Source organism: Engystomops pustulosus, chromosome 1 (genome assembly GCF_040894005.1).
Source record: "Engystomops pustulosus chromosome 1, aEngPut4.maternal, whole genome shotgun sequence".
Classification (NCBI taxonomy): Eukaryota; Metazoa; Chordata; class Amphibia; order Anura; family Leptodactylidae; genus Engystomops; species Engystomops pustulosus.
This window is the reverse complement of record NC_092411.1, coordinates 192303804-192858154: the sequence shown is the minus strand read 5'-3', so window position 1 is coordinate 192858154 and position 554351 is coordinate 192303804. Positions and strand designations below refer to the sequence as shown.

Here is a 554351-nt window from a genome sequence, read left to right as displayed (position 1 = left end):
TTAAAACATGCATGAGATCCTTAAACCTATTTAAATGAGCCAGGTTTACTGCTAGCACCCTCAGGAACTGAATGAAAAGTCCTTTGTAGAATTACCTCTTTTATAATATATATATCACAAAATCTGGCAAATATGACTCTTCTCAAATAATTTTCAGATGAGAGGAGTCAAAGTTCGTGGTTTCCCGATAGTGACCCTTATATAGTACCTAGAAATATGCTTTTTGTGTCATATTAAAGATACAGATCTCATCTTTCAGATCCCATCAGGCTTATGGCTTTGAAAGTTATAGAACCTAAGGTACAGATGACTAAAGACATAGCTGGAAATGCAATCTGCAGATCCAGTTCTGCTTGTAGGTCCATTAATGTAGCCCACAGAAGCATAAGCCTGATGGATTGATCTGAAAGATAAGTCTTGTCTCTTGTTTTTTTTTAATCCTTTTTATTATGCAAAGTATATACGGTACAAAAATTATCATAAAAACCATTACAGCCTGGGTTAGAACATATAATACCTAAAAGCACCCCTACCACCCACCCACAATACCCAATACAACGTAGTTAAGACAAGTAATAACTTTAAATCCATTACCACCCACCCCCATCAAATCATCACATAATTCCAGTTAATAATGAATCGAGAACCCTTCCCAAACAACACAAACAAAACAAAACCGAAAAGAGAAAAAAAAAAGGGGGGGGGCTCTCTCTCTCCCCATACCCATGTCTCACTTACACTAATTCAACTGGGTACCCCAACACCCTCTTCTCCCCTGTTGAAAGAAAAGAGTCCAGCCATAACTTGAAAAGGGTAACTTTAGATATTAAACCCCTTCCATAACCCTCAGCCAAAATTGTCTTATTGGTTATGCGCTTCCAATGAGCGGTTGAGGGCGGGTCTGCTGAGGACCATTTTTTTATGATACAAAATCTAGCAAGAAACAGCAACTTTTTTGCTATGGACTTCCCCCTATCAGGTCCTTCAACTCCTTGCCAGATGCCCAACACACAAACAAAAGTTTAGAAGTATTTGAGTGTCACAACACCACTCGGTAACCCTAATAACTTCTTTCCAGTAACTTTCAATAAACGGGCAGAACCAGAGGGTATGCACATCATCAGCTTTTTCTTTGCCACATCTTTTACAACAAACCATTTCTCCAGAAAATTTTTAAATTTTTTTTGCTGTATAGTATGTTCTTTGGAGAATGGACAATTGGGCCAGTCGATGTGAAGGGATTTTAAGTATTTTACAGGTGTCTCTACTTGTTTTTAACCACGCCTGGTCCTCCAGAATCCCCACTTCCTCCACCCATTTTTCCGCCACTCTATTAGAGTACCTGTTATGTCTTTGTAATATCAACATGTTATAAAGTTTTTTGTTGTTCATTTTTTTATTGATTGAGGCCCAAATTATATTTATCACGGGGGGCAAGCTATCCCAGTCCATCACTGCCTTATTAGAAGCGGACCACCAGTGAGCCAATTGTAAATAGGCGAAATAACAGTCCTGGGGGATCCCAAATTCTTCTTGAATTGCAGAAAAGGGCTTCATCCTACCACTCCTAATTATTTGGTGGAAATATATGACCCCTTTTGCGATTCAAGGTGAGGCCAGAACCCTGGGAATCCCCAGGTTCAGGTTCCTCCATATAGGGGTAAATGGGAGTAAATCCACCAATGTCCATAGGGATTTTATCTCTCTCCACTATTGAGACATAAGGGAAAGGGTTGGAAGGGATTTCTTTCTATTTTGCCCGTCCCATATGCCAGTCTCCAATATTTCTAGTATATTCAACTTCTTTATGCCCCCATCAGTCCGTAATAACCTGGAATGTGAATCTGCCAAAGGCAAAGAGTCCCATGTCAGAACAGTTTTTAGTTGTGCAATTAAAAAATAAATTTTCATATCTGGCAGTCCATTACCTCCCTTTTCTATTGGGAGCATCAGGACCTCCAGCTTAATACGCGGTTGTCTTCCCCTCCATACCAACTCCCTAAAACAGTGATGGCCAACCTATGACACGCGTGTCAGTGCTGACACGCATAGCCATTTTCAGTGACACGCGGCCGCCGGAGAGTTAAGTTTCATCCTCGGCTCCTACACAGCCAGGTGCAGTAGCCGGGAGGCTGAGAGATTGTCCAGCACATTGTAATAAATAGATGATATACCCATGCACTGTAGTATGGCAGTACATGGTAGGATCAATCACACAACGTAGGATTAAAGTACCCTAGAAGTTAAATAATTATACATATTTGTTATTTAAACAATAAATATCACAAAATTATGTTTTTTTGGTCAAGGCGACACCACCTGAGTTATGCTCGGTTTTTTAGCGAATTTTGACACACCAAGCTCAAAAGGTTGTCCATCACTGCCCTAAAAAGACTTTCAATTATCTTAAAAGTCCTCTGAGGGATCCAGATAGGGGATGCAGAAAGTATATACAGAATTTTTGGAAGTAGCTGTATTTTAATCAAAGCAATTCTACCCAGCAAATTAAAAGGTAGTTTTTTCCAGATTTTAATTTTCTTTCTGATGTGTCCTAATAACAGTGTGATATTATCCACTGAGATTTTTATCCCCAGGTAGTCTATAGAGCCGTCCGGTGCCAAAATTTCTATATCCCTAGGCATGAAACTACCTAATGGGTCTACTGGGAGACAGGCAGATTTCCCAAACTCGGAAAAGACTGTAAAGACTCTTGAGATGGTTTCATGGGAACCGCAAAAAAGCAGGATGGCGTCTGCGTATAATGATATTTTTTCATGAGTCTTACCATACCTAAAACCCAGAATATCTCGTGACTGACGAATCCTACAAGCCAGTGGCTCTAAGGCAATAGCAAACAATAGAGGCGATAATGGACAGTCCTGTCTAGAACCTCTGCTCAATTTCAACTCCCTTGAGATCTCCCCATTAACTAGAATCCTTGCTGAGGCATCATTATATAATAATTTTACTAATGCTATAAATCTGTCGCCAAAACCCATGGCTTCCAGGGTTAACCATATGTAGTCCCATTCTAGTGTGTCAAAAGCTTTTGATGCATCTAGCATTAAGATAGTACGTTCCCCCGGGTTAGATGGTACCAACTGAAGATTCAAAAACAGCTTCCTGAGATTGTCCATTGTGGCGCAACCAGGCATAAATCCCCTTCGATCCACATGGACCACACTCCTAATACATTTTTTAAGTCGCTCAGGCAAAATTTTGGCGAGAAGCTTGTTATCAGTATTAATCAGAGAAATCGGGCGATAGGATTCAAGTTTGGTACTGTCCTTCCCAGCTTTAGGTATCAAGGTTATTAAGGCTTCCCTCATAGAGGGAGGGAGGGACCCCTTATCCAGAGAGTGATACCATACCTCTAAGAGGTGATTAATAAGTACATCCTTATAAACAACATATAATTCATAACTCTGCCTCTATCTTGGATAATTTATCTTCAACATCCGAGATGCGGTCTTCCGCTGTATCAAGGCGCTGTCCCAAGCTGGACATATTGGCTCAGAGGAGGGACAGTACCTCCTTCACATGTGTGATTTCCACTGATAGAACTTTAATATCACCCCTGCATTGCAAAACCACCTCCAGAATTTGACTAAGGGTGGGAGGGGATGGATACTCCTTCCCATGAATTCTTCCTTGGGTAATGCTAACATTGCCATCCTCGTTTTTATCGAGTCCCGAGATCTCTATCATGCTAGAAGCAGAGATGTTATCTAGGGAAATATTAGGGGAAATATCCCCAGTCAGTGCCTCATTAGCCTTCTCAGAGCCATCCATCGGGAGACCGCCCATCGAGAGCCTGTGGGGGTCGTCTGTTTTTGGGGAAAGAGCATATTTGTTTAATTTAGATTTAGCATTGTCTCTAACTTTTTCCACTCTTCTCTGATCTTTTGGGGTTGGAGTAGTCGCACCCATCCTCCCTTTTGCCAGTCTTTTATTATTTGGCATCTTGTTTCCCCCCTTATCTTGTCTCCTCTAAGTTACCAAATATAATATCCCAAATTGGAGCAGGGAGTAAAAGAAGAAAAAAAAAGACAATACAATATCAACACAGAGAGATAACGGATTGGTTTTGCAAAATGTCTCCAGATGGGCTAAATTATAAATTTCGCAAAAACCAAGCATAAATTTCTTAGAATCAAGTTGACCATATCCACCAAAACAGGAAGAGAGCTAAGACATAGCACAGTAGAGTCTTTAGACCTAGGAAGAGGGTATAAATGTTAATCATACGTTCAACCCTATATTAAATGTTAGTTCAATATCGAAATAGAGTCCAGACAGTACGATCCAAGATAGTATCGTGGGTTAGAGATTCACTCCAGATGAATAGTTAGTACAGCAGTAACAGTCATTAGTCATGCAAAAGCAGACACAAAAAATTTAGACCCTTTTCCGTAATATAGCGGAGGAAATTATGCGCATATAATAATATCTTAGTTTTTTTTGCACATTTCAAGCTGTGATGTTAATTAGAAATCAAAACAAGCTCAATCACACCAGTTAATACAGCAAAAATAGTCCTTAGTCATGCAAAAGCAGGTACTAAAACTTTTTAGTATCGTAGTTAGAGATTCACTCCAAATTTATAGTTAGTACAACAATGACAGTCATTAGTCATGTAAAAGCAGACACAAAGATTGAAACCCTTTTCCGTAGTATAGCAGAAGAGGTTATGCGCATATGGTAGTATCTTCGTTTTTTTTGCACATTTCAGGCTGTGTTGTTAATTAGAGATCGAAGCAAGCTCAGTCAATGCAAACCAAGTTAGTATCTTAAATTAGAGCTTCCATCCAGATATATGGTTATCCAGAATATCCTCCTTTGAAGTGCGCCTCTTTTGAGGCGCTGAGCAGTCTGGAGAAAAAGGAGATTCTTATGATCTGTATACACGCAGACCAGGTGGTAAGCTCCCTCCAGAAGATAACGCCATTCTTCCAGAGCAAGTTTAATGGCATGTAGTTCTCTATCTCCTATGGAGTAATTTTTGGAGGAGAAAGTCTTAGAGAAAAACCCGCAAGTAAGGGTTCGGCCTTTGTGTCATTTCTGGATGAGCACTGCCCAAACTCCTACTGAGGAGGCATCTACTTCCAGGTGGAACTGCCTCTCTACATCAGACCATGTGAGAACTGGGGCTGAGGCAAAGGCAGACTTCAATTTACAGAAGGCATCTTCAGCCGCCGGAGGTCAGAGACGGGGATTGGCACCCTTCTTGGTGAGTGCTACAATAGGAGACACAAGAGAAGAGAAATGCGGGATAAACTGCCGGTAATAGTTTGCAAAGCCCAGGAACCTCTGCAAGTAGTGCTATTGGGCGTGGCCATTGAAGAACCACAGACAACTTGGCGGTTTCCATCTGTAGACCCCTATCAGAGATGATGTAGCCAAGGAAGGGAAAACTCTTCTGATGGAACTGGCAATTTTCAAGTTTGGTGTAGAGGCGATTGGCTCATAGAAGACTGAGGACTTAACGTACGCGGGACCGACGGGATTGAAGGTCCGCAGAGAACACCAGTATATCGTCAAGATAAACTACGACACAGGTATATAGCACATCCTTGAAGATGTCGTTGAGGAACTCCTGAAAGGAGGCTTGTGCATTACAAAGTCCGAATGGCATAACCAAGTACTCAGAGTGCCCATCGGGAGTGTTCAAAGTGGTCGCAATTCCGCAAGGGTGACGCGTGGAGGAAAGTCCCTTTTTAAAGGTTGCAATCACGCTTCGTTCCAGGCTAGCCCCGAGGCCAGTGTACGGAACTGAACCACATAGACACCAACAGATGAGTCTCCCTGGCGCAGGTTCAGTAGTGCAGTCTCAGCTGAAGACGTCTGTGCAGGTTCCTCGAAGATGGACCAGAACTCAGAGAAGAAAGAGGTGATGTCCGTTGTAACCGGGTCTTTTCGGTCCCAAAGGGGAGTAGCCCATAAATGCCACCTTAGACTGTTCCGTGATGAACTGTTTAGGCATAAGCTCTATGTGCAGGGACCACTGGGCTGATAAAGCCCCTGCATAATTTGGGGTCCCCATCATACTTTGAGGGCATGGAAAGTCTCAAACTGGGTTCCATGGCAGGCAGGCCAACCCAACTAGTGGAGGAAGTCGCACGAACCTGGAGCTGATGCTGAGTAGCCATCATCTGCTGTAGCATGGCGGTTACTTGACCTAGCTGTTGACCATGTTTGGCAATCTGCTTGGATTTTTGGACCACAATGGTCACCAGAGCCCGACGCAAAGCAGGTTGGACTTGCTTCGGCGTGGTACCACCAGGTACAGAATCGTCAAACAAACTCGTGGTTGGGGACAGGCAGGAGGTGAAGACACGCAGAAAAGGTTCAGGGTCAAAGGCAGAGCAGAAAGTCAGGGCTGGTAGTGTAAGAGCGTAAACGGGAACAGTTCCAGGGTCACAACAGGAATTTACACTAATCGCAGAGGTCCTGGGAATAAGCTTTTTCTAATCTGTAAGGCACAAAGATACGGAAGGGAGAACAGGAAGGGACTGAGAATTTATTCGAATTGGCAGCCGGCCAGCGCCAATTATCGGCACGCTGGCCCTTTAAAACTCTGGAGGCCTTTCGGAGCCAGTGCTGGAGAGTTGAGAGCCATGACTGGGTTTGGGTGCGCCTGTGACCCGAGTCGTGGGTCGGGGGAGCACCTTTGACAGTGCTGCCTGGAGCTGAAGACGTCTTGTGCTCAATTCTGTAGCAATAAGTCCCAGCCAGAGAAGTTATCAAAATTGTGTAACTGATGGCGAAGAACCAGTTATGCAGAAAACAAACCCTCAAACTGTTCTGTACATTGAAAAATAAAAAAGTTATAGATTTTTGGATTTATGGGGTACATACATATAATGCATACTCACGTACACATACATAGTACAACTAGCCTTACATACTGTATACATGTATAATTACAAATACACACATATTTTACACATAATTACTCACACATGCAGTACATACACCCATCACACAAACATGATTTATATCTACGTATGTAAATAGCGTACATGACTAAACATACATACTGTACATACATTGTTGAATATAAACACTGTACATATTGCACATTTTCACACATTTGTACAAATCACATATGCTGTACTACAGATACATGACACACACACTCACAAACAAATACAGTTACTCACCTCTAGATTACAATAGTCTGGTGCTGGATTTCCTACAGTGCTTCTTCGACCTCATTACACATTACACAGCAGGGAGTCGGGAGACAGGAACCCTTTCTCCGTTAGGCCTCCATTGCTGCTGAAAACAGCATGGACTGACAAGCCCCCAGCAGGCAGCTCCAAAGACCAAAGGGCAGGATCTATTTGTTGTGCAGGGGAAGAACAATTTTGGGCAATGTGGCCCACGGCTATCACATCTCATCTGCATCTGCACTTTCTTCTTGCCGCCTTTCTCCACTAGCAGGCCTGGACGTATTCGCAGAGGGTGCCTGCAGAGAGAACCACATACACCTCTGCATGTGACACTCTCAGAACAGGGCTAAATTTGTCACATAGATTTATGTCTTTTTATGACTCTTAAGGAACGTGCTCCTCAGACATAATAGGGTCATTACTGCCATGGACCAGATCTCAATCAAGAGACACTAAAACCATCTCACTCCCCAAGTGCTACAAAATTTACTGCTAATAGTGTTTACACTTCTCTTTTTACATTGGGTATTCTGTTTCTTATAACTTGTCTCATCAACCATAGTATTACTGTGTCCATTTATGTATACATTTGTGTTCTATTCAGATGTTGTTTTATACCATGATGAAGAGACCAAGTAGTGTAGATTTGTACCATGGAGAACAGAAGAAGTCTGAAGAAATCAAGCAATACCTTTTTGAGGCTAACTGAGTATATTTGATGGTGAACTTTAGGTGAGAATACTTGTTCTCTTTGTCAAACATGTTATGTTATGTTAGTCATTAAACAGAAAATGCACAGAATTTTATACACACTAGGCAATGCTCATAGTGATCATCAAAGGATATAAAAAAAAAACTTTAACACAACAGATTGATATATACAGGGACATCTTATTTACAACAGGATGGCAAGAAAAATACTAAAAACCTGTGAGGTGTGACAAGGGAGCCCTGGCTCTTATCTGCTAGTGGCCTCCAAGTCAGAGATAGGGGGTCATGAAGCTGTCATGAATGTAAAGACCACTTTGTAAGGTGTTGAAACATTCATTTATACTACCATTCTTTCCTTTCCCTCTGTGTCTTAAAATTCCCCATTAAAATAGTAATTCACTAAGCTTTCATAGTGTGTTCCTCTATGGATAAATGTGCAGCTACTGGGAGATCTTTTATGTCATTTTATACGCTGAAGGAGTCTCTGACATGTTTCCCCAACATAAAGGCCTGTGGTTGGATACTGTTCACACATAAGGTATACAACACTGGAAGACCTGCAATAAAATGTCCCCTTGATCTTATGTACCTACTGTGATTGTGGTACATGTACATGGTAACCCATGTGGATGTGCCGACATGTTTTACACCTGTTTTGCACGAAGTGTGAGGTACCATTTTCTGAAGTCCAAAAACGTGGTGTCAAAAAAGAAAAACTGTCCGCTCACCCAATCATGCTTCTCCTCATTGCAGTAGCCTTCCCGCATGGGGGGTGCATGCTTCCCAGATCCTCAGACTCCCGATCCAAAATAGGAACAAAATACGGTACAGTAGCACTCAGGATTCCTCCACACTGATAATTCTGTTAAAAACCTTCTTTATTGCATCATGGATAAAACATGGATGGATACAGAAAGGACCTACGCGTTTCAACTAGAGATGAGCGAACATACTCGTCCGAGCTTGATGCTCGTTCGAGCATTAGCGTACTCGAAACTGCTCGTTGCTCGGACGAATGCTTCGCCCGCTCGAGAAAATGGCAGCTCCCGCCGTTTTGCTTTTTGGCGGCCAGAAACAGAGCCAATCACAAGCCAGGAGACTCTGCACTCCACCCAGCATGAAGTGGTACCCTTACACGTCGATAGCAGTGGTTGGCTGGCCAGATCAGGTGACCCTGGAATAGACTAGCCCCTGCCTGCGCTGCTCGGATCATTCTGTGTCTGGATGCCGCTAGGGAGAGAGCTGCTGCTGGTCAGGGAAAGCGTTAGGCTGTTCAATTAGAATAGTGTTAGGCAGGAGTGATTCTACAAGAACCCAACAGCCCTTCTTAGGGCTACAATAACGTTATACTTTTTTTTTATTTGCAGCTAGTACCATATTGTGAGGAATTTGCAGGGGGACTTGCGACCGTTGTGTTTAGCTCTTAGTGACAAACATATCCACCTCAAACACCAAAGTGGGAAAATTTATTAGGGGTTTGATTTCAATTAGGCACAGTCTGCCATTTACTTTTTATTTTACGTTTATTTTTTCATAACTCAGCGTCATCTCATCTGGCATAGCAGTGTGCTTTCATACTTGGCTAGAAAATAGCCATAGGAGAATCCAAACGGCTTACTTAGGCCTACAATAGCGTTATATATATTTTATTTCTGGTTGATCTGCTGGTGGCTGTCCTTGCTGCAGTGCATCTACTACCATATTGTGAGGAATTTGTAGTGAGACTTGCGACCGTTGTGTTTATCGCTTAGTGACGCACATATCCATCGCAAAGACCGGAGTGGGAAAATTTATTAGGGGTTTGATTTCAATTAGGCACAGTCTGCCATTTACTTTTTATTTTACGTTTATTTTTTCATAACTCAGCGTCATCTCATCTGGCATAGCAGTGTGCTTTCATACTTGGCTAGAAAATAGCCATAGGAGAATCCAAACGGCTTACTTAGGCCTACAATAGCGTTATATATATTTTATTTCTGGTTGATCTGCTGGTGGCTGTCCTTGCTGTAGTGCATCTACTACCATATTGTGAGGAATTTGTAGTGAGACTTGCGACCGTTGTGTTTAGCGCTTAGTGACGCACATATCCATCGCAAAGACCGAAGTGGGAAAATTTATTAGGGGTTTGATTTCAATTAGGCACAGTCTGCCAGTTTCTTTTTATTTTACGTTTATTTTTTTAATAACTCAGCGTCATCTCATCTGGCATAGCAGTGTGCTTTCATACTTGGCTAGAAAATAGCCATAGGAGAATCCAAACGGCTTACTTAGGCCTACAATAGCGTTATATATATTTTATTTCTGGTTGATCTGCTGGTGGCTGTCCTTGCTGCAGTGCATCTGCAACACCCTCGCCGATGCAATGGCGAGGGAGGGTTTGCGAATACGTCCCACATGCATGTAATCACATTACACTTCATGGTCCTGATAGGACATAGGGGTATTGCAGTGGTGAATCCTGCCTTGCAGGGCAGGAGTTAAGTATTTTGTATGATGCAAGATGCTATTTTCCAATGATCTGTGTTACATCCTGTCCTTTGTAAGCTGAGATGTGATTGGAGGAGCAGCCACCACCTGACCAAAGGAAGGTAATAAAACCCCTGGCCAGGAATGTTCTAGAGTTCTTTCAGAGAGGACTCAGAGAGAAGTCTCTCCCAGAAGAGGAGAAGATCTTGTAGACTTAGAGATCAGTGAGTGAGTGAGCAATCTCTGTCTAGCCCATACCAGATAAGAGCAGGAAGAGCCTAGCCCCTGCCTCTGAAGAGTGGAGTCTAAGACTAGAGTTAGTGTAGTGAAGAAAAGGGGTATCATCTTACCTTTAAAGGTGATACCTGAAGCCCTACAGGACAAGCTGAAGCTTCCTACCAGGACACAGCTGCCTCCCAGCCTGCCCTCTACATCCAGGCTGGTGAACTATCTCCTGAGGCTCCCTCCAACTCACATCTCAGCACTCCATCTACCTGTTAAAGGCACGTTGCTGCGGTTCCTGCCGGTTCAAATAAAGAACTGTAAGTTGTTTTCTTCAACTTCTGTCTCCGTCTGGTCCCTGCTAATACGGCTGCCTTCATCACCGGCACCCTGTCTATCACCCAGAGACTCACACTCGGGACATTAAGGGGTTGCCCCAGGGAGATCCGCTATAGCCGCCTCTCCCTCATCATTTCTTGCCAACACCACCCTGCTGGAGACCTGCCAGGCTGTAGGACAGCCCTCCGGTTCCCCCGTACCAAGTACCGTGACCATAGCGTGCTTAGGCCGCAACCGCCAGCCACTCCGGTACCGCGGGCCCCGGCTGTCTCCAGGCCTCACCTCAAGGGCTAGGCCCCAGTGGGGGGTGTTGCAAGTGGCGTCACGAACAGGATTGATACTTCTGTGCCTTATTACGGCATTAAAGACTTTCCTTTATTAAAAAAGACTGTGCTGCCTAACCCTGCTGCCATCCGGGTATAGGCCCAAGTAATTGTGTGTTACTGGATTGAACTGTGTTATACTGCTGCCACGTGCTGTCGAGCACCGCTCCAGCACTCAAGAGGTTAATCCCTGCAAGAACTGGACCAGCTCTGCTACATCCGGCGCTGCTGCGCCTGAAGATTTTTTACCTCAGAAACTGTGGCGCAGCAAATAATTCAAGCCCGCCAAAACCCTCACTGGCGGGAAACCCAGATGACTCACAAAACTCCGCCCACGCGCGAATGGCGCGAACCCCGCCTCCTGTGGCGCAGGAAAAATTAGAGCCCGCTACAGCTCTTGGCGGGAAGGACTTGGACTCCTCCCACTGGCTCGCGGCGGACTTCCTGCCCCGCCTCAGAGAAGAGGCAGATCTCGTGCTGATCTTGGAGAGCGAGGTCAGCACCATGTGGGGTCCTCCGCCATTTCCCCCTGTGGAGCAGCCGGAGTTCTACGAAATAATGGAGACTATGGTCGTGGTCTCTGCCCAGCCGGTCCGGAGACCCTCCGCTGGATATCGGCTGCACCGAGGATTGACCCGGGCCTTCGTCACCAGGACGTGTTTTCAAACGGTGACGCAGCACCAGGTACCACCCGGGCGGTTCCTCGTGCCTCTCCCGGCTACCATGCTGGTACCGCGGACCCACGTGGAGGCGCCACGTGGGGAGGCCCCGACTCCTGCCGAGCCAACGCCTGGGCCTAGTGCTGCCGCTCCACCTGCTCCGAGGCCTACCATTCCCGCTGTGCGGCCTGCCAGTCCCGCTGTGATGGTTCCTGATCCTCCGGCACCTACCTGTCGTCCAAGGAGATCCGAGCCTGCACCGGAGCCACGAGCCCCAGCACCGGCACCTCCACAGCCTCAAGGCCGAGGTGAGACCGCCCGCCGGCGACTCCGAGACGCTGTCTCGGAACAGCGACGCCGAGAGAAGGAAGCCCAACGGTATATGGCCGGCTGGTCTACAGCTGGAGCTTGGGTGGAAAAGAACCGCACCACCGGCATGGTCCGGTTCTTCGATAAGCAGCGTGGCTATGGCTTCGCCACCCAGGACTACACCGGACGGGAGGTATTTATTCCCCGCCGGTCTGTCAAGAGGCCTGACTTGCCGGAGAGACTGCACAATCTGAAGCCAGGAGAGTGCATCGAGTTCTCCATGCAGGAAGGACCTCGAGGACCATGGGCGGCTGGCGCATCCGGATCCCCGACTCCGATGAGGACCGCTACCTACCGTATGACGACTGGTATGAGGACGACGAGTGGCCGGAATCCCCGAACACCTCTTCTTCCTCGGCTGCGAGTCCCCGGGCGGTGACCCACGTGAATGCCCCATCCACGGTAATCGTGAGTACGGGTCCCATTGCCATCCATGGGCCGGGCATGATTCAGGGCGCCACCCCCACTGTCTCCCCTGCCGGGAGCATTGCCAGGTCCCGCGGCTCTTCTGTGGGAGAAGATATCCCGGCCTGCGAGCCTTGTCCGGAGGTTCCGTCTAGGCCTACATCTCCCCTTGCCGGTTGCCAGTGGGTATCACCTTTAAAGGTAGCTTGTCCTGTAGGGCTTCAGGTATCACCTTTAAAGGTAAGATGATACCCCTTTTCCTCACTATACTAACTCTAGTCCTCTTGCTCCACTCTTCAGAGGCAGGGGCTAGGCTCTTCCTGCTCTGGTATGGGCTAGACAGAGATTGCTCACTCACTCACTGATCTCTAAGTCCTCTCTGAAAGAACTCTAGAACATTCTTGGCCAGGGGTTTTATTACCTTCCTTTGGTCAGGTGGTGGCTGCTCCTCCAATCACATCTCAGCTTACAAAGGACAGGATGTAACACAGATCATTGGACAATAGCATCTTGCATCATACAAAATACTTAACTCCTGCCCTGCCAGGCAGGATTCACCACTGCAATACCCCTATGTCCTATCAGGACCATGAAGTGTAATGTGATTACATGCATGTGGGACGTATTCGCAAACCCTCCCTCGCCATTGCATCGGCGAGGGTGTTGCATACCCCGGGGGCAATTGAAAGAGCCGCCCTCGGCTCAACTACAGATGGTTTGAGGGGGCAGAGGTGGATAAGGGCACTTCTGGGAAGTGCAGGCTATGTGAGGTGTAGGGACAAACCGCCCATGGTCCTGGAGACAGGCACCTGGGTTGGTGTCGGACTAAGACAAAAATATGTAGCTGTATGACAGTTGGTCGCTGACGCCATTAAACCGAACTGTACAGTAGGAAAGGTGTGGTGTCATGTCCTGTAATCCACTCCTTGCACCAAGGCCTGTATATTTGTTATATCAACGCTTCTTCCCTGGCGGCAATTATATAGTGTGTATATCTGCATTGCGTTAGCATATGCGACACGAGTACCTCCTGACTGGCATCCTTACCCATGTATGGGTGGCATCCAGGTGCTAACTCTGTAACACCCCCGGTCCCCTAAAGAGGAAGAACCGGAGCTGGAAGGAGCTGCGGCGCTGCCGCAGGTCCCTGTTTATTTCTTCCTGGACCCCTCTGTGGTCCCTGGCTCAGTTGAGCCCCCGGCTGGAACAGCCGACACCCCGGGCGACAGCGCTCCTCCCCCTGAAGGTCCGGAGGATGTTGCTGCACCTGCAGTACCCGCTACTGCCACCGGGTGTCCCCAGCCGGCACCTACTCCAGCTGAGGATGCACAGGATTCCCTGCTGACTTTGGATCCTGTCTCTGCTGAACCCAGCGAAGGTGCATCTGACTAATCCCTGAAGGGCTGTAGCCCTCTCCAGGTACTATGTCCATTGTACATATTGTATATTTCTGTCCTTTCCCTAAAGAGCCAGAAACTGTCCTGAGACTCTTACCCTTATTTATCTCAGTCAAGAGACATACCTTGAACTGATTATTGTCATGTGCTATGATAGCACCCTTCCTCTGCCACAGCAGAGATTTCCTACCCAAAGGACTCTGTCCCTCTACACAAAGAGGAGACCCTTTGTTTCTCAGTGCACTTTTCCCCACCTCAAGGGCTGTACCCAGAAGATGGACTTTGTCATTAAAGACCTTCTGTGAGACTTTTGGCCAATTCCAAGGAAAAGTTGTTATTGCTATTGACTAGTATATTGCACTTAATGCCTTCCTTTTAGGTACGGACATTATGCTTGCACTCTTTATGCCTTTTCTTTGCAGGAAAAGAGACATTTACTATCGTGCTACCCTGAGTAGCCTATCTACCTCTGTAACGTTTGTAACGTTTAAGATGTGTACCCATTGGGCTCCTAAGCCAATGTGAATTTACCACCTGTTTGCACACTGTCATATATGCCAGTAGTCTGCATTAACCCTTTCATAGGCTTTTCAGGTTGTAGTGTGGCTGTGTCGGACCGTCTTTTTTTGTAAAACACTGACCGCTACCTGATCCCTCAAACTGAGGTTTGCACATGGGGGTAGTCCGTAAACTGCAGGTCTTTAGGGGACCGGGGGTGTTACAGAGTTAGCACCTGGATGCCACCCATACATGGGTAAGGATACCAGTCAGGAGGTACTCGTGTCGCATATGCTAACGCAATGCAGATATACACACTATATAATTGCCGCCAGGGAAGAAGCGTTGATATAACAAATATACAGTCCTTGGTGCAAGGAGTGGATTACAGGAAATGACACCACACCTTTCCTACTGTACAGTTCAGTTTAATGGCGTCAGCGACCAACTGTCATACAGCTACATATTTTTGTCTTAGTCCGACACCAACCCAGGTGCCTGTCTCCAGGACCATGGGCGGTTTGTCCCTACACCTCACATAGCCTGCACTTCCCAGAAGTGCCCTTATCCACCTCTGCCCCCTCAAACCATCTGTAGTTGAGCCGAGGGCGGCTCTTTCAATTGCCCCCGGGGTATGCAACACCCTCGCCGATGCAATGGCGAGGGAGGGTTTGCGAATACGTCCCACATGCATGTAATCACATTACACTTCATGGTCCTGAAGGACATAGGGGTATTGCAGTGGTGAATCCTACCTGGCAGGGCAGGAGTTAAGTATTTTGTATGATGCAAGATGCTATTGTCCAATGATCTGTGTTACATCCTGTCCTTTGTAAGCCACCATCTGACCAAAGGAAGGTAATAAAACCCCTGGCCAGGAATGTTCTAGAGTTCTTTCAGAGAGGACTCAGAGAGAAGTCTCTCCCAGAAGAGGAGAAGATCTTGTAGACTTAGAGATCAGTGAGTGAGTGAGCAATCTCTGTCTAGCCCATGCCAGAGCAGGAAGAGCCTAGCCCCTGCCTCTGAAGAGTGGAGCAAGAGGACTAGAGTTAGTATAGTGAGGAAAAGGGTATCATCTTACCTTTAAAGGTGATACCTGAAGCCCTACAGGACAAGCTGAAGCTTCCTACCAGGACATAGCTGCCTCCCAGCCTGCCCTCTACATCCAGGCTGGTGAACTATCTCCTGAGGCTCCCTCCAACTCACATCTCAGCACTCCATCTACCTGTTAAAGGCACGTTGCTGCGGTTCCTGCCGGTTCAAATAAAGAACTGTAAGTTGTTTTCTTCAACTTCTGTCTCCGTCTGGTCCCTGCTAATACGGCTGCCTTCATCACCGGCACCCTGTCTATCACCCAGAGACTCACACTCGGGACATTAAGGGGTTGCCCCAGGGAGATCCGCTATAGCCGCCTCTCCCTCATCATTTCTTGCCAACACCACCCTGCTGGAGACCTGCCAGGCTGTAGGACAGCCCTCCGGTTCCCCCGTACCAAGCACCGTGACCATAGCGTGCTTAGGCCGCAACCGCCAGCCACTCCGGTACCGCGGGCCCTGGCTGTCTCCAGGCCTCACCTCAAGGGCTAGGCCCCGGTGGGGGGTGTTGCACATCTACTACCATATTGTGAGGAATTTGTAGTGAGACTTGCGACCGTTGTGTTTAGCGCTTAGTGACGCACATATCCATCGCAAAGACCGAAGTGGGAAAATTTATTAGGGGTTTGATTTCAATTAGGCACAGTCTGCCAGTTTCTTTTTATTTTACGTTTATTTTTTTAATAACTCAGCGTCATCTCATCTGGCATAGCAGTGTGCTTTCATACTTGGCTAGAAAATAGCCATAGGAGAATCCAAACGGCTTACTTAGGTCTACAATAGCGTTATATATATTTTATTTCTGGTTGATCTGCTCTTGGCTGTCCTTGCTGTAGTGCATCTACTACCATATTGTGAGGAATTTGTAGTGAGACTTGCGACCGTTGTGTTTAGCACTTAGTGACGCACATATCCATCGCAAAGACCGAAGTGGGAAAATTTATTAGGGGTTTGATTTCAATTAGGCACAGTCTGCCATTTACTTTTTATTTTACGTTTATTTTTTCGTAACTCAGCGTCATCTCATCTGGCATAGCAGTGTGCTTTCATACTTGGCTAGAAAATAGCCATAGCAATAGGATAGCATCGTTTGGTTTTAAAAACTAAAAAACACAAAAAAACACAAAAAAAAGTTTAAAAAAAATTAAAGTTATAACTTTCATTTTCAAAATGTTTAACCCGAGGGCTAGGGGTAGAGGACGAGGGCGGGGACGTGGGCGTCCAACTACTGCAGGGGTCAGAGGCCGTGGTCCTGGGCGGGGTGAGACACCAGCTGCTGATGAGGGAGCAGGGGAACGCCGCAGAGCTACACTCCCTAGGTTCATGTCTGAAGTTACTGGGACTCGTGGTAGAGCACTGTTGAGGCCAGAACAGTGCGAACAGGTGATGTCGTGGATTGCCGACAATGCTTCGAGCAATTTGTCCACCAGTCAGTCTTCCACGCAGTCCACCCATGTCACCGAAATCGGCACTCCTCCAGCTCCTGCACCTCAGCCTCCTCCCCCCCAGTCTGCCCCCTCCCAGGAAAATTTGGCATTTGAACCGGCATACTCTGAGGAACTGTTTTCTGGACCCTTCCCACAGTCACAAACCATTTGTCCGGTTGCTGCTGAGCAATTTTCCGATGCCCAGGTTTTCCACCAGTCGCAGTCTGTGGGTGATGATGACCTTCTTGACGTAGTGGAAGAAGTGTGTAAAGAGGTGTCCGACGATGAGGAGACACGGTTGTCAGACAGTGGTGAAGTTGTTGTCAGGGCAGGAAGTCCGGGGGGGGAGCAGACTGAGGGATCGGAGGATGATGAGGTGACAGACCCAAGCTGGGTTGAGAGGCCGGGTGAACACAGTGCTTCTTAGACGGAGGAGAGTCCTCGACCAGAACAGGTTGGAAGAGGCAGTGGTGGGGCCAGACGGAGAGGCAGGGCCAGAGCAGGTGCATCAGCGCCAAATGTGTCACGTAGTGAAGCTCCCGTGGCGAGGGCTCCCGCGGCGAGGGCTAGATTTTCAGAAGTCTGGAGGTTCTTTAAGGAAACACCGGATGACCGACGGACTGTGGTGTGCAACCTTTGCCAAACCAGGATCAGCAGGGGTTCCACCACTACTAGCTTAACTACCACCAGTATGCGCAGGCATATGAATGCTAAACACCCCACTCAGTGGCACCAAGCCCGTTCACCTCCGGCCGTGCACACCACTGCTCCTTCCCCTGTGTCAGCTGATAGTCAGCCCCCTGCCCAGGACCCTGGCACAAAAACCCCATCGTCGCCTCCACGATCCTCCACAGGATCCACCAGCGTTCAGCTCTCCATACCCCAGACGCTGGAGCGGAAACGCAAATATAGTGCAACCCACCCGCACGCCCAAGCCCTTAATGTCCACATCTCCAGATTGCTCAGCCTGGAGATGCTGCCCTATAGGCTAGTAGAGACCGAGGCCTTTCGCAACCTCATGGCAGCGGCCGCCCCTCGGTATTCGGTCCCCAGCCGCCACTACTTTTCCCGATGTGCCGTCCCAGCCCTGCACCAGCACGTGTCAGACTACATCATCCGTGCCCTGACCAACGCCGTTTCTGACAAGGTCCACCTGACCACGGACACGTGGACGAGTGCTGCCGGGCAGGGCCACTATATATCGCTGACGGCACATTGGGTTAACTTGGTGGAGGCTGGGACCGAGGCTGGGACCGAGTCTGACCGAGGATTGCGGGGCCTACCTCGGTCCAGGTCTTTCAGGCCTACTATGCCTCCTCCTCCTCCCACCCCTCCTCCACCTCCTCCTCCGAACTACCATCCGTGGGCATGGCGCCATCAGCCGCTAGCTCTAGGCACAGCAGCAGTGCCTAGCAAACTGCTGAGCCTAGGCGATAAAAGGCACACCGCCCAAGAACTATTACAGGGCATCACGGCGCAGACTGATCTGTGGCTGGCACCGCTGAACCTGAAGCCAGGCATGGTTGTGTGTGACAACGGCCGTAACCTGGTGGCGGCTCTGCAACTCGGCAGACTGACACATGTGCCATGCCTGGCCCATGTGTTAAATCTGATAGTTCAGCGTTTCCTCAAGACATACCCCAATCTGTCTGATTTGCTCACGAAGGTGCGCCGCATCTGTGCGCATTTCAGGAAGTCCAGCACAGATGCTGCCACTCTCAGGGCAGCGCAGCGCCGCCTCCAACTGCCCGCTCACCGACTGTTGTGCGACGTGCCCACGAGGTGGAATTCAACATTAACCATGTTATCCAGAGTTTACCAGCAGTGCAGAGCGATTGTAGACTGCCAGATGTCAACTTCCACCAGAACTGGTAGTCAGGTCAGTCAGCTTCCTCAAGACTACAATGAGGAGTGGACGTGGATGTCTGATATCTGTCAGGTGCTGAGTAACTTTGAGGAGTCAACACAGATGGTCAGTGGCGATGCCGCCATCATCAGCCTCACCATCCCGCTGCTTGACCTGTTGAAAAAGTCTCTGATCAGCATGAAGTCGGAAGCTTTGCGCTCGTCACAAGAGACGGGGGAAGAAGATTCCCTTGTTGATAGCCAAAGCACCCTCAGGTCTGTTTCTCAGCGCATATCGGAGGAGGTGGAGGAGGATGAGGAGGAAGAGGAGGAGAATGTTGGCGAGACACAAGAGGGGAGCATTGCTCAGACCTTCACTGTTCAGGGTGTATGGGCAGAAGAAGAGGAGTTGGAGGAGGAGGAGATGGATAGTCAGGCCAGTGAGGGGAGTGAATTCTTGAGAGTTGGGACTCTGGCGCATATGGCAGATTTCATGCTAGGCAGCCTATCCCGTGACCCTCGCGTTCAAAGAATTTATTCCAGCACCGATTACTGGGTATTCACTCTCCTGGACCCACGGTACAAGCAAAATCTTTCCACTCTCATCCCTGGAGAGGAAAGGAGTGTGAGAATGCATGAATACCAGCAGGCCCTGGTGCACAAGCTGAAACAGCATTTCCCTTCTGACAGCGCTAGCGGCAGAGTGCGTAGTTCTGCGGGACAAGTAGCGAGGGAGAGTAGGCGAGCTGGCAGCTTGTCCAGCACTGGCAAGGGTACGCTTTACAAGGCTTTTGCCAGCTTTATGTCACCCCAGCAAGACACTGTCACCTGTCCCCAGTCTCGGCAGAGTAGGGCTGATCTTTACAGAAAGATGGTGAGGGAGTACGTAGCTGACGTCCTAAATGATCACACAGCTCCCTACAACTACTGGGTTTCAAAGCTGGACATGTGGCACGAACTGGCGCTGTACCCCTTGGAGGTTCTTGCCTGCCCTGCCGCTAGCGTGTTGTCCGAGCGGGTTTTCAGTGCAGCTGGTGGCATCATCACCGATAAGCGTACACGCCTGTCGACTGACAGCGCTGACAGGCTGACGCTTATTAAGATGAATAAAGCCTGGATTTCTCATAATTTCCAATCTCCACCAGGTGAAGGAAGCTCAACCTGAATAATTTATGCACTCCTCCTCCTCATTTTCCTCCTTCTCCTCCTCTTTGTACACTAAAGCAGAGGAAACTGGCTATTTTTTGACAGGGCCCACTGGCTCTAGCTGTAGTACTTTATGCATTTAATTTTTCTGGAGGGCCACCTACCCGGTCCTCTGTTTTAAACAATTTTTGGGACTGCCACATACAGGCACTCAATCTATTCAATTTTTCTGGAGGGCCACCTACCTGCTCCTCTGGTTTGAAAACTTTTTTGGACTGCCACATACAGGCACTCAATCTATTTCATTTTTCTGGAGGGCCACCTACCTGCTCCTCTGGTTTGAAAATTTTTTTCGACTGCCACATACAGGCACTCAATCTATTTCATTTTTCTGGAGGGCCACCTACCTGCTCCTCTGGTTTGAAAACTTTTTTGGACTGCCACATACAGGCACTCAATCTATTTCATTTTTCTGGAGGGCCACCAACCTGCTCCTCTGGTTTGAAAACTTTTTTGGACTGCCACATACAGGCACTATCCAAATTAAATTGTCTCCATAGCAGCCTCCACACGTTGTCTCCATTGCTACCTCCAAAAGTCGTCCATATAGCTGCCTCCATACATCGTCCCCTTATCAAACGAGGTGTGTCAGGCAGAAATTTGGGTTGTTTTCATGGATTCCACATCAAAATTGTTAACTTTGTCGCCACCCTGCTGTGTTATCCACAAAATATACTGGAAAACTTTTATCATTTACCGATATTATTTCAGCGCTTCTTGCGCATCTGTTGATTACACTTCTGTGTAATCCACAAAATATACTGCCAAACTTTTACCATTTACGGATATTATTTCAGCGCTTCTTGCACATCTGTTTACATTCCCCTCACCCGCCATATCCCAAACTTATAAGAACGCTACTACACTTAACTTGGTGGAGGCTGGGACCGAGTCTGACCCTGGGGCTGGTCATATACTGCCGACGCCGAGGATTGCGGGGCCTACCTCGGTCCAGGTCTCAAAGGCCTACTATACCTCCTCCTCCTCCTCCCACCCCTCCTCCACCTCCTCCTCCTCCGAATTACCATCCGTGGGCATGGCGCCATCAGTCGGTAGCTCTAGGCACAGCAGCAGTGCCGTCGCTAAGCGACAGCAGGCGGTGCTTAAACTGCTGAGCCTAGGCGATAAAAGGCACACCGCCCAAGAGTTATTACAGGGCATTCCACATCAAACTTGTTAACTTTGTCGCCACCCTGCTGTGTAATCCACAAAATATACTGGCAAACTTTTATCATTTACCAATATTATTTCAGCGCTTCTTGCGCATCTGTTTACATTCCCCTCACCCGCCATATCCTAAACTTATAAGAACGCTACTACACTTGATCTTATACAAAAGGTTCTTAGAAGTGCTGTTTGGGGAGTAGCCTAGAGACAGGGGCTTGGATCGGCGAAAGCTCGCCTGGCAGCGGAGCGCCAGCTCCATCTCAAGATCCAACTAACATAGTTTTAACTGCAGCACCTTTAATCTACTACTAGTTCACTGCCTCCATACATCGTCCCTTTATCAAACGAGCTGTGTCAGGCAGAATTTTCAGGTGTTTCACCAGATACATAGTGGAACGCGGCCCATCTGTCGCCGCCATGCTGGAGACCTGAAGTTGCAATCATAGCAGCGCAATATGGATGCCCCATACTGTCGCTCTTAATCATGGAACCATTTCCGTAAAAACAATTAAAAATAGAACCACTATGCTATTCCATTATTCCTAGGTGAAATATTCAAACGACCCGGCCTGCTTTGAAAATTATAATTTTTTCAAAGTAAACGCTTCTGGCCCCCAGGCCCATTTTGGGTGGGGAGGAGCCGAGAGACAGGGGCTTGGACAGGCGAAAGCTCGTCTGGCGGTGGACCGCCAGCTCCATCCCAAGATTAGGCAGCCTCAGAGGCATCCATGCATGCTGCCCCTGCTGTTTCCTGTCCATTTTGCCTCCACGATCCTCCACAGCGTCCACCAATGTCTCATTTCAACTCTCTATACCCCAGACACTGGAGCACGAGAGCATATGCAGCACATCATCCCCTTATCAAACGAGCTGTGTCAGGCAGAATTTTCAGGTGTTTCACCAGATACATAGTGGAACTCGGCCCATCTGTCGCCGCCATGCTGGAGACCTGAAGTTGCAATCATAGCAGCGCAATATGAATGCCCCATACTGTCGCTCTTAATCATGGAAGTTGTCTCCATGGCTGCCTCCACATGTTGTCCCCTTATCAAAAGAGCTGTGTCAGGCTCATTTTTAGGGTGTTTCACCAGATACGTTATGGAACTTGGTCACTATGTCGCCACCATGCTGTGTTATCGACTAAATATACCTTCAACCTTTTGTTCACATAGGAAATCATTTCACCTCCTTTGGTGAAACCTGAGTCCATTTAGGGTATGTCGCCATGAGACTCTCTAGCCTGCCACTGCTGCCGCTGCCTCTGCATGCCGTCCCCTATAGTGTCAGGGTCAATTATTGGATGTTTTAGATGCTATCTAGCCTCATTCGGTCACTCTGTCATGGCCATGCTGTTGCCCATAATTTTGGCATAATGGTGCGATTAAGCAGCCTCAGAGGCATCCATGCATGCTGCCCCTGCTGTTTCCTGTCCATTTCCGTGGTGTTTCCATCCTTTTCTGAGGTTCCCAGGTGTTTGGCCAAGCTTCCCTGTGCAGAGCCTTGGTCCCCTTGAAAAATGCTCGAGTCTCCCATTGACTTCAATGGGGCTCGTTATTCGAGACGAGCACTCGAGCATCGGGAAAAGCTCGTCTCGGATAACGAGTACCCGAGCATTTTAGTGCTCGCTCATCTCTAGTTTCAACGCTATTGCGTCTTAGTCATGATCCTAATTATGTCAACATATACACACATATATATACACCAACTTACCCAATCAGTGGAATTACCGCCTTGAGGGAGAAGGTGGAGTCTACCGGGGACGCCGTAACTGCCCGTGAATGCATCGTGGACCAGAAGCCGGAAGTAACTCCCTTCTGGGTGTCCCTACTGCAAGGAGGAGAAGCGTGATTGGGTGAGTGGACAGTTTTTCTTTTTTGATACCACGTTTTTGGACATTACTCATCTGTTGTCTGTTTTCGCTCCACGTGACAGCCCTCCGGCCTATTACATATTGATATACGCATTATCACTGGATGGATAATCCGGTTCCACTGGGCAACATGGAAAACACACCGGGTGTTGACTTCAACTGGGATAGGAGAAACCTGGCTAAAAAGATTGTCAATATTGAGCCCTCGGAATTGAATCCTGGAACCGGGAGTTTTATTCAATGGAACCAGCTACACAAGTTGATGGAGAAGGAAGCGCGCATTTGGTGAGACGTGGAGACCCTGGATTCCTATCTGGAGAAAAAGATGATACCCATGGGTCTCAGGCTATGAAAAATTCCCACCACGATATATTCAGCAGCTTTCATGGACAATTGGAATGCAATACTAAGTGAATGCTCACTAAAATTGATGGATTTGATTGTATCAGAGGAAAGGCAGGCACTGGAGGAAACCAGAGCTAACATAACAACAATCAAGGAAGAACTACAGACTTTAGTACCAGAAACAGTATATAACAGTATTCTTTATTGCATCACGGATAAAACATGGATGGATACAGGAAGGACCTACGCTTTTCAACGCTATTGCGTCTTAGTCATGATCCTAATTATGTCAACATATACACACATATATATACACCAACTTACCCAATCAGTGGAATTACCGCCTTGAGGGAGGAGGTGGAGTCTACCGGGGACGCCGCAACTGCCCGTGAATGCATCATGGACCGGAAGCCGGAAGTAACTCCCTTCTGGGTGTCCCTACGCGTCATGTGACCAGTCACATGACCCGCCATGTGATCGGAGAAGCTCCGCCACAAGACAGAAACTAACTCTATGTACATGGGTTAACTCGATATTAGGTAAAAATAACGCACTATAATATTAAAAACTAGCATAATTGCTACATGTTGCACAAACCCCAAACTCAAGGGACCAAACATGCAAGAAATACAAAAACAAGTTAATTATGCATAAGTTATAATAGGTTAGTTACCAAAGGCTAGTCAAATGCAATCCTGATAAAGATTTTACAATAGTGAAAAACGCAATTACTGTTATGACTGGCAAGTGAGTAGCAGTAGGATTTAAAAGACACTTTTATTTATCGAAACCAGGGGAAGAGGTATGAAGGTGAGCAAGTCTTATCATCTTTACATGGGTTAGTATGTTGTTATTAAGTCCAGCCTTTTATTCAGACCCTCTGGATGTCGACTGTTAAGTGCGTACATCCAGAAGGTTTCCCTGTTATAAAGCTGTCGCTTAATGTCACCTCCTCTCTTTTATGAAAAGACTTTTTCAATGCCGCACCAAAAAAATCCTTTTGTTTGTTTGTTGTGTTTATCACGAAAATGTCTAGAGAGTGTGGAAATATTAATATTGTCACTATCAACATCTGACAGGTGTCTGCGTATTCTTACTTTTAAAACATTTTACGTGTGTCTGACATATTGTAAACGACACTCAGTACAATCCGCCAGATATATTACGTTTTCTGATGTCATAGGTTTTACCCTTGGAAAATGACTGAAAGCTATTTTGAACTTTCATATATGTGCATTTTTTTTAAATGCGGTGGTTTTTCTGAATCCGTCGGGTTTTCGTTCGGCCACGCCCCCCGATTTCCGTCACGTGCATGCCGGCGCCGATGCACCAAAATCCGATTGCGTGCGCCAAAAACCCGGGGCAATACAGGGAAAATCGGCGCAAATCGCAAATATTCAGGTAACACGTTGGGAAACCGCGAATCGGGCCCTTAGTAAATGACCCCCACTGTGACCACAACGGAAACAACCTGGGAACCGCAACCAGCTTGGAGTTGTAGGGCTTCCCCGGGTGCTGTCAAACAGGCCAGGAGATAGTACTGAACCCACTGTTCTGGCCCTCTTAGCTACACATTTAATACCTGATGCCACAATGGGCACCATTGTGTCATCCTGTAACAGAATTGGAAGATATTTATTTATGACCTGTTTGATTTTATTAAATTGTCTGCTGTAACTAGTTGAGAAGACTATTGGATGTAGGTCCTGTTTGCGATTCTGCTTATTACCGCGGTTGTACAATAAGAGGTCCTGTTGTTTAATTTTGCTTATCTTATTATTGGCAATTCTTAGGTCCTTGGGATTATATTTCCTCTGTGTTAATCTTCCTATTGGAGTGTCCTTTTCTTTATTAAAAGTATCATCTTCGGTACAGTTTCTATGGAGTCTTACCATCTCTCCATATGGGATGTTTTTTACTACATGTGTCGGATGGCATGAGGACGCCAACAAAATGGAGTTGCCCGCCGTATTCTTTCTGTAGGGGGTGGTTATAATTTTGCCATCTTTCCCTTCTAAGCATATATCAAGAAAACTAATACAGGAACCACCGAAACAGTAGGTGAACCTGAGATTCATGTCATTTCTATTAAGGTAAGAAGAAACAAACTCTTTGAACTGGTTCCTGCCCCATCTCCAGATCCATACCAAGTCATCAATATAGCGGCCAAGCCAGACTATTAACTCTTGGAACGGGTTACTGGGAGAGAACAGGAATGCATCTTCCCATTGGGACATGTAAATGTTGGCAAGGTAGGGGGAGATCTTCGCCCCCATCAGGGCCCCCTCCACTTGCAAATAAAAACGATTATCAAATAGAAAGAAATTGTGTTTTAATAGGAATTCCACCACAATTACGATGTACTCAATGAGGTTAACACTGTAGGTGCTATACTTTTCCAAATGTCGTCGCAGGCAATGGAGGCCCCTCGCATGGGGGATGGACGAGTAAAGCGCCGTGACATCACAGGTAGCCCACTCGTATCCATCCTTCCACGTTAATGTGTCCACTATCCTTTGTACATGTTTAGTGTCCTGTAAATATGTGGGGGTGACCTTAGTGAGTGGCTGTAGGTAGTGGTCCACCCACTCCCCCAATCGTGAGAATGCCCCTGTATAGCCCTTCCTCCAAAACCTTTAACAATTTTTTTTGGAATAGAGCTGTTTATTTTGTAGGGGTCTATAGGTGGTGGTGTCATTGAGTACACTTTCATTCATACTTTTGTACAGTAAGGAATTGAGTAAAACAACGTTACCCCTTATCTGATGACCTGATAATCAGGTCTGAATTATTTCTCAATTCATCCATGGCCCTTCTTTCCCCTGGTGTGAGGTTATGGTTTTTGTATTTAGACACACACCTACTTCCATGTTCACTATCATTTTTAAGCTTTACCAAGTCCCATTCTACAAGTTCCTGAAATCTATCTATAACCGCGGGGTGAGACCCCACCGGGTCGAAGTCAGGATTACTTGTTCAAAAAGGCATATTGACCGTTGATTGTCGTTATCCTCCACCACACTACATAGTAATGAGTGGTAACATAGCATACTACTTTGTTCCTGAAAACCAATATTCTTCACCTCTAGGGAGTTTAGTTCATTCACATATTCATTAAACACTGCTGGTTCTTCTATATCTGTAGTATGGGCCTCAGAGAAGTGTTTGCATTCTGTAATGTTCCTTGCAAAACGGTTGACATCCAGTATGGTTCTGTACAAATTGAAGTCACAGCTAGGGGAAAAGTTCAAACCTTTTTCTAATACACTGATCTGGTCATTACTAATGATGTAGCTAGACAGATTTATCACTACATTGTTCATTTGTTCTTCTCCTTCTGAAGATGTTGTCTGGTTTTGATACCTATACTTGCGGTGCCTCCTTCCGGCGCGCCTGCCCCATTTTTTGGAGGGCCATGTGACTTCTTGGTTTTCGGTGTGTTGTCAGAGGAAGTAGGAGCCATGTCATTTAAGGATTGAGATGATGATGATCGACCGTTCAGTGATTCCTCAGTGTCTGAAAAACTTACTTTCCTATTGTGTTTCTTATACTTCCTATATTTCTTTCCCGACCCATTATTTTTTAGGATCGGTTTGGTAGTATCATCTCCTTCTGAATAGTCTCCTTTGGGACCCCCATGCCTAAACTTCCTCCACGTATAAACCTCATTCTCTTTATAGTCCATGGCATCACATTGGAACTTTTTCTTTTTAATTTCCATGATGCTCTCCTCCATTTTTTTCACTCTTTGTTGGTGTGAGGAAAGTTTCTCCTTATATACTGTTTCTGGTACTAAAGTCTGTAGTTCTTCCTTGATTGTTGTTATGTTAGCTCTGGTTTCCTCCAGTGCCTGCCTTTCCTCTGATACAATCAAATCCATCAATTTTAGTGAGCATTCACTTAGTATTGCATTCCAATTGTCCATGAAAGCTGCTGAATATATCGTGGTGGGAATTTTTCATAGCCTGAGACCCATGGGTATCATCTTTTTCTCCAGATAGGAATCCAGGGTCTCCACGTCCCACCAAATGCGCGCTTCCTTCTCCATCAACTTGTGTAGCTGGTTCCATTGAATAAAACTCCCGGTTCCAGGATTCAATTCCGAGGGCTCAATATTGACAATCTTTTTAGCCAGGTTTCTCCTATCCCAGTTGAAGTCAACACCCGGTGTGTTTTCCATGTTGCCCAGTGGAACCGGATTATCCATCCAGTGATAATGCGTATATCAATATGTAATAGGTCGGAGGGCTGTCACGCGGAGCGAAAACAGACAACAGATGAGTAATGTCCAAAAACGTGGTATCAAAAAAGAAAAACTGTCCACTCACCCAATCACGCTTCTCCTCCTTGCAGTAGGGACACCCAGAAGGGAGTTACTTCCGGCTTCTGGTCCACGATGCATTCACGGGCAGTTACGGCGTCCCCGGTAGACTCCACCTTCTCCCTCAAGGCGGTAATTCCACTGATTGGGTAAGTTGGTGTATATATATGTGTGTATATGTTGACATAATTAGGATCATGACTAAGACGCAATAGCGTTGAAACGCGTAGGTCCTTTCTGTATCCATCCATGTTTTATACATTATGCAATAAAGAAGGTTTTTAACAGAATTATCTGTGTGGAAGAATCCTGAGTGCTGCTGTACCTAATTTTTTGTTCCTATTTTCTGAAGTCTGAATATATAGGGTTGTAGCATGTAGCCTGACTGTAAATTCTGGATTGTCTTGTGTGTTTGGGGTGGAAGCTGTCATTTCTCTGGTGGGCCGTTCTGCCTGTTGGTTTGTGGTATATTGTTGTGGTTAAGCAACTGTCTTTTATTTGTACTGTGGTATCCAGAAAGATTATTTATTTATCTGAATAGCTTAATTTAAGATTGATGGTGGGGTAAAAGTTGTTTTAACCCTCATGGAATTGAAGCATGGTAGCCAGAACTGTACCATTAGGAAGTGGGTCTTGAGTTTATTTAAGAGGTCAGTAGTGTTCTGTATGTATGTAAAACCAGGGGTTTTAGGAGATTTTCCACCCAACCTGAGATACATTCCATCAAGGTGCCACTGCCAGAAATAATAGGCCTTCCTGGATCTTTGTGGATCTTAGGGAGCTTGGCTTGGGATTCTTTGGGATGAGAAGGTTGACCTTGTGCTGGATATCAATTGATTCTTGTAGGCCTCTGTGGGGTCAAATTCAAGGTTACGATATTGGATGGGTTTGGGCAGCTGTTTGTTTTCTTCCTTGATATAGTCACAAGTATTAATTTGGACTATTGCACCCCCTTTTTCAGCAGGTCTTATGATGATATCTGGGTTGCTTTCAATGATATAATAGCCCTTTGTTCCTGCAGAGACCTAAGTATTCTTGAAAGTTTGCAATTGTCATCATCTTTTTAGTTATCAAAAACTTGAGGACTGCCAGCTTTGATCATATTTTCAAGAATTCCCTTGTATCGTCAGGAATATCTGGCTGATGAGGTAAAAGACAGAAAGCTTCACTTTACATATCAAGAAAGCAGTGAAATACTTTTATTAGATGTAAATTGGTAATTCACCTAATATCCTGAGCCGGAGTCGCTCAGGGTCTCATCCGACAAGCCTTCGGAGGAGCTCGTTTGACAAGACCCTGAGCGCCTCAGTCTCTTTTGAATAGATCTAAAAGTTTATTTTCTCCATACCACGGGGACCCTGAGGAAGCGCAAAGAGGCTCCATCGGGAGCATAAGGTAACAAGAGTGGTGGTAGATGTCCTCTAACCCCTTGATGCTCACCCTACATAAATTAACATTGTACAGTGCTGGCAGTGCAGCGTCAGTTTGTGTCTGTCACACACTGCTAGTGATAAAAAACTGCGATGAGCCCCCACACCATAACTGATTTAATGAGCCATTCACAGTTTCACCGTAAAGAAAAGTCAGTACTTAGACATGCATGGCTTAATCTTTAAAACAAGCATATACTACTGTCAGGATCAACCAGGTAGCCGGCTCTGAGGTTGGGGATTGACTCCTAGTCAGGCTCTGTGAGCTAATGGAACGCTCGTTGCTGCTTTGCTTAAAAACTTAAAACTCAGCTGCACTTCCCAGAGCCTGGAGAGTTCCAGTTCCCAGAGTTCCTCCAAGGTATAAGTAAAAAGAAATTGCAAAATGGCAGCACTCTGAGGTTGAAGGTGAAACAAACGTACACATTTATTTCAACACATGTTGGAATAAATTTGTACGTTTGTTTCACGTTCAACCTCGTAGTGCTGGCATTTTCTTTTTACACACACACATATATATATATATATATATATATATTATATATATATATAGATAGTGATCTTTTGATCATTTGTTCAAGTCTAAGGTTGAAATTAAAGTAAAAAATACATTAAATAAACATTTTTATAACGATAAATAAAGAAATAAATAAAAAGTATCTACAACAAAAAGTATACAAAACAAGCCCCACATATTTGGTATCACTGTGTCCATAACCATTTGTACAATAAATCTGCAGCATTATATGATACATTATGATAAAACTTTATTGATCTCCTGGGGGGGAAGTTATTTTGGACATAGTGTTCCTGTGACAGTTAGAGACAGTTTTAACGAAAGAAATACATAGCTACCCTCTGGACCACCACGGGAGATAGTGGTACTAGCCGAAAATCGGCACCGGAGTCTAAATGACACCTGGTCTCAGAGCACACCGCAAATGGTCTTGCTGCAGCGAGGTGACACCAGTTCGTTCCACGGGTGCAACTAGGCCCACGGTGGCAGCCAAGGTAATACGAAGATGCAGGACACAGTCCGAGACTAGGACGACAGCAGGAGAACAGCTTAGGAGGATGAGTTGGAACTCATGGCAGGAACACAGGAGCTGGCACACGGGCAGACAGGAACAATGACAGGAACACGGAGAAACACTGGAAACACAGGAACACGGAGTAACACTGGAAACACAGGAACACTGGAGGGCTTTCACTTAGGAGGAAATGATGCTGAAGATCCGTCGTGGCAGGAATGTAGGTGCCAGATTATAAGGCCGAGCCGGATTAGCCAGCGCCAATCAGGAAGATGCTGGCCCTTTAAATATAGAAGAGCCGGCGTGCGCGAACTAGGAGCCGGCACACGTGCGGCCTAGTAGGACGGGAAGCAGGCTTGTGGAAAGGTAAGTCATGACGCAATTCTCCATCATGTTCTGTGAATCGCACATCTATTCGGGTGGCCAGGGTGATGAGACCACTGAGAGTAGCCGGCAGATCACAGGCAGCCAGTGTGTCATTCACCTGGGGAGACAGTCCTTGCTTGAAGGTAACTGACAAGGCCGCATCATTCCAGCAAAGCTCGGAGGCTAGAGTGCGGAACCTGACAGCATACGCACCCACAGAAGAATCTCCTGGGCGCAGGTTAAGCAGGGCCGTTTCAGCTGAGGAGACACGAGCAGGTTCTTCAAATACAGAGCAAAATTCAGACAGAAAGGTGGTATGGGAAGCCTTCACCGCGTTGTTTCTGTCCCACAGAAACATTTGATAGTTTGGAAAATTGAAGGAAGCAATAAGTAAATATGAGCTGGATAAGTTTACCTGGGACTGTAATGACTATCATTGTTAAAAAGCCTATAGATAGACACATTAAGGAAGTTAAAGGAAGTTTACCAAATAGACTGTTACACAAACAATGGGCAATAAAACGTCATTAAATGATTTTTTATCATCGGACGTGAGCAATCCAAAAATAGATCTGGAAGGCATAGGGGGAAACAGACCCAACATACGCAAAAAGGGTGGTCACCAAACTACAAGAGAGGACGACAGAAGTACAAGAAGAACAATTAAAAAATTAGGGTAAGCGCGATTTGCAAATGATTAATTTGTCGGTTTATACTTTGTCTGATGTAGAAAATTTAAATTTGGTGAAAGATATTTATCTTTATTGCAGACAATTATCATTTAAACTTTTATACCATTATCCATCCCTCATAGACAATGGGGGTCATTTACTAAGGGCCCGAATCGCTGTGCTTCGTCGGGTTTCCTGAAAATTACCGATTTGTGCCGAATTGCCCCGGGTTTGTCGCGCACGCGATCGAATTGTGGCGCATCGGCGTCGGCATGCAGGCAGCGGAAATGGGGGGCGTGGCCCTCGGAAAACCCGAAAACTGCGAAACCGGGAAAACCGCGGAATTTTTTTAAATAATGTTGCTTGACACGAGCTTACCTGCACCCAAGATAGGACGGTGAACTCCAGCGAACTCTGACGGACTTCAGCGCAGCAGCGACACCTGGTGGACATCGGGCGCCCTACCTTAGTGAATCGCCGGAAGACCCAAATCCTCGACCGAGAACGCGCCGCTGGATCGCGAATGGACCGTGTAACTTAATCTGTCCCAATATGTCTGATGTTGACTAACGGACCTTTTCTGATCTACTTGATCTCCTGAGGAAAAACTGAAGCAAGAGTATAGCAGGTAGGCTCAATTTAACATTGCATGAACCGTCATAGTCTACTCCTAATTTACTTGTAGGTAGACAGCACTATGTACTTCACGATGCTCAGGGTTCAGTCATGTTCTTCATCAGCGTGTTTTTATTTTGTAATCTCAAATCACAGCATAGCATTGTTGACAATAAGGCACGTTTTGGCTCGTTGGCAAGCCTTTCTCAACTACAACATACATATTCAAACAGACATTGTTAAATATAGAGTAACAGAATAGACCCTTCCCACTAACATCACATCCTACAGGAATGTTGCCTCTTGTGGTTGTCACAGTCTATGGAAATAGTCCCTTGGGACTAAAGTCTGTGGACTCCCTGGACCACCACGGGGGATAAAGATGCTAGTCGCAACCCAGGAAGGACAGCTGTCAGGACCTCAGAAGGATGGCTGGCAGGACCTCGGAAGGATGGCTAGCAGGACCTCGGAAGGACGACTGGCAGGACCTCGGAAGGACGGCTGGCAGGACCTCGGAAGAACGGCTGGCAGTCCCTCGGAAGGACGGCTGGGAGGACCTCGGAAGACCACAGGATAACCGGACCGCCACAGGATTACAGGACTGCCACAGGATAACTGGACTGCCACAGAATAACAGAACCGCCACAGGATTACGGTACCGCCACAGGATTACGGGACCGCCACAGGATTACGGGAACACCACAGGAACAGGGGACCGCCACAGGATTACGGGACCGCCACAGGATTACGGGACCGCCACAGGATTACGGGACCGCCACAGGATTACGGGAACACCACAGGATTACGGGAACACCACAGGAACACGGGAACACCACAGGAACACGGGAACACCACAGGAACATGGGAACACCACAGGAACAAGGAAACACGGAGGCGTCTGGAAACGCTCAGGAAACTCGGAGGCGTCTGGAAATGCTCAGGGAGGCTTTCTCTTCAGTAGAATGACCTGAAGATCCGGCAGGGAATGCTGGGAGTCGTGGGGCTATAAAGGAACTTGGAAATGCCAGCGCCAATGAGGAAGCTGGCCCTTTAAATTCCTGGAGAGTTGGGCGTGCGACCTCTAGCAGCGGAAGCCCATAGCCTGGAAAGAAGGAGGCGCGCAGACTACACGCCAGGACTCACGCGGAGCCAGGAGCCTGGAGAGGTGAGTACAGGCGAGGGGAGTGGGGCAGCACATACCACGGAGCACAGGTGCACCCGCGATCCGTGACATGGATCACAGGGACACCCTTGACAAAGGACTGGACCGGGGGCTGTGCAGGAATGCTGGAGCAGCGCTGGGAAGCTGGAGAGGCTGGAGCGACTCTCAGGGAGCCGCTGGCGGCTCTTGGCACTCCTGAGCGGCCTCAGGGGAGGCCGGTGGAGACTCTGGAGCGGCCTCAGGGGAGGCCGGAGCAGCTGTGGGAAGCTGCAGAGTCACCGGAGCATCTGTGGGAAGCTGCAGAGTCTCCAGAGCAGCTGTGGGAAACTGCAGAGTCACCGGAGCAGCCGTGGGAAGCTGCAGAGTCACCAGAGCAGCCGTGGGAAGCTGCGGAGTCACCGTAGCGGCTTCTGGAGCTGCTCTGGCAAGCTGGGGAGGCTGGGGCGACAGCTGGAGCCCACTGGAGCAGCATTGGCAGGCTCCGGAGGCTGGGGCGCCACTGGAGCAGCACTGGCAGGCTGCGGAGGCTGGGGCACCACTTGAGCAGCACTGGCATGCTGCGGAGGCTGGGGCGCCACTGGAGCAGCACTGGCAGGCTGTGGAGGCTTGGGCGCCACTGGAGCAGCACTGGCAAGCTGCGGAGGCTGGGGCACCACAGGAGCAGCACTGGCAAGCTGCGGAGCCACTGGAGCAGCTCTGGGAAGCTACAGAGCCATGGGAGCAGCTCTGGGAATCTGCAGAGCTATAGAAGCAGCTGCAGAAAACTGCGGAGTCACTGGAGCGGCTGCAGGATGCAGCAGAGACACTGGAGTGGCTTGTGGAGAAGCCAGAGCAACTCTGGGAAGCTGCGGAGTCACTGGAGCAGCTCTGGGAAGCTGCAGAGTCACTGGAGCAGCTCTGGGGAGCTGCAGAGTCACTGGAGCAGCTCTGGGAAGCTGCGGAGTCACTGAATCAGCTCTGGGAAGCTGCGGAGTCACTGGAGCAGCTCTGAGTAGCTGTGGAGTCACTGGAGCATCTCTGGGAAGCAGCGGAGTCACTGGAGTAGCTCTGGGAAGCTGCAGGGGATGAAGCGCCACTGGAACAGCTCTGGAAAGCTGCGGATGCTGAGTCGCTGCTGGAGCAGCTCTGGGAAGCTGCGGAAACACTGGGGACACCGGGACCAAGCAGGACAGACGAGGTACCCGAACTTGAGATGGTTCAAACCTGGACTGGATTTTTGCCAGGAACTTGGTATGGGTAGCCATGTCTGGGTCACCACTATCCTATAGAGGAGTAGCCCAGTCCAGCGCCTCTCCAGAGGGCAAAGAAAAAATTAACCCTGGGGTGGACTTCACCAGAGCCCGCCGCAAAGCGGGATGGTCTTGCTGCGGCAGGGAGCCACCAGGTCGCTCCACGGGTGCGACTAGGCCCGCGGTGGCAGCCAAGTTAGGGACACAGTGCAGGCAGGACCACGGGAAGGCAGGGCCTTGGAAGGACTGCTGGCAGGACCTCGGAAGGACGGCTGGCAGGACCTCGGAAGACCACAGGATAACCGGACCGCCACAGGATTACAGGACTGCCACAGGATAACAGGACCACCACAGGATAACAGGACTGCCACAGGATTACAGGACCGCCACAGGATTACAAGACCGCCACAGGATTACAGGACCGCCACAGGATTACAGGACAGCCACAGGATTACAGGACCGCCACAGGATTACAGGACTGCCACAGAATTACGGGAACACCACAGGATTACGGGAACACCACAGGAACACGGAAACACCACAGGAACATGGGAACACCACAAGAACAAGGAAACACGGAGGTGTCTGGAAATGCTCAGGATACTCGGAGGCATCTGGAAATGCTCAGGGAGGCTTTCTCTTCAGTAGAATGACCTGAAGATCCGGCAGGGGATGCTGGGAGTCGCCGGGCTATATAGGAACCTGGAAATGCCAGCACCAATAAGGAGGACGCTGGCCCTTTTAATTCCCGGAGAGTCGGGCGCACACGCCCTAGCAGCGGGAGCGCGCAGCCTGGAAGGAAGGAGGCGCGCGGGCTACACGCCGGGACCCGAGAGTTGAGTACAGGCGAGGGGAGCGGGGCAGCACATACCACAGAGCACGGGTGCACCCGCGATCCATGACATGAATTGGGGGGAAACCCGTGACAAAGGACTGGACCGGAGGCTGTGCAGCACAGCAGGACATGGGTGCCCATGTCTCGGATCGCGGGGTCACCCATGACAGTGGTGTGACATAGTGTTCTCAGGTATTTTCTTCATTTTGATTTCTTTTCCAAGGAAAAGCATAAAACAAAAATTTCCTTCAATATAACACAGTAATGTGAACAACAATGTGACCATAGTAAAGAGAAAAGATACTTTATGAAATGCTAGTGAGATCGTAATTTTGCTTTAAGGCCCTCGGTTCTAGTGTACATAGGGTATGAATCATAAGCTTCCTGGCACGGAGAAGGGTTTTAATATTACTTCATCTCCTCGATTTTTCAATTTGCTCGATTACTTGGAACTTCAAACTAACGATTTTTCCCAAACAGGAGTAAGTATCTTGGATTTACAAATATCTATTCACCAAAGTGTATTAAGACCACTTTGTATGGGAAGGAGACGGCAATTGATAGTTTGCTACACTACTCTAGTTTCCAACCACATCATCTGAAAGATGGGATCACAACTGGCCAATTCTTTTAGTCATTTCCAGAGCTTTTATGCAAGCAATTCAAACTATATACAACTATTGGTCTTTTCTTTGTTCCTTCTTCTAAATTCGGGTATAGGATGTGTGGCTTACATAGTCATCCCAAGTGTTAGAAATAGTTGCAGTGTGGATCTCTGGATTTATCTAATGGGATCCTTTTTCTAGAAACAGTTACTTGTATTTGCAATATTACTGATTGCGTAATACATTAGCAATACAGTGGTGACTCATAATGGTTGGTCATATGTCATCATGGCTTTAGATGTGAATGCCAGAGAACTTTTATGGAATAGCCAAATTTCATCTACTTTTTCATGTGCTGTAGACAGTAGTCCAGGTCATGAGTTTAAACAGGTAATAGACAAACTCACAGATTTGAAAAAATTACAAGTATGCATTTGGTGGAATATAAAAATTCTTGAAGAGTATGTGAAACAAGGCATTATGCCAAGAGGATTATGCGTACAGATCACGATCAAGATCACAGGGACGCGCGCACACGGATCGAGGCTGGGACTTGGGAGCGGGGACAGGTGAGAGGTGCTGGTGCTGCGCCTGCGGGGAGCGGATGGCTTGTGTGAGCCCGTGATATGGGTTGCGGGACCACCTGTGACAAGGTAAAAGAAGATAAAAATTATGGAATCCAAGCTATCACAATTCCTTACACAAAATCAAGGTATCCCCTTCCAAAATAAACTTAAAGACATCATAGAAAAATTGGAAAGAGATTTAAAGAAGGAAAAATAAATAAATTTAACAGAGACAGAGAAGTTTATTTATTAAAGAAAGAATACAAATGGACACAATGGGGCTCATTTAAAAAATTTTTACTTTACTAATATTTACTTATTCAGTTAATAAACAATTACCTCACATCAACAAACAAAATGTCACAGTAGCACCTTCAGAACCAGCATCAAGTGATTTTTTAGCCACGGATGCCAGCAATGTGGATATAGGCCCAGACAGAATAAATATTCACAAGGGAGGCCCTGAACACATGGAATATATATCACCAGGACTCAAACAAGTAAAACATTACTACCGACAATAGAGGAACAAGTAAGTCCTAAAAAGGACAAAGGAAGTTAACAAATCATTAACCTATGATTAACAGAGATCGAAAAATCGGTATTAAAGAGGGGTTTAACCCCTTACCGACATGTGATGTTATACTATGTCACATGCTGGGTGCGGGTGCATGGAGAGGGCTCACGGGCACATTTCATATAGCACGTAAGTTTTCATCCTTTTTCTGGATCACTAGATTTTTAGGCCCAGATATTATCCATCTCATTGCCCCTTCCTAGAACAATTTTTTCATATAGTTCCACTACCATCAGTATATTTATTCTATTTTCCCACTCTTCCACCGTGGGGGGCAGTGCTGCCTTCCAAACACACATAATAATTTTACGGGCTATCATTAGTACTTTCATGGCAAATAACACATCCATGTGGCTCCCAATTATCCCCACTCTTATGCTTAGAATACATGTGTCACGGGTCACACAGACAACAGAACTAAAAGTCTCTATGGGAACAGTCCGGAGGTCTGTGGACCAGTGGACCCTCTGGAACACCGCAGGAGATGGTATGAGGCCTGCGGTGGCAGCCAAGGTACAGGATATGCAGGAAACAATCCGAGTCTGGGATGACAGCAGCAACACAAAGGAACACTGGTAACGCTGACACGGACTGAAGACACCATTGGACTGGAACCCTGAAGACATGACACAGGATGGCAGGAGCACACAAAGGTACCCTGGTAACACTGGAGACAGGAACATGGAGGAACACTGGTAACGCTGAAAGACAGGACACACCAGGAGCGTAAGGGAACGCTGGAGACACACATGTGAGAATATATTCAGACAACGTTATCACAGTGGCCTATCTACGACACCAAAGGGGCACCAAGAACATCGACCTTCTTCTCTTATCGGAGAAAAATCTTCAGTTGGGCAGAGGACAACTTACTATCTCTATCTGCAGTCCACCTGAAGGGAGAAGAAAATACAATAGCGGACTACCTCAGCAGAAAACCTACCAACCAGAACGAATGGTGCCTAAACAACGAGGTCTTCGAACATCTAACCCAAAATGGGGAGTCCCGGAAATAGACCTATTTGCAACCCGCACAAATTCAAAAACAAAATCTTTCTTCTCGCTAGACAGTTCAACGCCTATGAACCAACTAGATGCCTTCAGACATCCTTGGAGTGCAGCATTAATGTATGCCTTTCCACCAATTTCGGTAATTCCAAAAGTGGTACAGGCTATCTCTGGAAGAACAGATTCACCTTCCTCCTCGTACATATCTACTATTCCAAGGACCAGTACTTGCCAGGATCAGGGGATACTCTGGACCACCACGGGAGATGGAACTAGCCGACACCTGGGACCAGAGTCTAAGTGGCACCTGGTTTTCACCAGAGCCCGCCACAAAGCGGGTTGGACTTGCTGCGGCAGGATACCACCAGGTCGTTCCACAGGTGCGACTAGCCCGCGGTGGCAGCCGAGGTCCAGGTACCTTAGCAGAAGACAGTCTCGGGGTCAAGTCCAGGGTCAGGGCAGGCAGCAGAGATGCAAGGTCAAGTCCTAATCCGGGGTCAGCAACGGGAGGTCCAAGCAGGTGGGAACGGAACACAGGCACACGGACACAGCAACACGGAGGAACTTGGTTAACACACAAGTTAATATGCTTCAGCACCTCAAATGGACCCAGATAGCGAGAGCCAAGCTTGTAGCTGGGAATCTTCAGCCGGACATATTTTGAAGACAGCCACACTTTATCCCCTGGAGAGAAGATTGGAGGAGACCTGCGTTTTTTATTGGTCTGAGTCTTGGTGCGGGCAGATGTCAGAAGCAGGGACTGACGAGTCTGTTCCCAAATAACTTTAAGGTCTGCTACCAACTCTTCCACAGCAGGAACATCAGCAGACATGGAGAGAGGTAGGGGTGGACGTGGATGCTTTCCATATAGAACAAAGAAAGGTGAGGCACCAGCAGACTCCGAATCCAGGGAATTATATGAGAACTCTGCCCAAGGTAGCAAAGTGGACCAGTTGTCCTGATGGGCAGAGACAAAGTGACGCAGGTAACAGCCCAAAATCTGGTTAACTATTTCAACCTGTCCATTAGACAGTCCAGGAGAGAAGTCCAGTTTATCTGCAGTTGATTACACAGGGATCGCCAGAAGCGGGAGACAAACTGGACTCCTCAGTCCGAGACGATGTGCAACGGAAGTCCATGTAGGCGAAAGATGTGGGTGAAGAACTAGCTGGCAAGGTGTGGAGCAGACGGCAGACCTGGCAGAGGAACAAAATGAGACATTTTCCAAAAAACGGTCGGTTACCACCCAGATAACGGTATTGCCAGATGATGGTGGCAGATCTGTAATAAAGTCCATAGCCATGTGAGACCACGGCCATGTAGGCACGGGTAACGGCAACAGAAGACCAGCTGTTTTTTTTTGTGAGGGCTTATTACGAGCACAAGAGGTACAGGACTGCACTAAATCCCGAACGTCCTTGACCAAATCAGGCCACCAATAGAATCGGGAAATTAGGGCCACAGAGCGCTGCACCCCAGGGTACCCAGCCACACGAGAAGAATGTCCCCAGGTCAGGATCCTCTTTCGAAGTCCAGGTCGCACATAAGTCTTGCCGGGAGGTAATTTCCGGAGGTCCACCGGCGCTGCCAGCACAAGTCTCTCTGGAGGAACAATCTGTCTCGGAGCATAGTCCTCCCCCATAACATCCGAAGCAAGGGACAAGGCGTAAGCCTTGATGTTTTTCTCGGCAGGATGAAAATGGATTTGGAAGTCAAAACGGGAAAAGAGAGACCACCGGGCTTGACGTGGGTTCAACCGCTGAGCCGACTGTAGGTACTGTAGGTTCTTGTGGTCTGTGTATATGCTGACTGGAACAGATGACGCCATTCCTCCAAGGCAAGCTTGATGGCCAGAAGCTCACGATCTCCAATAGAATAATTCCTCTCTGCGGAGGAGAAAGTTTTGGAGAAGAAGCCGCAGTATAGAGTTCGGCCCCTAGGCCCTTTCTGAGTAAGGACCGCTCCAGCTCCTACGGAGGAGGTATCAACCTCCACAAAAAATGGCTTCTCGGTATCAGGTCTGGTAAGGACAGATGCAGAAGAAAAAGCAGTCTTTAGTCTCGTGAAGGCCTCCTCAGCCGCTGGGGACCAGACACGAGAAATTAACACCTTTCTTCGTTAGCGCCACCATAGGAGCAACCAGAGTCGAGAAGTGAGGAATGTATTGTCTATAAATAATAAAATAATAATTTGCAAAGCCCAGGAATCTTTGAATAGCCCGCAGTCCCACTGGGCGTGGCCACTGAAGAACCGCAGATAACTTGTCAGGATCCATCTGCAAGCCTTTATCGGAAATAATGTAGCTGAGGAATGGAAGGCTTTTCTGATGAAACTTCTCCAATTTGGCGTAGAGATGGTTAGCCATTACATGGGAATGGTGGGACTCGAGGTCAGCAGAATACACGAGGATGTCATCCAGGTAAACCACAACACAGGTGTACAATGAGTCCCTGAAGATATTGTTGACAAACTCCTGGAAAACGGCTGGCGCCCAAAAGGCTGGAGTCCAAAAGGCATAACTAAATATTCAAAATGCCCATCACGGGTGTTAAAGGCAGTCTTTCACTCGTCGCCCTTCCTGATGCGGATAAGATTGTAGGCCCCACAAAGATCCAATTTGGTAAAGACTCTTGCACCCCGTAGACAATCAAACAGCTCCGTGATCAGCGGCGGAGGATAACGATTCTTAACAGTGACTTTGTTAAGACCGCGATAGTCAATACAGGGGCGGAGAGAGCCATCTTTCTTGGTGACAAAAAAGAAGCCTGCGCCTGCCGGAGAGGAGGATTTGCGAATGAAGCCTCTTTGCAGATTCTCCTTGACATACTCTGACATGGCCGCTGTTTCAGGTACCGAGAGCGGGTACACCCGACCCCAAGGAGGAGAAGATCCAGGCAGCAGGTAGATAGGGCAATTGTAGGGACGATCTGGAGGAAGGGTCTCAGCCTGTTTCTTGGAAAACACATTTGCGAAGTCCTGGTATGGAGCGGGAAGCCCCTCCAGAGGCTTAAGAGACAAGGTAGAAGTCCTGACAGGGAGCGGATGTAAAACCTTCATGCAGTGTGAGGAACAATCCGGACCCCAATGGAGAATCTCCCCAGAAGACCAGTCCAGCAAACAGGCATGATGTTGCAACCAGGGGAGACCCAAAAGGAAAGTTTCTCTCTATGTAATGCACCTCCTTGCAGGAGCAGGGGTTCCGTGCGAAACCGGATGGGCACGGAGAGAATCTGGGCACTGACGGAGGCAATGGACAATGGCTTCTCGAGACGGACCACGGGAAGTGATGCTGGGAGACCAGGGCAGCATCCACAAAGGTCGCTGTAGAGCCTGAATCCAGGAAAGCGGAAACTTGGATCTGGGTACCAGTGTCAATGCTGAGGAGCATGGGGAGAATCAGGCGTGGAGAAGCTTTATTCACACCTAGGGACACTTCTCCTGAGAAGCCTAGGTGGTGGCGTTTCCCGGACTTTGGGGACGGACAGGACAAGTCCCGACGAAGTGCTCTGGGCTGGCACAATACATGCACAGGTTCTCCTGAAGTCGCCTGGAACGCTTTTGTAGAGAAAGCTGGATTCCGTCAACCCGCATAGGTTCCTCAGCAGAAGATTCAGTCGGGGGATTGAGCGGCTTTTAGAAGAGAGGTGCCAGGCAAGGAAGACGTCTAACACGGCTTGGGGGTACTCGGAGCGTAGTTCCTCAGCGATCTCCTTAAACCGCACGTCAATTCGAGTGTCCAGGGTAATAAGACCACTCAGAGTTGACGGCAAGTCCCATTAGGAATAAATTTGTTTCATTCTGTGGACCTAAGGTTCCTAACCAGAGCTCTCCTAATATCTCCCAGGTATTGGATTTCCTCTAGGCAGGTTTCGACAAAGGCCTAAAAGCCAGCTCCCTGAAGGTCCAGATATCCACATTAAGTGCCTTTTTTGATAGTCCTCTGGCAGATCATAAATGGGTAAGGAGGTTTATAAAAGCTACTTCCAGACTTAAACCTACCATAAAAATACCTGTCCCAAGTTGGGACTTATTTATTGTCTTGAATGATCTAACCGGTCCTCCGTTTGAGCCCTTAGATTTGAAAAATATTAGAGAATTAACATTAAAGTTAACTTTTCTTATTGCCATAACATCGGCTAGACGTTTGGGGGCGATACAGGCATTATCCATCAAAGAACCATACCTAAAATTATCTGAAGACAGAGTAACATTAGCGCTTGACAACTATTTTATCCCAAAGGTCTCCTCAAGCTTCCATCTAAGCCAGGAAATTATTCTACCTACATTCTGTCGGAATCCGAAATCAACAAAAGAAGAAGAATGGCACTCTGTAGATGTCAGGAGAATTCTTCTCTTTTACCTGGAAGCAACAAAACAATGGCGGAAATATCCTTCAGTTCAGCGGAAAAAATAAATGGATTAAAGCTTCAAAATCTCTGGCAAGATGGATCAAGACTGTTATTAAAGATGCTTATGTAGCTCAAAAAAATGTCAATACCCGAGACAATTAGAGCACATTCTACACGGGCCATGGCCACCTCATGGGCTGAAAAAACGGGGGCCTCCATAAATGAAATTTGTAGGGCAGCAACATGGTCTAGCCAGGTAATATTTGTAAAGCACTATAGGTTGGACCTACAGAACATGAATGAGTTAGCATTCGGTAGAAAAGTATTACAAGCTGTTGTCCATCCCTGAAATATAATTTGTTATGTCTCCAAGTGGGGCCGTCATGGGGGACGCAATGGAAAATGGGAATTATTCTCACCGTTAATTCGGTTTCCATTAGTCCACCATGATGGCCCATATATATTCCCACCCATGTATACTATTACTGTACTTTACTGGTTAATTGTGTGTGATTTAACATGCAATAAATGAGTTGCATCCGCTGCCAGTGTAGTTATTTGGTAGTCACTGGAGTGTAGATGCAGGGGGTGGGTATTTAACTTCTCTGCTTCCTGTCCCTACAGAGGTGAAGGGGGGCCGTCATGGTGGACTAATGGAAACCAAATTAAAGGAGAGAATAATTCCCATTTTCCTCCACCTTTTCGAGTTTTCTAGGTGTCCAGCTGACCATTCTCACTTTCCCCATATTGGTGCATACTTACATCCCCCCACAATCACTAATTCTTTCTTAACCGTATCCCAAGTCCACAGCATTAGTGCCAAGGTTGGGCAATCCATCCCCAGTGACATTTTTTTCAATTATCCGTGCTTCCAATAATCCCCATACATTGTAATTTATTACATATTAATGTTCACCCTCCATCATATAGTGAATAAAACTTAAAGTGTAACAGTCATTTCAAAAAACTTTGGATTTCCTGGTCGTCCTCAGGCAGCACTGAATGGGTTAAGTCTATGTTCTCCTATTGGACAGAAGTTAACAATTAATTAGCAATAGTGATTGGCAGGCTGACTCCCTATAAGAAAGCCCCAAGGCAATGAGCACACATGTTTTTTTCTTCTGTGGACAGAAGTAACTCCAAAAGACATGTTGGTTGAGCTTGGCTCCCTGTCCCACGGCCTGGGTGTCCTTACCTTTGGGACTGCTACTATTAAGTAGCTTGTTGCAAACCCGCGTGTGTTACAGGGTCCCTGCATGACACAGGACGCCATCTTTGTGATACATTTAACTATGTTATTCTATGCAAATGTGTCCGGAGGGGGGAGGGAGTGGGGTCAGTGTGTCTGGAAGGGGGGCGGAGAGAGCGGGGGCAGTGTGTCTGGAGGGGGCTGGAGGGAGGGTGGTCAGTGTGTCCGGAGGGGGGAGGGGGGTCAGTGTGTCCAAAGGGGGGAGAGAGGGGGGCCAGTGTGCCCGGAGGGGGAGGGAGGGGGACCAGTGTACCCGCAGGGGGGTGGGAGGGGGGTTAGTGTGTCCGGAGGGGGGAGGGAGGGGGGTCAGTGTGTCCGCAGGGAAGGTCAGTGTGTCTGCAGGGGGGAGGGGCGGGGGACAGTGTGGCCATTGGAGGGCGGCGCACGAAGGGGCCCACTAAGGCTCTGCCGCCCAGGGGCCCACTAAAATCTGGAGCCGGACCTGCAGACACAGGTGTAACATGTCAGCCCCTGCCAGATGATAGTGAGACTGAGTTTTTGTGAGGGGTGTTCCCCACTGCTGGAGGAGTCATCCTTACTGACTGATTCCAGAGTAGACTGATCAGGGCAGTTATAGAGACTGCAGAATCTGATAAGGACACTGAGTTTCTCTACTCTTCATGATTTAAAAACCTGACAAAAAGTCAAACCCTGGTTTCAGATTTAAAACGGTTTATTAGATCCTCAAGTGTTTGCTAAATGGAGTCGGTTCCCAAGGTGACCTGTCTAGCTAAACTAGCCATGAATTCTGTGTGACACATATAATGATGCAGTTATACAGCTTCAGCTAATCTAGGTCCTCATGGATTAAGCTTTCGCTGGGTGATGCTAAATCTGATTTTTGCAATTTACCTTTTAAGCCTTTCAACTGAAAGAAATTCTCAAAGGGCTTAATGACAATAAATCATAATTTTTTCCTAGGTCCAAAAGGAGATCTAATTTTAGGTTCTCGTATCCTAAAGAACCAAAATTGCCTCAATTCAAGAGGAATTTCAGGTTTGACAGGATGAATAACAGAGGGTGTTGCTGTCAGTCAATGAAACCTCAGCCTGAATCTTCTAATAGGAATGATTCCTGGCGCTGGGCCTGTACAGGTTGGAGTGAGATTGTCCCTCTTTGCCCACTTCTGGGTCCAGACTTCATCAGACACCTGGGTCTTTTCTCTAATCGATAGAGGTTATGCAATAGAACTGAAGAGTTTTCCTCCAGACAGGTTTTGCCTCAAACTTGCCTCCTCTCAGGTTGTTCCGGATCTCATCCAGAAATGGTCTCCAAAGGGGCCTTAGAACCAGTTTCTTTCCATCAGCTAGGTTCAAGCATTTATTCCAGGGTCTTTCCAGTACCAAAGGCCGGCGGTTCTAGGCTTGTGATAGACCTCATCTATCTCAACCAATATTTGTTGAAGAAGAGACAGCTGTCGATTCGGACAGCTGTCGTCATAATTGTTTAATGTAATGGGAACAATAAATCTGAAGGATCCATAGCTTCATGTTCCAATTCTTCTGAGCCATAGGAGATTCCTGTCAGTTCAAATGCCTCCCATTCTGCCTCAGTTCTATGCCCAGAGTCATCACAAAGGTGGCAGTTGTACTTTCAGCCTTCCTTACAATTCAGGGATTTCATGTGGTACCATACTTGAACGACTGGCTCATGAGCTCCCAGACAGAGGACTTGATGAAACAAAACCTAACTGTAGTCCTGAAATCCCATGGGTTTCTAATAATACCCTGTTTCCCCTAAAATAGGACATCCCCCTAAAATAAGACCTAGTACAATTTTGTACTAAATATAAGACCTCCCCTGAAAATAAGACCTAGTGGCAGACATTGCTATCTACTCTCATGTCGTACCTTAGTATTAGTATATCTTTTAGATGCTGCAAGAGGTTGTGACATAGGTGAAGAATTGCGGAATAAAATCACTGACTGTTGCAGGACAAATACCCTACAAGCAGCTACCTGGACATGAAGTGGTCATTTAAGGAAAGTGCTATTGCTAAACATGAGAGATTTGAACCAAATATTCCAATAATTCAAAGTTTGGAGAGTTATAAGGATTCCCCTGAAAATAAGACCTAGCGCCTCTTTAGGAGTAAAAATTAATATAAGACACTGCCTTATTTTGGGGGAAACAGGATACTAATAATAATAATGGTTCTTTATTTGTATGATGCACATGGATTGCGCATCGCTGTATGGAGCTTGCCGGATCGATCCCTGTCCCCAATGGGGCTCACAGTCTGGTCAACCTGACAGTGTGTTTTGCAGTGTGGGAGGAAAGTGGGGGACCTGGACTAAACCCACACGAGCACTGGGGGAGCGTGCAGGTTCTTTGCGGATGTTGACTTGGATGCGACTTGGACTGGGTCCCCAGTGCTGTGGGGCTGTGGTGCTTGCCACTGAGCCACTGTGCTGCTCTACATTAACAGGAAGATCCTGTCCACTAGCCAGAAGTTCATTATCAACTCTGCAATGATATCCTCTCTTTATCATCTACCAGAGCCATCAGTCCAAAAAGAAAAAACAGTTCTCTATCCTTGGAATGTATCTAGCTGATCTCATGGTCGCAAAATGGTCCAGTGGTCCAGAAAATTGGGGGTTACCCCAGATGGATCTGATGGTAACAAGCAACATCTCCCAACTTCCAATATTACGCTCCCTAAACAAACAGGAGAATCTATGGCTGTGGATTCCCTCTCATTCAGCTGAGAAAACTGGTTCCAGTTTCTACCCTACCAGCTCATTCCGAGGTTCCTCAAAAGATCGAGAACGCTTGTGCTGGCCATAATACCCTATTGGCCAAGAAGGTCATGGTTCTCTCTGCTCCTAGCCAGGTCAGAGGGAAAATTCTGGAAATTGCCCCTCTGCAAGGTTCTGTTACACTAGAACGGTCTCCTTCATCTCAACTTGGACCATCTTCACTTTACGGCTTGAAAGCTGAAAGGGGGCAACTGAGAAAATCAGGATTTTCAGAGGAAATTATGAATACATTATCTACTTCTAGAAAACCAAAAACTCTGAAAGTTTATCAGTGTATTTGGAAGATCTGCAGACAAATGGTGCTCCACGAATAAACCTCTACTACTGCAGTTCCGTCTCTGTTACAATTCTTTCCAGATAGCCTGAAAAAAGGATTGAAATTCAGTACATTGAAGGTTCATTTTACGGCCATAAATTCCACCATGGGAGGTGAGTTTTCTGTGAACATGCTTATCAAATGATTTTTCAGAGGTCTTCAAAGAATCAAACCCCTGGTTTATTCTCCACTTTCATCATGGGACCTGTCGGTTATCCAGAAACACTTAGCTTAGAAGCCTTTTGAGCCAATCCAGGATATAGCTTTCTTATCTTCTGTCGAATAGGAGAACATAGACTTAACCCATTAAGTGCTGCCTTCGGAGAAAAGAAAACAAAAATTTCGGTGTGCAAATTTTCATAATGTTTTAGGGCAGGTAATTTTAAGCCCTTTTGCAATTGGATTAGTTACTCAAATCTTGCTTCTTCCTCTTGTATTCTGCAGCCTTCCCCCTGTTGTTAGTGACTCCTCATATGGCTGTTGCTAGGCATATTCTGTCTTCACTGAGGAGCTGAGTACAGAGGTAGAGACACACCCTTTAATCTCTCCTCTCACTGCAATCAGCTGTTTACCTTACAACTCAGTGCTCCAGCCCTCAGTCATGTGCTGACCGGAACACTAACTAATGTAGTGACCAAACACCTACACTATTATCTCTCCTTCAGCTTTCCCTACACTTGTATATAAACAAATAATCCACACAGACACAAGATGAAGAAGATCACAACCCCCTCCCCCATCACCTCACACTCCACAGCAGGAAATGGCAGGATAGAATCTCCATGTCTTCAAGCTGTCCCTTCATGTGCTGTGCTGAAGGTATAGATAGATTGGTAGATAAATAGATAGATAGATAGAATATAGATAGATAGGAAATATATAGATATAGATAGATAGGAAATAGATAGATAGGAAATACATATATATAGGAAATACATAGATAGATCGATAGGTAAATAGACAATACATAGATAGGTAGATAGATAGGATATAGATAGATAGGAGATAGATAGATAGGAAATAGATAGATAGATAGTGTATAGAATCTATCTATCTATCTATCTATCTTTCCAAGAACAGGCAGCACTCCAAAATAGTGTCCAAAAACAGGATGTCTTTATTTCATGTGCGATGTTTCAGCTCACGGAGAGCAAACATATATAGGCCAACAATACATCTCATTGTTCCACAATGAGTAATTACATTGCTCAAATTGTATATATGATATCCGTGTAAGTGAATTAGTGACATAACAATCTTAAAAAGATGGGAATATAATGAGAATACATTGTACATCGTGAAAGAAATACATGTGACAGTGCATATAAATAAACAAATACCTGCCCATCAGCATACGCACCGCCCCTGGCCTCGGCTCTTCATTCATAATTATGCCAAGTGGCGCCAAACCCTCTCTGATCATGCCGGAACTTAGCTGTGTTCAACAGCCTAGTTCCGTGTTGTCCGGAAGTCCCATGTGTCGTGATAACACGCGACGTGTGTGTTCTGTTAGCGCATGAGCACTCAGATCCAGAGTGCCGGCGGCCATCTTAAGTGTGGGCAAACCTCACACAGGATCGATCCGGGAGCCCATGGTGTGACGAGGACAGTGTCGGTGACCAACGTAGGATAACCGGAGTGAATCTCTACAGGTACCAGGTGCGTATTCATGCCCCCTAGTAGTGAAACACCACCAGTGTCACCCAGTGCGGATCGATGCGATGTGTCGCGGCCTCATCCAAAAGGATGGTCGCGAGCTTGTCACTTTGTCCTCCCCGGTCCAGCGGAGAAATGGTCACAAGGGAGGTAAAAAACCTCTTTATGTCCCCCTCCAGGGTTCCCGTTGGAGGTTCTGTGTAAAAAAGGTATCAGATGGTTTATACCGCAAAATAAAAAAATTTACCAAATTACTATACAGGACAAATAGGCAAATGAGAGGCATCAATTTCAAAAATAGGGCTTTTTATAGAGCTCGAGACTTTTCAGGGAAAAATGATCCAGCCGATGGGGGTCAATGGTTCAATTTCAATCTATAAGAGAAAAAAAAGAGTAGACATTAATACAAAAGTGTGCTTTTTTGGCAAAAATGCCGTATCGATAGCTTGCTAGTGGAGACATATCTCCAAACTATACAATATCTATACATGGAGGTACAAGAGGGCTATACAAGTGACTGCAGAGTAGTTATTCCTAGAGTCACAACCTTAAAAATATCAACATATCTAGATAACACTGTTATCTGTGTAAAGTTCCTAATGTCTGTATTCAACGTAATTCTTGTCTCCTGAGGATAGCTTCCCTGTTCCCACCCCTCCTGAGTGTAGGGATGTGGTGGTCAATGATCCTGAATTTGAGGTCACTCTCTTTTGTGTCCAGCCTCAGTAAAGTGTCTACTAACCGGTAGATCCTTCTTTCTTTTTCATATGGTATACCAGTGCTATGTAAACCGTGTTTTAAAATCTAATGTCGTTTCACCAACATATTTCAGGTCACAAGGGCAACTTTTTTTTTTTTTTACTTTCCATTTTTTTTTTTAATAGATTTTTATTGAACATTTCAACAATACAAAACAATCCATAAAATATAGTCTCGTGCAGTACAGCATTATTTTACACCTCTGTGTTGCCACAATTATAACATACAGAATAAATCGCTCCCATATACTGCACAGGTCAAAATGCTTATTTTTTCCCCTTTCTCCCCATTTCCCACCCCCCTCCCTTAATCAGACAAATTTATTAAACATTTCCGTTTCCACCATGGTAATCAAACTTTGAGGATACGCTCCCGTACAAGACAGCGTTATTTTATTTTGTATCTCTATGTTGCTACACATATACACGGATTTAATATGCCCACAATCCCTGAACCCCCCCCCCCTCCCCCACCCAAACCTCCCCTAGAGAAGAGCCGGAGAAAGGGAAAAAAAAAAAAAAAGAAGCAAGGAAAACGGACACTTAACTCCACCTTTCCCATCTTCTGATCCACCTCTTATGGCTGCCTACCTCTAAGGATCGGATTTTTTCATATTGCTTAATTCTAAGGGTCAAATTATGCCAGTATTCCATTGTTGGGACTTCTTTACCTCCCCACTTCCTTACTATGCACACGCAGGCTATGTGCATCACTCTCCTGACTATATCTCTATCCCTCTGTTCCATATCTAATTCATCGGTGAGCCCCAGGATAGATACGGATAATGTTGGTTCCAGTCGCACTCGAAGGACTCTCTCTACTTTCCTATGTACTGCTTCCCAAAATTGGCTAACCTTAGGACAATTCCATAATACGTGCACAAAATCAGCGTTCAATTGCTGGCATTTTCCACAACATGCATCCCCCCTATATTTCATTTTGACTAAATCCTTCGGTGCAAAATATAACCTATGTACTATATTGTGTTGTATTATCTTGTGATTCCAATTAAAGGAACATGTTGCTATGTGCTTTACAACTTGTACCCACCTTCCCTCTACTATTGGTCCTAGACTAACTTCCCATTTAGTCCTAGAGCTGTGTATCATATTTCTAGTGAAACTCTTAATAATAAACCTATAAATCTTCGTGATCAACTTATTTGTACTAGATGCTGTGTGCAAATAATCAATACAATCGTAACTCTCAATATTCATATTCCTCTGCTCGTTCGCTCGAGCTAAAGCATATGCTACCTGAAAAAATTTTAAGAAATCCCCTTTGCCTAAGTGAAACAAGTTCTGCATTTCATAAAATGTCTTCATCTTACCTTCTACCCAGATCTGTGAGACATGACGGACTCCCCGTCCTATCCAGAAGGAGGGATCCGGCAGGCCCCAAAGACTGGGCAGATTCCAGTTAAACCATAGTGGTGTATCCATCATCACACCCCTAATTTTCAATAATTGTTTTAAGGCCTCCCATGATCTGTGTGCCAAGTTACAGATTACCAGCCCCTTGAACCGAGGCTGTGAAAAATAGCCACTTTCCAGTGTCTCAAAAATTGTGGTCATTCTACCTTCAGTAAGTTTCACCATACACTCATATAACCTATTCTTTTCCCACCCTATTAACCTACTAATCTGTGCTGAAATAAAATAACCAAAAATAAAAGGTAACCCAAACCCCCCCTCTCCCATCGGTTTATATAGATGGATTAGTTTCATTCTCACTTTCTTACGCCCCCAGACCAAATCATTTATTATGGAATTGATTAACCTAAAAAAAGAGTCTGGTATCCACATAGGGCTAGCCGTCAGAACAAATAATAATCTAGGGAGCAAAATCATCTTTACCAGACTAATTCTATCCGCCCTCGATAGGGGGAGTCTACACCAAACGAACACATTCTCTCTTATAGCTTTTATCAGAGGTGACAAGTTCATCTGAACAAATTCATCCAACTGCGCCGAGATTCTGATCTCACAGATCTTAAATCTATTCGGGTCAATATACCTAATGACATTCTTATCCAGGGGGAGAATCTGAGTCTTTCCCCAGTTGATTTGTAAACCTGACCATTCACCATATTCCTCAATAACCTCCATCACCTTTGGAATGGAACTGGGGGATTCTCTAAGATACAATATAATGTCGTCTGCATATAGACACACTTTATCGTCTACCCCCCCACATCCTCCTCCGACTATCCCCCTATCCTCTCTTATTCGAATGGCTAGTGGCTCTATAAACAGGGCAAACAGCAGGGGTGACAGCGGGCACCCCTGCCTAGTACCCCTAGTTAACTCAAAGCCCCTAGATTCCTTGCCATTCAGAATAATTTTTGCCCTAGGGGCTTCATACAGGCACCGGACCCACCGAATAAACCCTGGGCCAAACCCAAATTGTTCCAATACTTTCCAGAGAAACCTCCACTCCACCCTGTCTAACGCTTTAACTGCATCCAATGCCAGGATGGAGCGGAGGTCCCCCTTCCCCAGTTCAATGGCGGCATAAAGTCTCTGCAGGCAGTCTCTTACTTTCCTCCCTGGTATGAAGCCATTCTGATCCTCATGAATAAGGGTAGTTATTACTTTCCCTAATCTGATGGCCATAGTTTTCACTAATATTTTAAAGTCAGTATTGAGCAAGGATATGGGCCTATAAGACCCCATGTCCAATTTATCTTTCCCTTTCTTAAGGATCAGAACCATATTGGCTTCAGACATACTATTAGAGACTTTCCCTTGCTTAAAAATTTCCTCATACAGTTCTAATAATCCTGATAAACTAATCTCGGGGTTCCTCCTGTAAAAACTGAATGGGAGGCCATCTGACCCCGGGGCTGTATCCCGGCTACAATTTTGAACTATCTCTTTCAACTCTTCTAACGGGATGGGGGTATCCAAAAATTCCTTCTGGGCGTCTGTCAGTTTGGGGAAACAGATTCCTTTTAAATAACTATCCATTCCCTCCTCTGTGCTGGAGTCAGATAATTTATATATCTCTGAGTAAAATTTAGCAAACTGTTGTACTATCTGCTCCGTATCCCTTCTGATTACCCCATCTATCCCCTTCACTGCACTCAGAAGTTATTCTTCTTGGGGTCCTGGATCTTATTTACTAAGAAGCCACCGGGTTTTCCCCCTTCCACAAACCCTTTGTGGCCTCTAAAAAAGGATTTATGCTGGGCCTTATTGTTCAGGAAGGCTTGATAATCCTGTCGTGCTCGTAACGTTCTCTTTCTATTCTCCTCTGCCTCTACCAGTTCCTTCTCCGATTCGACAAGTTTCTGTTTATGTAGCTCTTCCTGCCTATGAAACTGTTGCCGCGCTAGCCATATCGCTTTTCCGTTGATTGTGACCACTATTGGTGAGTGGTCTGAGAGTATAATGGGCTCATAAACAACCTTATGGACCAGTTGAATACATAGCTGATTTACTAAACATAAATCAATTCTAGATAATGAGCCATATGATTTGCTCATACAGGAGTACACCCTCCTCTGACCACACTTATTCCTCCATACATCCATCCACCCTAATTCTGCACAGAAGGTTGCTAGCCTGGATCCCTGGGTCTGGCTCAGTGTTTCCTGCTTGTGCCCACTTAATCTATCCAGCTTGGGGTCCAATATCGCATTGAAGTCCCCTATGACCAAAACTGGAGACTCCTCTCTATCCGAGATAAACTTTACCAAGTCACCCAGAATGGTTACAGAGAAAAGGGGGGGGGGAGAATGTAGACAAAAGCCAAAATAACTCTGCGTCCCTTTAAAACTACATACAGAAATACATATTGGCCCTGTGGGTCAATCAGCTTCCCCAACAAAGAAAAATTAATCTTTTGATGGAATAATACTGTCACCCCTCTAGAATAGTTGTTCCCAAATGAATGAAACTCTAAACCCGCCCATCTCTTCTTAACTCTATTAACTGTTTCTTTAGTAAGATTCTAAAGGCATATCACTGCAGGAAGGTGTTTCTGTATTAAATCAAATATTGAGCACCTTTTAATTTGGTCGCTCAATCCACGGATATTCCATGACATGATTCTTACCGCCATTTAATTAGATCAAGAAGGGAATAGGAAGACAAAAAAAAAAAAGAAATTTTTACAAAGAAGACACATAAGATGACAATTTCCTCCGGCTCTCCTCTCCTCCCCCATCCCCCCATCCCCCCCGGCTCCCATCCCTCCCTTCCTCCCTCCCCTATCCCACCCCCTCCCTCTCCCCCGTAGCCTACCCTTAATTTATACGTAGACCTCTTAAACTCCTTGCACCATCCTCCCCCAACCCCGCCCCCCCCAAAGGCACAGGTTATCTTCCGCACAAATTTAGCCCTTGGGCTCTCATCATGCTCATGTGGTTTCCACCCCCTGGGCCTCTAACCAGTCCGACACCTCTTCCGGACTCTCAAAAAACCAAGTTCTCTCCTTAAAGATAATTCTCATCTTGGCTGGGTATAAGACTCCCTTATAGCTGGCTCTTATCCTCTGAGTTTCTTTTGCGTAATCTGGGTATATGGATACCCGTGCCCCATTTACCATCAATGGTGACTTCTCCCGAGCCTTGCGAATAATTGCATCCCTGTCCTGGGAGTTAAAGAGTTTGGCTAGGATAGCTCTCGGGGGACCCCCTTGTATACCTTTCTTAAAGGGGACTCTGTGCGCCCTCTCTAACCCAAAAAAGGAAGAAAAGTTTTCTTGTCCAAACAACCATTCAGTCACCTCCTGTACCATATCTGTCCCCTTTTCCCCCTCCGGGTATCCCACTATCCTGATGTTACTCCTCCTTGAACGATTCTCCAAATCGGTAACCTTGTCTTTTAGGGATCTATTATCTTTTTTAAGGTCTTCTAACGATGCCTTTACACCTTTTACTTCTTGTTCTAGTAATTTCAATCCCTTTTCTGTGTTCTTAAACTGACCCCTCAGCTTATTCACCTCATCTTTTACCACGGATATCTCCGCCAGGGCCCCTCCCATCTGTTCATTCAGGGAGTCCACTGTATTTTTTAGTTCTTTTACTGTGGAGAGTATCTCAGTCAGGATACCACTGCTGTCTTGGGATGTCTCAGCATCCTGTAAAGCCGAGTACCTTGAACCCGAGACACCTGGGTTATCCTCTACCACTTTCCCTTCGCCCTTCTCCTTCCCATTAACCGAGGTTTTCACAGGTGATGCCTTCCACATTTTTTCCAACCCCGTGGATTTACGGGCATTACCTTTAGGCGGCATCTCTCTTTCCCTTTTCCTCCTATGCGCCCTAGTCTGACTTCTGGTGTACAGTGTTGGTTCTCGTAAACTCTAACTGTTATACCCCTGCTTGCTCTGTAACAAATGAAGTGGTCCCTAGACAGTGTCGGTATTAGTACAAACTCTTGCAATTTCCTCAGTTCCGGCTGAGCCAAGGAAGGTACTTAAACCTCAATAAAAATAGATATCCCCGTATTCCCTGTTACAGTAAAAATTAAACCTCGAGTTGGGGGTCTGTCAGCTGGGCCCAACCTATACAGATGTCAAACTTTACCCTCAATCCCCTTATATGAGCAGAGGGGAGTTTAATCAATATAATAGGGGAAAAGGACAGGTGGAATTTGCTCAGCACTGCAGAACAGTGAGGTTTTAAACTTCCGCTCGGAGTCCTGCCCACCAGTATTTACTACTCTAGAGATACCAACATCAAATCTCATTATAATCAAAAATAACGGTCAGCATAGAAACAGGCAAGGGGTAATATCAGGTATTAGCTCAGGCAATGCTCACAAAAAGAGAATTTATCAATATGGTAGAGCAGCAAGCAGCGACAATCCAATACACATTTCTCTTTCCCTTTTTCCTCTTGTACCCTCTGGTCTGGCTTCTAGTATACAGTGTTTATTCTCGTATACTCTTATACCCCTGCTTAATCTGTAACAAATGAAATAATCCCTAAACAATATTGGTGTTGGTACACACTTTTACAATTTCCTCAGTTCCATCTCCTTCAGAGAGATTACTTAAACCTCGATGCAGATAGATATCCCTGTAATACCTGTTACAGTAAAAAACTTGACCCTCCAATTGGGGGTCCATCAGCTAGGCCTAGCCGATACCGATGTCCAATTTTATCCTCACTCCCCTAAAATGAGAGGGAGTCAATCAATATAACAGGGCAAGAAAACAGATACAGTTTGCTCTATCCTGCGGAAAGGTAAAGTTTTCCCCTTCCGTTCAGAGTCCTGTCTACCGGTATTAACTACTTTAGAGATACAGACATCAAATCTTATTATTGTCACAGATAACCATCAGAACAAAAACAGGCAAGGGGTAATATTCGGTATATTCGGCATTAGCTCAAGCCGTGCACACACAAAAAGAAGAGAAAAAAAAAAAAAAAGTTTTATCACTACGGTGAAACAGCAGAAAGCGACAGTCCAGTACGCTTCACCCCAACAGGGTAGTTTTTTACATTTTAACTCAAAACCCTTTCTGCCGATGTTAACCAGGTCAGCAATCCAGATTTCAGGTCTAGTTGCTATGAGGTATGACAGTCAACAAGAGGATAGACAAGGGTAGATGTTAATTGTTAGTTCAGACGACACATAAGGAACCAATGGGCCGAAGGATTTCCTATACTTGGCCAATGTCACTTTTAAGTCATTTCTCCAGGAGCACTAGTACCGCACACCTGCCATTAGGTCATGCCTTCCGAGGGGTTAGTGAAAAAATAAAGACGCTGTAACATAAGGCTGGGTTGCAAAGCATGCGAAAAGCATCAGTTAGTTGAAGCTAGGGCAAAAGCAGGGGAGCAGCAAACAATCAAACGATCTCACCAGTCTTCCTCACAACATCCCTGCAGGTTTTCCACGTGGAGAAATATTCCGGAAACCGTAACTTATCCGGCTCCCAACTCCCGTAGCGGTGTCAAGCAGGTTCTGCGCATATAGCCGAGGTTCTTCTCCTACTCCCATGCAGCTCACAGCTTGCTCTCCTACCCCTCTTGGCTTCCTGCCCGGCTGCAGTGCCTTGGTGCCGGGGGATTCCGTTAGCCCATACAGGCGGCTGCCCTCACCTCTCACAACAGGCGAGACGCAGCCCCCCCCATGCCAGTGTACCTGGAAAAATCAGTGGAGCAGTATGGCTATCGGAGTGTCGCGACATACAAAACCACGCGGCTGGCAGTGCGGTGCAGTTGGGGCTAGGTCCAAGGAAGCTCCGATGTCGGTGCTTGGTGGTCTCGGGTGCCGGAGACAGCCTCGCTGCGACTAGTTGCGAGACCGCCGAGTCTCCATCAGGTTGCGGGCGGGAGCGCTTGGCTGAGGGAGGAGCGTCGCGGCGTGCTTCCTCACATCGCGGCGTCCGTGCCCCCACTCACCAAGGGCAACTTAATAGATAAATAAAAAACTCACTGTTGCAGTTGAGGTAATGGCGAATTTTATACTCTTTTCCATTGTAGGTGAAGCTGTCACCTTTAATCACATGTGAACAATTTATACAAGCGCGGCAGGGGAAGCACCCTTTGCACAGGGGGCCACAGATGCCCCTTTGTGTCATTATTTTAAGGGGACCTACATCAGTCTTAACTACACGGTCCTTGATGTTTTGTGCTCTTCTGTACGATAAAATGGGGGGGGGGGGGTGTTACGAAATTCAGGTACACAGGGTCGCTTAACAAGATTTTCCAATGCTTTTTTACTATGGACGCTACTTTATTGCTGGTGTCACAATAAGTGGAGATAAAGGGGATGCAGTCTTTTTTCTTATGCCGATGTTTCGATGTCAATAATTCCTCTCTGTTTTTTGTGTCTAGTATCTCCTTATTTTTTAAGAGAACCCGCCTTGGGTAGCCCCTCTGTGTAAATTTAGATAGCATCTAGGTAATATTTTTTTGTAATTTCTCCTCATCACTCGCTATGCATTTAACTCTATAGAGTTGGCTGAGAGGGAAGGAGTTAACCATAGGACGTGGATGGTTACTGTCGAATCGTAAGATAGTGTTCCTATCCGTTGCTTTAATGTATACATCAGTAGCAATTCTGTGTGTTGTATTCTCTACTAGTACATCTAAAAATTGTAAGCTCTGTTTCGATTGGACCATAGTAAATTTGATGTCACTGTGTTTAGGTATTCATAAAAGTCTGTCAATTGTTCCAGGTCCCCTGTCCACAGGAGGAAGACATCGTCTATGTATCTCCACCACCGCAGAACTTCTTGGAAGTTGTGGGACACATAGACGAAGTCCTCCTCCAGTGTGGTCATGACAATATTGGCGTATGTGGGGGCCATGTTGGCCCCCATCGCTACGCCTATGAGCTGTACAAAAAGTCACTGCCAAAAAGAAAGTAGTTATTGTATAGAACCAGTGTCAACAACTCTAAAATCAGTTAAATCTCAGGTGCACTTAAACTGGATTGCTGTAATTGTCGAATGAGACCAACGTTACTCTTGAGGTGTCAATGGGGTGTATTTGTCACAATTTGCACAGAAAGTCTGTTGTGTCACTGATGTATGATTTGAGGTGTCAATGGGGTGTATTTGTCACAATTTGCACAGAAAGTCTGTTGTGTCACTGATGTATGATTGCCCCCTCAGTGCTTGATCAAGGAAAATCGCTATATTAGATGTTAAAGAACCTCTGCCCGAGACAATGGGTCTTCCCGGGGGGTGTTCCAAATCTTTGTGTATCTTCGGGAGTGTATATAGGATGGGGGTGCAGTGATTTGTGACCATGAGAAATTTGTGCATATTTTCACTGATAGTCCCCATGTTAACCGCTGTCTCTAAAATGTGTGAGATGCGGTGTCCCAATTCAAATTTGGGGTCAGTGTTGACATGTCTGTAAACAGAGCAGTCTTCAAGTTGACGTCTAATCTGGCTGGCTTGATGGTAATATTGCCATCATGGGCAAGTCGGCAAAGTGCAGAGATTTCCTCAGAGTGGAGATTAGCACGTGACAGCGTGTTCCCTCTTTCCTGATGTAGTACCTATACATCTTTTTTAACCGCATTCATAAATGCTGAGATTGCTGGAACCTATACATTGGGACAGAAATTGCTTTTATTAGATAAATTGGAACGTTTTGGATCAAGGTTATTATATACTTTAGGTATACCAGGGTTATTATGGAACCAATATTTTAGACTGATATTCCTGTATAACCTGCACAAGTCAACATCAAGTGTAAACCAATCGGTATCTGAGCATGGACAATAAGACAGGCCTTTCTGTAATACATATATTTCAGATAACTGTTTTGATGATATATTTACCACCACGAGTTCTACTTCTTCTTGCTGTTGTTCACCGATCTTAGGGGCAAAGTCCTGTTTTTCAGAGTTTTGTTTTTTTCTCCACCGGTACTGACGCCGACCGCCCCTCCGGGTCTGTACTGACCCCTAAAAAAGAGTCCTGTGATGGATCCGTAGTAGATGTTTGGTTCATGTCATCTTATAGATTGAAATTGAACCATTGACCCCCATCGGCTGGATCATTTTTCCCCGAAAAGTCTTGAGCTCTATACAAAGCCCTCTTTTTGAAATTGATGCCTCTCGTATGCCAATTTGTCCTGCAAGTAATTTGGTAAATTTTTTAATTTTACAGTATAAACCATCTGTTACCTTTTTTACACAGAACCTCCGACGGGAACCCTGGTGGTGGACAGAAAGAGGTTTTTTGCCTCCCTTGTGACCATTTCTCTGCTGGACCGGGGAGGACGAATTGACAAGCTTGTGACCATCCTTTTGGATGAGGCCGCAACACATCGCATCGATCCGTACTGGGTGACACTAGTGGTGTTTCACTACTAGGGGTCATGAATACGCACCTGGTACCTGTAGAGATCCACTCCGGTGATCCCACCTTGGTCACCGACACTGTCCTCGTCACACCATGGGCTCCCGGATCGATCGTGTGAGGTTTGCCCACATTTAAGATGGCTGCCGGGACACTGGATCAGAGTGTGCATGTGCTAACAGAACACACGTCGCATGTTACCACGACACATGGAACTTCTGGACAATGCGGAACTAGTTCCAGCATGATCAGAGAGGGTTTAGCCGAGACCAGGGGCGGTCCGTATGCTGATGGGCGGGTATTTGTTTATTTATATGCACTGTCACATGTATTTCTTTCACGATGTACAATGTATTCTCATTATATTCCCATCTTTTTAAGATTGTTATGTCACTAATTCACTTACACGGATATCATATATACAATTTGAGCAATGTAATTACAGTTTTACAAGGTCCAAGTGTGTACCAATGAGATGTATTGTTGGCCTATATATCTTTGTTTGCTGGCCAGATTCACTATGCTTGAGAAAGGCTCCCCGTGAGATGAAACGTCGCACATGGAATGAAGACACCCCGTTTTTGTACACTATTTTGGAGTGCTGCCTGTTCTTGGAAATATACATTGAAGCTCTCCAGCCAAAGGGCATATGGACTTTGCACCCACCATGACAACTGTGCTGCTCTGAACTTTCTACTTTTTATCTATCTATATCTATCTATCTATCTACATAAAGATAATCTAAGCAGTTTGAGGAAGGCTAACACTTTGGGGCACATTTACTTACCCGGTCCAGTCGCAATCTCACAGCATGTTGTCCAACGCTGATTCGGGTCTGCCGGGATTCACTAAGGTCCGTGCGGAGTTCACCTTCTTCTTCCCGGTGCATGTAAGTGCTGATCTTGCAACACAAATTCTTTTTTAAATTCCGCGGTTTTTCCAAATCCGTCGGGTTGTCTGACGGCCACTCCCCCGATTTCTGGCGCATGAAAGCCGGCGCCGATGCAACACAATCCGATCGCGTGCGCCAAAATCCCGGGGCAATTCGGCGCAAATATTCAGGAAACCCGACGAAAGTGCAGCGTTCGTGCCCTTAGTAAATGAGCCCTTTGAGCCGAAACGTGGCTTTGAATATGGAATAAATACACTAACAGTGTCATATACATTCGGCCGGCACTGTCAATAAGCCCGGAACAGCTCAACATCGCGGAGAGCTGACAGCGATTACGCAATACATGCTGCCGGCTTCTCCTATAGGTCCTAGGTGACAGGGAGCGTGCTGGGGGAGTGTCGGCCAGCCCCCTTATGAATAACGCCGACTGCAGCCCACCAGATATGAGGATCCGACCTCTTATTTTGTAAGAGGTTGTATCTGCTGGGGAGAAAGGGGCTAGGGAAATGTTTATGGGGGGCCCATTTGGTGGGGGGCTATTTTGGGGTGACAGGTCCTCTTTAAGTCATAATCCATATTATTTTGTAGCTGACTTGCCAAGAAGTATCTTCTGAAGTCGGGTAGTACAAAACCCCCTTCATTTAAAGCTGGATACAGTATACAATTACCTGCGGTACTATTACCATTTTCACTTTCATCCTTTTCCAAATATCGATTTTTTTCCCCTAATTTTCTGTAGTAATGGCTTATCATTTAATTTTACATAATCCTTAACAAATTTACTTATTACCACTTCCAGGTATTTAAACCTTTCAGCTAATGGAAGTTGAGTTAAGGCCAGCACCATTGATGTGTCATGGGTGTTCCCGCGTGCCCCTTGCTGCCCGCAGGTGCACCGCCACTCACCTGTCCCCACTCTCGAGTCCCGGCCTCACCACGTGTGTGCACGTCCCTGTGTCGTAGGGTGCGCCTGCACCGGCTTCAGGAAATTTAAAGGAGGCTATTTAAACCTGCCTCTCATCACACCCTGCCGGATCTTTGTGCCTCACAGCCTTAGAAAAAGCTCCCCAGTGATATTCCTGCGTTCTCCTGTCTCCTGTGTTCCTGTGTCTCCTGCGTTGTTCCTGCGTGTTCCTGTGTATACTATGTTCCTGTGTCTCCTGCATGCCTCAGTGTTTCTGTGTATCTTGTGTTCCTGCTCCCGTGTGTTCCTGCTCCTGAGTTCCCGTGTCCTGTGTTCGTGTGTGCCGGTGTTCTCGTTCCCATCTGCTTGGACCTCCCGTTGCTGGCCCCGGATTGGACTTGTTGTTGCCTCTCTGCTGCCTGCCCTGACCCTGTGCCTGGACCTGACCCTGAGACTGTCTTCTGCTAAGGTACCTCGACCTCAGCTGCCACCGCGGGCTAGTCGCACCTGTGGCACGACCTGGTGGTACCCTGCCGCAGCAAGTCCATCCCACTTTGGGCTGGGCTGTAGTGAAGACCAGGTGCCACTTAGACTCTGGTCCCAGGTGTCGGCTAATACCACCTCCCATGGTGGTCCAGTGGATCTATGCATCCTGAATCATGAAATGATGATTCCGATTCCAGGTTCAAGCATGCCGATTCTCCCCAATTAATTTGAATCCCTGATATTTGGCCATTGGATTCTATTAGTACAGCCAAGAGAAGTACCTTCTCCTCATGACTACTCTGGATAAATCCTCCCAGATGCCTATTCATTCCAAGTCTGCAGGCTAATGGCTCCAATGCCACGGCAAAGAGCAGGGGCGGTAAGAGGCAATCTTGCCTCGTTTCCCTATGAAACTCAGATGCCGCGTTGGCCTTCCCTTTCACTCCCACTCTTGCCGTAGCGCCGCTATATAATAACTTCACCTAGCTTATATACACCTGGCCAAACCCCATCCGCTCCAGGGCCAGCCAAATATAGTCCCATTCAACGTTGTGAAACTCCTTGACCACGTCGAGTGTGACCACAAGCCTATCCCCCAGTGCCTCCACAGGAGTCTGGATATTTCACCACATTCGCCCCAAATTTACCTGACCGACCTCCCCGGCATAAACCCCAACTGATCGTCATGCACCACTGAGTGAACAAATTCACTCAGGTGTGTTGCCAATACTTTATCCAGTAACTTATAGTAGGAGTTTGGCAGGGAGATCGGCTGGTAAGAATCCATCTTCAGGGGATCCTCCAGTATACGACTATAATGGCTTCCCTCATTGGGGCTGATAAATGCCCTTTCTTAAGCGAATAGTTGTCGGCCTTCAAGAGTTCTGGCACTAGCAGTCTCGAAAAGGAGGAGATAAATTCCGGGGGTACTACATCCGTGCCAGTTGCCTTACCTTTTGGTAGCCTACTTAAGGCATTGAACAGCTCTCTCCTCCATTGGGCCATCCAACCATGCTCCCTCAGCAGAGGACAGCATGGGAGTCTCAATCAAAGCAAGAGCTTCCTTCATATTCTGTTTATTGGCAACCTGTTCAGAGCTATATATCTTCTCAAAATAAAGCATCAATTCTTGCCTAATTCCTCCTGAGACATTAGCATGTTCCCCTTACTATACCTAATTGTTAATATAGCTTATTTCGCCTGGCATGTTTTTAACATCCTCGCTACATTACTTATTGACCCAGCATTTCTTTCTGGCGCCCCAGTTGTGCCTCTACCTCAGCTCTTTCTATATGTAAGTTAGCCAGGCTGTTTTGCACCTCACATAATAGCTGTTTATTCACTTGGATTTTCTACAAAACTAGCTTCATACTTGATAACTCTTTTCTGCAACGCTCTGTTTTCAGCTCTGTTTTTTTTTGCCTTAAACAGAATGACTTGCTGAAATATCAGTCCCCTTACATACACTTTCAGTCCATCCCAAACAAATCTAATGTCTTCATATGAGTTATTGTCAGACATATTGTCAGAAATAGCCGCATGTCCTTCTCCCAGTCTCGTTCCTGTCTGATCAAGTTAAAACAAAATGGCTTGATTTTATAGAATACCAGGCAAGTATTCTCTTTCCCATGGATAAGACTCAAAGGTGAGTGGTCTGATAACCCACTTGCCCCAATAGCTATTTTTTCCGCCAATAATAAGACCCGTTTATTTGCCAGTATCATGTCAATCCTGGAAAAAGAATCATGCGACTTGGAGTAACGGGTGTACTGTTTTTTATTAGGGATTCTCATCCTCCAAGTGTCCTTCCATCCCAACATGCTTATCACCTCCGCAAACTAGGATGGTGAGCCTGCCCCCACTCCAGCCCTAACATTAATAACACGGTCAAGTTTACCCCTGGGACTGGGGAGGGGCAGAGAGGCAGAGATAGAGAGAAAAGAGAAAAATACGGATCCTGGCACCCTCACAATAAAAACAAACACATGTCATATTACTTAAAAATAAAACAATCCTGTTATGTCTCTAAAAAATGGAACCATTTATAATCTTGATACACATAATTGTATCTATAAATAATGAATATATATCCCACAGTTTTTTCATTAGAATTCACACACAGGAGCCACAAGTATTCCAGTCTGGAGCTTGACACTCCACTTAAAGCAACCATTCACATATTCTCAATAGTGACAATTAAGTCATGTAAAACCGAGACAGGGACAATAGGAGATGACATCTGGTCTCGTCCCGTCTCTTCCATTATGTTTTTTGGTTACACCTGAGGTCAGATGATCGAGGGTGTTTCACGGAAATGGTACTTATTCCTGCACTTTCAACATGGAGGCTACCCATGACTAAGGGTGCATAGTGCACCAGAAACGCGTAGTCTTTCTTTCCTCATTTATATGTTTTTGGAAAATTGCATTTATTATTGGACTGAAATTGAAATAAAGCTCTACGGAGTAAGAAAAATGTTTTAATCAACACTGATGCGGATATTCTTTCTTTTCCTATAACTCTCAGCTAGACAGCTAGGAATAAAATTTTGTTAATTGAATAATCATGCACGCTAACGGTTATTCAAACAAGACGTAAATAGACAGTGGTATAGGTTAATTCTACCACTGTACATTAGTGGATTTGCACAAAGCATTAATTTAGCAGGGCAATGAACAGCTCAGTTCACTGAGACAAAAACACATTTGGTGCCACCCTGCCACAATAATTTTTGGCTCATGAAATCCATTCTCGAGGAAGCACAAGATTTCTCTCCTTGCAACGCGACGTCGGCCACATGCAGCGTGCCCCATGCTCCTCCAAGCTACTTAATCTTTGAAACATATGTGCAATCATTTTGTTTGTAAGTTTATTCAATATCACTATGTGTATATACTCAGTATATTTTTTAGATCTATCATTACCCTGTGTCAGGCACGGGAGTGTGGGAGAGTCTCTTGGGTCAAAAGTCAGTGGAATCCCTGGACCACTGCGGAGTATGATGGTACTAGCCGCAACTTGGAGCGGATTCTAAGTGGACCCCTGAAAATGCAATCAAAGCGCAACGTGTGAACGCGCCTTCAGGATTATGGGATTGGAGAAAGTCCAATCTAACATTCGTGGCAGGGATGTCACACCAGCGCTGTTATGTCTTGAGGCCAAGTTGATGGTTCATTTAACTTTTCAGACTCGACAGGGAATAAATGAAGATATTTTGTTCTCAGGTTTCTTCAAGAATTAAGGTATTACATAATTTTTCACTCATATTCACTTTATCACTTCTTTTTTTTCATATTTATTCTTCTTTGGTCACCTGGATTTGTGTTTTAGCGGGCCCCTATTCACAGTTATATTGCTGTCAGATTTTATTTTTTACACTTTTTTTTCAGTGGTTTCACTTACACCCACTCATAATTTATATATATAGAGCACTATATAAAGGTCCTTTTTTCCTGTCTGTTTGGTCTATGTTGGCCCCGCTAGCATAGACACCTTTGTGCTTATTATGGAGTAGGGGTAGGCTGATAGTGGGACTCCTACTACATCCGGGCTTTGGTCCTGGGTTTCTGTATAGCCCACAGGTGCGGGTCACAGACCTTGTTAGAGCTGTGATGTGTGTGTATACATGGGCCTATGTGTTTGACTGGTTTGTTCTTAAGTTGAATTTGTATGTAATTCGGAACTGTATACTTTAAATGTATACTTTAAAAATGTTGGGTTGTCATAAGAGCCAGGATACACAATAAATAGGCGGGTGTTCTTAAATAGGGGACCTCCTATTTGTATGTATGTACATATCAATCTAAAATTTCTTATACTTAAGTTTGATATAAATTATTTATGATATGTATAGATATTTTATTTATTAAATTAGTGAGTTTGGTATTTTGCACATTTTTTGTTATATATATATATATATTTCACAGAAGTATGTTTTAGAACACGTATATCGATCATACATGTATAGTCCACTGCTAGTTGTGGCCCATTTGAGTATACATTATTTTTAGTTTAGCAGTAGAGATGGGCGAATTTTTCAAAAATCCGATTCTCAGAATTTTCCAACAAAATTTGATTTGACCCAAATCGAATCATGGTGAATCACGTTAAAAAAACGCCTGTAGGGTGTTGTAGGATTTGAGCATGCTCAAATATGCATAGGCAGCGTGGTTTGGTCTTCAAACAATGCTGTGTTTCAGTATGACACGCACATGACAGCCGCCGCTCTTAGAATCGCTTCACTCTTCAATTCCATGGGCACTTACAGGGGCCAACTTGACCAAATAAGTGAAGTGGGAATGCAGCCTGACAAGGTAACGTCTGTGCCAGTTTGAAAGGACTGGGCTGAGGGCCAAGATCCCACTATAACATCAAAGAGTGCACTCTTTTTACACTGACCTCAGATGATTCCATATATTACGACAGAACCTGTTCTGTTAAACGCTGATAAGTGTAGAAACCCCCCAAAAGAGTGGAGAGGGTGTCAGCTGTAATTTTGCATTGACGTCACTGATCATTTTGCCCTTCCTTTCATCTATCAGTGTCCGCTTTCAATAATCCATCAGTATTGCTAAAGCCAAATACAAACAGGAGTTGATCCAAAACAGAGATGACCAGTAAATGGGATATTTGCATGTCCTCTGTGTTCTGTATCCACTCCTGCTTTTGGCTATCAATCCTGAAGCTTTTCATTCCTTCTGACAGATGAAATGAAGGGGAAAACTAAACATGGTGGCAACGTCATAGAGTGGTGGTGGGTGAAAACAGCATTATGGAAATCACAGGGTGTTCCAGGGAGACAGTGGTCAGTTGGCAGCAGCATGAGTAGGCCACAGAGTGGCAAAATGACAAATTATGGAGGTGGCAGCAAAATGGTAGGTCATAGTGTGGCACAATGACAGAGTGTGGAGGTGGGTGACAATTCCTGTCCCTGATAAAGATGGTGGGAGGCAAATGGAGCAACTGGCTGAAGATATGTGGCAGCATCAGAATAGTGGTTGAGGCAGGTAGTTAGAATCCAGACCCAATTCTCAACGTTTGGGGGAGGTAAATGGATGATCTAATCTGATGCATTAGGCATTGATGTGTTTAAATCCAGGCCCCTCCACGCCCGATTCATCTTGACAAAGGTCAGTCTCTCCACATTACGGATAACGGGTAACGATGGCCCCCGCCACATTGAACACCCGCTCTGATGCTACACTACTGGCCGGGCAGGACAGCTTCTCTACTGCAAACTCTGCAAGTTGCAGCCATGCATCAAGTTTGGCTGCCCAGTAGTCTAGGGGATCCTCTACCTGGGGTGGTAATGTCCTGTCCAAGTAGGCCACAATCTGCTGGTGCAGGGTCTGCTCCATGTCCTGCTGGTGGTGACTAACCTCCTCACTAGGAGGGTGAAGGAAACTGCTCATTAAGGACTCCAGACTTAAGCTGCTGTGGATGGAGCTGGAATGGCATGTATTCCACCAGGTTCTGCTGCTGTTTCTGCAGCAGCAGGATGGACCACCATATCTGAGATATGTTTCTCCCAGGCCATTGGATGGTGACGCTGCATGTGTTGATGCAGGGCCGTGGTGCCAATGTTAGCTCCCTGGCCACGCTTCACTTTGTGCCCGCAGATTCTACATATACATACGTTCATGTACATACTACAGGTGCTGGAGTTTGTCCTCCTCCACAACTTGTTTGTGTTTGGAGGTTCCTTCCTTCTGCAGCTCCGGGGCACGGCTATGGGGACGGCTTGTGCCCCCTCATATGCCAATTTGTTCCTGGGACTGTGGAAGAGGGACCTCCTTACAGGTGATCATCTGGAGGGGGGCAGCTCAGCAGTCCGGGTCATTCGTCCAGAAAATTAATCAGAACGATCTAAACATCAAATTGACATATCACGTTCTAAAATGACATCAATAAAATCCACCTTACTTTTAGCACATTTATAACTATGGATATCTCCAATCGGATGTATTTAGGAAGGAGACATGCCCTACATCGGTGAATGCCCTACTACACGCATCGTCTTCTTACCCCCCCCCCCCCAAAACTATCAATGCAGTACCAACGGGACAATATCTATGGATGAAGAGAATCTGTTCTACGAAAGAAAGCTTTGAAAATCGAGCACGGGAACTGAGACAAAGATTTCGAGGTTGTGGGTACAGTCAAAGATCACTGAGAAAAGCTTATAATAGAGCCAAGTCCACTCCAAGGATTGAATTACTTTATCCAGAACAAAAGAAACAGGAGAGTCAAAAGGTGAGATTCATTACAGAATTCCATTGTCACTGGCTAGAGATGAAACAAATCCTAGATCGGTACAGGCCCATTTTAGAATCAGACACGTTCATACAAAAATATATTCCACCACATCCAGGGATAGCAGCCCGCAGAACTAGAAATTTAAATGATATATTGGTGAAGGCCATCACACAACGAAGAAAGGTCAGACTTTTCTGGATAATAAAGGGCCGAAATGGGGCTGTAAGCCTTGTGGCCGTTGTGTATGTCCCAACATCATTCGTACAGAAACATTCACCGATTCGAAAGGCGAACAGATGTACAAAATCACACACACCATAAGTTGTAATACAAAGGCAGTGGTATATCATGCCACCTGCCCATGTGGCATGATCTATGTAGGGTTAACCACAAGGGAACTTAAGACTAGGGTGCTTGAACATGTTCGCGATATATAGGCAGCAAGTGACCCAGAATTTAGTATGGATGGTCTTCTGGTGGCTAGGCATTTCAAGGATTTCCAAGAATGCAACCCCAAACACTTATGCGTGTGCAGTATTGATCATATCATCAGTGATATTAGGGGAGGACCAGTGACACAGAAATTGGCACAATGTGAGACTAAATGGATATGGACCTTACAGACATTTGTCACGGGTGCTCCCGCAAACCCTGTCTCGGATCGCGGGTGCACCCGTGCCTCTCCTGGGACCGGTGGCCGGCTTCTCTCACCTTCCCCAGCTCCAGCGGCGTCCTCCGCAGCTTCTGCGGCTTGCTAAGATTTAAAGGGCCAGCGCGCCGTTAATTGGCGCTGGCCATTTCACTAATTCTACATAAGCCTGCCTCTTCCTGCAAGCCCTTGCTGGATCTTTGTGCCTCACAGCCTGAGAGAAAGCTATTCTGTGATTTGCCTGCGATTCCTGTGTCTCCTGCGTTTCTGTTTTTCCTGCGTACCTGAGTCCCTCCGTGTTCCAGTGTTACCTGAGCTCCTCCATGTTCCCGTGTACCAGTGTTCCTCCATGTTGCTGTCCTGTGTGCTGTGTTCCCGTACCCTTCTGCTTGGACCTCCTGTTGCTGACCCTGGACCGAACTCTGACGTTGCATCTTTGCCGTCTGCCCTGACCTTGTGCCTGGACTTCGACCACGAGTTTGTCTGCCGTCTCTGTACTTCGACCTTGGCCGCCACTGCAGACAAGTCACACCTGAGGAACGACCTGGTGGTACCACGCCGCAGCTTGTCTAACCCGCCTTGCGGTGGGCTCTGGTGAAAACCGGGTACCACTTAGACTCCGGTCCCAGGTAGTGGCTTGTGTCATCGTCTGCAGTGGTCCAGAGGATCCACACCTGCTAGCCTGACAGTAAGATACGGCCATGGATCCCGCGGAGGTTCCGTCTTCCAGCAAGCCAGACCTCGCTACCATTGTGATTCACCAGTCCCGGCAGATTGCTGCACAGCATGATCAGCTGGAGCAAGTCACCCCCATGCTGCAACAACTGTTAGCTAACCAGCAACAGGCTCCTGAGGCTGCTCAAGCGACTCCTACTGCTCTGACTAGTCTGCCTGACATTGAACCTAGAATGCGGTTGTCCATGCCCAGCAAGTACAATGACGATCCCAAGATGTGCAGGAGTTTTATCACTCAGTGCTCCCTGCACATAGAACTTATGCCGACCCAATTTATCTCGGAGCGGTCTAAGGTGGCATTTATAATCAGCCTTCTCTCCGGGAAAGCTCTGGCTTGGGCTACTCCACTGTGGGGCAGAAGCCACCCAGCTACGGCTTCTCTCGCTGCCTTTTTGTCCGAATTCCGGTCTGTGTTTGAGGAACCAGCTCGGGCCTCCTCCTCCTCTGCCTTATTGAACCTGCATCAGGGAAATTCCTCCGTGGGAGAGCATGTGGTCCAGTTATGTACTTTGGCGTCAGAACTTTCATGACGTTTTCCATTCGCCTAGCTCCAGCTTTCCAAAGACCATTCCAGCCTTCAGTTGTACCACCTGCAGAGGAGCCCATGGAGGTGGATAGAGTTAAACTGTCATCCCAGGAGCGTAACCGAAGATGCCAGGAAAATCTCTGTCTCTATTGCGGCAGTCCTGACCATGGATCCTTGGATCTTGTGCTGTCCGACCCCAACGTCCGGGAAATGCCAGCACCTAGGGTTCTTGGGAGATGCGTCCATAGGTGTAAGCAGTGCTTCTCCACGCCTCTTGATTCTGGTGCTTCTCAGCGTTGGTACAACCAACCAGATCCAAGTCTCTGCCTTCCTAGACTCCGGTTCTGCGGGGAATTTCATGGACTCTGCACTGGTTACCCGGTATCACATTCCAGTAGTCCTTCTTTACAAGCCACTGGTGATTTCCTCGGTCAGCGGACAAGTTCTCTCTGATCCGGTACAATACCGCACTGGGCCGATAACTATGCAAGTCGGTGCTCTACACAAGGAGAATCTGTCCTTCCTGGTTCTGCCACACTCTACTTCGTCCCTCCTGCTGGGTCTTCCATGGTTGCAGTGTCACGCACCCGTCCTTAATTGGAAGACGGGAGAAGTTCTCCGTTGGAGCCCGGACTGTCAGTCTCGTTGCCTAGAAGTTCCTCACCCAGGATCTGTCTTGCCAACTACCCGGGTTGACAAGCCTCTGAAGAATCTTCCAGAGTGCTACCAAGACTATGCCGATGTTTTTTCTGAAAAACAAGCGGAGGTCCTGCCTTCACATCGCCCCTATGACTGTCCCATTGACCTGCTGCCAGATATGTCTCCACCACGAGGACGAGTATACCCGCTGTCGGTGCCTGAGACCGAGGATATGTCTGCCTACATTAAGGAGAAAGCAAAAGGGTTTCATCCGGAAGTCTTCTTCTCCCGCTGGTGCTGGCTTCTTCTTTGTATCCAAGAAGGATGGTTCCCTTCATCCGTGCATAGATTACCGCGGTCTCAATAAAGTCACGGTAAAAAAACGCTACCCGTTACCTCTCATCATGACCGACTACGGGGTGCCAAGGTTTTCACCAAGCTGGATCTGTGAGAGGTATACAACCTCATCCGTATTCGGGAAGGCGATGAGTGGAAGACAGCATTCAATACCCATGATGGACATTTTGGTGTTTTCCCCAGACCTACAGTCTCACCAGATCCATATCCGACAGGTCCTCAGGCGCTTAAGATCCAACCGTTTATATGCCAAACTCAAGAAATGCTTATTTCTCTTCCGTTTCTGGGATATGTCATTTCTGATAAAGGCCTTCAAATGAATCCCTCCAAGTTGGAAGCTGTACTTCAATGGCCTCGCCCAGTGGGGTTACGTGCCATACAGAGATTTTTGGGCTTTGCCAACTATTATCGACAATTTATTCCCCACTTCTCCTCCCTTTTGGCTCCTATTGTGGCATTGACTAAGAAGAATGCTAATCTGAGACAATGGCCTCCGGCTGCTGAAGATGCCTTCACTAGGTTGAAGTCTGCTTTTGCCTCTGCGCCTGTACTCACAAGGCCTGACATGGAAAAGCCTTTCCAGTTAGAGGTTGACGCTTCATCCGTTGGTGCTGGGGCCATCCTTACCCAGAAGGGGCCCAAAGGTCGTACCTTCACCCGCGGTTTCTTCTCAAAGACGTTCACACCTGCCGAAAGGAATTATTCCATTGGAGATCGGGAACTCTTGGCCATAAAGCTAGCTTTGGAGGAATGGCACTATCTTCTGGATGGAGCTCGTCATCCGGTCCATATTTTTACCGACCACAAGAATCTCGTGTATCTCCAGACTGCTCAGCGTCTTAATCCTCGTCAGTCTCGTTGTTCTCTTTTCTTCTCCCGATTTGATTTTCCCATACATTTCCGCCCTGCGGAGAAGAACATTAAAGCCGATGCTCTTTCTCGTGCTTCGGATGTGGTTGGAGAAGATCAGGCAGCTTCCACCAAACAAGATGTATGTTCGACCTGCCCTACGTAGGAGAATTCTGACTTGGGGACATTGTTCTCATGTGGCTGGACACCCTGGGGTACAGCGTACTATAACCCTCATTTCTCGTTACTATTGGTGGCCAGACCTGGCCAAAGATGTGCAGGATTTCGTTGGTTCTTGCATTTCCTGTGCTCGTAACAAGCCATCACGCCTCAAACCTGCTGGTCTCCTGATGCCGTTGCCGATACCCAGACGCCCGTGGACTCATGTGGCCATGGACTTTATTACAGACCTTCCACTGTCCTCCGGGAATACTGTCATTTGGGTGGTAACAGACCGGTTCTCAAAAATGTCCCATTTAGTTCCATTGCTCCGCACTTTGCCAGCCTATTCGTCATCCACATCTTTCGGCTGCATGGACTTCCGTTACACAATGTTTCGGATCGAGTGGTCCAATTTGTCTCTCGCTTCTGGCGATCTCTCTGTAATCAGCTACAGGCGAGATTGGACTTCTCTTCTGCGTACCATCCGCGGTCTAATGGACAGGTAGAGAGAGTCATCCAAACTCTGGGCTGCTACCTTCGCCATTTTGTCTCGGCTCGCCAAGACGACTGGTCCGCTTTATTGCCATGGGCAGAGTTCTCATACAATTCCTGAACTCTGAAACTTCTGGTGCTTCTCCCTTCTTCATTGTTATGGACAATATCCACGTCCTCCTCTTCCTCTGCCTGTGCCCACGGATGTTCCTGCTGTTGATGAGTTAATACGCGATCTGAAGACCATCTGGGAGCAGATTCGCCTTTCATTGCAGCAGGCTTCCACCCGTACCAAGCTCTAGGCTGCCAAGAGACGCAGGCATCCTCCCATCTTCTCTCCAGGGGATAAAGTGTGGCTGTCTTCAAAATATGTTCGGTTGAAGATTCCCAGCTACAAGCTTGGGCCTCGCTATCTGTGTCCATTTGAGGTGCTGAAGCGTATCAACCCCGTGGCCTACAAGCCCCGCCTTCCTCCATCTATGCGCATCCCAAACTCCTTCCATGTTTCCCTCCTGAAGCCAGTCATCTTGAACCGCTTCTCCCACCAATCCCCTCCTCCTGCTCCTGAAGCAGTTTCCCCAGATGTCTAAGAAGTTAAGGAGGTTCTAGACATGAAGATCACGAGGGGTAAGAGGTTCTTTCTTGTAGACTGGAAGGGGTTCGGGCCTGAGGAGAGATCTTGGGAGCCCGAAGAGAACATTTTGGATCGGACTCTCCTCCAGAGATTTCTTGGGACCAAGAAGAAGAGGGGGAGGCCGAAGGGGGGAGTACTATCATGTGTGTTCCCGCGATCCCTGTCTCGGATCGCGGGTGCACCCATGCCTCTCCTGGGACCGGTGGCCGGCTTCTCTCACCTTCCCCGGCTCCAGTGGTGTCCTCCGCAGCTTCCACGGCTCGGCGCACGCGTCCCCGCCTCCTAGGGCTCGTCTCGCTAAGATTTAAAGGGCCAGTGCGCCGTTAATTGCCGCTGGCCATTTCACTAATTCTATATAAGCCTGCCTCTTCCTGCAAGCCCTTGCTGGATCTTTGTGCCTCACAGCCTGAGAGAAAGCTATTCTGCGATTTGCCTGCGATTCCTGTGTCTCCTGCATTCCTGTGTCTCCTGCGTACCTGAGTCCCTCCGTGTTCCAGTGTTACCAGAGCTCCTCCGTGTTCCCGTGTACCAGTGTTCCTCCGTGTTGCTGTCCTGTGTGCTGTGTTCCCTTACTCTTCTGCTTGGACCTCCTGTTGCTGACCCTGGACCGAACTCTGACATTGCATCTCTGCCGCCTGCCCTGACCTTGTGCCTGGACTTCGACCACGAGTTGTCTGTCGTCTCTGTACTTCGACCTTGGCCGCCACTGCAGACAAGTCATACCTGAGGAACGACCTGGTGGTACCACGCCGCAGCTTGTCTAACCCGCCTTGCGGCGGGCTCTGGTGAAAATCGGATGCCACTAAGACTCCGGTTCCAGGTAGTGGCTTGTGTCATCATCTGCAGTGGTCCAGAGGATCCACACCCGCTAGCCTGACAACATTGAGTTCATTGGGACTTAATGAGACTCTGAGCTCCGCATCATTCCTCTGATTTTTGACCTGGGCAAGACTGGGTTTTTAACCTATTTTAATATAATTATATAAGCTCCTTTAATTTTTAAATTTCTGAATTATTATGTTAACAGGTATTTGTGTCTTCTAGATCCTTTTTACTGATTCCTGTATCAGGTGTAAGGGATTAGCTCCGGGGATCGTCGTCTCCTAAGCAGACGACCAGCACACACAGGGAATTCACACAATGTGAGTAAGGTTAAAACTGGCCTCAGCCAGCTTTATTTGGCAGTACACAAACTCAAAACATAAAAATAATACCTAAGCCTCTCCGGCACTAACTAAACATCGAGGTTCCCTACCTCACCAGGTGCTGGCCTACTGCCAACCACCCCAAAAACACAGTAACAGTTCACTGCCACCGCTCCACAGGCATTTGCCGTAGCCTGTCTCTTCCCCAGGGTGGAGCCCAGTGTGAAGTCTGTCCCATGTATTAGTGCAGCCCCTCCAGCTGAAAACTAATCAACTTAATTAGACAGATCCAACTTTTCCAGGTCTGTCTTCTACTCAGCTTTTCATAAGGCAAAATGCACATTTTATGCCCAAAAGCTTCTCTAGTGGCAGCCACCCTGCCACATATCCTCCCCCTGTGATCAAGGCCGTAGGCCTGATCAATAAGCTTAATTCTCCTTCCGGGGTCAAAGCTCCTATATTGGGGTCTAATCCCTACGGTTCCTAGAAGCACTGTAGAGACCCTACTATCCACTACATCTTCTATACCTGGAAAATGACAGCTTTTTTTCTTAACTGCAGGAGACACAGACAGCTCAAAATTAGTCCCAGCATCTCTTCCTTCACACAACTGATCATCTTCAATCATGTCTCTATTAACAATGATAGATTTTCTTCTCCTCTTTCTCTTGCATTTTACTGGAGACTCCACATACCCCTCAGGGCTTGGCATGGTTAGGCCCCATCTCTTCATCACCTTGTGGATGCCGTCACACCGGTTACCATCCACTGAGGCATATGCACTGCGCCTCTTCCCCTTAGCATTGCACACGACACGCACGGGTTTGCCCGTTTTCCAGTCTTCAGCTTCGGCACCTTCTTTGTCATTGAAGGGGGCATTACCGTTCAGAACCAGGGCACGATTCACATTGGTGAGCTTCTGGTCACATGTCTGCAAAGCTGTGCGCTTGCTACCTCTGAGGTCACAACCTCCGCTCTCGGTGTAGGCGAAACTCATCTCAACATCAGCATCATCCTCATCACCTCCAGCTAACACTTCGGACTTCGGACCCAAGTCCTGGCATGGACTTTCCACAATGGCAGCCTTAAGCTCTTCATGGCTTGCACTAGGTTCCTGGCTGACCTCTTCCTCGGTCAGTCCGTCATACGCCTTGCTGGCCAACACCTCAGTCTTCACCGAGTCTTTCCTGTGTAGGAATTTTGAGGGCTCTGTTCACATTATATCAGACACCGTCTCCTCACATCCACTGCAGTCATCACCCGGAATATCTTCAAGGCACTTCTCACCATCCAGACCATCTTCACTTTCGCTCTTCAGATGATCAGGCAGATCTACCGTTGGGTGCAGCTGTGCTGGAGTCTCTGTAGGGCCCATCTGGGTATTCCTCCACTTGCCCTGAGAATGCTGGCATGCACTATGACAGAGACGAGACGACAGAGCTTCCACACGTACACAGCAACTCGGCTGGTCCCTTTGTTGTAGACTTGGCGCCACTGCAACCTTCTCCACAGGTTCAGCAGGCTGAGACAGCTCTTCACCTGTCTTCTGGGGGTAACCATTAACCCATTCTTCGGATTTTCCCAAGACTGTATTCAGACTACTGGTTATAAGCGATCCCACTTGGGTGGCCATCACGGTTGAGACTACAGACTTAGTCACACCCACACCGCCTTGTACTGCACCAGCTTCCCAGCCCAATATATCGGACGTCGCACCTGTAACAGTGTCTCGGGCACCAGTCACTGTATTTGTCTTCAATACGGCTTTTCCAGTTGGCTGCTGAAGAAAAGCCAGGTTGGACTCCTGTTTCCCCAAACCTTTGCGAGCAAAGTCATTACTTGTGGCAACCGGTGGCTCCAGAATGCCTATGAGAGGCCTTGATCCAGTCACTGTAACGTCAGTCAAGGGCTTCTCCTCCTTCTCAGGAACATCACGATCACTGCGGATGCATGGGCGACCTTCCCTCACAGAGTTGTAGACTGCACTCACCACACTGCAGGCAGAACTACCAAAGGGCTGGTGCATCACATCTGGGGTCCCCTCATCCGTAGGTGTATGATTAAGAGTGGCGCTTCCACCCTGTTCACACACAATTTCAGTCAGCACGCCATCATGCGTGTTCTGCAGTTCATCAGCAGGTGTACAGGGGTCTGGTTTACGCCTGGTCTCCTTCCTAGGACACTTCTGGTGCCACATCACGACAGAACACACCTGGAGGTCGGCATCACCATTTTGGCACTTTCTTTTGTTCCCCGAACACGTACACATGTGAACCTCCCATTCACTTTTCTTTGCAAACACTGTATCACAGAAAGGACAGTACGAGATGTCAATCTTCAACTCATGTTTCTGTAATATATGTCTCTTTAGGTCATCTTTTCTTCTATAAGACACGTGACAATTGTAGCATTTATACCAGTTATTCCGCAAACCAGTATTCACATGACGCTTCAGTTTATTGATGCTTCTTCTGGCCTTGTTCACACACGAACTCAGTACATCAATCTCCTCAGAAGCCTCAGGTGTATCAGATGTCTGGTTTCCCCCTGACATTTCCTGAACACTGATGTGAGACTCCTCCACAGGTGACTGACACAGGCTATCCCCACCTCCTGCAGGTTCTGAGCGAGTAGCTGCTTCTCTAGGGCTCTGTTCACACTCACTGTTTGTGTAACTCTGGGCTGAAGGGAAACCACTAACAATCAGGATCTCATTATCTTCACCTGCCCTTGCTATGGCGGTATCCCTATCTGAACTGCCATTAGCTACATTACACATCTCAGGCTCGCTACCTGTGTCATTACAACTCACAACCTCTAGGGGCACCTCTGAGCTAACTCTCTCAGTATCTAGGGCTGCACCTAGTTCACACTCTGCATAATTCTGAACAGACATTGTAACGCTATCAGATGTTATCGGCATTGCAGAATTGTCACATGTTACAGGTAGTGTCATATAACACTATAATCACAGGTTAGAGGCAGATTATGCACAACATTACACTTTTCTGGTTTAACTTCAGAAATTAAGGCATCACAAATATTATCATCATCACATAGTCCATCAGACTTTATCAGTCTCAGTGGCAGAGTCTCCTTCTGTGGGATCAAGACCCCTTGGTCACAGTTCAGACTGCAACCTGTTGAGACTCCACCCACCATCACCTCAGGTCGCTGAGACTTCTCCAGATCGTCCTTTGGGGAGATTGGGACTGTACCCGATGTCAGAGGGGTCTCCCAGGAAAAGCAGCTATTCCACTACTTGGAATACTTTCCCACAAGTCCCAGAAAAAAGGGAGGTTTTTCCCCAGGATGAACTCCACCTCCAGATCTGCACAAATCTCCAGCTTATGTGTCACAATCGCAATATCAATTTCAAAGTCAATCCAGACAGTCTTACCCTTCCCTGGCTGGTACTTCAGGAACAATAAGATGTCCGGTTTAACTCTGGAGACATCCTGAGAACAGTCCAGTTCCACCATCAGCGGGATTCCACCCACTATCATCTCACAGGTCTTGACTGGCAACTTCTCTGGTCTCCTGACCAGAGGACAATGAGGTGCACTGACCTCACATGGCACAGCCGCATGCTGTCGCCGTTGGTTGCCCATAGCAACCACATCTTTGCGCTGCTGCATACACGCTGCAACACGTGGCCACTTGGCCGCAGGACATTCCGCCACACACCGGTTCATCCGTAGACATCTGCAAAGCTGCTCCCGTCGGTTGCCCCCGGCAACGGCACATAGCAACCTCTCCTCAGGAACTGCAGACCGATCACAGACATCTTGAACCATCGGCTGGGATCCGCTCGCCTTGGCAGTTGGGGTCTCCATAACCCGAATGGCTTCTGGCATTCCAAGGTCCTCCCACATCATCTGCCGCCAGCGTCTCTGGAACTCATCCATCGGACCCATGGTGATTACTCCCACAGCAAACAAGCAGTCTCTGTATATCTCTCACACCAAGACAAATCTTCCCGTGACCACAGCGACTCCAGCAGCAGGAACAACAGTCTCTCACATGAGGGTTACTGGCCCTTTAAATCTCGCTGTGTGTGCTGATTTCCATGACACAGCATACCGCCACCATATGTATGGGATTAGCTCCGGGGATCGTCGTCTCCTAAGCAGACGACCAGCACTGGCCTCAGCCAGCTTTATTTGGCAGTACACAAACTCAAAACATAAAAATAATACCTAAGCCTCTCCGGCACTAACTAAACATCGAGGTTCCCTACCTCACCAGGTGCTGGCCTACTGCCAGCCACCCCAAAAACACATAAACAGTTCACTGCCACCGCTCCACAGGCCTTTGCCGTAGCCTGTCTCTTCCCCAGGGTGGAGCCCAGTATGAAGTCTGTCCCATGTATTAGTGCAGCCCCTCCAGCTGAAAACTAATCAACTTAATTAGACAGACCCAACTTTTCCAGGTCTGTCTTCTACTCAGCTTTTCATAAGGCAAAATGCACATTTTAGGCCCAAAAGCTTCTCTAGTGGCAGCCACCCTGCCACACGGGCTTTGATGAGTTTTGGAAGATTAATGATGCGTCATTTGGTATAGATTAGAGATGAGCGAGCACTAAAATGCTCGGGTACTCATTATTCGAGACGAACTTTTCCCGATGCTCGAGTGCTCGTCTCGAATAACGAGCCCCATTGAAGTCAATGGGAGACTCGAGCATTTTTCAAGGGGACCAAGGCTCTGCACAGGGAAGCTTGGCCAAACACCTGGGAACCTCAGAAAAGGATGGAAACACCACGGAAATGGACAGGAAACAGCAGGGGCAGCATGCATGGATGCCTCTGAGGCTGCTTAATCGCACCATTATGCCAAAATTATGGGCAACAGCATGGCCATGACAGAGTGACCGAATGAGGCTAGATAGCATCTAAAACATGCAATAATTGACCCTGACACTATAGGGGGCGGCATGCAGAGGCAGCTGCAGCAGTGGCAGGCTAGAGAGTCTCGGGCGGCATACCCTAAATGGACTCAGGTTTCACCAAAGGAGGTGAAATGATTTCCAATGTGAACAAATGGTTGACGGTATATTTAGTCGATAACACAGCATGGTGGCGACATAGTGACCAAGTTCCATCACGTATCTGGTGAAACACCCTAAAAATGAGCCTGACACAGCTCTTTTGATAAGGGGACAACATGTGGAGGCAGCCATGGAGACGACTTCCATGATTAAGAGCGACAGTATGGGGCATTCATATTGCGCTGCTATGATTGCAACTTCAGGTCTCCAGCATGGCGGCGACAGATGGGCCGAGTTCCACTATGTATCTGGTGAAACACCTGAAAATTCTGCCTGACACAGCTCGTTTGATAAGGGGATGATGTGCTGCATATCCTTTCGTGCTCCAGCGTCTGGGGTATAGAGAGTTGAAATGAGACATTGGTGGACGCTGTGGAGGATCGTGGAGGCAAAATGGACAGGAAACAGCAGGGGCAGCATGCATGGATGCCTCTGAGGCTGCCTAATCTTGGGATGGAGCTGGCGGTCCACTGCCAGGCGAGATTTCGCCTGTCCAAGCCCCTGTCTCTCGGCTCCTCCCCACCCAAAATGGGCCTGGGGGCCAGAAGCGTTTACTTTGAAAAAATTATAATTTTCAAAGCAGGCCGGGCCGTTTGAATATTTCACCTAGGAATAATGGAATAGCATAGTGGTTCTATTTTTAATTGTTTTTACGGAAATGGTTCCATGATTAAGAGCGACAGTATGGGGCATCCATATTGCGCTGCTATGATTGCAACTTCAGGTCTCCAGCATGGCGGCGACAGATGGGCCGCGTTTCACTATGTATCTGGTGAAACACCTGAAAATTCTGCCTGACACAGCTCGTTTGATAAGGGGACGATGTATGGAGGCAGTGAACTAGTAGTAGATTAAAGGTGCTGCAGTTAAAACTATGTTAGTCGGATCTTGAGATGGAACTGGCGCTCCGCAGCCAGGCGAGCTTTCGCCAATCCAAGCCCCTGTCTCTAGGCTACTCCCCAAACAGCACTTCTAAGAAACTTTTGTATAAGATCAAGTGTAGTAGCGTTCTTATAAGTTTAGGATATGGCGGGTGAGGGGAATGTAAACAGATGCGCAAGAAGCGCTGAAATAATATTGGTAAATGATAAATGTTTGCCAGTATATTTTGTGGATGACACAGCAGGGTGGCGACAAAGTTAAAAAGTTTGATGTGGAATCCATGAAAACAACCCAAAATTCTGCCTGACACAGTTCGTTTGATAAGGAGACCATGTATGGAGGCAGCTATATGGACGACTTTTGGAGGCAGCTATGGCGATGACGTGTGGAGGTAGCAATGGAGACAACGTGTGGAGCCAGCTAAAAAAGACGACATGTGGAGGCTGCTATGGAGACAATTTAATTTGGATAGTGCCTGTATGTGGCAGTCCAAAAAAGTTTTCAAACCAAAGGAGCAGGTAGGTGGTCCTCCAGAAAAATTTAATAAATTAAGTGCCTGTATGTGGCAGTCACAAAAAGTTTTCAAACCAGAGGAGCAGGTAGGTGGTCCTCCAGAAAAATTAAATACATAGAGTACTATAGCTAGAGCCAGTTGGCCCTGGCAAAAAATAGCCAGTTTCCTATGCTTTAGTGTACAAAGAGGAGGAGAAGGAGGACAATGAGGAGGAGGAGTGCATACATTATTCAGGTTGAGCTTCTTTCACCTGTTGGAGAATGAAAATCCGGAGAAATCCAGGCTTTATTCATCTTGATAAGCGTCAGCCTGTCAGCGCTGTCAGTCGACAGGCGTGTACGCTTATCGGTGATGATGCCACCAGCTGCACTGAAAACCCGCTCGGACAACACGCTAGCGGCAGGGCAGGCAAGAACCTCCAAGGCGTACAGCGCCAGTTCGTGCCACATGTCCAGCTTTGAAACCCAGTAGTTGTAGGGAGCTGTGTGATCATTAAGGACGATGGTATGGTCAGCTACGTACTCCCTCACCATCTTTCTGTAAAGATCAGCCCTACTCTGCCGAGACTGGGGACAGGTGACAGTTAGAGATGAGCGAACATACTCGTTAACCCAATGTGCCGTCAGCGACATATAGTGGCCCTGCCCGGCAGCACTCGTCCACATGTCCGTGGTCAGGTGGACCTTGTCAGAAACGGCGTTGGTCAGGGCACAGATGATGTTCTCTGACACGTGCTTGTGCAGGGCTGGGACGGCACATCGGGAAAAGTAGTGGCGGCTGGGGACCGAATACCGAGGGGCGGCCGCCGCCATGAGGTTTCGAAAGGCCTCGGTCTCTACCAGCCTATAGGGCAGCATCTCCAGGCTAAGCAACTTGGAGATGTGGACGTTGAGGGCTTGGGCGTGTGGGTGGGTTGCGCTATACTTCCTTTTGCGCTCCAGCATCTGGGGTATGGAGAGCTGAACGCTGGTGGATGCTGTGGAGGATCGTGGAGGCGAAGATGGGGTTTTCGCACAGGAGGTGTTTGGGCTGTGGTCCTGGGCAGGGGCCTGACACAGAGGGGAAGGAGCAGTGGTGTGCCCGGCCGGAGGTGAACGGGCTTGGTGCCATTGAGTGGGGTGTTTAGCATTCATATGCCTGCGCATACTGGTGGTAGTTAAGCTAGTAGTGGTGGAACCCCTGCTGATCCTGGTTTGGCAAAGGTTGCACACCACAGTCCGTCGGTCATCCGGTGTTTCTTTAAAGAACCTCCAGACTTCTGAAAATCTAGCCCTCGCCACGGGAGCTTGACTACGGGCAACATTTGGCGTTGATGCACCAGCTTTGGCCCTGCCTCTCCGTCTGGCCCCACCACTGCCTCTTCCAACCTGTTCTGCTATAGGACTCGCCTCCGTCTCAGAAGCACTGTGTTCACCCAGCCTATCAACCCAGCTTGGGTCTGTCACCTCATCATCCTCCGATCCCTCAGTCTGCTCCCCCCTCGGACTTCCTGCCCTGACAACAACTTCCCCACTGTCTGACAACCGTGTCTCCTCATCGTCCGACACCTCTTTACACACTTCTTCCACTACGTCAATAATGTCATCATCACCCACAGACTGCGACTGGTGGAAAACCTGGGCATCGGAATATTGCTCAGCAGCAACCGGACAAGTGGTTTGTGACTGTGGGAAGGGTCCATAAAACAGTTCCTCAGAGTATGCCGTTTCAAATGCCAAATTTTGCTGGGAGGGGGCAGACTGGGGGGAAGGAGGCTGAGGTGGAGGAGCCGGAGGAGTGCTGATTTCGGTGACATGGGTGGACTGCGTGGAAGACTGACTGGTGGACAAATGGCTAGAAGCATTGTCCGCAATCCACGACATCACCTCTTCGCACTGTTCTGGCCTCAACAGTGCTCTACCACGAGTCCCAGTAACTTGAGACATGATGAACCTAGGGAGTGTAGCTCTGCGGCGTTCCCCTGCTCCCTCATCAGCAGGTGGTGTCTCACCCCGCCCAGGACCACGGCCTCTGACCCCTGCAGTAGTTGGACGCCCACGTCCACGCCCTCGTCCTCTACCCCTAGCCCTCGGGTTAAACATTTTCCAAATTAAAGTGTAAACTTTTAATTTTTTTTTTTTTTGTGTTTATTTTTTTTTTTATTTTTTTTTTAACAAAACGATGCTATTCTATTGCTATGGCTAGTTTCTAACCTACACTGACAGCACACAACTGGATTTTGTGCTTTGCAAGATGAGTTTGAGCTATAAAATGAAATAAAGGTAAAAAAAAAAATAAATCAGCAGACTCTGCCTAATTCTAATCAAACCCCTAATAAATTGTCCCACTTCGGTGTTTGAGGTGGTGTCACTAAGAGCTAAACACAACGGTCGCAGGTCTCCCAGCAAATTCCTCACAATATGGTACTAGCTGCACTACTAATGCCAGCAAGCCAAGCCACAAGCAAACCAAATAAAGGAAAATATAACGCTATTGTAGGCCTAAGTAAGCCGTTGGGGTTCTCCTATGGCTATTTTGTAGCCGCCACTGAAAGCACACTGCTTTGCAAGATGAGTTTGAGCTATAAAATGAAATAAAGGTAAAAAAAAAAAAATAAATCAGCAGACTCTGCCTAATCTAATCAAACCCCTAATAAATTGTCCCACTTTGGTGTTTGAGGTGGATATGTGTGTCATTAAGAGCTAAACACAACGGTAGCAGGTCCCCCTGCAAATTCCTCACAATATGGTACTAGCTGCACTACTAGTGCCAGCAAGCCCAGCCACAAGCAAATAAAAAAAAAAATGTATAACGTTATTGTAGCCCTAAGAAGGGCTGTTGGGTTCTTGTAGAATCACTCCTGCCTAACACTATTCTAATAGAACACCCTAACGCTTTCCCTGACCAGCAGCAGCTCTCTCCCTAGCGGCATCCAGACAGAGAATGATCCGAGCAGCGCGGGCAGGGGCTAGTCTATCCCAGGGTCACCTGATCTGGCCAGCCAACCACTGCTATCGATGTATAAGGGTACCACGTCATGCTGGGTGGAGTGCAGAGTCTCCTGGCTTGTGATTGGCTCTGTTTCTGGCCGGCAAAAAGCAAAACGGCGGGAGATGCCATTTTCTCGAGCGGGCGAAGTATTCGTCCGAGCAACGAGCAGTTTCGAGTACGCTAATGCTCGAACGAGCATCAAGCTCGGACGAGTATGTTCGCTCATCTCTAGTATAGATACATCTTTTGGACAGCACATCCCGAAGAGAATGTTGAAATTTTTAGTACAATGACATAGGAATTTTTCTTTTATCACAAAGTGGACATAAAGGAATAGGACTGTATGGATCACTATGCCAAGTCACAGCATCATCCGTGTCAATGATATTTACTATACTTAATATTTTGTATGGGTATATATCACACAAAGGAGGGAAAAGAAAATAACAGGGTTTTTAATAAAATCTTGTTTGAAATAGCCCGTTATGGACTAATATCTGAACCAGCAGTTTTTCAGTTATGGATCAATGACTGCACCAGCACTTTTTCGCACTATAAGTAGGTAATACTAAGGATGATTAATATTTATATCCATTGAGCTGGGACCGGTTAGCCGTCCTTATAATTAATGTATTTACACACAATAAGCATTTGGTCGAGATGTATTGAGTAATTATACACTTTATAAGCACATGGCACTTTTTGTTGTGATACTTGTAGTCCACAGTTGCACTTTCAAGCACACTACACTTTATCATATATGAATTCACCTTCACACGTTTCAACCCTAAATGTAACATATACACTAATAGGGACAGTGATATATTTTCTTTTGTTCTTAATAGGAATCCTAACTGATAAGATTAAAAGTAATGGGAATAGTAGTTACTGTAGTTTATGACAATCACTTTAGGTTTTGGGAATATGCAAATAGACAGGATAGCATCGTTTAGTATTAGAAATGTCCTAGTTTTGTTATTGATGGGATTGCACAAAGTATTATGATGACTGTGTGTTAATGTAGTTTGGGATTTTTAATGTCTTTTTATTACTCCTAGGAGTAATGGAAGTCTAATACAGTGGATCATCAATTCTGTTATATTGCAAATTTAGGTGTTACCTCGAAAGTGTTCTACACCGAGCTTAGACTCCATTAACTCTATAGAGCCAAGTCAAGAGAAATATATGACTTTGGTTGGATTTTAGATTGGTTTGTCCCTTCCAATTTTGTTTTAGACGCCACAATAAAAGTTATGTTTTATCCTATATATCTGTTTTTGCTCAGTGAATAATTGTTTAAAATTCTAAAACGGCATTTGACATCGATTTATTCTGTGACACGAATGTCTTTTTATTAGTCGGACTTATGGTACACAATCTGCACTATATTGTAATTATCTAATGACACCCAATTCTGTATAACTGTGTCAGCAGTATGTTCGCTATGTGTATGTATCCGTCCAGTATTGTCTTTACCAAGGCACAATCATCATATTCACAATTTTCATGTTTGTTTTTTGTTTTCTATATTTGACATTAGTAGACAAATTGACATGGCACCTTGAGAATCTGTACATATTCCCCGCTTATATAGTGGCAAATGTATGCAAGACGCTCAACTTGTCAGTGAGGTATCCTTTGGGTGTGCGCACGCGCGTGGTGGGATGCGCCTGCCTCCTGCCCGACAGCTCGTCCCAGCTCACTGCCCCGGAGTGATGTATGCCTCATGTGACGGGTCATGTGAGCTGGGACGGGCCTCAGGCAGGGAGCGGTGCTCTTCCATGCACCGTGCGCCCGATACTTCCGTTTGGATCACATTTAGATACAACAGGTGAACAGGTGAGCGTCTGTGGAGTTCATTGGCTACATGTTGCATATAAGCTCGATCTTGTCGGTTACTCACACATTCCCCCAGACGAAGGCTAGCGCTGAAACGCGCGTTGGGGAATTCCTCAGTCCGTGGCACATTTGATTTGTATAAGATACCAGGGGTAAGTAATGCATTCTCTTGAACTGTGATTGAATTGGACCTAATTGTGGTGACATATGTCCAATTGTTTTGGTATGCATTAGCACTTTTGTTTATAGGTTGTGGCAATAATCAGATTATTATTTGCACTGGCACTTTAAGATTTATAATGAATGGGTTACATGTTATACCTAAAATCATGTGCAATATCTAATGTACTTAAATGCACTTTGCCGCTTATTGACACATAATGCCTTTGAATTTTATAACTCCTATATCCCTGGCCCCTCTATAATGTTCCCACGGATGATATAATATGATCTGATATTGGGAAATACAGATCCCCAAAACGACACACTGGACTTTGAGCAAAAATCACTCCATCAGCTACTGAGTACAAGCAGCTTGACGCTAGAGACACCACATGCAGTGTGAAATGATGGGATTGCAAAAAGGCTGTGACATCACACAAGCCTGCCAGTCGGTGATTGACTTACATGTCTGCACATGTGATCGAGGGTGTTCCTTACTTCTTCCCAGAGTTCTCTGCCCCATGTAACACGTTATATTTTGTTTATAGTTACGGAACGGCACATGAACAGAGTATCTGACCATTGACACAGAAAGTACTTCATACAAATGTGCAATGTGGTGGTTATCGTGATGAATACTGCCAATGTCAACTTGTGGCATGGCTGCAATTTAACCTCATTAGAGCCTCTAAGTTATTTATACTTAGGCGTGATGTACACCGGTTACTCCTGAAGAAGCCACAAGTTATGCGCGGAGCATTCATAGCCTATTTCCCTCCACTGTCTTTGTCATATGGTAATTTAATATGACAGGTATGCATATGCTAGTATTATGTTTGCATTTGATCTGGTTATCGTTTTAGTAGCTCATGGTGGCTACGGTATTTGTGCAGAGACATGTGACCTATTTATATGTGCAATGGATAACTCTTTTCGGGCCTACTGTCTGCATATATTTTGATTGTCTCATGCACATTTAAAATTTCATCTTATTAGCAGATCCATGAAGTGACTATTTTTTAACTAGGGTCTTGATACTTTGGGTCTTCTTTTTCACATTTTGTATAGATATGTGATGACAGTGGTTGGGTTAGGGTTGTATAGGTGGACTGTTTGTGGGCCTAATCAGATGTATAAGTCCTCCTTTTGTTTATTTTTGGGGGGTATAATTTGCCTTTTCCTATTTTTAACTGTTTTTAACCTGTCTGTCTAGTTTATATATAATTAATTGTTTATAATTAATTGTTTAAATGAATAAAGATTTTTTGATATGATTTTTTTGCTACATGACATATTTATTTGTGTATTTTCCATGATTTCAGCCCAGCATCATTATACCAGTATATTGCTGCACTTTGCTGAACGGAATCGACAGCAGAGATCTTGCCCCCTCACCCTGACTGCTGCAACAATGGCACAACGACCATGTCTATGCTGATCTGACCTGTCAGTCTATACGGATTGACTGGTCGGATCAATCTAAGAGGTGACAAGATGTTAAGTCATATGACACCAGGATGTGATTAGCTTGCAGCCTGTTTAATGTTAAACTCAGCACAATATATGAGTGATAATTTGTCCGCCAACATCAGGTCACAGGCTGCAGAGACTGAAGAAAATGACCCAGCTTAGTGGGACATGTGATGTCAGTATGTTTTACATGCAATGCAGATTCTGTAATAAGAAAAGCACCAAGAGAAAAAGACACAGAAAAAAATAAGATAAGTATCTTTTTATTTTTTGGACATTGGCTCCTATTGGGCAGAAACTGTGACTGCTGATTACTGGGGCAAGCACTTTGACTAGTGGCTACTAGGGGAAAGCAGTGTGTCTATTAGCTACTGTGGAAAACAAAGAGACTACTTTCGGCAAAGCAAAGTAACTAATGGCTACGGATCAAGCACTTTGTCTGCTATCTACTTGGAAAAACACAGTGACCATTGCCTACTGAGGGAAAGGCACTGTGACTAGGGTAAGGAATTGTAACTACTAAGGCAGAAAATATGACTGTAGGCTATAATATTCTGGACCCTCAGAGCATTAGACATTTAATCTATCACCTAAGCTCTGAAAATTAATCACTAAGATAAAAAAATAACTGAGGTGAAAATATTAAGCAAATTGGTAAGAAGGTAAACATTTTAAACTAAAACTTCACATTTAAACCTGTATACTGTTTCCTTCATTGACATGTCAAGATAACAGGAAACTAAGAAACTATTTATTGTAGGACTGCTCCCTGTACAGGGACCATGAACCCTGGGCCCTCAGATTAAAAGCCTGATACTGTACCAACTGTATCTGGAAAAACTGAGGTATCTGGTAATTTAACTGAGTTAAATTATGGAGCAAACTAGTCCTCAGAGTCTATTAATGGCATAATAAAAAGTTCTTGATTTCATAAACACTTTGGAGTATTACTGTTGGAATTGTTAGAGATCTTCATGTAAATGAACCGAATGACAAGAGATGGGCGAATCAATTCGAATGAAGTAGTATTCGATACAAATTTCACGGAAAATTTGATTCGTTATGAATCGGAAGTGTACGCTGATTCGTGGGAACAAAGCGAACTCTGGGAAGGAAAAAGGAACACCCTCGATGACATGTGCAGACCTCTAAGCCAATCAGGCACCGGCCCTATGTGATGTCACAGCCCTATAAAAACTGTCAGGCATTTGCAATCTCAGCATTTCACACTGCATGTGCCATCTGTAGCGTCCAGATGCTTCTACTGTAAAGTACTGTAGTGATCCCAGGGTGTGCATTTATGGGGATCTGTATACCCCAAATAGCAGTTCTTTTTTTGTTACTGAAGCCACTAGGAATAAATCTGTGTAACCCCTTACCAACATGTGATGTAATACCACGTCACATGTTGGGTGCGGGTGCATGGAGAGGGCTTACGGGCTGAGCCCTCTCCATAGTCGGTAAGTCTTTGCTGCAATATGCAGCAAAGGCTTACTGGTAGCACCCGCAATCGTTCGTGGGTGTTTACCCGGCGAAGCTGCCGGCGGCTTTAAAAAGATGCTGGCGCATGGGCACCGCCATCTTACCGCGGATCGTTGCTCCCCGTGACATCGGGGAGCGGCGATCCTTTGCCATGATAGCCTCGGGTCTTCCCTTTTATAACAGCTTTGTGTTATCCCTTTCATTACAATGAGGAGGAAAATCCCCATATACTGCCATACAGTAGTATGGCAGTTAGGGTAGGATCGATCAGTTAGGGAGTCTGAAAAATAGGGAAAATGACAATATAAAAAAACATAAAAATTCAAATCACCCCCCTTTCCCTAGAACTGATTTAAATATAAACAAAATGTAAAAATCATTAACACATTAGGTATCCCATTAAATGTTTAACCCCATAACGGAAAATGGCACTTTTTTGCCATTAAAAAAAAATAAATTCTATAAAAAGTGATCAAAAGGTTGTAAAAGTCATCAAAAGTTGCAATAAACAACACCTCCCATAGCTCTGTATACCATAAGTATAAAATAGTAATTAACGCCAGAAGATGGCAAAATGCAAAAACAATTTTGTATGGAAGGTTTTAATTTTTGTAAAAGTATGAAAACATAAAATTAGATATGTCATTTGGGGCATACAGTGAAATCCGTAAAATCCAAACCCACAAGAATACTGCACAAATGCCTTTTTTTTCACCAATTTCACTGCATTTGGAATTTTTTTCCCCGCTTCCCAGTGCACGGCATGGAATATCAGATACCCCCATTTTGAAGTGTAATTTGTTCCACAGAAAATAAGCCACAACATAGCTCTGTACATGGAAAAATAAAAAAGTTATAGATTTTTGAAGGTGGGGAGTGAATAATGAAAGGGCAAAAACGAAACATTGGCGGAAAGGGGTTAATATCCACACCGCTGTTGTAGTGATTTCTGCCCCTCTCCCAGGGTGTTTCCAATACCCTCTCCCAGGTTATTTCCAATACTTTTGTGTTGCTAAAGTTGAGAGCAAGAAATACGTGTCGCATCCACATAGTTGATCGCAGCAGGGGAACTCTGTGAGGCCAGAACTGCCATTGTCATCTAGCAGCAGTGTGTTGATCAAGAACCCAAAGGTTGTTGATTGGGAGGCTAGGTCACCCAATTCCTAAAATATAACATTTGACAACCCCAGCCAAGTGTCTCTGGGTTCATCAGATACAACAATTAGTTGGCATGGCCCCGGAGAAGGTCAGCAGCTTTCACCTGTCCTCAACCAGCCGCTCGCCTGTTATTTTCCCTCAGCCAGAGAGCTCCTAAGTGGTCTGGGGTCAGCGTCACTATACAGCGAGGATGAACTCTTTCAGGACAGTCAGCAGCTGTTTGGCAGTGAAGAGGTGGGGCAGACATCCGCTGCTTCGTTAGTATTAACTCAGTGCAGAGTGTTGGCAGTAAAATAATCACCTCGGTGGTATGGCATTTTTTTTATTAAGAAACCAGAGGAGCCGAGCATGTGTATATGTTGAATATATGGGCAGAAAGTGAAGCGTGGCCAGGGAGCTAACTTTGGCACCCTGGCCCTGCGTCAACTTGCAGGGCCACCATCCAATGGACTGGGAGAAACATGGAACAGATGTGGAGGTTGATCTTGCCGCCATAGCAATAGCACCTAGTTGCACACATGCCATTGCAGCCAGTCAAGGCTCCAGCCTAAGGGAGCTGTTTGTCTTTGACATCATCTGCCGATCCAGATGCTCCTGCTCCTTGCTACTCATGGTGCCAGCAGTCTTTGAAAGAGGCGATTACAACAAGACAACTGTATGCGTCCAGCGATCCTAAGGTGCAGAAGCTGACTGTGCTCTTGTCCAAGTTGTTTGTACTGCAGTCCCTCCCTTTCCAAGTCATAGACTCTGCACCCTTCAGAGAACTTATGGCTTGTGCTGAACCCAGGTGGAGAGTTCTAAGCCACAATTTTTTTTCCAAAAAGGCAGTGTCAGCCCTTCACAGAAGGTTGACCAGTCCTTGAGCTCATCAGTTTCTTCCAAGGTGCGCGGCAGCGCAGGCGTGTGGAGCTGTAACTACAGTCAGGGCCAGTACATGTACTTTACAGCCCACTAGGCGAATGTGCTTCCTGCCCAGCCACACCAACAACTCCCACAAGAGATGGCGCTTTCTCCTCCACGTTGTCAAGGTGTCACAGAGTTTTACACCTGGTTTGCTTGGGCGAATAATTTCACATGGGGAGGAACTCCTTTGCGTCATGCAAGAAGAAATCAATGTGTGGCTTTCTCCGTGACAACTGAAAATCGGAACCATGGTGAAAGACAATGGGAGGAACGCAGTTTCCACGCTGCAATGAGGATGAATGGCCCATGCACCACATGTGTTCTATATGATTGTCAACAGGTTCTTGAAGTCTTCCACCCATCTGCAAGACATTCTAACAATGGCCAGGAAACTGTTTGCACTTCAGCCATTCTTCCAAAGCCAAGCACACCCTCCTCGAGTTGCAGCGGCAGAACGGCCTCCCCCAACAGCCTCCATATGTTACACGGCCTGTATGAACAGAGAAAAGCCATAAATGATTTTTTGATGATGCAAGTGGAACGGAGTACTGTGTAACTTTGATGTCAGCCACTGGCAGCTCATGTGTGACACCTGCCATTTGCTCAAGCCCTTTGAAGAGGCCATGTTATTTGTCAGTCGCCAGATTTACGGGATGAATAAAGGTCATTCTACTCCTTTATGTCCTGGAACAGATGCTGCAAAATCTGTCTGGTCAGGGACTGGAGAAATGGTGACTGAATCTCATGGCCACATGAGTCCAGTGGGGGCTGAACTTGAGAAGGAGGAGGACATTGGAGCACAAGCAGAGTCTGGTGAAATCAGTGGTTTTTATAATCCGGGGACAGAAGAGGAGGAGCATCCGGAGGAAGTAGAAGACAAGGCAGATGACCCAGAAGCACCGTGGCAGTATACATTGGAGATGGAGGCCGGGAGTCCCTCAGAGTCACTTGCGCAGATTGCCCGCAGTATTCTGCTTTTCCTAACTAGTGACAGCCGAATAGCCAACATCCGGCATAGGGATGACTTTTTGCTCTCCGACCTCTTGGACCCTCGCCACCGGTTAAAAGTGGGTGACTTTTTTCCAGCTGGCGAGAGGGAGGAACAACTGGCATACTATAGAGAAATACTGAAAAGATAGTTGGCCACTGCCTTTGTGCGCTATTGTCCATCCTCTGTTAGGTCTGACCGAGGGATTCCTGGCAGTGATCGCTCATGTACTACTGCCACGGCTGCTGTGGGGTAATGTCGGGGAGGAGGGGGTAGGAGCAGTAGCAGCTCCATCAGCAGCTGCTTAAGTCTGGAGTCCTTAATGACCAAATCCCTTCACCCACCTAGTGAGGAGTTTAGCCACCAGCAGCAGCAGGACATGGGGCGGACCCTGCACCAGCAAGTGGTGGCCTACTTGGACAGCACATTACCACCCCAGGTAGAGGATCCCTTGGACTACTGGGCAACCAAACTTGATGTGTGGCCGCAACTTGCAGAGTTTTCAGTAGAGAAGCTGTCCTGCCCGGCCAGTAGTGTGGCATCAGAGCTGGTGTTCAGTGCGGTGGGGGCCATCGTCATTTCAAGGAGAACCGGCTTATCCACCCATAATGTGGAGAGACTGACCTTTTGTAAAGATAAATCAGGCTTGGATTGGCCCGGATTTCATCTCACCAATGCCTTATGCATCAGAATAGATCAACCATAATGCCACACCCCAAATGTTGAGAAATGAGTCTGGATTCTAACTACCTTCCTCGGCCACTATTCTGATGCTGACAGCCAGTTGCTCCATCTGCCCCATCTTTACCAGGGACAGGAATTGTCCGCCACCTCCACACTGTATCATTGTGCTACTCTGTGGGCTCCTGATGCTGATGCTACTGACGCCAACTCCACACTGTACCATTGTGCCTCTCTGTGGCTTACCAGGTTGCCAACTGACCACTGTCTCATTGCAACAACCTGTGATTTCCCCGCTGAGGAAGCCCGCTTGACGGGCGATACACGTGGGGCACATGTGATCTCTCGGCTCCTCCAGCCCTGCACCTCTCCTTTTTTTGTGATCTTTATTTCTATTCAGCACTTTATATTTACATTATTGTCCTTTACCATTATCATTTGTTGTTATACTATATATGTATTCTATATTGGGGCTGGACTCTGGGGGATCTTTGTTCTGTTTTCCCTAGCCATGGGACTTTTAACAGTTTTTAATCTCTATGTTTGACATTTAATAAATAAATTTCATATTTGCCCTATAACATCTGTCTTTCTATTTGTTCAAATTTGATTTACTGTTTCAGATGTTGTTATTACAATTTTGTGACCCATTTTTTGCAAGTTTACGACCCTGTGATTTCCATAATGAGGTCTTCAACCTCCACCGCTCTATGACGTTGCCACTCTGTTTAGTTTTCCCCTTCATTTCATCTGTCAGAAGGAATGAAAAGCTTCAGGATTGATAGCCAAAAGCAGGAGTAGATTGAGAACACAGAGGACATGTAAATATCCCATTTACTCGTCATCTCTGTTTTGGATCCAATCCTGTTTTGTTTTTGGCTTTAGCAATGCTGATGATGGATTATTGTCCAATTTGAAAGCGGACACTGACGGATGAAATGAAGGGCAAAATGATCAGTGATGAAAATGCTGAAATATTGCCGACACCCTCAACACTCTTTCGGTGGGTTTCTACATGTATTTAACAGAACAGGTTCTGCAATAATCTATGGAATCATTAGATGACAGTAAAAAGAGTGAACTCTTAGATGTTATAGGGCCTTGGCCCTCAGCTCAGTCCTTTCCAGCTGGCACAGACGTTACCTTGAAGGCTGAGTTCCCGCTTTGCTTTCTTTGCCAAGTTGGCCCCTGTAAGTGTCCATGGAATTGAACAGAGAAGTGATTCAAAGAGCGGCGGCTGTCATGTGCGTGTCATACCGAAACACAGCATTGTTTGAAGAACAAACAATGCTCCCTATGCATATTAAGCATGGCACAACGTTCTACAACACCCTACAGGCTCTAAGCAGCCAGGAAATACCTGTTTTTTTTAACATGATTCATGAATCAGGTCGAACCTATTTTCAACAAATTCGCCCATCTCTACTAATGACTCAGTCATGAAATATATGCTTAACCTCCTCACTGTAATGTATGGCTTGAAAGAAGCATCAAAGATATAAATGTATCTATTCTTAGTGAGTTTGCAATTTCCCTAGATCTTTAAGATGCAGTAGCCAAACTTTTCAAAGGACATAAATGGAATTTTATGGCATCTAGGTAGATATTTGAAACTATAATGTCATACTTAAACCTGTCTATTGCTTCCTTTATTGACATTTCAAGTTAAGAGGAAACTAAGAAAATGTTTCTTGAAAAGGGACTGTTGCCTGAACAGGGTCTTGAACCCTGGACCCTCAGATTAAAAGTCTGATACTCTACCAACTGAGCTATCCAGGCTCGAAGAGAGGCTCTGTTTCCTCTCTCTTTTTACTGTGAGCTGGTGTAATGGATCCTAACGTAATAATTGTCTCTTTCAATGTCGGAGATCTACGTACTCCTGACAAGCGACAGCTGCTACAGAGGGACCGGTGGAGACTGAGAGCGCAGGTGGTCTTCCTTCAGAAGACGCACTTCTGCAAAGACAGGATTCAGAGGGTCTCCTCCCGCCGCTTCCCATATTGCTACCATGGATGTTCAGAGGATTCGCTCTCCAAAGGTGTGAGTATACTGATTGCACAAAACACCCCTTGGGTCTTTATGGACTCTATGGTTGACATGGAGGGCAGATATGTATTTGTCAAGTGAACCCTGCACACTCAGACTGTCACACTTGCATATCTCTATCTACCCAACGTAGGACAGCCCGCTGCGCTTGCAAAATTTCTGCAGGAACTAAATTCCTTCGGGGATCCTAGTTCTTGGTGGAAATTTAAATCTTGTTATGTTTCAAATGGTACTACGCACCTGTCACGAGCCCAGAGGCGTCGAGTTAAGGACCTGTTCCTAGATGACCAGTTAGTGGATGGATGGAGATCTCTATATCTGAGTTCAAGTGATTTTATGTACTTCTCCGTTACCCATGACATGTTCTCCAGGATTGATTATTTTTTCATAGATCATTTCCACCTGGACAGAGTGATGGAGGCAGATATTCATGTGTCACCCCTATCTGACCACTCGCCTATCTCCATTACCCTTGTCACGGGTAATCCCACGACCCACATCACAGGTCGCGGGCTCACCCGTGCCCCCCTGCCCCCACCAGCGCGCCGCCAGCGCATCTCACCTGTCCTGGCTCGCTCCCCTCCGCTGTGCGCGTGCGACCCTGACTGCTAGGGCGCGCGCGCGGCACCTTCTCCAAATTTAAAGGGCCAGCGCGCCATTAATTGGCGCTGGCCATATTGCCCAATTCTTCATAAGCCTGCCTCTTCCTGTAACCCTTGCCGGATCTTTGTGCCTCATAGCCTAAGAGAAAGCTTCCAAGCAATTATTCCTGCGTTCCTGTGTATTCCTGCGTTCCTGTGTATTCCTGCGTTCCTGTGTATTCCTGTGTGTTCCCGCTCCTGAGTCCTGTGTTACCTGAGTTCCCCCATGTTGCTGTGTTCCGTGTGCCTGTGTTCCCGCTCCCACCTGCCTGGACCTCCCGTTGCTGACCTTGGACTTGGACTAGACGTTGCATCTCTGCCGCCTGCCCTGACCCTGTGCCTGGACCTGACTACGAGACTGTCATCCGCTAAGGTACCTCGACCTTGGCTGCCACCGCGGGCTGGTCGCACCTGTGGAACGACCTGGTGGTATCCAACCCGCTTTGCGGCGGGCTCTGGTGAAAACCAGGTCCCGCTTGGGCTCCGGTCCCAGGTGTCGGCTAGTACCATCTCCCGCGGTGGTCCAGAGGATCCACTGATCCTGACAGTAAGATCCGGCCATGGATCCCGCCGAGGTTCCGCCTTCCACTCAGCCAGACCTCGCTACCATAGTGATCCACCATTCCCGGCAGATTGCTGCACAACGGAATCAACTAGAGCAAGTCACCACCATGATGCAGCAGCTGCTAGCCACCCAGCATCAGCAACAGTCTCCTGAGGTGGCCGCTGCGACTCCTGCTACCCCGGCTTATCTTCCTGCTGCTGAACCCAGGCTATGTCTCTCTTTGCCCGGCAAGTATGATGGGGATCCCAAGATGTGCAGGGGCTTCATCACCCAGTGCTCCCTGCACATAGAACTTATGCCGTTGCAATTTTCCACAGAGCGGTCCAAGGTGGCATTTGTCCTCAGCCTCCTTTCCGGGAAGGCCCTGGCCTGGGCTACTCCTCTTTGGGACAGGGATGACCCGGTTGTCGCTACCCTCTCGGAATTTCTGGCAGAGTTCCGGTCAGTCTTCGAGGAACCGGCACAAGCTTCCTCTGCGGAGTCTGCATTATTGAACCTGCGCCAGGGCAACTCATCTGTGGGAGAGTACGCAGTTCAGTTCCGCACCCTGTCTTCCAAACTTGCCTGGAACGATGCAGCCCTCATTGCTACCTTCAAGAAATGACTCTCTGCGCAGGTCAAGGACGCGCTGGCATCACGGGACCTACCGTCAACTCTGAGTGGTCTTATCACCCTGGCCACTCGAATTGATGTGCGGTTTAAGGAGCGCGCTGAGGAACTATGCTCCGAGTACCCCCAAGGCCGTGTTAGACGTCTTCCTCGCCTGGCACCTGTATTCCAAAAGCCGCTTCAGCCCCCGGCTGAATCTTCTGCTTATGAACCTATGCAGGTGGACCGAGTCCGGCTTTCTCTACAAGAGCGTTCCAGGTGACGTCAGGAGAACCTGTGCATGTATTGTGCCAGCCCAGGGCACTTCGTCGGGGCTTGTCCTGTCCACCCCCAATGTCCGGGAAACGTCAGCACCTAGGCTTCTCGGGAGAAGCGTCCCTAGGTGTGAATAAAGCTTCTCCATGCTTGACTCTTCCCGTACTCCTCAGCGTTGGCACTGGCACCCAGATCCAAGTTTCCGCCTTCCTGGATTCGGGCTCTACAGCAAACTTTGTGGATGCTGCCCTGATCTCCCAGCATCACTTCCCGGTGGTTCGTCCCAAGAAGCCATTGTCCATTGCCTCGGTCAGGGCCCAGATTCTCTCCGTGCCCATCCGGTTTCGCACGGAACCCCTGCTCCTGCAAGTCGGAGCATTACATAGAGAAAGACTGTCCATTTTTGTGCTGCCCCAGTGCACTTCCACTCTCCTGCTGGGCCTCCCCTGGTTGCAACATCATGCCCCTGTTCTGGACTGGTCTTCTGGGGAGATTCTCCGCTGGGGACCGGATTGTTCCTCACACTGTATGAAGGTTCTACATCCGCTCCCTGTCGGGACTTCTACCTTGTCTCCTAAGCCTTTGGGGGGGGCTTCCCGCTCCGTACCAGGACTTCGCAGATGTGTTCTCCAAGAAACAAGCTGAGACCCTTCCTCCACATCGTCCCTACGATTGCCCCATCGACCTGCTGCCTGGATCTTCTCCTCCTCGGGTTGGGTGTACCCGCTCTCGGTACCTGAAACAGCCGCCATGTCTGAGTATGTCCAGGAGAATCTGCAAAGAGGCTTCATTCGCAAATCCACCTCTCCGGCATGTGCAGGCTTCTTTTTTGTCACCAAGAAAGATGGCTCTCTCCGCCCCTGTATTGACTATCGCGCTCTAAACAAAGTCACCGTTAAGAATCGCTATCCTCTGCCGCTGATCACGCAGCTGTTTGATCGTCTACGGGTGCGAGAGTCTTTACCAAGCTGGATCTTCGTGGGGCCTACAATCTTATCCGCATCAGGAGGGGCGACGAGCGGAAGACCGCCTTTAACACCCGTGATGGGCATTTTGAATATTTAGTTATGCCTTTCGGGCTCTGTAATGTGCCAGCCATTTGTCAAGAGTTTGTCAACGATATCTTCAGGGACTTATTGTACCGCTGTGTTGTGGTTTACCTGGATGACATCCTTGTGTATTCTGCTGACCTCGAGTCCCACCATTCCCATGTACGGCAAGTGCTCAGCCGCCTCAGGGCCAACCATCTCTACGCCAAACTGGAGAAGTGCCTGTTTCATCAAAAAAGCCTTCCATTCCTCAGCTACATTATTTCCGATAAAGGCTTGCAGATGGATCCTGACAAGTTATCTGCGGTTCTTCAGTGGCCACGCCCAGTGGAACTGCGGGCTATTCAAAGATTCCTGGGCTTCGCAAATTATTATAGACAATTCATTCCTCACTTCTCGACTCTGGTAGCTCCTATGGTTGCGCTAACGAAGAAAGGTGTCAATTCTCATGCCTGGCCCCCAGCGGCTGACGAGGCCTTCATGAGACTAAAGTCTGCTTTTTCTTCTGCATCTGTCCTTACGAGACCAAATACCGAGAAGCCATTTTTTGTGGAGGTTGATGCCTCCTCCGTAGGAGCTGGAGCGGTCCTTACTCAGAAGGGGCCTAGGGGCCGAACTCTATCCTGCGGCTTCTTCTCCAAAACTTTCTCCCTCGCAGAGAGGAATTATTCTATTGGAGATCGTGAGCTTCTGGCCATCAAGCTTGCCTTGGAGGAGTGGCGTCATCTGTTGGAGAGAGACAGATTTCCAGTCAGCATCTACACTGACCACAAGAACCTACAGTACCTACAGTCGGCTCAGCGGTTGAACCAGCGTCAAGCCCGGTGGTCTCTCTTCCCATTTTGACTTCCAAATCTATTTTCGTCCTGCCGAGAAAAACATCAAGGCTGACGCCTTGTCCCGTGCTTCGGATATTATGGGGGAGGACTATGCCCCGAGACACATCGTTCCTCCTGAGAGGCTTGTGCTGGCAGCGCCGGTGGACCTCCAGCAATTACCCCTTGGCAAGACTTATGTGCGACCTGGACTTCGAAAGAGGATCCTGACCTGGGGACATTCTTCTCGTGTGGCTGGGCACCCTGGGGTGCAACGCTCTGTGGCCCTAATTTCCCGATTCTATTGGTGGCCTGATTTAGTCAAGGACGTTCGGGATTTTGTGCGGTCCTGTACCTCTTGTGCTCGTAATAAGCCCTCACGACAAAAACCAGCTGGTCTTCTGTTGCCGTTACCAGTGCCTACCTGCCCGTGGTCTCACGTGGCTATGGACTTTATTACAGATCTGCCACCATCATCTGGCAATACCGTTATCTGGGTGGTAACCGACCGTTTTTCCAAAATGTCTCATTTTGTTCCTCTGCCAGGCCTGCCGTCTGCTCCACACCTTGCCAACCAGTTCTTCACCCACATCTTTCGCCTACATGGACTTCCGTTGCACATCATCTCGGACCGAGGGGTCCAGTTTGTCTCCCGCTTCTGGCGAGCCCTGTGTAATCAACTGCAGATAAAACTGGACTTCTCTTCTGCGTACCATCCTCAGTTTAATGGACAGGTTGAAAGAGTTAACCAGACTTTGGGCTGTTACCTGCGTCACTTTGTCTCTGCCCGTCAGGACAACTGGTCCACTTTGCTGCCTTGGGCAGAGTTCTCATATAACTCCCTGGATTCAGAGTCTGCTGGTGCATCACCCTTCTTTGTTCTATATGGAATACATCCACGTCCACCCCTACCTCTCTCCGTGTCTGCTGATGTTCCTGCTTTGGAAGAGTTGGTAACAGACCTTAAAGCTATTTGGGAACAGACTCGTCAGTCCCTGCTTTGGGCGTCTGCGCTCACCAAGACTCAGGCCGATAAAAAACGCAGGTCTCCTCCCGTCTTCTCTCCAGGGGATAAAGTGTGGCTGTCTTCAAAATATGTCCGGGTGAAGATTCCCAGCTACAAGCTTGGCCCTCGCTATCTGGGTCCATTTGAGGTGCTGAAGCGTATTAACCCTGTGGCCTATAAGCTGCGCCTTCCTCCCACCATGCACATTCCCGAACTCCTTTCATGTCTCCCTGCTCAAGCCTGTCATCTTGAATCGCTTCTCCCAGCAAGATCCTCCTCCTACTCCAGTGGCGGACTCTACCAACACCTATGAGGTAAAAGAGATCTTGGACATGAAGACGGTGAGGGGGAAGCAGTTCTTCGTGGTAGACTGGAGGGGGTTTGGGCCTGAAGAAAGCTCGTGGGAGCCAGAAGACAACATATCATAATCTTCTGCAGAGGTTCCTCCAGCCTAGGAGGAGGGGGGGTACTGTCACGAATGGTCCCGCGACCCAAATCGCGGGTCGCGGGCTTACCCGTGCCGCCCTGCCCCCGCCAGCGCGCCACCAGCGCATCTCACCTGTCCCGGCTCCTGGCTCGCTCCACTCCGCTGTGCGCGCGCGTCCCCGACTGCTAGGGCGCGTGCGGAACCTTCTCCAAATTTAAAGGGCCAGCACACCATTAATTGGCGCTGGCCATATTGGCCAATTCTTCATAAGCCTGCCTCTTCCAGTAACCCTTGCCGGATCTTTGTGCCTCATATCCTAAGAGAAAGCTTCCAAGCGATTATTCCTGCGTTCCTGTGTATTCCTGCGTTCCTGTGTATTCCTGCATTCCTGTGTTCCTGCTCCCACCTGCCTGGACCTCCCGTTGCTGACCTTGGACTTGGACTAGACGTTGCATCTCTGCCGCCTGCCATGACCATGTGCCTGTACCTGACTACGAGACTGTCATCCGCTAATGTACCTCGACCTCGGCTGCCACCGCGGGCTGGTCGCACCTGTCCAACCCGCTTTGCGGCGGGCTCTGGTGAAAACCAGGTGCCGCTTGTGCTCCGGTCCCAGGTGTCGTCTAGTTCCATTTCCCGCGGTGGTCCAGAGGATCCACTGATCCTGACAACCCTGAGTCTATCTCCCCCTTCCCCCTCAATGGGGAGATGGATTCTTAACCACTCCCTCTTGCAGAAACCCTGACACATCCAGGAGGTGGTAAGGGAACTTAATCATTACTTTGCTACAAATCCCAATGCTGTCACTTGCCCTCTGACCTGCTTTGAGGTGCATAAATTCCACATCAGAGATGTCTTCATGTACATGGGTAATAGGTTGAAGCAGAAAAGGTACACACAGGCCACTGCCCTCCTGTCCCAGACTAGGGAATAGGAGGACCACCATAAAGAGATACAGACCCCCCCCCAGGGACCTGCTTATCTATCTAGGGAGCAACTCCATAGCCTTTACCTGGTGAAGGCACAAGAATCTCTGGCTAAATGCATAGGGTTTTCTATGAAAGTGGCAACAAGCTGGCTAAAGTTCTGGCCAACGCCCTCAGAGCCCATAGAGCAGATAATTACATCCCACACCTGACTGGCACAGGGGGTTCTAAACTAATTTCTCCAGCAGTCATAGCTAAATCCTTAAAATATTTTTTCACATCCCTATATCAGCTACAACCTCCTCAGACCCCCATATGAGATGGATATTCAGACTTACCTAGCCACAGCGATCCTACCTTTTCTTATTGTCTGAGGATAAAGAGGCATTGGAGACTCTGATAACCACAGAGGGAAGTCCCCAGGCCCTGACGGGTTCATGGTCCACTATTAAAAGAAGTTTACCAAACATCTGACGCGTCCCTTAATTGATGCATTTAACGCGCTATCCTCTAGGTATAACATCCCCCCCAGACACACTTAGGGCACATATAGTGGTGATATCAAAAGAGGGGAAGGACCCAGCCTCATGTGCAGGCTACAGGCCGATATCTTTGCTCAATGTGGACCTTAAATTGTTGTCAAAAATTTTAGATAACTGCTTAGCCCCGCTGTTGCCGAGGTTGGTCCATCTTGATCAAACAAGGTTCGTGCCTTCACGGGTAGCCAGGGACGGCACCACAAAGGCATTAAATATGATCCAATTTATTAAGACATCGGCATGTAAAATTAAGAGAAAGCTAAGAAACTATTTTTGTCAAACCTGTCTGCTGCTTCCTTTATTGACATGTCAATTTTAGAGGAAACTAAGAAACTGTTTCTTGTGAAATGAATGTCGCTTGAACATGGACTTGAACCCTGGACCCTCAGATTAAAAGTCTGATGCTCTACCGACTGAGCCATCCAGGCTCTAAAAATGCAGTCACTGAGATAGAAAAAAAAAGCTGAGGTTAAATGAAGGAGAATATAAGGTCGTCATAGTCTATTAATGGCAAAATGAAAAGTTCTTGATTTCATAAATACTTTGGAGTATTACTGTTGAAGTTGTTAGAGACCTTCATGTAAATGGACATAATCACTCAATCAAGAAATATATGCTAAACTTCCACACTGTAAATATGGTTTTAAAGAAACATCAAAGATATAAATGTATCTATTCTCAGTGAGTTTACAATGTCTCTAGATCTTTAACATACCGTAGCCAAACTTTCCAAAGGACGTAAATGTAATTTGATGAAATCGAGGTACATATTTGAAAGTATAATGTCATACTTAAAGCTGTCTACTGCTTTCTATATTGACATGTCAATTTAAGAGGAAACTAAGAAACTGTTTCTTGTAAAAAAACAGCTTTTTGAACAGCGATTTGAACCCTGGAGCCTAAGATTAAAAATCTAATTCTCTACCGACTGAGCTACCCAGGCTCTGAAAAAGCTCTCACTGAGATAGAAAGAAATACTGTGGTTAAATTAAGGAAAATATAAGGTCCTCATAGTCCATTAACGGCAAAATGAAAAGTTCTTGATTTCATAAATACTTTGGAGTATTACTGTTGAAGATGTTAGAGGTCTTCATGCAAATGGACATAATCACTCAATCAAGAAATATATGCTAAACTTCTACACTGTAAATATGGTTTTAAAGAAACATCAAAGATATAAATGTATCTATTCTCAGTGAGTTTACAATGTCCCTAGATCTTTAACATACAGTAGCCAAAGTTTCCAAAGGACGTAAATGGAATTTGATGGCATCTAGGTACATATTTGAAAGTATAATGTCATACTTAAAGCTGTCTACTGCTTCCTTTATTGACATGTCAATTTAAGAGGAAACTAAGAAACTGTTTCTTGTAAAAGGACTGCCGCCTGAACAGGGACTTGAACCCTGGACCCTCAGATTAAAAGTCTGATGCTCTACCGACTGGACTATCCAGGCTCTGAAAAAGTTCTCATTGAGATAGAAAAAAATACTGAGGTTAAATGAAGGAGAATATAAGGTCCTCATAGTCCATTAACGGCAAAATGAAAAGTTCTTGATTTCATAAATACTTTGGAGTATTACTGTTGACGTTGTTAGAGATCTTCATGCAAATAGACATAATCACTCAATCAAGAAATATATGCTAAACTTCCACACTGTAAATATGGTTTTAAAGAAACATCAAAGATATAAATGTATCTATTCTCAGTGAGTTTACATTGTCCCTAGATCTTTAACATACAGTAGCCAAACTTTCCAAAGGACGTAAATGGAATTTGATGGCATCAAGGTACATATTTGAAAGTATAATGTCATACTTAAAGCTGTCTACTGCTTCCTTTATTGACATGTCAATTTAAGAGGAAACTAAGAAACTGTTTCTTGTAAAAGGACTGCCGCCTGAACAGGGACTTGAACCCTGGACCCTCAGATTAAAAGTCTGATGCTCTACCGACTGAGCTATCCAGGCTCTGAAAAAGCTCTCACTGAGATAGAAAAAAATACTGAGGTTAAATGAAGGAGAATATAAGGTCCTCATAGTCCATTAACGGCAAAATGAAAAGTTCTTGATTTCATAAATACTTTGGAGTATTACTGTTGAAGTTGTTAGAGATCTTCATGCAAATGGACATAATCACTCAATCAAGAAATATATGCTAAACTTCCACACTGTAAATATGGTTTTAAAGAAACATCAAAGATATAAATGTATCTATTCTCAGTGAGTTTACAATGTCTCTAGATCTTTAACATACAGTAGCCAAACTTTCCAAAGGACGTAAATGGAATTTGATGGCATCAAGGTACATATTTGAAAGTATAATGTCATACGTAAAGCTGTCTACTGCTTCCTTTATTGACATGTCAATTTAAGAGGAAACTAAGAAACTGTTTCTTGTAAAAGGACTGCCGCCTGAACAGGGACTTGAACCCTGGACCCTCAGATTAAAAGTCTGATGCTCTACCGACAGAGATATCCAGGCTCTGAAAAAGCTCTCACTGAGTTAGAAAAAAATACTGAGGTTAAATGAAGGAGCATATAAGGTCCTCATAGTCCATTAATGGCAAAATGAAAAGTTCCTGATTTCATAAATACTTTGGAGTATTACTATTAAAGTTGTTAGAGATCTTCATGTAAATGGACATAATCACTCAATCAAGAAATATATGCTAAACTTCCACACTGTAAATATGGTTTTAAAGAAACATCAAATATATAAATGTATCTATTCTCAGTGAGTTTGCAATGTCCCTAGATCTTTAACATAAAGTAGCCAAACTTTCTAAAGGACGTAAATGTAATTTGATGAAATCGAGGTACATATTTGAAAGTATAATGTCATACTTAAAGCTGTCTACTGCTTTCTATATTGACATGTCAATTTAAGAGGAAACTAAGAAACTGTTTCTTGTAAAAAGACAGCTTTTTGAACAGCGATTTGAACCCTGGACCCTCAGATTAAAAGTCTGATGCTCTACCAACTGAGCTTTCCAGGCTCTTAAAAAACTCTCTCTGAGATAGAAAAAAATACTGAGGTTAAATGAAGGAGAATATAAGGTCCTCATTGTCCATTAATGGCAAAATGAAAAGTTCTTGATTTCATAAATACTTTGGAGTATTACTGTTGAACTTGTTAGAGATCTTCATGCAAATGGACATACTCACTCAATCAAGAAATATATGCTAAACTTCCACACTGTAAATATGGTTTTAAAGAAACATCAAATATATAAATGTATCTATTCTCAGTGAGTTTACAATGTCTCTAGATCTTTAACATACAGTAGCCAAACTTTCCAAAGGACGTAAATGGAATTTGATGGCATCAAGGTACATATTTGAAAGTATAATGTCATACTTAAAGCTGTCTACTGCTTCCTTTATTGACATGTCAATTTAAGAGGAAACTAAGAAACTGTTTCTTGTAAAAGGACTGCTGCCTGAACAGGGACTTGAACCCTGGACCCTCAGATTAAAAGTCTGATGCTTTACCGACTGAGCTATCCAGGCTCTGAAAAAGCTCTCTCTGAGATAGAAAAAAATACTGAGGTTAAATGAAGGAGAATATAAGGTCCTCATAGTCCATTAACGGCAAAATGAAAAGTTCTTGATTTCATAAATACTTTGGAGTATTACTGTTGGAGTTGTTAGAGATCTTCATGCAAATGGACATAATCACTCAATCAAGAAATATATGCTAAACTTCCACACTGTAAATATGGTTTTAAAGAAACATCAAAGATATAAATGTATCTATTCTCAGTGAGTTTACAATGTCCCTAGATCTTTAACATACAGTAGCCAAACTTTCCAAAGGACGTAAATGGAATTTGATGGCATCAAGGTACATATTTGAAAGTATAATGTCATACTTAAAGCTGTCTACTGCTTCCTTTATTGACATGTCAATTTAAGAGGAAACTAAGAAACTGTTTCTTGTAAAAAGACTGCCGCCTGAACAGGGACTTGAAACCTGGACCCTCAGATTAAAAGTCTGATGCTCTACCGACTGAGCTATCCAGGCTCTGAAAAAGCTCTCACTGAGATAGAAAAAAATACTGAGGTTAAATGAAGGAGAATATAAGGTCCTCATAGTCCATTAACGGCAAAATGAAAAGTTCTTGATTTCATAAATACTTTGGAGTATTACTGTTGACGTTGTTAGAGATCTTCATGCAAATAGACATAATCACTCAATCAAGAAATATATGCTAAACTTCCACACTGTAAATATGGTTTTAAAGAAACATCAAAGATATAAATGTATCTATTCTCAGTGAGTTTACAATGTCTCTAGATTTTTAACATACAGTAGCCAAACTTTCCAAAGGACGTAAATAGAATTTGATGGCATCAAGGTACATATTTGAAAGTATAATGTCATACTTAAAGCTGTCTACTGCTTCCTTTATTGACATGTCAATTTAAGAGGAAACTAAGAAACTGTTTGTTGTAAAAGGACTGCCGCCTGAACAGGGTCATGAACCCTGGACCCTCAGATTAAAAGTCTGATGCTCTACCGACTGAGCTATCCAGGCTCTAAAAAAGCTCTTACTGAGATAGAAAAAAATACTGAGGTTAAATGAAGGAGAATATAAGGTCCTCATAGTCCATTAACGGCAAAATGAAAAGTTCTTGATTTCATAAATACTTTGGAGTATTACTGTTGAAGTTGTTAGAGATCTTCATGCAAATGGACATAATCACTCAATCAAGAAATATATGCTAAACTTCCACACTGTAAATATGGTTTTAAAGAAACATCAAAGATATAAATGTATGTATTCTCCGTGAGTTTACAATGTCCCTAGATCTTTAACATACAGTAGCCAAACTTTCCAAAGGACGTAAATGGAATTTGATGGCATCAAGGTACATATTTGAAAGTATAATGTCATACTTAAAGCTGTCTACTGCTTCCTTTATTGACATGTCAATTTAAGAGGAAACTAAGAAACTGTTTGTTGTAAAAGGACTGCTGTCTTAACAGGGACTTGAACCCTGGACCCTCAGATTAAAAGTCTGATGCTCTACCGACTGAGCTATCCAGGCTCTGAAAAAGCTCTCACTGAGATAGAAAAAAATACTGAGGTTAAATGAAGGAGAATATAAGGTCCTCATAGTCCATTAACGGCAAAATGAAAAGTTCTTGATTTCATAAATACTTTGGAGTATTACTGTTGAAGTTGTTAGAGATCTTCATGCAAATGGACATAATCACTCAATCAAGAAATATATGCTAAACTTCCACACTGTAAATATGGTTTTAAAGAAACATTAAAGATATAAATGTATCTATTCTCAGTGAGTTTACAATGTCCCTAGATCTTTAACATACAGTAGCCAAACTTTCCAAAGGACGTAAATGGAATTTGATGGCATCAAGGTACATATTTGAAAGTATAATGTCATACTTAAAGCTGTCTACTGCTTCCTTTATTGACATGTCAATTTAAGAGGAAACTAAGAAACTGTTTCTGGTAAAAGGACTGCCGCCTGAACAGGGACTTGAACCCTCAGATTAAAAGTCTGATGCTCCACGGACTGAGCTATCCTGGCTCTGAAAAAGCTCTCACTGAGATAAAAAAAAATACTGAGGTTAAATGAAGGAGAATATAAGGTCCTCATAGTCCATTAACGGCAAAATGAAAAGTTCTTGATTTCATAAATACTTTGGAGTATTACTGTTGAAGTTGTTAGAGATCTTCATGCAAATGGACATAATCACTCAATCAAGAAATATATGCTAAACTTCCACACTGTAAATATGGTTTTAAAGAAACATCAAAGATATAAATGTATCTATTCTCAGTGAGTTTACAATGTCCCTAGATCTTTAACATACAGTAGCCAAACTTTCCAAAGGACGTAAATGGAATTTGATGGCATCAAGGTAAATATTTGAAAGTATAATGTCATACTTAAAGCTGTCTACTGCTTCCTTTATTGACATGTCAATTTAAGAGGAAACTAAGAAACTGTTTCTTGTAAAAAGACTGCTGCCTGAACAGGGACTTGAACCCTGGACCCTCAGATTAAAAGTCTGATGCTCTACCGACTGAGCTATCCAGGCTCTGAAAAAGCGCTCACTGAGATAGAAAAAAATACTGAGGTTAAATGAAGGAAAATATAAGGTCCTCATAGTCCATTAACGGCAAAATGAAAAGTTCTTGATTTCATAAATACTTTGGAGTATTACTGTTGAAGTTGTTAGAGATCTTCATGCAAATGGACATAATCACTCAATCAAGAAATATATGCTAAACTTCCACACTGTAAATATGGTTTTAAAGAAACATCAAAGATATAAATGTATCTATTCTCAGTGAGTTTACAATGTCCCTAGATCTTTAACATACAGTAGCCAAACTTTCCAAAGGACGTAAATGGAATTTGATGGCATCAAGGTACATATTTGAAAGTATAATGTCATACTTAAAGCTGTCTACAGCTTCCTTTATTGACATGTCAATTTAAGAGGAAACTAAGAAACTGTTTCTTGTAAAAGGACTGCTGCCTGAACAGGGACTTGAACCCTGGACCCTCAGATTAAAAGTCTGATGCTCTACCGACTGAGCTATCCAGGCTCTGAAAAAGCTCTCACTGAGATAGAAAAAAATACTGAGGTTAAATGAAGGAAACTATAAGGTCCTCATAGTCCATTAACGGCAAAATGAAAAGTTCTTGATTTCATAAATACTTTGGAGTATTACTGTTGGAGTTGTTACAGATCTTCATGCAAATGGACATAATCACTCAATCAAGAAATATATGCTAAACTTCCACACTGTAAATATGGTTTTAAAGAAACATCAAAGATATAAATGTATCTATTCTCAGTGAGTTTACAATGTCCCTAGATCTTTAACATACAGTAGCCAAACTTTCCAAAGGACGTAAATGGAATTTGATGGCATCAAGGTACATATTTGAAAGTATAATGTCATACTTAAAGCTGTCTACTGCTTCCTTTATTGACATGTCAATTTAAGAGGAAACTAAGAAACTGTTTCTTGTAAAAGGACTGCCGCCTGAACAGGGACTTGAACCCTCAGATTAAAAGTCTGATGCTCCACCGACTGAGCTATCCAGGCTCTGAAAAAGCTCTCACTGAGATAAAAAAAAATACTGAGGTTAAATGAAGGAGAATATAAGGTCCTCATAGTCCATTAACGGCAAAATGAAAAGTTCTTGATTTCATAAATACTTTGGAGTATTACTGTTGAAGTTGTTAGAGATCTTCATGCAAATGGACATAATCACTCAATCAAGAAATATATGCTAAACTTCCACACTGTAAATATGGTTTTAAAGAAACATCAAAGATATAAATGTATCTATTCTCAGTGAGTTTACAATGTCCCCAGATCTTTAACATACAGTAGCCAAACTTTCCAAAGGACGTAAATGGAATTTGATGGCATCAAGGTACATATTTGAAAGTATAATGTCATACTTAAAGCTGTCTACAGTTTCCTTTATTGACATGTCAATTTAAGAGGAAACTAAGAAACTGTTTCTTGTAAAAGGACTGCTGCCTGAACAGGGACTTGAACCCTGGACCCCCAGATTAAAAGTCTGATGCTCTACCGACTGAGCTATCCAGGCTCTGAAAAAGCTCTCACTGAGATAGAAAAAAATACTGAGGTTAAATGAAGGAGAATATAAGGTCCTCATAGTCCATTAACGGCAAAATGAAAAGTTCTTGATTTCATAAATACTTTGGAGTATTACTGTTGGAGTTGTTAGAGATATTCATGCAAATGGACATAATCACTCAATCAAGAAATATATGCTAAACTTCCACACTGTAAATATGGTTTTAAAGAAACATCAAAGATATAAATGTATCTATTCTCAGTGAGTTTACAATGTCACTAGATCTTTAACATACAGTAGCCAAACTTTCCAAAGGACGTAAATGGAATTTGATGGCATCAAGGTACATATTTGAAAGTATAATGTCATACTTAAAGCTGTCTACTGCTTCCTTTATTGACATGTCAATTTAAGAGGAAACTAAGAAACTGTTTCTTGTAAAAGGACTGCTGCCTGAACAGGGACTTGAACCCTGGACCCTCAGATTAAAAGTCTGATGCTCTACCGACTGAGCTATCCAGGCTCTGAAAAAGCTCTCACTGAGATAGAAAAAAATACTGAGGTTAAATGAAGGAGAATATAAGGTCCTCATAGTCCATTAACGGCAAAATGAAAAGTTCTTGATTTCATAAATACTTTGGAGTATTACTGTTGAAGTTGTTAGAGATCTTCATGCAAATGGACATAATCACTCAATCAAGAAATATATGCTAAACTTCCACACCGTAAATATAGTTTTAAAGAAACATCAAAGATATAAATGTATCTATTCTCAGTGAGTTTACAATGTCCCTAGATCTTTAACATACAGTAGCCAAACTTTCCAAATGACGTAAATATATTTTGATGGCATCAAGGTACATATTTGAAAGTATAATGTCATACTTAAAGCTGTCTACTGCTTCCTTTATTGACATGTCAATTTAAGAGGAAACTAAGAAACTGTTTCTTGTAAAAGGACTGCCGCCTGAACAGGGACTTGAACCCTCAGATTAAAAGTCTGATGCTCTACCGGCTGAGCTATCCAGGCTCTGAAACAGCTCTCACTGAGATAGAAAAAAATACTGAGGTTAAATGAAGGAGAATATAAGGTCCTCATAGTCCATTAATGGCAAAATGAAAAGTTCTTGATTTCATAAATACTTTGGAGTATTACTGTTGAAGTTGTTAGAGATCTTCATGCAAATAGACATAATCACTCAATCAAGAAATATATGCTAAACTTCCACACTGTAAATATGGTTTTAAAGAAACATCAAAGATATAAATGTATCTATTCTCAGTGAGTTTACATTGTCCCTAGATCTTTAACATACAGTAGCCAAACTTTCCAAAGGACGTAAATGGAATTTGATGGCATCAAGGTACATATTTGAAAGTATAATGTCATACTTAAAGCTGTCTACTGCTTCCTTTATTGACATGTCAATTTAAGAGGAAACTAAGAAACTGTTTCTTGTAAAAGGACTGCCGCCTGAACAGGGACTTGAACCCTGGACCCTCAGATTAAAAGTCTGATGCTCTAACGACTGAGCTATCCAGGCTCTGTAAAAGCTCTCACTGAGATAGAAAAAAATACTGAGGTTAAATGAAGGAGAATATAAGGTCCTCATAGTCCATTAACGGCAAAATGAAAAGTTCTTGATTTCATAAATACTTTGGAGTATTACTGTTGGAGTTGTTAGAGATCTTCATGCAAATGGACATAATCACTCAATCAAGAAATATATGCTAAACTTCCACACTGTAAATATGGTTTTAAAGAAACATCAAAGATATAAATGTATCTATTATCAGTGAGTTTACAATGTCCCTAGATCTTTAACATACAGTAGCCAAACTTTCCAAAGGACGTAAATGGAATTTGATGGCATAAAGGTACATATTTGAAAGTATAATGTCATACTTAAAGCTGTCTACGGCTTCCTTTATTGACATGTCAATTTAAGAGGAAACTAAGAAACTGTTTCTTGTAAAAGGACTGCTGCCTGAACAGGGACTTGAACCCTGGACCCTCAGATTAAAAGTCTGATGCTCTACCGACTGAGCTATCCAGGCTCTGAAATAACTCTCACTGAGATAGAAAAAAATACTGAGGTTAAATGAAGGAGAATATAAGGTCCTCATAATCCATTAACGGCAAAATGAAAAGTTCTTGATTTCATAAATACTTTGGAGTATTACTGTTGAAGTTGTTGGAGATCTTCATGCAAATGGACATAATCACTCAATCAAGAAATATATGCTAAACTTCCACACTGTAAATATGGTTTTAAAGAAACATCATAGATATAAATGTATCTATTCTCAGTGAGTTTACAATGTTCCTAGATCTTTAACATACAGTAGCCAAACTTTCCAAAGGACGTAAATAGAATTTGATGGCATCAAGGTACATATTTGAAAGTATAATGTCATACTTAAAGCTGTCTACTGCTTCCTTTATTAACATGTCAATTTAAGAGGAAACTAAGAAACTGTTTCTTGTAAAAGGTCTGCTGCCTGAACAGGGACTTGAACCCTGGACCCTCAGATTAAAAGTCTGATGCTCTACCGACTGTGCTATCCAGGCTCTGAAAAAGCTCTCACTGAGATAGAAAAAAATACTGAGGTTAAATGAAGGAGAACATAAGGTCCTCATAGTCCATTAACGTGAAAAGTTCTTGATTTCATAAATACTTTGGAGTATTACTGTTGAAGTTGTTAGAGATCTTCATGCAAATGGACATAATCACTCAATCAAGAAATATATGCTAAACTTCCACACTGTAAATATGGTTTTAAAGAAACATCAAAGATATAAATGTATCTATTCTCAGTGAGTTTACAATGTCCCTAGATCTTTAACATACAGTAGCCAAACTTTCCAAAGGACGTAAATAGAATTTGATGGCATCAAGGTACATATTTAAAAGTATAATGTCATACTTAAAGCTGTCTACTGCTTCCTTTATTTACATGTCAATTTAAGAGGAAACTAAGAAACTGTTTGTTGTAAAAGAACTGCCGCCTAAACAGGGACTTGAACCCTGGACCCTCAGATTAAAAGTCTGATGCTCTACCGACTGAGCTATCCAGGCTCTGAAAAAGCTCTCACTGAGATAGAAAAAAATACTGAGGTTAAATGAAGGAGAATATAAGGTCCTCATAGTCCATTAACGGCAAAATGAAAAGTTCTTGATTTCATAAATACTTTGGAGTATTACTGTTGAAGTTGTTAGAGATCTTCATGCAAATGGACATAATCACTCAATCAAGAAATATATGCTAAACTTCCACACTGTAAATATGGTTTTAAAGAAACATCAAAGATATAAATGTATCTATTCTCAGTGAGTTTACAATGTCCCTAGATCTTTAAAATACAGTAGCCAAACTTTCCAAAGGACGTAAATGGAATTTGATGGCATAAAGGTACATATTTGAAAGTATAATGTCATACTTAAAGCTGTCTACGGCTTCCTTTATTGACATGTCAATTTAAGAGGAAACTAAGAAACTGTTTCTTGTAAAAGGACTGCTGCCTGAACAGGGACTTGAACCCTGGACCCTCAGATTAAAAGTCTGATGCTCTACCGACTGAGCTATCCAGGCTCTGAAATAACTCTCACTGAGATAGAAAAAAATACTGAGGTTAAATGAAGGAGAATATAAGGTCCTCATAATCCATTAACGGCAAAATGAAAAGTTCTTGATTTCATAAATACTTTGGAGTATTACTGTTGAAGTTGTTGGAGATCTTCATGCAAATGGACATAATCACTCAATCAAGAAATATATGCTAAACTTCCACACTGTAAATATGGTTTTAAAGAAACATCATAGATATAAATGTATCTATTCTCAGTGAGTTTACAATGTTCCTAGATCTTTAACATACAGTAGCCAAACTTTCCAAAGGACGTAAATAGAATTTGATGGCATCAAGGTACATATTTGAAAGTATAATGTCATACTTAAAGCTGTCTACTGCTTCCTTTATTAACATGTCAATTTAAGAGGAAACTAAGAAACTGTTTCTTGTAAAAGGTCTGCTGCCTGAACAGGGACTTGAACCCTGGACCCTCAGATTAAAAGTCTGATGCTCTACCGACTGTGCTATCCAGGCTCTGAAAAAGCTCTCACTGAGATAGAAAAAAATACTGAGGTTAAATGAAGGAGAACATAAGGTCCTCATAGTCCATTAACGTGAAAAGTTCTTGATTTCATAAATACTTTGGAGTATTACTGTTGAAGTTGTTAGAGATCTTCATGCAAATGGACATAATCACTCAATCAAGAAATATATGCTAAACTTCCACACTGTAAATATGGTTTTAAAGAAACATCAAAGATATAAATGTATCTATTCTCAGTGAGTTTACAATGTCCCTAGATCTTTAACATACAGTAGCCAAACTTTCCAAAGGACGTAAATAGAATTTGATGGCATCAAGGTACATATTTAAAAGTATAATGTCATACTTAAAGCTGTCTACTGCTTCCTTTATTTACATGTCAATTTAAGAGGAAACTAAGAAACTGTTTGTTGTAAAAGAACTGCCGCCTAAACAGGGACTTGAACCCTGGACCCTCAGATTAAAAGTCTGATGCTCTACCGACTGAGCTATCCAGGCTCTGAAAAAGCTCTCACTGAGATAGAAAAAAATACTGAGGTTAAATGAAGGAGAATATAAGGTCCTCATAGTCCATTAACGGCAAAATGAAAAGTTCTTGATTTCATAAATACTTTGGAGTATTACTGTTGAAGTTGTTAGAGATCTTCATGCAAATGGACATAATCACTCAATCAAGAAATATATGCTAAACTTCCACACTGTAAATATGGTTTTAAAGAAACATCAAAGATATAAATGTATCTATTCTCAGTGAGTTTACAATGTCCCTAGATCTTTAAAATACAGTAGCCAAACTTTCCAAAGGACGTAAATAGAATTTGATGGCATCAAGGTACATATTTGAAAATATAATGTCATACTTAAAGCTGTCTACTGCTTCCTTTATTAACATGTCAATTTAAGAGGAAACTAAGAAACTTTTTCTTGTAAAAGGACTGCCGCCTGAACAGGGACATGAACCCTGGACCCTCAGATTAAAAGTCTGATGCTCTACCGACTGAGCTATCCAGGCTCTGAAAAAGCTCTCACTGAGATAGAAAAAAATACTGAGGTTAAATGAAGGAGAATATAAGGTCCTCATAGTCCATTAACGGCAAAATGAAAAGTTCTTGATTTCATAAATACTTTGGAGTATTACTGTTGAAGTTGTTAGAGATCTTCATGCAAAAGGACATAATCACTCAATCAAGAAATATATGCTAAACTTCCACACTGTAAATATGGTTTTAAAGAAACATCAAAGATATAAATGTATCTATTCTCAGTGAGTTTACAATGTCCCTAGATCTTTAACATACAGTAGCCAAACTTTCCAAAGGACGTAAATAGAATTTGATGGCATCAAGGTACATATTTGAAAGTATAATGTCATACTTAAAGCTGTCTACTGCTTCCTTTATTGACATGTCAATTTAAGAGGAAACTAAGAAAATGTTTCTTGTAAAAGGACTGCTGCCTGAACAGGGACTTGAACCCTGGATCCTCAGATTAAAAGTCTGATGCTCTACCGACTGAGCTATCCAGGCTCTGAAAAAGCTCTCACTGAGATAGAAAAAAATACTGAGGTTAAATGAAGGAGAATATAAGGTCCTCATAGTCCATTAACGGCAAAATGAAAAGTTCTTGATTTCATAAATACTTTGGAGTATTACTGTTGAAGTTGTTAGAGATCTTCATGCAAATGGACATAATCACTCAATCAAGAAATATATGCTAAACTTCCACACTGTAAATATGGTTTTAAAGAAACATCAAAGATATAAATGTATCTATTCTCAGTGAGTTTACAATGTCCCTAGATCTTTAACATACAGTAGCCAAACTTTCCAAAGGACGTAAATAGAATTTGATGGCATCAAGGTACATATTTGAAAGTATAATGTCATACTTAAAGCTGTCTACTGCTTCCTTTATTGACATGTCAATTTAAGAGGAAACTAAGAAACTGTTTCTTGTAAAAGGACTGCCGCCTGAACAGGGACTTGAACCCTGGACCCTCAGATTAAAAGTCTGATGCTCTACCGACTGAGCTATCCAGGCTCTGAAAAAGCTCTCACTGAGATAGAAAAAAATACTGAGGTTAAATGAAGGAGAATATAAGGTCCTCATAGTCCATTAACGGCAAAATGAAAAGTTCTTGATTTCATAAATACTTTGGATTATTACTGTTGAAGATGTTAGAGATCTTCATGCAAATGGACATAATCACTCAATCAAGAAATATATGCTAAACTTCCACACTGTAAATATGGTTTTAAAGAAACATCAAAGATATAAATGTATCTATTCTCAGTGAGTTTACAATGTCCCTAGATCTTTAACATACAGTAGCCAAACTTTCCAAAGGACGTAAATAGAATTTGATGGCATCAAGGTACATATTTGAAAGTATAATGTCATACTTAAAGCTGTCTACTGCTTCCTTTATTGACATGTCAATTTAAGAGGAAACTAAGAAACTGTTTCTTGTAAAAGGACTGCCGCCTGAACAGGGACTTGAACCCTGGACCCTCAGATTAAAAGTCTGATGCTCTACCGACTGAGCTATCCAGGCTCTGAAAAAGCTCTCACTGAGATAGAAAAAAATACTGAGGTTAAATGAAGGAGAATATAAGGTCCTCATAGTCCATTAACGGCAAAATGAAAAGTTCTTGATTTCATAAATACTTTGGAGTATTACTGTTGAAGTTGTTAGAGATCTTCATGCAAATGGACATAATCACTCAATCAAGAAATATATGCTAAACTTCCACACTGTAAATATAGTTTTAAAGAAACATCAAAGATATAAATGTATCTATTCTCAGTGAGTTTACAATGTCCCTAGATCTTTAACATACAGTAGCCAAACTTTCCAAAGGACGTAAATGGAATTTGATGGCATCAAGGTACATATTTGAAAGTATAATGTCATACTTAAAGCTGTCTACTGCTTCCTTTATTGATTGACATGTCAATTTAAGAGGAAACTAAGAAACTGTTTCTTGTAAAAGGACTGCCGCCTGAACAGGGACTTGAACCCTCAGATTAAAAGTCTGATGCTCTACCAACTGAGCTATCCAGGCTCTGAAAAGGCTCTCACTGAGATACATAAAAATACTGAGGTTAAATGAAGGAGAATATAAGGTCCTCATAGTCCATTAACGGCAAAATGAAAAGTTCTTGATTTCATAAATACTTTGGAGTATTACTGTTGGAGTTGTTAGAGATCTTCATGCAAATGGACATAATCACTCAATCAAGAAATATATGCTAAACTTCCACACTGTAAATATGGTTTTAAAGAAACATCAAAGATATAAATGTATCTATTCTCAGTGAGTTTACAATGTCCCTAGATCTTTAACATACAGTAGCCAAACTTTCCAAAGGACGTAAATGGAATTTGATGGCATCAAGGTACATATTTGAAAGCAAATGTCATACTTAAAGCTGTCTACTGCTTCCTTTATTGACATGTCAATTTAAGAGGAAACTAAGAAACTGTTTCTTGTAAAAGGACTGCCGCCTGAACAGGGACTTGAACCCTGGACCCTCAGATTAAAAGTCTGATGCTCTACCGACTGGACTATCCAGGCTCTGAAAAAGTTCTCATTGAGATAGAAAAAAATACTGAGGTTAAATGAAGGAGAATATAAGGTCCTCATAGTCCATTAACGGCAAAATGAAAAGTTCTTGATTTCATAAATACTTTGGAGTATTACTGTTGACGTTGTTAGAGATCTTCATGCAAATAGACATAATCACTCAATCAAGAAATATATGCTAAACTTCCACACTGTAAATATGGTTTTAAAGAAACATCAAAGATATAAATGTATCTATTCTCAGTGAGTTTACATTGTCCCTAGATCTTTAACATACAGTAGCCAAACTTTCCAAAGGACGTAAATAGAATTTGATGGCATCAAGGTACATATTTGAAAGTATAATGTCATACTTAAAGCTGTCTACTGCTTCCTTTATTGACATGTCAATTTAAGAGGAAACTAAGAAACTGTTTCTTGTAAAAGGACTGCCGCCTGAACAGGGACTTGAACCCTGGACCCTCAGATTAAAAGTCTGATGCTCTAACGACTGAGCTATCCAGGCTCCGTAAAAGCTCTCACTGAGATAGAAAAAAATACTGAGGTTAAATGAAGGAGAATATAAGGTCCTCATAGTCCATTAACGGCAAAATGAAAAGTTCTTGATTTCATAAATACTTTGGAGTATTACTGTTGGAGTTGTTAGAGATCTTCATGCAAATGGACATAATCACTCAATCAAGAAATATATGCTAAACTTCCACACTGTAAATATGGTTTTAAAGAAACATCAAAGATATAAATGTATCTATTCTCAGTGAGTTTACAATGTCCCTAGATCTTTAACATACAGTAGCCAAACTTTCCAAAGGACGTAAATGGAATTTGATGGCATAAAGGTACATATTTGAAAGTATAATGTCATACTTAAAGCTGTCTACGGCTTCCTTTATTGACATGTCAATTTAAGAGGAAACTAAGAAACTGTTTCTTGTAAAAGGACTGCCGCCTGAACAGGGACTTGAACCCTGGACCCTCAGATTAAAAGTCTGATGCTCTACCGACTGAGCTATCCAGGCTCTGAAAAAACTCTCACTGAGATAGAAAAAAATACTGAGGTTAAATGAAGGAGAATATAAGGTCCTCATAATCCATTAACGGCAAAATGAAAAGTTCTTGATTTCATAAATACTTTGGAGTATTACTGTTGAAGTTGTTGGAGATCTTCATGCAAATGGACATAATCACTCAATCAAGAAATATATGCTAAACTTCCACACTGTAAATATGGTTTTAAAGAAACATCATAGATATAAATGTATCTATTCTCAGTGAGTTTACAATGTTCCTAGATCTTTAACATACAGTAGCCAAACTTTCCAAAGGACGTAAATAGAATTTGATGGCATCAAGGTACATATTTGAAAGTATAATGTCATACTTAAAGCTGTCTACTGCTTCCTTTATTAACATGTCAATTTAAGAGGAAACTAAGAAACTGTTTCTTGTAAAAGGTCTGCTGCCTGAACAGGGACTTGAACCCTGGACCCTCAGATTAAAAGTCTGATGCTCTACCGACTGTGCTATCCAGGCTCTGAAAAAGCTCTCACTGAGATAGAAAAAAATACTGAGGTTAAATGAAGGAGAATATAAGGTCCTCATAGTCCATTAACGTGAAAAGTTCTTGATTTCATAAATACTTTGGAGTATTACTGTTGAAGTTGTTAGAGATCTTCATGCAAATGGACATAATCACTCAATCAAGAAATATATGCTAAACTTCCACACTGTAAATATGGTTTTAAAGAAACATCAAAGATATAAATGTATCTATTCTCAGTGAGTTTACAATGTCCCTAGATCTTTAACATACAGTAGCCAAACTTTCCAAAGGACGTAAATAGAATTTGATGGCATCAAGGTACATATTTAAAAGTATAATGTCATACTTAAAGCTGTCTACTGCTTCCTTTATTTACATGTCAATTTAAGAGGAAACTAAGAAACTGTTTCTTGTAAAAGGACTGCCGCCTAAACAGGGACTTGAACCCTGGACCCTCAGATTAAAAGTCTGATGCTCTACCGACTGAGCTATCCAGGCTCTGAAAAAGCTCTCACTGAGATAGAAAAAAATACTGAGGTTAAATGAAGGAGAATATAAGGTCCTCATAGTCCATTAACGGCAAAATGAAAAGTTCTTGATTTCATAAATACTTTGGAGTATTACTGTTGAAGTTGTTAGAGATCTTCATGCAAATGGACATAATCACTCAATCAAGAAATATATGCTAAACTTCCACACTGTAAATATGGTTTTAAAGAAACATCAAAGATATAAATGTATCTATTCTCAGTGAGTTTACAATGTCCCTAGATCTTTAACATACAGTAGCCAAACTTTCCAAAGGACGTAAATAGAATTTGATGGCATCAAGGTACATATTTGAAAATATAATGTCATACTTAAAGCTGTCTACTGCTTCCTTTATTAACATGTCAATTTAAGAGGAAACTAAGAAACTTTTTCTTGTAAAAGGACTGCCGCCTGAACAGGGACATGAACCCTGGACCCTCAGATTAAAAGTCTGATGCTCTACCGACTGAGCTATCCAGGCTCTGAAAAAGCTCTCACTGAGATAGAAAAAAATACTGAGGTTAAATGAAGGAGAATATAAGGTCCTCATAGTCCATTAACGGCAAAATGAAAAGTTCTTGATTTCATAAATACTTTGGATTATTACTGTTGAAGATGTTAGAGATCTTCATGCAAATGGACATAATCACTCAATCAAGAAATATATGCTAAACTTCCACACTGTAAATATGGTTTTAAAGAAACATCAAAGATATAAATGTATCTATTCTCAGTGAGTTTACAATGTCCCTAGATCTTTAACATACAGTAGCCAAACTTTCCAAAGGACGTAAATAGAATTTGATGGCATCAAGGTACATATTTGAAAGTATAATGTCATACTTAAAGCTGTCTACTGCTTCCTTTATTGACATGTCAATTTAAGAGGAAACTAAGAAACTGTTTCTTGTAAAAGGACTGCCGCCTGAACAGGGACTTGAACCCTGGACCCTCAGATTAAAAGTCTGATGCTCTAACGACTGAGCTATCCAGGCTCCGTAAAAGCTCTCACTGAGATAGAAAAAAATACTGAGGTTAAATGAAGGAGAATATAAGGTCCTCATAGTCCATTAACGGCAAAATGAAAAGTTCTTGATTTCATAAATACTTTGGAGTATTACTGTTGGAGTTGTTAGAGATCTTCATGCAAATGGACATAATCACTCAATCAAGAAATATATGCTAAACTTCCACACTGTAAATATGGTTTTAAAGAAACATCAAAGATATAAATGTATCTATTCTCAGTGAGTTTACAATGTCCCTAGATCTTTAACATACAGTAGCCAAACTTTCCAAAGGACGTAAATAGAATTTGATGGCATCAAGGTACATATTTAAAAGTATAATGTCATACTTAAAGCTGTCTACTGCTTCCTTTATTTACATGTCAATTTAAGAGGAAACTAAGAAACTGTTTCTTGTAAAAGGACTGCCGCCTAAACAGGGACTTGAACCCTGGACCCTCAGATTAAAAGTCTGATGCTCTACCGACTGAGCTATCCAGGCTCTGAAAACGCTCTCACTGAGATAGAAAAAAATACTGAGGTTAAATGAAGGAGAATATAAGGTCCTCATAGTCCATTAACGGCAAAATGAAAAGTTCTTGATTTCATAAATACTTTGGAGTATTACTGTTGAAGTTGTTAGAGATCTTCATGCAAATGGACATAATCACTCAATCAAGAAATATATGCTAAACTTCCACACTGTAAATATGGTTTTAAAGAAACATCAAAGATATAAATGTATCTATTCTCAGTGAGTTTACAATGTCCCTAGATCTTTAACATACAGTAGCCAAACTTTCCAAAGGACGTAAATAGAATTTGATGGCATCAAGGTACATATTTGAAAATATAATGTCATACTTAAAGCTGTCTACTGCTTCCTTTATTAACATGTCAATTTAAGAGGAAACTAAGAAACTTTTTCTTGTAAAAGGACTGCCGCCTGAACAGGGACATGAACCCTGGACCCTCAGATTAAAAGTCTGATGCTCTACCGACTGAGCTATCCAGGCTCTGAAAAAGCTCTCACTGAGATAGAAAAAAATACTGAGGTTAAATGAAGGAGAATATAAGGTCCTCATAGTCCATTAACGGCAAAATGAAAAGTTCTTGATTTCATAAATACTTTGGATTATTACTGTTGAAGATGTTAGAGATCTTCATGCAAATGGACATAATCACTCAATCAAGAAATATATGCTAAACTTCCACACTGTAAATATGGTTTTAAAGAAACATCAAAGATATAAATGTATCTATTCTCAGTGAGTTTACAATGTCCCTAGATCTTTAACATACAGTAGCCAAACTTTCCAAAGGACGTAAATAGAATTTGATGGCATCAAGGTACATATTTGAAAGTATAATGTCATACTTAAAGCTGTCTACTGCTTCCTTTATTGACATGTCAATTTAAGAGGAAACTAAGAAACTGTTTCTTGTAAAAGGACTGCCGCCTTAACAGGGACTTGAACCCTGGACCCTCAGATTAAAAGTCTGATGCTCTACCGACTGAGCTATCCAGGCTCTGAAAAAGCTCTCACTGAGATAGAAAAAAATACTGAGGTTAAATGAAGGAGAATATAAGGTCCTCATAGTCCATTAACGGCAAAATGAAAAGTTCTTGATTTCATAAATACTTTGGAGTATTACTGTTGAAGTTGTTAGAGATCTTCATGCAAATGGACATAATCACTCAATCAAGAAATATATGCTAAACTTCCACACTGTAAATATAGTTTTAAAGAAACATCAAAGATATAAATGTATCTATTCTCAGTGAGTTTACAATGTCCCTAGATCTTTAACATACAGTAGCCAAACTTTCCAAAGGACGTAAATGGAATTTGATGGCATCAAGGTACATATTTGAAAGTATAATGTCATACTTAAAGCTGTCTACTGCTTCCTTTATTGACATGTCAATTTAAGAGGAAACTAAGAAACTGTTTCTTGTAAAAGGACTGCCGCCTGAACAGGGACTTGAACCCTCAGATTAAAAGTCTGATGCTCTACCGACTGAGCTATCCAGGCTCTGAAAAAGCTCTCACTGAGATACATAAAAATACTGAGGTTAAATGAAGGAGAATATAAGGTCCTCATAGTCCATTAACGGCAAAATGAAAAGTTCTTGATTTCATAAATACTTTGGAGTATTACTGTTGGAGTTGTTAGAGATCTTCATGCAAATGGACATAATCACTCAATCAAGAAATATATGCTAAACTTCCACACTGTAAATATGGTTTTAAAGAAACATCAAAGATATAAATGTATCTATTCTCAGTGAGTTTACAATGTCCCTAGATCTTTAACATACAGTAGCCAAACTTTCCAAAGGACGTAAATGGAATTTGATGGCATCAAGGTACATATTTGAAAGTATAATGTCATACTTAAAGCTGTCTACTGCTTCCTTTATTGACATGTCAATTTAAGAGGAAACTAAGAAACTGTTTCTTGTAAAAGGACTGCCGCCTGAACAGGGACTTGAACCCTGGACCCTCAGATTAAAAGTCTGATGCTCTACCGACTGGACTATCCAGGCTCTGAAAAAGTTCTCATTGAGATAGAAAAAAATACTGAGGTTAAATGAAGGAGAATATAAGGTCCTCATAGTCCATTAACGGCAAAATGAAAAGTTCTTGATTTCATAAATACTTTGGAGTATTACTGTTGACGTTGTTAGAGATCTTCATGCAAATAGACATAATCACTCAATCAAGATATATATGCTAAACTTCCACACTGTAAATATGGTTTTAAAGAAACATCAAAGATATAAATGTATCTATTCTCAGTGAGTTTACATTGTCCCTAGATCTTTAACATACAGTAGCCAAACTTTCCAAAGGACGTAAATGGAATTTGATGGCATCAAGGTACATATTTGAAAGTATAATGTCATACTTAAAGCTGTCTACTGCTTCCTTTATTGACATGTCAATTTAAGAGGAAACTAAGAAACTGTTTCTTGTAAAAGGACTGCCGCCTGAACAGGGACTTGAACCCTGGACCCTTAGATTAAAAGTCTGATGCTCTACCGACTGAGCTATCCAGGCTCTGAAAAAACTCTCACTGAGATAGAAAAAAATACTGAGGTTAAATGAAGGAGAATATAAGGTCCTCATAATCCATTAACGGCAAAATGAAAAGTTCTTGATTTCATAAATACTTTGGAGTATTACTGTTGAAGTTGTTAGAGATCTTCATGCAAATGGACATAATCACTCAATCAAGAAATATATGCTAAACTTCCACACTGTAAATATGGTTTTAAAGAAACATCAAAGATATAAATGTATCTATTCTCAGTGAGTTTACAATGTCCCTAGATCTTTAACATACAGTAGCCAAACTTTCCAAAGGACGTAAATAGAATTTGATGGCATCAAGGTACATATTTGAAAATATAATGTCATACTTAAAGCTGTCTACTGCTTCCTTTATTAACATGTCAATTTAAGAGGAAACTAAGAAACTTTTTCTTGTAAAAGGACTGCTGCCTGAACAGGGACATGAACCCTGGACCCTCAGATTAAAAGTCTGATGCTCTACCGACTGAGCTATCCAGGCTCTGAAAAAGCTCTCACTGAGATAAAAAAAAATACTGAGGTTAAATGAAGGAGAATATAAGGTCCTCATAGTCCATTAACAGCAAAATGAAAAGTTCTTGATTTCATAAATACTTTGGAGTATTACTTTTGAAGTTGTTAGAGATCTTCATGCAAATGGACATAATCACTCAATCAAGAAATATATGCTAAACTTCCACACTGTAAATATGGTTTTAAAGAAACATCAAAGATATAAATGTATCTATTCTCAATGAGTTTACAATGTCCCTAGATCTTTAACATACAGTAGCCAAACTTTCCAAAGGACGTAAATAGAATTTGATGGCATCAAGTTACATATTTGAAAGTATAATGTCATACTTAAAGCTGTCTACTGCTTCCTTTATTGACATGTCAATTTAAGAGGAAACTAAGAAACTGTTTCTTGTAAAAGGACTGCTGCCTGAACAGGGACTTGAACCCTGGACCCTCAGATTAAAAGTCTGATGCTCTACCGACTGAGCTATCCAGGCTCTGAAAAAGCTGTCACTGAGATAGAAAAAAATACTGAGGTTAAATGAAGGAGAATATAAGGTCCTCATAGTCCATTAACGGCAAAATGAAAAGTTCTTGATTTCATAAATACTTTGGAGTATTACTTTTGAAGTTGTTAGAGATCTTCATGCAAATGGACATAATCACTCAATCAAGAAATATATGCTAAACTTCCACACTGTAAATATGGTTTTAAAGAAACATCAAAGATATAAATGTATCTATTCTCAGTGAGTTTACAATGTCCCTAGATCTTTAACATACAGTAGCCAAACTTTCCAAAGGACGTAAATAGAATTTGATGGCATCAAGGTACATATTTGAAAGTATAATGTCATACTTAAAGCTGTCTACTGCTTCCTTTATTGACATGTCAATTAAAGAGGAAACTAAGAAACTGTTTCTTGTAAAAGGACTGCCGCCTGAACAGGGACTTGAACCCTGAACCCTCAGATTAAAAGTCTGATGCTCTACCGACTGAGCTATCCAGGCTCTGAAACAGCTCTCACTGAGATAGAAAAAAATACTGAGGTTAAATGAAGGAGAATATAAGGTCCTCATAGTCCATTAACGGCAAAATGAAAAGTTCTTGATTTCATAAATACTTTGAAGTATTACTGTTGAAGTTGTTAGAGATCTTCATGCAAATGGACATAATCACTCAATCAAGAAATATATGTTAAACTTCCACACTGTAAATATAGTTTTAAAGAAACATCAAAGATATAAATGTATCTATTCTCAGTGAGTTTACAATGTCCCTAGATCTTTAACATACAGCAGCCAAACTTTCCAAAGGACTTAAATGGAATTTGATGGCATCAAGGTACATATTTGAAAGTATAATGTCATACTTAAAGCTGTCTACTGCTTCCTTTATTAACATGTCAATTTAAGAGGAAACTAAGAAACTGTTTCTTGTAAAAGGACTGCCGCCTGAACAGGGACTTGAACCCTGGACCCTCAGATTAAAAGTCTGATGCTCTACCGACTGAGCTATCCAGGCTCTGGAAAAGCTCTCACTGAGATAAAAAAAATACTGAGGATAAATGAAGGAGAATATAAGGTCCTCATAGTCCACTAACGGCAAAATGAAAAGTTCTTGATTTCATAAATACTTTGGAGTATTACTGTTGAAGTTGTTAGAGATCTTCATGCAAATGGACATAATCACTCAATCAAGAAATATATGCTAAACTTCCACACTGTAAATATAGTTTTAAAGAAACATCAAAGATATAAATGTATCTATTCTCAGTGAGTTTACAATGTCCCTAGATCTTTAACATACAGTAGCCAAACTTTCCAAAGGACGTAAATGGAATTTGATGGCATCAAGGTACATATTTGAAAGTATAATGTCATACTTAAAGCTGTCTACTGCTTCCTTTATTGACATGTCAATTTAAGAGGAAACTAAGAAACTGTTTCTTGTAAAAGGACTGCCGCCTGAACAGGGACTTGAACCCTCAGATTAAAAGTCTGATGCTCTACCGACTGAGCTATCCAGGCTCTGAAACAGCTCTCACTGAGATTGAAAAAAATACTGAGGTTAAATGAAGGAGAATATAAGGTCCTCATAGTCCATTAACGGCAAAATGAAAAGTTCTTGATTTCATAAATACTTTGAAGTATTACTGTTGAAGTTGTTAGAGATCTTCATGCAAATGGACATAATCACTCAATCAAGAAATATATGCTAAACTTCCACACTGTAAATATGGTTTTAAAGAAACATCAAAGATATAAATGTATCTATTCTCAGTGAGTTTACAATGTCCCTAGATCTTTAACATACAGTAGACAAACTTTCCAAAGGACTTAAATGGAATTTGATGGCATCAAGGTACATATTTGAAAGTATAATGTCATACTTAAAGCTGTCTACTGCTTCCTTTATTGACATGTCAATTTAAGAGGAAACTAAGAAACTGTTTCTTGTAAAAGGACTGCCGCCTGAACAGGGACTTGAACCCTGGACCCTCAGATTAAAAGTCTGATGCTCTGCCGACTGAGCTATCCAGGCTCTGAAAAAGCTCTCACTGAGATAGAAAAAAATACTGAGGTTAAATGAAGGAGAATATAAGGTCCTCATAGTCCATTAACGGCAAAATGAAAAGTTCTTGATTTCATAAATACTTTGGAGTATTACTGTTGGAGTTGTTAGAGATCTTCATGCAAATGTACATAATCACTCAATCAAGAAATATATGCTAAACTTCCACACTGTAAATATGGTTTTAAAGAAACATCAAAGATATAAATGTATCTATTCTCAGTGAGTTTACAATGTCCCTAGATCTTTAACATACAGTAGCCAAACTTTCCAAAGGACGTAAATGGAATTTGATGGCATCAAGGTACATATTTGAAAGTATAATGTCATACTTAAAGCTGTCTACTGCTTCCTTTATTGACATGTCAATTTAAGAGGAAACTAAGAAACTGTTTGTTGTAAAAGGACTGCTGTCTTAACAGGGACTTGAACCCTGGACCCTCAGATTAAAAGTCTGATGCTCTACCGACTGAGCTATCCAGGCTCTGAAAAAGCTCTCACTGAGATAGAAAAAAATACTGAGGTTAAATGAAGGAGAATATAAGGTCCTCATAGTCCATTAACGGCAAAATGAAAAGTTCTTGATTTCATAAATACTTTGGAGTATTACTTTTGAAGTTGTTAGAGATCTTCATGCAAATGGACATAATCACTCAATCAAGAAATATATGCTAAACTTCCACACTGTAAATATGGTTTTAAAGAAACATCAAAGATATAAATGTATCTATTCTCAGTGAGTTTACAATGTCCCTAGATCTTTAACATACAGTAGCCAAACTTTCCAAAGGACGTAAATAGAATTTGATGGCATCAAGGTACATATTTGAAAGTATAATGTCATACTTAAAGCTGTCTACTGCTTCCTTTATTGACATGTCAATTAAAGAGGAAACTAAGAAACTGTTTCTTGTAAAAGGACTGCCGCCTGAACAGGGACTTGAACCCTGAACCCTCAGATTAAAAGTCTGATGCTCTACCGACTGAGCTATCCAGGCTCTGAAACAGCTCTCACTGAGATAGAAAAAAATACTGAGGTTAAATGAAGGAGAATATAAGGTCCTCATAGTCCATTAACGGCAAAATGAAAAGTTCTTGATTTCATAAATACTTTGAAGTATTACTGTTGAAGTTGTTAGAGATCTTCATGCAAATGGACATAATCACTCAATCAAGAAATATATGTTAAACTTCCACACTGTAAATATAGTTTTAAAGAAACATCAAAGATATAAATGTATCTATTCTCAGTGAGTTTACAATGTCCCTAGATCTTTAACATACAGCAGCCAAACTTTCCAAAGGACTTAAATGGAATTTGATGGCATCAAGGTACATATTTGAAAGTATAATGTCATACTTAAAGCTGTCTACTGCTTCCTTTATTAACATGTCAATTTAAGAGGAAACTAAGAAACTGTTTCTTGTAAAAGGACTGCCGCCTGAACAGGGACTTGAACCCTGGACCCTCAGATTAAAAGTCTGATGCTCTACCGACTGAGCTATCCAGGCTCTGGAAAAGCTCTCACTGAGATAAAAAAAATACTGAGGATAAATGAAAGAGAATATAAGGTCCTCATAGTCCACTAACGGCAAAATGAAAAGTTCTTGATTTCATAAATACTTTGGAGTATTACTGTTGAAGTTGTTAGAGATCTTCATGCAAATGGACATAATCACTCAATCAAGAAATATATGCTAAACTTCCACACTGTAAATATAGTTTTAAAGAAACATCAAAGATATAAATGTATCTATTCTCAGTGAGTTTACAATGTCCCTAGATCTTTAACATACAGTAGCCAAACTTTCCAAAGGACGTAAATGGAATTTGATGGCATCAAGGTACATATTTGAAAGTATAATGTCATACTTAAAGCTGTCTACTGCTTCCTTTATTGACATGTCAATTTAAGAGGAAACTAAGAAACTGTTTCTTGTAAAAGGACTGCCGCCTGAACAGGGACTTGAACCCTCAGATTAAAAGTCTGATGCTCTACCGACTGAGCTATCCAGGCTCTGAAACAGCTCTCACTGAGATTGAAAAAAATACTGAGGTTAAATGAAGGAGAATATAAGGTCCTCATAGTCCATTAACGGCAAAATGAAAAGTTCTTGATTTCATAAATACTTTGAAGTATTACTGTTGAAGTTGTTAGAGATCTTCATGCAAATGGACATAATCACTCAATCAAGAAATATATGCTAAACTTCCACACTGTAAATATGGTTTTAAAGAAACATCAAAGATATAAATGTATCTATTCTCAGTGAGTTTACAATGTCCCTAGATCTTTAACATACAGTAGACAAACTTTCCAAAGGACTTAAATGGAATTTGATGGCATCAAGGTACATATTTGAAAGTATAATGTCATACTTAAAGCTGTCTACTGCTTCCTTTATTGACATGTCAATTTAAGAGGAAACTAAGAAACTGTTTCTTGTAAAAGGACTGCCGCCTGAACAGGGACTTGAACCCTGGACCCTCAGATTAAAAGTCTGATGCTCTGCCGACTGAGCTATCCAGGCTCTGAAAAAGCTCTCACTGAGATAGAAAAAAATACTGAGGTTAAATGAAGGAGAATATAAGGTCCTCATAGTCCATTAACGGCAAAATGAAAAGTTCTTGATTTCATAAATACTTTGGAGTATTACTGTTGGAGTTGTTAGAGATCTTCATGCAAATGTACATAATCACTCAATCAAGAAATATATGCTAAACTTCCACACTGTAAATATGGTTTTAAAGAAACATCAAAGATATAAATGTATCTATTCTCAGTGAGTTTACAATGTCCCTAGATCTTTAACATACAGTAGCCAAACTTTCCAAAGGACGTAAATGGAATTTGATGGCATCAAGGTACATATTTGAAAGTATAATGTCATACTTAAAGCTGTCTACTGCTTCCTTTATTGACATGTCAATTTAAGAGGAAACTAAGAAACTGTTTGTTGTAAAAGGACTGCTGTCTTAACAGGGACTTGAACCCTGGACCCTCAGATTAAAAGTCTGATGCTCTACCGACTGAGCTATCCAGGCTCTGAAAAAGCTCTCACTGAGATAGAAAAAAATACTGAGGTTAAATGAAGGAGAATATAATGTCCTCATAGTCCATTAACGGCAAAATGAAAAGTTCTTGATTTCATAAATACTTTGGAGTATTACTGTTGAAGTTGTTAGAGATCTTCATGCAAATGGACATAATCACTTAATCAAGAAATATATGCTAAACTTCCACACTGTAAATATGGTTTTAAAGAAACATCAAAGATATAAATGTATCTATTCTCAGTGAGTTTACAATGTCCCTAGATCTTTAACATACAGTAGCCAAACTTTCCAAAGGACGTAAATGGAATTTGATGGCATCAAGGTACATATTTGAAAGTATAATGTCATACTCAAAGCTGTCTACTGCTTCCTTTATTGACATGTCAATTTAAGAGGAAACTAAGAAACTGTTTCTTGTAAAAAGACTGCTGCCTGAACAGGGACTTGAACCCTGGACCCTCAGATTAAAAGTCTGATGGTCTACCGACTGAGCTATCCAGGCTCTGAAAAAGCTCTCACTGAGATAGAAAAAAATACTGAGGTTATATGAAGGAGAATATAAGGTCCTCATAGTCCATTAACGGCAAAATGAAAAGTTCTTGATTTCATAAATACTTTGGAGTATTACTGTTGACGTTGTTAGAGATCTTCATGCAAATAGACATAATCACTCAATCAAGAAATATATGCTAAACTTCCACACTGTAAATATGGTTTTAAAGAAACATCAAAGATATAAATGTGTCTATTCTCAGTGAGTTTACAATGTCCCTAGATCTTTAACATACAGTAGCCAAACTTTCCAAAGGACGTAAATGGAATTTGATGGCATCAAGGTACATATTTGAAAGTATAATGTCATACTTAAAGCTGTCTACGGCTTCCTTTATTGACATGTCAATTTAAGAGGAAACTAAGAAACTGTTTCTTGTAAAAGGACTGCTGCCTGAACAGGGACTTGAACCCTCAGATTAAAAGTCAGATGCTCTACCGACTGAGCTATCAGGGCTCTGAAAAATATCTCACTGAGATAGAAAAAAATACTGAGGTTAAATGAAGGAGAATATAAGGTCCTCATAGTCCATTAACGGCAAAATGAAAAGTTCTTGATTTCATAAATACTTTGGAGTATTACTGTTGAAGTTGTTAGAGATCTTCATGCAAATAGACATAATCACTCAATCAAGAAATATATGCTAAACTTCCACACTGTAAATATGGTTTTAAAGAAACATCAAAGATATAAATGTATCTATTCTCAGTGAGTTTACAATGTCCCTAGATCTTTAACATACAGTAGCCAAACTTTCCAAAGGACTTAATGGAATTTGATGGCATCAAGGTACATATTTGAAAGTATAATGTCATACTTAAAGCTGTCTACTGCTTCCTTTATTGACTTGTCAATTTAAGAGGAAACTAAGAAACTGTTTCTTGTAAAAGGACTGCCGCCTGAACAGGGACTTGAACCCTCAGATTAAAAGTCTGATGCTCTACCGACTGAGCTATCCAGGCTCTGAAACAGCTCTCACTGAGATAGAAAAAAATACTGAGGTTAAATGAAGGAGAATATAAGGTCCTCATAGTCCATTAATGGCAAAATGAAAAGTTCTTGATTTCATAAATACTTTGGAGTATTACTGTTGGAGTTGTTAGAGATCTTCATGCAAATGGACATAATCACTCAATCAAGAAATATATGCTAAACTTCCACACTGTAAATATGGTTTTAAAGAAACATCAAAGATATAAATGTATCTATTCTCAGTGAGTTTACAATGTCCCTAGATCTTTAACATACAGTAGCCAAACTTTCCAAAGGACTTAATGGAATTTGATGGCATCAAGGTACATATTTGAAAGTATAATGTCATACTTAAAGCTGTCTACTGCTTCCTTTATTGACATGTCAATTTAAGAGGAAACTAAGAAACTGTTTCTTGTAAAAGGACTGCCGCCTGAACAGGGACTTGAACCCTCAGATTAAAAGTCTGATGCTCTACCGACTGAGCTATCCAGGCTCTGAAACAGCTCTCACTGAGATAGAAAAAAATACTGAGGTTAAATGAAGGAGAATATAAGGTCCTCATAGTCCATTAATGGCAAAATGAAAAGTTCTTGATTTCATAAATACTTTGGAGTATTACTGTTGGAGTTGTTAGAGATCTTCATGCAAATGGACATAATCACTCAATCAAGAAATATATGCTAAACTTCCACACTGTAAATATGGTTTTAAAGAAACATCAAAGATATAAATGTATCTATTCTCAGTGAGTTTACAATGTCCCTAGATCTTTAACATACAGTAGCCAAACTTTCCAAAGGACGTAAATGGAATTTGATGGCATCAAGGTACATATTTGAAAGTATAATGTCATACTTAAAGCTGTCTACTGCTTCCTTTATTGACATGTCAATTTAAGAGGAAACTAAGAAACTGTTTCTTGTAAAAGGACTGCCGCCTGAACAGGGACTTGAACCCTGGACCCTCAGATTAAAAGTCTGATGCTCTACCGACTGGGCTATCCAGGCTCTGAAAAAGTTCTCATTGAGATAGAAAAAAATACTGAGGTTAAATGAAGGAGAATATAAGGTCCTCATAGTCCATTAACGGCAAAATGAAAAGTTCTTGATTTCATAAATACTTTGGAGTATTACTGTTGACGTTGTTAGAGATCTTCATGCAAATAGACATAATCACTCAATCAAGAAATATATGCTAAACTTCCACACTGTAAATATGGTTTTAAAGAAACATCAAAGATATAAATGTATCTATTCTCAGTGAGTTTACATTGTCCCTAGATCTTTAACATACAGTAGCCAAACTTTCCAAAGGACGTAAATGGAATTTGATGGCATCAAGGTACATATTTGAAAGTATAATGTCATACTTAAAGCTGTCTACTGCTTCCTTTATTGACATGTCAATTTAAGAGGAAACTAAGAAACTGTTTCTTGTAAAAGGACTGCCGCCTGAACAGGGACTTGAACCCTGGACCCTCAGATTAAAAGTCTGATGCTCTAACGACTGAGCTATCCAGGCTCTGTAAAAGCTCTCACTGAGATAGAAAAAAATACTGAGGTTAAATGAAGGAGAATATAAGGTCCTCATAGTCCATTAACGGCAAAATGAAAAGTTCTTGATTTCATAAATACTTTGGAGTATTACTGTTGGAGTTGTTAGAGATCTTCATGCAAATGGACATAATCACTCAATCAAGAAATATATGCTAAACTTCCACACTGTAAATATGGTTTTAAAGAAACATCAAAGATATAAATGTATCTATTCTCAGTGAGTTTACAATGTCCCTAGATCTTTAACATACAGTAGCCAAACTTTCCAAAGGACGTAAATGGAATTTGATGGCATAAAGGTACATATTTGAAAGTATAATGTCATACTTAAAGCTGTCTACGGCTTCCTTTATTGACATGTCAATTTAAGAGGAAACTAAGAAACTGTTTCTTGTAAAAGGACTGCCGCCTGAACAGGGACTTGAACCCTGGACCCTCAGATTAAAAGTCTGATGCTCTACCGACTGAGCTATCCAGGCTCTGAAATAACTCTCACTGAGATAGAAAAAAATACTGAGGTTAAATGAAGGAGAATATAAGGTCCTCATAATCCATTAACGGCAAAATGAAAAGTTCTTGATTTCATAAATACTTTGGAGTATTACTGTTGAAGTTGTTGGAGATCTTCATGCAAATGGACATAATCACTCAATCAAGAAATATATGCTAAACTTCCACACTGTAAATATGGTTTTAAAGAAACATCATAGATATAAATGTATCTATTCTCAGTAAGTTTACAATGTTCCTAGATCTTTAACATACAGTAGCCAAACTTTCCAAAGGACGTAAATAGAATTTGATGGCATCAAGGTACATATTTGAAAGTATAATGTCATACTTAAAGCTGTCTACTGCTTCCTTTATTAACATGTCAATTTAAGAGGAAACTAAGAAACTGTTTCTTGTAAAAGGTCTGCTGCCTGAACAGGGACTTGAACCCTGGACCCTCAGATTAAAAGTCTGATGCTCTACCGACTGTGCTATCCAGGCTCTGAAAAAGCTCTCACTGAGATAGAAAAAAATACTGAGGTTAAATGAAGGAGAATATAAGGTCCTCATAGTCCATTAACGTGAAAAGTTCTTGATTTCATAAATACTTTGGAGTATTACTGTTGAAGTTGTTAGAGATCTTCATGCAAATGGACATAATCACTCAATCAAGAAATATATGCTAAACTTCCACACTGTAAATATGGTTTTAAAGAAACATCAAAGATATAAATGTATCTATTCTCAGTGAGTTTACAATGTCCCTAGATCTTTAACATACAGTAGCCAAACTTTCCAAAGGACGTAAATAGAATTTGATGGCATCAAGGTACATATTTAAAAGTATAATGTCATACTTAAAGCTGTCTACTGCTTCCTTTATTTACATGTCAATTTAAGAGGAAACTAAGAAACTGTTTCTTGTAAAAGGACTGGCGCCTAAACAGGGACTTGAACCCTGGACCCTCAGATTAAAAGTCTGATGCTCTACCGACTGAGCTATCCAGGCTCTGAAAAAGCTCTCACTGAGATAGAAAAAAATACTGAGGTTAAATGAAGGAGAATATAAGGTCCTCATAGTCCATTAACGGCAAAATGAAAAGTTCTTGATTTCATAAATACTTTGGAGTATTACTGTTGAAGTTGTTAGAGATCTTCATGCAAATGGACATAATCACTCAATCAAGAAATATATGCTAAACTTCCACACTGTAAATATGGTTTTAAAGAAACATCAAAGATATAAATGTATCTATTCTCAGTGAGTTTACAATGTCCCTAGATCTTTAACATACAGTAGCCAAACTTTCCAAAGGACGTAAATAGAATTTGATGGCATCAAGGTACATATTTGAAAATATAATGTCATACTTAAAGCTGTCTACTGCTTCCTTTATTAACATGTCAATTTAAGAGGAAACTAAGAAACTTTTTCTTGTAAAAGGACTGCCGCCTGAACAGGGACATGAACCCTGGACCCTCAGATTAAAAGTCTGATGCTCTACCGACTGAGCTATCCAGGCTCTGAAAAAGCTCTCACTGAGATAGAAAAAAATACTGAGGTTAAATGAAGGAGAATATAAGGTCCTCATAGTCCATTAACGGCAAAATGAAAAGTTCTTGATTTCATAAATACTTTGGATTATTACTGTTGAAGATGTTAGAGATCTTCATGCAAATGGACATAATCACTCAATCAAGAAATATATGCTAAACTTCCACACTGTAAATATGGTTTTAAAGAAACATCAAAGATATAAATGTATCTATTCTCAGTGAGTTTACAATGTCCCTAGATCTTTAACATACAGTAGCCAAACTTTCCAAAGGACGTAAATAGAATTTGATGGCATCAAGGTACATATTTGAAAGTATAATGTCATACTTAAAGCTGTCTACTGCTTCCTTTATTGACATGTCAATTTAAGAGGAAACTAAGAAACTGTTTCTTGTAAAAGGACTGCCGCCTGAACAGGGACTTGAACCCTGGACCCTCAGATTAAAAGTCTGATGCTCTACCGACTGAGCTATCCAGGCTCTGAAAAAGCTCTCACTGAGATAGAAAAAAATACTGAGGTTAACCCCTAGGCGCACCAGGACGTTATAGTACGTCCCGGTGGCTAGATACTTAGCGCACCAGGACGCACTATAACGTCCTGCTTCTGGCACCGGCTCACGAACGGAGCCGGTACCAGAAGCAGCGGCTGTCAGCTGTCTAGTACAGCTGACAGCCTGCGCTAACACCCGCGATCGGAGCCGGCTCCGATCGCGGGTGTTAACCCCTTACACGCCACGGTCAAGCATGACCGCGGCGTGTAAGGGTCTTCCCCCTATGGATCGGATCCCCCGTGCCGCTTACCGGGGGATCCGATCCTCTCCTGGGCAGCTCCGAGGACTGGCATGTGCCCCGGAGCTGCCCGGTTTCCATGGCAGCCAGAACCCTTCCGGGTCTGACTGCAAACTGTCTGAGCATGCGCAAGCATGCTTAGACAGTTTACACTGCTCTACAATAAAATAGTATTGTAGAGCAGTGTATTGAACTTAAACCAGTGATCAGAGTATCACTGGTTTAAGTTCAAGTATGTAGAAGTAAAATTATGCAAAAACACTTAACACTACACATTATAATAAATAAAAAATAAATACATAAAAATATAAGCCCCTAAAATGTCACTTTCCCATAAAAACACTTAATAAAGTATAAAAAACATAAAAACACAAAAAACCCCCGCATGTTTGGTATTGCCACGTCCGTAACAATCTGCATAATAAAACAGAATCATTACTGGACCCGCACGGTAAACGCCGGAGGAAAAAAACGCAAAAAACGTTCCGAAAAAAAGATAATTTTTAATTAATACCCTATAAAAAATGCTCTAAAAAGTGATTTAAAAAATTTTATGCACTCTAAAATAAGCCCACTAAAAAGAACAACTGTTCTCGCAAAAAATAAGCCCCTAACCAGATTTGTCAGCCAAAAAATAAAAAAGTTATGCATATGAATAGATGGTGATACTAAAATGAATAAGATTTTCTCCAAATTAGTTTTTATTCAGTACAATTGAATAAAATACACAAAACCCCCACATATTTGGTATCCCTGCGTCCGTAACAATCTGCATAATAAAACAGAATCGTTATTAGATCCGCAAAGTGAACCCCGTAAAAAACAACCTCAAAAAACTCTCTCTGAAAAAAAGATGATTTTTTATTAATGCCCTTTAAAAATGCTCTAAAAAGTGATTTAAAAAAGTTACGCAATCTAAAATAAGACCACTAAAAAGAACAATCCTTCTCGCAAAAAATAAGCCCTTAAACAGATTTGTGAGGTGAAAAATAAAAAAGTTATGCATATGAAAGACGGTGATGCTAAAATTAACAACAATTTTGCCAAATTACTTTTTATTCAGTAAAAATGGGAAAAAATAAAAAATATATATAAATGAAGTATTTTTGTAATCGTGGCGACCCATAGAATAAAAATAATATACTATTTTTATGGTATGGTTAACGGCCAAAAAAAAAACACATAAAAATGTTCCTAAAAATTGACGATTTTCATTTCCTCCACCAACAAAGCTTTAATTAAATCTCACCAATTAGCTATAGATGCCCCAAAATTATGTACCAGAAAAGTGCATCTCATGTGGCAAAAGAAATAAGCCCCTATAGGTCCTCAATAAAAAAAGAAAAAAATTATAGCCTGTACAATGTGACATAGCAAATCGGATCTGGATGGCGCCTCCTTCCCTTCTATGCCCGGCCGTGCGCCCATACAGCAGGTTACCACCACATATAGGGTATCGGTGTACTCGGGAGAAATTGGGTATCAAACTTTGTGGAGCCTTTTTTAATTTAATCCATTGTAAATGTTTAATTTTCCACCCAAAATGAGTGTATTGTGAAAAAATATTACAATTTTCAGACTGCACCTCCGTTTTGTTTTAACCCCTATAAAACACCTAAAGGGTTAACAAACTTCTTAAAAGTGGTTTTTCATACGTTGAGGGGTGTAGTTTCCACAATGGGGTAATTTATGAGTCTAGCTATTATTTAGGCCTCTCAGTGTCAATTAGAAGTTGAGCAGGTCCATCTAAATACAGGTTTTGGTGATTTTACAAAAAATGTGAAAAATGATACCTAAATTCTGAGCCTCAGAACATTCTAGTAAAATATGTGGAATCTTAAAAAACCATGCCAACATAAAGCAGACATTTGGGAAATGTAAGTTATGAATTTATTTGGGTGCTATGACTATCTGCATCAAAAGTAGAGAATTTAGAACGTTGAAAATATAGAATTTTTCCAATTTTTTGCCAAATTTTGTTTTTTTTCATAACTAAACGCAAAAGACTTCATCCAAATTTTTAAACTAATTTGAAGTACAATGTGTCACGAGAAAACAATCTCAAAATCCCCTGGATTTCTCATAGCGTTCCCACGCTATAACCACTTATAGTGACACAGGGCAGATTTGAAAAATGGGTCCGCGTCCTTTAGGCCAAAAGATGCTGTGTCCCGTAGGGGTTAAATGAAGGAGAATATAAGGTCCTTATAGTCCATTAACGGCAAAATGAAAAGTTCTTGATTTCATAAATACTTTGGAGTATTACTGTTAAAGTTGTTAGAGATCTTCATGCAAATGGACATAATCACTCAATCAAGAAATATATGCTAAACTTCCACACTGTAAATATAGTTTTAAAGAAACATCAAAGATATAAATGTATCTATTCTCAGTGAGTTTACAATGTCCCTAGATCTTTAACATACAGTAGCCAAACTTTCCAAAGGACGTAAATGGAATTTGATGGCATCAAGGTACATATTTGAAAGTATAATGTCATACTTAAAGCTGTCTACTGCTTCCTTTATTGACATGTCAATTTAAGAGGAAACTAAGAAACTGTTTCTTGTAAAAGGACTGCCGCCTGAACAGGGACTTGAACCCTCAGATTAAAAGTCTGATGCTCTACCGACTGAGCTATCCAGGCTCTGAAAAAGCTCTCACTGAGATACATAAAAATACTGAGGTTAAATGAAGGAGAATATAAGGTCCTCATAGTCCATTAACGGCAAAATGAAAAGTTCTTGATTTCATAAATACTTTGGAGTATTACTGTTGGAGTTGTTAGAGATCTTCATGCAAATGGACATAATCACTCAATCAAGAAATATATGCTAAACTTCCACACTGTAAATATGGTTTTAAAGAAACATCAAAGATATAAATGTATCTATTCTCAGTGAGTTTACAATGTCCCTAGATCTTTAACATACAGTAGCCAAACTTTCCAAAGGACGTAAATGGAATTTGATGGCATCAAGGTACATATTTGAAAGTATAATGTCATACTTAAAGCTGTCTACTGCTTCCTTTATTGACATGTCAATTTAAGAGGAAACTAAGAAACTGTTTCTTGTAAAAGGACTGCCGCCTGAACAGGGACTTGAACCCTGGACCCTCAGATTAAAAGTCTGATGCTCTACCGACTGGACTATCCAGGCTCTGAAAAAGTTCTCATTGAGATAGAAAAAAATACTGAGGTTAAATGAAGGAGAATATAAGGTCCTCATAGTCCATTAACGGCAAAATGAAAAGTTCTTGATTTCATAAATACTTTGGAGTATTACTGTTGACGTTGTTAGAGATCTTCATGCAAATAGACATAATCACTCAATCAAGAAATATATGCTAAACTTCCACACTGTAAATATGGTTTTAAAGAAACATCAAAGATATAAATGTATCTATTCTCAGTGAGTTTACATTGTCCCTAGATCTTTAACATACAGTAGCCAAACTTTCCAAAGGACGTAAATGGAATTTGATGGCATCAAGGTACATATTTGAAAGTATAATGTCATACTTAAAGCTGTCTACTGCTTCCTTTATTGACATGTCAATTTAAGAGGAAACTAAGAAACTGTTTCTTGTAAAAGGACTGCCGCCTGAACAGGGACTTGAACCCTGGACCCTCAGATTAAAAGTCTGATGCTCTACCGACTGAGCTATCCAGGCTCTGAAAAAACTCTCACTGAGATAGAAAAAAATACTGAGGTTAAATGAAGGAGAATATAAGGTCCTCATAATCCATTAACGGCAAAATGAAAAGTTCTTGATTTCATAAATACTTTGGAGTATTACTGTTGAAGTTGTTGGAGATCTTCATGCAAATGGACATAATCACTCAATCAAGAAATATATGCTAAACTTCCACACTGTAAATATGGTTTTAAAGAAACATCATAGATATAAATGTATCTATTCTCAGTGAGTTTACAATGTTCCTAGATCTTTAACATACAGTAGCCAAACTTTCCAAAGGACGTAAATAGAATTTGATGGCATCAAGGTACATATTTGAAAGTATAATGTCATACTTAAAGCTGTCTACTGCTTCCTTTATTAACATGTCAATTTAAGAGGAAACTAAGAAACTGTTTCTTGTAAAAGGTCTGCTGCCTGAACAGGGACTTGAACCCTGGACCCTCAGATTAAAAGTCTGATGCTCTACCGACTGTGCTATCCAGGCTCTGAAAAAGCTCTCACTGAGATAGAAAAAAATACTGAGGTTAAATGAAGGAGAATATAAGGTCCTCATAGTCCATTAACGTGAAAAGTTCTTGATTTCATAAATACTTTGGAGTATTACTGTTGAAGTTGTTAGAGATCTTCATGCAAATGGACATAATCACTCAATCAAGAAATATATGCTAAACTTCCACACTGTAAATATGGTTTTAAAGAAACATCAAAGATATAAATGTATCTATTCTCAGTGAGTTTACAATGTCCCTAGATCTTTAACATACAGTAGCCAAACTTTCCAAAGGACGTAAATAGAATTTGATGGCATCAAGGTACATATTTAAAAGTATAATGTCATACTTAAAGCTGTCTACTGCTTCCTTTATTTACATGTCAATTTAAGAGGAAACTAAGAAACTGTTTCTTGTAAAAGGACTGCCGCCTAAACAGGGACTTGAACCCTGGACCCTCAGATTAAAAGTCTGATGCTCTACCGACTGAGCTATCCAGGCTCTGAAAAAGCTCTCACTGAGATACATAAAAATACTGAGGTTAAATGAAGGAGAATATAAGGTCCTCATAGTCCATTAACGGCAAAATGAAAAGTTCTTGATTTCATAAATACTTTGGAGTATTACTGTTGGAGTTGTTAGAGATCTTCATGCAAATGGACATAATCACTCAATCAAGAAATATATGCTAAACTTCCACACTGTAAATATGGTTTTAAAGAAACATCAAAGATATAAATGTATCTATTCTCAGTGAGTTTACAATGTCCCTAGATCTTTAACATACAGTAGCCAAACTTTCCAAAGGACGTAAATGGAATTTGATGGCATCAAGGTACATATTTGAAAGTATAATGTCATACTTAAAGCTGTCTACTGCTTCCTTTATTGACATGTCAATTTAAGAGGAAACTAAGAAACTGTTTCTTGTAAAAGGACTGCCGCCTGAACAGGGACTTGAACCCTGGACCCTCAGATTAAAAGTCTGATGCTCTACCGACTGGACTATCCAGGCTCTGAAAAAGTTCTCATTGAGATAGAAAAAAATACTGAGGTTAAATGAAGGAGAATATAAGGTCCTCATAGTCCATTAACGGCAAAATGAAAAGTTCTTGATTTCATAAATACTTTGGAGTATTACTGTTGACGTTGTTAGAGATCTTCATGCAAATAGACATAATCACTCAATCAAGAAATATATGCTAAACTTCCACACTGTAAATATGGTTTTAAAGAAACATCAAAGATATAAATGTATCTATTCTCAGTGAGTTTACATTGTCCCTAGATCTTTAACATACAGTAGCCAAACTTTCCAAAGGACGTAAATGGAATTTGATGGCATCAAGGTACATATTTGAAAGTATAATGTCATACTTAAAGCTGTCTACTGCTTCCTTTATTGACATGTCAATTTAAGAGGAAACTAAGAAACTGTTTCTTGTAAAAGGACTGCCGCCTGAACAGGGACTTGAACCCTGGACCCTCAGATTAAAAGTCTGATGCTCTACCGACTGAGCTATCCAGGCTCTGAAAAAACTCTCACTGAGATAGAAAAAAATACTGAGGTTAAATGAAGGAGAATATAAGGTCCTCATAATCCATTAACGGCAAAATGAAAAGTTCTTGATTTCATAAATACTTTGGAGTATTACTGTTGAAGTTGTTGGAGATCTTCATGCAAATGGACATAATCACTCAATCAAGAAATATATGCTAAACTTCCACACTGTAAATATGGTTTTAAAGAAACATCATAGATATAAATGTATCTATTCTCAGTGAGTTTACAATGTTCCTAGATCTTTAACATACAGTAGCCAAACTTTCCAAAGGACGTAAATAGAATTTGATGGCATCAAGGTACATATTTGAAAGTATAATGTCATACTTAAAGCTGTCTACTGCTTCCTTTATTAACATGTCAATTTAAGAGGAAACTAAGAAACTGTTTCTTGTAAAAGGTCTGCTGCCTGAACAGGGATTTGAACCCTGGACCCTCAGATTAAAAGTCTGATGCTCTACCGACTGTGCTATCCAGGCTCTGAAAAAGCTCTCACTGAGATAGAAAAAAATACTGAGGTTAAATGAAGGAGAATATAAGGTCCTCATAGTCCATTAACGTGAAAAGTTCTTGATTTCATAAATACTTTGGAGTATTACTGTTGAAGTTGTTAGAGATCTTCATGCAAATGGACATAATCACTCAATCAAGAAATATATGCTAAACTTCCACACTGTAAATATGGTTTTAAAGAAACATCAAAGATATAAATGTATCTATTCTCAGTGAGTTTACAATGTCCCTAGATCTTTAACATACAGTAGCCAAACTTTCCAAAGGACGTAAATAGAATTTGATGGCATCAAGGTACATATTTAAAAGTATAATGTCATACTTAAAGCTGTCTACTGCTTCCTTTATTTACATGTCAATTTAAGAGGAAACTAAGAAACTGTTTCTTGTAAAAGGACTGCCGCCTAAACAGGGACTTGAACCCTGGACCCTCAGATTAAAAGTCTGATGCTCTACCGACTGAGCTATCCAGGCTCTGAAAAAGCTCTCACTGAGATAGAAAAAAATACTGAGGTTAAATGAAGGAGAATATAAGGTCCTCATAGTCCATTAACGGCAAAATGAAAAGTTCTTGATTTCATAAATACTTTGGAGTATTACTGTTGAAGTTGTTAGAGATCTTCATGCAAATGGACATAATCACTCAATCAAGAAATATATGCTAAACTTCCACACTGTAAATATGGTTTTAAAGAAACATCAAAGATATAAATGTATCTATTCTCAGTGAGTTTACAATGTCCCTAGATCTTTAACATACAGTAGCCAAACTTTCCAAAGGACGTAAATAGAATTTGATGGCATCAAGGTACATATTTGAAAATATAATGTCATACTTAAAGCTGTCTACTGCTTCCTTTATTAACATGTCAATTTAAGAGGAAACTAAGAAACTTTTTCTTGTAAAAGGACTGCTGCCTGAACAGGGACATGAACCCTGGACCCTCAGATTAAAAGTCTGATGCTCTACCGACTGAGCTATCCAGGCTCTGAAAAAGCTCTCACTGAGATAGAAAAAAATACTGAGGTTAAATGAAGGAGAATATAAGGTCCTCATAGTCCATTAACGGCAAAATGAAAAGTTCTTGATTTCATAAATACTTTGGAGTATTACTGTTGAAGTTGTTAGAGATCTTCATGCAAATGGACATAATCACTCAATCAAGAAATATATGCTAAACTTCCACACTGTAAATATGGTTTTAAAGAAACATCAAAGATATAAATGTATCTATTCTCAGTGAGTTTACAATGTCCCTAGATCTTTAACATACAGTAGCCAAACTTTCCAAAGGACGTAAATAGAATTTGATGGCATCAAGGTACATATTTGAAAATATAATGTCATACTTAAAGCTGTCTACTGCTTCCTTTATTAACATAACAATTTAAGAGGAAACTAAGAAACTTTTTCTTGTAAAAGGACTGCTGCCTGAACAGGGACATGAACCCTGGACCCTCAGATTAAAAGTCTGATGCTCTACCGACTGAGCTATCCAGGCTCTAAAAAAGCTCTCACTGAGATAGAAAAAAATACTGAGGTTAAATGAAGGAGAATATAAGGTCCTCATAGTCCATTAACGGCAAAATGAAAAGTTCTTGATTTCATAAATACTTTGGAGTATTACTGTTGAAGTTGTTAGAGATCTTCATGCAAAAGGACATAATCACTCAATCAAGAAATATATGCTAAACTTCCACACTGTAAATATGGTTTTAAAGTAACATCAAAGATATAAATGTATCTATTCTCAGTGAGTTTACAATGTCCCTAGATCTTTAACATACAGTAGCCAAACTTTCCAAAGGACGTAAATAGAATTTGATGGCATCAAGGTACATATTTGAAAGTATAATATCATACTTAAAGCTGTCTACTGCTTCCTTTATTGACATGTCAATTTAAGAGGAAACTAAGAAAATGTTTCTTGTAAAAGGACTGCCGCCTGAACAGGGACTTGAACCCTGGACCCTCAGATTAAAAGTCTGATGCTCTACCGACTGAGCTATCCAGGCTCTGAAAAAGCTCTCACTGAGATAGAAAAAAATACTGAGGTTAAATGAAGGAGAATATAAGGTCCTCATAGTCCATTAACGGCAAAATGAAAAGTTCTTGATTTCATAAATACTTTGGAGTATTACTGTGGAAGTTGTTAGAGATCTTCATGCAAATGGACATAATCACTCAATCAAGAAATATATGCTAAACTTCCACACTGTAAATATGGTTTTAAAGAAACATCAAAGATATAAATGTATCTATTCTCAGTGAGTTTACAATGTCCCTAGATCTTTAACATACAGTAGCCAAACTTTCCAAAGGACGTAAATAGAATTTGATGGCATCAAGGTACATATTTGAAAGTATAATGTCATACTTAAAGCTGTCTACTGCTTCCTTTATTGACATGTCAATTTAAGAGGAAACTAAGAAAATGTTTCTTGTAAAAGGACTGCCGCCTGAACAGGGACTTGAACCCTGGACCCTCAGATTAAAAGTCTGATGCTCTACCGACCGAGCTATCCAGGCTCTGAAAAAGCTCTCACTGAGATAAAAAAAAATACTGAGGTTAAATGAAGGAGAATATAAGGTCCTCATAGTCCATTAACAGCAAAATGAAAAGTTCTTGATTTCATAAATACTTTGGAGTATTACTGTTGAAGTTGTTAGAGATCTTCATGCAAATGGACATAATCACTCAATCAAGAAATATATGCTAAACTTCCACACTGTAAATATGGTTTTAAAGAAACATCAAAGATATAAATGTATCTATTCTCAATGAGTTTACAATGTCCCTAGATCTTTAACATACAGTAGCCAAACTTTCCAAAGGACGTAAATAGAATTTGATGGCATCAAGGTACATATTTGAAAGTATAATGTCATACTTAAAGCTGTCTACTGCTTCCTTTATTGACATGTCAATTTAAGAGGAAACTAAGAAACTGTTTCTTGTAAAAGGACTGCTGCCTGAACAGGGACTTAAACCCTGGACCCTCAGATTAAAAGTCTGATGCTCTACCGACTGAGCTATCCAGGCTCTGAAAAAGCTGTCACTGAGATAGAAAAAAATACTGAGGTTAAATGAAGGAGAATATAAGGTCCTCATAGTCCATTAACGGCAAAATGAAAAGTTCTTGATTTCATAAATACTTTGGAGTATTACTTTTGAAGTTGTTAGAGATCTTCATGCAAATGGACATAATCACTCAATCAAGAAATATATGCTAAACTTCCACACTGTAAATATGGTTTTAAAGAAACATCAAAGATATAAATGTATCTATTCTCAATGAGTTTACAATGTCCCTAGATCTTTAACATACAGTAGCCAAACTTTCCAAAGGACGTAAATAGAATTTGATGGCATCAAGTTACATATTTGAAAGTATAATGTCATACTTAAAGCTGTCTACTGCTTCCTTTATTGACATGTCAATTTAAGAGGAAACTAAGAAACTGTTTCTTGTAAAAGGACTGCTGCCTGAACAGGGACTTGAACCCTGGACCCTCAGATTAAAAGTCTGATGCTCTACCGACTGAGCTATCCAGGCTCTGAAAAAGCTGTCACTGAGATAGAAAAAAATACTGAGGTTAAATGAAGGAGAATATAAGGTCCTCATAGTCCATTAACGGCAAAATGAAAAGTTCTTGATTTCATAAATACTTTGGAGTATTACTTTTGAAGTTGTTAGAGATCTTCATGCAAATGGACATAATCACTCAATCAAGAAATATATGCTAAACTTCCACACTGTAAATATGGTTTTAAAGAAACATCAAAGATATAAATGTATCTATTCTCAGTGAGTTTACAATGTCCCTAGATCTTTAACATACAGTAGCCAAACTTTCCAAAGGACGTAAATAGAATTTGATGGCATCAAGGTACATATTTGAAAGTATAATGTCATACTTAAAGCTGTCTACTGCTTCCTTTATTGACATGTCAATTAAAGAGGAAACTAAGAAACTGTTTCTTGTAAAAGGACTGCCGCCTGAACAGGGACTTGAACCCTGGACCCTCAGATTAAAAGTCTGATGCTCTACCGACTGAGCTATCCAGGCTCTGAAAAAGCTCTCACTGAGATAGAAAAAAATACTGATGTTAAATAAAGGAGAATATAAGGTCCTCATAGTCCATTAACGGCAAAATGAAAAGTTCTTGATTTCATAAATACTTTGGATTATTACTGTTGAAGATGTTAGAGATCTTCATGCAAATGGACATAATCACTCAATCAAGAAATATATGCTAAACTTCCACACTGTAAATATGGTTTTAAAGAAACATCAAAGATATAAATGTATCTATTTTCAATGAGTTTACAATGTCCCTAGATCTTTAACATACAGTAGCCAAACTTTCCAAAGGACGTAAATAGAATTTGATGGCATCAAGGTACATATTTGAAAGTATAATGTCATACTTAAAGCTGTCTACTGCTTCCTTTATTGACATGTCAATTTAAGAGGAAACTAAGAAACTGTTTCTTGTAAAAGGACTGCCGCCTGAACAGGGACTTGAACCCTGGACCCTCAGATTAAAAGTCTGATGCTCTACCGACTGAGCTATCCAGGCTCTGAAAAATCTCTCACTGAGATAGAAAAAAATACTGAGGTTAAATGAAGGAGAATATAAGGTCCTCATAGTCCATTAACGGCAAAATGAAAAGTTCTTGATTTCATAAATACTTTGGAGTATTACTGTTGAAGTTGTTAGAGATCTTCATGCAAATGGACATAATCACTCAATCAAGAAATATATGCTAAACTTCCACACTGTAAATATGGTTTTAAAGAAACATCAAAGATATAAATGTATCTATTCTCAGTGAGTTTACAATGTCCCTAGATCTTTAACATACAGTAGCCAAACTTTCCAAAGGACGTAAATAGAATTTGATGGCATCAAGGTACATATTTAAAAGTATAATGTCATTCTTAAAGCTGTCTACTGCTTCCTTTATTGACATGTCAATTTAAGAGGAAACTAAGAAACTGTTTCTTGTAAAAGGACTGCCGCCTGAACAGGGACTTGAACCCTGGACCCTCAGATTAAAAGTCTGATGCTCTACCGACTGAGCTATCCAGGCTCTGAAAAAGCTCTCACTGAGATAGAAAAAAATACTGAGGTTAAATGAAGGAGAATATAAGGTCCTCATAGTCCATTAACGGCAAAATGAAAAGTTCTTGATTTCATAAATACTTTGGAGTATTACTTTTGAAGTTGTTAGAGATCTTCATGCAAATGGACATAATCACTCAATCAAGAAATATATGCTAAACTTCCACACTGTAAATATGGTTTTAAAGAAACATCAAAGATATAAATGTATCTATTCTCAGTGAGTTTACAATGTCCCTAGATCTTTAACATACAGTAGCCAAACTTTCCAAAGGACGTAAATAGAATTTGATGGCATCAAGGTACATATTTGAAAGTATAATGTCATACTTAAAGCTGTCTACTGCTTCCTTTATTGACATGTCAATTTAAGAGGAAACTAAGAAACTGTTTCTTGTAAAAGGACTGCCGCCTGAACAGGGACTTGAACCCTGGACCCTCAGATTAAAAGTCTGATGCTCTACCGACTAAGCTATCCAGGCTCTGAAAAAGCTCTCACTGAGATAGAAAAAAATACTGAGGTTAAATGAAGGAGAATATAAGGTCCTCATAGTCCATTAACGGCAAAATGAAAAGTTCTTGATTTCATAAATACTTTGGATTATTACTGTTGAAGATGTTAGAGATCTTCATGCAAATGGACATAATCACTCAATCAAGAAATATATGCTAAACTTCCACACTGTAAATATGGTTTTAAAGAAACATCAAAGATATAAATGTATCTATTCTCAGTGAGTTTACAATGTCCCTAGATCTTTAACATACAGTAGCCAAACTTTCCAAAGGACGTAAATAGAATTTGATGGCATCAAGGTACATATTTGAAAGTATAATGTCATACTTAAAGCTGTCTACTGCTTCCTTTATTGACATGTCAATTTAAGAGGAAACTAAGAAACTGTTTCTTGTAAAAGGACTGCCGCCTGAACAGGGACTTGAACCCTGGAACCTCAGATTAAAAGTCTGATGCTCTACCGACTGAGCTATCCAGGCTCTGAAAAAGCTCTCACTGAGATAGAAAAAAATACTGAGGTTAAATGAAGGAGAATATAAGGTCCTCATAGTCCATTAACGGCAAAATGAAAAGTTCTTGATTTCATAAATACTTTGGAGTATTACTGTTGAAGTTGTTAGAGATCTTCATGCAAATGGACATAATCACTCAATCAAGAAATATATGCTAAACTTCCACACTGTAAATATAGTTTTAAAGAAACATCAAAGATATAAATGTATCTATTCTCAGTGAGTTTACAATGTCCCTAGATCTTTAACATACAGTAGCCAAACTTTCCAAAGGACGTAAATGGAATTTGATGGCATCAAGGTACATATTTGAAAGTATAATGTCATACTTAAAGCTGTCTACTGCTTCCTTTATTGACATGTCAATTTAAGAGGAAACTAAGAAACTGTTTCTTGTAAAAGGACTGCCACCTGAACAGGGACTTGAATCCTCAGATTAAAAGTCTGATGCTCTACCGACTGAGCTATCCAGGCTCTGAAAAAGCTCTCACTGAGATACATAAAAATACTGAGGTTAAATAAAGGAGAATATAAGGTCCTCATAGTCCATTAACGGCAAAATGAAAAGTTCTTGATTTCATAAATACTTTGGAGTATTACTGTTGGAGTTGTTAGAGATCTTCATGCAAATGGACATAATCACTCAATCAAGAAATATATGCTAAACTTCCACACTGTAAATATGGTTTTAAAGAAACATCAAAGATATAAATGTATCTATTCTCAGTGAGTTTACAATGTCCCTAGATCTTTAACATACAGTAGCCAAACTTTCCAAAGGACGTAAATAGAATTTGATGGCATCAAGGTACATATTTGAAAGTATAATGTCATACTTAAAGCTGTCTACTGCTTCCTTTATTGACATGTCAATTTAAGAGGAAACTAAGAAACTGTTTCTTGTAAAAGGACTGCTGCCTGAACAGGGACTTGAACCCTGGACCCTCAGATTAAAAGTCTGATACTCTACCGACTGAGCTATCCAGGCTCTGAAAAAGCTGTCACTGAGATAGAAAAAAATACTGAGGTTAAATGAAGGAGAATATAAGGTCCTCATAGTCCATTAACGGCAAAATGAAAAGTTCTTGATTTCATAAATACTTTGGAGTATTACTTTTGAAGTTGTTAGAGATCTTCATGCAAATGGACATAATCACTCAATCAAGAAATATATGCTAAACTTCCACACTGTAAATATGGTTTTAAAGAAACATCAAAGATATAAATGTATCTATTCTCAGTGAGTTTACAATGTCCCTAGATCTTTAACATACAGTAGCCAAACTTTCCAAAGGACGTAAATAGAATTTGATGGCATCAAGGTACATATTTGAAAGTATAATGTCATACTTAAAGCTGTCTACTGCTTCCTTTATTGACATGTCAATTAAAGAGGAAACTAAGAAACTGTTTCTTGTAAAAGGACTGCCGCCTGAACAGGGACTTGAACCCTGGACCCTCAGATTAAAAGTCTGATGCTCTACCGACTGAGCTATCCAGGCTCTGAAAAAGCTCTCACTGAGATAGAAAAAAATACTGATGTTAAATAAAGGAGAATATAAGGTCCTCATAGTCCATTAACGGCAAAATGAAAAGTTCTTGATTTCATAAATACTTTGGATTATTACTGTTGAAGATGTTAGAGATCTTCATGCAAATGGACATAATCACTCAATCAAGAAATATATGCTAAACTTCCACACTGTAAATATGGTTTTAAAGAAACATCAAAGATATAAATGTATCTATTTTCAATGAGTTTACAATGTCCCTAGATCTTTAACATACAGTAGCCAAACTTTCCAAAGGACGTAAATAGAATTTGATGGCATCAAGGTACATATTTGAAAGTATAATGTCATACTTAAAGCTGTCTACTGCTTCCTTTATTGACATGTCAATTTAAGAGGAAACTAAGAAACTGTTTCTTGTAAAAGGACTGCCGCCTGAACAGGGACTCGAACCCTGGACCCTCAGATTAAAAGTCTGATGCTCTACCGACTGAGCTATCCAGGCTCTGAAAAATCTCTCACTGAGATAGAAAAAAATACTGAGGTTAAATGAAGGAGAATATAAGGTCCTCATAGTCCATTAACGGCAAAATGAAAAGTTCTTGATTTCATAAATACTTTGGAGTATTACTGTTGAAGTTGTTAGAGATCTTCATGCAAATGGACATAATCACTCAATCAAGAAATATATGCTAAACTTCCACACTGTAAATATGGTTTTAAAGAAACATCAAAGATATAAACGTATCTATTCTCAGTGAGTTTACAATGTCCCTAGATCTTTAACATACAGTAGCCAAACTTTCCAAAGGACGTAAATAGAATTTGATGGCATCAAGGTACATATTTGAAAGTATAATGTCATACTTAAAGCTGTCTACTGCTTCCTTTATTGACATGTCAATTTAAGAGGAAACTAAGAAACTGTTTCTTGTAAAAGGACTGCCGCCTGAACAGGGACTTGAACCCTGGACCCTCAGATTAAAAGTCTGATGCTCTACCGACTGAGCTATCCAGGCTCTGAAAAAGCTCTCACTGAGATAGAAAAAAATACTGAGGTTAAATGAAGGAGAATATAAGGTCCTCATAGTCCATTAACGGCAAAATGAAAAGTTCTTGATTTCATAAATACTTTGGAGTATTACTTTTGAAGTTGTTAGAGATCTTCATGCAAATGGACATAATCACTCAATCAAGAAATATATGCTAAACTTCCACACTGTAAATATGGTTTTAAAGAAACATCAAAGATATAAATGTATCTATTCTCAGTGAGTTTACAATGTCCCTAGATCTTTAACATACAGTAGCCAAACTTTCCAAAGGACGTAAATAGAATTTGATGGCATCAAGGTACATATTTGAAAGTATAATGTCATACTTAAAGCTGTCTACTGCTTCCTTTATTGACATGTCAATTTAAGAGGAAACTAAGAAACTGTTTCTTGTAAAAGGACTGCCGCCTGAACAGGGACTTGAACCCTGGACCCTCAGATTAAAAGTCTGATGCTCTACCGACTGAGCTATCCAGGCTCTGAAAAAGCTCTCACTGAGATAGAAAAAAATACTGAGGTTAAATGAAGGAGAATATAAGGTCCTCATAGTCCATTAACGGCAAAATGAAAAGTTCTTGATTTCATAAATACTTTGGAGTATTACTTTTGAAGTTGTTAGAGATCTTCATGCAAATGGACATAATCACTCAATCAAGAAATATATGCTAAACTTCCACACTGTAAATATGGTTTTAAAGAAACATCAAAGATATAAATGTATCTATTCTCAGTGAGTTTACATTGTCCCTAGATCTTTAACATACAGTAGCCAAACTTTCCAAAGGACGTAAATGGAATTTGATGGCATCAAGGTACATATTTGAAAGTATAATGTCATACTTAAAGCTGTCTACTGCTTCCTTTATTGACATGTCAATTTAAGAGGAAATTAAGAAACTGTTTCTTGTAAAAGGACTGCCGCCTGAACAGGGACTTGAACCCTGGACCCTCAGATTAAAAGTCTGATGCTCTACCGACTGAGCTATCCATGCTCTGTAAAAGCTCTCACTGAGATAGAAAAAAATACTGAGGTTAAATGAAGGAGAATATAAGGTCCTCATAGTCCATTAACGGCAAAATGAAAAGTTCTTGATTTCATAAATACTTTGGAGTATTACTGTTGGAGTTGTTAGAGATCTTCATGCAAATGGACATAATCACTCAATCAAGAAATATATGCTAAACTTCCACACTGTAAATATGGTTTTAAAGAAACATCAAAGATATAAATGTATCTATTCTCAGTGAGTTTACAATGTCCCTAGATCTTTAACATACAGTAGCCAAACTTTCCAAAGGACGTAAATAGAATTTGCTGGCATCAAGGTACATATTTGAAAGTATAATGTCATACTTAACCCCTTAAGGACGCAGCCATTTTGCAGGTTAAGGCTCAGCCCGATTTTTTGGATTCTGACCTGCGTCGCTTTATATGGTTCTAACTTTTGAACACTGTTACTTATCAAAACGATTCTGAGATTGTTTTTTCCCCACATGTTGTACTTCATTTTAGTGGTAAATTTTGGCTGATAAGTTTTGCGTTTATTTACAAAAAAAAAGAAAATATGATAAATTTTTTGAAAAATTTGCCATTTTCGAAATTCAAAATCATTGCGTTTCCAGGCAGATAGATTTACCACCTAAATAAGTTGCTGAATAACATTTCCCATTTGTCTACTTTACATTTTCATAATTTTTGATATGTCTGGATAATTTATTTTGATGTCACGCGGCTTACAAAAAGAATATCGCTTTTCCGGATTTTCAGAATTGACTATTTTGGGGATAAATACAGTTTGGAATGAAATTTTACATATTTAGCATCAAAACCCCCTATATAACCAACCCATTTTCAAATCTGCACCCCTCAAGCTATCAGAAACCGCTTTTACGAAGATTGTTTACCCCTTGAGATCTTCATAGTAATTGAATCAAAATGGAGGAGAAATTTAGAATGGTCAAATTGTTCCCTTATACGTTCATTTAGCACTAAAATTACACATTTCCAAAATATAAAAAGAGAAAACCCACCATACAATTTGTTCTGCAATTTCTCCTGAGTACAAAGACCCCCCACATGTGGCCGTTACTTGTTTTATGGGCGCACAGCGAGACGCAGAAGGGAAGGAGCGCCCTGCAGCTGCCAGGATTTTAGTTTCCTCATTGGCCCCTTTTGAAGGCTATAAAATTTTCGCTTTTGCGTTATTGGGGCCATGTGATGCCATTTTTTTTGCGGGATGAGATGCTTTTTCCATTGTTACCATTTTGGGGTTGGTATCACCTATTGTTGAAAATTTAGGAACTTTTTTTGAGGGCAGGAGTAGAAAAGCATCAATTCTGTACTGGATTTTTTACTCTTTTTTTTTTGGTGTTCACCGTATAGACTAATAATCATGTTATCTTTATTCTATGGGTTGATACGATTACGGGGATACCAGACTTGAATATATTTTCTTACGTTTTACTAAATTTGTCAAACAAAACCCTAATGTGGGGAAAAATCTATCATTTATGTATTGCCGTCTTCCAAGTGGCATAACATTGTTACTTTTTTGGCTACGGAGCTGGTTGATGGCTTGTTTTTTGCGGGACATGTTGTACTTTGCACCAGTATCATGTCGGAGTACACATGGTTTTTTGATCGCATTTTATAGCATTTTTTGTGGGATTGAATAGCTAAAAATCATAATTTTTGGAAGGTTTATAGCAGTTTTTTTTTACGGCGTTTATCGTGGGGGTTCAATAATGATTTACTTTTATTCTACGGGTTGTTACGGACGCGGTGATACTATATATGTGGGGTTTGTGTTATGATTTAGACTTTTTTTTGAGTTATATGTCTCTTTATATGTTTTGGGGGTTTTGGGCATTTTTAGTGATTTATTACTTTATTTTTTTATTGAATAACATTTTTTTTTTTACTTTTTCACTTTTATACCATGGGACATGAAGAAGCAATCTTCTGATTGCTTCTTCATGATAATATTCTGCAATACTCATGTATTGCAGAGTATTATCAGTGTCAGCCTATACACTTGCATAGGCTGGCACTGTGCCAGTAAGATGACGTCACAGACGCCATCTTACTGGCAATTCTTGCAGGTAACTCTGGGGTCCAGATCGGACCCCAGAGTTACTATAGCAACGATCGGCGCACCCCGAAAACGGTTCGGGGGGGGCGATCGTGGGGGAAAGACCCCCTAGATACATGTTAGATGCCGCGGTCGCGCTGACCGCGGCATTTAACGGGTTAAGCACCCGCGATCGGAGTCAACTCCGATCGCGGGTGTTACACTGGGGTGCCGGCTATCAGTCACAGCCGGCACCCCGTCTATCCCTATGCCGGTTCGGCTCAGATCTTGAGCTGAACCGGCATCAGCTCAGCGTCCGATATATCGGACGCTGAGCGCTAAGTCACTGCGCTCAGCGTCCGATATATCGGACGCTGAGCGTTAAGAGGTTAAAGCTGTCTACTGCTTCCTTTATTTACATGTCAATTTAAGAGGAAACTAAGAAACTGTTTCTTGTAAAAGGACTGCCGCCTGCACAGGGACTTGAACCCTGGACCCTCAGATTAAAAGTCTGATGCTCTACCGACTGAGCTATCCAGGCTCTGAAAAAGCTCTCACTGAGATAGAAAAAAATACTGAGGTTAAATGAAGGAGAATATAAGGTCCTCATAGTCCATTAACGGCAAAATGAAAAGTTCTTGATTTCATAAATACTTTGGAGTATTACTGTTGAAGTTGTTAGAGATCTTCATGCAAAAGGACATAATCACTCAATCAAGAAATATATGCTAAACTTCCACACTGTAAATATGGTTTTAAAGAAACATCAAAGATATAAATGTATCTATTCTCAGTGAGTTTACAATGTCCCTAGATCTTTAACATACAGTAGCCAAACTTTCCAAAGGACGTAAATAGAATTTGATGGCATCAAGGTACATATTTGAAAGTATAATGTCATACTTAAAGCTGTCTACTGCTTCCTTTATTGACATGTCAATTTAAGAGGAAACTAAGAAAATGTTTCTTGTAAAAGGACTGCCGCCTGAACAAGGACTTGAACCCTGGACCCTCAGATTAAAAGTCTGATGCTCTACCGACTGAGCTATCCAGGCTTTGAAAAAGCTCTCACTGAGATAGAAAAAAATACTGAGGTTAAATGAAGGAGAATATAAGGTCCTCATAGTCCATTAACGGCAAAATGAAAAGTTCTTGATTTCATAAATACTTTGGAGTATTACTGTTGAAGTTGTTAGAGATCTTCATGCAAATGGACATAATCACTCAATCAAGAAATATATGCTAAACTTCCACACTGTAAATATGGTTTTAAAAAAACATCAAAGATATAAATGTATCTATTCTCAGTGAGTTTACAATGTCCCTAGATCTTTAACATACAGTAGCCAAACTTTCCAAAGGACGTAAATAGAATTTGATGGCATCAAGGTACATATTTGAAAGTATAATGTCATACTTAAAGCTGTCTACTGCTTCCTTTATTGACATGTCAATTTAAGAGGAAACTAAGAAAATGTTTCTTGTAAAAGGACTGCCGCCTGTACAGGGACTTGAACCTGGACCCTCAGATTAAAAGTCTGATGCTCTACCGACTGAGCTATCCAGGCTCTGAAAAAGCTCTCACTGAGATAGAAAAAATACTGAGGTTAAATGAAGGAGAATATAAGGTCCTCATAGTCCATTAACGGCAAAATGAAAAGTTCTTGATTTCATAAATACTTTGGAGTATTACTGTTGAAGTTGTTAGAGATCTTCATGCAAATGGACATAATCACTCAATCAAGAAATATATGCTAAACTTCCACACTGTAAATATGGTTTTAAAGAAACATCAAAGATATAAATGTATCTATTCTCAGTGAGTTTACAATGTCCCTAGATCTTTAACATACAGTAGCCAAACTTTCCAAAGGACGTAAATAGAATTCGATGGCATCAAGGTACATATTTGAAAGTATAATGTCATACTTAAAGCTGTCTACTGCTTCCTTTATTTACATGTCAATTTAAGAGGAAACTAAGAAACTGTTTCTTGTAAATGGACTGCCGCCTGAACAGGGACTTGAACCCTGGACCCTCAGATTAAAAGTCTGATGCTCTACCGACTGAGCTATCCAGGCTCTGAAAAAGCTCTCACTGAGATAGAAAAAAATACTGAGGTTAAATGAAGGAGAATATAAGGTCCTCATAGTCCATTAACGGCAAAATGAAAAGTTCTTGATTTCATAAATACTTTGGAGTATTACTGTTGAAGTTGTTAGAGATCTTCATGCAAATGGACATAATCATTTAATTAAGAAATATATGCTAAACTTCCACACTGTAAATATGGTTTTAAAGAAACATCAAAGATATAAATGTATCTATTCTCAGTGAGTTTACAATGTCCCTAGATCTTTAACATACAGTAGCCAAACTTTCCAAAGGACGTAAATAGAATTTGATGGCATCAAGGTACATATTTGAAAGTATAATGTCATTCTTAAAGCTGTCTACTGCTTCCTTTATTTACATGTCAATTTAAGAGGAAACTAAGAAACTGTTTCTTGTAAAAGGACTGCTGCTTGAACAGGGACTTGAACCCTGGACCCTCAGATTAAAAGTCTGATGCTCTACTGACTGAGCTATCCAGGCTCTAAAAAAGCTCTCACTGAGATAGAAAAAAATACTGAGGTTAAATGAAGGAGAATATAAGGTCCTCATAGTCCATTAACGGCAAAATGAAAAGTTCTTGATTTCATAAATACTTTGGAGTATTACTGTTGAAGTTGTTAGAGATCTTCATGCAAATGGACATAATCACTCAATCAAGAAATATATGCTAAACTTCCACACTGTAAATATGGTTTTAAAGAAACATCAAAGATATAAATGTATCTATTCTCAGTGAGTTTACAATGTCCCTAGATCTTTAACATACAGTAGCCAAACTTTCCAAAGGACGTAAATAGAATTTGATGGCATCAAGGTACATATTTGAAAGTATAATGTCATACTTAAAGCTGTCTATTGCTTCCTTTATTGACATGTCAATTTAAGAGGAAACTAAGAAAATGTTTCTTGTAAAAGGACTGCCGCCTGAACAGGGACTTGAACCCTGGACCCTCAGATTAAAAGTCTGATGCTCTACCGACTGAGCTATCCAGGCTCTGAAAAAGCTCTCACTGAGATAAAAAAAAATACTGAGGTTAAATGAAGGAGAATATAAGGTCCTCATAGTCCATTAACAGCAAAATGAAAAGTTCTTGATTTCATAAATACTTTGGAGTATTACTGTTGAAGTTGTTAGAGATCTTCATGCAAATGGACATAATCACTCAATCAAGAAATATATGCTAAATAGAGATGAGCGAACATGCTCGTCCGAGCTTGATGCTCGTTCGAGCATTAAGGTACTCGAGACGGCTCGTTGCTCGGACGAGTATTTCCCCTGCTCGAGATCGAGCATTTAATTAAAAAAACACAGTGAAGAACAATGAAGAATAGAATAAAAACAGTGACCACAGTGAACACAGGATCATTTAAGTGAAAAACACAGTAAAGAACACAGTGAAGAATAGATTACAGATGTTCGGCACATCTGCTTACTTGTCGGAAGATACGCGCGGAACCGTGCGAACAAAATAGTATGTGAAGAACAATATATATGTGTGAAGAACACATTGCACAACAGCACAGAGACACCGGGGAGCAGCACAGAGACACCGGGGAGCAGCACGAAGACATGGGGCAGCGGCAGCACGGAGACATCAGGCAGCGGCACGGAGCAGCACGGAGACATCGGGGCACGGAGACATCGGGGCACGGAGACAGCGGGGCACAGAGACAGCGGGGCACAGAGACAGCGGGGCACGGAGACAGCGGGGCACAGAGACAGCGGGGCACGGAGACATCGGGGCACGGAGACAGCGGGGCACGGAGAGAGCGGGGCACGGAGAGAGCGGGGCACGGAGACAGCTGGGCACGGAGAGAGCGGGGCACGGAGAGAGCGGGGCACGGAGAGAGCGGGGCACGGAGAGAGCGGGGCACGGAGAGAGCTGGGCACGGAAACAGCTGGGCACGGAGACAGCGGGGCACGGAGACATCAGGGCACGGAGACAGCGGGGCACGGAGAGAGCGGGGCACGGAGAGAGCGGGGCACGGAGACAGCTGGGCACGGAGAGAGCGGGGCACGGAGAGAGCGGGGCACGGAGAGAGCGGGGCACGGAGAGAGCTGGGCACGGAAACAGCTGGGCACGGAGACAGCGGGGCACGGAAACAGCTGGGCACGGAGACAGCGGGGCACAGAGACAGCGGGGCACGGAGAGAGCGGGGCACGGAGAGAGCGGGGCACGGAGAGAGCGGGGCACGGAGAGAGCTGGGCACGGAAACAGCTGGGCACGGAGACAGCGGGGCACAGAGACAGCGGGGCACGGAGAGAGTGGGGCACGGAGAGAGCGGGGCACGGAGAGAGCGGGGCACGGAGAGAGCTGGGCACGGAAACAGCTGGGCACGGAGACAGCGGGGCACGGAAACAGCTGGGCACGGAGACAGCGGGGCACAGAGACAGCGGGGCACGGAGAGAGCGGGGCATGGAGACAGCGGGGCACGGAGAGAGCGGGGCACGGAAACAGCTGGGCACGGAAACAGCTGGGCACGGAGACAGCGGGGCACAGAGACAGCGGGGCACGGAGACAGTGGGGCACGGAGACAGCGGGGCACGGAGACAGCGGGGCATGGAGACAGCGGGGCACGGAGACAGCGTATCTCCCGACAAGTAAGCAGATGTGCCGAACATCTGCAATCTATTCTTCACTGTGTTTTTCACTTAAATGATCCTGTGTTCACTGTTTTTATTCTATTCTTCACTGTTCTTCACATCTGCTAACTTGTCGGGAGATAATATACGCGCGGAACAGTGAAGAATAGATTGCAGATGTTTGCATACATCTGCTAACTTATCAGAAGACATTCTTTTTAAATTAATTAACACATTTTATTCCCGAACCATGGTCCCTTTGAAAAATGCTCGAGTCTCCCATTGACTTCAATGGGGCTCGTTACTCGAAACGAGCACTCGAACATCTGGAAATGTTCGGCTCGAGTAACGAGCACCCGAGCATTTTAGTGCTCGCTCATCTCTAATGCTAAACTTCCACACTGTAAATATGGTTTTAAAGAAACATCAAAGATATAAATGTATCTATTCTCAGTGAGTTTACAATGTCCCTAGATCTTTAACATACAGTAGCCAAACTTTCCAAAGGACGTAAATAGAATTTGATGGCATCAAGGTACATATTTGAAAGTATAATGTCATACTTAAAGCTGTCTACTGCTTCCTTTATTGACATGTCAATTTAAGAGGAAACTAAGAAACTGTTTCTAGTAAAAGGACTACCGCCTGAACAGGGACTTGAACCCTGGACCCTCAGATTAAAAGTCTGATGCTCTACCGACTGAGCTATCCAGGCTCTGAAAAAGCTCTCACTGAGATAGAAAAAAATACTGATGTTAAATAAAGGAGAATATAAGGTCCTCATAGTCCATTAACGGCAAAATGAAAAGTTCTTGATTTCATAAATACTTTGGATTATTACTGTTGAAGATGTTAGAGATCTTCATGCAAATGGACATAATCACTCAATCAAGAAATATATGCTAAACTTCCACACTGTAAATATGGTTTTAAAGAAACATCAAAGATATAAATGTATCTATTCTCAATGAGTTTACAATGTCCCTAGATCTTTAACATACAGTAGCCAAACTTTCCAAAGGACGTAAATAGAATTTGATGGCATCAAGGTACATATTTGAAAGTATAATGTCATACTTAAAGCTGTCTACTGCTTCCTTTATTGACATGTCAATTTAAGAGGAAACTAAGAAACTGTTTCTTGTAAAAGGACTGCCGCCTGAACAGGGACTTGAACCCTGGACCCTCAGATTAAAAGTCTGATGCTCTACCGACTGAGCTATCCAGGCTCTGAAAAAGCTTTCACTGAGATAGAAAAAAATACTGAGGTTAAATGAAGGAGAATATAAGGTCCTCATAGTCCATTAACGGCAAAATGAAAAGTTCTTGATTTCATAAATACTTTGGAGTATTACTGTTGAAGTTGTTAGAGATCTTCATGCAAATGGACATAATCACTCAATCAAGAAATATATGCTAAACTTCCACACTGTAAATATGGTTTTAAAGAAACATCAAAGATATAAATGTATCTATTCTCAGTGAGTTTACAATGTCCCTAGATCTTTAACATACAGTAGCCAAACTTTCCAAAGGACGTAAATAGAATTTGATGGCATCAAGGTACATATTTGAAAGTATAATGTCATACTTAAAGCTGTCTACTGCTTCCTTTATTGACATGTCAATTTAAGAGGAAACTAAGAAACTGTTTCTTGTAAAAGGACTGCCGCCTGAACAGGGACTTGAACCCTGGACCCTCAGATTAAAAGTCTGATGCTCTACCGACTGAGCTATCCAGGCTCTGAAAAAGCTCTCACTGAGATAGAAAGAAATACTGAGGTTAAATGAAGGAGAATATAAGGTCCTCATAGTCCATTAACGGCAAAATGAAAAGTTCTTGATTTCATAAATACTTTGGAGTATTACTTTTGAAGTTGTTAGAGATCTTCATGCAAATGGACATAATCACTCAATCAAGAAATATATGCTAAACTTCCACACTGTAAATATGGTTTTAAAGAAACATCAAAGATATAAATGTATCTATTCTCAGTGAGTTTACAATGTCCCTAGATCTTTAACATACAGTAGCCAAACTTTCCAAAGGACGTAAATAGAATTTGATGGCATCAAGGTACATATATGAAAGTATAATGTCATACTTAAAGCTGTCTACTGCTTCCTTTATTGACATGTCAATTTAAGAGGAAACTAAGAAACTGTTTCTTGTAAAAGGACTGCCGCCTGAACAGGGACTTGAACCCTGGACCCTCAGATTAAAAGTCTGATGCTCTACCGACTGAGCTATCCAGGCTCTGAAAAAGCTCTCACTGAGATAGAAAAAAATACTGAGGTTAAATGAAGGAGAATATAAGGTCCTCATAGTCCATTAACGGCAAAATGAAAAGTTCTTGATTTCATAAATACTTTGGAGTATTACTTTTGAAGTTGTTAGAGATCTTCATGCAAATGGACATAATCACTCAATCAAGAAATATATGCTAAACTTCCACACTGTAAATATGGTTTTAAAGAAACATCAAAGATATAAATGTATCTATTCTCAGTGAGTTTACAATGTCCCTAGATCTTTAACATACAGTAGCCAAACTTTCCAAAGGACATAAATAGAATTTGATGGCATCAAGGTACATATTTGAAAGTATAATGTCATACTTAAAGCTGTCTACTGCTTCCTTTATTGACATGTCAATTTAAGAGGAAACTAAGAAACTGTTTCTTGTAAAAGGACTGCCGCCTGAACAGGGACTTGAACCCTGGACCCTCAGATTAAAAGTCTGATGCTCTACCGACTGAGCTATCCAGGCTCTGAAAAAGCTCTCACTGAGATAGAAAAAAATACTGATGTTAAATAAAGGAGAATATAAGGTCCTCATAGTCCATTAACGGCAAAATGAAAAGTTCTTGATTTCATAAATACTTTGGATTATTACTGTTGAAGATGTTAGAGATCTTCATGCAAATGGACATAATCACTCAATCAAGAAATATATGCTAAACTTCCACACTGTAAATATGGTTTTAAAGAAACATCAAAGATATAAATGTATCTATTCTCAATGAGTTTACAATGTCCCTAGATCTTTAACATACAGTAGCCAAACTTTCCAAAGGACGTAAATAGAATTTGATGGCATCAAGGTACATATTTGAAAGTATAATGTCATACTTAAAGCTGTCTACTGCTTCCTTTATTGACATGTCAATTTAAGAGGAAACTAAGAAACTGTTTCTTGTAAAAGGACTGCCGCCTGAACAGGGACTTGAACCCTGGACCCTCAGATTAAAAGTCTGATGCTCTACCGACTGAGCTATCCAGGCTCTGAAAAAGCTCTCACTGAGATAGAAAAAAATACTGATGTTAAATAAAGGAGAATATAAGGTCCTCATAGTCCATTAACGGCAAAATGAAAAGTTCTTGATTTCATAAATACTTTGGATTATTACTGTTGAAGATGTTAGAGATCTTCATGCAAATGGACATAATCACTCAATCAAGAAATATATGCTAAACTTCCACACTGTAAATATGGTTTTAAAGAAACATCAAAGATATAAATGTATCTATTCTCAATGAGTTTACAATGTCCCTAGATCTTTAACATACAGTAGCCAAACTTTCCAAAGGACGTTAATAGAATTTGATGGCATCAAGGTACATATTTGAAAGTATAATGTCATACTTAAAGCTGTGTACTGCTTCCTTTATTGACATGTCAATTTAAGAGGAAACTAAGAAACTGTTTCTTGTAAAAGGACTGCCGCCTGAACAGGGACCTGAACCCTGGACCCTCAGATTAAAAGTCTGATGCTCTACCGACTGAGCTATCCAGGCTCTGAAAAAGCTCTCACTGAGATAGAAAAAAATACTGATGTTAAATAAAGGAGAATATAAGGTCCTCATAGTCCATTAACGGCAAAATGAAAAGTTCTTGATTTCATAAATACTTTGGATTATTACTGTTGAAGATGTTAGAGATCTTCATGCAAATGGACATAATCACTCAATCAAGAAATATATGCTAAACTTCCACACTGTAAATATGGTTTTAAAGAAAAATCAAAGATATAAATGTATCTATTCTCAATGAGTTTACAATGTCCCTAGATCTTTAACATACAGTAGCCAAACTTTCCAAAGGACGTAAATAGAATTTGATGGCATCAAGGTACATATTTGAAAGTATAATGTCATACTTAAAGCTGTCTACTGCTTCCTTTATTGACATGTCAATTTAAGAGGAAACTAAGAAACTGTTTCTTGTAAAAGGACTGCCGCCTGAACAGGGACTTGAACCCTGGACCCTCAGATTAAAAGTCTGATGCTCTACCGACTGAGCTATCCAGGCTCTGAAAAAGCTTTCACTGAGATAGAAAAAAATACTGAGGTTAAATGAAGGAGAATATAAGGTCCTCATAGTCCATTAACGGCAAAATGAAAAGTTCTTGATTTCATAAATACTTTGGAGTATTACTGTTGAAGTTGTTAGAGATCTTCATGCAAATGGACATAATCACTCAATCAAGAAATATATGCTAAACTTCCACACTGTAAATATGGTTTTAAAGAAACATCAAAGATATAAATGTATCTATTCTCAGTGAGTTTACAATGTCCCTAGATCTTTAACATACAGTAGCCAAACTTTCCAAAGGACGTAAATAGAATTTGCTGGCATCAAGGTACATATTTGAAAGTATAATGTCATACTTAAAGCTGTCTACTGCTTCCTTTATTGACATGTCAATTTAAGAGGAAACTAAGAAACTGTTTCTTGTAAAAGGACTGCCGCCTGAACAGGGACTTGAACCCTGGACCCTCAGATTAAAAGTCTGATGCTCTACCGACTGAGCTATCCAGGCTCTGAAAAAGCTCTCACTGAGATAGAAAAAAATACTGAGGTTAAATGAAGGAGAATATAAGGTCCTCATAGTCCATTAACGGCAAAATGAAAAGTTCTTGATTTCATAAATACTTTGGAGTATTACTTTTGAAGTTGTTAGAGATCTTCATGCAAATGGACATAATCACTCAATCAAGAAATATATGCTAAACTTCCACACTGTAAATATGGTTTTAAAGAAACATCAAAGATATAAATGTATCTATTCTCAGTGAGTTTACAATGTCCCTAGATCTTTAACATACAGTAGCCAAACTTTCCAAAGGACGTAAATAGAATTTGATGGCATCAAGGTACATATATGAAAGTATAATGTCATACTTAAAGCTGTCTACTGCTTCCTTTATTGACATGTCAATTTAAGAGGAAACTAAGAAACTGTTTCTTGTAAAAGGACTGCCGCCTGAACAGGGACTTGAACCCTGGACCCTCAGATTAAAAGTCTGATGCTCTACCGACTGAGCTATCCAGGCTCTGAAAAAGCTCTCACTGAGATAGAAAAAAATACTGAGGTTAAATGAAGGAGAATATAAGGTCCTCATAGTCCATTAACGGCAAAATGAAAAGTTCTTGATTTCATAAATACTTTGGAGTATTACTTTTGAAGTTGTTAGAGATCTTCATGCAAATGGACATAATCACTCAATCAAGAAATATATGCTAAACTTCCACACTGTAAATATGGTTTTAAAGAAACATCAAAGATATAAATGTATCTATTCTCAGTGAGTTTACAATGTCCCTAGATCTTTAACATACAGTAGCCAAACTTTCCAAAGGACGTAAATAGAATTTGATGGCATCAAGGTACATATTTGAAAGTATAATGTCATTCTTAAAGCTGTCTACTGCTTCCTTTATTTACATGTCAATTTAAGAGGAAACTAAGAAACTGTTTCTTGTAAAAGGACTGCTGCTTGAACAGGGACTTGAACCCTGGACCCTCAGATTAAAAGTCTGATGCTCTACTGACTGAGCTATCCAGGCTCTAAAAAAGCTCTCACTGAGATAGAAAAAAATACTGAGGTTAAATGAAGGAGAATATAAGGTCCTCATAGTCCATTAACGGCAAAATGAAAAGTTCTTGATTTCATAAATACTTTGGAGTATTACTGTTGAAGTTGTTAGAGATCTTCATGCAAATGGACATAATCACTCAATCAAGAAATATATGCTAAACTTCCACACTGTAAATATGGTTTTAAAGAAACATCAAAGATATAAATGTATCTATTCTCAGTGAGTTTACAATGTCCCTAGATCTTTACCATACAGTAGCCAAACTTTCCAAAGGACGTAAATAGAATTTGATGGCATCAAGGTACATATTTGAAAGTATAATGTCATACTTAAAGCTGTCTACTGCTTCCTTTATTGACATGTCAATTTAAGAGGAAACTAAGAAAATGTTTCTTGTAAAAGGACTGCCGCCTGAACAGGGACTTGAACCCTGGACCCTCAGATTAAAAGTCTGATGCTCTACCGACTGAGCTATCCAGGCTCTGAAAAAGCTCTCACTGAGATAAAAAAAAATACTGAGGTTAAATGAAGGAGAATATAAGGTCCTCATAGTCCATTAACAGCAAAATGAAAAGTTCTTGATTTCATAAATACTTTGGAGTATTACTGTTGAAGTTGTTAGAGATCTTCATGCAAATGGACATAATCACTCAATCAAGAAATATATGCTAAACTTCCACACTGTAAATATGGTTTTAAAGAAACATCAAAGATATAAATGTATCTATTCTCAGTGAGTTTACAATGTCCCTAGATCTTTAACATACAGTAGCCAAACTTTCCAAAGGACGTAAATAGAATTTGATGGCATCAAGGTACATATTTGAAAGTATAATGTCATACTTAAAGCTGTCTACTGCTTCCTTTATTGACATGTCAATTTAAGAGGAAACTAAGAAACTGTTTCTTGTAAAAGGACTGCCGCCTGAACAGGGACTTGAACCCTGGACCCTCAGATTAAAAGTCTGATGCTCTACCGACTGAGCTATCCAGGCTCTGAAAAAGCTCTCACTGAGATAGAAAAAAATACTGATGTTAAATAAAGGAGAATATAAGGTCCTCATAGTCCATTAACGGCAAAATGAAAAGTTCTTGATTTCATAAATACTTTGGATTATTACTGTTGAAGATGTTAGAGATCTTCATGCAAATGGACATAATCACTCAATCAAGAAATATATGCTAAACTTCCACACTGTAAATATGGTTTTAAAGAAACATCAAAGATATAAATGTATCTATTCTCAATGAGTTTACACTGTCCCTAGATCTTTAACATACAGTAGCCAAACTTTCCAAAGGACGTAAATAGAATTTGATGGCATCAAGGTACATATTTGAAAGTATAATGTCATACTTAAAGCTGTCTACTGCTTCCTTTATTGACATGTCAATTTAAGAGGAAACTAAGAAACTGTTTCTTGTAAAAGGACTGCCGCCTGAACAGGGACTTGAACCCTGGACCCTCAGATTAAAAGTCTGATGCTCTACCGACTGAGCTATCCAGGCTCTGAAAAAGCTCTCACTGAGATAGAAAAAAATACTGAGGTTAAATGAAGGAGAATATAAGGTCCTTATAGTACATTAACGGCAAAATGAAAAGTTCTTGATTTCATAAATACTTTGGAGTATTACTGTTAAAGTTGTTAGAGATCTTCATGCAAATGGACATAATCACTCAATCAAGAAATATATGCTAAACTTCCACACTGTAAATATAGTTTTAAAGAAACATCAAAGATATAAATGTATCTATTCTCAATGAGTTTACAATGTCCCTAGATCTTTAACATACAGTAGCCAAACTTTCCAAAGGACGTAAATAGAATTTGATGGCATCAAGGTACATATTTGAAAGTATAATGTCATACTTAAAGCTGTCTACTGCTTCCTTTATTGACATGTCAATTTAAGAGGAAACTAAGAAACTGTTTCTTGTAAAAGGACTGCCGCCTGAACAGGGACTTGAACCCTGGACCCTCAGATTAAAAGTCTGATGCTCTACCGACTGAGCTATCCAGGCTCTGAAAAAGCTTTCACTGAGATAGAAAAAAATACTGAGGTTAAATGAAGGAGAATATAAGGTCCTCATAGTCCATTAACGGCAAAATGAAAAGTTCTTGATTTCATAAATACTTTGGAGTATTACTGTTGAAGTTGTTAGAGATCTTCATGCAAATGGACATAATCACTCAATCAAGAAATATATGCTAAACTTCCACACTGTAAATATGGTTTTAAAGAAACATCAAAGATATAAATGTATCTATTCTCAGTGAGTTTACAATGTCCCTAGATCTTTAACATACAGTAGCCAAACTTTCCAAAGGACGTAAATAGAATTTGCTGGCATCAAGGTACATATTTGAAAGTATAATGTCATACTTAAAGCTGTCTACTGCTTCCTTTATTGACATGTCAATTTAAGAGGAAACTAAGAAACTGTTTCTTGTAAAAGGACTGCCGCCTGAACAGGGACTTGAACCCTGGACCCTCAGATTAAAAGTCTGATGCTCTACCGACTGAGCTATCCAGGCTCTGAAAAAGCTCTCACTGAGATAGAAAGAAATACTGAGGTTAAATGAAGGAGAATATAAGGTCCTCATAGTCCATTAACGGCAAAATGAAAAGTTCTTGATTTCATAAATACTTTGGAGTATTACTTTTGAAGTTGTTAGAGATCTTCATGCAAATGGACATAATCACTCAATCAAGAAATATATGCTAAACTTCCACACTGTAAATATGGTTTTAAAGAAACATCAAAGATATAAATGTATCTATTCTCAGTGAGTTTACAATGTCCCTAGATCTTTAACATACAGTAGCCAAACTTTCCAAAGGACGTAAATAGAATTTGATGGCATCAAGGTACATATATGAAAGTATAATGTCATACTTAAAGCTGTCTACTGCTTCCTTTATTGACATGTCAATTTAAGAGGAAACTAAGAAACTGTTTCTTGTAAAAGGACTGCCGCCTGAACAGGGACTTGAACCCTGGACCCTCAGATTAAAAGTCTGATGCTCTACCGACTGAGCTATCCAGGCTCTGAAAAAGCTCTCACTGAGATAGAAAAAAATACTGAGGTTAAATGAAGGAGAATATAAGGTCCTCATAGTCCATTAACGGCAAAATGAAAAGTTCTTGATTTCATAAATACTTTGGAGTATTACTTTTGAAGTTGTTAGAGATCTTCATGCAAATGGACATAATCACTCAATCAAGAAATATATGCTAAACTTCCACACTGTAAATATGGTTTTAAAGAAACATCAAAGATATAAATGTATCTATTCTCAGTGAGTTTACAATGTCCCTAGATCTTTAACATACAGTAGCCAAACTTTCCAAAGGACGTAAATAGAATTTGATGGCATCAAGGTACATATTTGAAAGTATAATGTCATACTTAAAGCTGTCTACTGCTTCCTTTATTGACATGTCAATTTAAGAGGAAACTAAGAAACTGTTTCTTGTAAAAGGACTGCCGCCTGAACAGGGACTTGAACCCTGGACCCTCAGATTAAAAGTCTGATGCTCTACCGACTGAGCTATCCAGGCTCTTAAAAAGCTCTCACTGAGATAGAAAAAAATACTGATGTTAAATAAAGGAGAATATAAGGTCCTCATAGTCCATTAACGGCAAAATGAAAAGTTCTTGATTTCATAAATACTTTGGATTATTACTGTTGAAGATGTTAGAGATCTTCATGCAAATGGACATAATCACTCAATCAAGAAATATATGCTAAACTTCCACACTGTAAATATGGTTTTAAAGAAACATCAAAGATATAAATGTATCTATTCTCAATGAGTTTACAATGTCCCTAGATCTTTAACATACAGTAGCCAAACTTTCCAAAGGACGTACATAGAATTTGATGGCATCAAGGTACATATTTGAAAGTATAATGTCATACTTAAAGCTGTCTACTGCTTCCTTTATTGACATGTCAATTTAAGAGGAAACTAAGAAACTGTTTCTTGTAAAAGGACTGCCGCCTGAACAGGGACTTGAACCCTGGACCCTCAGATTAAAAGTCTGATGCTCTACCGACTGAGCTATCCAGGCTCTGAAAAAGCTCTCACTGAGATAGAAAAAAATACTGATGTTAAATAAAGGAGAATATAAGGTCCTCATAGTCCATTAACGGCAAAATGAAAAGTTCTTGATTTCATAAATACTTTGGATTATTACTGTTGAAGATGTTAGAGATCTTCATGCAAATGGACATAATCACTCAATCAAGAAATATATGCTAAACTTCCACACTGTAAATATGGTTTTAAAGAAACATCAAAGATATAAATGTATCTATTCTCAATGAGTTTACAATGTCCCTAGATCTTTAACATACAGTAGCCAAACTTTCCAAAGGACGTAAATAGAATTTGATGGCATCAAGGTACATATTTGAAAGTATAATGTCATACTTAAAGCTGTCTACTGCTTCCTTTATTGACATGTCAATTTAAGAGGAAACTAAGAAACTGTTTCTTGTAAAAGGACTGCCACCTGAACAGGGACTTGAACCCTGGACCCTCAGATTAAAAGTTTGATGCTCTACCGACTGAGCTATCCAGGCTCTGAAAAAGCTTTCACTGAGATAGAAAAAAATACTGAGGTTAAATGAAGGAGAATATAAGGTCCTCATAGTCCATTAACGGCAAAATGAAAAGTTCTTGATTTCATAAATACTTTGGAGTATTACTGTTGAAGTTGTTAGAGATCTTCATGCAAATGGACATAATCACTCAATCAAGAAATATATGCTAAACTTCCACACTGTAAATATGGTTTTAAAGAAACATCAAAGATATAAATGTATCTATTCTCAGTGAGTTTACAATGTCCCTAGATCTTTAACATACAGTAGCCAAACTTTCCAAAGGACGTAAATAGAATTTGATGGCATCAAGGTACATATTTGAAAGTATAATGTCATACTTAAAGCTGTCTACTGCTTCCTTTATTGACATGTCAATTTAAGAGGAAACTAAGAAACTGTTTCTTGTAAAAGGACTGCCGCCTGAACAGGGACTTGAACCCTGGACCCTCAGATTAAAAGTCTGATGCTCTACCGACTGAGCTATCCAGGCTCTGAAAAAGCTCTCACTGAGATAGAAAAAAATACTGAGGTTAAATGAAGGAGAATATAAGGTCCTCATAGTCCATTAACGGCAAAATGAAAAGTTCTTGATTTCATAAATACTTTGGAGTATTACTTTTGAAGTTGTTAGAGATCTTCATGCAAATGGACATAATCACTCAATCAAGAAATATATGCTAAACTTCCACACTGTAAATATGGTTTTAAAGAAACATCAAAGATATAAATGTATCTATTCTCAGTGAGTTTACAATGTCCCTAGATCTTTAACATACAGTAGCCAAACTTTCCAAAGGACGTAAATAGAATTTGATGGCATCAAGGTACATATTTGAAAGTATAATGTCATACTTAAAGCTGTCTACTGCTTCCTTTATTGACATGTCAATTTAAGAGGAAACTAAGAAACTGTTTCTTGTAAAAGGACTGCCGCCTGAACAGGGACTTGAACCCTGGACCCTCAGATTAAAAGTCTGATGCTCTACCGACTGAGCTATCCAGGCTCTGAAAAATCTCTCACTGAGATAGAAAAAAATACTGATGTTAAATAAAGGAGAATATAAGGTCCTCATAGTCCATTAACGGCAAAATGAAAAGTTCTTGATTTCATAAATACTTTGGATTATTACTGTTGAAGATGTTAGAGATCTTCATGCAAATGGACATAATCACTCAATCAAGAAATGTATGCTAAACTTCCACACTGTAAATATGGTTTTAAAGAAACATCAAAGATATAAATGTATCTATTCTCAATGAGTTTACAATGTCCCTAAATCTTTAACATACAGTAGCCAAACTTTCCAAAGGACGTAAATAGAATTTGATGGCATCAAGGTACATATTTGAAAGTATAATGTCATACTTAAAGCTGTCTACTGCTTCCTTTTTTGACATGTCAATTTAAGAGGAAACTAAGAAACTGTTTCTTGTAAAAGGACTGCCGCCTGAACAGGGACTTGAACCCTGGACCCTCAGATTAAAAGTCTGATGCTCTACCGACTGAGCTATCCAGGCTCTGAAAAAGCTTTCACTGAGATAGAAAAAAATACTGAGGTTAAATGAAGGAGAATATAAGGTCCTCATAGTCCATTAACGGCAAAATGAAAAGTTCTTGATTTCATAAATACTTTGGAGTATTACTGTTGAAGTTGTTAGAGATCTTCATGCAAATGGACATAATCACTCAATCAAGAAATATATGCTAAACTTCCACACTGTAAATATGGTTTTAAAGAAACATCAAAGATATAAATGTATCTATTCTCAGTGAGTTCACAATGTCCCTAGATCTTTAACATACAGTAGCCAAACTTTCCAAAGGACGTAAATAGAATTTGATGGCATCAAGGTACATATTTGAAAGTATAATGTCATACTTAAAGCTGTCTACTGCTTCCTTTATTGACATGTCAATTTAAGAGGAAACTAAGAAACTGTTTCTTGTAAAAGGACTGCCGCCTGAACAGGGACTTGAACCCTGGACCCTCAGATTAAAAGTCTGATGCTCTACCGACTGAGCTATCCAGGCTCTGAAAAAGCTTTCACTGAGATAGAAAAAAATACTGAGGTTAAATGAAGGAGAATATAAGGTCCTCATAGTCCATTAACGGCAAAATGAAAAGTTCTTGATTTCATAAATACTTTGGAGTATTACTTTTGAAGTTGTTAGAGATCTTCATGCAAATGGACATAATCACTCAATCAAGAAATATATGCTAAACTTCCACACTGTAAATATGGTTTTAAAGAAACATCAAAGATATAAATGTATCTATTCTCAGTGAGTTTACAATGTCCCTAGATCTTTAACATACAGTAGCCAAACTTTCCAAAGGACGTAAATAGAATTTGATGGCATCAAGGTACATATATGAAAGTATAATGTCATACTTAAAGCTGTCTACTGCTTCCTTTATTGACATGTCAATTTAAGAGGAAACTAAGAAACTGTTTCTTGTAAAAGGACTGCCGCCTGAACAGGGACTTGAACCCTGGACCCTCAGATTTAAAGTCTGATGCTCTACCGACTGAGCTATCCAGGCTCTGAAAAAGCTCTCACTGAGATAGAAAAAAATACTGAGGTTAAATGAAGGAGAATATAAGGTCCTCATAGTCCATTAACGGCAAAATGAAAAGTTCTTGATTTCATAAATACTTTGGATTATTACTGTTGAAGATGTTAGAGATCTTCATGCAAATGGACATAATCACTCAATCAAGAAATATATGCTAAACTTCCACACTGTAAATATGGTTTTAAAGAAACATCAAAGATATAAATGTATCTATTCTCAGTGAGTTTACAATGTCCCTAGATCTTTAACATACAGTAGCCAAACTTTCCAAAGGACGTAAATAGAATTTGATGGCATCAAGGTACATATATGAAAGTATAATGTCATACTTAAAGCTGTCTACTGCTTCCTTTATTGACATGTCAATTTAAGAGGAAACTAAGAAACTGTTTCTTGTAAAAGGACTGCCGCCTGAACAGGGACTTGAACCCTGGACCCTCAGATTTAAAGTCTGATGCTCTACCGACTGAGCTATCCAGGCTCTGAAAAAGCTCTCACTGAGATAGAAAAAAATACTGAGGTTAAATGAAGGAGAATATAAGGTCCTCATAGTCCATTAACGGCAAAATGAAAAGTTCTTGATTTCATAAATACTTTGGATTATTACTGTTGAAGATGTTAGAGATCTTCATGCAAATGGACATAATCACTCAATCAAGAAATATATGCTAAACTTCCACACTGTAAATATGGTTTTAAAGAAACATCAAAGATATAAATGTATCTATTCTCAGTGAGTTTACAATGTCCCTAGATCTTTAACATACAGTAGCCAAACTTTCCAAAGGACGTAAATAGAATTTGATGGCATCAAGGTACATATTTGAAAGTATAATGTCATACTTAAAGCTGTCTACTGCTTCCTTTATTTACATGTCAATTTAGGGGAAACTAAGAAACTGTTTCTTGTAAAAGGACTGCCACCTGAACAGGGACTTGAACCCTGGACCCTCAGATTAAAAGTCTGATGCTCTACCGACTGAGCTATCCAGGCTCTGAAAAAGCTCTCACTGAGATAGAAAAAAATACTGAGGTTAAATGAAGGAGAATATAAGGTCCTCATAGTCCATTAACGGCAAAATGAAAAGTTCTTAATTTCATAAATACTTTGGAGTATTACTTTTGAAGTTGTTAGAGATCTTCATGCAAATGGACATAATCACTCAATCAAGAAATATATGCTAAACTTCCACACTGTAAATATGGTTTTAAAGAAACATCAAAGATATAAATGTATCTATTCTCAGTGAGTTTACAATGTCCCTAGATCTTTAACATACAGTAGCCAAACTTTCCAAAGGACGTAAATAGAATTTGATGGCATCAAGGTACATATTTGAAAGTATAATGTCATACTTAAAGCTGTCTACTGCTTCCTTTATTGACATGTCAATTTAAGAGGAAACTAAGAAACTGTTTCTTGTAAAAGGACTGCTGCCTGAACAGGGACTTGAACCCTGGACCCTCAGATTAATAGTGTGATGCTCTACCGACTGAGCTATCCAGGCTCTGAAAAAGCTCTCACTGAGATAGAAAAAAATACTGAGGTTAAATGAAGGAGAATATAAGGTCCTCATAGTCCATTAACGGCAAAATGAAAAGTTCTTGATTTCATAAATACTTTGGAGTATTACTGTTGAAGTTGTTAGAGATCTTCATGCAAATGGACATAATCACTCAATCAAGAAATATATGCTAAATAGAGATGAGCGAGTATACTCGTCCGAGCTTGATGCTCGTTCGAGTATTAAGGTACTCGAGACGGCTCGTTGCTCGGACGAGTATTTCCCCTGCTCGAGATCGAGCATTTAATTAAAAAAACACAGTGAAGAACAATGAAGAATAGAATAAAAACAGTGAACACAGTGAACACAGGATCATTTAAGTGAAAAACACAGTGAAGAACACAGTGAAGAATAGATTACAGATGTTCGGCACATCTGCTTACTTGTCGGAAGATACGCGCGGAACGGTGCGAACAAAATAGTATGTGAAGAACAATATATATGTGTGAAGAACACGGTGAGCAGCACAGAGACATGGGGCAGCGGCAGCACGGAGACATCGAGGGGCACGGGGAGACATCGAGGGGCACGGAGACATCGAGGGGCACGGAGACATCGAGGGGCACGGAGACATCGAGGGGCACGGAGACATCGAGGGGCACGGAGACATCGAGGGACACGGAGACATCGAGGGGCACGGAGACATCGAGGGGCACGGGGAGACATCGAGGGGCACGGAGACATCGAGGGGCACGGAGACATCGAGGGGCACGGAGACATCGAGGGGCACGGGGAGACATCGAGGGGCACGGGGAGACATCGAGGGGCACGGAGACATCGAGGGGCACGGAGACATCGAGGGGCACGGAGACATCGAGGGGCACGGAGACATCGAGGGGCACGGAGACATCGGGGAGACTTCAGTGGAAGAAGAGCAGCCGATCCCGGGACAGCGTATCTCCCGACAAGTAAGCAGATGTGCAGAACATCTGCAATCTATTCTTCACTGTGTTTTTCACTTAAATGATCCTGTGGTCACTGTTTTTATTCTATTCTTCACTGTTCTTCACATCTGTTAACTTGTCGGGAGATAATATACGCGCGGAACAGTGAAGAATAGATTGCAGATGTTTGCATACATCTGCTAACTTATCAGAAGACATTCTTTTTCAATTAATTAACACATTTTATTCCCGAACCATGGTCCCTTTGAAAAATGCTCGAGTCTCCCATTGACTTCAATGGGGCTCGTTATTCGAGACGAGCACTCGAGCATCTGGAAAAGTTCGTCTCGAATAACGAGCACTCGAGCATTTTAGTGCTCGCTCATCTCTAATGCTAAACTTCCACACTGTAAATATGGTTTTAAAGAAACATCAAAGATATAAATGTATCTATTCTCAGTGAGTTTACAATGTCCCTAGATCTTTAACATACAGTAGCCAAACTTTCCAAAGGACGTAAATAGAATTTGATGGCATCAAGGTACATATTTGAAAGTATAATGTCATACTTAAAGCTGTCTACTGCTTCCTTTATTGACATGTCAATTTAAGAGGAAACTAAGAAAATGTTTCTTGTAAAAGGACTGCCGCCTGTACAGGGACTTGAACCCTGGACCCTCAGATTAAAAGTCTGATGCTCTACCGACTGAGCTATCCAGGCTCTGAAAAAGCTCTCACTGAGATAGAAAAAAATACTGAGGTTAAATGAAGGAGAATATAAGGTCCTCATAGTCCATTAACGGCAAAATGAAAAGTTCTTGATTTCATAAATACTTTGGAGTATTACTGTTGAAGTTGTTAGAGATCTTCATGCAAATGGACATAATCACTCAATCAAGAAATATATGCTAAACTTCCACACTGTAAATATGGTTTTAAAGAAACATCAAAGATATAAATGTATCTATTCTCAGTGAGTTTACAATGTCCCTAGATCTTTAACATACAGTAGCCAAACTTTCCAAAGGACGTAAATAGAATTTGATGGCATCAAGGTACATATTTGAAAGTATAATGTCATACTTAAAGCTGTCTACTGCTTCCTTTATTGACATGTCAATTTAAGAGGAAACTAAGAAACTGTTTCTTGTAAAAGGACTGCCGCCTGAACAGGGACTTGAACCCTGGACCCTCAGATTAAAAGTCTGATGCTCTACCGACTGAGCTATCCAGGCTCTGAAAAAGCTCTCACTGAGATAGAAAAAAATACTGAGGTTAAATGAAGGAGAATATAAGGTCCTCATAGTCCATTAACGGCAAAATGAAAAGTTCTTGATTTCATAAATACTTTGGATTATTACTGTTGAAGATGTTAGAGATCTTCATGCAAATGGACATAATCACTCAATCAAGAAATATATGCTAAACTTCCACACTGTAAATATGGTTTTAAAGAAACATCAAAGATATAAATGTATCTATTCTCAGTGAGTTTACAATGTCCCTAGATCTTTAACATACAGTAGCCAAACTTTCCAAAGGACGTAAATAGAATTTGATGGCATCAAGGTACATATTTGAAAGTATAATGTCATACTTAAAGCTGTCTACTGCTTCCTTTATTGACATGTCAATTTAAGAGGAAACTAAGAAACTGTTTCTTGTAAAAGGACTGCCGCCTGAACAGGGACTTGAACCCTGGACCCTCAGATTAAAAGTCTGATGCTCTACCGACTGAGCTATCCAGGCTCTGAAAAAGCTCTCACTGAGATAGAAAAAAATACTGAGGTTAAATGAAGGAGAATATAAGGTCCTCATAGTCCATTAACGGCAAAATGAAAAGTTCTTGATTTCATAAATACTTTGGATTATTACTGTTGAAGATGTTAGAGATCTTCATGCAAATGGACATAATCACTCAATCAAGAAATATATGCTAAACTTCCACACTGTAAATATGGTTTTAAAGAAACATCAAAGATATAAATGTATCTATTCTCAGTGAGTTTACAATGTCCCTAGATCTTTAACATACAGTAGCCAAACTTTCCAAAGGACGTAAATAGAATTTGATGGCATCAAGGTACATATTTGAAAGTATAATGTCATACTTAAAGCTGTCTAAGCTTCCTTTATTGACATGTCAATTTAAGAGGAAACTAAGAAACTGTTTCTTGTAAAAGGACTGCCGCCTGAACAGGGACTTGAACCCTGGACCCTCAGATTAAAAGTCTGATGCTCTACCGACTGAGCTATCCAGGCTCTGAAAAAGCTCTCACTGAGATAGAAAAAAATACTGAGGTTAAATGAAGGAGAATATAAGGTCCTCATAGTCCATTAACGGCAAAATGAAAAGTTCTTGATTTCATAAATACTTTGGAGTATTACTGTTGAAGTTGTTAAAGATCTTCATGCAAATGGACATAATCACTCAATCAAGAAATATATGCTAAACTTCCACACTGTAAATATGGTTTTAAAGAAACATCAAAGATATAAATGTATCTATTCTCAGTGAGTTTACAATGTCCCTAGATCTTTAACATACAGTAGCCAAACTTTCCAAAGGACGTAAATAGAATTTGATGGCATCAAGGTACATATTTGAAAGTATAATGTCATACTTAAAGCTGTCTACTGCTTCCTTTATTGACATGTCAATTTAAGAGGAAACTAAGAAACTGTTTCTTGTAAAGGACTGCTGCCTGAACAGGGACTTAAACCCTGGACCCTCAGATTAAAAGTCTGATGCTCTACCGACTGAGCTATCCAGGCTCTGAAAAAGCTCTCACCGAGATAGAAAAAAATACTGAGGTTAAATGAAGGAGAATATAAGGTCCTCATAGTCCATTAACGGCAAAATGAAAAGTTCTTGATTTCATAAATACTTTGGAGTATTACTGTTGAAGTTGTTAGAGATCTTCATGCAAATGGACATAATCACTCAATCAAGAAATATATGCTAAACTTCAACACTGTAAATATGGTTTTAAAGAAACATCAAAGATATAAATGTATCTATTCTCAGTGAGTTTACAATGTCCCTAGATCTTTAACATACAGTAGCCAAACTTTCCAAAGGACGTAAATAGAATTTGATGGCATCAAGGTACATATTTGAAAGTATAATGTCATACTTAAAGCTGTCTAATGCTTCCTTTATTGACATGTCAATTTAAGAGGAAACTAAGAAACTGTTTCTTGTAAAAGGACTGATGCCTGAACAGGGACTTGAACCCTGGACCCTCAGATTAAAAGTCTGATGCTCTACCGACTGAGCTATCCAGGCTCTGAAAAAGCTCTCACTGAGATAGAAAAAAATACTGAGGTTAAATGAAGGAGAATATAAGGTCCTCATAGTCCATTAACGGCAAAATGAAAAGTTCTTGATTTCATAAATACTTTGGAGTATTACTGTTGAAGTTGTTAGAGATCTTCATGCAAATGGACATAATCACTCAATTAAGAAATATATGCTAAACTTCCACACTGTAAATATGGTTTTAAAGAAACATCAAAGATATAAATGTATCTATTCTCAGTGAGTTTACAATGTCCCTAGATCTTTAACATACAGTAGCCAAACTTTCCAAAGGACGTAAATAGAATTTGATGGCATCAAGGTACATATTTGAAAGTATAATGTCATACTTAAAGCTGTCTACTGCTTCCTTTATTGACATGTCAATTTAAGAGGAAACTAAGAAACTGTTTCTTGTAAAAGGACTGATGCCTGAACAGGGACTTGAACCCTGGACCCTCAGATTAAAAGTCTGATGCTCTACCGACTGAGCTATCCAGGCTCTGAAAAAGCTCTCACTGAGATAGAAAAAAATACTGAGGTTAAATGAAGGAGAATATAAGGTCCTCATAGTCCATTAACGGCAAAATGAAAAGTTCTTGATTTCATAAATACTTTGGAGTATTACTGTTGAAGTTGTTAGAGATCTTCATGCAAATGGACATAATCACTCAATCAAGAAATATATGCTAAACTTCCACACTGTAAATATGGTTTTAAAGAAACATCAAAGATATAAATGTATCTATTCTCAGTGAGTTTACAATGTCCCTAGATCTTTAACATACAGTAGCCAAACTTTCCAAAGGACGTAAATAGAATTTGATGGCATCAAGGTACATATTTGAAAGTATAATGTCATACTTAAAGCTGTCTACTGCTTCCTTTATTTACATGTCAATTTAAGAAGAAACTAAGAAACTGTTTCTTGTTAAAGGACTGCCGCCTGAACAGGGACTTGAACCCTGGACCCTCAGATTAAAAGTCTGATGCTCTTCCGACTGAGCTATCCAGGCTCTGAAAAAGCTTTCACTGAGATAGAAAAAAATACTGAGGTTAAATGAAGGAGAATATAAGGTCCTCATAGTCCATTAACGGCAAAATGAAAAGTTCTTGATTTCATAAATACTTTGGAGTATTACTGTTGAAGTTGTTAGAGATCTTCATGCAAATGGACATAATCACTCAATTAAGAAATATATGCTAAACTTCCACACTGTAAATATGGTTTTAAAGAAACATCAAAGATATAAATGTATCTATTCTCAGTGAGTTTACAATGTCCCTAGATCTTTAACATACAGTAGCCAAACTTTCCAAAGGACGTAAATAGAATTTGATGGCATCAAGGTACATATTTGAAAGTATAATGTCATACTTAAAGCTGTCTACTGCTTCCTTTATTAACATGTCAATTTAAGAGGAAACTAAGAAACTGTTTCTTGTAAAAAGACTGCCGCCTGAACAGGGACTTGAACCCTGGACCCTCAGATTAAAAGTCTGATGCTCTACCGACTGAGCTATCCAGGCTCTGAAAAAGCTCTCACTGAGATAGAAAAAAATACTGAGGTTAAATGAAGGAGAATATAAGGTCCTCATAGTCCATTAACGGCAAAATGAAAAGTTCTTGATTTCATAAATACTTTGGAGTATTACTGTTGAAGTTGTTAGAGATCTTCATGCAAATGGACATAATCACTCAATCAAGAAATATATGCTAAACTTCCATACTGTAAATATGGTTTTAAAGAAACATCAAAGATATAAATGTATCTATTCTCAGTGAGTTTACAATGTCCCTAGATCTTTAACATACAGTAGCCAAACTTTCCAAAGGACGTAAATAGAATTTGATGGCATCAAGGTACATATTTGAAAGTATGTCATCCTTAAAGCTGTCTACTGCTTCCTTTATTTACATGTCAATTTAAGAGGAAACTAAGAAACTGTTTCTTGTAAAAGGACTGCCGCCTGAACAGGGACTTGAACCCTGGACCCTCAGATTAAAAGTCTGATGCTCTACCGACTGAGCTATCCAGGCTCTGAAAAAGCTCTCACTGAGATAGAAAAAAATACTGAGGTTAAATGAAGGAGAATATAAGGTCCTCATAGTCCATTAACGGCAAAATGAAAAGTTCTTGATTTCATAAATACTTTGGAGTATTACTGTTGAAGTTGTTAGAGATCTTCATGCAAATGGACATAATCACTCAATCAAGAAATATATGCTAAACTTCCACACTGTAAATATGGTTTTAAAGAAACATCAAAGATATAAATGTATCTATTCTCAGTGAGTTTACAATGTCCCTAGATCTTTAACATACAGTAGCCAAACTTTCCAAAGGACGTAAATAGAATTTGATGGCATCAAGGTACATATTTGAAAGTATAATGTCATACTTAAAGCTGTCTACTGCTTCCTTTATTGACATGTCAATTTAAGAGGAAACTAAGAAACTGTTTCTTGTAAAAGGACTGATGCCTGAACAGGAACTTGAACCCTGGACCCTCAGATTAAAAGTCTGATGCTCTACCGACTGAGCTATCCAGGCTCTGAAAAAGCTCTCACTCAGATAGGAAAATATACTGAGGTTAAATGAAGGAGAATATAAGGACCTCATAGTCCATTAACGGCAAAATGAAAAGTTCTTGATTTCATAAATACTTTGGAGTATTACTGTTGAAGTTGTTAGAGATCTTCATGCAAATGGACATAATCACTCAATCAAGAAATATATGCTAAACTTCCACACTGTAAATATGGTTTTAAAGAAACATCAAAGATATAAATGTATCTATTCTCAGTGAGTTTACAATGTCCCTAGATCTTTAACATACAGTAGCCAAACTTTCCAAAGGACGTAAATAGAATTTGATGGCATCAAGGTACATATTTGAAAGTATAATGTCATACTTAAAGCTGTCTACTGCTTCCTTTATTGACATGTCAATTTAAGAGGAAACTAAGAAACTGTTTCTTGTAAAAGGACTGATGCCTGAACAGGGACTTGAACACCTGGACCCTCAGATTAAAAGTCTGATGCTCTACCGACTGAGCTATCCAGGCTCTGAAAAAGCTCTCACTGAGATAGAAAAAAATACTGAGGTTAAATGAAGGAGAATATAAGGTCCTCATAGTCCATTAACGGCAAAATGAAAAGTTCTTGATTTCATAAATACTTTGGAGTATTACTGTTGAAGTTGTTAGAGATCTTCATGCAAATGGACATAATCACTCAATCAAGAAATATATGCTAAACTTCCACACTGTAAATATGGTTTTAAAGAAACATCAAAGATATAAATGTATCTATTCTCAGTGAGTTTACAATGTCCCTAGATCTTTAACATACAGTAGCCAAACTTTCCAAGGGACGTAAATAGAATTTGATGGCATCAAGGTACATATTTGAAAGTATAATGTCATACTTAAAGCTGTCTACTGCTTCCTTTATTGACATGTCAATTTAAGAGGAAACTAAGAAACTGTTTCTTATAAAAGAACTGCCGCCTGAACAGGGACTTGAACCCTGGACCCTCAGATTAAAAGTCTGATGCTCTACCGACTGAGCTATCCAGGCTCTGAAAAAGCTTGCACTGAGATAGAAAAAAATACTGAGGTTAAATGAAGGAGAATATAAGGTCCTCATAGTCCATTAACGGCAAAATGAAAAGTTCTTGATTTCATAAATACTTTGGAGTATTACTGTTGAAGTTGTTAGAGATCTTCATGCAAATGGACATAATCACTCAATCAAGAAATATATGCTAAACTTCCACACTGTAAATATGGTTTTAAAGAAACATCAAAGATATAAATGTATCTATTCTCAGTGAGTTTACAATGTCCCTAGATCTTTAACATACAGTAGCCAAACTTTCCAAGGGACGTAAATAGAATTTGATGGCATCAAGGTACATATTTGAAAGTATGTCATACTTAAAGCTGTCTACTGCTTCCTTTATTAACATGTCAATTTAAGAGGAAACTAAGAAACTGTTTCTTGTAAAAGGACTGCCGCCTGAACAGGGACTTGAACCCTGGACCCAAAGATTAAAAGTCTGATGCTCTACCGACTGAGCTATCCAGGCTCTGAAAAAGCTCTCACTGAGATAGAAAAAAATACTGAGGTTAAATGAAGGAGAATATAAGGTCCTCATAGTCCATTAACGGCAAAATGAAAAGTTCTTGATTTCATAAATACTTTGGATTATTACTGTTGAAGATGTTAGAGATCTTCATGCAAATGGACATAATCACTCAATCAAGAAATATATGCTAAACTTCCACACTGTAAATATGGTTTTAAAGAAACATCAAAGATATAAATGTATCTATTCTCAGTGAGTTTACAATGTCCCTAGATCTTTAACATACAGTAGCCAAACTTTCCAAAGGACGTAAATAGAATTTGATGGCATCAAGGTACATATTTGAAAGTATAATGTCATACTTAAAGCTGTCTAAGCTTCCTTTATTGACATGTCAATTTAAGAGGAAACTAAGAAACTGTTTCTTGTAAAAGGACTGCCGCCTGAACAGGGACTTGAACCCTGGACCCTCAGATTAAAAGTCTGATGCTCTACCGACTGAGCTATCCAGGCTCTGAAAAAGCTCTCACTGAGATAGAAAAAAATACTGAGGTTAAATGAAGGAGAATATAAGGTCCTCATAGTCCATTAACGGCAAAATGAAAAGTTCTTGATTTCATAAATACTTTGGAGTATTACTGTTGAAGTTGTTAAAGATCTTCATGCAAATGGACATAATCACTCAATCAAGAAATATATGCTAAACTTCCACACTGTAAATATGGTTTTAAAGAAACATCAAAGATATAAATGTATCTATTCTCAGTGAGTTTACAATGTCCCTAGATCTTTAACATACAGTAGCCAAACTTTCCAAAGGACGTAAATAGAATTTGATGGCATCAAGGTACATATTTGAAAGTATAATGTCATACTTAAAGCTGTCTACTGCTTCCTTTATTGACATGTCAATTTAAGAGGAAACTAAGAAACTGTTTCTTGTAAAGGACTGCTGCCTGAACAGGGACTTAAACCCTGGACCCTCAGATTAAAAGTCTGATGCTCTACCGACTGAGCTATCCAGGCTCTGAAAAAGCTCTCACCGAGATAGAAAAAAATACTGAGGTTAAATGAAGGAGAATATAAGGTCCTCATAGTCCATTAACGGCAAAATGAAAAGTTCTTGATTTCATAAATACTTTGGAGTATTACTGTTGAAGTTGTTAGAGATCTTCAAGCAAATGGACATAATCACTCAATCAAGAAATATATGCTAAACTTCAACACTGTAAATATGGTTTTAAAGAAACATCAAAGATATAAATGTATCTATTCTCAGTGAGTTTACAATGTCCCTAGATCTTTAACATACAGTAGCCAAACTTTCCAAAGGACGTAAATAGAATTTGATGGCATCAAGGTACATATTTGAAAGTATAATGTCATACTTAAAGCTGTCTAATGCTTCCTTTATTGACATGTCAATTTAAGAGGAAACTAAGAAACTGTTTCTTGTAAAAGGACTGATGCCTGAACAGGGACTTGAACCCTGGACCCTCAGATTAAAAGTCTGATGCTCTACCGACTGAGCTATCCAGGCTCTGAAAAAGCTCTCACTGAGATAGAAAAAAATACTGAGGTTAAATGAAGGAGAATATAAGGTCCTCATAGTCCATTAACGGCAAAATGAAAAGTTCTTGATTTCATAAATACTTTGGAGTATTACTGTTGAAGTTGTTAGAGATCTTCATGCAAATGGACATAATCACTCAATTAAGAAATATATGCTAAACTTCCACACTGTAAATATGGTTTTAAAGAAACATCAAAGATATAAATGTATCTATTCTCAGTGAGTTTACAATGTCCCTAGATCTTTAACATACAGTAGCCAAACTTTCCAAAGGACGTAAATAGAATTTGATGGCATCAAGGTACATATTTGAAAGTATAATGTCATACTTAAAGCTGTCTACTGCTTCCTTTATTGACATGTCAATTTAAGAGGAAACTAAGAAACTGTTTCTTGTAAAAGGACTGATGCCTGAACAGGGACTTGAACCCTGGACCCTCAGATTAAAAGTCTGATGCTCTACTGACTGAGCTATCCAGGCTCTGAAAAAGCTCTCACTGAGATAGAAAAAAATACTGAGGTTAAATGAAGGAGAATATAAGGTCCTCATAGTCCATTAACGGCAAAATGAAAAGTTCTTGATTTCATAAATACTTTGGAGTATTACTGTTGAAGTTGTTAGAGATCTTCATGCAAATGGACATAATCACTCAATCAAGAAATATATGCTAAACTTCCACACTGTAAATATGGTTTTAAAGAAACATCAAAGATATAAATGTATCTATTCTCAGTGAGTTTACAATGTCCCTAGATCTTTAACATACAGTAGCCAAACTTTCCAAAGGACGTAAATAGAATTTGATGGCATCAAGGTACATATTTGAAAGTATAATGTCATACTTAAAGCTGTCTACTGCTTCCTTTATTTACATGTCAATTTAAGAAGAAACTAAGAAACTGTTTCTTGTTAAAGGACTGCCGCCTGAACAGGGACTTGAACCCTGGACCCTCAGATTAAAAGTCTGATGCTCTTCCGACTGAGCTATCCAGGCTCTGAAAAAGCTTTCACTGAGATAGAAAAAAATACTGAGGTTAAATGAAGGAGAATATAAGGTCCTCATAGTCCATTAACTGCAAAATGAAAAGTTCTTGATTTCATAAATACTTTGGAGTATTACTGTTGAAGTTGTTAGAGATCTTCATGCAAATGGACATAATCACTCAATTAAGAAATATATGCTAAACTTCCACACTGTAAATATGGTTTTAAAGAAACATCAAAGATATAAATGTATCTATTCTCAGTGAGTTTACAATGTCCCTAGATCTTTAACATACAGTAGCCAAACTTTCCAAAGGACGTAAATAGAATTTGATGGCATCAAGGTACATATTTGAAAGTATAATGTCATACTTAAAGCTGTCTACTGCTTCCTTTATTAACATGTCAATTTAAGAGGAAACTAAGAAACTGTTTCTTGTAAAAGGACTGCCGCCTGAACAGGGACTTGAACCCTGGACCCTCAGATTAAAAGTCTGATGCTCTACCGACTGAGCTATCCAGGCTCTGTAAAAGCTCTCACTGAGATAGAAAAAAATACTGAGGTTAAATGAAGGAGAATATAAGGTCCTCATAGTCCATTAACGGCAAAATGAAAAGTTCTTGATTTCATAAATACTTTGGAGTATTACTGTTGAAGTTGTTAGAGATCTTCATGCAAATGGACATAATCACTCAATCAAGAAATATATGCTAAACTTTCACACTGTAAATATGGTTTTAAAGAAACATCAAAGATATAAATGTATCTATTCTCAGTGAGTTTACAATGTCCCTAGATCTTTAACATACAGTAGCCAAACTTTCCAAAGGACGTAAATAGAATTTGATGGCATCAAGGTACATATTTGAAAGTATAATGTCATACTTAAAGTTGTCTACTGCTTCCTTTATTAACATGTCAATTTAAGAGGAAACTAAGAAACTGTTTCTTGTAAAAGGACTGCTGCCTGAACAGGGACTTGAACCCTGGACCCTCAGATTAAAAGTCTGATGCTCTACCGACTGAGCTATCCAGGCTCTGAAAAAGCTCTCACTGAGATAGAAAAAAATACTGAGGTTAAATGAAGGAGAATATAAGGTCCTCATAGTCCATTAACGGCAAAATGAAAAGTTCTTGATTTCATAAATACTTTGGAGTATTACTGTTGAAGTTGTTAGAGATCTTCATGCAAATGGACATAATCACTCAATCAAGAAATATATGCTAAACTTCAACACTGTAAATATGGTTTTAAAGAAACATCAAAGATATAAATGTATCTATTCTCAGTGAGTTTACAATGTCCCTAGATCTTTAACATACAGTAGCCAAACTTTCCAAAGGACGTAAATAGAATTTGATGGCATCAAGGTACATATTTGAAAGTATAATGTCATACTTAAAGCTGTCTACTGCTTCCTTTATTAACATGTCAATTTAAGAGGAAACTAAGAAACTGTTTCTTGTAAAAAGACTGCCGCCTGAACAGGGACTTGAACCCTGGACCCTCAGATTAAAAGTCTGATGCTCTACCGACTGAGCTATCCAGGCTCTGAAAAAGCTCTCACTGAGATAGAAAAAAATACTGAGGTTAAATGAAGGAGAATATAAGGTCCTCATAGTCCATTAACGGCAAAATGAAAAGTTCTTGATTTCATAAATACTTTGGAGTATTACTGTTGAAGTTGTTAGAGATCTTCATGCAAATGGACATAATCACTCAATCAAGAAATATATGCTAAACTTCCATACTGTAAATATGGTTTTAAAGAAACATCAAAGATATAAATGTATCTATTCTCAGTGAGTTTACAATGTCCCTAGATCTTTAACATACAGTAGCCAAACTTTCCAAAGGACGTAAATAGAATTTGATGGCATCAAGGTACATATTTGAAAGTATGTCATACTTAAAGCTGTCTACTGCTTCCTTTATTTACATGTCAATTTAAGAGGAAACTAAGAAACTGTTTCTTGTAAAAGGACTGCCGCCTGAACAGGGACTTGAACCCTGGACCCTCAGATTAAAAGTCTGATGCTCTACCGACTGAGCTATCCAGGCTCTGAAAAAGCTCTCACTGAGATAGAAAAAAATACTGAGGTTAAATGAAGGAGAATATAAGGTCCTCATAGTCCATTAACGGCAAAATGAAAAGTTCTTGATTTCATAAATACTTTGGAGTATTACTGTTGAAGTTGTTAGAGATCTTCATGCAAATGGACATAATCACTCAATCAAGAAATATATGCTAAACTTCCACACTGTAAATATGGTTTTAAAGAAACATCAAAGATATAAATGTATCTATTCTCAGTGAGTTTACAATGTCCCTAGATCTTTAACATACAGTAGCCAAACTTTCCAAAGGACGTAAATAGAATTTGATGGCATCAAGGTACATATTTGAAAGTATAATGTCATACTTAAAGCTGTCTACTGCTTCCTTTATTGACATGTCAATTTAAGAGGAAACTAAGAAACTGTTTCTTGTAAAAGGACTGATGCCTGAACAGGAACTTGAACCCTGGACCCTCAGATTAAAAGTCTGATGCTCTACCGACTGAGCTATCCAGGCTCTGAAAAAGCTCTCACTCAGATAGGAAAATATACTGAGGTTAAATGAAGGAGAATATAAGGACCTCATAGTCCATTAACGGCAAAATGAAAAGTTCTTGATTTCATAAATACTTTGGAGTATTACTGTTGAAGTTGTTAGAGATCTTCATGCAAATGGACATAATCACTCAATCAAGAAATATATGCTAAACTTCCACACTGTAAATATGGTTTTAAAGAAACATCAAAGATATAAATGTATCTATTCTCAGTGAGTTTACAATGTCCCTAGATCTTTAACATACAGTAGCCAAACTTTCCAAAGGACGTAAATAGAATTTGATGGCATCAAGGTACATATTTGAAAGTATAATGTCATACTTAAAGCTGTCTACTGCTTCCTTTATTGACATGTCAATTTAAGAGGAAACTAAGAAACTGTTTCTTGTAAAAGGACTGATGCCTGAACAGGGACTTGAACACCTGGACCCTCAGATTAAAAGTCTGATGCTCTACCGACTGAGCTATCCAGGCTCTGAAAAAGCTCTCACTGAGATAGAAAAAAATACTGAGGTTAAATGAAGGAGAATATAAGGTCCTCATAGTCCATTAACGGCAAAATGAAAAGTTCTTGATTTCATAAATACTTTGGAGTATTACTGTTGAAGTTGTTAGAGATCTTCATGCAAATGGACATAATCACTCAATCAAGAAATATATGCTAAACTTCCACACTGTAAATATGGTTTTAAAGAAACATCAAAGATATAAATGTATCTATTCTCAGTGAGTTTACAATGTCCCTAGATCTTTAACATACAGTAGCCAAACTTTCCAAGGGACGTAAATAGAATTTGATGGCATCAAGGTACATATTTGAAAGTATAATGTCATACTTAAAGCTGTCTACTGCTTCCTTTATTGACATGTCAATTTAAGAGGAAACTAAGAAACTGTTTCTTGTAAAAGAACTGCCGCCTGAACAGGGACTTGAACCCTGGACCCTCAGATTAAAAGTCTGATGCTCTACCGACTGAGCTATCCAGGCTCTGAAAAAGCTTGCACTGAGATAGAAAAAAATACTGAGGTTAAATGAAGGAGAATATAAGGTCCTCATAGTCCATTAACGGCAAAATGAAAAGTTCTTGATTTCATAAATACTTTGGAGTATTACTGTTGAAGTTGTTAGAGATCTTCATGCAAATGGACATAATCACTCAATCAAGAAATATATGCTAAACTTCCACACTGTAAATATGGTTTTAAAGAAACATCAAAGATATAAATGTATCTATTCTCAGTGAGTTTACAATGTCCCTAGATCTTTAACATACAGTAGCCAAACTTTCCAAGGGACGTAAATAGAATTTGATGGCATCAAGGTACATATTTGAAAGTATGTCATACTTAAAGCTGTCTACTGCTTCCTTTATTAACATGTCAATTTAAGAGGAAACTAAGAAACTGTTTCTTGTAAAAGGACTGCCGCCTGAACAGGGACTTGAACCCTGGACCCAAAGATTAAAAGTCTGATGCTCTACCGACTGAGCTATCCAGGCTCTGAAAAAGCTCTCACTGAGATAGAAAAAAATACTGAGGTTAAATGAAGGAGAATATAAGGTCCTCATAGTCCATTAACGGCAAAATGAAAAGTTCTTGATTTCATAAATACTTTGGAGTATTACTGTTGAAGTTGTTAGAGATCTTCATGCAAATGGACATAATCACTCAATCAAGAAATATATGCTAAACTTCCACACTGTAAATATGGTTTTAAAGAAACATCAAAGATATAAATGTATCTATTCTCAGTGAGTTTACAATGTGCCTAGATCTTTAACATACAGTAGCCAAACTTTCCAAAGGACGTAAATAGAATTTGATGGCATCAAGGTACATATTTGAAAGTATAATGTCATACTTAAAGCTGTCTACTGCTTCCTTTATTGACATGTCAATTTAAGAGGAAACTAAGAAACTGTTTCTTGTAAAAGGACTGATGTCTGAACAGGGACTTGAACCCTGGACCCTCAGATTAAAAGTCTGATGCTCTACCGACTGAGCTATCCAGGCTCTGAAAAAGCTCTCACTGAGATAGGAAAAAATACTGAAGTTAAATGAAGGAGAATATAAGGTCCTCATAGTCCATTAACGGCAAAATGAAAAGTTCTTGATTTCATAAATACTTTGGAGTATTACTGTTGAAGTTGTTAGAGATCTTCATGCAAATGGACATAATCACTCAATTAAGAAATATATGCTAAACTTCCACACTGTAAATATGGTTTTAAAGAAACATCAAAGATATAAATGTATCTATTCTCAGTGAGTTTACAATGTCCCTAGATCTTTAACATACAGTAGCCAACCTTTCCAAAGGACGTAAATAGAATTTGATGGCATCAAGGTACATATTTGAAAGTATAATGTCATACTTAAAGCTTTATTGACATGTCAATTTAAGAGGAAACTAAGAAACTGTTTCTTGTAAAAGGACTGATTGCTGATCAGGGACTTGAACCCTCAGATTAAAAGTCTGATGCTCTACCGACTGAGCTATCCAGGCTCTGAAAAAGCTCTCACTGAGATAGAAAAAAATACTGAGGTTAAATGAAGGAGAATATAAGGTCCTCATAGTCCATTAACGGCAAAATGAAAAGTTCTTGATTTCATAAATACTTTGGAGTATTACTGTTGAAGTTGTTAGAGATCTTCATGCAAATGGACATAATCACTCAATCAAGAAATATATGCTAAACTTCCACACTGTAAATATGGTTTTAAAGAAACATCAAAGATATAAATGTATCTATTCTCAGTGAGTTTACAATGTCCCTAGATCTTTAACATACAGTAGCCAAACTTTCCAAGGGACGTAAATAGAATTTGATGGCATCAAGGTACATATTTGAAAGTATAATGTCATACTTAAAGCTGTCTACTGCTTCCTTTATTAACATGTCAATTTAAGAGGAAACTAAGAAACTGTTTCTTGTAAAAGGACTGCCGCCTGAACAGGGACTTGAACCCTGGACCCTCAGATTAAAAGTCTGATGCTCTACCGACTGAGCTATCCAGGCTCTGAAAAAACTCTCACTGAGATAGAAAAAAATACTGAGGTTAAATGAAGGAGAATATAAGGTCCTCATAGTCCATTAACGGCAAAATGAAAAGTTCTTGATTTCATAAATACTTTGGAGTATTACTGTTGAAGTTGTTAGAGATCTTCATGCAAATGGACATAATCACTCAATCAAGAAATATATGCTAAACTTCCACACTGTAAATATGGTTTTGAAGAAACATCAAAGATATAAATGTATCTATTCTCAGTGAGTTTACAATGTCCCTAGATCTTTAACATACAGTAGCCAAACTTTCCAAAGGACGTAAATAGAATTTGATGGCATCAAGGTACATATTTGAAAGTATAATGTCATACTTAAAGCTGTCTACTGCTTCCTTTATTGACATGTCAATTTAAGAGGAAACTAAGAAACTGTTTCTTGTAAAAGGACTGCTGCTTGAACAGGGACTTGAACCCTGGACCCTCAGATTAAAAGTCTGATGCTCTACCGACTGAGCTATCCAGGCTCTAAAAAAGCTCTCACTGAGATAGAAAAAAATACTGAGGTTAAATGAAGGAGAATATAAGGTCCTCATAGTCCATTAACTGCAAAATGAAAAGTTCTTGATTTCATAAATACTTTGGAGTATTACTGTTGAAGTTGTTTGAGATCTTCATGCAAATGGACATAATCACTCAATCAAGAAATATATGCTAAACTTCCACACTGTAAATATGGTTTTAAAGAAACATCAAAGATATAAATGTATCTATTCTCAGTGAGTTTACAATGTCCCTAGATCTTTAACATACAGTAGCCAAACTTTCCAAAGGATGTAAATAGAATTTGATGGCATCAAGGTACATATTTGAAAGTATAATGTCATACTTAAAGCTGTCTACTGCTTTCTTTATTGACATGTCAATTTAAGAGGAAACTAAGAAACTGTTTCTTGTAAAAGGACTGCCGCCTGAACAGGGACTTGAACCCTGGACCCTCAGATTAAAAGTCTGATGCTCTACCGACTGAGCTATCCAGGCTCTGAAAACGCTCTCACTGAGATAGAAAAAAATACTGAGGTTAAATGAAGGAGAATATAAGGTCCTCATAGTCCATTAACGGCAAAATGAAAAGTTCTTGATTTCATAAATACTTTGGAGTATTACTGTTGAAGTTGTTAGAGATCTTCATGCAAATGGACATAATCACTCAATCAAGAAATATATGCTAAACTTCCACACTGTAAATATGGTTTTAAAGAAACATCAAAGATATAAATGTATCTATTCTCAGTGAGTTTACAATGTCCCTAGATCTTTAACATACAGTAGCCAAACTTTCCAAAGGACGTAAATAGAATTTGATGGCATCAAGGTACATATTTGAAAGTATAATGTCATACTTAAAGCTGTCTACTGCTTCCTTTATTTACATGTCAATTTAAGAGGAAACTAAGAAACTGTTTCTTGTAAAAAGACTGCCGCCTGAACAGGGACTTGAACCCTGGACCCTCAGATTAAAAGTCTGATGCTCTACCGACTGAGCTATCCAGGCTCTGTAAAAGCTCTCACTGAGATAGAAAAAAATACTGAGGTTAAATGAAGGAGAATATAAGGTCCTCATAGTCCATTAACGGCAAAATGAAAAGTTCTTGATTTCATAAATACTTTGGAGTATTACTGTTGAAGTTGTTAGAGATCTTCATGCAAATGGACATAATCACTCAATCAAGAAATATATGCTAAACTTCCACACTGTAAATATGGTTTTAAAGAAACATCAAAGATATAAATGTATCTATTCTCAGTGAGTTTACAATGTCCCTAGATCTTTAACATACAGTAGCCAAACTTTCCAAAGGACGTAAATAGAATTTGATGGCATCAAGGTACATATTTGAAAGTATAATGTCATACTTAAAGTTGTCTACTGCTTCCTTTATTAACATGTCAATTTAAGAGGAAACTAAGAAAATGTTTCTTGTAAAAGGACTGCCGCCTGAACAGGGACTTGAACCCTGGACCCTCAGATTAAAAGTCTGATGCTCTACCGACTGAGCTATCCAGGCTCTGAAAAAGCTCTCACTGAGATAGAAAAAAATACTGAGGTTAAATGAAGGAGAATATAAGGTCCTCATAGTCCATTAACGGCAAAATGAAAAGTTCTTGATTTCATAAATACTTTGGAGTATTACTGTTGAAGTTGTTAGAGATCTTCATGCAAATGGACATAATCACTCAATCAAGAAATATATGCTAAACTTCCACACTGTAAATATGGTTTTAAAGAAACATCAAAGATATAAATGTATCTATACTCAGTGAGTTTACAATGTCCCTAGATCTTTAACATACAGTAGACAAACTTTCCAAAGGACGTAAATAGAATTTGATGGCATCAAGGTACATATTTGAAAGTATAATGTCATACTTAAAGCTGTCTACTGCTTCCTTTATTAACATGTCAATTTAAGAGGAATCTAAGAAACTGTTTCTTGTAAAAAGACTGCCGCCTGAACAGGGACTTGAACCCTGGACCCTCAGATTAAAAGTCTGATGCTCTACCGACTGAGCTATCCAGGCTCTGAAAAAGTTCTCACTGAGATAGAAAAAAATACTGAGGTTAAATGAAGGAGAATATAAGGTCCTCATAGTCCATTAACGGCAAAATGAAAAGTTCTTGATTTCATAAATACTTTGGAGTATTACTGTTGAAGTTGTTAGAGATCTTCATGCAAATGGACATAATCACTCAATCAAGAAATATATGCTAAACTTCCACACTGTAAATATGGTTTTAAAGAAACATCAAAGATATAAATGTATCTATTCTCAGTGAGTTTACAATGTCCCTAGATCTTTAACATACAGTAGCCAAACTTTCCAAAGGACGTAAATAGAATTTGATGGCATCAAGGTACATATTTGAAAGTATAATGTCATACTTAAAGCTGTCTACTGCTTCCTTTATTTACATGTCAATTTAAGAAGAAACTAAGAAACTGTTTCTTGTAAAAGGACTGCCGCCTGAACAGGGACTTGAACCCTGGACCCTCAGATTAAAAGTCTGATGCTCTACCGACTGAGCTATCCAGGCTCTGAAAAAGCTTTCACTGAGATAGAAAAAAATACTGAGGTTAAATGAAGGAGAATATAAGGTCCTCATAGTCCATTAACGGCAAAATGAAAAGTTCTTGATTTCATAAATACTTTGAAGTATTACTGTTGAAGTTGTTAGAGATCTTCATGCAAATGGACATAATCACTCAATTAAGAAATATATGCTAAACTTCCACACTGTAAATATGGTTTTAAAGAAACATCAAAGATATAAATGTATCTATTCTCAGTGAGTTTACAATGTCCCTAGATCTTTAACATACAGTAGCCAAACTTTCCAAAGGACGTAAATAGAATTTGATGGCATCAAGGTACATATTTGAAAGTATAATGTCATACTTAAAGCTGTCTACTGCTTCCTTTATTGACATGTCAATTTAAGAGGAAACTAAGAAACTGTTTCTTGTAAAAGGACTGCTGCTTGAACAGGGACTTGAACCCTGGACCCTCAGATTAAAAGTCTGATGCTGTACCGACTGAGCTATCCAGGCTCTAAAAAAAGCTCTCACTGAGATAGAAAAAAATACTGAGGTTAAATGAAGGAGAATATAAGGTCCTCATAGTCCATTAACGGCAAAATGAAAAGTTCTTGATTTCATAAATACTTTGGAGTATTACTGTTGAAGTTGTTTGAGATCTTCATGCAAATGGACATAATCACTCAATCAAGAAATATATGCTAAACTTCCACACTGTGAATATGGTTTTAAAGAAACATCAAAGATATAAATGTATCTATTCTCAGTGAGTTTACAATGTCCCTAGATCTTTAACATACAGTAGCCAAACTTTCCAAAGGACGTAAATAGAATTTGATGGCATCAAGGTACATATTTGAAAGTATAATGTCATACTTAAAGCTGTCTACTGCTTCCTTTATTGACATGTCAATTTAAGAGGAAACTAAGAAACTGTTTCTTGTAAAAGGACTGCCGCCTGAACAGGGACTTGAACCCTGGACCCTCAGATTAAAAGTCTGATGCTCTACCGACTGAGCTATCCAGGCTCTGAAAAAGCTCTCACTGAGATAGAAAAAAATACTGAGGTTAAATGAAGGAGAATATAAGTTCCTCATAGTCCATTAACGGCAAAATGAAAAGTTCTTGATTTCATAAATACTTTGGAGTATTACTGTTGAAGTTGTTTGAGATCTTCATGCAAATGGACATAATCACTCAATCAAGAAATATATGCTAAACTTCCACACTGTAAATATGGTTTTAAAGAAACATCAAAGATATAAATGTATCTATTCTCAGTGAGTTTACAATGTCCCTAGATCTTTAACATACAGTAGCCAAACTTTCCAAAGGACGTAAATAGAATTTGATGGCATCAAGGTACATATTTGAAAGTATAATGTCATACTTAAAGCTGTCTACTGCTTCCTTTATTGACATGTCAATTTAAGAGGAAACTAAGAAACTGTTTCTTGTAAAAGGACTGCCGCCTGAACAGGGACTTGAACCCTGGACCCTCAGATTAAAAGTCTGATGCTCTACCGACTGAGCTATCCAGGCTCTGAAAAAGCTCTCACTGAGATAGAAAAAAATACTGAGGTTAAATGAAGGAGAATATAAGTTCCTCATAGTCCATTAACGGCAAAATGAAAAGTTCTTGATTTCATAAATACTTTGGAGTATTACTGTTGAAGTTGTTAGAGATCTTCATGCAAATGGACATAATCACTCAATCAAGAAATATATGCTAAACTTCCACACTGTAAATATGGTTTTAAAGAAACATCAAAGATATAAATGTATCTATTCTCAGTGAGTTTACAATGTCCCTAGATCTTTAACATACAGTAGCCAAACTTTCCAAAGGACGTAAATAGAATTTGATGGCATCAAGGTACATATTTGAAAGTATAATGTCATACTTAAAGCTGTCTACTGCTTCCTTTATTGACATGTCAATTTAAGAGGAAACTAAGAAACTGTTTCTTGTAAAAGGACTGCTGCCTGAACAGGGACTTGAACCCTGGACCCTCAGATTAAAAGTCTGATGCTCTACCGACTGAGCTATCCAAGCTCTGAAACAGCTCTCACTGAGATAGAAAAAAATACTGAGGTTAAATGAAGGAGAATATAAGGTCCTCATAGTCCATTAACGGCAAAATGAAAAGTTCTTGATTTCATAAATACTTTGGAGTATTACTGTTGAAGTTGTTAGAGATCTTCATGCAAATGGACATAATCACTCAATTAAGAAATATATGCTAAACTTCCACACTGTAAATATGGTTTTAAAGAAACATCAAAGATATAAATGTATCTATTCTCAGTGAGTTTACAATGTCCCTAGATCTTTAACATACAGTAGCCAAACTTTCCAAAGGACGTAAATAGAATTTGATGGCATCAAGGTACATATTTGAAAGTATAATGTCATAATTAAAGCTGTCTACTGCTTCCTTTATTGACATGTCAATTTAAGAGGAAACTAAGAAACTGTTTCTTGTAAAAGGACTGCTGCCTGAACAGGGACTTGAACCCTGGACCCTCAGATTAAAAGTCTGATGCTCTACCGACTGAGCTATCCAGGCCCTGAAAAAGCTCTCACTGAGATAGAAAAAAATACTGAGGTTAAATGAAGGAGAATATAAGGTCCTCATAGTCCATTAACGGCAAAATGAAAAGTTCTTGATTTCATAAATACTTTGGAGTATTACTGTTGAAGTTGTTAGAGATCTTCATGCAAATGGACATAATCACTCAATCAAGAAATATATGCTAAACTTCCACACTGTAAATATGGTTTTAAAGAAACATCAAAGATATAAATGTATCTATTCTCTGCGAGTTTACAATGTCCCTAGATCTTTAACATACAGTAGCCAAACTTTCCAAAGGACGTAAATAGAATTTGATGGCATCAAGGTACATATTTGAAAGTATAATGTCATACTTAAAGCTGTCTACTGCTTCCTTTATTGACATGTCAATTTAAGAGGAAACTAAGAAACTGTTTCTTGTAAAAGGACTGCCGCCTGAACAGGGACTTGAACCCTGGACCCTCAGATTAAAAGTCTGATGCTCTACCGACTGAGCTATCCAGGCTCTGAAACAGCTCGCACTGAGATAGAAAAAAATACTGAGGTTAAATGAAGGAGAATATAAGGTCCTCATAGTCCATTAACGGCAAAATGAAAAGTTCTTGATTTCATAAATACTTTGGAGTATTACTGTTGAAGTTGTTAGAGATCTTCATGCAAATGGACATAATCACTCAATCAAGAAATATATGCTAAACTTCCACACTGTAAATATGGTTTTAAAGAAACATCAAAGATATAAATGTATCTATTCTCAGTGAGTTTACAATGTCCCTAGATCTTTAACATACAGTAGCCAAACTTTCCAAAGGACGTAAATAGAATTTGATGGCATCAAGGTACATATTTGAAAGTATAATGTCATACTTAAAGCTGTCTACTGCTTCCTTTATTGACATGTCAATTTAAGAGGAAACTAAGAAACTGTTTCTTGTAAAAGGACTGCCGCCTGAACAGGGACTTGAACCCTGGACCCTCAGATTAAAAGTCTGATGCTCTACCGACCGAGCTATCCAGGCTCTGAAAAAGCTCTCACTGAGATAGAAAAAAATACTGAGGTTAAATGAAGGAGAATATAAGGTCCTCATAGTCCATTAACGGCAAAATGAAAAGTTCTTGATTTCATAAATACTTTGGAGTATTACTGTTAAAGTTGTTAGAGATCTTCATGCAAATGGACATAATCACTCAATCAAGAAATATATGCTAAACTTCCACACTGTAAATATGGTTTTAAAGAAACATCAAAGATATAAATGTATCTATTCTCAGTGAGTTTACAATGTCCCTAGATCTTTAACATACAGTAGCCAAACTTTCCAAAGGACGTAAATAGAATTTGATGGCATCAAGGTACATATTTGAAAGTATAATGTCATACTTAAAGCTGTCTACTGCTTCCTTTATTGACATGTCAATTTAAGAGGAAACTAAGAAACTGTTTCTTGTAAAAGGACTGCTGCCTGAACAGGGACTTGAACCCTGGACCCTCAGATTAAAAGTCTGATGCTCTACCGACTGAGCTATCCAAGCTCTGAAACAGCTCTCACTGAGATAGAAAAAAATACTGAGGTTAAATGAAGGAGAATATAAGGTCCTCATAGTCCATTAACGGCAAAATGAAAAGTTCTTGATTTCATAAATACTTTGGAGTATTACTGTTGAAGTTGTTAGAGATCTTCATGCAAATGGACATAATCACTCAATTAAGAAATATATGCTAAACTTCCACACTGTAAATATGGTTTTAAAGAAACATCAAAGATATAAATGTATCTATTCTCAGTGAGTTTACAATGTCCCTAGATCTTTAACATACAGTAGCCAAACTTTCCAAAGGACGTAAATAGAATTTGATGGCATCAAGGTACATATTTGAAAGTATAATGTCATAATTAAAGCTGTCTACTGCTTCCTTTATTGACATGTCAATTTAAGAGGAAACTAAGAAACTGTTTCTTGTAAAAGGACTGCTGCCTGAACAGGGACTTGAACCCTGGACCCTCAGATTAAAAGTCTGATGCTCTACCGACTGAGCTATCCAGGCTCTGAAAAAGCTCTCACTGAGATAGAAAAAAATACTGAGGTTAAATGAAGGAGAATATAAGGTCCTCATAGTCCATTAACGGCAAAATGAAAAGTTCTTGATTTCATAAATACTTTGGAGTATTACTGTTGAAGTTGTTAGAGATCTTCATGCAAATGGACATAATCACTCAATCAAGAAATATATGCTAAACTTCCACACTGTAAATATGGTTTTAAAGAAACATCAAAGATATAAATGTATCTATTCTCTGCGAGTTTACAATGTCCCTAGATCTTTAACATACAGTAGCCAAACTTTCCAAAGGACGTAAATAGAATTTGATGGCATCAAGGTACATATTTGAAAGTATAATGTCATACTTAAAGCTGTCTACTGCTTCCTTTATTGACATGTCAATTTAAGAGGAAACTAAGAAACTGTTTCTTGTAAAAGGACTGCCGCCTGAACAGGGACTTGAACCCTGGACCCTCAGATTAAAAGTCTGATGCTCTACCGACTGAGCTATCCAGGCTCTGAAACAGCTCGCACTGAGATAGAAAAAAATACTGAGGTTAAATGAAGGAGAATATAAGGTCCTCATAGTCCATTAACGGCAAAATGAAAAGTTCTTGATTTCATAAATACTTTGGAGTATTACTGTTGAAGTTGTTAGAGATCTTCATGCAAATGGACATAATCACTCAATCAAGAAATATATGCTAAACTTCCACACTGTAAATATGGTTTTAAAGAAACATCAAAGATATAAATGTATCTATTCTCAGTGAGTTTACAATGTCCCTAGATCTTTAACATACAGTAGCCAAACTTTCCAAAGGACGTAAATAGAATTTGATGGCATCAAGGTACATATTTGAAAGTATAATGTCATACTTAAAGCTGTCTACTGCTTCCTTTATTGACATGTCAATTTAAGAGGAAACTAAGAAACTGTTTCTTGTAAAAGGACTGCCGCCTGAACAGGGACTTGAACCCTGGACCCTCAGATTAAAAGTCTGATGCTCTACCGACCGAGCTATCCAGGCTCTGAAAAAGCTCTCACTGAGATAGAAAAAAATACTGAGGTTAAATGAAGGAGAATATAAGGTCCTCATAGTCCATTAACGGCAAAATGAAAAGTTCTTGATTTCATAAATACTTTGGAGTATTACTGTTAAAGTTGTTAGAGATCTTCATGCAAATGGACATAATCACTCAATCAAGAAATATATGCTAAACTTCCACACTGTAAATATGGTTTTAAAGAAACATCAAAGATATAAATGTATCTATTCTCAGTGAGTTTACAATGTCCCTAGATCTTTAACATACAGTAGCCAAACTTTCCAAAGGACGTAAATAGAATTTGATGGCATCAAGGTACATATTTGAAAGAATAATGTCATACTTAAAGCTGTCTACTGCTTCCTTTATTGACATGTCAATTTAAGAGGAAACTAAGAAACTGTTTCTTGTAAAAGGACTGCCGCCTGAACAGGGACTTGAACCCTGGACCCTCAGATTAAAAGTCTGATGCTCTACCGACTGAGCTATCCAGGCTCTGAAAAAGCTTTCACTGAGATAGAAAAAAATACTGAGGTTAAATGAAGGAGAATATAAGGTCCTCATAGTCCATTAACGGCAAAATGAAAAGTTCTTGATTTCATAAATACTTTGGAGTATTACTGTTAAAGTTGTTAGAGATCTTCATGCAAATGGACATAATCACTCAATCAAGAAATATATGCTAAACTTCCACACTGTAAATATGGTTTTAAAGAAACATCAAAGATATAAATGTATCTATTCTCAGTGAGTTTACAATGTCCCTAGATCTTTAACATACAGTAGCCAAACTTTCCAAAGGACGTAAATAGAATTTGATGGCATCAAGGTACATATTTGAAAGTATAATGTCATACTTAAAGCTGTCTACTGCTTCCTTTATTGACATGTCAATTTAAGAGGAAACTAAGAAACTGTTTCTTGTAAAAGGACTGCCGCCTGAACAGGGACTTGAACCCTGGACCCTCAGATTAAAAGTCTGATGCTCTACCGACTGAGCTATCCAGGCTCTGAAAAAGCTTTCACTGAGATAGAAAAAAATACTGAGGTTAAATGAAGGAGAATATAAGGTCCTCATAGTCCATTAACGGCAAAATGAAAAGTTCTTGATTTCATAAATACTTTGGAGTATTACTGTTGAAGTTGTTAGAGATCTTCATGCAAATGGACATAATCACTCAATCAAGAAATATATGCTAAACTTCCACACTGTAAATATGGTTTTAAAGAAACATCAAAGATATAAATGTATCTATTCTCAGTGAGTTTACAATGTCCCTAGATCTTTAACATACAGTAGCCAAACTTTCCAAAGGACGTAAATAGAATTTGATGGCATCAAGGTACATATTTGAAAGTATAATGTCATACTTAAAGCTGTCTACTGCTTCCTTTATTGACATGTCAATTTAAGAGGAAACTAAGAAACTGTTTCTTGTAAAAGGACTGCCGCCTGAACAGGGACTTGAACCCTGGACCCTCAGATTAAAAGTCTGATGCTCTACCGACTGAGCTATCCAGGCTCTGAAAAAGCTCTCACTGAGATAGAAAAAAATACTGAGGTTAAATGAAGGAGAATATAAGGTCCTCATAGTCCATTAACGGCAAAATGAAAAGTTCTTGATTTCATAAATACTTTGGAGTATTACTGTTGAAGTTGTTAGAGATCTTCATGCAAATGGACATAATCACTCAATCAAGAAATATATGCTAAACTTCCACACTGTAAATATGGTTTTAAAGAAACATCAAAGATATAAATGTATCTATTCTCAGTGAGTTTACAATGTCCCTAGATCTTTAACATACAGTAGCCAAACTTTCCAAAGGACGTAAATAGAATTTGATGGCATCAAGGTACATATTTGAAAGTATAATGTCATACTTAAAGCTGTCTACTGCTTCCTTTATTGACATGTCAATTTAAGAGGAAACTAAGAAACTGTTTCTTGTAAAAGGACTGCCGCCTGAACAGGGACTTGAACCCTGGACCCTCAGATTAAAAGTCTGATGCTCTACCGACTGAGCTGTCCAGGCTCTGAAAAAGCTCTCACTGAGATAGAAAAAAATACTGAGGTTAAATGAAGGAGAATATAAGGTCCTCATAGTCCATTAACGGCAAAATGAAAAGTTCTTGATTTCATAAATACTTTGGAGTATTACTGTTGAAGTTGTTAGAGATCTTCATGCAAATGGACATAATCACTCAATCAAGAAATATATGCTAAACTTCCACACTGTAAATATGGTTTTAAAGAAACATCAAAGATATAAATGTATCTATTCTCAGCGAGTTTACAATGTCCCTAGATCTTTAACATACAGTAGCCAAACTTTCCAAAGGACGTAAATAGAATTTGATGGCATCAAGGTACATATTTGAAAGTATAATGTCATACTTAAAGCTGTCTACTGCTTCCTTTATTGACATGTCAATTTAAGAGGAAACTAAGAAACTTTTTCTTGTAAAAGGACTGCCGCCTGAACAGGGACTTGAACCCTGGACCCTCAGATTAAAAGTCTGATGCTCTACCGACTGAGCTATCCAGGCTCTGAAAAAGCTCGCACTGAGATAGAAAAAAATACTGAGGTTAAATGAAGGAGAATATAAGGTCCTCATAGTCCATTAACGGCAAAATGAAAAGTTCTTGATTTCATAAATACTTTGGAGTATTACTGTTGAAGTTGTTAGAGATCTTCATGCAAATGGACATAATCACTCAATCAAGAAATATATGCTAAACTTCCACACTGTAAATATGGTTTTAAAGAAACATCAAAGATATAAATGTATCTATTCTCAGTGAGTTTACAATGTCCCTAGATCTTTAACATACAGTAGCCAAACTTTCCAAAGGACGTAAATAGAATTTGATGGCATCAAGGTACATATTTGAAAGTATAATGTCATACTTAAAGCTGTCTACTGCTTTCTTTATTGACATGTCAATTTAAGAGGAAACTAAGAAACTTTTTCTTGTAAAAGGACTGCCGCCTGAACAGGGACTTGAACCCTGGACCCTCAGATTAAAAGTCTGATGCTCTACCGACTGAGCTATCCAGGCTCTGAAAAAGCTCTCACTGAGATAGAAAAAAATACTGAGGTTAAATGAAGGAGAATATAAGGTCCTCATAGTCCATTAACGGCAAAATGAAAAGTTCTTGATTTCATAAATACTTTGGAGTATTACTGTTGAAGTTGTTAGAGATCTTCATGCAAATGGACATAATCACTCAATCAAGAAATATATGCTAAACTTCCACACTGTAAATATGGTTTTAAAGAAACATCAAAGATATAAATGTATCTATTCTCTGCGAGTTTACAATGTCCCTAGATCTTTAACATACAGTAGCCAAACTTTCCAAAGGACGTAAATAGAATTTGATGGCATCAAGGTACATATTTGAAAGTATAATGTCATACTTAAAGCTGTCTACTGCTTCCTTTATTGACATGTCAATTTAAGAGGAAACTAAGAAACTGTTTCTTGTAAAAGGACTGCCGCCTGAACAGGGACTTGAACCCTGGACCCTCAGATTAAAAGTCTGATGCTCTACCGACTGAGCTATCCAGGCTCTGAAACAGCTCGCACTGAGATAGAAAAAAATACTGAGGTTAAATGAAGGAGAATATAAGGTCCTCATAGTCCATTAACGGCAAAATGAAAAGTTCTTGATTTCATAAATACTTTGGAGTATTACTGTTGAAGTTGTTAGAGATCTTCATGCAAATGGACATAATCACTCAATCAAGAAATATATGCTAAACTTCCACACTGTAAATATGGTTTTAAAGAAACATCAAAGATATAAATGTATCTATTCTCAGTGAGTTTACAATGTCCCTAGATCTTTAACATACAGTAGCCAAACTTTCCAAAGGACGTAAATAGAATTTGATGGCATCAAGGTACATATTTGAAAGTATAATGTCATACTTAAAGCTGTCTACTGCTTCCTTTATTGACATGTCAATTTAAGAGGAAACTAAGAAACTGTTTCTTGTAAAAGGACTGCCGCCTGAACAGGGACTTGAACCCTGGACCCTCAGATTAAAAGTCTGATGCTCTACCGACCGAGCTATCCAGGCTCTGAAAAAGCTCTCACTGAGATAGAAAAAAATACTGAGGTTAAATGAAGGAGAATATAAGGTCCTCATAGTCCATTAACGGCAAAATGAAAAGTTCTTGATTTCATAAATACTTTGGAGTATTACTGTTAAAGTTGTTAGAGATCTTCATGCAAATGGACATAATCACTCAATCAAGAAATATATGCTAAACTTCCACACTGTAAATATGGTTTTAAAGAAACATCAAAGATATAAATGTATCTATTCTCAGTGAGTTTACAATGTCCCTAGATCTTTAACATACAGTAGCCAAACTTTCCAAAGGACGTAAATAGAATTTGATGGCATCAAGGTACATATTTGAAAGTATAATGTCATACTTAAAGCTGTCTACTGCTTCCTTTATTGACATGTCAATTTAAGAGGAAACTAAGAAACTTTTTCTTGTAAAAGGACTGCTGCCTGAACAGGGACTTGAACCCTGGACCCTCAGATTAAAAGTCTGATGCTCTACCGACTGAGCTATCCAGGCTCTGAAAAAGCTCTCACTGAGATAGAAAAAAATACTGAGGTTAAATGAAGGAGAATATAAGGTCCTCATAGTCCATTAACGGCAAAATGAAAAGTTCTTGATTTCATAAATACTTTGGAGTATTACTGTTGAAGTTGTTAGAGATCTTCATGCAAATGGACATAATCACTCAATTAAGAAATATATGCTAAACTTCCACACTGTAAATATGGTTTTAAAGAAACATCAAAGATATAAATGTATCTATTCTCAGTGAGTTTACAATGTCCCTAGATCTTTAACATACAGTAGCCAAACTTTCCAAAGGACGTAAATAGAATTTGATGGCATCAAGGTACATATTTGAAAGTATAATGTCATACTTAAAGCTGTCTACTGCTTCCTTTATTGACATGTCAATTTAAGAGGAAACTAAGAAACTGTTTCTTGTAAAAGGACTGCCGCCTGAACAGGGACTTGAACCCTGGACCCTCAGATTAAAAGTCTGATGCTCTACCGACTGAGCTATCCAGGCTCTGAAAAAGCTCTCACTGAGATAGAAAAAAATACTGAGGTTAAATGAAGGAGAATATAAGGTCCTCATAGTCCATTAACGGCAAAATGAAAAGTTCTTGATTTCATAAATACTTTGGAGTATTACTGTTGAAGTTGTTAGAGATCTTCATGCAAATGGACATAATCACTCAATCAAGAAATATATGCTAAACTTCCACACTGTAAATATGGTTTTAAAGAAACATCAAAGATATAAATGTATCTATTCTCAGCGAGTTTACAATGTCCCTAGATCTTTAACATACAGTAGCCAAACTTTCCAAAGGACGTAAATAGAATTTGATGGCATCAAGGTACATATTTGAAAGTATAATGTCATACTTAAAGCTGTCTACTGCTTCCTTTATTGACATGTCAATTTAAGAGGAAACTAAGAAACTTTTTCTTGTAAAAGGACTGCCGCCTGAACAGGGACTTGAACCCTGGACCCTCAGATTAAAAGTCTGATGCTCTACCGACTGAGCTATCCAGGCTCTGAAAAAGCTCTCACTGAGATAGAAAAAAATACTGAGGTTAAATGAAGGAGAATATAAGGTCCTCATAGTCCATTAACGGCAAAATGAAAAGTTCTTGATTTCATAAATACTTTGGAGTATTACTGTTGAAGTTGTTAGAGATCTTCATGCAAATGGACATAATCACTCAATCAAGAAATATATGCTAAACTTCCACACTGTAAATATGGTTTTAAAGAAACATCAAAGATATAAATGTATCTATTCTCAGTGAGTTTACAATGTCCCTAGATCTTTAACATACAGTAGCCAAACTTTCCAAAGGACGTAAATAGAATTTGATGGCATCAAGGTACATATTTGAAAGTATAATGTCATACTTAAAGCTGTCTACTGCTTCCTTTATTGACATGTCAATTTAAGAGGAAACTAAGAAACTGTTTCTTGTAAAAGGACTGCCGCCTGAACAGGGACTTGAACCCTGGACCCTCAGATTAAAAGTCTGATGCTCTACCGACTGAGCTATCCAGGCTCTGAAAAAGCTCTCACTGAGATAGAAAAAAATACTGAGGTTAAATGAAGGAGAATATAAGGTCCTCATAGTCCATTAACGGCAAAATGAAAAGTTCTTGATTTCATAAATACTTTGGAGTATTACTGTTGAAGTTGTTAGAGATCTTCATGCAAATGGACATAATCACTCAATGAAGAAATATATGCTAAACTTCCACACTGTAAATATGGTTTTAAAGAAACATCAAAGATATAAATGTATCTATTCTCAGCGAGTTTACAATGTCCCTAGATCTTTAACATACAGTAGCCAAACTTTCCAAAGGACGTAAATAGAATTTAATGGCATCAAGGTACATATTTGAGGGGGCGTGGCCTGATGCCGGACTGAGAAGGACGTGCGCCGCGGAGCTCCCGGGACCCGACACCCCATCTCCCTCCTAGGGCAGCCATCCCTCACTTGTGCCCGTTCCCCTCCGCCCCGGGGTGCCCCACACACCTGCCGCTGTCCTCCGGTGCCGTTTTGGAGGCGGCTGCGGACGCCGCGCCGCTCCTCCGTGCTCCCCCGCGGCCGACCACGTGACCCGCATGGCGGCCCGCTCCTAGCCGCCCGGTGCAGCGGTAAACCGATCGCCGGGGACATTTTCCTGCACCTTGCCGCCTGGACATCGCTCCCACCGCCGAGGGCACTGTGACAGCGCTCCAGCCAGCCCTTTATCCTGCTGGAGGCGCCATCCTGTGGACTCCCCTGCGCTGCCTGAGGCCTAGGCGCGCAGGGTTAACCCTGTCACTGCTGGACTGATCCAGGACCAGGTAGGGAAGTAATTCCCCTGCTGCTGCCCACCTCTGCCCTGGGGACCCCAAGCTATACAGCCCAGCACTGAGTCCTCCATATTCCCAGAGATCCCCTGTTCCTGGGTTCTGTTTTATATTAACCCTTGCAGTCCTGCTGCAATACTCCACGTGGGTTTGGACTGTATCTCTGCTAACTACTGGACGCTAGGCTTCCTGATTGTTTATCACTGGCCCCCCCCTGCCCAGACGCCATGGGTAATCGGAGGAAGACGGCTAAAATGCTCAAAGCAGCGTCCGGGGTCTCTGCACCTCCTTCGGATGATGAATCCGTCCATGGGGATCCTCCATTCCAGTCCCTGGAACCCCTGGATGCGCAGGAATGCTCCACATCACAAGCCGTTCTGGAGCAGATACAGTCAAACGCTGCCAAAAAGTTAGGGAGATTCTCCCGCACACAGCCTTGCTCTCCTCAGGGGTCCCCAAACTCCTCTCCCTCCCTCTTTGAAGGCTCCCAGAGCCCGCCACAGCTTGTAAGCTATGAAGAGGGTGCTGATCCGTCTGACGCGGCCACGGAGTTGGATCGGAAATTTGCAGAGGTGCTGGCGGCCATTAACGGATGCCAATCCAAACTGGTCACCAAGGTGGATGAGCTGCGACAGGACTTTGTTCTATTACGACATGATGTCCACAAAGCCAAAGAGCGAATCACCGAAACTGAACGCAGAATATCTGAGGTGGAGGATGTCCAGAGGCCTATGCCGACACAGATCAGAGAGCTTCAGCGCCAAATGTCTGCATCCATCGACAGAGCTGATGACCTCGAAAACCGCCTGCGACGGAACAACGTCAGAGTGGTTGGTCTCCCCGAAAAAGTGGAAGGGTCTGACCCTGTATCCTTTTTTGAAAATTGGCTCAAAAATATGCTTCCTGCAGATACCTTCTCCCCGTTCTTCACAGTGGAAAGGGCCCATCGCGTGCCATCCCGCCCTGGCCCCCCAGGGGGCAATCCGAGACCCTTCCTGGCCCGGCTGCTGCACTTTAGGGACAGGGACTCTATCCTCAGGGCTGTCCGTACCAAGGGAGAAATTCTCTATGCCAACAGCAGAGTGTCCTTCTACCCTGATTTCTCTGCATCCGTCAGGAAACAGCGAGCACAATTCACCGAGGTCCGTGCCCGTCTCCGTGACAAGGGGTATAAATACTCCATGATGTACCCTTCCAAGCTCCGAATTGTGGACGGCCAGAAGACTCGTTTCTTCACCTGCCCAACCGAAGCACTTCACTGGGCTGACGCAGCCCCTCGGGCTCCTGCTGGAAGGCCCGCACCTCCTGAGTGACTGGACTCACATATCCTTTTATCTGATGTGCTATGACAATGCTGGACTTAGTCCTGAATAGTTATCTAGGGGTCCCAAATCACTGTTACAGTTTTCTAATATTTGTTTACACATTACGTGCCTCACAAATGTACCCTGTGATTGATTTGTGTTCTCTGTTTGGTCATATCGACCAGTGCGCCACATATGGCACTTCATTCTTTCCCTATTCCCCCCCCTCCTCCTCTCCCCTCCCCCTTCCCCCTCCCCTCCCCCTTCCCCCATCCCCTATCTCCTCTTTGGTTTTCTCTAAATATGGCTGCCTAATAACCTCCTGATCATATATACATTAAGGGTTGAAGGTCCCGGGACAAATGGTGTAGGTTTGTCTTGAGTTAGGGACCACTGTTCTACTCTTTGATTGTTATTGGGTATAGGTCTACACTACTGCTGTTAGGGTGTTAGACAGGGGGTTTGTATTCTTGGGATTGTTAGTTCAGTTCTGTTATATTTGTTATGCTCACTGTTGTCTGTCTGTCTATGTCTTTGTGGTATGAAAGGATGAATGCTTGGTTGCTCACGTCTCCTTCCCCACACCCCTTTCCCTTCCGCTAAGATGTCTTCACTTAAGGTAATGAGCTGGAATGTGAGGGGACTTAATTCTAAATTCAAGAGGGCTCTGATGTTAGATGTCATTAAGCGTCAAGCCCCTCACATTGTATGTATCCAAGAGACACACCTTACGGGTCAGAAGGTCCTCTCCCTGAAGCGGGCCTGGGTGGCTAGAGGGTATCATTCCTCCTACTCTGTCTACGCTAGGGGAGTATCCATACTCATATCCAAAGCGCTTCCCATAGAGGTCATACAGGTAGCACCGGATCACTTTGGCCGTTATGTGATCGTACATTGTGCCTTGTGGGGCTTTACCTTTACTATAGCGTCTATTTATGTCCCCCCTCCCTTTGATCCAGCTGTATTGCACCTAATATCCAGTAAGCTGGCTGCTATGCCTCCCAGTCCGATACTCTGCATTGGTGACTTCAATGCAGTCCCTAATCCCTCCTTAGATCGTACAAGTGGTCTGGACACAGGCTCGGTCCGTCTGAACGAGTGGCTCACTTCTCTAGACCTCGCCGATGTTTGGCGTAGTAAACACCCTCAAGAGAGAGAATATTCATTCTATTCCTCTGTGCACAGGAGCTTCTCTCGGATTGATCTGGCCTTTGTCTCCCCTGATATGTTGCCGCACGTTGACCAGGTATCCTATTGCCCACGCAGTGCATCAGACCACTCCGCCTTGCTCATTAGTCTCCTTATAGGCCCCCCCAGCGACTCCCGCGTATGGCGCCTGCACCCGGCCTGGCTCCAATCCCCAGCGGTCCTGAGTACTGTCAGGGCTGCGCACAGCGAGTTCTGGGATGTACACTCAACCCATCCTGATCCTCTCCTAGTCTGGGACTCGTACAAGTCCTCGGTGCGGGGAGCATTCATGTCAGGTGTAGCTGGCCATAGAAAGTCTCTAAACGCGCAGGAGGAGAGGCTGACCGCTGCACTGGTAAATGCAGAAAAGGAGTATCTAGAGAAACCTACTCCGGGGAATAAAAAGACTTGGGCTCAGGCGCAGAGGAACCATCTAGCTGTAGTGAAGGAGCGCACCAGTAAGCGCCTGCTAGCCAGGGAAGCGTCCATCTTTGAATTCGGAGATAAAAATGGGAAGCTGCTTGCGTATTTATCGCGGGCTGAACGTCCTTGTGCTTCCGTTCCCTCTATCCTTAACAGTAGTGGAACCCTGATCACAGAACCCCGGGCCATAAACATGGTATTTCATGAATTCTATTCCTCTCTTTACAGCTCCAGATTGTCCGCCTCTTCCGTCGAGATTTCCAGATTCCTTGACAGTCTTCCACTTTGGAGACTCACATCGGCACAGTCATCGGAGCTTGATGCTCCGCTCTCGGCGGAGGAGGTGGAACTGGCCATCCAATCGTTGCCCCTCGGTAAGACACCTGGACTTGATGGGCTGGGAGGTGAGTGGTATAGGGATAACTGTGAGACCCTGGTCCCTCATCTACTTAGCCTGTACTCCGATGCGCTCGACAGTGGTTCCCTCCCTGACTCCATGCGAGAGGCCCTTATTGTAGTTCTTCCTAAGCCTGGCAAGGATCCCCTGCTTCCCGACTCGTACCGCCCAATTTCCCTCCTAAACTCAGATGTTAAAATCCTAGCAAAAATTCTGGCAACAAGGCTTAATAAAGTGATATTATCCTTGGTTCACCCGGACCAGACAGGCTTTATGCCTGGGAGGGGAACTGACATAAATATACAAAGACTACACCTGAATATAGCAGAGGCAGAGCGGTCTCCAGACCCTGGGTTTATCTTATCCTTAGACAATTGTAAGGCGTTTGACTCTGTGGAATGGGCATATCTGTGGACCCTTTTGCCTAGAATGGGTCTTGGCCCTCGATTTACAGCATTAGTTAAACTACTGTATAATGATCCCAAGGCTAGGGTGCGGACTAATCTTAACATCTCACCTACTCTCCCTATGGCCAGGGGCACTAGGCAGGGCTGCCCGCTATCTCCCCTCCTCTTCGCACTTGCCATTGAGCCCCTTGCTGTGGCGATCCGTCACTCTGATAGCATTAAGGGTATTACTAGAGGTCCTATCATTGAAAAGGTATCTCTCTACGCTGATGATACACTTGTATACCTTGGAGACGTGGGCCCCTCTCTGGAATCCCTTCTGTCCCTGATAGAACGCTACGGGGGGTTCTCAGGTCTCCGGGTTAACTGGGACAAATCGGTCCTTTTCCCCTTATCTGATGTAGGGGTACACTCCCTCCCCGTCCCAGTCCAGGTGGTGTCCACCTTTAAATATCTGGGAGTTCAGGTGTCACGCAGGGTCCAGGCATATACGGAGTTAAACATTACACCCTTGATAACTGCAACGGAATCACGCCTAAAAGCCTGGTCCACTCTCCCCCTGTCTTTGTACGGGCGTATTAACATATTTAAAATGATTTTTCTCCCAAAATTTCTATACCTTTTCCATGCCTGTCCTATACTCCTTCCTAAGAGTTTGTTTAAACGCTTAGACGGCATTCTCAGGTCCTTTTACTGGCAGAGTAGTGCCCCGCGGTTCAGTTTAGCGCTGCTTCAGGCTCCCAAGTCTAGGGGTGGACTGGCTGCCCCGGATCTGTATCTTTATTACCTGGCTTCCCAGCTTGTATATGCCCAGTGGTGGATAGATATAGACATGGGTAATGCAGCTACTGCACTGGCTGGTGCCCTGGTAGGTTCCTACGAGGCCCTTACAAACCTGCTGTACAGGTATAAGTCCCCATCTGATACCCCACTTCCCCTACGTACGGTAGCGGTGTGCTGGCGTAGGGCACAATCCCTGGTAGAACCGAGCAGCTCTCCCCCTCTCTCGCCTAGGACTCCATTGTGGCTCAATCCATGGCTCTCTCACTTCCTCTCCCTCCCGGGCTGGACAATGTGGGGGGCAGCGGGGGTGAAATTTGTAGGCCAGCTCTTATCCCCGGTAGCAGAGTTACTCAGCTTTAACGAGATAAGGGAGAGACATACTGTACCCAATACGGCTAGCTTCCATTACACGCAACTGCGGCACGCATTCAAAGCCCAATTCGGCTCCTTCAGCCTGACAGTGAAATTCTCCAAACTAGAGACTCTGATGAGTACCCCGGACCTCCCTAAGCCACTCACTCAGTGCTATGCTCTCCTACAAGAGCAAAAGTCCAGACCGTTTGATAGAGCCTGTGAACGCTGGAGACAGGATATCCCTGACCTGTCAGATGATGACTGGAGGGAGGTCGAACTGTCCTACTTCACATCTGTAGTGAGTGCGAGGGACTTCCTGATCCAATCTAAATTCCTCCATCGAGTATACTTCACCCCTGCTAGACTATTTCGCATGGGAGCAATGCCTAATGATCTTTGCTTTCGCTGTCAGGCTGAAGTCGGATCCTTCCTGCATTGTGTCTGGTCCTGCCCTAGGGTCCATGTCTTCTGGTCCGAAGTGCTGGAATTCCTAAATATACACTTTGATTTCCCACGCTTGATGTCTCCCTCTGTGTGTCTCCTCGGCATCATAAATGAAGTTGTCAATGGCCACTATGACAAAATTTTCTTTAGGTTTGTCTTATACTACGCCCGAAAAGTGGTGGTGATGACCTGGAAGGACCAGGAGCCCCCTCCATTAAAAAGATGGATACTACTTATTAACAGCGTCATTCCCCACTACCGGTCCCTGTATACCAACAGGAAGTGTCCCCAGAAGTTTGATCGCATCTGGTCCAGATGGTGCGCGACTCCCCATACAGCCTTATAATCACATGTGACATATACTCCTCTCCATGATGAAGGAGACTGAGCGTGCTGGTATGTGTGTGTGTGTGTGTGACTGATTGTCTATGTGTCAATAGTTGTTTGTGTTGTATCAAGATGTCTGGCTGCAGTATCCTGCTGTTATCTATTGTGTAATATCCCTCAGGTAGTTTTGTAACACAGCAAGAACCTGATTGTTACCATGGCTGTTGTATAATAATCCTGTAATGGGGGGAAGGAAATATGTGGCAGACAATCTTGTTTTCTGGTTTTGTTTATTGTAATTGTATAAAATTTCAAAAATTGCAAAAATAAATACTTTTAAAAAAAAAGGTACATATTTGAAAGTATAATGTCATGCTTAAAGCTGTCTACTGCTTCCTTTATTGACATGTCAATTTAAGAGGAAACTAAGAAACTTTTTCTTGTAAAAGGACTGCCGCCTGAACAGGGACTTGAACCCTGGACCCTCAGATTAAAAGTCTGATGCTCTACCGACTGAGCTATCCAGGCTCTGAAAAAGCTCTCACTGAGATAGAAAAAAATACTGAGGTTAAATGAAGGAGAATATAAGGTCCTCATAGTCCATTAACGGCAAAATGAAAAGTTCTTGATTTCATAAATACTTTGGAGTATTACTGTTAAAGTTGTTAGAGATCTTCATGCAAATGGACATAATCACTCAATCAAGAAATATATGCTAAACTTCCACACTGTAAATATGGTTTTAAAGAAACATCAAAGATATAAATGTATCTATTCTCAGTGAGTTTACAATGTCCCTAGATCTTTAATAGAGATGAGCGAACATGCTCGTCCGAGCTTGATGCTCGGTCGAGCATTAGGGTACTCGAAACTGCTCGTTGCTCAGACGAATACTTCGCCCGCTCGAGAAAATGGCAGCTCCCGCCGTTTTGCTTTTTGGCGGCCAGAAACAGAGCCAATCACAAGCCAGGAGACTCTGCACTCCACCCAGCATGACGTGGTACCCTTACACGTCCATAGCAGTGGTTGGCTGGCCAGATCAGGTGACCCTGGGATAGACTAGCCGCTGCCCGCGCTGCTCGGATCATTCTGTGTCTGGATGCCGCTAGGGAGAGAGCTGCTGCTGGTCAGGGAAAGCGTTAGGGTGTTCTATTAGCTTACTGTTAGGCAGGAGTGATTCTCAAAGAACCCAACAGCCCTTCTTAGGGCTACAATAACGTTCTACTTTTTTTATTTTAATTTGCATCTAGTACCATTTTGTGAGGAATTAGCAGGGGGACTTGCTACCGTTGTGTTTAGCTCTTAGTGGCACACATATCCATAGCAAAGACCGAAGTGGGAAAATTTAGTAGGGGTTGGATTTCAATTAGGCACTAACTCAGTGTCATCTCATCTGACAGTAGTGTGCTTTGATACTTGGCTAGAAAATAGCCATAGGAGAATACAAAGAGCTTACTTACGCATACAGTAGCGTTCTATATATTTGATTTCTGGTTGATCTGCTGGTGGCTGTACTTTCTGCAGTGCATGTACTAGCCAATTCTGAGCAATTTGTAGTGAGACTTGCGACCGCTGTGTTCTGCGCTTAGTGACGCACATATCCATAGCAAAGACCGAAGTGGGAAAATTTAGTAGGGGTTGGATTTCAATTAGGCACTAACTCAGTGTCATCTCATCTGACAGTAGTGTGCTTTGATACTTGGCTAGAAAATAGCCATAGGAGAATACAAAGAGCTTACTTACGCATACAGTAGCGTTCTATATATTTGATTTCTGGTTGATCTGCTGGTGGCTGTACTTTCTGCAGTGCATGTACTAGCCAATTCTGAGCAATTTGTAGTGAGACTTGCGACCGCTGTGTTCTGCGCTTAGTGACGCACATATCCATAGCAAAGACCGAAGTGGGAAAATTTAGTAGGGGTTGGATTTCAATTAGGCACTAACTCAGTGTCATCTCATCTGACAGTAGTGTGCTTTGATACTTGGCTAGAAAATAGCCATAGGAGAATACAAAGAGCTTACTTACGCATACAGTAGCGTTCTATATATTTGATTTCTGGTTGATCTGCTGGTGGCTGTACTTTCTGCAGTGCATGTACTAGCCAATTCTGAGCAATTTGTAGTGAGACTTGCGACCGCTGTGTTCTGCGCTTAGTGACGCACATATCCATAGCAAAGACCGAAGTGGGAAAATTTAGTAGGGGTTGGATTTCAATTAGGCACTAACTCAGTGTCATCTCATCTGACAGTAGTGTGCTTTGATACTTGGCTAGAAAATAGCCATAGGAGAATACAAAGAGCTTACTTACGCATACAGTAGCGTTCTATATATTTGATTTCTGGTTGATCTGCTGGTGGCTGTACTTTCTGCAGTGCATGTACTAGCCAATTCTGAGCAATTTGTAGTGAGACTTGCGACCGCTGTGTTCTGCGCTTAGTGACGCACATATCCATAGCAAAGACCGAAGTGGGAAAATTTAGTAGGGGTTGGATTTCAATTAGGCACTAACTCAGTGTCATCTCATCTGACAGTAGTGTGCTTTGATACTTGGCTAGAAAATAGCCATAGGAGAATACAAAGAGCTTACTTACGCATACAGTAGCGTTCTATATATTTGATTTCTGGTTGATCTGCTGGTGGCTGTACTTTCTGCAGTGCATGTACTAGCCAATTCTGAGCAATTTGTAGTGAGACTTGCGACCGCTGTGTTCTGCGCTTAGTGACGCACATATCCATAGCAAAGACCGAAGTGGGAAAATTTACTAGGGGTTGGATTTCAATTAGGCACTAACTCAGTGTCATCTCATCTGACAGTAGTGTGCTTTGATACTTGGCTAGAAAATAGCCATAGGAGAATACAAAGAGCTTACTTACGCATACAGTAGCGTTCTATATATTTGATTTCTGGTTGATCTGCTGGTGGCTGTACTTTCTGCAGTGCATGTACTAGCCAATTCTGAGCAATTTGTAGTGAGACTTGCGACCGCTGTGTTCTGCGCTTAGTGACGCACATATCCATAGCAAAGACCGAAGTGGGAAAATTTAGTAGGGGTTGGATTTCAATTAGGCACTAACTCTTTTTTTTTTTTTTATATAAATTGTTTATTAAACATTCAATATACATTATAAAAAAGAGAATTGTCATGAGCGCATACACAATCATGTTTCTTACAATAACTTTATACACAATCCCACTTTTGATACACATTCTTATAAACACAGCGGGGATATAAGATAAGGATTTTTATATTTTTGTCCCCACTTCCTCCCATCCCACCCCACCCTCCTGGCAGCTGGTGACCATTATCAGTTCCATACCTATAAGTATCATCGCAAGAGCGTACGTAAAACAAGTGACTATATTTTAGAGACGCTTTCGCTCTCTTTACTTGGGCCACAGCACATTATTACTCATTCGGTCTGTTAAGCCAACTATCCCTCATTCCAACTTTTTTTACACCCTTTTCATATTCTTCGTATTTTTCTGCATAGAATAGAGTGTCTAATCTTCCCTCCCAGTCTTTTACCCTGGGGGCCTCCTTATCCTTCCAGTGTCTTAGGATTATTAATCTAGCCATCAGTAGACCTTTCAAAACACTCGAAATACAGCCCGCTGTGCCTATAATACCAATTTTCGTGCCCAGAATGCAATTCTGTACACCTAGCGGAATTTCACAATTAAATACACTCTGCAGTTTGTTCACAACATTAGTCCAATACCGATGCAGCTTTGGACACCTCCACAACATATGCACGACGTCCGCGTCCAACAAGTTACATCTAGGGCACCTCTCTTCATTTTTTTTCCAAAAGTAGTTTAACCGCTTTGGTGATAGATGCACTCTATGTACAATAAAGGTCTGGGATACAATATGGGACATATTCTTGATATTCCTGCTAGTCATATACAATGAGTCCACCCACTCCTCCTCCGTCAGATCCGGTATGTCTTTCTGCCATTTTACATAGCACTCTTTTGCCGGGAGATCGGTCTCACTTTTGGTCAATAATTTGTATACTCTAGACATCAAACCCTTTCTATTCGAGGGGGTAAACATATCTCTCAAGGGATGCTCTTCTAGTAGGAAATCCCTGTTTAGCAAACAAACACTGAAGGCGCACCTAAGTTGAGTAAAAAAAAACCAGTCCCTGACTCCCAAATTAAACTCTCGTACCATATCTTCAAATGGCTTCAGGCCATCCTCATCTACTACCTGATGTACATACGAAACCCCTTTACTACACCAAAATTTCATCGAATCCAGATGCAACGGATTCCATTTCATAAATCCCCATAGTGGTGTCGCATTTAGATAACCCCTAACCCCTTTTTGATTTTTAACCCTATCCCACACCCATTGCATTAGTGCATACAACGAGTCTCCTTCCTTGAAGTCCAATTTCAGGAAAACCGCTGTCTCTAATAAACTCCATATATCAAAACTACTAAACCATCTGTATTTATTTTCCAGCGTGAATTTAGCCAGTGCCCTATCGTAATCTATAAGATTGTGCCATTGTGCAGCTATAAAGTAACAGTGAAAATTTGGCAGAGCTAATCCACCCTTATCAATTGAAGCGTGCAATTTATTCAAACTAATACGAGCATTTTTCCCATTCCACAGGAAATGTCTTAGTAGAGAGTCTAAGGTAGATAATACCCTTCTAGGGATAATCATTGGACTGTTCTGAAAAAAAAATAAGACCTGGGGCAGAATTACCATCTTAAAAATAACTACTCTTGCTGCCAATGGGAGATTCAATCTATTCCACACTGAAATTTTTTGTCTAATCCTAGAGATGAGGGGTTTTATATTAAGATCTACATAATCACCTGGCCTATTGCTGACTGTAATACCCAGGTATCGAATCTTCCCAGCCACCGGGAGAGGACCGACCGGGGGCGGGGATACCGTAGGAGAGTCCAAAAGTAAACCTGCCGACTTGCTCCAGTTTATTCTGATACCGGACAGTTGCCCGAATTGATCTATCAGGTCCACAACTACCTTTACGCCCTGCTCTGCATTATCTAAAAACAGGAGCATGTCGTCCGCATACAACTGAATTCTTCTTTCCATCTGTCCCCACACAAACCCTCTTAAGTTCCCCGCTGTTCTTATACTACATGCCAAAGGTTCTAGTATTACTGCGAATAGCAAGGGGGACAGGGGACACCCCTGCCTTGTTCCTCTATATAACTGCCAAGCAGCAGAAGCTTTACCATCAATACTAACCCTGGCCTGGGCCCCGCTATATAAAAGTTTCACCCAACTTATAAATTGTGTGCCGAACCCCATTCTATTCAGAACCGCCCATATATAGTCCCACTCAACGCGGTCAAACGCTTTCATCGCGTCCAGTGTAACCAACATGCGCGTCCCTGATGCTTCACTAGGGCATTGCATGCACCACCACATTCGCAAGATGTTATCCCTGACCGATCTCCCCGGCATGAACCCCGACTGATCCTCATGTACAACTGAGCGTATAACCGTCTGCAACCTAGTTGCGAGGGCTTTAGCTAGGATCTTATAGTCGGAGTTCAGCAGGGAGATCGGCCGGTATGCGTCCAGATCTGTGGGGCTCTTCCCTTCCTTAAGAATCAAAACTAAGATTGCCTCCCTCATTGACTGTGGTAGTTGACCCACCATCAGTGAATGGTTTAGTACCCTTAAAAAGCGAGGAAGAATGGTATCGGCATAATGCAGTATTACCTCAGGAGGTATTCCATCAGAGCCCACCGCCTTACCCCTAGGGAGATCTTTTAGGGCCTCACCCAGCTCTTCCAAACTGAGAGGACGCTCCAGGACCTCCCTCTCTTCCATTGATAATCTTGGAACCGGTACACTGGCCAGGGATTCATTTATTTCCTTTTCTCCCAAGACTAACTCGGAGGAGTACAGACCCTCAAAAAACAGCCTAAACTCCTCCCTAATTCCTTCTTGAGTTGTTACTAGCGATCCATCTCTCCCTTTAATGGCACCTAAGGTATTGCTCTTATTCTGGGTCTTCAATAATGCCGCCAATCTTTTCATTGACAGATACTCCCCCAGTATAGTTTTTTGGCCCTGTCTTCTGTGCTCCCACGCCGCTTTCTCTAGACAAAATCTACCAAGACATTCCTGTGCGTCTACCCATAATCTTTTATTCTCCTCTGTTGGATTTTGCACAAATTCATTCTCCAGATTTAAAACCTTATCTTTTACCAGTTGAATAGACTCTCGTTTCTTTTTTTTATAAAATAGAACCTGATCCCGAATCAACCCCCTCAGGTGCGCCTTCAGTGTATCCCATACCACCCTTATATCCTGCCCCTCTATATTATGATCCCACATAAATTCAATTTCTTCTTTTAAGTTTTTATGGTCTTTTATTAAATTGAACCAGAAGGGTTTGACTTTGTAAAAAGTGATGCCGGTGCTATTATACCTTTTTATTGTAAACCACACTGGAGAGTGGTCTGAAAGTCCTCTTGCCCCTATTGCTATCCCCGTCACCAAATTACTACCAGGGTCATTAGCCAGGACTAGGTCGATTTGAGAGAGGGAGCTGCATGATTTAGAGTAGCAGGTATAATCCCTCCTTGCGGGGTTCTTCTCTCTCCATACATCCCTGTATCCGAGCTCCGTAATCAGCCTCCCAAAGATGGTATTTGGCTGTTTGGCCGTTATTCCACCGTACTGTTTACTTTTAAGCCTGTCCAGGCTTGTATTCATAACCTGGTTGAAATCCCCCATCAGATAAATTGGATCCCCCTCATATATCTCAAGTTGGTTCATTATCTTTACCAATACTTCTAATGGGGCGGTGGGGGGGAGATATATCCCCACCAAAACTAAACTTGCTCCATTGAGCGAGGCATGCAGGATAATGTACCTTCCTAAAGGATCTATCCTTACCTCATGCTCTACAAAACTTATCCTCTTACTAATCATCATACTAACTCCGCGAGCATATGAAGAAAAGGCAGTATGGTAATAGTGGCTTATCCATGGTTTATATATCTGTTTACTGTTATCACCTGACAGGTGTGTTTCCTGCAGACAGATTACGTCAGGCTGGTATGAGAGACATAAATCAAATACGGCTTTCCTTTTTAGCCTGTCACCTAGACCCCGGACATTCCATGATAGCACTTTTATCATCCTTTATCTACAAATGGAATATGTAGCCTCTCTTCACCCTGCTCTTCAGTATAACCTAGGTACCAGTCACCAGCCGCCAGAAAATCCCACCCGCCCCCCACTTCCCCCCTATCCCCCCTTCCCCTTCCCCATTGCCCTGAGTATTTAAACCCTGGACTCATCCTGGAGCAATATTTTTGCTGGAGCGGATGCGGCCGCCTGAGGCCTCAGATTTTTATGACCCTCTCTACCCACTCATTTGCCTCTTTGACATCGTCAAAAAAATGGGCTTTCCCTTCAAATATTATCTTCAACTTAGCGGGATACATTAGGGAGTAAACTACCCCTTTTTCTCTCAATCTTTTTTTGAGGCCGGCATAACTGACTCTCTTCTTTTGGATTTCCTGCGGATAGTCAGGGAAGATCATAATTGGGGAATTATCATATTTCAACTGGTTCTTAGAACGTGCGGCCTTCAATATGTTATCCCTATCTCTCGGGGAGAGAAGCCTTACCAACATGTTTCTGGGGAGCGCCCCAGCCGGGCGAGCACGGGCTGGAACCCGGTGGGCACGATCCACCAGAAAGACCCCGGTGCGGACCCCCTCTGGAAAGGCGGCCATCAGCCAATCAGTAACAAATTTGGTGGCATCCTCGCCCTCTACCCCCTCAGGGAACCCAACAATCCTCAGGTTGTTTCTTCTCGACCGATTCTCCAGATCAGTCAATTTCTCCTGCATTACCAACTCTCTTTTTTCTAATTCTTTAATCCGATTTGTAATATCTGATGTTTGGTCCTCAACCTTTCCTAGTCGCTCTTCTACCTCCTTAGTTCTGCCTCTGAGATTATTAAAATCTTCCCTCAGCAGGCCGACATCATTTTTCAGACCGCCTATTTCTTTTAGCACATTGCCTACAGCAGCAATACATTGAGTTATTTGCAATGATATATCTTTTAAGGATACATTCGCCTCAGCCTCCTCATTTCCCACAGTGTTCTCCTCAGCACAAGTTTTATCCATAGAATCATCCATGGCAAGCTGCGAGGCCCCGCCCCCTTTGTGGCGCTCACCACTTGTATGACCCTTATTTTGAGGGGCACCTGGTGATTGCAAATATTTTTCCATCTTGCCATCTCTTTTTTTTCCTCCCGGGGATACTCCAGCATCTGAGAGTCTAGCTTTGGTAACGCTTTTGTTTTGCCTCTTGCTCCCCATTGTACACATCCAAGAGAACGAGTACTTTTAGTACCCCCCAGCAGGAGAACAGACCCCTATTACTCCACCTAGTAACAATATGTGGCAGCAGCAGGGTTAGTATATTCCTATTCCTCGTTCCTATCCCCTAACAGGGCACCAGTATAAACAACTGTGGAATATAGGTACAGTGCTACAATGTCAGCCTATTGGCAAGCATAGAAACAACAGCATCAATATTAATTAACAGTGTATCAAAAATGCGAACTTAGTACTAGAAGTCCAAGAAAGCAGTTACAAAATGGTACGCTACTAAATATTAGACGACAAACATAAATTACATATCAAATAAATATGCTTGATATTTAGCAGCTTTTAAGAATTCGCTGTTGAACATTGTTTGGATAACAGTACATCAGTTATACAGGCACAATGATGACTGAAAAATAAAGCAGCCGTATCAACTTAGTATAAGTAAGCAAGCCAAAGAGTTATTAGATTAGCTTATTATTTAGCAACAATACGCCACAGTCTTGGTGTTAAATAGACAATAGTGGAGAGACAATGTTAGTAGCAATGAAGCAGCAATGGATCCTTTATGTTCGATGATGTTAACGACACTGTTATGGGCTTGTTAATTAGACAGCAGAGAAGCAGCAGCAACCAAAAAAGGAGAAAAAGAAAAAAAGGAGAAAAAAAAAAAAAAAAAAAAAGACACAGTTATATTCGCTCAGTAATAGCTGGGAAATAGGACACCGGAATAGATCGTTGCGGTCTTGATGTAATCTTGATGATCAGCAAGCGAGGAGCAGTAGTGTAAAAGCGCAGTTAGGTAGCAGCAGAGCAGCAAGGGGCGGCAGCATAAGATACAGTTAGGTAGCAGCGGAGCAACAATATCGCCTTTATGTTAGATGTTAGATAACGTTAAAGTCACTGTAATAGACTTGGCATATAAGCGAAAAACAAAGGCAATAGCACACAGTCGATGTTAAATGGTCCTGGAACAGCAGTGTAGCTTTTATGTTAGTTAGCAAGGAGGCAGTGGCTTAAGTTTCAACAGATATAAAGAAATACAACTTTACCAGCTTGAAGTTCAGTAGCAGTTGGACATCTCCAGACCTCTTGCTGCACTCAAGAGACTCTCACTTTGACATCCATACCTGCAGCACATCAGCGCTCTCTATGCTCCAAAAAGGAAAGAAGACTGTGTCTTCCGCCAATCCCGACTTTGGCCCACCAGCCTCTACCGAGCCTTGCCTGTACGAGGTCCCCACACCGACACAGCACCGGGTCCCGAGACACTGACTCCTCTTCAGCCTCGGACTTCCTCCCAGCGCACCAGACAGTGCTCCTCCAGGGGCACCGAGCAGCGTACCGGCCCAGCTCACGTCCGACATTCACTTTCGCCCCTCGCTGCCGACAAGAAAAGGGGCCGCACCAGCCTCAATTGCCCGCTATCCTTAGTAAGGGAAGAGCGACCCGGCTTCAGGCTGCGGCATGTACCGCTACCTTCCTCCACATCGCGGTCTCAGTAAGAAGCCTTAGAGAGGAGAGAGCGTCCCGGCTTCAAGGCGCAGCATCCCGCCTCCAGACACGTGCAGCACGCGCTACGACATCACGCAGCGCGCTGCACGGACCATGCTCCACCCCCCAATTAGGCACTAACTCAGTGTCATCTCATCTGACAGTAGTGTGCTTTGATACTTGGCTAGAAAATAGCCATAGGAGAATACAAAGAGCTTACTTACGCATACAGTAGCGTTCTATATATTTGATTTCTGGTTGATCTGCTGGTGGCTGTACTTTCTGCAGTGCATGTACTAGCCAATTCTGAGCAATTTGTAGTGAGACTTGCGACCGCTGTGTTCTGCGCTTAGTGACGCACATATCCATAGCAAAGACCGAAGTGGGAAAATTTAGTAGGGGTTGGATTTCAATTAGGCACTAACTCAGTGTCATCTCATCTGGCATAGTAGTGTGCTTTGATACTTGGCTAGAAAATAGCCATAGCAATAGGATAGCATTGTTTGGTTTTAAAAACTCAAAAAAAAACAAAAAACACAAAAAAAAAAAAAACACACAAAAAAAAACAAAAAAAAGTAAAAAAAAAAATAAAGTTATAACTCTCATTTTAAAAATGTTTAACCCGAGGGCTAGGGGTAGAGGACGAGGGCGGGGACGTGGGCGTCCAACTACTGCAGGGGTCAGAGGCCGTGGTCCTGGGCGGGGTGAGACACCACCTGCTGATGAGGGAGCAGGGGAACGCCGCAGAGCTACACTCCCTAGGTTCATGTCTGAAGTTACTGGGACTCGTGGTAGAGCACTGTTGAGGCCAGAACAGTGCGAACAGGTGATGTCGTGGATTGCTGACAATGCTTCGAGCAATTTGTCCACCACCAGTCAGTCTTCCACGCAGTCCACCCATGTCACCGAAATCGCCACTCCTCCAGCTCCTGCACCTCAGCCTCCTCCCCCCCAGTCTGCCCCCTCCCAGGAAAATTTGGCATTTGAACCGGCATACTCTGAGGAACTGTTTTCTGGACCCTTCCCACAGTCACAAACCACTTGTCCGGTTGCTGCTGAGCAATTTTCCGATGCCCAGGTTTTCCAACAGTCACAGTCTGTGGGTGATGATGACCTTCTTGACGTAGTGGAAGTGTGTAAAGAGGTGTCCGACGATGAGGAGACACGGTTGTCAGACAGTGGGGAAGTTGTTGTCAGGGCAGGAAGTCCGAGGGGGGAGCAGACTGAGGGATCGGAGGATGATGAGGTGACAGACCCAAGCTGGGTTGAGAGGCCGGGTGAACACAGTGCTTCTGAGACGGAGGAGAGTCCTCGACCAGAACAGGTTGGAAGAGGCAGTGGTGGGGCCAGACGGAGAGGCAGGGCCAGAGCTGGTGCATCAGCGCCAAATGTGTCAACTAGTGAAGCTCCCGTGGCGAGGGCTCCTGCGGCGAGGGCTAGATCTTCAGAAGTCTGGAGGTTCTTTAAGGAAACACCGGATGACCGACGGACTGTGGTGTGCAACATTTGCCAAACCAGGCTCAGCAGGGGTTCCACCACTACTAGCTTAACTACCACCAGTATGCGCAGGCATATGAATGCTAAACACCCCACTCAGTGGCAACAAGCCCGTTCACCTCCGGCCGTGCACACCACTGCTCCTTCCCCTGTGTCAGCTGCTAGTCAGCCCCCTGCCCAGGACCCTGCCACAAAAACCCCATCGTCGCCTCCACGATCCTCCACAGCATCCACCAGCGTTCAGCTCTCCATACCCCAGACGCTGGAGCGGAAACGCAAATATAGTGCAACCCACCCGCACGCCCAAGCCCTTAATGTGCACATCTCCAGATTGCTTAGCCTGGAGATGCTGCCCTATAGGCTAGTAGAGACCGAGGCCTTTCGCAACCTCATGGCGGCGGCCGCCCCTCGGTATTCGGTCCCCAGCCGCCACTACTTTTCCCGATGTGCCGTCCCAGCCCTGCACCAGCACGTGTCAGACAACATCATCCGTGCCCTGACCAACGCCGTTTCTGACAAGGTCCACCTGACCACGGACACGTGGACGAGTGCTGCCGGGCAGGGCCACTATATATCGCTGACGGCACATTGGGTTAACTTGGTGGAGGCTGGGACCGAGCCTGACACTGGGGCTGCTCATATACTGCCGACGCCGAGGATTGCGGGGCCTACCTCGGTCCAGGTGTTTCAGGCCTACTATGCCTCCTCCTCCTCCCACCCCTCCTCCACCTCCTTCTCCGAACTACCATCCGTGGGCACGGCGCCATCAGTCGGTAGCTCTAGGCACAGCAGCAGTGCCGTCGCTAAGCGACAGCAGGCGGTGCTCAAACTGCTGAGCCTAGGCGACAAAAGGCACACCGCCCAAGAGCTATTACAGGGCATCACGGCGCAGACTGATCTGTGGCTGGCACCGCTGAACCTCAAGCCGGGAATGGTTGTGTGTGACAACGGCCGTAACCTGGTGGCGGCTCTGCAACTCGGCAGACTGACACATGTGCCATGCCTGGCCCATGTGTTAAATCTGATAGTTCAGCGTTTCCTCAAGACATACCCCAATCTGTCTGATTTGCTCACGAAGGTGCGCCGCATCTGTGCGCATTTCAGGAAGTCCAGCCCAGATGCTGCCACTCTCAGGGCAGCGCAGCGCCGCCTCCAACTGCCCGCTCACCGACTGTTGTGCGACGTGCCCACGAGGTGGAATTCAACACTGACCATGTTATCCAGAGTTTACCAGCAGCGCAGAGCGATTGTAGACTGCCAGATGTCAACTTCCACCAGAACTGGTAGTCAGGTCAGTCAGCTTCCTCAAGTCTACAATGAGGAGTGGACGTGGATGTCTGATATCTGTCAGGTGCTGAGTAACTTTGAGGAGTCAACACAGATGGTCAGTGGCGATGCCGCCATCATCAGCCTCACCATCCCGCTGCTTGGCCTGTTGAAAAACTCTCTGGTCAGCATGAAGTCGGAAGCTTTGCGCTCGTCACAAGAGACAGGGGAAGAATATTCCCTTGTTGATAGCCAAAGCACCCTCAGGTCTGTTTCTCAGCGCATATCGGAGGAGGTGGAGGTGGAGGAGGATGAGGAGGAAGAGGAGGAGAATGTTGGTGAGACACAAGAGGGGACCATTGTTGAGTCCTTTACTGTTCAGCGTGTATGGGCAGAAGAAGAGGAGTTGGAGGAGTTGGAGGAGGAGGAAATGGACAGTCAGGCCAGTGAGGGGAGTGAATTCTTACGCGTTGGTACTCTGGCGCATATGGCAGATTTCATGCTAGGCTGCCTATCCCGTGACCCTCGCGTTCAAAGAATTTATTCCAGCACCGATTACTGGGTGTTCACTCTCCTGGACCCACGGTACAAGCAAAATCTTTCCACTCTCATCCCTGCAGAGGAAAGGAGTGTGAGAATGCATGAATACCAGCAGGCCCTGGTGCACAAGCTGAAACAGTATTTCCCTTCTGACAGCGCTAGCGGCAGAGTGCGTAGTTCTGCGGGACAAGTAGCGAGGGAGAGTAGGCGAGCAGGCAGCTTGTCCAGCACTGGCAAGGGTACGCTTTACAAGGCTTTTGCCAGCTTTATGTCACCCCAGCAAGACACTGTCACCTGTCCCCAGTCTCGGCAGAGTAGGGCTGATCTTTACAGAAAGATGGTGAGGGAGTACGTAGCTGACCATACCATCGTCCTAAATGATCACACAGCTCCCTACAACTACTGGGTTTCAAAGCTGGACATGTGGCACGAACTGGCGCTGTACGCCTTGGAGGTTCTTGCCTGCCCTGCCGCTAGCGTCTTGTCCGAGCGGGTTTTCAGTGCAGCTGGTGGCATCATCACCGATAAGCGTACACGCCTGTCGACTGACAGCGCTGACAGGCTGACGCTTATTAAAATGAATAAAGGCTGGATTTCTCAGAATTTCCAATCTCCACCAGGTGAAGGAAGCTCAACCTGAATAATTGATCCACTCCTCCTCCTCCTCATTTTCCTCCTTCTCCTCCTCTTTGTACAGTAAAGCAGAGGAAAATGGCTATTTTTTGACAGGGCCCACTGGCTCTTGCTATAGTACTTCATGCATTTAATTTTTCTGGAGGGCCACCTACCCGGTCCTCTGTTTGAAACAATTTTTGTGAGTGCCACATACAGGCACTCAATCTATTCCATTTTACTGCAGGGCCACCTACCTGCTCCTCTGGTTTGAAACATTTTTGGGACTGCCACATACAGGCACTCAATCTATTCCATTTTACTGGAGGGCCACCTACCTGCTCCTCTGGTTTGAAAAATTTTTGGGACTGCCACATACAGGCACTCAATCTATTCCATTTTACTGCAGGGCCACCTACCTGCTCCTCTGGTTTGAAACATTTTTGGGACTGCCACATACAGGCACTCAATCTATTCCATTTTACTGGAGGGCCACCTACCTGCTCCTCTGGTTTGAAAAATTTTTGGGACTGCCACATACAGGCACTCAATCTATTCCATTTTACTGCAGGGCCACCTACCTGCTCCTCTGGTTTGAAACGTTTTTGGGACTGCCACATACAGGCACTCAATCTATTCCATTTTACTGCAGGGCCACCTACCTGCTCCTCTGGTTTGAAACATTTTTGGGACTGCCACATACAGGCACTCAATCTATTCCATTTTACTGCAGGGCCACCTACCTGCTCCTCTGGTTTGAAACATTTTTGGGACTGCCACATACAGGCACTCAATCTATTCCATTTTACTGGAGGGCCACCTACCTGCTCCTCTGGTTTGAAAAATTTTTGGGACTGCCACATACAGGCACTCAATCTATTCCATTTTACTGCAGGGCCACCTACCTGCTCCTCTGGTTTGAAACATTTTTGGGACTGCCACATACAGGCACTCAATCTATTCCATTTTACTGCAGGGCCACCTACCTGCTCCTCTGGTTTGAAACATTTTTGGGACTGCCACATACAGGCACTCAATCTATTCCATTTTACTGGAGGGCCACCTACCTGCTCCTCTGGTTTGAAAAATTTTTGGGACTGCCACATACAGGCACTCAATCTATTCCATTTTACTGCAGGGCCACCTACCTGCTCCTCTGGTTTGAAACGTTTTTGGGACTGCCACATACAGGCACTCAATCTATTCCATTTTACTGCAGGGCCACCTACCTGCTCCTCTGGTTTGAAACATTTTTGGGACTGCCACATACAGGCACTCAATCTATTCCATTTTACTGCAGGGCCACCTACCTGCTCCTCTGGTTTGAAACATTTTTGGGACTGCCACATACAGGCACTCAATCTATTCCATTTTACTGGAGGGCCACCTACCTGCTCCTCTGGTTTGAAAAATTTTTGGGACTGCCACATACAGGCACTCAATCTATTCCATTTTACTGCAGGGCCACCTACCTGCTCCTCTGGTTTGAAACATTTTTGGGACTGCCACATACAGGCACTCAATCTATTCCATTTTACTGGAGGGCCACCTACCTGCTCCTCTGGTTTGAAAAATGTTTGGGACTGCCACATACAGGCACTATCCAAATTAAATTGTCTCCATAGCAGCCTCCACACGTTGTCTCCATTGCTACCTCCAAAAGTCGTCCATATAGCTGCCTCCATACATCGTCCCTTTATCAAACGAGGTGTGTCAGGCAGAAATTTGGGTTGTTTTCATGGATTACACATCAAAGTTGTTAACTTTGTCGCCACCCTGCTGTGTTATCCACAAAATATACTGGCAAACTTTTACCATTTAGGGATATTATTTCAGCGCTTCTTGCGCATCTGTTTACATTCCCCTCACCCGCCATATCCTAAACTTATAAGAACGCTACTACACTTGATCTTATACAAAAGGTTCTTAGAAGTGCTGTTTGGGGAGTAGCCTAGAGACAGGGGCTTGAATTGGCGAAAGCTCGTCTGGCAGCGGAGCGCCAGCTCCATGCGCATCATGCGCTTCTTGCGCATCTGTTTACATTCCCCTCACCCGCCATATCCCAAACTTATAAGAACGCTACTACACTTAACTTGGTGCAGGCTGGGACCGAGTCTGACCCTGGGGCTGGTCATATACTGCCGACGCAGAGAATTGCGGGGCCTACCTCGGTCCAGGTCTCAAAGGCCTACTATACCTCCTTCCACCCCTCCTCCACCTCCTCCTCCTCCGAATTACCATCCGTGGGCATGGCGCCATCAGTCGGTAGCTCTAGGCACAGCAGCAGTGCCGTCGCTAAGCGACAGCAGGCGGTGCTGAAACTGCTGAGCCTAGGCGATAAAAGGCACACCGCCCAAGAGCTATTACAGGGCATTCCACATCAAAGTTGTTAACTTTGTCGCCACCCTGCTGTGTAATCCACAAAATATACTTGCAAACTTTTACCATTTAGGGATATTATTTCAGCGCTTCTTGCGCATCTGTTTACATTCCCCTCACCCGCCATATCCTAAACTTATAAGAACGCTACTACACTTGATCTTATACAAAAGGTTCTTAGAAGTGCTGTTTGGGGAGTAGCCTAGAGACAGGGGCTTGGATTGGCAAAAGCTCGCCTGGCTGCAGAGCGCCAGCTCCATCCCAAGATCCAACTAACATAGTTGCAGCACCTTTAATCTACTACTAGTTCACTGCCTCCATAATAATAATAATAATAGTCTTTATTTATATAGCGCCATCATATTCCGTAGCGCTTTACAAATCATAGGAAACAAATACAAATGTATTGTAACAGAGCACAACATTTGTATGGAACAACAGGAGTGAGGTCCCTGCTCGCCAGAGCTTACGGTTTATGAAGATGATGGGGTAACACGAGGTAAAAGAATATTTAACGGTCAAGCCATTCTTCTTAGGGAATAGAACAAAATATAATAAATGGAATTGCTGTCGCTTGAACCACTCAGCCGTCATCTTATATACCAGGTCCAGGGTGAATGGGACTGCAGAGAAGTCTGGTGCCTGTTGGTTGCTGGATAACAGATGGGAGGACGACACAGGACGGGTTAGTAGAAGAGTTAAAACTTCATGCAGTTAATGAGTGTTATAGGCTTGCCTAAAGAAATGGGTTTTAAGAGCACGTTTGAAACTTTGGAGGTTAGGTATTAGTCTGATAGTCCAGGGCAGAGCATTCCATAGAATTGGTGCAGCTCTAGAGAAGTCTTGGAGACGCGAGTGGGAGCTCCGCACTAGGGTAGAGGTTAATCTAAGATCACTGGCGGATCTAAGAGCACGGGTTGGGCGATAGACTGAGATAAGAGAGGAGAGGTAGGGGGGTGCAGCATTATACAGAGCTTTATGGATGAGGGTTATTATTATTTTAAACTGTATTCGAAAGGAGACTGGCAGCCAGTGCAGCGACTGGCATGAACTGTAAGCATACATGGTCCCCTTATCAAACGAGCTGTGTCAGGCAGAATTTTGGGTTGTTTTCATGGCTTCCATGTTAACTTTGTCGCCACCCTGCTGTGTAATCCACAAAATATACTGGCAAACTTTTATCATGTACCGATATTATTTGAGCGCTTCTTGCTCACCTCCTTTGGTTCCTCTCTGACACCCATTGGTTTGAAGCCTGAGTCCAATTAGGGTATGTCGCCATGCCACTCTCTAGCCTGCTGCCGCTGCCTCTGCCTCTGCATGCCGTCCCCTATAGTGTCAGGGTCAATTATTGGATGTTTTACATGCTATCTAGCTTCATTCTGTCACTCTGTCATGGCCATGCTGTTGCCCATAATTTCGGCATAATGGTGCGATTAAGCAGCCTCAGAGGCATCCATGCATGCTGCCCCTGCTGTTTCCTGTCCATTTCCGTGGTGTTTCCATCCTTTTCTGAGGTTCCCAGGTGTTTGGCCAAGCTTCCCTGTGCAGAGCCTTGGTCCCCTTGAAAAATGCTCGAGTCTCCCATTGACTTCAATGGGGTTCGTTATTCGAGACGAGCACTCGAGCATCGGGAAAAGTTCGTCTCGAATAACGAGTACCCGAGCATTTTAGTGTTCGCTCATCTCTAATCTTTAACATACAGTAGCCAAACTTTCCAAAGGACGTAAATAGAATTTGATGGCATCAAGGTACATATTTGAAAGTATAATGTCATACTTAAAGCTGTCTACTGCTTCCTTTATTGACATGTCAATTTAAGAGGAAACTAAGAAACTGTTTCTTGTAAAAGGACTGCCGCCTGAACAGGGACTTGAACCCTGGACCCTCAGATTAAAAGTCTGATGCTCTACCGACTGAGCTATCCAGGCTCTGAAAAAGCTCTCACTGAGATAGAAAAAAATACTGAGGTTAAATGAAGGAGAATATAAGGTCCTCATAGTCCATTAACGGCAAAATGAAAAGTTCTTGATTTCATAAATACTTTGGAGTATTACTGTTGAAGTTGTTAGAGATCTTCATGCAAATGGACATAATCACTCAATTAAGAAATATATGCTAAACTTCCACACTGTAAATATGGTTTTAAAGAAACATCAAAGATATAAATGTATCTATTCTCAGTGAGTTTACAATGTCCCTAGATCTTTAACATACAGTAGCCAAACTTTCCAAAGGACGTAAATAGAATTTGATGGCATCAAGGTACATATTTGAAAGTATAATGTCATACTTAAAGCTGTCTACTGCTTCCTTTATTGACATGTCAATTTAAGAGGAAACTAAGAAACTGTTTCTTGTAAAAGGACTGCCGCCTGAACAGGGACTTGAACCCTGGACCCTCAGATTAAAAGTCTGATGCTCTACCGACTGAGCTATCCAGGCTCTGAAAAAGCTCTCACTGAGATAGAAAAAAATACTGAGGTTAAATGAAGGAGAATATAAGGTCCTCATAGTCCATTAACGGCAAAATGAAAAGTTCTTGATTTCATAAATACTTTGGAGTATTACTGTTGAAGTTGTTAGAGATCTTCATGCAAATGGACATAATCACTCAATCAAGAAATATATGCTAAACTTCCACACTGTAAATATGGTTTTAAAGAAACATCAAAGATATAAATGTATCTATTCTCAGCGAGTTTACAATGTCCCTAGATCTTTAACATACAGTAGCCAAACTTTCCAAAGGACGTAAATAGAATTTGATGGCATCAAGGTACATATTTGAAAGTATAATGTCATACTTAAAGCTGTCTACTGCTTCCTTTATTGACATGTCAATTTAAGAGGAAACTAAGAAACTTTTTCTTGTAAAAGGACTGCCGCCTGAACAGGGACTTGAACCCTGGACCCTCAGATTAAAAGTCTGATGCTCTACCGACTGAGCTATCCAGGCTCTGAAAAAGCTCTCACTGAGATAGAAAAAAATACTGAGGTTAAATGAAGGAGAATATAAGGTCCTCATAGTCCATTAACGGCAAAATGAAAAGTTATTGATTTCATAAATACTTTGGAGTATTACTGTTGAAGTTGTTAGAGATCTTCATGCAAATGGACATAATCACTCAATTAAGAAATATATGCTAAACTTCCACACTGTAAATATGGTTTTAAAGAAACATCAAAGATATAAATGTATCTATTCTCAGTGAGTTTACAATGTCCCTAGATCTTTAACATACAGTAGCCAAACTTTCCAAAGGACGTAAATAGAATTTGATGGCATCAAGGTACATATTTGAAAGTATAATGTCATACTTAAAGCTGTCTACTGCTTCCTTTATTGACATGTCAATTTAAGAGGAAACTAAGAAACTGTTTCTTGTAAAAGGACTGCCGCCTGAACATGGACTTGAACCCTGGACCCTCAGATTAAAAGTCTGATGCGCTACCGACTGAGCTATCCAGGCTCTGAAAAAGCTCTCACTGAGATAGAAAAAAATACTGAGGTTAAATGAAGGAGAATATAAGGTCCTCATAGTCCATTAACGGCAAAATGAAAAGTTCTTGATTTCATAAATACTTTGGAGTATTACTGTTGAAGTTGTTAGAGATCTTCATGCAAATGGACATAATCACTCAATCAAGAAATATATGCTAAACTTCCACACTGTAAATATGGTTTTAAAGAAACATCAAAGATATAAATGTATCTATTCTCAGTGAGTTTACAATGTCCCTAGATCTTTAACATACAGTAGCCAAACTTTCCAAAGGACGTAAATAGAATTTGATGGCATCAAGGTACATATTTGAAAGTATAATGTCATACTTAAAGCTGTCTACTGCTTCCTTTATTGACATGTCAATTTAAGAGGAAACTAAGAAACTGTTTCTTGTAAAAGGACTGCCGCCTGAACAGCGACTTGAACCCTGGACCCTCAGATTAAAAGTCTGATGCTCTACCGACTGAGCTATCCAGGCTCTGAAAAAGCTCTCACTGAGATAGAAAAAAATACTGAGGTTAAATGAAGGAGAATATAAGGTCCTCATAGTCCATTAACGGCAAAATGAAAAGTTCTTGATTTCATAAATACTTTGGAGTATTACTGTTGAAGTTGTTAGAGATCTTCATGCAAATGGACATAATCACTCAATGAAGAAATATATGCTAAACTTCCACACCGTAAATATGGTTTTAAAGAAACATCAAAGATATAAATGTATCTATTCTCAGCGAGTTTACAATGTCCCTAGATCTTTAACATACAGTAGCCAAACTTTCCAAAGGACGTAAATAGAATTTGATGGCATCAAGGTACATATTTGAAAGTATAATGTCATACTTAAAGCTGTCTACTGCTTCCTTTATTAACATGTCAATTTAAGAGGAAACTAAGAAACTGTTTTTTTGTAAAAAGACTGCTGTCTGAACAGGGACTTGAACCCTGGACCCTCAGATTAAAAGTCTGATGCTCTACCGACTGAGCTATCCAGGCTCTAAAAAAACTCTCACTGAGACAGAAAAAAATACTGAGGTTAAATGAAGGAGAATATAAGGTCTTCAAAGTCCATTAACGGCAAAATGAAAAGTTCTTGATTTCATAAATACTTTGGAGTATTACTGTTGAAGTTGTTAGAGATCTTCATGCAAATGGACATAATCACTCAATCAAGAAATATATGCTAAACTTCCACACTGTAAATATGGTTTTAAAGAAACATCAAAGATATAAATGTATCTATTCTCAGTGAGTTTACAATGTCCCTAGATCTTTAACATACAGTAGCCAAACTTTCCAAAGGACGTAAATAGAATTTGATGGCATCAAGGTACATATTTGAAAGTATAATGTCATACTTAAAGCTGTCTACTGCTTCCTTTATTGACATGTCAATTTAAGAGGAAACTAAGAAACTGTTTCTTGTAAAAGGACTGCCGCCTGAACAGGGACTTGAACCCTGGACCCTCAGATTAAAAGTCTGATGCTCTACCGACTGAGCTATCCAGGCTCTGAAAAAGCTCTCACTGAGATAGAAAAAAATACTGAGGTTAAATGACGGAGAATATAAGGTCCTCATAGCCCATTAACGGCAAAATGAAAAGTTCTTGATTTCATAAATACTTTGGAGTATTACTGTTGAAGTTGTTAGAGATCTTCATGCAAATGGACATAATCACTCAATCAAGAAATATATGCTAAACTTCCACACTGTAAATATGGTTTTAAAGAAACATCAAAGATATAAATGTATCTATTCTCAGTGAGTTTACAATGTCCCTAGATCTTTAACATACAGTAGCCAAACTTTCCAAAGGACGTAAATAGAATTTGATGGTATCAAGGTACATATTTGAAAGTATAATGTCATACTTACAGCTGTCTTCTGCTTCCTTTATTGACATGTCAATTTAAGAGAAAACTAAGAAACTTTTTCTTGTAAAAGGACTGCCGCCTGAACAGGGACTTGAACCCTGGACCCTCAGATTAAAAGTCTGATGCTCTACCGACCGAGCTATCCAGGCTCTGAAAAAGCTCTCACTGAGATAGAAAAAAATACTGAGGTTAAATGAAGGAGAATATAAGGTCCTCATAGTCCATTAACGGCAAAATGAAAAGTTCTTGATTTCATAAATACTTTGGAGTATTACTGTTGAAGTTGTTAGAGATCTTCATGCAAATGGACATAATCACTCAATTAAGAAATATATGCTAAACTTCCACACTGTAAATATGGTTTTAAAGAAACATCAAAGATATAAATGTATCTATTCTCAGTGAGTTTACAATGTCCCTAGATCTTTAACATACAGTAGCCAAACTTTCCAAAGGACGTAAATAGAATTTGATGGCATCAAGGTACATATTTGAAAGTATAATGTCATACTTAAAGCTGTCTACTGCTTCCTTTATTGACATGTCAATTTAAGAGGAAACTAAGAAACTGTTTCTTGTAAAAGGACTGCCGCCTGAACAGGGACTTGAACCCTGGACCCTCAGATTAAAAGTCTGATGCTCTACCGACTGAGCTGTCCAGGCTCTGAAAAAGCTCTCACTGAGATAGAAAAAAATACTGAGGTTAAATGAAGGAGAATATAAGGTCCTCATAGTCCATTAACGGCAAAATGAAAAGTTCTTGATTTCATAAATACTTTGGAGTATTACTGTTGAAGTTGTTAGAGATCTTCATGCAAATGGACATAATCACTCAATTAAGAAATATATGCTAAACTTCCACACTGTAAATATGGTTTTAAAGAAACATCAAAGATATAAATGTATCTATTCTCAGTGAGTTTACAATGTCCCTAGATCTTTAACATACAGTAGCCAAACTTTCCAAAGGACGTAAATAGAATTTGATGGCATCAAGGTACATATTTGAAAGTATAATGTCATACTTAAAGCTGTCTACTGCTTCCTTTATTGACATGTCAATTTAAGAGGAAACTAAGAAACTGTTTCTTGTAAAAGGACTGCCGCCTGAACAGGGACTTGAACCCTGGACCCTCAGATTAAAAGTCTGATGCTCTACCGACTGAGCTGTCCAGGCTCTGAAAAAGCTCGCACTGAGATAGAAAAAAATACTGAGGTTAAATGAAGGAGAATATAAGGTCCTCATAGTCCATTAACGGCAAAATGAAAAGTTCTTGATTTCATAAATACTTTGGAGTATTACTGTTGAAGTTGTTAGAGATCTTCATGCAAATGGACATAATCACTCAATCAAGAAATATATGCTAAACTTCCACACTGTAAATATGGTTTTAAAGAAACATCAAAGATATAAATGTATCTATTCTCAGCGAGTTTACAATGTCCCTAGATCTTTAACATACAGTAGCCAAACTTTCCAAAGGACGTAAATAGAATTTGATGGCATCAAGGTACATATTTGAAAGTATAATGTCATACTTAAAGCTGTCTACTGCTTCCTTTATTGACATGTCAATTTAAGAGGAAACTAAGAAACTTTTTCTTGTAAAAGGACTGCCGCCTGAACAGGGACTTGAACCCTGGACCCTCAGATTAAAAGTCTGATGCTCTACCGACTGAGCTATCCAGGATCTGAAAAAGCTCTCACTGAGATAGAAAAAAATACTGAGGTTAAATGAAGGAGAATATAAGGTCCTCATAGTCCATTAACGGCAAAATGAAAAGTTCTTGATTTCATAAATACTTTGGAGTATTACTGTTGAAGTTGTTAGAGATCTTCATGCAAATGGACATAATCACTCAATCAAGAAATATATGCTAAACTTCCACACTGTAAATATGGTTTTAAAGAAACATCAAAGATATAAATGTATCTATTCTCAGTGAGTTTACAATGTCCCTAGATCTTTAACATACAGTAGCCAAACTTTCCAAAGGACGTAAATAGAATTTGATGGCATCAAGGTACATATTTGAAAGTATAATGTCATACTTAAAGCTGTCTACTGCTTCCTTTATTGACATGTCAATTTAAGAGGAAACTAAGAAACTGTTTCTTGTAAAAGGACTGCCGCCTGAACAGGGACTTGAACCCTGGACCCTCAGATTAAAAGTCTGATGCTCTACCTACTGAGCTATCCAGGCACTGAAACAGCTCTCACTGAGATAGAAAAAAATACTGAGGTTAAATGAAGGAGAATATAAGGTCCTCATAGTCCATTAACGGCAAAATGAAAAGTTCTTGATTTCATAAATACTTTGGAGTATTACTGTTGAAGTTGTTAGAGATCTTCATGCAAATGGACATAATCACTCAATCAAGAAATATATGCTAAACTTCCACACTGTAAATATGGTTTTAAAGAAACATCAAAGATATAAATGTATCTATTCTCAGCGAGTTTACAATGTCCCTAGATCTTTAACATACAGTAGCCAAACTTTCCAAAGGACGTAAATAGAATTTGATGGCATCAAGGTACATATTTGAAAGTATAATGTCATACTTAAAGCTGTCTACTGCTTCCTTTATTGACATGTCAATTTAAGAGGAAACTAAGAAACTTTTTCTTGTAAAAGGACTGCCGCCTGAACAGGGACTTGAACCCTGGACCCTCAGATTAAAAGTCTGATGCTCTACCGACTGAGCTATCCAGGCTCTGAAAAAGCTCTCACTGAGATAGAAAAAAATACTGAGGTTAAATGAAGGAGAATATAAGGTCCTCATAGTCCATTAACGGCAAAATGAAAAGTTCTTGATTTCATAAATACTTTGGAGTATTACTGTTGAAGTTGTTAGAGATCTTCATGCAAATGGACATAATCACTCAATCAAGAAATATATGCTAAACTTCCACACTGTAAATATGGTTTTAAAGAAACATCAAAGATATAAATGTATCTATTCTCAGTGAGTTTACAATGTCCCTAGATCTTTAACATACAGTAGCCAAACTTTCCAAAGGACGTAAATAGAATTTGATGGCATCAAGGTACATATTTGAAAGTATAATGTCATACTTAAAGCTGTCTACTGCTTCCTTTATTGACATGTCAATTTAAGAGGAAACTAAGAAACTGTTTCTTGTAAAAGGACTGCTGCCTGAACAGGGACTTGAACCCTGGACCCTCAGATTAAAAGTCTGATGCTCTACCGACTGAGCTATCCAGGCTCTGAAAAAGCTCTCACTGAGATAGAAAAAAATACTGAGGTTAAATGAAGGAGAATATAAGGTCCTCATAGTCCATTAACGGCAAAATGAAAAGTTCTTGATTTCATAAATACTTTGGAGTATTACTGTTGAAGTTGTTAGAGATCTTCATGCAAATGGACATAATCACTCAATTAAGAAATATATGCTAAACTTCCACACTGTAAATATGGTTTTAAAGAAACATCAAAGATATAAATGTATCTATTCTCAGTGAGTTTACAATGTCCCTAGATCTTTAACATACAGTAGCCAAACTTTCCAAAGGACGTAAATAGAATTTGATGGCATCAAGGTACATATTTGAAAGTATAATGTCATACTTAAAGCTGTCTACTGCTTCCTTTATTGACATGTCAATTTAAGAGGAAACTAAGAAACTGTTTCTTGTAAAAGGACTGCTGCCTGAACAGGGACTTGATCCCTGGACCCTCAGATTAAAAGTCTGATGCTCTACCGACTGAGCTGTCCAGGCTCTGAAAAAGCTCTCACTGAGATAGAAAAAAATACTGAGGTTAAATGAAGGAGAATATAAGGTCCTCATAGTCCATTAACGGCAAAATGAAAAGTTCTTGATTTCATAAATACTTTGGAGTATTACTGTTGAAGTTGTTAGAGATCTTCATGCAAATGGACATAATCACTCAATCAAGAAATATATGCTAAACTTCCACACTGTAAATATGGTTTTAAAGAAACATCAAAGATATAAATGTATCTATTCTCAGCGAGTTTACAATGTCCCTAGATCTTTAACATACAGTAGCCAAACTTTCCAAAGGACGTAAATAGAATTTGATGGCATTAAGGTACATATTTGAAAGTATAATGTCATACTTAAAGCTGTCTACTGCTTCCTTTATTGACATGTCAATTTAAGAGGAAACTAAGAAACTGTTTCTTGTAAAAGGACTGCCGCCTGAACAGGGACTTGAACCCTGGACCCTCAGATTAAAAGTCTGATGCTCTACCGACTGAGCTATCCAGGCACTGAAACAGCTCTCACTGAGATAGAAAAAAATACTGAGGTTAAATGAAGGAGAATATAAGGTCCTCATAGTCCATTAACGGCAAAATGAAAAGTTCTTGATTTCATAAATACTTTGGAGTATTACTGTTGAAGTTGTTAGAGATCTTCATGCAAATGGACATAATCACTCAATCAAGAAATATATGCTAAACTTCCACACTGTAAATATGGTTTTAAAGAAACATCAAAGATATAAATGTATCTATTCTCAGTGAGTTTACAATGTCCCTAGATCTTTAACATACAGTAGCCAAACTTTCCAAAGGACGTAAATAGAATTTGATGGCATCAAGGTACATATTTGAAAGTATAATGTCATACTTAAAGCTGTCTACTGCTTCCTTTATTGACATGTCAATTTAAGAGGAAACTAAGAAACTGTTTCTTGTAAAAGGACTGCCGCCTGAACAGGGACTTGAACCCTGGACCCTCAGATTAAAAGTCTGATGCTCTACCGACTGAGCTATCCAGGCTCTGAAAAAGCTCTCACTGAGATAGAAAAAAATACTGAGGTTAAATGAAGGAGAATATAAGGTCCTCATAGTCCATTAACGGCAAAATGAAAAGTTCTTGATTTCATAAATACTTTGGAGTATTACTGTTGAAGTTGTTAGAGATCTTCATGCAAATGGACATAATCACTCAATTAAGAAATATATGCTAAACTTCCACACTGTAAATATGGTTTTAAAGAAACATCAAAGATATAAATGTATCTATTCTCAGTGAGTTTACAATGTCCCTAGATCTTTAACATACAGTAGCCAAACTTTCCAAAGGACGTAAATAGAATTTGATGGCATCAAGGTACATATTTGAAAGTATAATGTCATACTTAAAGCTGTCTACTGCTTCCTTTATTGACATGTCAATTTAAGAGGAAACTAAGAAACTGTTTCTTGTAAAAGGACTGCTGCCTGAACAGGGACTTGAACCCTGGACCCTCAGATTAAAAGTCTGATGCTCTACCGACTGAGCTATCCAGGCTCTGAAAAAGCTCTCACTGAGATAGAAAAAAATACTGAGGTTAAATGAAGGAGAATATAAGGTCCTCATAGTCCATTAACGGCAAAATGAAAAGTTCTTGATTTCATAAATACTTTGGAGTATTACTGTTGAAGTTGTTAGAGATCTTCATGCAAATGGACATAATCACTCAATCAAGAAATATATGCTAAACTTCCACACTGTAAATATGGTTTTAAAGAAACATCAAAGATATAAATGTATCTATTCTCAGTGAGTTTACAATGTCCCTAGATCTTTAACATACAGTAGCCAAACTTTCCAAAGGACGTAAATAGAATTTGATGGCATCAAGGTACATATTTGAAAGTATAATGTCATACTTAAAGCTGTCTACTGCTTCCTTTATTGACATGTCAATTTAAGAGGAAACTAAGAAACTGTTTCTTGTAAAAGGACTGCCGCCTGAACAGGGACTTGAACCCTGGACCCTCAGATTAAAAGTCTGATGCTCTACCGACTGAGCCATCCAGGCACTGAAACATCTCTCACTGAGATAGAAAAAAATACTGAGGTTAAATGAAGGAGAATATAAGGTCCTCATAGTCCATTAACGGCAAAATGAAAAGTTCTTGATTTCATAAATACTTTGGAGTATTACTGTTGAAGTTGTTAGAGATCTTCATGCAAATGGACATAATCACTCAATCAAGAAATATATGCTAAACTTCCACACTGTAAATATGGTTTTAAAGAAACATCAAAGATATAAATGTATCTATTCTCAGTGAGTTTACAATGTCCCTAGATCTTTAACATACAGTAGCCAAACTTTCCAAAGGACGTAAATAGAATTTGATGGCATCAAGGTACATATTTGAAAGTATAATGTCATACTTAAAGCTGTCTACTGCTTCCTTTATTGACATGTCAATTTAAGAGGAAACTAAGAAACTGTTTCTTGTAAAAGGACTGCCGCCTGAACAGGGACTTGAACCCTGGACCCTCAGATTAAAAGTCTGATGCTCTACCGACTGAGCTATCCAGGCTCTGAAAAAGCTCTCACTGAGATAGAAAAAAATACTGAGGTTAAATGAAGGAGAATATAAGGTCCTCATAGTCCATTAACGGCAAAATGAAAAGTTCTTGATTTCATAAATACTTTGGAGTATTACTGTTGAAGTTGTTAGAGATCTTCATGCAAATGGACATAATCACTCAATTAAGAAATATATGCTAAACTTCCACACTGTAAATATGGTTTTAAAGAAACATCAAAGATATAAATGTATCTATTCTCAGTGAGTTTACAATGTCCCTAGATCTTTAACATACAGTAGCCAAACTTTCCAAAGGACGTAAATAGAATTTGATGGCATCAAGGTACATATTTGAAAGTATAATGTCATACTTAAAGCTGTCTACTGCTTCCTTTATTGACATGTCAATTTAAGAGGAAACTAAGAAACAGTTTCTTGTAAAAGGACTGCCGCCTGAACAGGGACTTGAAACCTGGACCCTCAGATTAAAAGTCTGATGCTCTACCGACTGAGCTATCCAGGCTCTGAAAAAGCTCTCACTGAGATAGAAAAAAATACTGAGGTTAAATGAAGGAGAATATAAGGTCCTCATAGTCCATTAACGGCAAAATGAAAAGTTCTTGATTTCATAAATACTTTGGAGTATTACTGTTGAAGTTGTTAGAGATCTTCATGCAAATGGACATAATCACTCAATTAAGAAATATATGCTAAACTTCCACACTGTAAATATGGTTTTAAAGAAACATCAAAGATATAAATGTATCTATTCTCAGTGAGTTTACAATGTCCCTAGATCTTTAACATACAGTAGCCAAACTTTCCAAAGGACGTAAATAGAATTTGATGGCATCAAGGTACATATTTGAAAGTATAATGTCATACTTAAAGCTGTCTACTGCTTCCTTTATTGACATGTCAATTTAAGAGGAAACTAAGAAACAGTTTCTTGTAAAAGGACTGCCGCCTGAACAGGGACTTGAACCTTGGACCCTCAGATTAAAAGTCTGATGCTCTACCGACTGAGCTTTCCAGGCTCTGAAAAAGCTCTCACTGAGATAGAAAAAAATACTGAGGTTTAATGAAGGAGAATATAAGGTCCTCATAGTCCATTAACGGCAAAATGAAAAGTTCTTGATTTCATAAATACTTTGGAGTATTACTGTTGAAGTTGTTAGAGATCTTCATGCAAATGGACATAATCACTCAATCAAGAAATATATGCTAAACTTCCACACTGTAAATATGGTTTTAAAGAAACATCAAAGATATAAATGTATCTATTCTCAGCGAGTTTACAATGTCCCTAGATCTTTAACATACAGTAGCCAAACTTTCCAAAGGACGTAAATAGAATTTGATGGCATCAAGGTACATATTTGAAAGTATAATGTCATACTTAAAGCTGTCTACTGCTTCCTTTATTGACATGTCAATTTAAGAGGAAACTAAGAAACTTTTTCTTGTAAAAGGACTGCTGCCTGAACAGGGACTTGAACCCTGGACCCTCAGATTAAAAGTCTGATGCTCTACCGACTGAGCTATCCAGGCTCTGAAAAAGCTCTCACTGAGATAGAAAAAAATACTGAGGTTAAATGAAGGAGAATATAAGGTCCTCATAGTCCATTAACGGCAAAATGAAAAGTTCTTGATTTCATAAATACTTTGGAGTATTACTGTTGAAGTTGTTAGAGATCTTCATGCAAATGGACATAATCACTCAATTAAGAAATATATGCTAAACTTCCACACTGTAAATATGGTTTTAAAGAAACATCAAAGATATAAATGTATCTATTCTCAGTGAGTTTACAATGTCCCTAGATCTTTAACATACAGTAGCCAAACTTTCCAAAGGACGTAAATAGAATTTGATGGCATCAAGGTACATATTTGAAAGTATAATGTCATACTTAAAGCTGTCTACTGCTTCCTTTATTGACATGTCAATTTAAGAGGAAACTAAGAAACTGTTTCTTGTAAAAGGACTGCTGCCTGAACAGGGACTTGAACCCTGGACCCTCAGATTAAAAGTCTGATGCTCTACCGACTGAGCTATCCAGGCTCTGAAAAAGCTCTCACTGAGATAGAAAAAAATACTGAGGTTAAATGAAGGAGAATATAAGGTCCTCATAGTCCATTAACGGCAAAATGAAAAGTTCTTGATTTCATAAATACTTTGGAGTATTACTGTTGAAGTTGTTAGAGATCTTCATGCAAATGGACATAATCACTCAATCAAGAAATATATGCTAAACTTCCACACTGTAAATATGGTTTTAAAGACACATCAAAGATATAAATGTATCTATTCTCAGTGAGTTTACAATGTCCCTAGATCTTTAACATACAGTAGCCAAACTTTCCAAAGGACGTAAATAGAATTTGATGGCATTAAGGTACATATTTGAAAGTATAATGTCATACTTAAAGCTGTCTACTGCTTCCTTTATTGACATGTCAATTTAAGAGGAAACTAAGAAACTGTTTCTTGTAAAAGGACTGCCGCCTGAACAGGGACTTGAACCCTGGACCCTCAGATTAAAAGTCTGATGCTCTACCGACTGAGCTATCCAGGCACTGAAACAGCTCTCACTGAGATAGAAAAAAATACTGAGGTTAAATGAAGGAGAATATAAGGTCCTCATAGTCCATTAACGGCAAAATGAAAAGTTCTTGATTTCATAAATACTTTGGAGTATTACTGTTGAAGTTGTTAGAGATCTTCATGCAAATGGACATAATTACTCAATCAAGAAATATATGCTAAACTTCCACACTGTAAATATGGTTTTAAAGAAACATCAAAGATATAAATGTATCTATTCTCAGTGAGTTTACAATGTCCCTAGATCTTTAACATACAGTAGCCAAACTTTCCAAAGGACGTAAATAGAATTTGATGGCATCAAGGTACATATTTGAAAGTATAATGTCATACTTAAAGCTGTCTACTGCTTCCTTTATTGACATGTCAATTTAAGAGGAAACTAAGAAACTGTTTCTTGTAAAAGGACTGCCGCCTGAACAGGGACTTGAACCCTGGACCCTCAGATTAAAAGTCTGATGCTCTACCGACTGAGCTATCCAGGCTCTGAAAAAGCTCTCACTGAGATAGAAAAAAATACTGAGGTTAAATGAAGGAGAATATAAGGTCCTCATAGTCCATTAACGGCAAAATGAAAAGTTCTTGATTTCATAAATACTTTGGAGTATTACTGTTGAAGTTGTTAGAGATCTTCATGCAAATGGACATAATCACTCAATCAAGAAATATATGCTAAACTTCCACACTGTAAATATGGTTTTAAAGAAACATCAAAGATATAAATGTATCTATTCTCAGCGAGTTTACAATGTCCCTAGATCTTTAACATACAGTAGCCAAACTTTCCAAAGGACGTAAATAGAATTTGATGGCATCAAGGTACATATTTGAAAGTATAATGTCATACTTAAAGCTGTCTACTGCTTCCTTTATTGACATGTCAATTTAAGAGGAAACTAAGAAACTTTTTCTTCTAAAAGGACTGCCGCCTGAACAGGGACTTGAACCCTGGACCCTTAGATTAAAAGTCTGATGCTCTACCGACTGAGCTATCCAGGCTCTGAAAAAGCTCTCACTGAGATAGAAAAAAATACTGAGGTTAAATGAAGGAGAATATAAGGTCCTCATAGTCCATTAACGGCAAAATGAAAAGTTCTTGATTTCATAAATACTTTGGAGTATTACTGTTGAAGTTGTTAGAGATCTTCATGCAAATGGACATAATCACTCAATCAAGAAATATATGCTAAACTTCCACACTGTAAATATGGTTTTAAAGAAACATCAAAGATATAAATGTATCTATTCTCAGTGAGTTTACAATGTCCCTAGATCTTTAACATACAGTAGCCAAACTTTCCAAAGGACGTAAATAGAATTTGATGGCATCAAGGTACATATTTGAAAGTATAATGTCATACTTAAAGCTGTCTACTGCTTCCTTTATTAACATGTCAATTTAAGAGGAAACTAAGAAACTGTTTCTTGTAAAAAGACTGCCACCTGAACAGGGACTTGAACCCTGGACCCTCAGATTTAAAGTCTGATGCTCTACCGACTGAGCTATCCAGGCTCTGAAAAAGCTCTCACTGAGACAGAAAAAAATACTGAGGTTAAATGAAGGAGAATATAAGGTCCTCATAGTCCATTAACGGCAAAATGAAAAGTTCTTGATTTCATAAATACTTTGGAGTATTACTGTTGAAGTTGTTAGAGATCTTCATGCAAATGGACATAATCACTCAATCAAGAAATATATGCTAAACTTCCACACTGTAAATATGGTTTTAAAGAAACATCAAAGATATAAATGTATCTATTCTCAGTGAGTTTACAATGTCCCTAGATCTTTAACATACAGTAGCCAAACTTTCCAAAGGACGTAAATAGAATTTGATGGCATCAAGGTACATATTTGAAAGTATAATGTCATACTTAAAGCTGTCTACTGCTTCCTTTATTGACATGTCAATTTAAGAGGAAACTAAGAAACTGTTTCTTGTAAAAGGACTGCCGCCTGAACAGGGACTTGAACCCTGGACCCTCAGATTAAAAGTCTGATGCTCTACCGACTGAGCTATCCAGGCTCTGAAAAAGCTCTCACTGAGATAGAAAAAAATACTGAGGTTAAATGAAGGAGAATATAAGGTCCTCATAGTCCATTAACGGCAAAATGAAAAGTTCTTGATTTCATAAATACTTTGGAGTATTACTGTTGAAGTTGTTAGAGATCTTCATGCAAATGGACATAATCACTCAATTAAGAAATATATGCTAAACTTCCACACTGTAAATATGGTTTTAAAGAAACATCAAAGATATAAATGTATCTATTCTCAGTGAGTTTACAATGTCCCTAGATCTTTAACATACAGTAGCCAAACTTTCCAAAGGACGTAAATAGAATTTGATGGCATCAAGGTACATATTTGAAAGTATAATGTCATACTTAAAGCTGTCTACTGCTTCCTTTATTGACATGTCAATTTAAGAGGAAACTAAGAAACTGTTTCTTGTAAAAGGACTGCTGCCTGAACAGGGACTTGAACCCTGGACCCTCAGATTAAAAGTCTGATGCTCTACCGACTGAGCTATCCAGGCTCTGAAAAAGCTCTCACTGAGATAGAAAAAAATACTGAGGTTTAATGAAGGAGAATATAAGGTCCTCATAGTCCATTAACGGCAAAATGAAAAGTTCTTGATTTCATAAATACTTTGGAGTATTACTGTTGAAGTTGTTAGAGATCTTCATGCAAATGGACATAATCACTCAATCAAGAAATATATGCTAAACTTCCACACTGTAAATATGGTTTTAAAGAAACATCAAAGATATAAATGTATCTATTCTCAGCGAGTTTACAATGTCCCTAGATCTTTAACATACAGTAGCCAAACTTTCCAAAGGACGTAAATAGAATTTGATGGCATCAAGGTACATATTTGAAAGTATAATGTCATACTTAAAGCTGTCTACTGCTTCCTTTATTGACATGTCAATTTAAGAGGAAACTAAGAAACTTTTTCTTGTAAAAGGACTGCTGCCTGAACAGGGACTTGAACCCTTGACCCTCAGATTAAAAGTCTGATGCTCTACTGACTGAGCTATCCAGGCTCTGAAAAAGCTCTCACTGAGATAGAAAAAAATACTGAGGTTAAATGAAGGAGAATATAAGGTCCTCATAGTCCATTAACGGCAAAATGAAAAGTTCTTGATTTCATAAATACTTTGGAGTATTACTGTTGAAGTTGTTAGAGATCTTCATGCAAATGGACATAATCACTCAATTAAGAAATATATGCTAAACTTCCACACTGTAAATATGGTTTTAAAGAAACATCAAAGATATAAATGTATCTATTCTCAGTGAGTTTACAATGTCCCTAGATCTTTAACATACAGTAGCCAAACTTTCCAAAGGACGTAAATAGAATTTGATGGCATCAAGGTACATATTTGAAAGTATAATGTCATACTTAAAGCTGTCTACTGCTTCCTTTATTGACATGTCAATTTAAGAGGAAACTAAGAAACTGTTTCTTGTAAATGGACTGCTGCCTGAACAGGGACTTGAACCCTGGACCCTCAGATTAAAAGTCTGATGCTCTACCGACTGAGCTGTCCAGGCTCTGAAAAAGCTTTCACTGAGATAGAAAAAAATACTGAGGTTAAATGAAGGAGAATATAAGGTCCTCATAGTCCATTAACGGCAAAATGAAAAGTTCTTGATTTCATAAATACTTTGGAGTATTACTGTTGAAGTTGTTAGAGATCTTCATGCAAATGGACATAATCACTCAATTAAGAAATATATGCTAAACTTCCACACTGTAAATATGGTTTTAAAGAAACATCAAAGATATAAATGTATCTATTCTCAGTGAGTTTACAATGTCCCTAGATCTTTAACATACAGTAGCCAAACTTTCCAAAGGACGTAAATAGAATTTGATGGCATCAAGGTACATATTTGAAAGTATAATGTCATACTTAAAGCTGTCTACTGCTTCCTTTATTGACATGTCAATTTAAGAGGAAACTAAGAAACTGTTTCTTGTAAAAGGACTGCCGCCTGAACAGGGACTTGAACCCTGGACCCTCAGATTAAAAGTCTGATGCTCTACCGACTGAGCTATCCAGGCTCTGAAAAAGCTCTCACTGAGATAGAAAAAAATACTGAGGTTAAATGAAGGAGAATATAAGGTCCTCATAGTCCATTAACGGCAAAATGAAAAGTTCTTGATTTCATAAATACTTTGGAGTATTACTGTTGAAGTTGTTAGAGATCTTCATGCAAATGGACATAATCACTCAATTAAGAAATATATGCTAAACTTCCACACTGTAAATATGGTTTTAAAGAAACATCAAAGATATAAATGTATCTATTCTCAGTGAGTTTACAATGTCCCTAGATCTTTAACATACAGTAGCCAAACTTTCCAAAGGACGTAAATAGAATTTGATGGCATCAAGGTACATATTTGAAAGTATAATGTCATACTTAAAGCTGTCTACTGCTTCCTTTATTGACATGTCAATTTAAGAGGAAACTAAGAAACTGTTTCTTGTAAATGGACTGCTGCCTGAACAGGGACTTGAACCCTGGACCCTCAGATTAAAAGTCTGATGCTCTACCGACTGAGCTGTCCAGGCTCTGAAAAAGCTTTCACTGAGATAGAAAAAAATACTGAGGTTAAATGAAGGAGAATATAAGGTCCTCATAGTCCATTAACGGCAAAATGAAAAGTTCTTGATTTCATAAATACTTTGGAGTATTACTGTTGAAGTTGTTAGAGATCTTCATGCAAATGGATATAATCACTCAATTAAGAAATATATGCTAAACTTCCACACTGTAAATATGGTTTTAAAGAAACATCAAAGATATAAATGTATCTATTCTCAGTGAGTTTACAATGTCCCTAGATCTTTAACATACAGTAGCCAAACTTTCCAAAGGACGTAAATAGAATTTGATGGCATCAAGGTACATATTTGAAAGTATAATGTCATACTTAAAGCTGTCTACTGCTTCCTTTATTGACATGTCAATTTAAGAGGAAACTAAGAAACTGTTTCTTGTAAAAGGACTGCCGCCTGAACAGGGACTTGAACCCTGGACCCTCAGATTAAAAGTCTGATGCTCTACCGACTGAGCTATCCAGGCTCTGAAAAAGCTCTCACTGAGATAGAAAAAAATACTGAGGTTAAATGAAGGAGAATATAAGGTCCTCATAGTCCATTAACGGCAAAATGAAAAGTTCTTGATTTCATAAATACTTTGGAGTATTACTGTTGAAGTTGTTAGAGATCTTCATGCAAATGGACATAATCACTCAATGAAGAAATATATGCTAAACTTCCACACCGTAAATATGGTTTTAAAGAAACATCAAAGATATAAATGTATCTATTCTCAGCGAGTTTACAATGTCCCTAGATCTTTAACATACAGTAGCCAAACTTTCCAAAGGACGTAAATAGAATTTGATGGCATCAAGGTACATATTTGAAAGTATAATGTCATACTTAAAGCTGTCTACTGCTTCCTTTATTAACATGTCAATTTAAGAGGAAACTAAGAAACTGTTTTTTTGTAAAAAGACTGCTGTCTGAACAGGGACTTGAACCCTGGACCCTCAGATTAAAAGTCTGATGCTCTACCGACTGAGCTATCCAGGCTCTAAAAAAACTCTCACTGAGACAGAAAAAAATACTGAGGTTAAATGAAGGAGAATATAAGGTCTTCAAAGTCCATTAACGGCAAAATGAAAAGTTCTTGATTTCATAAATACTTTGGAGTATTACTGTTGAAGTTGTTAGAGATCTTCATGCAAATGGACATAATCACTCAATCAAGAAATATATGCTAAACTTCCACACTGTAAATATGGTTTTAAAGAAACATCAAAGATATAAATGTATCTATTCTCAGTGAGTTTACAATGTCCCTAGATCTTTAACATACAGTAGCCAAACTTTCCAAAGGACGTAAATAGAATTTGATGGCATCAAGGTACATATTTGAAAGTATAATGTCATACTTAAAGCTGTCTACTGCTTCCTTTATTGACATGTCAATTTAAGAGGAAACTAAGAAACTGTTTCTTGTAAAAGGACTGCCGCCTGAACAGGGACTTGAACCCTGGACCCTCAGATTAAAAGTCTGATGCTCTACCGACTGAGCTATCCAGGCTCTGAAACAGCTCGCACTGAGATAGAAAAAAATACTGAGGTTAAATGAAGGAGAATATAAGGTCCTCATAGTCCATTAACGGCAAAATGAAAAGTTCTTGATTTCATAAATACTTTGGAGTATTACTGTTGAAGTTGTTAGAGATCTTCATGCAAATGGACATAATCACTCAATCAAGAAATATATGCTAAACTTCCACACTGTAAATATGGTTTTAAAGAAACATCAAAGATATAAATGTATCTATTCTCAGTGAGTTTACAATGTCCCTAGATCTTTAACATACAGTAGCCAAACTTTCCAAAGGACGTAAATAGAATTTGATGGCATCAAGGTACATATATGAAAGTATAATGTCATACTTAAAGCTGTCTACTGCTTCCTTTATTGACATGTCAATTTAAGAGGAAACTAAGAAACTGTTTCTTGTAAAAGGACTGCCGCCTGAACAGGGACTTGAACCCTGGACCCTCAGATTAAAAGTCTGATGCTCTACCGACTGAGCTATCCAGGCTCTGAAAAAGCTCTCACTGAGATAGAAAAAAATACTGAGGTTAAATGAAGGAGAATATAAGGTCCTCATAGCCCATTAACGGCAAAATGAAAAGTTCTTGATTTCATAAATACTTTGGAGTATTACTGTTGAAGTTGTTAGAGATCTTCATGCAAATGGACATAATCACTCAATCAAGAAATATATGCTAAACTTCCACACTGTAAATATGGTTTTAAAGAAACATCAAAGATATAAATGTATCTATTCTCAGTGAGTTTACAATGTCCCTAGATCTTTAACATACAGTAGCCAAACTTTCCAAAGGACGTAAATAGAATTTGATGGTATCAAGGTACATATTTGAAAGTATAATGTCATACTTACAGCTGTCTTCTGCTTCCTTTATTGACATGTCAATTTAAGAGAAAACTAAGAAACTTTTTCTTGTAAAAGGACTGCCGCCTGAACAGGGACTTGAACCCTGGACCCTCAGATTAAAAGTCTGATGCTCTACCGACCGAGCTATCCAGGCTCTGAAAAAGCTCTCACTGAGATAGAAAAAAATACTGAGGTTAAATGAAGGAGAATATAAGGTCCTCATAGTCCATTAACGGCAAAATGAAAAGTTCTTGATTTCATAAATACTTTGGAGTATTACTGTTGAAGTTGTTAGAGATCTTCATGCAAATGGACATAATCACTCAATTAAGAAATATATGCTAAACTTCCACACTGTAAATATGGTTTTAAAGAAACATCAAAGATATAAATGTATCTATTCTCAGTGAGTTTACAATGTCCCTAGATCTTTAACATACAGTAGCCAAACTTTCCAAAGGACGTAAATAGAATTTGATGGCATCAAGGTACATATTTGAAAGTATAATGTCATACTTAACCCCTTCGCGCTCCGCGGCGGATATATCCGCCACGGAGCGCAGTGACTTAGCGCTCAGTGGCGGATATATCCGCCACGGCTCCTATGCCGGCTCGGCTCTGGATCAGAGCCGAACCGGCATCGGGAAACACGGGGTGCCGGCTGTAACTAATAGCCGGCACCCCAGTGTAACACCCGCGATCGGAGTTGTCTCCGATCGCGGGTGCTTAACCCGTTAGATGCCGCGGTCAGCGCGACCGCGGCATCTAACAAGTATCTGGGGGGTCTTTCCCCCACGATCGGCCCCCCCGAACCGTTTTCGGGGGGCGCCGATCGTTGCTATAGTAACTCTGGGGTCCGATCTGGACCCCAGAGTTAATAGCAAGAATTGCCAGTAAGATGGCGTCTGTGACGTCATCTTACTGGCAAAGTGCCAGCCTATGCAAGTGCATAGGCTGACACTGATAATACTCTGCAATACATGAGTATTGCAGAATATTATCATGAAGAAGCAATCAGAAGATTGCTTCTTCATGTCCCATGGTATAAAAGTGAAAAAGTAAAAAAAAAAGTTATTCAATAAAAAAATAAAGTCATAAATCACTAAAAATGCCCCAAACCCCCAAAACATATAAAGAGACATATAACTCAAAAAAAAAGTCTAAATCATAACACAAACCCCACATATATAGTATCACCGCGTCCGTAACAACCCGTAGAATAAAAGTAAATCATTATTGAACCCCCACGATAAACGCCGTAAAAAAAAACTGTTATAAACCCTCCAAAAATTATGATTTTTACCTTTTCAATCCCACAAAAAATGATATAAAATGCGACCAAAAAACCATATGTACTCAGACCTGATACTGTTGCAAAGTACAACATGTCCCGCAAAAAACAAGCCATCAACCAGCTCCGTAGCCAAAAACGTAACAAAGTTATGCCACTTGGAAGATGGCAATACAAAAATTATAGATTTTTCCCCACATTAGGGTTTTGTTTGACAAATTTAGTAAAACGTAAGAAAATATATTCATGTCTGGTATCCCCGTAATCGTATCAACCCATAGAATAAAGATAACATGACTATTAGTCTATACGGTGAACACCAAAAAAAAAAAAGTCAAAAATCCAGTACAGAATTGATGCTTTTCTACTCCTGCCCTCAAAAAAAGTTCCTAAATTTTCAACAATAGGTGATACCAACCCCAAAATGGTAACAATGGAAAAAGCATCTCATCCCGCAAAAAAAATGCCGTCACATGGCCCCAATAACGAAAAAGCGAAAATTTTATAGCCTTCAAAAGGGGCCAATGAGGAAACTAAATTCCTGGCAGCTGCAGCGCCCTCCTTCCCTTCTGCGCCTCGCTGTGCCCCCATAAAACAAGTAACGGCCACATGTGGGGGGTCGCTGCACTCAGGAGAAATTGCAGAACAAATTGTATGGTGGGTTTTCTCTTTTTATATTTTGGAAATGTGTAAATTTTGGTGCTAAATGAACGTATAAGGGAACAATATGACCATTCTAAATTTCACCTCCATTTTGATTCAATTACTATGAAGATCTCAAGGGGTTAACAATCTTCGTAAAAGCTGTTTCTGATAGCTTGAGGGGTGCAGATTTGAAAATGGGTTGGTTATATAGGGGGTTTTGATGCTAAATATGTAAAATTTCATTCAAAACTGTATTTATCCCCAAAATAGTCAATTCTGAAAATCCGGAAAAGCGATATTCTATTTGCAAGCCGCGTGACGTCAAAATAAATTATCCAGATATTTCAGAAATTATGAAAATGTAAAGTAGACAAATGGGAAATGTTATTCAGCAACTTATTTAGCTGGTAAATCTATCTGCCTGAAAACGTGATGATTTAGAATTTCGAAAATGGCAAATTTTTCAAAAAATTCATCACATTTTCTTTTTTTTGTAAATAAACGCAAAACTTATCTGCCAAAATTTACCACTAAAATGAAGTACAACATGTGGGGAAAAAACAATCTCAGAATCGTTTTGATAAGTAACAGTGTTCAAAAGTTATAACCATATAAAGCGAAGCAAGTCAGAATCCAAAAAATCGGGCTGAGCCTTAAGCTGTAAAATGGCTGCGTCCTTAAGGGGTTAAAGCTGTCTACTGCTTCCTTTATTGACATGTCAATTTAAGAGGAAACTAAGAAACTGTTTCTTGTAAAAGGACTGCCGCCTGAACAGGGACTTGAACCCTGGACCCTCAGATTAAAAGTCTGATGCTCTACCGACTGAGCTGTCCAGGCTCTGAAAAAGCTCTCACTGAGATAGAAAAAAATACTGAGGTTAAATGAAGGAGAATATAAGGTCCTCATAGTCCATTAACGGCAAAATGAAAAGTTCTTGATTTCATAAATACTTTGGAGTATTACTGTTGAAGTTGTTAGAGATCTTCATGCAAATGGACATAATCACTCAATCAAGAAATATATGCTAAACTTCCACACTGTAAATATGGTTTTAAAGAAACATCAAAGATATAAATGTATCTATTCTCAGCGAGTTTACAATGTCCCTAGATCTTTAACATACAGTAGCCAAACTTTCCAAAGGACGTAAATAGAATTTGATGGCATCAAGGTACATATTTGAAAGTATAATGTCATACTTAAAGCTGTCTACTGCTTCCTTTATTGACATGTCAATTTAAGAGGAAACTAAGAAACTTGTTCTTGTAAAAGGACTGCCGCCTGAACAGGGACTTGAACCCTGGACCCTCAGATTAAAAGTCTGATGCTCTACCGACTGAGCTATCCAGGCTCTGAAAAAGCTCTCACTGAGATAGAAAAAAATACTGAGGTTAAATGAAGGAGAATATAAGGTCCTCATAGTCCATTAACGGCAAAATGAAAAGTTCTTGATTTCATAAATACTTTGGAGTATTACTGTTGAAGTTGTTAGAGATCTTCATGCAAATGGACATAATCACTCAATCAAGAAATATATGCTAAACTTCCACACTGTAAATATGGTTTTAAAGAAACATCAAAGATATAAATGTATCTATTCTCAGTGAGTTTACAATGTCCCTAGATCTTTAACATACAGTAGCCAAACTTTCCAAAGGACGTAAATAGAATTTGATGGCATCCAGGTACATATTTGAAAGTATAATGTCATACTTAAAGCTGTCTACTGCTTCCTTTATTGACATGTCAATTTAAGAGGAAACTAAGAAACTGTTTCTTGTAAAAGGACTGCCGCCTGAACAGGGACTTGAACCCTGGACCCTCAGATTAAAAGTCTGATGCTCTATCGACTGAGCTATCCAGGCACTGAAACAGCTCTCACTGAGATAGAAAAAAATACTGAGGTTAAATGAAGGAGAATATAAGGTCCTCATAGTCCATTAACGGCAAAATGAAAAGTTCTTGATTTCATAAATACTTTGGAGTATTACTGTTGAAGTTGTTAGAGATCTTCATGCAAATGGACATAATCACTCAATCAAGAAATATATGCTAAACTTCCACACTGTAAATATGGTTTTAAAGAAACATCAAAGATATAAATGTATCTATTCTCAGCGAGTTTACAATGTCCCTAGATCTTTAACATACAGTAGCCAAACTTTCCAAAGGACGTAAATAGAATTTGATGGCATCAAGGTACATATTTGAAAGTATAATGTCATACTTAAAGCTGTCTACTGCTTCCTTTATTGACATGTCAATTTAAGAGGAAACTAAGAAACTTTTTCTTGTAAAAGGACTGCCGCCTGAACAGGGACTTGAACCCTGGACCCTCAGATTAAAAGTCTGATGCTCTACCGACTGAGCTATCCAGGCTCTGAAAAAGCTCTCACTGAGATAGAAAAAAATACTGAGGTTAAATGAAGGAGAATATAAGGTCCTCATAGTCCATTAACGGCAAAATGAAAAGTTCTTGATTTCATAAATACTTTGGAGTATTACTGTTGAAGTTGTTAGAGATCTTCATGCAAATGGACATAATCACTCAATCAAGAAATATATGCTAAACTTCCACACTGTAAATATGGTTTTAAAGAAACATCAAAGATATAAATGTATCTATTCTCAGTGAGTTTACAATGTCCCTAGATCTTTAACATACAGTAGCCAAACTTTCCAAAGGACGTAAATAGAATTTGATGGCATCAAGGTACATATTTGAAAGTATAATGTCATACTTAAAGCTGTCTACTGCTTCCTTTATTGACATGTCAATTTAAGAGGAAACTAAGAAACTGTTTCTTGTAAAAGGACTGCCGCCTGAACAGGGACTTGAACCCTGGACCCTCAGATTAAAAGTCTGATGCTCTACCGACTGAGCTATCCAGGCACTGAAACAGCTCTCACTGAGATAGAAAAAAATACTGAGGTTAAATGAAGGAGAATATAAGGTCCTCATAGTCCATTAACGGCAAAATGAAAAGTTCTTGATTTCATAAATACTTTGGAGTATTACTGTTGAAGTTGTTAGAGATCTTCATGCAAATGGACATAATCACTCAATCAAGAAATATATGCTAAACTTCCACACTGTAAATATGGTTTTAAAGAAACATCAAAGATATAAATGTATCTATTCTCAGTGAGTTTACAATGTCCCTAGATCTTTAACATACAGTAGCCAAACTTTCCAAAGGACGTAAATAGAATTTGATGGCATCAAGGTACATATTTGAAAGTATAATGTCATACTTAAAGCTGTCTACTGCTTCCTTTATTGACATGTCAATTTAAGAGGAAACTAAGAAACTGTTTCTTGTAAAAGGACTGCTGCCTGAACAGGGACTTGAACCCTGGACCCTCAGATTAAAAGTCTGATGCTCTACCGACCGAGCTATCCAGGCTCTGAAAAAGCTCTCACTGAGATAGAAAAAAATACTGAGGTTAAATGAAGGAGAATATAAGGTCCTCATAGTCCATTAACGGCAAAATGAAAAGTTCTTGATTTCATAAATACTTTGGAGTATTACTGTTGAAGTTGTTAGAGATCTTCATGCAAATGGACATAATCACTCAATTAAGAAATATATGCTAAACTTCCACACTGTAAATATGGTTTTAAAGAAACATCAAAGATATAAATGTATCTATTCTCAGTGAGTTTACAATGTCCCTAGATCTTTAACATACAGTAGCCAAACTTTCCAAAGGACGTAAATAGAATTTGATGGCATCAAGGTACATATTTGAAAGTATAATGTCATACTTAAAGCTGTCTACTGCTTCCTTTATTGACATGTCAATTTAAGAGGAAACTAAGAAACTGTTTCTTGTAAAAGGACTGCTGCCTGAACAGGGACTTGAACCCTGGACCCTCAGATTAAAAGTCTGATGCTCTACCGACGGAGCTGTCCAGGCTCTGAAAAAGCTCTCACTGAGATAGAAAAAAATACTGAGGTTAAATGAAGGAGAATATAAGGTCCTCATAGTCCATTAACGGCAAAATGAAAAGTTCTTGATTTCATAAATACTTTGGAGTATTACTGTTGAAGTTGTTAGAGATCTTCATGCAAATGGACATAATCACTCAATCAAGAAATATATGCTAAACTTCCACACTGTAAATATGGTTTTAAAGAAACATCAAAGATATAAATGTATCTATTCTCAGCGAGTTTACAATGTCCCTAGATCTTTAACATACAGTAGCCAAACTTTCCAAAGGACGTAAATAGAATTTGATGGCATTAAGGTACATATTTGAAAGTATAATGTCATACTTAAAGCTGTCTACTGCTTCCTTTATTGACATGTCAATTTAAGAGGAAACTAAGAAACTGTTTCTTGTAAAAGGACTGCCGCCTGAACAGGGACTTGAACCCTGGACCCTCAGATTAAAAGTCTGATGCTCTACCGACTGAGCTATCCAGGCACTGAAACAGCTCTCACTGAGATAGAAAAAAATACTGAGGTTAAATGAAGGAGAATATAAGGTCCTCATAGTCCATTAACGGCAAAATGAAAAGTTCTTGATTTCATAAATACTTTGGAGTATTACTGTTGAAGTTGTTAGAGATCTTCATGCAAATGGACATAATCACTCAATCAAGAAATATATGCTAAACTTCCACACTGTAAATATGGTTTTAAAGAAACATCAAAGATATAAATGTATCTATTCTCAGTGAGTTTACAATGTCCCTAGATCTTTAACATACAGTAGCCAAACTTTCCAAAGGACGTAAATAGAATTTGATGGCATCAAGGTACATATTTGAAAGTATAATGTCATACTTAAAGCTGTCTACTGCTTCCTTTATTGACATGTCAATTTAAGAGGAAACTAAGAAACTGTTTCTTGTAAAAGGACTGCCGCCTGAACAGGGACTTGAACCCTGGACCCTCAGATTAAAAGTCTGATGCTCTACCGACTGAGCTATCCAGGCTCTGAAAAAGCTCTCACTGAGATAGAAAAAAATACTGAGGTTAAATGAAGGAGAATATAAGGTCCTCATAGTCCATTAACGGCAAAATGAAAAGTTCTTGATTTCATAAATACTTTGGAGTATTACTGTTGAAGTTGTTAGAGATCTTCATGCAAATGGACATAATCACTCAATTAAGAAATATATGCTAAACTTCCACACTGTAAATATGGTTTTAAAGAAACATCAAAGATATAAATGTATCTATTCTCAGTGAGTTTACAATGTCCCTAGATCTTTAACATACAGTAGCCAAACTTTCCAAAGGACGTAAATAGAATTTGATGGCATCAAGGTACATATTTGAAAGTATAATGTCATACTTAAAGCTGTCTACTGCTTCCTTTATTGACATGTCAATTTAAGAGGAAACTAAGAAACTGTTTCTTGTAAAAGGACTGCCGCCTGAACAGGGACTTGAACCCTGGACCCTCAGATTAAAAGTCTGATGCTCTACCGACTGAGCTATCCAGGCTCTGAAAAAGCTCTCACTGAGATAGAAAAAAATACTGAGGTTTAATGAAGGAGAATATAAGGTCCTCATAGTCCATTAACGGCAAAATGAAAAGTTCTTGATTTCATAAATACTTTGGAGTATTACTGTTGAAGTTGTTAGAGATCTTCATGCAAATGGACATAATCACTCAATCAAGAAATATATGCTAAACTTCCACACTGTAAATATGGTTTTAAAGAAACATCAAAGATATAAATGTATCTATTCTCAGCGAGTTTACAATGTCCCTAGATCTTTAACATACAGTAGCCAAACTTTCCAAAGGACGTAAATAGAATTTGATGGCATCAAGGTACATATTTGAAAGTATAATGTCATACTTAAAGCTGTCTACTGCTTCCTTTATTGACATGTCAATTTAAGAGGAAACTAAGAAACTGTTTCTTGTAAATGGACTGCTGCCTGAACAGGGACTTGAACCCTGGACCCTCAGATTAAAAGTCTGATGCTCTACCGACTGAGCTGTCCAGGCTCTGAAAAAGCTCTCACTGAGATAGAAAAAAATACTGAGGTTAAATGAAGGAGAATATAAGGTCCTCATAGTCCATTAACGGCAAAATGAAAAGTTCTTGATTTCATAAATACTTTGGAGTATTACTGTTGAAGTTGTTAGAGATCTTCATGCAAATGGACATAATCACTCAATTAAGAAATATATGCTAAACTTCCACACTGTAAATATGGTTTTAAAGAAACATCAAAGATATAAATGTATCTATTCTCAGTGAGTTTACAATGTCCCTAGATCTTTAACATACAGTAGCCAAACTTTCCAAAGGACGTAAATAGAATTTGATGGCATCAAGGTACATATTTGAAAGTATAATGTCATACTTAAAGCTGTCTACTGCTTCCTTTATTGACATGTCAATTTAAGAGGAAACTAAGAAACTGTTTCTTGTTAAAGTACTGCCGCCTGAACAGGGACTTGAACCCTGGACCCTCAGATTAAAAGTCTGATGCTCTACCGACTGAGCTATCCAGGCTCTGAAAAAGCTCTCACTGAGATAGAAAAAAATACTGAGGTTAAATGAAGGAGAATATAAGGTCCTCATAGTCCATTAACGGCAAAATGAAAAGTTCTTGATTTCATAAATACTTTGGAGTATTACTGTTGAAGTTGTTAGAGATCTTCATGCAAATGGACATAATCACTCAATCAAGAAATATATGCTAAACTTCCACACTGTAAATATGGTTTTAAAGAAACATCAAAGATATAAATGTATCTATTCTCAGTGAGTTTACAATGTCCCTAGATCTTTAACATACAGTAGCCAAACTTTCCAAAGGACGTAAATAGAATTTGATGGCATCAAGGTACATATTTGAAAGTATAATGTCATACTTAAAGCTGTCTACTGCTTCCTTTATTGACATGTCAATTTAAGAGGAAACTAAGAAACTGTTTCTTGTAAAAGGACTGCCGCCTGAACAGGGACTTGAACCCTGGACCCTCAGATTAAAAGTCTGATGCTCTACCGACTGAGCCATCCAGGCACTGAAACATCTCTCACTGAGATAGAAAAAAATACTGAGGTTAAATGAAGGAGAATATAAGGTCCTCATAGTCCATTAACGGCAAAATGAAAAGTTCTTGATTTCATAAATACTTTGGAGTATTACTGTTGAAGTTGTTAGAGATCTTCATGCAAATGGACATAATCACTCAATCAAGAAATATATGCTAAACTTCCACACTGTAAATATGGTTTTAAAGAAACATCAAAGATATAAATGTATCTATTCTCAGTGAGTTTACAATGTCCCTAGATCTTTAACATACAGTAGCCAAACTTTCCAAAGGACGTAAATAGAATTTGATGGCATCAAGGTACATATTTGAAAGTATAATGTCATACTTAAAGCTGTCTACTGCTTCCTTTATTGACATGTCAATTTAAGAGGAAACTAAGAAACTGTTTCTTGTAAAAGGACTGCCGCCTGAACAGGGACTTGAACCCTGGACCCTCAGATTAAAAGTCTGATGCTCTACCGACTGAGCTATCCAGGCTCTGAAAAAGCTCTCACTGAGATAGAAAAAAATACTGAGGTTAAATGAAGGAGAATATAAGGTCCTCATAGTCCATTAACGGCAAAATGAAAAGTTCTTGATTTCATAAATACTTTGGAGTATTACTGTTGAAGTTGTTAGAGATCTTCATGCAAATGGACATAATCACTCAATTAAGAAATATATGCTAAACTTCCACACTGTAAATATGGTTTTAAAGAAACATCAAAGATATAAATGTATCTATTCTCAGTGAGTTTACAATGTCCCTAGATCTTTAACATACAGTAGCCAAACTTTCCAAAGGACGTAAATAGAATTTGATGGCATCAAGGTACATATTTGAAAGTATAATGTCATACTTAAAGCTGTCTACTGCTTCCTTTATTGACATGTCAATTTAAGAGGAAACTAAGAAACAGTTTCTTGTAAAAGGACTGCCGCCTGAACAGGGACTTGAACCCTGGACCCTCAGATTAAAAGTCTGATGTTCTACCGACTGAGCTATCCAGGCTCTGAAAAAGCTCTCACTGAGATAGAAAAAAATACTGAGGTTAAATGAAGGAGAATATAAGGTCCTCATAGTCCATTAACGGCAAAATGAAAAGTTCTTGATTTCATAAATACTTTGGAGTATTACTGTTGAAGTTGTTAGAGATCTTCATGCAAATGGACATAATCACTCAATTAAGAAATATATGCTAAACTTCCACACTGTAAATATGGTTTTAAAGAAACATCAAAGATATAAATGTATCTATTCTCAGTGAGTTTACAATGTCCCTAGATCTTTAACATACAGTAGCCAAACTTTCCAAAGGACGTAAATAGAATTTGATGGCATCAAGGTACATATTTGAAAGTATAATGTCATACTTAAAGCTGTCTACTGCTTCCTTTATTGACATGTCAATTTAAGAGGAAACTAAGAAACAGTTTCTTGTAAAAGGACTGCCGCCTGAACAGGGACTTGAACCTTGGACCCTCAGATTAAAAGTCTGATGCTCTACCGACTGAGCTTTCCAGGCTCTGAAAAAGCTCTCACTGAGATAGAAAAAAATACTGAGGTTTAATGAAGGAGAATATAAGGTCCTCATAGTCCATTAACGGCAAAATGAAAAGTTCTTGATTTCATAAATACTTTGGAGTATTACTGTTGAAGTTGTTAGAGATCTTCATGCAAATGGACATAATCACTCAATCAAGAAATATATGCTAAACTTCCACACTGTAAATATGGTTTTAAAGAAACATCAAAGATATAAATGTATCTATTCTCAGCGAGTTTACAATGTCCCTAGATCTTTAACATACAGTAGCCAAACTTTCCAAAGGACGTAAATAGAATTTGATGGCATCAAGGTACATATTTGAAAGTATAATGTCATACTTAAAGCTGTCTACTGCTTCCTTTATTGACATGTCAATTTAAGAGGAAACTAAGAAACTTTTTCTTGTAAAAGGACTGCCGCCTGAACAGGGACTTGAACCCTGGACCCTCAGATTAAAAGTCTGATGCTCTACCGACTGAGCTATCCAGGCTCTGAAAAAGCTCTCACTGAGATAGAAAAAAATACTGAGGTTAAATGAAGGAGAATATAAGGTCCTCATAGTCCATTAACGGCAAAATGAAAAGTTCTTGATTTCATAAATACTTTGGAGTATTACTGTTGAAGTTGTTAGAGATCTTCATGCAAATGGACATAATCACTCAATTAAGAAATATATGCTAAACTTCCACACTGTAAATATGGTTTTAAAGAAACATCAAAGATATAAATGTATCTATTCTCAGTGAGTTTACAATGTCCCTAGATCTTTAACATACAGTAGCCAAACTTTCCAAAGGACGTAAATAGAATTTGATGGCATCAAGGTACATATTTGAAAGTATAATGTCATACTTAAAGCTGTCTACTGCTTCCTTTATTGACATGTCAATTTAAGAGGAAACTAAGAAACTGTTTCTTGTAAAAGGACTGCCGCCTGAACAGGGACTTGAACCCTGGACCCTCAGATTAAAAGTCTGATGCTCTACCGACTGAGCTATCCAGGCTCTGAAAAAGCTCTCACTGAGATAGAAAAAAATACTGAGGTTAAATGAAGGAGAATATAAGGTCCTCATAGTCCATTAACGGCAAAATGAAAAGTTCTTGATTTCATAAATACTTTGGAGTATTACTGTTGAAGTTGTTAGAGATCTTCATGCAAATGGACATAATCACTCAATCAAGAAATATATGCTAAACTTCCACACTGTAAATATGGTTTTAAAGAAACATCAAAGATATAAATGTATCTATTCTCAGTGAGTTTACAATGTCCCTAGATCTTTAACATACAGTAGCCAAACTTTCCAAAGGACGTAAATAGAATTTGATGGCATTAAGGTACATATTTGAAAGTATAATGTCATACTTAAAGCTGTCTACTGCTTCCTTTATTGACATGTCAATTTAAGAGGAAACTAAGAAACTGTTTCTTGTAAAAGGACTGCCGCCTGAACAGGGACTTGAACCCTGGACCCTCAGATTAAAAGTCTGATGCTCTACCGACTGAGCTATCCAGGCACTGAAACAGCTCTCACTGAGATAGAAAAAAATACTGAGGTTAAATGAAGGAGAATATAAGGTCCTCATAGTCCATTAACGGCAAAATGAAAAGTTCTTGATTTCATAAATACTTTGGAGTATTACTGTTGAAGTTGTTAGAGATCTTCATGCAAATGGACATAATTACTCAATCAAGAAATATATGCTAAACTTCCACACTGTAAATATGGTTTTAAAGAAACATCAAAGATATAAATGTATCTATTCTCAGTGAGTTTACAATGTCCCTAGATCTTTAACATACAGTAGCCAAACTTTCCAAAGGACGTAAATAGAATTTGATGGCATCAAGGTACATATTTGAAAGTATAATGTCATACTTAAAGCTGTCTACTGCTTCCTTTATTGACATGTCAATTTAAGAGGAAACTAAGAAACTGTTTCTTGTAAAAGGACTGCCGCCTGAACAGGGACTTGAACCCTGGACCCTCAGATTAAAAGTCTGATGCTCTACCGACTGAGCTATCCAGGCTCTGAAAAAGCTCTCACTGAGATAGAAAAAAATACTGAGGTTAAATGAAGGAGAATATAAGGTCCTCATAGTCCATTAACGGCAAAATGAAAAGTTCTTGATTTCATAAATACTTTGGAGTATTACTGTTGAAGTTGTTAGAGATCTTCATGCAAATGGACATAATCACTCAATCAAGAAATATATGCTAAACTTCCACACTGTAAATATGGTTTTAAAGAAACATCAAAGATATAAATGTATCTATTCTCAGCGAGTTTACAATGTCCCTAGATCTTTAACATACAGTAGCCAAACTTTCCAAAGGACGTAAATAGAATTTGATGGCATCAAGGTACATATTTGAAAGTATAATGTCATACTTAAAGCTGTCTACTGCTTCCTTTATTGACATGTCAATTTAAGAGGAAACTAAGAAACTTTTTCTTCTAAAAGGACTGCCGCCTGAACAGGGACTTGAACCCTGGACCCTCAGATTAAAAGTCTGATGCTCTACCGACTGAGCTATCCAGGCTCTGAAAAAGCTCTCACTGAGATAGAAAAAAATACTGAGGTTAAATGAAGGAGAATATAAGGTCCTCATAGTCCATTAACGGCAAAATGAAAAGTTCTTGATTTCATAAATACTTTGGAGTATTACTGTTGAAGTTGTTAGAGATCTTCATGCAAATGGACATAATCACTCAATCAAGAAATAAATGCTAAACTTCCACACTGTAAATATGGTTTTAAAGAAACATCAAAGATATAAATGTATCTATTCTCAGTGAGTTTACAATGTCCCTAGATCTTTAACATACAGTAGCCAAACTTTCCAAAGGACGTAAATAGAATTTGATGGCATCAAGGTACATATTTGAAAGTATAATGTCATACTTAAAGCTGTCTACTGCTTCCTTTATTAACATGTCAATTTAAGAGGAAACTAAGAAACTGTTTCTTGTAAAAAGACTGCCGCCTGAACAGGGACTTGAACCCTGGACCCTCAGATTTAAAGTCTGATGCTCTACCGACTGAGCTATCCAGGCTCTGAAAAAGCTCTCACTGAGACAGAAAAAAATACTGAGGTTAAATGAAGGAGAATATAAGGTCCTCATAGTCCATTAACGGCAAAATGAAAAGTTCTTGATTTCATAAATACTTTGGAGTATTACTGTTGAAGTTGTTAGAGATCTTCATGCAAATGGACATAATCACTCAATCAAGAAATATATGCTAAACTTCCACACTGTAAATATGGTTTTAAAGAAACATCAAAGATATAAATGTATCTATTCTCAGTGAGTTTACAATGTCCCTAGATCTTTAACATACAGTAGCCAAACTTTCCAAAGGACGTAAATAGAATTTGATGGCATCAAGGTACATATTTGAAAGTATAATGTCATACTTAAAGCTGTCTACTGCTTCCTTTATTGACATGTCAATTTAAGAGGAAACTAAGAAACTGTTTCTTGTAAAAGGACTGCCGTCTGAACAGGGACTTGAACCCTGGACCCTCAGATTAAAAGTCTGATGCTCTACCGACTGAGCTATCCAGGCTCTGAAAAAGCTCTCACTGAGATAGAAAAAAATACTGAGGTTAAATGAAGGAGAATATAAGGTCCTCATAGTCCATTAACGGCAAAATGAAAAGTTCTTGATTTCATAAATACTTTGGAGTATTACTGTTGAAGTTGTTAGAGATCTTCATGCAAATGGACATAATCACTCAATTAAGAAATATATGCTAAACTTCCACACTGTAAATATGGTTTTAAAGAAACATCAAAGATATAAATGTATCTATTCTCAGTGAGTTTACAATGTCCCTAGATCTTTAACATACAGTAGCCAAACTTTCCAAAGGACGTAAATAGAATTTGATGGCATCAAGGTACATATTTGAAAGTATAATGTCATACTTAAAGCTGTCTACTGCTTCCTTTATTGACATGTCAATTTAAGAGGAAACTAAGAAACTGTTTCTTGTAAAAGGACTGCTGCCTGAACAGGGACTTGAACCCTGGACCCTCAGATTAAAAGTCTGATGCTCTACCGACTGAGCTATCCAGGCTCTGAAAAAGCTCTCACTGAGATAGAAAAAAATACTGAGGTTTAATGAAGGAGAATATAAGGTCCTCATAGTCCATTAACGGCAAAATGAAAAGTTCTTGATTTCATAAATACTTTGGAGTATTACTGTTGAAGTTGTTAGAGATCTTCATGCAAATGGACATAATCACTCAATCAAGAAATATATGCTAAACTTCCACACTGTAAATATGGTTTTAAAGAAACATCAAAGATATAAATGTATCTATTCTCAGCGAGTTTACAATGTCCCTAGATCTTTAACATACAGTAGCCAAACTTTCCAAAGGACGTAAATAGAATTTGATGGCATCAAGGTACATATTTGAAAGTATAATGTCATACTTAAAGCTGTCTACTGCTTCCTTTATTGACATGTCAATTTAAGAGGAAACTAAGAAACTTTTTCTTGTAAAAGGACTGCTGCCTGAACAGGGACTTGAACCCTTGACCCTCAGATTAAAAGTCTGATGCTCTACCGACTGAGCTATCCAGGCTCTGAAAAAGCTCTCACTGAGATAGAAAAAAATACTGAGGTTAAATGAAGGAGAATATAAGGTCCTCATAGTCCATTAACGGCAAAATGAAAAGTTCTTGATTTCATAAATACTTTGGAGTATTACTGTTGAAGTTGTTAGAGATCTTCATGCAAATGGACATAATCACTCAATTAAGAAATATATGCTAAACTTCCACACTGTAAATATGGTTTTAAAGAAACATCAAAGATATAAATGTATCTATTCTCAGTGAGTTTACAATGTCCCTAGATCTTTAACATACAGTAGCCAAACTTTCCAAAGGACGTAAATAGAATTTGATGGCATCAAGGTACATATTTGAAAGTATAATGTCATACTTAAAGCTGTCTACTGCTTCCTTTATTGACATGTCAATTTAAGAGGAAACTAAGAAACTGTTTCTTGTAAATGGACTGCTGCCTGAACAGGGACTTGAACCCTGGACCCTCAGATTAAAAGTCTGATGCTCTACCGACTGAGCTGTCCAGGCTCTGAAAAAGCTTTCACTGAGATAGAAAAAAATACTGAGGTTAAATGAAGGAGAATATAAGGTCCTCATAGTCCATTAACGGCAAAATGAAAAGTTCTTGATTTCATAAATACTTTGGAGTATTACTGTTGAAGTTGTTAGAGATCTTCATGCAAATGGACATAATCACTCAATTAAGAAATATATGCTAAACTTCCACACTGTAAATATGGTTTTAAAGAAACATCAAAGATATAAATGTATCTATTCTCAGTGAGTTTACAATGTCCCTAGATCTTTAACATACAGTAGCCAAACTTTCCAAAGGACGTAAATAGAATTTGATGGCATCAAGGTACATATTTGAAAGTATAATGTCATACTTAAAGCTGTCTACTGCTTCCTTTATTGACATGTCAATTTAAGAGGAAACTAAGAAACTGTTTCTTGTAAAAGGACTGCCGCCTGAACAGGGACTTGAACCCTGGACCCTCAGATTAAAAGTCTGATGCTCTACCGACTGAGCTATCCAGGCTCTGAAAAATCTCTCACTGAGATAGAAAAAAATACTGAGGTTAAATGAAGGAGAATATAAGGTCCTCATAGTCCATTAACGGCAAAATGAAAAGTTCTTGATTTCATAAATACTTTGGAGTATTACTGTTGAAGTTGTTAGAGATCTTCATGCAAATGGACATAATCACTCAATCAAGAAATATATGCTAAACTTCCACACTGTAAATATGGTTTTAAAGAAACATCAAAGATATAAATGTATCTATTCTCAGTGAGTTTACAATGTCCCTAGATCTTTAACATACAGTAGCCAAACTTTCCAAAGGACGTAAATAGAATTTGATGGCATCAAGGTACATATTTGAAAGTATAATGTCATACTTAAAGCTGTCTACTGCTTCCTTTATTGACATGTCAATTTAAGAGGAAACTAAGAAACTGTTTCTTGTAAAAGGACTGCCGCCTGAACAGGGACTTGAACCCTGGACCCTCAGATTAAAAGTCTGATGCTCTACCGACTGAGCTATCCAGGCTCTGAAAAAGCTCTCACTGAGATAGAAAAAAATACTGAGGTTAAATGAAGGAGAATATAAGGTCCTCATAGTCCATTAACGGCAAAATGAAAAGTTCTTGATTTCATAAATACTTTGGAGTATTACTGTTGAAGTTGTTAGAGATCTTCATGCAAATGGACATAATCACTCAATTAAGAAATATATGCTAAACTTCCACACTGTAAATATGGTTTTAAAGAAACATCAAAGATATAAATGTATCTATTCTCAGTGAGTTTACAATGTCCCTAGATCTTTAACATACAGTAGCCAAACTTTCCAAAGGACGTAAATAGAATTTGATGGCATCAAGGTACATATTTGAAAGTATAATGTCATACTTAAAGCTGTCTACTGCTTCCTTTATTGACATGTCAATTTAAGAGGAAACTAAGAAACAGTTTCTTGTAAAAGGACTGCCGCCTGAACAGGGACTTGAACCCTGGACCCTCAGATTAAAAGTCTGATGCTCTACCGACTGAGCTATCCAGGCTCTGAAAAAGCTCTCACTGACATAGAAAAAAATACTGAGGTTAAATGAAGGAGAATATAAGGTCCTCATAGTCCATTAACGGCAAAATGAAAAGTTCTTGATTTCATAAATACTTTGGAGTATTACTGTTGAAGTTGTTAGAGATCTTCATGCAAATGGACATAATCACTCAATTAAGAAATATATGCTAAACTTCCACACTGTAAATATGGTTTTAAAGAAACATCAAAGATATAAATGTATCTATTCTCAGTGAGTTTACAATGTCCCTAGATCTTTAACATACAGTAGCCAAACTTTCCAAAGGACGTAAATAGAATTTGATGGCATCAAGGTACATATTTGAAAGTATAATGTCATACTTAAAGCTGTCTACTGCTTCCTTTATTGACATGTCAATTTAAGAGGAAACTAAGAAACAGTTTCTTGTAAAAGGACTGCCGCCTGAACAGGGACTTGAACCCTGGACCCTCAGATTAAAAGTCTGATGCTCTACCGACTGAGCTTTCCAGGCTCTGAAAAAGCTCTCACTGAGATAGAAAAAAATACTGAGGTTTAATGAAGGAGAATATAAGGTCCTCATAGTCCATTAACGGCAAAATGAAAAGTTCTTGATTTCATAAATACTTTGGAGTATTACTGTTGAAGTTGTTAGAGATCTTCATGCAAATGGACATAATCACTCAATCAAGAAATATATGCTAAACTTCCACACTGTAAATATGGTTTTAAAGAAACATCAAAGATATAAATGTATCTATTCTCAGCGAGTTTACAATGTCCCTAGATCTTTAACATACAGTAGCCAAACTTTCCAAAGGACGTAAATAGAATTTGATGGCATCAAGGTACATATTTGAAAGTATAATGTCATACTTAAAGCTGTCTACTGCTTCCTTTATTGACATGTCAATTTAAGAGGAAACTAAGAAACTTTTTCTTGTAAAAGGACTGCCGCCTGAACAGGGACTTGAACCCTGGACCCTCAGATTAAAAGTCTGATGCTCTACCGACTGAGCTATCCAGGCTCTGAAAAAGCTCTCACTGAGATAGAAAAAAATACTGAGGTTAAATGAAGGAGAATATAAGGTCCTCATAGTCCATTAACGGCAAAATGAAAAGTTCTTGATTTCATAAATACTTTGGAGTATTACTGTTGAAGTTGTTAGAGATCTTCATGCAAATGGACATAATCACTCAATTAAGAAATATATGCTAAACTTCCACACTGTAAATATGGTTTTAAAGAAACATCAAAGATATAAATGTATCTATTCTCAGTGAGTTTACAATGTCCCTAGATCTTTAACATACAGTAGCCAAACTTTCCAAAGGACGTAAATAGAATTTGATGGCATCAAGGTACATATTTGAAAGTATAATGTCATACTTAAAGCTGTCTACTGCTTCCTTTATTGACATGTCAATTTAAGAGGAAACTAAGAAACTGTTTCTTGTAAAAGGACTGCCGCCTGAACAGGGACTTGAACCCTGGACCCTCAGATTAAAAGTCTGATGCTCTACCGACTGAGCTATCCAGGCTCTGAAAAAGCTCTCACTGAGATAGAAAAAAATACTGAGGTTAAATGAAGGAGAATATAAGGTCCTCATAGTCCATTAACGGCAAAATGAAAAGTTCTTGATTTCATAAATACTTTGGAGTATTACTGTTGAAGTTGTTAGAGATCTTCATGCAAATGGACATAATCACTCAATCAAGAAATATATGCTAAACTTCCACACTGTAAATATGGTTTTAAAGAAACATCAAAGATATAAATGTATCTATTCTCAGTGAGTTTACAATGTCCCTAGATCTTTAACATACAGTAGCCAAACTTTCCAAAGGACGTAAATAGAATTTGATGGCATTAAGGTACATATTTGAAAGTATAATGTCATACTTAAAGCTGTCTACTGCTTCCTTTATTGACATGTCAATTTAAGAGGAAACTAAGAAACTGTTTCTTGTAAAAGGACTGCCGCCTGAACAGGGACTTGAACCCTGGACCCTCAGATTAAAAGTCTGATGCTCTACCGACTGAGCTATCCAGGCACTGAAACAGCTCTCACTGAGATAGAAAAAAATACTGAGGTTAAATGAAGGAGAATATAAGGTCCTCATAGTCCATTAACGGCAAAATGAAAAGTTCTTGATTTCATAAATACTTTGGAGTATTACTGTTGAAGTTGTTAGAGATCTTCATGCAAATGGACATAATTACTCAATCAAGAAATATATGCTAAACTTCCACACTGTAAATATGGTTTTAAAGAAACATCAAAGATATAAATGTATCTATTCTCAGTGAGTTTACAATGTCCCTAGATCTTTAACATACAGTAGCCAAACTTTCCAAAGGACGTAAATAGAATTTGATGGCATCAAGGTACATATTTGAAAGTATAATGTCATACTTAAAGCTGTCTACTGCTTCCTTTATTGACATGTCAATTTAAGAGGAAACTAAGAAACTGTTTCTTGTAAAAGGACTGCCACCTGAACAGGGACTTGAACCCTGGACCCTCAGATTAAAAGTCTGATGCTCTACCGACTGAGCTATCCAGGCTCTGAAAAAGCTCTCACTGAGATAGAAAAAAATACTGAGGTTAAATGAAGGAGAATATAAGGTCCTCATAGTCCATTAACGGCAAAATGAAAAGTTCTTGATTTCATAAATACTTTGGAGTATTACTGTTGAAGTTGTTAGAGATCTTCATGCAAATGGACATAATCACTCAATCAAGAAATATATGCTAAACTTCCACACTGTAAATATGGTTTTAAAGAAACATCAAAGATATAAATGTATCTATTCTCAGCGAGTTTACAATGTCCCTAGATCTTTAACATACAGTAGCCAAACTTTCCAAAGGACGTAAATAGAATTTGATGGCATCAAGGTACATATTTGAAAGTATAATGTCATACTTAAAGCTGTCTACTGCTTCCTTTATTGACATGTCAATTTAAGAGGAAACTAAGAAACTTTTTCTTCTAAAAGGACTGCCGCCTGAACAGGGACTTGAACCCTGGACCCTCAGATTAAAAGTCTGATGCTCTACCGACTGAGCTATCCAGGCTCTGAAAAAGCTCTCACTGAGATAGAAAAAAATACTGAGGTTAAATGAAGGAGAATATAAGGTCCTCATAGTCCATTAACGGCAAAATGAAAAGTTCTTGATTTCATAAATACTTTGGAGTATTACTGTTGAAGTTGTTAGAGATCTTCATGCAAATGGACATAATCACTCAATCAAGAAATATATGCTAAACTTCCACACTGTAAATATGGTTTTAAAGAAACATCAAAGATATAAATGTATCTATTCTCAGTGAGTTTACAATGTCCCTAGATCTTTAACATACAGTAGCCAAACTTTCCAAAGGACGTAAATAGAATTTGATGGCATTAAGGTACATATTTGAAAGTATAATGTCATACTTAAAGCTGTCTACTGCTTCCTTTATTGACATGTCAATTTAAGAGGAAACTAAGAAACTGTTTCTTGTAAAAGGACTGCCGCCTGAACAGGGACTTGAACCCTGGACCCTCAGATTAAAAGTCTGATGCTCTACCGACTGAGCTATCCAGGCACTGAAACAGCTCTCACTGAGATAGAAAAAAATACTGAGGTTAAATGAAGGAGAATATAAGGTCCTCATAGTCCATTAACGGCAAAATGAAAAGTTCTTGATTTCATAAATACTTTGGAGTATTACTGTTGAAGTTGTTAGAGATCTTCATGCAAATGGACATAATTACTCAATCAAGAAATATATGCTAAACTTCCACACTGTAAATATGGTTTTAAAGAAACATCAAAGATATAAATGTATCTATTCTCAGTGAGTTTACAATGTCCCTAGATCTTTAACATACAGTAGCCAAACTTTCCAAAGGACGTAAATAGAATTTGATGGCATCAAGGTACATATTTGAAAGTATAATGTCATACTTAAAGCTGTCTACTGCTTCCTTTATTGACATGTCAATTTAAGAGGAAACTAAGAAACTGTTTCTTGTAAAAGGACTGCCACCTGAACAGGGACTTGAACCCTGGACCCTCAGATTAAAAGTCTGATGCTCTACCGACTGAGCTATCCAGGCTCTGAAAAAGCTCTCACTGAGATAGAAAAAAATACTGAGGTTAAATGAAGGAGAATATAAGGTCCTCATAGTCCATTAACGGCAAAATGAAAAGTTCTTGATTTCATAAATACTTTGGAGTATTACTGTTGAAGTTGTTAGAGATCTTCATGCAAATGGACATAATCACTCAATCAAGAAATATATGCTAAACTTCCACACTGTAAATATGGTTTTAAAGAAACATCAAAGATATAAATGTATCTATTCTCAGCGAGTTTACAATGTCCCTAGATCTTTAACATACAGTAGCCAAACTTTCCAAAGGACGTAAATAGAATTTGATGGCATCAAGGTACATATTTGAAAGTATAATGTCATACTTAAAGCTGTCTACTGCTTCCTTTATTGACATGTCAATTTAAGAGGAAACTAAGAAACTTTTTCTTCTAAAAGGACTGCCGCCTGAACAGGGACTTGAACCCTGGACCCTCAGATTAAAAGTCTGATGCTCTACCGACTGAGCTATCCAGGCTCTGAAAAAGCTCTCACTGAGATAGAAAAAAATACTGAGGTTAAATGAAGGAGAATATAAGGTCCTCATAGTCCATTAACGGCAAAATGAAAAGTTCTTGATTTCATAAATACTTTGGAGTATTACTGTTGAAGTTGTTAGAGATCTTCATGCAAATGGACATAATCACTCAATCAAGAAATATATGCTAAACTTCCACACTGTAAATATGGTTTTAAAGAAACATCAAAGATATAAATGTATCTATTCTCAGTGAGTTTACAATGTCCCTAGATCTTTAACATACAGTAGCCAAACTTTCCAAAGGACGTAAATAGAATTTGATGGCATCAAGGTACATATTTGAAAGTATAATGTCATACTTAAAGCTGTCTACTGCTTCCTTTATTAACATGTCAATTTAAGAGGAAACTAAGAAACTGTTTCTTGTAAAAAGACTGCCGCCTGAACAGGGACTTGAACCCTGGACCCTCAGATTTAAAGTCTGATGCTCTACCGACTGAGCTATCCAGGCTCTGAAAAAGCTCTCACTGAGACAGAAAAAAATACTGAGGTTAAATGAAGGAGAATATAAAGTCCTCATAGTCCATTAACGGCAAAATGAAAAGTTCTTGATTTCATAAATACTTTGGAGTATTACTGTTGAAGTTGTTAGAGATCTTCATGCAAATGGACATAATCACTCAATTAAGAAATATATGCTAAACTTCCACACTGTAAATATGGTTTTAAAGAAACATCAAAGATATAAATGTATCTATTCTCAGTGAGTTTACAATGTCCCTAGATCTTTAACATACAGTAGCCAAACTTTCCAAAGGACGTAAATAGAATTTGATGGCATAAAGGTACATATTTGAAAGTATAATGTCATACTTAAAGCTGTCTACTGCTTCCTTTATTGACATGTCAATTTAAGAGGAAACTAAGAAACTTTTTCTTGTAAAAGGACTGCCGCCTGAACAGGGACTTGAACCCTGGACCCTCAGATTAAAAGTCTGATGCTCTACCGACTGAGCTATCCAGGCTCTGAAAAAGCTCTCACTGAGATAGAAAAAAATACTGAGGTTAAATGAAGGAGAATATAAGGTCCTCATAGTCCATTAACGGCAAAATGAAAAGTTCTTGATTTCATGAATACTTTGGAGTATTACTGTTGAAGTTGTTAGAGATCTTCATGCAAATGGACATAATCACTCAATCAAGAAATATATGCTAAACTTCCACACTGTAAATATGGTTTTAAAGAAACATCAAAGATATAAATGTATCTATTCTCGGTGAGTTTACAATGTCCCTAGATCTTTAACATACAGTAGCCAAACTTTCCAAAGGACGTAAATAGAATTTGATGGCATCAAGGTACATATTTGAAAGTATAATGTCATACTTAAAGCTGTCTACTGCTTCCTTTATTGACATGTCAATTTAAGAGGAAACTAAGAAACTGTTTCTTGTAAAAGGACTGCCGCCTGAACAGGGACTTGAACCCTGGACCCTCAGATTAAAAGTCTGATGCTCTACCGACTGAGCCATCCAGGCACTGAAACATCTCTCACTGAGATAGAAAAAAATACTGAGGTTAAATGAAGGAGAATATAAGGTCCTCATAGTCCATTAACGGCAAAATGAAAAGTTCTTGATTTCATAAATACTTTGGAGTATTACTGTTGAAGTTGTTAGAGATCTTCATGCAAATGGACATAATCACTCAATTAAGAAATATATGCTAAACTTCCACACTGTAAATATGGTTTTAAAGAAACATCAAAGATATAAATGTATCTATTCTCAGTGAGTTTACAATGTCCCTAGATCTTTAACATACAGTAGCCAAACTTTCCAAAGGACGTAAATAGAATTTGATGGCATCAAGGTACATATTTGAAAGTATAATGTCATACTTAAAGCTGTCTACTGCTTCCTTTATTGACATGTCAATTTAAGAGGAAACTAAGAAACAGTTTCTTGTAAAAGGACTGCCGCCTGTACAGGGACTTGAACCCTGGACCCTCAGATTAAAAGTCTGATGCTCTACCGACTGAGCTATCCAGGCTCTGAAAAAGCTCTCACTGAGATAGAAAAAAATACTGAGGTTAAATGAAGGAGAATATAAGGTCCTCATAGTCCATTAACGGCAAAATGAAAAGTTCTTGATTTCATAAATACTTTGGAGTATTACTGTTGAAGTTGTTAGAGATCTTCATGCAAATGGACATAATCACTCAATTAAGAAATATATGCTAAACTTCCACACTGTAAATATGGTTTTAAAGAAACATCAAAGATATAAATGTATCTATTCTCAGTGAGTTTACAATGTCCCTAGATCTTTAACATACAGTAGCCAAACTTTCCAAAGGACGTAAATAGAATTTGATGGCATCAAGGTACATATTTGAAAGTATAATGTCATACTTAAAGCTGTCTACTGCTTCCTTTATTGACATGTCAATTTAAGAGGAAACTAAGAAACAGTTTCTTGTAAAAGGACTGCCGCCTGAACAGGGACTTGAACCCTGGACCCTCAGATTAAAAGTCTGATGCTCTACCGACTGAGCTTTCCAGGCTCTGAAAAAGCTCTCACTGAGATAGAAAAAAATACTGAGGTTTAATGAAGGAGAATATAAGGTCCTCATAGTCCATTAACGGCAAAATGAAAAGTTCTTGATTTCATAAATACTTTGGAGTATTACTGTTGAAGTTGTTAGAGATCTTCATGCAAATGGACATAATCACTCAATCAAGAAATATATGCTAAACTTCCACACTGTAAATATGGTTTTAAAGAAACATCAAAGATATAAATGTATCTATTCTCAGCGAGTTTACAATGTCCCTAGATCTTTAACATACAGTAGCCAAACTTTCCAAAGGACGTAAATAGAATTTGATGGCATCAAGGTACATATTTGAAAGTATAATGTCATACTTAAAGCTGTCTACTGCTTCCTTTATTAACATGTCAATTTAAGAGGAAACTAAGAAACTTTTTCTTGTAAAAGGACTGCCGCCTGAACAGGGACTTGAACCCTGGACCCTCAGATTAAAAGTCTGATGCTCTACCGACTGAGCTATCCAGGCTCTGAAAAAGCTCTCACTGAGATAGAAAAAAATACTGAGGTTAAATGAAGGAGAATATAAGGTCCTCATAGTCCATTAACGGCAAAATGAAAAGTTCTTGATTTCATAAATACTTTGGAGTATTACTGTTGAAGTTGTTAGAGATCTTCATGCAAATGGACATAATCACTCAATTAAGAAATATATGCTAAACTTCCACACTGTAAATATGGTTTTAAAGAAACATCAAAGATATAAATGTATCTATTCTCAGTGAGTTTACAATGTCCCTAGATCTTTAACATACAGTAGCCAAACTTTCCAAAGGACGTAAATAGAATTTGATGGCATCAAGGTACATATTTGAAAGTATAATGTCATACTTAAAGCTGTCTACTGCTTCCTTTATTGACATGTCAATTTAAGAGGAAACTAAGAAACTGTTTCTTGTAAAAGGACTGCCGCCTGAACAGGGACTTGAACCCTGGACCCTCAGATTAAAAGTCTGATGCTCTACCGACTGAGCTATCCAGGCTCTGAAAAAGCTCTCACTGAGATAGAAAAAAATACTGAGGTTAAATGAAGGAGAATATAAGGTCCTCATAGTCCATTAACGGCAAAATGAAAAGTTCTTGATTTCATAAATACTTTGGAGTATTACTGTTGAAGTTGTTAGAGATCTTCATGCAAATGGACATAATCACTCAATCAAGAAATATATGCTAAACTTCCACACTGTAAATATGGTTTTAAAGAAACATCAAAGATATAAATGTATCTATTCTCAGTGAGTTTACAATGTCCCTAGATCTTTAACATACAGTAGCCAAACTTTCCAAAGGACGTAAATAGAATTTGATGGCATTAAGGTACATATTTGAAAGTATAATGTCATACTTAAAGCTGTCTACTGCTTCCTTTATTGACATGTCAATTTAAGAGGAAACTAAGAAACTGTTTCTTGTAAAAGGACTGCCGCCTGAACAGGGACTTGAACCCTGGACCCTCAGATTAAAAGTCTGATGCTCTACCGACTGAGCTATCCAGGCACTGAAACAGCTCTCACTGAGATAGAAAAAAATACTGAGGTTAAATGAAGGAGAATATAAGGTCCTCATAGTCCATTAACGGCAAAATGAAAAGTTCTTGATTTCATAAATACTTTGGAGTATTACTGTTGAAGTTGTTAGAGATCTTCATGCAAATGGACATAATTACTCAATCAAGAAATATATGCTAAACTTCCACACTGTAAATATGGTTTTAAAGAAACATCAAAGATATAAATGTATCTATTCTCAGTGAGTTTACAATGTCCCTAGATCTTTAACATACAGTAGCCAAACTTTCCAAAGGACGTAAATAGAATTTGATGGCATCAAGGTACATATTTGAAAGTATAATGTCATACTTAAAGCTGTCTACTGCTTCCTTTATTGACATGTCAATTTAAGAGGAAACTAAGAAACTGTTTCTTGTAAAAGGACTGCCACCTGAACAGGGACTTGAACCCTGGACCCTCAGATTAAAAGTCTGATGCTCTACCGACTGAGCTATCCAGGCTCTGAAAAAGCTCTCACTGAGATAGAAAAAAATACTGAGGTTAAATGAAGGAGAATATAAGGTCCTCATAGTCCATTAACGGCAAAATGAAAAGTTCTTGATTTCATAAATACTTTGGAGTATTACTGTTGAAGTTGTTAGAGATCTTCATGCAAATGGACATAATCACTCAATCAAGAAATATATGCTAAACTTCCACACTGTAAATATGGTTTTAAAGAAACATCAAAGATATAAATGTATCTATTCTCAGCGAGTTTACAATGTCCCTAGATCTTTAACATACAGTAGCCAAACTTTCCAAAGGACGTAAATAGAATTTGATGGCATCAAGGTACATATTTGAAAGTATAATGTCATACTTAAAGCTGTCTACTGCTTCCTTTATTGACATGTCAATTTAAGAGGAAACTAAGAAACTTTTTCTTCTAAAAGGACTGCCGCCTGAACAGGGACTTGAACCCTGGACCCTCAGATTAAAAGTCTGATGCTCTACCCACTGAGCTATCCAGGCTCTGAAAAAGCTCTCACTGAGATAGAAAAAAATACTGAGGTTAAATGAAGGAGAATATAAGGTCCTCATAGTCCATTAACGGCAAAATGAAAAGTTCTTGATTTCATAAATACTTTGGAGTATTACTGTTGAAGTTGTTAGAGATCTTCATGCAAATGGACATAATCACTCAATCAAGAAATATATGCTAAACTTCCACACTGTAAATATGGTTTTAAAGAAACATCAAAGATATAAATGTATCTATTCTCAGTGAGTTTACAATGTCCCTAGATCTTTAACATACAGTAGCCAAACTTTCCAAAGGACGTAAATAGAATTTGATGGCATCAAGGTACATATTTGAAAGTATAATGTCATACTTAAAGCTGTCTACTGCTTCCTTTATTAACATGTCAATTTAAGAGGAAACTAAGAAACTGTTTCTTGTAAAAAGACTGCCGCCTGAACAGGGACTTGAACCCTGGACCCTCAGATTTAAAGTCTGATGCTCTACCGACTGAGCTATCCAGGCTCTGAAAAAGCTCTCACTGAGACAGAAAAAAATACTGAGGTTAAATGAAGGAGAATATAAAGTCCTCATAGTCCATTAACGGCAAAATGAAAAGTTCTTGATTTCATAAATACTTTGGAGTATTACTGTTGAAGTTGTTAGAGATCTTCATGCAAATGGACATAATCACTCAATTAAGAAATATATGCTAAACTTCCACACTGTAAATATGGTTTTAAAGAAACATCAAAGATATAAATGTATCTATTCTCAGTGAGTTTACAATGTCCCTAGATCTTTAACATACAGTAGCCAAACTTTCCAAAGGACGTAAATAGAATTTGATGGCATTAAGGTACATATTTGAAAGTATAATGTCATACTTAAAGCTGTCTACTGCTTCCTTTATTGACATGTCAATTTAAGAGGAAACTAAGAAACTGTTTCTTGTAAAAGGACTGCCGCCTGAACAGGGACTTGAACCCTGGACCCTCAGATTAAAAGTCTGATGCTCTACCGACTGAGCTATCCAGGCACTGAAACAGCTCTCACTGAGATAGAAAAAAATACTGAGGTTAAATGAAGGAGAATATAAGGTCCTCATAGTCCATTAACGGCAAAATGAAAAGTTCTTGATTTCATAAATACTTTGGAGTATTACTGTTGAAGTTGTTAGAGATCTTCATGCAAATGGACATAATTACTCAATCAAGAAATATATGCTAAACTTCCACACTGTAAATATGGTTTTAAAGAAACATCAAAGATATAAATGTATCTATTCTCAGTGAGTTTACAATGTCCCTAGATCTTTAACATACAGTAGCCAAACTTTCCAAAGGACGTAAATAGAATTTGATGGCATCAAGGTACATATTTGAAAGTATAATGTCATACTTAAAGCTGTCTACTGCTTCCTTTATTGACATGTCAATTTAAGAGGAAACTAAGAAACTGTTTCTTGTAAAAGGACTGCCACCTGAACAGGGACTTGAACCCTGGACCCTCAGATTAAAAGTCTGATGCTCTACCGACTGAGCTATCCAGGCTCTGAAAAAGCTCTCACTGAGATAGAAAAAAATACTGAGGTTAAATGAAGGAGAATATAAGGTCCTCATAGTCCATTAACGGCAAAATGAAAAGTTCTTGATTTCATAAATACTTTGGAGTATTACTGTTGAAGTTGTTAGAGATCTTCATGCAAATGGACATAATCACTCAATCAAGAAATATATGCTAAACTTCCACACTGTAAATATGGTTTTAAAGAAACATCAAAGATATAAATGTATCTATTCTCAGCGAGTTTACAATGTCCCTAGATCTTTAACATACAGTAGCCAAACTTTCCAAAGGACGTAAATAGAATTTGATGGCATCAAGGTACATATTTGAAAGTATAATGTCATACTTAAAGCTGTCTACTGCTTCCTTTATTGACATGTCAATTTAAGAGGAAACTAAGAAACTTTTTCTTCTAAAAGGACTGCCGCCTGAACAGGGACTTGAACCCTGGACCCTCAGATTAAAAGTCTGATGCTCTACCCACTGAGCTATCCAGGCTCTGAAAAAGCTCTCACTGAGATAGAAAAAAATACTGAGGTTAAATGAAGGAGAATATAAGGTCCTCATAGTCCATTAACGGCAAAATGAAAAGTTCTTGATTTCATAAATACTTTGGAGTATTACTGTTGAAGTTGTTAGAGATCTTCATGCAAATGGACATAATCACTCAATCAAGAAATATATGCTAAACTTCCACACTGTAAATATGGTTTTAAAGAAACATCAAAGATATAAATGTATCTATTCTCAGTGAGTTTACAATGTCCCTAGATCTTTAACATACAGTAGCCAAACTTTCCAAAGGACGTAAATAGAATTTGATGGCATCAAGGTACATATTTGAAAGTATAATGTCATACTTAAAGCTGTCTACTGCTTCCTTTATTAACATGTCAATTTAAGAGGAAACTAAGAAACTGTTTCTTGTAAAAAGACTGCCGCCTGAACAGGGACTTGAACCCTGGACCCTCAGATTTAAAGTCTGATGCTCTACCGACTGAGCTATCCAGGCTCTGAAAAAGCTCTCACTGAGACAGAAAAAAATACTGAGGTTAAATGAAGGAGAATATAAAGTCCTCATAGTCCATTAACGGCAAAATGAAAAGTTCTTGATTTCATAAATACTTTGGAGTATTACTGTTGAAGTTGTTAGAGATCTTCATGCAAATGGACATAATCACTCAATTAAGAAATATATGCTAAACTTCCACACTGTAAATATGGTTTTAAAGAAACATCAAAGATATAAATGTATCTATTCTCAGTGAGTTTACAATGTCCCTAGATCTTTAACATACAGTAGCCAAACTTTCCAAAGGACGTAAATAGAATTTGATGGCATAAAGGTACATATTTGAAAGTATAATGTCATACTTAAAGCTGTCTACTGCTTCCTTTATTGACATGTCAATTTAAGAGGAAACTAAGAAACTTTTTCTTGTAAAAGGACTGCCGCCTGAACAGGGACTTGAACCCTGGACCCTCAGATTAAAAGTCTGATGCTCTACCGACTGAGCTATCCAGGCTCTGAAAAAGCTCTCACTGAGATAGAAAAAAAAACTGAGGTTAAATGAAGGAGAATATAAGGTCCTCATAGTCCATTAACGGCAAAATGAAAAGTTCTTGATTTCATGAATACTTTGGAGTATTACTGTTGAAGTTGTTAGAGATCTTCATGCAAATGGACATAATCACTCAATCAAGAAATATATGCTAAACTTCCACACTGTAAATATGGTTTTAAAGAAACATCAAAGATATAAATGTATCTATTCTCAGTGAGTTTACAATGTCCCTAGATCTTTAACATACAGTAGCCAAACTTTCCAAAGGACGTAAATAGAATTTGATGGCATCAAGGTACATATTTGAAAGTATAATGTCATACTTAAAGCTGTCTACTGCTTCCTTTATTGACATGTCAATTTAAGAGGAAACTAAGAAACTGTTTCTTGTAAAAGGACTGCCGCCTGAACAGGGACTTGAACCCTGGACCCTCAGATTAAAAGTCTGATGCTCTACCGACTGAGCTATCCAGGCTCTGAAACAGCTCTCACTGAGATAGAAAAAAATACTGAGGTTAAATGAAGGAGAATATAAGGTCCTCATAGTCCATTAACGGCAAAATGAAAAGTTCTTGATTTCATAAATACTTTGGAGTATTACTGTTGAAGTTGTTAGAGATCTTCATGCAAATGGACATAATCACTCAATCAAGAAATATATGCTAAACTTCCACACTGTAAATATGGTTTTAAAGAAACATCAAAGATATAAATGTATCTATTCTCAGTGAGTTTACAATGTCCCTAGATCTTTAACATACAGTAGCCAAACTTTCCAAAGGACGTAAATAGAATTTGATGGCATCAAGGTACATATTTGAAAGTATAATGTCATACTTAAAGCTGTCTACTGCTTCCTTTATTGACATGTCAATTTAAGAGGAAACTAAGAAACTGTTTCTTGTAAAAGGACTGCCGCCTGAACAGGGACTTGAACCCTGGACCCTCAGATTAAAAGTCTGATGTTCTACCGACTGAGCTATCCAGGCTCTGAAAACGCTCTCACTGAGATAGAAAAAAATACTGAGGTTAAATGAAGGAGAATATAAGGTCCTCATAGTCCATTAACGGCAAAATGAAAAGTTCTTGATTTCATAAATACTTTGGAGTATTACTGTTGAAGTTGTTAGAGATCTTCATGCAAATGGACATAATCACTCAATCAAGAAATACATGCTAAACTTCCACACTGTAAATATGGTTTTAAAGAAACATCAAAGATATAAATGATTATATTCTCAGTGAGTTTACAATGTCCCTAGATCTTTAACAAACAGTAGCCAAACTTTCCAAAGGACGTAAATAGAATTTGATGGCATCAAGGTACATATTTGAAAGTATAATGTCATACTTAAAGCTGTCTACTGCTTCCTTTATTAACATGTCAATTTAAGAGGAAACTAAGAAACTGTTTCTTGTAAAAAGACTGCCGCCTGAACAGGGACTTGAACCCTGGACCCTCAGATTAAAAGTCTGATGCTCTACCGACTGAGCTATCCAGGCTCTGAAAAACTGTCACTGAGATAGAAAAAAATACTGAGGTTAAATGAAGGAGAATATAAGGTCCTCATAGTCCATTAACGGCAAAATGAAAAGTTCTTGATTTCATAAATACTTTGGAGTATTACTGTTGAAGTTGTTAGAGATCGTCATGCAAATGGACATAATCACTCAATCAAGAAATATATGCTAAACTTCCACACTGTAAATATGGTTTTAAAGAAACATCAAAGATATAAATGTATCTATTCACAGTGAGTTTACAATGTCCCTAGATCTTTAACATACAGTAGCCAAACTTTCCAAAGGACGTAAATAGAATTTGATGGCATCAAGGTACATATTTGAAAGTATAATGTCATACTTAAAGCTGTCTACTGCTTCCTTTATTTACATGTCAATTTAAGAGGAAACTAAGAAACTGTTTCTTGTAAAAGGACTGCCGCCTGAACAGGGACTTGAACCCTGGACCCTCAGATTAAAAGTCTGATGCTCTACCGACTGAGCTATCCAGGCTCTGAAAAAGCTCTCACTGAGATAGAAAAAAATACTGAGGTTAAATGAAGGAGAATATAAGGTCCTCATAGTCCATTAACGGCAAAATGAAAAGTTCTTGATTTCATAAATACTTTGGAGTATTACTGTTGAAGTTGTTAGAGATCTTCATGCAAATGGACATAATCACTCAATTAAGAAATATATGCTAAACTTCCACACTGTAAATATGGTTTTAAAGAAACATCAAAGATATAAATGTATCTATTCTCAGTGAGTTTACAATGTCCCTAGATCTTTAACATACAGTAGCCAAACTTTCCAAAGGACGTAAATAGAATTTGATGGCATCAAGGTACATATTTGAAAGTATAATGTCATACTTAAAGCTGTCTACTGCTTCCTTTATTGACATGTCAATTTAAGAGGAAACTAAGAAACTGTTTCTTGTAAAAGGACTGCCGCCTGAACAGGGACTTGAACCCTGGACCCTCAGATTAAAAGTCGGATGCTCTACCGACTGAGCTATCCAGGCTCTGAAAAAGCTCTCACTGAGATAGAAAAAAATACTGAGGTTAAATGAAGGAGAATATAAGGTCCTCATAGTCCATTAACGGCAAAATGAAAAGTTCTTGATTTCATAAATACTTTGGAGTATTACTGTTGAAGTTGTTAGAGATCTTCATGCAAATGGACATAATCACTCAATTAAGAAATATATGCTAAACTTCCACACTGTAAATATGGTTTTAAAGAAACATCAAAGATATAAATGTATCTATTCTCAGTGAGTTTACAATGTCCCTAGATCTTTAACATACAGTAGCCACACTTTCCAAAGGACGTAAATAGAATTTGATGGCATCAAGGTACATATTTGAAAGTATAATGTCATACTTAAAGCTGTCTACTGCTTCCTTTATTGACATGTCAATTTAAGAGGAAACTAAGAAACTGTTTCTTGTAAAAGGACTGCCGCCTGAACAGGGACTTGAACCCTGGACCCTCAGATTAAAAGTCTGATGCTCTACCGACTGAGCTATCCAGGCTCTGAAAACGCTCTCACTAAGATAGAAAAAAATACAGAGGTTAAATGAAGGAGAATATAAGGTCCTCATAGTCCATTAACGGCAAAATGAAAAGTTCTTGATTTCATAAATACTTTGGAGTATTACTGTTGAAGTTGTTAGAGATCTTCATGCAAATGGACATAATCACTCAATCAAGAAATACATGCTAAACTTCCACACTGTAAATATGGTTTTAAAGAAACATCAAAGATATAAATGATTATATTCTCAGTGAGTTTACAATGTCCCTAGATCTTTAACAAACAGTAGCCAAACTTTCCAAAGGACGTAAATAGAATTTGATGGCATCAAGGTACATATTTGAAAGTATAATGTCATACTTAAAGCTGTCTACTGCTTCCTTTATTAACATGTCAATTTAAGAGGAAACTAAGAAACTGTTTCTTGTAAAAAGACTGCCGCCTGAACAGGGACTTGAACCCTGGACCCTCAGATTAAAAGTCTGATGCTCTACCGACTGAGCTATCCAGGCTCTGAAAAAGCTCTCACTGAGATAGAAAAAAATACTGAGGTTAAATGAAGGCGAATATAAGGTCCTCATAGTCCATTAACGGCAAAATGAAAAGTTCTTGATTTCATAAATACTTTGGAGTATTACTGTTGAAGTTGTTAGAGATCTTCATGCAAATGGACATAATCACTCAATTAAGAAATATATGCTAAACTTCCACACTGTAAATATGGTTTTAAAGAAACATCAAAGATATAAATGTATCTATTCTCAGTGAGTTTACAATGTCCCTAGATCTTTAACATACAGTAGCCAAACTTTCCAAAGGACGTAAATAGAATTTGATGGCATCAAGGTACATATTTGAAAGTATAATGTCATACTTAAAGCTGTCTACTGCTTCCTTTATTGACATGTCAATTTAAGAGGAAACTAAGAAACTGTTTCTTGTAAAAGGACTGCCGCCTGAACAGGGACTTGAACCCTGGACCCTCAGATTAAAAGTCTGATGTTCTACCGACTGAGCTATCCAGGCTCTGAAAACGCTCTCACTGAGATAGAAAAAAATACTGAGGTTAAATGAAGGAGAATATAAGGTCCTCATAGTCCATTAACGGCAAAATGAAAAGTTCTTGATTTCATAAATACTTTGGAGTATTACTGTTGAAGTTGTTAGAGATCTTCATGCAAATGGACATAATCACTCAATCAAGAAATACATGCTAAACTTCCACACTGTAAATATGGTTTTAAAGAAACATCAAAGATATAAATGATTATATTCTCAGTGAGTTTACAATGTCCCTAGATCTTTAACAAACAGTAGCCAAACTTTCCAAAGGACGTAAATAGAATTTGATGGCATCAAGGTACATATTTGAAAGTATAATGTCATACTTAAAGCTGTCTACTGCTTCCTTTATTAACATGTCAATTTAAGAGGAAACTAAGAAACTGTTTCTTGTAAAAAGACTGCCGCCTGAACAGGGACTTGAACCCTGGACCCTCAGATTAAAAGTCTGATGCTCTACCGACTGAGCTATCCAGGCTCTGAAAAACTGTCACTGAGATAGAAAAAAATACTGAGGTTAAATGAAGGAGAATATAAGGTCCTCATAGTCCATTAACGGCAAAATGAAAAGTTCTTGATTTCATAAATACTTTGGAGTATTACTGTTGAAGTTGTTAGAGATCTTCATGCAAATGGACATAATCACTCAATCAAGAAATATATGCTAAACTTCCACACTGTAAATATGGTTTTAAAAAAACATCAAAGATATAAATGTATCTATTCTCAGTGAGTTTACAATGTCCCTAGATCTTTAACATACAGTAGCCAAACTTTCCAAAGGACGTAAATAGAATTTGATGGCATCAAGGTACATATTTGAAAGTATAATGTCATACTTAAAGCTGTCTACTGCTTCCTTTATTGACATGTCAATTTAAGAGGAAACTAAGAAACTGTTTCTTGTAAAAGGACTGCCGCCTGAACAGGGACTTGAACCCTGGACCCTCAGATTAAAAGTCTGATGCTCTACCGACTGAGCTATCCAGGCTCTGAAACAGCTCTCACTGAGATAGAAAAAAATACTGAGGTTAAATGAGGGAGAATATAAGGTCCTCATAGTCCATTAACGGCAAAATGAAAAGTTCTTGATTTCATAAATACTTTGGAGTATTACTGTTGAAGTTGTTAGAGATCTTCATGCAAATGGACATAATCACTCAATCAAGAAATATATGCTAAACTTCCACACTGTAAATATGGTTTTAAAGAAACATCAAAGATATAAATGTATCTATTCTCAGTGAAATTACAATGTCCCTAGATCTTTAACATACAGTAGCCAAACTTTCCAAAGGACGTAAATAGAATTTGATGGCATCAAGGTACATATTTGAAAGTATAATGTCATACTTAAAGCTGTCTACTGCTTCCTTTATTAACATGTCAATTTAAGAGGAAACTAAGAAACTGTTTCTTGTAAAAGGACTGCCGCCTGAACAGGGACTTGAACCCTGGACCCTCAGATTAAAAGTCTGATGCTCTACCGACTGAGCTATCCAGGCTCTGAAAAAGCTCTCACTGAGATAGAAAAAAATACTGAGGTTAAATGAAGGAGAATATAAGGTCCTCATAGTCCATTAACGGCAAAATGAAAAGTTCTTGATTTCATAAATACTTTGGAGTATTACTGTTGAAGTTGTTAGAGATCTTCATGCAAATGGACATAATCACTCAATCAAGAAATATATGCTAAACTTCCACACTGTAAATATGGTTTTAAAGAAACATCAAAGATATAAATGTATCTATTCTCAGTGAGTTTACAATGTCCCTAGATCTTTAACATACAGTAGCCAAACTTTCCAAAGGACGTAAATAGAATTTGATGGCATCAAGGTACATATTTGAAAGTATAATGTCATACTTAAAGCTGTCTACTGCTTCCTTTATTAACATGTCAATTTAAGAGGAAACTAAGAAACTGTTTCTTGTAAAAGGACTGCCGCCTGAACAGGGACTTGAACCCTGGACCCTCAGATTAAAAGTCTGATGCACTACCGACTGAGCTATCCAGGCTCTGAAAAAGCTCTCACTGAGATAGAAAAAAATACTGAGGTTAAATGAAGGAGAATATAAGGTCCTCATAGTCCATTAACGGCAAAATGAAAAGTTCTTGATTTCATAAATACTTTGGAGTATTACTGTTGAAGTTGTTAGAGATCGTCATGCAAATGGACATAATCACTCAATCAAGAAATATATGCTAAACTTCCACACTGTAAATATGGTTTTAAAGAAACATCAAAGATATAAATGTATCTATTCACAGTGAGTTTACAATGTCCCTAGATCTTTAACATACAGTAGCCAAACTTTCCAAAGGACGTAAATAGAATTTGATGGCATCAAGGTACATATTTGAAAGTATAATGTCATACTTAAAGCTGTCTACTGCTTCCTTTATTTACATGTCAATTTAAGAGGAAACTAAGAAACTGTTTCTTGTAAAAGGACTGCCGCCTGAACAGGGACTTGAACCCTGGACCCTCAGATTAAAAGTCTGATGCTCTACCGACTGAGCTATTCAGGCTCTGAAAAAGCTCTCACTGAGATAGAAAAAAATACTGAGGTTAAATGAAGGAGAATATAAGGTCCTCATAGTCCATTAACGGCAAAATGAAAAGTTCTTGATTTCATAAATACTTTGGAGTATTACTGTTGAAGTTGTTAGAGATCTTCATGCAAATGGACATAATCACTCAATCAAGAAATACATGCTAAACTTCCACACTGTAAATATGGTTTTAAAGAAACATCAAAGATATAAATGATTATATTCTCAGTGAGTTTACAATGTCCCTAGATCTTTAACAAACAGTAGCCAAACTTTCCAAAGGACGTAAATAGAATTTGATGGCATCAAGGTACATATTTGAAAGTATAATGTCATACTTAAAGCTGTCTACTGCTTCCTTTATTAACATGTCTATTTAAGAGGAAACTAAGAAACTGTTTCTTGTAAAAGGACTGCCGCCTGAACAGGGACTTGAACCCTGGACCCTCAGATTAAAAGTCTGATGCTCTACCGACTGAGCTATCCAGGCTCTGAAACAGCTCTCACTGAGATAGAAAAAAATACTGAGGTTAAATGAAGGAGAATATAAGGTCCTCATAGTCCATTAACGGCAAAATGAAAAGTTCTTGATTTCATAAATACTTTGGAGTATTACTGTTGAAGTTGTTAGAGATCTTCATGCAAATGGACATAATCACTCAATCAAGAAATATATGCTAAACTTCCACACTGTAAATATGGTTTTAAAGAAACATCAAAGATATAAATGTATCTATTCTCAGTGAGTTTAAAATGTCCCTAGATCTTTAACATACAGTAGCCAAACTTTCCAAAGGACGTAAATAGAATTTGATGGCATCGAGGTACATATTTGAAAGTATAATGTCATACTTAAAGCTGTCTACTGCTTCCTTTATTAACATGTCTATTTAAGAGGAAACTAAGAAACTGTTTCTTGTAAAAGGACTGCCGCCTGAACAGGGACTTGAACCCTGGACCCTCAGATTAAAAGTCTGATGCTCTACCGACTGAGCTATCCAGGCTCTGAAACAGCTCTCACTGAGATAGAAAAAAATACTGAGGTTAAATGAAGGAGAATATAAGGTCCTCATAGTCCATTAACGGCAAAATGAAAAGTTCTTGATTTCATAAATACTTTGGAGTATTACTGTTGAAGTTGTTAGAGATCTTCATGCAAATGGACATAATCACTCAATCAAGAAATATATGCTAAACTTCCACACTGTAAATATGGTTTTAAAGAAACATCAAAGATATAAATGTATTTATTCTCAGTGAGTTTACAATGTCCCTAGATCTTTAACATACAGTAGCCAAACTTTCCAAAGGACGTAAATAGAATTTGATGGCATCAAGGTACATATTTGAAAGTATGATGTCATACTTAAAGCTGTCTACTGCTTCCTTTATTAACATGTCTATTTAAGAGGAAACTAAGAAACTGTTTCTTGTAAAAGGACTGCTGCCTGAACAGGGACTTGAACCCTGGACCCTCAGATTAAAAGTCTGATGCTCTACCGACTGAGCTATCCAGGCTCTGAAAAAGCTCTCACTGAGATAGAAAAAAATACTGAGGTTAAATGAAGGAGAATATAAGGTCCTCATAGTCCATTAACCGCAAAATGAAAAGTTCTTGATTTCATAAATACTTTGGAGTATTACTGTTGAAGTTGTTAGAGATCTTCATGCAAATGGACATAATCACTCAATCAAGAAATATATGCTAAACTTCCACACTGTAAATATGGTTTTAAAGAAACATCAAAGATATAAATGTATTTATTCTCAGTGAGTTTACAATGTCCCTAGATCTTTAACATACAGTAGCCAAACTTTCCAAAGGACGTAAATAGAATTTGATGGCATCAAGGTACATATTTGAAAGTATGATGTCATACTTAAAGCTGTCTACTGCTTCCTTTATTAACATGTCTATTTAAGAGGAAACTAAGAAACTGTTTCTTGTAAAAGGACTGCTGCCTGAACAGGGACTTGAACCCTGGACCCTCAGATTAAAAGTCTGATGCTCTACCGACTGAGCTATCCAGGCTCTGAAAAAGCTCTCACTGAGATAGAAAAAAATACTGAGGTTAAATGAAGGAGAATATAAGGTCCTCATAGTCCATTAACCGCAAAATGAAAAGTTCTTGATTTCATAAATACTTTGGAGTATTACTGTTGAATTTGTTAGAGATCTTCATGCAAATGGACATAATCACTCAATCAAGAAATATATGCTAAACTTCCACACTGTAAATATGGTTTTAAAGAAACATCAAAGATATAAATGTATCTATTCTCAGTGAGTTTACAATGTCCCTAGATCTTTAACATACAGTAGCCAAACTTTCCAAAGGACGTAAATAGAATTTGATGGCATCAAGGTACATATTTGAAAGTATAATGTCATACTTAAAGCTGTCTACTGCTTCCTGTATTGACATGTCAATTTAAGAGGAAACTAAGAAACTGTTTCTTGTAAAAGGACTGCCGCCTGAACAGGGACTTGAACCCTGGACCCTCAGATTAAAAGTCTGGTGCTCTACCGACTGAGCTATCCAGGCTCTGAAAAAGCTCTCACTGAGATAGAAAAAAATACTGAGGTTAAATGAAGGAGAATATAAGGTCCTCATAGTCCATTAACGGCAAAATGAAAAGTTCTTGATTTCATAAATACTTTGGAGTATTACTGTTGAAGTTGTTAGAGATCTTCATGCAAATGGACATAATCACTCAATCAAGAAATATATGCTAAACTTCCACACTGTAAATATGGTTTTAAAGAAACATCAAAGATATAAATGTATCTATTCTCAGTGAGTTTACAATGTCCCTAGATCTTTAACATACAGTAGCCAAACTTTCCAAAGGACGTAAATAGAATTTGATGGCATCAAGGTACATATTTGAAAGTATAATGTCATACTTAAAGCTGTCTACTGCTTCCTTTATTAACATGTCTATTTAAGAGGAAACTAAGAAACTGTTTCTTGTAAAAGGACTGCCGCCTGAACAGGGACTTGAACCCTGGACCCTCAGATTAAAAGTCTGATGCTCTACCGACTGAGCTATCCAGGCTCTGAAAAAGCTCTCACTGAGATAGAAAAAAATACTGAGGTTAAATGAAGGAGAATATAAGGTCCTCATAGTCCATTAACCGCAAAATGAAAAGTTCTTGATTTCATAAATACTTTGGAGTATTACTGTTGAAGTTGTTAGAGATCTTCATGCAAATGGACATAATCACTCAATCAAGAAATATATGCTAAACTTCCACACTGTAAATATGGTTTTAAAGAAACATCAAAGATATAAATGTATTTATTCTCAGTGAGTTTACAATGTCCCTAGATCTTTAACATACAGTAGCCAAACTTTCCAAAGGACGTAAATAGAATTTGATGGCATCAAGGTACATATTTGAAAGTATGATGTCATACTTAAAGCTGTCTACTGCTTCCTTTATTAACATGTCTATTTAAGAGGAAACTAAGAAACTGTTTCTTGTAAAAGGACTGCTGCCTGAACAGGGACTTGAACCCTGGACCCTCAGATTAAAAGTCTGATGCTCTACCGACTGAGCTATCCAGGCTCTGAAAAAGCTCTCACTGAGATAGAAAAAAATACTGAGGTTAAATGAAGGAGAATATAAGGTCCTCATAGTCCATTAACCGCAAAATGAAAAGTTCTTGATTTCATAAATACTTTGGAGTATTACTGTTGAATTTGTTAGAGATCTTCATGCAAATGGACATAATCACTCAATCAAGAAATATATGCTAAACTTCCACACTGTAAATATGGTTTTAAAGAAACATCAAAGATATAAATGTATCTATTCTCAGTGAGTTTACAATGTCCCTAGATCTTTAACATACAGTAGCCAAACTTTCCAAAGGACGTAAATAGAATTTGATGGCATCAAGGTACATATTTGAAAGTATAATGTCATACTTAAAGCTGTCTACTGCTTCCTGTATTGACATGTCAATTTAAGAGGAAACTAAGAAACTGTTTCTTGTAAAAGGACTGCCGCCTGAACAGGGACTTGAACCCTGGACCCTCAGATTAAAAGTCTGATGCTCTACCGACTGAGCTATCCAGGCTCTGAAAAAGCTCTCACTGAGATAGAAAAAAATACTGAGGTTAAATGAAGGAGAATATAAGGTCCTCATAGTCCATTAACGGCAAAATGAAAAGTTCTTGATTTCATAAATACTTTGGAGTATTACTGTTGAAGTTGTTAGAGATCTTCATGCAAATGGACATAATCACTCAATCAAGAAATATATGCTAAACTTCCACACTGTAAATATGGTTTTAAAGAAACATCAAAGATATAAATGTATCTATTCTCAGTGAGTTTACAATGTCCCTAGATCTTTAACATACAGTAGCCAAACTTTCCAAAGGACGTAAATAGAATTTGATGGCATCAAGGTACATATTTGAAAGTATAATGTCATACTTAAAGCTGTCTACTGCTTCCTTTATTAACATGTCTATTTAAGAGGAAACTAAGAAACTGTTTCTTGTAAAAGGACTGCCGCCTGAACAGGGACTTGAACCCTGGACCCTCAGATTAAAAGTCTGATGCTCTACCGACTGAGCTATCCAGGCTCTGAAACAGCTCTCACTGAGATAGAAAAAAATACTGAGGTTAAATGAAGGAGAATATAAGGTCCTCATAGTCCATTAACGGCAAAATGAAAAGTTCTTGATTTCATAAATACTTTGGAGTATTACTGTTGAAGTTGTTAGAGATCTTCATGCAAATGGACATAATCACTCAATCAAGAAATATATGCTAAACTTCCACACTGTAAATATGGTTTTAAAGAAACATCAAAGATATAAATGTATTTATTCTCAGTGAGTTTACAATGTCCCTAGATCTTTAACATACAGTAGCCAAACTTTCCAAAGGACGTAAATAGAATTTGATGGCATCAAGGTACATATTTGAAAGTATGATGTCATACTTAAAGCTGTCTACTGCTTCCTTTATTAACATGTCTATTTAAGAGGAAACTAAGAAACTGTTTCTTGTAAAAGGACTGCCGCCTGAACAGGGACTTGAACCCTGGACCCTCAGATTAAAAGTCTGATGCTCTACCGACTGAGCTATCCAGGCTCTGAAAAAGCTCTCACTGAGATAGAAAAAAATACTGAGGTTAAATGAAGGAGAATATAAGGTCCTCATAGTCCATTAACCGAAAAATGAAAAGTTCTTGATTTCATAAATACTTTGGAGTATTACTGTTGAATTTGTTAGAGATCTTCATGCAAATGGACATAATCACTCAATCAAGAAATATATGCTAAACTTCCACACTGTAAATATGGTTTTAAAGAAACATCAAAGATATAAATGTATCTATTCTCAGTGAGTTTACAATGTCCCTAGATCTTTAACATACAGTAGCCAAACTTTCCAAAGGACGTAAATAGAATTTGATGGCATCAAGGTACATATTTGAAAGTATAATGTCATACTTAAAGCTGTCTACTGCTTCCTGTATTGACATGTCAATTTAAGAGGAAACTAAGAAACTGTTTCTTGTAAAAGGACTGCCGCCTGAACAGGGACTTGAACCCTGGACCCTCAGATTAAAAGTCTGATGCTCTACCGACTGAGCTATCCAGGCTCTGAAAAAGCTCTCACTGAGATAGAAAAAAATACTGAGGTTAAATGAAGGAGAATATAAGGTCCTCATAGTCCATTAACGGCAAAATGAAAAGTTCTTGATTTCATAAATACTTTGGAGTATTACTGTTGAAGTTGTTAGAGATCTTCATGCAAATGGACATAATCACTCAATCAAGAAATATATGCTAAACTTCCACACTGTAAATATGGTTTTAAAGAAACATCAAAGATATAAATGTATCTATTCTCAGTGAGTTTACAATGTCCCTAGATCTTTAACATACAGTAGCCAAACTTTCCAAAGGACGTAAATAGAATTTGATGGCATCAAGGTACATATTTGAAAGTATAATGTCATACTTAAAGCTGTCTACTGCTTCCTTTATTGACATGTCAATTTAAGAGGAAACTAAGAAACTGTTTCTTGTAAAAGGACTGCCGCCTGAACAGGGACTTGAACCCTGGACCCTCAGATTAAAAGTCTGATGCTCTACCGACTGAGCTATCCAGGCTCTGAAAAAGCTCTCACTGAGATAGAAAAAAATACTGAGGTTAAATGAAGGAGAATATAAGGTCCTCATAGTCCATTAACGGCAAAATGAAAAGTTCTTGATTTCATAAATACTTTGGAGTATTACTGTTGAAGTTGTTAGAGATCTTCATGCAAATGGACATAATCACTCAATCAAGAAATATATGCTAAACTTCCACACTGTAAATATGGTTTTAAAGAAACATCAAAGATATAAATGTATCTATTCTCAGTGAGTTTACAATGTCCCTAGATCTTTAACATACAGTAGCCAAACTTTCCAAAGGACGTAAATAGAATTTGATGGCATCAAGGTACATATTTGAAAGTATAATGTCATACTTAAAGCTGTCTACTGCTTCCTTTATTGACATGTCAATTTAAGAGGAAACTAAGAAACTGTTTCTTGTAAAAGGACTGCCGCCTGAACAGGGACTTGAACCCTGGACCCTCAGATTAAAAGTCTGATGCTCTACCGACTGAGCTATCCAGGCTCTGAAAAAGCTCTCACTGAGATAGAAAAAAATACTGAGGTTAAATGAAGGAGAATATAAGGTCCTCATAGTCCATTAACGTGAAAAGTTCTTGATTTCATAAATACTTTGGAGTATTACTGTTGAAGTTGTTAGAGATCTTCATGCAAATGGACATAATCACTCAATCAAGAAATATATGCTAAACTTCCACACTGTAAATATGGTTTTAAAGAAACATCAAAGATATAAATGTATCTATTCTCAGTGAGTTTACAATGTCCCTAGATCTTTAACATACAGTAGCCAAACTTTCCAAAGGACGTAAATAGAATTTGATGGCATCAAGGTACATATTTAAAAGTATAATGTCATACTTAAAGCTGTCTACTGCTTCCTTTATTTACATGTCAATTTAAGAGGAAACTAAGAAACTGTTTCTTGTAAAAGGACTGCCGCCTGAACAGGGACTTGAACCCTGGACCCTCAGATTAAAAGTCTGATGCTCTACCGACTGAGCTATCCAGGCTCTGAAAAAGCTCTCACTGAGATAGAAAAAAATACTGAGGTTAAATGAAGGAGAATATAAGGTCCTTATAGTCCATTAACGGCAAAATGAAAAGTTCTTGATTTCATAAATACTTTGGAGTATTACTGTTGAAGTTGTTAGAGATCTTCATGCAAATGGACATAATCACTCAATCAAGAAATATATGCTAAACTTCCACACTGTAAATATGGTTTTAAAGAAACATCAAAGATATAAATGTATCTATTCACAGTGAGTTTACAATGTCCCTAGATCTTTAACATACAGTAGCCAAACTTTCCAAAGGACGTAAATAGAATTTGATGGCATCAAGGTACATATTTGAAAGTATAATGTCATACTTAAAGCTGTCTACTGCTTCCTTTATTTACATGTCAATTTAAGAGGAAACTAAGAAACTGTTTCTTGTAAAAGGACTGCCGCCTGAACAGGGACTTGAACCCTGGACCCTCAGATTAAAAGTCTGATGCTCTACCGACTGAGCTATCCAGGCTCTGAAAAAGCTCTCACTGAGATAGAAAAAAATACTGAGGTTAAATGAAGGAGAATATAAGGTCCTCATAGTCCATTAACGGCAAAATGAAAAGTTCTTGATTTCATAAATACTTTGGAGTATTACTGTTGTAGTTGTTAGAGATCTTCATGCAAATGGACATAATCACTCAATTAAGAAATATATGCTAAACTTCCACACTGTAAATATGGTTTTAAAGAAACATCAAAGATATAAATGTATCTATTCTCAGTGAGTTTACAATGTCCCTAGATCTTTAACATACAGTAGCCAAACTTTCCAAAGGACGTAAATAGAATTTGATGGCATCAAGGTACATATTTGAAAGTATAATGTCATACTTAAAGCTGTCTACTGCTTCCTTTATTTACATGTCAATTTAAGAGGAAACTAAGAAACTGTTTCTTGTAAAAGGACTGCTGCCTGAACAGGGACTTGAACCCTGGACCCTCAGATTAAAAGTCTGATGCTCTACCGACTGAGCTATCCAGGCTCTGAAAAAGCTCTCACTGAGATAGAAAAAAATACTGAGGTTAAATGAAGGAGAATATAAGGTCCTTATAGTCCATTAACGGCAAAATGAAAAGTTCTTGATTTCATAAATACTTTGGAGTATTACTGTTGAAGTTGTTAGAGATCTTCATGCAAATGGACATAATCACTCAATCAAGAAATATATGCTAAACTTCCACACTGTAAATATGGTTTTAAAGAAACATCAAAGATATAAATGTATCTATTCACAGTGAGTTTACAATGTCCCTAGATCTTTAACATACAGTAGCCAAACTTTCCAAAGGACGTAAATAGAATTTGATGGCATCAAGGTACATATTTGAAAGTATAATGTCATACTTAAAGCTGTCTACTGCTTCCTTTATTTACATGTCAATTTAAGAGGAAACTAAGAAACTGTTTCTTGTAAAAGGACTGCCGCCTGAACAGGGACTTGAACCCTGGACCCTCAGATTAAAAGTCTGATGCTCTACCGACTGAGCTACCCAGGCTCTGAAAAAGCTCTCACTGAGATAGAAAAAAATACTGAGGTTAAATGAAGGAGAATATAAGGTCCTCATAGTCCATTAACGGCAAAATGAAAAGTTCTTGATTTCATAAATACTTTGGAGTATTACTGTTGTAGTTGTTAGAGATCTTCATGCAAATGGACATAATCACTCAATTAAGAAATATATGCTAAACTTCCACACTGTAAATATGGTTTTAAAGAAACATCAAAGATATAAATGTATCTATTCTCAGTGAGTTTACAATGTCCCTAGATCTTTAACATACAGTAGCCAAACTTTCCAAAGGACGTAAATAGAATTTGATGGCATCAAGGTACATATTTGAAAGTATAATGTCATACTTAAAGCTGTCTACTGCTTCCTTTATTGACATGTCAATTTAAGAGGAAACTAAGAAACTGTTTCTTGTAAAAGGACTGCCGCCTGAACAGGGACTTGAACCCTGGACCCTCAGATTAAAAGTCTGATGCTCTACCGACTGAGCTATCCAGGCTCTGAAAACGCTCTCACTGAGATAGAAAAAAATACTGAGGTTAAATGAAGGAGAATATAAGGTCCTCATAGTCCATTAACGGCAAAATGAAAAGTTCTTGATTTCATAAATACTTTGGAGTATTACTGTTGAAGTTGTTAGAGATCTTCATGCAAATGGACATAATCACTCAATCAAGAAATATATGCTAAACTTCCACACTGTAAATATGGTTTTAAAGAAACATCAAAGATATAAATGATTATATTCTCAGTGAGTTTACAATGTCCCTAGATCTTTAACAAACAGTAGCCAAACTTTCCAAAGGACGTAAATAGAATTTGATGGCATCAAGGTACATATTTGAAAGTATAATGTCATACTTAAAGCTGTCTACTGCTTCCTTTATTAACATGTCAATTTAAGAGGAAACTAAGAAACTGTTTCTTGTAAAAAGACTGCCGCCTGAACAGGGACTTGAACCCTGGACCCTCAGATTAAAAGTCTGATGCTCTACCGACTGAGCTATCCAGGCTCTGAAAAAGCTCTCACTGAGATAGAAAAAAATACTGAGGTTAAATGAAGGAGAATATAAGGTCCTCATAGTCCATTAACCGAAAAATGAAAAGTTCTTGATTTCATAAATACTTTGGAGTATTACTGTTGAATTTGTTAGAGATCTTCATGCAAATGGACATAATCACTCAATTAAGAAATATATGCTAAACTTCCACACTGTAAATATGGTTTTAAAGAAACATCAAAGATATAAATGTATCTATTCTCAGTGAGTTTACAATGTCCCTAGATCTTTAACATACAGTAGCCAAACTTTCCAAAGGACGTAAATAGAATTTGATGGCATCAAGGTACATATTTGAAAGTATAATGTCATACTTAAAGCTGTCTACTGCTTCCTTTATTGACATGTCAATTTAAGAGGAAACTAAGAAACTGTTTCTTGTAAAAGGACTGCCGCCTGAACAGGGACTTGAACCCTGGACCCTCAGATTAAAAGTCTGATGCTCTACCGATGGAGCTATCCAGGCTCTGAAAACGCTCTCACTGAGATAGAAAAAAATACTGAGGTTAAATGAAGGAGAATATAAGGTCCTCATAGTCCATTAACGGCAAAATGAAAAGTTCTTGATTTCATAAATACTTTGGAGTATTACTGTTGAAGTTGTTAGAGATCTTCATGCAAATGGACATAATCACTCAATCAAGAAATACATGCTAAACTTCCACACTGTAAATATGGTTTTAAAGAAACATCAAAGATATAAATGATTATATTCTCAGTGAGTTTACAATGTCCCTAGATCTTTAACAAACAGTAGCCAAACGTTCCAAAGGACGTAAATAGAATTTGATGGCATCAAGGTACATATTTGAAAGTATAATGTCATACTTAAAGCTGTCTACTGCTTCCTTTATTAACATGTCAATTTAAGAGGAAACTAAGAAACTGTTTCTTGTAAAAAGACTGCCGCCTGAACAGGGACTTGAACCCTGGACCCTCAGATTAAAAGTCTGATGCTCTACCGACTGAGCTATCCAGGCTCTGAAAAAGCTCTCACTGAGATAGAAAAAAATACTGAGGTTAAATGAAGGAGAATATAAGGTCCTCATAGTCCATTAACCGAAAAATGAAAAGTTCTTGATTTCATAAATACTTTGGAGTATTACTGTTGAATTTGTTAGAGATCTTCATGCAAATGGACATAATCACTCAATTAAGAAATATATGCTAAACTTCCACACTGTAAATATGGTTTTAAAGAAACATCAAAGATATAAATGTATCTATTCTCAGTGAGTTTACAATGTCCCTAGATCTTTAACATACAGTAGCCAAACTTTCCAAAGGACGTAAATAGAATTTGATGGCATCAAGGTACATATTTGAAAGTATAATGTCATACTTAAAGCTGTCTACTGCTTCCTTTATTGACATGTCAATTTAAGAGGAAACTAAGAAACTGTTTCTTGTAAAAGGACTGCCGCCTGAACAGGGACTTGAACCCTGGACCCTCAGATTAAAAGTCTGATGCTCTACCGATGGAGCTATCCAGGCTCTGAAAACGCTCTCACTGAGATAGAAAAAAATACTGAGGTTAAATGAAGGAGAATATAAGGTCCTCATAGTCCATTAACGGCAAAATGAAAAGTTCTTGATTTCATAAATACTTTGGAGTATTACTGTTGAAGTTGTTAGAGATCTTCATGCAAATGGACATAATCACTCAATCAAGAAATACATGCTAAACTTCCACACTGTAAATATGGTTTTAAAGAAACATCAAAGATATAAATGATTATATTCTCAGTGAGTTTACAATGTCCCTAGATCTTTAACAAACAGTAGCCAAACGTTCCAAAGGACGTAAATAGAATTTGATGGCATCAAGGTACATATTTGAAAGTATAATGTCATACTTAAAGCTGTCTACTGCTTCCTTTATTAACATGTCAATTTAAGAGGAAACTAAGAAACTGTTTCTTGTAAAAAGACTGCCGCCTGAACAGGGACTTGAACCCTGGACCCTCAGATTAAAAGTCTGATGCTCTACCGACTGAGCTATCCAGGCTCTGAAAAAGCTCTCACTGAGATAGAAAAAAATACTGAGGTTAAATGAAGGAGAATATAAGGTCCTTATAGTCCATTAACGGCAAAATGAAAAGTTCTTGATTTCATAAATACTTTGGAGTATTACTGTTGAAGTTGTTAGAGATCTTCATGCAAATGGACATAATCACTCAATCAAGAAATATATGCTAAACTTCCACACTGTAAATATGGTTTTAAAGAAACATCAAAGATATAAATGTATCTATTCACAGTGAGTTTACAATGTCCCTAGATCTTTAACATACAGTAGCCAAACTTTCCAAAGGACGTAAATAGAATTTGATGGCATCAAGGTACATATTTGAAAGTATAATGTCATACTTAAAGCTGTCTACTGCTTCCTTTATTTACATGTCAATTTAAGAGGAAACTAAGAAACTGTTTCTTGTAAAAGGACTGCCGCCTGAACAGGGACTTGAACCCTGGACCCTCAGATTAAAAGTCTGATGCTCTACCGACTGAGCTACCCAGGCTCTGAAAAAGCTCTCACTGAGATAGAAAAAAATACTGAGGTTAAATGAAGGAGAATATAAGGTCCTCATAGTCCATTAACGGCAAAATGAAAAGTTCTTGATTTCATAAATACTTTGGAGTATTACTGTTGTAGTTGTTAGAGATCTTCATGCAAATGGACATAATCACTCAATTAAGAAATATATGCTAAACTTCCACACTGTAAATATGGTTTTAAAGAAACATCAAAGATATAAATGTATCTATTCTCAGTGAGTTTACAATGTCCCTAGATCTTTAACATACAGTAGCCAAACTTTCCAAAGGACGTAAATAGAATTTGATGGCATCAAGGTACATATTTGAAAGTATAATGTCATACTTAAAGCTGTCTACTGCTTCCTTTATTGACATGTCAATTTAAGAGGAAACTAAGAAACTGTTTCTTGTAAAAGGACTGCCGCCTGAACAGGGACTTGAACCCTGGACCCTCAGATTAAAAGTCTGATGCTCTACCGACTGAGCTATCCAGGCTCTGAAAACGCTCTCACTGAGATAGAAAAAAATACTGAGGTTAAATGAAGGAGAATATAAGGTCCTCATAGTCCATTAACGGCAAAATGAAAAGTTCTTGATTTCATAAATACTTTGGAGTATTACTGTTGAAGTTGTTAGAGATCTTCATGCAAATGGACATAATCACTCAATCAAGAAATATATGCTAAACTTCCACACTGTAAATATGGTTTTAAAGAAACATCAAAGATATAAATGATTATATTCTCAGTGAGTTTACAATGTCCCTAGATCTTTAACAAACAGTAGCCAAACTTTCCAAAGGACGTAAATAGAATTTGATGGCATCAAGGTACATATTTGAAAGTATAATGTCATACTTAAAGCTGTCTACTGCTTCCTTTATTAACATGTCAATTTAAGAGGAAACTAAGAAACTGTTTCTTGTAAAAAGACTGCCGCCTGAACAGGGACTTGAACCCTGGACCCTCAGATTAAAAGTCTGATGCTCTACCGACTGAGCTATCCAGGCTCTGAAAAAGCTCTCACTGAGATAGAAAAAAATACTGAGGTTAAATGAAGGAGAATATAAGGTCCTCATAGTCCATTAACCGAAAAATGAAAAGTTCTTGATTTCATAAATACTTTGGAGTATTACTGTTGAATTTGTTAGAGATCTTCATGCAAATGGACATAATCACTCAATTAAGAAATATATGCTAAACTTCCACACTGTAAATATGGTTTTAAAGAAACATCAAAGATATAAATGTATCTATTCTCAGTGAGTTTACAATGTCCCTAGATCTTTAACATACAGTAGCCAAACTTTCCAAAGGACGTAAATAGAATTTGATGGCATCAAGGTACATATTTGAAAGTATAATGTCATACTTAAAGCTGTCTACTGCTTCCTTTATTGACATGTCAATTTAAGAGGAAACTAAGAAACTGTTTCTTGTAAAAGGACTGCCGCCTGAACAGGGACTTGAACCCTGGACCCTCAGATTAAAAGTCTGATGCTCTACCGATGGAGCTATCCAGGCTCTGAAAACGCTCTCACTGAGATAGAAAAAAATACTGAGGTTAAATGAAGGAGAATATAAGGTCCTCATAGTCCATTAACGGCAAAATGAAAAGTTCTTGATTTCATAAATACTTTGGAGTATTACTGTTGAAGTTGTTAGAGATCTTCATGCAAATGGACATAATCACTCAATCAAGAAATACATGCTAAACTTCCACACTGTAAATATGGTTTTAAAGAAACATCAAAGATATAAATGATTATATTCTCAGTGAGTTTACAATGTCCCTAGATCTTTAACAAACAGTAGCCAAACGTTCCAAAGGACGTAAATAGAATTTGATGGCATCAAGGTACATATTTGAAAGTATAATGTCATACTTAAAGCTGTCTACTGCTTCCTTTATTAACATGTCAATTTAAGAGGAAACTAAGAAACTGTTTCTTGTAAAAAGACTGCCGCCTGAACAGGGACTTGAACCCTGGACCCTCAGATTAAAAGTCTGATGCTCTACCGACTGAGCTATCCAGGCTCTGAAAAACTGTCACTGAGACAGAAAAAAATACTGAGGTTAAATGAAGGAGAATATAAGGTCCTCATAGTCCATTAACGGCAAAATGAAAAGTTCTTGATTTCATAAATACTTTGGAGTATTACTGTTGAAGTTGTTAGAGATCTTCATGCAAATGGACATAATCACTCAATCAAGAAATATATGCTAAACTTCCACACTGTAAATATGGTTTTAAAGAAACATCAAAGATATAAATGTATCTATTCTCAGTGAGTTTACAATGTCCCTAGATCTTTAACATACAGTAGCCAAACTTTCCAAAGGACGTAAATAGAATTTGATGGCATCAAGGTACATATTTGAAAGTATAATGTCATTCTTAAAGCTGTCTACTGCTTCCTTTATTGACATGTCAATTTAAGAGGAAACTAAGAAACTGTTTCTTGTAAAAGGACTGCCGCCTGAACCGGGATTTGAACCCTGGACCCTCAGATTAAAAGTCTGATGCTCTACCGACTGAGCTATCCAGGCTCTGAAAAAGCTCTCACTGAGATAGAAAAAAATACTGAGGTTAAATGAAGGAGAATATAAGGTCCTCATAGTCCATTAACGGCAAAATGAAAAGTTCTTGATTTCATAAATACTTTGGAGTATTACTGTTGAAGTTGTTAGAGATCTTCATGCAAATGGACATAATCACTCAATCAAGAAATATATGCTAAACTTCCACACTGTAAATATGGTTTTAAAGAAACATCAAAGATATAAATGTATCTATTCTCAGTGAGTTTACAATGTCCCTAGATCTTTAACATACAGTAGCCAAACTTTCCAAAGGACGTAAATAGAATTTGATGGCATCAAGGTACATATTTGAAAGTATAATGTCATACTTAAAGCTCTCTACTGCTTCCTTTATTAACATGTCAATTTAAGAGGAAACTAAGAAACTGTTTCTTGTAAAAAGACTGCCGCCTGAACAGGGACTTGAACCCTGGACCCTCAGATTAAAAGTCTGATGCTCTACCGACTGAGCTATCCAGGCTCTGAAAAAGCTCTCACTGAGATAGAAAAAAATACTGAGGTTAAATGAATTAGAATATAAGGTCCTCATAGTCCATTAACGGCAAAATGAAAAGTTCTTGATTTCATAAATACTTTGGAGTATTACTGTTGAAGTTGTTAGAGATCTTCATGCAAATGGACATAATCACTCAATCAAGAAATATATGCTAAATAGAGATGAGCGAACATGCTCGTCCGAGCTTGATGCTCGGTCGAGCATTAGGGTACTCGAAACTGCTCGTTACTCGGACGAATACTTCGCCCGCTCGAGAAAATGGCAGCTCCCGCCGTTTTGCTTTTTGGCGGCCAGAAACAGAGCCAATCACAAGCCAGGAGACTCTGCACTCCACCCAGCATGACGTGGTACCCTTACACGTCGATAGCAGTGGTTGGCTGGCCAGATCAGGTGACCCTGGGATAGACTAGCCGCTGGCCGCGCTGCTCGGATCATTCTGTCTCTGGATGCCGCTAGGGAGAGAGCTGCTGCTGGTCAGGGAAAGCGTTAGGGTGTTCTATTAGCTTACTGTTAGGCAGGAGTGATTCTCAAAGAACCCAACAGCCCTTCTTAGGGCTACAATAACGTTCTACTTTTTTTATTTTAATTTGCATCTTTTACCATTTTGTGAGGAATTAGCAGGGGGACTTGCTACCGTTGTGTTTAGCTCTTAGTGGCACACATATCCATAGCAAAGACCGAAGTGGGAAAATTCAGTAGGGGTTGGATTTCTATTAGGCAATAACTCAGTGTCATCTCATCTGGCATAGTAGTGTGCTTCCTTTGATACTTGGCTAGAAAATAGCCATAGGAGAATACAAACAGCTTCTTGAAGCCTACAGTAGCGTTCTATATATTTGATTTCTGGTTGATCTGCTGGTGGCTGTAGTTTCTGCAGTGCATGTACTTGCCAATTCTGAGCAATTTGTAGTGAGACTTGCGACCGCTGTGTTCTGCGCTTAGTGGCGCACATATCCATAGCAAAGGCCGAAGTGGCAAAATTCAGTAGGGGTTGGATTTCTATTAGGCAATAACTCAGTGTCATCTCATCTGGCATAGTAGTGTGCTTCCTTTGATACTTGGCTAGAAAATAGCCATAGGAGAATACAAACAGCTTCTTGAAGCCTACAGTAGCGTTCTATATATTTGATTTCTGGTTGATCTGCTGGTGGCTGTAGTTTCTGCAGTGCATGTACTTGCCAATTCTGAGCAATTTGTAGTGAGACTTGCGACCGCTGTGTTCTGCGCTTAGTGGCGCACATATCCATAGCAAAGGCCGAAGTGGCAAAATTCAGTAGGTGTTGGATTTCTATTAGGCAATAACTCAGTGTCATCTCATCTGGCATAGTAGTGTGCTTCCTTTGATACTTGGCTAGAAAATAGCCATAGGAGAATACAAACAGCTTCTTGAAGCCTACAGTAGCGTTCTATATATTTGATTTCTGGTTGATCTGCTGGTGGCTGTAGTTTCTGCAGTGCATGTACTTGCCAATTCTGAGCAATTTGTAGTGAGACTTGCGACCGCTGTGTTCTGCGCTTAGTGGCGCACATATCCATAGCAAAGGCCGAAGTGGCAAAATTCAGTAGGGGTTGGATTTCTATTAGGCAATAACTCAGTGTCATCTCATCTGGCATAGTAGTGTGCTTCCTTTGATACTTGGCTAGAAAATAGCCATAGGAGAATACAAACAGCTTCTTGAAGCCTACAGTAGCGTTCTATATATTTGATTTCTGGTTGATCTGCTGGTGGCTGTAGTTTCTGCAGTGCATGTACTTGCCAATTCTGAGCAATTTGTAGTGAGACTTGCGACCGCTGTGTTCTGCGCTTAGTGGCGCACATATCCATAGCAAAGGCCGAAGTGGCAAAATTCAGTAGGGGTTGGATTTCTATTAGGCAATAACTCAGTGTCATCTCATCTGGCATAGTAGTGTGCTTCCTTTGATACTTGGCTAGAAAATAGCCATAGGAGAATACAAACAGCTTCTTGAAGCCTACAGTAGCGTTCTATATATTTGATTTCTGGTTGATCTGCTGGTGGCTGTAGTTTCTGCAGTGCATGTACTTGCCAATTCTGAGCAATTTGTAGTGAGACTTGCGACCGCTGTGTTCTGCGCTTAGTGGCGCACATATCCATAGCAAAGGCCGAAGTGGCAAAATTCAGTAGGGGTTGGATTTCTATTAGGCAATAACTCAGTGTCATCTCATCTGGCATAGTAGTGTGCTTCCTTTGATACTTGGCTAGAAAATAGCCATAGGAGAATACAAACAGCTTCTTGAAGCCTACAGTAGCGTTCTATATATTTGATTTCTGGTTGATCTGCTGGTGGCTGTAGTTTCTGCAGTGCATGTACTTGCCAATTCTGAGCAATTTGTAGTGAGACTTGCGACCGCTGTGTTCTGCGCTTAGTGGCGCACATATCCATAGCAAAGGCCGAAGTGGCAAAATTCAGTAGGGGTTGGATTTCTATTAGGCAATAACTCAGTGTCATCTCATCTGGCATAGTAGTGTGCTTCCTTTGATACTTGGCTAGAAAATAGCCATAGGAGAATACAAACAGCTTCTTGAAGCCTACAGTAGCGTTCTATATATTTGATTTCTGGTTGATCTGCTGGTGGCTGTAGTTTCTGCAGTGCATGTACTTGCCAATTCTGAGCAATTTGTAGTGAGACTTGCGACCGCTGTGTTCTGCGCTTAGTGGCGCACATATCCATAGCAAAGGCCGAAGTGGCAAAATTCAGTAGGGGTTGGATTTCTATTAGGCAATAACTCAGTGTCATCTCATCTGGCATAGTAGTGTGCTTCCTTTGATACTTGGCTAGAAAATAGCCATAGGAGAATACAAACAGCTTCTTGAAGCCTACAGTAGCGTTCTATATATTTGATTTCTGGTTGATCTGCTGGTGGCTGTAGTTTCTGCAGTGCATGTACTTGCCAATTCTGAGCAATTTGTAGTGAGACTTGCGACCGCTGTGTTCTGCGCTTAGTGGCGCACATATCCATAGCAAAGGCCGAAGTGGCAAAATTCAGTAGGGGTTGGATTTCTATTAGGCAATAACTCAGTGTCATCTCATCTGGCATAGTAGTGTGCTTCCTTTGATACTTGGCTAGAAAATAGCCATAGGAGAATACAAACAGCTTCTTGAAGCCTACAGTAGCGTTCTATATATTTGATTTCTGGTTGATCTGCTGGTGGCTGTAGTTTCTGCAGTGCATGTACTTGCCAATTCTGAGCAATTTGTAGTGAGACTTGCGACCGCTGTGTTCTGCGCTTAGTGGCGCACATATCCATAGCAAAGGCCGAAGTGGCAAAATTCAGTAGGGGTTGGATTTCTATTAGGCAATAACTCAGTGTCATCTCATCTGGCATAGTAGTGTGCTTCCTTTGATACTTGGCTAGAAAATAGCCATAGGAGAATACAAACAGCTTCTTGAAGCCTACAGTAGCGTTCTATATATTTGATTTCTGGTTGATCTGCTGGTGGCTGTAGTTTCTGCAGTGCATGTACTTGCCAATTCTGAGCAATTTGTAGTGAGACTTGCGACCGCTGTGTTCTGCGCTTAGTGGCGCACATATCCATAGCAAAGGCCGAAGTGGCAAAATTCAGTAGGGGTTGGATTTCTATTAGGCAATAACTCAGTGTCATCTCATCTGGCATAGTAGTGTGCTTCCTTTGATACTTGGCTAGAAAATAGCCATAGGAGAATACAAACAGCTTCTTGAAGCCTACAGTAGCGTTCTATATATTTGATTTCTGGTTGATCTGCTGGTGGCTGTAGTTTCTGCAGTGCATGTACTTGCCAATTCTGAGCAATTTGTAGTGAGACTTGCGACCGCTGTGTTCTGCGCTTAGTGGCGCACATATCCATAGCAAAGGCCGAAGTGGCAAAATTCAGTAGGGGTTGGATTTCTATTAGGCAATAACTCAGTGTCATCTCATCTGGCATAGTAGTGTGCTTCCTTTGATACTTGGCTAGAAAATAGCCATAGCAATAGGATAGGATTGTTTGGTTTTAAAAACTCAAAAAAAAACAAAAAACACAAAAAAAAAAAAACACACAAAAAAACACCAAAAAAAACAAAAAGAAGTAAAAAAAAAAAAAAAGTTATAACTCTCATTTTAAAAATGTTTAACCCGAGGGCTAGGGGTAGAGGACGAGGGCGGGGACGTGGGCGTCCAACTACTGCAGGGGTCAGAGGCCGTGGTCCTGGGCGGGGTGAGACACCACCTGCTGATGAGGGAGCAGGGGAACGCCGCAGAGCTACACTCCCTAGGTTCATGTCTGAAGTTACTGGGACTCGTGGTAGAGCACTGTTGAGGCCAGAACAGTGCGAACAGGTGATGTCGTGGATTGCTGACAATGCTTCGAGCAATTTGTCCACCACCAGTCAGTCTTCCACGCAGTCCACCCATGTCACCGAAATCCCCACTCCTCCAGCTCCTGCACCTCAGCCTCCTCCCCCCCAGTCTGCCCCCTCCCAGGAAAATTTGGCATTTGAACCGGCATACTCTGAGGAACTGTTTTCTGGACCCTTCCCACAGTCACAAACCACTTGTCCGGTTGCTGCTGAGCAATTTTCCGATGCCCAGGTTTTCCAACAGTCACAGTCTGTGGGTGATGATGACCTTCTTGACGTAGTGGAAGTGTGTAAAGAGGTGTCCGACGATGAGGAGACACGGTTGTCAGACAGTGGGGAAGTTGTTGTCAGGGCAGGAAGTCCGAGGGGGGAGCAGACTGAGGGATCGGAGGATGATGAGGTGACAGACCCAAGCTGGGTTGAGAGGCCGGGTGAACACAGTGCTTCTGAGACGGAGGAGAGTCCTCGACCTGAACAGGTTGGAAGAGGCAGTGGTGGGGCCAGACGGAGAGGCAGGGCCAGAGCTGGTGCATCAGCGCCACTGTCAACTAGTGAAGCTCCCGTGGTGAGGGCTCTTGCGGCGAGGGCTAGATCTTCAGAAGTGTGGAGGTTCTTTAAGGAAACACCGGATGACCGACGGACTGTGGTGTGCAACATTTGCCAAACCAGGCTCAGCAGGGGTTCCACCACTACTAGCTTAACTACCACCAGTATGCGCAGGCATATGAATGCTAAGCACCCCACTCAGTGGCAACAAGCCCGTTCACCTCCGGCCGTGCACACCACTGCTCCTTCCCCTGTGTCAGCTGCTAGTCAGCCCCCTGCCCAGGACCCTGGCACAAAAACCCCATCGTCGCCTCCACGATCCTCCACAGCATCCACCAGCGTTCAGCTCTCCATACCCCAGACGCTGGAGCGGAAACGCAAATATAGTGCAACCCACCCGCACGCCCAAGCCCTTAATGTGCACATCTCCAGATTGCTTAGCCTGGAGATGCTGCCCTATAGGCTAGTAGAGACCGAGGCCTTTCGCAACCTCATGGCGGCGGCCGCCCCTCGGTATTCGGTCCCCAGCCGCCACTACTTTTCCCGATGTGCCGTCCCAGCCCTGCACCAGCACGTGTCAGACAACATCATCCGTGCCCTGACCAACGCCGTTTCTGACAAGGTCCACCTGACCACGGACACGTGGACGAGTGCTGCCGGGCAGGGCCACTATATATCGCTGACGGCACATTGGGTTAACTTGGTGGAGGCTGGGACCGAGTCTGACCCTGGGGCTGCTCATATACTGCCGACGCCGAGGATTGCGGGGCCTACCTCGGTCCAGGTGTTTCAGGCCTACTATGCCTCCTCCTCCTCCCACCCCTCCTCCACCTCCTCCTCCGAACTACCATCCGTGGGCACGGCGCCATCAGTCGGTAGCTCTAGGCACAGCAGCAGTGCCGTCGCTAAGCGACAGCAGGCGGTGCTCAAACTGCTGAGCCTAGGCGACAAAAGGCACACCACCCAAGAGCTATTACAGGGCATCACGGCGCAGACTGATCTGTGGCTGGCACCGCTGAACCTCAAGCCGGGAATGGTTGTGTGTGACAACGGCCGTAACCTGGTGGCGGCTCTGCAACTCGGCAGACTGACACATGTGCCATGCCTGGCCCATGTGTTAAATCTGATAGTGCAGCGTTTCCTCAAGACATACCCCAATCTGTCTGATTTGCTCACGAAGGTGCGCCGCATCTGTGCGCATTTCAGGACGTCCAGCCCAGATGCTGCCACTCTCAGGGCAGCGCAGCGCCGCCTCCAACTGCCCGCTCACCGACTGTTGTGCGACGTGCCCACGAGGTGGAATTCAACACTGACCATGTTATCCAGAGTTTACCAGCAGCGCAGAGCGATTGTAGACTGCCAGATGTCAACTTCCACCAGAACTGGTAGTCAGGTCAGTCAGCTTCCTCAAGTCTACAATGAGGAGTGGACGTGGATGTCTGATATCTGTCAGGTGCTGAGTAACTTTGAGGAGTCAACACAGATGGTCAGTGGCGATGCCGCCATCATCAGCCTCACCATCCCGCTGCTTGGCCTGTTGAAAAACTCTCTGGTCAGCATGAAGTCGGAAGCTTTGCGCTCGTCACAAGAGACGGGGGAAGAATATTCCCTTGTTGATAGCCAAAGCACCCTGAGGTCTGTTTCTCAGCGCATATCGGAGGAGGTGGAGGTGGAGGAGGATGAGGAGGAAGAGGAGGAGAATGTTGGCGAGACACAAGAGGGGACCATTGTTGAGTCCTTCACTGTTCAGCGTGTATGGGCAGAAGAAGAGGAGTTGGAGGAGTTGGAGGAGGAGGAAATGGACAGTCAGGCCAGTGAGGGGAGTGAATTCTTACGCGTTGGTACTCTGGCGCATATGGCAGATTTCATGCTAGGCTGCCTATCCCGTGACCCTCGCGTTCAAAGAATTTATTCCAGCACCGATTACTGGGTGTTCACTCTCCTGGACCCACGGTACAAGCAAAATCTTCCCACTCTCATCCCTGGAGTGGAAAGGAGTGTGAGAATGCATGAATACCAGCAGGCCCTGGTGCACAAGCTGAAACAGTATTTCCCTTCTGACAGCGCTAGCGGCAGAGTGCGTAGTTCTGCGGGACAAGTAGCGAGGGAGAGTAGGCGAGCAGGCAGCTTGTCCAGCACTGGCAAGGGTACGCTTTACAAGGCTTTTGCCAGCTTTATGTCACCCCAGCAAGACACTGTCACCTGTCCCCAGTCTCGGCAGAGTAGGGCTGATCTTTACAGAAAGATGGTGAGGGAGTACGTAGCTGACCATACCATCGTCCTAAATGATCACACAGCTCCCTACAACTACTGGGTTTCAAAGCTGGACATGTGGCACGAACTGGCGCTGTACGCCTTGGAGGTTCTTGCCTGCCCTGCCGCTAGCGTCTTGTCCGAGCGGGTTTTCAGTGCAGCTGGTGGCATCATCACCGATAAGCGTACACGCCTGTCGACTGACAGCGCTGACAGGCTGACGCTTATTAAAATGAATAAAGGCTGGATTTCTCAGAATTTCCAATCTCCACCAGGTGAAGGAAGCTCAACCTGAATAATTGATCCACTCCTCCTCCTCCTCCTCATTTTCCTCCTTCTCCTCCTCTTTGTACAGTAAAGCAGAGGAAAATGGCTATTTTTTGACAGGGCCCACTGGCTCTTGCTATAGTACTTCATGCATTTAATTTTTCTGGAGGGCCACCTACCCGGTCCTCTGTTTGAAACAATTTTTGTGAGTGCCACATACAGGCACTCAATCTATTCCATTTTTCTGGAGGGCCACCTACCCGGTCCTCTGTTTTAAAAAATTTTTGGGACTGCCACATACAGGCACTCAATCTATTCCATTTTACTGGAGGGCCACCTACCTGCTCCTCTGGTTTGAAACATTTTTGGGACTGCCACATACAGGCACTCAATCTATTCCATTTTACTGCAGGGCCACCTACCTGCTCCTCTGGTTTGAACAATTTTTGGGACTGCCACATACAGGCACTCAATCTATTCCATTTTACTGGAGGGCCACCTACCTGCTCCTCTGGTTTGAAACATTTTTGGGACTGCCACATACAGGCACTCAATCTATTCCATTTTACTGCAGGGCCACCTACCTGCTCCTCTGGTTTGAACAATTTTTGGGACTGCCACATACAGGCACTCAATCTATTCCATTTTACTGCAGGGCCACCTACCTGCTCCTCTGGTTTGAACAATTTTTGGGACTGCCACATACAGGCACTCAATCTATTCCATTTTACTGGAGGGCCACCTACCTGCTCCTCTGGTTTGAAACATTTTTGGGACTGCCACATACAGGCACTCAATCTATCCCATTTTACTGGAGGGCCACCTACCTGCTCCTCTGGTTTGAAAAATGTTTGGGACTGCCACATACAGGCACTATCCAAATTAAATTGTCTCCATAGCAGCCTCCACACGTTGTCTCCATTGCTACCTCCAAAAGTCGTCCATATAGCTGCCTCCATACATCGTCCCTTTATCAAACGAGGTGTGTCAGGCAGAAATTTGGGTTGTTTTCATGGATTCCACATCAAAGTTGTTAACTTTGTCGCCACCCTGCTGTGTTATCCACAAAATATACTGGCAAACTTTTACCATTTAGGGATATTATTTCAGCGCTTCTTGCGCATCTGTTTACATTCCCCTCACCCGGCATATCCTAAACTTATAAGAACGCTACTACACTTGATCTTATACAAAAGGTTCTTAGAAGTGCTGTTTGGGGAGTAGCCTAGAGACAGGGGCTTGGATTGGCGAAAGCTCGCCTGGCAGCGGAACGCCAGCTCCATGCGCATCATGCGCTTCTTGCGCATCTGTTTACATTCCCCTCACCCGCCATATCCCAAACTTATAAGAACGCTACTACACTTAACTTGGTGCAGGCTGGGACCGAGTCTGACCCTGGGGCTGGTCATATACTGCCGACGCAGAGAATTGCGGGGCCTACCTCGGTCCAGGTCTCAAAGGCCTACTATACCTCCTCCCACCCCTCCTCCACCTCCTCCTCCTCCGAATTACCATCCGTGGGCATGGCGCCATCAGTCGGTAGCTCTAGGCACAGCAGCAGTGCCGTCGCTAAGCGACAGCAGGCGGTGCTGAAACTGCTGAGCCTAGGCGATAAAAGGCACACCGCCCAAGAGCTATTACAGGGCATTCCACATCAAAGTTGTTAACTTTGTCGCCACCCTGCTGTGTAATCCCCAAAATATACTTGCAAACTTTTACCATTTAGGGATATTATTTCAGCGCTTCTTGCGCATCTGTTTACATTCCCCTCACCCGCCATATCCTAAACTTATAAGAACGCTACTACACTTGATCTTATACAAAAGGTTCTTAGAAGTGCTGTTTGGGGAGTAGCCTATAGACAGGGGCTTGGATTGGCGAAAGCTCGCCTGGCAGCGGAGCGCCAGCTCCATGCCAAGATCCAACTAACATAGTTTTAACTGCAGCACCTTTAATCTACTACTAGTTCACTGCCTCCATACATGGTCCCCTTATCAAACGAGCTGTGTCAGGCAGAATTTTGGGTTGTTTTCATGGCTTCCATGTTAACTTTGTCGCCACCCTGCTGTGTAATCCACAAAATATACTGGCAAACTTTTATCATGTACCGATATTATTTGAGCGCTTCTTGCTCACCTCCTTTGGTTCCTCTCTGCCACCCATTGGTTTGAAGCCTGAGTCCATTTAGGGTATGTCGCCATGCCACTCTCTAGCCTGCCGCTGCTGCCGCTGCCTCTGCATGCCGTCCCCTATAGTGTCAGGGTCAATTATTGGATGTTTTAGATGCTATCTAGCTTCATTCTGTCACTCTGTCATGGCCATGCTGTTGGCCATAATTTTGGCATAATGGTGCGATTATGCAGCCTCAGAGGCATCCATGCATGCTGCCCCTGCTGTTTCCTGTCCATTTCCGTGGTGTTTCCATCCTTTTCTGAGGTTCCCAGGTGTTTGGCCAAGCTTCCCTGTGCAGAGCCTTGGTCCCCTTGAAAAATGCTCGAGTCTCCCATTGACTTCAATGGGGTTCGTTATTCGAGACGAGCACTCGAGCATCGGGAAAAGTTCGTCTCGAATAACGAGTACCCGAGCATTTTAGTGTTCGCTCATCTCTAATGCTAAACTTCCACACTGTAAATATGGTTTTAAAGAAACATCAAAGATATAAATGTATCTATTCTCAGTGAGTTTACAATGTCCCTAGATCTTTAACATACAGTAGCCAACCTTTCCAAAGGACGTAAATAGAATTTGATGGCATCAAGGTACATATTTGAAAGTATAATGTCATACTTAAAGCTGTCTACTGCTTCCTTTATTGACATGTCAATTTAAGAGGAAACTAAGAAACTGTTTCTTGTAAAAGGACTGCCGCCTGAACAGGGACTTGAACCCTGGACCCTCAGATTAAAAGTCTGATGCTCTACCGACTGAGCTATCCAATCTCTGAAACAGCTCTCACTGAGATAGAAAAAAATACTGAGGTTAAATGAAGGAGAATATAAGGTCCTCATAGTCCATTAACGGCAAAATGAAAAGTTCTTGATTTCATAAATACTTTGGAGTATTACTGTTGAAGTTGTTAGAGATCTTCATGCAAATGGACATAATCACTCAATCAAGAAATATATGCTAAACTTCCACACTGTAAATATGGTTTTAAAGAAACATCAAAGATATAAATGTATCTATTCTCAGTGAGTTTACAATGTCCCTAGATCTTTAACATACAGTAGCCAAACTTTCCAAAGGACGTAAATAGAATTTGATGGCATCAAGGTACATATTTGAAAGTATAATGTCATACTTAAAGCTGTCTACTGCTTCCTTTATTAACATGTCAATTTAAGAGGAAACTAAGAAACTGTTTCTTGTAAAAGGACTGCCGCCTGAACAGGGACTTGAACCCTGGACCCTCAGATTAAAAGTCTGATGTTCTACCGACTGAGCTATCCAGGCTCTGAAAAAGCTCTCACTGAGATAGAAAAAAATACTGAGGTTAAATGAAGGAGAATATAAGGTCCTCATAGTCCATTAACGGCAAAATGAAAAGTTCTTGATTTCATAAATACTTTGGAGTATTACTGTTGAAGTTGTTAGAGATCTTCATGCAAATGGACATAATCACTCAATCAAGAAATATATGCTAAACTTCCACACTGTAAATATGGTTTTAAAGAAACATCAAAGATATAAATGTATCTATTCTCAGTGAGTTTACAATGTCCCTAGATCTTTAACATACAGTAGCCAAACTTTCCAAAGGACGTAAATAGAATTTGATGGCATCAAGGTACATATTTGAAAGTATAATGTCATACTTAAAGCTGTCTACTGCTTCCTTTATTAACATGTCAATTTAAGAGGAAACTAAGAAACTGTTTCTTGTAAAAGGACTGCCGCCTGAACAGGGACTTGAACCCTGGACCCTCAGATTAAAAGTCTGATGCTCTACCGACTGAGCTACCCAGGCTCTGAAAAAGCTCTCACTGAGATAGAAAAAAATACTGAGGTTAAATGAAGGAGAATATAAGGTCCTCATAGTCCATTAACGGCAAAATGAAAAGTTCTTGATTTCATAAATACTTTGGAGTATTACTGTTGAAGTTGTTAGAGATCGTCATGCAAATGGACATAATCACTCAATCAAGAAATATATGCTAAACTTCCACACTGTAAATATGGTTTTAAAGAAACATCAAAGATATAAATGTATCTATTCACCGTGAGTTTACAATGTCCCTAGATCTTTAACATACAGTAGCCAAACTTTCCAAAGGACGTAAATAGAATTTGATGGCATCAAGGTACATATTTGAAAGTATAATGTCATACTTAAAGCTGTCTACTGCTTCCTTTATTGACATGTCAATTTAAGAGGAAACTAAGAAACTGTTTCTTGTAAAAGGACTGCCGCCTGAACAGGGACTTGAACCCTGGACCCTCAGATTAAAAGTCTGATGCTCTACCGACTGAGCTATCCAGGCTCTGAAAAAGCTCTCACTGAGATAGAAAAAAATACTGAGGTTAAATGAAGGAGAATATAAGGTCCTCATAGTCCATTAACGGCAAAATGAAAAGTTCTTGATTTCATAAATACTTTGGAGTATTACTGTTGAAGTTGTTAGAGATCTTCATGCAAATGGACATAATCACTCAATTAAGAAATATATGCTAAACTTCCACACTGTAAATATGGTTTTAAAGAAACATCAAAGATATAAATGTATCTATTCTCAGTGAGTTTACAATGTCCCTAGATCTTTAACATACAGTAGCCAAACTTTCCAAAGGACGTAAATAGAATTTGATGGCATCAAGGTACATATTTGAAAGTATAATGTCATACTTAAAGCTGTCTACTGCTTCCTTTATTGACATGTCAATTTAAGAGGAAACTAAGAAACTGTTTCTTGTAAAAGGACTGCTGCCTGAACAGGGACTTGAACCCTGGACCCTCAGATTAAAAGTCTGATGCTCTACCGACTGAGCTATCCCGGCTCTGAAAACGCTCTCACTGAGATAGAAAAAAATACTGAGGTTAAATGAAGGAGAATATAAGGTCCTCATAGTCCATTAACGGCAAAATGAAAAGTTCTTGATTTCATAAATACTTTGGAGTATTACTGTTGAAGTTGTTAGAGATCTTCATGCAAATGGACATAATCACTCAATCAAGAAATACATGCTAAACTTCCACACTGTAAATATGGTTTTAAAGAAACATCAAAGATATAAATGTATCTATTCTCAGTGAGTTTACAATGTCCCTAGATCTTAAACATACAGTAGCCAAACTTTCCAAAGGACGTAAATAGAATTTGATGGCATCAAGGTACATATTTGAAAGTATAATGTCATACTTAAAGCTGTCTACTGCTTCCTTTATTGACATGTCAATTTAAGAGGAAACTAAGAAACTGTTTCTTGTAAAAGGACTGCCGCCTGAACAGGGACTTGAACCCTGGACCCTCAGATTAAAAGTCTGATGCTCTACCGACTGAGCTATCCAGGCTCTGAAAACGCTCTCACTGAGATAGAAAAAAATACTGAGGTTAAATGAAGGAGAATATAAGGTCCTCATAGTCCATTAACGGCAAAATGAAAAGTTCTTGATTTCATAAATACTTTGGAGTATTACTGTTGAAGTTGTTAGAGATCTTCATGCAAATGGACATAATCACTCAATCAAGAAATACATGCTAAACTTCCACACTGTAAATATGGTTTTAAAGAAACATTAAAGATATAAATGATTATATTCTCAGTGAGTTTACAATGTCCCTAGATCTTTAACAAACAGTAGCCAAACTTTCCAAAGTACGTAAATAGAATTTGATGGCATGAAGGTACATATTTGAAAGTATAATGTCATACTTAAAGCTGTCTACTGCTTCCTTTATTAACATGTCAATTTAAGAGGAAACTAAGAAACTGTTTCTTGTAAAAAGACTGCTGCCTGAACAGGGACTTGAACCCTGGACCCTCAGATTAAAAGTCTGATGCTCTACCGACTGAGCTATCCAGGCTCTGAAAAACTCTCACTGAGACAGAATAAAATACTGAGGTTAAATGAAGGAGAATATAAGGTCCTCATAGTCCATTAACGGCAAAATGAAAAGTTCTTGATTTCATAAATACTTTGGAGTATTACTGTTGAAGTTGTTAGAGATCTTCATGCAAATGGACATAATCACTCAATCAAGAAATATATGCTAAACTTCCACACTGTAAATATGGTTTTAAAGAAACATCAAAGATATAAATGTATCTATTCTCAGTGAGTTTACAATGTCCCTAGATCTTTAACATACAGTAGCCAAACTTTCCAAAGGACGTAAATAGAATTTGATGGCATCAAGGTACATATTTGAAAGTATAATGTCATACTTAAAGCTGTCTACTGCTTCCTTTATTAACATGTCAATTTAGGAGGAAACTAAGAAACTGTTTCTTGTAAAAAGACTGCCGCCTGAACAGGGACTTGAACCCTGGACCCTCAGATTAAAAGTCCGACGCTCTACCGACTGAGCTATCCAGGCTCTGAAAAAGCTTTCACTGAGATAGAAAAAAATACTGAGGTTAAATGAAGGAGAATATAAGGTCCTCATACTCCATTAACGGCAAAATGAAAAGTTCTTGATTTCATAAATACTTTGGAGTATTACTGTTGAAGTTGTTAGAGATCTTCATGCAAATGGACATAATCACTCAATCAAGAAATATATGCTAAACTTCCACACTGTAAATATGGTTTTAAAGAAACATCAAAGATATAAATGTATCTATTCTCAGTGAGTTTACAATGTCCCTAGATCTTTAACATACAGTAGCCAACCTTTCCAAAGGACGTAAATAGAATTTGATGGCATCAAGGTACATATTTGAAAGTATAATGTCATACTTAAAGCTGTCTACTGCTTCCTTTATTGACATGTCAATTTAAGAGGAAACTAAGAAACTGTTTCTTGTAAAAGGACTGCCGCCTGAACAGGGACTTGAACCCTGGACCCTCAGATTAAAAGTCTGATGCTCTACCGACTGAGCTATCCAGGCTCTGAAACAGCTCTCACTGAGATAGAAAAAAATACTGAGGTTAAATGAAGGAGAATATAAGGTCCTCATAGTCCATTAACGGCAAAATGAAAAGTTCTTGATTTCATAAATACTTTGGAGTATTACTGTTGAAGTTGTTAGAGATCTTCATGCAAATGGACATAATCACTCAATCAAGAAATATATGCTAAACTTCCACACTGTAAATATGGTTTTAAAGAAACATCAAAGATATAAATGTATCTATTCTCAGTGAGTTTACAATGTCCCTAGATCTTTAACATACAGTAGCCAAACTTTCCAAAGGACGTAAATAGAATTTGATGGCATCAAGGTACATATTTGAAAGTATAATGTCATACTTAAAGCTGTCTACTGCTTCCTTTATTAACATGTCAATTTAAGAGGAAACTAAGAAACTGTTTCTTGTAAAAGGACTGCCGCCTGAACAGGGACTTGAACCCTGGACCCTCAGATTAAAAGTCTGATGCTCTACCGACTGAGCTATCCAGGCTCTGAAAAAGCTCTCACTGAGATAGAAAAAAATACTGAGGTTAAATGAAGGAGAATATAAGGTCCTCATAGTCCATTAACGGCAAAATGAAAAGTTCTTGATTTCATAAATACTTTGGAGTATTACTGTTGAAGTTGTTAGAGATCTTCATGCAAATGGACATAATCACTCAATCAAGAAATATATGCTAAACTTCCACACTGTAAATATGGTTTTAAAGAAACATCAAAGATATAAATGTATCTATTCTCAGTGAGTTAACAATGTCCCTAGATCTTTAACATACAGTAGCCAAACTTTCCAAAGGACGTAAATAGAATTTGATGGCATCAAGGTACATATTTGAAAGTATAATGTCATACTTAAAGCTGTCTACTGCTTCCTTTATTAACATGTCAATTTAAGAGGAAACTAAGAAACTGTTTCTTGTAAAAGGACTGCCGCCTGAACAGGGACTTGAACCCTGGACCCTCAGATTAAAAGTCTGATGCACTACCGACTGAGCTATCCAGGCTCTGAAAAAGCTCTCACTGAGATAGAAAAAAATACTGAGGTTAAATGAAGGAGAATATAAGGTCCTCATAGTCCATTAACGGCAAAATGAAAAGTTCTTGATTTCATAAATACTTTGGAGTATTACTGTTGAAGTTGTTAGAGATCGTCATGCAAATGGACATAATCACTCAATCAAGAAATATATGCTAAACTTCCACACTGTAAATATGGTTTTAAAGAAACATCAAAGATATAAATGTATCTATTCACAGTGAGTTTACAATGTCCCTAGATCTTTAACATACAGTAGCCAAACTTTCCAAAGGACGTAAATAGAATTTGATGGCATCAAGGTACATATTTGAAAGTATAATGTCATACTTAAAGCTGTCTACTGCTTCCTTTATTGACATGTCAATTTAAGAGGAAACTAAGAAACTGTTTCTTGTAAAAGGATTGCCGCCTGAACAGGGACTTGAACCCTGGACCCTCAGATTAAAAGTCTGATGCTCTACCGACTGAGCTATCCAGGCTCTGAAAAAGCTCTCACTGAGATAGAAAAAAATACTGAGGTTAAATGAAGGAGAATATAAGGTCCTCATAGTCCATTAACGGCAAAATGAAAAGTTCTTGATTTCATAAATACTTTGGAGTATTACTGTTGAAGTTGTTAGAGATCTTCATGCAAATGGACATAATCACTCAATCAAGAAATACATGCTAAACTTCCACACTGTAAATATGGTTTTAAAGAAACATCAAAGATATAAATGATTATATTCTCAGTGAGTTTACAATGTCCCTAGATCTTTAACAAACAGTAGCCAAACTTTCCAAAGGACGTAAATAGAATTTGATGGCATCAAGGTACATATTTAAAAGTATAATGTCATACTTAAAGCTGTCTACTGCTTCCTTTATTTACATGTCAATTTAAGAGGAAACTAAGAAACTGTTTCTTGTAAAAGGACTGCCGCCTGAACAGGGACTTGAACCCTGGACCCTCAGATTAAAAGTCTGATGCTCTACCGACTGAGCTATCCAGGCTCTGAAAAAGCTCTCACTGAGATAGAAAAAAATACTGAGGTTAAATGAAGGAGAATATAAGGTCCTTATAGTCCATTAACGGCAAAATGAAAAGTTCTTGATTTCATAAATACTTTGGAGTATTACTGTTGAAGTTGTTAGAGATCTTCATGCAAATGGACATAATCACTCAATCAAGAAATATATGCTAAACTTCCACACTGTAAATATGGTTTTAAAGAAACATCAAAGATATAAATGTATCTATTCACAGTGAGTTTACAATGTCCCTAGATCTTTAACATACAGTAGCCAAACTTTCCAAAGGACGTAAATAGAATTTGATGGCATCAAGGTACATATTTGAAAGTATAATGTCATACTTAAAGCTGTCTACTGCTTCCTTTATTTACATGTCAATTTAAGAGGAAACTAAGAAACTGTTTCTTGTAAAAGGACTGCCGCCTGAACAGGGACTTGAACCCTGGACCCTCAGATTAAAAGTCTGATGCTCTACCGACTGAGCTATCCAGGCTCTGAAAAAGCTCTCACTGAGATAGAAAAAAATACTGAGGTTAAATGAAGGAGAATATAAGGTCCTCATAGTCCATTAACGGCAAAATGAAAAGTTCTTGATTTCATAAATACTTTGGAGTATTACTGTTGAAGTTGTTAGAGATCTTCATGCAAATGGACATAATCACTCAATCAAGAAATATATGCTAAACTTCCAGACTGTAAATATGGTTTTAAAGAAACATCAAAGATATAAATGTATCTATTCTCAGTGAGTTTACAATGTCCCTAGATCTTTAACATACAGTAGCCAAACTTTCCAAAGGACGTAAATAGAATTTGATGGCATCAAGGTACATATTTGAAAGTATAATGTCATACTTAAAGCTGTCTACTGCTTCCTTTATTGACATGTCAATTTAAGAGGAAACTAAGAAACTGTTTCTTGTAAAAGGACTGCCGCCTGAACAGGGACTTGAACCCTGGACCCTCAGATTAAAAGTCTGATGCTCTACCGACTGAGCTATCCAGGCTCTGAAAAAGCTCTCACTGAGATAGAAAAAAATACTGAGGTTAAATGAAGGAGAATATAAGGTCCTCATAGTCCATTAACGGCAAAATGAAAAGTTCTTGATTTCATAAATACTTTGGAGTATTACTGTTGAAGTTGTTAGAGATCTTCATGCAAATGGACATAATCACTCAATTAAGAAATATATGCTAAACTTCCACACTGTAAATATGGTTTTAAAGAAACATCAAAGATATAAATGTATCTATTCTCAGTGAGTTTACAATGTCCCTAGATCTTTAACATACAGTAGCCAAACTTTCCAAAGGACGTAAATAGAATTTGATGGCATCAAGGTACATATTTGAAAGTATAATGTCATACTTAAAGCTGTCTACTGCTTCCTTTATTGACATGTCAATTTAAGAGGAAACTAAGAAACTGTTTCTTGTAAAAGGACTGCCGCCTGAACAGGGACTTGAACCCTGGACCCTCAGATTAAAAGTCTGATGCTCTACCGACTGAGCTATCCAGGCTCTGAAAACGCTCTCACTGAGATAGAAAAAAATACTGAGGTTAAATGAAGGAGAATATAAGGTCCTCATAGTCCATTAACGGCAAAATTAAAAGTTCTTGATTTCATAAATACTTTGGAGTATTACTGTTGAAGTTGTTAGAGATCTTCATGCAAATGGACATAATCACTCAATCAAGAAATACATGCTAAACTTCCACACTGTAAATATGGTTTTAAAGAAACATCAAAGATATAAATGATTATATTCTCAGTGAGTTTACAATGTCCCTAGATCTTTAACAAACAGTAGCCAAACTTTCCAAAGGATGTAAATAGAATTTGATGGCATCAAGGTACATATTTAAAAGTATAATGTCATACTTAAAGCTGTCTACTGCTTCCTTTATTTACATGTCAATTTAAGAGGAAACTAAGAAACTGTTTCTTGTAAAAGGACTGCCGCCTGAACAGGGACTTGAACCCTGGACCCTCAGATTAAAAGTCTGATGCTCTACCGACTGAGCTATCCAGGCTCTGAAAAAGCTCTCACTGAGATAGAAAAAAATACTGAGGTTAAATGAAGGAGAATATAAGGTCCTTATAGTCCATTAACGGCAAAATGAAAAGTTCTTGATTTCATAAATACTTTGGAGTATTACTGTTGAAGTTGTTAGAGATCTTCATGCAAATGGACATAATCACTCAATCAAGAAATATATGCTAAACTTCCAGACTGTAAATATGGTTTTAAAGAAACATCAAAGATATAAATGTATCTATTCACAGTGAGTTTACAATGTCCCTAGATCTTTAACATACAGTAGCCAAACTTTCCAAAGGACGTAAATAGAATTTGATGGCATCAAGGTACATATTTGAAAGTATAATGTCATACTTAAAGCTGTCTACTGCTTCCTTTATTTACATGTCAATTTAAGAGGAAACTAAGAAACTGTTTCTTGTAAAAGGACTGCCGCCTGAACAGGGACTTGAACCCTGGACCCTCAGATTAAAAGTCTGATGCTCTACCGACTGAGCTATCCAGGCTCTGAAAAAGCTCTCACTGAGATAGAAAAAAATACTGAGGTTAAATGAAGGAGAATATAAGGTCCTCATAGTCCATTAACGGCAAAATGAAAAGTTCTTGATTTCATAAATACTTTGGAGTATTACTGTTGAAGTTGTTAGAGATCTTCATGCAAATGGACATAATCACTCAATCAAGAAATATATGCTAAACTTCCAGACTGTAAATATGGTTTTAAAGAAACATCAAAGATATAAATGTATCTATTCACAGTGAGTTTACAATGTCCCTAGATCTTTAACATACAGTAGCCAAACTTTCCAAAGGACGTAAATAGAATTTGATGGCATCAAGGTACATATTTGAAAGTATAATGTCATACTTAAAGCTGTCTACTGCTTCCTTTATTTACATGTCAATTTAAGAGGAAACTAAGAAACTGTTTCTTGTAAAAGGACTGCCGCCTGAACAGGGACTTGAACCCTGGACCCTCAGATTAAAAGTCTGATGCTCTACCGACTGAGCTATCCAGGCTCTGAAAAAGCTCTCACTGAGATAGAAAAAAATACTGAGGTTAAATGAAGGAGAATATAAGGTCCTCATAGTCCATTAACGGCAAAATGAAAAGTTCTTGATTTCATAAATACTTTGGAGTATTACTGTTGAAGTTGTTAGAGATCTTCATGCAAATGGACATAATCACTCAATCAAGAAATACATGCTAAACTTCCACACTGTAAATATGGTTTTAAAGAAACATCAAAGATATAAATGATTATATTCTCAGTGAGTTTACAATGTCCCTAGATCTTTAACAAACAGTAGCCAAACTTTCCAAAGGACGTAAATAGAATTTGATGGCATCAAGGTACATATTTAAAAGTATAATGTCATACTTAAAGCTGTCTACTGCTTCCTTTATTTACATGTCAATTTAAGAGGAAACTAAGAAACTGTTTCTTGTAAAAGGACTGCCGCCTGAACAGGGACTTGAACCCTGGACCCTCAGATTAAAAGTCTGATGCTCTACCGACTGAGCTATCCAGGCTCTGAAAAAGCTCTCACTGAGATAGAAAAAAATACTGAGGTTAAATGAAGGAGAATATAAGGTCCTTATAGTCCATTAACGGCAAAATGAAAAGTTCTTGATTTCATAAATACTTTGGAGTATTACTGTTGAAGTTGTTAGAGATCTTCATGCAAATGGACATAATCACTCAATCAAGAAATATATGCTAAACTTCCACACTGTAAATATGGTTTTAAAGAAACATCAAAGATATAAATGTATCTATTCACAGTGAGTTTACAATGTCCCTAGATCTTTAACATACAGTAGCCAAACTTTCCAAAGGACGTAAATAGAATTTGATGGCATCAAGGTACATATTTGAAAGTATAATGTCATACTTAAAGCTGTCTACTGCTTCCTTTATTTACATGTCAATTTAAGAGGAAACTAAGAAACTGTTTCTTGTAAAAGGACTGCCGCCTGAACAGGGACTTGAACCCTGGACCCTCAGATTAAAAGTCTGATGCTCTACCGACTGAGCTATCCAGGCTCTGAAAAAGCTCTCACTGAGATAGAAAAAAATACTGAGGTTAAATGAAGGAGAATATAAGGTCCTCATAGTCCATTAACGGCAAAATGAAAAGTTCTTGATTTCATAAATACTTTGGAGTATTACTGTTGAAGTTGTTAGAGATCTTCATGCAAATGGACATAATCACTCAATCAAGAAATATATGCTAAACTTCCAGACTGTAAATATGGTTTTAAAGAAACATCAAAGATATAAATGTATCTATTCACAGTGAGTTTACAATGTCCCTAGATCTTTAACATACAGTAGCCAAACTTTCCAAAGGACGTAAATAGAATTTGATGGCATCAAGGTACATATTTGAAAGTATAATGTCATACTTAAAGCTGTCTACTGCTTCCTTTATTTACATGTCAATTTAAGAGGAAACTAAGAAACTGTTTCTTGTAAAAGGACTGCCGCCTGAACAGGGACTTGAACCCTGGACCCTCAGATTAAAAGTCTGATGCTCTACCGACTGAGCTATCCAGGCTCTGAAAAAGCTCTCACTGAGATAGAAAAAAATACTGAGGTTAAATGAAGGAGAATATAAGGTCCTCATAGTCCATTAACGGCAAAATGAAAAGTTCTTGATTTCATAAATACTTTGGAGTATTACTGTTGAAGTTGTTAGAGATCTTCATGCAAATGGACATAATCACTCAATCAAGAAATACATGCTAAACTTCCACACTGTAAATATGGTTTTAAAGAAACATCAAAGATATAAATGATTATATTCTCAGTGAGTTTACAATGTCCCTAGATCTTTAACAAACAGTAGCCAAACTTTCCAAAGGACGTAAATAGAATTTGATGGCATCAAGGTACATATTTAAAAGTATAATGTCATACTTAAAGCTGTCTACTGCTTCCTTTATTTACATGTCAATTTAAGAGGAAACTAAGAAACTGTTTCTTGTAAAAGGACTGCCGCCTGAACAGGGACTTGAACCCTGGACCCTCAGATTAAAAGTCTGATGCTCTACCGACTGAGCTATCCAGGCTCTGAAACAGCGCTCACTGAGATAGAAAAAAATACTGAGGTTAAATGAAGGAAAATATAAGGTCCTCATAGTCCATTAATGGCAAAATGAAAAGTTCTTGATTTCATAAATACTTTGGAGTATTACTGTTGAAGTTGTTAGAGATCTTCATGCAAATGGACATAATCACTCAATCAAGAAATATATGCTAAACTTCCACACTGTAAATATGGTTTTAAAGAAACATCAAAGATATAAATGTATCTATTCTCAGTGAGTTTACAATGTCCCTAGATCTTTAACATACAGTAGCCAAACTTTCCAAAGGACGTAAATAGAATTTGATGGCATCAAGGTACATATTTGAAAGTATAATGTCATACTTAAAGCTGTCTACTGCTTCCTTTATTGACATGTCAATTTAAGAGGAAACTAAGAAAGTGTTTCTTGTAAAAGGACTGCCGCCTGAACAGGGACTTGAACCCTGGACCCTCAGATTAAAAGTCTGATGCTCTACCGACTGAGCTATCCAGGCTCTGAAAAAGCTCTCACTGAGATAGAAAAAAATACTGAGGTTAAATGAGGGAGAATATAAGGTCCTCATAGTCCATTAACGGCAAAATGAAAAGTTCTTGATTTCATAAATACTTTGGAGTATTACTGTTGAAGTTGTTAGAGATCTTCATGCAAATGGACATAATCACTCAATCAAGAAATATATGCTAAACATCCACACTGTAAATATGGTTTTAAAGAAACATCAAAGATATAAATGTATCTATTCTCAGTGAGTTTACAATGTCCCTAGATCTTTAACATACAGTAGCCAAACTTTCCAAAGGACGTAAATAGAATTTGATGGCATCAAGATACATATTTGAAAGTATAATGTCATACATAAAGCTGTCTACTGCTTCCTTTATTAACATGTCAATTTAAGAGGAAACTAAGAAACTGTTTCTTGTAAAAAGACTGCCACCTGAACAGGGACTTGAACCCTGGACCCTCAGATTAAAAGTCTGATGCTCTACCGACTGAGCTATCCAGGCTCTGAAAAAGCTCTCACTGAGATAGAAAAAAATACTGAGGTTAAATGAAGGAGAATATAAGGTCCTCATAGTCCATTAACGGCAAAATGAAAAGTTCTTGATTTCATAAATACTTTGGAGTATTACTGTTGAAGTTGTTAGAGATCTTCATGCAAATGGACATAATCACTCAATCAAGAAATATATGCTAAACTTCCAGACTGTAAATATGGTTTTAAAGAAACATCAAAGATATAAATGTATCTATTCACAGTGAGTTTACAATGTCCCTAGATCTTTAACATACAGTAGCCAAACTTTCCAAAGGACGTAAATAGAATTTGATGGCATCAAGGTACATATTTGAAAGTATAATGTCATACTTAAAGCTGTCTACTGCTTCCTTTATTTACATGTCAATTTAAGAGGAAACTAAGAAACTGTTTCTTGTAAAAGGACTGCCGCCTGAACAGGGACTTGAACCCTGGACCCTCAGATTAAAAGTCTGATGCTCTACCGACTGAGCTATCCAGGCTCTGAAAAAGCTCTCACTGAGATAGAAAAAAATACTGAGGTTAAATGAAGGAGAATATAAGGTCCTCATAGTCCATTAACGGCAAAATGAAAAGTTCTTGATTTCATAAATACTTTGGAGTATTACTGTTGAAGTTGTTAGAGATCTTCATGCAAATGGACATAATCACTCAATCAAGAAATACATGCTAAACTTCCACACTGTAAATATGGTTTTAAAGAAACATCAAAGATATAAATGATTATATTCTCAGTGAGTTTACAATGTCCCTAGATCTTTAACAAACAGTAGCCAAACTTTCCAAAGGACGTAAATAGAATTTGATGGCATCAAGGTACATATTTAAAAGTATAATGTCATACTTAAAGCTGTCTACTGCTTCCTTTATTTACATGTCAATTTAAGAGGAAACTAAGAAACTGTTTCTTGTAAAAGGACTGCCGCCTGAACAGGGACTTGAACCCTGGACCCTCAGATTAAAAGTCTGATGCTCTACCGACTGAGCTATCCAGGCTCTGAAAAAGCTCTCACTGAGATAGAAAAAAATACTGAGGTTAAATGAAGGAGAATATAAGGTCCTTATAGTCCATTAACGGCAAAATGAAAAGTTCTTGATTTCATAAATACTTTGGAGTATTACTGTTGAAGTTGTTAGAGATCTTCATGCAAATGGACATAATCACTCAATCAAGAAATATATGCTAAACTTCCACACTGTAAATATGGTTTTAAAGAAACATCAAAGATATAAATGTATCTATTCACAGTGAGTTTACAATGTCCCTAGATCTTTAACATACAGTAGCCAAACTTTCCAAAGGACGTAAATAGAATTTGATGGCATCAAGGTACATATTTGAAAGTATAATGTCATACTTAAAGCTGTCTACTGCTTCCTTTATTTACATGTCAATTTAAGAGGAAACTAAGAAACTGTTTCTTGTAAAAGGACTGCCGCCTGAACAGGGACTTGAACCCTGGACCCTCAGATTAAAAGTCTGATGCTCTACCGACTGAGCTATCCAGGCTCTGAAAAAGCTCTCACTGAGATAGAAAAAAATACTGAGGTTAAATGAAGGAGAATATAAGGTCCTCATAGTCCATTAACGGCAAAATGAAAAGTTCTTGATTTCATAAATACTTTGGAGTATTACTGTTGAAGTTGTTAGAGATCTTCATGCAAATGGACATAATCACTCAATCAAGAAATATATGCTAAACTTCCAGACTGTAAATATGGTTTTAAAGAAACATCAAAGATATAAATGTATCTATTCACAGTGAGTTTACAATGTCCCTAGATCTTTAACATACAGTAGCCAAACTTTCCAAAGGACGTAAATAGAATTTGATGGCATCAAGGTACATATTTGAAAGTATAATGTCATACTTAAAGCTGTCTACTGCTTCCTTTATTTACATGTCAATTTAAGAGGAAACTAAGAAACTGTTTCTTGTAAAAGGACTGCCGCCTGAACAGGGACTTGAACCCTGGACCCTCAGATTAAAAGTCTGATGCTCTACCGACTGAGCTATCCAGGCTCTGAAAAAGCTCTCACTGAGATAGAAAAAAATACTGAGGTTAAATGAAGGAGAATATAAGGTCCTCATAGTCCATTAACGGCAAAATGAAAAGTTCTTGATTTCATAAATACTTTGGAGTATTACTGTTGAAGTTGTTAGAGATCTTCATGCAAATGGACATAATCACTCAATTAAGAAATATATGCTAAACTTCCACACTGTAAATATGGTTTTAAAGAAACATCAAAGATATAAATGTATCTATTCTCAGTGAGTTTACAATGTCCCTAGATCTTTAACATACAGTAGCCAAACTTTCCAAAGGACGTAAATAGAATTTGATGGCATCAAGGTACATATTTGAAAGTATAATGTCATACTTAAAGCTGTCTACTGCTTCCTTTATTGACATGTCAATTTAAGAGGAAACTAAGAAACTGTTTCTTGTAAAAGGACTGCCGCCTGAACAGGGACTTGAACCCTGGACCCTCAGATTAAAAGTCTGATGCTCTACCGACTGAGCTATCCAGGCTCTGAAAACGCTCTCACTGAGATAGAAAAAAATACTGAGGTTAAATGAAGGAGAATATAAGGTCCTCATAGTCCATTAACGGCAAAATGAAAAGTTCTTGATTTCATAAATACTTTGGAGTATTACTGTTGAAGTTGTTAGAGATCTTCATGCAATTGGACATAATCACTCAATCAAGAAATACATGCTAAACTTCCACACTGTAAATATGGTTTTAAAGAAACATCAAAGATATAAATGTATCTATTCTCAGTGAGTTTACAATGTCCCTAGATCTTTAACATACAGTAGCCAAACTTTCCAAAGGACGTAAATAGAATTTGATGGCATCAAGGTACATATTTGAAAGTATAATGTCATACTTAAAGCTGTCTACTGCTTCCTTTATTAACATGTCAATTTAAGAGGAAACTAAGAAACTGTTTCTTGTAAAAAGACTGCCGCCTGAACAGGGACTTGAACCCTGGACCCTCAGATTAAAAGTCTGATGCTCTACCGACTTAGCTATCCAGGCTCTGAAACAGCTCTCACTGAGATAGAAAAAAATACTGAGGTTAAATGAAGGAGAATATAAGGTCCTCATAGTCCATTAACGGCAAAATGAAAAGTTCTTGATTTCATAAATACTTTGGAGTATTACTGTTGAAGTTGTTAGAGATCTTCATGCAAATGGACATAATCCCTCAATTAAAAAAAATATATGCTAAACTTCCACACTGTAAATATGGTTTTAAAGAAACATCAAAGATATAAATGTATCTATTCTCAGTGAGTTTACAATGTCCCTAGATCTTTAACATACAGTAGCCAAACTTTCCAAAGGACGTAAATAGAATTTGATGGCATCAAGGTACATATTTGAAAGTATAATGTCATACTTAAAGCTGTCTACTGCTTCCTTTATTGACATGTCAATTTAAGAGGAAACTAAGAAACTGTTTCTTGTAAAAGGACTGCCGCCTGAACAGGGACTTGAACCCTGGACCCTCAGATTAAAAGTCTGATGCTCTACCGACTGAGCTATCCAGGCTCTGAAAACGCTCTCACTGAGATAGAAAAAAATACTGAGGTTAAATGAAGGAGAATATAAGGTCCTCATAGTCCATTAACGGCAAAATTAAAAGTTCTTGATTTCATAAATACTTTGGAGTATTACTGTTGAAGTTGTTAGAGATCTTCATGCAAATGGACATAATCACTCAATCAAGAAATACATGCTAAACTTCCACACTGTAAATATGGTTTTAAAGAAACATCAAAGATATAAATGATTATATTCTCAGTGAGTTTACAATGTCCCTAGATCTTTAACAAACAGTAGCCAAACTTTCCAAAGGATGTAAATAGAATTTGATGGCATCAAGGTACATATTTAAAAGTATAATGTCATACTTAAAGCTGTCTACTGCTTCCTTTATTTACATGTCAATTTAAGAGGAAACTAAGAAACTGTTTCTTGTAAAAGGACTGCCGCCTGAACAGGGACTTGAACCCTGGACCCTCAGATTAAAAGTCTGATGCTCTACCGACTGAGCTATCCAGGCTCTGAAAAAGCTCTCACTGAGATAGAAAAAAATACTGAGGTTAAATGAAGGAGAATATAAGGTCCTTATAGTCCATTAACGGCAAAATGAAAAGTTCTTGATTTCATAAATACTTTGGAGTATTACTGTTGAAGTTGTTAGAGATCTTCATGCAAATGGACATAATCACTCAATCAAGAAATATATGCTAAACTTCCACACTGTAAATATGGTTTTAAAGAAACATCAAAGATATAAATGTATCTATTCACAGTGAGTTTACAATGTCCCTAGATCTTTAACATACAGTAGCCAAACTTTCCAAAGGACGTAAATAGAATTTGATGGCATCAAGGTACATATTTGAAAGTATAATGTCATACTTAAAGCTGTCTACTGCTTCCTTTATTTACATGTCAATTTAAGAGGAAACTAAGAAACTGTTTCTTGTAAAAGGACTGCCGCCTGAACAGGGACTTGAACCCTGGACCCTCAGATTAAAAGTCTGATGCTCTACCGACTGAGCTATCCAGGCTCTGAAAAAGCTCTCACTGAGATAGAAAAAAATACTGAGGTTAAATGAAGGAGAATATAAGGTCCTCATAGTCCATTAACGGCAAAATGAAAAGTTCTTGATTTCATAAATACTTTGGAGTATTACTGTTGAAGTTGTTAGAGATCTTCATGCAAATGGACATAATCACTCAATCAAGAAATATATGCTAAACTTCCAGACTGTAAATATGGTTTTAAAGAAACATCAAAGATATAAATGTATCTATTCACAGTGAGTTTACAATGTCCCTAGATCTTTAACATACAGTAGCCAAACTTTCCAAAGGACGTAAATAGAATTTGATGGCATCAAGGTACATATTTGAAAGTATAATGTCATACTTAAAGCTGTCTACTGCTTCCTTTATTTACATGTCAATTTAAGAGGAAACTAAGAAACTGTTTCTTGTAAAAGGACTGCCGCCTGAACAGGGACTTGAACCCTGGACCCTCAGATTAAAAGTCTGATGCTCTACCGACTGAGCTATCCAGGCTCTGAAAAAGCTCTCACTGAGATAGAAAAAAATACTGAGGTTAAATGAAGGAGAATATAAGGTCCTCATAGTCCATTAACGGCAAAATGAAAAGTTCTTGATTTCATAAATACTTTGGAGTATTACTGTTGAAGTTGTTAGAGATCTTCATGCAAATGGACATAATCACTCAATCAAGAAATACATGCTAAACTTCCACACTGTAAATATGGTTTTAAAGAAACATCAAAGATATAAATGATTATATTCTCAGTGAGTTTACAATGTCCCTAGATCTTTAACAAACAGTAGCCAAACTTTCCAAAGGACGTAAATAGAATTTGATGGCATCAAGGTACATATTTAAAAGTATAATGTCATACTTAAAGCTGTCTACTGCTTCCTTTATTTACATGTCAATTTAAGAGGAAACTAAGAAACTGTTTCTTGTAAAAGGACTGCCGCCTGAACAGGGACTTGAACCCTGGACCCTCAGATTAAAAGTCTGATGCTCTACCGACTGAGCTATCCAGGCTCTGAAAAAGCTCTCACTGAGATAGAAAAAAATACTGAGGTTAAATGAAGGAGAATATAAGGTCCTCATAGTCCATTAACGGCAAAATGAAAAGTTCTTGATTTCATAAATACTTTGGAGTATTACTGTTGAAGTTGTTAGAGATCTTCATGCAAATGGACATAATCCCTCAATTAAAAAAAATATATGCTAAACTTCCACACTGTAAATATGGTTTTAAAGAAACATCAAAGATATAAATGTATCTATTCTCAGTGAGTTTACAATGTCCCTAGATCTTTAACATACAGTAGCCAAACTTTCCAAAGGACGTAAATAGAATTTGATGGCATCAAGGTACATATTTGAAAGTATAATGTCATACTTAAAGCTGTCTACTGCTTCCTTTATTGACATGTCAATTTAAGAGGAAACTAAGAAACTGTTTCTTGTAAAAGGACTGCCGCCTGAACAGGGACTTGAACCCTGGACCCTCAGATTAAAAGTCTGATGCTCTACCGACTGAGCTATCCAGGCTCTGAAAACGCTCTCACTGAGATAGAAAAAAATACTGAGGTTAAATGAAGGAGAATATAAGGTCCTCATAGTCCATTAACGGCAAAATTAAAAGTTCTTGATTTCATAAATACTTTGGAGTATTACTGTTGAAGTTGTTAGAGATCTTCATGCAAATGGACATAATCACTCAATCAAGAAATACATGCTAAACTTCCACACTGTAAATATGGTTTTAAAGAAACATCAAAGATATAAATGATTATATTCTCAGTGAGTTTACAATGTCCCTAGATCTTTAACAAACAGTAGCCAAACTTTCCAAAGGATGTAAATAGAATTTGATGGCATCAAGGTACATATTTAAAAGTATAATGTCATACTTAAAGCTGTCTACTGCTTCCTTTATTTACATGTCAATTTAAGAGGAAACTAAGAAACTGTTTCTTGTAAAAGGACTGCCGCCTGAACAGGGACTTGAACCCTGGACCCTCAGATTAAAAGTCTGATGCTCTACCGACTGAGCTATCCAGGCTCTGAAAAAGCTCTCACTGAGATAGAAAAAAATACTGAGGTTAAATGAAGGAGAATATAAGGTCCTTATAGTCCATTAACGGCAAAATGAAAAGTTCTTGATTTCATAAATACTTTGGAGTATTACTGTTGAAGTTGTTAGAGATCTTCATGCAAATGGACATAATCACTCAATCAAGAAATATATGCTAAACTTCCACACTGTAAATATGGTTTTAAAGAAACATCAAAGATATAAATGTATCTATTCACAGTGAGTTTACAATGTCCCTAGATCTTTAACATACAGTAGCCAAACTTTCCAAAGGACGTAAATAGAATTTGATGGCATCAAGGTACATATTTGAAAGTATAATGTCATACTTAAAGCTGTCTACTGCTTCCTTTATTTACATGTCAATTTAAGAGGAAACTAAGAAACTGTTTCTTGTAAAAGGACTGCCGCCTGAACAGGGACTTGAACCCTGGACCCTCAGATTAAAAGTCTGATGCTCTACCGACTGAGCTATCCAGGCTCTGAAAAAGCTCTCACTGAGATAGAAAAAAATACTGAGGTTAAATGAAGGAGAATATAAGGTCCTCATAGTCCATTAACGGCAAAATGAAAAGTTCTTGATTTCATAAATACTTTGGAGTATTACTGTTGAAGTTGTTAGAGATCTTCATGCAAATGGACATAATCACTCAATCAAGAAATATATGCTAAACTTCCAGACTGTAAATATGGTTTTAAAGAAACATCAAAGATATAAATGTATCTATTCACAGTGAGTTTACAATGTCCCTAGATCTTTAACATACAGTAGCCAAACTTTCCAAAGGACGTAAATAGAATTTGATGGCATCAAGGTACATATTTGAAAGTATAATGTCATACTTAAAGCTGTCTACTGCTTCCTTTATTTACATGTCAATTTAAGAGGAAACTAAGAAACTGTTTCTTGTAAAAGGACTGCCGCCTGAACAGGGACTTGAACCCTGGACCCTCAGATTAAAAGTCTGATGCTCTACCGACTGAGCTATCCAGGCTCTGAAAAAGCTCTCACTGAGATAGAAAAAAATACTGAGGTTAAATGAAGGAGAATATAAGGTCCTCATAGTCCATTAACGGCAAAATGAAAAGTTCTTGATTTCATAAATACTTTGGAGTATTACTGTTGAAGTTGTTAGAGATCTTCATGCAAATGGACATAATCACTCAATCAAGAAATACATGCTAAACTTCCACACTGTAAATATGGTTTTAAAGAAACATCAAAGATATAAATGATTATATTCTCAGTGAGTTTACAATGTCCCTAGATCTTTAACAAACAGTAGCCAAACTTTCCAAAGGACGTAAATAGAATTTGATGGCATCAAGGTACATATTTAAAAGTATAATGTCATACTTAAAGCTGTCTACTGCTTCCTTTATTTACATGTCAATTTAAGAGGAAACTAAGAAACTGTTTCTTGTAAAAGGACTGCCGCCTGAACAGGGACTTGAACCCTGGACCCTCAGATTAAAAGTCTGATGCTCTACCGACTGAGCTATCCAGGCTCTGAAAAAGCTCTCACTGAGATAGAAAAAAATAGTGAGGTTAAATGAAGGAGAATATAAGGTCCTTATAGTCCATTAACGGCAAAATGAAAAGTTCTTGATTTCATAAATACTTTGGAGTATTACTGTTGAAGTTGTTAGAGATCTTCATGCAAATGGACATAATCACTCAATCAAGAAATATATGCTAAACTTCCACACTGTAAATATGGTTTTAAAGAAACATCAAAGATATAAATGTATCTATTCACAGTGAGTTTACAATGTCCCTAGATCTTTAACATACAGTAGCCAAACTTTCCAAAGGACGTAAATAGAATTTGATGGCATCAAGGTACATATTTGAAAGTATAATGTCATACTTAAAGCTGTCTACTGCTTCCTTTATTTACATGTCAATTTAAGAGGAAACTAAGAAACTGTTTCTTGTAAAAGGACTGCCGCCTGAACAGGGACTTGAACCCTGGACCCTCAGATTAAAAGTCTGATGCTCTACCGACTGAGCTATCCAGGCTCTGAAAAAGCTCTCACTGAGATAGAAAAAAATACTGAGGTTAAATGAAGGAGAATATAAGGTCCTCATAGTCCATTAACGGCAAAATGAAAAGTTCTTGATTTCATAAATACTTTGGAGTATTACTGTTGAAGTTGTTAGAGATCTTCATGCAAATGGACATAATCACTCAATCAAGAAATATATGCTAAACTTCCAGACTGTAAATATGGTTTTAAAGAAACATCAAAGATATAAATGTATCTATTCACAGTGAGTTTACAATGTCCCTAGATCTTTAACATACAGTAGCCAAACTTTCCAAAGGACGTAAATAGAATTTGATGGCATCAAGGTACATATTTGAAAGTATAATGTCATACTTAAAGCTGTCTACTGCTTCCTTTATTTACATGTCAATTTAAGAGGAAACTAAGAAACTGTTTCTTGTAAAAGGACTGCCGCCTGAACAGGGACTTGAACCCTGGACCCTCAGATTAAAAGTCTGATGCTCTACCGACTGAGCTATCCAGGCTCTGAAAAAGCTCTCACTGAGATAGAAAAAAATACTGAGGTTAAATTAAGGAGAATATAAGGTCCTCATAGTCCATTAACGGCAAAATGAAAAGTTCTTGATTTCATAAATACTTTGGAGTATTACTGTTGAAGTTGTTAGAGATCTTCATGCAAATGGACATAATCACTCAATTAAGAAATATATGCTAAACTTCCACACTGTAAATATGGTTTTAAAGAAACATCAAAGATATAAATGTATCTATTCTCAGTGAGTTTACAATGTCCCTAGATCTTTAACATACAGTAGCCAAACTTTCCAAAGGACGTAAATAGAATTTGATGGCATCAAGGTACATATTTGAAAGTATAATGTCATACTTAAAGCTGTCTACTGCTTCCTTTATTGACATGTCAATTTAAGAGGAAACTAAGAAACTGTTTCTTGTAAAAGGACTGCCGCCTGAACAGGGACTTGAACCCTGGACCCTCAGATTAAAAGTCTGATGCTCTACCGACTGAGCTATCCAGGCTCTGAAAACGCTCTCACTGAGATAGAAAAAAATACTGAGGTTAAATGAAGGAGAATATAAGGTCCTCATAGTCCATTAACGGCAAAATGAAAAGTTCTTGATTTCATAAATACTTTGGAGTATTACTGTTGAAGTTGTTAGAGATCTTCATGCAATTGGACATAATCACTCAATCAAGAAATACATGCTAAACTTCCACACTGTAAATATGGTTTTAAAGAAACATCAAAGATATAAATGTATATATTCTCAGTGAGTTTACAATGTCCCTAGATCTTTAACAAACAGTAGCCAAACTTTCCAAAGGACGTAAATAGAATTTGATGGCATCAAGGTACATATTTGAAAGTATAATGTCATACTTAAAGCTGTCTACTGCTTCCTTTATTAACATGTCAATTTAAGAGGAAACTAAGAAACTGTTTCTTGTAAAAAGACTGCCGCCTGAACAGGGACTTGAACCCTGGACCCTCAGATTAAAAGTCTGATGCTCTACCGACTGAGCTATCCAGGCTCTGAAACAGCTCTCACTGAGATAGAAAAAAATACTGAGGTTAAATGAAGGAGAATATAAGGTCCTCATACTCCATTAACGGCAAAATGAAAAGTTCTTGATTTCATAAATACTTTGGAGTATTACTGTTGAAGTTGTTAGAGATCTTCATGCAAATGGACATAATCACTCAATCAAGAAATATATGCTAAACTTCCACACTGTAAATATGGTTTTAAAGAAACATCAAAGATATAAATGTATCTATTCTCAGTGAGTTTACAATGTCCCTAGATCTTTAACATACAGTAGCCAAACTTTCCAAAGGACGTAAATAGAATTTGATGGCATCAAGGTACATATTTGAAAGTATAATGTCATACTTAAAGCTGTCTACTGCTTCCTTTATTTACATGTCAATTTAAGAGGAAACTAAGAAACTGTTTCTTGTAAAAGGACTGCCGCCTGAACAGGGACTTGAACCCTGGACCCTCAGATTAAAAGTCTGATGCTCTACCGACTGAGCTATCCAGGCTCTGAAAAAGCTCTCACTGAGATAGAAAAAAATACTGAGGTTAAATGAAGGAGAATATAAGGTCCTCATAGTCCATTAACGGCAAAATGAAAAGTTCTTGATTTCATAAATACTTTGGAGTATTACTGTTGAAGTTGTTAGAGATCTTCATGCAAATGGACATAATCCCTCAATTAAAAAAAATATATGCTAAACTTCCACACTGTAAATATGGTTTTAAAGAAACATCAAAGATATAAATGTATCTATTCTCAGTGAGTTTACAATGTCCCTAGATCTTTAACATACAGTAGCCAAACTTTCCAAAGGACGTAAATAGAATTTGATGGCATCAAGGTACATATTTGAAAGTATAATGTCATACTTAAAGCTGTCTACTGCTTCCTTTATTAACATGTCAATTTAAGAGGAAACTAAGAAACTGTTTCTTGTAAAAAGACTGCCGCCTGAACAGGGACTTAAACCCTGGACCCTCAGATTAAAAGTCTGATGCTCTACCGACTGAGCTATCCAGGCTCTGAAAAACTCTCACTGAGACAGAAAAAAATACTGAGGTTAAATGAAGGAGAATATAAGGTCCTCATAGTCCATTAACGGCAAAATGAAAAGTTCTTGATTTCATAAATACTTTGGAGTATTACTGTTGAAGTTGTTAGAGATCTTCATGCAAATGGACATAATCACTCAATCAAGAAATATATGCTAAACTTCCACACTGTAAATATGGTTTTAAAGAAACATCAAAGATATAAATGTATCTATTCTCAGTGAGTTTAAAATGTCCCTAGATCTTTAACATACAGTAGCCAAACTTTCCAAAGGACGTAAATAGAATTTGATGGCATCGAGGTACATATTTGAAAGTATAATGTCATACTTAAAGCTGTCTACTGCTTCCTTTATTAACATGTCTATTTAAGAGGAAACTAAGAAACTGTTTCTTGTAAAAGGACTGCCGCCTGAACAGGGACTTGAACCCTGGACCCTCAGATTAAAAGTCTGATGCTCTACCGACTGAGCTATCCAGGCTCTGAAACAGCTCTCACTGAGATAGAAAAAAATACTGAGGTTAAATGAAGGAGAATATAAGGTCCTCATAGTCCATTAACGGCAAAATGAAAAGTTCTTGATTTCATAAATACTTTGGAGTATTACTGTTGAAGTTGTTAGAGATCTTCATGCAAATGGACATAATCACTCAATCAAGAAATATATGCTAAACTTCCACACTGTAAATATGGTTTTAAAGAAACATCAAAGATATAAATGTATTTATTCTCAGTGAGTTTACAATGTCCCTAGATCTTTAACATACAGTAGCCAAACTTTCCAAAGGACGTAAATAGAATTTGATGGCATCAAGGTACATATTTGAAAGTATGATGTCATACTTAAAGCTGTCTACTGCTTCCTTTATTAACATGTCTATTTAAGAGGAAACTAAGAAACTGTTTCTTGTAAAAGGACTGCCGCCTGAACAGGGACTTGAACCCTGGACCCTCAGATTAAAAGTCTGATGCTCTACCGACTGAGCTATCCAGGCTCTGAAAAAGCTCTCACTGAGATAGAAAAAAATACTAAGGTTAAATGAAGGAGAATATAAGGTCCTCATAGTCCATTAACCGCAAAATGAAAAGTTCTTGATTTCATAAATACTTTGGAGTATTACTGTTGAATTTGTTAGAGATCTTCATGCAAATGGACATAATCACTCAATCAAGAAATATATGCTAAACTTCCACACTGTAAATATGGTTTTAAAGAAACATCAAAGATATAAATGTATCTATTCTCAGTGAGTTTACAATGTCCCTAGATCTTTAACATACAGTAGCCAAACTTTCCAAAGGACGTAAATAGAATTTGATGGCATCAAGGTACATATTTGAAAGTATAATGTCATACTTAAAGCTGTCTACTGCTTCCTGTATTGACATGTCAATTTAAGAGGAAACTAAGAAACTGTTTCTTGTAAAAGGACTGCCGCCTGAACAGGGACTTGAACCCTGGACCCTCAGATTAAAAGTCTGATGCTCTACCGACTGAGCTATCCAGGCTCTGAAAAAGCTCTCACTGAGATAGAAAAAAATACTGAGGTTAAATGAAGGAGAATATAAGGTCCTCATAGTCCATTAACGGCAAAATGAAAAGTTCTTGATTTCATAAATACTTTGGAGTATTACTGTTGAAGTTGTTAGAGATCTTCATGCAAATGGACATAATCACTCAATCAAGAAATATATGCTAAACTTCCACACTGTAAATATGGTTTTAAAGAAACATCAAAGATATAAATGTATCTATTCTCAGTGAGTTTACAATGTCCCTAGATCTTTAACATACAGTAGCCAAACTTTCCAAAGGACGTAAATAGAATTTGATGGCATCAAGGTACATATTTAAAAGTATAATGTCATACTTAAAGCTGTCTACTGCTTCCTTTATTAACATGTCAATTTAAGAGGAAACTAAGAAACTGTTTCTTGTAAAAAGACTGCCGCCTGAACAGGGACTTGAACCCTGGACCCACAGATTAAAAGTCTGATGCTCTAGCGACTGAGCTATCCAGGCTCTAAAAAAGCTCTCACTGAGATTGAAAAAAATACTGAGGTTAAATGAAGGAGAATATAAGGTCCTTATAGTCCATTAACGGCAAAATGAAAAGTTCTTGATTTCATAAATACTTTGGAGTATTACTGTTGAAGTTGTTAGAGATCTTCATGCAAATGGACATAATCACTCAATCAAGAAATATATGCTAAACTTCCACACTGTAAATATGGTTTTAAAGAAACATCAAAGATATAAATGTATCTATTCTCAATGAGTTTACAATGTCCCTAGATCTTTAACATACAGTAGCCAAACTTTCCAAAGGACGTAAATAGAATTTGATGGCATCAAGGTACATATTTGAAAGTATAATGTCATACTTAAAGCTGTCTACTGCTTCCTTTATTGACATGTCAATTTAAGAGGAAACTAAGAAACTGTTTCTTGTAAAAGGACTGCCGCCTGAACAGGGACTTGAACCCTGGACCCTCAGATTAAAAGTCTGATGCTCTACCGACTGAGCTATCCAGGCTCTGAAAAAGCTCTCACTGAGATAGAAAAAAATACTGAGGTTAAATGAAGGAGAATATAAGGTCCTCATAGTCCATTAACGGCAAAATGAAAAGTTCTTGATTTCATAAATACTTTGGAGTATTACTGTTGAAGTTGTTAGAGATCTTCATGCAAATGGACATAATCACTCAATCAAGAAATATATGCTAAACTTCCACACTGTAAATATGGTTTTAAAGAAACATCAAAGATATAAATGTATCTATTCTCAGTGAGTTTACAATGTCCCTAGATCTTTAACATACAGTAGCCAAACTTTCCAAAGGACGTAAATAGAATTTGATGGCATCAAGGTACATATTTGAAAGTATAATGTCATACTTAAAGCTGTCTACTGCTTCCTTTATTGACATGTCAATTTAAGAGGAAACTAAGAAACTGTTTCTTGTAAAAGGACTGCCGCCTGAACAGGGACTTGAACCCTGGACACTCAGATTAAAAGTCTGATGCTCTACCGACTGAGCTATCCAGGCTCTGAAAAAGCTCTCCCTGAGATAGAAAAAAATACTGAGGTTAAATGAAGGAGAATATAAGGTCCTCATAGTCCATTAACGTGAAAAGTTCTTGATTTCATAAATACTTTGGAGTATTACTGTTGAAGTTGTTAGAGATCTTCATGCAAATGGACATAATCACTCAATCAAGAAATATATGCTAAACTTCCACACTGTAAATATGGTTTTAAAGAAACATCAAAGATATAAATGTATCTATTCTCAGTGAGTTTACAATGTCCCTAGATCTTTAACATACAGTAGCCAAACTTTCCAAAGGACGTAAATAGAATTTGATGGCATCAAGGTACATATTTAAAAGTATAATGTCATACTTAAAGCTGTCTACTGCTTCCTTTATTTACATGTCAATTTAAGAGGAAACTAAGAAACTGTTTCTTGTAAAAGGACTGCCGCCTGAACAGGGACTTGAACCCTGGACCCTCAGATTAAAAGTCTGATGCTCTACCGACTGAGCTATCCAGGCTCTGAAAAAGCTCTCACTGAGATAGAAAAAAATACTGAGGTTAAATGAAGGAGAATATAAGGTCCTTATAGTCCATTAACGGCAAAATGAAAAGTTCTTGATTTCATAAATACTTTGGAGTATTACTGTTGAAGTTGTTAGAGATCTTCATGCAAATGGACATAATCACTCAATCAAGAAATATATGCTAAACTTCCAGACTGTAAATATGGTTTTAAAGAAACATCAAAGATATAAATGTATCTATTCTCAGTGAGTTTACAATGTCCCTAGATCTTTAACATACAGTAGCCAAACTTTCCAAAGGACGTAAATAGAATTTGATGGCATCAAGGTACATATTTGAAAGTATAATGTCATACTTCAAGCTGTCTACTGCTTCCTTTATTTACATGTCAATTTAAGAGGAAACTAAGAAACTGTTTCTTGTAAAAGGACTGCCGCCTGAACAGGGACTTGAACCCTGGACCCTCAGATTAAAAGTCTGATGCTCTACCGACTGAGCTATCCAGGCTCTGAAAAAGCTCTCACTGAGATAGAAAAAAATACTGAGGTTAAATGAAGGAGAATATAAGGTCCTCATAGTCCATTAACGGCAAAATGAAAAGTTCTTGATTTCATAAATACTTTGGAGTATTACTGTTGAAGTTGTTAGAGATCTTCATGCAAATGGACATAATCACTCAATCAAGAAATATATGCTAAACTTCCAGACTGTAAATATGGTTTTAAAGAAACATCAAAGATATAAATGTATCTATTCACAGTGAGTTTACAATGTCCCTAGATCTTTAACATACAGTAGCCAAACTTTCCAAAGGACGTAAATAGAATTTGATGGCATCAAGGTACATATTTGAAAGTATAATGTCATACTTAAAGCTGTCTACTGCTTCCTTTATTTACATGTCAATTTAAGAGGAAACTAAGAAACTGTTTCTTGTAAAAGGACTGCCGCCTGAACAGGGACTTGAACCCTGGACCCTCAGATTAAAAGTCTGATGCTCTACCGACTGAGCTATCCAGGCTCTGAAAAAGCTCTCACTGAGATAGAAAAAAATACTGAGGTTAAATGAAGGAGAATATAAGGTCCTCATAGTCCATTAACGGCAAAATGAAAAGTTCTTGATTTCATAAATACTTTGGAGTATTACTGTTGAAGTTGTTAGAGATCTTCATGCAAATGGACATAATCACTCAATTAAGAAATATATGCTAAACTTCCACACTGTAAATAGGGTTTTAAAAAAAACATCAAAGATATAAATGTATCTATTCTCAGTGAGTTTACAATGTCCCTAGATCTTTAACATACAGTAGCCAAACTTTCCAAAGGACGTAAATAGAATTTGATGGCATCAAGGTACATATTTGAAAGTATAATGTCATACTTCAAGCTGTCTACTGCTTCCTTTATTGACTTGTCAATTTAAGAGGAAACTAAGAAACTGTTTCTTGTAAAAGGACTGCCGCCTGAACAGGGACTTGAACCCTGGACCCTCAGATTAAAAGTCTGATGCTCTACCGACTGAGCTATCCAGGCTCTGAAAAAGCTCTCACTGAGATAGAAAAATATACTGAGGTTAAATGAAGGAGAATATAAGGTCCTCATAGTCCATTAACGGCAAAATGAAAAGTTCTTGATTTCATAAATACTTTGGAGTATTACTGTTGAAGTTGTTAGAGATCTTCATGCAAATGGACATAATCACTCAATTAAGAAATATATGCTAAACTTCCACACTGTAAATAGGGTTTTAAAAAAAACATCAAAGATATAAATGTATCTATTCTCAGTGAGTTTAAAATGTCCCTAGATCTTTAACATACAGTAGCCAAACTTTCCAAAGGACGTAAATAGAATTTGATGGCATCAAGGTACATATTTGAAAGTATAATGTCATACTTCAAGCTGTCTACTGCTTCCTTTATTGACTTGTCAATTTAAGAGGAAACTAAGAAACTGTTTCTTGTAAAAGGACTGCCGCCTGAACAGGGACTTGAACCCTGGACCCTCAGATTAAAAGTCTGATGCTCTACCGACTGAGCTATCCAGGCTCTGAAAAAGCTCTCACTGAGATAGAAAAATATACTGAGGTTAAATGAAGGAGAATATAAGGTCCTCATAGTCCATTAACGGCAAAATGAAAAGTTCTTGATTTCATAAATACTTTGGAGTATTACTGTTGAAGTTGTTAGAGATCTTCATGCAAATGGACATAATCACTCAATTAAGAAATATATGCTAAACTTCCACACTGTAAATATGGTTTTAAAGAAACATCAAAGATATAAATGTATCTATTCTCAGTGAGTTTACAATGTCCCTAGATCTTTAACATACAGTAGCCAAACTTTCCAAAGGATGTAAATAGAATTTGATGGCATCAAGGTACATATTTGAAAGTATAATGTCATACTTAAAGCTGTCTACTGCTTCCTTTATTGACATGTCAATTTAAGAGGAAACTAAGAAACTGTTTCTTGTAAAAGGACTGCCGCCTGAACAGGGACTTGAACCCTGGACCCTCAGATTAAAAGTCTGATGCTCTACCGACTGAGCTATCCAGGCTCTGAAAACGCTCTCACTGAGATAGAAAAAAATACTGAGGTTAAATGAAGGAGAATATAAGGTCCTCATAGTCCATTAACGGCAAAATGAAAAGTTCTTGATTTCATAAATACTTTGGAGTATTACTGTTGAAGTTGTTAGAGATCTTCATGCAAATGGACATAATCACTCAATCAAGAAATACATGCTAAACTTCCACACTGTAAATATGGTTTTAAAGAAACATCAAAGATATACATGTATATATTCTCAGTGAGTTTACAATGTCCCTAGATCTTTAACAAACAGTAGCCAAACTTTCCAAAGGACGTAAATAGAATTTGATGGCATCAAGGTACATATTTGAAAGTATAATGTCATACTTAAAGCTGTCTACTGCTTCCTTTATTAACATGTCAATTTAAGAGGAAACTAAGAAACTGTTTCTTGTAAAAAGACTGCCACCTGAACAGGGACTTGAACCCTGGACCCTCAGATTAAAAGTCTGATGCTCTACCGACTGAGCTATCCAGGCTCTGAAACAGCTCTCACTGAGATAGAAAAAAATACTGAGGTTAAATGAAGGAGAATATAAGGTCCTCATACTCCATTAACGGCAAAATGAAAAGTTCTTGATTTCATAAATACTTTGGAGTATTACTGTTGAAGTTGTTAGAGATCTTCATGCAAATGGACATAATCACTCAATCAAGAAATATATGCTAAACTTCCACACTGTAAATATGGTTTTAAAGAAACATCAAAGATATAAATGTATCTATTCTCAGTGAGTTTACAATGTCCCTAGATCTTTAACATACAGTAGCCAAACTTTCCAAAGGACGTAAATAGAATTTGATGGCATCAAGGTACATATTTGAAAGTATAATGTCATACTTAAAGCTGTCTACTGCTTCCTTTATTTACATGTCAATTTAAGAGGAAACTAAGAAACTGTTTCTTGTAAAAGGACTGCCGCCTGAACAGGGACTTGAACCCTGGACCCTCAGATTAAAAGTCTGATGCTCTACCGACTGAGCTATCCAGGCTCTGAAAAAGCTCTCACTGAGATAGAAAAAAATACTGAGGTTAAATGAAGGAGAATATAAGGTCCTCATAGTCCATTAACTGCAAAATGAAAAGTTCTTGATTTCATAAATACTTTGGAGTATTACTGTTGAAGTTGTTAGAGATCTTCATGCAAATGGACATAATCACTCAATTAAAAAAATATATGCTAAACTTCCACACTGTAAATATGGTTTTAAAGAAACATCAAAGATATAAATGTATCTATTCTCAGTGAGTTTACAATGTCCCTAGATCTTTAACATACAGTAGCCAAACTTTCCAAAGGACGTAAATAGAATTTGATGGCATCAAGGTACATATTTGAAAGTATAATGTCATACTTCAAGCTGTCTACTGCTTCCTTTATTGACTTGTCAATTTAAGAGGAAACTAAGAAACTGTTTCTTGTAAAAGGACTGCCGCCTGAACAGGGACTTGAACCCTGGACCCTCAGATTAAAAGTCTGATGCTCTACCGACTGAGCTATCCAGGCTCTGAAAAAGCTCTCACTGAGATAGAAAAAAATACTGAGGTTAAATGAAGGAGAATATAAGGTCCTCATAGTCCATTAACGGCAAAATGAAAAGTTCTTGATTTCATAAATACTTTGGAGTATTACTGTTGAAGTTGTTAGAGATCTTCATGCAAATGGACATAATCACTCAATTAAGAAATATATGCTAAACTTCCACACTGTAAATATGGTTTTAAAGAAACATCAAAGATATAAATGTATCTATTCTCAGTGAGTTTACAATGTCCCTAGATCTTTAACATACAGTAGCCAAACTTTCCAAAGGACGTAAATAGAATTTGATGGCATCAAGGTACATATTTGAAAGTATAATGTCATACTTAAAGCTGTCTACTGCTTCCTTTATTGACATGTCAATTTAAGAGGAAACTAAGAAACTGTTTCTTGTAAAAGGACTGCCGCCTGAACAGGGACTTGAACCCTGGACCCTCAGATTAAAAGTCTGATGCTCTACCGACTGAGCTATCCAGGCTCTGAAAAAGCTCTCACTGAGATAGAAAAAAATACTGAGGTTAAATGAAGGAGAATATAAGGTCCTCATAGTCCATTAACGGCAAAATGAAAAGTTCTTGATTTCATAAATACTTTGGAGTATTACTGTTGAAGTTGTTAGAGATCCTCATGCAAATGGACATAATCACTCAATCAAGAAATACATGCTAAACTTCCACACTGTAAATATGGTTTTAAAGAAACATCAAAGATATAAATGTATATATTCTCAGTGAGTTTACAATGTCCCTAGATCTTTAACAAACAGTAGCCAAACTTTCCAAAGGACGTAAATAGAATTTGATGGCATCAAGGTACATATTTGAAAGTATAATGTCATACTTAAAGCTGTCTACTGCTTCCTTTATTAACATGTCAATTTAAGAGGAAACTAAGAAACTGTTTCTTGTAAAAAGACTGCCGCCTGAACAGGGACTTGAACCCTGGACCCTCAGATTAAAAGTCTGATGCTCTACCGACTGAGCTATCCAGGCTCTGAAACAGCTCTCACTGAGATAGAAAAAAATACTGAGGTTAAATGAAGGAGAATATAAGGTCTTCATACTCCATTAACGGCAAAATGAAAAGTTCTTGATTTCATAAATACTTTGGAGTATTACTGTTGAAGTTGTTAGAGATCTTCATGCAAATGGACATAATCACTCAATCAAGAAATATATGCTAAACTTCCACACTGTAAATATGGTTTTAAAGAAACATCAAAGATATAAATGTATCTATTCTCAGTGAGTTTACAATGTCCCTAGATCTTTAACATACAGTAGCCAAACTTTCCAAAGGACGTAAACAGAATTTGATGGCATCAAGGTACATATTTGAAAGTATAATGTCATACTTAAAGCTGTCTACTGCTTCCTTTATTTACATGTCAATTTAAGAGGAAACTAAGAAACTGTTTCTTGTAAAAGGACTGCCGCCTGAACAGGGACTTGAACCCTGGACCCTCAGATTAAAAGTCTGATGCTCTACCGACTGAGCTATCCAGGCTCTGAAAAAGCTCTCACTGAGATAGAAAAAAATACTGAGGTTAAATGAAGGAGAATATAAGGTCCTCATAGTCCATTAACGGCAAAATGAAAAGTTCTTGATTTCATAAATACTTTGGAGTATTACTGTTGAAGTTGTTAGAGATCTTCATGCAAATGGACATAATCACTCAATTAAAAAAAATATATGCTAAACTTCCACACTGTAAATATGGTTTTAAAGAAACATCAAAGATATAAATGTATCTATTCTCAGTGAGTTTACAATGTCCCTAGATCTTTAACATACAGTAGCCAAACTTTCCAAAGGACGTAAATGGAATTTGATGGCATCAAGGTACATATTTGAAAGTATAATGTCATACTTCAAGCTGTCTACTGCTTCCTTTATTGACTTGTCAATTTAAGAGGAAACTAAGAAACTGTTTCTTGTAAAAGGACTGCCGCCTGAACAGGGACTTGAACCCTGGACCCTCAGATTAAAAGTCTGATGCTCTACCGACTGAGCTATCCAGGCTCTGAAAAAGCTCTCACTGAGATAGAAAAAAATACTGAGGTTAAATGAAGGAGAATATAAGGTCCTCATAGTCCATTAACGGCAAAATGAAAAGTTCTTGATTTCATAAATACTTTGGAGTATTACTGTTGAAGTTGTTAGAGATCTTCATGCAAATGGACATAATCACTCAATTAAGAAATATATGCTAAACTTCCACACTGTAAATATGGTTTTAAAGAAACATCAAAGATATAAATGTATCTATTCTCAGTGAGTTTACAATGTCCCTAGATCTTTAACATACAGTAGCCAAACTTTCCAAAGGACGTAAATAGAATTTGATGGCATCAAGGTACATATTTGAAAGTATAATGTCATACTTAAAGCTGTCTACTGCTTCCTTTATTGACATGTCAATTTAAGAGGAAACTTAGAAACTGTTTCTTGTAAAAGGACTGCCGCCTGAACAGGGACTTGAACCCTGGACCCTCAGATTAAAAGTCTGATGCTCTACCGACTGAGCTATCCAGGCTCTGAAAACGCTCTCACTGAGATAGAAAAAAATACTGAGGTTAAATGAAGGAGAATATAAGGTCCTCATAGTCCATTAACGGCAAAATGAAAAGTTCTTGATTTCATAAATACTTTGGAGTATTACTGTTGAAGTTGTTAGAGATCTTCATGCAAATGGACATAATCACTCAATCAAGAAATACATGCTAAACTTCCACACTGTAAATATGGTTTTAAAGAAACATCAAAGATATAAATGTATATATTCTCAGTGAGTTTACAATGTCCCTAGATCTTTAACAAACAGTAGCCAAACTTTCCAAAGGACGTAAATAGAATTTGATGGCATCAAGGTACATATTTGAAAGTATAATGTCATACTTAAAGCTGTCTACTGCTTCCTTTATTAACATGTCAATTTAAGAGGAAACTAAGAAACTGTTTCTTGTAAAAGGACTGCCACCTGAACAGGGACTTGAACCCTGGACCCTCAGATTAAAAGTCTGATGCTCTACCGACTGAGCTATCCAGGCTCTGAAACAGCTCTCACTGAGATAGAAAAAAATACTGAGGTTAAATGAAGGAGAATATAAGGTCCTCATAGTCCATTAACGGCAAAATGAAAAGTTCTTGATTTCATAAATACTTTGGAGTATTACTGTTGAAGTTGTTAGAGATCTTCATGCAAATGGACATAATCACTCAATCAAGAAATATATGCTAAACTTCCACACTGTAAATATGGTTTTAAAGAAACATCAAAGATATAAATGTATCTATTCTCAGTGAGTTTACAATGTCCCTAGATCTTTAACATACAGTAGCCAAACTTTCCAAAGGACGTAAATAGAATTTGATGGCATCAAGGTACATATTTGAAAGTATAATGTCATACTTAAAGCTGTCTACTGCTTCCTTTATTAACATGTCAATTTAAGAGGAAACTAAGAAACTGTTTCTTGTAAAAGGACTGCCGCCTGAACAGGGACTTGAACCCTGGACCCTCAGATTAAAAGTCTAATGCTCTACCGACTGAGCTACCCAGGCTCTGAAAAAGCTCGCACTGAGATAGAAAAAAATACTGAGGTTAAATGAAGGAGAATATAAGGTCCTCATAGTCCATTAACGGCAAAATGAAAAGTTCTTGATTTCATAAATACTTTGGAGTATTACTGTTGAAGTTGTTAGAGATCTTCATGCAAATGGACATAATCACTCAATCAAGAAATATATGCTAAACTTCCACACTGTAAATATGGTTTTAAAGAAACATCAAAGATATAAATGTATCTATTCTCAGTGAGTTTACAATGTCCCTAGATCTTTAACATACAGTAGCCAAACTTTCCAAAGGATGTAAATAGAATTTGATGGCATCAAGGTACATATTTGAAAGTATAATGTCATACTTAAAGCTGTCTACTGCTTCCTTTATTGACATGTCAATTTAAGAGGAAACTAAGAAACTGTTTCTTGTAAAAGGACTGCCGCCTGAACCGGGACTTGAACCCTGGACCCTCAGATTAAAAGTCTGATGCTCTACCGACTGAGCTATCCAGGCTCTGAAAAAGCTCTCACTGAGATAGAAAAAAATACTGAGGTTAAATGAAGGAGAATATAAGGTCCTCATAGTCCATTAACGGCAAAATGAAAAGTTCTTGATTTCATAAATACTTTGGAGTATTACTGTTGAAGTTGTTAGAGATCTTCATGCAAATGGACATAATCACTCAATCAAGAAATATATGCTAAACTTCCACACTGTAAATATGGTTTTAAAGAAACATCAAAGATATAAATGTATCTATTCTCAGTGAGTTTACAATGTCCCTAGATCTTTAACATACAGTAGCCAAACTTTCCAAAGGACGTAAATAGAATTTGATGGCATCAAGGTACATATTTGAAAGTATAATGTCATACTTAAAGCTGTCTACTGCTTCCTTTATTGACTTGTCAATTTAAGAGGAAACTAAGAAACTGTTTCTTGTAAAAGGGCTGCCGCCTGAACAGGGACTTGAACCCTGGACCCTCAGATTAAAAGTCTGATGCACTACCGACTGAGCTATCCAGGCTCTGAAAAAGCTCTCACTGAGATAGAAAAAAATACTGAGGTTAAATGAAGGAGAATATAAGGTCCTCATAGTCCATTAACAGCAAAATGAAAAGTTCTTGATTTCATAAATACTTTGGAGTATTACTGTTGAAGTTGTTAGAGATCTTCATGCAAATGGACATAATCACTCAATCAAGAAATATATGCTAAACTTCCACACTGTAAATATGGTTTTAAAGAAACATCAAAGATATAAATGTATCTATTCTCAGTGAGTTTACAATGTCCCTAGATCTTTAACATACAGTAGCCAAACTTTCCAAAGGACCTAAATAGAATTTGATGGCATCAAGGTACATATTTGAAAGTATAATGTCATACTTAAAGCTGTCTACTGCTTCCTTTATTGACATGTCAATTTAAGAGGAAACTAAGAAACTGTTTCTTGTAAAAGGACTGCCGCCTGAACCGGGATTTGAACCCTGGACCCTCAGATTAAAAGTCTGATGCTCTACCGACTGAGCTATCCAGGCTCTGAAAAAGCTCTCACTGAGATAGAAAAAAATACTGAGGTTAAATGAAGGAGAATATAAGGTCCTCATAGTCCATTAACGGCAAAATGAAAAGTTCTTGATTTCATAAATACTTTGGAGTATTACTGTTGAAGTTGTTAGAGATCTTCATGCAAATGGACATAATCACTCAATCAAGAAATATATGCTAAACTTCCACACTGTAAATATGGTTTTAAAGAAACATCAAAGATATAAATGTATCTATTCTCAGTGAGTTTACAATGTCCCTAGATCTTTAACATACAGTAGCCAAACTTTCCAAAGGACGTAAATAGAATTTGATGGCATCAAGGTACATATTTGAAAGTATAATGTCATACTTAAAGCTGTCTACTGCTTCCTTTATTAACATGTCAATTTAAGAGGAAACTAAGAAACTGTTTCTTGTAAAAAGACTGCCGCCTGAACAGGGACTTGAACCCTGGACCCACAGATTAAAAGTCTGATGCTCTACCGACTGAGCTATCCAGGCTCTGAAACAGCTCTCACTGAGATAGCAAAAAATACTGAGGTTAAATGAAGGAGAATATAAGGTCCTCATAGTCCATTAACGGCAAAATTAAAAGTTCTTGATTTCATAAATACTTTGGAGTATTACTGTTGAAGTTGTTAGAGATCTACATCCAAATGGACATAATCACTCAATTAAGAAATATATTCTAAACTTCCACACTGTAAATATGGTTTTAAAGAAACATCAAAGATATAAATGTATCTATTCTCAGTGAGTTTACAATGTCCCTAGATCTTTAACATACAGTAGCCAATCTTTCCAAAGGACGTAAATAGAATTTGATGGCATCAAGGTACATATTTGAAAGTATAATGTCATACTTAAAGCTGTCTACTGCTTCCTTTATTAACATGTCAATTTAAGAGGAAACTAAGAAACTGTTTCTTGTAAAAGGACTGCCGCCTGAACAGGGACTTGAACCCTGGACCCTCAGATTAAAAGTCTGATGCTCTACCGACTGAGCTACCCAGGCTCTGAAAAAGCTCTCACTGAGACAGAAAAAAATACTGAGGTTAAATGAAGGAGAATATAAGGTCCTCATAGTCCATTAACCGCAAAATGAAAAGTTCTTGATTTCATAAATACTTTGGAGTATTACTGTTGAAGTTGTTAGAGATCTTCATGCAAATGGACATAATCACTCAATCAAGAAATATATGCTAAACTTCCACACTGTAAATATGGTTTTAAAGAAACATCAAAGATATAAATGTATCTATTCTCAGTGAGTTTACAATGTCCCTAGATCTTTAACATACAGTAGCCAAACTTTCCAAAGGACGTAAATAGAATTTGATGGCATCAAGATACATATTTGAAAGTATAATGTCATACTTAAAGCTGTCTACTGCTTCCTTTATTGACATGTCAATTTAAGAGGAAACTAAGAAACTCTTTCTTGTAAAAGGACTGCCGCCTGAACAGGGACTTGAACCCTGGACCCTCAGATTAAAAGTCTGATGCTCTACCGACTGAGCTATCCAGGCTCTGAAACAGCTCTCACTGAGATAGCAAAAAATACTGAGGTTAAATGAAGGAGAATATAAGGTCCTCATAGTCCATTAACGGCAAAATGAAAAGTTCTTGATTTCATAAATACTTTGGAGTATTACTGTTGAAGTTGTTAGAGATCTTCATGCAAATGGACATAATCACTCAATCAAGAAATATATGCTAAACTTCCACACTGTAAATATGGTTTTAAAGAAACATCAAAGATATAAATGTATCTATTCTCAGTGAGTTTACAATGTCCCTAGATCTTTAACATACAGTAGCCAAACTTTCCAAAGGACGTAAATAGAATTTGATGGCATCAAGGTACATATTTGAAAGTATAATGTCATACTTAAAGCTGTCTACTGCTTCCTTTATTAACATGTCAATTTAAGAGGAAACTAAGAAACTGTTTCTTGTAAAAAGACTGCCGCCTGAACAGGGACTTGAACCCTGGACCCACAGATTAAAAGTCTGATGCTCTACCGACTGAGCTATCCAGGCTCTAAAAAAGCTCTCACTGAGATTGAAAAAAATACTGAGGTTAAATGAAGGAGAATATAAGGTCCTTATAGTCCATTAACGGCAAAATGAAAAGTTCTTGATTTCATAAATACTTTGGAGTATTACTGTTGAAGTTGTTAGAGATCTTCATGCAAATGGACATAATCACTCAATCAAGAAATATATGCTAAACTTCCACACTGTAAATATGGTTTTAAAGAAACATCAAAGATATAAATGTATCTATTCTCAGTGAGTTTACAATGTCCCTAGATCTTTAACATACAGTAGCCAAACTTTCCAAAGGACGTAAATAGAATTTGATGGCATCAAGGTACATATTTGAAAGTATAATGTCATACTTAAAGCTGTCTACTGCTTCCTTTATTGACTTGTCAATTTAAGAGGAAACTAAGAAACTGTTTCTTGTAAAAGGGCTGCCGCCTGAACAGGGACTTGAACCCTGGACCCTCAGATTAAAAGTCTGATGCACTACCGACTGAGCTATCCAGGCTCTGAAAAAGCTCTCACTGAGATAGAAAAAAATACTGAGGTTAAATGAAGGAGAATATAAGGTCCTCATAGTCCATTAACAGCAAAATGAAAAGTTCTTGATTTCATAAATACTTTGGAGTATTACTGTTGAAGTTGTTAGAGATCTTCATGCAAATGGACATAATCACTCAATCAAGAAATATATGCTAAACTTCCACACTGTAAATATGGTTTTAAAGAAACATCAAAGATATAAATGTATCTATTCTCAGTGAGTTTACAATGTCCCTAGATCTTTAACATACAGTAGCCAAACTTTCCAAAGGACCTAAATAGAATTTGATGGCATCAAGGTACATATTTGAAAGTATAATGTCATACTTAAAGCTGTCTACTGCTTCCTTTATTGACATGTCAATTTAAGAGGAAACTAAGAAACTGTTTCTTGTAAAAGGACTGCCGCCTGAACCGGGATTTGAACCCTGGACCCTCAGATTAAAAGTCTGATGCTCTACCGACTGAGCTATCCAGGCTCTGAAAAAGCTCTCACTGAGATAGAAAAAAATACTGAGGTTAAATGAAGGAGAATATAAGGTCCTCATAGTCCATTAACGGCAAAATAAAAAGTTCTTGATTTCATAAATACTTTGGAGTATTACTGTTGAAGTTGTTAGAGATCTTCATGCAAATGGACATAATCACTCAATCAAGAAATATATGCTAAACTTCCACACTGTAAATATGGTTTTAAAGAAACATCAAAGATATAAATGTATCTATTCTCAGTGAGTTTACAATGTCCCTAGATCTTTAACATACAGTAGCCAAACTTTCCAAAGGACGTAAATAGAATTTGATGGCATCAAGGTACATATTTGAAAGTATAATGTCATACTTAAAGCTGTCTACTGCTTCCTTTATTAACATGTCAATTTAAGAGGAAACTAAGAAACTGTTTCTTGTAAAAAGACTGCCGCCTGAACAGGGACTTGAACCCTGGACCCACAGATTAAAAGTCTGATGCTCTACCGACTGAGCTATCCAGGCTCTGAAACAGCTCTCACTGAGATAGCAAAAAATACTGAGGTTAAATGAAGGAGAATATAAGGTCCTCATAGTCCATTAACGGCAAAATGAAAAGTTCTTGATTTCATAAATACTTTGGAGTATTACTGTTGAAGTTGTTAGAGATCTTCATCCAAATGGACATAATCACTCAATTAAGAAATATATTCTAAACTTCCACACTGTAAATATGGTTTTAAAGAAACATCAAAGATATAAATGTATCTATTCTCAGTGAGTTTACAATGTCCCTAGATCTTTAACATACAGTAGCCAATCTTTCCAAAGGACGTAAATAGAATTTGATGGCATCAAGGTACATATTTGAAAGTATAATGTCATACTTAAAGCTGTCTACTGCTTCCTTTATTAACATGTCAATTTAAGAGGAAACTAAGAAACTGTTTCTTGTAAAAAGACTGCCGCCTGAACAGGGACTTGAACCCTGGACCCTCAGATTAAAAGTCTGATGCTCTACCGACTGAGCTACCCAGGCTCTGAAAAAGCTCTCACTGAGACAGAAAAAAATACTGAGGTTAAATGAAGGAGAATATAAGGTCCTCATAGTCCATTAACCGCAAAATGAAAAGTTCTTGATTTCATAAATACTTTGGAGTATTACTGTTGAAGTTGTTAGAGATCTTCATGCAAATGGACATAATCACTCAATCAAGAAATATATGCTAAACTTCCACACTGTAAATATGGTTTTAAAGAAACATCAAAGATATAAATGTATCTATTCTCAGTGAGTTTACAATGTCCCTAGATCTTTAACATACAGTAGCCAAACTTTCCAAAGGACGTAAATAGAATTTGATGGCATCAAGATACATATTTGAAAGTATAATGTCATACTTAAAGCTGTCTACTGCTTCCTTTATTGACATGTCAATTTAAGAGGAAACTAAGAAACTCTTTCTTGTAAAAGGACTGCCGCCTGAACAGGGACTTGAACCCTGGACCCTCAGATTAAAAGTCTGATGCTCTACCGACTGAGCTATCCAGGCTCTGAAACAGCTCTCACTGAGATAGCAAAAAATACTGAGGTTAAATGAAGGAGAATATAAGGTCCTCATAGTCCATTAACGGCAAAATGAAAAGTTCTTGATTTCATAAATACTTTGGAGTATTACTGTTGAAGTTGTTAGAGATCTTCATGCAAATGGACATAATCACTCAATCAAGAAATATATGCTAAACTTCCACACTGTAAATATGGTTTTAAAGAAACATCAAAGATATAAATGTATCTATTCTCAGTGAGTTTACAATGTCCCTAGATCTTTAACATACAGTAGCCAAACTTTACAAAGTACGTAAAGAGAATTTGATGGCATCAAGGTACATATTTGAAAGTATAATGTCATACTTAAAGCTGTCTACTGCTTCCTTTATTAACATGTCAATTTAAGAGGAAACTAAGAAACTGTTTCTTGTAAAAGGACTGCCGCCTGAACAGGGACTTGAACCCTGGACCCTCAGATTAAAAGTCTGATGCTCTACCGACTGAGCTATCCAGGCTCTGAAAAAGCTCTCACTGAGATAGAAAAAAATACTGAGGTTTAATGAAGGAGAATATAAGGTCCTCATAGTCCATTAACGGCAAAATGAAAAGTTCTTGATTTCATAAATACTTTGGAGTATTACTGTTGAAGTTGTTAGAGATCTTCATGCAAATGGACATAATCACTCAATTAAGAAATATATGCTAAACTTCCACACTGTAAATATGGTTTTAAAGAAACATCAAAGATATAAATGTATCTATTCTCAGTGAGTTTACAATGTCCCTAGATCTTTAACATACAGTAGCCAAACTTTCCAAAGGACGTAAATAGAATTTGATGGCATCAAGGTACATATTTGAAAGTATAATGTCATACTTAAAGCTGTCTACTGCTTCCTTTATTGACATGTCAATTTAAGAGAAAACTAAGAAACTGTTTCTTGTAAAAGCACTGCCGCCTGAACAGGGACTTGAACCCTGGACCCTCAGATTAAAAGTCTGATGCTCTACCGACTGAGCTATCCAGGCTCTGAAAAAGCTCTCACTGAGATAGAAAAAAATACTGAGGTTAAATGAAGGAGAATATAAGGTCCTCATAGTCCATTAACCGCAAAATGAAAAGTTCTTGATTTCATAAATACTTTGGAGTATTACTGTTGAAGTTGTTAGAGATCTTCATGCAAATGGACATAATCACTCAATCAAGAAATATATGCTAAACTTCCACACTGTAAATATGGTTTTAAAGAAACATCAAAGATATAAATGTATCTATTCTCAGTGAGTTTACAATGTCCCTAGATCTTTAACATACAGTAGCCAATCTTTCCAAAGGACGTAAATAGAATTTGATGGCATCAAGGTACATATTTGAAAGTATAATGTCATACTTAAAGCTGTCTACTGCTTCCTTTATTAACATGTCAATTTAAGAGGAAACTAAGAAACTGTTTCTTTTAAAAAGACTGCCGCCTGAACAGGGACTTGAACCCTGGACCCTCAGATTAAAAGTCTGATGCTCTACCGACTGAGCTATCCAGGCTCTGAAAAAGCTCTCACTGAGACAGAAAAAAATACTGAGGTTAAATGAAGGAGAATATAAGGTCCTCATAGTCCATTAACGGCAAAATGAAAAGTTCTTGATTTCATAAATACTTTGGAGTATTACTGTTGAAGTTGTTAGAGATCTTCATGCAAATGGACATAATCACTCAATCAAGAAATATATGCTAAACTTCCACACTGTAAATATGGTTTTAAAGAAACATCAAAGATATAAATGTATCTATTCTCAGTGAGTTTACAATGTCCCTAGATCTTTAACATACAGTAGCCAAACTTTCCAAAGGACGTAAATAGAATTTGATGGCATCAAGGTACATATTTGAAAGTATAATGTCCTACTTAAAGCTGTCTACTGCTTCCTTTAATGACATGTCAATTTAAGAGGAAACTAAGAAACTGTTTCTTGTAAAAGGACTGCCGCCTGAACAGGGACTTGAACCCTGGAACCTCAGATTAAAAGTCTGATGCTCTACCGACTGAGCTATCCAGGCTCTGAAACAGCTCTCACTGAGATAGAAAAAAATACTGAGGTTAAATGAAGGGGAATATAAGGTCCTCATAGTCCATTAACGGCAAAATGAAAAGTTCTTGATTTCATAAATACTTTGGAGTATTACTGTTGAAGTTGTTAGAGATCTTCATGCAAATGGACATAATCACTCAATCAAGAAATATATGCAAAACTTCCACACTGTAAATATGGTTTTAAAGAAACATCATAGATATAAATGTATCTATTCTCAGTGAGTTTACAATGTCCCTAGATCTTTAACATACAGTAGCCAAACTTTCCAAAGGACGTAAATAGAATTTGATGGCATCAAGGTACATATTTGAAAGTATAATGTCATACTTAAAGCTGTCTACTGCTTCCTTTATTGACATGTCAATTTAAGAGGAAACTAAGAAACTGTTTCTTGTAAAAGGACTGCCGCCTGAACAGGGACTTGAACCCTGGACCCTCAGATTAAAAGTCTGATGCTCTACCGACTGAGCTATCCAGGCTCTGAAACAGCGCTCACTGAGATAGAAAAAAATACTGAGGTTAAATGAAGGAAAATATAAGGTCCTCATAGTCCATTAATGGCAAAATGAAAAGTTCTTGATTTCATAAATACTTTGGAGTATTACTGTTGAAGTTGTTAGAGATCTTCATGCAAATGGACATAATCACTCAATCAAGAAATATATGCTAAACTTCCACACTGTAAATATGGTTTTAAAGAAACATCAAAGATATAAATGTATCTATTCTCAGTGAGTTTACAATGTCCCTAGATCTTTAACATACAGTAGCCAAACTTTCCAAAGGACGTAAATAGAATTTGATGGCATCAAGGTACATATTTGAAAGTATAATGTCATACTTAAAGCTGTCTACTGCTTCCTTTATTGACATGTCAATTTAAGAGGAAACTAAGAAACTGTTTCTTGTAAAAGGACTGCCGCCTGAACAGGGACTTGAACCCTGGACCCTCAGATTAAAAGTCTGATGCTCTACCGACTGAGCTATCCAGGCTCTGAAAAAGCTCTCACTGAGATAGAAAAAAATACTGAGGTTAAATGAGGGAGAATATAAGGTCCTCATAGTCCATTAACGGCAAAATGAAAAGTTCTTGATTTCATAAATACTTTGGAGTATTACTGTTGAAGTTGTTAGAGATCTTCATGCAAATGGACATAATCACTCAATCAAGAAATATATGCTAAACATCCACACTGTAAATATGGTTTTAAAGAAACATCAAAGATATAAATGTATCTATTCTCAGTGAGTTTACAATGTCCCTAGATCTTTAACATACAGTAGCCAAACTTTCCAAAGGACGTAAATAGAATTTGATGGCATCAAGATACATATTTGAAAGTATAATGTCATACATAAAGCTGTCTACTGCTTCCTTTATTAACATGTCAATTTAAGAGGAAACTAAGAAACTGTTTCTTGTAAAAAGACTGCCACCTGAACAGGGACTTGAACCCTGGACCCTCAGATTAAAAGTCTGATGCTCTACCGACTGAGCTATCCAGGCTCTGAAAAAGCTCTCACTGAGATAGAAAAAAATACTGAGGTTAAATGAAGGAGAATATAAGGTCCTCATAGTCCATTAACCGCAAAATGAAAAGTTCTTGATTTCATAAATACTTTGGAGTATTACTGTTGAAGTTGTTAGAGATCTTCATGCAAATGGACATAATCACTCAATCAAGAAATATATGCTAAACTTCCACACTGTAAATATGGTTTTAAAGAAACATCAAAGATATAAATGTATCTATTCTCAGTGAGTTTACAATGTCCCTAGATCTTTAACATACAGTAGCCAAACTTTCCAAAGGACCTAAATAGAATTTGATGGCATCAAGATACATATTTGAAAGTATAATGTCATACTTAAAGCTGTCTACTGCTTCCTTTATTGACATGTCAATTTAAGAGGAAACTAAGAAACTCTTTCTTGTAAAAGGACTGCCGCCTGAACAGGGACTTGAACCCTGGACCCTCAGATTAAAAGTCTGATGCTCTACCGACTGAGCTATCCAAGCTCTGAAACAGCTCTCACTGAGATAGAAAAAAATACTGAGGTTAAATGAAGGAGAATATAAGGTCCTCATAGTCCATTAACCGCAAAATGAAAAGTTCTTGATTTCATAAATACTTTGGAGTATTACTGTTGAAGTTGTTAGAGATCTTCATGCAAATGGACATAATCACTCAATCAAGAAATATATGCTAAACTTCCACACTGTAAATATGGTTTTAAAGAAACATCAAAGATATAAATGTATCTATTCTCAGTGAGTTTACAATGTCCCTAGATCTTTAACATACAGTAGCCAATCTTTCCAAAGGACGTAAATAGAATTTGATGGCATCAAGGTACATATTTGAAAGTATAATGTCATACTTAAAGCTGTCTACTGCTTCCTTTATTAACATGTCAATTTAAGAGGAAACTAAGAAACTGTTTCTTTTAAAAAGACTGCCGCCTGAACAGGGACTTGAACCCTGGACCCTCAGATTAAAAGTCTGATGCTCTACCGACTGAGCTATCCAGGCTCTGAAAAAGCTCTCACTGAGACAGAAAAAAATACTGAGGTTAAATGAAGGAGAATATAAGGTCCTCATAGTCCATTAACGGCAAAATGAAAAGTTCTTGATTTCATAAATACTTTGGAGTATTACTGTTGAAGTTGTTAGAGATCTTCATGCAAATGGACATAATCACTCAATCAAGAAATATATGCTAAACTTCCACACTGTAAATATGGTTTTAAAGAAACATCAAAGATATAAATGTATCTATTCTCAGTGAGTTTACAATGTCCCTAGATCTTTAACATACAGTAGCCAAACTTTCCAAAGGACGTAAATAGAATTTGATGGCATCAAGATACATATTTGAAAGTATAATGTCATACTTAAAGCTGTCTACTGCTTCCTTTATTGACATGTCAATTTAAGAGGAAACTAAGAAACTCTTTCTTGTAAAAGGACTGCCGCCTGAACAGGGACTTGAACCCTGGACCCTCAGATTAAAAGTCTGATGCTCTACCGACTGAGCTATCCAGGCTCTGAAACAGCTCTCACTGAGATAGCAAAAAATACTGAGGTTAAATGAAGGAGAATATAAGGTCCTCATAGTCCATTAACGGCAAAATGAAAAGTTCTTGATTTCATAAATACTTTGGAGTATTACTGTTGAAGTTGTTAGAGATCTTCATCCAAATGGACATAATCACTCAATCAAGAAATATATTCTAAACTTCCACACTGTAAATATGGTTTTAAAGAAACATCAAAGATATAAATGTATCTATTCTCAGTGAGTTTACAATGTCCCTAGATCTTTAACATACAGTAGCCAAACTTTCCAAAGGACGTAAATAGAATTTGATGGCATCAAGGTACATATTTGAAAGTATAATGTCCTACTTAAAGCTGTCTACTGCTTCCTTTAATGACATGTCAATTTAAGAGGAAACTAAGAAACTGTTTCTTGTAAAAGGACTGCCGCCTGAACAGGGACTTGAACCCTGGACCCTCAGATTAAAAGTCTGATGCTCTACCGACTGAGCTATCCAGGCTCTGAAACAGCTCTCACTGAGATAGAAAAAAATACTGAGGTTAAATGAAGGAGAATATAAGGTCCTCATAGTCCATTAACGGCAAAATGAAAAGTTCTTGATTTCATAAATACTTTGGAGTATTACTGTTGAAGTTGTTAGAGATCTTCATGCAAATGGACATAATCACTCAATCAAGAAATATATGCAAAACTTCCACACTGTAAATATGGTTTTAAAGAAACATCATAGATATAAATGTATCTATTCTCAGTGAGTTTACAATGTCCCTAGATCTTTAACATACAGTAGCCAAACTTTCCAAAGGACGTAAATAGAATTTGATGGCATCAAGGTACATATTTGAAAGTATAATGTCATACTTAAAGCTGTCTACTGCTTCCTTTATTGACATGTCAATTTAAGAGGAAACTAAGAAACTGTTTCTTGTAAAAGGACTGCCGCCTGAACAGGGACTTGAACCCTGGACCCTCAGATTAAAAGTCTGATGCTCTACCGACTGAGCTATCCAGGCTCTGAAACAGCTCTCACTGAGATAGCAAAAAATACTGAGGTTAAATGAAGGAGAATATAAGGTCCTCATAGTCCATTAACGGCAAAATGAAAAGTTCTTGATTTCATAAATACTTTGGAGTATTACTGTTGAAGTTGTTAGAGATCTTCATCCAAATGGACATAATCACTCAATCAAGAAATATATTCTAAACTTCCACACTGTAAATATGGTTTTAAAGAAACATCAAAGATATAAATGTATCTATTCTCAGTGAGTTTACAATGTCCCTAGATCTTTAACATACAGTAGCCAAACTTTCCAAAGGACGTAAATAGAATTTGATGGCATCAAGGTACATATTTGAAAGTATAATGTCCTACTTAAAGCTGTCTACTGCTTCCTTTATTGACATGTCAATTTAAGAGGAAACTAAGAAACTGTTTCTTGTAAAAGGACTGCTGCCTGAACAGGGACTTGAACCCTGGACCCTCAGATTAAAAGTCTGATGCTCTACCGACTGAGCTATCCAGGCTCTGAAACAGCTCTCACTGAGATAGAAAAAAATACTGAGGTTAAATGAAGGAGAATATAAAGTCCTCATAGTCCATTAACGGCAAAATGAAAAGTTCTTGATTTCATAAATACTTTGGAGTATTACTGTTGAAGTTGTTAGAGATCTTCATGCAAATGGACATAATCACTCAATCAAGAAATATATGCTAAACTTCCACACTGTAAATATGGTTTTAAAGAAACATCAAAGATATAAATGTATCTATTCTCAGTGAGTTTACAATGTCCCTAGATCTTTAACATACAGTAGCCAAACTTTACAAAGTACGTAAAGAGAATTTGATGGCATCAAGGTACATATTTGAAAGTATAATGTCATACTTAAAGCTGTAAACTGCTTCCTTTATTGACATGTCAATTTAAGAGGAAACTAAGAAACTCTTTCTTGTAAAAGGACTGCCGCCTGAACAGGGACTTGAACCCTGGACCCTCAGATTAAAAGTCTGATGCTCTACCGACTGAGCTATCCAGGCTCTGAAAAAGCTCTCACTGAGATAGAAAAAAATACTGAGGTTAAATGAAGGAGAATATAAGGTCCTCATAGTCCATTAACCGCAAAATGAAAAGTTCTTGATTTCATAAATACTTTGGAGTATTACTGTTGAAGTTGTTAGAGATCTTCATGCAAATGGACATAATCACTCAATCAAGAAATATATGCTAAACTTCCACACTGTAAATATGGTTTTAAAGAAACATCAAAGATATAAATGTATCTATTCTCAGTGAGTTTACAATGTCCCTAGATCTTTAACATACAGTAGCCAATCTTTCCAAAGGACGTAAATAGAATTTGATGGCATCAAGGTACATATTTGAAAGTATAATGTCATACTTAAAGCTGTCTACTGCTTCCTTTATTAACATGTCAATTTAAGAGGAAACTAAGAAACTGTTTCTTGTAAAAAGACTGCCGCCTGAACAGGGACTTGAACCCTGGACCCTCAGATTAAAAGTCTGATGCTCTACCGACTGAGCTATCCAGGCTCTGAAAAAGCTCTCACTGAGACAGAAAAAAATACTGAGGTTAAATGAAGGAGAATATAAGGTCCTCATAGTCCATTAACGGCAAAATGAAAAGTTCTTGATTTCATAAATACTTTGGAGTATTACTGTTGAAGTTGTTAGAGATCTTCATCCAAATGGACATAATCACTCAATCAAGAACTATATATTCTAAACTTCCACACTGTAAATATGGTTTTAAAGAAACATCAAAGATATAAATGTATCTATTCTCAGTGAGTTTACAATGTCCCTAGATCTTTAACATACAGTAGCCAAACTTTCCAAAGGACGTAAATAGAATTTGATGGCATCAAGGTATATATTTGAAAGTATAATGTCCTACTTAAAGCTGTCTACTGCTTCCTTTATTAACATGTCAATTTAAGAGGAAACTAAGAAACTGTTTCTTGTAAAAGGACTGCCGCCTGAACAGGGACTTGAACCCTGGACCCTCAGATTAAAAGTCTGATGCTCTACCGACTGAGCTATCCAGGCTCTGAAACAGCTCTCACTGAGATAGAAAAAAATACTGAGGTTAAATGAAGGAAAATATAAGGTCCTCATAGTCCATTAATGGCAAAATGAAAAGTTCTTGATTTCATAAATACTTTGGAGTATTACTGTTGAAGTTGTTAGAGATCTTCATGCAAATGGACATAATCACTCAATCAAGAAATATATGCTAAACTTCCACACTGTAAATATGGTTTTAAAGAAACATCAAAGATATAAATGTATCTATTCTCAGTGAGTTTACAATGTCCCTAGATCTTTAACATACAGTAGCCAAACTTTCCAAAGGACGTAAATAGAATTTGATGGCATCAAGGTACATATTTGAAAGTATAATGTCATACTTAAAGCTGTCTACTGCTTCCTTTATTGACATGTCAATTTAAGAGGAAACTAAGAAACTGTTTCTTGTAAAAGGACTGCCGCCTGAACAGGGACTTGAACCCTGGACCCTCAGATTAAAAGTCTGATGCTCTACCGACTGAGCTATCCAGGCTCTGAAACAGCTCTCACTGAGATAGAAAAAAATACTGAGGTTAAATGAAGGAGAATATAAGGTCCTCATAGTCCATTAACGGCAAAATGAAAAGTTCTTGATTTCATAAATACTTTGGAGTATTACTGTTGAAGTTGTTAGAGATCTTCATGCAAATGGACATAATCACTCAATCAAGAAATATATGCTAAACTTCCACACTGTAAATATGGTTTTAAAGAAACATCAAAGATATAAATGTATCTATTCTCAGTGAGTTTACAATGTCCCTAGATCTTTAACATACAGTAGCCAATCTTTCCAAAGGACGTAAATAGAATTTGATGGCATCAAGGTACATATTTGAAAGTATAATGTCATACTTAAAGCTGTCTACTGCTTCCTTTATTAACATGTCAATTTAAGAGGAAACTAAGAAACTGTTTCTTGTAAAAAGACTGCCGCCTGAACAGGGACTTGAACCCTGGACCCTCAGATTAAAAGTCTGATGCTCTACCGACTGAGCTATCCAGGCTCTGAAAAAGCTCTCACTGAGACAGAAAAAAATACTGAGGTTAAATGAAGGAGAATATAAGGTCCTCATAGTCCATTAACGGCAAAATGAAAAGTTCTTGATTTCATAAATACTTTGGAGTATTACTGTTGAAGTTGTTAGAGATCTTCATGCAAATGGACATAATCACTCAATCAAGAAATATATGCTAAACTTCCACACTGTAAATATGGTTTTAAAGAAACATCAAAGATATAAATGTATCTATTCTCAGTGAGTTTACAATGTCCCTAGATCTTTAACATACAGTAGCCAAACTTTCCAAAGGACGTAAATAGAATTTGATGGCATCAAGATACATATTTGAAAGTATAATGTCATACTTAAAGCTGTCTACTGCTTCCTTTATTGACATGTCAATTTAAGAGGAAACTAAGAAACTCTTTCTTGTAAAAGGACTGCCGCCTGAACAGGGACTTGAACCCTGGACCCTCAGATTAAAAGTCTGATGCTTTACCGACTGAGCTATCCAGGCTCTGAAACAGCTCTCACTGAGATAGCAAAAAATACTGAGGTTAAATGAAGGAGAATATAAGGTCCTCATAGTCCATTAACGGCAAAATGAAAAGTTCTTGATTTCATAAATACTTTGGAGTATTACTGTTGAAGTTGTTAGAGATCTTCATCCAAATGGACATAATCACTCAATCAAGAACTATATATTCTAAACTTCCACACTGTAAATATGGTTTTAAAGAAACATCAAAGATATAAATGTATCTATTCTCAGTGAGTTTACAATGTCCCTAGATCTTTAACATACAGTAGCCAAACTTTCCAAAGGACGTAAATAGAATTTGATGGCATCAAGGTATATATTTGAAAGTATAATGTCCTACTTAAAGCTGTCTACTGCTTCCTTTATTAACATGTCAATTTAAGAGGAAACTAAGAAACTGTTTCTTGTAAAAGGACTGCCGCCTGAACAGGGACTTGAACCCTGGACCCTCAGATTAAAAGTCTGATGCTCTACCGACTGAGCTATCCAGGCTCTGAAACAGCTCTCACTGAGATAGAAAAAAATACTGAGGTTAAATGAAGGAAAATATAAGGTCCTCATAGTCCATTAATGGCAAAATGAAAAGTTCTTGATTTCATAAATACTTTGGAGTATTACTGTTGAAGTTGTTAGAGATCTTCATGCAAATGGACATAATCACTCAATCAAGAAATATATGCTAAACTTCCACACTGTAAATATGGTTTTAAAGAAACATCAAAGATATAAATGTATCTATTCTCAGTGAGTTTACAATGTCCCTAGATCTTTAACATACAGTAGCCAAACTTTCCAAAGGACGTAAATAGAATTTGATGGCATCAAGGTACATATTTGAAAGTATAATGTCATACTTAAAGCTGTCTACTGCTTCCTTTATTGACATGTCAATTTAAGAGGAAACTAAGAAACTGTTTCTTGTAAAAGGACTGCCGCCTGAACAGGGACTTGAACCCTGGACCCTCAGATTAAAAGTCTGATGCTCTACCGACTGAGCTATCCAGGCTCTGAAAAAGCTCTCACTGAGATAGAAAAAAATACTGAGGTTAAATGAAGGAGAATATAAGGTCCTCATAGTCCATTAACGGCAAAATGAAAAGTTCTTGATTTCATAAATACTTTGGAGTATTACTGTTGAAGTTGTTAGAGATCTTCATGCAAATGGACATAATCACTCAATCAAGAAATATATGCTAAACTTCCACACTGTAAATATGGTTTTAAAGAAACATCAAAGATATAAATGTATCTATTCTCAGTGAGTTTACAATGTCCCTAGATCTTTAACATACAGTAGCCAAACTTTCCAAAGGACGTAAATAGAATTTGATGGCATCAAGATACATATTTGAAAGTATAATGTCATACTTAAAGCTGTCTACTGCTTCCTTTATTAACATGTCAATTTAAGAGGAAACTAAGAAACTGTTTCTTGTAAAAGGACTGCCGCCTGAACAGGGACTTGAACCCTGGACCCTCAGATTAAAAGTCTGATGCTCTACCAACTGAGCTATCCAGGCTCTGAAAAAGCTCTCACTGAGATAGAAAAAAATACTGAGGTTAAATGAAGGAGAATATAAGGTCCTCATAGTCCATTAACGGCAAAATGAAAAGTTCTTGATTTCATAAATACTTTGGAGTATTACTGTTGAAGTTGTTAGAGATCTTCATGCAAATGGACATAATCACTCAATCAAGAAATATATGCTAAACTTCCACACTGTAAATATGGTTTTAAAGAAACATCAAAGATATAAATGTATCTATTCTCAGTGAGTTTACAATGTCCCTAGATCTTTAACATACAGTAGCCAAACTTTCCAAAGGACGTAAATAGAATTTGATGGCATCAAGATACATATTTGAAAGTATAATGTCATACTTAAAGCTGTCTACTGCTTCCTTTATTAACATGTCAATTTAAGAGGAAACTAAGAAACTGTTTCTTGTAAAAGGACTGCCGCCTGAACAGGGACTTGAACCCTGGACCCTCAGATTAAAAGTCTGATGCTCTACCGACTGAGCTATCCAGGCTCTGAAACAGCTGTCACTGAGATAGAAAAAAATACTGAGGTTAAATGAAGGAAAATATAAGGTCCTCATAGTCCATTAACGGCAAAATGAAAAGTTCTTGATTTCATAAATACTTTGGAGTATTACTGTTGAAGTTGTTAGAGATCTTCATCCAAATGGACATAATCACTCAATCAAGAAATATATTCTAAACTTCCACACTGTAAATATGGTTTTAAAGAAACATCAAAGATATAAATGTATCTATTCTCAGTGAGTTTACAATGTCCCTAGATCTTTAACATACAGTAGCCAAACTTTCCAAAGGACGTAAATAGAATTTGATGGCATCAAGGTACATATTTGAAAGTATAATGTCCTACTTAAAGCTGTCTACTGCTTCCTTTATTGACATGTCAATTTAAGAGGAAACTAAGAAACTGTTTCTTGTAAAAGGACTGCTGCCTGAACAGGGACTTGAACCCTGGACCCTCAGATTAAAAGTCTGATGCTCTACCGACTGAGCTATCCAGGCTCTGAAACAGCTCTCACTGAGATAGAAATAAATACTGAGGTTAAATGAAGGAGAATATAAGGTCCTCATAGTCCATTAACGGCAAAATGAAAAGTTCTTGATTTCATAAATACTTTGGAGTATTACTGTTGAAGTTGTTAGAGATCTTCATGCAAATGGACATAATCACTCAATCAAGAAATATATGCTAAACTTCCACACTGTAAATATGGTTTTAAAGAAACATCAAAGATATAAATGTATCTATTCTCAGTGAGTTTACAATGTCCCTAGATCTTTAACATACAGTAGCCAAACTTTCCAAAGGACGTAAATAGAATTTGATGGCATCAAGATACATATTTGAAAGTATAATGTCATACTTAAAGCTGTCTACTGCTTCCTTTATTGACATGTCAATTTAAGAGGAAACTAAGAAACTCTTTCTTGTAAAAGGACTGCCGCCTGAACAGGGACTTGAACCCTGGACCCTCAGATTAAAAGTCTGATGCTTTACCGACTGAGCTATCCAGGCTCTGAAACAGCTCTCACTGAGATAGCAAAAAATACTGAGGTTAAATGAAGGAGAATATAAGGTCCTCATAGTCCATTAACGGCAAAATGAAAAGTTCTTGATTTCATAAATACTTTGGAGTATTACTGTTGAAGTTGTTAGAGATCTTCATCCAAATGGACATAATCACTCAATCAAGAACTATATATTCTAAACTTCCACACTGTAAATATGGTTTTAAAGAAACATCAAAGATATAAATGTATCTATTCTCAGTGAGTTTACAATGTCCCTAGATCTTTAACATACAGTAGCCAAACTTTCCAAAGGACGTAAATAGAATTTGATGGCATCAAGGTATATATTTGAAAGTATAATGTCCTACTTAAAGCTGTCTACTGCTTCCTTTATTAACATGTCAATTTAAGAGGAAACTAAGAAACTGTTTCTTGTAAAAGGACTGCCGCCTGAACAGGGACTTGAACCCTGGACCCTCAGATTAAAAGTCTGATGCTCTACCGACTGAGCTATCCAGGCTCTGAAACAGCTCTCACTGAGATAGAAAAAATACTGAGGTTAAATGAAGGAGAATATAAGGTCCTCATAGTCCATTAACGGCAAAATGAAAAGTTCTTGATTTCATAAATACTTTGGAGTATTACTGTTGAAGTTGTTAGAGATCTTCATGCAAATGGACATAATCACTCAATCAAGAAATATATGCAAAACTTCCACACTGTAAATATGGTTTTAAAGAAACATCATAGATATAAATGTATCTATTCTCAGTGAGTTTACAATGTCCCTAGATCTTTAACATACAGTAGCCAAACTTTCCAAAGGACGTAAATAGAATTTGATGGCATCAAGGTACATATTTGAAAGTATAATGTCATACTTAAAGCTGTCTACTGCTTCCTTTATTGACATGTCAATTTAAGAGGAAACTAAGAAACTGTTTCTTGTAAAAGGACTGCCGCCTGAACAGGGACTTGAACCCTGGACCCTCAGATTAAAAGTCTGATGCTCTACCGACTGAGCTATCCAGGCTCTGAAACAGCTCTCACTGAGATAGAAAAAAATACTGAGGTTAAATGAAGGAAAATATAAGGTCCTCATAGTCCATTAATGGCAAAATGAAAAGTTCTTGATTTCATAAATACTTTGGAGTATTACTGTTGAAGTTGTTAGAGATCTTCATGCAAATGGACATAATCACTCAATCAAGAAATATATGCTAAACTTCCACACTGTAAATATGGTTTTAAAGAAACATCAAAGATATAAATGTATCTATTCTCAGTGAGTTTACAATGTCCCTAGATCTTTAACATACAGTAGCCAAACTTTCCAAAGGACGTAAATAGAATTTGATGGCATCAAGGTACATATTTGAAAGTATAATGTCATACTTAAAGCTGTCTACTGCTTCCTTTATTGACATGTCAATTTAAGAGGAAACTAAGAAACTGTTTCTTGTAAAAGGACTGCCGCCTGAACAGGGACTTGAACCCTGGACCCTCAGATTAAAAGTCTGATGCTCTACCGACTGAGCTATCCAGGCTCTGAAAAAGCTCTCACTGAGATAGAAAAAAATACTGAGGTTAAATGAAGGAGAATATAAGGTCCTCATAGTCCATTAACGGCAAAATGAAAAGTTCTTGATTTCATAAATACTTTGGAGTATTACTGTTGAAGTTGTTAGAGATCTTCATGCAAATGGACATAATCACTCAATCAAGAAATATATGCTAAACTTCCACACTGTAAATATGGTTTTAAAGAAACATCAAAGATATAAATGTATCTATTCTCAGTGAGTTTACAATGTCCCTAGATCTTTAACATACAGTAGCCAAACTTTCCAAAGGACGTAAATAGAATTTGATGGCATCAAGATACATATTTGAAAGTATAATGTCATACTTAAAGCTGTCTACTGCTTCCTTTATTAACATGTCAATTTAAGAGGAAACTAAGAAACTGTTTCTTGTAAAAGGACTGCCGCCTGAACAGGGACTTGAACCCTGGACCCTCAGATTAAAAGTCTGATGCTCTACCAACTGAGCTATCCAGGCTCTGAAAAAGCTCTCACTGAGATAGAAAAAAATACTGAGGTTAAATGAAGGAGAATATAAGGTCCTCATAGTCCATTAACGGCAAAATGAAAAGTTCTTGATTTCATAAATACTTTGGAGTATTACTGTTGAAGTTGTTAGAGATCTTCATGCAAATGGACATAATCACTCAATCAAGAAATATATGCTAAACTTCCACACTGTAAATATGGTTTTAAAGAAACATCAAAGATATAAATGTATCTATTCTCAGTGAGTTTACAATGTCCCTAGATCTTTAACATACAGTAGCCAAACTTTCCAAAGGACGTAAATAGAATTTGATGGCATCAAGGTACATATTTGAAAGTATAATGTCATACTTAAAGCTGTCTACTGCTTCCTTTATTGACATGTCAATTTAAGAGGAAACTAAGAAACTGTTTCTTGTAAAAGGACTGCCGCCTGAACAGGGACTTGAACCCTGGACCCTCAGATTAAAAGTCTGATGCTCTACCGACTGAGCTATCCAGGCTCTGAAACAGCTGTCACTGAGATAGAAAAAAATACTGAGGTTAAATGAAGGAAAATATAAGGTCCTCATAGTCCATTAACGGCAAAATGAAAAGTTCTTGATTTCATAAATACTTTGGAGTATTACTGTTGAAGTTGTTAGAGATCTTCATCCAAATGGACATAATCACTCAATCAAGAAATATATTCTAAACTTCCACACTGTAAATATGGTTTTAAAGAAACATCAAAGATATAAATGTATCTATTCTCAGTGAGTTTACAATGTCCCTAGATCTTTAACATACAGTAGCCAAACTTTCCAAAGGACGTAAATAGAATTTGATGGCATCAAGGTACATATTTGAAAGTATAATGTCCTACTTAAAGCTGTCTACTGCTTCCTTTATTGACATGTCAATTTAAGAGGAAACTAAGAAACTGTTTCTTGTAAAAGGACTGCTGCCTGAACAGGGACTTGAACCCTGGACCCTCAGATTAAAAGTCTGATGCTCTACCGACTGAGCTATCCAGGCTCTGAAACAGCTCTCACTGAGATAGAAAAAAATACTGAGGTTAAATGAAGGAGAATATAAGGTCCTCATAGTCCATTAACGGCAAAATGAAAAGTTCTTGATTTCATAAATACTTTGGAGTATTACTGTTGAAGTTGTTAGAGATCTTCATGCAAATGGACATAATCACTCAATCAAGAAATATATGCTAAACTTCAACACTGTAAATATGGTTTTAAAGAAACATCAAAGATATAAATGTATCTATTCTCAGTGAGTTTACAATGTCCCTAGATCTTTAACATACAGTAGCCAAACTTTACAAAGTACGTAAAGAGAATTTGATGGCATCAAGGTACATATTTGAAAGTATAATGTCATACTTAAAGCAGTCTACTGCTTCCTTTATTAACATGTCAATTTAAGAGGAAACTAAGAAACTGTTTCTTGTAAAAGGACTGCCGCCTGAACAGGGACTTGAACCCTGGACCCTCAGATTAAAAGTCTGATGCTCTACCGACTGAGCTATCCAGGCTCTGAAATAGCTCTCACTGAGATAGAAAAAAATACTGAGGTTTAATGAAGGAGAATATAAGGTCCTCATAGTCCATTAACGGCAAAATGAAAAGTTCTTGATTTCATAAATACTTTGGAGTATTACTGTTGAAGTTGTTAGAGATCTTCATGCAAATGGACATAATCACTCAATTAAGAAATATATGCTAAACTTCCACACTGTAAATATGGTTTTAAAGAAACATCAAAGATATAAATGTATCTATTCTCAGTGAGTTTACAATGTCCCTAGATCTTTAACATACAGTAGCCAAACTTTCCAAAGGACGTAAATAGAATTTGATGGCATCAAGGTACATATTTGAAAGTATAATGTCATACTTAAAGCTGTCTACTGCTTCCTTTATTAACATGTCAATTTAAGAGGAAACTAAGAAACTGTTTCTTGTAAAAAGACTGCCGCCTGAACAGGGACCTGAACCCTGGACCCTCAGATTAAAAGTCTGATGCTCTACCGACTGAGCTATCCAGGCTCTGGAAAAGCTCTCACTGAGACAGAAAAAAATACTGAGGTTAAATGAAGGAGAATATAAGGTCCTCATAGTCCATTAACGGCAAAATGAAAAGTTCTTGATTTCATAAATACTTTGGAGTATTACTGTTGAAGTTGTTAGAGATCTTCATGCAAATGGACATAATCACTCAATCAAGAAATATATGCTAAACTTCCACACTGTAAATATGGTTTTAAAGAAACATCAAAGATATAAATGTATCTATTCTCAGTGAGTTTACAATGTCCCTAGATCTTTAACATACAGTAGCCAAACTTTCCAAAGGACGTAAATAGAATTTGATGGCATCAAGATACATATTTGAAAGTATAATGTCATACTTAAAGCTGTCTACTGCTTCCTTTATTGACATGTCAATTTAAGAGGAAACTAAGAAACTCTTTCTTGTAAAAGGACTGCCGCCTGAACAGGGACTTGAACCCTGGACCCTCAGATTAAAAGTCTGATGCTCTACCGACTGAGCTATCCAGGCTCTGAAAAAGCTCTCACTGAGATAGAAAAAAATACTGAGGTTTAATGAAGGAGAATATAAGGTCCTCATAGTCCATTAACGGCAAAATGAAAAGTTCTTGATTTCATAAATACTTTGGAGTATTACTGTTGAAGTTGTTAGAGATCTTCATGCAAATGGACATAATCACTCAATTAAGAAATATATGCTAAACTTCCACACTGTAAATATGGTTTTAAAGAAACATCAAAGATATAAATGTATCTATTCTCAGTGAGTTTACAATGTCCCTAGATCTTTAACATACAGTAGCCAAACTTTCCAAAGGACGTAAATAGAATTTGATGGCATCAAGGTACATATTTGAAAGTATAATGTCCTACTTAAAGCTGTCTACTGCTTCCTTTATTGACATGTCAATTTAAGAGGAAACTAAGAAACTGTTTCTTGTAAAAGGACTGCTGCCTGAACAGGGACTTGAACCCTGGACCCTCAGATTAAAAGTCTGATGCTCTACCGACTGAGCTATCCAGGCTCTGAAACAGCTCTCACTGAGATAGAAAAAAATACTGAGGTTAAATGAAGGAGAATATAAAGTCCTCATAGTCCATTAACGGCAAAATGAAAAGTTCTTGATTTCATAAATACTTTGGAGTATTACTGTTGAAGTTGTTAGAGATCTTCATGCAAATGGACATAATCACTCAATCAAGAAATATATGCTAAACTTCCACACTGTAAATATGGTTTTAAAGAAACATCAAAGATATAAATGTATCTATTCTCAGTGAGTTTACAATGTCCCTAGATCTTTAACATACAGTAGCCAAACTTTACAAAGTACGTAAAGAGAATTTGATGGCATCAAGGTACATATTTGAAAGTATAATGTCATACTTAAAGCTGTCTACTGCTTCCTTTATTGACATGTCAATTTAAGAGAAAACTAAGAAACTGTTTCTTGTAAAAGGACTGCCGCCTGAACAGGGACTTGAACCCTGGACCCTCAGATTAAAAGTCTGATGCTCTACCGACTGAGCTATCCAGGCTCTGAAAAAGCTCTCACTGAGATAGAAAAAAATACTGAGGTTAAATGAAGGAGAATATAAGGTCCTCATAGTCCATTAATGGCAAAATGAAAAGTTCTTGATTTCATAAATACTTTGGAGTATTACTGTTGAAGTTGTTAGAGATCTTCATGCAAATGGACATAATCACTCAATCAAGAAATATATGCTAAACTTCCACACTGTAAATATGGTTTTAAAGAAACATCAAAGATATAAATGTATCTATTCTCAGTGAGTTTACAATGTCCCTAGATCTTTAACAAACAGTAGCCAATCTTTCCAAAGGACGTAAATAGAATTTGATGGCATCAAGGTACATATTTGAAAGTATAATGTCATACTTAAAGCTGTCTACTGCTTCCTTTATTAACATGTCAATTTAAGAGGAAACTAAGAAACTGTTTCTTGTAAAAAGACTGCCGCCTGAACAGGGACTTGAACCCTGGACCCTCAGATTAAAAGTCTGATGCTCTACCGACTGAGCTATCCAGGCTCTGAAAAAGCTCTCACTGAGATAGAAAAAAATACTGAGGTTAAATGAAGGAGAATATAAGGTCCTCATAGTCCATTAACGGCAAAATGAAAAGTTCTTGATTTCATAAATACTTTGGAGTATTACTGTTGAAGTTGTTAGAGATCTTCATGCAAATGGACATAATCACTCAATCAAGAAATATATGCTAAACTTCCACACTGTAAATATGGTTTTAAAGAAACATCAAAGATATAAATGTATCTATTCTCAGTGAGTTTACAATGTCCCTAGATCTTTAACATACAGTAGCCAAACTTTCCAAAGGACGTAAATAGAATTTGATGGCATCAAGGTACATATTTGAAAGTATAATGTCATACTTAAAGCTGTCTACTGCTTCCTTTATTGACATGTCAATTTAAGAGGAAACTAAGAAACTGTTTCTTGTAAAAGGACTGCTGCCTGAACAGGGACTTGAACCCTGGACCCTCAGATTAAAAGTCTGATGCTCTACCGACTGAGCTATCCAGGCTCTGAAACAGCTCTCACTGAGATAGAAAAAAATACTGAGGTTAAATGAAGGAGAATATAAGGTCCTCATAGTCCATTAACGGCAAAATGAAAAGTTCTTGATTTCATAAATACTTTGGAGTATTACTGTTGAAGTTGTTAGAGATCTTCATGCAAATGGACATAATCACTCAATCAAGAAATATATGCTAAACTTCCACACTGTAAATATGGTTTTAAAGAAACATCAAAGATATAAATGTATCTATTCTCAGTGAGTTTACAATTTCCCTAGATCTTTAACATACAGTAGCCAAACTTTACAAAGTACGTAAAGAGAATTTGATGGCATCAAGGTACATATTTGAAAGTATAATGTCATACTTAAAGCTGTCTACTGCTTCCTTTATTGACATGTCAATTTAAGAGGAAACTAAGAAACTGTTTCTTGTAAAAGGACTGCCGCCTGAACAGGGACTTGAACCCTGGACCCTCAGATTAAAAGTCTGATGCTCTACCGACTGAGCTATCCAGGCTCTGAAAAAGCTCTCACTGAGATAGAAAAAAATACTGAAGTTTAATGAAGGAGAATATAAGGTCCTCATAGTCCATTAACGGCAAAATGAAAAGTTCTTGATTTCATAAATACTTTGGAGTATTACTGTTGAAGTTGTTAGAGATCTTCATGCAAATGGACATAATCACTCAATTAAGAAATATATGCTAAACTTCCACACTGTAAATATGGTTTTAAAGAAACATCAAAGATATAAATGTATCTATTCTCAGTGAGTTTACAATGTCCCTAGATCTTTAACATACAGTAGCCAAACTTTCCAAAGGACGTAAATAGAATTTGATGGCATCAAGGTACATATTTGAAAGTATAATGTCCTACTTAAAGCTGTCTACTGCTTCCTTTATTAACATGTCAATTTAAGAGGAAACTAAGAAACTGTTTCTTGTAAAAAGACTGCCGCCTGAACAGGGACCTGAACCCTGGACCCTCAGATTAAAAGTCTGCTGCTCTACCGACTGAGCTATCCAGGCTCTGAAAAAGCTCTCACTGAGACAGAAAAAAATACTGAGGTTAAATGAAGGAGAATATAAGGTCCTCATAGTCCATTAACGGCAAAATGAAAAGTTCTTGATTTCATAAATACTTTGGAGTATTACTGTTGAAGTTGTTAGAGATCTTCATGCAAATGGACATAATCACTCAATCAAGAAATATATGCTAAACTTCCACACTGTAAATATGGTTTTAAAGAAACATCAAAGATATAAATGTATCTATTCTCAGTGAGTTTACAATGTCCCTAGATCTTTAACAAACAGTAGCCAAACTTTCAAAAGGACGTAAATAGAATTTGATGGCATCAAGATACATATTTGAAAGTATAATGTCATACTTAAAGCTGTCTACTGCTTCCTTTATTGACATGTCAATTTAAGAGGAAACTAAGAAACTCTTTCTTGTAAAAGGACTGCCGCCTGAACAGGGACTTGAACCCTGGACCCTTTAGATTAAAAGTCTGATGCTCTACCGACTGAGCTATCCAGGCTCTGAAAAAGCTCTCACTGAGATAGAAAAAAATACTGAGGTTTAATGAAGGAGAATATAAGGTCCTCATAGTCCATTAACGGCAAAATGAAAAGTTCTTGATTTCATAAATACTTTGGAGTATTACTGTTGAAGTTGTTAGAGATCTTCATGCAAATGGACATAATCACTCAATTAAGAAATATATGCTAAACTTCCACACTGTAAATATGGTTTTAAAGAAACATCAAAGATATAAATGTATCTATTCTCAGTGAGTTTACAATGTCCCTAGATCTTTAACATACAGTAGCCAAACTTTCCAAAGGACGTAAATAGAATTTGATGGCATCAAGGTACATATTTGAAAGTATAATGTCATACTTAAAGCTGTCTACTGCTTCCTTTATTGACATGTCAATTTAAGAGAAAACTAAGAAACTGTTTCTTGTAAAAGCACTGCTGCCTGAACAGGGACTTGAACCCTGGACCCTCAGATTAAAAGTCTGATGCTCTACCGACTGAGCTATCCAGGCTCTGAAAAAGCTCTCACTGAGATAGAAAAAAATACTGAGGTTAAATGAAGGAGAATATAAGGTCCTCATAGTCCATTAACGGCAAAATGAAAAGTTCTTGATTTCATAAATACTTTGGAGTATTACTGTTGAAGTTGTTAGAGATCTTCATGCAAATGGACATAATCACTCAATCAAGAAATATATGCTAAACTTCCACACTGTAAATATGGTTTTAAAGAAACATCAAAGATATAAATGTATCTATTCTCAGTGAGTTTACAATGTCCCTAGATCTTTAACATACAGTAGCCAAACTTTCCAAAGGACGTAAATAGAATTTGATGGCATCAAGATACATATTTGAAAGTATAATGTCATACTTAAAGCTGTCTACTGCTTCCTTTATTAACATGTCAATTGAAGAGGAAACTAAGAAACTGTTTCTTGTAAAAGGACTGCCGCCTGAACAGGGACTTGAACCCTGAACCCTCAGGTTAAAAGTCTGATGCTCTACCGACTGAGCTATCCAGGCTCTGAAACAGCTCTCACTGAGATAGAAAAAAATACTGAGGTTAAATGAAGGAGAATATAAGGTCCTCATAGTCCATTAACGGCAAAATGAAAAGTTCTTGATTTCATAAATACTTTGGAGTATTACTGTTGAAGTTGTTAGAGATCTTCATGCAAATGGACATAAACACTCAATCAAGAAATATATGCTAAACTTCCACACTGTAAATATGGTTTTAAAGAAACATCAAAGATATAAATGTATCTATTCTCAGTGAGTTTACAATGTCCCTAGATCTTTAACATACAGTAGCCAAACTTTACAAAGTACGTAAAGAGAATTTGATGGCATCAAGGTACATATTTGAAAGTATAATGTCATACTTAAAGCTGTCTACTGCTTCCTTTATTAACATGTCAATTTAAGAGGAAACTAAGAAACTGTTTCTTGTAAAAGGACTGCCGCCTGAACAGGGACTTGAACCCTGGACCCTCAGATTAAAAGTCTGATGCTCTACCGACTGAGCTATCCAGGCTCTGAAAAAGCTCTCACTGAGATAGAAAAAAATACTGAGGTTTAATGAAGGAGAATATAAGGTCCTCATAGTCCATTAACGGCAAAATGAAAAGTTCTTGATTTCATAAATACTTTGGAGTATTACTGTTGAAGTTGTTAGAGATCTTCATGCAAATGGACATAATCACTCAATTAAGAAATATATGCTAAACTTCCACACTGTAAATATGGTTTTAAAGAAACATCAAAGATATAAATGTATCTATTCTCAGTGAGTTTACAATGTCCCTAGATCTTTAACATACAGTAGCCAAACTTTCCAAAGGACGTAAATAGAATTTGATGGCATCAAGGTACATATTTGAAAGTATAATGTCATACTTAAAGCTGTCTACTGCTTCCTTTATTAACATGTCAATTTAAGAGGAAACTAAGAAACTGTTTCTTGTAAAAAGACTGCCGCCTGAACAGGGACCTGAACCCTGGACCCTCAGATTAAAAGTCTGATGCTCTACCGACTGAGCTATCCAGGCTCTGAAAAAGCTCTCACTGAGACAGAAAAAAATACTGAGGTTAAATGAAGGAGAATATAAGGTCCTCATAGTCCATTAACGGCAAAATGAAAAGTTCTTGATTTCATAAATACTTTGGAGTATTACTGTTGAAGTTGTTAGAGATCTTCATGCAAATGGACATAATCACTCAATCAAGAAATATATGCTAAACTTCCACACTGTAAATATGGTTTTAAAGAAACATCAAAGATATAAATGTATCTATTCTCAGTGAGTTTACAATGTCCCTAGATCTTTAACATACAGTAGCCAAACTTTCCAAAGGACGTAAATAGAATTTGATGGCATCAAGATACATATTTGAAAGTATAATGTCATACTTAAAGCTGTCTACTGCTTCCTTTATTGACATGTCAATTTAAGAGGAAACTAAGAAACTCTTTCTTGTAAAAGGACTGCCGCCTGAACAGGGACTTGAACCCTGGACCCTCAGATTAAAAGTCTGATGCTCTACCGACTGAGCTATCCAGGCTCTGAAAAAGCTCTCACTGAGATAGAAAAAAATACTGAGGTTTAATGAAGGAGAATATAAGGTCCTCATAGTCCATTAACGGCAAAATGAAAAGTTCTTGATTTCATAAATACTTTGGAGTATTACTGTTGAAGTTGTTAGAGATCTTCATGCAAATGGACATAATCACTCAATTAAGAAATATATGCTAAACTTCCACACTGTAAATATGGTTTTAAAGAAACATCAAAGATATAAATGTATCTATTCTCAGTGAGTTTACAATGTCCCTAGATCTTTAACATACAGTAGCCAAACTTTCCAAAGGACGTAAATAGAATTTGATGGCATCAAGGTACATATTTGAAAGTATAATGTCATACTTAAAGCTGTCTACTGCTTCCTTTATTGACATGTCAATTTAAGAGAAAACTAAGAAACTGTTTCTTGTAAAAGCACTGCTGCCTGAACAGGGACTTGAACCCTGGACCCTCAGATTAAAAGTCTGATGCTCTACCGACTGAGCTATCCAGGCTCTGAAAAAGCTCTCACTGAGATAGAAAAAAATACTGAGGTTAAATGAAGGAGAATATAAGGTCCTCATAGTCCATTAACGGCAAAATGAAAAGTTCTTGATTTCATAAATACTTTGGAGTATTACTGTTGAAGTTGTTAGAGATCTTCATGCAAATGGACATAATCACTCAATCAAGAAATATATGCTAAACTTCCACACTGTAAATATGGTTTTAAAGAAACATCAAAGATATAAATGTATCTATTCTCAGTGAGTTTACAATGTCCCTAGATCTTTAACATACAGTAGCCAAACTTTCCAAAGGACGTAAATAGAATTTGATGGCATCAAGATACATATTTGAAAGTATAATGTCATACTTAAAGCTGTCTACTGCTTCCTTTATTAACATGTCAATTGAAGAGGAAACTAAGAAACTGTTTCTTGTAAAAGGACTGCCGCCTGAACAGGGACTTGAACCCTGAACCCTCAGGTTAAAAGTCTGATGCTCTACCGACTGAGCTATCCAGGCTCTGAAACAGCTCTCACTGAGATAGAAAAAAATACTGAGGTTAAATGAAGGAGAATATAAGGTCCTCATAGTCCATTAACGGCAAAATGAAAAGTTCTTGATTTCATAAATACTTTGGAGTATTACTGTTGAAGTTGTTAGAGATCTTTATGCAAATGGACATAATCACTCAATCAAGAAATATATGCTAAACTTCCACACTATAAATATGGTTTTAAAGAAACATCAAAGATATAAATGTATCTATTCTCAGTGAGTTTACAATGTCCCTAGATCTTTAACATACAGTAGCCAAACTTTCCAAAGGACGTAAATAGAATTTGATGGCATCAAGATACATATTTGAAAGTATAATGTCTTACTTAAAGCTGTCTACTGCTTCCTTTATTAACATGTCAATTGAAGAGGAAACTAAGAAACTGTTTCTTGTAAAAGGACTGCCGCCTGAACAGGGACTTGAACCCTGGACCCTCAGATTAAAAGTCTGATGCTCTACCGACTGAGCTATCCAGGCTCTGAAAAAGCTCTCACTGAGATAGAAAAAAATACTGAGGTTAAATGAAGGAGAATATAAGGTCCTCATAGTCCATTAACGGCAAAATGAAAAGTTCTTGATTTCATAAATACTTTGGAGTATTACTGTTGAAGTTGTTAGAGATCTTCATGCAAATGGACATAATCACTCAATCAAGAAATATATGCTAAACTTCCACACTGTAAATATGGTTTTAAAGAAACATCAAAGATATAAATGTATCTATTCTCAGTGAGTTTACAATGTCCCTAGATCTTTAACATACAGTAGCCAAACTTTCCAAAGGACGTAAATAGAATTTGATGGCATCAAGGTACATATTTGAAAGTATAATGTCCTACTTAAAGCTGTCTACTGCTTCCTTTATTGACATGTCAATTTAAGAGGAAACTAAGAAACTGTTTCTTGTAAAAGGACTGCCGCCTGAACAGGGACTTGAACCCTGGACCCTCAGATTAAAAGTCTGATGCTCTACCGACTGAGCTATCCAGGCTCTGAAACAGCTCTCACTGAGATAGAAAAAAATACTGAGGTTAAATGAAGGAGAATATAAGGTCCTCATAGTCCATTAACGGCAAAATGAAAAGTTCTTGATTTCATAAATACTTTGGAGTATTACTGTTGAAGTTGTTAGAGATCTTCATGCAAATGGACATAATCACTCAATCAAGAAATATATGCAAAACTTCCACACTGTAAATATGGTTTTAAAGAAACATCATAGATATAAATGTATCTATTCTCAGTGAGTTTACAATGTCCCTAGATCTTTAACATACAGTAGCCAAACTTTCCAAAGGACGTAAATAGAATTTGATGGCATCAAGGTACATATTTGAAAGTATAATGTCATACTTAAAGCTGTCTACTGCTTCCTTTATTGACATGTCAATTTAAGAGGAAACTAAGAAACTGTTTCTTGTAAAAGGACTGCCGCCTGAACAGGGACTTGAACCCTGGACCCTCAGATTAAAAGTCTGATGCTCTACCGACTGAGCTATCCAGGCTCTGAAACAGCTCTCACTGAGATAGATAAAAATACTGAGGTTAAATGAAGGAGAATATAAGGTCCTCATAGTCCATTAACGGCAAAATGAAAAGTTCTTGATTTCATAAATACTTTGGAGTATTACTGTTGAAGTTGTTAGAGATCTTCATGCAAATGGACATAATCACTCAATCAAGAAATATATGCTAAACTTCCACACTGTAAATATGGTTTTAAAGAAACATCAAAGATATAAATGTATCTATTCTCAGTGAGTTTACAATGTCCCTAGATCTTTAACATACAGTAGCCAAACTTTCCAAAGGACGTAAATAGAATTTGATGGCATCAAGGTACATATTTGAAAGTATAATGTCATACTTAAAGCTGTCTACTGCTTCCTTTATTGACATGTCAATTTAAGAGAAAACTAAGAAACTGTTTCTTGTAAAAGCACTGCCGCCTGAACAGGGACTTGAACCCTGGACCCTCAGATTAAAAGTCTGATGCTCTACCGACTGAGCTATCCAGGCTCTGAAACAGCTCTCACTGAGATAGAAAAAAATACTGAGGTTAAATGAAGGAGAATATAAGGTCCTCATAGTCCATTAACGGCAAAATGAAAAGTTCTTGATTTCATAAATACTTTGGAGTATTACTGTTGAAGTTGTTAGAGATCTTCATGCAAATGGACATAATCACTCAATCAAGAAATATATGCTAAACTTCCACACTGTAAATATGGTTTTAAAGAAACATCAAAGATATAAATGTATCTATTCTCAGTGAGTTTACAATGTCCCTAGATCTTTAACATACAGTAGCCAAACTTTCCAAAGGACGTAAATAGAATTTGATGGCATCAAGATACATATTTGAAAGTATAATGTCATACTTAAAGCTGTCTACTGCTTCCTTTATTAACATGTCAATTGAAGAGGAAACTAAGAAACTGTTTCTTGTAAAAGGACTGCCGCCTGAACAGGGACTTGAACCCTGAACCCTCAGGTTAAAAGTCTGATGCTCTACCGACTGAGCTATCCAGGCTCTGAAACAGCTCTCACTGAGATAGAAAAAAATACTGAGGTTAAATGAAGGAGAATATAAGGTCCTCATAGTCCATTAACGGCAAAATGAAAAGTTCTTGATTTCATAAATACTTTGGAGTATTACTGTTGAAGTTGTTAGAGATCTTTATGCAAATGGACATAATCACTCAATCAAGAAATATATGCTAAACTTCCACACTATAAATATGGTTTTAAAGAAACATCAAAGATATAAATGTATCTATTCTCAGTGAGTTTACAATGTCCCTAGATCTTTAACATACAGTAGCCAAACTTTCCAAAGGACGTAAATAGAATTTGATGGCATCAAGATACATATTTGAAAGTATAATGTCTTACTTAAAGCTGTCTACTGCTTCCTTTATTAACATGTCAATTGAAGAGGAAACTAAGAAACTGTTTCTTGTAAAAGGACTGCCGCCTGAACAGGGACTTGAACCCTGGACCCTCAGATTAAAAGTCTGATGCTCTACCGACTGAGCTATCCAGGCTCTGCAAAAGCTCTCACTGAGATAGAAAAAAATACTGAGGTTAAATGAAGGAGAATATAAGGTCCTCATAGTCCATTAACGGCAAAATGAAAAGTTCTTGATTTCATAAATACTTTGGAGTATTACTGTTGAAGTTGTTAGAGATCTTCATGCAAATGGACATAATCACTCAATCAAGAAATATATGCTAAACTTCCACACTGTAAATATGGTTTTAAAGAAACATCAAAGATATAAATGTATCTATTCTCAGTGAGTTTACAATGTCCCTAGATCTTTAACATACAGTAGCCAAACTTTCCAAAGGACGTAAATAGAATTTGATGGCATCAAGGTACATATTTGAAAGTATAATGTCATACTTAAAGCTGTCTACTGCTTCCTTTATTGACATGTCAATTTAAGAGGAAACTAAGAAACTGTTTCTTGTAAAAGGACTGCCGCCTGAACAGGGACTTGAACCCTGGACCCTCAGATTAAAAGTCTGATGCTCTACCGACTGAGCTATCCAGGCTCTGAAAAAGCTCTCACTGAGATAGAAAAAAATACTGAGGTTAAATGAAGGAGAATATAAGGTCCTCATAGTCCATTAACGGCAAAATGAAAAGTTCTTGATTTCATAAATACTTTGGAGTATTACTGTTGAAGTTGTTAGAGATCTTCATGCAAATGGACATAATCACTCAATCAAGAAATATATGCTAAACTTCCACACTGTAAATATGGTTTTAAAGAAACATCAAAGATATAAATGTATCTATTCTCAGTGAGTTTACAATGTCCCTAGATCTTTAACATACAGTAGCCAAACTTTCCAAAGGACGTAAATAGAATTTGATGGCATCAAGGTTAATATTTGAAAGTATAATGTCATACTTAAAGCTGTCTACTGCTTCCTTTATTGACATGTCAATTTAAGAGGAAACTAAGAAACTGTTTCTTGTAAAAGGACTGCCGCCTGAACAGGGACTTGAACCCTGGACCCTCAGATTAAAAGTCTGATGCTCTACCGACTGAGCTATCCAGGCTCTGAAACAGCTGTCACTGAGATAGAAAAAAATACTGAGGTTAAATGAAGGAAAATATAAGGTCCTCATAGTCCATTAACGGCAAAATGAAAAGTTCTTGATTTCATAAATACTTTGGAGTATTACTGTTGAAGTTGTTAGAGATCTTCATCCAAATGGACATAATCACTCAATCAAGAAATATATTCTAAACTTCCACACTGTAAATATGGTTTTAAAGAAACATCAAAGATATAAATGTATCTATTCTCAGTGAGTTTACAATGTCCCTAGATCTTTAACATACAGTAGCCAAACTTTCCAAAGGACGTAAATAGAATTTGATGGCATCAAGGTACATATTTGAAAGTATAATGTCCTACTTAAAGCTGTCTACTGCTTCCTTTATTGACATGTCAATTTAAGAGGAAACTAAGAAACTGTTTCTTGTAAAAAGACTGCCGCCTGAACAGGGACCTGAACCCTGGACCCTCAGATTAAAAGTCTGATGCTCTACCGACTGAGCTATCCAGGCTCTGAAAAAGCTCTCACTGAGACAGAAAAAAATACTGAGGTTAAATGAAGGAGAATATAAGGTCCTCATAGTCCATTAACGGCAAAATGAAAAGTTCTTGATTTCATAAATACTTTGGAGTATTACTGTTGAAGTTGTTAGAGATCTTCATGCAAATGGACATAATCACTCAATCAAGAAATATATGCTAAACTTCCACACTGTAAATATGGTTTTAAAGAAACATCAAAGATATAAATGTATCTATTCTCAGTGAGTTTACAATGTCCCTAGATCTTTAACATACAGTAGCCAAACTTTCCAAAGGACGTAAATAGAATTTGATGGCATCAAGATACATATTTGAAAGTATAATGTCATACTTAAAGCTGTCTACTGCTTCCTTTATTGACATGTCAATTTAAGAGGAAACTAAGAAACTCTTTCTTGTAAAAGGACTGCCGCCTGAACAGGGACTTGAACCCTGGACCCTCAGATTAAAAGTCTGATGCTCTACCGACTGAGCTATCCAGGCTCTGAAAAAGCTCTCACTGAGATAGCAAAAAATACTGAGGTTAAATGAAGGAGAATATAAGGTCCTCATAGTCCATTAACGCCAAAATGAAAAGTTCTTGATTTCATAAATACTTTGGAGTATTACTGTTGAAGTTGTTAGAGATCTTCATCCAAATGGACATAATCACTCAATCAAGAAATATATTCTAAACTTCTACACTGTAAATATGGTTTTAAAGAAACATCAAAGATATAAATGTATCTATTCTCAGTGAGTTTACAATGTCCCTAGATCTTTAACATACAGTAGCCAAACTTTCCAAAGGACGTAAATAGAATTTGATTGCATCAAGGTACATATTTGAAAGTATAATGTCCTACTTAAAGCTGTCTACTGCTTCCTTTATTGACATGTCAATTTAAGAGGAAACTAAGAAACTGTTTCTTGTAAAAGGACTGCCGCCTGAACAGGGACTCGAACCCTGGACCCTCAGATTAAAAGTCTGATGCTCTACCGACTGAGCTATCCAGGCTCTGAAACAGCTCTCACTGAGATAGATAAAAATACTGAGGTTAAATGAAGGAGAATATAAGGTCCTCATAGTCCATTAACGGCAAAATGAAAAGTTCTTGATTTCATAAATACTTTGGAGTATTACTGTTGAAGTTGTTAGAGATCTTCATGCAAATGGACATAATCACTCAATCAAGAAATATATGCTAAACTTCCACACTGTAAATATGGTTTTAAAGAAACATCAAAGATATAAATGTATCTATTCTCAGTGAGTTTACAATGTCCCTAGATCTTTAACATACAGTAGCCAAACTTTCCAAAGGACGTAAATAGAATTTGATGGCATCAAGGTACATATTTGAAAGTATAATGTCATACTTAAAGCTGTCTACTGCTTCCTTTATTGACATGTCAATTTAAGAGAAAACTAAGAAACTGTTTCTTGTAAAAGCACTGCCGCCTGAACAGGGACTTGAACCCTGGACCCTCAGATTAAAAGTCTGATGCTCTACCGACTGAGCTATCCAGGCTCTGAAACAGCTCTCACTGAGATAGAAAAAAATACTGAGGTTAAATGAAGGAGAATATAAGGTCCTCATAGTCCATTAACGGCAAAATGAAAAGTTCTTGATTTCATAAATACTTTGGAGTATTACTGTTGAAGTTGTTAGAGATCTTCATGCAAATGGACATAATCACTCAATCAAGAAATATATGCTAAACTTCCACACTGTAAATATGGTTTTAAAGAAACATCAAAGATATAAATGTATCTATTCTCAGTGAGTTTACAATGTCCCTAGATCTTTAACATACAGTAGCCAAACTTTCCAAAGGACGTAAATAGAATTTGATGGCATCAAGATACATATTTGAAAGTATAATGTCATACTTAAAGCTGTCTACTGCTTCCTTTATTAACATGTCAATTGAAGAGGAAACTAAGAAACTGTTTCTTGTAAAAGGACTGCCGCCTGAACAGGGACTTGAACCCTGAACCCTCAGGTTAAAAGTCTGATGCTCTACCGACTGAGCTATCCAGGCTCTGAAACAGCTCTCACTGAGATAGAAAAAAATACTGAGGTTAAATGAAGGAGAATATAAGGTCCTCATAGTCCATTAACGGCAAAATGAAAAGTTCTTGATTTCATAAATACTTTGGAGTATTACTGTTGAAGTTGTTAGAGATCTTTATGCAAATGGACATAATCACTCAATCAAGAAATATATGCTAAACTTCCACACTATAAATATGGTTTTAAAGAAACATCAAAGATATAAATGTATCTATTCTCAGTGAGTTTACAATGTCCCTAGATCTTTAACATACAGTAGCCAAACTTTCCAAAGGACGTAAATAGAATTTGATGGCATCAAGGTACATATTTGAAAGTATAATGTCATACTTAAAGCTGTCTACTGCTTCCTTTATTGACATGTCAATTTAAGAGGAAACTAAGAAACTGTTTCTTGTAAAAGGACTGCCGCCTGAACAGGGACTTGAACCCTGGACCCTCAGATTAAAAGTCTGATGCTCTACCGACTGAGCTATCCAGGCTCTGAAACAGCTCTCACTGAGATAGATAAAAATACTGAGGTTAAATGAAGGAGAATATAAGGTCCTCATAGTCCATTAACGGCAAAATGAAAAGTTCTTGATTTCATAAATACTTTGGAGTATTACTGTTGAAGTTGTTAGAGATCTTCATGCAAATGGACATAATCACTCAATCAAGAAATATATGCTAAACTTCCACACTGTAAATATGGTTTTAAAGAAACATCAAAGATATAAATGTATCTATTCTCAGTGAGTTTACAATGTCCCTAGATCTTTAACATACAGTAGCCAAACTTTCCAAAGGACGTAAATAGAATTTGATGGCATCAAGGTACATATTTGAAAGTATAATGTCATACTTAAAGCTGTCTACTGCTTCCTTTATTGACATGTCAATTTAAGAGAAAACTAAGAAACTGTTTCTTGTAAAAGCACTGCCGCCTGAACAGGGACTTGAACCCTGGACCCTCAGATTAAAAGTCTGATGCTCTACCGACTGAGCTATCCAGGCTCTGAAACAGCTCTCACTGAGATAGAAAAAAATACTGAGGTTAAATGAAGGAGAATATAAGGTCCTCATAGTCCATTAACGGCAAAATGAAAAGTTCTTGATTTCATAAATACTTTGGAGTATTACTGTTGAAGTTGTTAGAGATCTTCATGCAAATGGACATAATCACTCAATCAAGAAATATATGCTAAACTTCCACACTGTAAATATGGTTTTAAAGAAACATCAAAGATATAAATGTATCTATTCTCAGTGAGTTTACAATGTCCCTAGATCTTTAACATACAGTAGCCAAACTTTCCAAAGGACGTAAATAGAATTTGATGGCATCAAGATACATATTTGAAAGTATAATGTCATACTTAAAGCTGTCTACTGCTTCCTTTATTAACATGTCAATTGAAGAGGAAACTAAGAAACTGTTTCTTGTAAAAGGACTGCCGCCTGAACAGGGACTTGAACCCTGAACCCTCAGGTTAAAAGTCTGATGCTCTACCGACTGAGCTATCCAGGCTCTGAAACAGCTCTCACTGAGATAGAAAAAAATACTGAGGTTAAATGAAGGAGAATATAAGGTCCTCATAGTCCATTAACGGCAAAATGAAAAGTTCTTGATTTCATAAATACTTTGGAGTATTACTGTTGAAGTTGTTAGAGATCTTTATGCAAATGGACATAATCACTCAATCAATAAATATATGCTAAACTTCCACACTATAAATATGGTTTTAAAGAAACATCAAAGATATAAATGTATCTATTCTCAGTGAGTTTACAATGTCCCTAGATCTTTAACATACAGTAGCCAAACTTTCCAAAGGACGTAAATAGAATTTGATGGCATCAAGGTACATATTTGAAAGTATAATGTCCTACTTAAAGCTGTCTACTGCTTCCTTTATTGACATGTCAATTTAAGAGGAAACTAAGAAACTGTTTCTTGTAAAAGGACTGCCGCCTGAACAGGGACTTGAACCCTGGACCCTCAGATTAAAAGTCTGATGCTCTACCGACTGAGCTATCCAGGCTCTGAAACAGCTCTCACTGAGATAGAAAAAAATACTGAGGTTAAATGAAGGAGAATATAAGGTCCTCATAGTCCATTAACGGCAAAATGAAAAGTTCTTGATTTCATAAATACTTTGGAGTATTACTGTTGAAGTTGTTAGAGATCTTCATGCAAATGGACATAATCACTCAATCAAGAAATATATGCAAAACTTCCACACTGTAAATATGGTTTTAAAGAAACATCATAGATATAAATGTATCTATTCTCAGTGAGTTTACAATGTCCCTAGATCTTTAACATACAGTAGCCAAACTTTCCAAAGGACGTAAATAGAATTTGATGGCATCAAGGTACATATTTGAAAGTATAATGTCATACTTAAAGCTGTCTACTGCTTCCTTTATTGACATGTCAATTTAAGAGGAAACTAAGAAACTGTTTCTTGTAAAAGGACTGCCGCCTGAACAGGGACTTGAACCCTGGACCCTCAGATTAAAAGTCTGATGCTCTACCGACTGAGCTATCCAGGCTCTGAAACAGCTCTCACTGAGATAGAAAAAAATACTGAGGTTAAATGAAGGAGAATATAAGGTCCTCATAGTCCATTAACGGCAAAATGAAAAGTTCTTGATTTCATAAATACTTTGGAGTATTACTGTTGAAGTTGTTAGAGATCTTTATGCAAATGGACATAATCACTCAATCAAGAAATATATGCTAAACTTCCACACTATAAATATGGTTTTAAAGAAACATCAAAGATATAAATGTATCTATTCTCAGTGAGTTTACAATGTCCCTAGATCTTTAACATACAGTAGCCAAACTTTCCAAAGGACGTAAATAGAATTTGATGGCATCAAGATAAATATTTGAAAGTATAATGTCTTACTTAAAGCTGTCTACTGCTTCCTTTATTAACATGTCAATTGAAGAGGAAACTAAGAAACTGTTTCTTGTAAAAGGACTGCCGCCTGAACAGGGACTTGAACCCTGGACCCTCAGATTAAAAGTCTGATGCTCTACCAACTGAGCTATCCAGGCTCTGAAAAAGCTCTCACTGAGATAGAAAAAAATACTGAGGTTAAATGAAGGAGAATATAAGGTCCTCATAGTCCATTAACGGCAAAATGAAAAGTTCTTGATTTCATAAATACTTTGGAGTATTACTGTTGAAGTTGTTAGAGATCTTCATGCAAATGGACATAATCACTCAATCAAGAAATATATGCTAAACTTCCACACTGTAAATATGGTTTTAAAGAAACATCAAAGATATAAATGTATCTATTCTCAGTGAGTTTACAATGTCCCTAGATCTTTAACATACAGTAGCCAAACTTTCCAAAGGACGTAAATAGAATTTGATGGCATCAAGGTACATATTTGAAAGTATAATGTCATACTTAAAGCTGTCTACTGCTTCCTTTATTTACATGTCAATTTAAGAGGAAACTAAGAAACTGTTTCTTGTAAAAGGACTGCCGCCTGAACAGGGACTTGAACCCTGGACCCTCAGATTAAAAGTCTGATGCTCTACCGACTGAGCTATCCAGGCTCTGAAAAAGCTCTCACTGAGATAGAAAAAAATACTGAGGTTAAATGAAGGAGAATATAAGGTCCTCATAGTCCATTAACGGCAAAATGAAAAGTTCTTGATTTCATAAATACTTTGGAGTATTACTGTTGAAGTTGTTAGAGATCTTCATGCAAATGGACATAATCACTCAATCAAGAAATATATGCTAAACTTCCACACTGTAAATATGGTTTTAAAGAAACATCAAAGATATAAATGTATCTATTCTCAGTGAGTTTACAATGTCCCTAGATCTTTAACATACAGTAGCCAAACTTTCCAAAGGACGTAAATAGAATTTGATGGCATCAAGATACATATTTGAAAGTATAATGTCATACTTAAAGCTGTCTACTGCTTCCTTTATTAACATGTCAATTTAAGAGGAAACTAAGAAACTGTTTCTTGTAAAAGGACTGCCGCCTGAACAGGGACTTGAACCCTGGACCCTCAGATTAAAAGTCTGATGCTCTACCGACTGAGCTATCCAGGCTCTGAAACAGCTCTCACTGAGATAGAAAAAAATACTGAGGTTAAATAAAGGAGAGAATATAAGGTCCTCATAGTCCATTAACGGCAAAATGAAAAGTTCTTGATTTCATAAATACTTTGGAGTATTACTGTTGAAGTTGTTAGAGATCTTCATGCAAATGGTCATAATCACTCAATCAAGAAATATATGCTAAACTTCCACACTGTAAATATGGTTTTAAAGAAACATCAAAGATATAAATGTATCTATTCTCAGTGAGTTTACAATGTCCCTAGATCTTTAACATACAGTAGCCAAACTTTCCAAAGGACGTAAATAGAATTTGATGGCATCAAGGTACATATTTGAAAGTATAATGTCATACTTAAAGCTGTCTACTGCTTCCTTTATTTACATGTCAATTTAAGAGGAAACTAAGAAACTGTTTCTTGTAAAAGGACTGCCGCCTGAACAGGGACTTGAACCCTGGACCCTCAGATTAAAAGTCTGATGCTCTACCGACTGAGCTATCCAGGCTCTGAAAAAGCTCTCACTGAGATAGAAAAAAATACTGAGGTTAAATGAAGGAGAATATAAGGTCCTCATAGTCCATTAACGGCAAAATGAAAAGTTCTTGATTTCATAAATACTTTGGAGTATTACTGTTGAAGTTGTTAGAGATCTTCATGCAAATGGACATAATCACTCAATCAAGAAATATATGCTAAACTTCCACACTGTAAATATGGTTTTAAAGAAACATCAAAGATATAAATGTATCTATTCTCAGTGAGTTTACAATGTCCCTAGATCTTTAACATACAGTAGCCAAACTTTCCAAAGGACGTAAATAGAATTTGATGGCATCAAGATACATATTTGAAAGTATAATGTCATACTTAAAGCTGTCTACTGCTTCCTTTATTAACATGTCAATTTAAGAGGAAACTAAGAAACTGTTTCTTGTAAAAGGACTGCCGCCTGAACAGGGACTTGAACCCTGGACCCTCAGATTAAAAGTCTGATGCTCTACCGACTGAGCTATCCAGGCTCTGAAACAGCTCTCACTGAGATAGAAAAAAATACTGAGGTTAAATAAAGGAGAGAATATAAGGTCCTCATAGTCCATTAACGGCAAAATGAAAAGTTCTTGATTTCATAAATACTTTGGAGTATTACTGTTGAAGTTGTTAGAGATCTTCATGCAAATGGTCATAATCACTCAATCAAGAAATATATGCTAAACTTCCACACTGTAAATATGGTTTTAAAGAAACATCAAAGATATAAATGTATCTATTCTCAGTGAGTTTACAATGTCCCTAGATCTTTAACATACAGTAGCCAAACTTTCCAAAGGACGTAAATAGAATTTGATGGCATCACGATACATATTTGAAAGTATAATGTCATACTTAAAGCTGTCTACTGCTTCCTTTATTAACATGTCAATTGAAGAGGAAACTAAGAAACTGTTTCTTGTAAAAGGACTGCCGCCTGAACAGGGACTTGAACCCTGGACCCTCAGATTAAAAGTCTGATGCTCTACCGACTGAGCTATCCAGGCTCTGAAACAGCTCTCACTGAGATAGAAAAAAATACTGAGGTTAAATGAAGGAGAATATAAGGTCCTCATAGTCCATTAACGGCAAAATGAAAAGTTCTTGATTTCATAAATACTTTGGAGTATTACTGTTGAAGTTGTTAGAGATCTTTATGCAAATGGACATAATCACTCAATCAAGAAATATATGCTAAACTTCCACACTATAAATATGGTTTTAAAGAAACATCAAAGATATAAATGTATCTATTCTCAGTGAGTTTACAATGTCCCTAGATCTTTAACATACAGTAGCCAAACTTTCCAAAGGACGTAAATAGAATTTGATGGCATCAAGATACATATTTGAAAGTATAAAGTCTTACTTAAAGCTGTCTACTGCTTCCTTTATTAACATGTCAATTGAAGAGGAAACTAAGAAACTGTTTCTTGTAAAAGGACTGCCGCCTGAACAGGGACTTGAACCCTGGACCCTCATATTAAAAGTCTGATGCTCTACCGACTGAGCTATCCAGGCTCTGAAAAAGCTCTCACTGAGATAGAAAAAAATACTGAGGTTAAATGAAGGAGAATATAAGGTCCTCATAGTCCATTAACGGCAAAATGAAAAGTTCTTGATTTCATAAATACTTTGGAGTATTACTGTTGAAGTTGTTAGAGATCTTCATGCAAATGGACATAATCACTCAATTAAGAAATATATGCTAAACTTCCACACTGTAAATATGGTTTTAAAGAAACATCAAAGATATAAATGTATCTATTCTCAGTGAGTTTACAATGTCCCTAGATCTTTAACATACAGTAGCCAAACTTTCCAAAGGACGTAAATAGAATTTGATGGCATCAAGGTACATATTTGAAAGTATAATGTCATACTTAAAGCTGTCTACTGCTTCCTTTATTGACATGTCAATTTAAGAGGAAACTAAGAAACTGTTTCTTGTAAAAGGACTGCCGCCTGAACAGGGACTTGAACCCTGGACCCTCAGATTAAAAGTCTGATGCTCTACCGACTGAGCTATCCAGGCTCTGAAAAAGCTCTCACTGAGATAGAAAAAAATACTGAGGTTAAATGAAGGAGAATATAAGGTCCTCATAGTCCATTAACGGCAAAATGAAAAGTTCTTGATTTCATAAATACTTTGGAGTATTACTGTTGAAGTTGTTAGAGATCTTCATGCAAATGGACATAATCACTCAATCAAGAAATATATGCTAAACTTCCACACTGTAAATATGGTTTTAAAGAAACATCAAAGATATAAATGTATCTATTCTAAGTGAGTTTACAATGTCCCTAGATCTTTAACATACAGTAGCCAAACTTTCCAAAGGACGTAAATAGAATTTGATGGCATCAAGGTACATATTTGAAAGTATAATGTCATACTTAAAGCTGTCTACTGCTTCCTTTATTAACATGTCAATTTAAGAGGAAACTAAGAAACTGTTTCTTGTAAAAAGGCTGCCGCCTGAACAGGGACTTGAACCCTGGACCCTCAGATTAAAAGTCTGATGCTCTACCGACTGAGCTATCCAGGCTCTGAAAAAGCTCTCACTGAGACAGAAAAAAATACTGAGGTTAAATGAAGGAGAATATAAGGTCCTCATAGTCCATTAACGGCAAAATGAAAAGTTCTTGATTTCATAAATACTTTGGAGTATTACTGTTGAAGTTGTTAGAGATCTTCATGCAAATGGACATAATCACTTAATCAAGAAATATATGCTAAACTTCCACACTGTAAATATGGTTTTAAAGAAACATCAAAGATATAAATGTATCTATTCTCAGTGAGTTTACAATGTCCCTAGATCTTTAACATACAGTAGCCAAACTTTCCAAAGGACGTAAATAGAATTTGATGGCATCAAGGTACATATTTGAAAGTATAATGTCATACTTAAAGCTGTCTACTGCTTCCTTTATTGACATGTCAATTTAAGAGGAAACTAAGAAACTGTTTCTTGTAAAAGGACTGCTGCCTGAACAGGGACTTGAACCCTGGACCCTCAGATTAAAAGTCTGATGCTCTACCGACTGAGCTATCCAGGCTCTGAAAAAGCTCTCATTGAGATAGAAAAAAATACTGAGGTTAAATGAAGGAGAATATAAGGTCCTCATAGTCCATTAACGGCAAAATGAAAAGTTCTTGATTTCATAAATACTTTGGAGTATTACTGTTGAAGTTGTTAGAGATCTTCATGCAAATGGACATAATCACTCAACCAAGAAATATATGCTAAACTTCCACACTGTAAATATGGTTTTAAAGAAACATCAAAGATATAAATGTATCTATTCTCAGTGAGTTTACAATGTCCCTAGATCTTTAACATACAGTAGCCAAACTTTCCAAAGGACGTAAATAGAATTTGATGGCATCAAGGTACATATTTGAAAGTATAATGTCATACTTAAAGCTGTCTACTGCTTCCTTTATTAACATGTCAATTTAAGAGGAAACTAAGAAACTGTTTCTTGTAAAAAGACTGCCGCCTGAACAGGGACCTGAACCCTGGACCCTCAGATTAAAAGTCTGATGCTCTACCGACTGAGCTATCCAGGCTCTGAAAAAGCTCTCACTGAGACAGAAAAAAATACTGAGGTTAAATGAAGGAGAATATAAGGTCCTCATAGTCCATTAACGGCAAAATGAAAAGTTCTTGATTTCATAAATACTTTGGAGTATTACTGTTGAAGTTGTTAGAGATCTTCATGCAAATGGACATAATCACTCAATCAAGAAATATATGCTAAACTTCCACACTGTAAATATGGTTTTAAAGAAACATCAAAGATATAAATGTATCTATTCTCAGTGAGTTTACAATGTCCCTAGATCTTTAACATACAGTAGCCAAACTTTCCAAAGGACGTAAATAGAATTTCATGGCATCAAGATACATATTTGAAAGTATAATGTCATACTTAACCCCTTAAGGACGCAGCCATTTTACAGCTTAAGGCTCAGCCCGATTTTTTGGATTCTGACTTGCTTCGCTTTATATGGTTATAACTTTTGAACACTGTTACTTATCAAAACGATTCTGAGATTGTTTTTTCCCCACATGTTGTACTTCATTTTAGTGGTAAATGTTGGCTGATAAGTTTTGCGTTTATTTACAAAAAAAAGAAAATATGATAAATTTTTTGAAAAATTTGCCATTTTCGAAATTCTAAATCATTGCGTTTTCAGGCAGATAGATTTACCACCTAAATAAGTTGCTGAATAACATTTCCCATTTGTCTACTTTACATTTTCATAATTTCTGAAATGTCTGGATAATTTATTTTGATGTCACGCGGCTTACAAATAGAATATCGCTTTTCCGGATTTTCAGAATTGACTATTTTGGGGATAAGTACAGTTTTGAATGAAATTTTACATATTTAGCATCAAACCCCCCTATATAATCTACCCATTTTCAAATCTGCACCCCTCAATCTATCAGAAACAGCTTTTACGAAGATTGTTAACCCCTTGAGATCTTCATAGTAATTGAATCAAAATGGAGGTGAAATTTAGAATGGTCATATTGTTCCCTTATACGTTCATTTAGCACTAAAATTTACACATTTCCAAAATATAAAAAGAGAAAACCCACCATACAATTTGTTCTGCAATTTCTCCTGAGTACAAAGACCCCCCACATGTGGCTGTGACTTGTTTTATGGGCGCACAGCGAGACGCAGAAGGGAAGGAGAGCCCTGCAGCTGCCAGGATTTTAGTTTCCTCATTGGCCCCTTTTGAAGGCTATAAAATTTTCGCTTTTTCGTTATTGGGGCCATGTGATGGCATTTTTTTTGCGGGATGAGATGCTTTTTCCATTGTTACCATTTTGGGGTTGGTATCACCTATTGTTGAAAATTTAGGAACTTTTTTTGAGGGCAGGAGTAGAAAAGCATCAATTCTGTACTGGATTTTTGACTTTTTTTTTTTTGGTGTTCACCGTATAGACTAATAGTCATGTTATCTTTATTCTATGGGTTGATACGATTACGGGGATACCAGACATGAATATATTTTCTTACGTTTTACTAAATTTGTCAAACAAAACCCTAATGTGGGGAAAAATCTATAATTTTTGTATTGCCGTCTTCCAAGTGGCATAACTTTGTTACGTTTTCGGCTACGGAGCTGGTTGATGGCTTGTTTTTTGCGGGACATGTTGTACTTTGCACCAGTATCATGTCTAAGTACATATGGTTTTTTGGTCGCATTTTATAGCATTTTTTGTGGGATTGAAAAGGTAAAAATCATAATTTTTGGAGGGTTTATAACAGTTTTTTTTTACGGCGTTTATCGTGGGGGTTCAATAATGATTTACTTTTATTCTACGGGTTGTTACGGACGCGGTGATACTATATATGTGGGGTTTGTGTTATGATTTAGACTTTTTTTTTGAGTTATATGTCTCTTTAGATGTTTTGGGGGTTTGGGGCATTTTTAGTGATTTATGGCTTTATTTTTTTATTGAATAACTTTTTTTTTTACTTTTTTACTTTTATACCATGGTACATGAACAAGAAATCCTCTGATTGCTTGTTCATGATAATATTCTGCAATACTCATGTATTGCAGAGTATTATCAGTGTCAGCCTATGCACTTGCATAGGCTGGCACTTTGCCAGTAAGATGACGTCACAGACGCCATCTTACTGGCAATTCTTGCTAGTAACTCTGGGGTCCAGATCGGACCCCAGAGTTACTATAGCAACGATCGGCGCCCCCCGAAAACGGTTCGGGGGGGCCGATCGTGGGGGAAAGACACCCCAGATGCTTGTTAGATGCCGCGGTCGCGCTGACCGCGGCATCTAAAGGGTTAAGCACCCGCGATCGGAGACAACTCCGATCGCGGGTGTTACACTGGGGTGCCGGCTATTAGTTACAGCCGGCACCCCGTGTTTCCCGATGCCGGTTCGGCTCTGATCCAGAGCCGAGCCGGCATAGGCGCCGTGGCGGATATATCCGCCACTGAGCGCTAAGTCACTGCGCTCCGTGGCGGATATATCCGCCGCGGAGCGTGAAGGGGTTAAAGCTGTCTACTGCTTCCTTTATTGACATGTCAATTTAAGAGGAAACTAAGAAACTCTTTCTTGTAAAAGGACTGCCGCCTGAACAGGGACTTGAACCCTGGACCCTCAGATTAAAAGTCTGATGCTCTACCGACTGAGCTATCCAGGCTCTGAAAAAGCTCTCACTGAGATAGCAAAAAATACTGAGGTTAAATGAAGGAGAATATAAGGTCCTCATAGTCCATTAACGCCAAAATGAAAAGTTCTTGATTTCATAAATACTTTGGAGTATTACTGTTGAAGTTGTTAGAGATCTTCATCCAAATGGACATAATCACTCAATCAAGAAATATATTCTAAACTTCTACACTGTAAATATGGTTTTAAAGAAACATCAAAGATATAAATGTATCTATTCTCAGTGAGTTTACAATGTCCCTAGATCTTTAACATACAGTAGCCAAACTTTCCAAAGGACGTAAATAGAATTTGATGGCATCAAGGTACATATTTGAAAGTATAATGTCCTACTTAAAGCTGTCTACTGCTTCCTTTATTGACATGTCAATTTAAGAGGAAACTAAGAAACTGTTTCTTGTAAAAGGACTGCCGCCTGAACAGGGACTTGAACCCTGGACCCTCAGATTAAAAGTCTGATGCTCTACCGACTGAGCTATCCAGGCTCTGAAACAGCTCTCACTGAGATAGAAAAAAATACTGAGGTTAAATGAAGGAGAATATAAGGTCCTCATAGTCCATTAACGGCAAAATGAAAAGTTCTTGATTTCATAAATACTTTGGAGTATTACTGTTGAAGTTGTTAGAGATCTTCATGCAAATGGACATAATCACTCAATCAAGAAATATATGCAAAACTTCCACACTGTAAATATGGTTTTAAAGAAACATCATAGATATAAATGTATCTATTCTCAGTGAGTTTACAATGTCCCTAGATCTTTAACATACAGTAGCCAAACTTTCCAAAGGACGTAAATAGAATTTGATGGCATCAAGGTACATATTTGAAAGTATAATGTCATACTTAAAGCTGTCTACTGCTTCCTTTATTGACATGTCAATTTAAGAGGAAACTAAGAAACTGTTTCTTGTAAAAGGACTGCCGCCTGAACAGGGACTTGAACCCTGGACCCTCAGATTAAAAGTCTGATGCTCTACCGACTGAGCTATCCAGGCTCTGAAACAGCTCTCACTGAGATAGATAAAAATACTGAGGTTAAATGAAGGAGAATATAAGGTCCTCATAGTCCATTAACGGCAAAATGAAAAGTTCTTGATTTCATAAATACTTTGGAGTATTACTGTTGAAGTTGTTAGAGATCTTCATGCAAATGGACATAATCACTCAATCAAGAAATATATGCTAAACTTCCACACTGTAAATATGGTTTTAAAGAAACATCAAAGATATAAATGTATCTATTCTCAGTGAGTTTACAATGTCCCTAGATCTTTAACATACAGTAGCCAAAGTTTCCAAAGGACGTAAATAGAATTTGATGGCATCAAGGTACATATTTGAAAGTATAATGTCATACTTAAAGCTGTCTACTGCTTCCTTTATTGACATGTCAATTTAAGAGAAAACTAAGAAACTGTTTCTTGTAAAAGCACTGCCGCCTGAACAGGGACTTGAACCCTGGACCCTCAGATTAAAAGTCTGATGCTCTACCGACTGAGCTATCCAGGCTCTGAAACAGCTCTCACTGAGATAGAAAAAAATACTGAGGTTAAATGAAGGAGAATATAAGGTCCTCATAGTCCATTAACGGCAAAATGAAAAGTTCTTGATTTCATAAATACTTTGGAGTATTCCTGTAGAAGTTGTTAGAGATCTTCATGCAAATGGACATAATCACTCAATCAAGAAATATATGCTAAACTTCCACACTGTAAATATGGTTTTAAAGAAACATCAAAGATATAAATGTATCTATTCTCAGTGAGTTTACAATGTCCCTAGATCTTTAACATACAGTAGCCAAACTTTCCAAAGGACGTAAATAGAATTTGATGGCATCAAGATACATATTTGAAAGTATAATGTCATACTTAAAGCTGTCTACTGCTTCCTTTATTAACATGTCAATTTAAGAGGAAACTAAGAAACTGTTTCTTGTAAAAGGACTGCCGCCTGAACAGGTACTTGAACCCTGGACCCTCAGATTAAAAGTCTGATGCTCTACCGACTGAGCTATCCAGGCTCTGAAACAGCTCTCACTGAGATAGAAAAAAATACTGAGGTTAAATAAAGGAGAGAATATAAGGTCCTCATAGTCCATTAACGGCAAAATGAAAAGTTCTTGATTTCATAAATACTTTGGAGTATTACTGTTGAAGTTGTTAGAGATCTTCATGCAAATGGTCATAATCACTCAATCAAGAAATATATGCTAAACTTCCACACTGTAAATATGGTTTTAAAGAAACATCAAAGATATAAATGTATCTATTCTCAGTGAGTTTACAATGTCCCTAGATCTTTAACATACAGTAGCCAAACTTTCCAAAGGACGTAAATAGAATTTGATGGCATCAAGATACATATTTGAAAGTATAATGTCATACTTAAAGCTGTCTACTGCTTCCTTTATTAACATGTCAATTGAAGAGGAAACTAAGAAACTGTTTCTTGTAAAAGGACTGCCGCCTGAACAGGGACTTGAACCCTGGACCCTCAGATTAAAAGTCTGATGCTCTACCGACTGAGCTATCCAGGCTCTGAAACAGCTCGCACTGAGATAGAAAAAAATACTGAGGTTAAATGAAGGAGAATATAAGGTCCTCATAGTCCATTAACGGCAAAATGAAAAGTTCTTGATTTCATAAATACTTTGGAGTATTACTGTTGAAGTTGTTAGAGATCTTTATGCAAATGGACATAATCACTCAATCAAGAAATATATGCTAAACTTCCACACTATAAATATGGTTTTAAAGAAACATCAAAGATATAAATGTATCTATTCTCAGTGAGTTTACAATGTCCCTAGATCTTTAACATACAGTAGCCAAACTTTCCAAAGGACGTAAAAAGAATTTGATGGCATCAAGATACATATTTGAAAGTATAATGTCTTACTTAAAGCTGTCTACTGCTTCCTTTATTAACATGTCAATTGAAGAGGAAACTAAGAAACTGTTTCTTGTAAAAGGACTGCCGCCTGAACAGGGACTTGAACCCTGGACCCTCAGATTAAAAGTCTGATGCTCTACCGACTGAGCTATCCAGGCTCTGAAAATGCTCTCACTGAGATAGAAAAAAATACTGAGGTTAAATGAAGGAGAATATAAGGTCCTCATAGTCCATTAACGGCAAAATGAAAAGTTCTTGATTTCATAAATACTTTGGAGTATTACTGTTGAAGTTGTTAGAGATCTTCATGCAAATGGTCATAATCACTCAATCAAGAAATATATGCTAAACTTCCACACTGTAAATATGGTTTTAAAGAAACATCAAAGATATAAATGTATCTATTCTCAGTGAGTTTACAATGTCCCTAGATCTTTAACATACAGTAGCCAAACTTTCCAAAGGACGTAAATAGAATTTGATGGCATCAAGATACATATTTGAAAGTATAATGTCATACTTAAAGCTGTCTACTGCTTCCTTTATTAACATGTCAATTGAAGAGGAAACTAAGAAACTGTTTCTTGTAAAAGGACTGCCGCCTGAACAGGGACTTGAACCCTGGACCCTCAGATTAAAAGTCTGATGCTCTACCGACTGAGCTATCCAGGCTCTGAAACAGCTCTCACTGAGATAGAAAAAAATACTGAGGTTAAATGAAGGAGAATATAAGGTCCTCATAGTCCATTAACGGCAAAATGAAAAGTTCTTGATTTCATAAATACTTTGGAGTATTACTGTTGAAGTTGTTAGAGATCTTTATGCAAATGGACATAATCACTCAATCAAGAAATATATGCTAAACTTCCACACTATAAATATGGTTTTAAAGAAACATCAAAGATATAAATGTATCTATTCTCAGTGAGTTTACAATGTCCCTAGATCTTTAACATACAGTAGCCAAACTTTCCAAAGGACGTAAATAGAATTTGATGGCATCAAGGTACATATTTGAAAGTATAATGTCATACTTAAAGCTGTCTACTGCTTCCTTTATTTACATGTCAATTTAAGAGGAAACTAAGAAACTGTTTCTTGTAAAAGGACTGCCGCCTGAACAGGGACTTGAACCCTGGACCCTCAGATTAAAAGTCTGATGCTCTACCGACTGAGCTATCCAGGCTCTGAAAAAGCTCTCACTGAGATAGAAAAAAATACTGAGGTTAAATGAAGGAGAATATAAGGTCCTCATAGTCCATTAACGGCAAAATGAAAAGTTCTTGATTTCATAAATACTTTGGAGTATTACTGTTGAAGTTGTTAGAGATCTTCATGCAAATGGACATAATCACTCAATCAAGAAATATATGCTAAACTTCCACACTGTAAATATGGTTTTAAAGAAACATCAAAGATATAAATGTATCTATTCTCAGTGAGTTTACAATGTCCCTAGATCTTTAACATACAGTAGCCAAACTTTCCAAAGGACGTAAATAGAATTTGATGGCATCAAGATACATATTTGAAAGTATAATGTCATACTTAAAGCTGTCTACTGCTTCCTTTATTAACATGTCAATTTAAGAGGAAACTAAGAAACTGTTTCTTGTAAAAGGACTGCCGCCTGAACAGGGACTTGAACCCTGGACCCTCAGATTAAAAGTCTGATGCTCTACCGACTGAGCTATCCAGGCTCTGAAACAGCTCTCACTGAGATAGAAAAAAATACTGAGGTTAAATAAAGGAGAGAATATAAGGTCCTCATAGTCCATTAACGGCAAAATGAAAAGTTCTTGATTTCATAAATACTTTGGAGTATTACTGTTGAAGTTGTTAGAGATCTTCATGCAAATGGTCATAATCACTCAATCAAGAAATATATGCTAAACTTCCACACTGTAAATATGGTTTTAAAGAAACATCAAAGATATAAATGTATCTATTCTCAGTGAGTTTACAATGTCCCTAGATCTTTAACATACAGTAGCCAAACTTTCCAAAGGACGTAAATAGAATTTGATGGCATCAAGGTACATATTTGAAAGTATAATGTCATACTTAAAGCTGTCTACTGCTTCCTTTATTTACATGTCAATTTAAGAGGAAACTAAGAAACTGTTTCTTGTAAAAGGACTGCCGCCTGAACAGGGACTTGAACCCTGGACCCTCAGATTAAAAGTCTGATGCTCTACCGACTGAGCTATCCAGGCTCTGAAAAAGCTCTCACTGAGATAGAAAAAAATACTGAGGTTAAATGAAGGAGAATATAAGGTCCTCATAGTCCATTAACGGCAAAATGAAAAGTTCTTGATTTCATAAATACTTTGGAGTATTACTGTTGAAGTTGTTAGAGATCTTCATGCAAATGGACATAATCACTCAATCAAGAAATATATGCTAAACTTCCACACTGTAAATATGGTTTTAAAGAAACATCAAAGATATAAATGTATCTATTCTCAGTGAGTTTACAATGTCCCTAGATCTTTAACATACAGTAGCCAAACTTTCCAAAGGACGTAAATAGAATTTGATGGCATCAAGATACATATTTGAAAGTATAATGTCATACTTAAAGCTGTCTACTGCTTCCTTTATTAACATGTCAATTTAAGAGGAAACTAAGAAACTGTTTCTTGTAAAAGGACTGCCGCCTGAACAGGGACTTGAACCCTGGACCCTCAGATTAAAAGTCTGATGCTCTACCGACTGAGCTATCCAGGCTCTGAAACAGCTCTCACTGAGATAGAAAAAAATACTGAGGTTAAATAAAGGAGAGAATATAAGGTCCTCATAGTCCATTAACGGCAAAATGAAAAGTTCTTGATTTCATAAATACTTTGGAGTATTACTGTTGAAGTTGTTAGAGATCTTCATGCAAATGGTCATAATCACTCAATCAAGAAATATATGCTAAACTTCCACACTGTAAATATGGTTTTAAAGAAACATCAAAGATATAAATGTATCTATTCTCAGTGAGTTTACAATGTCCCTAGATCTTTAACATACAGTAGCCAAACTTTCCAAAGGACGTAAATAGAATTTGATGGCATCAAGATACATATTTGAAAGTATAATGTCATACTTAAAGCTGTCTACTGCTTCCTTTATTAACATGTCAATTGAAGAGGAAACTAAGAAACTGTTTCTTGTAAAAGGACTGCCGCCTGAACAGGGACTTGAACCCTGGACCCTCAGATTAAAAGTCTGATGCTCTACCGACTGAGCTATCCAGGCTCTGAAAAAGCTCTCACTGAGATAGAAAAAAATACTGAGGTTAAATGAAGGAGAATATAAGGTCCTCATAGTCCATTAACGGCAAAATGAAAAGTTCTTGATTTCATAAATACTTTGGAGTATTACTGTTGAAGTTGTTAGAGATCTTCATGCAAATGGACATAATCACTCAATCAAGAAATATATGCTAAACTTCCACACTGTAAATATGGTTTTAAAGAAACATCAAAGATATAAATGTATCTATTCTAAGTGAGTTTACAATGTCCCTAGATCTTTAACATACAGTAGCCAAACTTTCCAAAGGACGTAAATAGAATTTGATGGCATCAAGGTACATATTTGAAAGTATAATGTCATACTTAAAGCTGTCTACTGCTTCCTTTATTAACATGTCAATTTAAGAGGAAACTAAGAAACTGTTTCTTGTAAAAAGGCTGCCGCCTGAACAGGGACTTGAACCCTGGACCCTCAGATTAAAAGTCTGATGCTCTACCGACTGAGCTATCCAGGCTCTGAAAAAGCTCTCACTGAGACAGAAAAAAATACTGAGGTTAAATGAAGGAGAATATAAGGTCCTCATAGTCCATTAACGGCAAAATGAAAAGTTCTTGATTTCATAAATACTTTGGAGTATTACTGTTGAAGTTGTTAGAGATCTTCATGCAAATGGACATAATCACTTAATCAAGAAATATATGCTAAACTTCCACACTGTAAATATGGTTTTAAAGAAACATCAAAGATATAAATGTATCTATTCTCAGTGAGTTTACAATGTCCCTAGATCTTTAACATACAGTAGCCAAACTTTCCAAAGGACGTAAATAGAATTTGATGGCATCAAGGTACATATTTGAAAGTATAATGTCATACTTAAAGCTGTCTACTGCTTCCTTTATTTACATGTCAATTTAAGAGGAAACTAAGAAACTGTTTCTTGTAAAAGGACTGCCGCCTGAACAGGGACTTGAACCCTGGACCCTCAGATTAAAAGTCTGATGCTCTACCGACTGAGCTATCCAGGCTCTGACAAAGCTCTCACTGAGATAGAAAAAAATACTGAGGTTAAATGAAGGAGAATATAAGGTCCTCATAGTCCATTAACGGCAAAATGAAAAGTTCTTGATTTCATAAATACTTTGGAGTATTACTGTTGAAGTTGTTAGAGATCTTCATGCAAATGGACATAATCACTCAATCAAGAAATATATGCTAAACTTCCACACTGTAAATATGGTTTTAAAGAAACATCAAAGATATAAATGTATCTATTCTCAGTGAGTTTACAATGTCCCTAGATCTTTAACATACAGTAGCCAAACTTTCCAAAGGACGTAAATAGAATTTGATGGCATCAAGATACATATTTGAAAGTATAATGTCATACTTAAAGCTGTCTACTGCTTCCTTTATTAACATGTCAATTTAAGAGGAAACTAAGAAACTGTTTCTTGTAAAAGGACTGCCGCCTGAACAGGTACTTGAACCCTGGACCCTCAGATTAAAAGTCTGATGCTCTACCGACTGAGCTATCCAGGCTCTGAAACAGCTCTCACTGAGATAGAAAAAAATACTGAGGTTAAATAAAGGAGAGAATATAAGGTCCTCATAGTCCATTAACGGCAAAATGAAAAGTTCTTGATTTCATAAATACTTTGGAGTATTACTGTTGAAGTTGTTAGAGATCTTCATGCAAATGGTCATAATCACTCAATCAAGAAATATATGCTAAACTTCCACACTGTAAATATGGTTTTAAAGAAACATCAAAGATATAAATGTATCTATTCTCAGTGAGTTTACAATGTCCCTAGATCTTTAACATACAGTAGCCAAACTTTCCAAAGGACGTAAATAGAATTTGATGGCATCAAGATACATATTTGAAAGTATAATGTCATACTTAAAGCTGTCTACTGCTTCCTTTATTAACATGTCAATTGAAGAGGAAACTAAGAAACTGTTTCTTGTAAAAGGACTGCCGCCTGAACAGGGACTTGAACCCTGGACCCTCAGATTAAAAGTCTGATGCTCTACCGACTGAGCTATCCAGGCTCTGAAACAGCTCGCACTGAGATAGAAAAAAATACTGAGGTTAAATGAAGGAGAATATAAGGTCCTCATAGTCCATTAACGGCAAAATGAAAAGTTCTTGATTTCATAAATACTTTGGAGTATTACTGTTGAAGTTGTTAGAGATCTTTATGCAAATGGACATAATCACTCAATCAAGAAATATATGCTAAACTTCCACACTATAAATATGGTTTTAAAGAAACATCAAAGATATAAATGTATCTATTCTCAGTGAGTTTACAATGTCCCTAGATCTTTAACATACAGTAGCCAAACTTTCCAAAGGACGTAAATAGAATTTGATGGCATCAAGATACATATTTGAAAGTATAATGTCTTACTTAAAGCTGTCTACTGCTTCCTTTATTAACATGTCAATTGAAGAGGAAACTAAGAAACTGTTTCTTGTAAAAGGACTGCCGCCTGAACAGGGACTTGAACCCTGGACCCTCAGATTAAAAGTCTGATGCTCTACCGACTGAGCAATCCAGGCTCTGAAAACGCTCTCACTGAGATAGAAAAAAATACTGAGGTTAAATGAAGGAGAATATAAGGTCCTCATAGTCCATTAACGGCAAAATGAAAAGTTCTTGATTTCATAAATACTTTGGAGTATTACTGTTGAAGTTGTTAGAGATCTTCATGCAAATGGTCATAATCACTCAATCAAGAAATATATGCTAAACTTCCACACTGTAAATATGGTTTTAAAGAAACATCAAAGATATAAATGTATCTATTCTCAGTGAGTTTACAATGTCCCTAGATCTTTAACATACAGTAGCCAAACTTTCCAAAGGACGTAAATAGAATTTGATGGCATCAAGATACATATTTGAAAGTATAATGTCATACTTAAAGCTGTCTACTGCTTCCTTTATTAACATGTCAATTGAAGAGGAAACTAAGAAACTGTTTCTTGTAAAAGGACTGCCGCCTGAACAGGGACTTGAACCCTGGACCCTCAGATTAAAAGTCTGATGCTCTACCGACTGAGCTATCCAGGCTCTGAAACAGCTCTCACTGAGATAGAAAAAAATACTGAGGTTAAATGAAGGAGAATATAAGGTCCTCATAGTCCATTAACGGCAAAATGAAAAGTTCTTGATTTCATAAATACTTTGGAGTATTACTGTTGAAGTTGTTAGAGATCTTTATGCAAATGGACATAATCACTCAATCAAGAAATATATGCTAAACTTCCACACTATAAATATGGTTTTAAAGAAACATCAAAGATATAAATGTATCTATTCTCAGTGAGTTTACAATGTCCCTAGATCTTTAACATACAGTAGCCAAACTTTCCAAAGGACGTAAATAGAATTTGATGGCATCAAGGTACATATTTGAAAGTATAATGTCATACTTAAAGCTGTCTACTGCTTCCTTTATTTACATGTCAATTTAAGAGGAAACTAAGAAACTGTTTCTTGTAAAAGGACTGCCGCCTGAACAGGGACTTGAACCCTGGACCCTCAGATTAAAAGTCTGATGCTCTACCGACTGAGCTATCCAGGCTCTGAAAAAGCTCTCACTGAGATAGAAAAAAATACTGAGGTTAAATGAAGGAGAATATAAGGTCCTCATAGTCCATTAACGGCAAAATGAAAAGTTCTTGATTTCATAAATACTTTGGAGTATTACTGTTGAAGTTGTTAGAGATCTTCATGCAAATGGACATAATCACTCAATCAAGAAATATATGCTAAACTTCCACACTGTAAATATGGTTTTAAAGAAACATCAAAGATATAAATGTATCTATTCTCAGTGAGTTTACAATGTCCCTAGATCTTTAACATACAGTAGCCAAACTTTCCAAAGGACGTAAATAGAATTTGATGGCATCAAGATACATATTTGAAAGTATAATGTCATACTTAAAGCTGTCTACTGCTTCCTTTATTAACATGTCAATTTAAGAGGAAACTAAGAAACTGTTTCTTGTAAAAGGACTGCCGCCTGAACAGGGACTTGAACCCTGGACCCTCAGATTAAAAGTCTGATGCTCTACCGACTGAGCTATCCAGGCTCTGAAACAGCTCTCACTGAGATAGAAAAAAATACTGAGGTTAAATAAAGGAGAGAATATAAGGTCCTCATAGTCCATTAACGGCAAAATGAAAAGTTCTTGATTTCATAAATACTTTGGAGTATTACTGTTGAAGTTGTTAGAGATCTTCATGCAAATGGTCATAATCACTCAATCAAGAAATATATGCTAAACTTCCACACTGTAAATATGGTTTTAAAGAAACATCAAAGATATAAATGTATCTATTCTCAGTGAGTTTACAATGTCCCTAGATCTTTAACATACAGTAGCCAAACTTTCCAAAGGACGTAAATAGAATTTGATGGCATCAAGATACATATTTGAAAGTATAATGTCATACTTAAAGCTGTCTACTGCTTCCTTTATTAACATGTCAATTGAAGAGGAAACTAAGAAACTGTTTCTTGTAAAAGGACTGCCGCCTGAACAGGGACTTGAACCCTGGACCCTCAGATTAAAAGTCTGATGCTCTACCGACTGAGCTATCCAGGCTCTGAAACAGCTCTCACTGAGATAGAAAAAAATACTGAGGTTAAATGAAGGAGAATATAAGGTCCTCATAGTCCATTAACGGCAAAATGAAAAGTTCTTGATTTCATAAATACTTTGGAGTATTACTGTTGAAGTTGTTAGAGATCTTCATGCAAATGGTCATAATCACTCAATCAAGAAATATATGCTAAACTTCCACACTGTAAATATGGTTTTAAAGAAACATCAAAGATATAAATGTATCTATTCTCAGTGAGTTTACAATGTCCCTAGATCTTTAACATACAGTAGCCAAACTTTCCAAAGGACGTAAATAGAATTTGATGGCATCAAGATACATATTTGAAAGTATAATGTCATACTTAAAGCTGTCTACTGCTTCCTTTATTAACATGTCAATTGAAGAGGAAACTAAGAAACTGTTTCTTGTAAAAGGACTGCCGCCTGAACAGGGACTTGAACCCTGGACCCTCAGATTAAAAGTCTGACGCTCTACCGACTGAGCTATCCAGGCTCTGAAAAAGCTCTCACTGAGATAGAAAAAAATACTGAGGTTAAATGAAGGAGAATATAAGGTCCTCATAGTCCATTAACGGCAAAATGAAAAGTTCTTGATTTCATAAATACTTTGGAGTATTACTGTTGAAGTTGTTAGAGATCTTCATGCAAATGGACATAATCACTCAATCAAGAAATATATGCTAAACTTCCACACTGTAAATATGGTTTTAAAGAAACATCAAAGATATAAATGTATCTATTCTAAGTGAGTTTACAATGTCCCTAGATCTTTAACATACAGTAGCCAAACTTTCCAAAGGACGTAAATAGAATTTGATGGCATCAAGGTACATATTTGAAAGTATAATGTCATACTTAAAGCTGTCTACTGCTTCCTTTATTAACATGTCAATTTAAGAGGAAACTAAGAAACTGTTTCTTGTAAAAAGGCTGCCGCCTGAACAGGGACTTGAACCCTGGACCCTCAGATTAAAAGTCTGATGCTCTACCGACTGAGCTATCCAGGCTCTGAAAAAGCTCTCACTGAGACAGAAAAAAATACTGAGGTTAAATGAAGGAGAATATAAGGTCCTCATAGTCCATTAACGGCAAAATGAAAAGTTCTTGATTTCATAAATACTTTGGAGTATTACTGTTGAAGTTGTTAGAGATCTTCATGCAAATGGACATAATCACTTAATCAAGAAATATATGCTAAACTTCCACACTGTAAATATGGTTTTAAAGAAACATCAAAGATATAAATGTATCTATTCTCAGTGAGTTTACAATGTCCCTAGATCTTTAACATACAGTAGCCAAACTTTCCAAAGGACGTAAATAGAATTTGATGGCATCAAGGTACATATTTGAAAGTATAATGTCATACTTAAAGCTGTCTACTGCTTCCTTTATTGACATGTCAATTTAAGAGGAAACTAAGAAACTGTTTCTTGTAAAAGGACTGCCGCCTGAACAGGGACTTGAACCCTGGACCCTCAGATTAAAAGTCTGATGCTCTACCGACTGAGCTATCCAGGCTCTGAAAAAGCTCTCACTGAGATAGAAAAAAATACTGAGGTTAAATGAAGGAGAATATAAGGTCCTCATAGTCCATTAACGGCAAAATGAAAAGTTCTTGATTTCATAAATACTTTGGAGTATTACTGTTGAAGTTGTTAGAGATCTTCATGCAAATGGACATAATCACTCAATCAAGAAATATATGCTAAACTTCCACACTGTAAATATGGTTTTAAAGAAACATCAAAGATATAAATGTATCTATTCTAAGTGAGTTTACAATGTCCCTAGATCTTTAACATACAGTAGCCAAACTTTCCAAAGGACGTAAATAGAATTTGATGGCATCAAGGTACATATTTGAAAGTATAATGTCATACTTAAAGCTGTCTACTGCTTCCTTTATTAACCCCTTATCACCGACACTAGTTTTCAGCTCAATGACCAGACTCGATTTTTCAAATCTGACATGTCTCACGATAATTGGTTATAACTTCGGAACGCTTTAACATATCCTGGTGATTTTGAGAATGTTTTCTCGTGACACATTGTACTTCATGTTAGTTATAAAATTTAAGTGATAAGTTTTGCGTTTCGTTCTGAAAAAAAGTGAAAATTTGGCAAAAGTTTGTAAAAATTCTTCATTTTCCAAGTTTGAAATGTTCTGGTTTCCAGACAGGAAGTAAAACTACCCAAAAAGTTTGATAATTAACATTTACAGAATATCTGCTTTATGTTGGGATGATATTTTATGCTTCCGGTCATTTTTCTAGGATGTTATGAGGTGCAGAACTTTAGGTGCGATTTTTCTTATTTTCATGAAAATTGCCATAACTCACATTTTGAGGGACAACTCGGCTTCCAAGTGACTTTGAGAGGCCTAAATAATAGTAAAACCTCATAAATTACCCCACTATAGAAACTTCACCCCTCAACATATGTAAAACAACTTCTATTAAGTTCATTAACCCTTTAAGTGTTTCACATGGGTTAAAAAATATGGACCTGCGATTTAGAAACTATGGAATTTTTTTGGAAATACATTCATTTAGGCCAAAACTGACATTTTCAGAATAAATTAAATGATGAAACGCACTGCAACGCTTGATGCCCAATTCCTCCCGAGTTTACTGATACCCCATATGTGGTGGTAAACTGCTGTACGGGCGCACGGCCGAGCATAGAATGAATGGAGGCGCCGTCCACAGCAGATTTGTATTGTCACATTGTACGACCTATAAATTTTTATTTTTTTTGATAATGCGATCATATGAGGGCTTATTTTTTATGGGATGAGATACAATGTATAAATAATTTATTTTGGGAGTCTAAAGCTTATTCATGAGATTTTATTAACTATTTCAAGGGGGACACAAACAAAACCATCAATTTTTATTTTGGATTGTGAGCATCCCCCCCCCCCCCGCTCACCGTAACGTAAAAATAATATTTTATCTTTATTCTCTGGTTCACTACGATTGCGGTGATACCTCATTTATATAGTTTTTCTTATTTTGCTCAATTTTCCTGAGCAAAACCAATATTGGAGAAAATCGCATTGTTTTTACTATTGACAAGTTTTCAGGGCCATAACTTCTGTATTTTTCTGTTGTCAGATCTGGTTGAGGGCTTATTTTTTGCGAAAACAGTTGTTCTTTTCAGTCGTATCATATTAGGTACCGTAACTTTTTTTGATCACTTTTTAGAACATTTTTTGTGATGGTGTTTGATGAAAAATTGTATATTATGGGAAGTTTTTCGAGTTTTTTTTTACGTAGTTCACCGAGCGGGTTCAATATTGATTTAGATATATTGTACAGATTAATACGGACGCGGTGATACCTCATTTATATAGTTTTTCTTATTTTGCTCAATTTTCCTGAGCAAAACCAATATTGGAGAAAATCGCATTGTTTTTACTATTGACAAGTTTTCAGGGCCATAACTTCTGTATTTTTCTGTTGTCAGATCTGGTTGAGGGCTTATTTTTTGCGAAAACAGTTGTTCTTTTCAGTCGTATCATATTAGGTACCGTAACTTTTTTTGATCACTTTTTAGAACATTTTTTGTGATGGTGTTTGATGAAAAATTGTATATTATGGGAAGTTTTTCGAGTTTTTTTTTTACGTAGTTCACCGAGCGGGTTCAATATTGATTTAGATATATTGTACAGATTAATACGGACGCGGTGATAACTCATTTATATAGTTTTTCTTATTTTGCTCAATTTTCCTGAGCAAAACCAATATTGGAGAAAATCGCATTGTTTTTACTATTGACAACTTTTCAGGGCCATAACTTCTGTATTTTTCTGTTGTCAGATCTGGTTGAGGGCTTATTTTTTGCGAAAACAGTTGTTCTTTTCAGTCGTATCATATTAGGTACCGTAACTTTTTTTGATCACTTTTTAGAACATTTTTTGTGATGGTGTTTGATGAAAAATTGTATATTATGGGAAGTTTTTCAAGTTTTTTTTTTACGTAGTTCACCGAGCGGGTTCAATATTGATTTAGATTTATTGTACAGATTAATACGGACGCGGTGATACCAAATATGTACGTGTTTTGTGTTTTATATACTTTATTTGCATTTTATGTGTTACTGGGGAGATTATGGGACTTTTATTTTATTTATTTATTTAATTATATTATAAAAAGATTTAATTTTTTTTTTTTTACTTTTTTACATTTTCTACTTCTTGGCTTGAATAAGCGATCATCCGATCGCTTATTCAAGCCTTTACACTGCAATACACTTGTATTGCAGTGTATAGTGTAAGTAACTGAGCATGCCGCGCATGCTCAGTTACTTACAGCCGGGTCCTGCCAGGAAGGCAGGACCCGGTGAGAAGAGGAGCCGACAGCCCCGGGTCACTCGTCGGAACCCGGGGCAGCGGCAGGAGGGATCGGATCCCCCGGTAAGCACACCGGGGGGGTCCGATCCACGGGGGACACACTTGCACGCCGCGGTCATGCTTGACCGCGGCGTGCAAGGGGTTAAACACCCGGGATCGGAGTTTTTCCGATCCCGGGTGTTAGTGCCGGGTCTGGGCTGTAATATCACAGCCCGACACCGGCACTATAATAACCCGATGTCTCGAAATCTTCTTCTGATGCGCCGCCGTAGAAAGGCGTCGCATCAGAAGAAGTACCCTTAATGACCGCCGTAGAATCCCGATAGGGCGGTCATTAAGGGGTTAACATGTCAATTTAAGAGGAAACTAAGAAACTGTTTCTTGTAAAAAGGCTGCCGCCTGAACAGGGACTTGAACCCTGGACCCTCAGATTAAAAGTCTGATGCTCTACCGACTGAGCTATCCAGGCACTGAGACAGAAAAAAATACTGAGGTTAAATGAAGGAGAATATAAGGTCCTCATAGTCCATTAACGGCAAAATGAAAAGTTCTTGATTTCATAAATACTTTGGAGTATTACTGTTGAAGTTGTTAGAGATCTTCATGCAAATGGACATAATCACTTAATCAAGAAATATATGCTAAACTTCCACACTGTAAATATGGTTTTAAAGAAACATCAAAGATATAAATGTATCTATTCTCAGTGAGTTTACAATGTCCCTAGATCTTTAACATACAGTAGCCAAACTTTCCAAAGGACGTAAATAGAATTTGATGGCATCAAGGTACATATTTGAAAGTATAATGTCATACTTAAAGCTGTCTACTGCTTCCTTTATTGACATGTCAATTTAAGAGGAAACTAAGAAACTGTTTCTTGTAAAAGGACTGCTGCCTGAACAGGGACTTGAACCCTGGACCCTCAGATTAAAAGTCTGATGCTCTACCGACTGAGCTATCCAGGCTCTGAAAAAGCTCTCATTGAGATAGAAAAAAATACTGAGGTTAAATGAAGGAGAATATAAGGTCCTTATAGTCCATTAACGGCAAAATGAAAAGTTCTTGATTTCATAAATACTTTGGAGTATTACTGTTGAAGTTGTTAGAGATCTTCATGCAAATGGACATAATCACTCAACCAAGAAATATATGCTAAACTTCCACACTGTAAATATGGTTTTAAAGAAACATCAAAGATATAAATGTATCTATTCTCAGTGAGTTTACAATGTCCCTAGATCTTTAACATACAGTAGCCAAACTTTCCAAAGGACGTAAATAGAATTTGATGGCATCAAGGTACATATTTGAAAGTATAATGTCATACTTAAAGCTGTCTACTGCTTCCTTTATTAACATGTCAATTTAAGAGGAAACTAAGAAACTGTTTCTTGTAAAAGGACTGCCGCCTGAACAGGGACTTGAACCCTGGACCCTCAGATTAAAAGTCTGATGATCTACCGACTGAGCTATCCAGGCTCTGAAAAAGCTCGCACTGAGATAGAAAAAAATACTGAGGTTAAATGACGGAGAATATAAGGTCCTCATAGTCCATTAACGGCAAAATGAAAAGTTCTTGATTTCATAAATACTTTGGAGTATTACTGTTGAAGTTGTTAGAGATCTTCATGCAAATGGACATAATCACTCAATCAAGAAATATATGCTAAACTTCCACACTGTAAATATGGTTTTAAAGAAACATCAAAGATATAAATGTATCTATTCTCAGTGAGTTTACAATGTCCCTAGATCTTTAACATACAGTAGCCAAACTTTCCAAAGGACGTAAATAGAATTTGATGGCATCAAGGTACATATTTGAAAGTATAATGTCATACTTAAAGCTGTCTACTGCTTCCTTTATTGACATGTCAATTTAAGAGGAAACTAAGAAACTGTTTCTTGTAAAAGGACTGCCGCCTGAACAGGGACTTGAACCCTGGACCCTCAGATTAAAAGTCTGATGCTCTACCGACTGAGCTATCCAGGCTCTGAAAAAGCTCTCACTGAGATAGAAAAAAATACTGAGGTTAAATGAAGGAGAATATAAGGTCCTCATAGTCCATTAACGGCAAAATGAAAAGTTCTTGATTTCATAAATACTTTGGAGTATTACTGTTGAAGTTGTTAGAGATCTTCATGCAAATGGACTTAATCACTCAATCAAGAAATATATGCTAAATAGAGATGAGCGAACATGCTCGTCCGAGCTTGATGCTCGGTCGAGCATTAGGGTACTCGAAACTGCTCGTTGCTCGGACGAATACTTCGCCCGCTCGAGAAAATGGCAGCTCCCGCCGTTTTGCTTTTTGGCGGCCAGAAAAAGAGCCAATCACAAGCCAGGAGACTCTGCACTCCACCCAGCATGACGTGGTACCCTTACACGTCGATAGCAGTGGTTGGCTGGCCAGATCAGGTGACCCTGGGATAGACTAGCCGCTGCCCGCGCTGCTCGGATCATTCTGTGTCTGGATGCCGCTAGGGAGAGAGCTGCTGCTGGTCAGGGAAAGCGTTAGGGTGTTCTATTAGCTTACTGTTAGGCAGGAGTGATTCTCAAAGAACCCAACAGCCCTTCTTAGGGCTACAATAACGTTCTACTTTTTTTATTTTAATTTGCATCTAGTACCATTTTGTGAGGAATTAGCAGGGGGACTTGCTACCGTTGTGTTTAGCTCTTAGTGGCACACATATCCATAGCAAAGACCGAAGTGGGAAAATTTAGTAGGGGTTGGATTTCAATTAGGCACTAACTCAGTGTCATCTCATCTGGCATAGTAGTGTGCTTTGATACTTGGCTAGAAAATAGCCATAGGAGAATACAAAGAGCTTACTTACGCATACAGTAGCGTTCTATATATTTGATTTCTGGTTGATCTGCTGGTGGCTGTACTTTCTGCAGTGCATGTACTAGCCAATTCTGAGCAATTTGTAGTGAGACTTGCGACCGCTGTGTTCTGCGCTTAGTGACGCACATATCCATAGCAAAGACCGAAGTGGGAAAATTTAGTAGGGGTTGGATTTCAATTAGGCACTAATTCAGTGTCATCTCATCTGGCATAGTAGTGTGCTTTGATACTTGGCTAGAAAATAGCCATAGGAGAATACAAAGAGCTTACTTACGCATACAGTAGCGTTCTATATATTTGATTTCTGGTTGATCTGCTGGTGGCTGTACTTTCTGCAGTGCATGTACTAGCCAATTCTGAGCAATTTGTAGTGAGACTTGCGACCGCTGTGTTCTGCGCTTAGTGACGCACATATCCATAGCAAAGACCGAAGTGGGAAAATTTAGTAGGGGTTGGATTTCAATTAGGCACTAACTCAGTGTCATCTCATCTGGCATAGTAGTGTGCTTTGATACTTGGCTAGAAAATAGCCATAGGAGAATACAAAGAGCTTACTTACGCATACAGTAGCGTTCTATATATTTGATTTCTGGTTGATCTGCTGGTGGCTGTACTTTCTGCAGTGCATGTACTAGCCAATTCTGAGCAATTTGTAGTGAGACTTGCGACCGCTGTGTTCTGCGCTTAGTGACGCACATATCCATAGCAAAGACCGAAGTGGGAAAATTTAGTAGGGGTTGGATTTCAATTAGGCACTAACTCAGTGTCATCTCATCTGGCATAGTAGTGTGCTTTGATACTTGGCTAGAAAATAGCCATAGGAGAATACAAAGAGCTTACTTACGCATACAGTAGCGTTCTATATATTTGATTTCTGGTTGATCTGCTGGTGGCTGTACTTTCTGCAGTGCATGTACTAGCCAATTCTGAGCAATTTGTAGTGAGACTTGCGACCGCTGTGTTCTGCGCTTAGTGACGCACATATCCATAGCAAAGACCGAAGTGGGAAAATTTAGTAGGGGTTGGATTTCAATTAGGCACTAACTCAGTGTCATCTCATCTGGCATAGTAGTGTGCTTTGATACTTGGCTAGAAAATAGCCATAGGAGAATACAAAGAGCTTACTTACGCATACAGTAGCGTTCTATATATTTGATTTCTGGTTGATCTGCTGGTGGCTGTACTTTCTGCAGTGCATGTACTAGCCAATTCTGAGCAATTTGTAGTGAGACTTGCGACCGCTGTGTTCTGCGCTTAGTGACGCACATATCCATAGCAAAGACCGAAGTGGGAAAATTTAGTAGGGGTTGGATTTCAATTAGGCACTAACTCAGTGTCATCTCATCTGGCATAGTAGTGTGCTTTGATACTTGGCTAGAAAATAGCCATAGGAGAATACAAAGAGCTTACTTACGCATACAGTAGCGTTCTATATATTTGATTTCTGGTTGATCTGCTGGTGGCTGTACTTTCTGCAGTGCATGTACTAGCCAATTCTGAGCAATTTGTAGTGAGACTTGCGACCGCTGTGTTCTGCGCTTAGTGACGCACATATCCATAGCAAAGACCGAAGTGGGAAAATTTAGTAGGGGTTGGATTTCAATTAGGCACTAACTCAGTGTCATCTCATCTGGCATAGTAGTGTGCTTTGATACTTGGCTAGAAAATAGCCATAGGAGAATACAAAGAGCTTACTTACGCATACAGTAGCGTTCTATATATTTGATTTCTGGTTGATCTGCTGGTGGCTGTACTTTCTGCAGTGCATGTACTAGCCAATTCTGAGCAATTTGTAGTGAGACTTGCGACCGCTGTGTTCTGCGCTTAGTGACGCACATATCCATAGCAAAGACCGAAGTGGGAAAATTTAGTAGGGGTTGGATTTCAATTAGGCACTAACTCAGTGTCATCTCATCTGGCATAGTAGTGTGCTTTGATACTTGGCTAGAAAATAGCCATAGGAGAATACAAAGAGCTTACTTACGCATACAGTAGCGTTCTATATATTTGATTTCTGGTTGATCTGCTGGTGGCTGTACTTTCTGCAGTGCATGTACTAGCCAATTCTGAGCAATTTGTAGTGAGACTTGCGACCGCTGTGTTCTGCGCTTAGTGACGCACATATCCATAGCAAAGACCGAAGTGGGAAAATTTAGTAGGGGTTGGATTTCAATTAGGCACTAACTCAGTGTCATCTCATCTGGCATAGTAGTGTGCTTTGATACTTGGCTAGAAAATAGCCATAGGAGAATACAAAGAGCTTACTTACGCATACAGTAGCGTTCTATATATTTGATTTCTGGTTGATCTGCTGGTGGCTGTACTTTCTGCAGTGCATGTACTAGCCAATTCTGAGCAATTTGTAGTGAGACTTGCGACCGCTGTGTTCTGCGCTTAGTGACGCACATATCCATAGCAAAGACCGAAGTGGGAAAATTTAGTAGGGGTTGGATTTCAATTAGGCACTAACTCAGTGTCATCTCATCTGGCATAGTAGTGTGCTTTGATACTTGGCTAGAAAATAGCCATAGGAGAATACAAAGAGCTTACTTACGCATACAGTAGCGTTCTATATATTTGATTTCTGGTTGATCTGCTGGTGGCTGTACTTTCTGCAGTGCATGTACTAGCCAATTCTGAGCAATTTGTAGTGAGACTTGCGACCGCTGTGTTCTGCGCTTAGTGACGCACATATCCATAGCAAAGACCGAAGTGGGAAAATTTAGTAGGGGTTGGATTTCAATTAGGCACTAACTCAGTGTCATCTCATCTGGCATAGTAGTGTGCTTTGATACTTGGCTAGAAAATAGCCATAGGAGAATACAAAGAGCTTACTTACGCATACAGTAGCGTTCTATATATTTGATTTCTGGTTGATCTGCTGGTGGCTGTACTTTCTGCAGTGCATGTACTAGCCAATTCTGAGCAATTTGTAGTGAGACTTGCGACCGCTGTGTTCTGCGCTTAGTGACGCACATATCCATAGCAAAGACCGAAGTGGGAAAATTTAGTAGGGGTTGGATTTCAATTAGGCACTAACTCAGTGTCATCTCATCTGGCATAGTAGTGTGCTTTGATACTTGGCTAGAAAATAGCCATAGGAGAATACAAAGAGCTTACTTACGCATACAGTAGCGTTCTATATATTTGATTTCTGGTTGATCTGCTGGTGGCTGTACTTTCTGCAGTGCATGTACTAGCCAATTCTGAGCAATTTGTAGTGAGACTTGCGACCGCTGTGTTCTGCGCTTAGTGACGCACATATCCATAGCAAAGACCGAAGTGGGAAAATTTAGTAGGGGTTGGATTTCAATTAGGCACTAACTCAGTGTCATCTCATCTGGCATAGTAGTGTGCTTTGATACTTGGCTAGAAAATAGCCATAGGAGAATACAAAGAGCTTACTTACGCATACAGTAGCGTTCTATATATTTGATTTCTGGTTGATCTGCTGGTGGCTGTACTTTCTGCAGTGCATGTACTAGCCAATTCTGAGCAATTTGTAGTGAGACTTGCGACCGCTGTGTTCTGCGCTTAGTGACGCACATATCCATAGCAAAGACCGAAGTGGGAAAATTTAGTAGGGGTTGGATTTCAATTAGGCACTAACTCAGTGTCATCTCATCTGGCATAGTAGTGTGCTTTGATACTTGGCTAGAAAATAGCCATAGCAATAGGATAGCATTGTTTGGTTTTAAAAACTCAAAAAAAAAAAAAAACACAAAAAAAAAAAAAAACACAAAAAAAAACAAAAAAAAGTAAAAAAAAAAATAAAGTTATAACTCTCATTTTAAAAATGTTTAACCCGAGGGCTAGGGGTAGAGGACGAGGGCGGGGACGTGGGCGTCCAACTACTGCAGGGGTCAGAGGCCGTGGTCCTGGGCGGGGTGAGACACCACCTGCTGATGAGGGAGCAGGGGAACGCCGCAGAGCTACACTCCCTAGGTTCATGTCTGAAGTTACTGGGACTCGTGGTAGAGCACTGTTGAGGCCAGAACAGTGCGAACAGGTGATGTCGTGGATTGCTGACAATGCTTCGAGCAATTTGTCCACCACCAGTCAGTCTTCCACGCAGTCCACCCATGTCACCGAAATCGCCACTCCTCCAGCTCCTGCACCTCAGCCTCCTCCCCCCCAGTCTGCCCCCTCCCAGGAAAATTTGGCATTTGAACCGGCATACTCTGAGGAACTGTTTTCTGGACCCTTCCCACAGTCACAAACCACTTGTCCGGTTGCTGCTGAGCAATTTTCCGATGCCCAGGTTTTCCAACAGTCACAGTCTGTGGGTGATGATGACCTTCTTGACGTAGTGGAAGTGTGTAAAGAGGTGTCCGACGATGAGGAGACACGGTTGTCAGACAGTGGGGAAGTTGTTGTCAGGGCAGGAAGTCCGAGGGGGGAGCAGACTGAGGGATCGGAGGATGATGAGGTGACAGACCCAAGCTGGGTTGAGAGGCCGGGTGAACACAGTGCTTCTGAGACGGAGGAGAGTCCTCGACCAGAACAGGTTGGAAGAGGCAGTGGTGGGGCCAGACGGAGAGGCAGGGCCAGAGCTGGTGCATCAGCGCCAAATGTGTCAACTAGTGAAGCTCCCGTGGCGAGGGCTCCTGCGGCGAGGGCTAGATCTTCAGAAGTCTGGAGGTTCTTTAAGGAAACACCGGATGACCGACGGACTGTGGTGTGCAACATTTGCCAAACCAGGCTCAGCAGGGGTTCCACCACTACTAGCTTAACTACCACCAGTATGCGCAGGCATATGAATGCTAAACACCCCACTCAGTGGCAACAAGCCCGTTCACCTCCGGCCGTGCACACCACTGCTCCTTCCCCTGTGTCAGCTGCTAGTCAGCCCCCTGCCCAGGACCCTGCCACAAAAACCCCATCGTCGCCTCCACGATCCTCCACAGCATCCACCAGCGTTCAGCTCTCCATACCCCAGACGCTGGAGCGGAAACGCAAATATAGTGCAACCCACCCGCACGCCCAAGCCCTTAATGTGCACATCTCCAGATTGCTTAGCCTGGAGATGCTGCCCTATAGGCTAGTAGAGACCGAGGCCTTTCGCAACCTCATGGCGGCGGCCGCCCCTCGGTATTCGGTCCCCAGCCGCCACTACTTTTCCCGATGTGCCGTCCCAGCCCTGCACCAGCACGTGTCAGACAACATCATCCGTGCCCTGACCAACGCCGTTTCTGACAAGGTCCACCTGACCACGGACACGTGGACGAGTGCTGCCGGGCAGGGCCACTATATATCGCTGACGGCACATTGGGTTAACTTGGTGGAGGCTGGGACCGAGTCTGACACTGGGGCTGCTCATATACTGCCGACGCCGAGGATTGCGGGGCCTACCTCGGTCCAGGTGTTTCAGGCCTACTATGCCTCCTCCTCCTCCCACCCCTCCTCCACCTCCTCCTCCGAACTACCATCCGTGGGCACGGCGCCATCAGTCGGTAGCTCTAGGCACAGCAGCAGTGCCGTCGCTAAGCGACAGCAGGCGGTGCTCAAACTGCTGAGCCTAGGCGACAAAAGGCACACCGCCCAAGAGCTATTACAGGGCATCACGGCGCAGACTGATCTGTGGCTGGCACCGCTGAACCTCAAGCCGGGAATGGTTGTGTGTGACAACGGCCGTAACCTGGTGGCGGCTCTGCAACTCGGCAGACTGACACATGTGCCATGCCTGGCCCATGTGTTAAATCTGATAGTACAGCGTTTCCTCAAGACATACCCCAATCTGTCTGATTTGCTCACGAAGGTGCGCCGCATCTGTGCGCATTTCAGGAAGTCCAGCCCAGATGCTGCCACTCTCAGGGCAGCGCAGCGCCGCCTCCAACTGCCCGCTCACCGACTGTTGTGCGACGTGCCCACGAGGTGGAATTCAACACTGACCATGTTATCCAGAGTTTACCAGCAGCGCAGAGCGATTGTAGACTGCCAGATGTCAACTTCCACCAGAACTGGTAGTCAGGTCAGTCAGCTTCCTCAAGTCTACAATGAGGAGTGGACGTGGATGTCTGATATCTGTCAGGTGCTGAGTAACTTTGAGGAGTCAACACAGATGGTCAGTGGCGATGCCGCCATCATCAGCCTCACCATCCCGCTGCTTGGCCTGTTGAAAAACTCTCTGGTCAGCATGAAGTCGGAAGCTTTGCGCTCGTCACAAGAGACAGGGGAAGAATATTCCCTTGTTGATAGCCAAAGCACCCTCAGGTCTGTTTCTCAGCGCATATCGGAGGAGGTGGAGGTGGAGGAGGATGAGGAGGAAGAGGAGGAGAATGTTGGTGAGACACAAGAGGGGACCATTGTTGAGTCCTTTACTGTTCAGCGTGTATGGGCAGAAGAAGAGGAGTTGGAGGAGTTGGAGGAGGAGGAAATGGACAGTCAGGCCAGTGAGGGGAGTGAATTCTTACGCGTTGGTACTCTGGCGCATATGGCAGATTTCATGCTAGGCTGCCTATCCCGTGACCCTCGCGTTCAAAGAATTTATTCCAGCACCGATTACTGGGTGTTCACTCTCCTGGACCCACGGTACAAGCAAAATCTTTCCACTCTCATCCCTGCAGAGGAAAGGAGTGTGAGAATGCATGAATACCAGCAGGCCCTGGTGCACAAGCTGAAACAGTATTTCCCTTCTGACAGCGCTAGCGGCAGAGTGCGTAGTTCTGCGGGACAAGTAGCGAGGGAGAGTAGGCGAGCAGGCAGCTTGTCCAGCACTGGCAAGGGTACGCTTTACAAGGCTTTTGCCAGCTTTATGTCACCCCAGCAAGACACTGTCACCTGTCCCCAGTCTCGGCAGAGTAGGGCTGATCTTTACAGAAAGATGGTGAGGGAGTACGTAGCTGACCATACCATCGTCCTAAATGATCACACAGCTCCCTACAACTACTGGGTTTCAAAGCTGGACATGTGGCACGAACTGGCGCTGTACGCCTTGGAGGTTCTTGCCTGCCCTGCCGCTAGCGTCTTGTCCGAGCGGGTTTTCAGTGCAGCTGGTGGCATCATCACCGATAAGCGTACACGCCTGTCGACTGACAGCGCTGACAGGCTGACGCTTATTAAAATGAATAAAGGCTGGATTTCTCAGAATTTCCAATCTCCACCAGGTGAAGGAAGCTCAACCTGAATAATTGATCCACTCCTCCTCCTCCTCATTTTCCTCCTTCTCCTCCTCTTTGTACAGTAAAGCAGAGGAAAATGGCTATTTTTTGACAGGGCCCACTGGCTCTTGCTATAGTACTTCATGCATTTAATTTTTCTGGAGGGCCACCTACCCGGTCCTCTGTTTGAAACAATTTTTGTGAGTGCCACATACAGGCACTCAATCTATTCCATTTTACTGCAGGGCCACCTACCTGCTCCTCTGGTTTGAAACATTTTTGGGACTGCCACATACAGGCACTCAATCTATTCCATTTTACTGGAGGGCCACCTACCTGCTCCTCTGGTTTGAAAAATTTTTGGGACTGCCACATACAGGCACTCAATCTATTCCATTTTACTGCAGGGCCACCTACCTGCTCCTCTGGTTTGAAACATTTTTGGGACTGCCACATACAGGCACTCAATCTATTCCATTTTACTGCAGGGCCACCTACCTGCTCCTCTGGTTTGAAACATTTTTGGGACTGCCACATACAGGCACTCAATCTATTCCATTTTACTGGAGGACCACCTACCTGCTCCTCTGGTTTGAAAAATTTTTGGGAGTGCCACATACAGGCACTCAATCTATTCCATTTTACTGCAGGGCCACCTACCTGCTCCTCTGGTTTGAAACATTTTTGGGACTGCCACATACAGGCACTCAATCTATTCCATTTTACTGCAGGGCCACCTACCTGCTCCTCTGGTTTGAAACATTTTTGGGACTGCCACATACAGGCACTCAATCTATTCCATTTTACTGGAGGGCCACCTACCTGCTCCTCTGGTTTGAAAAATTTTTGGGACTGCCACATACAGGCACTCAATCTATTCCATTTTACTGCAGGGCCACCTACCTGCTCCTCTGGTTTGAAACATTTTTGGGACTGCCACATACAGGCACTCAATCTATTCCATTTTACTGGAGGGCCACCTACCTGCTCCTCTGGTTTGAAAAATTTTTGGGACTGCCACATACAGGCACTCAATCTATTCCATTTTACTGCAGGGCCACCTACCTGCTCCTCTGGTTTGAAACATTTTTGGGACTGCCACATACAGGCACTCAATCTATTCCATTTTACTGCAGGGCCACCTACCTGCTCCTCTGGTTTGAAACATTTTTGGGACTGCCACATACAGGCACTCAATCTATTCCATTTTACTGGAGGGCCACCTACCTGCTCCTCTGGTTTGAAAAATTTTTGGGACTGCCACATACAGGCACTCAATCTATTCCATTTTACTGCAGGGCCACCTACCTGCTCCTCTGGTTTGAAACATTTTTGGGACTGCCACATACAGGCACTCAATCTATTCCATTTTACTGGAGGGCCACCTACCTGCTCCTCTGGTTTGAAAAATGTTTGGGACTGCCACATACAGGCACTATCCAAATTAAATTGTCTCCATAGCAGCCTCCACACGTTGTCTCCATTGCTACCTCCAAAAGTCGTCCATATAGCTGCCTCCATACATCGTCCCTTTATCAAACGAGGTGTGTCAGGCAGAAATTTGGGTTGTTTTCATGGATTCCACATCAAAGTTGTTAACTTTGTCGCCACCCTGCTGTGTTATCCACAAAATATACTGGCAAACTTTTACCATTTAGGGATATTATTTCAGCGCTTCTTGCGCATCTGTTTACATTCCCCTCACCCGGCATATCCTAAACTTATAAGAACGCTACTACACTTGATCTTATACAAAAGGTTCTTAGAAGTGCTGTTTGGGGAGTAGCCTAGAGACAGGGGCTTGAATTGGCGAAAGCTCGCCTGGCAGCGGAGCGCCAGCTCCATGCGCATCATGCGCTTCTTGCGCATCTGTTTACATTCCCCTCACCCGCCATATCCCAAACTTATAAGAACGCTACTACACTTAACTTGGTGCAGGCTGGGACCGAGTCTGACCCTGGGGCTGGTCATATACTGCCGACGCAGAGAATTGCGGGGCCTACCTCGGTCCAGGTCTCAAAGGCCTACTATACCTCCTCCCACCCCTCCTCCACCTCCTCCTCCTCCGAATTACCATCCGTGGGCATGGCGCCATCAGTCGGTAGCTCTAGGCACAGCAGCAGTGCCGTCGCTAAGCGACAGCAGGCGGTGCTGAAACTGCTGAGCCTAGGCGATAAAAGGCACACCGCCCAAGAGCTATTACAGGGCATTCCACATCAAAGTTGTTAACTTTGTCGCCACCCTGCTGTGTAATCCACAAAATATACTTGCAAACTTTTACCATTTAGGGATATTATTTCAGCGCTTCTTGCGCATCTGTTTACATTCCCCTCACCCGCCATATCCTAAACTTATAAGAACGCTACTACACTTGATCTTATACAAAAGGTTCTTAGAAGTGCTGTTTGGGGAGTAGCCTAGAGACAGGGGCTTGGATTGGCAAAAGCTCGCCTGGCTGCAGAGCGCCAGCTCCATCCCAAGATCCAACTAACATAGTTGCAGCACCTTTAATCTACTACTAGTTCACTGCCTCCATAATAATAATAATAATAATCTTTATTTATATAGCGTCATCATATTCTGTAGCGCTTTACAAATCATAGGAAACAAATACAAATGTAATGTAACAGAGCACAACATTTGTATGGAACAACAGGAGTGAGGTCCCTGCTCGCCAGAGCTTACGGTTTATGAAGATGATGGGGTAACACGAGGTAAAAGAATATTTAATGGTCAAGCCATTCTTCTTAGGGAATAGAAAAAAATATAATAAATGGAATTGCTGTCGCTTGAACCACTCAGCCGTCATCTTATATACCAGGTCCAGGGTGAATGGGACTGCAGAGAAGTCTGGTGCCTGTTGGTTGCTGGATAACAGATGGGAGGACGACACAGGACGGGTTAGTAGAAGAGTTAAAACTTCATGCAGTTAATGAGTGTTATAGGCTTGCCTAAAGAAATGGGTTTTAAGAGCACGTTTGAAACTTTGGAGGTTAGGTATTAGTCTGATAGTCCAGGGCAGAGCATTCCATAGAATTGGTGCAGCTCTAGAGAAGTCTTGGAGACGCGAGTGGGAGGTCCGCACTAGGGTAGAGGTTAATCTAAGATCACTGGCGGATCTAAGAGCACGGGTTGGGCGATAGACTGAGATAAGAGAGGAGAGGTAGGGGGGTGCAGCATTATACAGAGCTTTATGGATGAGGGTTATTATTATTTTAAACTATATTCGAAAGGAGACTGGCAGCCAGTGCAGCGACTGGCATGAACTGTAAGCATACATGGTCCCCTTATCAAACGAGCTGTGTCAGGCAGAATTTTGGGTTGTTTTCATGGCTTCCATGTTAACTTTGTCGCCACCCTGCTGTGTAATCCACAAAATATACTGGCAAACTTTTATCATGTACCGATATTATTTGAGCGCTTCTTGCTCACCTCCTTTGGTTCCTCTCTGACACCCATTGGTTTGAAGCCTGAGTCCAATTAGGGTATGTCGCCATGCCACTCTCTAGCCTGCTGCCGCTGCCTCTGCCTCTGCATGCCGTCCCCTATAGTGTCAGGGTCAATTATTGGATGTTTTACATGCTATCTAGCTTCATTCTGTCACTCTGTCATGGCCATGCTGTTGCCCATAATTTCGGCATAATGGTGCGATTAAGCAGCCTCAGAGGCATCCATGCATGCTGCCCCTGCTGTTTCCTGTCCATTTCCGTGGTGTTTCCATCCTTTTCTGAGGTTCCCAGGTGTTTGGCCAAGCTTCCCTGTGCAGAGCCTTGGTCCCCTTGAAAAATGCTCGAGTCTCCCATTGACTTCAATGGGGTTCGTTATTCGAGACGAGCACTCGAGCAACGGGAAAAGTTCGTCTCGAATAACGAGTACCCGAGCATTTTAGTGTTCGCTCATCTCTAATGCTAAACTTCCACACTGTAAATATGGTTTTAAAGAAACATCAAAGATATAAATGTATCTATTCTCAGTGAGTTTACAATGTCCCTAGATCTTTAACATACAGTAGCCAAACTTTCCAAAGGACGTAAATAGAATTTGATGGCATCAAGGTACATATTTGAAAGTATAATGTCATACTTAAAGCTGTCTACTGCTTCCTTTATTAACATGTCAATTTAAGAGGAAACTAAGAAACTGTTTCTTATAAAAAGGCTGCCGCCTGAACAGGGACTTGAACCCTGGACCCTCAGATTAAAAGTCTGATGCTCTACCGACTGAGCTATCCAGGCTCTGAAAAATCTCTCACTGAGACAGAAAAAATACTGAGGTTAAATGAAGGAGAATATAAGGTCCTCATAGTCCATTAACGGCAAAATGAAAAGTTCTTGATTTCATAAATACTTTGGAGTATTACTGTTGAAGTTGTTAGAGATCTTCATGCAAATGGACATAATCACTCAATCAAGAAATATATGCTAAACTTCCACACTGTAAATATGGTTTTAAAGAAACATCAAAGATATAAATGTATCTATTCTCAGTGAGTTTACAATGTCCCTAGATCTTTAACATACAGTAGCCAAACTTTCCAAAGGACGTAAATAGAATTTGATGGCATCAAGGTACATATTTGAAAGTATAATGTCATACTTAAAGCTGTCTACTGCTTCCTTTATTGACATGTCAATTTAGGAGGAAACTAAGAAACTGTTTCTTGTAAAAGGACTGCCGCCTGAACAGGGACTTGAACCCTGGACCCTCAGATTAAAAGTCTGATGCTCTACCGACTGAGCTATCCAGGCTCTGAAAAAGCTCTCATTGAGATAGAAAAAAATACTGAGGTTAAATGAAGGAGAATATAAGGTCCTCATAGTCCATTAACGGCAAAATGAAAAGTTCTTGATTTCATAAATACTTTGGAGTATTACTGTTGAAGTTGTTAGAGATCTTCATGCAAATGGACTTAATCACTCAATCAAGAAATATATGCTAAACTTCCACACTGTAAATATGGTTTTAAAGAAACATCAAAGATATAAATGTATCTATTCTCAGTGAGTTTACAATGTCCCTAGATCTTTAACATACAGTAGCCAAACTTTCCAAAGGACGTAAATAGAATTTGATGGCATCAAGGTACATATTTGAAAGTATAATGTCATACTTAAAGCTGTCTACTGCTTCCTTTATTAACATGTCAATTTAAGAGGAAACTAAGAAACTGTTTCTTATAAAAAGGCTGCCGCCTGAACAGGGACTTGAACCCTGGACCCTCAGATTAAAAGTCTGATGCTCTACCGACTGAGCTATCCAGGCTCGGAAAAATCTCTCACTGAGACAGAAAAAATACTGAGGTTAAATGAAGGAGAATATAAGGTCCTCATAGTCCATTAACGGCAAAATGAAAAGTTCTTGATTTCATAAATACTTTGGAGTATTACTGTTGAAGTTGTTAGAGATCTTCATGCAAATGGACATAATCACTCAATCAAGAAATATATGCTAAACTTCCACACTGTAAATATGGTTTTAAAGAAACATCAAAGATATAAATGTATCTATTCTCAGTGAGTTTACAATGTCCCTAGATCTTTAACATACAGTAGCCAAACTTTCCAAAGGACGTAAATAGAATTTGATGGCATCAAGGTACATATTTGAAAGTATAATGTCATACTTAAAGCTGTCTACTGCTTCCTTTATTGACATGTCAATTTAAGAGGAAACTAAGAAACTGTTTCTTGTAAAAGGACTGCCGCCTGAACAGGGACTTGAACCCTGGACCCTCAGATTAAAAGTCTGATGCTCTACCGACTGAGCTATCCAGGCTCTGAAAAATCTCTCACTGAGACAGAAAAAATACTGAGGTTAAATGAAGGAGAATATAAGGTCCTCATAGTCCATTAACGGCAAAATGAAAAGTTCTTGATTTCATAAATACTTTGGAGTATTACTGTTGAAGTTGTTAGAGATCTTCATGCAAATGGACATAATCACTCAATCAAGAAATATATGCTAAACTTCCACACTGTAAATATGGTTTTAAAGAAACATCAAAGATATAAATGTATCTATTCTCAGTGAGTTTACAATGTCCCTAGATCTTTAACATACAGTAGCCAAACTTTCCAAAGGACGTAAATAGAATTTGATGGCATCAAGGTACATATTTGAAAGTATAATGTCATACTTAAAGCTGTCTACTGCTTCCTTTATTGACATGTCAATTTAAGAGGAAACTAAGAAACTGTTTCTTGTAAAAGGACTGCCGCCTGAACAGGGACTTGAACCCTGGACCCTCAGATTAAAAGTCTGATGCTCTACCGACTGAGCTATCCAGGCTCTGAAAAAGCTCTCATTGAGATAGAAAAAAATACTGAGGTTAAATGAAGGAGAATATAAGGTCCTCATAGTCCATTAACGGCAAAATGAAAAGTTCTTGATTTCATAAATACTTTGGAGTATTACTGTTGAAGTTGTTAGAGATCTTCATGCAAATGGACATAATCACTCAACCAAGAAATATATGCTAAACTTCCACACTGTAAATATGGTTTTAAAGAAACATCAAAGATATAAATGTATCTATTCTCAGTGAGTTTACAATGTCCCTAGATCTTTAACATACAGTAGCCAAACTTTCCAAAGGACGTAAATAGAATTTGATGGCATCAAGGTACATATTTGAAAGTATAATGTCATACTTAAAGCTGTCTACTGCTTCCTTTATTAACATGTCAATTTAAGAGGAAACTAAGAAACTGTTTCTTGTAAAAGGACTGCCGCCTGAACAGGGACTTGAACCCTGGACCCTCAGATTAAAAGTCTGATGATCTACCGACTGAGCTATCCAGGCTCTGAAAAAGCTCTCACTGGGATAGAAAAAAATACTGAGGTTAAATGACGGAGAATATAAGGTCCTCATAGTCCATTAACGGCAAAATGAAAAGTTCTTGATTTCATAAATACTTTGGAGTATTACTGTTGAAGTTGTTAGAGATCTTCATGCAAATGGACATAATCACTCAATCAAGAAATAGATGCTAAACTTCCACACTGTAAATATGGTTTTAAAGAAACATCAAAGATATAAATGTATCTATTCTCAGTGAGTTTACAATGTCCCTAGATCTTTAACATACAGTAGCCAAACTTTCCAAAGGACGTAAATAGAATTTGATGGCATCAAGGTACATATTTGAAAGTATAATGTCATACTTAAAGCTGTCTACTGCTTCCTTTATTGACATGTCAATTTAAGAGGAAACTAAGAAACTGTTTCTTGTAAAAGGACTGCCGCCTGAACAGGGACTTGAACCCTGGACCCTCAGATTAAAAGCCTGATGCTCTACCGACTGAGCTATCCAGGCTCTGAAAAAACTCTCACTGAGATAGAAAAAAATACTGAGGTTAAATGAAGGAGAATATAAGGTCCTCATAGTCCATTAACGGCAAAATGAAAAGTTCTTGATTTCATAAATACTTTGGAGTATTACTGTTGAAGTTGTTAGAGATCTTCATGCAAATGGACATAATCACTCAATCAAGAAATATATGCTAAACTTCCACACTGTAAATATGGTTTTAAAGAAACATCAAAGATATAAATGTATCTATTCTCAGTGAGTTTACAATGTCCCTAGATCTTTAACATACAGTAGCCAAACTTTCCAAAGGACGTAAATAGAATTTGATGGCATCAAGGTACATATTTGAAAGTATAATGTCATACTTAAAGCTGTCTACTGCTTCCTTTATTAACATGTCAATTTAAGAGGAAACTAAGCAACTGTTTCTTGTAAAAGGACTGCCGCCTGAACAGGGACTTGAACCCTGGACCCTCAGATTAAAAGTCTGATGCTCTACCGACTGAGCTATCCAGGCTCTGAAACAGCTCTCACTGAGATAGAAAAAAATACTGAGGTTAAATGAAGGAGAATATAAGGTCCTCATAGTCCATTAACGGCAAAATGAAAAGTTCTTGATTTCATAAATACTTTGGAGTATTACTGTTGAAGTTGTTAGAGATCTTCATGCAAATGGACATAATCACTCAATCAAGAAATATATGCTAAACTTCCACACTGTAAATATGGTTTTAAAGAAACATCAAAGATATAAATGTATCTATTCTCAGTGAGTTTACAATGTCCCTAGATCTTTAACATACAGTAGCCAAACTTTCCAAAGGACGTAAATAGAATTTGATGGCATCAAGGTACATATTTGAAAGTATAATGTCATACTTAAAGCTGTCTACTGCTTCCTTTATTGACATGTCAATTTAAGAGGAAACTAAGAAACTGTTTCTTGTAAAAGGACTGCCGCCTGAACAGGGACTTGAACCCTGGACCCTCAGATTAAAAGTCTGATGCTCTACCGACTGAGCTATCCAGGCTCTGAAAAAGCTCTCACTGAGATAGAAAAAAATACTGAGGTTAAATGAAGGAGAATATAAGGTCCTCATAGTCCATTAACGGCAAAATGAAAAGTTCTTGATTTCATAAATACTTTGGAGTATTACTGTTGAAGTTGTTAGAGATCTTCATGCAAATGGACATAATCACTCAATCAAGAAATATATGCTAAACTTCCACACTGTAAATATGGTTTTAAAGAAACATCAAAGATATAAATGTATCTATTCTCAGTGAGTTTACAATGTCCCTAGATCTTTAACATACAGTAGCCAAACTTTCCAAAGGACGTAAATAGAATTTGATGGCATCAAGGTACATATTTGAAAGTATAATGTCATACTTAAAGCTGTCTACTGCTTCCTTTATTGACATGTCAATTTAAGAGGAAACTAAGAAACTGTTTCTTGTAAAAGGACTGCCGCCTGAACAGGGACTTGAACCCTGGACCCTCAGATTAAAAGTCTGATGCTCTACCGACTGAGCTATCCAGGCTCTGAAAAAGCTCTCACTGAGATAGAAAAAAATACTGAGGTTAAATGAAGGAGAATATAAGGTCCTCATAGTCCATTAAGGGCAAAATGAAAAGTTCTTGATTTCATAAATACTTTGGAGTATTACTGTTGAAGTTGTTAGAGATCTTCATGCAAATGGACATAATCACTCAATCAAGAAATATATGCTAAACTTCCACACTGTAAATATGGTTTTAAAGAAACATCAAAGATATAAATGTATCTATTCTCAGTGAGTTTACAATGTCCCTAGATCTTTAACATACAGTAGCCAAACTTTCCAAAGGACGTAAATAGAATTTGATGGCATCAAGATACATATTTAAAAGTATAATGTCATACTTAAAGCTGTCTACTGCTTCCTTTATTAACATGTCAATTTAAGAGGAAACTAAGCAACTGTTTCTTGTAAAAGGACTGCCGCCTGAACAGGGACTTGAACCCTGGACCCTCAGATTAAAAGTCTGATGCTCTACCGACTGAGCTATCCAGGCTCTGAAACTGCTCTCACTGAGATAGAAAAAAATACTGAGGTTAAATGAAGGATAATATAAGGTCCTTATAGTCCATTAACGGCAAAATGAAAAGTTCTTGATTTCATAAATACTTTGGAGTATTACTGTTGAAGTTGTTAGAGATCTTCATGCAAATGGACATAATCACTCAATCAAGAAATATATGCTAAACTTCCACACTGTAAATATGGTTTTAAAGAAACATCATAGATATAAATGTATCTATTCTCAGTGAGTTTACAATGTCCCTAGATCTTTAACATACAGTAGCCAAACTTTCCAAAGGACGTAAATAGAATTTGATGGCATCAAGGTACATATTTGAAAGTATAATGTCATACTTAAAGCTGTCTACTGCTTCCTTTATTGACATGTCAATTTAAGAGGAAACTAAGAAACTGTTTCTTGTAAAAGGACTGCCGCCTGAACAGGGACTTGAACCCTGGACCCTCAGATTAAAAGTCTGATGCTCTACCGACTGAGCTATCCAGGCTCTGAAAAAGCTCTCACTGAGATAGAAAAAAATACCGAGGTTAAATGAAGGAGAATATAAGGTCCTCATAGTCCATTAACGGCAAAATGAAAAGTTCTTGATTTCATAAATACTTTGGAGTATTACTGTTGAAGTTGTTAGAGATCTTCATGCAAATGGACATAATCACTCAATCAAGAAATATATGCTAAACTTCCACACTGTAAATATGGTTTTAAAGAAACATCAAAGATATAAATGTATCTATTCTCAGTGAGTTTACAATGTCCCTAGATCTTTAACATACAGTAGCCAAACTTTCCAAAGGACGTAAATAGAATTTGATGGCATCAAGATACATATTTGAAAGTATAATGTCATACTTAAAGCTGTCTACTGCTTCCTTTATTAACATGTCAATTGAAGAGGAAACTAAGAAACTGTTTCTTGTAAAAGGACTGCCGCCTGAACAGGGACTTGAACCCTGGACCCTCAGATTAAAAGTCTGATGCTCTACCGACTGAGCTATCCAGGCTCTGAAAAAACTCTCACTGAGATAGAAAAAAATACTGAGGTTAAATGAAGGAGAATATAAGGTCCTCATAGTCCATTAACGGCAAAATGAAAAGTTCTTGATTTCATAAATACTTTGGAGTATTACTGTTGAAGTTGTTAGAGATCTTCATGCAAATGGACATAATCACTCAATCAAGAAATATATGCTAAACTTCCACACTGTAAATATGGTTTTAAAGAAACATCAAAGATATAAATGTATCTATTCTCAGTGAGTTTACAATGTCCCTAGATCTTTAACATACAGTAGCCAAACTTTCCAAAGGACGTAAATAGAATTTGATGGCATCAAGGTACATATTTGAAAGTATAATGTCATACTTAAAGCTGTCTACTGCTTCCTTTATTGACATGTCAATTTAAGAGGAAACTAAGAAACTGTTTCTTGTAAAAGGACTGCCGCCTGAACAGGGACTTGAACCCTGGACCCTCAGATTAAAAGTCTGATGCTCTACCGACTGAGCTATCCAGGCTCTGAAAAAGCTCTCACTGAGATAGAAAAAAATACTGAGGTTAAATGAAGGAGAATATAAGGTCCTCATAGTCCATTAACGGCAAAATGAAAAGTTCTTGATTTCATAAATACTTTGGAGTATTACTGTTGAAGTTGTTAGAGATCTTCATGCAAATGGACATAATCACTCAATCAAGAAATATATGCTAAACTTCCACACTGTAAATATGGTTTTAAAGAAACATCAAAGATATAAATGTATCTATTCTCAGTGAGTTTACAATGTCCCTAGATCTTTAACATACAGTAGCCAAACTTTCCAAAGGACGTAAATAGAATTTGATGGCATCAAGGTACATATTTGAAAGTATAATGTCATACTTAAAGCTGTCTACTGCTTCCTTTATTGACATGTCAATTTAAGAGGAAACTAAGAAACTGTTTCTTGTAAAAGGACTGCCGCCTGAACAGGGACTTGAACCCTGGACCCTCAGATTAAAAGTCTGATGCTCTACCGACTGAGCTATCCAGGCTCTGAAAAAGCTCTCACTGAGATAGAAAAAAATACTGAGGTTAAATGAAGGAGAATATAAGGTCCTCATAGTCCATTAAGGGCAAAATGAAAAGTTCTTGATTTCATAAATACTTTGGAGTATTACTGTTGAAGTTGTTAGAGATCTTCATGCAAATGGACATAATCACTCAATCAAGAAATATATGCTAAACTTCCACACTGTAAATATGGTTTTAAAGAAACATCAAAGATATAAATGTATCTATTCTCAGTGAGTTTACAATGTCCCTAGATCTTTAACATACAGTAGCCAAACTTTCCAAAGGACGTAAATAGAATTTGATGGCATCAAGATACATATTTAAAAGTATAATGTCATACTTAAAGCTGTCTACTGCTTCCTTTATTAACATGTCAATTTAAGAGGAAACTAAGCAACTGTTTCTTGTAAAAGGACTGCCGCCTGAACAGGGACTTGAACCCTGGACCCTCAGATTAAAAGTCTGATGCTCTACCGACTGAGCTATCCAGGCTCTGAAACTGCTCTCACTGAGATAGAAAAAAATACTGAGGTTACATGAAGGATAATATAAGGTCCTCATAGTCCATTAACGGCAAAATGAAAAGTTCTTGATTTCATAAATACTTTGGAGTATTACTGTTGAAGTTGTTAGAGATCTTCATGCAAATGGACATAATCACTCAATCAAGAAATATATGCTAAACTTCCACACTGTAAATATGGTTTTAAAGAAACATCATAGATATAAATGTATCTATTCTCAGTGAGTTTACAATGTCCCTAGATCTTTAACATACAGTAGCCAAACTTTCCAAAGGACGTAAATAGAATTTGATGGCATCAAGGTACATATTTGAAAGTATAATGTCATACTTAAAGCTGTCTACTGCTTCCTTTATTGACATGTCAATTTAAGAGGAAACTAAGAAACTGTTTCTTGTAAAAGGACTGCCGCCTGAACAGGGACTTGAACCCTGGACCCTCAGATTAAAAGTCTGATGCTCTACCGACTGAGCTATCCAGGCTCTGAAAAAGCTCTCACTGAGATAGAAAAAAATACCGAGGTTAAATGAAGGAGAATATAAGGTCCTCATAGTCCATTAACGGCAAAATGAAAAGTTCTTGATTTCATAAATACTTTGGAGTATTACTGTTGAAGTTGTTAGAGATCTTCATGCAAATGGACATAATCACTCAATCAAGAAATATATGCTAAACTTCCACACTGTAAATATGGTTTTAAAGAAACATCAAAGATATAAATGTATCTATTCTCAGTGAGTTTACAATGTCCCTAGATCTTTAACATACAGTAGCCAAACTTTCCAAAGGACGTAAATAGAATTTGATGGCATCAAGATACATATTTGAAAGTATAATGTCATACTTAAAGCTGTCTACTGCTTCCTTTATTAACATGTCAATTGAAGAGGAAACTAAGAAACTGTTTCTTGTAAAAGGACTGCCGCCTGAACAGGGACTTGAACCCTGGACCCTCAGATTAAAAGTCTGATGCTCTACCGACTGAGCTATCCAGGCTCTGAAAAAACTCTCACTGAGATAGAAAAAAATACTGAGGTTAAATGAAGGAGAATATAAGGTCCTCATAGTCCATTAACGGCAAAATGAAAAGTTCTTGATTTCATAAATACTTTGGAGTATTACTGTTGAAGTTGTTAGAGATCTTTATGCAAATGGACATAATCACTCAATCAAGAAATATATGCTAAACTTCCACACTGTAAATATGGTTTTAAAGAAACATCAAAGATATAAATGTATCTATTCTCAGTGAGTTTACAATGTCCCTAGATCTTTAACATACAGTAGCCAAACTTTCCAAAGGACGTAAATAGAATTTGATGGCATCAAGGTACATATTTGAAAGTATAATGTCATACTTAAAGCTGTCTACTGCTTCCTTTATTGACATGTCAATTTAAGAGGAAACTAAGAAACTGTTTCTTGTAAAAGGACTGCCGCCTGAACAGGGACTTGAACCCTGGACCCTCAGATTAAAAGTCTGATGCTCTACCGACTGAGCTATCCAGGCTCTGAAACAGCTCTCACTGAGACAGAAAAAAATACTGAGGTTAAATGAAGGAGAATATAAGGTCCTCATAGTCCATTAACGGCAAAATGAAAAGTTCTTGATTTCATAAATACTTTGGAGTATTACTGTTGAAGTTGTTAGAGATCTTCATGCAAATGGACATAATCACTCAATCAAGAAATATATGCTAAACTTCCACACTGTAAATATGGTTTTAAAGAAACATCAAAGATATAAATGTATCTATTCTCAGTGAGTTTACAATGTCCCTAGATCTTTAACATACAGTAGCCAAACTTTCCAAAGGACGTAAATAGAATTTGATGGCATCAAGGTACATATTTGAAAGTATAATGTCATACTTAAAGCTGTCTACTGCTTCCTTTATTAACATGTCAATTTAAGAGGAAACTAAGAAACTGTTTCTTGTAAAAGGACTGCCGCCTGAACAGGGACTTGAACCCTGGACCCTCATATTAAAAGTCTGATGCTCTACCGACTGAGCTATCCAGGCTCTGAAAAAGCTCTCACTGAGATTGAAAAAAATACTGAGGTTAAATGAAGGAGAATATAAGGTCCTCATAGTCCATTAATGGCAAAATGAAAAGTTCTTGATTTCATAAATACTTTGGAGTATTACTGTTGAAGTTGTTAGAGATCTTCATGCAAATGGACATAATCACTCAATCAAGAAATATATGCTAAACTTCCACACTGTAAATATGGTTTTAAAGAAACATCAAAGATATAAATGTATCTATTCTCAGTGAGTTTACAATGTCCCTAGATCTTTAACATACAGTAGCCAAACTTTCCAAAGGACGTAAATAGAATTTGATGGCATCAAGGTACATATTTGAAAGTATAATGTCATACTTAAAGCTGTCTACTGCTTCCTTTATTAACATGTCAATTTAAGAGGAAACTAAGAAACTGTTTCTTGTAAAAGGACTGCCGCCTGAACAGGGACTTGAACCCTGGACCCTCAGATTAAAAGTCTGATGCCCTACCGACTGAGCTATCCAGGCTCTGAAAAAGCTCTCACTGAGATAGAAAAAAATACTGAGGTTAAATGAAGGAGAATATAAGGTCCTCATAGTCCATTAACGGCAAAATGAAAAGTTCTTGATTTCATAAATACTTTGGAGTATTACTGTTGAAGTTGTTAGAGATCTTTATGCAAATGGACATAATCACTCAATCAAGAAATATATGCTAAACTTCCACACTGTAAATATGGTTTTAAAGAAACATCAAAGATATAAATGTATCTATTCTCAGTGAGTTTACAATGTCCCTAGATCTTTAACATACAGTAGCCAAACTTTCCAAAGGACGTAAATAGAATTTGATGGCATCAAGGTACATATTTGAAAGTATAATGTCATACTTAAAGCTGTCTACTGCTTCCTTTATTGACATGTCAATTTAAGAGGAAACTAAGAAACAGTTTCTTGTAAAAGAACTGCTGCCTGAACAGGGACTTGAACCCTGGACCCTCAGATTAAAAGTCTGATGCTCTACCGACTGAGCTATCCAGGCTCTGAAAAAGCTCTCACTGAGATAGAAAAAAATACTGAGGTTAAATGAAGGAGAATATAAGGTCCTCATAGTCCATTAACGGCAAAATGAAAAGTTCTTGATTTCATAAATACTTTGGAGTATTACTGTTGAAGTTGTTAGAGATCTTTATGCAAATGGACATGATCACTCAATCAAGAAATATATGCTAAACTTCCACACTGTAAATATGGTTTTAAAGAAACATCAAAGATATAAATGTATCTATTCTCAGTGAGTTTACAATGTCCCTAGATCTTTAACATACAGTAGCCAAACTTTCCAAAGGACGTAAATAGAATTTGATGGCATCAAGGTACATATTTGAAAGTATAATGTCATACTTAAAGCTGTCTACTGCTTCCTTTATTAACATGTCAATTTAAGAGGAAACTAAGAAACTGTTTCTTGTAAAAGGACTGCCGCCTGTACAGGGACTTGAACCCTGGACCCTCAGATTAAAAGTCTGATGCTCTACCGACTGAGCTATCCAGGCTCTGAAAAAGCTCTCACTGAGATAGAAAAAAATACTGAGGTTAAATGAAGGAGAATATAAGGTCCTCATAGTCCATTAACGGCAAAATGAAAAGTTCTTGATTTCATAAATACTTTGGAGTATTACTGTTGAAGTTGTTAGAGATCTTCATGCAAATGGACATAATCACTCAATCAAGAAATATATGCTAAACTTCCACACTGTAAATATGGTTTTAAAGAAACATCAAAGATATAAATGTATCTATTCTCAGTGAGTTTACAATGTCCCTAGATCTTTAACATACAGTAGCCAAACTTTCCAAAGGACGTAAATAGAATTTGATGGCATCAAGGTACATATTTGAAAGTATAATGTCATACTTAAAGCTGTCTACTGCTTCCTTTATTGACATGTCAATTTAAGAGGAAACTAAGAAACTGTTTCTTGTAAAAGGACTGCCGCCTGAACAGGGACTTGAACCCTGGACCCTCAGATTAAAAGTCTGATGCTCTACCGACTGAGCTATCCAGGCTCTGAAACAGCTTTCACTGAGATAGAAAAAAATACTGAGGTTAAATGAAGGAGAATATAAGGTCCTTATTGTCCATTAACGGCAAAATGAAAAGTTCTTGATTTCATAAATACTTTGGAGTATTACTGTTGAAGTTGTTAGAGATCTTCATGCAAATGGACATAATCACTCAATCAAGAAATATATGCTAAACTTCCACACTGTAAATATGGTTTTAAAGAAACATCAAAGATATAAATGTATCTATTCTCAGAGAGTTTACAATGTCCCTAGATCTTTAACATACAGTAGCCAAACTTTCCAAAGGACGTAAATAGAATTTGATGGCATCAAGGTACATATTTGAAAGTATAATGTCATACTTAAAGCTGTCTACTGCTTCCTTTATTAACATGTCAATTTAAGAGGAAACTAAGAAACTGTTTCTTGTAAAAGGACTGCCGCCTGAACAGGGACTTGAACCCTGGATCCTCAGATTAAAAGTCTGATGCTCTACCGACTGAGCTATCCAGGCTCTGAAAAAGCTCTCACTGAGATAGAAAAAAATACTGAGGTTAAATGAAGGAGAATATAAGGTCCTCATAGTCCATTAACGGCAAAATGAAAAGTTCTTGATTTCATAAATACTTTGGAGTATTACTGTTGAAGTTGTTAGAGATCTTCATGCAAATGGACATAATCACTCAATCAAGAAATATATGCTAAACTTCCACACTGTAAATATGGTTTTAAAGAAACATCAAAGATATAAATGTATCTATTCTCAGTGAGTTTACAATGTCCCTAGATCTTTAACATACAGTAGCCAAACTTTCCAAAGGACGTAAATAGAATTTGATGGCATCAAGGTACATATTTGAAAGTATAATGTCATACTTAAAGCTGTCTACTGCTTCCTTTATTGACATGTCAATTTAAGAGGAAACTAAGAAACTGTTTCTTGTAAAAGGACTGCCGCCTGAACAGGGACTTGAACCCTGGACCCTCAGATTAAAAGTCTGATGCTCTACCGACTGAGCTATCCAGGCTCTGAAACAGCTCTCACTGAGATAGAAAAAAATACTGAGGTTAAATGAAGGAGAATATAAGGTCCTTATAGTCCATTAACGGCAAAATGAAAAGTTCTTGATTTCATAAATACTTTGGAGTATTACTGTTGAAGTTGTTAGAGATCTTCATGCAAATGGACATAATCACTCAATCAAGAAATATATGCTAAACTTCCACACTGTAAATATGGTTTTAAAGAAACATCAAAGATATAAATGTATCTATTCTCAGTGAGTTTACTATGTCCCTAGATCTTTAACATACAGTAGCCAAACTTTCCAAAGGACGTAAATAGAATTTGATGGCATCAAGGTACATATTTGAAAGTATAATGTCATACTTAAAGCTGTCTACTGCTTCCTTTATTTACATGTCAATTTAAGAGGAAACTAAGAAACTGTTTCTTGTAAAAGGACTGCCGCCTGAACAGGGACTTGAACCCTGGACACTCAGATTAAAAGTCTGATGCTCTACCGACTGAGCTATCCAGGCTCTGAAACAGCTCTCACTGAGATAGAAAAAAATACTGAGGTTAAATGAAGGAGAATATAAGGTCCTCATAGTCCATTAACAGCAAAATGAAAAGTTCTTGATTTCATAAATACTTTGGAGTATTACTGTTGAAGTTGTTAGAGATCTTCATGCAAATGGACATAATCACTCAATCAAGAAATATATGCTAAACTTCCACACTGTAAATATGGTTTTAAAGAAACATCAAAGATATAAATGTATCTATTCTCAGTGAGTTTACAATGTCCCTAGATCTTTAACATACAGTAGCCAAACTTTCCAAAGGACGTAAATAGAATTTGATGGCATCAAGGTACATATTTGAAAGTATAATGTCATACTTCAAGCTGTCTACTGCTTCCTTTATTGACTTGTCAATTTAAGAGGAAACTAAGAAACTGTTTCTTGTAAAAGGACTGCCGCCTGAACAGGGACTTGAACCCTGGACCCTCAGATTAAAAGTCTGATGCTCTACCGACTGAGCTATCCAGGCTCTGAAAAAGCTCTCACTGAGATAGAAAAAAATACTGAGGTTAAATGAAGGAGAATATAAGGTCCTCATAGTCCATTAACGGCAAAATGAAAAGTTCTTGATTTCATAAATACTTTGGAGTATTACTGTTGAAGTTGTTAGAGATCTTCATGCAAATGGACATAATCACTCAATCAAGAAATATATGCTAAACTTCCACACTGTAAATATGGTTTTAAAGAAACATCAAAGATATAAATGTATCTATTCTCAGTGAGTTTACAATGTCCCTAGATCTTTAACATACAGTAGCCAAACTTTCCAAAGGACGTAAATAGAATTTGATGGCATCAAGGTACATATTTGAAAGTATAATGTCATACTTAATGCTGCCTACTGCTTCCTTTATTTACATGTCAATTTAAGAGGAAACTAAGAAACTGTTTCTTGTAAAAAGACTGCCGCCTGAACAGGGACTTGAACCCTGGACCCTCAGATTAAAAGTCTGATGCTCTACCGACTGAGCTATCCAGGCTCTGAAAAAACTCTCACTGAGATAGAAAAAAATACTGAGGTTAAATGAAGGAGACTATAAGGTCCTCATAGTCCATTAACCGCAAAATAAAAAGTTCTTGATTTCATAAATACTTTGGAGTATTACTGTTGAAGTTGTTAGAGATCTTCATGCAAATGGACATAATCACTCAATCAAGAAATATATGCTAAACTTCCACACTGTAAATATGGTTTTAAAGAAACATCAAAGATATAAATGTATCTATTCTCAGTGAGTTTACAATGTCCCTAGATCTTTAACATACAGTAGCCAAAATTTCCAAAGGACGTAAATAGAATTTGATGGCATCAAGGTACATATTTGAAAGTATAATGTCATACTTAAAGCTGTCTACTGCTTCCTTTATTGACATGTCAATTTAAGAGGAAACTAAGAAACTGTTTCTTGTAAAAGGACTACCGCCTGAACAGGGACTTGAACCCTGGACCCTCAGATTAAAAGTCTGATGCTCTACCGACTGAGCTATCCAGGCTCTGAAACAGCTCTCACTGAGATAGAAAAAAATACTGAGGTTAAATGAAGGAGAATATAAGGTCCTCATAGTCCATTAACGGCAAAATGAAAAGTTCTTGATTTCATAAATACTTTGGAGTATTACTGTTGAAGTTGTTAGAGATCTTCATGCAAATGGACATAATCACTCAATCAAGAAATATATGCTAAACTTCCACACTGTAAATATGGTTTTAAAGAAACATCAAAGATATAAATGTATCTATTCTCAGTGAGTTTACAATGTCCCTAGATCTTTAACATACAGTAGCCAAACTTTCCAAAGGACGTAAATAGAATTTGATGGCATCAAGGTACATATTTGAAAGTATAATGTCATACTTAAAGCTGTCTACTGCTTCCTTTATTGACATGTCAATTTAAGAGGAAACTAAGAAACTGTTTCTTGTAAAAGGACTGCCGCCTGAACAGGGACTTGAACCCTGGACCCTCAGATTAAAAGTCTGATGCTCTACCGACTGAGCTATCCAGGCTCTGAAACAGCTCTCACTGAGATAGAAAAAAATACTGAGGTTAAATGAAGGAGAATATAAGGTCCTTATAGTCCATTAACGGCAAAATGAAAAGTTCTTGATTTCATAAATACTTTGGAGTATTACTGTTGAAGTTGTTAGAGATCTTCATGCAAATGGACATAATCACTCAATCAAGAAATATATGCTAAACTTCCACACTGTAAATATGGTTTTAAAGAAACATCAAAGATATAAATGTATCTATTCTCAGTGAGTTTACAATGTCCCTAGATCTTTAACATACAGTAGCCAAACTTTCCAAAGGACGTAAATAGAATTTGATGGCATCAAGGTACATATTTGAAAGTATAATGTCATACTTAAAGCTGTCAACTGCTTCCTTTATTAACATGTCAATTTAAGAGGAAACTAAGAAACTGTTTCTTGTAAAAAGACTGTTGCCTGAACAGGGACTTGAACCCTGGACTCTCAGATTAAAAGTCTGATGCTCTACCGACTGAGCTATCCAGGCTCTGAAAAATCTCTCACTGAGATAGAAAAAAATACTGAGGTTAAATGAAGGAGAATATAAGGTCCTCATAGTCCATTAACGGCAAAATGAAAAGTTCTTGATTTCATAAATACTTTGGAGTATTACTGTTGAAGTTGTTAGAGATCTTCATGCAAATGGACATAATCACTCAATTAAGAAATATATGCTAAACTTCCACACTGTAAATATGGTTTTAAAGAAACATCAAAGATATAAATGTATCTATTCTCAGTGAGTTTACAATGTCCCTAGATCTTTAACATACAGTAGCCAAACTTTCCAAAGGACGTAAATAGAATTTGATGGCATCAAGGTACATATTTGAAAGTATAATGTCATACTTAAAGCTGTCTACTGCTTCCTTTATTGACATGTCAATTTAAGAGGAAACTAAGAAACTGTTTCTTGTAAAAGGACTGCCGCCTGAACAAGGACTTGAACCCTGGACCCTCAGATTAAAAGTCTGATGCTCTACCGACTGAGCTATCCAGGCTCTGAAACAGCTCTCACTGAGACAGAAAAAAATACTGAGGTTAAATGAAGGAGAATATAAGGTCCTCATAGTCCATTAACGGCAAAATGAAAAGTTCTTGATTTCATAAATACTTTGGAGTATTACTGTTGAAGTTGTTAGAGATCTTCATGCAAATGGACATAATCACTCAATCAAGAAATATATGCTAAACTTCCACACTGTAAATATGGTTTTAAAGAAACATCAAAGATATAAATGTATCTATTCTCAGTGAGTTTACAATGTCCCTAGATCTTTAACATACAGTAGCCAAACTTTCCAAAGGACGTAAATAGAATTTGATGGCATCAAGGTACATATTTGAAAGTATAATGTCATACTTAAAGCTGTCTACTGCTTCCTTTATTAACATGTCAATTTAAGAGGAAACTAAGAAACTGTTTCTTGTAAAAGGACTGCCGCCTGAACAGGGACTTGAACCCTGGACCCTCAGATTAAAAGTCTGATGCTCTACCGACTGAGCTTTCCAGGCTCTGAAAAAGCTCTCACTGAGATAGAAAAAAATACTGAGGTTAAATGAAGGAGAATATAAGGTCCTCATAGTCCATTAACGGCAAAATGAAAAGTTCTTGATTTCATAAATACTTTGGAGTATTACTGTTGAAGTTGTTAGAGATCTTCATGCAAATGGACATAATCACTCAATCAAGAAATATATGCTAAACTTCCACACTGTAAATATGGTTTTAAAGAAACATCAAAGATATAAATGTATCTATTCTCAGTGAGTTTACAATGTCCCTAGATCTTTAACATACAGTAGCCAAACTTTCCAAAGGACGTAAATAGAATTTGATGGCATCAAGGTACATATTTGAAAGTATAATGTCATACTTAAAGCTGTCTACTGCTTCCTTTATTGACATGTCAATTTAAGAGGAAACTAAGAAACTGTTTCTTGTAAAAGGACTGCCGCCTGAACAGGGACTTGAACCCTGGACCCTCAGATTAAAAGTCTGATGCTCTACCGACTGAGCTATCCAGGCTCTGAAAAAGCTCTCACTGAGATAGAAAAAAATACTGAGGTTAAATGAAGGAGAATATAAGGTCCTCATAGTCCATTAACGGCAAAATGAAAAGTTCTTGATTTCATAAATACTTTGGAGTATTACTGTTGAAGTTGTTAGAGATCTTCATGCAAATGGACATAATCACTCAATTAAGAAATATATGCTAAACTTCCACACTGTAAATATGGTTTTAAAGAAACATCAAAGATATAAATGTATCTATTCTCAGTGAGTTTACAATGTCCCTAGATCTTTAACATACAGTAGCCAAACTTTCCAAAGGACGTAAATAGAATTTGATGGCATCAAGGTACATATTTGAAAGTATAATGTCATACTTAAAGCTGTCTACTGCTTCCTTTATTGACATGTCAATTTAAGAGGAAACTAAGAAACTGTTTCTTGTAAAAGGACTGCCGCCTGAACAGGGACTTGAACCCTGGACCCTCAGATTAAAAGTCTGATGCTCTACCGACTGAGCTATCCAGGCTCTGAAACAGCTCTCACTGAGATAGAAAAAATACTGAGGTTAAATGAAGGAGAATATAAGGTCCTTATAGTCCATTAACGGCAAAATGAAAAGTTCTTGATTTCATAAATACTTTGGAGTATTACTGTTGAAGTTGTTAGAGATCTTCATGCAAATGGACATAATCACTCAATCAAGAAATATATGCTAAACTTCCACACTGTAAATATGGTTTTAAAGAAACATCAAAGATATAAATGTATCTATTCTCAGTGAGTTTACAATGTCCCTAGATCTTTAACATACAGTAGCCAAACTTTCCAAAGGACGTAAATAGAATTTGATGGCATCAAGGTACATATTTGAAAGTATAATGTCATACTTAAAGCTGTCTACTGCTTCCTTTATTGACATGTCAATTTAAGAGGAAACTAAGAAACTGTTTCTTGTAAAAGGACTGCCGCCTGAACAGGGACTTGAACCCTGGACCCTCAGATTAAAAGTCTGATGCTCTACCGACTGAGCTATACAGGCTCTGAAACAGCTCTCACTGAGACAGAAAAAAATACTGAGGTTAAATGAAGGAGAATATAAGGTCCTCATAGTCCATTAACGGCAAAATGAAAAGTTCTTGATTTCATAAATACTTTGGAGTATTACTGTTGAAGTTGTTAGAGATCTTCATGCAAATGGACATAATCACTCAATCAAGAAATATATGCTAAACTTCCACACTGTAAATATGGTTTTAAAGAAACATCAAAGATATAAATGTATCTATTCTCAGTGAGTTTACAATGTCCCTAGATCTTTAACATACAGTAGCCAAACTTTCCAAAGGACGTAAATAGAATTTGATGGCATCAAGGTACATATTTGAAAGTATAATGTCATACTTAAAGCTGTCTACTGCTTCCTTTATTGACATGTCAATTTAAGAGGAAACTAAGAAACTGTTTCTTGTAAAAGGACTGCCGCCTGAACAGGGACTTGAACCCTGGACCCTCAGATTAAAAGTCTGATGCTCTACCGACTGAGCTATCCAGGCTCTGAAAAAGCTCACACTGAGATAGAAAAAAATACTGAGGTTAAATGAAGGAGAATATAAGGTCCTCATAGTCCATTAACGGCAAAATGAAAAGTTCTTGATTTCATAAATACTTTGGAGTATTACTGTTGAAGTTGTTAGAGATCTTCATGCAAATGGACATAATCACTCAATTAAGAAATATATGCTAAACTTCCACACTGTAAATATGGTTTTAAAGAAACATCAAAGATATAAATGTATCTATTCTCAGTGAGTTTACAATGTCCCTAGATCTTTAACATACAGTAGCCAAACTTTCCAAAGGACGTAAATAGAATTTGATGGCATCAAGGTACATATTTGAAAGTATAATGTCATACTTAAAGCTGTCTACTGCTTCCTTTATTGACATGTCAATTTAAGAGGAAACTAAGAAACTGTTTCTTGTAAAAGGACTGCCGCCTGAACAGGGACTTGAACCCTGGACCCTCAGATTAAAAGTCTGATGCTCTACCGACTGAGCTATCCAGGCTCTGAAACAGCTCTCACTGAGACAGAAAAAAATACTGAGGTTAAATGAAGGAGAATATAAGGTCCTCATAGTCCATTAACGGCAAAATGAAAAGTTCTTGATTTCATAAATACTTTGGAGTATTACTGTTGAAGTTGTTAGAGATCTTCATGCAAATGGACATAATCACTCAATCAAGAAATATATGCTAAACTTCCACACTGTAAATATGGTTTTAAAGAAACATCAAAGATATAAATGTATCTATTCTCAGTGAGTTTACAATGTCCCTAGATCTTTAACATACAGTAGCCAAACTTTCCAAAGGACGTAAATAGAATTTGATGGCATCAAGGTACATATTTGAAAGTATAATGTCATACTTAAAGCTGTCTACTGCTTCCTCTATTTACATGTCAATTTAAGAGGAAACTAAGAAACTGTTTCTTGTAAAAGGACTGCCGCCTGAACAGGGACTTGAACCCTGGACCCTCAGATTAAAAGTCTGATGCTCTAGCGATTGAGCTATCCAAGCTCTGAAAAAGCTCTCACTGAGATAGAAAAAAATACTGAGGTTAAATGAAGGAGAATATAAGGTCCTCATAGTCCATTAACGGCAAAATGAAAAGTTCTTGATTTCATAAATACTTTGGAGTATTACTGTTGAAGTTGTTAGAGATCTTTATGCAAATGGACATAATCACTCAATCAAGAAATTTATGCTAAACTTCCACACTGTAAATATGGTTTTAAAGAAACATCAAAGATATAAATGTATCTATTCTCAGTGAGTTTACAATGTCCCTAGATCTTTAACATACAGTAGCCAAACTTTCCAAAGGACGTAAATAGAATTTGATGGCATCAAGGTACATATTTGAAAGTATAATGTCATACTTAAAGCTGTCTACTGCTTCCTTTATTGACATGTCAATTTAAGAGGAAACTAAGAAACAGTTTCTTGTAAAAGGACTGCTGCCTGAACAGGGACTTGAACCCTGGACCCTCAGATTAAAAGTCTGATGCTCTACCGACTGAGCTATCCAGGCTCTGAAAAAGCTCTCACTGAGATAGAAAAAAATACTGAGGTTAAATGAAGGAGAATATAAGGTCCTCATAGTCCATTAACGGCAAAATGAAAAGTTCTTGATTTCATAAATACTTTGGAGTATTACTGTTGAAGTTGTTAGAGATCTTCATGCAAATGGACATAATCACTCAATCAAGAAATATATGCTAAACTTCCACACTGTAAATATGGTTTTAAAGAAACATCAAAGATATAAATGTATCTATTCTCAGTGAGTTTACAATGTCCCTAGATCTTTAACATACAGTAGCCAAACTTTCCAAAGGACGTAAATAGAATTTGATGGCATCAAGGTACATATTTGAAAGTATAATGTCATACTTAAAGCTGTCTACTGCTTCCTTTATTGACATGTCAATTTAAGAGGAAACTAAGAAACTGTTTCTTGTAAAAGGACTGCCGCCTGAACAGGGACTTGAACCCTGGACCCTCAGATTAAAAGTCTGATGCTCTACCGACTGAGCTATCCAGGCTCTGAAACAGCTATCACTGAGATAGAAAAAAATACTGAGGTTAAATGAAGGAGAATATAAGGTCCTTATAGTCCATTAACGGCAAAATGAAAAGTTCTTGATTTCATAAATACTTTGGAGTATTACTGTTGAAGTTGTTAGAGATCTTCATGCAAATGGACATAATCACTCAATCAAGAAATATATGCTAAACTTCCACACTGTAAATATGGTTTTAAAGAAACATCAAAGATATAAATGTATCTATTCTCAGAGAGTTTACAATGTCCCTAGATCTTTAACATACAGTAGCCAAACTTTCCAAAGGACGTAAATAGAATTTGATGGCATCAAGGTACATATTTGAAAGTATAATGTCATACTTAAAGCTGTCTACTGCTTCCTTTATTAACATGTCAATTTAAGAGGAAACTAAGAAACTGTTTCTTGTAAAAGGACTGCCGCCTGAACAGGGACTTGAACCCTGGACACTCAGATTAAAAGTCTGATGCTCTACCGACTGAGCTATCGAGGCTCTGAAACAGCTCTCACTGAGATAGAAAAAAATACTGAGGTTAAATGAAGGAGAATATAAGGTCCTCATAGTCCATTAACAGCAAAATGAAAAGTTCTTGATTTCATAAATACTTTGGAGTATTACTGTTGAAGTTGTTAGAGATCTTCAAGCAAATGGACATAATCACTCAATCAAGAAATATATGCTAAACTTCCACACTGTAAATATGGTTTTAAAGAAACATCAAAGATATAAATGTATCTATTCTCAGTGAGTTTACAATGTCCCTAGATCTTTAACATACAGTAGCCAAACTTTCCAAAGGACGTAAATAGAATTTGATGGCATCAAGGTACATATTTGAAAGTATAATGTCATACTTCAAGCTGTCTACTGCTTCCTTTATTGACTTGTCAATTTAAGAGGAAACTAAGAAACTGTTTCTTGTAAAAGGACTGCCGCCTGAACAGGGACTTGAACCCTGGACCCTCAGATTAAAAGTCTGATGCTCTACCGACTGAGCTATCCAGGCTCTGAAAAAGCTCTCACTGAGATAGAAAAAAATACTGAGGTTAAATGAAGGAGAATATAAGGTCCTCATAGTCCATTAACGGCAAAATGAAAAGTTCTTGATTTCATAAATACTTTGGAGTATTACTGTTGAAGTTGTTAGAGATCTTCATGCAAATGGACATAATCACTCAATCAAGAAATATATGCTAAACTTCCACACTGTAAATATGGTTTTAAAGAAACATCAAAGATATAAATGTATCTATTCTCAGTGAGTTTACAATGTCCCTAGATCTTTAACATACAGTAGCCAAACTTTCCAAAGGACGTAAATAGAACTTGATGGCATCAAGGTACATATTTGAAAGTATAATGTCATACTTAATGCTGCCTACTGCTTCCTTTATTTACATGTCAATTTAAGAGGAAACTAAGAAACTGTTTCTTGTAAAAAGACTGCCGCCTGAACAGGGACTTGAACCCTGGACCCTCAGATTAAAAGTCTGATGCTCTACCGACTGAGCTATCCAGGCTCTGAAAAAACTCTCACTGAGATAGAAAAAAATACTGAGGTTAAATGAAGGAGACTATAAGGTCCTCATAGTCCATTAACCGCAAAATAAAAAGTTCTTGATTTCATAAATACTTTGGAGTATTACTGTTGAAGTTGTTAGAGATCTTCATGCAAATGGACATAATCACTCAATCAAGAAATATATGCTAAACTTCCACACTGTAAATATGGTTTTAAAGAAACATCAAAGATATAAATGTATCTATTCTCAGTGAGTTTACAATGTCCCTAGATCTTTAACATACAGTAGCCAAACTTTCCAAAGGACGTAAATAGAATTTGATGGCATCAAGGTACATATTTGAAAGTATAATGTCATACTTAAAGCTGTCTACTGCTTCCTTTATTTACATGTCAATTTAAGAGGAAACTAAGAAACTGTTTCTTGTAAAAGGACTGGCGCCTGAACAGGGACTTGAACCCTGGACCTCAGATTAAAAGTCTGATGCTCTACCGACTGAGCTATCCAGGCTCTGAAAAAGCTCTCACTGAGATAGAAAAAAATACTGAGGTTAAATGAAGGAGAATATAAGGTCCTCATAGTCCATTAACGGCAAAATGAAAAGTTCTTGATTTCATAAATACTTTGGAGTATTACTGTTGAAGTTGTTAGAGATCTTTATGCAAATGGACATAATCACTCAATCAAGAAATATATGCTAAACTTCCACACTGTAAATATGGTTTTAAAGAAACATCAAAGATATAAATGTATCTATTCTCAGTGAGTTTACAATGTCCCTAGATCTTTAACATACAGTAGCCAAAATTTCCAAAGGACGTAAATAGAATTTGATGGCATCAAGGTACATATTTGAAAGTATAATGTCATACTTAAAGCTGTCTACTGCTTCCTTTATTGACATGTCAATTTAAGAGGAAACTAAGAAACTGTTTCTTGTAAAAGGACTACCGCCTGAACAGGGACTTGAACCCTGGACCCTCAGATTAAAAGTCTGATGCTCTACCGACTGAGCTATCCAGGCTCTGAAACAGCTCTCACTGAGATAGAAAAAAATACGGAGGTTAAATGAAGGAGAATATAAGGTCCTCATAGTCCATTAACGGCAAAATGAAAAGTTCTTGATTTCATAAATACTTTGGAGTATTTCTGTTGAAGTTGTTAGAGATCTTCATGCAAATGGACATAATCACTCAATCAAGAAATATATGCTAAACTTCCACACTGTAAATATGGTTTTAAAGAAACATCAAAGATATAAATGTATCTATTCTCAGTGAGTTTACAATGTCCCTAGATCTTTAACATACAGTAGCCAAACTTTCCAAAGGACGTAAATAGAATTTGATGGCATCAAGGTACATATTTGAAAGTATAATGTCATACTTAAAGCTGTCTACTGCTTCCTTTATTGACATGTCAATTTAAGAGGAAACTAAGAAACTGTTTCTTGTAAAAGGACTGCCGCCTGAACAGGGACTTGAACCCTGGACCCTCAGATTAAAAGTCTGATGCTCTACCGACTGAGCTATCCAGGCTCTGAAACAGCTCTCACTGAGATAGAAAAAAATACTGAGGTTAAATGAAGGAGAATATAAGGTCCTTATAGTCCATTAACGGCAAAATGAAAAGTTCTTGATTTCATAAATACTTTGGAGTATTACTGTTGAAGTTGTTAGAGATCTTCATGCAAATGGACATAATCACTCAATCAAGAAATATATGCTAAACTTCCACACTGTAAATATGGTTTTAAAGAAACATCAAAGATATAAATGTATCTATTCTCAGTGAGTTTACAATGTCCCTAGATCTTTAACATACAGTAGCCAAACTTTCCAAAGGACGTAAATAGAATTTGATGGCATCAAGGTACATATTTGAAAGTATAATGTCATACTTAAAGCTGTCAACTGCTTCCTTTATTAACATGTCAATTTAAGAGGAAACTAAGAAACTGTTTCTTGTAAAAAGACTGTTGCCTGAACAGGGACTTGAACCCTGGACCCTCAGATTAAAAGTCTGATGCTCTACCGACTGAGCTATCCAGGCTCTGAAAAAGCTCTCACTGAGATAGAAAAAAATACTGAGGTTAAACGAAGGAGAATATAAGGTCCTCATAGTCCATTAACGGCAAAATGAAAAGTTCTTGATTTCATAAATACTTTGGAGTATTACTGTTGAAGTTGTTAGAGATCTTCATGCAAATGGACATAATCACTCAATTAAGAAATATATGCTAAACTTCCACACTGTAAATATGGTTTTAAAGAAACATCAAAGATATAAATGTATCTATTCTCAGTGAGTTTACAATGTCCCTAGATCTTTAACATACAGTAGCCAAACTTTCCAAAGGACGTAAATAGAATTTGATGGCATCAAGGTACATATTTGAAAGTATAATGTCATACTTAAAGCTGTCTACTGCTTCCTTTATTGACATGTCAATTTAAGAGGAAACTAAGAAACTGTTTCTTGTAAAAGGACAGCCGCCTGAACAGGGACTTGAACCCTGGACCCTCAGATTAAAAGTCTGATGCTCTACCGACTGAGCTATCCAGGCTCTGAAACAGCTCTCACTGAGACAGAAAAAAATACTGAGGTTAAATGAAGGAGAATATAAGGTCCTCATAGTCCATTAACGGCAAAATGAAAAGATCTTGATTTCATAAATACTTTGGAGTATTACTGTTGAAGTTGTTAGAGATCTTCATGCAAATGGACATAATCACTCAATCAAGAAATATATGCTAAACTTCCACACTGTAAATATGGTTTTAAAGAAACATCAAAGATATAAATGTATCTATTCTCAGTGAGTTTACAATGTCCCTAGATCTTTAACATACAGTAGCCAAACTTTCCAAAGGACGTAAATAAAATTTGATGGCATCAAGGTACATATTTGAAAGTATAATGTCATACTTAAAGCTGTCTACTGCTTCCTTTATTGACATGTCAATTTAAGAGGAAACTAAGAAACTGTTTCTTGTAAAAGGACTGCCGCCTGAACAGGGACTTGAACCCTGGACCCTCAGATTAAAAGTCTGATGCTCTACCGACTGAGCTATCCATGCTCTGAAACAGCTTTCACTGAGACAGAAAAAAATACTGAGGTTAAATGAAGGAGAATATAAGGTCCTCATAGTCCATTAACGGCAAAATGAAAAGTTCTTGATTTCATAAATACTTTGGAGTATTACTGTTGAAGTTGTTAGAGATCTTCATGCAAATGGACATAATCACTCAATCAAGAAATATATGCTAAACTTCCACACTGTAAATATGGTTTTAAAGAAACATCAAAGATATAAATGTATCTATTCTCAGTGAGTTTACAATGTCCCTAGATCTTTAACATACAGTAGCCAAACTTTCCAAAGGACGTAAATAGAATTTGATGGCATCAAGGTACATATTTGAAAGTATAATGTCATACTTAAAGCTGTCTACTGCTTCCTTTATTGACATGTCAATTTAAGAGGAAACTAAGAAACTGTTTCTTGTAAAAGGACTGCTGCCTGAACAGGGACTTGAACCCTGGACCCTCAGTTTAAAAGTCTGATGCTCTACCGACTGAGCTATCCAGGCTCTGAAAAAGCTCTCACAGAGATAGAAAAAAATACTGAGGTTAAATGAAGGAGAATATAAGGTCCTCATAGTCCATTAACGGCAAAATGAAAAGTTCTTGATTTCATAAATACTTTGGAGTATTACTGTTGAAGTTGTTAGAGATCTTCATGCAAATGGACATAATCACTCAATCAAGAAATATATGCTAAACTTCCACACTGTAAATATGGTTTTAAAGAAACATCAAAGATATAAATGTATCTATTCTCAGAGAGTTTACAATGTCCCTAGATCTTTAACATACAGTAGCCAAACTTTCCAAAGGACGTAAATAGAATTTGATGGCATCAAGGTACATATTTGAAAGTATAATGTCATACTTAAAGCTGTCTACTGCTTCCTCTATTTACATGTCAATTTAAGAGGAAACTGAGAAACTGTTTCTTGTAAAAGGACTGCCGCCTGAACAGGGACTTGAACCCTGGACCCTCAGATTAAAAGTCTGATGCTCTAGCGATTGAGCTATCCAGGCTCTGAAAAAGCTCTCACTGAGATAGAAAAAAATACTGAGGTTAAATGAAGGAGAATATAAGGTCCTCATAGTCCATTAACGGCAAAATGAAAAGTTCTTGATTTCATAAATACTTTGGAGTATTACTGTTGAAGTTGTTAGAGATCTTTATGCAAATGGACATAATCACTCAATCAAGAAATATATGCTAAACTTCCACACTGTAAATATGGTTTTAAAGAAACATCAAAGATATAAATGTATCTATTCTCAGTGAGTTTACAATGTCCCTAGATCTTTAACATACAGTAGCCAAACTTTCCAAAGGACGTAAATAGAATTTGATGGCATCAAGGTACATATTTGAAAGTATAATGTCATACTTAAAGCTGTCTACTGCTTCCTTTATTAACATGTCAATTTAAGAGGAAACTAAGAAACTGTTTCTTGTAAAAGGACTGCCGCCTGAACAGGGACTTGAACCCTGGACCCTCAGATTAAAAGTCTGATGCTCTACCGACTGAGCTATCCAGGCTCTGAAAAAGCTCTCACTGAGATAGAAAAAAATACTGAGGTTAAATGAAGGAGAATATAAGGTCCTCATAGTCCATTAACGGCAAAATGAAAAGTTCTTGATTTCATAAATACTTTGGAGTATTACTGTTGAAGTTGTTAGAGATCTTCATGCAAATGGACATAATCACTCAATCAAGAAATATATGCTAAACTTCCACACTGTAAATATGGTTTTAAAGAAACATCAAAGATATAAATGTATCTATTCTCAGTGAGTTTACAATGTCCCTAGATCTTTAACATACAGTAGCCAAACTTTCCAAAGGACGTAAATAGAATTTGATGGCATCAAGGTACATATTTGAAAGTATAATGTCATACTTAACCCCTTCACGCTCCGCGGCGGATATATCCGCCACGGAGCGCAGTGACTTAGCGCTCAGTGGCGGATATATCCGCCACGGCGCTTATGCCGGCTCGGCTCTGGATCAGAGCCGAACCGGCATCGGGAAACACGGGGTGCCGGCTGTAACTAATAGCCGGCACCCCAGTGTAACACCCGCGATCGGAGTTGTCTCCGATCGCGGGTGCTTAACCCTTTAGATGCCGCGGTCAGCGCGACCGCGGCATCTAACAAGTATCTGGGGGGTCTTTCCCCCACGATCGGCCCCCCCGAACCGTTTTCGGGGGGCGCCGATCGTTGCTATAGTAACTCTGGGGTCCGATCTGGACCCCAGAGTTACTAGCAAGAATTGCCAGTAAGATGGCGTCTGTGACGTCATCTTACTGGCAAAGTGCCAGCCTATGCAAGTGCATAGGCTGACACTGATAATACTCTGCAATACATGAGTATTGCAGAATATTATCATGAAGAAGCAATCAGATGATTGCTTGTTCATATCCCATGGTATAAAACTGAAAAAGTAAAAAAAAAAAGTTATTCAATAAAAAAATAAAGTCATAAATCACTAAAAATGCCCCAAACCCCCAAAACATATAAAGAGACATATAACTCAAAAAAAAAGTCTAAATCATAACACAAACCCCACATATATAGTATCAGCGCGTCCGTAACAACCCGTAGAATAAAAGTAAATCATTATTGAACCCCCACGATAAACGCCGTAAAAAAAAACTGTTATAAACCCTCCAAAAATTATGATTTTTACCTTTTTAATCCCACAAAAAATGCTATAAAATGCGACCAAAAAACCATATGTACTCAGAGATGATACTGGTGCAAAGTACAACATGTCCCGCAAAAAACAAGCCATCACCCAGCTCCGTAGCCAAAAACGTAACAAAGTTATGCCACTTGGAAGATGGCAATACAAAAATTATAGATTTTTCCCCACATTAGGGTTTTGTTTGACAAATTTAGTAAAACGTAAGAAAATATATTCATGTCTGGTATCCCCGTAATCGTATCAACCCATAGAATAAAGCTAACATGATTATTAGTCTATACGGTGAACACCAAAAAAAAAAAAGTCAAAAATCCAGTACAGAATTGATGCTTTTCTACTCCTGCCCTCAAAAAAAGTTCCTAAATTTTCAACAATAGGTGATACCAACCCCAAAATGGTAACAATGGAAAAAGCATCTCATCCCGCAAAAAAAAATGCCGTCACATGGCCCCAATAACGAAAAAGCGAAAATTTTATAGCCTTCAAAAGGGGCCAATGAGGAAACTAAAATCCTGGCAGCTGCAGCGCCCTCCTTCCCTTCTGCGCCTTGCTGTGCGCCCATAAAACAAGTCACAGCCACATGTGGGGGGTCTTTGTACTCAGGAGAAATTGCAGAACAAATTGTATGGTGGGTTTTCTCTTTTTATATTTTGGAAATGTGTAAATTTTAGTGCTAAATGAACGTATAAGGGAACAGTATGACCATTCTAAATTTCACCTCCATTTTGATTCAATTACTATGAAGATCTCAAGGGGTTAACAATCTTCGTAAAAGCTGTTTCTGATAGCTTGAGGGGTGCAGATTTGAAAATGGGTAGATTATATGGGGGGTTTTGATGCTAAATATGTAAAATTTCATTCAAAACTGTATTTATCCGCAAAAGAGTAAATTCTGAAAATCCGGAAAAGCGATATTCTATTTGTAAGCCGCGTGACATCAAAATAAATTATCCAAACATTTCAGAAATTATGAAAATGTAAAGTAGACAAATGGGAAATGTTATTCAGCAACTTATTTAGGTGGTAAATCTATCTGCCTGAAAACGCAATGATTTAGAATTTCGAAAATGGCAAATTTTTCAAAAAATTTATCATATTTTCTTTTTTTTGTAAATAAACGCAAAACTTATCTGCCAAAATTTACCACTAAAATGAAGTACAACATGTGGGGAAAAAACAATCTCAGAATCGTTTTGATAAGTAACAGTGTTCAAAAGTTATAACCATATAAAGCGAAGCAAGTCAGAATCCAAAAAATCGGGCTGAGCCTTAAGCTGTAAAATGGCTGCGTCCTTAAGGGGTTAAAGCTGTCTACTGCTTCCTTTATTGACATGTCAATTTAAGAGGAAACTAAGAAACTGTTTCTTGTAAAAGGACTGCCGCCTGAACAGGGACTTGAACCCTGGACCCTCAGATTAAAAGTCTGATGCTCTACCGACTGAGCTATCCAGGCTCTGAAACAGCTCTCACTGAGATAGAAAAAAATACTGAGGTTAAATGAAGGAGAATATAAGGTCCTTATAGTCCATTAACGGCAAAATGAAAAGTTCTTGATTTCATAAATACTTTGGAGTATTACTGTTGAAGTTGTTAGAGATCTTCATGCAAATGGACATAATCACTCAATCAAGAAATATATGCTAAACTTCCACACTGTAAATATGGTTTTAAAGAAACATCAAAGATATAAATGTATCTATTCTCAGTGAGTTTACAATGTCCCTAGATCTTTAACATACAGTAGCCAAACTTTCCAAAGGACGTAAATAGAATTTGATGGCATCAAGGTACATATTTGAAAGTATAATGTCATACTTAAAGCTGTCTACTGCTTCCTTTATTTACATGTCAATTTAAGAGGAAACTAAGAAACTGTTTCTTGTAAAAGGACTGCCGCCTGAACAGGGACTTGAACCCTGGACACTCAGATTAAAAGTCTGATGCTCTACCGACTGAGCTATCGAGGCTCTGAAACAGCTCTCACTGAGATAGAAAAAAATACTGAGGTTAAATGAAGGAGAATATAAGGTCCTCATAGTCCATTAACGGCAAAATGAAAAGTTCTTGATTTCATAAATACTTTGGAGTATTACTGTTGAAGTTGTTAGAGATCTTCATGCAAATGGACATAATCACTGAATCAAGAAATATATGCTAAACTTCCACACTGTAAATATGGTTTTAAAGAAACATCAAAGATATAAATGTATCTATTCTCAGTGAGTTTACAATGTCCCTAGATCTTTAACATACAGTAGCCAAACTTTCCAAAGGACGTAAATAGAATTTGATGGCATCAAGGTACATATTTGAAAGTATAATGTCATACTTCAAGCTGTCTACTGCTTCCTTTATTGACTTGTCAATTTAAGAGGAAACTAAGAAACTGTTTCTTGTAAAAGGACTGCCGCCTGAACAGGGACTTGAACCCTGGACCCTCAGATTAAAAGTCTGATGCTCTACCGACTGAGCTATCCAGGCTCTGAAAAAGCTCTCACTGAGATAGAAAAAAATACTGAGGTTAAATGAAGGAGAATATAAGGTCCTCATAGTCCATTAACGGCAAAATGAAAAGTTCTTGATTTCATAAATACTTTGGAGTATTACTGTTGAAGTTGTTAGAGATCTTCATGCAAATGGACATAATCACTCAATCAAGAAATATATGCTAAACTTCCACACTGTAAATATGGTTTTAAAGAAACATCAAAGATATAAATGTATCTATTCTCAGTGAGTTTACAATGTCCCTAGATCTTTAACATACAGTAGCCAAACTTTCCAAAGGACGTAAATAGAATTTGATGGCATCAAGGTACATATTTGAAAGTATAATGTCATACTTAAAGCTGCCTACTGCTTCCTTTATTTACATGTCAATTTAAGAGGAAACTAAGAAACTGTTTCTTGTAAAAAGACTGCCGCCTGAACAGGGACTTGAACCCTGGACCCTCAGATTAAAAGTCTGATGCTCTACCGACTGAGCTATCCAGGCTCTGAAACAGCTCTCACTGAGATAGAAAAAAATACTGAGGTTAAATGAAGGAGACTATAAGGTCCTCATAGTCCATTAACCGCAAAATAAAAAGTTCTTGATTTCATAAATACTTTGGAGTATTACTGTTGAAGTTGTTAGAGATCTTCATGCAAATGGACATAATCACTCAATCAAGAAATATATGCTAAACTTCCACACTGTAAATATGGTTTTAAAGAAACATCAAAGATATAAATGTATCTATTCTCAGTGAGTTTACAATGTCCCTAGATCTTTAACATACAGTAGCCAAACTTTCCAAAGGACGTAAATAGAATTTGATGGCATCAAGGTACATATTTGAAAGTATAATGTCATACTTAAAGCTGTCTACTGCTTCCTTTATTGACATGTCAATTTAAGAGGAAACTAAGAAACTGTTTCTTGTAAAAGGACTGTCGCCTGAACAGGGACTTGAACCCTGGACCCTCAGATTAAAAGTCTGATGCTCTACCGACTGAGCTATCCCGGCTCTGAAACAGCTCTCACTGAGATAGAAAAAAATACTAAGGTTAAATGAAGGAGAATATAAGGTCCTCATAGTCCATTAACGCCAAAATGAAAAGTTCTTGATTTCATAAATACTTTGGAGTATTACTGTTGAAGTTGTTAGAGATCTTCAAGCAAATGGACATAATCACTCAATCAAGAAATATATGCTAAACTTCCACACTGTAAATATGGTTTTAAAGAAACATCAAAGATATAAATGTATCTATTCTCAGTGAGTTTACAATGTCCCTAGATCTTTAACATACAGTAGCTAAACTTTCCAAAGGACGTAAATAGAATTTGATGGCATCAAGGTACATATTTGAAAGTATAATGTCATACTTAAAGCTGTCTACTGCTTCCTTTATTAACATGTCAATTTAAGAGGAAACTAAGAAACTGTTTCTTGTAAAAGGACTGCCGCCTGAACAGGGACTTGAACCCTGGACCCTCAGATTAAAAGTCTGATGCTCTACCGACTGAGCTATCCAGGCTCTGAAACAGCTCTCACTGAGATAGAAAAAAATACTGAGGTTAAATGAAGGAGAATATAAGGTCCTCATAGTCCATTAACGGCAAAATGAAAAGTTCTTGATTTCATAAATACTTTGGAGTATTACTGTTGAAGTTGTTAGAGATCTTCATGCAAATGGACATAATCACTCAATCAAGAAATATATGCTAAACTTCCACACTGTAAATATGGTTTTAAAGAAACATCAAAGATATAAATGTATCTATTCTCAGTGAGTTTACAATGTCCCTAGATCTTTAACATACAGTAGCCAAACTTTCCAAAGGACGTAAATAGAATTTGATGGCATCAAGGTACATATTTGAAAGTATAATGTCATACTTAAAGCTGTCTACTGCTTCCTTTATTAACATGTCAATTTAAGAGGAAACTAAGAAACTGTTTCTTGTAAAAGGACTGCCGCCTGAACAGGGACTTGAACCCTGGACCCTCAGATTAAAAGTCTGATGCTCTACCGACTGAGCTATCCAGGCTCTGAAAAAGCTCTCACTGAGATAGAAAAAAATACTGAGGTTAAATGAAGGAGAATATAAGGTCCTTATAGTCCATTAACGGCAAAATGAAAAGTTCTTGATTTCATAAATACTTTGGAGTATTACTGTTGAAGTTGTTAGAGATCTTCATGCAAATGGACATAATCACTCAATTAAGAAATATATGCTAAACTTCCACACTGTAAATATGGTTTTAAAGAAACATCAAAGATATAAATGTATCTATTCTCAGTGAGTTTACAATGTCCCTAGATCTTTAACATACAGTAGCCAAACTTTCCAAAGGACGTAAATAGAATTTGATGGCATCAAGGTACATATTTGAAAGTATAATGTCATACTTCAAGCTGTCTACTGCTTCCTTTATTGACTTGTCAATTTAAGAGGAAACTAAGAAACTGTTTCTTGTAAAAGGACTGCCGCCTGAACAGGGACTTGAACCCTGGACCCTCAGGTTAAAAGTCTGATGCTCTACCGACTGAGCTATCCAGGCTCTGAAAAAGCTCTCACTGAGATAGAAAAAAATACTGAGGTTAAATGAAGGAGAATATAAGGTCCTCATAGTCCATTAACGGCAAAATGAAAAGTTCTTGATTTCATAAATACTTTGGAGTATTACTGTTGAAGTTGTTAGAGATCTTCATGCAAATGGACATAATCACTCAATCAAGAAATATATGCTAAACTTCCACACTGTAAATATGGTTTTAAAGAAACATCAAAGATATAAATGTATCTATTCTCAGTGAGTTTACAATGTCCCTAGATCTTTAACATACAGTAGCCAAACTTTCCAAAGGACGTAAATAGAATTTGATGGCATCAAGGTACATATTTGAAAGTATAATGTCATACTTAAAGCTGCCTACTGCTTCCTTTATTTACATGTCAATTTAAGAGGAAACTAAGAAACTGTTTCTTGTAAAAAGACTGCCGCCTGAACAGGGACTTGAACCCTGGACCCTCAGATTAAAAGTCTGATGCTCTACCGACTGAGCTATCCAGGCTCTGAAAAAGCTCTCACTGAGATAGAAAAAAATACTGAGGTTAAATGAAGGAGACTATAAGGTCCTCATAGTCCATTAACCGCAAAATAAAAAGTTCTTGATTTCATAAATACTTTGGAGTATTACTGTTGAAGTTGTTAGAGATCTTCATGCAAATGGACATAATTACTCAATCAAGAAATATATGCTAAACTTCCACACTGTAAATATGGTTTTAAAGAAACATCAAAGATATAAATGTATCTATTCTCAGTGAGTTTACAATGTCCCTAGATCTTTAACATACAGTAGCCAAACTTTCCAAAGGACGTAAATAGAATTTGATGGCATCAAGGTACATATTTGAAAGTATAATGTCATACTTAAAGCTGTCTACTGCTTCCTTTATTAACATGTCAATTTAAGAGGAAACTAAGAAACTGTTTCTTGTAAAAGGACTGCCGCCTGAACAGGGACTTGAACCCTGGACCCACAGATTAAAAGTCTGATGCTCTACCGACTGAGCTATCCAGGCTCTGAAAAAGCTCTCACTGAGATAGAAAAAAATACTGAGGTTAAATGAAGGAGAATATAAGGTCCTCATAGTCCATTAACGGCAAAATGAAAAGTTCTTGATTTCATAAATACTTTGGAGTATTACTGTTGAAGTTGTTAGAGATCTTCATGCAAATGGACATAATCACTCAATTAAGAAATATATGCTAAACTTCCACACTGTAAATATGGTTTTAAAGAAACATCAAAGATATAAATGTATCTATTCTCAGTGAGTTTACAATGTCCCTAGATCTTTAACATACAGTAGCCAAACTTTCCAAAGGACGTAAATAGAATTTGATGGCATCAAGGTACATATTTGAAAGTATAATGTCATACTTCAAGCTGTCTACTGCTTCCTTTATTGACTTGTCAATTTAAGAGGAAACTAAGAAACTGTTTCTTGTAAAAGGACTGCCGCCTGAACAGGGACTTGAACCCTGGACCCTCAGATTAAAAGTCTGATGCTCTACCGACTGAGCTATCCAGGCTCTGAAAAAGCTCTCACTGAGATAGAAAAAAATACTGAGGTTAAATGAAGGAGAATATAAGGTCCTCATAGTCCATTAACGGCAAAATGAAAAGTTCTTGATTTCATAAATACTTTGGAGTATTACTGTTGAAGTTGTTAGAGATCTTCATGCAAATGGACATAATCACTCAATCAAGAAATATATGCTAAACTTCCACACTGTAAATATGGTTTTAAAGAAACATCAAAGATATAAATGTATCTATTCTCAGTGAGTTTACAATGTCCCTAGATCTTTAACATACAGTAGCCAAACTTTCCAAAGGACGTAAATAGAATTTGATGGCATCAAGGTACATATTTGAAAGTATAATGTCATACTTAAAGCTTTCTACTGCTTCCTTTATTAACATGTCAATTTAAGAGGAAACTAAGAAACTGTTTCTTGTAAAAGGACTGCCGCCTGAACAGGGACTTGAACCCTGGACCCTCAGATTAAAAGTCTGATGCTCTACCGACTGAGCTATCCAGGCTCTGAAAAAGCTCTCACTGAGATAGAAAAAAATACTGAGGTTAAATGAAGGAGAATATAAGGTCCTCATAGTCCATTAACGGCAAAATGAAAAGTTCTTGATTTCATAAATACTTTGGAGTATTACTGTTAAAGTTGTTAGAGATCTTCATGCAAATGGACATAATCACTCAATTAAGAAATATATGCTAAACTTCCACACTGTAAATATGGTTTTAAAGAAACATCAAAGATATAAATGTATCTATTCTCAGTGAGTTTACAATGTCCCTAGATCTTTAACATACAGTAGCCAAACTTTCCAGAGGACGTAAATAGTATTTGATGGCATCAAGGTACATATTTGAAAGTATAATGTCATACTTAAAGCTGTCTACTGCTTCCTTTATTGACTTGTCAATTTAAGAGGAAACTAAGAAACTGTTTCTTGTAAAAGGACTGCCGCCTGAACAGGGACTTGAACCCTGGACCCTCAGATTAAAAGTCTGATGCTCTACCGACTGAGCTATCCAGGCTCTGAAACAGCTCTCACTGAGATAGAAAAAAATACTGAGGTTAAATGAAGGATAATATAAGGTCCTCATAGTCCATTAACGGCAAAATGAAAAGTTCTTGATTTCATAAATACTTTGGAGTATTACTGTTGAAGTTGTTAGAGATCTTCATGCAAATGGACATAATCACTCAATCAAGAAATATATGCGAAACTTCCACACTGTAAATATGGTTTTAAAGAAACATCAAAGATATAAATGTATCTATTCTCAGTGAGTTTACAATGTCCCTAGATCTTTAACATACAGTAGCCAAACTTTCCAAAGGACGTAAATAGAATTTGATGGCATCAAGGTACATATTTGAAAGTATAATGTCATACTTAAAGCTGTCTACTGCTTCCTTTATTGACATGTCAATTTAAGAGGAAACTAAGAAACTGTTTCTTGTAAAAGGATTGCCGCCTGAACAGGGACTTGAACCTGGACCTCAGAATAAAAGACTGATGCTCTACCGACTGAGCTATCCAGGCTCTGAAACAGCTCTCACTGAGATAGAAAAAAATACTGAGGTTAAATGAAGGATAATATAAGGTCCTCATAGTCCATTAACGGCAAAATGAAAAGTTCTTGATTTCATAAATACTTTGGAGTATTACTGTTGAAGTTGTTAGAGATCTTCATGCAAATGGACATAATCACTCAATCAAGAAATATATGCTAAACTTCCACACTGTAAATATGGTTTTAAAGAAACATCAAAGATATAAATGTATCTATTCTCAGTGAGTTTACAATGTCCCTAGATCTTTAACATACAGTAGCCAAACTTTCCAAAGGACGTAAATAGAATTTGATGGCATCAAGGTACATATTTGAAAGTATAATGTCATACTTAAAGCTGTCTACTGCTTCCTTTATTGACATGTCAATTTAAGAGGAAACTAAGAAACTGTTTCTTGTAAAAGGACTGCCGCCTGAACAGGGACTTGAACCCTGGACCCTCAGATTAAAAGTCTGATGCTCTACCGACTGAGCTATCCAGGCTCTGAAAAAGCTCGCACTGAGATAGAAAAAAATACTGAGGTTAAATGAAGGAGAATATAAGGTCCTCATAGTCCATTAACGGCAAAATGAAAAGTTCTTGATTTCATAAATACTTTGGAGTATTACTGTTGAAGTTGTTAGAGATCTTCATGCAAATGGACATAATTACTCAATCAAGAAATATATGCTAAACTTCCACACTGTAAATATGGTTTTAAAGAAACATCAAAGATATAAATGTATCTATTCTCAGTGAGTTTACAATGTCCCTAGATCTTTAACATACAGTAGCCAAACTTTCCAAAGGACGTAAATAGAATTTGATGGCATCAAGGTACATATTTGAAAGTATAATGTCATACTTAAAGCTTTCTACTGCTTCCTTTATTAACATGTCAATTTAAGAGGAAACTAAGAAACTGTTTCTTGTAAAAGGACTGCTGCCTGAACAGGGACTTGAACCCTGGACCCTCAGATTAAAAGTCTGATGCTCTACCGACTGAGCTATCCAGGCTCTGAAAAAGCTCTCACTGAGATAGAAAAAAATACTGAGGTTAAATGAAGGAGAATATAAGGTCCTCATAGTCCATTAACGGCAAAATGAAAAGTTCTTGATTTCATAAATACTTTGGAGTATTACTGTTGAAGTTGTTAGAGATCTTCATGCAAATGGACATAATCACTCAATTAAGAAATATATGCTAAACTTCCACACTGTAAATATGGTTTTAAAGAAACATCAAAGATATAAATGTATCTATTCTCAGTGAGTTTACAATGTCCCTAGATCTTTAACATACAGTAGCCAAACTTTCCAAAGGACGTAAATAGAATTTGATGGCATCAAGGTACATATTTGAAAGTATAATGTCATACTTCAAGCTGTCTACTGCTTCCTTTATTGACTTGTCAATTTAAGAGGAAACTAAGAAACTGTTTCTTGTAAAAGGACTGCCGCCTGAACAGGGACTTGAACCCTGGACCCTCAGATTAAAAGTCTGATGCTCTACCGACTGAGCTATCCAGGCTCTGAAAAAGCTCCCACTGAGATAGAAAAAAATACTGAGGTTAAATGAAGGAGAATATAAGGTCCTCATAGTCCATTAACGGCAAAATGAAAAGTTCTTGATTTCATAAATACTTTGGAGTATTACTGTTGAAGTTGTTAGAGATCTTCATGCAAATGGACATAATCACTCAATCAAGAAATATATGCTAAACTTCCACACTGTAAATATGGTTTTAAAGAAACATCAAAGATATAAATGTATCTATTCTCAGTGAGTTTACAATGTCCCTAGATCTTTAACATACAGTAGCCAAACTTTCCAAAGGACGTAAAGAGAATTTGATGGCATCAAGGTACATATTTGAAAGTATAATGTCATACTTAAAGCTGTCTACTGCTTCCTTTATTTACATGTCAATTTAAGAGGAAACTAAGAAACTGTTTCTTGTAAAAGGACTGCCGCCTGAACAGGGACTTGTACCCTGGACCTCAGATTAAAAGTCTGATGCTCTACCGACTGAGCTATCCAGGCTCTGAAGCAGCTGTCACTGAGATAGAAAAAAATACTGAGGTTAAATGAAGGATAATATAAGGTCCTCATAGTCCATTAACGGCAAAATGAAAAGTTCTTGATTTCATAAATACTTTGGAGTATTACTGTTGAAGTTGTTAGAGATCTTCATGCAAATGGACATAATTACTCAATCAAGAAATATATGCTAAACTTCCACACTGTAAATATGGTTTTAAAGAAACATCAAAGATATAAATGTATCTATTCTCAGTGAGTTTACAATGTCCCTAGATCTTTAACATACAGTAGCCAAACTTTCCAAAGGACGTAAATAGAATTTGATGGCATCAAGGTACATATTTGAAAGTATAATGTCATACTTAAAGCTGTCTACTGCTTCCTTTATTAACATGTCAATTTAAGAGGAAACTAAGAAACTGTTTCTTGTAAAAGGACTGCCGCCTGAACAGGGACTTGAACCCTGGACCCTCAGATTAAAAGTCTGATGCTCTACCGACTGAGCTATCCAGGCTCTGAAAAAGCTCTCACTGAGATAGAAAAAAATACTGAGGTTAAATGAAGGAGAATATAAGGTCCTCATAGTCCATTAACGGCAAAATGAAAAGTTCTTGATTTCATAAATACTTTGGAGTATTACTGTTGAAGTTGTTAGAGATCTTCATGCAAATGGACATAATCACTCAATCAAGAAATATATGCTAAACTTCCACACTGTAAATATGGTTTTAAAGAAACATCAAAGATATAAATGTATCTATTCTCAGAGAGTTTACAATGTCCCTAGATCTTTAACATACAGTAGCCAAACTTTCCAAAGGACGTAAATAGAATTTGATGGCATCAAGGTACATATTTGAAAGTATAATGTCATACTTAAAGCTGTCTACTGCTTCCTCTATTTACATGTCAATTTAAGAGGAAACTAAGAAACTGTTTCTTGTAAAAGGACTGCCGCCTGAACAGGGACTTGAACCCTGGACCCACAGATTAAAAGTCTGATGCTCTACCGACTGAGCTATCCAGGCTCTGAAAAAGCTCTCACTGAGATAGAAAAAAATACTGAGGTTAAATGAAGGAGAATATAAGGTCCTCATAGTCCATTAACGGCAAAATGAAAAGTTCTTGATTTCATAAATACTTTGGAGTATTACTGTTGAAGTTGTTAGAGATCTTCATGCAAATGGACATAATCACTCAATTAAGAAATATATGCTAAACTTCCACACTGTAAATATGGTTTTAAAGAAACATCAAAGATATAAATGTATCTATTCTCAGTGAGTTTACAATGTCCCTAGATCTTTAACATACAGTAGCCAAACTTTCCAAAGGACGTAAATAGAATTTGATGGCATCAAGGTACATATTTGAAAGTATAATGTCATACTTCAAGCTGTCTACTGCTTCCTTTATTGACTTGTCAATTTAAGAGGAAACTAAGAAACTGTTTCTTGTAAAAGGACTGCCGCCTGAACAGGGACTTGAACCCTGGACCCTCAGATTAAAAGTCTGATGCTCTACCGACTGAGCTATCCAGGCTCTGAAAAAGCTCTCACTGAGATAGAAAAAAATACTGAGGTTAAATGAAGGAGAATATAAGGTCCTCATAGTCCATTAACGGCAAAATGAAAAGTTCTTGATTTCATAAATACTTTGGAGTATTACTGTTGAAGTTGTTAGAGATCTTCATGCAAATGGACATAATCACTCAATCAAGAAATATATGCTAAACTTCCACACTGTAAATATGGTTTTAAAGAAACATCAAAGATATAAATGTATCTATTCTCAGTGAGTTTACAATGTCCCTAGATCTTTAACATACAGTAGCCAAACTTTCCAAAGGACGTAAATAGAATTTGATGGCATCAAGGTACATATTTGAAAGTATAATGTCATACTTAAAGCTTTCTACTGCTTCCTTTATTAACATGTCAATTTAAGAGGAAACTAAGAAACTGTTTCTTGTAAAAGGACTGCCGCCTGAACAGGGACTTGAACCCTGGACCCTCAGATTAAAAGTCTGATGCTCTACCGACTGAGCTATCCAGGCTCTGAAAAAGCTCTCACTGAGATAGAAAAAAATACTGAGGTTAAAAGAAGGAGAATATAAGGTCCTCATAGTCCATTAACGGCAAAATGAAAAGTTCTTGATTTCATAAATACTTTGGAGTATTACTGTTAAAGTTGTTAGAGATCTTCATGCAAATGGACATAATCACTCAATTAAGAAATATATGCTAAACTTCCACACTGTAAATATGGTTTTAAAGAAACATCAAAGATATAAATGTATCTATTCTCAGTGAGTTTACAATGTCCCTAGATCTTTAACATACAAAAGCCAAACTTTCCAGAGGACGTAAATAGTATTTGATGGCATCAAGGTACATATTTGAAAGTATAATGTCATACTTAAAGCTGTCTACTGCTTCCTTTATTGACTTGTCAATTTAAGAGGAAACTAAGAAACTGTTTCTTGTAAAAGGACTGCCGCCTGAACAGGGACTTGAACCCTGGACCCTCAGATTAAAAGTCTGATGCTCTACCGACTGAGCTATCCAGGCTCTGAAACAGCTCTCACTGAGATAGAAAAAAATACTGAGGTTAAATGAAGGAGAATATAAGGTCCTCATAGTCCATTAACGGCAAAATGAAAAGTTCTTGATTTCATAAATACTTTGGAGTATTACTGTTGAAGTTGTTAGAGATCTTCATGCAAATGGACATAATCACTCAATCAAGAAATATATGCTAAACTTCCACACTGTAAATATGGTTTTAAAGAAACATCAAAGATATAAATGTATCTATTCTCAGTGAGTTTACAATGTCCCTAGATCTTTAACATACAGTAGCCAAACTTTCCAAAGGACGTAAATAGAATTTGATGGCATTAAGGTACATATTTGAAAGTATAATGTCATACTTAAAGCTGTCTACTGCTTCCTTTATTTACATGTCAATTTAAGAGGAAACTAAGAAACTGTTTCTTGTAAAAGGACTGCCGCCTGAACAGGGACTTGAACCCTGGACCTCAGATTAAAAGTCTGATGCTCTACCGACTGAGCTATCCAGGCTCTGAAGCAGCTCTCACTGAGATAGAAAAAAATACTGAGGTTAAATGAAGGATAATATAAGGTCCTCATAGTCCATTAACGGCAAAATGAAAAGTTCTTGATTTCATAAATACTTTGGAGTATTACTGTTGAAGTTGTTAGAGATCTTCATGCAAATGGACATAATCACTCAATCAAGAAATATATGCTAAACTTCCACACTGTAAATATGGTTTTAAAGAAACATCAAAGATATAAATGTATCTATTCTCAGTGAGTTTACAATGTCCCTAGATCTTTAACATATAGTAGCCAAACTTTCCAAAGGACGTAAATAGAATTTGATGGCATCAAGATACATATTTGAAAGTATAATGTCATACTTAAGGCTGTCTACTGCTTCCTTTATTAACATGTCAATTTAAGAGGAAACTAAGAAACTGTTTCTTGTAAAAGGACTGCCGCCTGAACAGGGACTTGAACCCTGGACCCTCAGATTAAAAGTCTGATGCTCTACCGACTGAGCTATCCAGGCTCTGAAACAGCTCTCAGTGAGATAGAAAAAAATACTGAGGTTAAATGAAGGAGAATATAAGGTCCTCATAGTCCATTAACGGCAAAATGAAAAGTTCTTGATTTCATAAATACTTTGGAGTATTACTGTTGAAGTTGTTAGAGATCTTCATGCAAATGGACATAATCACTCAATCAAGAAATATATTCTAAACTTCCACACTGTAAATATGGTTTTAAAGAAACATCAAAGATATAAATGTATCTATTCTCAGTGAGTTTACAATGTCCCTAGATCTTTAACATACAGTAGCCAAACTTTCCAGAGGACGTAAATAGAATTTGATGGCATCAAGGTACATATTTGAAAGTATAATGTCATACTTAAAGCTGTCTACTGCTTCCTTTATTGACTTGTCAATTTAAGAGGAAACTAAGAAACTGTTTCTTGTAAAAGGACTGCCGCCTGAACAGGGACTTGAACCCTGGACCCTCAGATTAAAAGTCTGATGCTCTACCGACTGAGCTATCCAGGCTCTGAAACAGCTCTCACTGAGATAGAAAAAAATACTGAGGTTAAATGAAGGATAATATAAGGTCCTCATAGTCCATTAACGGCAAAATGAAAAGTTCTTGATTTCATAAATACTTTGGAGTATTACTGTTGAAGTTGTTAGAGATCTTCATGCAAATGGACATAATCACTCAATCAAGAAATATATGCGAAACTTCCACACTGTAAATATGGTTTTAAAGAAACATCAAAGATATAAATGTATCTATTCTCAGTGAGTTTACAATGTCCCTAGATCTTTAACATACAGTAGCCAAACTTTCCAAAGGACGTAAATAGAATTTGATGGCATCAAGGTACATATTTGAAAGTATAATGTCATACTTAAAGCTTTCTACTGCTTCCTTTATTAACATGTCAATTTAAGAGGAAACTAAGAAACTGTTTCTTGTAAAAGGACTGCTGCCTGAACAGGGACTTGAACCCTGGACCCTCAGATTAAAAGTCTGATGCTCTACCGACTGAGCTATCCAGGCTCTGAAAAAGCTCTCACTGAGATAGAAAAAAATACTGAGGTTAAATGAAGGAGAATATAAGGTCCTCATAGTCCATTAACGGCAAAATGAAAAGTTCTTGATTTCATAAATACTTTGGAGTATTACTGTTGAAGTTGTTAGAGATCTTCATGCAAATGGACATAATCACTCAATTAAGAAATATATGCTAAACTTCCACACTGTAAATATGGTTTTAAAGAAACATCAAAGATATAAATGTATCTATTCTCAGTGAGTTTACAATGTCCCTAGATCTTTAACATACAGTAGCCAAACTTTCCAAAGGACGTAAATAGAATTTGATGGCATCAAGGTACATATTTGAAAGTATAATGTCATACTTCAAGCTGTCTACTGCTTCCTTTATTGACTTGTCAATTTAAGAGGAAACTAAGAAACTGTTTCTTGTAAAAGGACTGCCGCCTGAACAGGGACTTGAACCCTGGACCTCAGATTAAAAGTCTGATGCTCTACCGACTGAGCTATCCAGGCTCTGAAGCAGCTCTCACTGAGATAGAAAAAAATACTGAGGTTAAATGAAGGATAATATAAGGTCCTCATAGTCCATTAACGGCAAAATGAAAAGTTCTTGATTTCATAAATACTTTGGAGTATTACTGTTGAAGTTGTTAGAGATCTTCATGCAAATGGACATAATCACTCAATCAAGAAATATATGCTAAACTTCCACACTGTAAATATGGTTTTAAAGAAACATCAAAGATATAAATGTATCTATTCTCAGTGAGTTTACAATGTTCCTAGATCTTTAACATATAGTAGCCAAACTTTCCAAAGGACGTAAATAGAATTTGATGGCATCAAGATACATATTTGAAAGTATAATGTCATACTTAAAGCTGTCTACTGCTTCCTTTATTAACATGTCAATTTAAGAGGAAACTAAGAAACTGTTTCTTGTAAAAGGACTGCCGCCTGAACAGGGACTTGAACCCTGGACCCTCAGATTAAAAGTCTGATGCTCTACCGACTGAGCTATCCAGGCTCTGAAACAGCTCTCACTGAGATAGAAAAAAATACTGAGGTTAAATGAAGGAGAATATAAGGTCCTCATAGTCCATTAACGGCAAAATGAAAAGTTCTTGATTTCATAAATACTTTGGAGTATTACTGTTGAAGTTGTTAGAGATCTTCATGCAAATGGACATAATCACTCAATCAAGAAATATATGCTAAACTTCCACACTGTAAATATGGTTTTAAAGAAACATCAAAGATATAAATGTATCTATTCTCAGTGAGTTTACAATGTCCCTAGATCTTTAACATACAGTAGCCAAACTTTCCAAAGGACGTACATAGAATTTGATGGCATCAAGGTACATATTTGAAAGTATAATGTCATACTTAAAGCTGTCTACTGCTTCCTTTATTTACATGTCAATTTAAGAGGAAACTAAGAAACTGTTTCTTGTAAAAGGACTGCCGCCTGAACAGGGACTTGAACCCTGGACCTCAGATTAAAAGTCTGATGCTCTACCGACTGAGCTATCCAGGCTCTGAAGCAGCTCTCACTGAGATAGAAAAAAATACTGAGGTTAAATGAAGGATAATATAAGGTCCTCATAGTCCATTAACGGCAAAATGAAAAGTTCTTGATTTCATAAATACTTTGGAGTATTACTGTTGAAGTTGTTAGAGATCTTCATGCAAATGGACATAATCACTCAATCAAGAAATATATGCTAAACTTCCACACTGTAAATATGGTTTTAAAGAAACATCAAAGATATAAATGTATCTATTCTCAGTGAGTTTACAATGTCCCTAGATCTTTAACATACAGTAGCCAAACTTTCCAAAGGACGTAAATAGAATTTGATGGCATCAAGGTACATATTTGAAAGTATAATGTCATACTTCAAGCTGTCTACTGCTTCCTTTATTGACTTGTCAATTTAAGAGGAAACTAAGAAACTGTTTCTTGTAAAAGGACTGCCGCCTGAACAGGGACTTGAACCCTGGACCCTCAGATTAAAAGTCTGATGCTCTACCGACTGAGCTATCCAGGCTCTGAAACAGCTCTCACTGAGATAGAAAAAAATACTGAGGTTAAATGAAGGAGAATATAAGGTCCTCATAGTCCATTAACGGCAAAATGAAAAGTTCTTGATTTCATAAATACTTTGGAGTATTACTGTTGAAGTTGTTAGAGATCTTCATGCAAATGGACATAATCACTCAATCAAGAAATATATGCTAAACTTCCACACTGTAAATATGGTTTTAAAGAAACATCAAAGATATAAATGTATCTATTCTCAGTGAGTTTACAATGTCCCTAGATCTTTAACATACAGTAGCCAAACTTTCCAAAGGACGTAAATAGAATTTGATGGCATCAAGGTACATATTTGAAAGTATAATGTCATACTTAAAGCTGTCTACTGCTTCCTTTATTGACATGTCAATTTAAGAGGAAACTAAGAAACTGTTTCTTGTAAAAGGACTGCCGCCTGAACAGGGACTTGAACCCTGGACCCTCAGATTAAAAGTCTGATGCTCTACCGACTGAGCTATCCAGGCTCTGAAAAAGCTCGCACTGAGATAGAAAAAAATACTGAGGTTAAATGAAGGAGAATATAAGGTCCTCATAGTCCATTAACGGCAAAATGAAAAGTTCCTGATTTCATAAATACTTTGGAGTATTACTGTTGAAGTTGTTAGAGATCTTCATGCAAATGGACATAATCACTCAATCAAGAAATATATGATAAACTTCCACACTGTAAATATGGTTTTAAAGAAACATCAAAGATATAAATGTATCTATTCTCAGTGAGTTTACAATGTCCCTAGATCTTTAACATATAGTAGCCAAACTTTCCAAAGGACGTAAATAGAATTTGATGGCATCAAGATACATATTTGAAAGTATAATGTCATACTTAAAGCTGTCTACTGCTTCCTTTATTAACATGTCAATTTAAGAGGAAACTAAGAAACTGTTTCTTGTAAAAGGACTGCCGCCTGAACAGGGACTTGAACCCTGGACCCTCAGATTAAAAGTCTGATGCTCTACCGACTGAGCTATCCAGGCTCTGAAAACGCTCTCACTGAGATAGAAAAAAATACTGAGGTTAAATGAAGGAGAATATAAGGTCCTCATAGTCCATTAACGGCAAAATGAAAAGTTCTTGATTTCATAAATACTTTGGAGTATTACTGTTGAAGTTGTTAGAGATCTTCATGCAAATGGACATAATCACTCAATCAAGAAATATATGCGAAACTTCCACACTGTAAATATGGTTTTAAAGAAACATCAAAGATATAAATGTATCTATTCTCAGTGAGTTTACAATGTCCCTAGATCTTTAACATACAGTAGCCAAACTTTCCAAAGGACATAAATAGAATTTGATGGCATCAAGGTACATATTTGAAAGTATAATGTCATACTTAAAGCTGTCTACTGCTTCCTTTATTGACATGTCAATTTAAGAGGAAACTAAGAAACTGTTTCTTGTAAAAGGACTGCCGCCTGAACAGGGACTTGAACCCTGGACCCTCAGATTAAAAGTCTGATGCTCTACCGACTGAGCTATCCAGGCTCTGAAACAGCTCTCACTGAGATAGAAAAAAATACTGAGGTTAAATGAAGGAGAATATAAGGTCCTCATAGTCCATTAACGGCAAAATGAAAAGTTCTTGATTTCATAAATACTTTGGAGTATTACTGTTGAAGTTGTTAGAGATCTTCATGCAAATGGACATAATCACTCAATCAAGAAATATATGCTAAACTTCCACACTGTAAATATGGTTTTAAAGAAACATCAAAGATATAAATGTATCTATTCTCAGTGAGTTTACAATGTCCCTAGATCTTTAACATACAGTAGCCAAACTTTCCAGAGGACGTAAATAGAATTTGATGGCATCAAGGTACATATTTGAAAGTATAATGTCATACTTAAAGCTGTCTACTGCTTCCTTTATTGACTTGTCAATTTAAGAGGAAACTAAGAAACTGTTTCTTGTAAAAAGACTGCCGCCTGAACAGGGACTTGAACCCTGGACCCTCAGATTAAAAGTCTGATGCTCTACCGACTGAGCTATCCAGGCTCTGAAACAGCTCTCACTGAGATAGAAAAAAATACTGAGGTTAAATGAAGGAGAATATAAGGTCCTCATAGTCCATTAACGGCAAAATGAAAAGTTCTTGATTTCATAAATACTTTGGAGTATTACTGTTGAAGTTGTTAGAGATCTTCATGCAAATGGACATAATCACTCAATTAAGAAATATATGCTAAACTTCCACACTGTAAATATGGTTTTAAAGAAACATCAAAGATATAAATGTATCTATTCTCAGTGAGTTTACAATGTCCCTAGATCTTTAACATACAGTAGCCAAACTTTCCAAAGGACGTAAATAGAATTTGATGGCATCAAGGTACATATTTGAAAGTATAATGTCATACTTAAAGCTGTCTACTGCTTCCTTTATTAACATGTCAAATTAAGAGGAAACTAAGAAACTGTTTCTTGTAAAAAGACTGCCGCCTGAACAGGGACTTGAACCCTAGACCCTCAGATTAAAAGTCTGATGCTCTACCGACTGAGCTATCCAGGCTCTGAAAAAGCTCTCACTGAGATAGAAAAAAATACTGAGGTTAAATGAAGGAGAATATAAGTTCCTCATAGTCCATTAACGGCAAAATGAAAAGTTCTTGATTTCATAAATACTTTGGAGTATTACTGTTGAAGTTGTTAGAGATCTTCATGCAAATGGACATAATCACTCAATCAAGAAATATATGCTAAACTTCCACACTGTAAATATGGTTTTAAAGAAACATCAAAGATATAAATGTATCTATTCTCAGTGAGTTTACAATGTCCCTAGATCTTTAACATACAGTAGCCAAACTTTCCAAAGGACGTAAATAGAATTTGATGGCATCAAGGTACATATTTGAAAGTATAATGTCATACTTAAAGCTGTCTACTGCTTCCTTTATTAACATGTCAATTTAAGAGGAAACTAAGAAACTGTTTCTTGTAAAAAGACTGCCGCCTGAACAGGGACTTGAACCCTAGACCCTCAGTATAAAAGTCTGATGCTCTACCGACTGAGCTATCCAGGCTCTGAAAAAGCTCTCACTGAGATAGAAAAAAATACTGAGGTTAAATGAAGGAGAATATGAGGTCCTCAGTCCATTAACGGCAAAATGAAAAGTTCTTGATTTCATAAATACTTTGGAGTATTACTGTTGAAGTTGTTAGAGATCTTCATGCAAATGGACATAATCACTCAATCAAGAAATATATGCTAAACTTCCACACTGTAAATATGGTTTTAAAGAAACATCAAAGATATAAATGTATCTATTCTCAGTGAGTTTACAATGTCCCTAGATCTTTAACATACAGTAGCCAAACTTTCCAAAGGACGTAAATAGAATTTGATGGCATCAAGGTACATATTTGAAAGTATAATGTCATACTTAAAGCTGTCTACTGCTTCCTTTATTAACATGTCAATTTAAGAGGAAACTAAGAAACTGTTTCTTGTAAAAAGACTGCCGCCTGAACAGGGACTTGAACCCTAGACCCTCAGATTAAAAGTCTGATGCTCTACCGACTGAGCAATCCAGGCTCTGAAAAAGTTCTCACTGAGATAGAAAAAAATACTGAGGTTAAATGAAGGAGAATATAAGGTCCTCATAGTCCATTAACGGCAAAATGAAAAGTTCTTGATTTCATAAATACTTTGGAGTATTACTGTTGAAGTTGTTAGAGATCTTCATGCAAATGGACATAATCACTCAATCAAGAAATATATGCTAAACTTCCACACTGTAAATATGGTTTTAAAGAAACATCAAAGATATAAATGTATCTATTCTCAGTGAGTTTACAATGTCCCTAGATCTTTAACATACAGTAGCCAAACTTTCCAAAGGACGTAAATAGAATTTGATGGCATCAAGGTACATATTTGAAAGTATAATGTCATACTTCAAGCTGTCTACTGCTTCCTTTATTGACTTGTCAATTTAAGAGGAAACTAAGAAACTGTTTCTTGTAAAAGGACTGCCGCCTGAACAGGGACTTGAACCCTGGACCCTCAGATTAAAAGTCTGATGCTCTACCGACTGAGCTATCCAGGCTCTGAAAAAGCTCCCACTGAGATAGAAAAAAATACTGAGGTTAAATGAAGGAGAATATAAGGTCCTCATAGTCCATTAACGGCAAAATGAAAAGTTCTTGATTTCATAAATACTTTGGAGTATTACTGTTGAAGTTGTTAGAGATCTTCATGCAAATGGACATAATCACTCAATCAAGAAATATATGCTAAACTTCCACACTGTAAATATGGTTTTAAAGAAACATCAAAGATATAAATGTATCTATTCTCAGTGAGTTTACAATGTCCCTAGATCTTTAACATACAGTAGCCAAACTTTCCAAAGGACGTAAAGAGAATTTGATGGCATCAAGGTACATATTTGAAAGTATAATGTCATACTTAAAGCTGTCTACTGCTTCCTTTATTAACATGTCAATTTAAGAGGAAACTAAGAAACTGTTTCTTGTAAAAGGACTGCCGCCTGAACAGGGACTTGAACCCTGGACCCTCAGATTAAAAGTCTGATGCTCTACCGACTGAGCTATCCAGGCTCTGAAACAGCTCTCACTGAGATAGAAAAAAATACTGAGGTTAAATGAAGGAGAATATAAGGTCCTCATAGTCCATTAACGGCAAAATGAAAAGTTCTTGATTTCATAAATACTTTGGAGTATTACTGTTGAAGTTGTTAGAGATCTTCATGCAAATGGACATAATCACTCAATCAAGAAATATATGCTAAACTTCCACACTGTAAATATGGTTTTAAAGAAACATCAAAGATATAAATGTATCTATTCTCAGTGAGTTTACAATGTCCCTAGATCTTTAACATACAGTAGCCAAACTTTCCAAAGGACGTAAATAGAATTTGATGGCATTAAGGTACATATTTGAAAGTATAATGTCATACTTAAAGCTGTCTACTGCTTCCTTTATTTACATGTCAATTTAAGAGGAAACTAAGAAACTGTTTCTTGTAAAAGGACTGCCGCCTGAACAGGGACTTGAACCCTGGACCTCAGATTAAAAGTCTGATGCTCTACCGACTGAGCTATCCAGGCTCTGAAGCAGCTCTCACTGAGATAGAAAAAAATACTGAGGTTAAATGAAGGATAATATAAGGTCCTCATAGTCCATTAACGGCAAAATGAAAAGTTCTTGATTTCATAAATACTTTGGAGTATTACTGTTGAAGTTGTTAGAGATCTTCATGCAAATGGACATAATCACTCAATCAAGAAATATATGCTAAACTTCCACACTGTAAATATGGTTTTAAAGAAACATCAAAGATATAAATGTATCTATTCTCAGTGAGTTTACAATGTCCCTAGATCTTTAACATATAGTAGCCAAACTTTCCAAAGGACGTAAATAGAATTTGATGGCATCAAGATACATATTTGAAAATATAATGTCATACTTAAGGCTGTCTACTGCTTCCTTTATTAACATGTCAATTTAAGAGGAAACTAAGAAACTGTTTCTTGTAAAAGGACTGCCGCCTGAACAGGGACTTGAACCCTGGACCCTCAGATTAAAAGTCTGATGCTCTACCGACTGAGCTATCCAGGCTCTGAAACAGCTCTCAGTGAGATAGAAAAAAATACTGAGGTTAAATGAAGGAGAATATAAGGTCCTCATAGTCCATTAACGGCAAAATGAAAAGTTCTTGATTTCATAAATACTTTGGAGTATTACTGTTGAAGTTGTTAGAGATCTTCATGCAAATGGACATAATCACTCAATCAAGAAATATATTCTAAACTTCCACACTGTAAATATGGTTTTAAAGAAACATCAAAGATATAAATGTATCTATTCTCAGTGAGTTTACAATGTCCCTAGATCTTTAACATACAGTAGCCAAACTTTCCAGAGGACGTAAATAGAATTTGATGGCATCAAGGTACATATTTGAAAGTATAATGTCATACTTAAAGCTGTCTACTGCTTCCTTTATTGACTTGTCAATTTAAGAGGAAACTAAGAAACTGTTTCTTGTAAAAGGACTGCCGCCTGAACAGGGACTTGAACCCTGGACCCTCAGATTAAAAGTCTGATGCTCTACCGACTGAGCTATCCAGGCTCTGAAACAGCTCTCACTGAGATAGAAAAAAATACTGAGGTTAAATGAAGGATAATATAAGGTCCTCATAGTCCATTAACGGCAAAATGAAAAGTTCTTGATTTCATAAATACTTTGGAGTATTACTGTTGAAGTTGTTAGAGATCTTCATGCAAATGGACATAATCACTCAATCAAGAAATATATGCGAAACTTCCACACTGTAAATATGGTTTTAAAGAAACATCAAAGATATAAATGTATCTATTCTCAGTGAGTTTACAATGTCCCTAGATCTTTAACATACAGTAGCCAAACTTTCCAAAGGACGTAAATAGAATTTGATGGCATCAAGGTACATATTTGAAAGTATAATGTCATACTTAAAGCTTTCTACTGCTTCCTTTATTAACATGTCAATTTAAGAGGAAACTAAGAAACTGTTTCTTGTAAAAGGACTGCTGCCTGAACAGGGACTTGAACCCTGGACCCTCAGATTAAAAGTCTGATGCTCTACCGACTGAGCTATCCAGGCTCTGAAAAAGCTCTCACTGAGATAGAAAAAAATACTGAGGTTAAATGAAGGAGAATATAAGGTCCTCATAGTCCATTAACGGCAAAATGAAAAGTTCTTGATTTCATAAATACTTTGGAGTATTACTGTTGAAGTTGTTAGAGATCTTCATGCAAATGGACATAATCACTCAATTAAGAAATATATGCTAAACTTCCACACTGTAAATATGGTTTTAAAGAAACATCAAAGATATAAATGTATCTATTCTCAGTGAGTTTACAATGTCCCTAGATCTTTAACATACAGTAGCCAAACTTTCCAAAGGACGTAAATAGAATTTGATGGCATCAAGGTACATATTTGAAAGTATAATGTCATACTTCAAGCTGTCTACTGCTTCCTTTATTGACTTGTCAATTTAAGAGGAAACTAAGAAACTGTTTCTTGTAAAAGGACTGCCGCCTGAACAGGGACTTGAACCCTGGACCTCAGATTAAAAGTCTGATGCTCTACCGACTGAGCTATCCAGGCTCTGAAGCAGCTCTCACTGAGATAGAAAAAAATACTGAGGTTAAATGAAGGATAATATAAGGTCCTCATAGTCCATTAACGGCAAAATGAAAAGTTCTTGATTTCATAAATACTTTGGAGTATTACTGTTGAAGTTGTTAGAGATCTTCATGCAAATGGACATAATCACTCAATCAAGAAATATATGCTAAACTTCCACACTGTAAATATGGTTTTAAAGAAACATCAAAGATATAAATGTATCTATTCTCAGTGAGTTTACAATGTTCCTAGATCTTTAACATATAGTAGCCAAACTTTCCAAAGGACGTAAATAGAATTTGATGGCATCAAGATACATATTTGAAAGTATAATGTCATACTTAAAGCTGTCTACTGCTTCCTTTATTAACATGTCAATTTAAGAGGAAACTAAGAAACTGTTTCTTGTAAAAGGACTGCCGCCTGAACAGGGACTTGAACCCTGGACCCTCAGATTAAAAGTCTGATGCTCTACCGACTGAGCTATCCAGGCTCTGAAACAGCTCTCACTGAGATAGAAAAAAATACTGAGGTTAAATGAAGGAGAATATAAGGTCCTCATAGTCCATTAACGGCAAAATGAAAAGTTCTTGATTTCATAAATACTTTGGAGTATTACTGTTGAAGTTGTTAGAGATCTTCATGCAAATGGACATAATCACTCAATCAAGAAATATATGCTAAACTTCCACACTGTAAATATGGTTTTAAAGAAACATCAAAGATATAAATGTATCTATTCTCAGTGAGTTTACAATGTCCCTAGATCTTTAACATACAGTAGCCAAACTTTCCAAAGGACGTAAATAGAATTTGATGGCATCAAGGTACATATTTGAAAGTATAATGTCATACTTAAAGCTGTCTACTGCTTCCTTTATTTACATGTCAATTTAAGAGGAAACTAAGAAACTGTTTCTTGTAAAAGGACTGCCGCCTGAACAGGGACTTGAACCCTGGACCTCAGATTAAAAGTCTGATGCTCTACCGACTGAGCTATCCAGGCTCTGAAGCAGCTCTCACTGAGATAGAAAAAAATACTGAGGTTAAATGAAGGATAATATAAGGTCCTCATAGTCCATTAACGGCAAAATGAAAAGTTCTTGATTTCATAAATACTTTGGAGTATTACTGTTGAAGTTGTTAGAGATCTTCATGCAAATGGACATAATCACTCAATCAAGAAATATATGCTAAACTTCCACACTGTAAATATGGTTTTAAAGAAACATCAAAGATATAAATGTATCTATTCTCAGTGAGTTTACAATGTCCCTAGATCTTTAACATACAGTAGCCAAACTTTCCAAAGGACGTAAATAGAATTTGATGGCATCAAGGTACATATTTGAAAGTATAATGTCATACTTCAAGCTGTCTACTGCTTCCTTTATTGACTTGTCAATTTAAGAGGAAACTAAGAAACTGTTTCTTGTAAAAGGACTGCCGCCTGAACAGGGACTTGAACCCTGGACCCTCAGATTAAAAGTCTGATGCTCTACCGACTGAGCTATCCAGGCTCTGAAACAGCTCTCACTGAGATAGAAAAAAATACTGAGGTTAAATGAAGGAGAATATAAGGTCCTCATAGTCCATTAACGGCAAAATGAAAAGTTCTTGATTTCATAAATACTTTGGAGTATTACTGTTGAAGTTGTTAGAGATCTTCATGCAAATGGACATAATCACTCAATCAAGAAATATATGCTAAACTTCCACACTGTAAATATGGTTTTAAAGAAACATCAAAGATATAAATGTATCTATTCTCAGTGAGTTTACAATGTCCCTAGATCTTTAACATACAGTAGCCAAACTTTCCAAAGGACGTAAATAGAATTTGATGGCATCAAGGTACATATTTGAAAGTATAATGTCATACTTAAAGCTGTCTACTGCTTCCTTTATTGACATGTCAATTTAAGAGGAAACTAAGAAACTGTTTCTTGTAAAAGGACTGCCGCCTGAACAGGGACTTGAACCCTGGACCCTCAGATTAAAAGTCTGATGCTCTACCGACTGAGCTATCCAGGCTCTGAAAAAGCTCGCACTGAGATAGAAAAAAATACTGAGGTTAAATGAAGGAGAATATAAGGTCCTCATAGTCCATTAACGGCAAAATGAAAAGTTCCTGATTTCATAAATACTTTGGAGTATTACTGTTGAAGTTGTTAGAGATCTTCATGCAAATGGACATAATCACTCAATCAAGAAATATATGATAAACTTCCACACTGTAAATATGGTTTTAAAGAAACATCAAAGATATAAATGTATCTATTCTCAGTGAGTTTACAATGTCCCTAGATCTTTAACATATAGTAGCCAAACTTTCCAAAGGACGTAAATAGAATTTGATGGCATCAAGATACATATTTGAAAGTATAATGTCATACTTAAAGCTGTCTACTGCTTCCTTTATTAACATGTCAATTTAAGAGGAAACTAAGAAACTGTTTCTTGTAAAAGGACTGCCGCCTGAACAGGGACTTGAACCCTGGACCCTCAGATTAAAAGTCTGATGCTCTACCGACTGAGCTATCCAGGCTCTGAAAACGCTCTCACTGAGATAGAAAAAAATACTGAGGTTAAATGAAGGAGAATATAAGGTCCTCATAGTCCATTAACGGCAAAATGAAAAGTTCTTGATTTCATAAATACTTTGGAGTATTACTGTTGAAGTTGTTAGAGATCTTCATGCAAATGGACATAATCACTCAATCAAGAAATATATGCGAAACTTCCACACTGTAAATATGGTTTTAAAGAAACATCAAAGATATAAATGTATCTATTCTCAGTGAGTTTACAATGTCCCTAGATCTTTAACATACAGTAGCCAAACTTTCCAAAGGACATAAATAGAATTTGATGGCATCAAGGTACATATTTGAAAGTATAATGTCATACTTAAAGCTGTCTACTGCTTCCTTTATTGACATGTCAATTTAAGAGGAAACTAAGAAACTGTTTCTTGTAAAAGGACTGCCGCCTGAACAGGGACTTGAACCCTGGACCCTCAGATTAAAAGTCTGATGCTCTACCGACTGAGCTATCCAGGCTCTGAAACAGCTCTCACTGAGATAGAAAAAAATACTGAGGTTAAATGAAGGAGAATATAAGGTCCTCATAGTCCATTAACGGCAAAATGAAAAGTTCTTGATTTCATAAATACTTTGGAGTATTACTGTTGAAGTTGTTAGAGATCTTCATGCAAATGGACATAATCACTCAATCAAGAAATATATGCTAAACTTCCACACTGTAAATATGGTTTTAAAGAAACATCAAAGATATAAATGTATCTATTCTCAGTGAGTTTACAATGTCCCTAGATCTTTAACATACAGTAGCCAAACTTTCCAGAGGACGTAAATAGAATTTGATGGCATCAAGGTACATATTTGAAAGTATAATGTCATACTTAAAGCTGTCTACTGCTTCCTTTATTGACTTGTCAATTTAAGAGGAAACTAAGAAACTGTTTCTTGTAAAAAGACTGCCGCCTGAACAGGGACTTGAACCCTGGACCCTCAGATTAAAAGTCTGATGCTCTACCGACTGAGCTATCCAGGCTCTGAAACAGCTCTCACTGAGATAGAAAAAAATACTGAGGTTAAATGAAGGAGAATATAAGGTCCTCATAGTCCATTAACGGCAAAATGAAAAGTTCTTGATTTCATAAATACTTTGGAGTATTACTGTTGAAGTTGTTAGAGATCTTCATGCAAATGGACATAATCACTCAATTAAGAAATATATGCTAAACTTCCACACTGTAAATATGGTTTTAAAGAAACATCAAAGATATAAATGTATCTATTCTCAGTGAGTTTACAATGTCCCTAGATCTTTAACATACAGTAGCCAAACTTTCCAAAGGACGTAAATAGAATTTGATGGCATCAAGGTACATATTTGAAAGTATAATGTCATACTTAAAGCTGTCTACTGCTTCCTTTATTAACATGTCAAATTAAGAGGAAACTAAGAAACTGTTTCTTGTAAAAAGACTGCCGCCTGAACAGGGACTTGAACCCTAGACCCTCAGATTAAAAGTCTGATGCTCTACCGACTGAGCTATCCAGGCTCTGAAAAAGCTCTCACTGAGATAGAAAAAAATACTGAGGTTAAATGAAGGAGAATATAAGTTCCTCATAGTCCATTAACGGCAAAATGAAAAGTTCTTGATTTCATAAATACTTTGGAGTATTACTGTTGAAGTTGTTAGAGATCTTCATGCAAATGGACATAATCACTCAATCAAGAAATATATGCTAAACTTCCACACTGTAAATATGGTTTTAAAGAAACATCAAAGATATAAATGTATCTATTCTCAGTGAGTTTACAATGTCCCTAGATCTTTAACATACAGTAGCCAAACTTTCCAAAGGACGTAAATAGAATTTGATGGCATCAAGGTACATATTTGAAAGTATAATGTCATACTTAAAGCTGTCTACTGCTTCCTTTATTAACATGTCAATTTAAGAGGAAACTAAGAAACTGTTTCTTGTAAAAAGACTGCCGCCTGAACAGGGACTTGAACCCTAGACCCTCAGTATAAAAGTCTGATGCTCTACCGACTGAGCTATCCAGGCTCTGAAAAAGCTCTCACTGAGATAGAAAAAAATACTGAGGTTAAATGAAGGAGAATATGAGGTCCTCAGTCCATTAACGGCAAAATGAAAAGTTCTTGATTTCATAAATACTTTGGAGTATTACTGTTGAAGTTGTTAGAGATCTTCATGCAAATGGACATAATCACTCAATCAAGAAATATATGCTAAACTTCCACACTGTAAATATGGTTTTAAAGAAACATCAAAGATATAAATGTATCTATTCTCAGTGAGTTTACAATGTCCCTAGATCTTTAACATACAGTAGCCAAACTTTCCAAAGGACGTAAATAGAATTTGATGGCATCAAGGTACATATTTGAAAGTATAATGTCATACTTAAAGCTGTCTACTGCTTCCTTTATTAACATGTCAATTTAAGAGGAAACTAAGAAACTGTTTCTTGTAAAAAGACTGCCGCCTGAACAGGGACTTGAACCCTAGACCCTCAGATTAAAAGTCTGATGCTCTACCGACTGAGCAATCCAGGCTCTGAAAAAGTTCTCACTGAGATAGAAAAAAATACTGAGGTTAAATGAAGGAGAATATAAGGTCCTCATAGTCCATTAACGGCAAAATGAAAAGTTCTTGATTTCATAAATACTTTGGAGTATTACTGTTGAAGTTGTTAGAGATCTTCATGCAAATGGACATAATCACTCAATCAAGAAATATATGCTAAACTTCCACACTGTAAATATGGTTTTAAAGAAACATCAAAGATATAAATGTATCTATTCTCAGTGAGTTTACAATGTCCCTAGATCTTTAACATACAGTAGCCAAACTTTCCAAAGGACGTAAATAGAATTTGATGGCATCAAGGTACATATTTGAAAGTATAATGTCATACTTCAAGCTGTCTACTGCTTCCTTTATTGACTTGTCAATTTAAGAGGAAACTAAGAAACTGTTTCTTGTAAAAGGACTGCCGCCTGAACAGGGACTTGAACCCTGGACCCTCAGATTAAAAGTCTGATGCTCTACCGACTGAGCTATCCAGGCTCTGAAAAAGCTCCCACTGAGATAGAAAAAAATACTGAGGTTAAATGAAGGAGAATATAAGGTCCTCATAGTCCATTAACGGCAAAATGAAAAGTTCTTGATTTCATAAATACTTTGGAGTATTACTGTTGAAGTTGTTAGAGATCTTCATGCAAATGGACATAATCACTCAATCAAGAAATATATGCTAAACTTCCACACTGTAAATATGGTTTTAAAGAAACATCAAAGATATAAATGTATCTATTCTCAGTGAGTTTACAATGTCCCTAGATCTTTAACATACAGTAGCCAAACTTTCCAAAGGACGTAAAGAGAATTTGATGGCATCAAGGTACATATTTGAAAGTATAATGTCATACTTAAAGCTGTCTACTGCTTCCTTTATTTACATGTCAATTTAAGAGGAAACTAAGAAACTGTTTCTTGTAAAAGGACTGCCGCCTGAACAGGGACTTGTACCCTGGACCTCAGATTAAAAGTCTGATGCTCTACCGACTGAGCTATCCAGGCTCTGAAGCAGCTCTCACTGAGATAGAAAAAAATACTGAGGTTAAATGAAGGATAATATAAGGTCCTCATAGTCCATTAACGGCAAAATGAAAAGTTCTTGATTTCATAAATACTTTGGAGTATTACTGTTGAAGTTGTTAGAGATCTTCATGCAAATGGACATAATCACTCAATCAAGAAATATATGCTAAACTTCCACACTGTAAATATGGTTTTAAAGAAACATCAAAGATATAAATGTATCTATTCTCAGTGAGTTTACAATGTCCCTAGATCTTTAACATATAGTAGCCAAACTTTCCAAAGGACGTAAATAGAATTTGATGGCATCAAGATACATATTTGAAAGTATAATGTCATACTTAAAGCTGTCTACTGCTTCCTTTATTAACATGTCAATTTAAGAGGAAACTAAGAAACTGTTTCTTGTAAAAGGACTGCCGCCTGAACAGGGACTTGAACCCTGGACCCTCAGATTAAAAGTCTGATGCTCTACCGACTGAGCTATCCAGGCTCTGAAACAGCTCTCACTGAGATAGAAAAAAATACTGAGGTTAAATGAAGGAGAATATAAGGTCCTCATAGTCCATTAACGGCAAAATGAAAAGTTCTTGATTTCATAAATACTTTGGAGTATTACTGTTGAAGTTGTTAGAGATCTTCATGCAAATGGACATAATCACTCAATCAAGAAATATATGCTAAACTTCCACACTGTAAATATGGTTTTAAAGAAACATCAAAGATATAAATGTATCTATTCTCAGTGAGTTTACAATGTCCCTAGATCTTTAACATACAGTAGCCAAACTTTCCAAAGGACGTAAATAGAATTTGATGGCATCAAGGTACATATTTGAAAGTATAATGTCATACTTAAAGCTGTCTACTGCTTCCTTTATTTACATGTCAATTTAAGAGGAAACTAAGAAACTGTTTCTTGTAAAAGGACTGCCGCCTGAACAGGGACTTGAACCCTGGACCTCAGATTAAAAGTCTGATGCTCTACCGACTGAGCTATCCAGGCTCTGAAGCAGCTCTCACTGAGATAGAAAAAAATACTGAGGTTAAATGAAGGATAATATAAGGTCCTCATAGTCCATTAACGGCAAAATGAAAAGTTCTTGATTTCATAAATACTTTGGAGTATTACTGTTGAAGTTGTTAGAGATCTTCATGCAAATGGACATAATCACTCAATCAAGAAATATATGCTAAACTTCCACACTGTAAATATGGTTTTAAAGAAACATCAAAGATATAAATGTATCTATTCTCAGTGAGTTTACAATGTCCCTAGATCTTTAACATATAGTAGCCAAACTTTCCAAAGGACGTAAATAGAATTTGATGGCATCAAGATACATATTTGAAAGTATAATGTCATACTTAAGGCTGTCTACTGCTTCCTTTATTAACATGTCAATTTAAGAGGAAACTAAGAAACTGTTTCTTGTAAAAGGACTGCCGCCTGAACAGGGACTTGAACCCTGGACCCTCAGATTAAAAGTCTGATGCTCTACCGACTGAGCTATCCAGGCTCTGAAACAGCTCTCAGTGAGATAGAAAAAAATACTGAGGTTAAATGAAGGAGAATATAAGGTCCTCATAGTCCATTAACGGCAAAATGAAAAGTTCTTGATTTCATAAATACTTTGGAGTATTACTGTTGAAGTTGTTAGAGATCTTCATGCAAATGGACATAATCACTCAATCAAGAAATATATTCTAAACTTCCACACTGTAAATATGGTTTTAAAGAAACATCAAAGATATAAATGTATCTATTCTCAGTGAGTTTACAATGTCCCTAGATCTTTAACATACAGTAGCCAAACTTTCCAGAGGACGTAAATAGAATTTGATGGCATCAAGGTACATATTTGAAAGTATAATGTCATACTTAAAGCTGTCTACTGCTTCCTTTATTGACTTGTCAATTTAAGAGGAAACTAAGAAACTGTTTCTTGTAAAAGGACTGCCGCCTGAACAGGGACTTGAACCCTGGACCCTCAGATTAAAAGTCTGATGCTCTACCGACTGAGCTATCCAGGCTCTGAAACAGCTCTCACTGAGATAGAAAAAAATACTGAGGTTAAATGAAGGATAATATAAGGTCCTCATAGTCCATTAACGGCAAAATGAAAAGTTCTTGATTTCATAAATACTTTGGAGTATTACTGTTGAAGTTGTTAGAGATCTTCATGCAAATGGACATAATCACTCAATCAAGAAATATATGCGAAACTTCCACACTGTAAATATGGTTTTAAAGAAACATCAAAGATATAAATGTATCTATTCTCAGTGAGTTTACAATGTCCCTAGATCTTTAACATACAGTAGCCAAACTTTCCAAAGGACGTAAATAGAATTTGATGGCATCAAGGTACATATTTGAAAGTATAATGTCATACTTAAAGCTTTCTACTGCTTCCTTTATTAACATGTCAATTTAAGAGGAAACTAAGAAACTGTTTCTTGTAAAAGGACTGCTGCCTGAACAGGGACTTGAACCCTGGACCCTCAGATTAAAAGTCTGATGCTCTACCGACTGAGCTATCCAGGCTCTGAAAAAGCTCTCACTGAGATAGAAAAAAATACTGAGGTTAAATGAAGGAGAATATAAGGTCCTCATAGTCCATTAACGGCAAAATGAAAAGTTCTTGATTTCATAAATACTTTGGAGTATTACTGTTGAAGTTGTTAGAGATCTTCATGCAAATGGACATAATCACTCAATTAAGAAATATATGCTAAACTTCCACACTGTAAATATGGTTTTAAAGAAACATCAAAGATATAAATGTATCTATTCTCAGTGAGTTTACAATGTCCCTAGATCTTTAACATACAGTAGCCAAACTTTCCAAAGGACGTAAATAGAATTTGATGGCATCAAGGTACATATTTGAAAGTATAATGTCATACTTCAAGCTGTCTACTGCTTCCTTTATTGACTTGTCAATTTAAGAGGAAACTAAGAAACTGTTTCTTGTAAAAGGACTGCCGCCTGAACAGGGACTTGAACCCTGGACCTCAGATTAAAAGTCTGATGCTCTACCGACTGAGCTATCCAGGCTCTGAAGCAGCTCTCACTGAGATAGAAAAAAATACTGAGGTTAAATGAAGGATAATATAAGGTCCTCATAGTCCATTAACGGCAAAATGAAAAGTTCTTGATTTCATAAATACTTTGGAGTATTACTGTTGAAGTTGTTAGAGATCTTCATGCAAATGGACATAATCACTCAATCAAGAAATATATGCTAAACTTCCACACTGTAAATATGGTTTTAAAGAAACATCAAAGATATAAATGTATCTATTCTCAGTGAGTTTACAATGTTCCTAGATCTTTAACATATAGTAGCCAAACTTTCCAAAGGACGTAAATAGAATTTGATGGCATCAAGATACATATTTGAAAGTATAATGTCATACTTAAAGCTGTCTACTGCTTCCTTTATTAACATGTCAATTTAAGAGGAAACTAAGAAACTGTTTCTTGTAAAAGGACTGCCGCCTGAACAGGGACTTGAACCCTGGACCCTCAGATTAAAAGTCTGATGCTCTACCGACTGAGCTATCCAGGCTCTGAAACAGCTCTCACTGAGATAGAAAAAAATACTGAGGTTAAATGAAGGAGAATATAAGGTCCTCATAGTCCATTAACGGCAAAATGAAAAGTTCTTGATTTCATAAATACTTTGGAGTATTACTGTTGAAGTTGTTAGAGATCTTCATGCAAATGGACATAATCACTCAATCAAGAAATATATGCTAAACTTCCACACTGTAAATATGGTTTTAAAGAAACATCAAAGATATAAATGTATCTATTCTCAGTGAGTTTACAATGTCCCTAGATCTTTAACATACAGTAGCCAAACTTTCCAAAGGACGTAAATAGAATTTGATGGCATCAAGGTACATATTTGAAAGTATAATGTCATACTTAAAGCTGTCTACTGCTTCCTTTATTTACATGTCAATTTAAGAGGAAACTAAGAAACTGTTTCTTGTAAAAGGACTGCCGCCTGAACAGGGACTTGAACCCTGGACCTCAGATTAAAAGTCTGATGCTCTACCGACTGAGCTATCCAGGCTCTGAAGCAGCTCTCACTGAGATAGAAAAAAATACTGAGGTTAAATGAAGGATAATATAAGGTCCTCATAGTCCATTAACGGCAAAATGAAAAGTTCTTGATTTCATAAATACTTTGGAGTATTACTGTTGAAGTTGTTAGAGATCTTCATGCAAATGGACATAATCACTCAATCAAGAAATATATGCTAAACTTCCACACTGTAAATATGGTTTTAAAGAAACATCAAAGATATAAATGTATCTATTCTCAGTGAGTTTACAATGTCCCTAGATCTTTAACATACAGTAGCCAAACTTTCCAAAGGACGTAAATAGAATTTGATGGCATCAAGGTACATATTTGAAAGTATAATGTCATACTTCAAGCTGTCTACTGCTTCCTTTATTGACTTGTCAATTTAGGAGGAAACTAAGAAACTGTTTCTTGTAAAAGGACTGCCGCCTGAACAGGGACTTGAACCCTGGACCCTCAGATTAAAAGTCTGATGCTCTACCGACTGAGCTATCCAGGCTCTGAAACAGCTCTCACTGAGATAGAAAAAAATACTGAGGTTAAATGAAGGAGAATATAAGGTCCTCATAGTCCATTAACGGCAAAATGAAAAGTTCTTGATTTCATAAATACTTTGGAGTATTACTGTTGAAGTTGTTAGAGATCTTCATGCAAATGGACATAATCACTCAATCAAGAAATATATGCTAAACTTCCACACTGTAAATATGGTTTTAAAGAAACATCAAAGATATAAATGTATCTATTCTCAGTGAGTTTACAATGTCCCTAGATCTTTAACATACAGTAGCCAAACTTTCCAAAGGACGTAAATAGAATTTGATGGCATCAAGGTACATATTTGAAAGTATAATGTCATACTTAAAGCTGTCTACTGCTTCCTTTATTGACATGTCAATTTAAGAGGAAACTAAGAAACTGTTTCTTGTAAAAGGACTGCCGCCTGAACAGGGACTTGAACCCTGGACCCTCAGATTAAAAGTCTGATGCTCTACCGACTGAGCTATCCAGGCTCTGAAAAAGCTCGCACTGAGATAGAAAAAAATACTGAGGTTAAATGAAGGAGAATATAAGGTCCTCATAGTCCATTAACGGCAAAATGAAAAGTTCCTGATTTCATAAATACTTTGGAGTATTACTGTTGAAGTTGTTAGAGATCTTCATGCAAATGGACATAATCACTCAATCAAGAAATATATGATAAACTTCCACACTGTAAATATGGTTTTAAAGAAACATCAAAGATATAAATGTATCTATTCTCAGTGAGTTTACAATGTCCCTAGATCTTTAACATATAGTAGCCAAACTTTCCAAAGGACGTAAATAGAATTTGATGGCATCAAGATACATATTTGAAAGTATAATGTCATACTTAAAGCTGTCTACTGCTTCCTTTATTAACATGTCAATTTAAGAGGAAACTAAGAAACTGTTTCTTGTAAAAGGACTGCCGCCTGAACAGGGACTTGAACCCTGGACCCTCAGATTAAAAGTCTGATGCTCTACCGACTGAGCTATCCAGGCTCTGAAAACGCTCTCACTGAGATAGAAAAAAATACTGAGGTTAAATGAAGGAGAATATAAGGTCCTCATAGTCCATTAACGGCAAAATGAAAAGTTCTTGATTTCATAAATACTTTGGAGTATTACTGTTGAAGTTGTTAGAGATCTTCATGCAAATGGACATAATCACTCAATCAAGAAATATATGCGAAACTTCCACACTGTAAATATGGTTTTAAAGAAACATCAAAGATATAAATGTATCTATTCTCAGTGAGTTTACAATGTCCCTAGATCTTTAACATACAGTAGCCAAACTTTCCAAAGGACATAAATAGAATTTGATGGCATCAAGGTACATATTTGAAAGTATAATGTCATACTTAAAGCTGTCTACTGCTTCCTTTATTGACATGTCAATTTAAGAGGAAACTAAGAAACTGTTTCTTGTAAAAGGACTGCCGCCTGAACAGGGACTTGAACCCTGGACCCTCAGATTAAAAGTCTGATGCTCTACCGACTGAGCTATCCAGGCTCTGAAACAGCTCTCACTGAGATAGAAAAAAATACTGAGGTTAAATGAAGGAGAATATAAGGTCCTCATAGTCCATTAACGGCAAAATGAAAAGTTCTTGATTTCATAAATACTTTGGAGTATTACTGTTGAAGTTGTTAGAGATCTTCATGCAAATGGACATAATCACTCAATCAAGAAATATATGCTAAACTTCCACACTGTAAATATGGTTTTAAAGAAACATCAAAGATATAAATGTATCTATTCTCAGTGAGTTTACAATGTCCCTAGATCTTTAACATACAGTAGCCAAACTTTCCAGAGGACGTAAATAGAATTTGATGGCATCAAGGTACATATTTGAAAGTATAATGTCATACTTAAAGCTGTCTACTGCTTCCTTTATTGACTTGTCAATTTAAGAGGAAACTAAGAAACTGTTTCTTGTAAAAAGACTGCCGCCTGAACAGGGACTTGAACCCTGGACCCTCAGATTAAAAGTCTGATGCTCTACCGACTGAGCTATCCAGGCTCTGAAACAGCTCTCACTGAGATAGAAAAAAATACTGAGGTTAAATGAAGGAGAATATAAGGTCCTCATAGTCCATTAACGGCAAAATGAAAAGTTCTTGATTTCATAAATACTTTGGAGTATTACTGTTGAAGTTGTTAGAGATCTTCATGCAAATGGACATAATCACTCAATTAAGAAATATATGCTAAACTTCCACACTGTAAATATGGTTTTAAAGAAACATCAAAGATATAAATGTATCTATTCTCAGTGAGTTTACAATGTCCCTAGATCTTTAACATACAGTAGCCAAACTTTCCAAAGGACGTAAATAGAATTTGATGGCATCAAGGTACATATTTGAAAGTATAATGTCATACTTAAAGCTGTCTACTGCTTCCTTTATTAACATGTCAAATTAAGAGGAAACTAAGAAACTGTTTCTTGTAAAAAGACTGCCGCCTGAACAGGGACTTGAACCCTAGACCCTCAGATTAAAAGTCTGATGCTCTACCGACTGAGCTATCCAGGCTCTGAAAAAGCTCTCACTGAGATAGAAAAAAATACTGAGGTTAAATGAAGGAGAATATAAGTTCCTCATAGTCCATTAACGGCAAAATGAAAAGTTCTTGATTTCATAAATACTTTGGAGTATTACTGTTGAAGTTGTTAGAGATCTTCATGCAAATGGACATAATCACTCAATCAAGAAATATATGCTAAACTTCCACACTGTAAATATGGTTTTAAAGAAACATCAAAGATATAAATGTATCTATTCTCAGTGAGTTTACAATGTCCCTAGATCTTTAACATACAGTAGCCAAACTTTCCAAAGGACGTAAATAGAATTTGATGGCATCAAGGTACATATTTGAAAGTATAATGTCATACTTAAAGCTGTCTACTGCTTCCTTTATTAACATGTCAATTTAAGAGGAAACTAAGAAACTGTTTCTTGTAAAAAGACTGCCGCCTGAACAGGGACTTGAACCCTAGACCCTCAGTATAAAAGTCTGATGCTCTACCGACTGAGCTATCCAGGCTCTGAAAAAGCTCTCACTGAGATAGAAAAAAATACTGAGGTTAAATGAAGGAGAATATGAGGTCCTCAGTCCATTAACGGCAAAATGAAAAGTTCTTGATTTCATAAATACTTTGGAGTATTACTGTTGAAGTTGTTAGAGATCTTCATGCAAATGGACATAATCACTCAATCAAGAAATATATGCTAAACTTCCACACTGTAAATATGGTTTTAAAGAAACATCAAAGATATAAATGTATCTATTCTCAGTGAGTTTACAATGTCCCTAGATCTTTAACATACAGTAGCCAAACTTTCCAAAGGACGTAAATAGAATTTGATGGCATCAAGGTACATATTTGAAAGTATAATGTCATACTTAAAGCTGTCTACTGCTTCCTTTATTAACATGTCAATTTAAGAGGAAACTAAGAAACTGTTTCTTGTAAAAAGACTGCCGCCTGAACAGGGACTTGAACCCTAGACCCTCAGATTAAAAGTCTGATGCTCTACCGACTGAGCAATCCAGGCTCTGAAAAAGTTCTCACTGAGATAGAAAAAAATACTGAGGTTAAATGAAGGAGAATATAAGGTCCTCATAGTCCATTAACGGCAAAATGAAAAGTTCTTGATTTCATAAATACTTTGGAGTATTACTGTTGAAGTTGTTAGAGATCTTCATGCAAATGGACATAATCACTCAATCAAGAAATATATGCTAAACTTCCACACTGTAAATATGGTTTTAAAGAAACATCAAAGATATAAATGTATCTATTCTCAGTGAGTTTACAATGTCCCTAGATCTTTAACATACAGTAGCCAAACTTTCCAAAGGACGTAAATAGAATTTGATGGCATCAAGGTACATATTTGAAAGTATAATGTCATACTTAAAGCTGTCTACTGCTTCCTTTATTTACATGTCAATTTAAGAGGAAACTAAGAAACTGTTTCTTGTAAAAAGACTGCCGCCTGAACAGGGACTTGAACCCTGGACCCTCAGATTAAAAGTCTGATGCTCTACCGACTGAGCTATCCAGGCTCTGAAAAAGCTCTCACTGAGATAGAAAAAAATACTGAGGTTAAATGAAGGAGAATATAAGGTCCTCATAGTCCATTAACGGCAAAATGAAAAGTTCTTGATTTCATAAATACTTTGGAGTATTACTGTTGAAGTTGTTAGAGATCTTCATGCAAATGGACATAATCACTCAATCAAGAAATATATGCGAAACTTCCACACTGTAAATATGGTTTTAAAGAAACATCAAAGATATAAATGTATCTATTCTCAGTGAGTTTACAATGTCCCTAGATCTTTAACATACAGTAGCCAAACTTTCCAAAGGACGTAAATAGAATTTGATGGCATCAAGGTACATATTTGAAAGTATAATGTCATACTTAAAGCTGTCTACTGCTTCCTTTATTTACATGTCAATTTAAGAGGAAACTAAGAAACTGTTTCTTGTAAAAAGACTGCCGCCTGAACAGGGACTTGAACCCTGGACCCTCAGATTAAAAGTCTGATGCTCTACCGACTGAGCTATCCAGGCTCTGAAAAAGCTCTCACTGAGATAGAAAAAAATACTGAGGTTAAATGAAGGATAATATAAGGTCCTCATAGTCCATTAACGGCAAAATGAAAAGTTCTTGATTTCATAAATACTTTGGAGTATTACTGTTGAAGTTGTTAGAGATCTTCATGCAAATGGACATAATCACTCAATCAAGAAATATATGCGAAACTTCCACACTGTAAATATGGTTTTAAAGAAACATCAAAGATATAAATGTATCTATTCTCAGTGAGTTTACAATGTCCCTAGATCTTTAACATACAGTAGCCAAACTTTCCAAAGGACGTAAATAGAATTTGATGGCATCAAGGTACATATTTGAAAGTATAATGTCATACTTAAAGCTGTCTACTGCTTCCTTTATTGACATGTCAATTTAAGAGGAAACTAAGAAACTGTTTCTTGTAAAAGGACTGCCGCCTGAACAGGGACTTGAACCCTGGACCCTCAGATTAAAAGTCTGATGCTCTACCGACTGAGCTATCCAGGCTCTGAAAAAGCTCGCACTGAGATAGAAAAAAATACTGAGGTTAAATGAAGGAGAATATAAGGTCCTCATAGTCCATTAACGGCAAAATGAAAAGTTCTTGATTTCATAAATACTTTGGAGTATTACTGTTGAAGTTGTTAGAGATCTTCATGCAAATGGACATAATTACTCAATCAAGAAATATATGCTAAACTTCCACACTGTAAATATGGTTTTAAAGAAACATCAAAGATATAAATGTATCTATTCTCAGTGAGTTTACAATGTCCCTAGATCTTTAACATACAGTAGCCAAACTTTCCAAAGGACGTAAATAGAATTTGATGGCATCAAGGTACATATTTGAAAGTATAATGTCATACTTAAAGCTTTCTACTGCTTCCTTTATTAACATGTCAATTTAAGAGGAAACTAAGAAACTGTTTCTTGTAAATGGACTGCTGCCTGAACAGGGACTTGAACCCTGGACCCTCAGATTAAAAGTCTGATGCTCTACCGACTGAGCTATCCAGGCTCTGAAAAAGCTCTCACTGAGATAGAAAAAAATACTGAGGTTAAATGAAGGAGAATATAAGGTCCTCATAGTCCATTAACGGCAAAATGAAAAGTTCTTGATTTCATAAATACTTTGGAGTATTACTGTTGAAGTTGTTAGAGATCTTCATGCAAATGGACATAATCACTCAATTAAGAAATATATGCTAAACTTCCACACTGTAAATATGGTTTTAAAGAAACATCAAAGATATAAATGTATCTATTCTCAGTGAGTTTACAATGTCCCTAGATCTTTAACATACAGTAGCCAAACTTTCCAAAGGACGTAAATAGAATTTGATGGCATCAAGGTACATATTTGAAAGTATAATGTCATACTTCAAGCTGTCTACTGCTTCCTTTATTGACTTGTCAATTTAAGAGGAAACTAAGAAACTGTTTCTTGTAAAAGGACTGCCGCCTGAACAGGGACTTGAACCCTGGACCCTCAGATTAAAAGTCTGATGCTCTACCGACTGAGCTATCCAGGCTCTGAAAAAGCTCCCACTGAGATAGAAAAAAATACTGAGGTTAAATGAAGGAGAATTTAAGGTCCTCATAGTCCATTAACGGCAAAATGAAAAGTTCTTGATTTCATAAATACTTTGGAGTATTACTGTTGAAGTTGTTAGAGATCTTCATGCAAATGGACATAATCACTCAATCAAGAAATATATGCTAAACTTCCACACTGTAAATATGGTTTTAAAGAAACATCAAAGATATAAATGTATCTATTCTCAGTGAGTTTACAATGTCCCTAGATCTTTAACATACAGTAGCCAAACTTTCCAAAGGACGTAAAGAGAATTTGATGGCATCAAGGTACATATTTGAAAGTATAATGTCATACTTAAAGCTGTCTACTGCTTCCTTTATTTACATGTCAATTTAAGAGGAAACTAAGAAACTGTTTCTTGTAAAAGGACTGCCGCCTGAACAGGGACTTGTACCCTGGACCTCAGATTAAAAGTCTGATGCTCTACCGACTGAGCTATCCAGGCTCTGAAGCAGCTCTCACTGAGATAGAAAAAAATACTGAGGTTAAATGAAGGATAATATAAGGTCCTCATAGTCCATTAACGGCAAAATGAAAAGTTCTTGATTTCATAAATACTTTGGAGTATTACTGTTGAAGTTGTTAGAGATCTTCATGCAAATGGACATAATCACTCAATCAAGAAATATATGCTAAACTTCCACACTGTAAATATGGTTTTAAAGAAACATCAAAGATATAAATGTATCTATTCTCAGTGAGTTTACAATGTCCCTAGATCTTTAACATATAGTAGCCAAACTTTCCAAAGGACGTAAATAGAATTTGATGGCATCAAGATACATATTTGAAAGTATAATGTCATACTTAAAGCTGTCTACTGCTTCCTTTATTAACATGTCAATTTAAGAGGAAACTAAGAAACTGTTTCTTGTAAAAGGACTGCCGCCTGAACAGGGACTTGAACCCTGGACCCTCAGATTAAAAGTCTGATGCTCTACCGACTGAGCTATCCAGGCTCTGAAACAGCTCTCACTGAGATAGAAAAAAATACTGAGGTTAAATGAAGGAGAATATAAGGTCCTCATAGTCCATTAACGGCAAAATGAAAAGTTCTTGATTTCATAAATACTTTGGAGTATTACTGTTGAAGTTGTTAGAGATCTTCATGCAAATGGACATAATCACTCAATCAAGAAATATATGCTAAACTTCCACACTGTAAATATGGTTTTAAAGAAACATCAAAGATATAAATGTATCTATTCTCAGTGAGTTTACAATGTCCCTAGATCTTTAACATATAGTAGCCAAACTTTCCAAAGGACGTAAATAGAATTTGATGGCATCAAGATACATATTTGAAAGTATAATGTCATACTTAAAGCTGTCTACTGCTTCCTTTATTAACATGTCAATTTAAGAGGAAACTAAGAAACTGTTTCTTGTAAAAGGACTGCCGCCTGAACAGGGACTTGAACCCTGGACCCTCAGATTAAAAGTCTGATGCTCTACCGACTGAGCTATCCAGGCTCTGAAACAGCTCTCACTGAGATAGAAAAAAATACTGAGGTTAAATGAAGGAGAATATAAGGTCCTCATAGTCCATTAACGGCAAAATGAAAAGTTCTTGATTTCATAAATACTTTGGAGTATTACTGTTGAAGTTGTTAGAGATCTTCATGCAAATGGACATAATCACTCAATCAAGAAATATATGCTAAACTTCCACACTGTAAATATGGTTTTAAAGAAACATCAAAGATATAAATGTATCTATTCTCAGTGAGTTTACAATGTCCCTAGATCTTTAACATACAGTAGCCAAACTTTCCAAAGGACGTAAATAGAATTTGATGGCATCAAGGTACATATTTGAAAGTATAATGTCATACTTAAAGCTGTCTACTGCTTCCTTTATTTACATGTCAATTTAAGAGGAAACTAAGAAACTGTTTCTTGTAAAAGGACTGCCGCCTGAACAGGGACTTGAACCCTGGACCTCAGATTAAAAGTCTGATGCTCTACCGACTGAGCTATCCAGGCTCTGAAGCAGCTCTCACTGAGATAGAAAAAAATACTGAGGTTAAATGAAGGATAATATAAGGTCCTCATAGTCCATTAACGGCAAAATGAAAAGTTCTTGATTTCATAAATACTTTGGAGTATTACTGTTGAAGTTGTTAGAGATCTTCATGCAAATGGACATAATCACTCAATCAAGAAATATATGCTAAACTTCCACACTGTAAATATGGTTTTAAAGAAACATCAAAGATATAAATGTATCTATTCTCAGTGAGTTTACAATGTCCCTAGATCTTTAACATATAGTAGCCAAACTTTCCAAAGGACGTAAATAGAATTTGATGGCATCAAGATACATATTTGAAAGTATAATGTCATACTTAAGGCTGTCTACTGCTTCCTTTATTAACATGTCAATTTAAGAGGAAACTAAGAAACTGTTTCTTGTAAAAGGACTGCCGCCTGAACAGGGACTTGAACCCTGGACCCTCAGATTAAAAGTCTGATGCTCTACCGACTGAGCTATCCAGGCTCTGAAACAGCTCTCAGTGAGATAGAAAAAAATACTGAGGTTAAATGAAGGAGAATATAAGGTCCTCATAGTCCATTAACGGCAAAATGAAAAGTTCTTGATTTCATAAATACTTTGGAGTATTACTGTTGAAGTTGTTAGAGATCTTCATGCAAATGGACATAATCACTCAATCAAGAAATATATTCTAAACTTCCACACTGTAAATATGGTTTTAAAGAAACATCAAAGATATAAATGTATCTATTCTCAGTGAGTTTACAATGTCCCTAGATCTTTAACATACAGTAGCCAAACTTTCCAGAGGACGTAAATAGAATTTGATGGCATCAAGGTACATATTTGAAAGTATAATGTCATACTTAAAGCTGTCTACTGCTTCCTTTATTGACTTGTCAATTTAAGAGGAAACTAAGAAACTGTTTCTTGTAAAAGGACTGCCGCCTGAACAGGGACTTGAACCCTGGACCCTCAGATTAAAAGTCTGATGCTCTACCGACTGAGCTATCCAGGCTCTGAAACAGCTCTCACTGAGATAGAAAAAAATACTGAGGTTAAATGAAGGATAATATAAGGTCCTCATAGTCCATTAACGGCAAAATGAAAAGTTCTTGATTTCATAAATACTTTGGAGTATTACTGTTGAAGTTGTTAGAGATCTTCATGCAAATGGACATAATCACTCAATCAAGAAATATATGCGAAACTTCCACACTGTAAATATGGTTTTAAAGAAACATCAAAGATATAAATGTATCTATTCTCAGTGAGTTTACAATGTCCCTAGATCTTTAACATACAGTAGCCAAACTTTCCAAAGGACGTAAATAGAATTTGATGGCATCAAGGTACATATTTGAAAGTATAATGTCATACTTAAAGCTTTCTACTGCTTCCTTTATTAACATGTCAATTTAAGAGGAAACTAAGAAACTGTTTCTTGTAAAAGGACTGCTGCCTGAACAGGGACTTGAACCCTGGACCCTCAGATTAAAAGTCTGATGCTCTACCGACTGAGCTATCCAGGCTCTGAAAAAGCTCTCACTGAGATAGAAAAAAATACTGAGGTTAAATGAAGGAGAATATAAGGTCCTCATAGTCCATTAACGGCAAAATGAAAAGTTCTTGATTTCATAAATACTTTGGAGTATTACTGTTGAAGTTGTTAGAGATCTTCATGCAAATGGACATAATCACTCAATTAAGAAATATATGCTAAACTTCCACACTGTAAATATGGTTTTAAAGAAACATCAAAGATATAAATGTATCTATTCTCAGTGAGTTTACAATGTCCCTAGATCTTTAACATACAGTAGCCAAACTTTCCAAAGGACGTAAATAGAATTTGATGGCATCAAGGTACATATTTGAAAGTATAATGTCATACTTCAAGCTGTCTACTGCTTCCTTTATTGACTTGTCAATTTAAGAGGAAACTAAGAAACTGTTTCTTGTAAAAGGACTGCCGCCTGAACAGGGACTTGAACCCTGGACCTCAGATTAAAAGTCTGATGCTCTACCGACTGAGCTATCCAGGCTCTGAAGCAGCTCTCACTGAGATAGAAAAAAATACTGAGGTTAAATGAAGGATAATATAAGGTCCTCATAGTCCATTAACGGCAAAATGAAAAGTTCTTGATTTCATAAATACTTTGGAGTATTACTGTTGAAGTTGTTAGAGATCTTCATGCAAATGGACATAATCACTCAATCAAGAAATATATGCTAAACTTCCACACTGTAAATATGGTTTTAAAGAAACATCAAAGATATAAATGTATCTATTCTCAGTGAGTTTACAATGTTCCTAGATCTTTAACATATAGTAGCCAAACTTTCCAAAGGACGTAAATAGAATTTGATGGCATCAAGATACATATTTGAAAGTATAATGTCATACTTAAAGCTGTCTACTGCTTCCTTTATTAACATGTCAATTTAAGAGGAAACTAAGAAACTGTTTCTTGTAAAAGGACTGCCGCCTGAACAGGGACTTGAACCCTGGACCCTCAGATTAAAAGTCTGATGCTCTACCGACTGAGCTATCCAGGCTCTGAAACAGCTCTCACTGAGATAGAAAAAAATACTGAGGTTAAATGAAGGAGAATATAAGGTCCTCATAGTCCATTAACGGCAAAATGAAAAGTTCTTGATTTCATAAATACTTTGGAGTATTACTGTTGAAGTTGTTAGAGATCTTCATGCAAATGGACATAATCACTCAATCAAGAAATATATGCTAAACTTCCACACTGTAAATATGGTTTTAAAGAAACATCAAAGATATAAATGTATCTATTCTCAGTGAGTTTACAATGTCCCTAGATCTTTAACATACAGTAGCCAAACTTTCCAAAGGACGTAAATAGAATTTGATGGCATCAAGGTACATATTTGAAAGTATAATGTCATACTTAAAGCTGTCTACTGCTTCCTTTATTTACATGTCAATTTAAGAGGAAACTAAGAAACTGTTTCTTGTAAAAGGACTGCCGCCTGAACAGGGACTTGAACCCTGGACCTCAGATTAAAAGTCTGATGCTCTACCGACTGAGCTATCCAGGCTCTGAAGCAGCTCTCACTGAGATAGAAAAAAATACTGAGGTTAAATGAAGGATAATATAAGGTCCTCATAGTCCATTAACGGCAAAATGAAAAGTTCTTGATTTCATAAATACTTTGGAGTATTACTGTTGAAGTTGTTAGAGATCTTCATGCAAATGGACATAATCACTCAATCAAGAAATATATGCTAAACTTCCACACTGTAAATATGGTTTTAAAGAAACATCAAAGATATAAATGTATCTATTCTCAGTGAGTTTACAATGTCCCTAGATCTTTAACATATAGTAGCCAAACTTTCCAAAGGACGTAAATAGAATTTGATGGCATCAAGATACATATTTGAAAGTATAATGTCATACTTAAAGCTGTCTACTGCTTCCTTTATTAACATGTCAATTTAAGAGGAAACTAAGAAACTGTTTCTTGTAAAAGGACTGCCGCCTGAACAGGGACTTGAACCCTGGACCCTCAGATTAAAAGTCTGATGCTCTACCGACTGAGCTATCCAGGCTCTGAAACAGCTCTCACTGAGATAGAAAAAAATACTGAGGTTAAATGAAGGAGAATATAAGGTCCTCATAGTCCATTAACGGCAAAATGAAAAGTTCTTGATTTCATAAATACTTTGGAGTATTACTGTTGAAGTTGTTAGAGATCTTCATGCAAATGGACATAATCACTCAATCAAGAAATATATGCTAAACTTCCACACTGTAAATATGGTTTTAAAGAAACATCAAAGATATAAATGTATCTATTCTCAGTGAGTTTACAATGTCCCTAGATCTTTAACATACAGTAGCCAAACTTTCCAAAGGACGTAAATAGAATTTGATGGCATCAAGGTACATATTTGAAAGTATAATGTCATACTTAAAGCTGTCTACTGCTTCCTTTATTAACATGTCAATTTAAGAGGAAACTAAGAAACTGTTTCTTGTAAAATGACTGCCGCCTGAACAGGGACTTGAACCCTGGACCCTCAGATTAAAAGTCTGATGCTCTACCGACTGAGCTATCCAGGCTCTGAAAAAGCTCTCACTGAGATAGAAAAAAATACTGAGGTTAAATGAAGGAGAATATAAGGTCCTCATAGTCCATTAACGGCAAAATGAAAAGTTCTTGATTTCATAAATACTTTGGAGTATTACTGTTGAAGTTGTTAGAGATCTTCATGCAAATGGACATAATCACTCAATTAAGAAATATATGCTAAACTTCCACACTGTAAATATGGTTTTAAAGAAACATCAAAGATATAAATGTATCTATTCTCAGTGAGTTTACAATGTCCCTAGATCTTTAACATACAGTAGCCAAACTTTCCAAAGGACGTAAATAGAATTTGATGGCATCAAGGTACATATTTGAAAGTATAATGTCATACTTCAAGCTGTCTACTGCTTCCTTTATTGACTTGTCAATTTAAGAGGAAACTAAGAAACTGTTTCTTGTAAAAGGACTGCCGCCTGAACAGGGACTTGAACCCTGGACCCTCAGATTAAAAGTCTGATGCTCTACCGACTGAGCTATCCAGGCTCTGAAAAAGCTCTCACTGAGATAGAAAAAAATACTGAGGTTAAATGAAGGAGAATATAAGGTCCTCATAGTCCATTAACGGCAAAATGAAAAGTTCTTGATTTCATAAATACTTTGGAGTATTACTGTTGAAGTTGTTAGAGATCTTCATGCAAATGGACATAATCACTCAATCAAGAAATATATGCTAAACTTCCACACTGTAAATATGGTTTTAAAGAAACATCAAAGATATAAATGTATCTATTCTCAGTGAGTTTACAATGTCCCTAGATCTTTAACATACAGTAGCCAAACTTTCCAAAGGACGTAAATAGAATTTGATGGCATCAAGGTACATATTTGAAAGTATAATGTCATACTTAAAGCTGTCTACTGCTTCCTTTATTGACATGTCAATTTAAGAGGAAACTAAGAAACTGTTTCTTGTAAAAGGACTGCCGCCTGAACAGGGACTTGAACCCTGGACCCTCAGATTAAAAGTCTGATGCTCTACCGACTGAGCTATCCAGGCTCTGAAAAAGCTCGCACTGAGATAGAAAAAAATACTGAGGTTAAATGAAGGAGAATATAAGGTCCTCATAGTCCATTAACGGCAAAATGAAAAGTTCCTGATTTCATAAATACTTTGGAGTATTACTGTTGAAGTTGTTAGAGATCTTCATGCAAATGGACATAATCACTCAATCAAGAAATATATGATAAACTTCCACACTGTAAATATGGTTTTAAAGAAACATCAAAGATATAAATGTATCTATTCTCAGTGAGTTTACAATGTCCCTAGATCTTTAACATATAGTAGCCAAACTTTCCAAAGGACGTAAATAGAATTTGATGGCATCAAGATACATATTTGAAAGTATAATGTCATACTTAAAGCTGTCTACTGCTTCCTTTATTAACATGTCAATTTAAGAGGAAACTAAGAAACTGTTTCTTGTAAAAGGACTGCCGCCTGAACAGGGACTTGAACCCTGGACCCTCAGATTAAAAGTCTGATGCTCTACCGACTGAGCTATCCAGGCTCTGAAAACGCTCTCACTGAGATAGAAAAAAATACTGAGGTTAAATGAAGGAGAATATAAGGTCCTCATAGTCCATTAACGGCAAAATGAAAAGTTCTTGATTTCATAAATACTTTGGAGTATTACTGTTGAAGTTGTTAGAGATCTTCATGCAAATGGACATAATCACTCAATCAAGAAATATATGCGAAACTTCCACACTGTAAATATGGTTTTAAAGAAACATCAAAGATATAAATGTATCTATTCTCAGTGAGTTTACAATGTCCCTAGATCTTTAACATACAGTAGCCAAACTTTCCAAAGGACATAAATAGAATTTGATGGCATCAAGGTACATATTTGAAAGTATAATGTCATACTTAAAGCTGTCTACTGCTTCCTTTATTGACATGTCAATTTAAGAGGAAACTAAGAAACTGTTTCTTGTAAAAGGACTGCCGCCTGAACAGGGACTTGAACCCTGGACCCTCAGATTAAAAGTCTGATGCTCTACCGACTGAGCTATCCAGGCTCTGAAACAGCTCTCACTGAGATAGAAAAAAATACTGAGGTTAAATGAAGGAGAATATAAGGTCCTCATAGTCCATTAACGGCAAAATGAAAAGTTCTTGATTTCATAAATACTTTGGAGTATTACTGTTGAAGTTGTTAGAGATCTTCATGCAAATGGACATAATCACTCAATCAAGAAATATATGCTAAACTTCCACACTGTAAATATGGTTTTAAAGAAACATCAAAGATATAAATGTATCTATTCTCAGTGAGTTTACAATGTCCCTAGATCTTTAACATACAGTAGCCAAACTTTCCAGAGGACGTAAATAGAATTTGATGGCATCAAGGTACATATTTGAAAGTATAATGTCATACTTAAAGCTGTCTACTGCTTCCTTTATTGACTTGTCAATTTAAGAGGAAACTAAGAAACTGTTTCTTGTAAAAAGACTGCCGCCTGAACAGGGACTTGAACCCTGGACCCTCAGATTAAAAGTCTGATGCTCTACCGACTGAGCTATCCAGGCTCTGAAACAGCTCTCACTGAGATAGAAAAAAATACTGAGGTTAAATGAAGGAGAATATAAGGTCCTCATAGTCCATTAACGGCAAAATGAAAAGTTCTTGATTTCATAAATACTTTGGAGTATTACTGTTGAAGTTGTTAGAGATCTTCATGCAAATGGACATAATCACTCAATTAAGAAATATATGCTAAACTTCCACACTGTAAATATGGTTTTAAAGAAACATCAAAGATATAAATGTATCTATTCTCAGTGAGTTTACAATGTCCCTAGATCTTTAACATACAGTAGCCAAACTTTCCAAAGGACGTAAATAGAATTTGATGGCATCAAGGTACATATTTGAAAGTATAATGTCATACTTAAAGCTGTCTACTGCTTCCTTTATTAACATGTCAAATTAAGAGGAAACTAAGAAACTGTTTCTTGTAAAAAGACTGCCGCCTGAACAGGGACTTGAACCCTAGACCCTCAGATTAAAAGTCTGATGCTCTACCGACTGAGCTATCCAGGCTCTGAAAAAGCTCTCACTGAGATAGAAAAAAATACTGAGGTTAAATGAAGGAGAATATAAGTTCCTCATAGTCCATTAACGGCAAAATGAAAAGTTCTTGATTTCATAAATACTTTGGAGTATTACTGTTGAAGTTGTTAGAGATCTTCATGCAAATGGACATAATCACTCAATCAAGAAATATATGCTAAACTTCCACACTGTAAATATGGTTTTAAAGAAACATCAAAGATATAAATGTATCTATTCTCAGTGAGTTTACAATGTCCCTAGATCTTTAACATACAGTAGCCAAACTTTCCAAAGGACGTAAATAGAATTTGATGGCATCAAGGTACATATTTGAAAGTATAATGTCATACTTAAAGCTGTCTACTGCTTCCTTTATTAACATGTCAATTTAAGAGGAAACTAAGAAACTGTTTCTTGTAAAAAGACTGCCGCCTGAACAGGGACTTGAACCCTAGACCCTCAGTATAAAAGTCTGATGCTCTACCGACTGAGCTATCCAGGCTCTGAAAAAGCTCTCACTGAGATAGAAAAAAATACTGAGGTTAAATGAAGGAGAATATGAGGTCCTCAGTCCATTAACGGCAAAATGAAAAGTTCTTGATTTCATAAATACTTTGGAGTATTACTGTTGAAGTTGTTAGAGATCTTCATGCAAATGGACATAATCACTCAATCAAGAAATATATGCTAAACTTCCACACTGTAAATATGGTTTTAAAGAAACATCAAAGATATAAATGTATCTATTCTCAGTGAGTTTACAATGTCCCTAGATCTTTAACATACAGTAGCCAAACTTTCCAAAGGACGTAAATAGAATTTGATGGCATCAAGGTACATATTTGAAAGTATAATGTCATACTTAAAGCTGTCTACTGCTTCCTTTATTAACATGTCAATTTAAGAGGAAACTAAGAAACTGTTTCTTGTAAAAAGACTGCCGCCTGAACAGGGACTTGAACCCTAGACCCTCAGATTAAAAGTCTGATGCTCTACCGACTGAGCTATCCAGGCTCTGAAAAAGTTCTCACTGAGATAGAAAAAAATACTGAGGTTAAATGAAGGAGAATATAAGGTCCTCATAGTCCATTAACGGCAAAATGAAAAGTTCTTGATTTCATAAATACTTTGGAGTATTACTGTTGAAGTTGTTAGAGATCTTCATGCAAATGGACATAATCACTCAATCAAGAAATATATGCTAAACTTCCACACTGTAAATATGGTTTTAAAGAAACATCAAAGATATAAATGTATCTATTCTCAGTGAGTTTACAATGTCCCTAGATCTTTAACATACAGTAGCCAAACTTTCCAAAGGACGTAAATAGAATTTGATGGCATCAAGGTACATATTTGAAAGTATAATGTCATACTTAAAGCTGTCTACTGCTTCCTTTATTTACATGTCAATTTAAGAGGAAACTAAGAAACTGTTTCTTGTAAAAAGACTGCCGCCTGAACAGGGACTTGAACCCTGGACCCTCAGATTAAAAGTCTGATGCTCTACCGACTGAGCTATCCAGGCTCTGAAAAAGCTCTCACTGAGATAGAAAAAAATACTGAGGTTAAATGAAGGTGAATATAAGGTCCTCATAGTCCATTAACGGCAAAATGAAAAGTTCTTGATTTCATAAATACTTTGGAGTATTACTGTTGAAGTTGTTAGAGATCTTCATGCAAATGGACATAATCACTCAATCAAGAAATATATGCTAAACTTCCACACTGTAAATATGGTTTTAAAGAAACATCAAAGATATAAATGTATCTATTCTCAGTGAGTTTACAATGTCCCTAGATCTTTAACATACAGTAGCCAAACTTTCCAGAGGACGTAAATAGAATTTGATGGCATCAAGGTACATATTTGAAAGTATAATGTCATACTTCAAGCTGTCTACTGCTTCCTTTATTGACTTGTCAATTTAAGAGGAAACTAAGAAACTGTTTCTTGTAAAAAGACTGCCGCCTGAACAGGGACTTGAACCCTGGACCCTCAGATTAAAAGTCTGATGCTCTACCGACTGAGCTATCCAGGCTCTGAAACAGCTCTCACTGAGATAGAAAAAAATACTGAGGTTAAATGAAGGAGAATATAAGGTCCTCATAGTCCATTAACGGCAAAATGAAAAGTTCTTGATTTCATAAATACTTTGGAGTATTACTGTTGAAGTTGTTAGAGATCTTCATGCAAATGGACATAATCACTCAATTAAGAAATATATGCTAAACTTCCACACTGTAAATATGGTTTTAAAGAAACATCAAAGATATAAATGTATCTATTCTCAGTGAGTTTACAATCTCCCTAGATCTTTAACATACAGTAGCCAAACTTTCCAAAGGACGTAAATAGAATTTGATGGCATCAAGGTACATATTTGAAAGTATAATGTCATACTTAAAGCTGTCTACTGCTTCCTTTATTTACATGTCAATTTAAGAGGAAACTAAGAAACTGTTTCTTGTAAAAGGACTGCCGCCTGAACAGGGACTTGAACCCTGGACCCTCAGATTAAAAGTCTGATGCTCTACCGACTGAGCTATCCAGGCTCTGAAACAGCTCTCACTGAGATAGAAAAAAATACTGAGGTTAAATGAAGGAGAATATAAGGTCCTCATAGTCCATTAACGGCAAAATGAAAAGTTCTTGATTTCATAAATACTTTGGAGTATTACTGTTGAAGTTGTTAGAGATCTTCATGCAAATGGACATAATCACTCAATCAAGAAATATATGCTAAACTTCCACACTGTAAATATGGTTTTAAAGAAACATCAAAGATATAAATGTATCTATTCTCAGTGAGTTTACAATGTCCCTAGATCTTTAACATACAGTAGCCAAACTTTCCAGAGGACGTAAATAGAATTTGATGGCATCAAGGTACATATTTGAAAGTATAATGTCATACTTAAAGCTGTCTACTGCTTCCTTTATTGACTTGTCAATTTAAGAGGAAACTAAGAAACTGTTTCTTGTAAAAAGACTGCCGCCTGAACAGGGACTTGAACCCTGGACCCTCAGATTAAAAGTCTGATGCTCTACCGACTGAGCTATCCAGGCTCTGAAACAGCTCTCACTGAGATAGAAAAAAATACTGAGGTTAAATGAAGGAGAATATAAGGTCCTCATAGTCCATTAACGGCAAAATGAAAAGTTCTTGATTTCATAAATACTTTGGAGTATTACTGTTGAAGTTGTTAGAGATCTTCATGCAAATGGACATAATCACTCAATTAAGAAATATATGCTAAACTTCCACACTGTAAATATGGTTTTAAAGAAACATCAAAGATATAAATGTATCTATTCTCAGTGAGTTTACAATCTCCCTAGATCTTTAACATACAGTAGCCAAACTTTCCAGAGGACGTAAATAGAATTTGATGGCATCAAGGTACATATTTGAAAGTATAATGTCATACTTAAAGCTGTCTACTGCTTCCTTTATTGACTTGTCAATTTAAGAGGAAACTAAGAAACTGTTTCTTGTAAAAAGACTGCCGCCTGAACAGGGACTTGAACCCTGGACCCTCAGATTAAAAGTCTGATGCTCTACCGACTGAGCTATCCAGGCTCTGAAACAGCTCTCACTGAGATAGAAAAAAATACTGAGGTTAAATGAAGGAGAATATAAGGTCCTCATAGTCCATTAACGGCAAAATGAAAAGTTCTTGATTTCATAAATACTTTGGAGTATTACTGTTGAAGTTGTTAGAGATCTTCATGCAAATGGACATAATCACTCAATCAAGAAATATATGCTAAACTTCCACACTGTAAATATGGTTTTAAAGAAACATCAAAGATATAAATGTATCTATTCTCAGTGAGTTTACAATGTCCCTAGATCTTTAACATACAGTAGCCAAACTTTCCAAAGGACGTAAATAGAATTTGATGGCATTAAGGTACATATTTGAAAGTATAATGTCATACTTAAAGCTGTCTACTGCTTCCTTTATTAACATGTCAATTTAAGAGGAAACTAAGAAACTGTTTCTTGTAAAAAGACTGCCGCCTGAACAGGGACTTGAACCCTAGACCCTCAGATTAAAAGTCTGATGCTCTACCGACTGAGCTATCCAGGCTCTGAAAAAGCTCTCACTGAGATAGAAAAAAATACTGAGGTTAAATGAAGGAGAATATAAGGTCCTCATAGTCCATTAACGGCAAAATGAAAAGTTCTTGATTTCATAAATACTTTGGAGTATTACTGTTGAAGTTGTTAGAGATCTTCATGCAAATGGACATAATCACTCAATCAAGAAATATATGCTAAACTTCCACACTGTAAATATGGTTTTAAAGAAACATCAAAGATATAAATGTATCTATTCTCAGTGAGTTTACAATGTCCCTAGATCTTTAACATACAGTAGCCAAACTTTCCAAAGGACGTAAATAGAATTTGATGGCATCAAGGTACATATTTGAAAGTATAATGTCATACTTAAAGCTGTCTACTGCTTCCTTTATTAACATGTCAATTTAAGAGGAAACTAAGAAACTGTTTCTTGTAAAAAGACTGCCGCCTGAACAGGGACTTGAACCCTAGACCCTCAGATTAAAAGTCTGATGCTCTACCGACTGAGCTATCCAGGCTCTGAAAAAGCTCTCACTGAGATAGAAAAAAATACTGAGGTTAAATGAAGGAGAATATAAGGTCCTCATAGTCCATTAACGGCAAAATGAAAAGTTCTTGATTTCATAAATACTTTGGAGTATTACTGTTGAAGTTGTTAGAGATCTTCATGCAAATGGACATAATCACTCAATCAAGAAATATATGCTAAACTTCCACACTGTAAATATGGTTTTAAAGAAACATCAAAGATATAAATGTATCTATTCTCAGTGAGTTTACAATGTCCCTAGATCTTTAACATACAGTAGCCAAACTTTCCAGAGGACGTAAATAGAATTTGATGGCATCAAGGTACATATTTGAAAGTATAATGTCATACTTAAAGCTGTCTACTGCTTCCTTTATTGACTTGTCAATTTAAGAGGAAACTAAGAAACTGTTTCTTGTAAAAGGACTGCCGCCTGAACAGGGACTTGAACCCTGGACCCTCAGATTAAAAGTCTGATGCTCTACCGACTGAGCTATCCAGGCTCTGAAACAGCTCTCACTGAGATAGAAAAAAATACTGAGGTTAAATGAAGGAGAATATAAGGTCCTCATAGTCCATTAACGGCAAAATGAAAAGTTCTTGATTTCATAAATACTTTGGAGTATTACTGTTGAAGTTGTTAGAGATCTTCATGCAAATGGACATAATCACTCAATCAAGAAATATATGCTAAACTTCCACACTGTAAATATGGTTTTAAAGAAACATCAAAGATATAAATGTATCTATTCTCAGTGAGTTTACAATGTCCCTAGATCTTTAACATACAGTAGCCAAACTTTCCAGAGGACATAAATAGAATTTGATGGCATCAAGGTACATATTTGAAAGTATAATGTCATACTTAAAGCTGTCTACTGCTTCCTTTATTGACTTGTCAATTTAAGAGGAAACTAAGAAACTGTTTCTTGTAAAAGGACTGCCGCCTGAACAGGGACTTGAACCCTGGACCCTCAGATTAAAAGTCTGATGCTCTACCGACTGAGCTATCCAGGCTCTGAAAAAGATCTCACTGAGATAGAAAAAAATACTGAGGTTAAATGAAGGAGAATATAAGGTCCTCATAGTCCATTAACGGCAAAATGAAAAGTTCTTGATTTCATAAATACTTTGGAGTATTACTGTTGAAGTTGTTAGAGATCTTCATGCAAATGGACATAATCACTCAATCAAGAAATATATGCTAAACTTCCACACTGTAAATATGGTTTTAAAGAAACATCAAAGATATAAATGTATCTATTCTCAGTGAGTTTACAATGTCCCTAGATCTTTAACATACAGTAGCCAAACTTTCCAAAGGACGTAAATAGAATTTGATGGCATCAAGGTACATATTTGAAAGTATAATGTCATACTTAAAGCTGTCTACTGCTTCCTTTATTTACATGTCAATTTAAGAGGAAACTAAGAAACTGTTTCTTGTAAAAGGACTGCCGCCTGAACAGGGACTTGAACCCTGGACCTCAGATTAAAAGTCTGATGCTCTACCGACTGAGCTATCCAGGCTCTGAAAAAGCTCTCACTGAGATAGAAAAAAATACTGAGGTTAAATGAAGGAGAATATAAGGTCCTCATAGTCCATTAACGGCAAAATGAAAAGTTCTTGATTTCATAAATACTTTGGAGTATTACTGTTGAAGTTGTTAGAGATCTTCATGCAAATGGACATAATCACTCAATTAAGAAATATATGCTAAACTTCCACACTGTAAATATGGTTTTAAAGAAACATCAAAGATATAAATGTATCTATTCTCAGAGAGTTTACAATGTCCCTAGATCTTTAACATATAGTAGCCAAACTATGCAGAGGACGTAAATAGAATTTGATGGCATCAAGGTACATATTTGAAAGTATAATGTCATACTTAAAGCTGTCTACTGCTTCCTTTATTGACTTGTCAATTTAAGAGGAAACTAAGAAACTGTTTCTTGTAAAAGGACTGCTGCCTGAACAGGGACTTGAACCCTGGACCCTCAGATTAAAAGTCTGATGCTCTACCGACTGAGCTATCCAGGCTCTGAAAAAGCTCTCACTGAGAAAGAAAAAAATACTGAGGTTAAATGAAGGAGAATATAAGGTCCTCATAGTCCATTAACGGCAAAATGAAAAGTTCTTGATTTCATAAATACTTTGGAGTATTACTGTTGAAGTTGTTAGAGATCTTCATGCAAATTGACATAATCACTCAATTAAGAAATATATGCTAAACTTCCACACTGTAAATATGGTTTTAAAGAAACATCAAAGATATAAATGTATCTATTCTCAGTGAGTTTACAATGTCCCTAGATCTTTAACATACAGTAGCCAAACTTTCCAAAGGACGTAAATAGAATTTGATGGCATCAAGGTACATATTTGAAAGTATAATGTCATACTTAAAGCTGTCTACTGCTTCCTTTATTGACATGTCAATTTAAGAGGAAACTAAGAAACTGTTTCTTGTAAAAGGACTGCCGCCTGAACAGGGACTTGAACCCTGGACCCTCAGATTAAAAGTCTGATGCTCTACCGACTGAGCTATCCAGGCTCTGAAAAAGCTCGCACTGAGATAGAAAAAAATACTGAGGTTAAATGAAGGAGAATATAAGGTCCTCATAGTCCATTAACGGCAAAATGAAAAGTTCCTGATTTCATAAATACTTTGGAGTATTACTGTTGAAGTTGTTAGAGATCTTCATGCAAATGGACATAATCACTCAATCAAGAAATATATGCTAAACTTCCACACTGTAAATATGGTTTTAAAGAAACATCAAAGATATAAATGTATCTATTCTCAGTGAGTTTACAATGTCCCTAGATCTTTAACATATAGTAGCCAAACTTTCCAAAGGACGTAAATAGAATTTGATGGCATCAAGATACATATTTGAAAGTATAATGTCATACTTAAAGCTGTCTACTGCTTCCTTTATTAACATGTCAATTTAAGAGGAAACTAAGAAACTGTTTCTTGTAAAAGGACTGCCGCCTGAACAGGGACTTGAACCCTGGACCCTCAGATTAAAAGTCTGATGCTCTACCGACTGAGCTATCCAGGCTCTGAAACAGCTCTCACTGAGATAGAAAAAAATACTGAGGTTAAATGAAGGAGAATATAAGGTCCTCATAGTCCATTAACGGCAAAATGAAAAGTTCTTGATTTCATAAATACTTTGGAGTATTACTGTTGAAGTTGTTAGAGATCTTCATGCAAATGGACATAATCACTCAATCAAGAAATATATGCTAAACTTCCACACTGTAAATATGGTTTTAAAGAAACATCAAAGATATAAATGTATCTATTCTCAGTGAGTTTACAATGTCCCTAGATCTTTAACATACAGTAGCCAAACTTTCCAAAGGACGTAAATAGAATTTGATGGCATCAAGGTACATATTTGAAAGTATAATGTCATACTTAAAGCTGTCTACTGCTTCCTTTATTAACATGTCAATTTAAGAGGAAACTAAGAAACTGTTTCTTGTAAAAGGACTGCCGCCTGAACAGGGACTTGAACCCTGGACCCTCAGATTAAAAGTCTGATGCTCTACCGACTGAGCTATCCAGGCTCTGAAAAAGCTCTCACTGAGATAGAAAAAAATACTGAGGTTAAATGAAGGAGAATATAAGGTCCTCATAGTCCATTAACGGCAAAATGAAAAGTTCTTGATTTCATAAATACTTTGGAGTATTACTGTTGAAGTTGTTAGAGATCTTCATGCAAATGGACATAATCACTCAATCAAGAAATATATGCTAAACTTCCACACTGTAAATATGGTTTTAAAGAAACATCAAAGATATAAATGTATCTATTCTCAGTGAGTTTACAATGTCCCTAGATCTTTAACATACAGTAGCCAAACTTTCCAAAGGACGTAAATAGAATTTGATGGCATCAAGGTACATATTTGAAAGTATAATGTCATACTTAAAGCTGTCTACTGCTTGCTTTATTAACATGTCAATTTAAGAGGAAACTAAGAAACTGTTTCTTGTAAAAGGACTGCCGCCTGAACAGGGACTTGAACCCTGGACCCTCAGATTAAAAGTCTGATGCTCTACCGACTGAGCTATCCAGGCTCTGAAAAAGCTCTCACTGAGATAGAAAAAAATACTGAGGTTAAATGAAGGAGAATATAAGGTCCTCATAGTCCATTAACGGCAAAATGAAAAGTTCTTGATTTCATAAATACTTTGGAGTATTACTGTTGAAGTTGTTAGAGATCTTCATGCAAATGGACATAATCACTCAATTAAGAAATATATGCTAAACTTCCACACTGTAAATATGGTTTTAAAGAAACATCAAAGATATAAATGTATCTATTCTCAGTGAGTTTACAATGTCCCTAGATCTTTAACATACAGTAGCCAAACTTTCCAAAGGACGTAAATAGAATTTGATGGCATCAAGGTACATATTTGAAAGTATAATGTCATACTTCAAGCTGTCTACTGCTTCCTTTATTGACTTGTCAATTTAAGAGGAAACTAAGAAACTGTTTCTTGTAAAAGGACTGCCGCCTGAACAGGGACTTGAACCCTGGACCCTCAGATTAAAAGTCTGATGCTCTACCGACTGAGCTATCCAGGCTCATAAAAAGCTCTCACTGAGATAGAAAAAAATACTGAGGTTAAATGAAGGAGAATATAAGGTCCTCATAGTCCATTAACGGCAAAATGAAAAGTTCTTGATTTCATAAATACTTTGGAGTATTACTGTTGAAGTTGTTAGAGATCTTCATGCAAATGGACATAATCACTCAATCAAGAAATATATGCTAAACTTCCACACTGTAAATATGGTTTTAAAGAAACATCAAAGATATAAATGTATCTATTCTCAGTGAGTTTACAATGTCCCTAGATCTTTAACATACAGTAGCCAAACTTTCCAAAGGACGTAAATAGAATTTGATGGCATCAAGGTACATATTTGAAAGTATAATGTCATACTTAAAGCTGTCTACTGCTTCCTTTATTTACATGTCAATTTAAGAGGAAACTAAGAAACTGTTTCTTGTAAAAGGACTGCCGCCTGAACAGGGACTTGAACCCTGGACTTCAGATTAAAAGTCTGATGCTCTACCGACTGAGCTATCCAGGCTCTGAAAAAGCTCTCACTGAGATAGAAAAAAATACTGAGGTTAAATGAAGGAGAATATAAGGTCCTCATAGTCCATTAACGGCAAAATGAAAAGTTCTTGATTTCATAAATACTTTGGAATATTACTGTTGAAGTTGTTAGAGATCTTCATGCAAATGGACATAATCACTCAATTAAGAAATATATGCTAAACTTCCACACTGTAAATATGGTTTTAAAGAAACATCAAAGATATAAATGTATCTATTCTCAGAGAGATTACAATGTCCCTAGATCTTTAACATACAGTAGCCAAACTTTCCAGAGGACGTAAATAGAATTTGATGGCATCAAGGTACATATTTGAAAGTATAATGTCATACTTAAAGCTGTCTACTGCTTCCTTTATTGACTTGTCAATTTAAGAGGAAACTAAGAAACTGTTTCTTGTAAAAGGACTGCTGCCTGAACAGGGACTTGAACCCTGGACCCTCAGATTAAAAGTCTGATGCTCTACCGACTGAGCTATCCAGGCTCTGAAAAAGCTCTCACTGAGATAGAAAAAAATACTGAGGTTAAATGAAGGAGAATATAAGGTCCTCATAGTCCATTAACGGCAAAATGAAAAGTTCTTGATTTCATAAATACTTTGGAGTATTACTGTTGAAGTTGTTAGAGATCTTCATGCAAATGGACATAATCACTCAATCAAGAAATATATGCTAAACTTCCACACTGTAAATATGGTTTTAAAGAAACATCAAAGATATAAATGTATCTATTCTCAGTGATTTTACAAAGTCCCTAGATCTTTAACATACAGTAGCCAAACTTTCCAAAGGACGTAAATAGAATTTGATGGCATCAAGGTACATATTTGAAAGTATAATGTCATACTTAAAGCTGTCTACTGCTTCCTTTATTTACATGTCAATTTAAGAGGAAACTAAGAAACTGTTTCTTGTAAAAGGACTACCGCCTGAACAGGGACTTGAACCCTGGACCCTCAGATTAAAAGTCTGATGCTCTACCGACTGAGCTATCCAGGCTCTGAAAAAGCTCGCACTGAGAAAGAAAAAAATACTGAGGTTAAATGAAGGAGAATATAAGGTCCTCATAGTCCATTAACGGCAAAATGAAAAGTTCTTGATTTCATAAATACTTTGGAGTATTACTGTTGAAGTTGTTAGAGATCTTCATGCAAATTGACATAATCACTCAATTAAGAAATATATGCTAAACTTCCACACTGTAAATATGGTTTTAAAGAAACATCAAAGATATAAATGTATCTATTCTCAGTGAGTTTACAATGTCCCTAGATCTTTAACATACAGTAGCCAAACTTTCCAAAGGACGTAAATAGAATTTGATGGCATCAAGGTACATATTTGAAAGTATAATGTCATACTTAAAGCTGTCTACTGCTTCCTTTATTGACTTGTCAATTTAAGAGGAAACTAAGAAACTGTTTCTTGTAAAAGGACTGCCGCCTGAACAGGGACTTGAACCCTGGACCCTCAGATTAAAAGTCTGATGCTCTACCGACTGAGCTATCCAGGCTCTGAAAAAGCTCGCACTGAGATAGAAAAAAATACTGAGGTTAAATGAAGGAGAATATAAGGTCCTCATAGTCCATTAACGGCAAAATGAAAAGTTCTTGATTTCATAAATACTTTGGAGTATTACTGTTGAAGTTGTTAGAGATCTTCATGCAAATGGACATAATCACTCAATCAAGAAATATATGCTAAACTTCCACACTGTAAATATGGTTTTAAAGAAACATCAAAGATATAAATGTATCTATTCTCAGTGAGTTTACAATGTCCCTAGATCTTTAACATACAGTAGCCAAACTTTCCAGAGGACGTAAATAGAATTTGATGGCATCAAGGTACATATTTGAAAGTATAATGTCATACTTAAAGCTGTCTACTGCTTCCTTTATTGACTTGTCAATTTAAGAGGAAACTAAGAAACTGTTTCTTGTAAAAAGACTGCCGCCTGAACAGGGACTTGAACCCTGGACCCTCAGATTAAAAGTCTGATGCTCTACCGACTGAGCTATCCAGGCTCTGAAACAGCTCTCACTGAGATAGAAAAAAATACTGAGGTTAAATGAAGGAGAATATAAGGTCCTCATAGTCCATTAACGGCAAAATGAAAAGTTCTTGATTTCATAAATACTTTGGAGTATTACTGTTGAAGTTGTTAGAGATCTTCATGCAAATGGACATAATCACTCAATTAAGAAATATATGCTAAACTTCCACACTGTAAATATGGTTTTAAAGAAACATCAAAGATATAAATGTATCTATTCTCAGTGAGTTTACAATCTCCCTAGATCTTTAACATACAGTAGCCAAACTTTCCAAAGGACGTAAATAGAATTTGATGGCATCAAGGTACATATTTGAAAGTATAATGTCATACTTAAAGCTGTCTACTGCTTCCTTTATTTACATGTCAATTTAAGAGGAAACTAAGAAACTGTTTCTTGTAAAAGGACTGCCGCCTGAACAGGGACTTGAACCCTGGACCCTCAGATTAAAAGTCTGATGCTCTACCGACTGAGCTATCCAGGCTCTGAAAAAGCTCTCACTGAGATAGAAAAAAATACTGAGGTTAAATGAAGGAGAATATAAGGTCCTCATAGTCCATTAACGGCAAAATGAAAAGTTCTTGATTTCATAAATACTTTGGAGTATTACTGTTGAAGTTGTTAGAGATCTTCATGCAAATGGACATAATCACTCAATCAAGAAATATATGCTAAACTTCCACACTGTAAATATGGTTTTAAAGAAACATCAAAGATATAAATGTATCTATTCTCAGTGAGTTTACAATGTCCCTAGATCTTTAACATACAGTAGCCAAACTTTCCAAAGGACGTAAATAGAATTTGATGGCATCAAGGTACATATTTGAAAGTATAATGTCATACTTAAAGCTGTCTACTGCTTCCTTTATTAACATGTCAATTTAAGAGGAAACTAAGAAACTGTTTCTTGTAAAAAGACTGCCGCCTGAACAGGGACTTGAACCCTAGACCCTCAGATTAAAAGTCTGATGCTCTACCGACTGAGCTATCCAGGCTCTGAAAAAGCTCTCACTGAGATAGAAAAAAATACTGAGGTTAAATGAAGGAGAATATAAGGTCCTCATAGTCCATTAACGGCAAAATGAAAAGTTCTTGATTTCATAAATACTTTGGAGTATTACTGTTGAAGTTGTTAGAGATCTTCATGCAAATGGACATAATCACTCAATTAAGAAATATATGCTAAACTTCCACACTGTAAATATGGTTTTAAAGAAACATCAAAGATATAAATGTATCTATTCTCAGTGAGTTTACAATCTCCCTAGATCTTTAACATACAGTAGCCAAACTTTCCAAAGGACGTAAATAGAATTTGATGGCATCAAGGTACATATTTGAAAGTATAATGTCATACTTAAAGCTGTCTACTGCTTCCTTTATTTACATGTCAATTTAAGAGGAAACTAAGAAACTGTTTCTTGTAAAAGGACTGCCGCCTGAACAGGGACTTGAACCCTGGACCCTCAGATTAAAAGTCTGATGCTCTACCGACTGAGCTATCCAGGCTCTGAAAAAGCTCTCACTGAGATAGAAAAAAATACTGAGGTTAAATGAAGGAGAATATAAGGTCCTCATAGTCCATTAACGGCAAAATGAAAAGTTCTTGATTTCATAAATACTTTGGAGTATTACTGTTGAAGTTGTTAGAGATCTTCATGCAAATGGACATAATCACTCAATCAAGAAATATATGCTAAACTTCCACACTGTAAATATGGTTTTAAAGAAACATCAAAGATATAAATGTATCTATTCTCAGTGAGTTTACAATGTCCCTAGATCTTTAACATACAGTAGCCAAACTTTCCAAAGGACGTAAATAGAATTTGATGGCATCAAGGTACATATTTGAAAGTATAATGTCATACTTAAAGCTGTCTACTGCTTCCTTTATTAACATGTCAATTTAAGAGGAAACTAAGAAACTGTTTCTTGTAAAAAGACTGCCGCCTGAACAGGGACTTGAACCCTAGACCCTCAGATTAAAAGTCTGATGCTCTACCGACTGAGCTATCCAGGCTCTGAAAAAGCTCTCACTGAGATAGAAAAAAATACTGAGGTTAAATGAAGGAGAATATAAGGTCCTCATAGTCCATTAACGGCAAAATGAAAAGTTCTTGATTTCATAAATACTTTGGAGTATTACTGTTGAAGTTGTTAGAGATCTTCATGCAAATGGACATAATCACTCAATCAAGAAATATATGCTAAACTTCCACACTGTAAATATGGTTTTAAAGAAACATCAAAGATATAAATGTATCTATTCTCAGTGAGTTTACAATGTCCCTAGATCTTTAACATACAGTAGCCAAACTTTACAGAGGACGTAAATAGAATTTGATGGCATCAAGGTACATATTTGAAAGTATAATGTCATACTTCAAGCTGTCTACTGCTTCCTTTATTGACTTGTCAATTTAAGAGGAAACTAAGAAACTGTTTCTTGTAAAAGGACTGCCGCCTGAACAGGGACTTGAACCCTGGACCCTCAGATTAAAAGTCTGATGCTCTACCGACTGAGCTATCCAGGCTCTGAAAAAGCTCTCACTGAGATAGAAAAAAATACTGAGGTTAAATGAAGGAGAATATAAGGTCCTCATAGTCCATTAACGGCAAAATGAAAAGTTCTTGATTTCATAAATACTTTGGAGTATTACTGTTGAAGTTGTTAGAGATCTTCATGCAAATGGACATAATCACTCAATCAAGAAATATATGCTAAACTTCCACACTGTAAATATGGTTTTAAAGAAACATCAAAGATATAAATGTATCTATTCTCAGTGAGTTTACAATGTCCCTAGATCTTTAACATACAGTAGCCAAACTTTCCAAAGGACGTAAATAGAATTTGATGGCATCAAGGTACATATTTGAAAGTATAATGTCATACTTAAAGCTGTCTACTGCTTCCTTTATTAACATGTCAATTTAAGAGGAAACTAAGAAACTGTTTCTTGTAAAAAGACTGCCGCTTGAACAGGGACTTGAACCCTGGACCCTCAGATTAAAAGTCTGATGCTCTACCGACTGAGCTATCCAGGCTCTGAAATAGCTCTCACTGAGATAGAAAAAAATACTGAGGTTAAATGAAGGAGAATATAAGGTCCTCATAGTCCATTAACGGCAAAATGAAAAGTTCTTGATTTCATAAATACTTTGGAGTATTACTGTTGAAGTTGTTAGAGATCTTCATGCAAATGGACATAATCACTCAATCAAGAAATATATGCTAAACTTCCACACTGTAAATATGGTTTTAAAGAAACATCAAAGATATAAATGTATCTATTCTCAGTGAGTTTACAATGTCCCTAGATCTTTAACATACAGTAGCCAAACTTTCCAGAGGACGTAAATAGAATTTGATGGCATCAAGGTACATATTTGAAAGTATAATGTCATACTTAAAGCTGTCTACTGCTTCCTTTATTGACTTGTCAATTTAAGAGGAAACTAAGAAACTGTTTCTTGTAAAAAGACTGCCGCCTGAACAGGGACTTGAACCCTGGACCCTCAGATTAAAAGTCTGATGCTCTACCGACTGAGCTATCCAGGCTCTGAAACAGCTCTCACTGAGATAGAAAAAAATACTGAGGTTAAATGAAGGAGAATATAAGGTCCTCATAGTCCATTAACGGCAAAATGAAAAGTTCTTGATTTCATAAATACTTTGGAGTATTACTGTTGAAGTTGTTAGAGATCTTCATGCAAATGGACATAATCACTCAATTAAGAAATATATGCTAAACTTCCACACTGTAAATATGGTTTTAAAGAAACATCAAAGATATAAATGTATCTATTCTCAGTGAGGTTACAATCTCCCTAGATCTTTAACATACAGTAGCCAAACTTTCCAAAGGACGTAAATAGAATTTGATGGCATCAAGGTACATATTTGAAAGTATAATGTCATACTTAAAGCTGTCTACTGCTTCCTTTATTTACATGTCAATTTAAGAGGAAACTAAGAAACTGTTTCTTGTAAAAGGACTGCCGCCTGAACAGGGACTTGAACCCTGGACCCTCAGATTAAAAGTCGGATGCTCTACCGACTGAGCTATCCAGGCTCTGAAAAAGCTCTCACTGAGATAGAAAAAAATACTGAGGTTAAATGAAGGAGAATATAAGGTCCTCATAGTCCATTAACGGCAAAATGAAAAGTTCTTGATTTCATAAATACTTTGGAGTATTACTGTTGAAGTTGTTAGAGATCTTCATGCAAATGGACATAATCACTCAATCAAGAAATATATGCTAAACTTCCACACTGTAAATATGGTTTTAAAGAAACATCAAAGATATAAATGTATCTATTCTCAGTGAGTTTACAATGTCCCTAGATCTTTAACATACAGTAGCCAAACTTTCCAGAGGACGTAAATAGAATTTGATGGCATCAAGGTACATATTTGAAAGTATAATGTCATACTTAAAGCTGTCTACTGCTTCCTTTATTGACTTGTCAATTTAAGAGGAAACTAAGAAACTGTTTCTTGTAAAAGGACTGCCGCCTGAACAGGGACTTGAACCCTGGACCCTCAGATTAAAAGTCTGATGCTCTACCGACTGAGCTATCCAGGCTCTGAAAAAGCTCTCACTGAGATAGAAAAAATACTGAGGTTAAATGAAGGAGAATATAAGGTCCTCATAGTCCATTAACGGCAAAATGAAAAGTTCTTGATTTCATAAATACTTTGGAGTATTACTGTTGAAGTTGTTAGAGATCTTCATGCAAATGGACATAATCACTCAATCAAGAAATATATGCTAAACTTCCACACTGTAAATATGGTTTTAAAGAAACATCAAAGATATAAATGTATCTATTCTCAGTGAGTTTACAATGTCACTAGATCTTTAACATACAGTATCCAAACTTTCCAGAGGACGTAAATAGAATTTGATGGCATCAAGGTACATATTTGAAAGTATAATGTCATACTTCAAGCTGTCTACTGCTTCCTTTATTGACTTGTCAATTTAAGAGGAAACTAAGAAACTGTTTCTTGTAAAAGGACTGCCGCCTGAACAGGGACTTGAACCCTGGACCCTCAGATTAAAAGTCTGATGCTCTACCGACTGAGCTATCCAGGCTCTGAAAATGCTCTCACTGAGATAGAAAAAAATACTGAGGTTAAATGAAGGAGAATATAAGGTCCTCATAGTCCATTAACGGCAAAATGAAAAGTTCTTGATTTCATAAATACTTTGGAGTATTACTGTTGAAGTTGTTAGAGATCTTCATGCAAATGGACATAATCACTCAATCAAGAAATATATGCTAAACTTCCACACTGTAAATATGGTTTTAAAGAAACATCAAAGATATAAATGTATCTATTCTCAGTGAGTTTACAATGTCCCTAGATCTTTAACATACAGTAGCCAAACTTTCCAAAGGACGTAAATAGAATTTGATGGCATCAAGGTACATATTTGAAAGTATAATGTCATACTTAAAGCTGTCTACTGCTTCCTTTATTTACATGTCAATTTAAGAGGAAACTAAGAAACTGTTTCTTGTAAAAGGACTGCCGCCTGAACAGGGACTTGAACCCTGGACCTCAGATTAAAAGTCTGATGCTCTACCGACTGAGCTATCCAGGCTCTGAAAAAGCTCTCACTGAGATAGAAAAAATACTGAGGTTAAATGAAGGAGAATATAAGGTCCTCATAGTCCATTAACGGCAAAATGAAAAGTTCTTGATTTCATAAATACTTTGGAGTATTACTGTTGAAGTTGTTAGAGATCTTCATGCAAATGGACATAATCACTCAATCAAGAAATATATGCTAAACTTCCACACTGTAAATATGGTTTTAAAGAAACATCAAAGATATAAATGTATCTATTCTCAGTGAGTTTACAATGTCCCTAGATCTTTAACATACAGTAGCCAAACTTTCCAAAGGACGTAAATAGAATTTGATGGCATCAAGGTACATATTTGAAAGTATAATGTCATACTTAAAGCTGTCTACTGCTTCCTTTATTTACATGTCAATTTAAGAGGAAACTAAGAAACTGTTTCTTGTAAAAGGACTGCTGCCTGAACAGGGACTTGAACCCTGGACCTCAGATTAAAAGTCTGATGCTCTACCGACTGAGCTATCCAGGCTCTGAAAAAGCTCTCACTGATATAGAAAAAAATACTGAGGTTAAATGAAGGAGAATATAAGGTCCTCATAGTCCATTAACGGCAAAATGAAAAGTTCTTGATTTCATAAATACTTTGGAGTATTACTGTTGAAGTTGTTAGAGATCTTCATGCAAATGGACATAATCACTCAATTAAGAAATATATGCTAAACTTCCACACTGTAAATATGGTTTTAAAGAAACATCAAAGATATAAATGTATCTATTCTCAGTGAGTTTACAATGTCCCTAGATCTTTAACATACAGTAGCCAAACTTTCCAAAGGACGTAAATAGAATTTGATGGCATCAAGGTACATATTTGAAAGTATAATGTCATACTTAAAGCTGTCTACTGCTTCCTTTATTGACTTGTCAATTTAAGAGGAAACTAAGAAACTGTTTCTTGTAAAAGGACTGCCGCCTGAACAGGGACTTGAACCCTGGACCCTCAGATTAAAAGTCTGATGCTCTACCGACTGAGCTATCCAGGCTCTGAAAAAGCTCTCACTGAGATAGAAAAAAATACTGAGGTTAAATGAAGGAGAATATAAGGTCCTCATAGTCCATTAACGGCAAAATGAAAAGTTCTTGATTTCATAAATACTTTGGAGTATTACTGTTGAAGTTGTTAGAGATCTTCATGCAAATGGACATAATCACTCAATTAAGAAATATATGCTAAACTTCCACACTGTAAATATGGTTTTAAAGAAACATCAAAGATATAAATGTATCTATTCTCAGAGAGTTTACAATGTCCCTAGATCTTTAACATACAGTAGCCAAACTTTCCAGAGGACGTAAATAGAATTTGATGGCATCAAGGTACATATTTGAAAGTATAATGTCATACTTCAAGCTGTCTACTGCTTCCTTTATTGACTTGTCAATTTAAGAGGAAACTAAGAAACTGTTTCTTGTAAAAGGACTGCCGCCTGAACAGGGACTTGAACCCTGGACCCTCAGATTAAAAGTCTGATGCTCTACCGACTGAGCTATCCAGGCTCTGAAAAAGCTCTCACTGAGATAGAAAAAAATACTGAGGTTAAATGAAGGAGAATATAAGGTCCTCATAGTCCATTAACGGCAAAATGAAAAGTTCTTGATTTCATAAATACTTTGGAGTATTACTGTTGAAGTTGTTAGAGATCTTCATGCAAATGGACATAATCACTCAATCAAGAAATATATGCTAAACTTCCACACTGTAAATATGGTTTTAAAGAAACATCAAAGATATAAATGTATCTATTCTCAGTGAGTTTACAATGTCCCTAGATCTTTAACATACAGTAGCCAAACTTTCCAAAGGACGTAAATAGAATTTGATGGCATCAAGGTACATATTTGAAAGTATAATGTCATACTTAAAGCTGTCTACTGCTTCCTTTATTAACATGTCAATTTAAGAGGAAACTAAGAAACTGTTTCTGGTAAAAAGACTGCCGCCTGAACAGGGACTTGAACCCTGGACCCTCAGATTAAAAGTCTGATGCTCTACCGACTGAGCTATCCAGGCTCTGAAAAAGCTCTCACTGAGATAGAAAAAAATACTGAGGTTAAATGAAGGAGAATATAAGGTCCTCATAGTCCATTAACGGCAAAATGAAAAGTTCTTGATTTCATAAATACTTTGGAGTATTACTGTTGAAGTTGTTAGAGATCTTCATGCAAATGGACATAATCACTCAATCAAGAAATATATGCTAAACTTCCACACTGTAAATATGGTTTTAAAGAAACATCAAAGATATAAATGTATCTATTCTCAGTGAGTTTACAATGTCCCTAGATCTTTAACATACAGTAGCCAAACTTTCCAGAGGACGTAAATAGAATTTGATGGCACCAAGGTACATATTTGAAAGTATAATGTCATACTTAAAGCTGTCTACTGCTTCCTTTATTGACTTGTCAATTTAAGAGGAAACTAAGAAACTGTTTCTTGTAAAAAGACTGCCGCCTGAACAGGGACTTGAACCCTGGACCCTCAGATTAAAAGTCTGATGCTCTACCGACTGAGCTATCCAGGCTCTGAAACAGCTCTCACTGAGATAGAAAAAAATACTGAGGTTAAATGAAGGAGAATATAAGGTCCTCATAGTCCATTAACGGCAAAATGAAAAGTTCTTGATTTCATAAATACTTTGGAGTATTACTGTTGAAGTTGTTAGAGATCTTCATGCAAATGGACATAATCACTCAATTAAGAAATATATGCTAAACTTCCACACTGTAAATATGGTTTTAAAGAAACATCAAAGATATAAATGTATCTATTCTCAGTGAGTTTACAATCTCCCTAGATCTTTAACATATAGTAGCCAAACTTTCCAAAGGACGTAAATAGAATTTGATGGCATCAAGGTACATATTTGAAAGTATAATGTCATACTTAAAGCTGTCTACTGCTTCCTTTATTTACATGTCAATTTAAGAGGAAACTAAGAAACTGTTTCTTGTAAAAGGACTGCCGCCTGAACAGGGACTTGAACCCTGGACCCTCAGATTAAAAGTCTGATGCTCTAACGACTGAGCTATCCAGGCTCTGAAAAAGCTCTCACTGAGATAGAAAAAAATACTGAGGTTAAATGAAGGAGAATATAAGGTCCTCATAGTCCATTAACGGCAAAATGAAAAGTTCTTGATTTCATAAATACTTTGGAGTATTACTGTTGAAGTTGTTAGAGATCTCATGCAAATTGACATAATCACTCAATTAAGAAATATATGCTAAACTTCCACACTGTAAATATGGTTTTAAAGAAACATCAAAGATATAAATGTATCTATTCTCAGAGAGTTTACAATGTCCCTAGATCTTTAACATACAGTAGCCAAACTTTCCAGAGGACGTAAATAGAATTTGATGGCATCAAGGTACATATTTGAAAGTATAATGTCATACTTCAAGCTGTCTACTGCTTCCTTTATTGACTTGTCAATTTAAGAGGAAACTAAGAAACTGTTTCTTGTAAAAGGACTGCCGCCTGAACAGGGACTTGAACCCTGGACCCTCAGATTAAAAGTCTGATGCTCTACCGACTGAGCTATCCAGGCTCTGAAAAAGCTCTCACTGAGATAGAAAAAAATACTGAGGTTAAATGAAGGAGAATATAAGGTCCTCATAGTCCATTAACGGCAAAATGAAAAGTTCTTGATTTCATAAATACTTTGGAGTATTACTGTTGAAGTTGTTAGAGATCTTCATGCAAATGGACATAATCACTCAATCAAGAAATATATGCTAAACTTCCACACTGTAAATATGGTTTTAAAGAAACATCAAAGATATAAATGTATCTATTCTCAGTGAGTTTACAATGTCCCTAGATCTTTAACATACAGTAGCCAAACTTTCCAAAGGACGTAAATAGAATTTGATGGCATCAAGGTACATATTTGAAAGTATAATGTCATACTTAAAGCTGTCTACTGCTTCCTTTATTAACATGTCAATTTAAGAGGAAACTAAGAAACTGTTTCTTGTAAAAAGACTGCCGCCTGAACAGGGACTTGAACCCTAGACCCTCAGATTAAAAGTCTGATGCTCTACCGACTGAGCTATCCAGGCTCTGAAAAAGCTCTCACTGAGATAGAAAAAAATACTGAGGTTAAATGAAGGAGAATATAAGGTCCTCATAGTCCATTAACGGCAAAATGAAAAGTTCTTGATTTCATAAATACTTTGGAGTATTACTGTTGAAGTTGTTAGAGATCTTCATGCAAATGGACATAATCACTCAATCAAGAAATATATGCTAAACTTCCACACTGTAAATATGGTTTTAAAGAAACATCAAAGATATAAATGTATCTATTCTCAGTGAGTTTACAATGTCCCTAGATCTTTAACATACAGTAGCCAAACTTTCCAGAGGACGTAAATAGAATTTGATGGCATCAAGGTACATATTTGAAAGTATAATGTCATACTTCAAGCTGTCTACTGCTTCCTTTATTGACTTGTCAATTTAAGAGGAAACTAAGAAACTGTTTCTTGTAAAAGGACTGCCGCCTGAACAGGGACTTGAACCCTGGACCCTCAGATTAAAAGTCTGATGCTCTACCGACTGAGCTATCCAGGCTCTGAAAAAGCTCTCACTGAGATAGAAAAAAATACTGAGGTTAAATGAAGGAGAATATAAGGTCCTCATAGTCCATTAACGGCAAAATGAAAAGTTCTTGATTTCATAAATACTTTGGAGTATTACTGTTGAAGTTGTTAGAGATCTTCATGCAAATGGACATAATCACTCAATCAAGAAATATATGCTAAACTTCCACACTGTAAATATGGTTTTAAAGAAACATCAAAGATATAAATGTATCTATTCTCAGTGAGTTTACAATGTCCCTAGATCTTTAACATACAGTAGCCAAACTTTCCAAAGGACGTAAATAGAATTTGATGGCATCAAGGTACATATTTGAAAGTATAATGTCATACTTAAAGCTGTCTACTGCTTCCTTTATTAACATGTCAATTTAAGAGGAAACTAAGAAACTGTTTCTTGTAAAAAGACTGCCGCCTGAACAGGGACTTGAACCCTAGACCCTCAGATTAAAAGTCTGATGCTCTACCGACTGAGCTATCCAGGCTCTGAAAAAGCTCTCACTGAGATAGAAAAAAATACTGAGGTTAAATGAAGGAGAATATAAGGTCCTCATAGTCCATTAACGGCAAAATGAAAAGTTCTTGATTTCATAAATACTTTGGAGTATTACTGTTGAAGTTGTTAGAGATCTTCATGCAAATGGACATAATCACTCAATCAAGAAATATATGCTAAACTTCCACACTGTAAATATGGTTTTAAAGAAACATCAAAGATATAAATGTATCTATTCTCAGTGAGTTTACAATGTCCCTAGATCTTTAACATACAGTAGCCAAACTTTCCAGAGGACGTAAATAGAATTTGATGGCATCAAGGTACATATTTGAAAGTATAATGTCATACTTAAAGCTGTCTACTGCTTCCTTTATTGACTTGTCAATTTAAGAGGAAACTAAGAAACTGTTTCTTGTAAAAGGACTGCCGCCTGAACAGGGACTTGAACCCTGGACCCTCAGATTAAAAGTCTGATGCTCTACCGACTGAGCTATCCAGGCTCTGAAAAAGCTCTCACTGAGATAGAAAAAATACTGAGGTTAAATGAAGGAGAATATAAGGTCCTCATAGTCCATTAACGGCAAAATGAAAAGTTCTTGATTTCATAAATACTTTGGAGTATTACTGTTGAAGTTGTTAGAGATCTTCATGCAAATGGACATAATCACTCAATCAAGAAATATATGCTAAACTTCCACACTGTAAATATGGTTTTAAAGAAACATCAAAGATATAAATGTATCTATTCTCAGTGAGTTTACAATGTCACTAGATCTTTAACATACAGTATCCAAACTTTCCAGAGGACGTAAATAGAATTTGATGGCATCAAGGTACATATTTGAAAGTATAATGTCATACTTCAAGCTGTCTACTGCTTCCTTTATTGACTTGTCAATTTAAGAGGAAACTAAGAAACTGTTTCTTGTAAAAGGACTGCCGCCTGAACAGGGACTTGAACCCTGGACCCTCAGATTAAAAGTCTGATGCTCTACCGACTGAGCTATCCAGGCTCTGAAAAAGCTCTCACTGAGATAGAAAAAAATACTGAGGTTAAATGAAGGAGAATATAAGGTCCTCATAGTCCATTAACGGCAAAATGAAAAGTTCTTGATTTCATAAATACTTTGGAGTATTACTGTTGAAGTTGTTAGAGATCTTCATGCAAATGGACATAATCACTCAATCAAGAAATATATGCTAAACTTCCACACTGTAAATATGGTTTTAAAGAAACATCAAAGATATAAATGTATCTATTCTCAGTGAGTTTACAATGTCCCTAGATCTTTAACATACAGTAGCCAAACTTTCCAAAGGACGTAAATAGAATTTGATGGCATCAAGGTACATATTTGAAAGTATAATGTCATACTTAAAGCTGTCTACTGCTTCCTTTATTTACATGTCAATTTAAGAGGAAACTAAGAAACTGTTTCTTGTAAAAGGACTGCCGCCTGAACAGGGACTTGAACCCTGGACCTCAGATTAAAAGTCTGATGCTCTACCGACTGAGCTATCCAGGCTCTGAAAAATCTCTCACTGAGATAGAAAAAATACTGAGGTTAAATGAAGGAGAATATAAGGTCCTCATAGTCCATTAACGGCAAAATGAAAAGTTCTTGATTTCATAAATACTTTGGAGTATTACTGTTGAAGTTGTTAGAGATCTTCATGCAAATGGACATAATCACTCAATCAAGAAATATATGCTAAACTTCCACACTGTAAATATGGTTTTAAAGAAACATCAAAGATATAAATGTATCTATTCTCAGTGAGTTTACAATGTCCCTAGATCTTTAACATACAGTAGCCAAACTTTCCAAAGGACGTAAATAGAATTTGATGGCATCAAGGTACATATTTGAAAGTATAATGTCATACTTAAAGCTGTCTACTGCTTCCTTTATTGACTTGTCAATTTAAGAGGAAACTAAGAAACTGTTTCTTGTAAAAGGACTGCCGCCTGAACAGGGACTTGAACCCTGGACCTCAGATTAAAAGTCTGATGCTCTACCGACTGAGCTATCCAGGCTCTGAAAAAGCTCTCACTGAGATAGAAAAAAATACTGAGGTTAAATGAAGGAGAATATAAGGTCCTCATAGTCCATTAACGGCAAAATGAAAAGTTCTTGATTTCATAAATACTTTGGAGTATTACTGTTGAAGTTGTTAGAGATCTTCATGCAAATTGACATAATCACTCAATTAAGAAATATATGCTAAACTTCCACACTGTAAATATGGTTTTAAAGAAACATCAAAGATATAAATGTATCTATTCTCAGAGAGTTTACAATGTCCCTAGATCTTTAACATACAGTAGCCAAACTTTCCAGAGGACGTAAATAGAATTTGATGGCATCAAGGTACATATTTGAAAGTATAATGTCATACTTCAAGCTGTCTACTGCTTCCTTTATTGACTTGTCAATTTAAGAGGAAACTAAGAAACTGTTTCTTGTAAAAGGACTGCCGCCTGAACAGGGACTTGAACCCTGGACCCTCAGATTAAAAGTCTGATGCTCTACCGACTGAGCTATCCAGGCTCTGAAAAAGCTCTCACTGAGATAGAAAAAAATACTGAGGTTAAATGAAGGAGAATATAAGGTCCTCATAGTCCATTAACGGCAAAATGAAAAGTTCTTGATTTCATAAATACTTTGGAGTATTACTGTTGAAGTTGTTAGAGATCTTCATGCAAATGGACATAATCACTCAATCAAGAAATATATGCTAAACTTCCACACTGTAAATATGGTTTTAAAGAAACATCAAAGATATAAATGTATCTATTCTCAGTGAGTTTACAATGTCCCTAGATCTTTAACATACAGTAGCCAAACTTTCCAAAGGACGTCAATAGAATTTGATGGCATCAAGGTACATATTTGAAAGTATAATGTCATACTTAAAGCTGTCTACTGCTTCCTTTATTAACATGTCAATTTAAGAGGAAACTAAGAAACTGTTTCTTGTAAAAAGACTGCCGCCTGAACAGGGACTTGAACCCTGGACCCTCAGATTAAAAGTCTGATGCTCTACCGACTGAGCTATCCAGGCTCTGAAAAAGCTCTCACTGAGATAGAAAAAAATACTGAGGTTAAATGAAGGAGAATATAAGGTCCTCATAGTCCATTAACGGCAAAATGAAAAGTTCTTGATTTCATAAATACTTTGGAGTATTACTGTTGAAGTTGTTAGAGATCTTCATGCAAATGGACATAATCACTCAATCAAGAAATATATGCTAAACTTCCACACTGTAAATATGGTTTTAAAGAAACATCAAAGATATAAATGTATCTATTCTCAGTGAGTTTACAATGTCCCTAGATCTTTAACATACAGTAGCCAAACTTTCCAGAGGACGTAAATAGAATTTGATGGCACCAAGGTACATATTTGAAAGTATAATGTCATACTTAAAGCTGTCTACTGCTTCCTTTATTGACTTGTCAATTTAAGAGGAAACTAAGAAACTGTTTCTTGTAAAAAGACTGCCGCCTGAACAGGGACTTGAACCCTGGACCCTCAGATTAAAAGTCTGATGCTCTACTGACTGAGCTATCCAGGCTCTGAAACAGCTCTCACTGAGATAGAAAAAAATACTGAGGTTAAATGAAGGAGAATATAAGGTCCTCATAGTCCATTAACGGCAAAATGAAAAGTTCTTGATTTCATAAATACTTTGGAGTATTACTGTTGAAGTTGTTAGAGATCTTCATGCAAATGGACATAATCACTCAATTAAGAAATATATGCTAAACTTCCACACTGTAAATATGGTTTTAAAGAAACATCAAAGATATAAATGTATCTATTCTCAGTGAGTTTACAATCTCCCTAGATCTTTAACATACAGTAGCCAAACTTTCCAAAGGACGTAAATAGAATTTGATGGCATCAAGGTACATATTTGAAAGTATAATGTCATACTTAAAGCTGTCTACTGCTTCCTTTATTTACATGTCAATTTAAGAGGAAACTAAGAAACTGTTTCTTGTAAAAGGACTGCCGCCTGAACAGGGACTTGAACCCTGGACCCTCAGATTAAAAGTCTGATGCTCTACCGACTGAGCTATCCAGGCTCTGAAAAAGTTCTCACTGAGATAGAAAAAAATACTGAGGTTAAATGAAGGAGAATATAAGGTCCTCATAGTCCATTAACGGCAAAATGAAAAGTTCTTGATTTCATAAATACTTTGGAGTATTACTGTTGAAGTTGTTAGAGATCTTCATGCAAATTGACATAATCACTCAATTAAGAAATATATGCTAAACTTCCACACTGTAAATATGGTTTTAAAGAAACATCAAAGATATAAATGTATCTATTCTCAGTGAGTTTACAATGTCCCTAGATCTTTAACATACAGTAGCCAAACTTTCCAAAGGACGTAAATAGAATTTGATGGCATCAAGGTACATATTTGAAAGTATAATGTCATACTTCAAGCTGTCTACTGCTTCCTTTATTGACTTGTCAATTTAAGAGGAAACTAAGAAACTGTTTCTTGTAAAAGGACTGCCTCCTGAACAGGGACTTGAACCCTGGACCCTCAGATTAAAAGTCTGATGCTCTACCGACTGAGCTATCCAGGCTCTGAAAAAGCTCTCACTGAGATAGAAAAAAATACTGAGGTTAAATGAAGGAGAATATAAGGTCCTCATAGTCCATTAATGGCAAAATGAAAAGTTCTTGATTTCATAAATACTTTGGAGTATTACTGTTGAAGTTGTTAGAGATCTTCATGCAAATGGACATAATCACTCAATCAAGAAATATATGCTAAACTTCCACACTGTAAATATGGTTTTAAAGAAACATCAAAGATATAAATGTATCTATTCTCAGTGAGTTTACAATGTCCCTAGATCTTTAACATACAGTAGCCAAACTTTCCAAAGGACGTAAATAGAATTTGATGGCATCAAGGTACATATTTGAAAGTATAATGTCATACTTAAAGCTGTCTACTGCTTCCTTTATTAACATGTCAATTTAAGAGGAAACTAAGAAACTGTTTCTTGTAAAAAGACTGCCGCCTGAACAGGGACTTGAACCCTGGACCCTCACATTAAAAGTCTGATGCTCTACCGACTGAGCTATCCAGGCTCTGAAACAGCTCTCACTGAGATAGAAAAAAATACTGAGGTTAAATGAAGGAGAATATAAGGTCCTCATAGTCCATTAACGGCAAAATGAAAAGTTCTTGATTTCATAAATACTTTGGAGTATTACTGTTGAAGTTGTTAGAGATCTTCATGCAAATGAACATAATCACTCAATCAAGAAATATATGCTAAACTTCCACACTGTAAATATGGTTTTAAAGAAACATCAAAGATATAAATGTATCTATTCTCAGTGAGTTTACAATGTCCCTAGATCTTTAACATACAGTAGCCAAACTTTCCAGAGGACGTAAATAGAATTTGATGGCATCAAGGTACATATTTGAAAGTATAATGTCATACTTAAAGCTGTCTACTGCTTCCTTTATTTACATGTCAATTTAAGAGGAAACTAAGAAACTGTTTCTTGTAAAAGGACTGTCGCCTGAACAGGGACTTGAACCCTGGACCCTCAGATTAAAAGTCTGATGCTCTACCGACTGAGCTATCCAGGCTCTGAAACAGCTCTCACTGAGATAGAAAAAAATACTGAGGTTAAATGAAGGAGAATATAAGGTCCTCATAGTCCATTAACTGCAAAATGAAAAGTTCTTGATTTCATAAATGCTTTGGAGTATTACTGTTGAAGTTTTTAGAGATCTTCATGCAAATGGACATAATCACTCAATCAAGAAATATATGCTAAACTTCCACACTGTAAATATGGTTTTAAAGAAACATCAAAGATATAAATGTATCTATTCTCAGTGAGTTTACAATGTCCCTAGATCTTTAACATACAGTAGCCAAACTTTCCAAAGGACGTAAATGGAATTTGATGGCATCAAGGTACATATTTGAAAGTATAATGTCATACTTAAAGCTGTCTACTGCTTCCTTTATTGACATGTCAATTTAAGAGGAAACTAAGAAACTGTTTCTTGTAAAAGGACTGCCGCCTGAACAGGGACTTGAACCCTGGACCCTCAGATTAAAAGTCTGATGCTCTACCGACTGAGCTATCCAGGCTCTGAAGCAGCTCTCACTGAGATAGAAAAAAATACTGAGGTTAAATGAAGGAGAATATAAGGTCCTCATAGTCCATTAACGGCAAAATGAAAAGTTCTTGATTTCATAAATACTTTGGAGTATTACTGTTGAAGTTGTTAGAGATCTTCATGCAAATGGACATAATCACTCAATCAAGAAATATATGCTAAACTTCCACACTGTAAATATGGTTTTAAAGAAACATCAAAGATATAAATGTATCTATTCTCAGTGAGTTTACAATGTCCCTAGATCTTTAACATACAGTAGCCAAACTTTCCAAAGGACGTAAATGGAATTTGATGGCATCAAGGTACATATTTGAAAGTATAATGTCATACTTAAAGCTGTCTACTGCTTCCTTTATTGACATGTCAATTTAAGAGGAAACTAAGAAACTGTTTCTTGTAAAAGGACTGCCGCCTGAACAGGGACTTGAACCCTGGACCCTCAGATTAAAAGTCTGATGCTCTACCGACTGAGCTATCCAGGCTCTGAAAAAGCTCGCACTGAGATAGAAAAAAATACTGAGGTTAAATGAAGGAGAATATAAGGTCCTCATAGTCCATTAACGGCAAAATGAAAAGTTCTTGATTTCATAAATACTTTGGAGTATTACTGTTGAAGTTGTTAGAGATCTTCATGCAAATGGACATAATCACTCAATCAAGAAATATATGCTAAACTTCCACACTGTAAATATGGTTTTAAAGAAACATCAAAGATATAAATGTATCTATTCTTAGTGAGTTTACAATATCCCTAGATCTTTAACATACAGTAGCCAAACTTTCCAGAGGACGTAAATAGAATTTGATGGCATCAAGGTACATATTTGAAAGTATAATGTCATACTTAAAGCTGTCTACTGCTTCCTTTATTGACTTGTCAATTTAAGAGGAAACTAAGAAACTGTTTCTTGTAAAAGGACTGCCGCCTGAACAGGGACTTGAACCCTGGACCCTCAGATTAAAAGTCTGATGCTCTACCGACTGAGCTATCCAGGCTCTGAAAAAGCTCTCACTGAGATAGAAAAAAATACTGAGGTTAAATGAAGGAGAATATAAGGTCCTCATAGTCCATTAACGGCAAAATGAAAAGTTCTTGATTTCATAAATACTTTGGAGTATTACTGTTGAAGTTGTTAGAGATCTTCATGCAAATGGACATAATCACTCAATCAAGAAATATATGCTAAACTTCCACACTGTAAATATGGTTTTAAAGAAACATCAAAGATATAAATGTATCTATTCTCAGTGAGTTTACAATGTCCCTAGATCTTTAACATACAGTAGCCAAACTTTCCAAAGGACGTAAATAGAATTTGATTTCATCAAGGTACATATTTGAAAGTATAATGTCATACTTAAAGCTGTCTACTGCTTCCTTTATTGACATGTCAATTTAAGAGGAAACTAAGAAACTGTTTCTTGTAAAAGGACTGCCGCCTGAACAGGGACTTGAACCCTGGACCCTCAGATTAAAAGTCTGATGCTCTACCGACTGAGCTATCCAGGCTCTGAAAAAGCTCTCACTGAGATAGAAAAAAATACTGAGGTTAAATGAAGGAGAATATAAGGTCCTCATAGTCCATTAACGGCAAAATGAAAAGTTCTTGATTTCATAAATACTTTGGAGTATTACTGTTGAAGTTGTTAGAGATCTTCATGCAAATGGACATAATCACTCAATCAAGAAATATATGCTAAACTTCCACACTGTAAATATGGTTTTAAAGAAACATCAAAGATATAAATGTATCTATTCTCAGTGAGTTTACAATGTCCCTAGATCTTTAACATACAGTAGCCAAACTTTCCAAAGGACGTAAATGGAATTTGATGGCATCAAGGTACATATTTGAAAGTATAATGTCATACTTAAAGCTGTCTACTGCTTCCTTTATTGACATGTCAATTTAAGAGGAAACTAAGAAACTGTTTCTTGTAAAAGGACTGCCGCCTGAACAGGGACTTGAACCCTGGACCCTCAGATTAAAAGTCTGATGCTCTACCGACTGAGCTATCCAGGCTCTGAAAAAGCTCGCACTGAGATAGAAAAAAATACTGAGGTTAAATGAAGGAGAATATAAGGTCCTCATAGTCCATTAATGGCAAAATGAAAAGTTCTTGATTTCATAAATACTTTGGAGTATTACTGTTGAAGTTGTTAGAGATCTTCATGCAAATGGACATAATCACTCAATCAAGAAATATATGCTAAACTTCCACACTGTAAATATGGTTTTAAAGAAACATCAAAGATATAAATGTATCTATTCTTAGTGAGTTTACAATATCCCTAGATCTTTAACATACAGTAGCCAAACTTTCCAGAGGACGTAAATAGAATTTGATGGCATCAAGGTACATATTTGAAAGTATAATGTCATACTTAAAGCTGTCTACTGCTTCCTTTATTGACTTGTCAATTTAAGAGGAAACTAAGAAACTGTTTCTTGTAAAAGGACTGCCGCCTGAACAGGGACTTGAACCCTGGACCCTCAGATTAAAAGTCTGATGCTCTACCGACTGAGCTATCCAGGCTCTGAAAAAGCTCTCACTGAGATAGAAAAAAATACTGAGGTTAAATGAAGGAGAATATAAGGTCCTCATAGTCCATTAACGGCAAAATGAAAAGTTCTTGATTTCATAAATACTTTGGAGTATTACTGTTGAAGTTGTTAGAGATCTTCATGCAAATGGACATAATCACTCAATCAAGAAATATATGCTAAACTTCCACACTGTAAATATGGTTTTAAAGAAACATCAAAGATATAAATGTATCTATTCTCAGTGAGTTTACAATGTCCCTAGATCTTTAACATACAGTAGCCAAACTTTCCAAAGGACGTAAATAGAATTTGATTTCATCAAGGTACATATTTGAAAGTATAATGTCATACTTCAAGCTGTCTACTGCTTCCTTTATTGACATGTCAATTTAAGAGGAAACTAAGAAACTGTTTCTTGTAAAAGGGCTGCCGCCTGAACAGGGACTTGAACCCTGGACCATCAGATTAAAAGTCTGATGCTCTACCGACTGAGCTATCAAGGCCCTGAAACAGCTCGCACTGAGATAGAAAAAAATACTGAGGTTAAATGAAGGAGAATATAAGGTCCTCATAGTCCATTAACGGCAAAATGAAAAGTTCTTGATTTCATAAATACTTTGGAGTATTACTGTTGAAGTTGTTAGAGATCTTCATGCAAATGGACATAATCACTCAATCAAGAAATATATGCTAAACTTCCACACTGTAAATATGGTTTTAAAGAAACATCAAAGATATAAATGTATCTATTCTCAGTGAGTTTACAATGTCCCTAGATCTTTAACATATAGTAGCCAAACTTTCCAAAGGACGTAAATAGAATTTGATGGCATCAAGATACATATTTGAAAGTATAATGTCATACTTAAAGCTGTCTACTGCTTCCTTTATTAACATGTCAATTTAAGAGGAAACTAAGAAACTGTTTCTTGTAAAAGGACTGCCGCCTGAACAGGGACTTGAACCCTGGACCCTCAGATTAAAAGTCTGATGCTCTACCGACTGAGCTATCCAGGCTCTGAAACAGCTCTCACTGAGATAGAAAAAAATACTGAGGTTAAATGAAGGAGAATATAAGGTCCTCATAGTCCATTTACGGCAAAATGAAAAGTTCTTGATTTCATAAATACTTTGGAGTATTACTGTTGAAGTTGTTAGAGATCTTCATGCAAATGGACATAATCACTCAATCAAGAAATATATGCTAAACTTCCACACTGTAAATATGGTTTTAAAGAAACATCAAAGATATAAATGTATCTATTCTCAGTGAGTTTACAATGTCCCTAGATCTTTAACATACAGTAGCCAAACTTTCCAAAGGACGTAAATAGAATTTGATGGCATCAAGGTACATATTTGAAAGTATAATGTCATACTTAAAGCTGTCTACTGCTTCCTTTATTGACATGTCAATTTAAGAGGAAACTAAGAAACTGTTTCTTGTAAAAGGACTGCCGCCTGAACAGGGACTTGAACCCTGGGCCCTCAGATTAAAAGTCTGATGCTCTACCGACTGAGCTATCCAGGCTCTGAAAAAGCTCGCACTGAGATAGAAAAAAATACTGAGGTTAAATGAAGGAGAATATAAGGTCCTCATAGTCCATTAACGGCAAAATGAAAAGTTCTTGATTTCATAAATACTTTGGAGTATTACTGTTGAAGTTGTTAGAGATCTTCATGCAAATGGACATAATCACTCAATCAAGAAATATATGCTAAACTTCCACACTGTAAATATGGTTTTAAAGAAACATCAAAGATATAAATGTATCTATTCTCAGTGAGTTTACAATGTCCCTAGATCTTTAACATATAGTAGCCAAACTTTCCAAAGGACGTAAATAGAATTTGATGGCATCAAGATACATATTTGAAAGTATAATGTCATACTTAAAGCTGTCTACTGCTTCCTTTATTAACATGTCAATTTAAGAGGAAACTAAGAAACTGTTTCTTGTAAAAGGACTGCCGCCTGAACAGGGACTTGAACCCTGGACCCTCAGATTAAAAGTCTGATGCTCTACCGACTGAGCTATCCAGGCTCTGAAACAGCTCTCACTGAGATAGAAAAAAATACTGAGGTTAAATGAAGGAGAATATAAGGTCCTCATAGTCCATTAACGGCAAAATGAAAAGTTCTTGATTTCATAAATACTTTGGAGTATTACTGTTGAAGTTGTTAGAGATCTTCATGCAAATGGACATAATCACTCAATCAAGAAATATATGCTAAACTTCCACACTGTAAATATGGTTTTAAAGAAACATCAAAGATATAAATGTATCTATTCTCAGTGAGTTTACAATGTCCCTAGATCTTTAACATACAGTAGCCAAACTTTCCAAAGGACGTAAATAGAATTTGATGGCATCAAGGTACATATTTGAAAGTATAATGTCATACTTAAAGCTGTCTACTGCTTCCTTTATTGACATGTCAATTTAAGAGGAAACTAAGAAACTGTTTCTTGTAAAAGGACTGCCGCCTGAACAGGGACTTGAACCCTGGACCCTCAGATTAAAAGTCTGATGCTCTACCGACTGAGCTATCCAGGCTCTGAAAAAGCTCGCACTGAGATAGAAAAAAATACTGAGGTTAAATGAAGGAGAATATAAGGTCCTCATAGTCCATTAACGGCAAAATGAAAAGTTCTTGATTTCATAAATACTTTGGAGTATTACTGTTGAAGTTGTTAGAGATCTTCATGCAAATGGACATAATCACTCAATCAAGAAATATATGCTAAACTTCCACACTGTAAATATGGTTTTAAAGAAACATCAAAGATATAAATGTATCTATTCTCAGTGAGTTTACAATGTCCCTAGATCTTTAACATACAGTAGCCAAACTTTCCAAAGGACGTAAATAGAATTTGATGGCATCAAGGTACATATTTGAAAGTATAATGTCATACTTAAAGCTGTCTACTGCTTCCTTTATTTACATGTCAATTTAAGAGGAAACTAAGAAACTGTTTCTTGTAAAAGGACTGCTGCCTGAACAGGGACTTGAACCCTGGACCCTCAGATTAAAAGTCTGATGCTCTACCGACTGAGCTATCCAGGCTCTGAAAAAGCTCGCACTGAGATAGAAAAAAATACTGAGGTTAAATGAAGGAGAATATAAGGTCCTCATAGTCCATTAACTGCAAAATGAAAAGTTCTTGATTTCATAAATACTTTGGAGTATTACTGTTGAAGTTTTTAGAGATCTTCATGCAAATGGACATAATCACTCAATCAAGAAATATATGCTAAACTTCCACACTGTAAATATGGTTTTAAAGAAACATCAAAGATATAAATGTATCTATTCTCAGTGAGTTTACAATGTCCCTAGATCTTTAACATATAGTAGCCAAACTTTCCAAAGGACGTAAATAGAATTTGATGGCATCAAGGTACATATTTGAAAGTATAAGTCATACTTAAAGCTGTCTACTGCTTCCTTTATTAACATGTCAATTTAAGAGGAAACTAAGAAACTGTTTCTTGTAAAAGGACTGCCGCCTGAACAGGGACTTGAACCCTGGACCCTAAGATTAAAAGTCTGATGCTCTACCGACTGAGCTATCCAGGCTCTGAAACAGTTCTCACTGAGATAGAAAAAAATACTGAGGTTAAATGAAGGAGAATATAAGGTCCTCATAGTCCATTAACGGCAAAATGAAAAGTTCTTGATTTCATAAATACTTTGGAGTATTACTGTTGAAGTTGTTAGAGATCTTCATGCAAATGGACATAATCACTCAATCAAGAAATATATGCTAAACTTCCACACTGTAAATATGGTTTTAAAGAAACATCAAAGATATAAATGTATCTATTCTCAGTGAGTTTACAATGTCCCTAGATCTTTAACATACAGTAGCCAAACTTTCCAAAGGACGTAAATAGAATTTGATGGCATCAAGGTACATATTTGAAAGTATAATGTCATACTTAAAGCTGTCTACTGCTTCCTTTATTAACATGTCAATTTAAGAGGAAACTAAGAAACTGTAAAAGGACTGCCGCCTGAACAGGGACTTGAACCCTGGACCCTCAGATTAAAAGTCTGATGCTCTACCGACTGAGCTATCCAGGCTCTGAAACACCTCTCACTGAGATAGAAAAAAATACTGAGGTTTAATGAAGGAGAATATAAGGTCCTCATAGTCCATTAACGGCAAAATGAAAAGTTCCTGATTTCATAAATACTTTGGAGTATTACTGTTGAAGTTGTTAGAGATCTTCATGCAAATGGACATAATCACTCAATCAAGAAATATATGCTAAACTTCCACACTGTAAATATGGTTTTAAAGAAACATCAAAGATATAAATGTATCTATTCTCAGTGAGTTTACAATGTCCCTAGATCTTTAACATACAGTAGCCAAACTTTCCAGAGGACGTAAATAGAATTTGATGGCATCAAGGTACATATTTGAAAGTATAATGTCATACTTAAAGCTGTCTACTGCTTCCTTTATTGACTTGTCAATTTAAGAGGAAACTAAGAAACTGTTTCTTGTAAAAGGACTGCCGCCTGAACAGGGACTTGAACCCTGGACCCTCAGATTAAAAGTCTGATGCTCTACCGACTGAGCTATCCAGGCTCTGAAAAGGCTCTCACTGAGATAGAAAAAAATACTGAGGTTAAATGAAGGAGAATATAAGGTCCTCATAGTCCATTAACGGCAAAATGAAAAGTTCTTGATTTCATAAATACTTTGGAGTATTACTGTTGAAGTTGTTAGAGATCTTCATGCAAATGGACATAATCACTCAATCAAGAAATATATGCTAAACTTCCACACTGTAAATATGGTTTTAAAGAAACATCAAAGATATAAATGTATCTATTCTCACTGAGTTTACAATGTCCCTAGATCTTTAACATACAGTAGCCAAACTTTCCAAAGGACGTAAATAGAATTTGATTTCATCAAGGTACATATTTGAAAGTATAATGTCATACTTAAAGCTGTCTACTGCTTCCTTTATTTACATGTCAATTTAAGAGGAAACTAAGAAACTGTTTCTTGTAAAAGGAAAGCCGCCTGAACAGGGACTTGAACCCTGGACCCTCAGATTAAAAGTCTGATGCTCTACCGACTGAGCTATCCAGGCTCTGAAAAAGCTCTCACTGAGATAGAAAAAAATACTGAGGTTAAATGAAGGAGAATATAAGGTCCTCATAGTCCATTAACGGCAAAATGAAAAGTTCTTGATTTCATAAATACTTTGGAGTATTACTGTTGAAGTTGTTAGAGATCTTCATGCAAATGGACATAATCACTCAATCAAGAAATATATGCTAAACTTCCACACTGTAAATATGGTTTTAAAGAAACATCAAAGATATAAATGTATCTATTCTCAGTGAGTTTACAATGTCCCTAGATCTTTAACATACAGTAGCCAAACTTTCCAAAGGACGTAAATAGAATTTGATGGCATCAAGGTACATATTTGAAAGTATAATGTCATACTTAAAGCTGTCTACTGCTTCCTTTATTGACATGTCAATTTAAGAGGAAACTAAGAAACTGTTTCTTGTAAAAGGACTGCCGCCTGAACAGGGACTTGAACCCTGGACCCTCAGATTAAAAGTCTGATGCTCTACCGACTGAGCTATCCAGGCTCTGAAAAAGCTCTCACTGAGATAGAAAAAAATACTGAGGTTAAATGAAGGAGAATATAAGGTCCTCATAGTCCATTAACGGCAAAATGAAAAGTTCTTGATTTCATAAATACTTTGGAGTATTACTGTTGAAGTTGTTAGAGATCTTCATGCAAATGGACATAATCACTCAATTAAGAAATATATGCTAAACTTCCACACTGTAAATATGGTTTTAAAGAAACATCAAAGATATAAATGTATCTATTCTCAGTGAGTTTACAATGTCCCTAGATCTTTAACATACAGTAGCCAAACTTTCCAAAGGACGTAAATAGAATTTGATGGCATCAAGGTACATATTTGAAAGTATAATGTCATACTTAAAGCTGTCTACTGATTCCTTTATTTACATGTCAATTTAAGAGGAAACTAAGAAACTGTTTCTTGTAAAAGGACTGCCGCCTGAACAGGGACTTGAACCCTGGACCCTCAGAGTAAAAGTCTGATGCTCTACCGACTGAGCTATCCAGGCTCTGAAAAAGCTTGCACTGAGATAGAAAAAAATACTGAGGTTAAATGAAGGAGAATATAAGGTCCTCATAGTCCATTAACGGCAAAATGAAAAGTTCTTGATTTCATAAATACTTTGGAGTATTACTGTTGAAGTTGTTAGAGATCTTCATGCAAATGGACATAATCACTCAATCAAGAAATATATGCTAAACTTCCACACTGTAAATATGGTTTTAAAGAAACATCAAAGATATAAATGTATCTATTCTCAGTGAGTTTACAATGTCCCTAGATCTTTAACATACAGTAGCCAAACTTTCCAAAGGACGTAAATAGAATTTGATGGCATCAAGGTACATATTTGAAAGTATAATGTCATACTTAAAGCTGTCTACTGCTTCCTTTATTGACTTGTCAATTTAAGAGGAAACTAAGAAACTGTTTCTTGCAAAAGGACTGCCGCCTGAACAGGGACTTGAACCCTGGACCCTCAGATTAAAAGTCTGATGCTCTACCGACTGAGCTATCCAGGTTCCGAAAAAGCTCTCACTGAGATAGAAAAAAATACTGAGGTTAAATGAAGGAGAATATAAGGTCCTCATAGTCCATTAACGGCAAAATGAAAAGTTCTTGATTTCATAAATACTTTGGAGTATTACTGTTGAAGTTGTTAGAGATCTTCATGCAAATGGACATAATCACTCAATCAAGAAATATATGCTAAACTTCCACACTGTAAATATGGTTTTAAAGAAACATCAAAGATATAAATGTATCTATTCTCAGTGAGTTTACAATGTCCCTAGATCTTTAACATACAGTAGCCAAACTTTCCAAAGGACGTAAATAGAATTTGATGGCATCAAGGTACATATTTGAAAGTATAATGTCATACTTAAAGCTGTCTACTGATTCCTTTATTTACATGTCAATTTAAGAGGAAACTAAGAAACTGTTTCTTGTAAAAGGACTGCCGCCTGAACAGGGACTTGAACCCTGGACCCTCAGAGTAAAAGTCTGATGCTCTACCGACTGAGCTATCCAGGCTCTGAAAAAGCTTGCACTGAGATAGAAAAAAATACTGAGGTTAAATGAAGGAGAATATAAGGTCCTCATAGTCCATTAACGGCAAAATGAAAAGTTCTTGATTTCATAAATACTTTGGAGTATTACTGTTGAAGTTGTTAGAGATCTTCATGCAAATGGACATAATCACTCAATCAAGAAATATATGCTAAACTTCCACACTGTAAATATGGTTTTAAAGAAACATCAAAGATATAAATGTATCTATTCTCAGTGAGTTTACAATGTCCCTAGATCTTTAACATACAGTAGCCAAACTTTCCAAAGGACGTAAATAGAATTTGATGGCATCAAGGTACATATTTGAAAGTATAATGTCATACTTAAAGCTGTCTACTGCTTCCTTTATTGACTTGTCAATTTAAGAGGAAACTAAGAAACTGTTTCTTGCAAAAGGACTGCCGCCTGAACAGGGACTTGAACCCTGGACCCTCAGATTAAAAGTCTGATGCTCTACCGACTGAGCTATCCAGGTTCCGAAAAAGCTCTCACTGAGATAGAAAAAAATACTGAGGTTAAATGAAGGAGAATATAAGGTCCTCATAGTCCATTAACGGCAAAATGAAAAGTTCTTGATTTCATAAATACTTTGGAGTATTACTGTTGAAGTTGTTAGAGATCTTCATGCAAATGGACATAATCACTCAATCAAGAAATATATGCTAAACTTCCACACTGTAAATATGGTTTTAAAGAAACATCAAAGATATAAATGTATCTATTCTCAGTGAGTTTACAATGTCCCTAGATCTTTAACATACAGTAGCCAAACTTTCCAAAGGACGTAAATAGAATTTGATGGCATCAAGGTACATATTTGAAAGTATAATGTCATACTTAAAGCTGTCTACTGCTTCCTTTATTGACATGTCAATTTAAGAGGAAACTAAGAAACTGTTTCTTGTAAAAGGACTGCCGCCTGAACAGGGACTTGAACCCTGGACCCTCAGATTAAAAGTCTGATGCTCTACCGACTGAGCTATCCAGGCTCTAAAAAAGCTCACACTGAGATAGAAAAAAATACTGAGGTTAAATGAAGGAGAATATAAGGTCCTCATAGTCCATTAACGGCAAAATGAAAAGTTCTTGATTTCATAAATACTTTGGAGTATTACTGTTGAAGTTGTTAGAGATCTTCATGCAAATGGACATAATCACTCAATCAAGAAATATATGCTAAACTTCCACACTGTAAATATGGTTTTAAAGAAACATCAAAGATATAAATGTATCTATTCTCAGTGAGTTTACAATGTCCCTAGATCTTTAACATACAGTAGCCAAACTTTCCAAAGGACGTAAATAGAATTTGATGGCATCAAGGTACATATTTGAAAGTATAATGTCATACTTAAAGCTGTCTACTGCTTCCTTTATTAACATGTCAATTTAAGAGGAAACTAAGAAACTGTTTCTTGTAAAAGAACTGCCACCTGAACAGGGACTTGAACCCTGGACCCTCAGATTAAAAGTCTGATGCTCTACCGACTGAGCTATCCAGGCTCTGAAAAAGCTCTCACTGAGATAGAAAAAAATACTGAGGTTAAATGAAGGAGAATATAAGGTCCTCATAGTCCATTAACGGCAAAATGAAAAGTTCTTGATTTCATAAATACTTTGGAGTATTACTGTTGAAGTTGTTAGAGATCTTCATGCAAATGGACATAATCACTCAATCAAGAAATATATGCTAAACTTCCACACTGTAAATATGGTTTTAAAGAAACATCAAAGATATAAATGTATCTATTCTCAGTGAGTTTACAATGTCCCTAGATCTTTAACATACAGTAGCCAAACTTTCCAAAGGACGTAAATAGAATTTGAAGGCATCAAGGTACATATTTGAAAGTATAATGACATACTTAAAGCTGTCTTCTGCTTCCTTTATTAACATGTCGATTTAAAAGGAAACTAAGAAACTGTTTCTTGTAAAAGGACTGCCGCCTGAACAGGGACTTGAACCCTGGACCCTCAGATTAAAAGTCTGATGCTCTACCGACTGAGCTATCCAGGCTCTGAAAAAGCTCTCACTGAGATAGAAAAAAATACTGAGGTTAAATGAAGGAGAATATAAGGTCCTCATAGTCCATTAACGGCAAAATGAAAAGTTCTTGATTTCATAAATACTTTGGAGTATTACTGTTGAAGTTGTTAGAGATCTTCATGCAAATGGACATAATCACTCAATCAAGAAATATATGCTAAACTTCCACACTGTAAATATGGTTTTAAAGAAACATCAAAGATATAAATGTATCTATTCTCAGTGAGTTTACAATGTCCCTAGATCTTTAACATACAGTAGCCAAACTTTCCAAAGGACGTAAATAGAATTTGATGGCATCAAGGTACATATTTGAAAGTATAATGTCATACTTAAAGCTGTCTACTGCTTCCTTTATTGACATGTCAATTTAAGAGGAAACTAAGAAACAGTTTCTTGTAAAAGGACTGCCGCCTGAACAGGGACTTGAACCCTGGACCCTCAGATTAAAAGTCTGATGCTCTACCGACTGAGCTATCCAGGCTCTGAAAAAGCTTGCACTGAGATAGAAAAAAATACTGAGGTTAAATGAAGGAGAATATAAGGTCCTCATAGTCCATTAACGGCAAAATGAAAAGTTCTTGATTTCATAAATACTTTGGAGTATTACTGTTGAAGTTGTTAGAGATCTTCATGCAAATGGACATAATCACTCAATCAAGAAATATATGCTAAACTTCCACACTGTAAATATGGTTTTAAAGAAACATCAAAGATATAAATGTATCTATTCTCAGTGAGTTTACAATGTCCCTAGATCTTTAACATACAGTAGCCAAACTTTCCAAAGGACGTAAATAGAATTTGATGGCATCAAGGTACATATTTGAAAGTATAATGTCATACTTAAAGCTGTCTACTGCTTCCTTTATTAACATGTCAATTTTAGAGGAAACTAAGAAACTGTTTCTTGTAAAAGGACTGCCGCCTGAACAGGGACTTGAACCCTGGACCCTCAGATTAAAAGTCGGATGCTCTACCGACTGAGCTATCCAGGCTCTGAAACAGTTCTCACTGAGATAGAAAAAAATACTGAGGTTATATGAAGGAGAATATAAGGTCCTCATAGTCCATTAACGGCAAAATGAAAAGTTCTTGATTTCATAAATACTTTGGAGTATTACTGTTGAAGTTGTTAGAGATCTTCATGCAAATGGACATAATCACTCAATCAAGAAATATATGCTAAACTTCCACACTGTAAATATGGTTTTAAAGAAACATCAAAGATATAAATGTATCTATTCTCAGTGAGTTTACAATGTCCCTAGATCTTTAACATACAGTAGCCAAACTTTCCAAAGGACGTAAATAGAATTTGATGGCATCAAGATACATATTTGAAAGTATAATGTCATACTTAAAGCTGTCTACTGCTTCCTTTATTAACATGTCAATTTAAGAGGAAACTAAGAAACTGTTTCTTGTAAAAGGACTGCCGCCTGAACAGGGACTTGAACCCTGGACCCTCAGATTAAAAGTCTGATGCTCTACCGACTGAGCTATCCAGGCTCTGAAACAGCTCTCATTGAGATAGAAAAAAATACTGAGGTTAAATGAAGGAGAATATAAGGTCCTCATAGTCCATTAACGGCAAAATGAAAAGTTCTTGATTTCATAAATACTTTGGAGTATTACTGTTGAAGTTGTTAGAGATCTTCATGCAAATGGACATAATCACTCAATCAAGAAATATATGCTAAACTTCCACACTGTAAATATGGTTTTAAAGAAACATCAAAGATATAAATGTATCTATTCTCAGTGAGTTTACAATGTCCCTAGATCTTTAACATACAGTAGCCAAACTTTCCAAAGGACGTAAATAGAATTTGATGGCATCAAGGTACATATTTGAAAGTATAATGTCATACTTAAAGCTGTCTACTGCTTCCTTTATTAACATGTCAATTTAAGAGGAAACTAAGAAACTGTTTCTTGTAAAAGGACTGCCGCCTGAACAGGGACTTGAACCCTGGACCCTCAGATTAAAAGTCGGATGCTCTACCGACTGAGCTATCCAGGCTCTGAAACAGCTCTCATTGAGATAGAAAAAAATACTGAGGTTAAATGAAGGAGAATATAAGGTCCTCATAGTCCATTAACGGCAAAATGAAAAGTTCTTGATTTCATAAATACTTTGGAGTATTACTGTTGAAGTTGTTAGAGATCTTCATGCAAATGGACATAATCACTCAATCAAGAAATATATGCTAAACTTCCACACTGTAAATATGGTTTTAAAGAAACATCAAAGATATAAATGTATCTATTCTCAGTGAGTTTACAATGTCCCTAGATCTTTAACATACAGTAGCCAAACTTTCCAAAGGACGTAAATAGAATTTGATGGCATCAAGATACATATTTGAAAGTATAATGTCATACTTAAAGCTGTCTACTGCTTCCTTTATTAACATGTCAATTTAAGAGGAAACTAAGAAACTGTTTCTTGTAAAAGGACTGCCGCCTGAACAGGGACTTGAACCCTGGACCCTCAGATTAAAAGTCTGATGCTCTACCGACTGAGCTATCCAGGCTCTGAAACAGCTCTCATTGAGATAGAAAAAAATACTGAGGTTAAATGAAGGAGAATATAAGGTCCTCATAGTCCATTAACGGCAAAATGAAAAGTTCTTGATTTCATAAATACTTTGGAGTATTACTGTTGAAGTTGTTAGAGATCTTCATGCAAATGGACATAATCACTCAATCAAGAAATATATGCTAAACTTCCACACTGTAAATATGGTTTTAAAGAAACATCAAAGATATAAATGTATCTATTCTCAGTGAGTTTACAATGTCCCTAGATCTTTAACATACAGTAGCCAAACTTTCCAAAGGACGTAAATAGAATTTGATGGCATCAAGGTACATATTTGAAAGTATAATGTCATACTTAAAGCTGTCTACTGCTTCCTTTATTGACATGTCAATTTAAGAGGAAACTAAGAAACTGTTTCTTGTAAAAGGACTGCCGCCTGAACAGGGACTTGAACCCTGGACCCTCAGATTAAAAGTCTGATGCTCTACCGACTGAGCTATCCAGGCTCTGAAAAAGCTCACACTGAGATAGAAAAAAATACTGAGGTTAAATGAAGGAGAATATAAGGTCCTCATAGTCCATTAACGGCAAAATGAAAAGTTCTTGATTTCATAAATACTTTGGAGTATTACTGTTGAAGTTGTTAGAGATCTTCATGCAAATGGACATAATCACTCAATCAAGAAATATATGCTAAACTTCCACACTGTAAATATGGTTTTAAAGAAACATCAAAGATATAAATGTATCTATTCTCAGTGAGTTTACAATGTCCCTAGATCTTTAACATACAGTAGCCAAACTTTCCAAAGGACGTAAATAGAATTTGATGGCATCAAGGTACATATTTGAAAGTATAATGTCATACTTAAAGCTGTCTACTGCTTCCTTTATTAACATGTCAATTTAAGAGGAAGCTAAGAAACTGTTTCTTGTAAAAGGACTGCCACCTGAACAGGGACTTGAACCCTGGACCCTCAGATTAAAAGTCTGATGCTCTACCGACTGAGCTATCCAGGCTCTGAAAAAGCTCTCACTGAGATAGAAAAAAATACTGAGGTTAAATGAAGGAGAATATAAGGTCCTCATAGTCCATTAACGGCAAAATGAAAAGTTCTTGATTTCATAAATACTTTGGAGTATTACTGTTGAAGTTGTTAGAGATCTTCATGCAAATGGACATAATCACTCAATCAAGAAATATATGCTAAACTTCCACACTGTAAATATGGTTTTAAAGAAACATCAAAGATATAAATGTATCTATTCTCAGTGAGTTTACAATGTCCCTAGATCTTTAACATACAGTAGCCAAACTTTCCAAAGGACGTAAATAGAATTTGAAGGCATCAAGGTACATATTTGAAAGTATAATGACATACTTAAAGCTGTCTTCTGCTTCCTTTATTAACATGTCGATTTAAAAGGAAACTAAGAAACTGTTTCTTGTAAAAGGACTGCCGCCTGAACAGGGACTTGAACCCTGGACCCTCAGATTAAAAGTCTGATGCTCTACCGACTGAGCTATCCAGGCTCTGAAAAAGCTCTTACTGAGATAGAAAAAAATACTGAGGTTAAATGAAGGAGAATATAAGGTCCTCATAGTCCATTAACGGCAAAATGAAAAGTTCTTGATTTCATAAATACTTTGGAGTATTACTGTTGAAGTTGTTAGAGATCTTCATGCAAATGGACATAATCACTCAATCAAGAAATATATGCTAAACTTCCACACTGTAAATATGGTTTTAAAGAAACATCAAAGATATAAATGTATCTATTCTCAGTGAGTTTACAATGTCCCTAGATCTTTAACATACAGTAGCCAAACTTTCCAAAGGACGTAAATAGAATTTGATGGCATCAAGGTACATATTTGAAAGTATAATGTCATACTTAAAGCTGTCTACTGCTTCCTTTATTAACATGTCAATTTAAGAGGAAGCTAAGAAACTGTTTCTTGTAAAAGGACTGCCACCTGAACAGGGACTTGAACCCTGGACCCTCAGATTAAAAGTCTGATGCTCTACCGACTGAGCTATCCAGGCTCTGAAAAAGCTCTCACTGAGATAGAAAAAAATACTGAGGTTAAATGAAGGAGAATATAAGGTCCTCATAGTCCATTAACGGCAAAATGAAAAGTTCTTGATTTCATAAATACTTTGGAGTATTACTGTTGAAGTTGTTAGAGATCTTCATGCAAATGGACATAATCACTCAATCAAGAAATATATGCTAAACTTCCACACTGTAAATATGGTTTTAAAGAAACATCAAAGATATAAATGTATCTATTCTCAGTGAGTTTACAATGTCCCTAGATCTTTAACATACAGTAGCCAAACTTTCCAAAGGACGTAAATAGAATTTGAAGGCATCAAGGTACATATTTGAAAGTATAATGACATACTTAAAGCTGTCTTCTGCTTCCTTTATTAACATGTCGATTTAAAAGGAAACTAAGAAACTGTTTCTTGTAAAAGGACTGCCGCCTGAACAGGGACTTGAACCCTGGACCCTCAGATTAAAAGTCTGATGCTCTACCGACTGAGCTATCCAGGCTCTGAAAAAGCTCTTACTGAGATAGAAAAAAATACTGAGGTTAAATGAAGGAGAATATAAGGTCCTCATAGTCCATTAACGGCAAAATGAAAAGTTCTTGATTTCATAAATACTTTGGAGTATTACTGTTGAAGTTGTTAGAGATCTTCATGCAAATGGACATAATCACTCAATCAAGAAATATATGCTAAACTTCCACACTGTAAATATGGTTTTAAAGAAACATCAAAGATATAAATGTATCTATTCTCAGTGAGTTTACAATGTCCCTAGATCTTTAACATACAGTAGCCAAACTTTCCAAAGGACGTAAATAGAATTTGATGGCATCAAGGTACATATTTGAAAGTATAATGTCATACTTAAAGCTGTCTACTGCTTCCTTTATTGACATGTCAATTTAAGAGGAAACTAAGAAACTGTTTCTTGTAAAAGGACTGCCGCCTGAACAGGGACTTGAACCCTGGACCCTCAGATTAAAAGTCTGATGCTCTACCGACTGAGCTATCCAGGCTCTGAAAAAGCTTGCACTGAGATAGAAAAAAATACTGAGGTTAAATGAAGGAGAATATAAGGTCCTCATAGTCCATTAACGGCAAAATGAAAAGTTCTTGATTTCATAAATACTTTGGAGTATTACTGTTGAAGTTGTTAGAGATCTTCATGCAAATGGACATAATCACTCAATCAAGAAATATATGCTAAACTTCCACACTGTAAATATGGTTTTAAAGAAACATCAAAGATATAAATGTATCTATTCTCAGTGAGTTTACAATGTCCCTAGATCTTTAACATACAGTAGCCAAACTTTCCAAAGGACGTAAATAGAATTTGATGGCATCAAGGTACATATTTGAAAGTATAATGTCATACTTAAAGCTGTCTACTGCTTCCTTTATTAACATGTCAATTTAAGAGGAAACTAAGAAACTGTTTCTTGTAAAAGGACTGCCGCCTGAACAGGGACTTGAACCCTAGACCCTCAGATTAAAAGTCGGATGCTCTACCGACTGAGCTATCCAGGCTCTGAAACAGTTCTCACTGAGATAGAAAAAAATACTGAGGTTATATGAAGGAGAATATAAGGTCCTCATAGTCCATTAACGGCAAAATGAAAAGTTCTTGATTTCATAAATACTTTGGAGTATTACTGTTGAAGTTGTTAGAGATCTTCATGCAAATGGACATAATCACTCAATCAAGAAATATATGCTAAACTTCCACACTGTAAATATGGTTTTAAAGAAACATCAAAGATATAAATGTATCTATTCTCAGTGAGTTTACAATGTCCCTAGATCTTTAACATACAGTAGCCAAACTTTCCAAAGGACGTAAATAGAATTTGATGGCATCAAGATACATATTTGAAAGTATAATGTCATACTTAAAGCTGTCTACTGCTTCCTTTATTAACATGTCAATTTAAGAGGAAACTAAGAAACTGTTTCTTGTAAAAGGACTGCCGCCTGAACAGGGACTTGAACCCTGGACCCTCAGATTAAAAGTCTGATGCTCTACCGACTGAGCTATCCAGGCTCTGAAACAGCTCTCATTGAGATAGAAAAAAATACTGAGGTTAAATGAAGGAGAATATAAAGTCCTCATAGTCCATTAACGGCAAAATGAAAAGTTCTTGATTTCATAAATACTTTGGAGTATTACTGTTGAAGTTGTTAGAGATCTTCATGCAAATGGACATAATCACTCAATCAAGAAATATATGCTAAACTTCCACACTGTAAATATGGTTTTAAAGAAACATCAAAGATATAAATGTATCTATTCTCAGTGAGTTTACAATGTCCCTAGATCTTTAACATACAGTAGCCAAACTTTCCAAAGGACGTAAATAGAATTTGATGGCATCAAGATACATATTTGAAAGTATAATGTCATACTTAAAGCTGTCTACTGCTTCCTTTATTAACATGTCAATTTAAGAGGAAACTAAGAAACTGTTTCTTGTAAAAGGACTGCCGCCTGAACAGGGACTTGAACCCTGGACCCTCAGATTAAAAGTCTGATGCTCTACCGACTGAGCTATCCAGGCTCTGAAACAGCTCTCATTGAGATAGAAAAAAATACTGAGGTTAAATGAAGGAGAATATAAGGTCCTCATAGTCCATTAACAGCAAAATGAAAAGTTCTTGATTTCATAAATACTTTGGAGTATTACTGTTGAAGTTGTTAGAGATCTTCATGCAAATGGACATAATCACTCAATCAAGAAATATATGCTAAACTTCCACACTGTAAATATGGTTTTAAAGAAAAATCAAAGATATAAATGTATCTATTCTCAGTGAGTTTACAATGTCCCTAGATCTTTAACATACAGTAGCCAAACTTTCCAGAGGACGTAAATAGAATTTGATGGCATCAAGGTACATATTTGAAAGTATAATGTCATACTTAAAGCTGTCTACTGCTTCCTTTATTGACATGTCAATTTAAGAGGAAACTAAGAAACTGTTTCTTGCAAAAGGACTGCCGCCTGAACAGGGACTTGAACCCTGGACCCTCAGATTAAAAGTCTGATGCTCTACCGACTGAGCTATCCAGGTTCCGAAAAAGCTCTCACTGAGATAGAAAAAAATACTGAGGTTAAATGAAGGAGAATATAAGGTCCTCATAGTCCATTAACGGCAAAATGAAAAGTTCTTGATTTCATAAATACTTTGGAGTATTACTGTTGAAGTTGTTAGAGATCTTCATGCAAATGGACATAATCACTCAATCAAGAAATATATGCTAAACTTCCACACTGTAAATATGGTTTTAAAGAAACATCAAAGATATAAATGTATCTATTCTCAGTGAGTTTACAATGTCCCTAGATCTTTAACATACAGTAGCCAAACTTTCCAAAGGACGTAAATAGAATTTGATGGCATCAAGGTACATATTTGAAAGTATAATGTCATACTTAAAGCTGTCTACTGCTTCCTTTATTGACATGTCAATTTAAGAGGAAACTAAGAAACTGTTTCTTGTAAAAGGACTGCCGCCTGAACAGGGACTTGAACCCTGGACCCTCAGATTAAAAGTCTGATGCTCTACCGACTGAGCTATCCAGGCTCTGAAAAAGCTTGCACTGAGATAGAAAAAAATACTGAGGTTAAATGAAGGAGAATATAAGGTCCTCATAGTCCATTAACGGCAAAATGAAAAGTTCTTGATTTCATAAATACTTTGGAGTATTACTGTTGAAGTTGTTAGAGATCTTCATGCAAATGGACATAATCACTCAATCAAGAAATATATGCTAAACTTCCACACTGTAAATATGGTTTTAAAGAAACATCAAAGATATAAATGTATCTATTCTCAGTGAGTTTACAATGTCCCTAGATCTTTAACATACAGTAGCCAAACTTTCCAAAGGACGTAAATAGAATTTGATGGCATCAAGGTACATATTTGAAAGTATAATGTCATACTTAAAGCTGTCTACTGCTTCCTTTATTAACATGTCAATTTAAGAGGAAACTAAGAAACTGTTTCTTGTAAAAGGACTGCCGCCTGAACAGGGACTTGAACCCTGGACCCTCAGATTAAAAGTCGGATGCTCTACCGACTGAGCTATCCAGGCTCTGAAACAGTTCTCACTGAGATAGAAAAAAATACTGAGGTTAAATGAAGGAGAATATAAGGTCCTCATAGTCCATTAACAGCAAAATGAAAAGTTCTTGATTTCATAAATACTTTGGAGTATTACTGTAAATAGAATTTGATGGCATCAAGGTACATATTTGAAAGTATAATGTCATACTTAAAGCTGTCTACTGCTTCCTTTATTGACATGTCAATTTAAGAGGAAACTAAGAAACTGTTTCTTGCAAAAGGACTGCCGCCTGAACAGGGACTTGAACCCTGGACCCTCAGATTAAAAGTCTGATGCTCTACCGACTGAGCTATCCAGGTTCCGAAAAAGCTCTCACTGAGATAGAAAAAAATACTGAGGTTAAATGAAGGAGAATATAAGGTCCTCATAGTCCATTAACGGCAAAATGAAAAGTTCTTGATTTCATAAATACTTTGGAGTATTACTGTTGAAGTTGTTAGAGATCTTCATGCAAATGGACATAATCACTCAATCAAGAAATATATGCTAAACTTCCACACTGTAAATATGGTTTTAAAGAAACATCAAAGATATAAATGTATCTATTCTCAGTGAGTTTACAATGTCCCTAGATCTTTAACATACAGTAGCCAAACTTTCCAAAGGACGTAAATAGAATTTGATGGCATCAAGGTACATATTTGAAAGTATAATGTCATACTTAAAGCTGTCTACTGCTTCCTTTATTGACATGTCAATTTAAGAGGAAACTAAGAAACTGTTTCTTGTAAAAGGACTGCCGCCTGAACAGGGACTTGAACCCTGGACCCTCAGATTAAAAGTCTGATGCTCTACCGACTGAGCTATCCAGGCTCTGAAAAAGCTTGCACTGAGATAGAAAAAAATACTGAGGTTAAATGAAGGAGAATATAAGGTCCTCATAGTCCATTAACGGCAAAATGAAAAGTTCTTGATTTCATAAATACTTTGGAGTATTACTGTTGAAGTTGTTAGAGATCTTCATGCAAATGGACATAATCACTCAATCAAGAAATATATGCTAAACTTCCACACTGTAAATATGGTTTTAAAGAAACATCAAAGATATAAATGTATCTATTCTCAGTGAGTTTACAATGTCCCTAGATCTTTAACATACAGTAGCCAAACTTTCCAAAGGACGTAAATAGAATTTGATGGCATCAAGGTACATATTTGAAAGTATAATGTCATACTTAAAGCTGTCTACTGCTTCCTTTATTAACATGTCAATTTAAGAGGAAACTAAGAAACTGTTTCTTGTAAAAGGACTGCCGCCTGAACAGGGACTTGAACCCTGGACCCTCAGATTAAAAGTCGGATGCTCTACCGACTGAGCTATCCAGGCTCTGAAACAGTTCTCACTGAGATAGAAAAAAATACTGAGGTTATATGAAGGAGAATATAAGGTCCTCATAGTCCATTAACGGCAAAATGAAAAGTTCTTGATTTCATAAATACTTTGGAGTATTACTGTTGAAGTTGTTAGAGATCTTCATGCAAATGGACATAATCACTCAATCAAGAAATATATGCTAAACTTCCACACTGTAAATATGGTTTTAAAGAAACATCAAAGATATAAATGTATCTATTCTCAGTGAGTTTACAATGTCCCTAGATCTTTAACATACAGTAGCCAAACTTTCCAAAGGACGTAAATAGAATTTGATGGCATCAAGATACATATTTGAAAGTATAATGTCATACTTAAAGCTGTCTACTGCTTCCTTTATTAACATGTCAATTTAAGAGGAAACTAAGAAACTGTTTCTTGTAAAAGGACTGCCGCCTGAACAGGGACTTGAACCCTGGACCCTCAGATTAAAAGTCTGATGCTCTACCGACTGAGCTATCCAGGCTCTGAAACAGCTCTCATTGAGATAGAAAAAAATACTGAGGTTAAATGAAGGAGAATATAAGGTCCTCATAGTCCATTAACGGCAAAATGAAAAGTTCTTGATTTCATAAATACTTTGGAGTATTACTGTTGAAGTTGTTAGAGATCTTCATGCAAATGGACATAATCACTCAATCAAGAAATATATGCTAAACTTCCACACTGTAAATATGGTTTTAAAGAAACATCAAAGATATAAATGTATCTATTCTCAGTGAGTTTACAATGTCCCTAGATCTTTAACATACAGTAGCCAAACTTTCCAAAGGACGTAAATAGAATTTGATGGCATCAAGGTACATATTTGAAAGTATAATGTCATACTTAAAGCTGTCTACTGCTTCCTTTATTAACATGTCAATTTAAGAGGAAACTAAGAAACTGTTTCTTGTAAAAGGACTGCCGCCTGAACAGGGACTTGAACCCTGGACCCTCAGATTAAAAGTCGGATGCTCTACCGACTGAGCTATCCAGGCTCTGAAACAGCTCTCATTGAGATAGAAAAAAATACTGAGGTTAAATGAAGGAGAATATAAGGTCCTCATAGTCCATTAACGGCAAAATTAAAAGTTCTTGATTTCATAAATACTTTGGAGTATTACTGTTGAAGTTGTTAGAGATCTTCATGCAAATGGACATAATCACTCAATCAAGAAATATATGCTAAACTTCCACACTGTAAATATGGTTTTAAAGAAACATCAAAGATATAAATGTATCTATTCTCAGTGAGTTTACAATGTCCCTAGATCTTTAACATACAGTAGCCAAACTTTCCAAAGGACGTAAATAGAATTTGATGGCATCAAGATACATATTTGAAAGTATAATGTCATACTTAAAGCTGTCTACTGCTTCCTTTATTAACATGTCAATTTAAGAGGAAACTAAGAAACTGTTTCTTGTAAAAGGACTGCCGCCTGAACAGGGACTTGAACCCTGGACCCTCAGATTAAAAGTCTGATGCTCTACCGACTGAGCTATCCAGGCTCTGAAACAGCTCTCATTGAGATAGAAAAAAATACTGAGGTTAAATGAAGGAGAATATAAGGTCCTCATAGTCCATTAACGGCAAAATGAAAAGTTCTTGATTTCATAAATACTTTGGAGTATTACTGTTGAAGTTGTTAGAGATCTTCATGCAAATGGACATAATCACTCAATCAAGAAATATATGCTAAACTTCCACACTGTAAATATGGTTTTAAAGAAACATCAAAGATATAAATGTATCTATTCTCAGTGAGTTTACAATGTCCCTAGATCTTTAACATACAGTAGCCAAACTTTCCAAAGGACGTAAATAGAATTTGATGGCATCAAGGTACATATTTGAAAGTATAATGTCATACTTAAAGCTGTCTACTGCTTCCTTTATTGACATGTCAATTTAAGAGGAAACTAAGAAACTGTTTCTTGTAAAAGGACTGCCGCCTGAACAGGGACTTGAACCCTGGACCCTCAGATTAAAAGTCTGATGCTCTACCGACTGAGCTATCCAGGCTCTGAAAAAGCTCACACTGAGATAGAAAAAAATACTGAGGTTAAATGAAGGAGAATATAAGGTCCTCATAGTCCATTAACGGCAAAATGAAAAGTTCTTGATTTCATAAATACTTTGGAGTATTACTGTTGAAGTTGTTAGAGATCTTCATGCAAATGGACATAATCACTCAATCAAGAAATATATGCTAAACTTCCACACTGTAAATATGGTTTTAAAGAAACATCAAAGATATAAATGTATCTATTCTCAGTGAGTTTACAATGTCCCTAGATCTTTAACATACAGTAGCCAAACTTTCCAAAGGACGTAAATAGAATTTGATGGCATCAAGGTACATATTTGAAAGTATAATGTCATACTTAAAGCTGTCTACTGCTTCCTTTATTAACATGTCAATTTAAGAGGAAGCTAAGAAACTGTTTCTTGTAAAAGGACTGCCACCTGAACAGGGACTTGAACCCTGGACCCTCAGATTAAAAGTCTGATGCTCTACCGACTGAGCTATCCAGGCTCTGAAAAAGCTCTCACTGAGATAGAAAAAAATACTGAGGTTAAATGAAGGAGAATATAAGGTCCTCATAGTCCATTAACGGCAAAATGAAAAGTTCTTGATTTCATAAATACTTTGGAGTATTACTGTTGAAGTTGTTAGAGATCTTCATGCAAATGGACATAATCACTCAATCAAGAAATATATGCTAAACTTCCACACTGTAAATATGGTTTTAAAGAAACATCAAAGATATAAATGTATCTATTCTCAGTGAGTTTACAATGTCCCTAGATCTTTAACATACAGTAGCCAAACTTTCCAAAGGACGTAAATAGAATTTGAAGGCATCAAGGTACATATTTGAAAGTATAATGACATACTTAAAGCTGTCTTCTGCTTCCTTTATTAACATGTCGATTTAAAAGGAAACTAAGAAACTGTTTCTTGTAAAAGGACTGCCGCCTGAACAGGGACTTGAACCCTGGACCCTCAGATTAAAAGTCTGATGCTCTACCGACTGAGCTATCCAGGCTCTGAAAAAGCTCTTA

At 38.2% G+C, this 554351-nt stretch overlaps 352 non-coding genes across 352 annotated transcripts; all 352 read right to left on the bottom strand.

Moving 5' to 3' along the window:
- Window positions 1-102396: 102396 nt before the first annotated feature.
- On the bottom strand, window positions 102397-102469 carry TRNAK-UUU (transfer RNA lysine (anticodon UUU)). Its single transcript has one exon. It is a non-coding gene; the product is annotated as a tRNA-Lys (tRNA).
- Window positions 102470-106501: 4032 nt separating this feature from the next.
- Window positions 106502-106574, bottom strand: TRNAK-UUU (transfer RNA lysine (anticodon UUU)). The gene has a single exon. It is a non-coding gene; the product is annotated as a tRNA-Lys (tRNA).
- Window positions 106575-107015: 441 nt separating this feature from the next.
- On the bottom strand, window positions 107016-107088 carry TRNAK-UUU (transfer RNA lysine (anticodon UUU)). The gene has a single exon. It is a non-coding gene; the product is annotated as a tRNA-Lys (tRNA).
- Window positions 107089-108550: 1462 nt separating this feature from the next.
- Window positions 108551-108623, bottom strand: TRNAK-UUU (transfer RNA lysine (anticodon UUU)). The gene has a single exon. It is a non-coding gene; the product is annotated as a tRNA-Lys (tRNA).
- Window positions 108624-110085: 1462 nt separating this feature from the next.
- On the bottom strand, window positions 110086-110158 carry TRNAK-UUU (transfer RNA lysine (anticodon UUU)). The gene has a single exon. It is a non-coding gene; the product is annotated as a tRNA-Lys (tRNA).
- Window positions 110159-111621: 1463 nt separating this feature from the next.
- On the bottom strand, window positions 111622-111694 carry TRNAK-UUU (transfer RNA lysine (anticodon UUU)). Its single transcript has one exon. It is a non-coding gene; the product is annotated as a tRNA-Lys (tRNA).
- Window positions 111695-114185: 2491 nt separating this feature from the next.
- Window positions 114186-114258, bottom strand: TRNAK-UUU (transfer RNA lysine (anticodon UUU)). Its single transcript has one exon. It is a non-coding gene; the product is annotated as a tRNA-Lys (tRNA).
- Window positions 114259-114699: 441 nt separating this feature from the next.
- Window positions 114700-114772, bottom strand: TRNAK-UUU (transfer RNA lysine (anticodon UUU)). Its single transcript has one exon. It is a non-coding gene; the product is annotated as a tRNA-Lys (tRNA).
- A 1979-nt stretch (window positions 114773-116751) lies between these two features.
- TRNAK-UUU (transfer RNA lysine (anticodon UUU)) lies at window positions 116752-116824 on the bottom strand. The gene has a single exon. It is a non-coding gene; the product is annotated as a tRNA-Lys (tRNA).
- Window positions 116825-122906: 6082 nt separating this feature from the next.
- On the bottom strand, window positions 122907-122979 carry TRNAK-UUU (transfer RNA lysine (anticodon UUU)). The gene has a single exon. It is a non-coding gene; the product is annotated as a tRNA-Lys (tRNA).
- Window positions 122980-123934: 955 nt separating this feature from the next.
- On the bottom strand, window positions 123935-124007 carry TRNAK-UUU (transfer RNA lysine (anticodon UUU)). Its single transcript has one exon. It is a non-coding gene; the product is annotated as a tRNA-Lys (tRNA).
- Window positions 124008-126496: 2489 nt separating this feature from the next.
- Window positions 126497-126569, bottom strand: TRNAK-UUU (transfer RNA lysine (anticodon UUU)). The gene has a single exon. It is a non-coding gene; the product is annotated as a tRNA-Lys (tRNA).
- A 5036-nt stretch (window positions 126570-131605) lies between these two features.
- On the bottom strand, window positions 131606-131678 carry TRNAK-UUU (transfer RNA lysine (anticodon UUU)). The gene has a single exon. It is a non-coding gene; the product is annotated as a tRNA-Lys (tRNA).
- A 1977-nt stretch (window positions 131679-133655) lies between these two features.
- Window positions 133656-133728, bottom strand: TRNAK-UUU (transfer RNA lysine (anticodon UUU)). Its single transcript has one exon. It is a non-coding gene; the product is annotated as a tRNA-Lys (tRNA).
- A 3912-nt stretch (window positions 133729-137640) lies between these two features.
- Window positions 137641-137713, bottom strand: TRNAK-UUU (transfer RNA lysine (anticodon UUU)). The gene has a single exon. It is a non-coding gene; the product is annotated as a tRNA-Lys (tRNA).
- Window positions 137714-139690: 1977 nt separating this feature from the next.
- Window positions 139691-139763, bottom strand: TRNAK-UUU (transfer RNA lysine (anticodon UUU)). Its single transcript has one exon. It is a non-coding gene; the product is annotated as a tRNA-Lys (tRNA).
- Window positions 139764-142254: 2491 nt separating this feature from the next.
- TRNAK-UUU (transfer RNA lysine (anticodon UUU)) lies at window positions 142255-142327 on the bottom strand. Its single transcript has one exon. It is a non-coding gene; the product is annotated as a tRNA-Lys (tRNA).
- A 1469-nt stretch (window positions 142328-143796) lies between these two features.
- TRNAK-UUU (transfer RNA lysine (anticodon UUU)) lies at window positions 143797-143869 on the bottom strand. Its single transcript has one exon. It is a non-coding gene; the product is annotated as a tRNA-Lys (tRNA).
- A 441-nt stretch (window positions 143870-144310) lies between these two features.
- Window positions 144311-144383, bottom strand: TRNAK-UUU (transfer RNA lysine (anticodon UUU)). Its single transcript has one exon. It is a non-coding gene; the product is annotated as a tRNA-Lys (tRNA).
- Window positions 144384-144824: 441 nt separating this feature from the next.
- On the bottom strand, window positions 144825-144897 carry TRNAK-UUU (transfer RNA lysine (anticodon UUU)). Its single transcript has one exon. It is a non-coding gene; the product is annotated as a tRNA-Lys (tRNA).
- Window positions 144898-145338: 441 nt separating this feature from the next.
- Window positions 145339-145411, bottom strand: TRNAK-UUU (transfer RNA lysine (anticodon UUU)). The gene has a single exon. It is a non-coding gene; the product is annotated as a tRNA-Lys (tRNA).
- Window positions 145412-147901: 2490 nt separating this feature from the next.
- On the bottom strand, window positions 147902-147974 carry TRNAK-UUU (transfer RNA lysine (anticodon UUU)). The gene has a single exon. It is a non-coding gene; the product is annotated as a tRNA-Lys (tRNA).
- A 441-nt stretch (window positions 147975-148415) lies between these two features.
- TRNAK-UUU (transfer RNA lysine (anticodon UUU)) lies at window positions 148416-148488 on the bottom strand. Its single transcript has one exon. It is a non-coding gene; the product is annotated as a tRNA-Lys (tRNA).
- A 441-nt stretch (window positions 148489-148929) lies between these two features.
- TRNAK-UUU (transfer RNA lysine (anticodon UUU)) lies at window positions 148930-149002 on the bottom strand. Its single transcript has one exon. It is a non-coding gene; the product is annotated as a tRNA-Lys (tRNA).
- Window positions 149003-149443: 441 nt separating this feature from the next.
- On the bottom strand, window positions 149444-149516 carry TRNAK-UUU (transfer RNA lysine (anticodon UUU)). The gene has a single exon. It is a non-coding gene; the product is annotated as a tRNA-Lys (tRNA).
- A 4601-nt stretch (window positions 149517-154117) lies between these two features.
- Window positions 154118-154190, bottom strand: TRNAK-UUU (transfer RNA lysine (anticodon UUU)). The gene has a single exon. It is a non-coding gene; the product is annotated as a tRNA-Lys (tRNA).
- Window positions 154191-155145: 955 nt separating this feature from the next.
- Window positions 155146-155218, bottom strand: TRNAK-UUU (transfer RNA lysine (anticodon UUU)). The gene has a single exon. It is a non-coding gene; the product is annotated as a tRNA-Lys (tRNA).
- Window positions 155219-157450: 2232 nt separating this feature from the next.
- Window positions 157451-157523, bottom strand: TRNAK-UUU (transfer RNA lysine (anticodon UUU)). The gene has a single exon. It is a non-coding gene; the product is annotated as a tRNA-Lys (tRNA).
- Window positions 157524-157964: 441 nt separating this feature from the next.
- On the bottom strand, window positions 157965-158037 carry TRNAK-UUU (transfer RNA lysine (anticodon UUU)). Its single transcript has one exon. It is a non-coding gene; the product is annotated as a tRNA-Lys (tRNA).
- A 441-nt stretch (window positions 158038-158478) lies between these two features.
- On the bottom strand, window positions 158479-158551 carry TRNAK-UUU (transfer RNA lysine (anticodon UUU)). The gene has a single exon. It is a non-coding gene; the product is annotated as a tRNA-Lys (tRNA).
- Window positions 158552-158992: 441 nt separating this feature from the next.
- On the bottom strand, window positions 158993-159065 carry TRNAK-UUU (transfer RNA lysine (anticodon UUU)). The gene has a single exon. It is a non-coding gene; the product is annotated as a tRNA-Lys (tRNA).
- Window positions 159066-159506: 441 nt separating this feature from the next.
- Window positions 159507-159579, bottom strand: TRNAK-UUU (transfer RNA lysine (anticodon UUU)). The gene has a single exon. It is a non-coding gene; the product is annotated as a tRNA-Lys (tRNA).
- Window positions 159580-160020: 441 nt separating this feature from the next.
- TRNAK-UUU (transfer RNA lysine (anticodon UUU)) lies at window positions 160021-160093 on the bottom strand. Its single transcript has one exon. It is a non-coding gene; the product is annotated as a tRNA-Lys (tRNA).
- Window positions 160094-161048: 955 nt separating this feature from the next.
- TRNAK-UUU (transfer RNA lysine (anticodon UUU)) lies at window positions 161049-161121 on the bottom strand. Its single transcript has one exon. It is a non-coding gene; the product is annotated as a tRNA-Lys (tRNA).
- Window positions 161122-161562: 441 nt separating this feature from the next.
- On the bottom strand, window positions 161563-161635 carry TRNAK-UUU (transfer RNA lysine (anticodon UUU)). Its single transcript has one exon. It is a non-coding gene; the product is annotated as a tRNA-Lys (tRNA).
- A 441-nt stretch (window positions 161636-162076) lies between these two features.
- TRNAK-UUU (transfer RNA lysine (anticodon UUU)) lies at window positions 162077-162149 on the bottom strand. The gene has a single exon. It is a non-coding gene; the product is annotated as a tRNA-Lys (tRNA).
- Window positions 162150-163104: 955 nt separating this feature from the next.
- On the bottom strand, window positions 163105-163177 carry TRNAK-UUU (transfer RNA lysine (anticodon UUU)). Its single transcript has one exon. It is a non-coding gene; the product is annotated as a tRNA-Lys (tRNA).
- Window positions 163178-163618: 441 nt separating this feature from the next.
- On the bottom strand, window positions 163619-163691 carry TRNAK-UUU (transfer RNA lysine (anticodon UUU)). The gene has a single exon. It is a non-coding gene; the product is annotated as a tRNA-Lys (tRNA).
- Window positions 163692-164132: 441 nt separating this feature from the next.
- On the bottom strand, window positions 164133-164205 carry TRNAK-UUU (transfer RNA lysine (anticodon UUU)). The gene has a single exon. It is a non-coding gene; the product is annotated as a tRNA-Lys (tRNA).
- A 441-nt stretch (window positions 164206-164646) lies between these two features.
- Window positions 164647-164719, bottom strand: TRNAK-UUU (transfer RNA lysine (anticodon UUU)). The gene has a single exon. It is a non-coding gene; the product is annotated as a tRNA-Lys (tRNA).
- Window positions 164720-165160: 441 nt separating this feature from the next.
- On the bottom strand, window positions 165161-165233 carry TRNAK-UUU (transfer RNA lysine (anticodon UUU)). Its single transcript has one exon. It is a non-coding gene; the product is annotated as a tRNA-Lys (tRNA).
- Window positions 165234-165674: 441 nt separating this feature from the next.
- On the bottom strand, window positions 165675-165747 carry TRNAK-UUU (transfer RNA lysine (anticodon UUU)). Its single transcript has one exon. It is a non-coding gene; the product is annotated as a tRNA-Lys (tRNA).
- Window positions 165748-166188: 441 nt separating this feature from the next.
- Window positions 166189-166261, bottom strand: TRNAK-UUU (transfer RNA lysine (anticodon UUU)). The gene has a single exon. It is a non-coding gene; the product is annotated as a tRNA-Lys (tRNA).
- Window positions 166262-166702: 441 nt separating this feature from the next.
- Window positions 166703-166775, bottom strand: TRNAK-UUU (transfer RNA lysine (anticodon UUU)). Its single transcript has one exon. It is a non-coding gene; the product is annotated as a tRNA-Lys (tRNA).
- A 955-nt stretch (window positions 166776-167730) lies between these two features.
- TRNAK-UUU (transfer RNA lysine (anticodon UUU)) lies at window positions 167731-167803 on the bottom strand. The gene has a single exon. It is a non-coding gene; the product is annotated as a tRNA-Lys (tRNA).
- Window positions 167804-168244: 441 nt separating this feature from the next.
- Window positions 168245-168317, bottom strand: TRNAK-UUU (transfer RNA lysine (anticodon UUU)). The gene has a single exon. It is a non-coding gene; the product is annotated as a tRNA-Lys (tRNA).
- A 441-nt stretch (window positions 168318-168758) lies between these two features.
- Window positions 168759-168831, bottom strand: TRNAK-UUU (transfer RNA lysine (anticodon UUU)). Its single transcript has one exon. It is a non-coding gene; the product is annotated as a tRNA-Lys (tRNA).
- A 441-nt stretch (window positions 168832-169272) lies between these two features.
- TRNAK-UUU (transfer RNA lysine (anticodon UUU)) lies at window positions 169273-169345 on the bottom strand. The gene has a single exon. It is a non-coding gene; the product is annotated as a tRNA-Lys (tRNA).
- Window positions 169346-171327: 1982 nt separating this feature from the next.
- TRNAN-AUU (transfer RNA asparagine (anticodon AUU)) lies at window positions 171328-171400 on the bottom strand. Its single transcript has one exon. It is a non-coding gene; the product is annotated as a tRNA-Asn (tRNA).
- A 2103-nt stretch (window positions 171401-173503) lies between these two features.
- TRNAK-UUU (transfer RNA lysine (anticodon UUU)) lies at window positions 173504-173576 on the bottom strand. The gene has a single exon. It is a non-coding gene; the product is annotated as a tRNA-Lys (tRNA).
- Window positions 173577-174017: 441 nt separating this feature from the next.
- On the bottom strand, window positions 174018-174090 carry TRNAK-UUU (transfer RNA lysine (anticodon UUU)). Its single transcript has one exon. It is a non-coding gene; the product is annotated as a tRNA-Lys (tRNA).
- A 440-nt stretch (window positions 174091-174530) lies between these two features.
- On the bottom strand, window positions 174531-174603 carry TRNAK-UUU (transfer RNA lysine (anticodon UUU)). Its single transcript has one exon. It is a non-coding gene; the product is annotated as a tRNA-Lys (tRNA).
- A 954-nt stretch (window positions 174604-175557) lies between these two features.
- On the bottom strand, window positions 175558-175630 carry TRNAK-UUU (transfer RNA lysine (anticodon UUU)). Its single transcript has one exon. It is a non-coding gene; the product is annotated as a tRNA-Lys (tRNA).
- A 441-nt stretch (window positions 175631-176071) lies between these two features.
- Window positions 176072-176144, bottom strand: TRNAK-UUU (transfer RNA lysine (anticodon UUU)). The gene has a single exon. It is a non-coding gene; the product is annotated as a tRNA-Lys (tRNA).
- Window positions 176145-177099: 955 nt separating this feature from the next.
- Window positions 177100-177172, bottom strand: TRNAK-UUU (transfer RNA lysine (anticodon UUU)). Its single transcript has one exon. It is a non-coding gene; the product is annotated as a tRNA-Lys (tRNA).
- A 438-nt stretch (window positions 177173-177610) lies between these two features.
- On the bottom strand, window positions 177611-177683 carry TRNAK-UUU (transfer RNA lysine (anticodon UUU)). The gene has a single exon. It is a non-coding gene; the product is annotated as a tRNA-Lys (tRNA).
- Window positions 177684-179153: 1470 nt separating this feature from the next.
- TRNAK-UUU (transfer RNA lysine (anticodon UUU)) lies at window positions 179154-179226 on the bottom strand. Its single transcript has one exon. It is a non-coding gene; the product is annotated as a tRNA-Lys (tRNA).
- A 951-nt stretch (window positions 179227-180177) lies between these two features.
- TRNAK-UUU (transfer RNA lysine (anticodon UUU)) lies at window positions 180178-180250 on the bottom strand. The gene has a single exon. It is a non-coding gene; the product is annotated as a tRNA-Lys (tRNA).
- A 954-nt stretch (window positions 180251-181204) lies between these two features.
- On the bottom strand, window positions 181205-181277 carry TRNAK-UUU (transfer RNA lysine (anticodon UUU)). The gene has a single exon. It is a non-coding gene; the product is annotated as a tRNA-Lys (tRNA).
- Window positions 181278-182746: 1469 nt separating this feature from the next.
- TRNAK-UUU (transfer RNA lysine (anticodon UUU)) lies at window positions 182747-182819 on the bottom strand. Its single transcript has one exon. It is a non-coding gene; the product is annotated as a tRNA-Lys (tRNA).
- A 441-nt stretch (window positions 182820-183260) lies between these two features.
- Window positions 183261-183333, bottom strand: TRNAK-UUU (transfer RNA lysine (anticodon UUU)). The gene has a single exon. It is a non-coding gene; the product is annotated as a tRNA-Lys (tRNA).
- Window positions 183334-183774: 441 nt separating this feature from the next.
- TRNAK-UUU (transfer RNA lysine (anticodon UUU)) lies at window positions 183775-183847 on the bottom strand. The gene has a single exon. It is a non-coding gene; the product is annotated as a tRNA-Lys (tRNA).
- A 438-nt stretch (window positions 183848-184285) lies between these two features.
- Window positions 184286-184358, bottom strand: TRNAK-UUU (transfer RNA lysine (anticodon UUU)). The gene has a single exon. It is a non-coding gene; the product is annotated as a tRNA-Lys (tRNA).
- Window positions 184359-185828: 1470 nt separating this feature from the next.
- TRNAK-UUU (transfer RNA lysine (anticodon UUU)) lies at window positions 185829-185901 on the bottom strand. Its single transcript has one exon. It is a non-coding gene; the product is annotated as a tRNA-Lys (tRNA).
- Window positions 185902-187860: 1959 nt separating this feature from the next.
- Window positions 187861-187933, bottom strand: TRNAK-UUU (transfer RNA lysine (anticodon UUU)). Its single transcript has one exon. It is a non-coding gene; the product is annotated as a tRNA-Lys (tRNA).
- A 955-nt stretch (window positions 187934-188888) lies between these two features.
- On the bottom strand, window positions 188889-188961 carry TRNAK-UUU (transfer RNA lysine (anticodon UUU)). The gene has a single exon. It is a non-coding gene; the product is annotated as a tRNA-Lys (tRNA).
- A 441-nt stretch (window positions 188962-189402) lies between these two features.
- Window positions 189403-189475, bottom strand: TRNAK-UUU (transfer RNA lysine (anticodon UUU)). Its single transcript has one exon. It is a non-coding gene; the product is annotated as a tRNA-Lys (tRNA).
- A 441-nt stretch (window positions 189476-189916) lies between these two features.
- Window positions 189917-189989, bottom strand: TRNAK-UUU (transfer RNA lysine (anticodon UUU)). The gene has a single exon. It is a non-coding gene; the product is annotated as a tRNA-Lys (tRNA).
- Window positions 189990-190430: 441 nt separating this feature from the next.
- On the bottom strand, window positions 190431-190503 carry TRNAK-UUU (transfer RNA lysine (anticodon UUU)). The gene has a single exon. It is a non-coding gene; the product is annotated as a tRNA-Lys (tRNA).
- A 441-nt stretch (window positions 190504-190944) lies between these two features.
- TRNAK-UUU (transfer RNA lysine (anticodon UUU)) lies at window positions 190945-191017 on the bottom strand. Its single transcript has one exon. It is a non-coding gene; the product is annotated as a tRNA-Lys (tRNA).
- Window positions 191018-191973: 956 nt separating this feature from the next.
- On the bottom strand, window positions 191974-192046 carry TRNAK-UUU (transfer RNA lysine (anticodon UUU)). The gene has a single exon. It is a non-coding gene; the product is annotated as a tRNA-Lys (tRNA).
- Window positions 192047-192487: 441 nt separating this feature from the next.
- On the bottom strand, window positions 192488-192560 carry TRNAK-UUU (transfer RNA lysine (anticodon UUU)). The gene has a single exon. It is a non-coding gene; the product is annotated as a tRNA-Lys (tRNA).
- Window positions 192561-193515: 955 nt separating this feature from the next.
- Window positions 193516-193588, bottom strand: TRNAK-UUU (transfer RNA lysine (anticodon UUU)). The gene has a single exon. It is a non-coding gene; the product is annotated as a tRNA-Lys (tRNA).
- Window positions 193589-194029: 441 nt separating this feature from the next.
- On the bottom strand, window positions 194030-194102 carry TRNAK-UUU (transfer RNA lysine (anticodon UUU)). Its single transcript has one exon. It is a non-coding gene; the product is annotated as a tRNA-Lys (tRNA).
- A 1469-nt stretch (window positions 194103-195571) lies between these two features.
- Window positions 195572-195644, bottom strand: TRNAK-UUU (transfer RNA lysine (anticodon UUU)). Its single transcript has one exon. It is a non-coding gene; the product is annotated as a tRNA-Lys (tRNA).
- Window positions 195645-196085: 441 nt separating this feature from the next.
- TRNAK-UUU (transfer RNA lysine (anticodon UUU)) lies at window positions 196086-196158 on the bottom strand. Its single transcript has one exon. It is a non-coding gene; the product is annotated as a tRNA-Lys (tRNA).
- A 955-nt stretch (window positions 196159-197113) lies between these two features.
- On the bottom strand, window positions 197114-197186 carry TRNAK-UUU (transfer RNA lysine (anticodon UUU)). The gene has a single exon. It is a non-coding gene; the product is annotated as a tRNA-Lys (tRNA).
- Window positions 197187-197627: 441 nt separating this feature from the next.
- On the bottom strand, window positions 197628-197700 carry TRNAK-UUU (transfer RNA lysine (anticodon UUU)). The gene has a single exon. It is a non-coding gene; the product is annotated as a tRNA-Lys (tRNA).
- A 441-nt stretch (window positions 197701-198141) lies between these two features.
- On the bottom strand, window positions 198142-198214 carry TRNAK-UUU (transfer RNA lysine (anticodon UUU)). The gene has a single exon. It is a non-coding gene; the product is annotated as a tRNA-Lys (tRNA).
- A 955-nt stretch (window positions 198215-199169) lies between these two features.
- TRNAK-UUU (transfer RNA lysine (anticodon UUU)) lies at window positions 199170-199242 on the bottom strand. Its single transcript has one exon. It is a non-coding gene; the product is annotated as a tRNA-Lys (tRNA).
- A 441-nt stretch (window positions 199243-199683) lies between these two features.
- On the bottom strand, window positions 199684-199756 carry TRNAK-UUU (transfer RNA lysine (anticodon UUU)). The gene has a single exon. It is a non-coding gene; the product is annotated as a tRNA-Lys (tRNA).
- Window positions 199757-200197: 441 nt separating this feature from the next.
- TRNAK-UUU (transfer RNA lysine (anticodon UUU)) lies at window positions 200198-200270 on the bottom strand. The gene has a single exon. It is a non-coding gene; the product is annotated as a tRNA-Lys (tRNA).
- A 955-nt stretch (window positions 200271-201225) lies between these two features.
- TRNAK-UUU (transfer RNA lysine (anticodon UUU)) lies at window positions 201226-201298 on the bottom strand. Its single transcript has one exon. It is a non-coding gene; the product is annotated as a tRNA-Lys (tRNA).
- Window positions 201299-201739: 441 nt separating this feature from the next.
- TRNAK-UUU (transfer RNA lysine (anticodon UUU)) lies at window positions 201740-201812 on the bottom strand. Its single transcript has one exon. It is a non-coding gene; the product is annotated as a tRNA-Lys (tRNA).
- Window positions 201813-202253: 441 nt separating this feature from the next.
- Window positions 202254-202326, bottom strand: TRNAK-UUU (transfer RNA lysine (anticodon UUU)). The gene has a single exon. It is a non-coding gene; the product is annotated as a tRNA-Lys (tRNA).
- A 441-nt stretch (window positions 202327-202767) lies between these two features.
- TRNAK-UUU (transfer RNA lysine (anticodon UUU)) lies at window positions 202768-202840 on the bottom strand. Its single transcript has one exon. It is a non-coding gene; the product is annotated as a tRNA-Lys (tRNA).
- A 6882-nt stretch (window positions 202841-209722) lies between these two features.
- TRNAK-UUU (transfer RNA lysine (anticodon UUU)) lies at window positions 209723-209795 on the bottom strand. Its single transcript has one exon. It is a non-coding gene; the product is annotated as a tRNA-Lys (tRNA).
- Window positions 209796-227264: 17469 nt separating this feature from the next.
- On the bottom strand, window positions 227265-227337 carry TRNAK-UUU (transfer RNA lysine (anticodon UUU)). The gene has a single exon. It is a non-coding gene; the product is annotated as a tRNA-Lys (tRNA).
- Window positions 227338-227778: 441 nt separating this feature from the next.
- TRNAK-UUU (transfer RNA lysine (anticodon UUU)) lies at window positions 227779-227851 on the bottom strand. The gene has a single exon. It is a non-coding gene; the product is annotated as a tRNA-Lys (tRNA).
- Window positions 227852-228292: 441 nt separating this feature from the next.
- TRNAK-UUU (transfer RNA lysine (anticodon UUU)) lies at window positions 228293-228365 on the bottom strand. Its single transcript has one exon. It is a non-coding gene; the product is annotated as a tRNA-Lys (tRNA).
- A 1984-nt stretch (window positions 228366-230349) lies between these two features.
- Window positions 230350-230422, bottom strand: TRNAK-UUU (transfer RNA lysine (anticodon UUU)). Its single transcript has one exon. It is a non-coding gene; the product is annotated as a tRNA-Lys (tRNA).
- Window positions 230423-233433: 3011 nt separating this feature from the next.
- TRNAK-UUU (transfer RNA lysine (anticodon UUU)) lies at window positions 233434-233506 on the bottom strand. The gene has a single exon. It is a non-coding gene; the product is annotated as a tRNA-Lys (tRNA).
- A 441-nt stretch (window positions 233507-233947) lies between these two features.
- On the bottom strand, window positions 233948-234020 carry TRNAK-UUU (transfer RNA lysine (anticodon UUU)). The gene has a single exon. It is a non-coding gene; the product is annotated as a tRNA-Lys (tRNA).
- A 955-nt stretch (window positions 234021-234975) lies between these two features.
- On the bottom strand, window positions 234976-235048 carry TRNAK-UUU (transfer RNA lysine (anticodon UUU)). Its single transcript has one exon. It is a non-coding gene; the product is annotated as a tRNA-Lys (tRNA).
- A 441-nt stretch (window positions 235049-235489) lies between these two features.
- Window positions 235490-235562, bottom strand: TRNAK-UUU (transfer RNA lysine (anticodon UUU)). Its single transcript has one exon. It is a non-coding gene; the product is annotated as a tRNA-Lys (tRNA).
- A 441-nt stretch (window positions 235563-236003) lies between these two features.
- On the bottom strand, window positions 236004-236076 carry TRNAK-UUU (transfer RNA lysine (anticodon UUU)). Its single transcript has one exon. It is a non-coding gene; the product is annotated as a tRNA-Lys (tRNA).
- A 441-nt stretch (window positions 236077-236517) lies between these two features.
- On the bottom strand, window positions 236518-236590 carry TRNAK-UUU (transfer RNA lysine (anticodon UUU)). Its single transcript has one exon. It is a non-coding gene; the product is annotated as a tRNA-Lys (tRNA).
- Window positions 236591-237031: 441 nt separating this feature from the next.
- TRNAK-UUU (transfer RNA lysine (anticodon UUU)) lies at window positions 237032-237104 on the bottom strand. The gene has a single exon. It is a non-coding gene; the product is annotated as a tRNA-Lys (tRNA).
- A 1469-nt stretch (window positions 237105-238573) lies between these two features.
- Window positions 238574-238646, bottom strand: TRNAK-UUU (transfer RNA lysine (anticodon UUU)). The gene has a single exon. It is a non-coding gene; the product is annotated as a tRNA-Lys (tRNA).
- Window positions 238647-239087: 441 nt separating this feature from the next.
- On the bottom strand, window positions 239088-239160 carry TRNAK-UUU (transfer RNA lysine (anticodon UUU)). Its single transcript has one exon. It is a non-coding gene; the product is annotated as a tRNA-Lys (tRNA).
- A 441-nt stretch (window positions 239161-239601) lies between these two features.
- On the bottom strand, window positions 239602-239674 carry TRNAK-UUU (transfer RNA lysine (anticodon UUU)). Its single transcript has one exon. It is a non-coding gene; the product is annotated as a tRNA-Lys (tRNA).
- A 441-nt stretch (window positions 239675-240115) lies between these two features.
- On the bottom strand, window positions 240116-240188 carry TRNAK-UUU (transfer RNA lysine (anticodon UUU)). Its single transcript has one exon. It is a non-coding gene; the product is annotated as a tRNA-Lys (tRNA).
- Window positions 240189-241657: 1469 nt separating this feature from the next.
- TRNAK-UUU (transfer RNA lysine (anticodon UUU)) lies at window positions 241658-241730 on the bottom strand. The gene has a single exon. It is a non-coding gene; the product is annotated as a tRNA-Lys (tRNA).
- A 441-nt stretch (window positions 241731-242171) lies between these two features.
- Window positions 242172-242244, bottom strand: TRNAK-UUU (transfer RNA lysine (anticodon UUU)). Its single transcript has one exon. It is a non-coding gene; the product is annotated as a tRNA-Lys (tRNA).
- Window positions 242245-243713: 1469 nt separating this feature from the next.
- On the bottom strand, window positions 243714-243786 carry TRNAK-UUU (transfer RNA lysine (anticodon UUU)). The gene has a single exon. It is a non-coding gene; the product is annotated as a tRNA-Lys (tRNA).
- A 955-nt stretch (window positions 243787-244741) lies between these two features.
- On the bottom strand, window positions 244742-244814 carry TRNAK-UUU (transfer RNA lysine (anticodon UUU)). The gene has a single exon. It is a non-coding gene; the product is annotated as a tRNA-Lys (tRNA).
- A 956-nt stretch (window positions 244815-245770) lies between these two features.
- Window positions 245771-245843, bottom strand: TRNAK-UUU (transfer RNA lysine (anticodon UUU)). Its single transcript has one exon. It is a non-coding gene; the product is annotated as a tRNA-Lys (tRNA).
- A 441-nt stretch (window positions 245844-246284) lies between these two features.
- On the bottom strand, window positions 246285-246357 carry TRNAK-UUU (transfer RNA lysine (anticodon UUU)). The gene has a single exon. It is a non-coding gene; the product is annotated as a tRNA-Lys (tRNA).
- Window positions 246358-249931: 3574 nt separating this feature from the next.
- Window positions 249932-250004, bottom strand: TRNAK-UUU (transfer RNA lysine (anticodon UUU)). The gene has a single exon. It is a non-coding gene; the product is annotated as a tRNA-Lys (tRNA).
- Window positions 250005-250959: 955 nt separating this feature from the next.
- TRNAK-UUU (transfer RNA lysine (anticodon UUU)) lies at window positions 250960-251032 on the bottom strand. Its single transcript has one exon. It is a non-coding gene; the product is annotated as a tRNA-Lys (tRNA).
- Window positions 251033-251473: 441 nt separating this feature from the next.
- On the bottom strand, window positions 251474-251546 carry TRNAK-UUU (transfer RNA lysine (anticodon UUU)). Its single transcript has one exon. It is a non-coding gene; the product is annotated as a tRNA-Lys (tRNA).
- Window positions 251547-253015: 1469 nt separating this feature from the next.
- TRNAK-UUU (transfer RNA lysine (anticodon UUU)) lies at window positions 253016-253088 on the bottom strand. The gene has a single exon. It is a non-coding gene; the product is annotated as a tRNA-Lys (tRNA).
- Window positions 253089-253529: 441 nt separating this feature from the next.
- Window positions 253530-253602, bottom strand: TRNAK-UUU (transfer RNA lysine (anticodon UUU)). The gene has a single exon. It is a non-coding gene; the product is annotated as a tRNA-Lys (tRNA).
- Window positions 253603-254043: 441 nt separating this feature from the next.
- On the bottom strand, window positions 254044-254116 carry TRNAK-UUU (transfer RNA lysine (anticodon UUU)). The gene has a single exon. It is a non-coding gene; the product is annotated as a tRNA-Lys (tRNA).
- Window positions 254117-255071: 955 nt separating this feature from the next.
- Window positions 255072-255144, bottom strand: TRNAK-UUU (transfer RNA lysine (anticodon UUU)). Its single transcript has one exon. It is a non-coding gene; the product is annotated as a tRNA-Lys (tRNA).
- A 441-nt stretch (window positions 255145-255585) lies between these two features.
- On the bottom strand, window positions 255586-255658 carry TRNAK-UUU (transfer RNA lysine (anticodon UUU)). The gene has a single exon. It is a non-coding gene; the product is annotated as a tRNA-Lys (tRNA).
- Window positions 255659-256099: 441 nt separating this feature from the next.
- Window positions 256100-256172, bottom strand: TRNAK-UUU (transfer RNA lysine (anticodon UUU)). Its single transcript has one exon. It is a non-coding gene; the product is annotated as a tRNA-Lys (tRNA).
- A 1469-nt stretch (window positions 256173-257641) lies between these two features.
- Window positions 257642-257714, bottom strand: TRNAK-UUU (transfer RNA lysine (anticodon UUU)). The gene has a single exon. It is a non-coding gene; the product is annotated as a tRNA-Lys (tRNA).
- Window positions 257715-258155: 441 nt separating this feature from the next.
- On the bottom strand, window positions 258156-258228 carry TRNAK-UUU (transfer RNA lysine (anticodon UUU)). The gene has a single exon. It is a non-coding gene; the product is annotated as a tRNA-Lys (tRNA).
- Window positions 258229-258669: 441 nt separating this feature from the next.
- Window positions 258670-258742, bottom strand: TRNAK-UUU (transfer RNA lysine (anticodon UUU)). The gene has a single exon. It is a non-coding gene; the product is annotated as a tRNA-Lys (tRNA).
- A 441-nt stretch (window positions 258743-259183) lies between these two features.
- On the bottom strand, window positions 259184-259256 carry TRNAK-UUU (transfer RNA lysine (anticodon UUU)). Its single transcript has one exon. It is a non-coding gene; the product is annotated as a tRNA-Lys (tRNA).
- Window positions 259257-259697: 441 nt separating this feature from the next.
- Window positions 259698-259770, bottom strand: TRNAK-UUU (transfer RNA lysine (anticodon UUU)). Its single transcript has one exon. It is a non-coding gene; the product is annotated as a tRNA-Lys (tRNA).
- Window positions 259771-261239: 1469 nt separating this feature from the next.
- On the bottom strand, window positions 261240-261312 carry TRNAK-UUU (transfer RNA lysine (anticodon UUU)). Its single transcript has one exon. It is a non-coding gene; the product is annotated as a tRNA-Lys (tRNA).
- Window positions 261313-262781: 1469 nt separating this feature from the next.
- Window positions 262782-262854, bottom strand: TRNAK-UUU (transfer RNA lysine (anticodon UUU)). The gene has a single exon. It is a non-coding gene; the product is annotated as a tRNA-Lys (tRNA).
- Window positions 262855-263295: 441 nt separating this feature from the next.
- Window positions 263296-263368, bottom strand: TRNAK-UUU (transfer RNA lysine (anticodon UUU)). Its single transcript has one exon. It is a non-coding gene; the product is annotated as a tRNA-Lys (tRNA).
- Window positions 263369-263809: 441 nt separating this feature from the next.
- Window positions 263810-263882, bottom strand: TRNAK-UUU (transfer RNA lysine (anticodon UUU)). Its single transcript has one exon. It is a non-coding gene; the product is annotated as a tRNA-Lys (tRNA).
- A 955-nt stretch (window positions 263883-264837) lies between these two features.
- Window positions 264838-264910, bottom strand: TRNAK-UUU (transfer RNA lysine (anticodon UUU)). Its single transcript has one exon. It is a non-coding gene; the product is annotated as a tRNA-Lys (tRNA).
- Window positions 264911-265351: 441 nt separating this feature from the next.
- Window positions 265352-265424, bottom strand: TRNAK-UUU (transfer RNA lysine (anticodon UUU)). Its single transcript has one exon. It is a non-coding gene; the product is annotated as a tRNA-Lys (tRNA).
- A 441-nt stretch (window positions 265425-265865) lies between these two features.
- On the bottom strand, window positions 265866-265938 carry TRNAK-UUU (transfer RNA lysine (anticodon UUU)). Its single transcript has one exon. It is a non-coding gene; the product is annotated as a tRNA-Lys (tRNA).
- Window positions 265939-266893: 955 nt separating this feature from the next.
- TRNAK-UUU (transfer RNA lysine (anticodon UUU)) lies at window positions 266894-266966 on the bottom strand. Its single transcript has one exon. It is a non-coding gene; the product is annotated as a tRNA-Lys (tRNA).
- A 441-nt stretch (window positions 266967-267407) lies between these two features.
- Window positions 267408-267480, bottom strand: TRNAK-UUU (transfer RNA lysine (anticodon UUU)). Its single transcript has one exon. It is a non-coding gene; the product is annotated as a tRNA-Lys (tRNA).
- Window positions 267481-268435: 955 nt separating this feature from the next.
- Window positions 268436-268508, bottom strand: TRNAK-UUU (transfer RNA lysine (anticodon UUU)). Its single transcript has one exon. It is a non-coding gene; the product is annotated as a tRNA-Lys (tRNA).
- A 955-nt stretch (window positions 268509-269463) lies between these two features.
- On the bottom strand, window positions 269464-269536 carry TRNAK-UUU (transfer RNA lysine (anticodon UUU)). The gene has a single exon. It is a non-coding gene; the product is annotated as a tRNA-Lys (tRNA).
- Window positions 269537-269977: 441 nt separating this feature from the next.
- TRNAK-UUU (transfer RNA lysine (anticodon UUU)) lies at window positions 269978-270050 on the bottom strand. Its single transcript has one exon. It is a non-coding gene; the product is annotated as a tRNA-Lys (tRNA).
- Window positions 270051-271519: 1469 nt separating this feature from the next.
- On the bottom strand, window positions 271520-271592 carry TRNAK-UUU (transfer RNA lysine (anticodon UUU)). The gene has a single exon. It is a non-coding gene; the product is annotated as a tRNA-Lys (tRNA).
- Window positions 271593-272033: 441 nt separating this feature from the next.
- TRNAK-UUU (transfer RNA lysine (anticodon UUU)) lies at window positions 272034-272106 on the bottom strand. The gene has a single exon. It is a non-coding gene; the product is annotated as a tRNA-Lys (tRNA).
- Window positions 272107-272547: 441 nt separating this feature from the next.
- TRNAK-UUU (transfer RNA lysine (anticodon UUU)) lies at window positions 272548-272620 on the bottom strand. The gene has a single exon. It is a non-coding gene; the product is annotated as a tRNA-Lys (tRNA).
- Window positions 272621-274603: 1983 nt separating this feature from the next.
- Window positions 274604-274676, bottom strand: TRNAK-UUU (transfer RNA lysine (anticodon UUU)). Its single transcript has one exon. It is a non-coding gene; the product is annotated as a tRNA-Lys (tRNA).
- Window positions 274677-276659: 1983 nt separating this feature from the next.
- Window positions 276660-276732, bottom strand: TRNAK-UUU (transfer RNA lysine (anticodon UUU)). Its single transcript has one exon. It is a non-coding gene; the product is annotated as a tRNA-Lys (tRNA).
- Window positions 276733-277173: 441 nt separating this feature from the next.
- On the bottom strand, window positions 277174-277246 carry TRNAK-UUU (transfer RNA lysine (anticodon UUU)). Its single transcript has one exon. It is a non-coding gene; the product is annotated as a tRNA-Lys (tRNA).
- Window positions 277247-278201: 955 nt separating this feature from the next.
- On the bottom strand, window positions 278202-278274 carry TRNAK-UUU (transfer RNA lysine (anticodon UUU)). The gene has a single exon. It is a non-coding gene; the product is annotated as a tRNA-Lys (tRNA).
- Window positions 278275-278714: 440 nt separating this feature from the next.
- TRNAK-UUU (transfer RNA lysine (anticodon UUU)) lies at window positions 278715-278787 on the bottom strand. The gene has a single exon. It is a non-coding gene; the product is annotated as a tRNA-Lys (tRNA).
- Window positions 278788-279742: 955 nt separating this feature from the next.
- On the bottom strand, window positions 279743-279815 carry TRNAK-UUU (transfer RNA lysine (anticodon UUU)). The gene has a single exon. It is a non-coding gene; the product is annotated as a tRNA-Lys (tRNA).
- Window positions 279816-280256: 441 nt separating this feature from the next.
- On the bottom strand, window positions 280257-280329 carry TRNAK-UUU (transfer RNA lysine (anticodon UUU)). Its single transcript has one exon. It is a non-coding gene; the product is annotated as a tRNA-Lys (tRNA).
- A 955-nt stretch (window positions 280330-281284) lies between these two features.
- TRNAK-UUU (transfer RNA lysine (anticodon UUU)) lies at window positions 281285-281357 on the bottom strand. The gene has a single exon. It is a non-coding gene; the product is annotated as a tRNA-Lys (tRNA).
- Window positions 281358-281797: 440 nt separating this feature from the next.
- TRNAK-UUU (transfer RNA lysine (anticodon UUU)) lies at window positions 281798-281870 on the bottom strand. The gene has a single exon. It is a non-coding gene; the product is annotated as a tRNA-Lys (tRNA).
- A 441-nt stretch (window positions 281871-282311) lies between these two features.
- TRNAK-UUU (transfer RNA lysine (anticodon UUU)) lies at window positions 282312-282384 on the bottom strand. The gene has a single exon. It is a non-coding gene; the product is annotated as a tRNA-Lys (tRNA).
- Window positions 282385-283853: 1469 nt separating this feature from the next.
- Window positions 283854-283926, bottom strand: TRNAK-UUU (transfer RNA lysine (anticodon UUU)). The gene has a single exon. It is a non-coding gene; the product is annotated as a tRNA-Lys (tRNA).
- A 441-nt stretch (window positions 283927-284367) lies between these two features.
- TRNAK-UUU (transfer RNA lysine (anticodon UUU)) lies at window positions 284368-284440 on the bottom strand. Its single transcript has one exon. It is a non-coding gene; the product is annotated as a tRNA-Lys (tRNA).
- A 441-nt stretch (window positions 284441-284881) lies between these two features.
- On the bottom strand, window positions 284882-284954 carry TRNAK-UUU (transfer RNA lysine (anticodon UUU)). Its single transcript has one exon. It is a non-coding gene; the product is annotated as a tRNA-Lys (tRNA).
- Window positions 284955-285395: 441 nt separating this feature from the next.
- TRNAK-UUU (transfer RNA lysine (anticodon UUU)) lies at window positions 285396-285468 on the bottom strand. Its single transcript has one exon. It is a non-coding gene; the product is annotated as a tRNA-Lys (tRNA).
- A 955-nt stretch (window positions 285469-286423) lies between these two features.
- On the bottom strand, window positions 286424-286496 carry TRNAK-UUU (transfer RNA lysine (anticodon UUU)). The gene has a single exon. It is a non-coding gene; the product is annotated as a tRNA-Lys (tRNA).
- Window positions 286497-286937: 441 nt separating this feature from the next.
- On the bottom strand, window positions 286938-287010 carry TRNAK-UUU (transfer RNA lysine (anticodon UUU)). Its single transcript has one exon. It is a non-coding gene; the product is annotated as a tRNA-Lys (tRNA).
- Window positions 287011-287451: 441 nt separating this feature from the next.
- On the bottom strand, window positions 287452-287524 carry TRNAK-UUU (transfer RNA lysine (anticodon UUU)). Its single transcript has one exon. It is a non-coding gene; the product is annotated as a tRNA-Lys (tRNA).
- Window positions 287525-287965: 441 nt separating this feature from the next.
- On the bottom strand, window positions 287966-288038 carry TRNAK-UUU (transfer RNA lysine (anticodon UUU)). Its single transcript has one exon. It is a non-coding gene; the product is annotated as a tRNA-Lys (tRNA).
- A 441-nt stretch (window positions 288039-288479) lies between these two features.
- TRNAK-UUU (transfer RNA lysine (anticodon UUU)) lies at window positions 288480-288552 on the bottom strand. Its single transcript has one exon. It is a non-coding gene; the product is annotated as a tRNA-Lys (tRNA).
- Window positions 288553-288993: 441 nt separating this feature from the next.
- TRNAK-UUU (transfer RNA lysine (anticodon UUU)) lies at window positions 288994-289066 on the bottom strand. The gene has a single exon. It is a non-coding gene; the product is annotated as a tRNA-Lys (tRNA).
- Window positions 289067-289507: 441 nt separating this feature from the next.
- Window positions 289508-289580, bottom strand: TRNAK-UUU (transfer RNA lysine (anticodon UUU)). The gene has a single exon. It is a non-coding gene; the product is annotated as a tRNA-Lys (tRNA).
- A 441-nt stretch (window positions 289581-290021) lies between these two features.
- Window positions 290022-290094, bottom strand: TRNAK-UUU (transfer RNA lysine (anticodon UUU)). Its single transcript has one exon. It is a non-coding gene; the product is annotated as a tRNA-Lys (tRNA).
- A 435-nt stretch (window positions 290095-290529) lies between these two features.
- TRNAK-UUU (transfer RNA lysine (anticodon UUU)) lies at window positions 290530-290602 on the bottom strand. The gene has a single exon. It is a non-coding gene; the product is annotated as a tRNA-Lys (tRNA).
- Window positions 290603-291043: 441 nt separating this feature from the next.
- TRNAK-UUU (transfer RNA lysine (anticodon UUU)) lies at window positions 291044-291116 on the bottom strand. The gene has a single exon. It is a non-coding gene; the product is annotated as a tRNA-Lys (tRNA).
- A 441-nt stretch (window positions 291117-291557) lies between these two features.
- On the bottom strand, window positions 291558-291630 carry TRNAK-UUU (transfer RNA lysine (anticodon UUU)). Its single transcript has one exon. It is a non-coding gene; the product is annotated as a tRNA-Lys (tRNA).
- Window positions 291631-292585: 955 nt separating this feature from the next.
- Window positions 292586-292658, bottom strand: TRNAK-UUU (transfer RNA lysine (anticodon UUU)). Its single transcript has one exon. It is a non-coding gene; the product is annotated as a tRNA-Lys (tRNA).
- Window positions 292659-293099: 441 nt separating this feature from the next.
- On the bottom strand, window positions 293100-293172 carry TRNAK-UUU (transfer RNA lysine (anticodon UUU)). Its single transcript has one exon. It is a non-coding gene; the product is annotated as a tRNA-Lys (tRNA).
- A 955-nt stretch (window positions 293173-294127) lies between these two features.
- On the bottom strand, window positions 294128-294200 carry TRNAK-UUU (transfer RNA lysine (anticodon UUU)). Its single transcript has one exon. It is a non-coding gene; the product is annotated as a tRNA-Lys (tRNA).
- Window positions 294201-295155: 955 nt separating this feature from the next.
- On the bottom strand, window positions 295156-295228 carry TRNAK-UUU (transfer RNA lysine (anticodon UUU)). Its single transcript has one exon. It is a non-coding gene; the product is annotated as a tRNA-Lys (tRNA).
- Window positions 295229-296183: 955 nt separating this feature from the next.
- Window positions 296184-296256, bottom strand: TRNAK-UUU (transfer RNA lysine (anticodon UUU)). The gene has a single exon. It is a non-coding gene; the product is annotated as a tRNA-Lys (tRNA).
- Window positions 296257-296697: 441 nt separating this feature from the next.
- Window positions 296698-296770, bottom strand: TRNAK-UUU (transfer RNA lysine (anticodon UUU)). Its single transcript has one exon. It is a non-coding gene; the product is annotated as a tRNA-Lys (tRNA).
- Window positions 296771-297725: 955 nt separating this feature from the next.
- TRNAK-UUU (transfer RNA lysine (anticodon UUU)) lies at window positions 297726-297798 on the bottom strand. The gene has a single exon. It is a non-coding gene; the product is annotated as a tRNA-Lys (tRNA).
- Window positions 297799-298752: 954 nt separating this feature from the next.
- TRNAK-UUU (transfer RNA lysine (anticodon UUU)) lies at window positions 298753-298825 on the bottom strand. The gene has a single exon. It is a non-coding gene; the product is annotated as a tRNA-Lys (tRNA).
- Window positions 298826-310673: 11848 nt separating this feature from the next.
- Window positions 310674-310746, bottom strand: TRNAK-UUU (transfer RNA lysine (anticodon UUU)). Its single transcript has one exon. It is a non-coding gene; the product is annotated as a tRNA-Lys (tRNA).
- Window positions 310747-311701: 955 nt separating this feature from the next.
- Window positions 311702-311774, bottom strand: TRNAK-UUU (transfer RNA lysine (anticodon UUU)). The gene has a single exon. It is a non-coding gene; the product is annotated as a tRNA-Lys (tRNA).
- A 441-nt stretch (window positions 311775-312215) lies between these two features.
- On the bottom strand, window positions 312216-312288 carry TRNAK-UUU (transfer RNA lysine (anticodon UUU)). Its single transcript has one exon. It is a non-coding gene; the product is annotated as a tRNA-Lys (tRNA).
- Window positions 312289-313242: 954 nt separating this feature from the next.
- TRNAK-UUU (transfer RNA lysine (anticodon UUU)) lies at window positions 313243-313315 on the bottom strand. The gene has a single exon. It is a non-coding gene; the product is annotated as a tRNA-Lys (tRNA).
- Window positions 313316-313756: 441 nt separating this feature from the next.
- TRNAK-UUU (transfer RNA lysine (anticodon UUU)) lies at window positions 313757-313829 on the bottom strand. The gene has a single exon. It is a non-coding gene; the product is annotated as a tRNA-Lys (tRNA).
- A 955-nt stretch (window positions 313830-314784) lies between these two features.
- TRNAK-UUU (transfer RNA lysine (anticodon UUU)) lies at window positions 314785-314857 on the bottom strand. Its single transcript has one exon. It is a non-coding gene; the product is annotated as a tRNA-Lys (tRNA).
- A 441-nt stretch (window positions 314858-315298) lies between these two features.
- On the bottom strand, window positions 315299-315371 carry TRNAK-UUU (transfer RNA lysine (anticodon UUU)). Its single transcript has one exon. It is a non-coding gene; the product is annotated as a tRNA-Lys (tRNA).
- Window positions 315372-315812: 441 nt separating this feature from the next.
- TRNAK-UUU (transfer RNA lysine (anticodon UUU)) lies at window positions 315813-315885 on the bottom strand. Its single transcript has one exon. It is a non-coding gene; the product is annotated as a tRNA-Lys (tRNA).
- A 441-nt stretch (window positions 315886-316326) lies between these two features.
- TRNAK-UUU (transfer RNA lysine (anticodon UUU)) lies at window positions 316327-316399 on the bottom strand. Its single transcript has one exon. It is a non-coding gene; the product is annotated as a tRNA-Lys (tRNA).
- Window positions 316400-316840: 441 nt separating this feature from the next.
- On the bottom strand, window positions 316841-316913 carry TRNAK-UUU (transfer RNA lysine (anticodon UUU)). The gene has a single exon. It is a non-coding gene; the product is annotated as a tRNA-Lys (tRNA).
- A 441-nt stretch (window positions 316914-317354) lies between these two features.
- TRNAK-UUU (transfer RNA lysine (anticodon UUU)) lies at window positions 317355-317427 on the bottom strand. Its single transcript has one exon. It is a non-coding gene; the product is annotated as a tRNA-Lys (tRNA).
- A 441-nt stretch (window positions 317428-317868) lies between these two features.
- On the bottom strand, window positions 317869-317941 carry TRNAK-UUU (transfer RNA lysine (anticodon UUU)). Its single transcript has one exon. It is a non-coding gene; the product is annotated as a tRNA-Lys (tRNA).
- A 441-nt stretch (window positions 317942-318382) lies between these two features.
- Window positions 318383-318455, bottom strand: TRNAK-UUU (transfer RNA lysine (anticodon UUU)). The gene has a single exon. It is a non-coding gene; the product is annotated as a tRNA-Lys (tRNA).
- Window positions 318456-318896: 441 nt separating this feature from the next.
- Window positions 318897-318969, bottom strand: TRNAK-UUU (transfer RNA lysine (anticodon UUU)). The gene has a single exon. It is a non-coding gene; the product is annotated as a tRNA-Lys (tRNA).
- A 441-nt stretch (window positions 318970-319410) lies between these two features.
- TRNAK-UUU (transfer RNA lysine (anticodon UUU)) lies at window positions 319411-319483 on the bottom strand. The gene has a single exon. It is a non-coding gene; the product is annotated as a tRNA-Lys (tRNA).
- Window positions 319484-319924: 441 nt separating this feature from the next.
- TRNAK-UUU (transfer RNA lysine (anticodon UUU)) lies at window positions 319925-319997 on the bottom strand. The gene has a single exon. It is a non-coding gene; the product is annotated as a tRNA-Lys (tRNA).
- A 441-nt stretch (window positions 319998-320438) lies between these two features.
- Window positions 320439-320511, bottom strand: TRNAK-UUU (transfer RNA lysine (anticodon UUU)). Its single transcript has one exon. It is a non-coding gene; the product is annotated as a tRNA-Lys (tRNA).
- A 441-nt stretch (window positions 320512-320952) lies between these two features.
- On the bottom strand, window positions 320953-321025 carry TRNAK-UUU (transfer RNA lysine (anticodon UUU)). Its single transcript has one exon. It is a non-coding gene; the product is annotated as a tRNA-Lys (tRNA).
- Window positions 321026-321980: 955 nt separating this feature from the next.
- Window positions 321981-322053, bottom strand: TRNAK-UUU (transfer RNA lysine (anticodon UUU)). The gene has a single exon. It is a non-coding gene; the product is annotated as a tRNA-Lys (tRNA).
- A 441-nt stretch (window positions 322054-322494) lies between these two features.
- Window positions 322495-322567, bottom strand: TRNAK-UUU (transfer RNA lysine (anticodon UUU)). The gene has a single exon. It is a non-coding gene; the product is annotated as a tRNA-Lys (tRNA).
- Window positions 322568-323008: 441 nt separating this feature from the next.
- TRNAK-UUU (transfer RNA lysine (anticodon UUU)) lies at window positions 323009-323081 on the bottom strand. The gene has a single exon. It is a non-coding gene; the product is annotated as a tRNA-Lys (tRNA).
- Window positions 323082-323522: 441 nt separating this feature from the next.
- Window positions 323523-323595, bottom strand: TRNAK-UUU (transfer RNA lysine (anticodon UUU)). The gene has a single exon. It is a non-coding gene; the product is annotated as a tRNA-Lys (tRNA).
- Window positions 323596-324036: 441 nt separating this feature from the next.
- On the bottom strand, window positions 324037-324109 carry TRNAK-UUU (transfer RNA lysine (anticodon UUU)). The gene has a single exon. It is a non-coding gene; the product is annotated as a tRNA-Lys (tRNA).
- Window positions 324110-325066: 957 nt separating this feature from the next.
- On the bottom strand, window positions 325067-325139 carry TRNAK-UUU (transfer RNA lysine (anticodon UUU)). Its single transcript has one exon. It is a non-coding gene; the product is annotated as a tRNA-Lys (tRNA).
- Window positions 325140-325580: 441 nt separating this feature from the next.
- TRNAK-UUU (transfer RNA lysine (anticodon UUU)) lies at window positions 325581-325653 on the bottom strand. Its single transcript has one exon. It is a non-coding gene; the product is annotated as a tRNA-Lys (tRNA).
- A 441-nt stretch (window positions 325654-326094) lies between these two features.
- On the bottom strand, window positions 326095-326167 carry TRNAK-UUU (transfer RNA lysine (anticodon UUU)). Its single transcript has one exon. It is a non-coding gene; the product is annotated as a tRNA-Lys (tRNA).
- Window positions 326168-326608: 441 nt separating this feature from the next.
- On the bottom strand, window positions 326609-326681 carry TRNAK-UUU (transfer RNA lysine (anticodon UUU)). Its single transcript has one exon. It is a non-coding gene; the product is annotated as a tRNA-Lys (tRNA).
- A 441-nt stretch (window positions 326682-327122) lies between these two features.
- On the bottom strand, window positions 327123-327195 carry TRNAK-UUU (transfer RNA lysine (anticodon UUU)). The gene has a single exon. It is a non-coding gene; the product is annotated as a tRNA-Lys (tRNA).
- Window positions 327196-327638: 443 nt separating this feature from the next.
- TRNAK-UUU (transfer RNA lysine (anticodon UUU)) lies at window positions 327639-327711 on the bottom strand. The gene has a single exon. It is a non-coding gene; the product is annotated as a tRNA-Lys (tRNA).
- A 441-nt stretch (window positions 327712-328152) lies between these two features.
- Window positions 328153-328225, bottom strand: TRNAK-UUU (transfer RNA lysine (anticodon UUU)). Its single transcript has one exon. It is a non-coding gene; the product is annotated as a tRNA-Lys (tRNA).
- Window positions 328226-328666: 441 nt separating this feature from the next.
- TRNAK-UUU (transfer RNA lysine (anticodon UUU)) lies at window positions 328667-328739 on the bottom strand. Its single transcript has one exon. It is a non-coding gene; the product is annotated as a tRNA-Lys (tRNA).
- Window positions 328740-329180: 441 nt separating this feature from the next.
- On the bottom strand, window positions 329181-329253 carry TRNAK-UUU (transfer RNA lysine (anticodon UUU)). The gene has a single exon. It is a non-coding gene; the product is annotated as a tRNA-Lys (tRNA).
- Window positions 329254-329694: 441 nt separating this feature from the next.
- Window positions 329695-329767, bottom strand: TRNAK-UUU (transfer RNA lysine (anticodon UUU)). The gene has a single exon. It is a non-coding gene; the product is annotated as a tRNA-Lys (tRNA).
- Window positions 329768-330208: 441 nt separating this feature from the next.
- Window positions 330209-330281, bottom strand: TRNAK-UUU (transfer RNA lysine (anticodon UUU)). The gene has a single exon. It is a non-coding gene; the product is annotated as a tRNA-Lys (tRNA).
- Window positions 330282-330722: 441 nt separating this feature from the next.
- Window positions 330723-330795, bottom strand: TRNAK-UUU (transfer RNA lysine (anticodon UUU)). The gene has a single exon. It is a non-coding gene; the product is annotated as a tRNA-Lys (tRNA).
- Window positions 330796-331236: 441 nt separating this feature from the next.
- TRNAK-UUU (transfer RNA lysine (anticodon UUU)) lies at window positions 331237-331309 on the bottom strand. Its single transcript has one exon. It is a non-coding gene; the product is annotated as a tRNA-Lys (tRNA).
- Window positions 331310-331750: 441 nt separating this feature from the next.
- Window positions 331751-331823, bottom strand: TRNAK-UUU (transfer RNA lysine (anticodon UUU)). The gene has a single exon. It is a non-coding gene; the product is annotated as a tRNA-Lys (tRNA).
- A 441-nt stretch (window positions 331824-332264) lies between these two features.
- TRNAK-UUU (transfer RNA lysine (anticodon UUU)) lies at window positions 332265-332337 on the bottom strand. The gene has a single exon. It is a non-coding gene; the product is annotated as a tRNA-Lys (tRNA).
- A 956-nt stretch (window positions 332338-333293) lies between these two features.
- Window positions 333294-333366, bottom strand: TRNAK-UUU (transfer RNA lysine (anticodon UUU)). Its single transcript has one exon. It is a non-coding gene; the product is annotated as a tRNA-Lys (tRNA).
- Window positions 333367-333807: 441 nt separating this feature from the next.
- Window positions 333808-333880, bottom strand: TRNAK-UUU (transfer RNA lysine (anticodon UUU)). Its single transcript has one exon. It is a non-coding gene; the product is annotated as a tRNA-Lys (tRNA).
- A 441-nt stretch (window positions 333881-334321) lies between these two features.
- Window positions 334322-334394, bottom strand: TRNAK-UUU (transfer RNA lysine (anticodon UUU)). The gene has a single exon. It is a non-coding gene; the product is annotated as a tRNA-Lys (tRNA).
- Window positions 334395-335349: 955 nt separating this feature from the next.
- Window positions 335350-335422, bottom strand: TRNAK-UUU (transfer RNA lysine (anticodon UUU)). The gene has a single exon. It is a non-coding gene; the product is annotated as a tRNA-Lys (tRNA).
- Window positions 335423-336371: 949 nt separating this feature from the next.
- TRNAK-UUU (transfer RNA lysine (anticodon UUU)) lies at window positions 336372-336444 on the bottom strand. Its single transcript has one exon. It is a non-coding gene; the product is annotated as a tRNA-Lys (tRNA).
- Window positions 336445-336885: 441 nt separating this feature from the next.
- TRNAK-UUU (transfer RNA lysine (anticodon UUU)) lies at window positions 336886-336958 on the bottom strand. Its single transcript has one exon. It is a non-coding gene; the product is annotated as a tRNA-Lys (tRNA).
- Window positions 336959-337399: 441 nt separating this feature from the next.
- Window positions 337400-337472, bottom strand: TRNAK-UUU (transfer RNA lysine (anticodon UUU)). Its single transcript has one exon. It is a non-coding gene; the product is annotated as a tRNA-Lys (tRNA).
- A 442-nt stretch (window positions 337473-337914) lies between these two features.
- On the bottom strand, window positions 337915-337987 carry TRNAK-UUU (transfer RNA lysine (anticodon UUU)). Its single transcript has one exon. It is a non-coding gene; the product is annotated as a tRNA-Lys (tRNA).
- A 442-nt stretch (window positions 337988-338429) lies between these two features.
- On the bottom strand, window positions 338430-338502 carry TRNAK-UUU (transfer RNA lysine (anticodon UUU)). Its single transcript has one exon. It is a non-coding gene; the product is annotated as a tRNA-Lys (tRNA).
- A 441-nt stretch (window positions 338503-338943) lies between these two features.
- On the bottom strand, window positions 338944-339016 carry TRNAK-UUU (transfer RNA lysine (anticodon UUU)). Its single transcript has one exon. It is a non-coding gene; the product is annotated as a tRNA-Lys (tRNA).
- Window positions 339017-339971: 955 nt separating this feature from the next.
- On the bottom strand, window positions 339972-340044 carry TRNAK-UUU (transfer RNA lysine (anticodon UUU)). The gene has a single exon. It is a non-coding gene; the product is annotated as a tRNA-Lys (tRNA).
- Window positions 340045-340486: 442 nt separating this feature from the next.
- TRNAK-UUU (transfer RNA lysine (anticodon UUU)) lies at window positions 340487-340559 on the bottom strand. The gene has a single exon. It is a non-coding gene; the product is annotated as a tRNA-Lys (tRNA).
- A 441-nt stretch (window positions 340560-341000) lies between these two features.
- Window positions 341001-341073, bottom strand: TRNAK-UUU (transfer RNA lysine (anticodon UUU)). Its single transcript has one exon. It is a non-coding gene; the product is annotated as a tRNA-Lys (tRNA).
- A 441-nt stretch (window positions 341074-341514) lies between these two features.
- Window positions 341515-341587, bottom strand: TRNAK-UUU (transfer RNA lysine (anticodon UUU)). Its single transcript has one exon. It is a non-coding gene; the product is annotated as a tRNA-Lys (tRNA).
- Window positions 341588-342028: 441 nt separating this feature from the next.
- TRNAK-UUU (transfer RNA lysine (anticodon UUU)) lies at window positions 342029-342101 on the bottom strand. The gene has a single exon. It is a non-coding gene; the product is annotated as a tRNA-Lys (tRNA).
- A 443-nt stretch (window positions 342102-342544) lies between these two features.
- Window positions 342545-342617, bottom strand: TRNAK-UUU (transfer RNA lysine (anticodon UUU)). Its single transcript has one exon. It is a non-coding gene; the product is annotated as a tRNA-Lys (tRNA).
- Window positions 342618-343058: 441 nt separating this feature from the next.
- TRNAK-UUU (transfer RNA lysine (anticodon UUU)) lies at window positions 343059-343131 on the bottom strand. Its single transcript has one exon. It is a non-coding gene; the product is annotated as a tRNA-Lys (tRNA).
- A 4039-nt stretch (window positions 343132-347170) lies between these two features.
- TRNAK-UUU (transfer RNA lysine (anticodon UUU)) lies at window positions 347171-347243 on the bottom strand. The gene has a single exon. It is a non-coding gene; the product is annotated as a tRNA-Lys (tRNA).
- A 3011-nt stretch (window positions 347244-350254) lies between these two features.
- TRNAK-UUU (transfer RNA lysine (anticodon UUU)) lies at window positions 350255-350327 on the bottom strand. Its single transcript has one exon. It is a non-coding gene; the product is annotated as a tRNA-Lys (tRNA).
- A 441-nt stretch (window positions 350328-350768) lies between these two features.
- On the bottom strand, window positions 350769-350841 carry TRNAK-UUU (transfer RNA lysine (anticodon UUU)). Its single transcript has one exon. It is a non-coding gene; the product is annotated as a tRNA-Lys (tRNA).
- A 441-nt stretch (window positions 350842-351282) lies between these two features.
- Window positions 351283-351355, bottom strand: TRNAK-UUU (transfer RNA lysine (anticodon UUU)). The gene has a single exon. It is a non-coding gene; the product is annotated as a tRNA-Lys (tRNA).
- A 441-nt stretch (window positions 351356-351796) lies between these two features.
- TRNAK-UUU (transfer RNA lysine (anticodon UUU)) lies at window positions 351797-351869 on the bottom strand. Its single transcript has one exon. It is a non-coding gene; the product is annotated as a tRNA-Lys (tRNA).
- A 955-nt stretch (window positions 351870-352824) lies between these two features.
- On the bottom strand, window positions 352825-352897 carry TRNAK-UUU (transfer RNA lysine (anticodon UUU)). The gene has a single exon. It is a non-coding gene; the product is annotated as a tRNA-Lys (tRNA).
- A 441-nt stretch (window positions 352898-353338) lies between these two features.
- TRNAK-UUU (transfer RNA lysine (anticodon UUU)) lies at window positions 353339-353411 on the bottom strand. Its single transcript has one exon. It is a non-coding gene; the product is annotated as a tRNA-Lys (tRNA).
- A 1469-nt stretch (window positions 353412-354880) lies between these two features.
- On the bottom strand, window positions 354881-354953 carry TRNAK-UUU (transfer RNA lysine (anticodon UUU)). The gene has a single exon. It is a non-coding gene; the product is annotated as a tRNA-Lys (tRNA).
- Window positions 354954-355394: 441 nt separating this feature from the next.
- Window positions 355395-355467, bottom strand: TRNAK-UUU (transfer RNA lysine (anticodon UUU)). The gene has a single exon. It is a non-coding gene; the product is annotated as a tRNA-Lys (tRNA).
- A 441-nt stretch (window positions 355468-355908) lies between these two features.
- Window positions 355909-355981, bottom strand: TRNAK-UUU (transfer RNA lysine (anticodon UUU)). The gene has a single exon. It is a non-coding gene; the product is annotated as a tRNA-Lys (tRNA).
- Window positions 355982-356422: 441 nt separating this feature from the next.
- On the bottom strand, window positions 356423-356495 carry TRNAK-UUU (transfer RNA lysine (anticodon UUU)). The gene has a single exon. It is a non-coding gene; the product is annotated as a tRNA-Lys (tRNA).
- A 441-nt stretch (window positions 356496-356936) lies between these two features.
- TRNAK-UUU (transfer RNA lysine (anticodon UUU)) lies at window positions 356937-357009 on the bottom strand. The gene has a single exon. It is a non-coding gene; the product is annotated as a tRNA-Lys (tRNA).
- A 441-nt stretch (window positions 357010-357450) lies between these two features.
- Window positions 357451-357523, bottom strand: TRNAK-UUU (transfer RNA lysine (anticodon UUU)). The gene has a single exon. It is a non-coding gene; the product is annotated as a tRNA-Lys (tRNA).
- A 441-nt stretch (window positions 357524-357964) lies between these two features.
- Window positions 357965-358037, bottom strand: TRNAK-UUU (transfer RNA lysine (anticodon UUU)). Its single transcript has one exon. It is a non-coding gene; the product is annotated as a tRNA-Lys (tRNA).
- Window positions 358038-358480: 443 nt separating this feature from the next.
- On the bottom strand, window positions 358481-358553 carry TRNAK-UUU (transfer RNA lysine (anticodon UUU)). Its single transcript has one exon. It is a non-coding gene; the product is annotated as a tRNA-Lys (tRNA).
- A 441-nt stretch (window positions 358554-358994) lies between these two features.
- On the bottom strand, window positions 358995-359067 carry TRNAK-UUU (transfer RNA lysine (anticodon UUU)). The gene has a single exon. It is a non-coding gene; the product is annotated as a tRNA-Lys (tRNA).
- A 441-nt stretch (window positions 359068-359508) lies between these two features.
- TRNAK-UUU (transfer RNA lysine (anticodon UUU)) lies at window positions 359509-359581 on the bottom strand. Its single transcript has one exon. It is a non-coding gene; the product is annotated as a tRNA-Lys (tRNA).
- Window positions 359582-360538: 957 nt separating this feature from the next.
- On the bottom strand, window positions 360539-360611 carry TRNAK-UUU (transfer RNA lysine (anticodon UUU)). The gene has a single exon. It is a non-coding gene; the product is annotated as a tRNA-Lys (tRNA).
- A 441-nt stretch (window positions 360612-361052) lies between these two features.
- On the bottom strand, window positions 361053-361125 carry TRNAK-UUU (transfer RNA lysine (anticodon UUU)). Its single transcript has one exon. It is a non-coding gene; the product is annotated as a tRNA-Lys (tRNA).
- Window positions 361126-361566: 441 nt separating this feature from the next.
- Window positions 361567-361639, bottom strand: TRNAK-UUU (transfer RNA lysine (anticodon UUU)). The gene has a single exon. It is a non-coding gene; the product is annotated as a tRNA-Lys (tRNA).
- Window positions 361640-362080: 441 nt separating this feature from the next.
- TRNAK-UUU (transfer RNA lysine (anticodon UUU)) lies at window positions 362081-362153 on the bottom strand. The gene has a single exon. It is a non-coding gene; the product is annotated as a tRNA-Lys (tRNA).
- Window positions 362154-362594: 441 nt separating this feature from the next.
- TRNAK-UUU (transfer RNA lysine (anticodon UUU)) lies at window positions 362595-362667 on the bottom strand. The gene has a single exon. It is a non-coding gene; the product is annotated as a tRNA-Lys (tRNA).
- A 957-nt stretch (window positions 362668-363624) lies between these two features.
- Window positions 363625-363697, bottom strand: TRNAK-UUU (transfer RNA lysine (anticodon UUU)). The gene has a single exon. It is a non-coding gene; the product is annotated as a tRNA-Lys (tRNA).
- A 440-nt stretch (window positions 363698-364137) lies between these two features.
- TRNAK-UUU (transfer RNA lysine (anticodon UUU)) lies at window positions 364138-364210 on the bottom strand. The gene has a single exon. It is a non-coding gene; the product is annotated as a tRNA-Lys (tRNA).
- A 441-nt stretch (window positions 364211-364651) lies between these two features.
- On the bottom strand, window positions 364652-364724 carry TRNAK-UUU (transfer RNA lysine (anticodon UUU)). The gene has a single exon. It is a non-coding gene; the product is annotated as a tRNA-Lys (tRNA).
- Window positions 364725-365165: 441 nt separating this feature from the next.
- Window positions 365166-365238, bottom strand: TRNAK-UUU (transfer RNA lysine (anticodon UUU)). Its single transcript has one exon. It is a non-coding gene; the product is annotated as a tRNA-Lys (tRNA).
- Window positions 365239-365679: 441 nt separating this feature from the next.
- On the bottom strand, window positions 365680-365752 carry TRNAK-UUU (transfer RNA lysine (anticodon UUU)). The gene has a single exon. It is a non-coding gene; the product is annotated as a tRNA-Lys (tRNA).
- A 441-nt stretch (window positions 365753-366193) lies between these two features.
- TRNAK-UUU (transfer RNA lysine (anticodon UUU)) lies at window positions 366194-366266 on the bottom strand. Its single transcript has one exon. It is a non-coding gene; the product is annotated as a tRNA-Lys (tRNA).
- Window positions 366267-366707: 441 nt separating this feature from the next.
- TRNAK-UUU (transfer RNA lysine (anticodon UUU)) lies at window positions 366708-366780 on the bottom strand. The gene has a single exon. It is a non-coding gene; the product is annotated as a tRNA-Lys (tRNA).
- Window positions 366781-367735: 955 nt separating this feature from the next.
- TRNAK-UUU (transfer RNA lysine (anticodon UUU)) lies at window positions 367736-367808 on the bottom strand. The gene has a single exon. It is a non-coding gene; the product is annotated as a tRNA-Lys (tRNA).
- Window positions 367809-368249: 441 nt separating this feature from the next.
- Window positions 368250-368322, bottom strand: TRNAK-UUU (transfer RNA lysine (anticodon UUU)). Its single transcript has one exon. It is a non-coding gene; the product is annotated as a tRNA-Lys (tRNA).
- Window positions 368323-368763: 441 nt separating this feature from the next.
- On the bottom strand, window positions 368764-368836 carry TRNAK-UUU (transfer RNA lysine (anticodon UUU)). Its single transcript has one exon. It is a non-coding gene; the product is annotated as a tRNA-Lys (tRNA).
- Window positions 368837-369277: 441 nt separating this feature from the next.
- TRNAK-UUU (transfer RNA lysine (anticodon UUU)) lies at window positions 369278-369350 on the bottom strand. The gene has a single exon. It is a non-coding gene; the product is annotated as a tRNA-Lys (tRNA).
- Window positions 369351-369791: 441 nt separating this feature from the next.
- TRNAK-UUU (transfer RNA lysine (anticodon UUU)) lies at window positions 369792-369864 on the bottom strand. Its single transcript has one exon. It is a non-coding gene; the product is annotated as a tRNA-Lys (tRNA).
- A 441-nt stretch (window positions 369865-370305) lies between these two features.
- On the bottom strand, window positions 370306-370378 carry TRNAK-UUU (transfer RNA lysine (anticodon UUU)). Its single transcript has one exon. It is a non-coding gene; the product is annotated as a tRNA-Lys (tRNA).
- A 1470-nt stretch (window positions 370379-371848) lies between these two features.
- On the bottom strand, window positions 371849-371921 carry TRNAK-UUU (transfer RNA lysine (anticodon UUU)). Its single transcript has one exon. It is a non-coding gene; the product is annotated as a tRNA-Lys (tRNA).
- A 955-nt stretch (window positions 371922-372876) lies between these two features.
- TRNAK-UUU (transfer RNA lysine (anticodon UUU)) lies at window positions 372877-372949 on the bottom strand. Its single transcript has one exon. It is a non-coding gene; the product is annotated as a tRNA-Lys (tRNA).
- A 955-nt stretch (window positions 372950-373904) lies between these two features.
- On the bottom strand, window positions 373905-373977 carry TRNAK-UUU (transfer RNA lysine (anticodon UUU)). Its single transcript has one exon. It is a non-coding gene; the product is annotated as a tRNA-Lys (tRNA).
- Window positions 373978-374418: 441 nt separating this feature from the next.
- On the bottom strand, window positions 374419-374491 carry TRNAK-UUU (transfer RNA lysine (anticodon UUU)). Its single transcript has one exon. It is a non-coding gene; the product is annotated as a tRNA-Lys (tRNA).
- A 955-nt stretch (window positions 374492-375446) lies between these two features.
- TRNAK-UUU (transfer RNA lysine (anticodon UUU)) lies at window positions 375447-375519 on the bottom strand. The gene has a single exon. It is a non-coding gene; the product is annotated as a tRNA-Lys (tRNA).
- A 441-nt stretch (window positions 375520-375960) lies between these two features.
- On the bottom strand, window positions 375961-376033 carry TRNAK-UUU (transfer RNA lysine (anticodon UUU)). Its single transcript has one exon. It is a non-coding gene; the product is annotated as a tRNA-Lys (tRNA).
- Window positions 376034-376474: 441 nt separating this feature from the next.
- On the bottom strand, window positions 376475-376547 carry TRNAK-UUU (transfer RNA lysine (anticodon UUU)). The gene has a single exon. It is a non-coding gene; the product is annotated as a tRNA-Lys (tRNA).
- A 441-nt stretch (window positions 376548-376988) lies between these two features.
- TRNAK-UUU (transfer RNA lysine (anticodon UUU)) lies at window positions 376989-377061 on the bottom strand. The gene has a single exon. It is a non-coding gene; the product is annotated as a tRNA-Lys (tRNA).
- Window positions 377062-378016: 955 nt separating this feature from the next.
- TRNAK-UUU (transfer RNA lysine (anticodon UUU)) lies at window positions 378017-378089 on the bottom strand. Its single transcript has one exon. It is a non-coding gene; the product is annotated as a tRNA-Lys (tRNA).
- A 441-nt stretch (window positions 378090-378530) lies between these two features.
- Window positions 378531-378603, bottom strand: TRNAK-UUU (transfer RNA lysine (anticodon UUU)). The gene has a single exon. It is a non-coding gene; the product is annotated as a tRNA-Lys (tRNA).
- A 441-nt stretch (window positions 378604-379044) lies between these two features.
- On the bottom strand, window positions 379045-379117 carry TRNAK-UUU (transfer RNA lysine (anticodon UUU)). The gene has a single exon. It is a non-coding gene; the product is annotated as a tRNA-Lys (tRNA).
- Window positions 379118-380072: 955 nt separating this feature from the next.
- On the bottom strand, window positions 380073-380145 carry TRNAK-UUU (transfer RNA lysine (anticodon UUU)). The gene has a single exon. It is a non-coding gene; the product is annotated as a tRNA-Lys (tRNA).
- A 441-nt stretch (window positions 380146-380586) lies between these two features.
- On the bottom strand, window positions 380587-380659 carry TRNAK-UUU (transfer RNA lysine (anticodon UUU)). The gene has a single exon. It is a non-coding gene; the product is annotated as a tRNA-Lys (tRNA).
- Window positions 380660-381100: 441 nt separating this feature from the next.
- TRNAK-UUU (transfer RNA lysine (anticodon UUU)) lies at window positions 381101-381173 on the bottom strand. Its single transcript has one exon. It is a non-coding gene; the product is annotated as a tRNA-Lys (tRNA).
- A 955-nt stretch (window positions 381174-382128) lies between these two features.
- TRNAK-UUU (transfer RNA lysine (anticodon UUU)) lies at window positions 382129-382201 on the bottom strand. The gene has a single exon. It is a non-coding gene; the product is annotated as a tRNA-Lys (tRNA).
- Window positions 382202-382642: 441 nt separating this feature from the next.
- Window positions 382643-382715, bottom strand: TRNAK-UUU (transfer RNA lysine (anticodon UUU)). Its single transcript has one exon. It is a non-coding gene; the product is annotated as a tRNA-Lys (tRNA).
- Window positions 382716-383670: 955 nt separating this feature from the next.
- Window positions 383671-383743, bottom strand: TRNAK-UUU (transfer RNA lysine (anticodon UUU)). The gene has a single exon. It is a non-coding gene; the product is annotated as a tRNA-Lys (tRNA).
- A 441-nt stretch (window positions 383744-384184) lies between these two features.
- Window positions 384185-384257, bottom strand: TRNAK-UUU (transfer RNA lysine (anticodon UUU)). The gene has a single exon. It is a non-coding gene; the product is annotated as a tRNA-Lys (tRNA).
- A 441-nt stretch (window positions 384258-384698) lies between these two features.
- TRNAK-UUU (transfer RNA lysine (anticodon UUU)) lies at window positions 384699-384771 on the bottom strand. Its single transcript has one exon. It is a non-coding gene; the product is annotated as a tRNA-Lys (tRNA).
- Window positions 384772-385212: 441 nt separating this feature from the next.
- TRNAK-UUU (transfer RNA lysine (anticodon UUU)) lies at window positions 385213-385285 on the bottom strand. Its single transcript has one exon. It is a non-coding gene; the product is annotated as a tRNA-Lys (tRNA).
- Window positions 385286-385726: 441 nt separating this feature from the next.
- On the bottom strand, window positions 385727-385799 carry TRNAK-UUU (transfer RNA lysine (anticodon UUU)). The gene has a single exon. It is a non-coding gene; the product is annotated as a tRNA-Lys (tRNA).
- Window positions 385800-386242: 443 nt separating this feature from the next.
- Window positions 386243-386315, bottom strand: TRNAK-UUU (transfer RNA lysine (anticodon UUU)). Its single transcript has one exon. It is a non-coding gene; the product is annotated as a tRNA-Lys (tRNA).
- A 441-nt stretch (window positions 386316-386756) lies between these two features.
- On the bottom strand, window positions 386757-386829 carry TRNAK-UUU (transfer RNA lysine (anticodon UUU)). The gene has a single exon. It is a non-coding gene; the product is annotated as a tRNA-Lys (tRNA).
- Window positions 386830-387272: 443 nt separating this feature from the next.
- TRNAK-UUU (transfer RNA lysine (anticodon UUU)) lies at window positions 387273-387345 on the bottom strand. The gene has a single exon. It is a non-coding gene; the product is annotated as a tRNA-Lys (tRNA).
- Window positions 387346-388300: 955 nt separating this feature from the next.
- TRNAK-UUU (transfer RNA lysine (anticodon UUU)) lies at window positions 388301-388373 on the bottom strand. The gene has a single exon. It is a non-coding gene; the product is annotated as a tRNA-Lys (tRNA).
- A 441-nt stretch (window positions 388374-388814) lies between these two features.
- TRNAK-UUU (transfer RNA lysine (anticodon UUU)) lies at window positions 388815-388887 on the bottom strand. The gene has a single exon. It is a non-coding gene; the product is annotated as a tRNA-Lys (tRNA).
- Window positions 388888-389328: 441 nt separating this feature from the next.
- TRNAK-UUU (transfer RNA lysine (anticodon UUU)) lies at window positions 389329-389401 on the bottom strand. The gene has a single exon. It is a non-coding gene; the product is annotated as a tRNA-Lys (tRNA).
- A 3060-nt stretch (window positions 389402-392461) lies between these two features.
- TRNAK-UUU (transfer RNA lysine (anticodon UUU)) lies at window positions 392462-392534 on the bottom strand. Its single transcript has one exon. It is a non-coding gene; the product is annotated as a tRNA-Lys (tRNA).
- Window positions 392535-392975: 441 nt separating this feature from the next.
- Window positions 392976-393048, bottom strand: TRNAK-UUU (transfer RNA lysine (anticodon UUU)). The gene has a single exon. It is a non-coding gene; the product is annotated as a tRNA-Lys (tRNA).
- A 441-nt stretch (window positions 393049-393489) lies between these two features.
- TRNAK-UUU (transfer RNA lysine (anticodon UUU)) lies at window positions 393490-393562 on the bottom strand. Its single transcript has one exon. It is a non-coding gene; the product is annotated as a tRNA-Lys (tRNA).
- A 441-nt stretch (window positions 393563-394003) lies between these two features.
- TRNAK-UUU (transfer RNA lysine (anticodon UUU)) lies at window positions 394004-394076 on the bottom strand. The gene has a single exon. It is a non-coding gene; the product is annotated as a tRNA-Lys (tRNA).
- Window positions 394077-395033: 957 nt separating this feature from the next.
- TRNAK-UUU (transfer RNA lysine (anticodon UUU)) lies at window positions 395034-395106 on the bottom strand. Its single transcript has one exon. It is a non-coding gene; the product is annotated as a tRNA-Lys (tRNA).
- A 441-nt stretch (window positions 395107-395547) lies between these two features.
- Window positions 395548-395620, bottom strand: TRNAK-UUU (transfer RNA lysine (anticodon UUU)). The gene has a single exon. It is a non-coding gene; the product is annotated as a tRNA-Lys (tRNA).
- A 441-nt stretch (window positions 395621-396061) lies between these two features.
- Window positions 396062-396134, bottom strand: TRNAK-UUU (transfer RNA lysine (anticodon UUU)). The gene has a single exon. It is a non-coding gene; the product is annotated as a tRNA-Lys (tRNA).
- A 441-nt stretch (window positions 396135-396575) lies between these two features.
- On the bottom strand, window positions 396576-396648 carry TRNAK-UUU (transfer RNA lysine (anticodon UUU)). Its single transcript has one exon. It is a non-coding gene; the product is annotated as a tRNA-Lys (tRNA).
- Window positions 396649-397089: 441 nt separating this feature from the next.
- Window positions 397090-397162, bottom strand: TRNAK-UUU (transfer RNA lysine (anticodon UUU)). Its single transcript has one exon. It is a non-coding gene; the product is annotated as a tRNA-Lys (tRNA).
- A 443-nt stretch (window positions 397163-397605) lies between these two features.
- TRNAK-UUU (transfer RNA lysine (anticodon UUU)) lies at window positions 397606-397678 on the bottom strand. Its single transcript has one exon. It is a non-coding gene; the product is annotated as a tRNA-Lys (tRNA).
- Window positions 397679-398119: 441 nt separating this feature from the next.
- Window positions 398120-398192, bottom strand: TRNAK-UUU (transfer RNA lysine (anticodon UUU)). The gene has a single exon. It is a non-coding gene; the product is annotated as a tRNA-Lys (tRNA).
- Window positions 398193-398635: 443 nt separating this feature from the next.
- Window positions 398636-398708, bottom strand: TRNAK-UUU (transfer RNA lysine (anticodon UUU)). The gene has a single exon. It is a non-coding gene; the product is annotated as a tRNA-Lys (tRNA).
- Window positions 398709-399149: 441 nt separating this feature from the next.
- On the bottom strand, window positions 399150-399222 carry TRNAK-UUU (transfer RNA lysine (anticodon UUU)). Its single transcript has one exon. It is a non-coding gene; the product is annotated as a tRNA-Lys (tRNA).
- Window positions 399223-399663: 441 nt separating this feature from the next.
- On the bottom strand, window positions 399664-399736 carry TRNAK-UUU (transfer RNA lysine (anticodon UUU)). The gene has a single exon. It is a non-coding gene; the product is annotated as a tRNA-Lys (tRNA).
- Window positions 399737-400693: 957 nt separating this feature from the next.
- On the bottom strand, window positions 400694-400766 carry TRNAK-UUU (transfer RNA lysine (anticodon UUU)). Its single transcript has one exon. It is a non-coding gene; the product is annotated as a tRNA-Lys (tRNA).
- A 955-nt stretch (window positions 400767-401721) lies between these two features.
- Window positions 401722-401794, bottom strand: TRNAK-UUU (transfer RNA lysine (anticodon UUU)). Its single transcript has one exon. It is a non-coding gene; the product is annotated as a tRNA-Lys (tRNA).
- Window positions 401795-402235: 441 nt separating this feature from the next.
- On the bottom strand, window positions 402236-402308 carry TRNAK-UUU (transfer RNA lysine (anticodon UUU)). The gene has a single exon. It is a non-coding gene; the product is annotated as a tRNA-Lys (tRNA).
- A 441-nt stretch (window positions 402309-402749) lies between these two features.
- Window positions 402750-402822, bottom strand: TRNAK-UUU (transfer RNA lysine (anticodon UUU)). Its single transcript has one exon. It is a non-coding gene; the product is annotated as a tRNA-Lys (tRNA).
- A 443-nt stretch (window positions 402823-403265) lies between these two features.
- TRNAK-UUU (transfer RNA lysine (anticodon UUU)) lies at window positions 403266-403338 on the bottom strand. The gene has a single exon. It is a non-coding gene; the product is annotated as a tRNA-Lys (tRNA).
- A 441-nt stretch (window positions 403339-403779) lies between these two features.
- TRNAK-UUU (transfer RNA lysine (anticodon UUU)) lies at window positions 403780-403852 on the bottom strand. Its single transcript has one exon. It is a non-coding gene; the product is annotated as a tRNA-Lys (tRNA).
- Window positions 403853-404293: 441 nt separating this feature from the next.
- On the bottom strand, window positions 404294-404366 carry TRNAK-UUU (transfer RNA lysine (anticodon UUU)). The gene has a single exon. It is a non-coding gene; the product is annotated as a tRNA-Lys (tRNA).
- A 441-nt stretch (window positions 404367-404807) lies between these two features.
- TRNAK-UUU (transfer RNA lysine (anticodon UUU)) lies at window positions 404808-404880 on the bottom strand. The gene has a single exon. It is a non-coding gene; the product is annotated as a tRNA-Lys (tRNA).
- Window positions 404881-408112: 3232 nt separating this feature from the next.
- Window positions 408113-408185, bottom strand: TRNAK-UUU (transfer RNA lysine (anticodon UUU)). Its single transcript has one exon. It is a non-coding gene; the product is annotated as a tRNA-Lys (tRNA).
- A 426-nt stretch (window positions 408186-408611) lies between these two features.
- Window positions 408612-408684, bottom strand: TRNAK-UUU (transfer RNA lysine (anticodon UUU)). Its single transcript has one exon. It is a non-coding gene; the product is annotated as a tRNA-Lys (tRNA).
- A 955-nt stretch (window positions 408685-409639) lies between these two features.
- Window positions 409640-409712, bottom strand: TRNAK-UUU (transfer RNA lysine (anticodon UUU)). Its single transcript has one exon. It is a non-coding gene; the product is annotated as a tRNA-Lys (tRNA).
- Window positions 409713-421830: 12118 nt separating this feature from the next.
- On the bottom strand, window positions 421831-421903 carry TRNAK-UUU (transfer RNA lysine (anticodon UUU)). The gene has a single exon. It is a non-coding gene; the product is annotated as a tRNA-Lys (tRNA).
- A 440-nt stretch (window positions 421904-422343) lies between these two features.
- TRNAK-UUU (transfer RNA lysine (anticodon UUU)) lies at window positions 422344-422416 on the bottom strand. Its single transcript has one exon. It is a non-coding gene; the product is annotated as a tRNA-Lys (tRNA).
- Window positions 422417-422857: 441 nt separating this feature from the next.
- TRNAK-UUU (transfer RNA lysine (anticodon UUU)) lies at window positions 422858-422930 on the bottom strand. Its single transcript has one exon. It is a non-coding gene; the product is annotated as a tRNA-Lys (tRNA).
- A 440-nt stretch (window positions 422931-423370) lies between these two features.
- TRNAK-UUU (transfer RNA lysine (anticodon UUU)) lies at window positions 423371-423443 on the bottom strand. The gene has a single exon. It is a non-coding gene; the product is annotated as a tRNA-Lys (tRNA).
- Window positions 423444-423883: 440 nt separating this feature from the next.
- On the bottom strand, window positions 423884-423956 carry TRNAK-UUU (transfer RNA lysine (anticodon UUU)). The gene has a single exon. It is a non-coding gene; the product is annotated as a tRNA-Lys (tRNA).
- Window positions 423957-425425: 1469 nt separating this feature from the next.
- On the bottom strand, window positions 425426-425498 carry TRNAK-UUU (transfer RNA lysine (anticodon UUU)). Its single transcript has one exon. It is a non-coding gene; the product is annotated as a tRNA-Lys (tRNA).
- Window positions 425499-425939: 441 nt separating this feature from the next.
- Window positions 425940-426012, bottom strand: TRNAK-UUU (transfer RNA lysine (anticodon UUU)). Its single transcript has one exon. It is a non-coding gene; the product is annotated as a tRNA-Lys (tRNA).
- Window positions 426013-426453: 441 nt separating this feature from the next.
- On the bottom strand, window positions 426454-426526 carry TRNAK-UUU (transfer RNA lysine (anticodon UUU)). The gene has a single exon. It is a non-coding gene; the product is annotated as a tRNA-Lys (tRNA).
- A 441-nt stretch (window positions 426527-426967) lies between these two features.
- On the bottom strand, window positions 426968-427040 carry TRNAK-UUU (transfer RNA lysine (anticodon UUU)). Its single transcript has one exon. It is a non-coding gene; the product is annotated as a tRNA-Lys (tRNA).
- A 441-nt stretch (window positions 427041-427481) lies between these two features.
- TRNAK-UUU (transfer RNA lysine (anticodon UUU)) lies at window positions 427482-427554 on the bottom strand. The gene has a single exon. It is a non-coding gene; the product is annotated as a tRNA-Lys (tRNA).
- Window positions 427555-427995: 441 nt separating this feature from the next.
- Window positions 427996-428068, bottom strand: TRNAK-UUU (transfer RNA lysine (anticodon UUU)). The gene has a single exon. It is a non-coding gene; the product is annotated as a tRNA-Lys (tRNA).
- Window positions 428069-428509: 441 nt separating this feature from the next.
- Window positions 428510-428582, bottom strand: TRNAK-UUU (transfer RNA lysine (anticodon UUU)). Its single transcript has one exon. It is a non-coding gene; the product is annotated as a tRNA-Lys (tRNA).
- A 441-nt stretch (window positions 428583-429023) lies between these two features.
- On the bottom strand, window positions 429024-429096 carry TRNAK-UUU (transfer RNA lysine (anticodon UUU)). The gene has a single exon. It is a non-coding gene; the product is annotated as a tRNA-Lys (tRNA).
- A 441-nt stretch (window positions 429097-429537) lies between these two features.
- TRNAK-UUU (transfer RNA lysine (anticodon UUU)) lies at window positions 429538-429610 on the bottom strand. The gene has a single exon. It is a non-coding gene; the product is annotated as a tRNA-Lys (tRNA).
- A 441-nt stretch (window positions 429611-430051) lies between these two features.
- TRNAK-UUU (transfer RNA lysine (anticodon UUU)) lies at window positions 430052-430124 on the bottom strand. Its single transcript has one exon. It is a non-coding gene; the product is annotated as a tRNA-Lys (tRNA).
- Window positions 430125-430565: 441 nt separating this feature from the next.
- On the bottom strand, window positions 430566-430638 carry TRNAK-UUU (transfer RNA lysine (anticodon UUU)). Its single transcript has one exon. It is a non-coding gene; the product is annotated as a tRNA-Lys (tRNA).
- Window positions 430639-431079: 441 nt separating this feature from the next.
- Window positions 431080-431152, bottom strand: TRNAK-UUU (transfer RNA lysine (anticodon UUU)). Its single transcript has one exon. It is a non-coding gene; the product is annotated as a tRNA-Lys (tRNA).
- Window positions 431153-432621: 1469 nt separating this feature from the next.
- On the bottom strand, window positions 432622-432694 carry TRNAK-UUU (transfer RNA lysine (anticodon UUU)). The gene has a single exon. It is a non-coding gene; the product is annotated as a tRNA-Lys (tRNA).
- Window positions 432695-433649: 955 nt separating this feature from the next.
- Window positions 433650-433722, bottom strand: TRNAK-UUU (transfer RNA lysine (anticodon UUU)). The gene has a single exon. It is a non-coding gene; the product is annotated as a tRNA-Lys (tRNA).
- A 955-nt stretch (window positions 433723-434677) lies between these two features.
- Window positions 434678-434750, bottom strand: TRNAK-UUU (transfer RNA lysine (anticodon UUU)). Its single transcript has one exon. It is a non-coding gene; the product is annotated as a tRNA-Lys (tRNA).
- Window positions 434751-435705: 955 nt separating this feature from the next.
- TRNAK-UUU (transfer RNA lysine (anticodon UUU)) lies at window positions 435706-435778 on the bottom strand. Its single transcript has one exon. It is a non-coding gene; the product is annotated as a tRNA-Lys (tRNA).
- A 441-nt stretch (window positions 435779-436219) lies between these two features.
- Window positions 436220-436292, bottom strand: TRNAK-UUU (transfer RNA lysine (anticodon UUU)). The gene has a single exon. It is a non-coding gene; the product is annotated as a tRNA-Lys (tRNA).
- A 441-nt stretch (window positions 436293-436733) lies between these two features.
- TRNAK-UUU (transfer RNA lysine (anticodon UUU)) lies at window positions 436734-436806 on the bottom strand. The gene has a single exon. It is a non-coding gene; the product is annotated as a tRNA-Lys (tRNA).
- A 441-nt stretch (window positions 436807-437247) lies between these two features.
- On the bottom strand, window positions 437248-437320 carry TRNAK-UUU (transfer RNA lysine (anticodon UUU)). The gene has a single exon. It is a non-coding gene; the product is annotated as a tRNA-Lys (tRNA).
- Window positions 437321-439303: 1983 nt separating this feature from the next.
- TRNAK-UUU (transfer RNA lysine (anticodon UUU)) lies at window positions 439304-439376 on the bottom strand. Its single transcript has one exon. It is a non-coding gene; the product is annotated as a tRNA-Lys (tRNA).
- A 441-nt stretch (window positions 439377-439817) lies between these two features.
- TRNAK-UUU (transfer RNA lysine (anticodon UUU)) lies at window positions 439818-439890 on the bottom strand. Its single transcript has one exon. It is a non-coding gene; the product is annotated as a tRNA-Lys (tRNA).
- Window positions 439891-440844: 954 nt separating this feature from the next.
- Window positions 440845-440917, bottom strand: TRNAK-UUU (transfer RNA lysine (anticodon UUU)). Its single transcript has one exon. It is a non-coding gene; the product is annotated as a tRNA-Lys (tRNA).
- Window positions 440918-441358: 441 nt separating this feature from the next.
- Window positions 441359-441431, bottom strand: TRNAK-UUU (transfer RNA lysine (anticodon UUU)). The gene has a single exon. It is a non-coding gene; the product is annotated as a tRNA-Lys (tRNA).
- Window positions 441432-442386: 955 nt separating this feature from the next.
- TRNAK-UUU (transfer RNA lysine (anticodon UUU)) lies at window positions 442387-442459 on the bottom strand. Its single transcript has one exon. It is a non-coding gene; the product is annotated as a tRNA-Lys (tRNA).
- A 441-nt stretch (window positions 442460-442900) lies between these two features.
- TRNAK-UUU (transfer RNA lysine (anticodon UUU)) lies at window positions 442901-442973 on the bottom strand. Its single transcript has one exon. It is a non-coding gene; the product is annotated as a tRNA-Lys (tRNA).
- A 3524-nt stretch (window positions 442974-446497) lies between these two features.
- On the bottom strand, window positions 446498-446570 carry TRNAK-UUU (transfer RNA lysine (anticodon UUU)). The gene has a single exon. It is a non-coding gene; the product is annotated as a tRNA-Lys (tRNA).
- Window positions 446571-459396: 12826 nt separating this feature from the next.
- On the bottom strand, window positions 459397-459469 carry TRNAK-UUU (transfer RNA lysine (anticodon UUU)). The gene has a single exon. It is a non-coding gene; the product is annotated as a tRNA-Lys (tRNA).
- Window positions 459470-465048: 5579 nt separating this feature from the next.
- Window positions 465049-465121, bottom strand: TRNAK-UUU (transfer RNA lysine (anticodon UUU)). Its single transcript has one exon. It is a non-coding gene; the product is annotated as a tRNA-Lys (tRNA).
- Window positions 465122-473781: 8660 nt separating this feature from the next.
- Window positions 473782-473854, bottom strand: TRNAK-UUU (transfer RNA lysine (anticodon UUU)). The gene has a single exon. It is a non-coding gene; the product is annotated as a tRNA-Lys (tRNA).
- Window positions 473855-483027: 9173 nt separating this feature from the next.
- Window positions 483028-483100, bottom strand: TRNAK-UUU (transfer RNA lysine (anticodon UUU)). Its single transcript has one exon. It is a non-coding gene; the product is annotated as a tRNA-Lys (tRNA).
- Window positions 483101-490733: 7633 nt separating this feature from the next.
- Window positions 490734-490806, bottom strand: TRNAK-UUU (transfer RNA lysine (anticodon UUU)). Its single transcript has one exon. It is a non-coding gene; the product is annotated as a tRNA-Lys (tRNA).
- A 4037-nt stretch (window positions 490807-494843) lies between these two features.
- Window positions 494844-494916, bottom strand: TRNAK-UUU (transfer RNA lysine (anticodon UUU)). Its single transcript has one exon. It is a non-coding gene; the product is annotated as a tRNA-Lys (tRNA).
- A 12258-nt stretch (window positions 494917-507174) lies between these two features.
- TRNAK-UUU (transfer RNA lysine (anticodon UUU)) lies at window positions 507175-507247 on the bottom strand. The gene has a single exon. It is a non-coding gene; the product is annotated as a tRNA-Lys (tRNA).
- Window positions 507248-510771: 3524 nt separating this feature from the next.
- TRNAK-UUU (transfer RNA lysine (anticodon UUU)) lies at window positions 510772-510844 on the bottom strand. The gene has a single exon. It is a non-coding gene; the product is annotated as a tRNA-Lys (tRNA).
- A 24076-nt stretch (window positions 510845-534920) lies between these two features.
- On the bottom strand, window positions 534921-534993 carry TRNAK-UUU (transfer RNA lysine (anticodon UUU)). Its single transcript has one exon. It is a non-coding gene; the product is annotated as a tRNA-Lys (tRNA).
- Window positions 534994-554351: the final 19358 nt, after the last annotated feature.